The sequence below is a fragment of the Papio anubis genome, chromosome 13, assembly GCF_008728515.1.
Source record: "Papio anubis isolate 15944 chromosome 13, Panubis1.0, whole genome shotgun sequence".
Classification (NCBI taxonomy): Eukaryota; Metazoa; Chordata; class Mammalia; order Primates; family Cercopithecidae; genus Papio; species Papio anubis.
This window is the reverse complement of record NC_044988.1, coordinates 35,804,501-36,381,216: the sequence shown is the minus strand read 5'-3', so window position 1 is coordinate 36,381,216 and position 576,716 is coordinate 35,804,501. Positions and strand designations below refer to the sequence as shown.

Genomic DNA, 576,716 nt, shown 5'->3' with positions numbered 1-576,716 from the left:
TCTTAATGCAAGCCAGAGAGTGAGTGACGATCTACAATGACTTTCTCCTGCTTTCCAAAGAGCCAACCCTATTCCCCTATGCCGAGGCTCTGAATTCATGCGGCCCTGACTAGGACTATTGAATACTAAAAGAGCTAAAATCCTCTGAAGGAGAAACTACCATTTGTTAACTTCTGTGTGGTGCCAAGTTCTTCAATGACATCCATAGCATAGCACCTGACACATGATAGGTGCCAAAAAATCCAAAGCTTAAATAACACTTGTCAAATAAATGGGGTGAATGAATTCCCATTAAATTTTGCAACAATTCCAAGTAACAATTTACACTTGGGGAAACTAAGGCCGGTAGACATTACAGAGCTCCTCATAGTCACAAAGCTATTAAGGTTGGAAAAGCTTAAATAGAAATGGGTTTTTCTGACTCTAAAATTCACACTAATTCCTACCTCTGGTAGTTCATCCTGTTAATGCTGACATTACCCTAAATGATGTCACCTGCTGTTAAGAGACCAGGAGTTAGACTCCTCACCAAGATTGTTTGGGTCAAAATGTCCACAGCATCCTCTTCCCGGGTCTCTTCTACCAATGATTGGTCCTAAAATTTCCTTCACATGTAATTATATGGTGATGAGAGAGTAATAATGCCCCACAGTTCTTGTTTGGGGCACTTATTCCACCCTCTCTAGATCTACATAGATTCCGTTTATATGGAAGGTAGTGAGAGACAGACAAACTTTGTGGTTTCTTTCTCCTCCCTTCATTCACACATCCCCTCAAAAGAGTTACCTGGGATTGCAGAGCCCAATCCATCAAGCCACGCACTGGTGTGGGGAAGAAACAAAAGTGACATATCATCTCCATTTCCTCTGTCTACACCACCTCCTGCATGCTGCAGTAAGGATTTCCAGGGTTCCTTCTTGGTTTTCCAGAAGTGGCAAGCTCACTATCTGGTACATGAAAGTCCTCCACAGCCTTTCTACCTTCCCTGCAGCTCTTGACACTGCCAGCACCAGACATTGGGAGGAGAGCAGTGGTTCTCCCTGCAGCAAGTCGGGATAGATCAGTCTGCTCAGCTGATCCAGCTCACCCACAAGAGGAAGCATTTGTCTAGATTGAACCCTGGCAGTAGGTCTTCATTGCATTCTCTGACCTGGCTTTACCCTGGCCTTTGGCAACTAAGGGGCTCCCATTAATAAACCTAATATTTTTATCTGGCTCTCTAGAGCATACCTAAGCCCGAGGGCCGAAGGTTAGGAGTTAGAGGCGGGTGCTAATCAATCACTACTCTTCCTCCCAAGATTCCTATCAGTTGACATTGTACGTGAGTCCCTTGATATGAGCTTTAAAGGCTGAGAACCCAGACTGCAATATTTTCCTCATCTCTCTTAAAATATGATTATGCAAATTTTAGATTTTTTTTCCTTTCTACATTGCCTCATAGATCCTGTTTTTGGTTTTGGTTCCTTTACTATACATTGGAAGAGTTCTTCAAATGTCTTGTGTTTCTTGCTTGGTCATTTAGATTTAGAAACAAATTATTAAAAGTTGATTGGCTATACTGTGTATGTATATGAGACTTGTCAACGTGTGATTCTTAACACAGGGTGAACATCTTAAAAACTGGCTCTTATATTTGATGTCATCCCAAATTCTTCCAGAGAAGAATTATCCAATCCACTGCTGTACCTATGCCTATACATAAGATATCTACAAGCTCTGTAAGAAAGAGCAGGCAGGGGTGAGAGGGTGGTGGTGTTCTATTCAGTGTGTACATTTTTATTAAATATTTCCCATTTACAGCTTTGTGTTTTATCGCTAACACCCTGCCTCTCTGTACCTCATGGCCAGTGCAGTGATGGCCTAGCTGGGTGAGGGGAGAAGAGTACTGGGAAGTCTGCAGGCCACTCTGCTCTCAGACTTCAAACCAATACCCCTGGTTTCAGCTCTGCACTTCACTCCTCCCTCCTGGGTGGGGTGAAGGTCCTGGGACCTTCTGGAGTTCTGCAGCACTGATTAAAGCTCCCCCATCTGAGGACACTCAGGTTGTTACTGTCCCTATTTTGTTCAGTCAGCCACCAGTCCCCTCTCCACATTCCATCTTCCTAAAATATATAGAAAGTTTTCATTAGCAGTTGTCTCCTTTGCTCTTCTATGCTTATGGATTTATATATATTTTATTCCTCTATAATTGTTTTCCTGAGGTTTGGGAAGGGAGAGAAAATTAGCCACATGCTAATTTTCAGTCTTCAGGCTGCTTTTTCACAGGTATAACTTCCAGTGTTGAGGGAATAGACTAAGGATTGAAAGCAACAAGGGAGCTCCCAAATATGGCCCTGTATATTAAAACCAATTGTATCCACAGTTCTCAGAGCAAGGGAGACAGAGAGCAGTGACTCCCTTTAGTGCATGGTAAGAACCTCCACCTTTGCTGTAGAGGTAGAGGCATGGCCACCCACACCTCTTTCGCACATGCCTGCCCTGACATGGCAAACCCAACCTTCGACCCTCTCAAGTCATCACCACAGCCTCTGCCACAGGGATTGGGAGTCCTCACGCTAAGGGAACCTAACAATCTGGAATTACTGGGGTTGGTATTCAGATAGAACTAACTGTGGCCTCACTTTTCCTTTGTAGATTCTGGTCCAAGCCTCATCTTTAGTTCTGAGCCCACTCAGTAGCCTCCAAGAAGAGAATCAAAGATCCTTCTAGGGAACCAACAACACTGGTCTAAAATTTTAAAGAAGTCAGAGATCGGGTTGGTAGAGTGTTTGATGGAAAAGGAGCTAAGGAAACACATTGGCAGTCAGGAAGAAGGGCAGGCGGCTGAGAGTGTGTCGGTCTGTGGAAGTAGGGACCTTGCCATAGGAACAGACAGACAGCAGGAAGCTCTGTGGCAGAGCTCTTTCTAGTTAATTACAACAGCAGAGGGCCTGGGCAAGGAGAAAATCCTGAGATAGAGGTGCCATTTTCAGGGGAGTTTCTAAGATACCCTAAAAATAATTTTTTTCTCTTTTTCTCATTTTCCTTTAACCTTTCCACATCTCTGCTCCCTTTCTTTCTCTTTCCCTGTCTGCATTTTTCATTCTCTTTCCAACATTTCTTTTTCTTTCTCTCTCTGTTCCTCGTTTAAAGCTTGACAGGATTATTTGGTGCCTGATAAAGATCTTCCACACCAACCTCAAGTCCTCAGAGAATATTTTCAACACAGCCATTTCTAGGCCCTGGAAATTAGAATCTGCAAAGAAAGTGCTGACAAAAGCCTTAAGTAGGGCAGCCCTGTTCAGCCACAACCTCATTTAATCAGCTTTCCTAGAGCTGGGCCCAGAAAACAGGATAAACTTCATCATAAAGCTTTTCCCTCATCTTTTACCCACCTACTTCTCATCAACCTATTCATAATGAGCAATAAATGAATCCCGGCCACAAAGCCCCAGACCTGGGCTTAGCATTTTGTTCCACAAAAGACAGAGCTTTCCACATTAATGCCTTTTGCCTTCTGTGATAGACTTCTTGGAAAAGACATTCTCTACTTTGGGGAGAAAAACAAGCCAAAGGGCTTGAGATAGTGAAGATTTAGTGAGTCCTTCTGTGTGCAGGCCTCAGCATTTTACATGCATTATCTCATTTAGTTCTCATGGTGACTCTAGAGAAAAGATCCTGTTTTCATTCCCTTTTACATATAAGGAACCAGAGACAGAGAGAGCTATTCACAAAGTTTGAGGAACAGCACACAGTGAGTGCCTGGTAGAGTCAGGATTTGCATGCAAGCATTCTGATTCCCAGGCTCATGTGAACCACTGCACTGAACTGATTTTTTCTGACCCTCTATTCCAATTCTTTGCCACCCCAAACTTCTTTACTTTGGTCAGACCAAAGCAAGCATATTTAGGGCACAGAGAGCATTCGAACATAGAAAAAGCTTAGGCCTGTTCCCTCCACATATCTCAGGAACCTGCTGCCAACAAACCCAGGTAAGCAATTGCAAGAATTAGCTATACTTTGCCTGCACTCCCTTTATCTTACCCAGGGCTGAATTGCAATATCTAATCCTGCTAGAGTAAGAGCAGAGCTTGATACGTAAATTTGGAAGTTGTTAACAGACGACATTGGAAACCAAGTGAATAAAGACAGTTGCCCAAATGTGGAGGCAAGTTGGGCAAGGCAAAGCCTTGAGGAGATAATTTAGGAGGAAAAAGTAAAATTGGGACTATATAAAGATCAGGGAGCACTAGCAGAAAAGGGAAGATTTTGTTAAATTATAGATTAGCTTCAAGATGGCTGACTAGAGACATTGAACACTCACCCTCTCCAGAAAGAACCAAACTTGTGAATAGATAATCACACCTCAAATAGAACACCTAGGAGCGAACACTGGAGTTCAACAGACAAGTCACAGGGAACACCTGAGGCACAAAAGGAGAAATAGTTGAGCAGCCAGCTTGGCCAAGATTGGTTAGGGACACAGAGAAACTCCTATTGTGGAAAAAGTGTAAGTGAGAGATGTTCAGCAGTCACATTCCCACTACAATCTGCTGCAATCCTAACCAAGAGAGAGCTCCTCTATCCACACAAACCCTGGGACTGGCACGGGCAGGTAGTCTAGAGGCCCGAGGGCTCTGTAGCAGACAGATGACTTATGCTGGCTGAATCACTCACAACCCCAAGACCCAAGCAGCTGCAGCACAGCACCACTGAGAGAGCATAGCTGTCACCCTGTGAACCACAGACCCCATATCTCCACATTTCTAGAGCCCTGACTGACATCTTCCAGTGTCCACTTGGAAGGCTACAACAGCACAGTGCAGGCTGGACCCAAAGGTTCTGCAGGGTCCCCAGTACTCTATCCACAAGGAATACTACTCTCTGGGGAAAGAACAGTGCAGCAAACCAAAGAGGCAGCCCCTGGGCAAAGGAAACCACAGCATGTGCTTTCCAGACTCCGAGAGCTCCCTGTCAGGCTGAGAAATGCAATCCTATCCCAGCAGCGGCATGGACTCTGTGCTCAGGCTCATAACTGGAGAGTAGACCCCATTGCCCTCCTCCACACACTGCCATGGCAGTGACTGCCACGAGGAGCTCAGGCAGGTGAGTCCCCAGCCCCCACTGGCAAGGCGCACTCTGTGCTTAGACTTGTACATAGAGACTGGGAGCCCTCCCCCACTCTACACACTGCTGCAGCTGCAGCTGCTGTTGCTGCCATTCTGGGCTGGGGTGGGCAAGCTGGAAGGCTGCCTATATAAGGCTACGAGTGGTGGCAGTGTGGCCTCTGTGCTCAGATTTGTGTGCAGAGGGCAGGGTTCCTTCTCCTCTCTGCACAGTGCTGAAGACACCCCTGTAGAGCACCAGGGACCTGAGGTCAGACCTGCGCGGCCTGGCATCCCCCACCCCCGAGCCCAAGCATACTGCCTGAGGACCTAGAGAACACTCCACACATGCTACCACCTCTGGCAACTGTGTACTCCCTCCAGGGTGAAGATGGGCCCACCCAATCTACTGCCAATGACACTGACAATACTCACCCACCCACATGCACCACCCAAGAGCCTGGGGACCATGCTGCCCAAACCATTGAAGCCACCACGAACACCAGCATGCACCTCTTGGGACCCAGAGGATCCTCTTGCCACTGTTACTGACATCACCCACACCACACCAATTACCTGGGGGCCCAAAAATGCACCCACATGACCAGCCTACCACTGCCACTACTGGCAGCTGAGCAAGCCACCTGGATGCCTAAGATTGGCCACCTGAACCCACTAACACCATTGCCAGCATATATCACCCTGGGGCCCAAGAACGGGCATGCTCAGCCCTCTGCTGCCACCACTGATGCCTGAAGACTGGCCCACCTGTCATCCCAGTCCCCAGCAAAACTTCATCACAGCCTCTACTAATAATGACACCCTAAGCCACTGAGGAAATCACAGATACCACCAATATTATTTATAATCAAAGAAATCATACAGAGACTACACTATTGCACACACCCAACCAACATCATTGATACATCTTCAAGAAAAATCATCCCCTACACAAGCAAATTCCAAAAAATGGAAGAAGTGACTAATGCACCAGATACACAAATAGCAATGTAGAGACACAACAATCATGAAAAAGCAAGGAAATATGACACCTCCAAAGAAACACAATAATTCTTTAGCAACAGATCCTAATCAAAAAGAAATTAATGAAGTCCCAGAAAAGAACTCAAAATTTAGACAACCAAACAGCTCAGTGAGATACAAGAAAATTCTGAAAAACAACACAAAGAAATCACAAAAATAATTCAGGATATGAATGAGAAATGTACTAAAGAAATATCATAAAAGAGAGTCAAACAAAAATATTGGAGCTGAAGAATTCATTGAATGAAATACAAAACACATTTGAAAGCTTCAACAATTGACTAGATCAAGCTGAAGAATCTCAGAACTTGAAGACAGTTGATTTTAAAATAACTCATTCGACAAAAATAAAGAAAAGGGGGTTGGGGGCAGTAGCTCACGCCTGTAATCCCAGCACTTTGGGACGCCAAGGTGGGTGGACCACCTGAGGTCAGGAGTTCAAGACCAGCCTGACAAACATGGAGAAACCCTGTCTCTACTAAAAATACAAAATTAGCCAGGCATGGTGGCACATGCCTGTAATCCTATCTACTGGGGAGATTGAGGCAGGAGAATCTCTTGAACCCAGGAGGCAGAGGTTGCAGTGAGCCAAGATTGCACAATTGCACTCCAGCCTGGGCAACAAGAGCAAAACTCTGTCTCAATAAATAAATAAATAAATAAATAAGAATTAAAAAGAATGAACAAAGCATTTGTGATACATGGTTCACCATAAAGTAACCAAATAAATAAATTATCAGTTCTCCAGACAGCAAAGAGACCAAAGAAGAGTTCAATAGCCTTTTAAATAAATAATAGATAAAAACTTCCCAAGTTTATCAAGAGATTTAAACATCCAGATACAAAAGGCCCAGTGATTTCCAAACAAATAAAATGCAAAAAGGTCTTCTCTGTGGCACGTTATAGTCAAACTATCTAACATCAAAGAAAAAGAGAATTCTAAAAACAGCAAGATCCTCTAGTGCGACAATAGGGAAATGAAAAGAGGGAGAGAGAGAGAGAGAGAAATAACAGGAGAAAAGCATCTAGTCACCTATGAAGAAACTCCCATCAGACTAACAGCAGACTTCCCAGCAGAAACTATACAAGCCAGGAGATAACAGAATTACATATTCAAAGTACTGAAAGGAAAAAAAAAAAAAAAACCTGCCACCCAAGGATACTATAACCAGCAAAATTATCTTTCATAAATGAGGAAGAAATAAAGTATTTTCAAACAAACAGATGTTGAGAGAATTGATTAGCACTAGACTAGGGAAGAAATGCTCAAGAGAGTACTGAACCTGGCAGAGAAAGGACAAGAGTTACCATCGTGAAAACACATTAAAGTCTAAAATCCACTGTTAAAGCAAAAACACAAATGGTGAAAAGATCCAAATGGTACCACTGTAGAAAACCACCAAAGCACAAAGGCAAAAAAATAAAAGAAAATGAAAGGAATAAAGGATATATAGAATAACCAGAAACCGATAAACAATATGACAGGAACAAAATCTCACATATGAATAATAACCTTGAATGTAAATGAATTAAATTCTCCACTTAGAAGATACAGACTAGCTGAATGAATTAAAAAACAAAACAAAACAAAACCCAACTATATGCTACCTACAAGAAAGACAATTTACCTGTAAAGACACATATAGACTAAAAGTAAAAGAATGGAAAAAGATATTCCATGCAAATGAAAACCAAAAATGAGTGGAAGAAGCTTTACTTACATTAGATAAAACAGACTTTGAATCAAAAAAAGACAAAGAAAGTTATTATATAATATAATGATAAAGGGATCATTTGAGGAAGAGGATATAACAATTCTTTTTTTGTTGTTGTTTTGTTTTGAAGCCAGGAGTTCAAAAAAAATAACAGGCTGAAGTATAGTTGGCAATCTTAGCTTACGGCAACCTCCACCTCCTAGGTTCAAGTGAGTCTCATGCCTCAGCCTCCTGAGCAGCTGGGATTACAAGTGTGCGCCACAATTCCCAGCTAATATTTTTTATTTTTTAGTAGATACGGAGTTTTGCCATGTTGGCCAAGTTGGTCTTGAACTCCTGGCCTCAAGTGATCTGACTGCCTCAGCCTCCCAAAGTGCTGGGATTATAGGAGTGAGTCATCATGCCCAGCCATAACAATTCTAAATATATATGCATCCAACACCAGAGCACCCAGATTGATAAAGCAAATATTAACTAGATCTAAAGAGAGAGAGAGAGACTCCCATGCAATAATATCTGGAGACTTCAACACCCCACTCTCAGCATTAGACAGATAATCTAGACAGAAAATCAACAAAGAAACATTGGATTTAAATTGGACCTTACAGCAAATGGACCTAATAGACATTTATAGAACATTTTATCCAACATTGGCAAAATACACATTTTTCTCACCAGTACGTGAAGCATTTTCCAAAATAGACCATATGTTAGGCCACAAAGCAAGTTTCAACACATTTTTGAAAATCAAAATTATATCATGTGTCTTCTTAGACCACAATAAAACTAGAAATTGAAACTAAGAGGAACATTGGAAATTATACAAACACATACAAATTGAACAACATGCTTCTGAAGGACCAATGGGTCAATGAAGAAATTAAATGTCTGGAAACAAATGAAAATGGAAATACAACATATCAAAAACTGTGAGCTACAGCAAAAGCAGTGCTAAGGGGGAAGTTTATAGCAATAAATGCCTACATCAAAAAAAGAGAAAGATTTCAAATAAACGATCTAATGATGTGCCTCAAGAAACCAGAAAACTAAGAACAAACCAAATGGAAAATCAGCAGAAGAAAAGAAATAATAAAGATGAGAGCAGAACTAAATGAAATAGAGACTAATAAAAATATAAAGGATCAATTAAATAAAAAGTTGGTTCTTCACAAAGATAAGCAAAATTGATAAACCTCTAGCTAGACTAACCAAGAAAAGAAGACCCAATAAACACAATCAGAAATTAAAAAGGAGACTTTACAACTGATACCACAGAAATGCAAATGATCATCAGAGGCTCTTCTGAACAACTATATGCTAACAAACTGGAAAACCTAGGGGAAACTGATAAGTTCCTACACAAATACAACCTACCAAGATTGAATGAGGAAGAAACCAAAAACCGGAATAGACTAAAAACGAGTAGCAACATTGAATCCGTAATAAAATACCTCCCAACAAAGAAAAGCCCAGGACCAGATGGATTCACTGCTGAATTCAGCCAAATGTATAAAGGATAACTGATATGGTTTGGCTGTGTCCCTGGACTCAAATCTCATCTTGAATTGTAGTTCCCATAATCCCCATGTGTCGTGGAAGGGATCAGGCAGAGATAATTGAATCATGGAGGCAGTTTCTCCCATCCTGTTCTCATGATAGTGACTTAGTTCTTACAAGATCTGGTGGTTTAATAACAGGCTTCCCCCTTCACTGGGCACTCATTATTCTCCTTCCTGCTACAATGTGAAGAAGGACATGTTTGCTTCCCCTGCCACCATGATTGTAAGTTTCCTGAAGCCTCCCTAGCAATGCAGAACTGTGAGCCAATTAAGCCTTTTTCCTTTATAAGTTACCCAGTCTTGGTTATGTCTTTATTAGCAGTGTGAGAATGGACTAATACAACTAATAACAATCCTCCTCAAACTATTCCAAAAAGTTGAAGAGAAGGGAATTCTCCCTAACTCATTCTATGAGGCCAACATTACCCTGATATCAAAACTAGACAAGGACACAACAAAAAAATGAACCTACAGGCCTATATCCCTGATGAACATAGATGCAAAAATTCTCAACAAAATACTAGCAAACTGAATCCAACAGCACACCAAAAAGATAATACACCATTATCAAGTGGGATTTGTAGCAGAGATGCAAGGATAGTTCAACATATATACATCAATAAACAAGATACACCACAACAACATAACAAAGGGCAGAAACCAAAAATTTAACACCTTTGATGATAAAAATTCTCAACAAATGAGGCATAGAAAAAAACATATCTCAAAATAATAAAGGTCACATATGACAAAACCACAGCTAATATACTGAATGGGGAAAAGTTGAAAGCCTTTTCTCCAAGAACTAGAACAATATAAGAATGCCCATTTTTACCACTCCTATTCAACATAGTACTAGAAGTCTTTGCCAGAGCAATCAGGCAAGAGAAATAAATAAAAGGCATCCAAATTGGAAAAGAGAATTATTTGCAAACTACTCATCCAACAGGAGACTAATATCCAGAATATAAAAGCAACTCAAACAACTCAACAGTAAAAAAATAATAATCATCATCCCCTTAAAAATTAGCAAAGGACTTAAAAAGACCTTTCCCAAAAGAACACATACAAATGACCAACAGTTATATGGAAAAATGCTCAACATCACTAATCATCAGGAAAATGCAAATCATATTATGATATGCTATCACATATGATATATGATATGATATAGATATTAGAATGGCTACTATTAAAAAGGAAAAAAACAGCGGATGCTGATGAGGATGGAGAGAAAAGGGAACTCTTATACACTGTCAGTGGGAATGTAAATTAGCAGAACCACTATGTGAAACAACACTGAGATTTCTCAGTAGTGAACAATCTCACTACTAGGCATTTATCAGTATATCAAAGGGTTCCCTTACCTCCATGTTTACTGCAGTACCATTCACAATAACAAAGATATGAATTCAACCTAAATGTTCATCAACAGACAAATAGATAAAGAAAATTTGGTATATATACACAATAATAGTATTCATACTATTCAGCCATAAAATATTGAGTCTTGTCATCTGCAGCAACATGGATGAAATGGAGATCATTGTGTTAAGTGAAATAAGCCAGGCACAGAAAGACAAGTACTGCATTTTCTCACTCATATAAGGGAGCTAAAAAATTTGATCTCATGGGCATAGAGAATAGAATGATAGATACCAGAGATTCTGAAGGATGAGGGTATGGGAGGGAATGAAAAGAAGTTGGTTAATGGGTACCAATATACAGTTATATGGAAGAAAAAAGTTCTAATGTTTGATATCAGACTAGTGTGACTATACTTAGCAAGAAAACTTTGTATACTACCAAGTAACTAGAAGAGATGACTTGATGCCAACACCTATAAATAATAAATATTTAAGGTGATGTATACCCCAAATATTCTGACTTGACCATTATACATTTTATGCAAGTAAAAAACATTCATGTACTCCATAAATATGTAAATATTATGTATCAATAACAGCAAAATAAATAAATAGAAAATACTCTAAATAACTACACACAAAAAATATATACAGATTACAAAAATTATATGAGGAGTTTTGGCCTATAAGGTCACTTGGCACATTACCAGGCACCTATAGGACTCATTCAAAAATATTTGCGATGTTGAATTAAAGTGCAGCAAAAAGTAGGATCAAACTGAAAAGAAATAATTATATTTAGTAACTGACACCTCAGTAGTGAACTTTAAAGATAACTTTCAGGTGCAGTGGCTCACGCCTGTAATCCCAGCACTTTGGGAGGCCAAGGCGGGTGGATCACCTGAGGTCAGGACTTCAAGACCAGCCTGGCCAACATGGAGAAACCCCGTGTCTACTAAAAATACAAAAATTAGCCAGGCATGATGGTGGGTGCCTGTAATCCCAGCTACTCGGGAGACTGAAGAGAGAGAATCACTTGAACCCAGGAGGCGGAGTTTGCAGTGAGCCGAGATCATGCCATTGCACTCCAGCCTGGGTGACAAAGCAAGACTCTGTCTCAAAAAAAAGACAGAGAGAGAGAGAGAGAACTTTCAATGGCATGATGGAAAGAAGTAAGATTTTTAGGAAATAAAGGAATGAAGAGAAAGCAAAAAAAATGAGGTGGCAAAGGTGAAGACTGACGTTTTTATTAAAAGAATGGAAAATATATCAGACTATTGGGGGATTGAAGGGAATAATGTCATTTGCTCTCATTTATTGAGTTCCTACAATATGTAAGAATGGATGAAAAGATGAGTGAATAGGAAGGCCATGAGCCAGAGCTAGAATCCTCGAGAAGAATGTCTTTAGCTTGTGGGATGGGTGGTGATTTGAGCAGGGCAGGGAAACCAGTCACTATGAAGGAGAAGTGTGGCATCAGAGGGTAAGGGGATGTGGAATGTCTAAGGTAGACTAAAGTTCTAGAAGCTGCAGAATGATGCAGTGAAAAGAACCACAAACTCCCCCACTTTGTCCCAAGACATAGGGTACATGGGAGAAAGAGAAGCTTTCATTTTAGTGAGTCTCAAAGCATGTGATATTCGCAGTGGAGAAAATGGCTTCAGCTTAAGTGAAAATGTAGAGGGTGTTTAAGAAGAAAGGGAAAAGACACAGGAATTTGCTGACAATGAAAGGAAGGACTTTAAAAGACACAATGGAAAGGATTAGAAAATGGTTATATTAATCAGGGTTGTAGCTAGAAATAGGCAAAATACTCGAAGGACCAACAATAGATGATGAGGTACCCAACAACCAGCATTAGTGGGGAACCATTACCCTATACACTTCATGGGGCAAGGAAAACAAGTGGTGTTATTAAACCTAGCAAGAGCTGAAACCATGAAAGAAGGACCACCCAGTAGAAACTGTGTTGTAAAGTGCCGCAGCCACCGTGAGAACCACAGCAGCACAGGAAAGGAAAGGAGTAGTGGGGAACACTCCATCTCCTCGCTCTCCTCCCATAGACTTGTCTCCTACTGATGCCTCCATCAGCTGAGCCCAACCAGAAGAGTCAGGTGACGCTGTCCAGAGTCACTGAACAGCACCCAGGTGAATACTGGGTGTGCCGGGGAGGTAGGATGAGTACAGAACATCCAGAGTTGGGGAGTGAGCAGAAGGGAACTATCTAGCTGAATGAGAGGGAAAGTTTAGGACAGAACAGCTATAAAGGGAGCATGAGGTAAAGTAAAGAAACTGAAAGGAGTGGGGAGAGGGCCTGTGAATGGCTGGAGTTTGGGAATAATGGCTTAAAAGAACTCTCAGGGGCTCTTGGTCCATAATGAGGGCTGTTTATGTGGATTTGTGTGTACATATTAATAGCAATTAGAGCCAACCTTGTTCATAGGCAATGCTTGGCAACATCTAAGTTGGCTCCCCAAGAAATCCCAGTTGTCTGCTTATCCATACTGCCCCCCAGAAATAGTTTGCTTAATACCAGAAATTTCTGCAGTGGGAAGCAAACCCTTTTGTTCTCTAGATAATTTTGGATGTGAGACTTACATTTAATTCAATAAATATGCATAGGTGCTGAGATGACAAAGTTGCTCTTCTATCAAAAGCAGAACCTCCTTGGGTAGACAACGTAGTAACTTAAACTAAAACAATTTCTGACCTAAGTTCAGAGATTCTCAAGAAATCACCTTTTTTATAAAAAGGAACAAGATCATGTCTTTTGCAGAAACATCAGTGGAGCTGGAGGCAATTATCCTTAGCAAACTAACGCAGGAGCCGAAAACCAAATACTGCATGTTCTCACTGATAAGTGGGAGCTAAATGATGAGAACTTACGAACACAAGGAAGGAAAAAGACACTGGGGTCTACTTGAGGGTAGGAGGAAGAGGAACAGGAAAATCACTATTGGGTACTAGGCTTAATACCTGGGTAATAAAATAATCTGTACAACAAACCCCTGTGACACGAGTTTACCTACATAACAAACCTTCACATGTACTCTCAAACCTAAAATAAAAGTTAAAAAAAAATCAGCTTTTGATAGGAGAGTGTTTGGGGACACTGTGAGACAGAGAATGAAAGCATCAATTGTCAAGGCGGTTGGCCCCAAAATAAACTGCCTTTTTCAGAGCTACATGAGTGTGTGTATGTGTACAGTTATGTGGTTGTGTGTGTGTTAAAATCCCTCACCCATCCACCCATCCATTCATCCACTTCCATTTCTTGCCTTCCTTTACCCTGTATTGCACCAGTTGAATGTGCTGATCAAAGGAGGAAACTGGCTATACTTTTATGTTCTTCAATATCACTTTTCCTTGTTTTCCTTCCATTTCCCAGCAGTCTCATCACAAAGGATTCCAGCATGAGAAATATGACATAACAATAGCATCACACAATGGATGCCTCATTACATCCCACCTCTCCTGTGTCTCCAACACGACTACCACCTCTCTTTCCTGACCCCACCCCACTCTCTAATTCCACTTGAGATATTTGCATTTTGGAAGAAATTTTTTTGTTTTTCTGTTTTTCAGAAGGACAAAACAAAGCTCTAGCAGGGTGGGGGTGGGGGAAGCCCCAAAGAAGGTGATTAATATCATTGCTGCTAATTTTCCACAAGCACTTGTCGGCACAGCAGTGAGCCAACTCAGACAGTGCCAAAAGTAATCTCGAAATTATCTGGCATCTCACTCCAGCAATAAAACACAGATTTATGTGGTGCAGCCCATAATAGAAAATGGAATAAAATCATCCTAGATGACTAAATCTCGATGTTTCTGGTCGAGGAGCTTAATAACTGAACTCTTTATAGCCCCAGGGACTGCTCAGCCATTTGTTTTCATTTCTCTGACATTTTGTCAGAGTCACATAATCAGATGTGCTGCCCTGCCGCAGGGTCTGGGCCGCGGAGATGAGTGTGCTCCACAGTGGGGTCAGGAGACCTGCTTCTAGGTACTGACCTGTTACCCCTAACTCTGGGACCTGAAACAAATTGCCCAGGTTAAAAACACTCTGACTGTGTTGCATTCCACTTTGGAAATTCTTCCAGGCTCACTGAGACCTCACCTCTCTACTCCTCCTGGCTTCTCTGCCCTATTTGATCCTGTGTCTTGGTTCCTGGTCTTCAGTTAACCCTTTTGGGGCATGGTATAGGCTCCTTCCACAAGAAAACCCTTCAAAAACCTAAATTACCTTTAGAACTATTTTAAATAGGTTTCATTATTGATGTAATCTTGGGGGGTGTGTGTGTGTGTGTGCACGTGTGTGTGTGTGTGCACGTGTGTGTGTGTGTGCACGTGTGTGTCTTCTGTGGACTTGTTTCTTTTTCTCTTCTTTTGCTCTACCTTCTTCCATGTTTCCTTCCCATGTCTTTTCCCTCTCCCTTCTTCCTCTCCTTCCTTACTCCTGACAATTACATGAACCTGTCTCTGACACCCACAGGCATTTCTTACTTGCTTGGTGACACCCAGGAATAAAGAAGACGCTCATTGCTCTGCCCACAGTGTCATAGTCTTCCTGGATGCATGCAAATTGCATGAAATCATGTCATTTGTAGTAACATGGTTAGAACTTGAGATTATTACTATAATAATCTCAAGTGCCAGTTCAAAGTTGCGTTAAGTTACTGAGGAACAGTTTAAAGCGATTTATAGCTGTAGCATGGGCATACATGAGAATGAAATGGTGACATGGAAAAGTAAACACAGCTCCAGCTAAGGGATACGTTTTGGAGTGCCATATAGAACATATGCAGAGGAAAATTGTGAAAACATTTGAAGGCATTTCTGTGCATTAATCAAAATTGTTCTTCTTGTCCTCAAAGTAAGAATGGATTACAAAACCCTACTAGAATAACAGTGAGGAAAAGCAGTGCTGTCCTGTATCAGCAACAGGTGATAGGAATATGTCTAACTTTTGGCACTGAAAAGGAATGCAATTACAAATATGAACAGGGCAAACCACACCTGTAGACACCCAGCTGATGAAGACTCCCCTACAAAGCTTAAGCATAGTACAAATGGGTTATCTATGCACAGAAAAATAAATCAACATTATCAGAGGTATGCCTGCCTCCCATGTTTATCACAGTACTATTCACAATAGCAAAGATATGGAATCAACCCGTGTTCATCAATGGATGAGTGAATACAGAAAATGTGCTTTATGTACACAATGGAATACTAGTCAGTCATTAAAAAGGATGAAAGCATGTCATTTGTAGCAACAAGGTTGGAACTTGAGGTTATTATCATAAGTGAAATGAGCCAGGCACAACAAGACAATATCACATGTTCTCACTCACATATAGGAGCTAAAAAATTTGATCAGATGGAGGCAAAGAGTGGAAAGATAGCAGAGACTGGGAAGGGTGAGTAGAGAGGAATGAAGGGGATAAGAGAAGTGGGTTAAAGGATACAAACATACAGTAAAGTAGAAGGAATAAATTCAGTGTTTGATAGAGTAAGGTGACGACACTTAACAAAAATATTTGGTACTCAGATGATGGACACCCTAAATGCCCTGACTTGATTACTACACATTATATACATGTAACAAAACTTCCCATGTGCCCCATAAATTTGTACAAATACAAAAAAGAAGAAAAAAATAAAATAAAAATTTTAAAAACATATGCAGGCCAGGCACGGTAGCTCACGCCTGTAATCCCAGCACTTTGGGAGGCCAAGGTGGGCAAGGTCAGGAGTTCAAGACAAGCCTGGCCAACATGGTGAAACCTCGTTTCTACTAAAAATACAAAAATTAGCTGGGAATGGTGGTGGGCACCTGTAATCCCAGCTACTCGGGAAGCTGAGGCAGGAGAATCGCTTGAACCCGGGAGTCGGAGTTTGCAGTAAGCTGAGATTGCACCACTGCACTCCAGCCTGGGCAACAGAGTGAGACTCCATCTCCAAACAAACAAACAAACAAAACGTAGTGCAAATGCATCCAGGAAGACTAAGAATCCAGTAGTCCTTTCTCAGTCCTGGTTCCCAAATGAGACTTTTAATCTACCATGGATCCATGTCAGAGGTAGACTGAGGTGAGATCAGGAATAACCATAAATGCACAAAGAAAAAAAGTCTAGAATAAAACTAGGAAAAAGATATCCCCTTGGTGACACTAGTTAAGCATTTCCTTGTTTGGAGAATTAACACCCAAATCACACTGATGTTAGATATGTATATATATATTGTAACTTGGTGTTGAATATATATTATAGCTTGGTGTGTGTGTGTGTGTGTGTGTGATGCACACACACATATACAGTCTTCCCTTGGTATCCATGGAGGATTGATTCCAGGACCGCCCTCAGATACCAAAATGCACAGATGCTCAAGTCCCTTATATAAAATGGTATAGTATTTGCATATAGCCTACGCACATTCTCCTACCTGATTACATGGTTGAAACTTTCAGCCCCTATCTACCAAGGAGGTCCCCAGAAGTGAACAGGGGCTGGAGATCAGGGTCAATCATGTGGCCAATAATTTAATTACATGCTCCTACCGTCTTAGTTGGCTTGGCTGTCACAAGTACATACCATATACTGGATGTCTTAAGCAACAAAAACTTATTCTCACAGGAGGCTAGGTACTTCCACATCAAGGTGCTGGCCAATTTGGTTGCTAATAAGGGCTCTCTTCCTGGCTTGTGGATGTCCACCTTCTTGCTGTGTCCTTATGTGACCTTTCCTCACTGCACATACACACAAACACACAGAGCCAGACAGAGAAAAAGAGAGAAGGATCTTTCTTCCTCCTTTTTTAAGGCAACTAATCTCATCAAGAGGGCCCCTCCCTCATAGCCTGATCTAATCCTAATTACCTCCCAAAGACCCCATCTCTAAATATTATCAAATTGAGGATTAGGGCTTCAACATGTGAATTTAGGTGGTAGGGGACACAAATATTCAGTCCATAACACTTGAATGTTATGTAATGAAATCCCATATAAAAAACCCTGAAACAACCAGATTTGGGAAATTTGGGGGTTGCTGAACACAAGGATGTGCTGGGAGGGTGACATGCCTGGAAATATCATGTAACACTGTGCCCCATCCCTCAACCCTGATCACCCAACTTGTTGCCCTATGTAACTCTTCACCTGGCTGTTCATTTGTATCCTATCTAAAAAATCAGTAACCATAATTACAGTGCTTCCCTGAGCTCTGTGAGTCATTCTAGCAAATTATCGAACCTGAGAGGTGGTCGTGGGAATCCTCAAATTTGTGGTTCATGAGACAGAAGTACAGACGGCCCCTGGGACTTACATCTGCTGTCTAATGTGAGAACAGTCTGTGCCCTTAACCTGTAGGATCTGAGGCTCACTTCAGATAGTGCCAGAATTGAACTGTAGGACACCCAACTGGTATGGGAGAGTTGGTATTGGAAAAACATCATTCTAGCCCCTAACAGGATGATGTCTTGCCTTCTGATTCACTAGTATAGTAGGAAAAATTCTAAGATAATCTGAAGATTTCCACTTCTGATCTGCATGCCCTGTATAATCCCCTTCCTTTAGTGACCTGTGAATATGGTAGGATTTTACTCCAGAGATTAAGTTATGTTATTTGGCAAAAGTGAAAGGATTTTATATATGTAATTAAAATTCTTAATCAGTTGATCTCAAGTTAATCAAAAATGAGATTATGCTTTGCAAGCCTAACCTAATAAGGAAAGTCCTTTAAAAGAGGGTCTAGAAATCAGAAACAGAGGAGGTCAGAGATTCTCCTCCCGGTCTTGAAATCATAAGCTGCCATGTTGTGAGAAGGCCTATGAGGCGAGAAATTGAGTGGCTCTAGGAGTTGAGGGCAGCCCCAGCTGAAAGCCAGCAATACAGCAGGGGCCTCAGTCCTACAACCACAAGGAATCAAGTTCTGTCAACAACCTGAGGGAACCTGAAAGAGAACCCTGAGATCTAGAAAGCAATTCAATCCAGCCAGTACTTTGATTGCAGCTTTGTGAAATTCTAAGCAGAGGACCCTGCTAAGATGTGCACTGGGCACATCTTAGCTGAGTCCTGATGACTCCTGTGAGTCATTTTAACCTGCGTCATTTGTGATAATTTGTTAGATAGCAACAGAAAACAAATACAGCCACTTATAATACACCCTGATCACTTTGTCATTCTCCTACTTCACATTTACAATACTGCCCAAGTCTTTTCATGATGTCCTCTTCAACAGGGAGCATAACCAAAGCTTTTGACAGGTGTTCAGCAAAATGATTTGCACATTATATCTGATTGATAACTGTGTTCCTGAATTCATATTATACTGTCAAGGTTTACAAGAGAGCATTAGGAAAATACTACTATGATTTACCTCAGCCCTTTAACACATTCTACTCTTAAAATAGGCATTCCTGGCCAGGTGCCATGGCTTACATCTGTAATCCCAACACTTTGGGAGGCTGAGGCAGGCAGATCAATTGGGACCAGGAGTTCAAGACCAGCCTGGCCAACATGGCGAAACCCCATCTCTACTGAAAATACAAAAATTAGTTGGACATGGTGACACGTGCCTGTTGTCCCAGTTACTCAGGAGGCTAAGGCACAAGAATCACTTGGACCCAGGAGGTGGAGGTTGCAGTGAGCTGAGATCGCATCATTGCACTCCAGTCTGGGCTACAGAGCAAAACCCTGTCTCAAAAAAAAATAAATAAATGCATTCCTTGTTATATGATAACTTAATATCCACCATTCCACTAAAGCAGGAAATAAATTCCATATACATCCCCTGAAGCCCCACGTTTTGGAATTTTCAAATTTTCTGAGTGTTTTTTTTGGACCCTATCACAAGGTAATAAAAGAGCAGCTATGACTCAGTTAAAAATGTTCACCCAAATTGCAATTCTAACTTCTTTGTTGAAGAGGAAAACATAGAGGATTCTGCATAGAGTCCTGATTTAACAGGTAGTCCAGCGGATCCAAGCACAAACAGGGAGATCAGAATCGTACTGGAGAAGTAAGTTTGGCTATGGTTTATTTTCCCATCGTTATACCTGACTTGTCTCCCAAACCCTCCCCCACTAAATGGCCCAAGGCCAGAGCATGGCAACCATTGTTTCCTGGTGATTTTTGTGTCCCGCTCTCCTCATGCACCTTCTACACATCCTTGTTATGTTTCCATCACTTTCCTCATGTGTAACACTTAGATAATGGTGAAAGTTCACACCTCTCACAAGTTTGCTAAAATCAAGTGAGGTAACAAATGTGAAATTGTTTCCAAATGAGAAAAGACTTTTATGAATGTGACAAATGCTTTTTTTTTAATGAGCAACCATTTTATAGAATAATAGAAACTTGGTGTTGAGAATTTTGCCAGCTGAATATCTGAATCCCTTTCCCAACAGCCTGCATTCATTCATTCATCAAACGTGTGAAAAGAATCCACTAAGATCTATGCATTAGGGAAGGCCCCTTCCAGTGACCTCTAGTTGATACCTTCCACTGACAAGGAACTCATTACGTCCTAAATGACCTCATTCCATTTGAGGTAGTTTCGATGTCAGAAACTTCTCCCTCTCTCTGTAGAAAGAGCCCCCAGTAACCAGCAGTAGCTAAGTTCTGGGCATGAAAAGTGAAGTGTCAAGTGGTGTTTTGCCACTAGCTGGCAGATATGAGTTACACACCAGAAGTGAGAGTGAACAAGGCAGGGTAGTGTCTTCATGGTGTGGGTACTGAGTAAATGTCCTCAGAATAGCTAAAGAAACAATGAAATCTTCACAGAGGAAATAGAACTTAAACGGAGCCTTAAATGTCAGCCAGAATATAAGAAGTAGGAAGGCAATTTTAGATGAGATGAACAAAAGGAATAAAGGCTTAGCATGCACTCCTGGGAAAAACGAGATGTGTTTGACAATACTGGAGGGTCCTGAAATCTTGACAAAGGAGTTTAAATTGACACAGTGGGGACCAGGAAGCCTCTGAAAGTCACTGAAGCGTTATTAGTTTCATTCTCACAAGAGTACTTTTTATCTGAACAACAAATGGATGTTCTCCTTCACCCAGAAGAGGAAAGTAGAGACAGGATAGTACAGGATAGCTCCAAAACTGGCTTCAGGCAAAAGGCCAGTTCCAGAGAAGAAGGGTTTGAAACAAGACCAAAGCCTGTGGTTGTTGAATCAACTGTTACTTGTTTTACAAATTTGTCTGAGGGAACTGCCAGAAGCAAGTGGCCTCTGGTCACCTGTTCCTTTGTGCAGTGTGGCTTCTGAGGTTTGTGTAAAATTATTTGTTCTCTGCACTTTGCCAAGAGGGATGGAGTATTTCTACTAGCTCCATAATTCAGGAAATATAAATCCTGTAGCACAGACACTACAAATAAATGAGATCTTTTTGTTTTGTTTTGTTTTGTTTTTGTTTTTGTTTTTGTTTCTGAGACAGAGTCTCATTCTGTTACCAGCTTGGAGTGCAGTGGCGCGATCTCGGCTCACTGCAACCTCCGCCTCTCGGATTCAAGCGATTCTCCTGCCTCAGCTTCCCAAGTAGCTGGGACTACAGGCACACGCCACCACACCCAGCTAATTTGTGTGTGTGTGTGTGTGTGTGTGTGTTTTTAGTAGAGACGGGGTTTCGCCATGTTTGCCAGGATGGTTTCAATGTCTTGACCTCATGATCCACCCGCCTAGGCCTCCCAAAGTGCTGGGATTACAGGCATGAGCCACGTACCTGGCTTTAATTAATCTTTGGATTCAATCTCTACATTTCTTCCTGAACATTTCTTACAGTGAGATTTCTCTGAGTTGGAGTTGGGACCATTCTCACGTTCCACCACATAGCTCACTCAGGTGGGTTTCGTTTAAGTTGTTCTAAGTAAAAATGACTGAAGATCATTTTTCTTGGACCCCGTGATACTGGATGAACAACATCCTATAGCATGTTATGGTAGCCAGTTTTAAAAGCTGCTAAATCAGAGAGGCTGCCTCGGTCTGGGACAGCACTCATTCAGATTGATTTAATCTTAGGGATATGAGTGTTATACACAGAGACTGACCAATGTCTTTTGATTCCCTAAAGAATGCATAGTTAAGCCACTGGATAGTACCCGCTTGGCTTCTTCTCTCCACCTGTAGTTTGTGGTCTTCACTGATCCAGATGGGCCTCAACCTGAAACTGTGATCAGGATATTTGACCTTTGGGGACAGCTAAAAGAGGGGGGCACCAGTACCTCCAGCTAAGCTTCCACCAGCACTTCAGAAGAAAAAAGATGTGTTCCCTGCTTCTGATTATTTCCTCAGAGTGAGAGTTGAGGCTCAATGGGCCACCTAATTATAACCCCTTACCTCCATGGGACAGGCTTAGGACTGATATCCTATCACCATTATCTTACCTCATTTGAGGCATGAAGGAGTGTGTTTTTATTTTTAATAGAAACAGAAAGGCAAGCAAGCAAGCATAATTTTGAAACAAAGAATGACTTATAATGAAGATCTTCAGACATAACACATTCTCTTCCTTTTTGAAAAATGCATAGCTATTCTTCTGGAAGGAAATTCTTGTTGTATATTGCTTAAAAGCAGCAGTCAATAGTCAATTTAATAATCTTTCAGGTTGCCATGAGAAACAAAAGACATATTACATGGTGATGTCATAGGCTCTCAGCATGTTTCCAAAGATATTCTTTAAACTTGTTCCAATCACCAAATCTGTATTTCCTAGATAAGTTATGTTCTCCTTTTTTTTTTTTTTTTGTTATAAACAATTATTTGTTGTGCATCCTCCATATGTAGAATACTGTCGGTGAAATGCAGGAATCGAATGTGCAATCCCTGTCCTCAAATGTTAAAGGGACACATCTTAGTTTGTTTTGCACTGGTATAACAGGATACTGGGGAATTTACAAAGAAAATAAATTTATTTCCTCACAGTTCAGGATGCTGGAAAGTCCAAGATCAAGGCACCAGGCCAAGACACTGTGTCCTCACATGGTGGAAGGTGGAAGGGCTAAGAGAGATGAACCCTGTGTCTTCACATGGCAGAAGAACAGGAGAGAGAGAACCCACTCTCGCAAACCTTTTTTGTAAGAGGAATAATTAATTTATGAAGACAGACCCCTCATGACCTAAACACTTCCTAAAAGACCCCACTTCCCGGCCAGGCGCGGTAGCTCATGCCTTTAATCCCTGCACTTTGGGAAGCCGGGTTGGGTGGATCACCTGAAGTCCGGAGTTCGAGACCAGCCTGGCCAATATGGCGAAACTCTGTCTCTACTAAAAATACAAAAATTAGCTGGGCATAGTAATCCCAGCTACTTAGGAGGCTGAGGCAGGAGAATCACTTGAACCCAGGAGGCAGAAGTTGCAGTGAGCCGAGATCGCACCATTGCACTCCAGCCTGGAAACAAGAGTGAAACTCCATCTCAGGAAAAAAAAAAAAAGACCCCACTTCCCAACACCACTGTGCTGGGGATCAAGTTTCCGACACATGAATTTAGGGGACACATTCAGACCATATAAGGGTATATGGGTGTGAAGTTGACTGCAGGTAAAAATGGGTAAATGATGGGAAGATTGGGGAGGCTGCTGCCTACCCCTTCTTTCAACAGAGTCTCTGATTTTCAGGAATGTAAGAGGTTAGCTCTGGGTTAGAGCAACAGAGTAGGAATATCATAACTTGCTCTGAACCAGCCACTGTCTCAGGCAATCTCATAACCACCTGATGCAAGAGCAACTCTTTCTCTCTGCATTTTACAGAATAGGACAGGAAGGCATGAAGATTTTTAGAACTGTCTAAGGCCACATATGTATAAAGTGGAGAACCACAATTCAAACTGAGGGATCCAGCTTCTGATCTCATACCTTTGGTCTCTAGGACAAATTAAAGATGTCATGAATATTTTCTAGTGTGCCTCCATCCAATAGAAATATAATGTGAGCTACATAGTAATTTTGAGCACACTAATCACCATATTAGAAAAGTAATAAATATTGAAGCTAATTTTAATGTTTTATTTAACTGAATATATCTATTTCCATTTTTACATGTAGTCAACATTTTGAAACTATTGGTGAGTATTTTATATTCATTTATCCATCCTTAGTCTTCCTAATCCGCTGTTTAATACTTACATCTCAATTTGGACTAGCCACATGCCAAGTGCTCAGTAGCCACATGTGGCTGGTGAACAGCACAACTCTGGTGCATGCAATGAGAGATGTGAGATAGCAAGAAAGATGATTTGACAGAGAGAGAGTGGGAGAGAGATAGTACAGATTTCGATCCAAATAGAATAGGAAGAATAACACAGACTTAAAGAATTCTTTGATGCTTGTTTTGATCCTTGAGCAAAAATGACAAATTCTATCTACAGAGCATAATCGTAGACACTCTATGTCCCAGAAGACATCAACCTTCTAAGATTAGAAATCACAATCTTTAAGCTTCTAGTTACTCATCTTACCATGATTCCCTCTGGTAACATCTGGCTTACACGTACCCCAGCTGCCTTAAATTGAAGAGAGGCCGGAGACAGTAATAGGTAATTTGCGGATAGTCTAAATGCTTCCTGCCCTTCTTTCCAATTTTTCAGATTAAAAATGTGAATTAAATTCAAGGTGTCCCCCTCTACTCAGTTTTATTCTGAGTTTCAAGGTTCACGCCTATTCAGAAAGCTTCCTTTCTTGCCAGCAATTGTCCCCATCCCTTGGCTAAGATCTTGAACTACTTAAACAAAGATGAGAAGGAATGGGAAAAAAAAAAAAAAAAAAAAAACAACTCTGATTAATTTCTATTCTTGTGTCATTACAACTATATTCTCTAGAGTAAGAAATAAATCTTACAGCCTATGACCTGGCAGGTTCAGTCATTAACGCCCAGGAAAAGCTAAGCTGAAATATCATCTCTCCCTGCTTAGGTGTTGCTCCTAAGAATTTAACCTTCCCTTAAGTTATTGTACTTAAATGGTGTTGTCAAGGAAACACATTCTTAAACAAGACAAGGGTTGGGTTGAGGTTTTTCCAATTTCAGTTCTCACCTAGAATAAAGCTATTCTGCCTTTCATCAAACCCACCCTCAAATCCTTCACTCACACTAAAATATAGGTCATTCTGCAGTGGTCTGTTCTCAAACTTTACCTAGTAGCAGAACCCCCTAAAAATCATAGTGTTCTTCTTGGAATATCATGAAAAGTTACCATATGAAAATTAAAATCAATAATAATTCTGTATTAAATCAGATGCCATCTTAGATTCTAATATATATAAACAATAGCATACACCAAGAGCATGAAAAGATCTGAATGGAGAAAATTTTACGATTGATACTATCCCATCCCTTTATTTAACATTTTTACTAGAGTAGATGAAAACAGTCATACCCAAATGAGTAACAGAACCCTCTGAGCATGAGTTTTTTTCTTGGCACCTTAACTTGAAAACTGAACAGTTACAGAGTCAGCCCTTTTACATGGACTTTATCTTTCAATAGGATCCAAGACTCTATGTTTGGCAATGGAGAAGTGATGTCAAGTCTCAGGCACCAGTAGAAGAGGATAGCTTTTGACTTGTGGTCTGTGGTTAGTCCCAGAATCACAGTGTAAGCAAGAAGAGGCATGTGACTAACAGCCAATGCCACCATTCCTGAGATCAAATTCTCCAGAGTTCATCTCATCCAGATTGTTCCACTGAATCCTGTCACCACTCCGGTGATTGAGAGGACCCAGCAGGAGTGAGAGGAAGGGGAAGAGGAAGATCAATACACAAGTACAGCAGGGACCTGGAAAACCATGGTACCAGGTATTTCAAAGGCCTTGGCAATGCAATTCCTCACTCCCAAGGCAGCATCTACACAGCCATGGCTTCTCTGCGAGAGCCTTCACATCAAGGCCCCTGCCTACAGCCAGAACAGCAAAAGCCAAAATTGCATTGATTGAAAGCTGGGTTGACCACGGCTCATTCTTTTCAAACACTTTATTATGGAAACTGTCAAACATAAGCCAAAGAGAACACTACAGTGAGCTCCATTACCCATCACCCAGCTTCACGTTTGTCAATCCATACCCCCATTCACTTCCCTCACACATACACTGCATTATTTAGAAACAAATTCCAAACGTTATAGTATTTCATATGTAAACATATCCATTTGTAGCTACAAAAAAATCGAGTTTTTAAAAAATATAACCATTACCATCATTGAAAAAGTTAATAATTCCTCAGTATCAGTGCTCAACTGTCTCTTATTGTCTTATATATTTTTAAGCAGTCAGCTTGTTTAAATTCGAATCCAAAAAAAGTCCGTGTATTATATTTCATTTCTATGTCCCAACATTTCCTGTAAACATAAAGTGTTGATTATACTTAGGTTCAGTTTTTGGCAAGAAGACTTCATAGGTGGTGCTGTGTACTTCCTATTACATTACACGAGGAGGTACGTAACGCCTGATGTTAATGTTGATCAAGGAGTGCAGGTGTCGCCAGCCTGCTCATCTGTTATAAAGTTCCCTATCAGCTTTTCCACTAAAGGTCTTAGCAGGCATTGATGTTAATTGCTTATATCAATTATCTCATTAATATTTGAAATTTTGGGATGGGTGTGGTGGCTCATGCCTGTAATCTCAGCACTTTGGGAGGCCAAGGTGGGTGGATCACCTGAGGTCAGGAGTTCAAGACCAGCCTGGCCAACATGGTGAAACCCCGTCTCTACTGAAAATACAAAAATCAGCTGGGCATGGTGGCATACACCTGTAATGCTAGCTACTCAGGAGGCTGAGGTAGAAGAATCACTTGAACCTGGGAGGTGGAGGTTGCAGTGAGCCAAGGTCACACCACTGCACTCCAGCCTGGATGACAAGAGCAAAACTCCATCTCAAAAAAAAAGAGTTGAAATGTTAATATTTTAAATCTATGCTTCTACTTTCATTACCTAGGATTTTTCTATAAAGAAAAACTTTCAGCAAATGTTTGTTTGCTCTGAGGTACACGTCATGCAGGAACAACAAGTTAAAGACTGGATTCTGTGCTCTCATTTACCTTTCTTCAGAATCATGGATTAGTTGTCTAGGATCTTTCAAAGGTGACCAATTATTTTTATATGATTACAAATCCATGCATATTTATAGTTTATATGTATCAATCCATTCACTGTTCTATTCCTTTTGATTTTGAAACTGTTCCATCTTTGGCCGGTGGGAGTTCTTCAAACCAGCTTCTGAATCTTTTTAACACAATCTCCATTATCTCGATGTTTTCCTTGCTTTCTGATCTGACAAGATTTTCCAGGCTTATCTTGCACAGTTGCTCTCCTAAACATGGAATTCACTATCTCACCACAAACTCTGGTTTCATTTTCTGGGTGTTTGTATTTACAGACCACAATCTGGGAGGTCTATTAATGGCCTGTTCTAGGCCTTTTTAGTAGAAATTGCTGGGAAATATTTATTAGAAAATATATCAAAAATTTATACTGATATTTACAATTCAAATTCAGAATTACAGAGATTTAATTTAACTTCTTTGATTTTACCATGGTATATGTTTCTTTTATGTTGAAAAATTTTGGTTCCTAATGACATTAACAATTTAAATTTTGTTGCAGTTCTTCTTCTCTTTAGGATAGATATATCCCACAAGAGATGTCCAAATTACTGAGTTTTTAATGTCATTCTAAATAATTCCTCTTGATACAGTTAAACCACCTACATAATTCACAATTAAGCTTGTCATTTTTTTAATTTCTAAGAATTGCTTTCTGTTTCAGTTTACATGATTTTAAAGTCAATTTACAAAACAATGCATAGAGATACTTTTATTAGTTTATGGTTTATGTTTACATTTGTATTTCCTCCTTTTACAGATACATATAATACCCTGCACCTTGATTTTATCACTTAAAAATATATCCTGAAGATCATATTAGACCAATATGCAGAACTATGCCTCATTGCTTTATCAGTTGCATAGTATTCCGTTGCGTAGGAGTGCCACACCCCAGCGGATTCTTTTAGCTATGTAAGGCCAGAGAGCTACAGCTTCATTTATAGGGCTAGAAACACAACAGAAACATGCAGTCAGAAACCTCAAAATGTATTTCTCCCCATTTTTTTCCTCCTTTGTTCCCACTGTGCAGTATGCACTTTACAATTTCTACCCAGCAACCCAAGTCCTGGCTATCTTCTGAGTTTCTACCTCTCCCATTTGTAGCCATGTGCCTCAGAGGAAGCTGACCCCATACCCAGCTCTGAGGATAAACCTGGGTTATCTAAGGCCAAATCCAATCCCCTTGGAAGGGATTAGCTCAGAAATGGTTGTGTTTCTAGTCAATGAGACACAGAAGTCTTCTAGGAATTTTCTTGAAAAAGATACTTCACTCCTAAGGGAGCTACTGGAATAGAAAACATTTCTTCTGTATATTGAAATATATAGATGTGACTCCTGGAGTTTCTGCAGCCATCTTGCTCTCACCCTAGGGATGAAACCAATGCAGAAGATAGCAGAGAGAAGTGAAAGAAATTGCATCCTTGATGATATGGCTGAACCAGTGAATCAACCAACCCTGAAAATACCCTACTTCCGAGCCTTCTCATATGCAAGATAATACATGTCCTTGTTGACTAGTCCCATTTGAGACAATACTTTCCACTGCTTGAAGCTGAGTCCCTAAAAGATACACATGCACAAATTTAGAAAATAATTGATTATTATATAAGTTATTAATTGCTCCCTCTTCCCCCCATTGCCTTATTTTGTTCACTTCCCTTGGGTACATTTGGGGAAGGGAGTTTGCAGGGGCTCTTACTACACTCACTTCTCTAACGGGTCTATACTTCAGCTTGTTTCTCTGCTGTTACTTGACTTGGACTCACTCCTAGCTCTGGCCCAAGTTTCTAAGCCCTTTCCCTGCTCGTCACTGCTTGGGAAGCCCCTTCCATAAATGTCCTCTCCCTTCACTCCTCCAAAGTAGCAGTGCTAATTTCTGAGTATCAAACTTTTATTGAAGTTTTGGGATTAAAAGAGAGCAACATATGCAAAAACAACTTCACACTGAATGTCAGCCATTCCTATCCCAAGGAATTCATTGCTCATTCCCTCCACATGGAATTTATCACTGACTACATTCCTTCAGGGATCCTAACTTCCCATCATGTTACTGAGCCATTCTTTCTCTCTCTTTTTTTCTGTATTGTACCTACCTTCTTCTTTTCCAGGTCCTTCTGCCATCTCAAGATTCTAGTGAACAACTCCAAACCTCCTCTTATTTTACTCCACAGAAAAGTTACCTGGTCTTTGTTTAAACTTCTATTCCAGTGATGCCCGTATACCTTCAACACCAAACAAGCTTATGAAGGCATTTTCCTAAACAAAAGAATAATTTTGCCTCTGAAATAGGAACTCTGACTTCCTCTCAGGTCAGTCTGCTCAAATTCAACCAGCTCTTAAAACATCATTGGTTTTCTTGTTATTAATACCAAAAATGGGACTAACGATACCTGTCCTGTAGCATTTGCTAGAAAGCTTTATCCATGTGTGAGTTTAGCAAAACTATTGACCTGTGTGCCTCATTTTTCTCATCTGCAAAATGAAGATAAATAATACCTACATTATAGCTCATAAAAATTGTTGTAATGATTAGAGGAATTAACATACACAAAGAACTTTGAACAGTGCCAGGTATATAATAAGCACTCAACAAATGTTAACAGCTGCTGCTGCTGCTGCTATTTTATCAAACATCTTTGATCTAAAAAGGTTGTTTGGACATGCTGGGATGGGGAGATAAGAGCACCCAGAGCACACGATTACTGTGAGGACTGAATGATATATATGACCTAGAAGAGCACCTGACATATTGGTGACAAGTGAAGGCAGGCTCTTAATGCTGGGGGATTAATAATAGTGTAATAGTGTATGTAAAGTCCTGAACAAGGTAGAAGATCAATAATATGAGATACTATCATTTTGCTTCTTAGGGAGGTTATGGATGATGTTAGAGACTGAGGCAGGATTAGGGCAGCTGGTGATTTTAAAAATCCTGGCAAGAGGCCTCGTTCTGATTCCTCTGTCATATATTATTGTTGTTACTCTTATTAGTATTATCAGCAGAAATAGCAGTAATGTGGTGTGATGGCTGAGCAGCAACTTATGCCAGGTATTGTTACACATTCTGTGGGTGAATAGAGATAGAAGTAGCCCAGATCTTGCTTATAAGGTGCATGCAGGAAGAAAGGCCCCGGGGTTCATTGCCCACTCCCAGTCCTTAGTTACTCTATCTTGTTTGCCAGTGGGGACTAAGCCAGCCTTCAGGAGAGTTTGCCTGAGGTCAGTTTTCATTCAAGCAATTGGCACCCTACCAACAATGAGGGTCAGCAGGAGGTTGACAGCATGAAGCCCCCTAAGCAGGCTTCCCCATGCTACAGGGGTGATAAGGAAACAGAAAACCAGCCTTTTGTTCTGTTCCTTCCCCAGTTTTTCTGAGACCCAAATGAGCCAGCAAGCCCCACCAGCCACCCAGGAGTTTAGAATGAACAGGGAAGTAAGAAAACCAAAAAACAACTGAACCTTGAGCCCAGACACCAGACATTACCAAAGACATGGGGTCGAGGTGACTGGAGGTATTAGAATCCCTCAGGAGCAGTCACAGGATGTCAGGGAACCAGAGAGAGATGCTCTCTGTCCTTCCTGTGGAAGTTCTGAGAGAATTAGAGAATATTTATGGCATTTCCATGAAGATTTACAAATTCAATCTGCACAGATTAAGCAGGCAACAGCAGCAGGTGCACACAGGTGAGGGTCTAAGCAGTAGGGTAGATTGGTTGGGGGCCAACCACAGGCCACCTGTCTTATTTAGTGAGGCAGAGCCAAGCCGGGCCCCAGACCCACACCGTGAGTATCAGGGTATCTGGGTAGCACACAGTGTACCTGGTGAACACTGGCCAGGGGAGGCCTCTCTGAACATGAGGCTGGGATGATTCGGCCTCCAAATAACAGAAAATAAAACATCAGGAACTTGGGTCAACTAAACACTGAAACTTGGGGAAGATCTCCTGAGCTGTCTGCCCAGAATCTCAAAAGCTCCTCTCTTAGAAACAAAGACCTTATGGAAGTAGTTTGTCTCAGGAGTTTCTCAGTCATTTTGCCAAAAATAGACAAGGAGGAAAGGGAGAGAAAAATCTGATGCAAGGAAACCAGCTACTCAACGGACTGACCATTTTGCTTTAATAGAAGCCTCTTAAGAAAGAAACTAATTAAATGCACCTGCACTAAAATGATTACATGGCTATTATCTGCCCACTCAGAGAAAGAGAACCACGAAGTTCAAAACACAGCAAGCCACAGGCTTAATTGTCTTTCGTAAGGAATGGCTTTTGTTTTGCCCAGTGCTCCATCAAAAACACTAAGTGCTAATGTACCCTGTATAATCTATCTGGCCAGCTAACTAGTTTAATCCATCACACACCATGTGAAAGAATACAAGCAGGTTGGTAATGACAAGTTAATAGTAGAGGCAGGAAATAAAATGGAGAAACACATTTTGATTGATGGTGCAGAACTATTAGGTGCTACTATGGATGGACTCTGTCTGGTTTTATATAGTGGCCAATCAAAGCAAAATAGATCTAGTAATTTAAAACTTTAAACATGTCCCCTTAATTAAAAATTTAAAAGGCCAGTGGATGTATTGCATTCCTTTTGAACAATAAAAGTTCAATTAAAGCCAACTCTAAAATATCCACAAGTGGATCTACCATAACAAATCTCAATCTCTGCTCCTCATTGCCCTGATTATCTGCTCTGCCAGCCCAACCCCCTTAGTTACCAAAATTTCTACTTTGCCTCTATGTACAATCTTATGCAAGTGTAGCTGCATGAAAGAGATGGAGTATTTAAAACCAAACATTTGGTTACCTTCTTTGTCTGCAGAGAATATGGGAGAATAAGATAAACCAATCTTAGAAGATCAGAGGGATCTACTTAGGTTGATAACTTACTGCAGTCTGAAAATAATGCCATCCATGTTTAAGACTGTGAGAGAAAATTAGGAAGTCTCACAGAAGCAAAATGGGAAACATACCTGGCTCTCCAACACTTCTTATTGTTCAGTACAGTGGGGCATGGTAGATTCAACTGAACCTCGTAAGTAAAGCTGGTGCCCTCGTGGTCTGTTTGGTAGCTATAGAGCACAAATGGCCAATACTTTTATAAATAAGTCCTCACATATTAGAAAATGTGGTTGTCTAGCAATTTATTCTAACAATAGAATCTTTCTTTTCCTCTCTCTCTTGCTCTTTCATACACACACGTGATGTACATAAAAGATGAATCACTGTATTACCATTGCAACAGCAAAATATTAGAAACAACCTAATATGTCCATAAAGAAAGGACTGGTTAAATAAAGTACAGTACAACCAGCAATGGGATTCTAATAGGTATTTAAAAAAAAAAAGGAGAAATAACAAAGGTCTCTCTATACTAATATGAAATTATCTCCAAGTCATATTGCCTAGGTTTTTTTAAAAAGAGCAAAGTGCAGAAGACTGTGTATACTATAATACCAGTTGTATTAAAAAAAAAAAAAAGTGTGGCTACCCACACACATACTTCTTACATATGCATAAAATATCTCTCAAAAAACAACATAAGGACCTCATAACCTTGGCTGCCTCTAAGGCAGGAAACTGAGTGGATGGGGACAGGGATGGAGACACTTATTTTCATTATACACTCTCAAACCTTTTGCATTTTGAATGTATGAATATATTACCTATTGAAAAGCAAAGAAATTGCCTCATTAGCCCCCTTAATCTCTGCTCCCAGCTCTCACATCCCTTGTTTCCCATCAATTTAGTCACTCTAGTTTCTCTATGTGTGCAGGCACACTATGATCCACAGGCTGTTCTTCTGTAATCTTTGTTTCTGTCTTGTCTATCTGCATCAGGAATCACTTCTCATTAAAGAGTTATCTCTGTTAATGTTTTTCTGTGCCTCTCAGTTCCAACCTGACAGTTTAATATCAATTCATCTAGCAATTGTTTTAATTATGTCCACCTGAAGGTCCAGAAATAACTCAGCAGAGCCTCAGCTTAGCAGTGATTTTATGTCACTGACCTTTGGGGTATAACCTACTTACTCACTATAAAATACAGTTGATTCCTTCTCCTAAACGTGACTTCAGAGCCTTATATCGGCCCTACAAAGCTGTAAACTGGCTGTTTCCCTCTTCGATTCTCATACTCCACCCCAAAGCCGCTAAGCTTACTCAGTGCACAGAGAAGTTGTCTTGACCAAACTCCAGGCGAGCAGAGAACTGAAGAGTCCAGTCCATTTCTGCTATCACTTCCTACAGCCACAGGGTATCACAGATGAGGACCGGTCCTGACAGTTCCATCAGAGCTTTGCATACTATAGTGATGCCTAGTGATGTAGTGATGCCTTTGCATGCTGTAGTGGGATATTAGAGCTCCCACTCTACACTCAGTTAAGGTTGGTGCAAAAGTAATTGTGGTTTTTGCCATTACTTTTAACAGCAAAAACCGCAATAACTTTTGCACCAACCTAATATTTGCTGTCATCCAGCTTGCGTCATACTGCCAGAGGTCTCCTGAATGGGCCACAAGCCGATGAGCTCTGCTTACCACCTCAGGCTTCCTGGGAGGAGTTCCTTTTGTATCTGTGTGTGTCTTCTGCCAGTTGACCTACCCAAAGGGTTTCCTTAACATAATTTCAGGAAGCAGGGGTTGGGGCCTCAACCCCTCCTACCCTGAAGGCTCTTGATTCAGACAAATTCTCCACAAGAATCAGCTCTGCAGGCTTGGCAGCCCCATTGAAGCTGCCAGGTATGCAAGGAGTATTTATTCACTTTCAGTTTGCATAACAAAGAGGGCTCATGCAAATTACTGTTTCTTGGACAAGGAAAGTCAAATCCAAGGTGATGTGCTGTCCCTACCCTCAGATGCAGCAGAGGGCGACATAAGCCCTAACTCTTACCCAATCCCACCCCAGATACCCCACTAAACCCCCACTTAAGTGGACATCCTTTTAAAAAAGCAATTGCATTTCAGAACACCTAATTTATGATGTCACAGCCTATGATGAAAAAAAGAATTCATCATAGAAGGTCATTGACAGTATTGAGTCAGACTTTGAATTTTGAAATTCTAAGAAGTATCAAGAACATGCCAGTCTACTAGACTGATCTTCATATTAGGATAATTTGAATCATTCAGTAGTCAGGGTGGTAGAATAGAAACAGCATGAGTTTGGGCATCGGACAGAACGGTGTTTGAAAACTGTCTTTTTAACTTATTAGCTACAACCTCAAACTACTTAATCCAAATGAACTCCCACTGGCTTACCTGTAAAATGGAGATTGTTCTGAGGAATAAAATGATTCAAAGTCTATAAAACACCTACTCTTATGTCATAGGCACTCATATTAGCTGCTATCCCTTAAAAATCCACCATCTACAAGGCCAATGTAATAATCTCTAAATTGGATTATATTAAAGGGATTTCATCATTTGAAATGACTATGCTATTCAAGGCATTGTGTCAGGACTGCAGGAGACTCAGAGATGAAAAGGACACCATGGCAAGCTGCTGGCTGACTGACCCAATGACAGTCACTCTCAACCACTTTCCACCTTGACACCATTCACTGTTAAAGCTAGAAGAGTGAAGATGGCCAAATAGGAACAGCTCCAGTCCGCAGCTCCCAGCATGATCGATGCAGAAGATGGGTGATTTCTGCATTTCCAACTGAGGTACCTGGTTCATCTCATTGGGACTGATCAGAAAGTGGGTACAGTCCATGGAGGGTGAGCTGAAGCAGGGAGGGGCATTGCCTCACCCAGGAAGTGCAAGAGCTCAGAGGATTTCCCTTTCCTAGCCAAGGGAAGCCATGACAAACTGTACCAGGAAAATCGGGACACTGCCACCTAAACACTGTGCTTTTCCAACAGTCTTAGCAAACAGCACGCCAGGAGATTATATCCTGTGCCTGGCTCAAAGGGTCCCACGGCCACGGAGCCTTGCTTACTGCTAGCGCAAGATCAAACTGTGAGGCAGCAAGCCTGGTTTAGGGAGGGGGCGTCTGCCATTGCTGAGGCTTGAGTAGGTACACAAAGCTGCTGGGAAGCTCAAACTTGGTGGAGCCCACTGCAGCTCAACAAGGCCCACCTACCTCTGTAGACTCCACCTCTGGGGGCAGAGTATAGCTGAATAAAAGGCAGCAGAAACTTCTGCAGACTTACATGTTCCTGTGTGACAGCTCTGAAGAGAGCAGTGGTTCTCCAAGCACGGTGTTTGAGCTCTGAGAACAGACAGACCACCTCCTCAAGTGGGTCCCTGACCCCCATGTAGTCTAACTTGGAGATACCTCCCAGTAGGGGCCAAGTGACACCTCATTCAGCCGAGTGCCTCTCTGAGACGAAGCTTCCAGAAGAAGGATCAGGCAGCAATATTTGCTGTTCTGCAATATTTGCTGTTCTGCAGCCTCCACTGGTGATACCCAGATAAACAAGGTCTGGAGTGGACCTCCAGCAAACTCCAACAGACCTGCAGCTGAGGGACCTGACTGTTAGAAGGAAAACTAACAAACAGAAAGGAATAGCATCAACATCAACAAAAACGACATCCACACCAAAACCCCATCCATAGGTCACCATCATCAAAGACCAAAGGTAGATAAAACCACAAAGATGGGGAGAAACCAGAGCAGAAAAACTGAAAATTCTAAAAACCAGAGTGCCCCTTCTCCTCCAAAGGATTGGAGCTCCTCGCCAGAAACGGAACAAAGCAGGATGGAGAATGACTTTGACAAGTTGACAGAAGTAGGCTTCAGAAAGTCAGTAATAACAAACTTCTCTGAGCTAAAGGAGGATGTTCGAACCCATTGCAAGGAAGCTAAAAACCTTGAAAAAAGATTAGACAAATGGCTAACTAGAATAAACAATGTAGAGAAGACTTTAAGTGACCTGATGGAGCTGAAAACCACAGTGCGAGAACTTCATGAAGCATACACAAGCTTCAGCAGCTGACCCAATCAAGTGGAAGAAAGGGTATCAGTGATTGAAGATCAAATTAATAAAATTAAGTGAGAAGAGAAGTTTAGAGAAGAAAGAATAAAAAGAAATGAACAAAGCCTCCAAGAAATATGGGACTATGTGAAAAGACCAAATCTATGTTTGATTGGTGTACCTGAAAGTGATAGGGAGAGTGGAACCAAGCTGGAAAACACTCTTCAGGATATTATCCAGGAGAACTTCCCCAACCTAGCAAGACAGGTCAACATTCAAATTCAGGAAATACAGAGAACACCACAAAGATACTCCTCAAGAAGAGCAACTCCAAGACACAGATTTACCAAGGTTGAAATTAAGGAAAAAATGTTAAGGGCAGCCAGAAAGAAAGGTCTGGCTACCCACAAAGGGAAGCCCATCAGACTAACAGCAGAAATCCTACAAGCCAGAAGAGAGTGGGGGCCAATATTCAAAATTCTTAAAGAAAAGAATTTTCAACCCAGAATTTCATAGCCAGCCAAAGTAAACTTCATAAGTGAAGGAGAAATAAAACCCTTTACAGACAAGCAAATGCTGAGAGATTTTGTCACCATCAGGCCTGCCTTACAAGAACTCCTAAAGGAAGCACTAAACATGGAAAGGAACAACCGGTACCAGCCACTGCAAAAACATGCCAAATTGTAAAGACCATTGATGCTAGGAAGAAACTGCATCAACTAACGAGCAAACTAACCAGCTAACATCATAATGACAGGATCAGATTCACACATAACAATATTAACCTTAAATGCATATGGGCTAAATGCCCCAGTTAAAAAACACAGACTGGCAAATTGGATAAAGAATCAAGACCCATCAGTGTGCTGTATTCCAGAGACCCATCTCACATGCAGAGACACATATAGGCTCAAAATAAAGGGATGGAGGAAGATCTACCAAGCAAATGGAAAGCAAAAAAAAAAAAAAACAGGATAAAACAGAGTTTAAACCAACAAAGATCAAAAGAGACAAAGAAGGCCATTACACAATGGTAAAGGAATCAATTCAACAAGTAGAGTTAACTATCCTAAATACAAATCCACTCAATACAGGAGCACCCAGATTCATAAAGCCAGTCTTGAGAGACCTAAAAAGAGAGTTAGACTCCCACACAATAATAATGGGACACTTTAACAACCCAATGTCAACATTAGACAGATCAACAAGACAGAAGGTTAAAAGGATATCCAGGACTTGAACTCAGCTCTGCACCAAGCAGACCTAGTAGACATCTACAGAACTCTCCACCCCAAATCAACAGAATATGCATTCTTCTCAGTACCACATCACACTTATTCCAAAATTGACCACATAATTGGGAGTAAAGCACTCCTCAGCCAATGAAAAGAACAGAAATCACAATAAACCATCTCTCAGACCACAGTGCAATAAAATTAGAACCCAGGATTAAGAAACTCACTCAAAACCACACAACTACATGGAAAATGAACAACCTGCTCCTGAATGACTACTGGGTAAATAATGAAATTAAGGCAGAACTAAAGATGTTCTTTGAAACCAATGAGAACAAAGACACAATGTACCAGAATCTCTGGGACACATTTAAAGCAGTGTATAGAGGAAAATTTATAGCACTAAATGCCCACCAGAGAAAGCAGGAAAGATCTAAAATTAGCACCCTAACATCACAATTAAAAGAACTAGAGAAGTTAGAGCAAACAAATTCGAAAGCTAGCAGAAGGCAAGAAATAACTAAGATCAGAGGAGAACTGAAGGAGATACAGACACAAAAAACCATTCAAAAAACACCAATGTATCCAGGAGCTGATTTTTTGAAAACATCAACAAAATTGATAGACCGCAAACAAGACTAATAAAGAAGAAAATAGAGAAGAATCAAACAGACGCAATAAAAAATGATAAACGGGATACCACCACCGATCCCACAGAAATACAAGCTACCATCAGAGAATACCATAAACACCTCTATGCAAATAAACTAGAAAATCTAGAAGAAATGGATAAATTGCTGGACACATACACTCTCCCAAGACTAAACCAGGAAGAATTTAAATCGCTGAATAGACCAATGACAGGCTCTGAAATTGAGGCAATAATTAATAGCCTACCAACTAAAAAAAGTCCAGGACCAGACGGATTCACAGCCAAATCCTACCAGAGGTACAAAGAGGAGCTGGTACCATTCCTTCTGAAACTATTCCAACCAACAGAAAAAGAGGAACTTCTCCCTAACTCATTTTATGAGGCCAGCATCATCCTAATACCAAAGTCTGGCACATCCTGATACCAAAGTCTGGCAGAGACACAACAAAAAAAGAGAATTTTAGACCAACATCCCTGATGAACATCGATGCAAAATCCTCAATAAAATACTGGCAAACTGAATCCAGCAGCACATTAAAAAGCTTATCCACCAAGATCAAGTTGGCTTCATCCCTGGGATGCAAGGCTGGTTCAACATATGCAAATCAATGAATGTAATCCAACACATAAACAGAACCAATGACAAAAACCACATGATTATCTCAATAGATGCAGAAAAGGCCTTCGACTAAATTCAACAGCCCTTCAATGCTAAAAACTCTCAATAAACTAGATACTGATGGAATGTATCTCAAAATAATAAGAGCTATTATGACAAACCCATAGCGAGTATCATACTGAATGGGCAAAAACTGGAAGCATTCCCTTTGAAAACTGGTACAAGACAGGGATACCCTCTCACAACTCCTATTCAACATAGTGTCGGAAGTTCTGGCCAGGGCAATCAGGCAAGAGAAAGAAATAATGGGTATTCAATTAGGAAAAGAGGAAGTCAAATTGTTCCTTTTTGCAGATGACATGATTGTATATTTAGAATACCCCATTGTCTCAGCCCAAAATCTCCTTAAGCTGACAAGCAACTTTAGCAAAGTCTCAGGATACAAAATCAAAGTGCAAAAATCACAAGCGTTCTTATATACCAAGAACAGACAGAAAGCCAAATCATGAGTGAACTCCCATTCACAATTACTACAAAGAGAATAAAATACCTAGGAATCCAACTTACAAGGGATGTGAAGGACCTCTTCAAGGAGAACTACAAACCACTTCTTGACAAAATAAAAGAGGACACAAACAAATGGAAGAACATTCCATGCTCATGGATAGGAAGAACCAATATCATGAAAATGGCTATAATGCCCAAGATAATTTATAGATTCAATGCCATCCCCATCAAGCCACCCATGACTTTCTCCACAGAATTGGAAAAAAAACTGCTTTAAAGTTCATATGGAACCAAAAAAGAGCCTGCATTGCCAAGACAATCCTAAGCAAAAAGAACAAAGCTGGAGGCATCACACTACCTGATTTCAAGCTATATTACAAGGCTACAATAACCAAAACAGCATGGTACTGGTACCAAACAGATATATAGACCAATGGAACAGAACAGAGACCTCAGAAATAACACGACACATCTACAACCATCTGATCTTGACAAACCTGACAAAAACAAGAAATGGGGAAAGGATTCCCTATTTAATAAATGGTGCTGGGAAAACTGGCTAGCCATATGTAGAAAGCTGAAACTGGATCCCTTCCTTACACCTCCTACAAAAATTAATTCAAGATGGATTAAAGACTTAAATGTTAGACCTAAAACCATAAAAACTCTAGAATAAAACCTAGGTAGTACCATTCAGGACATAGGCATGGGCAAGGACTTCATGTCTAAAACACCAAAAGCAATGGCAACAAAAGCCAAAACTGACAAATGGGATCTAATTAAACTAAAGGGATTCTGCACAGAAAAAGAAACTACCATCAGAGTGAACAGGCAACCTACACAATGGGAGAAAAATTTTGCAATCTACCCATCTGACAAAGGGCTAATATCCAGAATCTACAAAGAACTTAAACAAATTTACAAGAAAAAATCAAACAACCCCATCAAGAAGTGGGAAAAGGATATGAACAGACACTTTTCAAAAGAAGACATTTATGCAGCCTACAGACATGAAAAAAATGCTCATCACCACTGGTCATCAGAGAAATGCAAATCAAATCCACAATGAGATACCATCTCACACCAGTTAGAATGGCAGTCATTAACAGGAAACAACAGGTGCTGGAGAGGATGTGGAGAAACAGGAACACTTTCACACTGTTGGTGGGAGTGTAAACTAGTTCAGCCATTGTGGAAGACAGTGTAGTGATTCCTCAAGGATGTCAAACTAGAAATACCCTTTGACCCAGTAATCCCATTACTGGGAATATACCCAAAGGATTATAAATCATGCTACTATAAAGACACATGCACACGTATGTTTATTGCCACACTATTCACAATAGCAAAGACTTAGAACCAACCCAAATGTCCCTCAATGATAGACTGGATTAAGAAAATGTGGCACATATACACCATGGAATACTATGCAGCCATAAAAAAGGATGAGTTCATGTGCTTTGTAGAGACGTGGATGAAGCTAGAAACCATCATTCTCAGCAAACTATCGCAAGGACAGAAAACCAGACACCGCATGTTCTCACTCATAGGTGGGAATTGAACAATGAGAACACTTGGACACAGGGCAGGGAACATCACACACCGGGGCTTGTCATGGGGTGGGGGAATGGCGGAGGGATAGCATTAGGAGAAATACCTAATGTAAATGATGAGTTAATGGGGGCAGCAAACCAACACAGCACATTTATCCATATGTAACAAACCTGCACGTTGTGCACATGTATCCTAGAACTTAGAGTATAATTTTCAAAAAATTTAATTTAATTTCATATTAAAAAAATAAGCTAGAAGAGTTAAATATCCACTTTACCAGGCTTCACTTCAATGGGGAGTAGCCAGGTACATGGCTCTGGCTAAGGAGATGGTAAGTCAGAATTCTACTAGCAGGTTTTTAAGAATCAAAAGGAATAGAAATTGCTGCTGCTCCTCTTCCTCTTCTTTCCTGCCCTTAATGTTAATGGCTGGAGGGACAGCAGCCCTCTTGCAACAATGAAGCAACAAGCATGAGGAAAAGACCAAGAGGACTGCAACAAAACTCACCCTGAGGCCAGGCATGGTAGCTCATGCCTGTAATCCCAGCACTTTGGGAGGCCGAGATGGGCAGATCACTTGAGATGAGGAGTCAGAGACCAGCCTGGCCAACATGGTGAAACCCTTTCTCTACAAAACACACAAAAAAATTAGCCAGGTGTGGTGGCATTCACCTGTAATCCCAGCTACTCCGGAGGCTGACACGTGAATCTCTTGAACCTGGGAGGCAGAGGTTATAGTGAGCCGAGATCTTGCCATGCACTCCAGCCTTTGTGAAGGAGTGAGATTCGGTCTGAAAACAAAAAGAAAAAGAAAAAGAAAAAGAAAAAGGAAAGAAAAGAAAACAAACTTGCCCTGTTATCATTAAGCCAACCAACCAACCCCAGAAGCTGCCTACCTCTGGAATTCTTGTTCTCTGAAATAATTCAACCCCTATTTGTTTCAACCTCTTACCAAAGTTTTCTGCTACTTGTTGCTAAACACAATCTTAAATGACACAAATGCTACCCTCAAGAAATCCATATTCTAGTGATAGAATAAGATATGTTTTCAAATTTAGGAAATACAAAGTAGAAGTTATAAACACGACTTGACGGAATATAATAAATTATATATAAGTCAAAACCACATTTACCCAAATATTTTAGGGAATGATGGTAGAGACATTGTATATTTAAGTGTAGCACTTTATTTCATAGTCAGCGTTCTAAAATATGAGTGCATTACTGCATATAGCTGAGCTCCTCAGGAAATACAAATGAAAGACACATTGCTTGGAAAACATCCAATTTTGCATATACTTATCTTTTCAGATATATGAAAACCATAAAGCAAAAGGATTTAGAAGAACTGTAGAGAATCTGACAATGCCTAAGGTTATAAAAAGTCAAATTTCCAAATTTATGGCACAACACACATTTGGTTTGCTAGTTTGCCAAGCATTTCTTTGTAAACACTACATAGGTATGACAAAGTTTCCTATTTGCCTAGTACTATCGATAGAGCAAATACATAAATTGAATAGGCTGCAGATATCTTCACTTACTGAATTTTTCTATTGCTATTATGTCACTTTGAGTTTAAGTGAAAAGTTTAGAGTGTATAGTACGTTTTGCATAGAATGTATCAGAAGAGAGTTAACAGTATTTTAGTGATTCTGTTTTGCAATATGTGTGCTATTAACATAATGTCTGAAATACAGGCATATTTTTCCAGTTATTTACTGCATAATTCTTAGAACAATGGGACATTAACATAAGTCTCATGCTTTAAAACATTTCAATTGAGTTTGCATCCAAAATGGCAATGCATTACCATCAGAGACTTCACTAGGTCCAAAGGTGACAGAGCTGGCAGTCTATGAATGACAATTTTTAAAACATTGAGTTTTCCTCAAAACATGAAAGCCCTAGTGCTGACTTGGGATACTGCTATCTGTGCACTGTCTGAGATGTCACTTAACCTCTCTGAGCACCAATCTTCTCACTGGTAAAATTTTGAGATTAACACTTATCTCACAAGCTCATTGAGGTGGCGGGCGCCTGCAGTCCCAGCTACTCGGGAGGCTGAGGCAGGAGAATGGCGTAAACCCGGGAGGCGGAGCTTGCAGTGAGTCGAGATCCGGCCACTGCACTCCAGCCTGGGCGACAGAGCGAGACTCCGTCTCAAAAAAAAAAAGAAATGTCAAATAAGAGAAAAGGTAGTGCCTATACCTTTTAAACTATAAAGTATGGCACAAATGTAGGGCAAGAACTCTTCTGGTTCCATGACTGAATCAGAACAATCTTGAGATGTGTGTTAAGTTTTCTGTGCTTCCAGTTAGTCTAAAAATTGCAAAGAGTATAGTCTTTTCTGGGAAACGTGCTTCTCTGTTCAATGAAATTTCAAAAACGTAGACTCAATAAATGTTAGTTGAATAAATACATAAATAAAAAACATATTTTATTGTATATGTTTTTTATTTATGTATTTACTCAACTAACATTTGAATATTATTGTATAAGACTATTGTAATACCATAACAGTGCCCAAAGATATAAGGGTAAGTAGGATACACTTGCCTGACCTCCAGAAGCCCAGGGTTTTATAAGAGCTATAACCACACGAGCATGTAGATTATAATATACTGTGATGTGGATTCGTAATCAAAGGTGTTCAGGCAGTTGGTAGTCTTTAAAAGGAGGTGAATGGAACACTTTGAATCTCTTAATTACAATCTGAGAGATCTGGGGAACCAGAGGGAGGAAAAAGAGCTGGATAAAGACAAATTTTCTCTGTGTCACAGTTTGCTTGGAACCTGCTGTTCAAGCAAGATTTCTCCAGGAGCTAATTTCAAGAGCTTCTTTGGAGCCCCTCACATGATGTGTGGTCTTGGTCTGCTGAATCCCTGATGGCAATAAACTCTGTTAAAAGAGACCATAAATGATGAACTGCAGTGAAATCCCTTACCCACTTTTGGTTGATGTATTCTTCGCTTTAAGAAATATTTCGTGATTCTGTGGTCCTTTTGACCTGAAGTGAGGATTGGATAGCATGTTCCTCCCAATCCTGAGCTGGAATCTTTCACCTCAACACAACCACATTCTGCTTACTGGAAAAGAGCTTCCTGGCACCATTATTAAACTGTCAGTGCCACAAGATTTTTGCAAGAAATCAAAGTAGATTTTATTCACTCAATAAACATTTCCTGAGGGGCTATTAGACCCCAGGCATTAGGAACACAGAGCTAGCTGAGACATAGTTTTTGCCTTCAAAGTCCTTACAATCTGGAAAGAGTGACAGCCACAGGATTAAACCTCCCCCAATAAAATGCTAAAGAGGTCATAAAACAAGGTGCGGGTGGAGGCATGAGGGATATAGAATGGGGGTTTCCCAGAAGCTCAGAAAACTCAGGGAAGGGGCGAGTGTTGAAATAGGAGCAGGTATTCACCAAACGAAGGCACAAAGCTGTGGAACAATCTAGTGTGCTGAGTGATTGACAATCATTTTCCATAGCTAGAGTATGGGCTGTAACAGGATGCAAGGTAGAAGCCGACATCAAGGAAAAGTTAGACTAAAAAACCTCCGGTGCCATGCTAAGGACTTAAACTCAGTGGGGCTCTCCCGAGGGATCTTCATCTGGTTTTAACATCAGGTGACTATTGAGGAGGGTGTCAGGCCCGTCTCTGCCACAGAAGGGCCGCTGACTGCTCACTACAGCAGAAGAACATTTCCAAGCTTTCACTGTGTTTAACATCTAAGACTCAGAGACCATATCAAAAAAGCAAAATTGAGATTGCTGATTAGGTCCTCAAGTGCTGAAAGGATGGCTTTTAAAGTGCTCACATGTCCTGGAAATAGGCAAAGATAAAGCACCTTTCCAGCTGTTCCCCAATCCAGGAACTGCTCCTGGTAACTGATAGGAGTTCAATAGAATCAATCAGGAATTCAGTGCAAAAGGCACTGCTGCTGGACTCACACTGTGGACTCAGCCATCCCATAGATCACAGAGGAAACCGGATACTATGCCAAGTGACTTCGAAGTCATCAGCTTCTCTGAAAGAGAAGAACAACTTATTCTACCACCAGAAGAATAAAACAGTTCTTATTCTACAACTAGAAGAAAAAAACAGTTCTCAGCAATGAAGCATTCACTCTGATCAGAGGAATCTTTCACCAGAGCTCTCGAAAAGCAAAGTCCCCCCACACCCACATCAAAAGAGTTAGTGCAAACACAGAGTAGGGGGCTAGTTCTGGCTAGGACTCCGTATGACGTTCTTTTTTGCTCAGTGGCTTGTAGGAACACTAGGGAAGTGGCTAATGTTGAATTGGACAGCAGAGCTTGCTGCTTTGCGGTGTGTGCTGGCCTCTAGTGGAGGCCCCACCCCCAAGTCCAGTTCTTATTCAAAGACAATTAACAAGGTTGATCAGGCTTAAGAACATTTTATAACAGTTACATTAATAGGTGGGGCTCTTTACTTTGCTAATAAGTTAGGAGGTAAGATAACAGTCAAGGCAAGATAGATAGATAGATAGATAGATAGATAGATAGATAGATAGATAATAGATAGATAAATAGATAGATGATAGATAGACAGATAGATAGATAGATAGATAGATAGATAGATAGATAGATAGATGATAGATCGATCGATCTTACAATACCTGTGTAGCAGTTATGAATTCCTTAGCCCACAAGCTGAGGTGAGGAAATAAATGTATCTTTAAAATGCAAATCAAAGCCACAACGAGATACCATCTCACATCACTCAGAATGGCCATTATTTAAAAGTCAAAAAACAAGAGAAACTAGAGAAAAGAGAACAAATGCTTATACACTGTTGGTGAGAATGTAAATTAGTTCAGCCACTGTGGAAAGCAGTTTGGAGATTTCTCAAAGAACTTAAAACAGAGCTACCATTCAACCCAGCAATCCGATTACTGGCTATGTACCCAAAAGAAAACAAATTGTTCTACCAAAAAGACACATGCACTTGTATTGCAGCACTATTCGCAATAACAAAGACATGGAATCAACCTAGGTGCCCCTCAATGGCAGATTAGATAAAGAAAATATGGTACACATACACCATGAGATACTATGCAGCCTTAAAAAAGAATGAAATCCTGTCCTTTGCAGCAACATGGATGCAACTGAAGGCCATTATCCTAAACAAATTAATGCAGGAACAGAAAACCAAATACCACATGGTCTCTCTTTTAAGTGGGAGCTAAACATCACAAACTAACAGACATAAAAAGGGCAATAATGGAAACTGGGGACTACAACAGGGAGAGTAAGGAAGGAGGACGAGGGCTGAAAAACTACCAGGCAATATGCTCATACCTGTGTGACAGGATCATTTGTACCCAAAACCTCAGTATCATGCAATTTATCCAGGTAACAAACCTACACATGTACCCCCGGAATCTAAAATAAAATCTGGGGTGGGGGACGGGAAAAGAATTTTAAGTGAAGTGCTAATAAAATAAATAAATAAAGCGCCTTTATTTTTATATCATTTCTTTTTTTGTTTGTTTTATAGATTTATTTTCAAAGAGTAAAACACTTATACAATTTAAATACAAGTCCATCAGAATCACTCTGTCAGAGTCAGCAACAATGCGAAAATGCGTCCTCACTGCCAGACATTCGCCACTATCATCTGAGTCCTCGCTCCCCAAAGCCAAAGGGTCTGATACTTTATTCATATACATCCTTCTTATCTGCAATGTAATCTACAATTTCTTGTGGACACATTAACTTTTCAGCATCTATATCAGGAATTTCAAATCCAAATTCGTCTTCCATGGCCATGATAATCTCCACTTGGTCCAAACCATCTAAGCCCAGGTCTTTCATAAAATGAGAATCTACTGAAAGCTTCTCTGGGTCAATCTTGTCATAGAGTTTCAATACGTAAAGAACACGGTTCTGGATGCCCTCTAATGTCAAAGGGGGCATGTCGCTATACTGGCGGCACAACTGTGTAACTCTACCAGGAACCTGCGCGAGCCTTAAGGCCGGCTGCAAAGGCCGGAGCCTCCTCTGGGTCCCCGTGGAGCACAGACCGGTGCTGAGAGGCCGGGCCACGGCCAGCATCGGGACCCAGGGCAGCGGCGCAAAGGCCGCAGGCAGGCGGCGGACATAGGCTGAAAGGACACCAGACGCCATAGCTACGCCAACCCAGGATGCACTCTATTTTTATATCATTTCTATCTCAAGCCCCCTTTTCACTGGGTAATAGAAGCTCCATGTTGGACCATTTAGAATAAAAACTCGAGCAACCCAGAATCTTCTGTCTATGCCTTTGTCTAGAGCTTTTGCCCCACTGAGCCATGTCGTGCTCCTCTGGTGAGGAGAAGGCGTCTCGTCCTCCCTCAGTGCTGCCTCTCCACAGAGGCATCCCCCAGATGGATGTGCCTTGCCAATGGTGCCAGTAGCCTGTGTCTTTTTGCATCTATCCCGGAGGTGTCAAGCTCCCTATGTGGCCACTGCATCCAAGTCCTCATCTGGTCCATTGGTCCTCTCTCAGATAGGTGACAGGCCTTCTCTCAGGTGGTACGGGGGCTTCTGGATGTTCTCCCATGCTACCCTAGGACTATGGGAAAGTCAACGGGGCCATCTCAGGTTCTCTTTGCTGAGAGACATGCCATATGCCAAACTGGATGAGCCGAGAGACCTGAGAAGCAAAGCACCTTCCTGGGCTTCACCTGAGAAGCAAGACACACACCTACTCTCCCCGAGGGCCCCCACTGAGCCATGAGGCCCCAGCCATGGCCCCGCATCCAACTGCCCAGCTTTTCTTACAACTCTGCTGCCTCCTGCCCAGGAGTCTCTCTCTGGGCTAGACGGTGGTTAAAGCCAGCTCACTCTCCACAGCCTCTTGTTTCTGGCACATACAAAGCCCAGGTTCCTATGGCACTAAAATTTCCCCTACCTCCACCTCTCACAACTCTTACTTCTGTCATGAGTTTCAAAACACCATGTACTCTTCTAGTTCTTTGAGATTCCTATCTGTTGCACCCCTAAACCAAGGGCAGTCACTGACTGAATGAAAAAAGGCCAAAAATTCACAAGAACTAGCTGAATAAAAAACACAGCGGTTGATATATCCAAGTATATATCACACCACCACATTGGCTGCTGTCATGAAGCTAAAGATATAGTATGGTTCTGGGCCTGTTCCCACCCAGGAGAGGTCCCACCTCAGTCTCTCTCTCTCTCTCTCTCTCTCTCTCTCTCCTTCTCCCCTCACCCCGCTTCCTTGCAATGTGGTTCAGAGGTGCAGAACTCTTCTGAGAAGAGGCACAACCATCACTTCTTATTCTTCCTGCCAAGCAGCCAAGGCATGAAGCAACATATGAACTGCCCCTAAAAATGCCTATGGTGGAGGGTTAGCAGAGCCCGCTCAACTGTGGATCCTACAGGGGAAAAGTAAAACCTCTCTGGTTTCTTTCTTCAGCTTAGACAAAAGATAGTTTCTATGTGGTCTCCTCTAGATCCCTAGATTTTTGCAAGCAGATTTAAGCCTCAGAAGTTACTTTGTACAGAGGACATCAGGGAAGTCTTCATGCAAGAGTTGTCATTTGACCTGAGTCTTAAGGGGTGTGAAGGATGAGCAGAGGGGATTCCAGGGAAGGAATCAGCACAAATAAAGGCCAAGAGTTGGAAACATATATCATGGTCCAAGGGAAAGGGGGAAGTTAATCATGACCCCAAAATTCCATTCCTGGGTTATCAGGCAGATGGTGAAGCTCTTAACAGAACTTCTGCTCAGAAGTTCTGAGCCTTCTTGTTTGGCATTTATTGTAGTCAGCCATGTGTTATATTTTTTCTGTATATATCTTGCCTTCCTGAAAAGAGATCACTTTTTATTCATTTACTTATTCATGTATCTTCCTTGCAACCTTAAAGGAAATAATCAACATACACTGTAATATCTGAAAATATGTCATAAAAGGTATTCCTCGACCTGCTCACTGGCTTTTCTTCATTAAAGAAAATATTGCCAGAATTGTAGATTGCTATATTTTTCTCAAATTACTTTTGAAAATCTTGCAGATTATAGAAAATTAACATATTTCTTCCCTGAGTATCTTAATCTATAGTTTGGGTGAAATTAATATAACAAATCATTAGTGTTAATGAGTTAACCTTCAAAATGTTATTCTAAACATTCAAAATATTATTTCTAAGAGTTCTTTGACTCATTTGCTATTTACCATGCCAGCAAGGTAGTTTTCTCCAAACGTGAAAAAAAAAAGTGACTCTATACTTGTTGTAAATAGATTCTAAAAATTATTTGAGTCCAGCTGGAAATATAAATGTCTAACTGCCAAAGCACATCCTGATTCTATTTTTTGATAGCGTCACAAGACATACAAGAGAGAAGCAAACAGAAATGCCCTTTCATTTTTTCTGAAACACACTTCCCTCAGTTTTTCTCTCATCACATCAAGAAATCCCCTCAGGCCAAGCTTGGTGCAGGTCAGTTCAGCAGGGTGTTGGACCGGGTTTGCTTCAAAAGCCCTGTCTTCTCATCTTCTCCCATGATAGAATAAATGCCCATAACATGAGAGGCTTGCTCTTGCTTCTTGCAGGAGAAATAGAGTCGTTGGTTTTATCCTCCTGCTTCTGCCTCTCTATTGCACATGCCATCCATCAAACCAAACACCAGAGCATCAGAAACTAGGAGGGATTCTGTGCAGAAGAGTTCCTGAGAATTTGGATAAAGAGCCCAGTGATTTCTGCATTTGGAGCAGCATTTTGAAATCCTAGCCTAAGGAAAGTTGAAAAAACACTATTTGGAAGCACACACCTGACTCTGTTTGCTTATTTGAGAGTATCTGAAAAACTCTTACTATCCTCAGGAAACATAATCATCTGTCTTTCCCAGTGAAGAAGATTTGCCTACCTAGAATTTTAAAATCTAATACTTAAATTGTTCTGTAAGTTTCTTTGTCTTTGCTCATTCCCACCTCTTCACCTCCACCTTTTCTTTCCCCAAAGCAGAGAAACACAACACACGGTTTATCCTCCTAAAAGCTAATGGAGCACAACTGCTCTCCACAATCTTTTGGTATGAACCAACCCATTCATCTCAACCTGACAGAGACCTTGTTTTTCTTTGAATATCTTAAAATTAGTACTGCCCATTCTTATTCTGGAGTCAGGGAAGCTTACGGCCCAACCCAACAGCAGATAGCACTAGAGAGTGAAGAGGCACCAGCTCCCAGGAAATAGCTTGTTCTCGCAGAATTGTATCTCCTCTTCATTCAACTTAGAATCACAGCAGTTTTAGAGCCACAGGAGACCCAAACAACATGTAGCCCTATCCTGAGAGCTTCCCACTTCCAGAATGTCTCCCAGGTCCAAGAAGTTCAGATGCAAGACAGACGTTGGGAAGATGGATCACCTGCCTTGAACTCGTTTTTACAACTCATTTGACCCCTGAGTACTGTGATTTCTGGCAACCTCAATTTCCACATTTATTTCTCCCATTTCCTCTGAGGCTGACCTTCTCCAGCTCCATATTCTATTTGTCCTGACTTGCTGGTTCTCAGCTTTTATGCCCCATTTCCTAGATTCCACCCAGAATTTTCCTTCAGACTCATCCTCTCAGTGGATTCCTAACCTGCCAGTGAGCCCGGCCAGACAAACCATATGGGATCGTCCTGAAACCCCCCCACATCCCTGACCCAAGAGAGCCAGCCTCATGAGCTGGTTGCCAGAAAGTCTAACCTCTTCACTTCATAAATGAGAAAATTGAAGCCAAAGGTCAACTTTATGATGGAACAAGATTTGAATCTTGTATCCTGGCTCCAAATCATGGGCTCATTCTTCTACACACATTTCAGGACAAATCAATGAAATTACCACTTTGTCTTAGTTTTATCTCAACCGTTGGTCACCTTCTTCCTTATCTCCCTGGTCTCCAAACTCTTTGGTTTTATTTTTCCTAATCTCAGTACCAGCTCTGGCCCCTGACACGTTTGCAATGAGCGCTCTTCTGGATTCCCCTCCTTTTCATGGGTCTGCAGCACACACACAGAACTATTCTAACACAGGAGGTATTTCAGGGAAGAAGTGTTATCTTAATAGCTTGCTTAGAATAAGGGGAATCAATCAACCAGAAAGTGAGGCATTGAAGATTAACCTCCAGGTACTGTAAAAAGGAGAAGAAAACCTACATTTTTTGTGTATTTTCTTTGAGCCAGGCATTATGATCTGTATGTTATACATATAGCTAGCATCATATTTTGAGCCAAAACCTTCTACTGCTCACTCCTAATGATTCAGACATATCTAAAAAGGTTTGGCAAGCTAGTGGGACAGACTGCAAGGGTTGAAATAGAAACTGCTAGTTGCCTACCCAAATCCATTCTCACTGTCTTCCTCAGCAAAGAACACATATTGTTGGATCCAACAGTGTGTCCAGCTACAAGGCTTTTTCCAGCGTCTCTCTCAGTAAAGTGTAACCATGGAACTAAGTTCTGCCAATGAATGTGAGGCTTCTGAGAAGTCTCCTTAACAAAGTTGGAATGTCCTCTTCTCCTTCCTTCATTGTGTGTTGCCTGGAACTCAGATCTAATGGAGGGGATGGCCATGCGAGACCTGAGAATAAGAGCTCCAGGCACAGCAGAGTAATAATCTAGAAGGAATCTGGTCCCTGATGACATAAAGGACTCACCAAACTGGACTGACTGCCTCTTTCTTTCACATAACAGATAAATTAAAAGTTTTTTTTTTTTTTTCATTTTGTACATTAAATGCAACAAACCTAGTCCCAGCTAAAACAAAAAACATGCACTAAAAAGTAGAACGAAAGGATGAAAGGGGCCTCAGTCTCTGACACTATCATGAAACTGCCCTGGTTTAACATTACTTGAGAGAAAAATAAAGCTTCTAGATTATTTAAGGCTTCCTGGAGGAGATGGGGTCTGAGTTAGAGTTTCCATCAGCTTGAGGGAGGCTCTTCTCTACTTTGGCTGTTCCTTGAGCCACCAGGAACTCTCTTTGGTTTCTGTGGGGTTTTGATAACCATGGTCAATGCTACCTGTGATTCTGGAGCATTCCTGCTGCCACAGTTGGGGCCCAATTGCTTGAGCCATCACTCAACACCTGGCTTCCTAAAGGAGGTTGTGAAAGTGCCTGCAACTCTCAAGCCCTGAGCTGGTGTTTGATGCAGCGGTTTCTCCAGGTCCTCTCTGTGAGAAAGGACAGGAAAGGGCCCAGGGGAAAGCAGAAATCCCCATGCCTATCCCAGTGATTTACTGTAACCAACTCAGAACTGTGAAAGCAGAACACAAGCACAATTTAGTGCTCCATTCTTCCAACTTCTCACCCAGCTCTAGTCCTTCACAATGTTTACTGTGCAGCCATCTGTGAAAATCTTTGTGAAACTAGTTAAAGCCTTTTATGAGACCCTAAACTTCTAGTTACACTAATTTCCCACCCCCTACCCCCATGTGAATTAGGTCTTGAGTAAACAAAAGGCAGACTTGAGGCTGGAGAGCGATTGTACCGATTGTACCGCGTTAAATGGTGCGTTTAACGGGGCCAGCCCACAAATTTTTCCGTTCCCATCCCTGGGCATGCAGGCAGCACCAAAGCCCATATAATGGACTCTTTATGTGGTACTTGGTTAGAAAAACGTATTGACAAAGAATCACAGACAAATCATAACCATGACCTTTAGTGCTAAAACAAGGTTTTCCTTGGGAGTGATTTAATTACCCATGCAGCTCACTGGCTGCACACATTAGCAGACTCTGTCTTTCCAAAGGCCACGGCCAGGCCAGGCTGGTTTGTCTTTCCTGTGAATGTGTGCCCAAGTGCTGCTCCTGTAACGAGGCTCTGTTGTGCCATACAAGGATAAACAGCGCACAGCATCCAGCTGGACTCCGCCAGCCTGAACGATCGCTTCCCAGGCACCTGCTGCCCAAGCCGACCTTGGATCGAGCAGTGCCCCTAGCCTCAGACTCGTCATTCAGATGAATGATGCAGATGCTGGTGCCAGGCCCTGTGGCCCGCTGCAACATGGCTGGACTTTGACTACCAGGTGTAGGAGCAGGGGTAGGATGCTGGGGCTACATTGTGAGGTGAAATATACTTGTCTTTGCCTCTCTCAATGCACACTGCCTTCCTCTGGCCTGAGCTCTTGGTGGTCTTGCGTGAGCTTGAGGAAAGCAGAAACTAGACACTAAAAGCCATGAATTCTATGATTCTATTTAAATGAAACAGCCAAAAAAGGCAGACCCATAGAGACAGAAAGCAGATTATTGGTTGTCACGGGCTGGGGCAGGGGGAATGGAGAGTGATGGTTTCATGGGTTTGGGGCTTCTGTTTGGGCACTGGTATTCTGTTTGTGATGGAAAGGTTCTAAAACTAGATAATGGTGATGGTTGTACAACATTGTGAATGTCTACATGTCTCTGAATTGTATACCTTAAAATGGTTAAAACAGTAAATTTTATGTTATGCATATTTTAGCACATTTAAAAAAATATGACTGAAGGATTGGGTCACAAGGGGAGGAATTGGATATACTTACTCCCAAGACCCCAGAAGACAAAACTAAGACCAGTGAGAGAGTTTCCTGGAGGCAAGTTACAGCTCATCATGTAAATAGAGGGGAAAGTGCCATTTGGAACAGGCCTACTGTGAGCCAAGGGCCCTTCAGTCCTCATTTCCTTGAAACTTACAACTCTTATGTAAGGGAGGTTTTATTATCCTTATTTAATAGATGAGGAAAGGATGGCTCCCAGAAGCTAAAACTATTTTCTCAAGGACACAGAGCTAACAGGAGGTAGAGCTAGGTTCTACTCTACAGACTGTACTTTTTTTTTTTCTCTCTTTCTTTTTTTTTGAGACAGAGTCTTGCTCTGTCAATCAGGCTGGAATGCAGTGGTATAATCACGGCTCACAGCAGCTTAGACCTCCTAGGCTCAAGTGAGGCTCCCACCTCACCCTCCTCTGTAGTCATGCATGTATCACCACATCTGGCTAATATTTGTATTATTTTATAGAGATAGAGTCTCACTATGGTACTCAGACTGGTCTTGAACTCCTGGGCTCAAATGATCCTCCCACCTTGGCCTTGCAAAATGCTGGGATTACAGGCATGAACCACCACACCCAGCCTGAAACTGTGCCTTTTTTAATATGCCAGTGCCTCTGCAAATTTTCTACTGAAGTCTCCCTAAATATCCCATAGCGAGAGTGAAATGATACATCAAGGTGAACAGACAGAGCCCAAAGGAATTGCTGAGTTTTGGCTCTCAAATTCATGTCAGTTTTACATACTTGCTCTATTATCTTAGATTAGTTTTTTTCTTAAATACTAGAATAAAGTTTTCATCAAAATCTTCAAGCAAAAGTATCATTCTGGGAAAATGGTCCATGTTTATCCTGAAGCCTCCCATCTCCCTTCACATTTTCTTAGGGGCCTGCATACTCCAATTTGAGAAGCTGGCACTAGGCTGGCTGCTATCCAAAAGGGAAGGGGAGAGGGAGTGAAGGAAGTGACAGGGAGGGAAGGAGAGAGGAAGGGAGGAGTTCTCTGCTACTGGAATTTTCCTGCACTGGGCTCTGATGTGTAAGAATTCATACAATGCAGGGGTTGAGGTTGGGCCTCAGTGACATTAACTCTTTTTATTCACAGAAGCATTTTGAAAATCTAATGAAACCCATTAACTCTGGCTTAGTCTATTTTGTACTGCTATAACTGAATGCCACAGACTGGGTAACTCAGAAATAAAAGAAATGTATTTGTTTACAATTCTGAAGTTTGGGAAGTCCAAGGTCAAGGGGCTGCATCTGGTGAAGACCTTCTTGCTGAGTCATAACATGGTGGAGGGCCTCACACGGCAAAAGAGCACCCACAAGACAGAGCGAGAAAGGCTGGAACTCACTTTTATAACAAAGCCACTCTCTTGATAATTAACCCACTACCTCAATAGTGACATTAATCCCTTATTATCTAATCACCTCTTACTAGACTCCACTTCCCAACACTGTTACACCGGGGCTTAAGTTTCTAACACGTGGACTTTGGGAGACACATTCAAGCCATAGCAAACCCACTTTAACAAAAATTTTTCAGACACATGAAGTTTCCATGTTATTCTAGGGTGTTTGTGAACCCTCTAAAGCCTATACCTCAGATTATGCATCCCTGGATTACAAAGTCTCAACAGAAAATGAGACAAACTTGAGGATTCCTTCTAACCCCAAGAGTCTGTGGTCTTGTCCCAGACTCTGCTTTATTCAAACATCATCCTTATAAAAATGCACAGAGTCTGTGGCCCATTTACTGGCCACTTTGAGTGATACATTTATCAGCTAATGTGATAAACAAATTCAAGCTAACATGATAATGAGTTACGGGGCATCCTTTCTCCCTCCTCTGCAGATGACAGGTGGATATCTGTTTCCCTGAGGGATATTGTAACTTCAGGCTGCTTGTAGAGAGATAGAGAGCAAGAAGGTCTCATAACTTATTCAGTCTCTCCAATTGAGTACCTATTTACCTGACTTTGCATCAAGTCAGACACAGTGTCCAGTTAAAGAGGATTTCTGGTTTGGAGACTCAGCACAGCATGACTCTAGAGTTGCAGGAGTTTTGTGCAACAGTGGACTTTGCCATTGCCTGTTTCTCTAGGGAGAGCCTGGTGACACTGACTTGAGTAATTTTAAATAAAGACTGAGGCTGGCTGGAGAAGAAAATTTCACAAAAATGGCTTCAAGAAAGTGGAAAGACCACAAAACTGACAACCAAAAAAATTCTGCCCAGCACTGTCCCTGACTCAGCTGATTAACTAGGACACAGCAATCTTCCTTTTTAAGCCTTGCTTATCTATACTTATCTTTCTATCCCCATCTAGAATGCAATCTATACAGGCAAATATATTTAGGTCAGAACATTAGTAACAAGTGACAGAAATCAAAGTCAGACTAACTTCAGTAAGAAATGACTATGCTGGCTCTGTTATGAAGGACAATGAGATAGCCCTTAGGACAGAAGTAGCAGTCCTGCTTTGGAAGGGAAACCAGAACTGCTGTATGGGGGCTCCTTAAGAAATAACTCTCTTGCAGCTAAATAGAGGATAAACAATGCAGGGAAGGAGGATCAGCAGCCACACTGAAGGTGACATGAAAGAGACAAAGAGAATGAGGGAATGGACCAGGAGAGTGATGATCTGAAACAATCTCAAAGTAGCGGCAGAAGCACCAACCCACAAACAGCCACAATGTTACCTAAACTAGCCAGTCACCTTCTTTGGCCCCACGCAACTCAGAGATAACAAAAACAAGGCTCCTTGGTCAAGAAGAGTTGTTAAATAACAATTCAGAGAGGTATACTATGGATTATAGTTCTCAAAGGTCAATAAACAGTGAAAAAGTTATTTAGAATCGCATCATGGCACGAGGTCTCTCCTGCTTATCAGAGATTAACATGGAAAAAGATTGGGGATGCTAGGAATTTTTTTAAGTATTTTTTAAGTTATCTGGATTATTCAGAGTAATCAAATCAATCATGGCAGACACTATCAGTTGCATCCCTTCCTCCTTGCTGATAAATCCTTATTTTGTTTAATGTTCATCCTTCCATGTGTTCCTGGAAAGGAATGAACCACGATGGGTCTAATACAAACACAGTGATTCTATGCCCCTTTGTCACATGACCCTTTCCTGATCTCTGGGTTGGGAAGAGACTTTGGAGAGGGTTGTCACTGCCAGGAAAAAGAGGATCACTAGAGGACAGTTCCTTCATTATCTAGATATTGTGTACCTACCTGAGAAGACTAGAACCATCCGAGGCAGCCATCTTGTAAACAAGAACGTAGAGGCCTAAAAGCCAAGTTAACACGCTGAGCATAACACACTAAAGGATAGAAACAGCGTGGGTCCTGAATGATATTTACGAGGCTGGAGAGTCATTCTGGAACTGTTTGCGTATTAATAATAATACAATCCTAGTCTGATTAACTTTGTTATAATGACAATCATCCTAATTAATATAAGAGCAAAACACTGACTTGGCTTTCTGGCTTTCACTTTTTCCTCCCTGTAATTATTTTCATATAGTAGACAAAGTAATCCTTTTCAAATTCAAATTTGATCATGGCATCTTCTTCTTTTAAAAGTCTTCCTACAGTCACTTGAATAAAATTTCATCCCTGGCCAGGGACTGTAAGTTTTACACAGTCTCCAAACTCATCTTACTCCACATTCTCCTTCCTACTTCCCTTTTTTCTGCTGTCATTTACCTTTTCTGCTCTTAACACCCTAAGCTTTTCCTTGTGAGACTGTTGTTCTGGCTATGCCTTCTGCTGATCTTCTTGCCTTCCAGATTGCTGCATGCTTAGTTCTTTCTTGTCCTTCTGGCATCAGCTCAATGATCACCTCCTCACAGAAGCTTTCCCTGAACACTCCAGTTAAATTATCTATCCTCTCAACCATGAGCCAGACTTTATTACATCACCCTTCATTTTATTTTCCTCATAGTACTTATCCCTATTTGCAGTTATTGTAATTATTTATTTGTTTACTAATATGTTGTCAATTTCCTCTATATAAGGATCAAGAGAACTAGGATCTTGTCAATCTTGTTCACCATAATTTCTTGCATCCTTAAAAAATTGTCTGAAACATCATAAATCCTTAATAATAATTGTTGAATGGAAGGAAGGAAGGAAGGAAGGAAGGAAGGAAGGAAGGAAGGAAGGAAGGAAGGAAGGAAGGAAGGAAGGAAGGAAGGGAGGGAGGGAGGGAAGGAGGGAGGGAGAGAAGGAGGGAGGGAAGGAAGAAAGGGAAGAGAAGAGAGAGGGGAGGGGAGGGGAGGAGAGGAAATAATTGTAAGAACCTGAACCTCAGAACCTGAAATTTGGGGTTCAACTATGCCGAAATTGTATGTCTCACTCTTCTCAGCTTGGTACCTGCAGACTGAAAAAGATGGAAGCAGCAGCCCTAGAGTCACTTCCTCCTAGCTTATCTTCTCCAGCAGAAAGATACTCTCTCTCCCAAGGTTTGTATACCACTCCCAGCAATGAATTCTGATGGGCTCTGTTTAAATTATAAAACGTACTATGGAACTAATCCTTGTGTTTAGAGAAATAGGGTATTATGATTGGCCAAGGCCAGAGTTACGGTCCATAACCAGGGTACATTGTGATTGGCAGCTCTAACTGATCCATAGGAACTAATAGGAGGGTGGTGCAAGGAGAGGTGGGGAGGAGAGGGGGGAGAAAAGCCAGGGGAGTTAGAAAAGGATTGCTGGGCAGACAAAATCAATAGATCTTCCCTATTAACTACATTGCACCCCGGCCTTGCCAAAATGTTTTCCTAGTTCTCCAGATTTAAAATACACTCATCTATAACTTATTACATTAGGTTAAGTCCTCATCTACACAACCAGAGTAACAGAAGAGCAAATCAGAGTCTATATGTGCACATGTGTGTGCATGCATAACAGAACTACATAAAACACAACCTGGGTATGCAAAGCCATACAGAGTGGTATAATGAATATTGGGAACTCAGAAGGAGTTGAGCTGAGAGAAGGGTAAAGAATAAAAAAAACTACATGTTGGGTAAAATGTATATTACTTCAGTGATGGGTGCACTGAAATCTCAAATTTCACCACTATACGATTTATCCATGTAACCAAAAAACACTTGTATCTATGGAGATTGTAAAATTTTTAAAAAGCACACCCTGGCTTCATGATGAGGGAGGAGAGATGTAGAATTAGCTATCCACATGGTTTTGCAGATATCTCTTGCTAACTGTTGGGCCAATGTCATGGCTTTCTACTACTGCATGGTACGCCCTGCTATCTATTTAAAGTTCTTTTCCCTCCAATCATCAGTAAAAGATGGCTGCTTCCAACATGAAGTCAGCTTCTATTTTGTCTATTCAGACTATGATTCAACCACATGAGAAACCATCATGATCTCCATACAAATAAACCCGATAGTTGAATCACAGCCTGGCAGTGTAGTGTGATGGCACAACAGAGGAAGACCCTCTTTGGTGAGGACAAGTCTTCCATCTGTATTGCCATTTAAAGGGATAGTAACTTACAAGGACAAAAACATGTTCTTGGTTCCAAGTCGCTCATTGGTGGTACATTTTTAAGGATTAATTATACTGGTAGGATTTCTTTTTCCTAACACGTTTGTTTACAAAAATATTGAGCATGCATTACACATCGACCTAAATAATTTTCCCCATATCTTTGTCCTCCAAATTTTGCAGTTAATTAAACTAATTTGTCTGTTTTTGTGGGTTGGAAACTCTTACTGTCATCCTTTCCAATCACTACTTATTTAAATTTCATCCTTGGCCAGTTTCATGATAATGTTTATCTGCTCCAGAGGATTTGAAATGAGAGTAACACACAGGGATGCCATTTAAATTCTTTCTTGAAGCTGAAAAAGTCAAGAATCAACTGGCCAGTTAGATAACACAATTTCCCTTGTAGGATATTTGCTTAAGATAGCTGGGGGCAAATTTAATTCCAGAGTTGCTTATTTGGGTTTCTATGAGGGATTCCCTGCCGTTAACATGCACTGTGTATAGAGATTCTAAGAAGCATTCTCTAAGAACATTCTCAGAAGCAGGTTAAGTTTTTTTTTTTTTTTTTTAAGAAAATAAAAATCTGTACAATTTGCTGTCAACATTCAACTCCGGCCTGTTGCCAACTAGAAAGGAGCAAGAGCACTCCGACATTCCAATAGCACTCAGATCCACTATTTGGCATTTCATTAATCCATTTGGAGAAAAATGACTTCTTAATTTTGAGTCCTTTAAAATGTTAGCTTAAGACCCTCAATGAGATTCGTGTGCTTACCCTACAGAGAATTTTACAGCCCTGGATTACCATAGAGGGCAGCAGAGAACCATCCAGAAGACCCAAGGAAAGGAAGTCCTGTTCTGTACATTGTTTTTGTCTTGTACTGTCAGATGCCTTGACATGCCTCTATGGCATGATCTGGCCCGTGCTTACCTCACCTCTTCAACTTCTTTTGAGCTTCTCCTCCCAACAGCTCCTAGTCAGCCAACTTTCACAACTCCCTCAACCCTTTCCCACTCACCCCATCCGTATCCAGCTACGTTGACACCTTTCAGCCCCTCAAAGGTGTCTTCCCTCCTTTCCTCCCACTCTTCACCAAACTAACTCCTGGTCATCCCTCAGGGCTCAACCCAAAGCCACTTCTCTGGAGCTCCCCTCCCTAACACCCAAGTCTATATCAAGTTCACCATTGTGCTCACTTGCTGAGCTCTTCCCTTCTCCTTCTTACCACAGAGAACTGTTCTCATGGATCATCTGTAATAATATTTTGCTTCAAGTCTCTTTCTCTCTACTGGTTTATAAGCTCCACAAACAACAAGGACTGGATCGATATCGTTCACTGCCCTATCCTAATGCTTAGCACGGTTGGCACATAGAGTTAAATAAATACTTGTTGATTCAACAACAAACTGAAAGATGGTGGGCAAGACCCTTGAACCTTATGATCCGTCCGCATTAAAGATTATACGAGTTTGTAATTTTATGCAACACAGAAATGCTAGAACTGTAACAACAAATTCAATTACCACTTGAATTAGGGGTAAAAGAAACTGGCCTGGCTGAGCAGGAGATAAGGATGACAGGAGAGTAAACTAAGCCAGCTTCAGCAGCTACTATTGCCAGGCACTGTATTAGGTGCATTTGGACAGTTTATCTCATTCAGTTTATCTTATCTGCTGTTGTCACAGCAGTCCTTCAGCTTTGCTTATCATTTTCACATTATTCAGATTTGAAAAAAAAGAGGTCACATAGATAGAAAGTGGTAGGGCTGCTTGAATCCAAATCTTGACTATTTGCACTATACTATAAGTTAGGACTCTGCTTTTAGTTTAAAAATAAAAATGGGTGTAGTAGTTGAAAAGAAAGTGAGTGAGTGGGAAGATTCCAATTTTCCTCCAATCTCTCTAATTAGCCCATTCTCCTATTACACATCTTCCCACATCCACCCTTCCCCCTAAACACACACCCCTACACTCCACACTACCAATCTCCCTGTAAGCAAATATTCTTGAATTCTTGGTGATAACCTCCACAGCAGATTAGGTATGACTTTAATCAGAAACTTTGGTCCTCTCTCTGCATCATTACCTCTTCTCCACTTTTATTGTGGGTCCCTTTTCAGCTGTGCATATTTCAACACTTATTTATGTGCCCATTAAGCCATTATCACCATTTCAGGTTCAGACTAGAATTGCACTTTGAATAAAGTATAAGAGGCTCCAATTGACTTAAGAGGATAAGCCTCACTTTTTGTTTCCTGCAAAGCCATCTCTGTCCCTACCTCCTGGAGAAGAGCTGAATGTGATGTTCTACCACAGGCAAAAATGTTCCAAGCAAAAGCTAGACATTACAAAGAAGAGGATGGCATTCAGTGCTGCTGAAACAAGCTCAGTGCAGCCCAGAAGGGGATGGGAATGCAGAGACAAATTCCCTGGTATAGAAGTACGGGCCAGAGGTGAGGCCTTCCGTGACTGCCCCAGCCCCTCCCATCTGTGGCTTTAAGAATCTCTTATGGGAGGGCATGGTGGCTCACGCCTGTAATCCCAGCACTTTGGGAGGCTGAGGCAGGTGGATCACTTGAGGTCAGGAGATCGAGACCAGCCTGGCCACATGGTGAAACTCCACCTCTACTAAAAATACAAAAATTAGCCGGGCGTGGTGGTGGGTGCCTGTAATCCCAGCTACCAGAGAGGCTGAAGCAGAGAGGCTGAAGCAGGAGAATCGCTTGAACCCTGGGAGGCGGACGCTGCAGTAAGCCAAGATTGCGCCACTGCACTCCAGCCTGGGCAACAGAGCGAGACTCCATCTCAAAAAAAACAAAAGAATCTCATGCTAGAGGATATTTTCTGATTTCTTTTTCCTTGAGTCCTAGAAGCCTTCACTTTTCTTATTTCTTCCTTGTTTATTTGTAAGGTTTATTGGGCTATATCCTAACATTATACCTTGAGAAAAAGGTAACTCTGTTAAGTTTTCCCAGGCCTGTAATCTAAGATGGAACATGTGAACCTCCGGTGTAAACTCAGAGGCAGAGAGAGCAGCTGAAGTTGAGCTCAGGCTCTCCTCACTCTGGAAGCTAAGAGACTGGACTTTCAAAAGTGGGACTCCTAATATATTTTAAAATGAGAAAAATCCTAAACAAATTTACTAAAACTGTGACAAATACAAAGTATTTGTATTAAACAGATTAATGCTCTGTTAATATATAGATAATATAATTTCATGGATTTGAAAGATAGATGCTGAGTTTCACTTCTGGTAAGTGCTAAGGAGCCTCTATCAGACCAACCCACTCAAAGGTTCTAGAGTCACCAAAAGAAGCAGAAATTGGAGGAGAGAGTTGACAAGTGGAAGAAGGAACTTGCCTTGCATGAGCTATTTTTTTTTTTCAATACAGTCTTTTTTGCTGGTGGGCAGGCCTCAAAAAACATCACACAGGGTGCTACATTTTGCGTTCCTACAGTATCTGGAGACTGAAGGGGCATCTCGCTGAAACAACCCAAAGTCTGAAGAGAAGTCAATGGGTGGGACTAGATTCATCTCAATGCTCATTCACTCATATCTCTGGCTCCTGGACTTGGAGGACTCAAAAGCTAGGACTGCCCACTACTCATGCCTCTCCACATAGCTTGGCTTCCTTCCAGCACTGTGGCCTGAGAGTAGCTGAGCTTCTTATATGAAGACTTAGGTTCCAAGAATAAAACTTACAGCTAGCAAGGAAAAGGTTATTTCATCCCTTTTCATATCCTAACTGGAAAGTCACACAGCATCTCTTCTGCTGCATTATATTGGTTACAGGTGATTCACAATCCCCTACAAGTCAAGAAGAGAAAAATTAGACTTTACTCTTGATGGAGTGTGGTAAAATTCTAGAAGAGCACGTAGGATGAAAGATATTGTTATGATCATCTTGGGAAAATGCAATCTGTCACAAAAAACAGTGACCTAAGATTCCACCGTAAGAGCCTTAAAAAGAAAAACCAAATAAACCCAGAGTAATTTAAATGAAGAAAATAATAAAAGCAAAAGTAAATAAAAAGCAACAAACATTGAGAAAAATTTTTAAGTCAAAACTTTGATTACTTGAACTAAATGAAAATGAAAACACAACTTATCAACATTCGTGGAATACAGCAAAAGCAGTGTTTAGAAGAAAGTTTATAGAAAAGAAAAAGAGCTAAAGTCAATAACCTAAATTTCTACCTCAGGAAACTAGAAAAAGAAGAGCAAATTAAATCAAAAGTAACAGAAGAAAATAAATAATAAGAATTAGGCAGAAATCAATGAAATTGAAAATAGAAAATCAGTGGAGAAAACCAAAAGCTGATTCTTTGAAAAGAGCAATAACATTGATATGCCTCTAGTCAGGCTAAGAAAAAAAGAGGGCACAAATTATTAATATCAAAGGGGTAAGAAGGGACCTCACTACTGATTCCATGAACATTAAAAGGATAATAAAGAAATACTATAAACAATTCTATGCCTACAAATTTGAGAACTTAGAGGAAATGGTGAATTTCTTGAAAGACATAAGCTGCCAAAACTTTCACAAGATACAAACAATTTGAATAGGCCTATATCTATTAAAGAAGTTGAATCAATAATTAATATCTTTCTAAAACAGAAAACATCAGGCCCAGATGAGTTTATTCAAGAATTCTCCCAAATATTTAAGGAAAAAATTATACCCATTTTCTACAATCTCTTTTAAAGCATAGAAGCAGAAGGAATACTTCTTGATTTGTTCTATAAAGCCAGTATTACCCTCAAACCAAAACCAGACAAAGATATTACAAGAAAAGAAAACGATAGACCAGTATATCTCATGAACATAAATGCAAAAATCTTCAACAAAATATTAGCAAATGGAATCCAACAATGTATGAAAAGAATTGTACACCATAACCAAGTGGGATTTATCTCACATATGCAAGACTTGTTTAACATTTGAAACTCAATTAATGTAATCCATCACATCAACAAGCTAAGAGAAAAATAACATGATCATTTCAATAGATGCAGAAAAAGTGTTGTCAAAATCCAACACCCATTCATGATTTTTTTAAACTCCCAAAAAACTAAGAATAAATTAGAACCTCCTCAACTTAATAAAGTATATCTACAAAACACCTCCACCTAAAAATAATACTTAACAATAAGAAACTAGAAGCTTTACCACTAAGATCAGGTACAAGGCAAGAATGTCTCTTCTCACTGCTCCTTTTTGACTTTGTGCTGAAAGTTCTGGCTAGGGCAATAAAACAAGAAAAGGAAGTAAAAGGTATACAGATTGGAAAGGAAGAAATAAAACTGTGTTTTTTGGCAGATGACATGAGCATCCATGCAGAAAATCCAAAAGAATAGATTTAAAAAAAAAAAAAACTTTAGAACTAATACATAGTTATAGCAAGGTTGCGGCATCCAAGGCTAATACAAAAAGGTTAATTGGCCAGGTTCAGTGGCTTACGTCTGTAATCCCAACACTTTGGGAGGCCGATGGGGGTGGATCATGAGGTCAGGAGATTGAGACCATCCTGGCCAACATGGTGAAACCCTGTCTCCACTAAAAATACATAAAAAATTAGCCCGCCATGGTGGCGTACGCCTGTAGTCCCAGCTATTCAGGAGGCTGAGGCAGGAGAATTGCTTGAACCCGGGAGTAAGAGGTTGCAGTGAGCCAAGATTGTGCCACTGCACTCCAGCTTGAGCATCAGAGCTAGACTCCATCTCAAAGAAAAAAAAATTAATCACTTTTCTGTATACCAGCAGTGAATATGTAGAATCTGAAATTTAAAACACACTAACATTTACATTAGCACTTCCCAAAAAATTAAATAGGTATAAATCTAACAAAATATGTACAAGATCTATATGTGGAAAACCACACAAAATCTGATTTTAAAAATCAAGGAAAAATTAAATAAATGGAAAAATATTCCATGTTCATGGATAGGAAAACTCAACATTGTCAAGATGTCAGTTCTTCCCATTGACCTATAGGTTCAATGCAATCCCAATCAAAATCTTAGCAAACTATTTTATGGGTATCAACAAATTGATTCTAAAGTTTACATGGAGAGGCAAAAGGCCTAAAATAGCCAACACACTATTGATGAGAAGAATAAAGTGAAAGGACTGACACCATCTAACCTTGAGACTTACAATAAAGCTATAGTAATCAAGACAGTGTGGTATTGGTAAAAGAATAGACAAATAGGCCAATGGAACAGAAGAGAAAGCCCAGAAATAGACCCATGTAAATATAGTCAACTGATCTTTGACAAAAGAGTAAAGGCAGTGAAAAAAATGTTTTAACAACTGGTACTAGTACAACTGGGCATCCATGTGCAAAATAATGAATCTAAACATAGATCTTACACCCTTCCAAAAATTATCACAAATGGATCATAGACCTAAACATAAAATACAAAACTATGAAATTCCTAGAAAAAAACAGTAGAGAAAACTTAGATGATCTTGGGTATGGTGATGTCTTTATAGGTAAAACACCAAAGTAACAATTCATGAAAGAAATCATTGATAAGCTGGGCTTCAGTCAATGAAAAAGTTCTACCTGCAAAAACAATGTCAAGAGAATGAGAAAACAAGCTATGGACTGCAAGAAAATATTTGCAAAAGACATCTGATAAAGAACTGTTATCCAAAATATACAAAGAACTCCTAAAAGTCAACAGTAAGAAAACAACAGCATGAATTAAAAGTGGGCCAAAGGCCTTAACAGACACCTGACCAAAAAATATATACGGATGGAAAAAAAGCATATGAAAAGATGCACCATGTCATATGCCTTCAGGAAAATGCAAATTAAAACAATAATGAGATACCACTACACACCTATAGTAAGAGCCAAAATCCAAAACATTGACAACACCAAAAGCTGGCAAGTCTGTGAAACTCTCATTCATTGCTAGTGGAAATGTAAAATTGTACAGCCATTTTGGAAGACAGTTTGGCAGTTTCTCACAAAACTAATTATATTCTTGCCATATGATCCAGCAGCCACGCCCCTTAGTATTACTCAAAGGAGTTGAAAACATGTCCACACAAAAAGTCGCATAAGAATATTTATAGCAGTTTTATGCATAGTTGACAAAACTTGCAAGCGACCAAGTTGCTTCTTCAGTAGGTGAATGGATAGACTGTGGTACATCCAGACAATGAAATATTACTCAGTACTAAAAAGAAATGCACTATCAAGCAATGAAAAGACATGGAGAAAGGTTAAATGCATAGTATTAAGTGAAGGAAGCCAATCTCAAAAAGCTACATACTCTATGATTCCAACTATATGACATGCTAAAAAACAAAAAACTACAAAAACAGTAAAAAGAGGGATAGTGGCTAGGGGTTGAGGGTAGGAGGAGGAACAAATAGGTGAAACATAGTACATTTTTAGGGTAGTGAAAATACTCTATATGACACTGAAATGATACATGTATATCATTATACATTTTTCCAAATTCATAGAATGCACAATGCCAAGAGTGAACCCTACTGTAAACTATGGATTTGGGGTGATGATGATGTGTCATTGTAGGTTCATCAGTCTTAACAAATGCACCACTTCAGTGGTTGATGTTGATAATGGAAATCTGTATCTTCCTCCCAATTTTGCTGTGAACCTAAAACTTCTCCAAAAACTAAAGTCTTTTAAAAACAGAGACACAGAGACAACAAATTACTAATATCAAGAATGAAGGTGAAGGAGGGACTATCGCTACTACTGAACCCATAGACATTAAAAGTACGAAAAAAATTAAGAACAGCCTTATGGAAATAATTTTTGCAACTTGAGTGTAAGTACAAATTCCTTGAGAAATACAACTTACCAAAATGATGTAAAATAAAATAGAAATATGAAAATTCTCATACATATTAAAGAAATTGAAACCAGTATCAAAAACCTCTCTGCAAAGAAAACTCCAAGCCCAGCTGATTTTACTGGTGGCTTCTGGCTAAAAGTTATGGAACTAATATGAATGTTAACACAAACTCTTTCAGAAAATAGAAAGCAAGAAACTGCTTTCCAACTCGTTTATGAAGCTCATATAACATTGATATAAAGCTTGATGAAGAAATTACAAAAAATTTAAAAAATTATAGAATATCCCTCATCGATACAGACTAAAAAATCCTCAAAGAAATATTAATAAATCAAATAAAGAAATATACAAAAATTTATATATATAAACTTATACACACACACACACACACACACTCCAATTGGAGTTTATCCCAGAAATATAAGGTTGCTCTAACATTGGAAAATCAATGTAATTCATCATATTAGCAGATGAAGGGAGAAAAGCTATTCAAGCATTTCAATAGATATACAAGACACATTTGATAAAATGTAATGCCCATTATGCTGGAATCTCTTAGCAAATTAAAAATAGAAAGGAACTACATCAATCTGATAAAGAACATCTAAGAAAGAAAACCATTATTAAACTCCATGGTAAAATATTGAATGCTTTCCCCATAAAATTTTTTTAAAAGCACTTTTTTTACTTCTTTTCAGTATTGTACTGAAGATCCTGTCTCATGCAGTGGACAAGAAAATAGGCACAAAGATCAAAAAGGAAGAAGTAAAACCAGTTCATCTCTATTCGCAGATGACATAATTGTTTACTTAGAAAATTCTAAGGCTCTACAAATCTATTAGAACTACTAAGAGAGTTTTGCAAGGTCAACATACAAAAACCAATTGCATTTTTGTATATTGGTAGCAAACAAATTGGAAAATAAAATGTTTTAAAATTCCATTTGCAATAGCTTCAAAAGACATAATATAGTTAGAAATAAATGCCTCAAAAGATGCACAAGACTAAAAACTACAAAACATTGCCCAGAGAAACTAGGAAAAAAAACTGACAAGGTCTTTTGGAAATTTTGGAAACATTTAGAAATAATGTTGAAAATGTTATCATATTCATGAGTTGAAAGACTACATTTTTATACCATTTCTTCCCAAATCTCAGCAAAAATGCCACAGCCTTTGTTGTAGAAATCAACAAGCTGATTCTAAAACTTATGTGGAAATGCAAAGGACCTAAAATAGAAAAAATTTTAGAGAATTTACACTAACCAACTTCAAGATTTACCCTAAAGTTATAGTCATGAAGACACTGTAGTACTGGCAAAATAGAAAAATAGGCCAATGCCAGACACTTATAAAATAACTTTGTTTTCAACCAAGGAACCAAAAAAACCCAATGGGGAAGGAAAATTCTTTTTTAACAAATGGTCCTAGAGCAGTTAAAAATTCATATGAGGAAAAGAAAATTAGTCTCAACCACTACTATACACCATAAATATTATTTGAGATGAACTATAAATCTAAATACAGAAGCTAAAACTTTAAATTTTCTCTGTAAGAAAATAGGAAAATATCTTCCCAAGTTAAAGAGAGACAAAATTTTCTGAAGTAGAACACAGAAAGCAATAACCATAAAAGAAAAATCTGATAAATTAGACCATCAAAATTAAAAATGTCTGCTCATCAAATTCAACATTTCAAAAATGAATAGGCAAGTCAAATACTGGGAAAAATAATTTCAAAGCGTAAGACTAAAATAACTTGTATTCAGAATATATAAAGTACACCTGGAATTTAATGACAAAAAGAACAACTCGATTTTTAAAAGAGAAGGGAGCATAAGAAATAACAATTAAATGCAGTATAAGCTGGGCATGGTGGCTCACGCCTGTAATTCTTGGGAGGCCACAGCAGGCTGATTACTTGAGGTCAGGAGTTCAAAAACAGCATGGCCAACATGGTGAAACCCCATCTCTTCTAAAAATACAAAAATTAGCCAGGCATCATGGTGCGCACCTGTAATCCCAGCTACTCAGAAGGCTGAAGCACAAGAATCGCTTGAACAGCAGAGGGGGAGGCTGCAGTGAGCCGAGGTGACAGAGTGAGACTCTGTCTCAAAAAAAAAAAATTTTTTTTAAATTTAAATGCAATATGAGATCCTAGATAGAATCGTGGAACACAAAAACTATGGGAAACTGGTGCATTTGAATCAAGTGTAGTTTAGTGAATAGTATTGTGCCAGTGTTAATGTCCTGGTTTTGACCATTGTATTATGGTTATATGTGATGTTAACATTAGAAGAAACCCAGATGAGGCATATACAGAAACTCTGCACTGTTTTTGAAACTTTTTTGTAAGCCTAAAATTAATTCAAAATAAAAAGGTTTTTTAAATGGGGAAGATTTGAACAGACAATTTGGAAATGGATATATATGAATGGCCAATAGCACACAAAAAGTGCTCAAGTAACTAGTCATTGGAGAAATATGAATTAAAAACACAATTCCAGTATACTCCCACAGAGTAGTTAAAATGAAAAAGAGTGATAATATCAAACAGTGACAAGGATGCAGAACAACTGTAACAGTCATACCTTGTTGGTGAGAACATAAAATGATATGATCACTTTGGGGAAAGGTCTCACAGTTTTTAATAAAATGAAACATACATACCCACTCTACTAATTTTGCTCCTACATATTTATCCCCCAAAATGAAAACATATATCCACAAAAAGACCTGTACTAGAAGGATGACAGCAGTTTTATTCATAATAGCCCTAAATGGGAAACATTGCAGGTGCCCATCAGCAGGAGAATAGCTAAAGAAGCCATGTTATACCCATAACAATGTAATACTACTCATCAATTGAAAGGAATAGACCTACTAACACACTCAATGATATGGATACATCTCAAAAATGTTATGTTAAGTGAAAGAAGTCTTACATAAAAGAGCAAATACTGTAACAGTCCATTCATACAAAATTTTAGCACAGGAAAAACTAACATAGAGTGAAAAAAATCAGAAGAGTGGTTGCCTAGGGGTTGTGGCAGTGGCCATTGACTACATGGTGGCCTAAGGGAACTTTCTAGGCCATGATGATGTTCTATATCTTTTTTGTGTGTTGTTTTGCGTTTTTTTGACATGAAGTCTCACTCCGTTGCCTGGGCTGCAGTGCAGTGGCACGATTTTGGCTCACTGCAAGCTTGGCCTCCCGGTTCATGCCATTCTCCTGCTTCAGCCTCCCGAGTAGCTGGGACTACAGGCAACTGCCACCACGCCCAGCTAATTTTTTGTATTTTCAGTAAAGACAGAGTTTCACCGTGTTAGCCAGGATGGTCTTGATCTCCTGACCTCATGATCTGCCTGCCTCAGCCTCCCAAAGTTCTGGGATTACAGGCATACGCCACCGCACCTGGCTGATGTTCTAAATCTTGATAGGAGTTTGGGTTACACAGATGTATGAATAAATATTTATCAACTGATACACTTTTTTTTTTTTTTTTTGAGATGGAGTCTCACTCTGTTGCCCAGGCTAGAGTGCAGTGGTGCAATCTCAGCTCACTGCAACCTCCGCCTCCCGAGTTCAAGTGATTCTCCTGCCTCAGTCTCCCAAGTAGCTGGGATTACGGGGGTGTGCCACCATCCCCGGCTAATTTTTATATTTTTAGTGGAGATGGGGTTTCACCATGTTGGCCAGGCTGCTCTTAAACTCCTGACCTCAGGTTATCCACCCACTTAGGCCTCCCAAAGTGCTGGGATTACAGGTGTGAGCCACTGCGCCCAACCTCAGATAATACACTTAAACTTTGTACATTTCACCACATGTAAATTTTACCTTAAAAAATACATACAAATATTGAACTCTAGTTAATGATATGCATGCTGAAGTTCAATAATTAAGTATACTGATACCTTCAACAAACTTTGAAATGCACTTAAAAATAAAGTGATGTCTAAATAAAGGGATAGGTAGGTGCAGAGATGTGTGACAAAGCAAATACAGAAAAAAGTTAATTTTAAAATCTAGACCATGGGCATGTGGATGTTCAATGCATAATTCTTTCCATTTTTCTGAATGTTTGAAATTTTGCATATTGGGGGAAAAAGATAAAGGCAGAACTAATTTTTTAAAGTGAATTTATTTTACACAGCATGCAGTGTGGCATAACAAGTTTGCAGTTGAATGATGAATAATTACTTCTTAGCATGCTCTCGGTGAGTCAACATTACTTCATTTACAAAGAGTAATAACTAACTTACACTGAGGTCTTACTACCCTCCTGCATTATTCTAAGCACTTAGGATGGGTTATCTCATTTAATCTTCATAGCAGCCAGTCCCTCCACTAAGCCATATGGCAATATACTGAAAATTAGAGTACGCTCTTTCCTTGAGACACTTTACCACTGTCTGCTGGAATATTGTCATTATAACTCCACACTTCTACATGGCTCAGAAGTGAATGGCACTGCTGGGGTTGGGCAATGCACGGCTTGCGCATTAACTGGTATTCCTGACAAAAGGCCTGTGAAGTACAATGACTGTCCCCAGGGTAATGTTTGGCCAGTCCTACACATATAGCAGTGGTTTAAAATATTGAACTATTTACAGGTGGGAAAAAATCAAAACTCAAGCTCCCTGTGGTCAAAACTCAGCCACTGCAGTCATCCAGGCACTTCCCTTAGGACCCTCTGCATCTCTCCATGTTCAGCAACTAAAGAACTAGAAAGGGCCCCTGGCTCCTGTCTCCAGGACCAGCGCCCAAGTCCACTGTGATTGGTCTAACTGGGTATCTGTGAAGATTATTACAGTTTAACAGCATGCCTGATTACCCCCGATTTACTGTTGAAGAAACTGAGAGACACAAAATAAAGTAGCTTATCAGAGATCTCAAAGCTCATAAGCTGTAGGAACAAGATTTGAATTCTGTATTCTGACCTCGTACTTAACCACTATATCCACGGTCTCAACATCAAAATTCTCAATGTGAGGCTCATCCCGAATTGTCCTCCTGGTCTGCCTTGACCAGCCCTGGTGACCAGCTCTGTGAACTGTTCTAACACATACTGGCCTCTGGGTGACTCTAACCAGAAGGAAGCCCCCACGAGGGACACTGAGTAAACAGTCTCCTCACCAAGCCCTCAGGGCAGAAACACTGGGATGTAACAACCACTATCAGTCTGGCTTCAGTGTGCCGCATCCCCAGCTCAGGCTGTAGGTCAGAGCTGGGAGAACGATACGGTTTGGCTCTGTGTCCCCACCCAAACCTCATCTCCAATTGTAATCCTCACGTGTGGAGGGAGGGAAGTGATTAAATTATGGAGGCCATTTCCCCCATGCTGTTCTCCCGATAGGGAGTGAGTCTCGTGAGATCTGATGCTTTTAAAAGTGGCAGTTTTTCCTGTGCTCACTTTCGTTCTCTCCTGCCACCTTGGAAAGAAGGTGCCTGCTTCCCCTTCCATCATGATTGTAAGTTTCCTGAGGCCCCCACAGCCATGTGGCACTGTAAGCCAATTAAACTTCCTTTCTTTATAAATTACTCAGTCTCAGATAGTATCTTTATAGCAGTGTGAAAATGGACTAATACAGTGGATCAGAATACAAGTTTACCAACTGCAACTTAACTCAGAGTGGACAGGCAGCAATTTCCGTGTGCCTCAGGAACATGCTGCTCTTGAAAGTGTTAGAAGACCTTGTGCCTTGGCCTCCCAAAAGCTCTGGGACTGTCAAATGGAAGAGGCCCCAGTGGTCTTCGTGATCTCTCTCTTTCCTCAGAATGGGTGTCTAATGAGCCCTACCCTCACCCTTCTTCATGTTAATTAGGACTAGATCTGATCTAACAGAATACAAGGTGTGATTGCTGTCCTCAGAGATTGCCCATTGAATCACAGCCTGCAGTGAACACAGAAAGATCACGACTGGCCAATGCAAAATTTTTTATCTTTCTCAAAACAAGACCAGGTCAATTCTTTTAGGGCAGACTTTGTAGTAGCTACTGTTTCTGCCAATCTAGTGTGTCATGCCTTTCTTACAGCAACAGGCCACAGAGAGATGGCTTTGGGATTCTAGCTGGGTCAGCTGGAATCCTCTTCTGGGATCCTTTCCCTCTGTGATTACAAAGCTGTAGGATATAAGCCCAAAGGTTGTATAGATCACATTCCAACTATACCTGATGGCCCATCAGTGTCCTCCAGGGGTGAAGGAAGGCAACAAGCAGGGCCAAGGGAAGCAAAGAAATGGAAAGAGAGGAAAACAGAGAGAGGGGAGAGCCCTGAGAGTCCTCAACTTCCATCTTTCAAATAACCCAACATGTCAGCAACTGTCCCTCCTGCAATTTGGCTGTGAGGGTCTGCACAACCTGAGTTGGGTTTCTGTCACTGACATTCAAAGAGCTTTGACTAACATAGCTGCATCACATTCCTATAGACATTCAGAATCAATCCATGAATGCTAGAGAGTAGGGGGATTACTTCTTGGTAACTTCTTGATATAACATTTGATATACTTCTTGGTAACATTTGGTAACATTACTTCTTGGTAACATTTGATTGGGCCTTGAAAGATAAAATTTTTATAAGTTAAATGAAGAGGTGAGAGAAATCCACATCAATTTGAGTAATGGTCCTGCAACTGCAATACAAATACAAATCCAGCTGCTACTGTAATGTTTGGTGAGCAGAAAATCCTCAAAAAATAGTTGTTAGAATAATTAATAAGTAAATGAATGAGGGAATGAATATAGTATAGGGAGTAGAAATAGATGCTTACCCAACTGCCAAGAAGCAACCTATCCACCATACACACATCAGAAAAGTTATAGGACTGTATGAAATACATAAAATAAACAATAGAAAGACAAAACAGGGAATTATTTTATTTATCTTAGGGCAAATGTTAAATAATAACCATGCTTTATCAACATAGAAAATCAAGTCTAGGCAAGGCTGGGCGCGGTGGCTCAAGCCTGTAATCCCAGCACTTTGGGAGGCCGAGACGGGCGGATCACGAGGTCACAAGATCGAGACCATCCTGGCTAACACAGTGAAACCCCGTCTCTACTAAAAAATACAAAAAACTAGCCGGGCGAGGTGGTGGGCGCCTGTAGTCCCAGCTACTCGGGAGGCTGAGGCAGGAGAATGGCATGAACCCGGGAGGCGGAGCTTGCAGTGAGCTGAGATCCGGCCACTGCACTCCAGCCTGGGCGACAGAGTGAGACTCCGTCTCAAAAAAAAAAAAAAAAAAGAAAGAAAATCAAGTCTAGGCATGCTATCTTACAGAGGAAATCTAACCTCCAATGTCTGATTAATCTGCTCCTTTACCCCCCAACAATTCTCACTGTTATGCCCATGAAGAAATGGATAACTTCATGTAAAAAAGAGGAGGTGGTAGAAGGGTTTTGAGCAGATAGAAAACAGAATGAGAAATAGATTTAATTTAATGAAGAGCTGCTGCTCTGCAAGATGGGTAGCCAAGTTAGGATGAGAAGGTGAGTGTGGGAGGTTAGTTGGGAGGCGGATGGGGCAGTAATCCAGACCCATGAGCAATGTGACTAGAGAGGAAAAGATGAAAGTAGGAGATACCTGAAGGAAAATTGCCAATGTTATTGATTGATTGGGTATAAAGGACAAAAGAAAAGGAAGTGGAAAAGATCTTCAGTACTTATAGTTGAAACTTCCCACCTAAAATTTCACTATCTTGTCCCAGTTTCATCTTCCAGATAAGAGAAATGGCAAAAAACATTCTCTTCTGAAATTCTCTGTAAGTTAGCCACTCAGAACCCTGATGCTAAAACAACTGTCATTGTGAAGGACTTTTTGTGGCCTTGTGTTCATCGAAGAGGAAGAGAGATGAGAATTACGGCTCAGAGAAACTTTGCTGTTACCCACAACCTGGAAGTAATTTATTGTGTGTGCCCAGCTGGTGGCTGAGTTGTTTGTTTTCCATACAAACCTCCTATCTCCACACTGGGCCAAACAGAGTCTCAAAAAAATCCCTTCTGTGGGGCAAAATATGCTCATGCTTAACTGACAGAATGAAAATCAAAATACCAAATGTCTATAGAAGAAAACTCACCTTCTCTGGGACAACTTTCTTCCCCCTCCACCTCATCCCTGTGACTGTTTCGTATCCTCATCCAAGGCAACTGTTGCCTATGGAACTGCTGCTTGTCTACCCAGTACCATTTCCTCCCCACCATGCTGCCATTCCTCACCAACAGAACACATGTGCCATTGATGCAGCCATGGGCCTAACCCAAAGACTACATTTCCCAGCCTCCCTTGTAGCTAATATGCTTAAGGACACCTGACTCTATAGTGAGATATTACCTTTTTGCTCTTCCCTCTTTCATAACACCAAGATGTCAGAGAAGAGAACTGGAGTTCCAGCAGCCATCTAAGGCCATGATATGATGTTGGAAATAGCAACCACATGCCAATAAGACAGAGCAGAAAGGCAGGGAGCCCAAGTCTTTCAAGACTCCCTTGAGGCACTGCCATACAACTTGGGGCTGCCTACTGTTGGGTGTCTAATATTGTACAATTCAGCTCATTGCATCCACCCCTGTTGAGAGGATCACTTCATAGATTTTGAAACTGAATCACAGAGAATTTAAAGTGATTTTCCCAAAGTCTCATAGGCTTTGAGACTTGAACCCAGTACCCCAACTGTCCAGTGCTTTTTATACCAGAAGGACTCAAGCAGAAGGTCCCAGAAGTAGCTTTCAGCTACTGACACTATGGATTAATTTCAGTTTAGTTTTCTTTATCATCCTGCCCCAAGTTTTCTCTAGAAAGATCTTGTTACCACACTCAGATTCTTCCTGGCAAAGACCAAATATCTGCTCTACCCTATAAGAAAGAAACTTATGGACCCTACTACCAAGAGGAGAGAGGCCATGAACAGGCATTATGAGTCTAAAGTTCTACAACTAAGCTTTAGAAACCAGAGCAAACTTTCTCCAGGCACATCAGAAAAATGTGTCTGCTGAGCAGTCTTCTCAGAAGGGAAGAGAAGGCTGGGCGAGGTGGCTCACGCTGTAATCCCAGCATTTTGGGAGGCAGAGGCAGGTGGATCACTTGAGGTCAGGAGATCCAGACCAGCCTGGACAACATGCTGAAACCCCATCTCTACTAAAAATACAAAACTTAGCCGGGCCTGGTGGCATGCACCTGTAGTCCCAGCTACTTGGGAGGCTGAGGCTGAAAAATTGCTTCAATCTGGAAGTCAGAGGTTGCAGTGAGCCGAGGTCATGCCACTGCACTCCAGCCTGGGTGACAGAGCCAGACTCCATCTCAAGAGAAAAGAGAAAAGAAGGAAACTAGGAAGGAAGGAAAGAAGGAAGGAAGGAAGGGAAGGAAGGAAGGAAGGAAGGAAGGAAGGAAGGAAGGAAGAAGGAAGGAAAAAAAAAAGGAAGAGAAGTAATTTCATCAGGAGATCATGTGACTTCCCCTGCGACTGGACCTGAGGGCTTTTCACTTGTTCTTAGAAAAAACCACAGCAACAGCAAATTGGATGCACACTACCAATGATCCATCCAAAATCAAGGACTGCAGCCTCAGTCCCAAATAGCAGAGACTGAAATCTTCAGTCTTTCAAAGGAAATACCTCCATTTTTAAATCTTTATTGCACAGTGTTGTACAGGGCATTCTCTGTACTAGTTTGAGTGATAAAACAATTAACAGACTACCTTACATTTACAGTTGACCCTTGAACAATGCAGGGATTAGGAGTGCTGATCCCATACAGAGTGAAAAAGCCACATATAACTTTCAACTCCCCCAAAACTTAACTGCTAATAGCCTACTATTGACTGGAAGCCTTACCAGCTGACAATCAATAAACACATATTTTATATGTTAATGTATTATATACTGTATTCTTACAACAAAGTAAGCTAGAAAAAACAATTAGGAAAATCATAAGTAGGAGAAAACATATTTACTATGGATTAAGTGGAAGTGGTCATCATAAAGGTCTTTATCCTTGCTGTCTTCACAGGGAGTAGGCCGAGGAGGAAGAAGAAGAGGAGGGATTGGTCTTGTTGTCTCAGGGATGGCAGAGGCAGAGAAGGCAGAGGAGATGGAGGAGGTGAAAGGGGAGGTAGGCACACTTGGTGTCACTTTTATTGCCCTAAGCAGTTAAAAAGCCTGTGGTGTTCAAGGGCCAGCCATATATTCATTTTCTATTTCATACTTCTCCCTTGGCCAATGTTTATCTCTTCCCAAAATCCATTCTTTTTGTAAAAAAATCTTTTGGAGATGTGTGCATGTTAAAATTTTTTTTAAAGACTACAAAAAATACAAAAATTAGCTGGGCATGGTGGTGTGCGCCTGTAGTCCCAGCTACTCGGGAGGCTGAGGTGACAGAATCCCTTGAACCTAGGAGGCGGAGGTTGCAGTGAGCTGAGATCACACCACTATACTCCAGTCTGGGTGACAGAGTTTCTCTTTCAAAAAAAAACAAAAACAAAAACAAAAACAGAAAAGAAAGAATTGTGAGAAGGAAGGGGTATGGACTTCAAAAAACTAAGAACTGTTTGAAAGGGAAGAGCAAGGTGAGTGAGCTGAAGGAAATAATGTTGGGCCCAGAATGAAATGTACCCAAAAGGCAGCTGGCTTAGCTTTCTTTGTGCTTCTGTAATGTGTTCTGGAGGCTTCTCAGAAGTTCTCAGAATGCAGGATAATTTGCAGTTGAGGGGGCTAATGAATAGCTGTCTCCTAATAACAGCCCTTCTAATCCCTTTTTCTCTAGATCAAAGAATCGTAATTCCTTAAAGGCAAAAACAAATATAGCAAATGCTAGACACCACCACCTGAAGGTAAGTTCTGAGGTTCCCATGGGGTGTCTATCTGGAGTAAAGCTGCCTACAGGGCAGATTACTGTTAGAAAGAACAAACAGATTCAGCATGTGACCTTAAGACACTGCTTCTCCTGGACTTCATGATTTCCCATGAGAAAGCCACTATCTTACTGATTGTTTCCCCCTTTCAGTAAAACTCTCTCATTGCTTTTAGGACTTTGTCTTTTGTTGCGGGAAGTCAGGGACTCTGAACAGAGGGACCAGCTGGAGCCACAGCAGAGTAACGTAAATTGTGAAGATTTCATTTTAATATGGACATATATCAGTTCCCAAATAATACTTTTATAATTTCTTACGCCTGTCTTTACTTCAGTCTCTGAACATAAATTGTGAAGATTTCATGGACATTTATCAGTTCCCAAATAATACTCTTATAAGTTACTGTAATCTCTTAATCCTGTTATCTTCATAAGCTGAGAATGTACATCGCCTCAGGACTATTATTGTGCTAACTGTACAAACTGATTGTAAAACATGTGTGTTTGAACAATATGAAATCAGTGCACCTTGAAAAAGAACAGAATAACAGTGATTTTAGGGAACAAGGGAAGACAACCATAAGGTCTGACTGCCTGTGGGGTCGGGCAGAATAGAGCCATATTTTTCTTCTTGCAGGGAGCCTATAAATGGGCATGCAAGTAGGGAAGATATCGCTAAATTCTTTTCCTAGCAAGGAATATTAATAATTAAGACCCTGGGAAAGGAATGCATTCCTGGGGAGAGGTCTATAAACGGCCACTCTGGGAGTGTCTGTCTTATGTGATTGAGATAAGGACTGAAATAAGCCCTGATCTCCTGCAGTACCCTTAGGCTTATTAGGGTGGGGGAAAAACCCCACCCTGGTAAATTTGAGGTCAGACCAGTTCTCTGCTCTCAAACCCTGTTTTCTGTTGTTTAAGATGTTTACCAAGACCATATATGTACAGCTGAACATAAACCCTATCAGTAGCTCTGCTTTGCCTTTGTCCTGTTCCCTCAAAAGCATGTGATCTTTGTTCTCCTTTCTGCCCTTTGAAGCATGTGATCTTTGCAACTTACTCCCTGTTCTTACAGCCCCTCCCCTTTTGAAATCCTTAATAAAAACTTACTGGTTTTGCAGTTCAGGTGGGCATCATGATCCTACCAATATGTGATGTCACTCCCGGAGGCCCAGCTGTAAAATTCCTCTCTTTGCACTCTTTATTTCTCAGACCAGCTGACACTTATGGAAAATAGAAAGAATCTACATTGAAATATTGGGGGCAGCTTCCCCCAATAGACTTTCATTTTCAAAAGTTTGCTTATTCTCTGATTTATCCTGTTTTGGGTTTACTCATCTTCTTGAATCTGCAGTTTTATGTTGTGTGTCAAATTTGGGACGTTTTCAGCCGTTATTTCTTTGAATACCTTTCAGTTTCTTGCCTTTATTCTCCTTTCCTTCCCAGACTTGATGACATGAATGTTAAGTCTTTTGTTACAGTTCTGTGAGTCATTAAGGCACTGTCCCTTTTTTGTTTGTTTTGTTTCCATCTATTTTCTCTCTGTCCAAAATTTCTGTTGTTCTATCTTCAAGTTCATTTATTCTTTCATTCCCTTGATTCTGCTGTTAAGCCTATCCATGGAGAATTTTGTTATTGTATTTCTTGGTTTTAAAATTTCCATTTGATTCTTCTTTTATATCTTATATTTTTATTGTACTGTGATTTTCTCTCTTTTTTTGGTGAGACTTTCCATTTTATTTGTTTTGAGCATGTTTATAATTGCTTGTTGAAGCATTTTTGTAATGGCTGCCTTAAAATCATTCTCAGATTATTTTATTTTATTTTTTTAGAGATGGGGTCTTGCTCTGTCACCCATGCCGTAGGGAAGTGGCATAATTATAACTCACTGCAGCCTCTAACTCCTGGGTTCAAGCAATCCTCCTGCCCCAGCCTCTCAAGTAGCTAGGACTATAGGTGCATGTCACCATACCTGGCTAATTTTTAAATTTTCTGTGGAGATAGATTCTTACTATGCTGTCCAAGCTGCTCTCGAACTCCTGGCCTCAAGCAATCCTCCCACCTCAGACTCCCAAAACACTGGGATTACAGGTGTGAGCACTGTGGGCCCGGCCTCTCAGATAATTTTAACATCTGGGTCATATTGGCATTGGCATCTGTTGATTGGCTTATCTCTAATCAAGTTCTTGGGATAAGTTGAGACAAGATCTTAATTAAATCTCCTGTTTTGACAGGCCTTCTCTAATTCCACTCCAGCAGGTTGAGGAAAAGGGTACCACATTGCAGCCTGACTGGGTGAAAGGTCAGATTCCATTCAGCCTCTGTTAACAGTCAGTAGGTAGGAGGGTCCCTCATTACTGCTGTGCAAGGGTGGGAGTTCTGGCTCTCTATTAAGCTTCTGCTGAGGCTGTCCTCATGCCATATTATTCCTCAAGTCCCAAGGTCCTTAGTCCATCTGACTTTTTCTGTCCACCTTTCAGGGTCCTCTTATGTTTGCTTTACATATAATGTCCAGAGTTTTAAGCTGTACTTAGCAGGAGGATTAAGGAAAAGAACTTATATCCCATCTTTTTGGAAGTAGAACTACCTAGTCTTTTTGGATACTGTGTTCTTTTGTGTATACGTTCAATCCTTTACTTTTTGAACATTTAAAACACACATTTTTTGTACACAGTAGCTTGTAATTTTTTTCTGCAGCCTTTGCCTATGTTTTTCTGCAGTTTGCAGTTAGTGTTGACTCTTGCTCATGTGTCTGATTCCTCAAGTTTGCTTGATTTATTCTAAGCTTATCATTACCATTTAACTTTGGGAATCCCAAAGGGCTTGGATTGAGATGATTTGTCTTGATTTCTGCTGGGTGCTTGGAAGCAGTTGCCAACCTGCAAACATTTTTAATTAATTTCTTGGATTACATGTTTCTCAGACTGCAAGTGATGTAAGTTCAAATTCCAAGACTACATGGAAGTAAATTCATAATTACAAGTCAATATGGGAGACTATTAATTTTATTATCAATTTTTTTTCTACCCAGTATCATTAATCCTCTCTCTGACTCCTCACCTATATATGAAGGCCAGGACCCATCAGAGAGCATCCAATGATGCTGGAACTTCAGTATGCTGTCTCCACCCCTAGCCTCTGATGCTGGAACTTCACCCCTGTCTCCACCCCTAGCCTCTATCTTTGGAGATGTGTGCTTCATTATCTCCTTCATCCTCTCCTCAAAAGAGAATTTTGCTCAAAGAATGTTTCCATACAGTTTCAGAAACTCTATTATTTTACTGCACATCCTTCAGAGGGGATGGTCTCTGCTTTTTATAATCAAAGATATTTATTTTTCCCAAATGTCTTTCTTCAACTAGGACAGTCATGTATTCTGCCTATGCCATAGTTGGGGTACAGGTTTGAGGTATCCCAAGAGCTTGGGGTTTGAGAAGGAAGGGGCCAGCTCCAGCTCTGAATGCCTGCTTTGGCTTCTGAAGAGTGGCCACATGTAAGGAGAGAGGCTAAGAGGGGCTTTGAATACCCATCACCATTCTAGTTTCCCTCATTTCGCCTGCTAACATTACCTAATTTTAAAATACATAATTATCTTGTGAAACTGTCACTTTAAAAAAGATAAGAAAATCTACTGTAAGAAGGGGCATTCAGGGATTGCCAAGGTGAGAAAATCAAGCAAAGACCCAACCCTAATACCTGACTTAGTCAGTCTTCCCTTCCCCTACCAACCTTATTCCCTCACTACCTTATATAGCTATTAAGGTAGGATGGTGTCACATGGTCCTGCCCAGCCTGCAGGAAGGGCAAGAGACAAATAGCTTCACATTTTACCAAAAACAGAAACTGGCAGTTTGGGTGTGGCCAGGCCCTGAGTTCAGAAGTTAGGGAGCAGTCCCAGACCCTGTATCTTTTATTGAGGAATAACTCTGTCATTGGCCCCTAAGAACTTGTCCCTTCCTGACGAAGGCTGGGGAGGTGGGATCTGCTCCCACCTCTTAGCTTAGTATAAGCAACAATAGATAGCAGTCCAGCACCTGTGCTTTCTGTCTTCCACATACTCTGTAGCAGTAGTGAAGCACAGGACTTTCAGTGCTGTGCATGTGTAGGTGAGGGAGCTGTCAGGGCGGCTGCTCTGGGCCTCATTTCCTCCCTTCTCCAAAAGGAAAGTGTTCACCAGTGACCGACCCTCACTTTCTATCTCAGTACCAATGAGCCTATAAGCAGTTCTGTGTGAATGATACTGGACTGTAGTCTGTCTTGTGTCAAGAATTGTGAAAGATCTGGGATTTTACCCTACTTGGGAGCTAACAAGTTAGCCTGCCACCATTTCATGGATGTTGGCCGGAGACACAAGATTCCTGGATCAGAGACAAAATATTTTATTACTTACAGCACAGCAAGCAGCGTAGGCTTCATATTTGCATCAGTTCCCCTGCCCTCCTCTCCACAAAGCCACAAGTCCCATGAGGAGATGTGGACCATCTCAGATGGATACTGCACATGCCTAGATGGTTATTACACATGCAGTGGGTTTTTATTACAGCTAAGGAACCCTGATCTTAGGAAACCTTCAATCTTATAAAGAGGCTGCTAGCAAACCTGCCCAGTCTTTGTCCCAGAGAGAGACATTATCTTGTTATACTTGTCAGAAAACAAAGCTGCCCTCTGCCCTGGAGGGAGATACTATCTCTATCTTCTAAGGCTATTTGCTGTACAAATATTCTTGAAAAGATAGTCCAGAACAAGCTGACACAAGACATGCAGAAACAAGAGAGGCCCATACAGAATTGTCTTCAAATACTGCTTTGCCACAGTCTTTTTTTTCTACTCTGCCTCCAAGTGTTCATTTTAGTTTGAAAGTAAACACTCACTTGTGTGATTGTTCAGTTAAAGTCTGTCTTGCCACAAAACTGTAAGCTCATAAAAACTATGAGATGTGCTATTTTTGCTCCACCACACCCCAGCTCCTATTGTCTGGCACATTGTAGGCATTTAATGTATCCAAGAACAGGCTAGCTAGGGGTAAATGGAAAAAATGTAAAGTGGTCAGCTTGATATTTGCCTGTAACATAAAGCTGGAGGGGTTTAAATCGTGGATATGAAATTCACATCATTACCTGGCAATGTCTGTGCAATCCTGCCTTCCTCCCTTGCTTTTTTGAATGTTCTCTCCATCAGTGTATCAAAGCACAAAACAAGCTTTTTTGAGGGTTACATGGGAAACTTATTCATCTCTAATTTGAGCAAACCATCATCTAATTAAAAATTTTAGATTAAATATGCTAATACAGATGATCTTTTAAAAAAGAATAATTACAAAGGGACTTCAAGAGGATAATTACAAATGGGAAATGTTGAATCTGAATAAAATTCCTATTTTCTTTAATCACTGAAACCCTCTCCTAACAAGAGCCTGAAATTATCTATATTTAAATATTGTATGTCACGAGGATCTCTCCAGGCTTTGAAGGAAATATGATTAAGTTATTGGTGAGACATCATCCTCAGTCCCTTTTCAGGCATGCAAATTCAGAAGATTCCAGGCTGCAAGGGATAACTCAAACTGATTTACAAGACCTGGTCCTGAATCAGAGTTTATAGGGAGATTGGCTGGACCCTCTGACCACTAAAGCCAGTAACTTGGTTGCACTGTCTTAGTTTTATAAGCTGAGCAAATTCTTACAGACTTCTAACTGGAAGTAAAACTTCTGGAGAGTTGCATCTACCGTGTCCCAAGGGATCTCACCGGGGAGCGTACCAGAAGAAATTATCTGTCCAGTAATTCTGCCTAGGTCCTACATATCAAGATTTCTCAAAGTATGGTCTGGGGCTCCTAGGACTTCCCTGACTGCTCAAAATGCCAAAGTGCAAATCATTTTGATCCTCAGAATGTTGCTCAATTTCAGAGACTTCCAATATTTACCTATGTGATAGAGCTCCTTAAAAATAATTCACTGAATGAGTTGCTGAGGGTGACTAAAGCTTAGTATTCACAAATTTAAATTAGCAGATCACTAGAATTTATGAAACACACTAACTCAGCATTCTGAGAAGTGTGGCTGCCATGCAACTCTTAGAAAAATCATAAAGCTTCTACTGCTATATCGGTAAGGAGGATGTTTGGTTACCAGGCATTATAAATATGGTTTTCAAATGGTAGCAAAGTGTAGTTAAGAGAGTAGGTTTTCAGCCTGGCATGGTGGCTCATACCTGTAATCCCAGCACTTTGGGAAGCTAACGGAGAGGGGCAGATCTCTTGAGCTCAGGAGTTTGAGAGCAGCCTGGCCAACATGGTGAAACCCCGTCTCTGCAAAAAATGCAAAAATTAGCCGGGCAGGTGGTGCGCACCTGTGGCCCCAGCTACTCTGGAGGCTGAGGTGGGAGGATCGCTTGAGCCTGGGAAGTGGAGGTTGCAGTGAGCCAGAATTGTACCACTGCACTCCAGCCTGGGTGACAGAGTGAAACACTGTATCAAAAAAAAAAAAAAAAAGGAGTAGGCTTTGGAGTCAACTTACCTGGATCTGAATTCTGGTTCCCTCCTGTACTAACTACGTGACTTTTGAGAAGTGACCATTTCTCTGTGTCTTTATTTCTTGTGTGTAAAGTGGGAATAGTAACAGTACCCACCTCATGGGTTGTTGAGTGGACTAAAGGACATAATTCTTATGAAATCCTTAGCATAGTGACTAGCACACAGTGCTCAATCAATAAAATTGTGAATCCATGCATTTCCAGTTACAGTTATTCTTGCATCAGTTGTTATTTTATTAACTGTTAGCTTTTACTTTTGTTCCTGGTTTTCCTGTCATATAATTGCTGCACTGTTATCCTTTTAAGTAATTACTGCATTGTTATGTCTTGGTCTTGCTTATTTGTTCAACCAAGTTCTCTTTCCAACGGGGAAGAGAAAAAGGGTGGGGTAAAGGGACCCGAGGCTACTGCTGCCAGGTTGCCACCCTATCCTGTCTGTCCCAGACTGGTATGTAGCATCAAGCCCCCTGTGGTCCCCTGGTGTAAGCCCTAGAGGCCAGCCCAGGATGGGAAGCAGGCTGAGCACAGATGACACTGGCCAGCGCATACTCACTGCACCTACACACACTATCCCCTTAGGACATAGAACCAAGTGCCAGACAATTGGGAGCCCTTAGGGGGAGCCAGAGTTAACTTTTTAGTTCCCAGAAAGGTTCGGATAAAGGCCAGATAAATCAGTCTGCTTCTCCCTTAAAGATTCTGAATAATCACGCCTTTTTCCTTTAGTTCAGAAAGATTCTCTGTCACAGCTTTTCTTTAATTCCACTGTCATTCAAACCAGCAGCTTAAGGCTTAGAAAGGAAAAGTCCTATTGCTTTCCTTCCCCATCTTGCTTCCTGCAAGTGCCCCTTCGCATAAGAGCTCTTGTGCAGATTTACCCAAAAAAGCTGGACACGCCTGGTTTTTAAGGTCAGAAAACACTGATTTCAATACTACCTGGGCTACCTTCTAGTTATGTGACGTAAGGCAAGTCATTTTACCTTCCAAGGCTTCGTTTTCTCATCTTCAAAATGTAGGGCCTTCATGAGAATCTAGCAAACTAATGCAAGTGGGGGAGCTGGCTGGCCCCTGTGGGCACTCTGCAAGTATGATTTTTATGCCTGCATGTAACACTCAACTCACTCAATAAGTCTCTTTGGTTTCATGTGACCATGTGACTTTGTGGTATAATAAGAAGTGCATTTGTTTTCTGTCCCTAGTTCCTGGCACAAGCTTCTAAAACCCTTGGGTTTTCCTGAGAGATAAGAGTGCCTTGTGGTAATGGCAGCGTTTTGTATCTTGACAGTGTCAATGTCAAGATCCTGGTTATGGTACCACAAGGATTGTCATAATCCCATTTTATAGTCTCACACATACTCCTACTCCATCCTTAACCTTGTGCAACCACTAATCTGTTCATTTCTATAGTTTTTGTCATTTCCGGAATGTTATATATGTGGAACTATACTGTATGGAACCTTTAAGACTGGCTTTTTTTCACTCAATGAAATTTCCAGGAGAGTCATCCAACTTGTTGCATTTATTTATAGTTTCATACTTTCAATTGCTGAGTAATATTCCATAGTAAGGATGTACCACAATTTGTTTCATCACTCACCTATTGAAGGACATCTGAACGGTTTCTAATTTGGAACTATTATGAATAAAGCTACTGTTGACATTCGTGTACAGGCTTTTTTATGAACATATGTTTTAATTTATCTGGGATAAATGCACAAGAGTGCAATCACCAGGTTGTATGGTAGTTACATAAGAAACTGCCGGTTTTGTAGAATGGCTGTATCCATTTTCATTTCCCAGCAAATAATTATTGATGCAGTCTTTCTGTAGTCTCACTCCTTTTTGTGTTAGACATTATGGTAGGTGTGTAGTGATACCTCATTGTGGTTTTAATTTGCATTTCCCTAATGGCTAATGATGTCATATATCTTTTTATGTGTTTATTGCCATCTGTATATCTTCTTCAGTGAAATGTTGGTTCATGTGTTTTGCTTTTTTTCTAATTAGATTTTTTTTACTGGATATAATTTTTTATTAAGTAATGTGAGCTAAACATTTTGAACACCTTGAGTAGTTTGTGTAGTATTATTTTGCACTTCACCAAATATACCAATATATATGCACACATACAAACACACACATACAACCAAAAATGTGTCTATAAATCAATCAACCTCTTTTGCTTATAAGGATCTTAAATGAGCTCTGAAAAGTTGTCAAAACATATACTGCTGAGGTTCTTAAACTTTTAAAATCATAGATGTCTCAGCACATCTGACTATAATGAACCTTCTGTTTACAAAAATATACAGAATTTTACCTTCAATTTTACAGGGTTCCTGGTGATATTGAAGGCAGCAATGAACCCCAGGTTAAGAAAACCTAGTTTGGGTCAGGGGCAGTGGCTTATGCCTGTAATCCCAGCATTCTGGGAGGTTGAGGCAGGAGGATGATTTGAGGCCAGGAGTTCAAGACCAGCCTGGGCAACATAGTGAGATCCTTGCCTATACAAAAAAAAAAAAAAAAAAAAACCTAAAAATTAGTCAGGTGTGGTGGCACATGCCTATAGGCCTAGCTACTCAGGAGGCTGAGGTGGGAGACTCACTTGAGGCCAAGATTTGGGGGCTATAGTGAGCTATGATTATGCCAGTGCACTCCAGTGTGGGTGACAGAACCAGATCCTGGGAAGAAAAGAAGGGAGGGAGGGAGGAAGAGAGAAACAGAAAGAGAGAAAGGAAGGAAGAAAAAAAGAAAGAGAGGAAAGAAGGGAGGGGGGAAGGAAGGGAGGGAGGAAGGGAGGGAGGAAGGGAGGGAGGAAGGGAGGAAGGAAGGAAGGAAGGAAGGAAGGAAGGAAACATAGTTTGCAGAATGGCTATGTGTTTGACTGGAAATGGCTTTGAAGGATTCCACATCTTGAAGGTATAGCTTCAGAGGAGGCTTAAAACTTCTAGCATTGGATGTCAACACCAGGTGAGCATAACAATTACTGGAGGTTCTTACACAGCTCAGTCTGGGATGAAGCTGTGTATTTTACACAGTTCACAAGCTAGGGCTGGGAAGACCAGGTGGATTAGACAACCACCCACCTTCACTAATGAACTTTTTTTTCTTTTTTTTTAACTTGAAGAACTCAAGGAAGGACATTACATAATTTCCAGAATGTAATTCCCTTTGCACTGAAAAGGGAATTTTCCCTTTAGACTCTGACCTAAATACACTTCATCTCCTATTCTCATGACAAATGTAGCTCCCAAGTGCCACCAAGAAAACTTTAAAATCTTTAAAACTGTTATGGAGGCAGCTCTACCATGTTTCCGTATCCTGGGCCAAATCCCTGCAGGGTCCTCTCACCTTTGCTCTATAATGCTCATTTTTCAAAGTGAGTATTTTAGTTTATCTCTGCTATATCCTATCCTGTAAAATCCCATCCACTGGTTAGAACACCATGCCTGATGATTCTCAGGTTACCTGCACAGAGCAGCGGGATGCCCTTGGGTGCCCTGGCTTACCTGAACAGAGCAGTAGGCTGTGCTGGCTTACCTGCTCAGAGCAGCAGGGTGTCCTGGCTTACCTGCACAGAGTGGCGGGGTCCCCTGGCTTACCTGCATGAGCAGCGGGGTGCCCTGGCTTACCTGCACAGAGCAGTGGGGTCCCCTGGCTTACCTGCACAGAGTGGCAGGGTATCCTGGCTTACCTGCATAGAGCAGTGGGGAGCACTGGCTTACCTGCACAGAGCAGTGTGGTGCTCCGGCTTACCTGCACAGATCAGCTGGGTGCTCCGGCTTACCTGCCCAGAGTAGCAGGCTGTGCTGGCTTACCTGCACAGAGTAGCGGGGTCCCCTGGCTTACCTGCACAGAGTGACAGGATATCCTGGCTTACCTGCATAGAGCGGTGGGGAGCACTGGCTAACCTGCACAGAGCAGTGTGGTGCTCTGGCTCACCTGTACAGAGCAGTGGGCTGCTCCAGCTTACCTGCACAGATCAGCTGGATGCACTGGCTTACCTGCCCAGAGTAGCAGGCTGTGCTGGCTTACCTGTACAGAGCAGTGGATGCGCTGGTTTACATGTACAGTCCAGTGGCCTGCACTGGCTTAGCATCCAGTCAACTGTAGGCTTTAAAGGCAGCTGGAGTGTCCTGAAATTGCACTTCTTCCCTTATTTATCTGGGCATTCTTGGATATGCTTCTTAACTTCTGAGTTCCGGTTTCCTTATATATAATAAGAACAACAAAATACTATCCTCACACAGGAGTTGAGAATATTGGATGAGACAATACATGCATGGTTCTTGCCATAAAAAGGACATTCAGTGAAGTGTTCATTCCCTTCCTCCTCCATGGATAGTGGCATAGTGGTATCTTTCCACCTAAAGTGAGCTCGCCCTAAGCTCTGGGGAGCTCATCCTGCCCCTCTGCTCCTCTTCCCACAGGAGACCTTTTGTTTCATACGCTCCTTTTTACTTCCCTGGTGCACCAGGGTCCCTGCAATGCTATCCTGAACCTTCTCCCTTGGAGGTGAGCCCCATACCTCCCATGGCACAGACCAGGTGGGACTCAGCCATGAAGCCTCTCAGGCTTCTATGAGTGAATGAATTCCCCAGCAGGGCAGAGGATGGGGGTTGGAGACTCAGAGTAGTACAGCAGGATGGTGCCTTTAAAGCTGAATCATGACATGGCTGCAAACTGACAATATGTGCTGCCCGTCTGGCCCAAAGGAAGTTATGTCCTCTGACAGCCACCAGAGTAGAATCTTGAAAGAAAGGAACTAGACTTTTCCAGAAAGCAGAGATTACTCACACATGAAGATCTCTAGGAACCATGGAAATCTTGGGCCATGACCCTCCACTCGTGTGTCATGCCCTATTCCAGCAATATTCTTCTTGACTTAAATGCAAAACCAATGTTTCCTCTCCTTATGTGAATAGCTCTTTTTTCGTTGTTGTTGTTGTTGTTGTTGTTGTTGTTATTTTTCTGTTTTTTTAGATGGGGTCTCACTCTGTCACCCAGGCTGCAGTGCCACCACACAACCATAGCTCACTCTAACCTAGATCTCCCAGGCTCAAGCAATCCTCCCACTTCAGCCTCCAAGTAGCTAGACTTGAGGTATGTGCCACCAAGCCCGGGTATTTTTCTAGTTTTTTGTAGAGATGGGGTTTTGTCATGTTGCCCATTGCTGGTCTGGAACTCCTGGGCTCAAGGGATCTGCCCACCTCAGCCTCCCAAAGGGCTGGAATTACAGGCATGAGCCACTGTACCCAGCTCTTCAGATACAAAGACTTCACATCCACCAGCATCTGTGACATCTCTCAGAAGACAAGCCCATGAAGGGGGCTTGCAGTGGTGAAGGGCTTTGACTCTGGTGCTAGGCTACCCTAGCAGTCTGCCTCTCTCTAGCAAGGCGAGCTTGGGCAAGTCGTTTAACCTTCCTGTGCCTCAGTTGCCTCATCTATAGTGTAGAAACAATACCTGCCTCATAGCGTTATTGTCAGGATTAAGTATGAGTGAAACACTCAACAATACACACATAGTTCTTGCCATTAAAAAGGACATTCTTAGTGCTCAGCATCTAAGAAAGCACTATACACATGGTAGCCTTACTACTATTACTGTATTTACTACTAGGAGCTGGATACTCACAAGAGCAAATGACTACAAAATGCAAACAGGACCAGGCTCTCCATGGCCCCTACAACTGCTTCCCATGCTTCTACAGCTGCTGGTCCAGTTTCATCTTCTTCCAGGCCAGCCATTCTGAAGAGTCTGGGAAAATTATCTCCTCTCCCCACCCACCTAATCCAAGGAATCTATCTTCAGTAAGCAGAGAGGTTAAGGGCAGAATCATTTCTGCAAAGCCAGCAAGCCCTTATCTACATCCTTTTTCTGAGTCAAAAACCCAAAGGCTGCAGCAGCTCTCTTCAGTCAGTTCAGCTAAACTTTCTAGGTGCTGCTTGGTGTTTCCCCAGGACTAGGATCTGGTTTTTCCCTGCCCGTTAACAGTAGCTCACTCAAGGAACTTACTTATTTTCTGCTATCTCCTCGCCATTTTAGCTGCTTGCCAACACAGTAGTGAAAAGTACACGCTCTGGAGTGAGATTGCTGAAGTTCAACTACTGATCAGGCCTTCTCTGTGCCTCAGTCTCCTCCTCTGTAAATGCATATAAATTATAGTGCCTACATCGTGGGGCTGTTAGGAAAACTAAGTGAAACTTTACAGGTAAGCATTGCAGGTAATGCACAGTGTCTGGCTTATAGGTGGAAACTCAACAAAGTTTAGCTCTTTTTGTTATTTCCTTTCTTCCATCCTCACTCATTCCCACCTACATTCTTGTAAGATGGAACCTCTTTGATTGTGACGCCAAAAGGAGAAAAAATTATCAGATTATAACCATCCCTAACATGCGCACACACATGCGTGCACGCACGCGCACACACACACACACACACGCTGCCCAAGACAGCCTTCAGAGGCTGGATAACTCCATGTAGAGATGATGCTGAAGGCATTGCTAGTGGAGCCAAGCACTCCTTTCTCCCACTTAAAAGCGATGGTTTGGCTGGGCGCGGTGGCTCAAGCCTGTAATCCCAGCACTTTGGGAGGCCGAGACGGGTGGATCACGAGGTCAGGAGATCGAGACCATCCTGGCTAACACAGTGAAACCCCGTCTCTACTAAAAATACAAAAACTAGCCGGGCGAGGTGGCGGCTTCGGTAGTCCTTGTTACCCGGGAGGCTGAGGCAGGAGAATGGCAACTGGAGGCGAGCTTGCAGTGAGCTGAGATCCCCGCCACTGCACTCCAGCCCGGCTACAGAGCAAACTCCGCCCCATGGTTGGTTTGGGAGCCGACGTTTCTGGGGCTGAGTCGGGGAGATGGCCCCTTGTTGAATGGGCTCTCATGATAGAGTCAATATCTCACATCCCCTTCACAGGAGTCCACAGTGCACTGTCACTGAGATCAGCTGTTGTTTTCCCCACCCCTTTAGCCACTACTAAGCTGTCTAGACTAATTTAATAGCCTCCATAGCACTGGGGAGCCGGGTGTTCGGATGTTCACAGGAGTGGGAATGAAGCTGAGAGACAACCCAAGTGAGGAAAGTTAGCGCTGATGCAGCCATACATCCAGGCGCTAAGTAAACACATAGATTACAAATTCTGGAGACTCTTCTGTTAACATCCGATTAGCAAATATGCCCCTCCAGGGAAAATCTCCTGCCTTTCCCTGCTTTCCTATAAAGTGATTCCTCACATGAGTGAAGGAATTCAAGACATTGGTCTCTGTGCTCTTTTGTGGCTGATGCTCTGTGTTCCTGACTGGAAGGTGGAGGAAGTGGAAGAGGAGCGTGTGTGAGTGTGACTATGTGTGTGTGTGTGTGTGTTGTGTATGTGTTTATATTGAGAGGAGGATTGGTGATGGGGAGAAGGAATAAAAGGTGCATTAAAAAGAACAGCTCCATTCTAAGCCTTTCTGTATCCGAGCACTAGTACCCCTTTCAACCCCTGTCCTATGGAGGCATTTATCACTTGAGTATCCAGAAACCTATCTTTGGGGATATGGGACAGATGACCTGGAAGAAATTTTAAATGTCTGAGCTAGCCATGACAAATCTGCCCTAATTTGCATGGGATTCATGTTCATTCCAATTGTCTTTATTGGGGCGAATGTGTTTCAGGCTTACACTCTATTTACTACTTCTCGGTGACTTTCTGCAGTCTTGTAGCCACACATATGTTAAGCTTGGTTTTCTGACTAGAGTGTAGTGTGTCCTAGTGAGCTTTCTTCTCCTTACTCTCACTGCAGGAAGCTTAAGCCTAGCTCTCTACTCACTCATCTCCCCCTCCCTGCATCCAGCAGGAGCGGCTGTCTCTCTCTCACTTTGGGCTGCTCACTTGCCTTGATTATTTAATTTTTTCTTCTGAATGTGCCTCATCATCCTGAGGACTCCTGGTCACTCAGGATAGTCTAGGCTATGCTGTGATAGCAAACCACGATGGCTTCACTGAAATGGTTTATTTTTTCATTTAACTACGTCTTCATCATGGATCAGTGGAAGGCTAATAAATATTTTATACATCACTTCTAACTATAGCCCATAAGACAAAATTAGCCTCAGAAATTCACCTAACTGCCAGAGGCTGGGAAATGTAGGGATCAAGTGGAATTTGAAGTGAACACCATTGTTAAAAACATCAGCTACATTCCCCTTTATCTTTACCCCTAGCTCCCCACCCCTGACCAGTCAGTCACCAATGCCTACTCACTGAACCTTCCCCGTTTCTACAAAATACATCCATTCCTTCCCATCCCCAAAGATATTACTGATTTCAAGCCCTCATCACCATTGCCTTCAGTGCGGACCCCAAACCAAAGCTCCTCTATCCTCATCAGACATAATAATCTTCTTAAAGCACAAATCTGGTGATGCCAGTTACCCCCTTAAAACACTTTCACAGATCCCCATTACTTACAGGATACCTCTCTCGGCATGACCCACCAGCCCATCTCATATCAGCTCTGCCTACCTGTCCCATCTCATCTCCTCATATCACACACGGGGACTTGGCTAAGAGTCAAGAGGAAGTGGAAATCCCAGCCATCTCCACTTGCCAAGCCTTAATTTCTGGTAATAGGCTGCAGCTTCAGGAGGAGGGCGGGAGTGGGGGGAGGGTGGGCGGTGGGGGGGGGGTGCCCATTTCTAAGCAAGTTTTTCTAATTCAGACAAATGCACTCTATGCTCAGGAAGCTGGATTCACCCAGAAAGGGGTATATTTTTCTATTCCACACAAAGGCTTTATATTGGCTAGCAATATAGGCAGCTAGCAGTTTTCCAAATTGAGCATCCCTTCTCTCACCTCCAGGCATTGACACACGCTGCCCCTCTGCTACCAAGTCCAACCACACCCCGCCCATCCTGCTGGCATGGTAAAAGTTTCCTAATCCCTGATAACCCTTTTCAGACGCATCCTCACACAGTCCTAGTCAGAGGTAATCATTTCCTCCTGGTCTCAATTTAGATTCCTCCAAAGGCAAGCCCTGACACAAGGATGGGCTGCAGGTGGCCTATATGGCGGATGGTCCCCAGGAAGCAGAAATAGAGAAATGGTGAAAGTGAGGTAGTAAAGTGAGAAAAGCCAGTGAAGTACGTTCATGAGGAGGTAACTACTTTCTACAACTGTGGCTCATTCCCACAGGGAAGCCCTTGAAAAACCATGAAGAATATGCTTTCTGGCAAAAATGGAAAATGGCACATTTATCACTGACTCCTGTTCCTTATCATTTCGGGGTTGCCTTTCAGCACATTAAGTCTGCAGCACTTCCTGGCTCTCTTGAATGGACTGAGCATCTGCATGGTCCTGGCAAGGGAGAGCTGCAAGCCCATAAGGCCGCTCTTGACTCTGCCCCCAGGCTCTCAGCTCCACACTGGAGTCATCTTCCTTTTCCATTAGAATTGGTTTGCATCTACAGCTGAGTAGCTTTCTCAGCCTACTTCCTGCCCACAGAAGTTGAAAGACCCACAGGCCTCTTTTCATTTTGAATTATCTCTGCTCATTTCACTTCAATTTAATACAATCCCTTTTAAGTATATGTTTTTTATGTATCAGACTATATTCCATTCCACCAGGAAAATGCCACATCTAGATTTCTTTCTCAGACAGGCCCTTTTCTATCTTCTGCCAGGTGTGAGGCCACTGCAGGACAAAGTCCTTCAAAGTCTTAGAAGTTCTGCTGTCAAGCACATGTGTAAGAGGCATACCACTACGATTCTTAGAAGTACTATTGTCTACCTGATGTCCACAAGACACACAATTAATTACGTGCTTCAGAATTCTGAACATCAGGTTTCACAGTCACGCCCTGGACTTTTTTTTTTAACTCTAAGACCGTGTTTTACTGCCCTGAGTTTAATCTTCTCCCTGAGACCATTTCTCGCTTTGAAGTCCCTTTGCTGGCTTTTGCCTGGGCCCTCTATATTGCTTCTAAACTGTGTTTGAAAACATAATAGTTTCCTTTTAAGCTCATCTCTTTCTATCTCTACCTTATCATACATTGCTAAAAGAAACCAGTCGGCACTTTCCATATTCTTTCTGGAAATCTTCTTAACCAAATCTACCAGTTCACTAGATATATTTGCTATTGTTTACATTGTTCTAGTTAACTGTTGGTATGGTTTGGCTGTGTTCCCACTCAAATCTCATCTTGAATTGTAGCTCCCACAATTTTCACGTGTCGTGGGAGGGTCCCAGTGGAAGGTAATTGAACCATGCGAGTGGGTCTTTTCCATGCTGTTCTCATGATAGCGAATAAGTCTCATGAGATCTGATGGTTTTATAAAGACGAGTTCCCCTGCACAAGCTCTCTCTTCTCTTCCACCATGTAAGATGTGATTTGCACCACCTTGCCTTCCACCATGATTGTGAAACTTCCCCAGCCATGCCAAACTGCAACTCCATTAAACCTCTTTCCTTTTTAAATTACTCAGTCTAGGGTATGTCTTTGTTAGCAGCTTGAGAACAGACTAATACAACTGTGTTCCCAAACTTTCCCCCACCATATACTTGAGTTGCCCTTTCTCCAGCCTCCAAAATCAACTTCCTGACTGTCCTTCGAGTCTTCACAACTAGTCTCCGTGAGACTTTTCAAGCTGCTGTCAGTCCCCAAACCAATGCCATATAAGTGATGTGAACAAGGGATTTATTATACAGATTACACCTTGCACAGTTGTGGGAGAAACTCGTGAAGTAGAGGTCCCAAAGGGGATAGCTGCAGCATCAGAGAAGAGTCACCAAGAGGGACTCCAGTAGGAGCTGGAAGAGCCTGTGTAGTGACTGTAGCTCAGCAGGGCCAGCGGTCAGGATGCGAAGTGAGGACAGAGAGGAAACATGGAATTCATAAACCTGAACCCACTGGGCAAACTGCAAACCACATCTGTCTCTCATCACCTCTACCTCAAAGATGCAGGTTCCCTGCACCACAAAGACACACATGTGTCTGGTTCAGGAGGCGGAAAGGGGAGATTGTGTGGGATTCGGAGGACCTGCAGGCTCCACTGCTGCCCCATGCTGACAAGGTGAGTGGCACTGCATGAGCTGCAGCAGCCCCTGGTCACCTACCCGACCTCCGGAGCAGACCTGCTGAGGCTTCTTTCCCACCTTCCAAGTCTCAGGCAGATTTCTCTTGCAGTCACTCCTAACTCGTCCCAGGAAAGAAACCTGGGAAACAGGGCTTCAGGTTAGCCTAGTCAACAAAGTGTAAAACCATCACAAAGGCTCTAACCTCATGGTTCTTGTTTTAAAGAAAGCATTTAATACATATTAAATATTTATTTGTATAAATATTCTTATGACCTAGCCTAAAGCTTGTCACATAGCAGGTCTCCCACCAATGTGTGTTTAACAGAAACTTGGTTTAGATATCAGATTGACTGCTATGCCTTGTTCTCTAAAATATTTCCCCCCACATAAATGATGACTTTCTTTTGGTAGAGAGAAAATAACCTTCTGTATCAATCTAATATTTGATTAATTTTCTTTCCCCTGGGACAATTTATAGCTTATAACTAAAGCACTCTACATTCTACTTACTCCAGGGAAAAGCTGCATTAAATTTGAACTTAGGAGTAAGAAGAAAGATGAGCTCACAGTGTTACCATTTTCCATGGGGCCTGAGTGAGAGGGCAGGGTTCATGCTTGAACACTTTCTCCTCATTAGCACTTCAGCTCCTGCGCACTCAGCTCCGAGCCCCACCTCCCGACCTGACTCAGACAAGGGGAACTGAGTGATGAGGTGATAATGAGGAGCAAATGTTTTGCCCTGTTCCGGGCCAGGCTGGTACAAAGCAGGACCACAGAGTTGAGACTATACCTGGGTGTTCTAAAATCTTTCTTCATTTGGGATAAACAGCATGATGAAAATTCATCATCGGAATGAAAAAGAGGAGAAAGAGGCTGCAGCAACAATGAGCACAGGTAAGAGTGTAGATTAAAATGTGCTGGCTTGGGCTCCCTGAATACACTTAAGTTCTTTTTATGACAGATCTTTTAGAAAATCTTAGCATTGCTATTTGCTACTTAACACTGACTACATGACTGTATGAGGAAGGAAGGAAGGAAGGAAGGAAGGAAGGAAGGAAGGAAGGAAGGAAGGAAGGAAGGAAGGAAGGGAGGGAGGAAGGAAGGAAGGAAGGGTGGGGGAAGGAGGAAGGGAAAATATTTCCCCAGGAGATAATAGGTAAAAAGAGATCTTTTAATATCCCAAGACATAAAGAGCCCCAGCCTCATGCTATTATTGAAGCTCTGTTCCAAACTAATTTTTCACAAGGAAGTTCACAAGGCTCTTTCAACAGCACTGATTCTCCAAGGTCTGCAGAATGCCTAGAAAATGCAAGTGCTTTGCTAGGCCCTAGATCCAGGTTTGAGAACCTTTGCTCCTCCCAAGGTGGCTAACCCTAACAATATAGGGGTCTGACAGTGAAGAAGGAAGGAGAATGAAATTTTGGTGGACAAATAGCCATCTCTGCTACAGCCCTGAGAAACACTTTCAGAAGGACCCCCTGATGCCTTTTTGATGAAGAAGAGTCCCTCCACCTCCAGTGCCTCTAAGCCAATTTCTGGTTCTGTTGTACCATTGTCTCTCCTACCTTATTTACTTCCTGCTTCTTATTAATCCCTTTTTCTCTGCCCTCCCCACTGACTTCTATCCCCATCTTCCCCTCCTTTACTTCCAAGGTGTTCATATAATAATTGTACTTACCAGCAATCAAATGAAACAGAAACATTGTTATGGTCCAACTTTTAAATGAGGAAACAAAGGCCCAGAGAAAATAAATCACTTGCCCAAGGTCACCCAGCTAGTTTGAGGCAGATTCAAAACTAAAGAAACCAGGACATTGGACCCTTAAGACTTCTGTTCTTCCCACTCTACCGAAGGCACCCCCACGTACTAACAAGTCTACATGTGAAGGGATATGTAAAAGGATGGAGAAAGTTTTTCTCTCACCCACAAGTTATCATTGAACTATTATTATTGAACATTAGATTCCTCCAATACTATAAATCTATGTGTCATAATTGAGGTTTATACGTTGTGCTGCTAAAGAATTGTGATCCCACGTGGTCCTTTCAATCCAAGAACACCCCAATCCTGAAGATCTAGTGAAACTTCCAGATATCTCCTTTTTAAAAAACACTAATTTTTTTCTGTTTTGACAGCTAATGTGCCTATTGTGAGTGGTTCACTAATTTATTTATTTATGCATTGACTGTGATGACATCTACTAGTCTTGGAGCCAAAAGTATCCAAGGCTCAATATTCAGTGATGCAAGAAGAAACATACTGAGTGGTAAGATATGGCCCTGTCCTAAAGGAGTCCACAATCTACTTTGGAAGATGTCTAAAAGACAAACTAATTCTTCTACAAGTCATAGTGGAATAGATTATCTCAAAGGCAGAGATTTCAGAAGATAAAGCAAATATTTCTGGAGAAGGACATTAGATAAGGCTTCATTCAAGAAGTGGAATCTGAATGGTGTGCTGAATGATGACTAATATTCTGGTAGACAGAGATGTAGGCCAGATTCCTTCAGGTAGAGAGAATATCATGATCAACAGCCAGATTTTGTTTGTTTGTTTCTTTGTTTTATTATACTTTAAGTTCTAGGGTACATGTGCACAACATGCAGGTTTTTTACACAGGTATACATGTGCCATGTTGGTTTGCTGCACCCATCAACTCGTCACTTACATTAGGTATTTCTCCTAACACTATCCCTCCCCCAGTCTCCCACCCCCCAACAGGCCCTGGTGTGTGATGTTCCTCTCCCTGTGTCCATGTGTTCTCATTGTTCAGCTTCCACTTATAAGTGAGAACATGTGGTGTTTTGTTTTCTGTCCTTGTGATCATTTGCTGAGAACGATGATTTCTAGCTTCATCCATGCCCCTGCAAAGGACATGAACTCATCCTTTTTTATGGCTGCATAGGATTCCATGGCGTATATGTGCCATATTTTCTTTATCCAGTATATTATTGATGGACATTTGGGTTGGTTCCAAGTCTTTGCTATTGTGAATAGTGCCTCAATAAACATATGTGTGTATGTGTCTTTATAGTAGCATGATTTATAATCCTTTGGGTAGATACCCAGTAATGGGATTGCTGGATCTAATGGTATTTCTAGTTCGAGATCCTTGAGGAATTGCCACACTGTCTTCCACAATGGTTGAACTAGTTTACAGTCCCACCAACAGTGTAAAAGCATTCCTGTTTCTCTACATCCTCTACAGCATCTGTTGTTTCCTGACTTTTTAGTGATTGCCATTCTAACTGGTATGAGATGGTATCCCATTGTGGTTTTGATTCACATTTTTCTGATGAACAGTGATGATGAGCATTTTGTCAAATGTCTGTTGGCTGCATAAATGTCTTCTTTTGAGAAGTATTTATTCATATCCTTTGCCCACTTTTTGTGAAAAGACCAAATCTACATTTGACTGGGGTCAACCTACAAAAAACTGAGGTTTATTTCTTGTAAATTTGTTTAAGTTCTTTGTAGATTCTTGATATTAGCCCTGTGTCAGATGGATAGATTAGAAAAATTTTCTCCCATTCTGTAGGTTGCCTGTTCATTCAGATGATAGTTTCTTTTGCTGTGCAGAAGCTCTTTAGTTAAATTAGATCCCATTTGTCTATTTTGGCTTTTGTTGCCATTGCTTTTGGTGTTTTAGTCATGAAGTCTTTGCCCATGCCTATGTCACCTGGTGGTGACAAAATCTCTCAGCATTTGCTTGTCTGTAAAGGATTTTATTTCTCCTTCACTTATGAAGCTTACTTTGGCTGGGTATGAAATTCTGGGCTGAAAATTCTTTTCATTAAGAATGTTGAATATTGGCCCCCACTCTCTTCTGGCTTGTAGGGTTTCTGCCGAGAGATCCGCTGTTAGTCTGATGGGATTCCCTTTGTGGGTAACCTGACCTTTCTCTCTGGCTGCCCTTAAAATTTTTTCCTTCATTTCAACCTTGGTGAATCTGACAATTATATGTCTTGGGGTTGCTCTTCTCGAGGAGTATCTTTGTGGCGTTCTCTGTATTTCCTGAATTTTAATGTTGGCCTGCCTTGCTAGGTTGGGGAAGTTCTCCTGGATAATATCCTGAAGAGTGTTTTCTAACTTAGTTCCATTCTCCCTGTCACTTTCATGCACACCAGTCAAATGTAGATTTGGTCTTTTCACATAGTCCCATACCTTTTGGAGGCTTTCTTCATTTATTTTTACTCTTTTTTCTCTAATCTTGTCTTCTCACTTTATTTCATTTATTTGATCTTCAGTCACTGATACGCTTTCTTCCGCTTGATCAAATTGGCTCATGAAGCTTGTGTATGCTTCATGAAGTTCTCGTACTGTGGTTTTCAGCTCCATCAGGTCATTTAAGCTCTTCTCTACACTGGTTATTCTAGTTAGCCATTCGTCTAACCTTTTTTCAAGGTTTTTAGCTTCCTTGCAATGGGTCAGAAAATGTTCCCTTAGCTCAGAGAAGTTTGTTATTACCAACCTTCTGAAGTCTACTTCTGTCAACTCATCAAACTCATTTGCTGTCCAGTTTTATTCCCTTGATAGCAAGAAGTTGTATTCCTTTGGAGGAGAAGAGGCATTCTGGTTTTTGGAATTTTCAGCCTTTCTGCTCTGAAAGGCTTTCTCCCCATCTTTGTGGTTTTATCTACATTTGGTCTGTGATGTTGGTGACCTATGGATGGGGTTTTGGTGTGGATATCCTTTTTGTTGATGTTGATGCTATTCCTTTATGTTTGTTAGTTTTCCTTCTAACAGACAGGCCCTTCAGCTGCAGGACTGTTGGGATTTGCTGGAGGTCCACTCCAGACCCTGTTTGCCTGGGTATCACCAGCGAAGACTGCAGAATGGCAAATATTGCTGCCTGATTCTTCCTCTGGAAGCTTCATCCCAGAGGGGCACCCACCTGTATAGGTATCTGTCAGCCCCTATTGGGAGGTATCTCCCAGTCAGGCTACATGGGGGTCAGGGACCCACTTGAGGAAGCAGTCTGTCCATTATCAGAGCTTGAACGCCATGCTGGGAGAACCACTGTTCTCTTCAGAGCTGTCAGGCAGGGACATTTAAGTCTGCAGATGCTGTCTGCTGCCTTTTGTTCAGATATGCCCTGCCCCCAGAGGTGGAATCTAGAGAGGCAGTAGGCCTTGCTGAGCTGCAGTGTGCTATGCCCAGTTTGAGCTTCCCTGCCTCTTTGTTTACACTGTGAGCATAGGACTGCCTACTTAAGCCTCAGCGATGGCGGACACCCCTCCCCCCACCAAGCTCCAGTGTCCCAGGTCTTTCTCAGACTGCTGTTCTAGCGGCGAGCAAGGCTTCTTGGGTGTGGGACCTGCTGAGCCAGGCATGGGAGGGCATCTCCTGTCTGCCAGTTGTGATAACCATGGGAAAAAAGCAGTATTTGGGCACAAGTGTACTGCTCCTCCAGGTACAGTCACTCATGGCTTCCCGTGACTAGTAAAGGGAAATCCCCTTACCCCTTGCACTTCCTGGGTGAGGTAACACCCTGCCCTGCTTTGGCTAACCCTCTGTGGGCTGCACCCACTGTCCAACCAGTCCCAATGAGATGAATCAGGTACCTCAGTTGGAAATGCAGAAATCACCCATCTTCTGCATCAATCTCACTGGGAGCTGTAGACCGGAGCTATTCCTATTCCACCATCTTGGAAGCACCAGATTTTTTTTTTTTTAATCAAATGGAAAAACATATGTTGCACTTTGATAGTGGTATAAGAGTATTGGAAAATAGAGCTGGAAAGTGAAGCCATGATGTGGAAAGCCTTGAATACTAGAGTTTGAGGTCTGAAGTTTTGACCACAGACAACAGGAAGCCATTATGGGTTCCTGAATGGGCTAATAAAACCATCAAAGCAGTATAAAAGCAAAGAAGAGGTTGGGCACGTTGGCTCATGCCTGTAATCCCAGCAATTTGGGAGACCAAGGCAGGTGGATTACCTAAGGTCAGGAGTTTGAGACCAGCCTGGCCAACATGGAAAAACCCCATCTCTACTAAAAATATAAAAATTAGCTGGGTGTGGTGGCACATACCTGTAGTTCCAGCTACTTGTGAGGCTGAGGCAGGAGAATTGCTTGAACCCAGGAGGTGGAGGTTGCAGTGAGCCAAGATTGTGCCACTGTGCTCCAGCATGGGCAACAGAGTGAGATTCTGTCTCAAAAAAAAAAAAAAGCCAAGAAGATAGAAAACAAAGAGCAGTATTATTCCTACAGAAATGTGACCTCTAAATTCTAACAGCTATATGATGTGATTGTAAATGGAAAATCAGTGAAAATACAGCAATGCTGAAAGTGCTACCTAGAGAAAGCCAGACTGTCATGCAGACACATCTCCAATGGCATTGGAACATCTGCCACTTCGAAACTTTGGGAAATCCATCACTATCCAGGGTCCAGGACCTGACACTCTCTGCTTTGCAGATTCAGTAACATGGATCTTGTCTCTGTCCCAGAGCAGGCTAGAATCAGGGAAACCAGAATGCCCACTTCGTTTTTCTGTTTGTTTTCCATAAAGACAGGGTCTTACTACATTGCCCATTCTGGTCTTGAGCTTCTGGGCTCAAACAATCTTCCCACCTCAGCCTCCCAAAGTGCTGGGATTACAGGTATGAAAGAATGCCACTTCTTAGTTCACAGTAAGAAACAGAAATGCCCACCCACATAAGCCAGGATTTTCAGTTGCAAACAATAGAACCTATGCTATCTAGTTTAGGCCATAAAAGGAAATCATTAAAGATAATGTGAAACTCACAGAATTTCCAGAAATTCAGAGCCAGTGAAACAGGCTCAGAGACCCTACAACCAAAAAGTAAACCCAGATGCTGGATCACTCACAGGTCAGTCTCGCTGTCATTGTGGATGCAGCAACACAGCTAGCCCAGTGGACACAATGCATGACACTCCGTGTGGTGGCTACAGGATTTTACTGCTAGGTATTTTGCTTCTCTTGCTCCTGAAAGCCCAATTACTTCCTGCCATTCTCTCTGGAAAGGTGGATGCTGAATGTGACCTTCTTCGTCATGGGGCCCATTTCACTGGTGGAACCTGGATCACTTGTCTGGCCTTAGTGTTAAGGCTGGTTTGGAACCTGGGTACAAAGGTGAAAATCTCAAAGAGAAAAATCACCAAAATATAAGCTGGGAGCCCAAAAGATGTAGGGTGTCCATGATTATGATAAATGACCACTGCACATTAGCTGACTGACCTGGAGATCAGCTGGCTCTGTCACACCATCAGAAAGTTGTTCAACATGAAGTTAGAGATGGGAAGTTATGTATATGACATTTTTTTTTTTTTCATAGCATTAAGTTCTAGTAACCTGTTGAATTCACTGCCACAATTCATTCATGGTACATTGGCACTCATTAGGTACAAAATTCCATGTTCAGTGATGGGTCAGGGGACAAAAATGAGTGAATCCAAGTTAAACTACATTCCTACCCTCAAGGTGTTCACAAAATAGCTGGTAAAATAAGAAGCAGCATAGTCCTAAGCAGTAGTAAGATCTAGAATAAGAGCGCTTATGGGTGACGTAAAGAGCAGAGAGGACTATCTTTGAGATTGAAGAAGTTAAGAAATTTGGGATGAACAAGGCACGGTGGCTCATGCCTGTCATCCCAGCACTTTAGGAGGCTGAGATGGGAGGATCACTTCAGCCCAGGAATTTGAGACCATGGTGGGCAACATAACAAGACCATCTTTTGTAGAGATGGGTCTCTACAAAAAAAAAAAAATTAGCCAGGCATGGTGGTGCATACCTGTCGTGCCAGTTACTTGGAAGTCTGAGATGGGATTGCTTAAGCCCAGGAGTTCAAGGCTGCAGTGAGCTATGATTGCACCACTGCACTCCTGTTAGCCTGGAACACAGAGAGAGACCCTGTCTCTAAAAACTAAGCAATGGAGAAGGTTAGATATTGGAAGAGTCAGTAATGTAGATACTGAAGACACTGACAATGACAGCTGGTACTGACTGATAGAAGAAGGGGTCTCAACCAAGAGGTAGAGCATGGAGGCCTTGGAAGGCACCGGGTGGGGATGAGGGACCAGGGTATAGGCAGCAGGTTTCTCTTGAGTTTTCAAGAGAAGAGGAGTTGCCCAGTCACAATAGCAGAACCAGAGTCTGGAAGCAGCAGAGAATAAATAAAGTATGAACCCCAACCGAGGCCAAGGATAAGAGCATTGGCTCAAGGGGACAGGAGTGTTCTGGATGAGAAGAAGGGAAGCAGGTTTGGGAAAAGATGATGTTCAGGTGAGATGAAGAGATAAAGGTGCATTTGTGGAAACAGGCCAGGTGTCTGCCCATGCAACATGCACTGTACAGCACTGTGGGAAGGGACTGTGCCCTTCCTTCGCCTTCTTCAGAGACATTGCTCTCTCTTCCTTTCCTTTCCCTTCCAAGTCGCCTCCCAGGGCCATGTCTGTACTTTCATTTGCCTTTTGCAATCCGCAGAGCTAGTATAATCTTTTAGAACTTAGCCTGCAAAGAAGAAAGTGTATTTTTCCTATTAGCATGTACATCTCTTGGACAAAGAACTTGAAATCACCTTCCGCATGCCAGAGTCATTCCAGCATTGACACCTGCTTTCCCAAAGCACCAGTAATAACCCCATCTCCCTGAAAAACTATAACTTTAATAAAAAACAGGTCACACGCCAGATACCAGTATTGCCAGAACATGCAAACACACACGTACACTCTATCACCAATAACTCATAAAAGAAAATGAAATCTCTAACAGTATCCTCCTGCCAATTTCTCTAAGAAATTCCCCGGGGAAAAAAGAAAGGAGTCTCTAAATACCTTCAATACTCTGGACATAATGAGTAATGTTTCATGGTTGTCATGGAAATGGTTCTGATCCACAGAAAATGATGAGCCCTTTATCTCATTATTGAAACTCAGTTGGAGGATGAGTGTCACGGGGGTGGTAGAAAAGTACACATTTGAATTCAAACAAACGTGGGTTCCAGTCCTAGCTCTCTTTTACTGGCTATGCGATATTGAACAGTTACCTCTTCTAGCTCTGTCTCAGCTTCCTCCTCTATAAAATGGGCACAAGATTCCTACTTCCCAGAGTTGTAGAGAAAATTAAATAAAGAAATGTATGCAATGCACCTAGTACAGTAGTGAGTAAATGCTAACTATTACTAGCACTGCTATTGCTTAGTTATTATTCTCTTCATCACCTTTATCATTGAACCAAAGGTTCCATTTAGCTCAGAGTTGAACAGAAAGAGTCCCTCGTGCCCATGCTGTGAGTTCATCTATAATAGATGTAAAAGCCACCTCCTTGTGATTTGGATAATGGAGGCATTCAGATTCTGTTGAGCATAATGATTAGCCTGCAAGGGTACGGCTGACAGCTCATAGAGGGAAAAGACCGAGCAGTCGCTTAGGGGACCCTGTGCAGCTTGACCCCTTCCCATCCCTTCTCATTCTCACTCATTCCCACCCCAATTTACCCAGACACCTACTTCCTTGTAACAAGGAGTGTGGCGAGTGGCGAGTGACTCTTTCTCTCTCTCTCTCTCTATATATATATATATATATCCCTCTCTTTCTCTCTCTCTGCAGAAAACAATGACTGTACTCATACATTGCCCCTGTAGAAAGTGAAACTGCATGGCTGGGAGAATCCTATCATCATTCATCTAATGAAAGAGATTGTTTGCAAGCAGATGAAATTAAATTGTAAGCTCTATTGACTTCAACAACAGGTGCCATTTGGGCAAAGCTAAAGGGAGCCATTGAATTGTCAAAAAGATTTAACTCTTCCTGACACCGTGGCATTGGGTAATAGCCTCCCACCAGTTCTGCTGCCGGAGATGTCACCACTGCAGATCCATTACACTAGATTCTCGCCCTGAAATCCTTTTTAAAATGGTAATTTTCAGGGAGGGGAAACAGATAACTCAATCAGGCTAGAGTGCTAGTGTAGAGCCTGGGTCCCTATCCTGGCTGAGTTCCTTAGTCAAGTTTCCCCATCTGGAAATTGGAGGAATGCAGAGAATTACAGGTACCTCCTAGGGTCCTAAGAAGATAAAATGAGAACATAAAGGGAAGACACTCAGTGCAGGACCCGGGATACTACGAGTGTTCACAATTCCTGCATCGTGTAGGGAATCTTTACTGAGAACACTTTCTAGCAAACACTCACATGCCTGGGAAAATGCGGACTCCTGAAACTCACCCTTGAAGATCCTGCATCAGTGGCTCTGGGCTGGGCCTGGGCCTGGGAATATGCACTTTTAACAAACCCTCCAGGTAGTTTGTTTTGGTGGGTCCCATCGTGATCCTCAGAACCCACCCGCCTGTCCCCATGAGGCCAATCCCTGGGTCTGGCTGGTAGGAGTTCAATTTCTCCCAACAGAAAAGGCCTGAGGCAGCAGAAAACTCTGGAATGGTGGAAGGGCTGAATATCAGAAAAGGTTAGGGAAAGAGCTGATAAAAGTTTGAAAGCAAAACTTTGGACAATTCACAGTTTTGCCTCTTCCAGCAGGAGATGGAGAGGAGAGTGCTGAGGGTTAACTTGGGTGAGGAACTGAGGGAACAGACAGCAGCATTCACAGAAGAAAGTACTTTCAAAAAAAAAAAAACCATTGTGCATATCCCAGACACCCGCCATAGGCCCTGAAATTCTAGTTTAAAGCAATTCAGTTCCTGTTCCATTCAGCAGGCCGATGAATTGCAGGCATTTGCACTTCTGTGGTACCTTTCAAGCCACAGCCTCAAAGCTCCTTTCAAACACAAATCTGTTCAGCCTCATAACCTCTCTGAGAGATTCTGCAAAGGGATAGTGGGATCACTTCCCTCCCTACCTCAAGGGCAGCCTTTTGGGAAGTGGGAGGCAGGAGGCAGTGGCCGTTTAACAGTCACTTAACCAGGCATCTTGACAGCTCAAACAGTGGAGAAGGAGCCACTTGGGATCAGACGTTTCTGGGACACTTAGTCTGAGGCATGGAATTACAGATATACCTAGATATTCACCTCTGCTTTTTTGGCTTTAGCTTCTTCCTTGTTTAGCCTGAATAGTGTCTGGTGATTTGGCAGACACTGAACGTTGCCTACCTAATATCTTTCTTCCGTGTAATAGAACCTCAACTTTTTTCTGGGTCAGAACAGTCTCAGGGGGCAGACCATGATTCTTTTAAGCCAAATTAGCAATCCTCTTCCATCTTTCCCAGCCTTCCTTCCAGCTATAGGTGACCATATTGTCTAGGTTTGGCCAATGAAATGGAATTGAAGATCTGCTGGGATGTATTTGCCAGAATTTGCTACACTACAGTATTGTAACTCTGATATTTCAGTAGTTTTACACAATAAAGATTTATTTTTCTTTCACATTATAATTGTAATTCAATCAGTGGGGAAAATGTTTCACACTCAACTAGGAACCCAGACTAATGAAGTCTCCATCATGTTATAACAGAACCATCTAGAACCCATGGTCTCCAAGGTCTCCATGGAAAAGATACTCCTCCTTCAGTCCTCGAAGATGCTCTCCTTGTAGGCTCCTGCCAATCATTCCAATCACAAAGGGGTTGCTCTCTCATCTGAGCTGTAATTTGATATGTCAGGAGTGTGAAGAACAATTAACCACTGGCGTATTGCATAACTTCAAAAGTCTCTTGAGATAAAATGTATGCAAATGATAGTGTCTATTATTATGCCTGATAACAATTCTTTAATTCTGACTTAAAAGAGGAGAGGTTCTGAGACATGTTGCGTTTGATCCAATGAAACATTCAAACTAACTTTATATCACTCGGGTGGTAATTTATCTTCTCTGCCTGGAGCAGAAAGAGGTTTCAGTGCAGTAATCATGGATTTATATCGTCTCTCACAAATTGGTTTCTTTCTATTGGAGCCTGGGTGTTCAAAACTGTGCAGTCCTTGTCAGCATGAGGTTGCTCTGGGCATAAAGCGAGCAGCACAGGGGATCCTTGGAGATGAAAGTTGCCACCTCTCCACCAGTTATGTGGCCATGTTAGAAGTCACAGCTCACAGAATGGAAGCCATTTCTTGATTTTAATAATATGCAATGAGAGAAGAGGTAAGAGAGAAGAGAAAAGGGATGGACAATAAATGGACAAGCTAATGGCATAGATGGTTGCAAGAGTGCAGTCAGTTAACAAGTAATGCTTGTACTTTTAGAGGAGGGACTCCTCTTTGTTGAAACTACTATCTAGGAGTTTTCCATCCCTCATCACCTTCCCTTGGATATCTCTGCTCTGCCCAGATTTGCTTTCGGCCAAGCTGCCTCCAGAAATGGAGACCCCGCCAAAGCCAGACAAAGAAAAAAGGTGAGAGACAGTGTGGGACCTGGTGGGATAATGGCTGTTTTATTCGACTAAGGAGGAAACTGTGTTAATAAACGCCTGTGACACTTAATGATGTGACTTTCATTTTGAACACATCATTGCTTGATACTGAATCCATCCATTTTGATAATAAACATCACACCATGGAACTCTCCCTTTTTGCCCATAAATAAATAAATAATAGGCACACGATGCAGGGACTTCCTTTGCACGCTGGGAACGGGGGAGGGCTGCAGCTCCCTGCATGTGTTTGCATCTTATGAACTCTATTCAGCCGCATGGCCTCCCATTCGTCTCTCTGGAAATCCAATTTCCCTTTTGCAGGTTCGTCTGCCAGTTTTCTAATTTTCACATCAAACTGCATATTACTCATTGTCAAGCTGGTTGTTCTGGAAGAATCGTTAGAATCTTAAACCCTTTACCAGTGTTTTCGGTTTAGCCTCAGACAGTTACTGGGCTTCATGTTTTCCAAAAGATTACTGCCACCACCCTCCTCCGAAAACAATCTCAAAATTTCAAACCTGCATTCTCTTGGCCCAGGCCAGATCCAGTGAGAATAACACTTTCTGAAAGATAAATCCAAATTTTTTAATACAACAAAATGGCCCTCCCCACTTATCAAGGAATGTGTGATTCATTTCTCTATTCCCAGCACTTAGCACACAATACACCTTCAATAAATCATTTATGGAAAAAATGACTAAACAATTAAATGAATGGTATGCTGTATATATACTCACTTCTGCAAGATTACATGAATATACATTACACATATATTAAATCGAACTTCATTGCCTGTAGTATACATTCATTTTTGTTTAACCCATTTATGCTAACAAAATTTCTCTTTCTCTTTTTGTTTTAAAAAGATCAGTAATTCTTCTTTAAAGAGCAGCTGTAATTGATATAATTAATTTGAATGTCATGAAGTTGATCCTTATTAAGTTACCAGGCTCAGATCCTTCTCAGATCAACAGCTTCCAAATCTATACATTTGGTTCTGGGTTTCTTGCTTATTTTCACATGTCCAAATTCTCAGGATGACAGAAGGGTCTAACATGCATTTCTTCTGTAAGGCTGGGATCCATCATGGAAAGGAATCTTTTGGACCCACTGCAGCCAGAGAATGAAGAGGTTCCGCTGGAAATCCATCTCCCTGGGGGTCATTTGGAGACCAGCATGATACTATCTTATTTGAAGACCATGCTGGTCTCCAAATGTGTGGCCTCGCTGCTATGTTCAGAGAATAGGGTAGGCAGCTAGCAGAACCTGTCTTTCTAGAAGCCCTGCTCCAAGGCCTTTTATCTAGAAATTTCCCCCAGACTGTTCAAGGTGCTCCCCAGGTATAAGCTCTAAAGAACTGGAGAAAAGATTGCCTTTTCCTTACAGTTTTCTAAAGATGAGCTTTAAAGGAAGTGCTTCATTCTTTATTAGAATCAAACCTCAAAAGCCAAAGGTTCATGTTCATAGCAGCTAAATGCAATTCCTGTCCCTGAATCCTGTACTGGATGGGAGAAAAAAATGCTACAAAGGACATCCATGGGAATGTGGTTGGTAGAACAGATAAAAGTATTGTATCAATATTAACTTTACTAAATTTGAAAACTATACTTGGTTATGAAAGAAAATATCCCAATTGTTAAAAAACCTGTACATATACATGAAGTATTTATACATACAGGCTTTGAGGTATGTAACTTAGCTTTAAATGATTGAAAACATTACATATAATAAATATGAAATAAAATATAAATTTTTTATATATAAGAAAAGAATGAGCACAAATGATAAAGCAAAAAGCATAAAATGTTAGCAATAGGTGAATCTGGTAAAGAGTATATTATATTTTTGGTACTATCTTATTCTTATAATTTTTTTATGTTTAAAATTATTTCTAAATAAAACATTTAGGGCCAGATATGGTGGCTGATGCCTTTAATCCCAGCACTTTGGGAGATCAAGGCAGGAGGATGGCTTGAGACCAAGAGTGTGAGGCTAGCCTGGGAAACATAATGAGATCTTGTCTCTACAAAAAACATAAAAAGGGAATGTTAGACCTAAAACCATAAAAACCCTAGAAGAAAACCTAGGTAATACCATTCAGGACATAGGCATGGGCAAAGACTTCATGTCTAAAACACCAAAAGCAATGGCAACAAAAGCCAAAATTGACAAATGGGATCTGATTAAATTAAAGAGTTTCTGCACAGCAAAAGAAACTACCATCAGAGTGAACAGGCAACCTACAGAATGGGAGAAAATTTTTGCAATCTACTCATCTGACAAAGGGCTAATATCCAGAGCCTACAAAGAACTCAATCAAATTTACAAGAAAAAAACAAACAACCCCATCAAAAAGTAGGCAAAGGATATGAGCAGACACTTCTCAAAAGAAGACATTCATACAGCCAACAGACACATGAAAAAATGCTCATCATCACTCGCCATCGGAGAAATGCAAATCAAAACCACAATGAGATACCATCGCACACCAGTTAGAATGGCGATCATTAAAAAGTCAGGAAACAACAGGTGCTGGAGAGGATGTGGAGAAATAGGAACACTTTTACACTGTTGGTGGGACTGTAAACTAGTTCAACCATTGTGGAAAACAGTATGGCGATTCCTCAAGGATCTAGAACTAGAAATACCATTTGACCCAGCCATCCTATTACTGGGTATATACCCAAAGGATTATAAATCGTGCTGCTATAAAGACACATGCACACATATATTTATTGCGGCACTATTCACAATAGCAAAGACTTGGAACCAACCCAAATGTCCATCAGTGACAGACTGGATTAAGAAATTGTGGCACATATACACCATGGAATCCTATGCAGCCATAAAAAAGGATGAGTTCATGTCTTTGTAGGGACATGGATGCAGCTGGAAACCATCATTCTCAGCAAACTATCGCAAGAACAGAAAACCAGACACCGCATGTTCTCACTCATAGGTGGGAATTGAACAATGAGATCACTTGGACACAGGAAGGGGAATATCACACACTGGGTCCTATTGTGGGGAGGGGGTTGGGGAGAGGGATAGCATTAGGAGATATACTTAACGTAAATGACGAGTTAATGGGTGCAGCACACCAACATGGCACATGTATACATATGTAACAAACCTGCACGTTGTGCACATATACCCTAGAACTTAAAGTATAATAATAAAAATAATAATAAAACATAAAAAGGGATGAGAGAATGGCTTGAGCCCAGGAGGTTGAGGCTGCAATGAGCCATGATCATGCCACTGCACTCCTGCCGGGGCAACAGAAGTGAAACCCTGTCTCAAAAAATAAAATGTTTATAATAAATATTTGAAGCCCATTAGCACAGGTAAAATCAAGCTGGACCCTATAAACATAACCAGGCTAGGACAAGGCTGGTGATAAAAAGGGGAAATAAATCTTCCATCACAGCAGAAGATGGCAAACTTTTGTCTGTAAAGGGCCAGATAATAAATATTTTAGGTTTTGTGGGCCAGAAAGGCTCTGTCACAACTACTTGACTGCCACCATATTGCTGAAGCAGCCTTGCGGATTATGTAAGTGAATGGGCATGACCATGTTCCGATATAACTTTATTTATAAAAACAAGCCCAAAGGCTGTAGTTTGCCAACCTCTGACTTCAATAATTGGGATCCTATTTGCCCCCATTCATTTGGGTCCCTTAGAGGGACATTCTCGCTACCTGGCTCCCTGTGGCAGGCTCTATCTTTAACCCGTGCCACTCTGGAGCACCCTTGCCACTGTCTTCACAGTGACTGACAGCAGGGATAGGGGAAGTCACAAAGTGAAGCCCTCTCACCCCGTGGGTGCCCACAGTATATCTATGAGAACACAGATGACAATTTTCACATTCACGCAAGAAACAGACCAGAATGTCATTTCAAATGTCAGTCTAGACATGAAGGGGGAAAGTCACTCCTCTACATGCACACAGGAAAACCTGCTCCTCAGAAATCGCAGTCTCAAAGAGTGAATGTTTTGCTTCATTTAAAGAAAAGAAAAAGAGGCTGGGTACAGTGATTCACACCTGTAATCACAGCACTTTGGGAGACTGAGGCAGGTGGATTACTTGAGATCAAGAGTTTAAGACCAGCCTGACCAACATGGTGACACCCACCCCATCTCTACTAAAAATACAAAAGCTAGCCAGGGGTGGTGGTGCACGCCTGTAGTCCCAGCTACTCAGGAGGCTGAGGCAGGAGAATCACTTGAACCTGGGAGGCGGAAGTTGCAGTGAGCTGAGTTCACACCATTGCACTCCAGCCTGGGAGACAGAACAAAACCCTGTCTCACAGAAAAAAAAAGAAAGAAAAAAAAAAAAGCAAAAGGTCCTAGTTGGGTTCATTGTCCTATCTGAAAATGGATACATCAAGACAGGGACAGTACAAGAAACAAGGAGAGAGGGGTAGGGATGGAGTGTGGAAAAGGGAAAGGAGGAGAAGAGAGAGAAAAATTCAGAGGGAACCCTTAGAATTTCTTTGCTGCTGCAACCTTTGTCGCTGGCTGTTACCCTCCCTATCCCCCAGCTGGTCCCCTTGGTTCTCTTGCAGTCATTTGGCTTCTACCCTTATCACACTTACTGTGTGTGCTCACTCACTGTCTCAACACATTTACTGTGCTGTGCTATAGATTCCTGTGGAGAAGTCAACACACCTTCCAACCACAAGCTGTTGGAAGTCCCCAGAGAGGGACATAGACTTGAAGGAGCTCAGCCAAATCCCACTGCTAACACAGAGCCCACCACTCACCCCAGCTCTGTGTGAGGGTATGTCCTGTCCCAGGGTGCTTCTTCAGGCTAATGGTGCCTGCCCAGAGCCCCAGGACTGCTTCTATAGAAGCCATTTGATTTGGAAGGTAATGGAGCCCTAGGCAATGCAAAAAACAAACAAGCAAAAAGATGGGAGCATTAGTGTGACTGACTCCACAGGCGAGAGGAAGAAAAGCGGAAGGAGGAAGGCAGAAGTGTGACACTTGGCAGCTGTCTCCAGCCTTGTCCCCTCACTCTTTCTTACCTTTGTCCTTTGAAGTCTACCACATAGAATTAGCAGAGTACCTACTGTGGGCTTGGCAGATACAGTGGTGAATGGAACAGATGCAGCCCTACCTCCTGGTGCTTACATCTGGTGTGGGATCCCAACAGTAAACAGGCAATCGCATTAGAGCAAGTAGAGTTCTCAAGCTGGGAGTGCATCAGAATCCTCTAGAGGGCTTGTTAAAGCACAGATTTCTTGCGTGCCCCCGCAACAGTTTCTGATTCAGAGGATGTGGATGGAGCCAAAGAATCTGCATTTCTATCAAATGTCCAGGTAGGTGATACTGATGCTGCTGGAGGACAAGACTTTGAGAGCTGCCACACTCTAGCGTGGTTAGTGTTCTGAAGGTGGAAGTATGGGACCCAGTGGGAGCCGGTAAAGGGGCATCCCATCCAGACTTAAGGCCTGACTTAAGCCAGTATACTTTGAGTGCATCTCAAATCTTCTGCCAGGACTCTCATGTTCTTTCTGCAGGATGTGAATCTGGAAGGATAGCACCTTGGTAGCTGCTGGCAGCCACTTTCCAACCTGAGGAGAGAAGCTGATTGGGAATGCACTTAACAGGAGAACGTGAGTCTGAAGATGAGAAAAAACAGAAGTCAATACATTCCTGCACCCGGCTGCTCCTGAAGCCAATCTGCCTCTGGATTTTCAATTATATAAGCCATAAATTCCCCTTCAGCTTAAACAAGTTTGGAAAGTCTTCCAATAACTGCAACAAATAATATTCTGACTGATATTCGCCCACTTGCCAAAGAGCCTGAAATTCCACCATTAGTGACCCAGCCCTTCGCATTTCTACCTCCTCACACATTCATCTAAGGCAGGGGTCAGCACACTACAGTCTTTGGGCCAAGTCTGAACCACCACCTGTTTTTACAACGTGTTATTGAAACAGCCACATTCCCCCACTTACATACTGTCTATGGCTGCTTTTGTGCAAAAATGATACAACTGAACAGTTTGGATGGAGACTGTAGGTCTACAAAGCCTGAAAGATTTACTATCCAGCCCTTTACAGACAGGCAATATTTGTGCATGCCTGGTCTGAGAAGTCCTTCTGAAGTCCTATTCAATGCAGTACTTTTTTGTTGTTGTTGCCCAGGCTGGAGTACAGTGGCGTGATATCGGCTCATTGCAACCTCCACCTCCCAGGTTCAGGTGATTTTCGTGCCTCAGCCTCCCAAGTAGCTGGGATTACAGGCACACACTACCACACCTGGCTAATTTTTGTATTTTTTAGTAGAAACAGGGTTTCACCATGTTGGCCCTGCTGGTCTCAAACTTCTGACCTCAGGTGATCCACCCGCCTCGGCCTCCCAAAGTGTTGGGATTACAGGCGTGAGCCACCGCATCCTGTCCAATGCAGTACTTTAGATTTATCCTGCCTGTTGTAATTTAGCCCCTCTTGTCTCACATTCTGAAGAAGGCCTGGAGGACAATAAAATGTGAACAAAATTGGTTCCTGAGAGTGACTGGAAACCTCATTAAAAATGAGGGCCCAACCTCAGTTGTGGGCTAACTCAACAGCTGTCCTTCCTTTCAAGTTTCTTAGAAAACTAAATGTACTTTTACTATATGACCAGCAATCATGCTCCTTGGTGTTTACTCGAGGGAGTTAAAAACTCATATTCACACAAAAACCTGCGCATAGATGTTTATAGCCGCTTTATTCATAATTGCCAACACTTGAAAGCAACCAAGATGTCCTTCAGTAGGTGAGTAGATAAATGAACTGTGGTGCATCCAGACAATGGAATATTATTTGGTACTAAAAAGAAATAAGCTATCAAGCCATGAAATACATGGAAGAACCTTAGATGCATATTAATGAATGAAAGAAGCCAATCTGAAAAGGCTACATACTGTATGATTTCATATGTATGACATTTTGGAAACGGCAAAACTATGGAGACAGTAAAAAGATCAGTGATTGCCATAGGGTTAAGGGGGAGGGAGGGACAAACAGAACACAGAGAACTTTCAGGGCAGTGAGACTACTCTGTATGTTACTGTAATGATGGACACGTCATTATACTTTTATACAAACCCAAAGAATTTAGATGTACCAAAAGTAAACGCTAATGCAAAGTATGGACTTTAGGTGATCATGATGTGTCAATAAAGGTTCATCAACTGGAACAAACATACCCCTGAGGTGAGGGATGTGGATAATTGAGGACGCTATGCATGTGTTGGGGCAGAGGGTATATGGAAAACCTCTGTATCTTCCATTCAATTTTACTATGAACGTGAAACTACTCTAAAAATAAAGTTTATTAAAAAGAAAAAGAAGAAGGTATGGCAGCCAATGATGTGGTGATGACAATCCGCAGCCTGCCTACCTCCTGTGCCTCAGTGCTTGGGTCTGGATGTTCATCCTCCCTGCCCGGGGCTGGGCTATGTACCAGACATCTCCCTTCACCCTCACCCTGGGGGTTCACTCCACCTCTGTCTGTGCTAACCTCCCATTTTCTTATCCCTGTATAATTTATATAATAGAACCCTTTAGAAGTATCTCTGCTTATTTACATACTAATCATTCTCAGAAGCTCAATATTATAAAGCAGAGCTGAGTGACCCACTTTCTCACCCTAAAAGAAAATCAGAATTCAAGAACCCAGCATTTCCAGTTGTTTCTTCTTAGAGAGAGGACTGCTGATTGGAGGTGCTTCCAGTTGTTTCTTCTTAGAGAGAGGAGTGCTGATTGGAGGTGCTTCCAGTTGTTTCTTCTTAGAGAGAGGACTGCTGATTGTGTTTTGATGACACACATCCTCCAGTAGCTTCCCAAAAACTTGTGTGTTGTTCTGAGCCTTTTGAGGGCTCTGTGGTTTAGATCAGGATATTCTTGGCTTTCTCCATTTCAGGATTAAGATTCAGGTCTCTTGCATCTGCTAAAGTAAGTTAACAGTCATTCTACTTTTCAGCTTCCAAAATGTATTGCCATTGTCTTTTTGCCTTTTCTTCCCATCCTTATGGATTTCTGTCTTTTAAAAAAGATAATTTCTTTGCTATAACTTTAGTAGGATTTTAAGAGGGAGGGGAGTTATATGGGTGTCAAATCCATCATCATTACCATCCTATAGCCTTTTTTTACACCAATTTTCTGATTTAGCATATAAAACTAGTACTTAACCCCTAAAGCTATGAATTAAATTTATAAGTTTAGCAAATCTTAATATTTTTACACGCTCCAATACTATTTATAAACTGACTTCAACTTAAATAACAAGTTTAAATAATTACTGAAGTGTGCATATGAAATTAAAATTACTACACCAGCCTTTATTCTAACAGGCTAAAATTATTTTATGTTTTAGAAATGATAAAATATTAAACATGTACAGATTCCTTAATGCAAAAACATAAATAATTTATATTTGGTTTTCTTAAAAAATTCTACTCAATTCTAAATCTGAGGTGAAAGATGCTAATTTATATAATCCCAAACAATTTTGGGATATCTTCCCAAATATTTTTGTGTTTACCATCCCCTCTTGCAATGATTTATTAACTACCAAAGAGACTCCTTGTGGGATGATGACAGAATTTTTGTCACAACACGGATGGAACACGTGAATCCCCATGTGTCTACAGTAGGGACTGTTTCAGAATTCTTTCATCTCTCCAGGCAAATTAGCCATACTTACCTACACTACTATATTAATTGATTGGATTTTACATTTTTTTGGCTTTCAAAGGATATAAATTGTTTTTATGTGTACTCTTGAAAACCTTTGAACTGTAGGGACTCTTACAATCTTTTTATCTACTCCCTATTAAAGCTAAGCCTCTTCCATGTAATAAAATGACTTTCAATTACCCTCTTGATCTTCTTGGTTGCAACTTCTAGGTTTATTCTACGGACATAATTAAAGGCAAAAACTAGAGGAGCTAAGGCAAAAATCAAGATGCAATATAAAGCAAAGGGTCTGAAGAAATTCGATCTCTGTTGCATCCTTTCACACGTAATCCCCAGGGGCTCTATTACCAAATGTAAAATGTACTTGACCAGGCTGTGAATCCACTGGGGCTTCACCCTGGAGGAACATGGGAGCACACAAGGGGAGAAGAATGTACCTGTCTTAATTGTACAGCTGTGGCTCAATATATACTAAATGTGTTCATGGAGCCAAACAGAGGGAAAATGGAAACTACTTCTCATGTCATCGTCATGTGGGCCTTAAAGAAGCCCAGTGGAAAATAGCTTTATGGATGGTTGGAGACGAGCAAGCTTGCCAAGACTGATTGTCAATAGTAAGAATGTGCTGGTGATGTCTGCTGGAAGATTGAGACCCCACAGTGACACTGACACTACTTATTTTATGTACTATGGGGAAAAAAAAAAGAGCTTGGAAAACTAGCTTCAGTTGCTGTACTGTGAGTCAGTTTATGGAGTTGCTCGAAGTTATGACTATGAAACAATCAAATCCAGAAGAAGTTCTACCAGGGAAACTAATCTTCAGTAATACCATTTGCTTCTATCTGTGTCTGCTCTTCTTCCAAGCTTCCAGTAACTGCCTCAACACCTTTAATATGTATGTCTTCTCCATATCATGCTTTTTACTTTCTCACAATTTTGGTTTATCCCAACCACAGAGCCCTCTTGTTTTAGGAGATACATACTTTCAGCCTTAGATCATCTCCATTTCAAATTCCTGAAGACACAAACATCACTGCCCTGCTCTTTTCAGTTGGGGCAGAGTTTCTTTTATACAACACCACCTCATGGGCCAATGTTTCCACTGCCCTTGGATCAGGTCCCCACTCCTGGTCCTACCAGCTGTTGCGGGGTGGGAGCATTAATGCTGGGTTGAAACCTGGTGCTAAGGTCAGGGAAATTTCTTTTAGAAAAGGCATAGATATGATAGACACCATGATGGACATTTCTGGTACATATGGCTTGGAGGCTAAAGACAGGCAAGCTCATTTCTTTGATCCTCTTGCCTTTTCTTCAGGAAGAGAATTCAAAAAGCTAAGGGACAGAATGCCTGAGAGTCCCTATAGGTGAACCAGAAACAAATACTTCTTTATCTGCCTTTAATTATTCCTAAGGAGAGACATTTGGGGTTCAAAGTTTGGGAAGAATAATCTTTTGGGTTTGAAGACTCTTGACTAACGAAAGACCTTTGGCCATTGACCATCTTTTTCCTTCTTTTTGCTGCTCTCATGTTGGAGTGCTAGGAATGTTTTCTGTTTGGAATGCCTCTGGAAATCCTACAGGAATAAGGATAGACCAGAGCATGGGGGAAGGGAGCTGCCTGCTTGAGGCTTGCTCCAGTTTCATTTATCTGTTTACTTACTTATTTACTTATTTTTTAGAGACAGGTCTTCTCTGTTGTTCAGGCTGGAGTGCAGTAGTGCAATCACAGCTCACTGCAGCCTCCAACTCCTGGGCTCCAGTGATCCTCCCACCTCAGCCTCCCAAGAAGCTAGGAATACAGGCACATGTCACCACACACAACTAATTTTTGTATTTTTTATGGAGATGGGGGTCTGTTGCTTAGGCTGGCCTAGAACCCTGGGCTCAAGCAGTCCTCCCACCTCAGCCTCCCAATGCACTGGGATTACATGCATGAGCCACTGTGCCCAACCATTGTTCTAGTTTTAAACAAGAGAGGGGAAGTAGGACCTTCAGATTTCACTCTAAATTAATATTACTGAGCCTTCCATGGTAAGGAGGTAGCAGGATTCAAGCCAGAAGTATTGCCAGGATTGATAATTGAGCCATTTTGGCTGAGACATTCCTTGGTGGGCTCTCTGGGAAGCCAGCAGGTGAGCAATGAAGTACATCATTGTGATGGACATGAACATAACTTCTGACCAAGATAAATGTCACCATAAATCTATGACTAGCCAATCTGTCCTCTGCTGTTTGAGCTAAAGGATGGCATGATGAGATTGGAGCCTCATCCTGTTCCACTGCTCCCAGGTCTCTGGCCCAAGGTAAGGATGTTCTCCTGGCTCTGGGCACTTGGCCCAGGTGGGCATATTGGGCTTCTGACAGGCTCCCTTCAGCTTTTCTTCCTTCCAGCAGACCCAAAAGATCCAGTTTCATTTGCCCCCGGTGGCCCCAGTCATTCTTTTACCTGGGTTTTCTCCATTTCCAGACCCAGTGAAAAGTAAAGAACAGGATACCTCCCTCCTCTTCCTACCCATCCAACCACAATCCACAAGCAAACATATAGGGATTCAGGTGTCTTCAAGATCTTAGATTGTATTAATGATGGGGTCTCCCTTGAGGTGTGATGGTTTCTCCTTCACTAACTCACTACCCTGCACTGTCCTGGGCATTGGGCCAGCCTAGCAATTCCCTTCTCCATCAGGGACGGATATCGGGGGATGAACATGAGGTTCATCCTCAAGGCTTGGGGGCCTTTATTTACGTGTAGTGATAATAAAAATAAAATAACAAAATATAAATAATAAAAATATAATAAGTAAAAGGAGAAGAGGTAGTACTATTTACTGAAGGCTGGCTCTCAGACAGATGCCATGCCAAACTTTGACATACATATTTATTTAAGCCTCACAACAGCCCAGTGAACTAGATAGAATCTCCATTTTAAAGAGAGACAGAGATGGTAACAAGTTTGCCCAAGGTTACACAATGAGTAGAGCCAGAATTCAATCTCAGGTTTATCTGATTCCAAAATACTTTTGTCTCTGTGAAAATAATATATTCATTTTATTAAAATATCCATGCCTAAAGGAAAGAATAAAGAAGACCGCGAAGAATCACATGTAATTCCATTGCTCAGATACAATCACCATCAACATTTGGGTATTTCTTTTTAGACCTTTTCCCTCTATGCATCCACGTAGAAATACACATACACCAAGCACATATTCATTCATATGTCAAATAATTTTTGAATATATACTATGTTGTGGGTACTGCTCTACAGGCTGGACTACTCCAAGTCCTGACCTTGAAGAGCTTACGTTCTAGTGGGGGAGTCAGAAAATAAGCAAATAGGCCAGGCTGGGCACGGGGGCTTATGCCTGTAATCCCAGCACTTTGGGAGGTCGAGGTGGGAGGATCACTTGAGGTTAGAAATTCAAGACCAGCCTGACCAACATGGCAAAACCCCGTCTCTTCTAAAAATACAAAAATTAGCCGGTCATGGTGGTGGGTGCATGTAGTCCCAGCTACCTGGGAGGCTGAGGTGGGAGAATCACTTGAACCCAGGAGGCAGAGGCTGCAGTGAGCTGTGATTGTGCCACTGCACTACAGCTTGGGTGACAGAGCAAGACTGTCTCAAAAAAAAAAAAAGACAGACAGACAGAAAGAAAGGAAGAAAGAAGGAAAGGAAGGAAGGAAGGAAGGAAGGAAGGAGGGAAGGAAGGAAGGAAGGAAGGAAGGAAGGAAGGAAGGAAGGAAGGAAGGAAGGAAGGAAGGAAGGAAGGAAGGAAGAAAGAAAATAAATAAGCAAATAACCAAACAAATTTGTATTATAATGTATGTTATCAGGTCTGGCTACACAGTTGTGCACTGAAGAACTCCAGGGGGAGCCAATCACACTGCAGTTAAAGTGAATGACATCCCCAGGAATTGGGCAGTGCACAACCTATGCCGCACATAATGGGTAATTATATGAGACATAAAGCAGAATAAGGATAAATATTATTTTATGAATAGGAGATTGGAAAATACCTCTTTGATTAGGGAATATTCGAGAGTTATCTTAAGAAAGTGAGAGAGCAAACTCAGAGGAATCTGAGAGAAGAGACTTTGAAGTGGGGACATAGCAAATGCAAAAACCCTAAGGCAAGGATGTTCCGGGCATGATTGGAGAACAGCAAAGGGGCTGGTGGGGGTTGAGGGCAGTGAGTGAGAGGAAAAGGGTGGGATCAGAGAGGTAGTGGGGGCCAGATCATAGGGCCTCGTGGACATGGTAAAAACTTTGGAATTTATTTTGTGTGTTGGAAGTCACTGGTGAGTTGTAAGCAGAGATGAACGTCTTCAGGATGAGTCTGGCTGCTGTCTAGAGAACACAGTGGGGAGTTAGAGAGGCCAGGTAGAATCAGAGAGTGATACTGGTAGCTTAGACTAGGCTGAAAGCTGTGGAGTGATAAGAAGTAGGAAATGTTCTAGGGTGTTGCTAACAGCAGATCTCAGGTAGTATCAGCAAAACTGCCAATGCATCACTGTAGGATGTGAGAGAAACAGGGAAGTCGGAGTGACCCACGTGGACAGGGGGATGTCATGAGGCTTGGAGCACAGAAGGGGCACGTCTGGGAAAACAATAAATTCCATTTGGGGAACTTAAGTGTGAGATGCCTGTTAAGCAGCCAAGCAGAGATGTGTTGAGACTGGAGATAGTGTTTTGGAATTTGCACTGTATAGGTGTTTAAATCCATGGGCCAGATGAGATCTCCTACAGAGAGTATAAAAAAGAGAAGAGGTCTGACGACTGAGTCCTGGAGCAAAGCTACATGAAAAAGTAAGGGAAACGAGGAGAATCCGGCAAAATCATCTAAGAAAGGACAGCCAAAGAAGCAAGAGGAAAAGCAGGAGGGTTTGATGTCCCGTAAGCCAAACAAAGGAAGGGTTATAAGCGGGAGAGAATGATTAGCTACAACAAAGTCTGCTGGAAGATTAAGTACGAGGGGTGGAAACTGACCATCTAACGGGCGATGTTGACCCAAGTTTGGCATTGATGACTTCACAAGAGCAGTTTGAATGGAATAGTAGGAAGAAAAACACAATCGAAGTAAGTTTAGGAGAAAATGTACAGGAAAGAAATAGAGGCAAAAATAAATATTTCCAAAAGTTTTGCTGTGAAGGGAAGAAAAGGTGACATGGTAACTTGTAGGAGATGGGAGTCAAGGGAATTTTCATACTTCATTTTAGTTTTTTGAACGAGTCATATTATGACAAGTTTTTAAGGTGGTGGTAACTATCCAGAAGAGAAGGGGGATGTGACTATGATGGGTCCATGCCCTAAGAGGAGGCGGAATGAGTAGAGTCTTGTATACAAGTTGAGCAGTATGTCTTTGCTAGAATAATAGTCACTTATTAATTATAATAAAAGGGAACATATAAATATGTGTAACGGGCATATACTATATATATTACCTTAATGTCTACTTTTTAATTGGCTATCTTATGATAATGTTACTTCATAAATAAAATTAGATCAATATCACATGGTCTCACAGTATTTCAGAGCATGCGTCTTCCATAATTTATTTAATCAATTTCCTCTTATGGGACATTTTGGTTGTTTTTTGTTGTTCACTGGTACAGAGAGTGAAAAGCCAGGCTCTTGGACTCTAGTACCCTGACTCTGTGCTTCTTGCAGAAGTCATCCTGAGCTAGTGATGTGGGGCTGCCCCTGTCCAAGCTTAATCCCCCCTCTAAGGTTGGAACCCTGCTCTACACTCAAGACGCAGAGCACAGACGGGAAGAATCACTTGATCCCCTGCTAATCATGCCACTTGTTCCAACCTCAGCCTCTACCAGCCAGAGGGATGTGCCCACTCTGTGCTGAGTAGGGCATAGGAGAGTTGAAATAGACACTGCTTCTTCCTGCTTTGCAACTCAAAAGAGCTAAAAAAAAAAAATCTGTAAATTGCCATGGGGCCATAGTCTCTAGCCTTGGAGTTTGAGAATGTTCTAGATCTAATTATATTAAATGTTTTCTTTTAAGAAACATTTTTAGAGATAGAAAAACTGAAAGCACAAAAAACCAAATAGCATGCTCTAAATTTCCCAGCAAAAAATAAAATTAAAAAAAAAAGCTGAGAATCCCACTCAGATCTGTCTAACACTAAAGCACTCTTTCCTCCCCACTTTCCACTGCGCTCCGTGTTTCACAAAGCCCTGCTCTCCCTCACTTCACAGCCTTCCCAGGCTTTCCAAGCAGAGCAAGGCAACCCCCTCCTGGGAACAGAGTCCACCCTGAGCCAAGGCCTCAGGGCTTCTTAGAGTCCAGGGTAGGCCCTTCCAGCTTTATCTCCAATGTCTCCTTCCTATACTCTGTGAAGCCACAAAGGCCACTTCCTAGTCACAGTCCCAGTGTATCCTGCAATCTCCTGCTCCTTTCCTTTCCTTCTGCCCTTTCTATGTCCAATGCCCTTCCTTAGCTATAAATTTTGTTCTACTCACTCTTCAAGTTCTGGCTTATATGCCACCTCCTCCGGGAAGATTCACCCAGTGTTATTGGGCTTGCCCACCTCAAAACTCCTACAGCAGTTTATCTGTCCCTGTCTCATGAGCCTTAACACTTACTATCTTGTTTGGAGGTCATTTTCATATATATCACATATTTTCTCCCCTAACTTCATCAGACTAGAAGCTACTTGAGGGAAGAGATTATGTCTAAATTATCTAAGTAATTCCTCCTGTACTGGCCCAGTACCTGGCATAAAGTAGGCCCTTGTTATACGTTTGAAGGATGGATAAATGGATGGATGGATAGATGGATGGATGGATAGATGCATGGATGGATGCATGGATGGATGGATGCATGGACGCATGGATGGATTTCCTACCTATTCCTGGCTTGATAACTTTTTTGGGTGAGTTTATTTTGTTTTATTTAAATTTTAGAACCTGTCCTTACTGACATGGTTATGTAGAGCTGTCCCTAGTGCCTCAAAATTCCCTAATACATATCTTTCTTCCATTCCTGTTGTTGTTAGTTGCCTAGAAGCTCCAACCCTTCTCCATCTCATCTGTTTAAATATATTACTCTAGGTTTTTCATAATTACCTCGCTCAAATATTCCTAGCTGAAAAGTAAAGTAATAGGCACTTATAATATAGTCTTGCCAGGAGCATCTGCATTTTAATAGGATAAAATAGGCAAAAAGTACAGGTTTCTAGTAAAGGTATTTTACACACCATGATAGGAGGTGGACAGAAACCTGCCTAATTGCCTATTCTCTGACTGGTAAGGGTGGTCCTGTGGCCAGGCTTCCTGTAAATCAGAGAGTGATACTGGTAGCTTAGGAATTAACACAAGGAGTCCACATCATTTCCTTTCACCCCTACCTTGACCCAGGAATTGAGAGCAGAACATCTCATGGTTATTGTCTCAAATGATGGACACTTTTGGCCATGCTAGACACTTTAGCAGGCACTTACTTGGGGGCTGCAGAAGTCACAGTGCCCAAGAGTAGCTCTTCTCCATGGTTAAAGTGTACTAGCAAATCTGCAAGCTAGAGACCCTGGGCCAAGGGGGAGGGAGAAGGAAATGCACTAGTAAGGCCTAGCCCATGCTCTAGATGTCTGAAAGCCAAGAGCAGGGATAGAGGCGCTTTCCACAGATGCACCAGGAGGCAGGAAGCCACCAATCTGCCCTTCTGGGCCCTCTCCCCAGGAGCAGGACATCAAGGGCATGTAGGAGAGTTCCCTGAGCTTAGGAAGGCCAAAGCAAGCAGGTTGGGAGATAGGAGTCACTACTACCCCAGCAGCTGAGCCCCAGTCTGTCTCCAGGGAAGTAGCCCCCTCTACCTAAGCCAGGCTGATCTTCCTAGCGTCCTACTCTGGAGATGTCTTGGTAGCAGTCAGGAAGCCAAGAAGAATCATTTGAGCACTTGCTCTGCACTGATCCCTGGGATCAGCAAGGCTATAAAAGAAGGACTCATTCATGGAGGAACCAAGGGGTAATGAACAGAAGTATGGGGCTTGGGACTGAACTCAGTTCCACCATTACCAGCTATGTAGCTTTGATCAAAACATCCACTTTTTACCAGGCTTCGCTTGGCATAAAATTATAATAAAATAGTACTTACTTAATTGATTGGGGAATAAGAAATGTAAGGCACCCAGCACAATGCCCGCACTTATAGTATGAGTTCAACTAATGTTAGCAGTTGTCAAGGAGATTCCAGTCTGGCTGGTCTGTACATTAGAAATGATATTCAAGCAATGGATAGGAGAGAGAAGTAGCATTCCTAACACACATATACCACCAGCACATCCCACTTTCAGATCCATAAACCTACCACTGCCAAGGAGAGCTGGCACCAGCCACTGGATGCCCTGCTGCTCTTCTGGCCTGGCATCCAAGACCCTCCAAAGCATGTTCTGGTCTTAACTTCAATCTTCATTTGTATCCACTTCCTTCAAACCCCTGACATTCTGGCCACACCCAATCACTGCCCCTACTCTTATTGTTCCTGTCCCTGAGTCCTTGTGGGCTAATTATGCTGACTATGCTGTCACCAGTGTCAATACCCTCTCGATCACTCAAACCTAAATTAAAAAGCCATTTTTGCCTGGGCGCAGTGGCTCACACCTATAATTCCAGCATTTTGGGAAGCCAAGGTGGGTAGATCACTTGAACTCCCAGCCTAGGCAACATAGTGAAAACCCGTCTCTACTAAAAATACAAAAATTACCCAGGCGTGGTGGTGCATGCCTGTAATCCCTGCTACTCGAGGGGCTGAGGCAGGAGAATCACTTGAACCTGGGAGGAGGAGGCTGCAGTGAGCTGAGATCACACCACTGCACTCCAACTTGGGCAACAGAGTGAGACTCTGTCTCAAAAATAAATAAAATTAAATTAAAATTAAAAATTTCTTTTTTAAAAAAGCCCTCTTCTCCAGGAAGTCTCCCTAACCTCCAAACTGGAATAAAACTTAACCTCCTCTTAGCTTCCACAACGCTTTTAAGGTTTGTGACTCTAGAATGGAATGCTCTGTATTTTCTCAAGTCCCTCTTTGAAGTGCAAGTAAATCAAAGGCATAAGGACTTTCTGCCAAGTTTAGAATGCTCTGGATGTAACAATACACTGAGAAGGGACACGGGGCACAATTAAGCCACCCTTGCTTATTATTCACCAAACCCAGAAGGCTCCAGCCACCATGCTCCATTCCCAAGACAGCAGCCTCATGCTGCCTTCAGCGGCTAGTTCTAAGGTACCTGTGGCTCTCCATCCCTTCTTAGTCCCTGGGGAAGTGGAGCTCTCTCTGTCTGAACCTTAGATCAATTGCTCTCCTGGCAGCCTTGAGACATTCCAGTTATTCTCATATTCATAGAATCTTCCTCTCAACTTTTCTGCTTTGTGTGGCTTTAAAACTGCTCCCAATATCTGCTTCATTTTGCTGTTCACACAAGTCTTCATGTTTCTCAGATTTTAAAAACATATTCTCTATCTTTGATATTAGCCAGACATCCTTGGGCACTTCTCTGATCATGCCCCCCATGCAGGCTACTGGCTCTCAACGTTAAACCCTGCAAAGCTCTCTGCCTTGGGCTTTCATCAAAGGAAACCACAGGAAACCCACCCTTATACTTGCTGTAGCAAAATCATTGAGGGCCCTGTCATCTACATCATCGAATGTCTGCTATAAAAGCCACCCATGTGAGACATTTCTTTGAGAATCTACTGCTTAGAAAAGCTCTTCCTTCTCCCCTGAGAAATGTTCCATAATTCTCTTCTGATCATGAGGATTATGTAACAGTTCATGCCCCAGTTTTGGTTTTTAGCTGCCAAGAACTTGGCAGCTAAAGAAGGCCTTATTAAAGAAACTTAGCTTATTGTTCAATTCTTATGCTTCTTCCTCTAGATTTCTAGATTTCTAGAACAATTCAGACTGTTCTGCTTGGGTCCTTTGATTATTCCTCCTAGGGGTATGGGTTCAACCTGCTGCCTCTGTCTGTCACTGGCGGGTCTATTAGTCATCCCAGGAGGATGGCACACACACAAAGCCTTCTCATCCTCTACACCTCCTTATTCCTAGACCTTTCTGTCTTGTGTTCTATTTTTCTGGAATGTAGCTTGGGAATTTAGGGAGTCCTAATATTTGAGATGGGAGTAAAAAGAAAGAATTGAAAAGTTAGTTCCCTTTTCCCCTTTTTAAAGAAAAACTGGTTTTATTTTTATCAAATATATACATGACCATAATGTAGACACAATTTTACACCTATTTTAGTTGATTCTTTTAGTGTTACTTTAAGTAATTTTCATAGAGATTATTTCTATTTATATTCAGCTCTTTCTTGGCTTTTCATTTTAAGAAGTACTCATTGACTTACCACTATGGAACATGAGGATGTAAATCCCATTTGCCACCATCACAATCACCAGCTCTCATCACCATCACACCACTTCTCACCTCCCCCTATTCTCAGTAAGTCATATAGAAACTTTGATTCAAGTAATATTTGTTTATGTTATTATGATTACATAAGTGCTATAGCTGAGCCATGTAGTATACTACAATTTCTTTTCCTTTCCAGCACAACATTTTGTCTTTCCTGAATTTAACATCTTTTAATATCTTCATTGTTTGTTTTTTCACTTGCTTGCTTTTATGTTCTGATCACTAATTTAACCTCAAGTCTGCCCTCCAGTTGTGGCTCTCTCTTCATACCTTCAAGGACAGTAAGTATTCTATTGCTTTCCTCTTCTAGATGAAATCTCTCCCAAAGCATTTTGACCTGTTTGAATATGGACTGGTTGATCTCCAAGTCCACTACACAGCAGCAGTAAAAAGCCCTACTAGCCAAAGGAGAAAACTGTTATCTGAACCTGGTAAGAGATGTATCTATGGGAAAGGGGTCACCCAGTGGGAGTCATGGTCCTACGTAGGATGCATCCTCTGCCAAACTGAAGTTCAGAAGGGATGAACATGAGCGATAAATACTACAACCTTAGTTTCTTCCTGCTGATCTCCTGCCCACATCTCTATTGGTCAAACCCATTTGTAAATCCACACGCAAGGGAGCTCAGATAATGTAGTCCATAGACATCAGTCTCCTGAAGCAAAGAGAAGGATAGAGACTAGAACTGAAGAAGCAAACTAAAAATAACTAGCAAATCATGTCTTTCTATTTTTGGTTTATTCGTTATTTCAGAATAGCACATTCACCGGTAACTTTCTGAGAAAGGGCACATGAGAGATAAATTACTTAAGTATTTATAAATGTAAAAAGTATCTTTCTGCCTTAAGCTAAATTGATAGTTTGCCTGGATATAGAATTCAAGGTTGGAAGTAATTTTGCCTCTATATGCAAATTCATCTTCTACATTTCATTGTGCCTTCTCTCACATTTCTATGTCATTGTGTTTTTATGCCTTTTAAATAATCATTTCACTATAATTTTAATGAAGCTTTAGGGTGGAGACAGAGGTAAATGGATGTATTTATTTCCATCTTCATCTGGGAGTCCAGTGATTGCTTCTCGAGGGTGCGATCAAACAAACGCATACAGTTTAAATAAACTTGTCTCACTCATGCACTTTTTTTTACATGGGGCAGAATCAAAGGAGACATTCACACCAGGTTAACTGTTTCATTGAATTCTTCACAAATCTATCAATAGAACACTAATAGGACGACTCTCCTTAGAGTTTTTTTAATAAAAGGATTACTCTCCTTAGAGTTTTATGTTATATATTTGAGTAATATTTTCAGTTCTCAAAGCACTTTTTCCTATTCATTTTCATTGGTCCTTGAAATGATTCTATGAAGTAGACAGGGTAGGCATTGCTATCCCACTTACAGATAAGAAACCTGAAGCTCAAAGAGGTTGACTCATTTATCCAACTTAGTGGCAGAGATAAGGTTCAAACCTAGGTCTTGAATGCCAAGGTTAGTGCCTTTCCTTCCATCCATGCTTTCTGCAAAGGCGATATTTATGTTTTTATAAACCACTCAGAATGGCAATCAAAGTGGTTTTGGATTCATTTTCCACAGAGTGCCCACATTGGCTCATGACAGTATTTGGACCATCTGTGGAAGATTAAAGAATCATAAGATCTCTGGACTCCAGAACACTTGGGCACAGGGTGGGGAACGTCACACACCAGGGCCTGTCGTGGGTGGGGGGAGGGGGCCAGGGATAGCATTAGGAGATATACCTAATGTAAATGACGAGTTAACAGGTGCAGCACACCAACATGGCACATGTATATATATGTAACAAACCTGCACATTGTGCACATGTAAAGTATAATAACAATAAAAAAATAGTTAAAAAAAAATCTCTGGATTCCAACTCTAAGAGATTCTGATTTATAAGGTCTGAAGTGCAAACCAAGAATATCTATTTTGTTTTAAGATTTTTTTGTTTTTTGAGATGGAGTTTTGCTCTTGTTGTCCAGGCTGGACTGCAATGGCACAATCTCGGCTCATTGCAACCTCTGCCTCCAAGGTTCAAGCAATTCTCCTGCCTCGGCCTCCCAAATAGCTGGGATTACAGGCATGCACCACTTAGCCCAGCTAATTTTGTATTTTTAGTAGAGACAGGGTTTCACCATATCGGTCAGGCTGATCTCGAACTCCTGACCTCAGGTGATCCACCTGCCTCGGCCTCCCAAATTGCTGGGATTGCAGGCGTGAGCCACCGCACCCGGCCAATGATATCTATTTTTAAATAGCTTTCTAGGTGATATTGGAATGTAGCTTGATTGAAAACTGCCCCCCTAAAAGGAGTGGAAGTGGTCTGGAGGGTCCCGTAGGCTTCAAGGCCGGGGTAAGTGAATGGCAGTTCCCAGAATGTAACCATTTAACCTTTCAGACAGCAGCCATCTCAGCCTGCCACAGTCTAAACTAACAACTTCATCTCTTCCACTCCTTCCCAATGACCTCATTGGACCTCACTTCTGCCCTCATTACCCAGCCCTGCCCACTCACACATTGGAGACTCTCTTGCCAGCTCCCCTGGCTGCTCCATTTTAGCTTGTAAGACTTCAGGGACTCAACTTCCTGAAAATACTAAAGTGAAACACTTCCTCCCTAATAACTTAGGACCTCTTATGGAACTTAGTTCTCTAAGGAGCCAGAGGGAAGAATAAGAAAGCACTCTGCTCAGTCTCTGATTGGTGGCCACAAAAATGTTATCCCAGGCTCTCAGGTGGTCTCCTAGCTGGGAAATACAAAATCCAAATACCTTTAGGTCAGAGATGGAGCACCTTGGCATCTAAATGCCAGTAACTATGTATGAAGCCCTCATGGTACACAGTGGAGGAAGCCAATTTTCTAGAACCTGAAGGTCCCTGAGCTGAAGAAGGTCAAAGAATGACAGAGAGAAAGAGAAGAGGGCTGAAAAACAAGAGTCTCAATGTTTTATTTACCAATGAGAGTATGAGAAGACTGAGCCTATTCAGAGAACCGATGGGAACAACCACCATAGTAACTTAGCAAGGGATACAGAAAACCTCCAGGAAAGAACTGTCCTAAGGCAGGGGCTGGTGCCTGAGCTTATACACAGTAACTCAGCCATTGGAGAAGAGGGATGATTTTGCATATTCTGTAATGTCCTTACCCTTGAACCCCAAGGTGTGCCCCAGTGATATGGTCTGGCTGTGTTCCTATCCAAATCTCATTTTGAATTCCCATGTGTTGTGGGAGGGACCTGGTGGGAGGTAATTGAATCATGGGGATGGGTCTTTCCCACACTGTTCTCATGATAGTGAATAAGTCTCATGAGATCTGATGGTTTCATCAGATAATTCATCAGAATAAGTCTCATGAGATATATGGAGGAGTTTTCCTGCACAAGCTCTCTCTGCCTGCTGCCATCCATGTAAGACGTGACTTGCTCCTCCTTGCCTTCCACCATGATTGTGAGGCTTCCCCAGTCATGTGGAACTGTAAGTCCATTAAACTTCTTTCTTTTGGAAATTGTCCAGTCTCAGGTATGACTCTATCATCAGTGTGAAAAAAAGACTAATACGCCCAGGGTACCTACCACTTCCAGAGTCCTCTTTTAAGGTGTCTCTTCCACATAAGTCACCTTGCTCTTAACACAAGACCCCAAGCCCCTAGCCCAGAAAATGGCCTGGAGTGGGAATGCAATCCAAGGGTAGTCAATGGAGGCTAAAGCAGAATGTGAGGTAGCTAGGAACAGGAAGTCTCAAACAGCCAGTGGTTGCTCATGCCTGTAATCCCAGCACTTTGGGAGGCTGAAGCGAGAATAGCCTGAGCTCAAGAGTTCGACACCAGCCTGGGCAACATAGCAAGACCTCATCTCTACTAAAAATAAAAAGTCAAAATTAGCTGAGCATGGTGGCATGCACCTGTAATCCCAGCTACTTGGGAGGCTGAGGCAGGTGGATCACTACAGTCTGCAGTGAGCCATGATCATACCACTGCACTCCAGCCTGGGCAACAGAGTAAGACCTTGTAAGAAAAAAAATTAAAAAAAAAAAAAAAAAAGAGGTCTCAAATAGAGGAGGCCAACTAAGCAAGCCAATCTGATTCCTAAAGAAATTAGTTTATTTAACAAATATTTATTGAGCACCATGTTTAGACATTTTAAAAATCTTATTTAATAAATGCTTCTACTGCATGTACTCTGTGCCAGACACTAATCTATGTGCTTTATAAATATTAATTCATTTAATTTTCATAACAGCTGTATAAGTTAAACTACTATTTTTATCTCTTTTTAAGGTAAAGAAAACTAAAGGTGCAGAGAGCCTAAGTAATTTGCCCCAAGGTGTATCAATTAATCAATTAATTATTGAGTAGTAAAGACACTCTTTTATGTATTTGAGATAGATCAATAAGCAAAAGAGACAAAACTCTATGCCCTCCTCATACTGATAATTTTTGGTTTGAATGTTTAAAGAGAGAGTCAGTTGAGTGGCACTGGGAGCAGAAGCTAAAAAAACCAAAACAAAAAACCAACTTGAAAGCTGACAGGGAGGCCATGTGGCAGCAAAGTGTTCGAAAGGAAGGTAAGGGAGGTGACTGCAGATGATAGAAAAGCTAAAGGCCAGTGAACTGAGGGTGAGGGCCCAGTAGGAGAAGCAAGTCACATGAAGACCTGCCTGTTGCCAGCAATGTCATGTTCATGAGGCCCAGATTCTTCCTAGAGCCCCTAAGGCCCAGGTATGCAGTTGAGTTTTTTATCCTCTTATTTCTACAATAAGACCACCAGTACTGAATATGAGTAATTTTTGTTCTTCATATTTTTAAGAGCCTCCAACATTCAGCCCTCTGGTGCCCGTTATAATCCCTTATGAAACTAAGGACTGCACAAAGCTAAACCCAAAAAGCCAGGATGCACAAAAAATCTCCTTGAAAGGTTAAAAGCATGAAATTGCACTGTTTTGGGACAAGCACGACCATGGAGAGAGGCACAAAGGTGGGATGACAATCACTCCTGCTTCAGAGAAGTGCAGGGCTGGCACAGGATAATGCCCTTGGGGATCAGCCTCAGTTAACCACCAACTCAACAGAAACAGTGGCGGAAGTCCTAGACCTGCAATTCTCCACTTCAACCAGCAGGCTGTGCAGCAGCACATCACTGCAACGTATGCATTTAACAATGGCCGTGTCACATTTGTTTCTGGGAGTAAGGTGGGGTAACTTCAGCATCATCAACAGGGCCGAGAAGAAAGGTCCTCTCCCTCCACATGGAGGGCAGCGACAGCTGAGAAAGCTGACATTTCTGAAGTAACATTGGGGAAGAAACAGAGCAAAATGGCAGTCACATGTGGAAACTGAGGATTTTATGAGCACATCTGAGACGCCCCATGGGAACTCTCAGAAACAATTTGGAAGCATTTAATAGGAGACTGGACATATTGCAATAGCATCTTGTAGTTAAAACAAAAATAATGGTTTGTTTTTTCCCTGAGAACCCATTTAAACCTTCAGGTTGATGTGATGTGGGTGAACATGAGTAATTCTTTGATTTTCCTTTGTCTCACCTCAGTTGATGCTGTGCTGCATGGGGAAGGCTGTGTTCTTTAAAGCTGAGCCAAATCACATTGATCCTCATTCTCACCTCTGCTGTGTCTCTGGAAGCCACATTCCAGAGCACTGAGTCAACTTGATGATAGTAGGGAACACTCTGCAGGAAGCTTCAGTAATTCCAGTGCAAGTCAGAAAGAGTATTTGGCAGGGGTTTGCTCATTGGAATGTGGTCCATTAGGCAGGGGAGTCAGCCATGGTCAGAAAGACCTTCAGAGCTGGAAACTTCCATAGGAATTGGCTTTCCCTCACCTCACAGACGAGGGAACTGATGAGATTTTGTGTGTCCACTGCAGGAATTTCACACAACCATACCTTCCTCCATATCAAGATTTACCAGCTCCTGCTACTCTCCCCAAGAAGAGGGCCAACCCTCCTAGTGCCCTAAGCAAATTGGCTTTCTCCTCTCATCCCTTTCCTTCACTGGTGTGTTCAGGACAATACTTGGGAAAGCTTATTTTTGACCAAAAATTCCAGCCTAACTTAATGAGCTGTATGGTCTTCAGTACAGCAAGGTCCCAAGAAGCTGCAAGATTGATGATGATGATGATGATGATGATGGTGATGATGAAGAACAGCAATAATGACAGTAGCAATATCCACTTTTTGAGCTGGGCACTATACTAAATACTTTATATACATTCCCTCACTGAATGTTCACCACTCTTCAGAAATGAGTATTATTCTCATAGTACCAATAGAGACACTGAGGTTCAAAAGTCAAGATATACACTCCAAGTTGCCAACTTAGTAAGTAGTAAAGGGAAGATTTGTACCCATATCTGCCTGACTCTGAAGCTCTTCTCTCCTCATCTCTTGTTAGATGAGATTCAATATCCACCTTCTCATTTCAGGAGGGAAAGGGAGATCAGGTGTTTGGGAGGCTGAACATACTGCACTAGAAGGCCATTTCTACCTTTGTTCTCTGTAACTGGTTCCCATTGACCAAGTCCATCTGCCTCCTACCTTCTCAGAGGTCCCAGGCATTTTCTACAGACTGGTAGGAAAACTGGGGAAGTCAAAAATCTTCTTAAATTAGGAAAATATTAGTTTATTCAGTGGGGAAAGAAAACCTAGGGGCAAAAAGAGCCTAGGGAGTCAGTCTTGAGGAAAATCAAGTCAACCACATTCACAATCCTATTCATTTTCTAACCCATTTAAATGGAATTCTAATTGCATAAAACAACTAATTTTGCTCATTAAGGTTCAATTAAATTCATCTGAAACTCAGGATAATGGCATTGTTGTTGAACAGCCATATTAAAGATGAAACATAATCTCTCTTGACTCCATTTCCTTTGACAAAATGAAGTTCAGCTGCTAATGAGCCCACAATACCAGGCTTCGTTTATAAAATGGCAACAAAGAGTGCCAGTTTTTGAACTGCAGTTTTTTTATTATCATCAACAGCCATTTCCTTTGTCACCAAAATACACAGAAATGATTACGAGGCCTTTTTTTCTCATTATGGCTTTGATTTTGGGGTAAAAATATGAAATGAATAGCTGCATAATCAGATCACAGTAAAATCACACATTGAAAGTCCATAGGGGGTGGCCTCAAAGCCTTGATGCAGGGCATTCCATGAGCTGAGCAGACATTTCAATTTCCAGCCTTTCAGGTCTCAGACAATCCCTCCCCTAGAGTCTAAATCTCTTTGTTTCAGAGCAAACAAGAAATGCTTCTCCCTACCTAGGTGGCCTGTATTTTTATAGCCTCAGGAAAGAACCTGTTTGCTCTCTGGAGTCAAGAAAGAGTCTGCCTAGTGTGAGTCTGCCTTGGCAGACAGCCTTGTCAGCCTCTGGCACACCTAGTCCCTTCTACGGGCAGCCACCAGGATGGCAGCAGACTGCCATGACCCGCCTCAGGGCCTTGCTGTGTTCACAGCTAACCTCACCTGGCAGAGCGCCTGTGCCTGTCAGCCGTACTGCCACTTTCTAGCCCAGAGATGTCAATCTAGTGCCCAAAGTTAAGGCAAATGCTAACGTTACCAGGGGGTCCTTGCTCCCAGAGCTCCCATGATGGTGGCGGGCCGCTCCAAGATGGTGGCAAGCCTCATGTTCTCCGACCTGGGGTTCTTGGCCTCAGGGATTCCAAGGAATGGAATCTTGGGCCATGTGGTGAGTGTATAGCTCTATTAGAAACTGTGGGTCATGGAAGAGAACTGTGGAACCCAGTGACTAGTGTTCAGCTCGATTAGAATGAACCCGGGCACTTAGCCATGCAGGAAGAATGGCAAGCCTTTAGCCCGACTGGGAGTGGCAATGGGCGCCTCGCTAGACCAGGAGCACAGCGGACACCCTGCCGGATCTAGAGAGATGGAAGTCAGCGGCAGGTCTTTGGTGGCAGCAAACAGCAGTGGTAGAGGGTGAGTGAAAGCTCAGCTTGAGCCGTAACAAACACGGACCATAAGAGAGTGCAGCTGCAAGATTTAATAGAGTGAAAACAGAGCTCCCATACAAAGGGAGGGAACCCAAAGAGAGTAGCCCTTGCCAGCTCGAATGTCTGGATTTATATCCCATTGTCCCTCCCACTGTGCTCTCAGGCGATAGATGATTGGCTATTTCTTTACCTCCTGTTTTTGCCTAATCAGCATTTTAGTGAGCTCTCTTCACTACCTGATTGGTCAGGTGTGAGCTAAGTTGCAAGCCCTGTGTTTAAAGGTGGATGTGGTCACCTTCCCAGCTAGGCTTAGGGATTCTTAGTTGGCTTAAGAAATCCAGCTAGTCCCGTCTCTCACTGTCAGCCCCTAGCCCAGTGTATTAGTCACAGTTCTACATAAAAACAGAACCAATAAGGTATATAGAGATAGATAAATACAGATGGTACAGATACAGATATAGATATAGATATAGATGATTAGATAAAGAGAGATATATACGAGAGGGGATTTATTAGTTGTGTGAGTAGGGAGGCTAAGTCCCATGATATGCTGCTTGCAAGTCAGAGAACCAGGGAAACCAGAAGCATGGTTCAGTCCAAGTTTGAGTTTGAGGACTGAGAACTGAGGAGCCACTGGTACATGTCCTGGTGTCTGAAGGCCAGAGAACCTGCAGTTCTGATGTCCAAGAGCATGAGAAGCTAGGTGTCCCACCTCCAGAAGAGAGAGAGAGAGCAAATTCATCTTTCCTCTGCCTTTTCATTCTATCTGAGCCGTTAGCCAATTGGATGATGCCCATTCACACCGGGTGAAGGGTATATTAGTTTGTTCCCATGCTGCTAATAAATACATACCCGAGACTCAGTAATTTATAAATGAAAGAGGTTTAATGGACTCACAGTTCTACATGGCTAAGGCCTCACAATCATGGTGGAAGGCAAAGAAGGAGCAAAGGTATGTCTTACATGGTGGCAGACAAGAGAGTGTGTGCAGGGGAACTGCCCTTTATAAAACCATCAGATCTCGTGAGTCTTATTCACTGTCAGGAGAAAAGCATGGGAAAGACCCACACTCATGATTCAATTACCTCCCACCAGGTCCCTCCCACTACACGTGGAAATTATAGGAGCTACAACTCAAGATGAGATTTGGGTGGGGACACAGCCAAACCGTATCAGAGAGATTCCTCTTTACTCAGCTCACTGATTCAAATGCCAGTCTTTTCTGGAACACTCTGACAGACACAGCCAGAAATAATGCTTCACTAGCTATCTGGTTAGCCCTTAATCCAATCCTAAAATCAACCATCACACCAGTGAGAGCACAAGTCTGGCCAAGTGGCATTCAATCAGGAAAGTGTCTGGTATTCAACCAAGCTTGGTGAGCATCTGGTATGTGCAGGGTGTTGCAGGAAATATGGAGAAAAATCAGGCCTATGGAGCATGGTGTGAATAGAACACCTAAAATAAGAATGCAGGTCCATAATCCCTTATCCAAAACACTTGGAGCTAGGTTTGTTTTGTGTCAATTCAGAACTGTTCAGATTCTAGAAAGGCCTACCAAATATCATATATTACCTAACACCCCACGTGAATATTTTGAGGTGATGTGTGTGAATATTCATACTAACTGAATGAATAATGTAAACAGTTTCATATCAGTTCAGATCATTTTGCTTCTAAATGAGTTATGAGTTAGGAAAATTTTCCTGGGAGCAAAGAAGACCCACCTAGGAGGGGAAGAAAAAGGGGTTCTATCTGAAATATGATGAACGACTGGATCCATCTGACAGCACCCTCTGGAGTCCCCTTGCACCCTGGAAAGAACACAGGTGTAGTGAACAGAGAGGTGTTAACCTTACTGGAACCCCTGGACTCCTACAGGTGGAGTATGAAAGGCTCATTTCTGAGTGTGGGGCCAAGGGATTTGCCTTTCTCCAGAGCTGCTGCAAGAAGTCTGTGTCCAGTGTTCCTGGGGCTGCTGGAGCTGAGGATCAGACTCCCCTATAGTCTCCCAGGCTCAGCCTTTCAGGGCAGCTCTGTGGCCAGTGTGTGCCTTCCCTCTTTGTAGCCTGTCTTCCATTGAAAAGACTCACCACCCCCACTAGCACAATCATACACCTGGCCCAATCAACAGAAGGCAAGTCCACATTTGGCCAACTGTATAGCCTTTGCAAATGGGTGAGTATACTAAGTAATATATTCAAAATAAATCTTCATACCTAAGAATATATATTCTTATGAAAATATTCACCTAGTGCCCCTTAGTCTCCAGGAGCTGTGATAGCAACACATTGAATATTTTTGTTAACTTTGCATGATTTTTTTTTTTTTAAATGCTGTAATAGGCCTGGCACAGTGGTTCACACCTGTAATCCTAACACTTTGGGAGGCCAAGGTAGGCGGATCACTTGAGCCCAGGAGTTTGTGACCGGCTTGGGCAACATGGCAAAACTGTCTCTACAAAAAGTACAAAAATTAGCTGAGTGTGGTGGCATGTGCCTACTTAGGAGACTGAGGTGGGAGGATCACTTGAGCCTGGGAGGCAGAGGTTGCAGTTAGCCAAGATCACCCCACTATACTCCAGCCTGGGCAACACAGCAAGACCCTGCCGGAAATACAAAAAAATAAAATACTGTAATATATGGAGACAGAATGAATACTATTCAATGAAAACTAAGCAGCTAATTGTGGAATTAACAATGGTAGCTGTACAACCTTGTGAAGATACTAAAAACCACTCGATTTTACATTTTAAAAGGGTGAATTTTATGGTATATGGATTATCAATTTAAAAAAAAAACCTAAACAGTTGAAAGTTAACTGTGAAATGACTTTCAGCTCCACTGCAGTCCTATGGCCACAGCCTGAGACCTATCCCCACTGGAATCTCAAATGTAGAAATCTGAAACCAATGCCCCTCCCTCAGACCACGCCTCCTGATGAAAGACCTCTCAGTCTCCCTCCTGCTATATCTGCTGCACAGTTGTCTTCATTTTCTATTGGTGCTATAATGAATAAATCTAGTGGCTTAAAACAACACGCATGTATATTCTTACAGTTCCGGAGGCCAGACGTCTGAAATCAGTTTCACTGAGCTCCTGTCAACATGTCAGCAGCTGGTTCCGTGCAGAGGCTTCTGGGGACAAACTGTCCCCTTGCCTTTCCAGTTTCTAGAGGCCACCCACATTCCTTGTTTCTGGCCCTTTCCTCTATCTTCAAAGCAGATCCCCTCCATCCCAAGGCCTTGTTTGTCACTGACCCTCCTGCTTCCCTCTTAGGAAGAATGTGATTCGCACTGAGCCCACCCAGATAATCCAGGATAACCTCCTTGTCTCAAGCTTTTAACTTAGTAACATCTACAAAGTCTGTTTTTGCCATGTAAGGTGACATTCGCAGGCTCCAGGATGAGGCTATGGACATCTTTAGGAGCCATGATCCAGTCTCCCATGGCCTTCCACTCCCTAGAGATTCTTCTCTTTCCTCCCAGTCAGTCCCCTCTTGACATCAACTACCTTTCTTATCCAACCCCAAAAATGAGTTGAAAGAAACTGTTCTTTCCGGCATCTTCAATTCTCTCATACTCTTTTCCTTACATCACACCCACCTGGATACCCTCTCCTGGAACAATTCTATAATCTGCCTTCTCTGTTCTTATAATCAAGAAATCCGTCTTACCGGATAAAATCTCCCCTTTCCTGTGTAAAACCTGCAACTCCATCTCTGCTCCTAATCCCTTTCCCTCCCTTTGGGATTTCTCCAGAAATTATTGTTTAGATTCTCCATCTCTGCCCTTCATCTAGATTCTTTCCCTCAGAAATAAACATTTTCTCCTATCAAAAAGAAAAAGTGGCCAGGCGCAGTGGCTCCATCCTGTAATCCCAGCACTTTGGGAGGCTGAGGCAGGCGGATTAGTCGAGGTCAGGGGTTCGAGACCAGCCTGGCCAACACGGCGAAACCCTGTCTCTACTAAAATACAAAAATTAGTCAAGCATGGTGGTGCACGCCTGTAGTCCCAGCTACTCAGGAGGCTGAGACAGGATAATCGCTTGAACCCAGGAGGCAGAGGTTGCAGTGAGCTGAGATCATGCCACTGCACTCTAGCCTGGGCAATAGACCGAGACTCATCTCAGAACAACAACAACAAAAAAGAAAAGCAAAAAAAGAAAAAATGAGGACTTCTTGTTCTGGGCTTGTTTCTCCCTGGCTAAGTATAATTTAAAATCCTAGACACAGTACAACAAATAAACCTAAGAGAACTACAAAGTGTTGAAGGAGGAAAGCAGACTAACAAGGACTTTAGGATTTAAGGAATCTGTGTGAACAGGGTTCAGTTCTCTGGGTTTTCTTTTTATCTCCCATATATCCTGGACTTAGAACTGGAAAATCCTATAAATGGCAACAACCAACAAGCAAACACAATGTAAAAAGAAAAAAAGCCCCAGGAAAAGTCTGTTCTGTCTAGTCAAAGAACAGGATAAGGAGCAATCCCTCAAAACAAAAATGTTGATAATACTCCTACCCCTATCAAATGCAAGGCACGGCCCCCTGCTTCCACAGTGTCAGTGAAGACCAAACAGAAGTCTGGGATTCCCCTCCACACTTGGTGGCAGCAAGTGACCCAGGACGAGGCTTCCCTCCCCACCTCCCAGCACTGTGTTGCTGGACTGCGCGTGGGGTTCTGCACTCCTTTCTCCCAATTACATAATCTTACTTGGATTTTGTAACATTTTCTTTTTGCTTTGACCACTGCTTCTTCTTGAAACATGCTCTTCCCTTGCTGTGTCCAGGAAACCACAGTATCCTGGGTTTCCCTCTCACTGAGCTTTTCACCCCCCATGCCCGGGATCGTCTTTTCCTACCCAATTATGTTTAGCCATTCTCTAGGGTTCTGATCTTTGCTCATTTCTTTATTCATGTGGCATGTTTTCTAAGTAGCCTGCCTTCCATTCCCCTAGATTTTTACTTACTTAAAAAAAAAAAAAAAAGTCAAAAAAAGTAATAATCCTGGAAAATGAAAAAAAAAAAGTCACATTCATTGAAGTGTAATTTACACATAGTTCACCCATTTTAGTGTTAAGTTCTATGAATTTTGACAAATATATACAGTCTTGTTACCACCATCATAATGAAGATAAAGAATATCTCCATCATATCTCCCCAAAATGTTCCCTTATATTCTTTGTTGTCATCCTTTCCCCCACCTCCAGTCCTTGGCCAACCACTGGATCTGTTTTCTGTCCCTATAGTTTTGCCTTTGCCAGGAGATAATTTTCCTGTACACTTTTACATCTAACAATAAAGACAATGCCTTCACATTTACCTCTCTCTCTAATGTTAACCTTTCTTTTGAGCTTCAGACTCACCTCTCCGATGTCTCCTGTTTGGGTCAGATTTAGGATTTTTTCTTCATGCGTTGAGAAGGTTGAGTGATTCGAAAGTTACCCAACCTCTGTGAGTTTTAGTTTTATTCCATAAAAGAGGGTAATGGTACTTATTTTGCTATTTATTGGGGAGGTTAAATAAGATAAACGTCACCAAGGAGACTACAAGACTGGATGTACACAATAGATGCTCAATACATCATTAATATCGGCTGCTTTTGATGAAGTTTCATTTTCTCAAAGGGACCTCAAAGTTCCCCGGCCACCTTCAGATAATGAAGCACGGGGTTTCTGAGTCATAGACCCACTTGCTGGAGAGTTCAGGCCTCATCAGAGACTAGAAATCATTCTCTCCACTGGCCAGTGCTATGTGTTGCTACAACATGTCAGGTGAGAGGATGTGTAACTCTTCAGATAACTGCTCATCTGAATTCTCAGAGACTTTGCAGGACAATTGAGTCTTGCAACCAACCAATTACTTCACGTAATGAGAATGCCTCGGGATCTCTGGTTAGCTTCAAGTTTATGGGGCTGATTTATATCTGAAATGAAGATTGTTTCATTTCAGATTCCTTTTACTTAAAGGCAAAAATAAAGCACAATGTTATCTTGCAGCAGATACTGCTCCAATGATTATTCATAAGGCCTCCAGTGCATTTCTAGTAACGTGTGCATGAACCGCCTTGTTTCACACTGGATGGGTACAGGGAGAGGTGGCAGACCCACTCATTCCTACACGGTTCTGTATTCTCGGTCTCCATGTTTCCACGTACTGTGACCCAGTAGCAATGTGTAATACATTCTGGGAAGCCATGTGATACTTCAGTGGATGCTGCTTCTCAATTTCTCTCTAGTTGAACTAAAAAAAAAAAAAAAAAAAAGTCCTTTAATAAACGTAAACTGACAAGGATCACATTGTTCTCATTTCAAACACACAAAAAGGAATTAAAATGTTATGAAATATGCCAGGCCGTTTTTACTAATCCCTTAACCTCCAGAGAAAGGGCTTGCAATTAGTGTTACATTAGAATCGTCATAGCTTAGCAATTTTTTTTAAATACTAGGACTTCAGCTGATTTTATGCTACACATATACACTAAACATGCAGTTAGTGTAACCAAAAAAATTAAAATTACAATTGAGGTGCCACACAGTAAGTGAAAAAGGTTTAACAGTCTGTCTGGTCATAGAGCTAATAACCACTTTATGCAGAACGCAGTGAAACAAAGGTGCCTTTCTCAATAGCCAGAGTGCATTTGTGGCCAGCACTATTTTACTAAGGCCATATACAGCTGTACTTGGTTATAGGCACATTTGTTAAGGTAGACTATAAAAAACAGCTGTATTTGAGATCGCATAGACCTCTGCACATTTTCTCCCTGTGGCAGCCAATCAGAAATCTTGCTGACAGGCAAACTTGTACAGAACAAGTGATCCTATTTAGATTAATTCCTCTTAATGCCTTACCCAAGCCTACTTTCCTGGCATATCATGTAGAGAGCAGGTCAGTTCCATTCAAAACCTAGAGATAGAAAATTCAAGCTTGATTAGTTGATAAAATATATGACTACACTGGTAGAGAACGTGGAGTGCTCACTCTGTAAAAGTAAGGCTGGTGGGCTCTACCCCAGCTCAGAGTTGAGCCACAAGGCACTCTGGAATATGAGCGCCCAGCCAGGAAGCAGTCTAGGGAATTGGTTTTAGCTGTGGCTCTTTCCTTACTGTTTTGGTCTTCACTCTCCACCCAGAACCAGGATAACCCATACCCTTTGCCATGAAACTCTGAAATGCCGTTCCAGTCCCTGGTTCTGGGCTTTTGCCCATAGGATGTTAACCAGAGCCCCAAAGAGGACTGAAATGTGCTTACTTGGCTGGGCTTGCTTGCTCTCCTGCCTTTGCAATTGACATGAGAAGAACATACCCGGGTTGCCCACTGGGCCCACTAGAATAATGGGAGACCCACGGAGCAGGTGTGTGAGCTAGTCCAAGCCAAGATCAGCACAGCTGTCCAGCCAAGCCCTGCCTAGATGAGAGAAATAAATGCTTTCTGCTGCAGGCCATTAAGATTTTGCAATTTTGCAATTGTTTGTAATGTAGCAAAATGGTGGCCTCAGTTAACTGAAGCAGTCACCAAAACTGCCTGCCACTGCCTGCATCCCTTTTCCTGTCTGTCCCACAGGTCTCATTTATACAATGAAGGAGGGACTGGAGAACCGCTATTCCTACTAATGACAGCTGCAGACCAGGAATCCTGAGATGAAAACTGATCCAGACTCAAGAGTCTGAGATGTATGCAGGGCCTAGAAGGAGCTGAAGAAAACACTTCCATTGGTACTGAAGTGGGCAGGCAGGGGACTTTGTCTCCAAAAATATCACCATGCATGTGCCACAACCATGGAAAAAGTCAGCGACAGAAGGAGGGTCTGAAAAACCTGGGCCGCAGTATGTCCTGATAGCCAGCTCTCCAACAAACTGGTTTTTCTATTGGTTTAAACCCAGACAAATAAGCAAGTCAGAGACAGGACTGGAGAAAATGGAAATCTTTATTTTTAAACACTAGTACATTTTCAGGCTGTTTTAAAAAAGAAAAATCATGTTACATTAGTTCAAAACTATGCATCAAAGCATATTTATTTAAACTCTAATTTTACAAACACATAATGAAAGAAACATATATTTTATAAATATCTACTCAGAATATGTATTATGAAAAAAAGTGTTTAAAAATAACAGCCCCAGATCTCCCTCTTTAAATATATAAAATTCGCATACAATTCATAAGAATTCTTTCTCAAGAGCCAAAGTTTCATTTCACAAAGGCCAACAACTCAGTTCCCATCAGACACAATCAAAAGTAATAGGAATATTCAAAAATGTAAAAGTTCTGTACAAGGGAAATACAGATAGCACATGGGTAAATCTCATTAGCATACATGCCATTTGTGTTTTAAAAATGTTTTATAAAAACTGCAATTTGAAACAAATAAGTGAGAGTCCTTCCCTGACTGTGGAAAATATATAAATTATTGCCCTCCCCGCTGGGTACCGAGGTGCCACCTGCTGGAGCTGGAGAGAGAGGTCCCCATGTGTTTCCTGACAGGGGCCTAAGCTGCACAAGGGGACCCGCCTCCTCTGTGGCAGTGGCTTTTCCTAGTGGGTGATTCACTAGTACTTCCTTTCACTTAGAAAAATTCTTTGGGATCATAGAAGACAATTGCTCACAAGTGAAAGCAAGACTAGAGATGATTTCAGATTGCTGCATCCAATTAATAATGTGTATTTTGTATTTTTGGTGACCAAACTCTGGAAACCCGATTTACCACTGTCAGAGACACACCCCGTCACCTATGCCAGCAAAACTCATGGCACAGCCCCAAGGTCGTCCCTTCATCTTCTCTCTTCCTACCCAAGCTGCTCTGTGGCCTGCAGCGATGTATGCAGACTACTGTCTCTTCTGGCACTTCTTCTGGAAAGAGCTCTTCAAAAACGTGCGGTACACAGGGTCGGCCACATATTCGTTCTTAAACCTGGAGCTCAGCACTCTTTGTCTTTTTCTCTCCCCTTGGATAATGTCTGCTCCATAAAATGTGTCTTCAAATCGCATGTCAGAGGCTGTGGACTAAAAGCAGCTGGTGTTATAGTGCAAAAGGGCACGGCATTTGATCTTCAGAAGACTGGACAAAGATCTGACTCGGTCAGCTGGGGTTAGGGTGTAGATGCCCCGGGCACCAGCTCAGGCTAGAAGGGCCCCAGGCATGACTTTGGGCTTTACCTCACCTCTCCCATCCAAAGTGGGGGGCTCCATTTAGCCCCACTGTATCCAGGATCTCCCCACCCTCCACCCTCAGGGACCTTCCCCAAACAAAAGCAAGATTAACGTCTCATTTTAAACTTCCCTCATTTTTCATCTCCCCTCTGGCTCTTGCCTAATGAGGTTTTCGACAAATGTCAACAGTCATCTCTAAGTTACCTTTACTCCTACTTAGCTTTGGGCCTCTGCCCCATCCCTTCCCTGAAACTGTTCTTACTGAATGAAGTCCTAGTTGCTAATTCCTGTGACACCTTCCTACTCCTAAACTGACTTGACTAGTCCGCCAACTAATTACTGCTTAAAGCTCTCTCTCTTCTCTGTCATTTTGTAAACCCATTCTCCTGCTTCTCCTTCTCTGGCTGCTCATTTTGATGTCTCAAGGGTTCGCTTTCTTAACTGTCTGCTCAACTACAATGCCCTAATGTTTGGCACTGGGCCTTCTCCTCTCCACTCCTGTTCCCCGGGCCTTTATGCCCACACCCCTGGCTTCAGTGTCTGCAGGAGATGCTCCCATCTCCTGCTCCAGCTCAGGCCTGTATAAGTGCATTTCCCCAGCAGGCATCACAAAGTCCTTGTCTCAGAGGCCCTTCAAATCAACCTGTCCTAAATTGAACTGGAAACCTTCCTTCTCCATTGCTGTCCTTCCTACATTCCATAAAAAGCACCACCATCCCCATGCACCCAGTTACACTGGCCAGAAACCTAAAGGCACTGTAGACATTTCCCCACCGTGTCCAGGATTCCTCCTGCATGTACCTTGAAGCCCTTCAGCCTTTCTTGTTAATCCTTACTGACCCTATGGGGTAGGCCCTCACCTCTCCAAACCACTGCAATAAATGCTTTACCTCCAACCTGTTTCCCACAGTACCACTGGAAGAAAGCTCTCTAAAAACCCTCTTATAATAAGACTCTACATGATCATATGCCCTTGCTTATAATTTCCCAACAGCCAACTGCCTTCAAGATGACATCCTCACTCCCTGGGCTAGACCTACATAACCTGGCCAGAAGCCTGACCCATGCTCTCCTCAGATGACATCAGTTGCAGGTCCTGGCCATACTTGCCTGGCTCAGGGTCCCATGCTTCTCTGTCTTCGGACACACTGTTTCATTTTTGTGAAAGTTATTCTATTCTACTGTCTCTGCCCTCGGCAAGCTTAAGGGTCCTTCTGTGGGTCTCCTATGGCCCTGACACATCCACTCAGTAGGATGAGGGCAGTGGTAGAGGTAAGGGGCAAATAAGTTTCTCCCCATCAGGGGAACCCTATAAAGATGAGGATATTAGGGACTGTGTACCCAATTTTACACGTGTTCCCCACTGCAAACAACGTGCCTAGTACTCGACTGCTGTTCAGTAAGTGTTTGCTGAGTGAGGGCATGTGGCTTTTTCTGTGATAATCAGATAAAGCCTAAAGTCTATGGTAGGCACTATTTTTGCTTCCCAATTCCCTACTATCTTGCTTCCTAAAATGCACTGGCAGCTGTTTTCACTGAGGTGGATGACTTCTGATGACATCAACACACAGCACATTTCACTGTGCTGAGACTGCTTCCCCTGGCTGCTGGCAGAGGCGAAAGACGCTTTAGGACTCAAAAACACACAGTCCATGATAAAGAAGAGAAAAACAAGAAAACAGCTACAAGGAAGCCTGAAAACAAAAAATGTACCGAAGTGTAAAGCTGTTCATGTTTCCAGCCAGTTCATGGGACAGTTACTCGGGGTAAGAGGCCACCTCCACGGCTTCCCCCAGATACCATCTAGCTTCACTAGGGAAGAAAACTAAATCATTATGGGCTGGTTGGGTTCCCTCTGCCACTAGGAGAAAACACTTTTGTTTCATTCATTCTTGGCAAGATACTTCCTCTGAGTAATCTTTCACTTTTGTAAGTGCTAAAGTTATCAAAGAAGAAAATAAAACATCTATGAAAGTGTTGCCACTGTGCAGAAGCAGCAAAATTCAGCCTCTCAAATACAATAATAAAAGCGATTTACCAGGAGCTCTAGCTAATTATGCACCGTTGCTATGGTTATTCTGTGAGACAATAAAAGGTAATGGGGCTGTTTCTGAAGTGAGTGGAGAAGAACCCCACACGATCACTGAGGTGGACTGCTGACTCTTTTGAACAATTTCTCCCCCAGTCAGCGTGCATCTGGGTGAGCTGAAGTCATTAAAATACAAGACCTCCTGACAAGGGCTGCTAACCTCCATCCTTAAAAAACAAAAAAGACTTTTCTAACCATAAAATATCTTCCGTTAATGAGTTTTCCAATTAGATTTGTTTTGCCAACTGGAAAAAAAATAGTAATCATGGACAGATTAACCAAGGGTCTGAGGGCTATGTACCAACCTGAAGGAGAAGCAGGCTGGCTATGGCAAGACAATAAGGTGGCCAACAGGACTTAGTGACTGTGAGCCTTTGTTCCTGAAGATATTTTCTACTTGGCTCGGCCGCTCAGCATAGCAGGCTGCATTCAGAGTGTATGGATGTGATTTATATATTTTCACTGTTTTTTTTTTTAAATTAAAAATTTTCTCTGAGAATAAAAAAAAATTGAATGTTGGTGAGCTTGTTCAGTGAAATAGACCTTAGAAAACCCAGGACCTGTGTTCAGAGACAGCCACAGGGGAAGGCATCCTGTGAAATCTTCTGTGAAACAAAGAAATTGTGATCACAGTATGAAAGCAACAAGCTTTCTTCTCATGTGATTAAGAAACAGTATTTGAAATCTACAAGACTCAGCTGGTAGGAGGCTTAGTCATACATGGGTTAGAAAATGAAAGACCTAAGAGACTTCAAGAGGCTACCTCCTCTACTCCCCATCCTCTAAATCTCTAGGTGCTGAAAAAGGAAAAGAAAGGAGTGGGAGGAGCAGGGAGTAAGTAAGGGAAGAGGGGAGTCCAAGGAAGATAGGAATACAGAATGAGAGGAAGCTATCTCTAACATCTCGAAAAGGAAAGTTTTTCTCAAGAAATTTCAGGTCTCAGAACAGTGACAAGTCATCTAAAATTTTCAGGTCTTCACTAAGATTTGGCTGGTATTTTCACAACAGGAATATTTAATTTTTTCTTTGCTTGCCATTATTATCTAGTGGTTACTCTATTTACAGGTGTGTGGTCCCCTCTGAGCCATATTTCTCATTGAACGGGTAGCAATACAACCACTCCTCTTGACAATTTCACTTTGAAGGACTTTCCTCTGAAGGATGCAGCTGAGAGGAAAGTCAGTTACTCTGCTGTCAGGATCCCATCTGATGGGAAAAAAGCTGCATATACAACTGAACGTTTAAGGCAAGCTTGTCCAACCCATGGCTCGCGGGCTGCATGCTGCCCAGGATGGCTTTAATGCGGCCAAACACAAATCTGTAAACTTGCTTAAAACATTATGAGATTTTTTTGCCATTTTTTTTTTTTTTTTTAAATAGCTTATCAGCTATCGTTAGTGTAGTTTATGTGGGGCCCAAGACAATTCTTCTTCCAGTATGGCCCAGGGATGCAAAAAGATTGGACATCCCTGATTTAAGAAAACCCTTGGTTTTTCCAAAATAACCAAGTAATCTATAGTGTCTCTATCACTGCAGACAAGTATATCATAAGCACACACTAAACCGAAATTGTCATTTATTCCGAAAAAAAATTTCACTTTAGTCAGAAAAACCGCATCCATTCAAATTTCTCTATTTAGGATTTATCATTTCACAGATGCAATAGATATAATTCTAAATGAATAAAACTGACTTCATTTCAGGGTCCACTAAATATTTTATGATACAATAATATGAAGCATAAATTATTGTGAATTATGTTTTTCAACTTCAGTTTTGATTATCTGTCCATGTTTGTTCATCTTTTAATGGTATGTGAGGGCATGAAACTAGTATTTCCTTTTTAAAAAACTGCTTTAGTATTCCCACAACTGGCATTTAGGCTTTGTTTATCGCTTTTATTATGAAAGTCAGAGTTTAGCTTAATTATGAACTGACACAAACATCAGTGAATCAGTGACTTTCTGAGACAGAAGTTAGTCAATCCATGATAAGCCTATAGAAGAACAGACAGACATTCAATTACGCCGAGTCCTCTTTGATCTACTCCTGAATACTTTCTTTTAATGTTGCTTCTACTAACAAGATTGCAAATGCCTTGATGGTATCTTTGTTTGCTCCTGGTGTTTTGCACAGAGCACATATTCAGTAAGTATTTTTGTGCATCAATAAATGTCAAAACAAAGAAGCATCATTTGACTTCATTAGAAAAATAAGGCACATGCATTAGTTTCCCTGATTCTGGCTGAATTTGAAGTTTGCATTCAATAGGTTTCACTAAGGAAAAAGTTGCATTGGCTTTCTTTAGAATTAATCCAAAAACCCAAGTATGTTTCCTGCCAGGCTTGGGAAACATGAGGTAAGGACAAGGAATTCACTTGGCAGGTCCCCAAGTGGCATCTGCCAGCACTTACAAATCGAGCTTTCACTCTCTTGGGTAACTCTTCATCTAAAGTGTAGATGTCCTCTCTCTTCATTGCTATCTGGGATCCATCTTCAAACTCAACCTAACGAAATAAGATAATATGATACACATTAAAAAAACAGCACTGACCATTTTTAAAGGTTCCAATTAACTACATAAAAAGATGAAAAGGACTCAAACAGAACAAACAAGGGAACCAGCTGAAGACCAAAGGAAGTAAGAAGAGTTATTTCCCTTATTAAACTAAGTAGAGGCCGGGCATGGTGGTTCACGCCTGTAATCCTAGCACTTTGGAAGGCTGAGGGAGGCAGATTCCAAGGTCAGGAGATTGAGACCATCCTGGGCAACATGGTGAAACCCTGTTTCTACCAAAAATACAAAACTTAGCCAGGCATGGTAGTGCATGCCTGTAGTCCCAGCTACTTGGGAGGCTGAGGCAGGAGACTTGCCTGAACCTGGGAGGCAGAGGTTGCAGTGAGCTGAGATTGCACCACTGCACTCCAGCCTGGCGACAGAGTAAGACTCCGTCTCAAAACCAAAAAAATAAATAAATAAACTAAATACAAAATACATTTTAAAACAGGCCAAAATTCTTGGAAATGAGTATCTTGGAATATGGGATATGAAAACTTTATCTGGCAAAGCAAAAACAAAGAAAAGTAGCTGCTGATCAAATGGAAATCACAAAACATGAAATTGTGGGAAATTTAGCATTAAAATGGGTTGGATCTGTTAACACCATTTCTTTAGGAGGCTCTGACAACGTAACAGGGAGAACTGTTTCTCTCTGTGAAAGGAAATATAACATATTTCCTTTTTTTTCTTTTTAATTAAGACAGGGCCTTGCCCTGTTGATCAGGCTGGAGTGCAGTGGCCTGATCTCAGCTCACTGCAACCTCAACCTCCCAGGCTCAAGCAATCCTCCCACCTCAGCCTCCTGAGAAGCTGGAACCATGGCCATGTGCCACCATGCTCAGCTATTTTATTTTATTGTTTTTTAGTAGAGACAAGGTCTCACTAGACTCAAGCAGTTCTCCCACGTTGGCCTCCCAAAGTGTAGGGACTATAGGTGTCAGCCACCATGCCCGGCCTGTTTACTCTTACATAATAATCCTCCCAGACAAAATAATTTCTCCAATTCCTACAGAGCTTGAACTTTCAAAACTCACTTGTCAAATTCAATCAAATGCCATCAAAGGAGCCAGGAAAATCTGTTTCTCAACTTGCTAACATGTAAACCTCATCAATGTGTGAAAATACATCATTATCTAAAACAAAATGTTTAAAACTTTTTTCACGCTAACCAAATGGAAGCAAATAATTTCATAACCAATTTTTTTTTAACATTTTAAAAGATTTTGTCAAAGAAAAGTAACCACATTTGCTTAGTGCTACATGTAAGAAGCTTTACTTTTGCACTTATTATTTAATTAAATGTAATTAACAGAAACCTAGAGTACCTAGGTTTAGATCGGTTTAGGTTTAATCCAACATGAACTAATCTAGCCGGAAACAAAAGGGATGTAATCAGGTAGAATATGTAATATGTTCTAATTCTGAACCACATATTTTTCAAGTCCCTAAATTTTGTTTGTCTGAATTTTTTACTTTTAAGAAATGAAAATATGCTTGTACTTCTTGTCAAGAGGTAAGTTAAACCACACAGCAGTGCCATGTTAATAAAAAAAAATCTAGAGTTTGAAAAAAAATTTACACTTATTTTTGTTTTTTGGTTTTTTCTTGAGACGGAGTTTTGCTCTTGTTGCCTACGTTGGAGTGCAACGGCATGATCTCGGCTCACTGCAACCTCCGCCTCCTGGGTTCAAGTGATTCTCCTGCCTCAGCCTCCCAAGTATCTGGGATTATAAGCGTGCCGCCACCATGCCTGGCTAATTTTTATATATTTTTTTAGTAGAGACGGGGTTTCACCATGTTGGTGAGGCTGGTCTTGAACTCCTGACCTCAGGTGATCTGCCTGCCTCGGCCTCCCCAAGTGCTGGTATTATAGGCGTGAGCCACTGTGCCCAGCCACACTTATTGTTTAATTCACAGAATGTCCAACTGATATATCACTGTACTTTGCATTAAACAAACACTCTCTTAAGCTTGGGTGGATGATATCATTAACTGGCCACATCTGTGCCAATGCATTGGTCTAGGTTTGCTGAGACGCCCAGGTGGGTATGTCTCTCAGGCAAAAGTTACCAATTCTGGTTGATGAACATCCATCACTGTCTTAATAAAGATCAAACACATAATTGAATGTATTATTATCCACGTACTGTTAGCATTTTGAATAAGCTAAACAATACAGTGGAATTAGGTGCCAGTCACATGAGAACTCTTGCTGCCACTTCCAGGAGGGCTGACAATGGGAAGGGTTTTCTTCCTGGCCTTGTTTGAGCAGAATAATTTCTTTAACATTTAACTAGGCCATAGTGTCATCTGATTTACACAATTTGATAGCATAGCTAGAACCACCTGTGCCTACTTTCATTTGTTTTAGACCACTTAAAACATCTAAAAGACAAAAAGCAATTACAAACCTAGAAGGGAGTATGCTGTGCTAGGACTAGGGTAACCAACTGTCCTAGTTCACCTGGGACTCAGGGGTCCCTTGGGATATAGTTATTTTCAGTACTAAAATCAGGGATGGTTCCAGGCAAGCAGGGATGGTTGTCCACCCTAGTTAGGGCGGAGCTGAGAGAGAATTTTGGCCCTCTCTTTACCAGCTGTGTGCTCTTGGACAAATTATTAAAAAAATTATTCTTAAATCATTAAAATTTGGTTCACAGCCTTTCTTCCCTCATTTGTAAGACAGGAGTCAATAACATCTATTTTGTAGGACTACTCTGAGGGTCAAAAAATGCATATGCCTAGTATATTAAGCACTGTGCAGCAGGTATTTATCTGTCATATCTATTTTTAAAACTGTCTTTATTTGATGGTGAAGTTTAATAATTAGACACAAAACACAAAATGATCTCAAAAGGCCACTTGGCTTAATGAGGAATTTTAAACTACTTGTGCTTGAGAGACAATTTTAATATTAGTCTTAACTTTTTCATTGAGTCTATAAATATGCTTATAGCTTTATGTTGATAGACCATCATAAATTCAACTGAAGTTAACACACTGATTACTAATTAGCTTGAATTTCAACATATTCTCATTATGTGATACTTTTCATGTAGCAAATGGCTTTGCTACATGTAAGAAGCTTTACTTTTGCACTTATTATTTAATTAAATATAATTATTTTATTGTGCATTATATAGTAATGCTTCTTTTTCTGGATCCTCCAGTTATTAGCCTGTCTTGCGATTTTTGCCTAATTCTGGTCATTCTAATGCAAAGACGCTCCAGTACCTTTACTATTATAAATAACTTGAATTTGTGTCTTGAGACCATATGCAAATACCATATGCAAAGGGGGAAATGGCCTTTACACAGACACACAGACACACACACACACACACACAAAATGTATGTGCATACATCCTCCCCTATCCATTCCCCTTGGGTTTTTCTAGACCATGAAAAACACTCTCTCCTAAGTTTTTCAGACTTCTTTGAACACCTTTAATTGCACTGTGCTCCAGTTCCTGACGCAGTGTCTTATAATGCACTCTTCCATTTAGGCTCTTGCTCCTTATCAGTCTTTGAACAATTTCTCTGTTGAAACTGACAGTCTTATCATTCTCAAGCTGTTTTTCAACAGGCCTGAACCTTCTTGCTTTTTCTCCTTTTACTTCAATCCTCCTGTTTTCACTCTACAGTTTAGCCTGAGAATCTTGATTTCTGACACCATGTTACTGAAAAGTCTACAATGTATTGGCTCTAAATGTCCCCTTTTAAAACCTTTCTGAAGGAATATAAATGTACATGTGCTACCCATGTTGTTTCCCTTATTAAAGCTTAACTCATTCTCATTTCTGGGTGAAATAAAAGTAATTCATTTTTAAATTGTACTCTTTAATACTATGTAGGGTTCCCTAGTGAACAGAATGTCCAACTGATAGCCGTACTTTTCATTTAAAAAAGCATTCCTTTAAGCTTGGGTGGATGATAACCATCAGCTCCTTGTGACATTAACTGGCCACATCTATGTCAATGCACTGTTGTCTAGCTTTGCAGAGATAGGGGGTGGAGTGGGGAGAGTATGTCTCTCAGCAAAAGCCACCAATTCAGGGGCTGCTGGTTGAAGAGTGGCCATCACTGTCGTGGCTGAAGGTGAGATGAATCGGCCAACTAGTCTCTCCCCATACAACAGAAACAGCGGGAGGCAGCCTGTCTTCTAGTCACTTATCTTTCTGGCAGAACCATATTCCTTACAATTAAATCATTCATCAAATGTTGTTAAGAGTTTCCCAGTGTCCAACTTGGTAATAAAACTCCAGGGTTTCGATCTGGGTCATTACACATTGAATCTTTGCCTCCTGCATAAAATAAGAGGTGCCCGAAATTGATGTGACTTATTGATCAGCAGCACACTTGAGATACTATCTCCTTCTGACTTATCATGTCAATCTCAGCAAGCATCACAGAGAAGGAAAAACCCACCTGGTACATGTGGGCAATGTTTGATCCAAAATATTTTGCTCCATAGAGTTTGCCATCGGGCCACTTGACTTGGACGACTTCTCCCTCGGCAGGTGGGCCCAGCTTCAGACAGTCTCGGCTCTGCAGAATAAACAGAGACAGGCTTTTCAAGAGGAGTGCCTAAGTGACTGCATTTAGAACTTAGCAAATGATGAACTCCTGGCAATTAAAAGGAGTTATTGCCTCTGTGTTTTATGGATTATGATCTCGCATGGGTGTTCAGGGGAAGAGATATGAGCCAAAGGAGTATTTAAAGATTCAGCCTACACCATAAAGTTGCAAAGGAGCCACCATAATCCAAGCAGAAAAAAACAGCAGCATTTACATTTGCTATTTGAAAAAGAATTGTTCAGGGGGTAACTAAAATATGCATAGAAACCGCTTTAGTGGAGGAATAGACCAGCTAATGATTTATAACACCTGACATTTATATAGCATTTTGCAGTTAACAAAATGCTTCAGCATACATCTCATGTGATCTTATAATCAACCCATGACATAGAAAGAGATTATTAATTATCCCCGCTTTAGTGACAAGGAAACTGAGACTCCTGTGAGGATCCTTTAAGTTGCCAGGATCTCTGGAGAAGTGAAGCTGAATGGGAGAATAAAAGACACCCAGCTGACAGTGGAGCAGGGGAGAAATGGCGTGCAATTGAAGCGGGCAGCACTTGCCAATGCAGCAGGGAAGGGAAAACAGGAGCACCTGCAGCATGGCGGGTGAAGCTCGGTGGGTGTGTCCTGTTTAGCACACCCCTTCTAAAGACCCCCTGGACCTCCCTACATAAATGTGCTTCTGCCAGCATCTCCTGTTAATTGACTAGCCCACCTTTTTCTGCAGGTAATCATGGTGGCACCCATAACCAGAATCTTTTCATTTCAGATCTTCTGTTTCACACTGCCACCTCCCAAGGCAGTAATTCAGAACAAACTCCCCGAGTGATTAATCCTGAAAGGTGCTTTTATTTTATTTTATTTTATTTATTTTATTTTATTTTTAAGGCATGGGAGGGGGACAGGGAAGATAGTAAAACATTTAACCATTTGCTCACACCTAGTTTGCAAACTTTTAAATTTGTATGTATTGAGTAGGACACTATACAATTTTAATACAAGGGAATTAAATACTTGACTATGGTAATTTTTAATTTCTTTTGCACATTTAGCAATTCATGATTTGCTAATACTGGTATTTTACTGATGAGGACAATCTGAATGACTGAAATGCACACTTGACCAATCAAGCTATAAATGCAGACTGGGCACATTCTGTGGTTTAAATGAGAGGCATACACAGGAAATATTTAGTTGTTTATGACTGGAAATCTACCATGTATTATTTCTTATTACTAACAGAAATTGTGCCTTATAAAGGAGTGGCCATTTGATTGCTGGGTTAGGAGTATACATGGAAGGCCCAGCTGTTCATTTTTCTACCTGCAGGCTATGCTTCCATTAGAGCTACAGCAAAGAAAAAAATAGCTTGCTCAGAGGCTCTACAGAACTGACAATATGCATCTAACGTAGTCAAATGAAAGTAAGTCTTTTGTTGGCCTTCACAATACTTGACCTCAGGACATGCGGAATTGAAAGGGTAGGCTGTAGAGATGTATTCAATGTATGCCCGTGGGGTTACCACCTCTCTTTCCATTTCCCTTCCCAAGATTTATGTGGTACCAAGAACACTGGAAGGTATAGCTTCTGAGTACAAACTGATTACATGTGTCAGTCTCCGAGGTTAGAGAGTCGCATCAGCTCTGGATTCCTATGAGCTGAAGCCCAGGTGCTGGGGTAAGCGTGGCGGCAGGAGGTGGCATATGCTTTTCCCGCTGCTAACGCTTTCTCCCATGTGGAGGGATCTCCACTCAGATAATACATCTGGCTCATCTTCACCCCCTGTTAACCTTTGACAAGAGGATTGGTTATGACTTACTTTTATTTTTGAATTCTGAAGGAGACTGTATTTCCCCAACTATGTGTCATGGTACCCTGGAGTGCCACAGCAAACTCACGGGGACCCTGTAGAATACGTTCAAGGGAAGCACGGTGACACTTATGAGGCACCCAGCTTACTAATACTGGTGAGTTATTTGGACCTAATTTACTTAACACATAGAACTGTTAGGCATTTCTTTTGACTGAGAGGCAAAGCATGCTGAGGTACTAAGGGTGCTGCAAGCCAAGAAAGTTTGGTGACCTCTAGCTCAGCACCTTCCCTTTCTCTCTGGAGCCATCATGCAGACAGAGAACCTGCACTCTGCTCTGCTCTTTCCACAGAGAGGAGCCTGCACCTTCCTGCACCGCCCATCACTAGGTAAGCCTGTCTAATTCCAGGGTCCATATTTGAAACCTGTTTGCCCACAGATATAAGCCGCACTCCTCAATATCTGCTTTATTACTCATAAAGGTAATACGTTACACCTCCAAATCCTGACTCCTCTGTCTCACTTTTCCTCAGGCAGGGTGAGACATGCTATTTATTGGGTCCTTCTCGAATCCCCACAGAGGCAGGTCAAAGCCTCAGGAAATTCAGGAGGCTGTACCCTGCACTTTCTTACCCACACAAACAACTTTCAAGCAGGAGAGTTATGGCCTCACTTTCTTTATCATTTAGGTCCTTAATTTTACAGATTTGCCCTTCAGCAGAACTTTATTCACCTTTAAAATAAAATCCCTCAAAATAAATCCCAACCTGCAATTTTAGGTATCATATCACCAAGGAGAGGTAAGGGACATAGAAACGCGGACTAGACAAGCATAAACTGCATTCGAGCAGTTTAATCTTAAAAACATAGTTTTATTAACAAACTGAATGGATGAACTTTACTAAGTGACAATTCTTTTTCAAAAAGGCTTTTGGAAACAATACCTGGGATACTTTGGTATCTTTTATTACTAATTGTAAACTAACCTTTTACTCACAGGAAATCTTAATTTAGCATTGGAAGTGCCTGACCTCAACTAACTCCTTACTGCTCAGCCTCCTCCTAATGTTGCTCGGTATCAGCCACAAAGATTAAATTCATAATCTTTCATGCCAAACTCAAGAAGACACTTCAGTTTGCTTTCTCAATCTTCTTGCTTTCAAAACTCTTTTTCTTTATTTATAGAAGAAAAATAACAAACCAACTTTGTAACAAGTTAAGTTATTCTGTGCTTCCCCCACCTTCAAAACCAGGGGGCACGATTCTCATCCATAACAGCTCCTTTCTCATCCTTCACCAGGTCATTCAGCTGGAAGGACATATATTTTGATGAGCATATAACTTTATTTAGTATGTAAAATTTATTATTTACTCCCTAGCTACTTTCCAAAAGAAGTTAAGGTAGCTTGGAGTAAAACATAAAACCACTTATTTCTGTAACATCTACTTTCATCATAAAGAAATAGTGTCAATTCATCAGCTGTTTCACATTTTGAGTTTGCCAGCAACTTCCTATGACTACGTGGGATATAAATTTAAACAAGAATGAGACTAGAAGCATGTGGGCTGATGAAAAGAAGTTGAAAGGTTTGATATTTAGGCTTCTCTGATTCTCTCCAAAGTAGAAGCTGGTGGGTGTCCCCAAAATTGTTTCCATCACTAATTCAAAACCGATTTACTGACCACCTACTGTGTGTGAGACACTAGGAGCCAATAAAGCCCAGTGGCCCAAGCCAGAGACAGACAGAGGGCATTGCACCCACACGTGAGGCCTGTCACACTAAACTCCACAGTTCTGGGGGGGTGGGGGTCTCCAGGGTCCTTGTAAGGGGGGAGATCTATGAGGGCTTCAGAGTAGAACTTTGATTTTATTTACAAATTAGGTTTCTGAGTAAGATTTCATTTGGGGTAAAAAAGTTTCTTTTAAAAATAAAAGGTCTGGAAGATGGCCAAATAGGAACAGCTCCGGTCTACAGCTCCCAGTGTGATTGACGCAAAAGACGAGTGATTTTTGCAACTGAGATACCTGGTTCATCTCACTGGGACTGGTTAGACAGTGGGTGCAGCCCATGGAGGGCGAGGTGAAGCAGGGCAGGGCATCGCCTCACCCAGGAAGTGCAAGGGGTCGGAGGATTTCCAATTCCTAGTCAAGGGAAGCCGTGACAGACTGTTCTTGGAAAAACAGGACACTCGTGCCCAAATACTGCACTTTTCTCAAGGTCTTAGCAACCAGCAGACAAGGAGTTTCTCTCCCATGCCTGGTTTGGTGAGTCCCATGCCCACAGAGCCTTGCTCACTGCTAACGCAGCAGTCTGAGACCAAAGTGTGAGGTGGCAGCCTGGCTCGGGGAGAGGCGTCTGCTGTTGCTGAGGCTTGAGTAGGTAAACAAAGCAGCTGGGAAGCTTGAACTGGGCGGAGCCCACTGCAGCTCAAAAGGGTCCACTGCCTCTAGACTCCACCTCTGTGGGCAGAGCATAGCTGAACAAAAGGCAGCAGACAACTTCTGCAGACAAACTTCCCTGTCTGACAGCTCTGAAGATAGGAGTGGTTCTCCCAGCATGGCGTATGAGCTCTGAGGAAGGGCAGACTGCCTCCTCAAGTGGTCCCTGATCCCTGTGTAGCCTAACTGGGAGACAACCCCCAGTAGGGGTAGACAGACACCTCATATAGGCGGCTCCCCATCAGGGACAAAGCTCCAGAGGAAGGATCAAGCAGCAATATTTGCTGTTCTGCCTCCGCTGGTGATACCCAGGCAAACAGGGTCTGGAGTGGACCTACGGCAAACTCCAACAGACCTGCAGCTGAGGGAGCTGACTGTTAAAAGGAAAAGTAACAAACAGAATGGAATAGCATCAACGTCAACAAAAAAGACATCTACACCAAAACCCCATCTGTAGGTCACCATCATCAATGACCAAAGGTAGATAAAAATGGGGAGACACCAGAGCAGAAAAGCTGAAAATTCTAAAAATCAGAGTGCCTCTTCTCCAAAGGATCACAGCTCTTCGCAAGCAATGGAACAAAGCTGGATGGAGAATGACTTTGACGAACTGACAGAAGAGGCTTCAGAAGGTGGGTAATAACGAACTTCTCCAAGGTAAAAGAGCATGTTCAAATGCATCGCAAGGAAGCTAAAAACCTTGAAGAAAGGTTAGACGAATGGCTAACTAGAATAAACAGTGTAGAGAAGAGCTTAAATGACCTGTGGAGCTGAAAGCCATAGCACGAGAACTTAGTGATGCATGCACAAGCTTCAATAGCCAATTCAATCAAGTGGAAGAAAGGGCATCAGTGATTGAAGATCAAATTAATGAAATAAAGTGAGAAGTTTAGACAAAAAAGAACAAAAAGAAACAAACAAAACCTCCAAGAAATATGGGACTATGTGAAAAGACCAAATCTATGTTTGACTGGTGTACCTGAAAGTGATGGGGAGAATGGAACCAAGTTGGGAAACACTCTTCAGGATATTATCCAGGAGAACTTCCCCAACCTAGAAAGGCAGGCCAACATTCGAATTCAGGAAAAACAGAGACCACCACAAAGATACTCCTCAAGAAGAGCAACCCCAAGACACATAATTGTCAGATTTACCAAGGTTGAAATGAAGGAAAAAGTGTTAAGGGCAGCCAGAGAGAAAGGTCGGGTTACCCACAAAGGGAAGCCCATCATACTAACTAGTGGATCTCCCAGCAAAAACCCTACAGGCCCGAAGACAGTGGGGGCCAATATTCAACATTCTTAAAGAAAAGAATTTTCAACCCAGAATTTCATAGCCAGCCAAACCAAGCTTCATAAGTGAAGGAGAGATAAAATCCTTTACAGACAAGCAAATGTTGAGAGATTTTGTCACCACCAGGCCTGCCTTACAAGAGCTCCTGAAGCAAGCAGTAAACATGGAAAGGAAAAACCGGTACCAGCCACTGCAAAAACATGCCAAATTGTAAAGACCATCGATGCTAGGAAGAAACTGCATCAATTAACAGGCAAAATAACCAGCGAACATCATAATGATAGGATCAAATTCACACATAACATTAACCTTAAATGTAAATGGGCTAGATGCCCCAATTAAGAGAGACAGACTGGCAAACTGGATAAAGAGTCAAGACCCATCAGTGTGCAAATTCAGGAGACCCATCTCATGTGCAAAGACACACATAGGCTCAAAATAAAGGGATGGAGGAAGATTTACCAAACAAATGGAAAGCAAAAAAAAGCAGGGGTTGCAATCCTGGACTCTGATAAAACAGACTTTAAACCAACAAAGATCAAAAGAGACAAAGAAGGCCATTACATAATGGTAAAGGGATCAATTCAACAAGAAAAGCTAACTATCCTAAATATATATGCACCCAATACAGAAGCACCCAGATTCATAAAGTAAGTCCTTAGAGACCTACAAGGAGACTGAGACTCCCACACAATAATAATGGGAGACTTCAACACCCCACTGTCAATATTAGAAAGATCAATGAGACAGAAGGTTAACAAGGATATCCAGGACTTGAACTCAGCTCTGCACCAAGCAAACCTAATAGACATCTATAGAACTCTCCACCCCAAATCAACAGAATATAAATTCTTCTCAGCACATTGCACTTACTCTAAAATTGACCACATAATTGGAAGTAAAGCACTCCTCAGCAAACGTAAATGAACAGCAATCACAACAAACTGTCTCTCAGATCACAGTGCAATCAAATTAGAACTCAGGATTAAGAAGCTCACTCAAAACTGCACAACTGCATGGAAACTGAACAACCTGCTCCTGAATGACTACCGGGTACATAACAAAATGAAGGCAGAAATAAACACGTTCTTTGAAACCAACAAGAACAAAGACAACATACCAGAATTTCTGGGACACATTTAAGCAGTGTGTAGAGGGAAATTTATAGCACTAAATGCCCACAAGAGAAAGCTGGAAAGATCTAAAATCGACACCATAACATCACAATTAAAAGAACTAGATAAGCAAGAGCAAACACATTCAAAAGCTAGCAGAAGGCAAGAAATAACTAAGACCAGAGAGAACTGAAAGAGATGGAGACAAAAAAAAAAAAAAAAAAAATCAATGAATCCAGGACCTGGTTTTTCAAAAAGATCAACAAAATTGATAGACCGCTAGCAAGACTAATAAAGAAGAAAAGAGAGAAGAATCAAATAGATGCAATAAAAAATGATAAAGGGGATATCACCACCGATCCTACAGAAATACAAACTACCATCAGAGAATACTATAAACACCTCTATGCAAATAAACTAGAAAATCTAGAAGAAATGGATAAATACCTGGAAACAAACGCCCTCCCAAGACTAGACCACGAAGAAGCTGAATCTCTGAATAGGCCAATAACAGGCTCTGACATTGAGGCAATAATTAATAGCCTACCAACCAAGAAAAGTCCAGGACCAGACGGATTCACACCTGAATTCTACCAGAGGTACAAAGAGGAGCTGGTACCATTCCTTCTGAAACTATTCCCATCAATAGAAAAAGAGGGAATCCTCCCTAAGTCATTTTATGAGGCCAGCATCATGCTGATACCAAAGCCCGGCAGAGACACAACAAAAAAAGAGAATTTTAGACCAATATCCGTGATGAATATTGATGCAAAAATCCTCAATAAAATTTTGGAAAACCGACTCCAGCAGCACATCAAAAAGTTTACCCACCATGATCAAGTCGGCTTCATCCCTGGGATGCAAGGCTGGTTCAACATATGCAAATCAATAAATGTAATCCATCATATAAACAGAACCAATGACAAAAACCACATGATTATCTCAATAGGTGCAGAAAAGGCCTTTGACAAAATTCAACGCCTTTCATGCTAAAAACTCTCAATAATCTAGGTGTCAATGGAACATAACTCAAAATAATAAGAGCTATTTATGACAAACCCACAGCTAATATGATACTGAAGGGGCAAAAACTGGAAGCATTCCCTTTGAAAACTGGTACAAGACAGGGATGCCCTCTCTCACCACTCCTTTTCAACATAGTGTTGGAAGTTCTGGCCAGGGCAATCAGGCAGGAGAAAGAAATAACAGGTATTCAATTAGGAAAAGAGGAAGTCAAATTGTCCCTCTTTGCAGATGACATAGTTGTATATTTAGAAAACCCCATCATCTCAGCCCAAAATCTCCTTAAGCTGATAAGCAACTTCAGCAAAGTCTCAGGATACAAAATCAATGTGCAAAAATCACAAGCATTCCTATACACCAAGAATAGACAAATAGCCAAATAATGAGTGAACTCCCATTCACAATTGCTACAAATAGAATAAAATACCTAGGAATCCAACTTACAAGGGATGTGAAGGACCTCTTCAAGGAGAACTGCAAACCACTGCTCAGTGAAATTAAAGAGGACACAAACAAATGGAAGAACATTCCATGATCATGGATAGGAAGAATCAATATTATGCAAGAGGCCATTATGCCCAAGGTAATTTACAGATTCAATGCCATCCTCATCTTTCTTCACAGAATTGGAAGAAACTACTTTAAAGTTCATATGGAACCACAAAAGAGCCCGCATTGCCAAGACAACCCTAAGTCAAAAGAACAAAGCTAGAGGCATCACACTACCTGACTTCAAACTATACTACAAGGCTACAGTAACCAAAACAGCATGGTACTGGTACCAAAACAGAGATATAGACCAATGGAACAAAACAGAGGCCTCAGAAATCACACCACCCATCTACAACCATCTGATCTTTGACAAACCTGACAAAAACAAGAAATGGGGAAAGGATTCCCTATTTAATAAATGGTGCTGGGAAAACTGGCTAGCCATATGTAGAAAGCTGAAACTGGATCCCTTCCTTACACCTTATACAATAATTAATTCAAGATGGATTAAAGACTTAAATGTTAGACCTAAAACCATAAAAACCCTAGAAGAAAATCTAGGCAATACCATTCAGGACATAGGCATGGGCAAGGACTTTATGACTAAAACATCAAAAGCAATGGCAACAAAAGCCAGAATTGACAAATGGGATCTAATTAAACTAAAGAGCTTCTGCATAGCAAAAGGAACTGCCATTAGAGTGCACAGGCAACCTACAGAATGGGAGAAAATTTTTGCAATCTACTCATCTGACAAAGGGCTAATATCCAGAATCTACAAAGAACTCAAATTTACAAGAAAAAAACAACCCCAGCAAAAAGTGGGCAAGGGATATGAAGAGACACTTCTCAAAAGAAGACATTTTTGCAGCCACAGACAAATGAAAAAATGCTCATCACTGGCCATCAGAGAAATGCAAATCAAAACCACGAGATACCATCTCATGCCAGTAAGAATGATGATCATTAAAAAGTCAGGAACAACAGGTGCTGGAGAGGATGTGGAGAAATAGGAATGCTTTTACACTGTTGGTGGGAGTGTAAATTAGTTCAACCACTGTGGAAGGCAGTATGGTAATTCCTAAAGGATCTAGAACTAGAAATACCATTTGACCCAGTAATCCCATTACTGGGTATATACCCAAAGGATTATAAATCACGCTACTACAAAGACACATGCACACATATGTTTATTGCCGCAGTATTCACAATAGCAAAGGCTTGGAACCAACCCAAATGTCCATCAATGATAGACTGGATTAAGAAAATGTGGCACAGATACACCATGGAATACTATGCAGTCATTAAAAAGGATGAGCTCATGTCCTTTGCTGGGACATGGATGCAGCTGGAAACCATCATTCTGAGCAAAGTATCACAAGGACAGAAAACCAAACACCGCATGTTCTCACTCATAGGTGGGAACTGAACAATAAGAACACATGGACACACAGCGGGGACCATCACACACCGGGGCCTGTTGGGGGGTGGGGGGCTGAGGGAGGGATAGCATTAGGAGAAATACCTAATGTAAATGACGAGTTGATGGGTGCAGCAAACCAACATGGCACATGTATACCTATGTAACAAACCTGCACGTTGTGCACATGTACCCTAGAACATAAAGTATAATTTGAAAAAAATAAAATAAATAAAAGATCTGAAAAAAATTAAGTATATCAAAAGGTCTAAAAATGAAGGGATGTAGTTTGTGGAATGCAACAGCTTTAGTGGTCTGCCCTCCCTCTTACAGGTCTCCAGCTGGTTCACATATCCTTGGGTTCAGCACCAGGCACCAGGCACTACAGCACAGCTTCTCAAAGTGTGTTCCCAACCCTGGGGCACACATTAAAAATGAGAATTCCAGGTATCCCCAAAGCTCTCTCTGACTTGGGCAACTTCTTTTAAGCAATCTAGAATTTAAGGTCGATTATAGAAAAGGATGTAAAATGCTAAAGAGGTTTTCCCTAATGCAGTTTACTTAGTATGTTATTGGAGTAAGTAAACACCTTTGCTGGAAAATTATATGCATTAAACCCTTGATAAATGCATTTTTCTCAGTTGCTGTCTAGACTCTTTGAAGCAGTTCGTCTTCACCTAACATAAATAGCTGTTTACCATTTGCTGTACTGCCTCCAGGGATGTGTAAACTTGCCTGAAATCTACCAGAGCCTTGTTCACAAGGACACTGGTGTCTGGAGCTGTCAGTAAGCCCGCAGCTACAGTACTAAATAGATGATGTGAAAATTAAAGACAGAAATCATAATCACGGTGAAGAGTGGCCTTTTGGCTATGATCAGTTACTTCAAGGACCTATACTTGCTCCACCAACTAAAAGGAAAAATTCATCTGCCAGTCTGATTACCTGAATTCTGAAGTCACTAAGTTCTTGGAACTCTTATGAGACCCTTCTAAAGGGACCCCTAGAAGCTGCTGTCCTCAAATGTTGTCTTAGCCCTATCCCCACCCCCATTACTACTCCTTACGTGTATAAACCACAGAGCAGGCAGCCCCATCTGTGAGCAGAGTTGCATCAGATGAAGATGTGGCACATGTGCTCCCAGTAGTTAATCGGCATAGAGTTTGGCTCCTCTGGCAGTCCCCCTTGGGGAGAATGCTTAGGTGACCTGGGGCGAAATGCCAACAGCTGCTAGCATTTCCACAGATAATCACCTGCTCATTACTGGACCCTGGCAGGGATTAACAAGACTGACAGCCATGTAAGAATCATAGTGACTATCTGTCATCTGTTCAGCTGCCCAGCTTTGGAACCCCCTTCTCCCCACAGTCTAATGGGGACTGAGCTGGCCTGACATCATAGTTGCTGAACACTGCCAGACACTTCCTTCCCCAGCTTCTCTCACAGCAAAGACAGCTACAGAGGCCTGGCCAGTGGGCTATACCAGCCCAGGATTTAGAATCTGTGATCAGAGATGCAGGAAAACAAGTAGAAGGGAGAATTTCTCAGACAGCAGTGACAGCAGCAGCAGCAGCAGCACTCACAGGCCTATGGCAGAGGCTAGGTCCAGTCTCACCACATAAGGGGAGGCAGTGTGTCCTTCCTGGATGGCGTCTGTGGCCTGGTCTTGCCCATAGCTGCAGCTAAACAGCCTCCTTTTTGTTCTTGCCTGTTTTCTGACCTTTGTTCTTCTGCATTCCTGGAGATTCTGGAAGTTCCCCAATAACCTTTCACTAAATTTCTGTACAGCCGAAATCAAGGTCAGTTTCTGTTGGTTGCCATTAACGATCCTGATAAGCAACCGCTAGTTTGCATGATGGCAGATCCCTCCTCTCACAGAGTGGAAAGAAACCTCTCACTTAACAAGGGTGTATAAAACTGGAGGACTTCCCACACCATGCAAAGGCCCAGCTGCAAAACCATCCTCCTCAAAAAGAAGGGGGCATATTGATGGAAGCACCTACCTGTTCACAAGGATTGGTCCTAGATGACTGGCAGCAGTCTCCAAGTTTTCAATATCCCCCAGTATAAGGACATGCCCTCTCTGAGGATATCCACAAGAATGTATTCCAGACAATAAAGTCACCAAGCACCTGAAGAATGCCCAGCTCTTAGCAATGGCCTCTCACAGGGGCTACTCTGATGGGGATACACCACTTTGGACTGCTTGTTAAACATGTCATAAGCACCCTTCATGTAGAGATTAGCAAAGAATGAAAACACTTAAAAGTTATTTTTAAGGCCTGGCATGCTGGCTCATGCTTGTAATCCCAGCACTTTGGGAGGCCAAGGCGGAAGGATTACTTGAGCTCAGGAATTCAAGACCAGCCTGGGCAACATAGCGAGACTCCGTCTCTATAAAACAAACAAGAAGAAAAAGTATTTTTATGAATAATTCTGAGCTTCTATATATTCACTAGGGAGAAATTGTAAAATCTCTTAAAGATATAAAAAAATTTTTAAACCTCGTATGTCTATCACAAGTGATCACTGTCACCACATTTGGAGTTTTTTTCCCTATACTTCTAATTTTTAAAAATAATTAAAAGAATTTTTCTCTGTGCTCTTTTCTTTAAGAATTAGGACATCCTACACAAGCACAATCTTTCCCCTGCAGAGGTCCAGTCTTTATTTTCTTTCATGTTAGAGCACAGCTGATCTGTCTCTAAAGCCATTTGTCATGAGCTCAGAACTGCAGTTTGTGCCATGTTCCTTCGCTTCCTTTCACAGCATTTTGGGGTGGAGGCCCTTTCTTTTTTATTGGGGTAAAATATTCATAACATTAAATTTACCATTTTAACCACATTCAATTGTACATTTCAATGGCATTAAGTTCATAGTGTTGTGAAATCACCACCACTCTCCCTCTTCAGAACTTTTTATCTTCCCAAACAGAAACTCTGCACTCATTAAACACTAACTCCCCACTATCTCTGCCATCAGCCCCTGGCAACCATTATTCTACTTTCTGTCTCTGAGAATTTGACTATTCTGGGTACCTCATCTCAGCGAAATCCTACAGAATTTCTTTCGTGGACATTTATAATATACCTTGATATTTGCCACCTATGATTACGTCACGAGCATTTTCTTAGCTATTAATTATCTTTTAAAAAGTCCATTTTACTTGCCAAATATATGCAACAGTATAGATGCACCACAATTAATTTAGCCACTCTTCTATTAAATATTTGGGTTATTGCAATTTTCCCCTATCATATACAATGCTATTGTATATTTTTCATAAATCTTTGTCTGAATTACTGATTCTATTCTTAGAACAGACTCTTAGAACAAGAGTTACTTGGTAAAAAGGCATATAAACTATTCATAAACTTCATTTCATCAGCTTTGAAAAATTCAACATCAGACTCATTTCTCTAGTGCAGTAAATAAATCTAATGTTAACCACCAGAGAAATTTCTGATTCAGCTGGTTCAAGCTAAATGCCCTTCCAGGCAATCTTGCGCTCAGCAGGGTGGGAACTGCTGTTCTAGGAGGTTATCTCGCAGCCTAAACTATACATTCTGTGTATAACGAAAGAACCAATTCTATGCCCCTTTTTCTGACTGCACCTTTTTCAGAGTGAGAGCTTTCTAACACGCTTACAAGAAAATCTGGAATGCTTCCACCCTGAGGTATCTGTATCTAAGTGTGTTCTGTGCTGGTTCTAGACCCCTGTAATGTCAGGCTCTAGGTTAATCGATTCAAGTCAAGCTGCTTCTATACTGATACTAATCATTCAGGGAAACTCCAAGTCTACTGTCCACTTTCCCTTTTTAGTAGTTTTGACACAGGGTCTCACTCCTGTTGCCCAGGCTGGAGTGATTGCAGTGGCATTATCACAGCTCACTACAGCCTTGGCTTTCTGGGCTCAGGTGATTCTTCTACCTCAGCCTCCCAAATAGCTGAGAATACGGGTGGGTGCCACCATGCTTGGCTAATTTTTTTTTTTAAGTAAAGATGAGGTTTTGCTATGTTGCCCAGCTTCGGCCTCCCAAAGTGCTGGGATTACAGGTGTGAGCCACCACGCCTGGCCTTGTTTGTTTCTAAAGGACACACACACCCCCTTTCTTAACTGCAAGATGCTGTGGTGGTCCCTTAAGCTGAAATGAAGCCCATCTTGCTTCCTCAAGCAGCCAATTTTTTTTTCCACCAGCCACACTTGGCCAATGTCCTCACACACAACTTTTACCTATCTTCTAAAAGATAGGTCTGTTATTTTCACAGAAATAACAGTACTAACACTTAGCACTGTGTTAGTGAATTCCTGAAAGCCAACTAGTTTTTTGTTGTTGTTGCTTTTTGTAGAGACAAGGTCTCACTATGTTGGCAAGGCTGGTCTTGAACTCCTACCCTCAAAAGGTCCTCCTGCTTCAGCCTCCCAAAGTGTTGAGATCACAGGTGTGAGCCACAGTGCCTGGCCCACTGCTTTGTCAGTATGCACTTCCCTCCAGTGATGAGCCTAAAGTGGACACAACACTTGGTTAAGGTACTGAGGTCCCAGAGATGGAAGTTGTTTTGTTATTCTGGAAGTTATTATAGCATTAAGCCTCAGAGGTATATTTTCCAAAGCAGCCACATCTTTGTGATATTAGAAATAGGTGAGATTTTGGCAAGCAAAAACTTTAAAAGGCCTAGAAAGTACAAAATTAGGCAGCTGTTTTAGAAATTATTTTTCTGGTTCCTTTGAAGTGAGGAAGCATAACAAAAGCCAATAACTAGAAACAGGGGTGACGCTGGGGGGGTTGACCACACCCAAAAGGGCCTGCGGGGTAGGGACCAGGAAAGCAATGTGGGCACGAGAGCAGCAGTTCTAACCCGCTGATAAGAGGTTCTCTGCATTCCTGCCTTCTCCTTCCCTTGCAGTGTGTCCTCTGGGCCAGGGACTGAGCTCAGCACTGAGAAAACAGAGACAAAAAAGACCCAGCCCTCTCAGAGACATTTCTCTCAAAGGATTCAGATCCAGCTGGGGACTCAAATACACACATGAATATCTGCAATACAAGGCTGTGTGTGACTGTAGGTAGTTAGGCAAAGAGGTGGGAACTCTGTGTCTGTGACCCGCCCTCCCAGGACATCAACTGTGGTCAGGACTTTCTTCTTAAGATTAACCAAAGTTCCTCATGCTGCTTCCTCCACATTAAGCCACCTGCACAAACTGAGCTAATTACAGACACCTCTCTCAAGACAGGTTGTGGTGAGAGCAATAATGCAGGCCTTAAAGACAGACGCGAAAGGGAGAAGCCAGCAGGCGGCTCCTGCGGCACCCTGTGGGGACCACTGTTTGGGGTTCTAGCATTGTCAACCTGATTTTGTCTGGGCTCGCATAGCTGGTCAGCCTATCCCACTGACTACGCTGAGTGGTGTGGCCAAACAGGAGACAGAGTTGTAGCCCTGACCCCTTCCTCTCCCTCTCAAGAGTATTCTGGAAGGATCCCACTTGTGGTCTCAGGGCTGTGCCCCACCATCCCAGGAGCCCAAACAGAAAATCTTCCAAGTTCAACTCCTGAAAGGTCCAAATATAAAAACTACTTAAATAAGGAATTTATGCATTTAAAGCTTTTCTGCCACCGTGTTCCCCTTGTGCAGACACTGATATCCACAGCAGAAGCTGCTTGTGGTACATCTGGTCCAGCCACAGCCTCGCATGGAGCTGGCACCTGGAGCTGCCACCCCCCCACAACAGCTGGCATGCCTTGCTGTAGTGCAGTGGCCAGGCCCCATGCTCACTTGCTCACACACAACCTCGCCGCTCCAAGCCAGGCTTGCCCGTGGCAGGTGTGGGATCCGGGCCGGTAGCATGAGCCGAGTGCAGCCTGCTGGGCTGAGTGGACGGAATAAGCCTAGCGGGCATGAGCAAAACTCAAGCAGAGGGGCCACCAGCCACAGAGGTTTCTGGCTGGCACAGCAACATCCTAAGGCTCCTGTGACATTATTTATCTCCAATTTACAGATAAGGTAACTGGTGTTAACTCCCTTGCCTGGTTGCACAGCTAATTAGCAAAGCAAGGAGCACCCTGGGTCTGTCTGCCACACATGTGGCTCTTCCTACCTGGGTGAGACAGCCAACATCAGCCCTGATGACCGCCCCGAGGCTCACTGCGTCCAGGACTGCAACTTCTCACCCCCAAACACAGGGGAAAAAGCTCCACCTATATAGGAAAGATTTTCTCCCCTTTTTTATTGTTGTTGGCAGGGACTAAAATGTATGAGGGGAATAAAATATTTTACTACGTCAATAAAAATTTATGTTGCAAAATGGAGAAAGACAGGCTTGGGGTGAATTTCTCTGTAGTGGTTTCTAAAAATACATGTCAGTTCCAAAAGCTAAAAAAAGAAAGATGAAAGGAAAGCTAAGGATAGGCATGCAGGGGAGAGAAGGCTGCCCTGTGTTTATATGTCCAGTTTTCCAAGGCTCTGACTCTGCTCTGCAGTGTCTGTTCGACTTCTGGGAGCATGGCTTGACCTACGCAGGACGCTTCACACTGAAGTGATGCATGTACTGCTTCCAAGATCTGAGGCCAGGCTGCTCACAAAGAAAACCCGTTACTGTGCATAAGCTACTCAACCACCTTATGTCCTGGTTTTCTCATTAATAAACCTTATGTCCTGGTTTTCTCAGTAATAAAATGGAGATATTAATGCAATCTTGCAGGGAGAATGAGAGAAGAGAACAGAAAAGCAAAACCCAATTCCTGGCAGCTAGTGAACACTGAGTGAACCACATCTGGATTTAATTCCCATCAACAGGAATATATCTAGAGGACAGCGAGGAGACAAAACCCTTGGGAGGCCACCTTTGGGATTAAAAATAGTGAAGAAAACACTGAGAAGCCAAGAACCCAGACTATGAGAGAAAGGAGGCTGCAATAGAACACAGAACTACAGAGGACAATCACATGTGTTATCCTAATTGGAATCTAAAACAGTCTGGTAGGGTAGGCAGGCAAGTGTCAACATCACCCAGCATTGGTAAGAAGAGCAACTTGCCTGAGGCCACAGGGCTAATAAGTAGATGGGTGGGGCTATCACTCACTCACCTGGGAATTTTCAAGCATCTCATGTTTTAGGGAACAAAGGAATGAGTCGTGAGTTAAACAGATGTAGTTTTTTACTTCATGAAAACTTTGCTTCATTGGAAAATGCAGGCATTAACTTAAAAAAAATAATAAAGTATAAGAACTCCTACATAAGGAATAACGGTATAAAGCAGAAGTATTTAACAGATTATTAGTAACTATATGGTTCCTACATTCCAGAGAGCTTCAAGATGCCACAAGAGCTAGAGATTGAAAACGTAATTTTGACAAAATCTGAAAAGATCTAGATAAGGAAAATTAGAGAAAAAGAGTAAGGATATAAGTAGTTCTCAGAAGGGTTAAGATCTGTTTAAAAAAAACTTTTTCTGATTATAAAAATAAAACACATTCATACGGAAACTATAAGAAGGTGATAAAGTTGAAAATCATAATCACCTATGATTATACTCTCCAAAGATAATCAGTAACATTTTGATGTATTTCCTTTGAGGATTTTTCCCTTGCATATTTATATTTTTATACATAATTGGGATCTTACTGTATATACAATTTTGAGCCTGATTTTTCCATTTATTATATTGCATCATTAAATATCCTTTGAAAACATGATTTTAATAGCCGCATAAATAGTTCATTTAACCTTCCTCCTGGCTGCACTGGTAAGTGTTCAACGTCCAGATCGAAGGAACAAAGAGCTGTCATGCTTGCACTAGCCAGACTGTGTTTGGGGCACTGTGTTCCCACACCTGAGAGCAACATCTCGAGTGGGACATTGTCCAAGAAAATTTCATCCTCAGAGCGTCCTGGAGGAAAAGCATTCACAAACCACTTTTTGGTCATCAAATCATTTGTTCCTGCCTCAGGACTGAGAAATGAGGACTGTTTTGTTTGGATTTGAGAAGACTTAGCAGGCACTTGAGACCTCTCTACAAACATGTTAAGAAACTTAAGTGAAAGAGAGAGTGTGTTGATTCAGTTTTGCCCTAGAGATCGAGAACTAGGAAGGCTCTTGGATGTTCCGAAGAGGCAGCAGTTAGACTTCACAGAAAGAAGCTCTTGCTTCTTAACAACTGGAGCCAAAATTGAGAGTGAGCTCCTGTCATGTGCAGCATTCCAGAATGGATCTGAAAACTGCTCACCAGAGGCATGGCAGAGGAGATGTCCAGCTGTGGGCGGGAGTTCTCGAGGAGGTGGGGGAAAGATGGAGCACAGCAGAGTAGGGGTAAGAATGAGCAGTTAAGGGATGAGGTGGGAGGGGAGTGCGACCCCCATCAGCCTGTCTCACCTACGCAGCACCCCTGAACTGAGACACAGTGACTCAGAACTTCTAGCCATTCAATGGCCTGTCCAAGTCTCACTAGAAGTATGGACAAGGCTGAGACTATGGTTTCTAAATTCTCAAGTCCCATTCTAGTGATCCTCCTCCTTCACCAAAGCACAGGGAAAATGCAAAACGATGGCAGGAAAAAATCAAACGCAGACCCGTAGTTAGCTTTCTCCCCAGCCACCCTCTGGCCACGCACCTTTAACTCTATAATGTCAGCTTCCTCTTTGGTCAAAGGAAAGGAGCATCCTTTGAGGATCAACACCCGAGGAGGAGACCTGTTAATGCAGGACCACCTTATTCTCTCGTGGGCCCAGAGGGAGGCTGGTGTAACTCAATCAGCCAGATGACGCGCAAATGGGTGAAGCAAAATGCATAGAAAGGATGAAGGCAACAGGTGTGTGGGTCTCAGCCACTGTGGTGGGAAAAGCTTTCACAAAGCTTCTGTGGTAAAGCTACAACTGCAAAGACATCATGGTGCATAAAAATACGTCAAAGATTGCTCACTCCTGAGCTGAAACCTAAGAGTAGCTTAGCCCCCTTTGTCTCCATATGATATTCTGATACAAGTGGCATGCCAAGTCTTGCAGTGTGGACGCTGTGTGTCCACATGAACAGCATTTTCATTCTCTACCTCACCCAAGCTGACTGAGCATGTGTTCCCGTCACATTCACCACACAGGTGATGCTCCACGCCAGGAATCCGGGAAAGGGGAACAAAATGTATATGTGGATGAGTGGATGGTGGGGCCAGGGGCCACATTCTAATGCTTACAATCAGAGACGACTAGAGAACACTATGGCTGTTCTCCCCTGTGAGAATGGCAAGAGACCTGAGAGATCCCCTAGGCCAATGTCCCCAGTTGAAAGGGAAGGGCTGAACAATGAAATGACTTGCAGTCACAAGTCACCAAGAGCTGGCTATAATTTAATCTTGTGTTTCACAGCCCAGCAGTGCAAGGTTTTGAGCAAATGAGTAACACTTGGGGAGAATTTTAACTAGGGGATTAAAAAGCAGAGCCAGGTGACGACTAACCAAAGAACTTGTAAGAATATGATTTGTCAAAAAATGTCAGCTCATGGTATTCAGAAGCCGAGGCGTGGCCAGGCACAGCAGCTCACGCCTGTAATCTCTTTCACCTTGGCCTGCCAAGGTTTGAGTTTGGGAGGCCGAGGTGAGCGTACTGCTTGAGCCCAATAGTTTGAGACCAGCCTGGGCAACACAGCAAGACCTAGTCTCTCAAAAAAAAGAGGAGTAATGAGTGTACATGCACAAATGAAGTAATCCAGGATATCCTCAGAACTGGAAATGTGTTCCCGAGCACAGTAAAAAAATGTGAGCAACGCCATTCTAGAAATACTTTTCACATAGGCTACAGCTTCTCTCTCTGTGAGTTTAACATGTCCTTCCTTTTAGATTAAATGCAAATGCATAAAGTTAACCAATCATGCTCATAACACACTGTCTTATGAAGACAGGGACATGTGTAATTACTACCAGCATTTCAATAGGGACTACTGTGTCACAAATGACAGATAGCTAAGATGGTTGAGGAGTGGATAATGAATCAATCTATTTAGTCAACATTATTATGCTTAAAGGGAAGTCAGAAACTCCCCAAATGATTCTTGTGTTGTGGAAAGCCTGTCAAATCAAAATATTCTTAATGTGAAATTAAGAAGAATTTTGCTGTTTGTAGATACCCAGGCAAGGAGAATGAAAATGATATGTAGATAACACACCATTGTTAGATTTATTATCCAAACAAGAGCTTTTAATCCACCAAGGCTTAAAAACACATAAAAGGAGGGTGGTAAATTTCACTTTACTGATGCACTCACTGTGGAATGCCTGGTTCAGAATCACATCAAGGATTATGTCATGCCCTTTTTCAGATAGTTAATGAACCTTTGAAGTAAGAGCTTTTCTATTCTTTTCACACCAGATACTAGTCTTTATTTGAAGGCTGATTCTTGCTAATACCCGATTTGCTTAATGAACATTGAATAGTTGGTCAATAATATTTCAATTGTGATATGATCTTTTTCCACTCTACTAAAAAGGTTAGTTAGCATCCTCGGTTACTTTCCTTGAAACAGACACCCACTGATGTAGATTTGCATATAGAGGCAACTGGAAACCAAAACAGGCCAGTGTGGGGGCTCCCAGGGTAAGTGGGCACCTGAAAGTGGGGTCAGTATAAGCGATGCTGGAGCTGGAACAGCTGAGATTAGCTTTTATAGATTAAGCTGGGAGGGGAGGGAGTAGGACTTCAGTGATAAAACAAGCAGGTAAGGAGGTAGAGGAAGATAAAGGATAAAAGGAGATGGGCCTGCTTGCAAACCTTAAACACCATCCAATTAATAGTAACTATGACATTAACAGTACACAGGATGTAATTCCTTGCTTTTAGCATGTTAATATGATGCCAGGTGCATTCAAATTAATATCTACATTGTCTACACACACACACACACACACACACACACACACACAGACACACACACAGCCTGTATGAGCATTTTAAAAATCCTGGGAGGATATATGAGAAGCAGGTGAGATGGTGATTTCCAGATGTTGGAAGACACAGGAATGTACTTTTCATCTTAAATCTTTCTGTATTTCTTGGACTTTAGCCAGACATGGGTATGTTATGCAAAACATTGTACATCTACAATTATTAAATATTAGTTGCTAATTATTTTTATTACCACTAACCACATACATTTTGTCTACCAGTTACTCATCAATTCTTTCCCTTTAAAAGGTAAATGAATCTCAAAAATGAGAGATGTTCAAGACTCTGTAAGTCATGTAGTCCATCTTCTTCAGAAAATGATGGCTCTTCTCAGGGCAACAGAACAGATCCATCAGCCTCTACACTGGTTCGTGATGAGGGAGCCCAGGGGAGGGGAGGCAAAGCCACTGAACAGAAAGAGAAACTAGGATGGGTGTGGTGGCTCACACCTATAATCCCATCATTTTGGGAGGCCAAAGTGGGATGATTGCTTCAGGAGTTCCAGAACAGCTTGGATAGCAAAAGACTCCATCTTTACGAAAATTTTAAAAAGGAAACAGGGGGATTAAAAGTTCCAGGGTAGAGCACACAAAGCTACATGCAGGGTTGAAAGCAAAATCACAAAAATGAGTGCTGAAGAGAGCTAAGGATTAAGAGATGTTAGAATCAGCTATATAGTGAGGCCAAGTCTACATATGTGTGGTTATATGCTCAATTTATTTATTTATTTTTAAAACAGCCAAATTCAAGAGCAATAAATGCTCAACTTAAATGTTTGTGTGTCAAGATGGAAGCCCCATAAAGGGTAAATATAACTCATCGATTTTGGTGGCCATATTTTCATACTGAAGAATTTCTTGGGCAAAATGACTATTTCATCAAATGTGTGAGAGTTAGATAATGGGGTTTACGTGTGTGTAAATTCTTTTCAATATAGCCAAAATTTTCTTTTCACTATAGCCAGTTCTTTTTCACTATAGCCAAAAAAACCCACTTCATAACAAATCTCTTTGACTTCTGCTCAAGATAGTCCAACAGGGCTTCCTCCTGCTTTTAGAATAAAACCCCAACCCTGTAAGATGGCCCTCAAGGCCCCACCCAGTCTGGCCCTTTCCTTTTCCTCCAGGCTCAAGATTCACCTCCTCCAGCAGCCGCACTTGCCTTCCTTCTGCCCTGTGTTTAGTGAACTCACCTTACAGATCTTCACTCAGGTCGCACTGATCACCCATCTAAATAAGATGCTTATTTCTAGTTACATGCTCTTACTGGATCATATTCCTGTCATCCCAGGACTTCTCTCAATTTGAAGCACATCTTTTATATGTGCTGTCATATGTCACTCTCTCCCACTAGATTGTAAATTCCATGAGATCAAAAACCATTCCAATTTTACTTCTATCATTTTCCCAGAACCCAGCATGATGTATGGCATGCAGTAGGTGCTCACTATAAAAAAACTTGGGGGCACAAGGCTACCATCATGGAAGGATAAGGTATTTCTTGAGTAGAGAATCCATGTATGACCATATGCAGGTACCCAGATGTGGCTTATCAAGGCCAGCCCTGCAGGAATTCCCCATCTACTAAAAGAAGGGCCTTCATGGGGAGCATTAGCCTTCCCCATCTTTATGAGCTCCCAACTCTAAGAAGAAAGAGGACTTGAGCACCACACATACTATTTCCTCATCCTCATTAGATTTCTCCTGGAGGGAACCTACTCTTAGATACTGATTAGATTTCTGCCCTTCTAACTTCATGCAAAACAAAAATCAAAAACAAAAACAAAAAAACCCAACAACAAACAAGCAAAACAAACATAAAGCCCTGTAGAAACATAACTAGTTGTTACAGTACATAGCTAGTCAGGTATGAGCAGGGCAAGAGAGGGCTCCTCAGCCCCTGCCACATACACCAGGAGTGTAGGGTGATCATCAGGTGATGGTCAGGTTGTTAACTCTCTCTCTAAACGAATAGTTGGTCACAGCTGGCACCAGGGAACGGCAGTCTCCTAATACATGGGAAACACCTGAAACTGGTGAGCAGCGGCTTCTGGAGAAGATCTCAGGAGTGGGGAGAAGGACTGCAATGCCCCAGAAATATGTCAGCGTATAAGATCCCAAGTCAAGAGGTCAAGCCGCACACGTGGTCTCTCAAGTCGCCTGCTTGGCCCTCTTCCAAGTGTCCTTTCCTTCCTTTCATTACTGCTCTAAAGCTTTTTAATGAACTTTAGCTCCTGCTCTAAAACTTGCCTTGGTCTCTCCTTCTGCCTTATGCCCCTGAGTCAAATTATTTCTTCCGAGGCAGCAAGATTTGAGGTTGCTGAAGACTCATACAGACAACTACCACTGCTTACATAATGATATGAGATAAAGTTCCAGCATAAATAATGTAGAAAAAAGGTTTCACTAGTATTGAAATACATTTAAAAACGGTAAGGAAAATATTAAATTCATATGTAATACATAAATTATTTCATAATTCATGTAGGGAACAAAATAGGAAAAGTTATAGGGTCTAGTGTGGCCATTTGCAGCCTGGTCTAAGGTTATTGTGGGATGAGACAGTCTTCAAAATACACATATAACATTTTAGAGTCTCAATATCAATGGCACTCACATCCACATTCTTTCAATAGTTCTCTTATAGTCTGTATTTCAACATGACTTCAGGAGTTGGCTGCTTAGAACATAAGGACTAAAGCCTGGCTTGTTTTGTGCCAGTCACTTTCTTTTATGGTCAAAGAAGCTGCTTTAGATGATTAAATATTATGTGTTACTCAGGGGAAAAGAACGGTAATATAACACATAAAGCAATCATTGGGTCAGATTATTTATTTATTTATTTTTGTTTTGTTTTAAGACAGGGTCTGGTTCCTTCACCCAGGCTGGAGTGCAGTGATACAATCTCAGCTCATTGCAACCTCCACCTCCCAGGCTCAAGTGATCCTCCCACCTCAGCCTCCTGAGTACCTGGGACTAAAGATGCACGCCACCATGCCTGGCTGATTCCTGAAATTTTTTTGCAGAGATGAGTTTTTGCCATGTTGCCCAGGCTGGTATCAAACTCTGCAGCTCAAGCCACCTGCCTGCCTTGAACTCCCAAGGTGCTGGGATGACGGGTGTCAGCCACTGCACCTGACCTAGAGTATTAATTAAAGGCTAGAAAGAGTAAATATCTAGCATGTTTTAAAAACATAACCTACAAATATAACTATGCTACTGGAAGTATGCATAATTTAACTACTCCCTCCCTTTTGGCTGAGTTGTTAGGCATAAATCTACAAACGACATATTTTATTTTGTTAGAGACAGGGTTTGGCTCTGTCACCCAGGCAGGAATGCAGTGGTGTGATCATAGCTCACTGTAACCTCAAACCTCCTGGGCTTAAGGCTTCCTCCTGCCTCAGCCTCCCAAAGAGCTAGGACTACAGGTGCATGTCACCACACCTGGCTCAATTTTTTTTAACTTTTTTTTTGTAAAGAGGAGGTCTTTCTATGTTGCCCAGGCTGGTCTCAAACTCCTGAACTCAAATAATCCTCCTGCTTTGGTGCCTCAAGCTGCTAGGAAGTCAGGTGTGAGCCAAAAGAGATCTTTTTCAGGCACAGATCACACCAGCTTTAATTACTCGTGGAAAAGTCTACTTTGATCTGAAAACCATGCATGTAACATTATTCAACATATTGTACTATTATAACCTTTAGAAGAAATTAAACATTGTACAAATACAAAGTTCTATAATGGTATTGGATAAAACATCTAAGGCACAGAAGACTTTCAAATATATCCTCCATTTTATAAAGGGCAAAAAATGAGATGATACAGGGAAACTGATTAGTAGAAACACACACAACCAACAAGCATTATTGCAGGCGACAGCTTCCAAGTTTCTCACTCACTTCTTAGCATAGAACACTCTCTGTGGGAAAGATTAGAAACTGAAGGACAAAAATACACTCACTCCATTCTCTCTCTACCTTTTCTTCTATCATTCCTTTTCTCTGTTTGCCCACATATTCTGACCTCAAAATTATAATTTATTTAATAATGCAAAAGGCAAGATTTATTACTGGTTCTTTCTCACCTAATAAAATTAACTTCTTTTAAATAAGGTACAAAAAGGAAATAATAAAATAAAGGCAATGTTGCTCATCAATAAGTAGATAGCATTGACTTCTTCTGGATATATCTATCAAATAAGAATCTAAGTTCACTCTATTGCTAAAATAATTTAAATCCCATGGTGGAAAAGGAACATAAACTCTTCATTGATTTATGGGCCTCATATCTTCTGGGATGTGTCGCCAATTTATGTGCTATATCCTGGGGTGTTAGCACCTGGGGTTGGATAGAGGTGAAAGATAATGGCTTGTAAACAGGCAGCTCCCTGTTGACTACTCGCCTCAGGAAGCTCTTGCCATTCGCTATATATTTCAGAAATTGTATGCAGAAAGCTGTGCTTACAAATGCACTACAGGAAAGGTCAGCTCTGGAAAATTTCAGACATTTCTGAAACGTGCATGTAGCAACCTGATTATACCACACACAGTCATGGTATCTAGATTTGAGATAAAAATAAAATTAGAGCAAGAAACGATTTAAAAGTGTAAAACTTTGCATCATAGGCAGCTAACGTACCATTTTAAGAGTAATCGAAGGGTCAATAATGAATGGTGACAATCTGATATTATGGTGTGAACTGATAATGACATCTGACCATGTTAGTTATTAGAAGGAACAAGGGATTTTCATAATGTTTATATTTTGTATTAAATGTAAGTTGCTTCAGCCCTACCCTAACATTTAGAGATGATGTCATGGACATTCATAATTTGGTGCTGAATATTCACGGATGGGCCTGCCAAGACCACTGGCGACATTTCCCAACAGTCCTGCTCTCAGGTTGGCACAGGGACCAGCAGGTGCGCCAATGCCCTGACTCCCTCAGCCCTCTCTCATGACAGACTTCTCACTCTCATGGCAGTGAAATGGCAGGTAACGATCGATTTCACCTGAACCAGTGGTTTCAGAGTTTTTCAGGGCCAGAGATCTCCTTGTTTAAAGAAAGTTCACACACACACACACACACACACACACACACACACACATATATATATGGGGGGGGGGGGGTTCTGATTTATTTAAAAAATAAATAAATCTCACAAGAAAACTAAAACACTGAAGGCTTGAGTCTTCCCTGGAGCTGCTTGCTAGAGCACAGCCCTGCTCTGAGGGAAAAATATTCTTTACCTAGAAAGGACATGAAATTTCATGAACTCAAATTTTAAAATGCATGATCCATTAAGAAAAAGTTGACAAACTGGGCTTCATCAAAATGTGTAACTTTTGCTCTTCATACACTATTAAGAAAGTGACAAAACAAGACACGAACTAGGAGAAAGTGTTTGTAAATCAAAGATCTGATAAAGGATATGTACAGACTATTTAAAAAATTCCCACAACTCAATATAAGAAAACTCAATTAATAAAATGTAAAATATATTACTGGTTTGAATAGGCTTTTCACCATAGAAGACAGATGAATGGCTAACAAGCACTTGAAAAGATGCTCGAATCATTAGTCAATAGGGAAATATAAATTACAATAGCGTGAAATAACACTATACATCCACTACAATGGTCATTTTCCAAAAGACTGACAATACAGGTGTTGGTGAGGATGTGAAGAAACTATAACCTCAAATGTTGCTGGTGGGAAGATAAAATGGCACAGCCACTTTGGAAAACAGTTTGGCAGTTTCCTATAAAGTTGAACACACACTTACCATATATCTCAGTAATCTTACTCCTAGGTCTTTACCCAAGAGAAATGAAAACACATGTCCATACAAAGCCTTGAAAGCAAATTTTACAGCAGAATTATTTATAATAGCTCCAAACAGGAAATAATCCAAATGTCCATCAACTGGCGAATGGATAAACAAAATGTGTTATATTCATACTATAAAATGGGACATTATGCAGACGGGGAGTAAACACTGCAAAGCATCTGAAAAAGGACTTGTATCAAGAATACATAAAAAACTCTTGTAAGTCAGTAAACCAGCTGACATCTCTCTTCCTCAATGTGACTTCCTTAAACACTCTGACCCATCACAATTGCTTCTTTCCCCGAATTTACTGTCAATAAGCTTCACTGGGTTTTTTTCTTGTAAAATATTTCAGATCAGCTCCTGGTGGGGGTGAGGGAGTGTAAGTGCATTAGTGTGGAGCAACATAATACATCAGTGGGCTGGGATGGGATGTGACTTCCCAAAGCTGAGATGGGCTCACTGATAAGAGGTGTCTGCCACTGTCTTGGCCACTTGACCCAAAACTCCAGAGCACCTCAAAATCTAGGCACCAATGCAAATCCAAAATTGCTTCCCAAGATCCCATAGCTGAAAAAGTTTCTGGGAATGGCTTTTTTCTTAGTCTTTCAAACTTCCTTGGGTATTGTGTGTTGCCTCAAAAACACCCACGTCACTCCTCCTACACCTGTGTTTACACATCTCTGAATCCCCCATGATGCCTAATACAGTGTTCAAAACATAGCTCAGAACGGACAACATCACTGGACACTCCCAAACACGGAGTGGATTTGGTTCATAGTGCCTACTGCCCATGGGTTTAAGCAGGCTCACCCATGAATATTCAGCACTGAGAAAAGATGATGAAGTCCTGGAAATTAATAACACTGCCCTCAAGTTCAGGTAGTTATTTTGATTCTGTTAGGCTGAAGACGAAATCGTATACCTGAGTCTCTCCTGGAAAGAAAAAAGTGGGAAGGAAGTGCCAGGAACCTTGAGATAATTACCAAAAGAGAAAATAAGAGAAATACCCTCAAGTGAAGGAGGTATATATATGAAGAAAAACATAACTGACAGTCTGTCTTTGTGGCAACTAGGGAATCTCCTGCATAGGACATCAGGGAAATGACATACTTTCTCCACAGGATCCCCAGTGATGAGTGGAAACTGTCGCTATGATGCCTACAGAATTGTGGTCAATGAGATACACACAATTCGCAAAAAAAAAAAGGAACAAGATGTAACGGCAACTGGAGTAAAGGCTTCAACATTTCATTCCTATGTCCAAGGCTTTAATGTGAAAATCCTATGTCCAAGGCTTTAATGTGAAAAGTCATATGAGTTACACAAAAGGAAATAAAATTCCAGGACCTGGAAAGTACCCACCTCCATGGACTTAAGAGACAGTTCGTGAAACTTGTAAGACTAGTCAGGACCCCAGTGAAAGGTGTAAGGTTTACAGAGTTGATGAATCAAATAAAACCTGACCTTAATTAGGAGCCCCTGCCCAATAACTGCAGGTTTATTCTTCAAAGGCATAACCAGATTCTATGCCTCTAAAATGGCCTTGAGATTCTATTATTATTTTTTCTTAGTAGACTCCTAGCCAATACGGTAATATTGTTCCCCTTGATTGGGCAAAGTCTTGTCTACTTATCTATCAATCTTATGTAAATTGTGTTTATAAAGGTGCAACTGTGTTTTGTAAAATATTGTACTGGTTTACATACTGTTTTTGAAGATGTCTGAAATAGGAGAATCCAAACTAACTAATGTCTGATTTATTAAAGTTATGGGCATTAAATGCCTAGAAAAATTGTGACATTTGTGAGAAACGTATATAATAAATTTATAATCATAGTTAAAATGTCCAAGGAAATTTGGTTACATAAACATAAAATGGTTAGGATTTGATTTATGCATTATAGGAACATTAATCAAGGAACAAATGAGTTTGTTCTTATTTTTTATGCAAATATTAGATTTATAAATAAAATCTGTCAGATAAATTTAAACATTTAGAAAAGTAAATTTAGACACTCTTTGACATGTGTAAAAGGTTTCCCATGGAAGTAAAAATTAACTGGAATTTGGTGAAGCCTTTCATCTCATGGATTCCCAACTCTACAATCGAGAGAGAAAAGCAAGAGAACCCTGAACAGTGAAAGGCCATGCCTACAGACCTCTAAACCAAAGAAAGTTTCCAAAGCCTTCTCTGGCAAATGTCCACTGATTCCAAAAGAACCAGAACTGCCTGGCAGGGAACAGGAGAGGGAAGAGGAGAAGGGCATCCCTCTAGAGCACACATAACACAAATGGTCTGGGATGGGACAGGGCTTCCAAAGCTGAGGTGAGCTCACTGACAAGGGGTGTCTGCCAATGCCATATATGCATGGCTACCTGACCTGAAAACCTAGGACACCTCAAAATCTAGGAGTTTATTTGCTCCTTTCAAACTAGTAGCGGAAAAAAACTGGGGCTGGAAAGTTTAAGCAAACTGCCTTTATGTGAGAAAAAAAAAAATTGGCTGCAAGAACCTCAGTTTGCATCGTACAGCCCTCAAAACTAAAGCCCATGACTACCCACCCCCAGAATCTTGAAGAGTATTGTTTTCATGCTTCTTTCACATTTCAACCAAAGCTGAAAAATGTAGCCAGTCCTCATGGAAATTTCAGTGATGGACTCCTGCTATCAAATTTTTAAACGGTCCTATTTCTCTTCTCACGCCCAGGGGTGAATGGTAAGTGAGAACTCAAGTGTCCACTGTACCATTCTCCTCCCTCAAAGTGAGCTCAAAGTTCAGAGGAAAGGAAACAGTCATCACTCCACTGTCAACAGGGGCATGCTAGAGGATCCCAGGTTTTGGCAGAGGCTAACAGAGGCCCTGGAATCTTTATGTTCGTTGAGTACTTTCAGGTGGGCAACTTTCATTTCCATCAAAATAGTGGAAGGCAAAAAAATTCGTCAGAAGTGTGTCCCAATTTCATAGACTGACAGATGGAGGTGTGTAGTAATACATCTTTTATTACTTCCCTTGACAGCTACAGACTGCATGTGGAGTTTAACTGGGCTGATACATACATTTTGCAGGTGCATTGTTGAGAGAGAATTTTTTGGACATTTTTTCTGGCTAGCACAGAAATAAAGTACCTAGGTAGGGAAAGACATTTCCTGGTAGTTAAAGAGTGTTTCTCCTTACTACTCCAAGCGCTCTCTCCAGTCACATAACCCTAACATAAGCATTTTTAACGCCTGCCAAATTTATTCTCAAACATGGGATAGGCCAGCCTGCATTAAAGGGTTCTCATCTGTTGGGTTTATGAAATGATTTGTAATCATCAACTCTATAAATATGGGTATGTAACTTTCTTTACTAAAGCATCAGGCTCCACAAGGGACTATATTTGTGTCATACATAGATAAATAGCTTGGGATGATTAAACTTGATATCCTAAATTTGATTTTCATAGGAAACTGAAATTGCACTGTACCCTTACAGCAATTCTAGTTAACAAGTACCTGAGGCTTAGAGAAACTGGTTCTTCAGTAGCCAGTAACATCGGGGTCACACTACATTTGATGAATAATTTGATGAATAATTCTTCCCAGTGGCACTCACACCTGATATGCACATTGTGTGGATTAGAGAGTTTTTGGACACACAGAAGAAAAACATCACTTTCTATCGCCAGTTGCTCATGCTACAGGTATATCACCTAACGAAAACAAGATTTCTCTGAGGAATGTGAAATGTAGTTAGTGTTTTCACCATGTAATTATTCTGCCATGATCTTCAAGATCCTGAGACAGAAACAAACCTGATTACATTGTTTTTTCATGTCCTGATGTAACTTTCCATTACGGTACTGAGCAGGGTCCCCATCTCCCAGACAACAGTTCTGATGCAGATGAATTATCAAAAGTGGAAGTGGGATGATCTTAGCAATTAAGCCCCATGGCTTAAATAATGGTGTGTGGGGCTGGGCACCATGGCTCATGCCTATAATCCCAGCACTTTGGGAGGCTGAGGCAGAAGGATAAGTTGAGGCCGCCTGGGCAACATAGTGAGACCCCATCTCTACAAAAATAAAAATAAAAACATTAGCTGCATATGGTGGTACATGCCTATAGTCCCAGCTACTTGGGAGGCTAAGGCAGGAGGATCACTTGAGCCCAGGAGGCCAAGGGTGCAGTGAGCCATGATCAGCCATCAAGACCCCATCTCAAAAATAAATGAATAAATGTGTGTGGTATAAACATAATTATATCATATAAGGAATAAAGCATATATGAAACTATACTTAATTATACATATACATTTTATCTTAAAATATAACATCAAACTTCTATATCTGAAATTGAAGTCTAGCTGGCATACTATAAAGGCATTTAGTTATGTAGCTTTCATTAATTTCAGTGAGAAACAGGCTCCCAATCTTTATTAATACTTGAAATTTTAAAAACTTACTATCCATCCATCCATCCATCCATCTATCTATCTATCTATCTATCTATCTATCTATCTATCTATCTATCTATCTATCTATCTGAGAAGGGGTCTCACTATGTCACTCAGGTTGGAGTGCAGTGGCGTGATCATAGCTTACTGCAGCCTCAAACTCCTGCACTCAAGAGATCCTCCCGCGGCAGCCTCCCAAATAGCTGGGACTAAAGGCATGTGCCACCATGCCTAACAATTTTTAAATTATTTTTTTGTAGAAACAGAGTTTCACCATGTTGCCCAGGCTTTAAAGCTTACCTTTTAAACCCATGGCTTTGCATTTCAGATACCTGGATGATGACCAGGACAAACTGTTGCAAACAGAGTGGATCTATAGGGACCTACACACTGACTGACCCACATGGCTGCTCGAAAGGAAAGGAAAATGCATTCTGCCGCAGAGTCCCAGCTTCTGTCTCCACAAGCTAAAGAGTCTTCTACAATCCACAAACCTAGCATCCCAGGACAATATATTTATGTTGGCTAATTTTATGTCAGCTTGACTGGGACACAGAGTGGTCAGATATCTAATCCAACTTTACCCTGGGTGTTTCTACATGAGTTTAACATTTAAAATGATAGACCTAGTAAGGCAGGCTGCCCTCTCTAATGTGCATGGGCCTCATGCAATCACTTTGAATGCATGAATAGAACAAAAAAACTGGCCTTTCCCCAAGGGAGAGGGAATTCTTCCTGCTTGACTGCTTTCAAGCTTGAGCAGTAGTCTTTCTCCTGCCTTTGGACTCCAATTCAACATCAGCTCTTCCTGAGTCTTGGGCCTGCTGATTACAGATCTTGGGACCTCTCAGCCTCCATAATCACAGAGCCAATTCCTTATCATCTCTTTCTATAAGTGTATCTCCTATTGGTTCTGGTTCTCTGGAGAAACCTGCCTAATACAATATTATAAGTGGAAAAAAAACTTCCCCTATAGAGTCAGCAAGAGGGAGCTGAGGAAGCCTCATTCATCACCAAGGTAAGAGAGGGAAGAGGCCACAGCAGCTAACAATGGTGACACTGTTAGAAAGTATATGGAACTTGAAATACAGTCCGATTGAATTATTCCTACTAGGAGCCTGGAATGGGGAACCAAGAAGGCAAGAGATTAGTATATGGTGGTGGAGAGCATAGGAGGAAAGGTCAGACAAAATAGAGAAGACCTGCTCAAAGATGAATTTGGTTTTCGTTTTGTTTTGTTTTGTATTTTCTGAAGAAGTTATTAGGCCAGTGGCAGTGGCTCACACCTGTAATCCCAGCACTTTGGGATGCCGAGGCAGGAGGATCGCTTGAGCCCAAGAGTTTGAGACCAGCCTGGGCAACACAGTTCGACATCACCTCTACAAAAAATTAAAAAAAAAAAAAAAAAAAAAATAGCCAGGCATGGTGGCACATGGCTGTGGTTCCAGTTACTCAAGAGGCTGAGGCGGGAGGATCACTGGCGCCCAGGAGCTCAAGGCTGCAATGAGCTGTGATCATACCACTGCACTCCAGCCTAGGTGACAAAATGAGGCCCTGTCACAAAAAAGAAAAAAAAAAAAAAAAAGACATTACTATTCACCCACATTCAGATAGACGCGTTCTTTCCAATCTATGTGAATTCATGCCACTCTATGCTACCCGCCACCCTCCAGGGCAACAGTTGTGACCACATGGGCAACTGCTGCTAAGTCTCAAATCCTTATCAAAAATGCTAAGTGACAGCTAACCAAGGTGTGAAGAGTTTTGCTTTTTCATTCTCGTTGATTTAAATGGCGTGTGCTCCGGAAAACTCTTCTGTGGGTTAGCTTCTGCGTTCTTCTCACAACACTCAAGTGTACTTAAAATCACATTTGTTCTGGTTCACAGAGGGAGGAAATGGAGGGTGTCAAAGGAAATACTTGCAGGATTTCAAACATTACAGGATCACAGACATTCTTTTCCAATGTAAAGACATTCCAGGAAAGCCTCAAACTGGTGTAGTGTGTACAGGCTTGTGATGTAAAAGAGAATCTAGGGTTCATTAATTCCTATCATGGCTAAAGACCTCACTGGTTTTACCTGTTTAACTGTGCTCAGGTTTTGAAATTAGTGCTCAGAAGTCTTTCATTCCACTGCCACAGTGTTCCTCACCAAAAGGTCTTGTCTTTTGCCAGCTCAGTATTCACAGTCTTCACAAGAGAAGGCTAATTCTGAAATAACTATGTAGCCTGCACAGGGCTGGTGAAAGTCCAGCGGCCTCATTCTACCAATGGCTTTTCAAGCCTTTCTTCCTCCCACATACCCCTTCTCCTACTGCTTTAAATGTCCTTTCTTCCCCAGGATTAAGAGTGGAATTTCTAGAGATGGAATACACGTAATCAAATAGTGTTTCTGAAACTTCTTAGTTATGTGTGACCTTGGGACAATTATTCACCATGTTGTGCCTCAGTTTCCTCAACAGCAAAATGTGAAAAAATTATAATCCCTAGTGTGTAGGGTTATGAGGATGAACTGAGTTCATGGGTCTAGTTCTTGGAGCAGTGCCTGGAACATGGTAAATGTCAGTAAGTGTTACTCATTCTTCCGGCCCCAACAGGTGGTAGATTGCTTGTAGTTCAAGTATAGAACCACACAGGTTCTAGACATGGGTCCACGGTGGAGAAAGCATCCATTTACCAGCCTACCTCCCACCAAGACTGAGCAAGGATTACATCTTCTTTCTTTTTATGTTTCCCAGCACCTAGTGTGGTAAGTACCTGACACAGAGCAGGTATTCAGTGAATGTAGATTGAGTGCTTGAAGGGACACTAATTCTAATTCTAAGGAGGAGAGTATGTCACCTAAGGGATGCTGTTTATGAATAACAATGGCAATGCAGTAAATGTAAGCTCCAGCTAGAACCCTGGTAAGAAACACAATTCACTCTTCTGGGATTTTAAAATAATTTACATTCATTTGCTTTAAAATCTTTCAAATAAGGTCACTTTTGTTTATATACTTGTCATTCTTACCAGCATAGAGAGAGGTAAGTATAACAAAACTAACCGAAGCAATGTTTCTTCAACTCCTGGAGACCAAAATCCTAGAAACTGTCTTCAGCAATCTCAAAAGGTTACATTTAATTTTCAACCGCACATAATATACAATTATGACTATTAAAGAGTCGCTGAAAATATCTTTCCAAGTACAAACAAAAGCAAAGCATCAACAGAGACCCAGGACAAGGCAGAAGTGACGACTACATTATGAAGGGTCAGCTCCCCAAACTCACACACCCCCCAAGAGGAGAAGGGATAACAGGATCAGCACCAGACTCACTCACTCTCCTCTCAGTCACGGTGAGACTTTTGATTTCGGTGTCAAAAAAAAACCCTCTGTGGAAAGTGCTCTTCCTGTGAAAACACCTGCTAAAAAGCAAGCCTGAAACAAGGTCAGTCATTGCCCTGGCACACGTTCACTAGTTCCTCAGAATGAGCGCCCTCAAGGTATTTGGTGGGGGACAGAGGCAGGAGGAGATGGAGACAGACCAACAAAACAGCCAGACACACGCGCACATACACACACACGCACATACATACACACACACACATACACACACGCACATACACACACACGCACATACACACACACGCGCATACACACACGCACATACATACGCGTGCATACACACGCGCATACACACACGCGTATACACACGTGCACATACACACGCATACACACACACGCATACACACACGCGCGCATACACACACACGCGCACATACACACACACAGAGTTCTAGTCTCCGCCACAGTAACGCAACTCATTAAATGCCACAGCCTCTCTTCTGTGTGACTTTTGTTACTCCCATGAGGAATAGCCAAAGATTTAAACACATTGTCAAGTCAGATTAATCAAAGCCATATTCTCTAGTTAAGCGTAAAGAAAAAGAAGTCATAAAGGAATTCAAATCTGTTCACATCTTGTAACAGAAAAGAATAGGTGGATTCGTATCTGCTATGGTTTGAATAGGTCCCATCCAAAATTCAGGGGTTGCCAGTGTGATACTATGAACAGGTGGGCCTTCGAGAGGTGACTAGGTTGTGAGGGCTGCTCCCTTATTTCTTGGCCAAATAACATTTCTCACTCAATTAAAAGACTCTGGGAAGATCAGTCTAAGTTCACCTGGCTATTATCTAGAATGATAAAGGCTATGAACCAAGTGAATGAGCTACTCAAAAAGCCAAAATAAAAATTCTGAAGGGCTCAGCTACTTTGGTTTTTTTTTTTTAATGACTCTGGGTAGTAGGCACTCAAGGAAGCCCACTTACCACGATATCCTCAGGAAATGTGTCTCTACTGAAGGAGCCATCATCAAACATGACCTCGTAGAAGGTCTGCGACGTCACAGCCATCACTCTGCAACTGTAATACCGGGTGTTCCGATGCTTCGTGATGACCGTCTGTCCCACGGAAATGACCTTCTCGCAAGCCTTGGGCTTCTAAAAGAAGGGACGCGAAAAAGAAAATAAATAAGAGAGAGAACAGGAAAAGAAAGGACATAAAATAAAAAGTATTCATTTGAAAATCAATCATTTATTTCGCCAAGATTTTTAAAATTTTTTTAACTTAATATTGAAGAATAATTTCAAACTTACAAAAAAGTTGCAAGAATACAAATAGTATAAATAATACTTGTTTATACTATCACTCTTTACCCAGGTTCATCCATTGGTTTTGTGTGTGTATGCATATACAAAGAGAGAAGGAATATGTGTGTGTGTGTATATATATATATACACACGTGTATGTGTATATCCAAATATATCAACTTCAGGAAACTGAACACTGATAGGATACTTTAATCTCCATCTGCACTCCAGTTGGTCAAATGATCCAATAATGGCCATTATGGTATCCACCTTCCCTACCCTCAAACTCCCAGGTACAGAAATCCAGTCTAGACTCAAGTATTGCGTTTAGTTGCCACATCTCTTTAGGCTTCTTTAATCAGGACCATTTCCTCTGTCTTTGTTTATGGCAGTGATACTTTGGAAGGATACAATTCTTCCTCCTCTTGCTTTTTAACAAAGCATGTGTCTTAAGCTTCCTTATGATTAGATTCAGGTTATACATTTTTGGCCAGAATCCCAAATAGGTGATGTTGTCTTGTTCTCAGGATATTTCATATGAAGGTACGTGATGTTTGCTTACCCCTCAGTGGTGATGTTAATTTTGATCCTGATCAAAGTATAGTTCAATTTCTCCACTTAATTACTATTTTTCTATTATACTAAAGCAATCTGTGAAAGACACTTTTGTCACTATGTAAATGTCCTGTTCCTCTTAAACTGTTTGGAATTAGTGTCCATTGAGTTTCGTGCATAATCTTTACTGCAATGGTGGTGTATACTGATTTTTCCTGCTCTACCACCCCATCCACATTTATTATTTAGTTGACATTTGGTAACCAGGAGTCGCCCATATTTCCCTGCACGCATCCATCCATCCATTCATCCATCCAACCATCCATCCATCAATCCATCTGTCCATCTGTCTTTATTCATCCATTGTCATTATGGGCTGATGAATTCCTCCTCCCCAGTTGTTTATAGTTCATATTTTACTTTATTATTTTGGTGTTCAAACTGTCCCAGATTTGACCAATCACAGCCCCCTTCTGGTTCTTGTGATCTTCTTTTTTTTTTTTTTTTTAACCAGCAGTTCCTTACTATCTTGTCTGATAAGATGTTTCAGGATCATCTTGCACTAGTCCTGAAATTAGCCATTCCAGGAGTATAGTTCAGTTCAGAGGGGCAGTGACATTAGAAACTCAGATACAGGTGCTTAGGTATGCTCTTATTTCAGGAGTATCCTTGATTCTCAGTTGTTCCAGCAGATGGAACAATGAAATACATGCATTTAACATGTGCACATTTATGTGCATAAATACACACATGCATATATCAATTTGCCACAAGCACACATATATTGGAAATCACCAGTTCAGAGTGATATCCCTATTCATCCCTGCAGGTTCTTTCTTGCCTCCCTCTATTCTGTATTTGTATCTTCATCCTTTTTCAGCGAAAACGTTGGCTTCTACAATATAAACCCATTTACTCATTTGCTCAATCCCTAAATACACCCAAGTAATTTTTCAGACCTGTAGGAGAGCTGTAGTAATAGTTTTAGACTAGAAAAACTAACACATATGACAGTTCATCTTATTTTTAAATTAAAAATTAAGACTCAAGTTCAATTACCAGCTCATACTGATAACAGCTGGGTTGCAGTCCTTTCCTAAGAATATGGGCATGAGTTGTAGACTCCATCTTTATTTCATTTTCTCCCTCCCCCTATTCTCCTTCCACACATATTCCTGGCATCCTATAAAACCATGTGTAGGCCTCAGGGTATACACATCATGCTAAGGAAACATAAGACTTAAGAACAAATGACTTCTCTCAGAAATACCTGGCAGAGTGATTGGCACATATTAAGTGCTCTAGAAATGTTAGCTTGATGTGTTTTGGGTTGCTTGATTGTCAAGATAAGGCTATAGTCCCTGTTCCCCTTTCAGGAACTCTGTCTACAAAGCCCGTACCTACTAGGAAGAGACTGCAGTCAATATCTAATGCCAAAGTCTGCTCTGAAGACTGGATCTTCTTTATACCAGCCTCAAAGGCTCATGCATCAACTCTGATTTGTTGGATGTCATGAGCTCTGACCTGCTGGGAAGGCCCTGAACCAAGTTCATGGGAAGGTCCAGGCCCTCATAATCCCGAAGGGACCAAAATTAGCCTGACATGTCATCTGTACCTACAGGAAGCTGGGACTCATTAAACCCCAGTATTTTCTTGCATAGATATTTAGAACACTCCTGGGAAATTCAGTTTATCATCATCCAGAATCACAAGTCAATTAGAGGCTTTGCTTTTGTTTCCCCCATGAATTTCAAAAAAGCTAAAACACACCTTGTAGTGTGCACAGTGTTATGCTTAATCTTTTTCTTCTAGAAACCAAACAAAGACATTCCCAGAGAGTCATTCATTGACTAATTTCCTCAACAGTCATCTATAGCTAGCCAGTGGGCACCAGATCTGGTGTTGGAGAGTCAAATATACAAAACCACTAAGGCTGTATTCCTTCCTGGAACAGGCCTACACAGGTATGCGCCATGAAGCCACTTCACAGGTGGTGTGAGAGAAGACTGATGAACACATTCCAGCATGCCAACTGCAGCAGGACTCCTCATTCCTGGGCGTGCAGCAGTCAGAATTAGGGGAAGAACACAATCAAGGACAGAGTGACAGGCATGACCAAAGGCCCAGAAGCAGGAAGCAGCCATTCTGTTGTGGGAAATGCAAGAGGTCTTGCTATGGTGTAGAAAGTAGGAGAAATTAGAGAAATGGCCTAGGGACCAGGGGTCAGGCCACTGGGAGTAGGGGAGAACCGTTCTTATGCCATCCTAGGGAGTCTAAATGTTATTCTGTGAACCTAGGAAGCCACTGAGGGGTTTAGATATAGAAGACAGGTGATCCAGGTCTGTATGGCCATAGACAAGGGGCTGGTGGAGCTTAGAGCGACAGTACAGTGGGAGATGAGGATCTGGAGAAAGGAACTGGGGACAAGAATGCTCATGATTTGGACAAAGGGGCAGGCCCCCTCCCAACACACATCTTCGTAAGGGTCTCTAACCATCTCTGCCATCTAGTGTCCCACATACCTGACAGAACAAAAGGATACTTTCCTTCTTTCCTCCCTGAAATCATTCCCCAGTGATTAGTGGGTTGCTTGGGAAATTTTTCTATACCTTTAAGTGTGGGTAGGTATGTAAACATTTGACAAAGCACAACAGTAAGAAGCCTGATTTATATCACTATACTTGAAGTAGAAATCTTTAACAGCTAGGTGATAGTATTTAACATATACTGAGATAATTATGCAGTTTAAGACTTTACCCCCATTCATTCCCTTTAAATATATCCAACCTTAAAAAACCTTTTAAACTAAGAGAATGACTTGGATGTAGTAATTAATATGAGTGGAGGCACAGCATGCAAGTGATGCGACTCCAAGATTGGGCCCGTGACAGCTACTTCAGGTTGTACAGGTTACAACTAACTCTAGGAGGCCACATTCACAACCTGTGTGGCCACAGACAGTGGCCCTGAGTGATGTGGATTAGGGATACACAGGCTTCATCTTGGCAGAACTTTCTTGCAGATGCTGCCCTCTCTGTCAAACTGAAACACAGTCATGGTCAGAAATACAAGCACTGTATTTTAATATGGTATTAGTTATTTAGTGTATATTGGAAGTTTTACTAAAAATTGTTTGCCCTCAAAGGGGACAATGTGTTGGGATTTGCATTCTAAGCTGATTACTCTTTCAAGCTGTGTGATCTCGGGGGTGTTACATAACCCTTGTCATCCTCAGCTTCAGTTTGGTCACCTATGAAAGAAATTATACCTAAATCAAAGTTATGCTATAAAACAGGATGAAGCACAAAGGTTGCCTAGCCTCATCGGTAGCAGACTCTCAGCAAATCCTAACTGGCTTCATCTAGGAAATGAAGAACATACCTGAGACCTTCAGCTCAGGCAAATCAACCACTTTCTACAGTGCCTGAGTCATTGGCATGGATGAGTGGGCAGTACCCTGACTTCACACTGACAAGTCCCAAATCACTGCTGAAAAAACAATCTAGGCACCTACCCTTCACCTCACCCGCTCCAGCAGCCTCTGACCCTACTCTTGTCAAATTCAGGCACACGGCTACGGTCCCTAGGAAGGAAAGCATAATGTGGTCTCCTCTGCATCCCCAGGGCTCCCAGAGCCTTTGTTTACAACTCTTTTAAGACCCTGGCCACATGACTCTTTCAGTTACCATCCCTTTAATGACAGGGTAAACTCTGCGAATCAGTGCTAGAGCTTGTCTTTTTATCCAGAGAACCCAGCACGGTGTCTGTAACACTGTTCCTGACAGATGAACAGTGAATCAATGAATGGATGGATAAACGAGTGGGTGAGTGCATGCGCACAAATTTTCAAAATGGAAGAGGAATGAATTCTATCTGCTTCTGTCCAGAAAAGGGCAAAGAGAAGCAAAGGGGCATTGTAGAGTGATATCCCTATTCATCCCTACAGGTTCTGTTTCTTTGGATTCTCTTTCTTTGGCTGGGTGTGCATGTATTTGGGGTAGGGGAAGGGAATAAAGAAGGTTTATGGTGAAATTCACAGGGTCTGGAAAGTAGAAGAGGCCAGCCAAGAGAAAAGGAAGGTGATGCAGGCTTTATAAGGAAGAGGCTGGTTCCAGATCACAACCATTTTCTTCCTGCTTAGAATATGAAATTTATGCAGATTGGCTGGTTAGAAAAATGGCCAGTATATAAATTAAATACACAACCTTCATCTAAATAAAAATTCTCAGAAATGTCAGGCATGCCCATTTCATGAGGAGTACTAAGGGAAATGGATTATTTCATAATGCTACTTTGATAGGATTTCTGATTTATTTTTGCAGGAAAAATGTATTGACAAGCATACCCCATAACTGATTATATATCCTCAAAAATATTTCCTGTCAGAAAAGCCTAAGAATCCATTGATGTTAAGAATGTCATTTCTGATCAGAAAAGACAGGCGTCATGTGAGGGCATCCATCAGATTAAAGAAATGGCTATGGTGTTCTGAAGATTAGTGTGCAAGCTAAGGCTGTAAAACTTGAATTTTCTTTAATATGAACTAAGCAGAAATGAACAAACAGTAGCTTAAAAAAATATACATGTCATTTTTTAAAATGATAGAGCCAGTTAGAGATGCTGGGGAGATGACCAAAATGTTAGGTAAAAAAAAGTTATAGATATTCCATAAAAGCATAAATAATTCCTAGGAAAAATAACACATCTAGAGTTTCCAACATATGTCCATATACATGAGGTAATTAAATTCTCCCAATAATTTTGTGAGGTAGTTTTTATTTTGAATAAATAGATGATGTAACATCTACTGATACTCTTGATAAAGTCAAGTGACTTTTCTAAGATCTCAGAACAGTTTAGAAGTAGTCTAGAGCAGTGCTCTCCCATGACATGTGATATGGTTTGGTTCTGTGTCCCCACTCAAAGCCGCATGGAATTGCAATCCCCAGTATTGGAGGTGGGGCCTGGTGGGAGGTGACTGGATCATGGCGGTGGTTTCTAATGGTTTAGCACCATCCCCCTAGTGCTGTCTTGTGATAGAGTTCTCACACGATCTGGCTGTTTAACTGTGTGTGTGTATAGCATCTCCCACTCTCTTCCTCCTGCTCGCATCATGTAAGATGAGCAGCTTCCCCTTCGTCTTCTACCATTATTGTAAGTTCTCTGAGGCCTCCCCATCCATGCTTCCTATACACCTGCAGAACCATAAGTCAATTAAACCTCTTCTCTTTATAAATTACCCAGTCTCAGGTAGTTCTTTACAGCAATGTGAAAACAGACTAATACAACATGGGTGCTCCAGACCATCAACCAGAAGAATAAACATGAAAAGAAATGAGAGAGGAAATAAGCATGGGAAAAAAATGAGTGAAGAAGTAAAACCAACCAGGAAGTAAACACAGGAAAACATGAGCTAGGAAATAAAACCAACCAGGAAGTAACACCAATAGAATTCAAGTAGTGGCCTAAAGAAATTACATTTCCTTTTATTTATTTTTTTAAGCCTTCCATTGATTGAATGGGAGGTATTGTTCTAGATACTTGTTGAGGCAGTTCCCACATAAGATTTATTTACTTTCCCCAATATACCCAAAGGGTTGGATTAGTAACTTGGATTTGGAGCAGGTCTGGTGATAAAAATGCAGAATGTATATGCTCTCACTTTTCATCTATGTACACATATGTATACACACACGTACACTGTGGTAAATTTCCAAACTGCCCAAAAATCTTCACTCCTCCCCGTTTCCACATCCCGTGCATGTGACTTTGTAGTTCCCTCCATCAAGGACTGAAGTTTATTTCCCACCCTTTGAATCTGGGTTAGACTGTGGCTTAGCTTGCATTGGCCCAAAGAATACAGCAGAAGTAATGGTACACAAATTCATAGCCTTTTGTTCAAGAGGCCTTGAACACTTTTGCTTTCTCTCTAAGAATCTCAGACTCTGCTGTGTGAACAAGCCCAAGCTACTCTGTTGGAGATGAGAGATCACACAGACCACAGGCAGTAAACGTGAGAGAACCCAGTCAAAATCAGACAAGCTATTCTGCAGCTGACCACAGATGCGTGAGGCAGCATAGCTTAGACCAGAAGAAGCCCTCAGCCAAGCCTAGCCTAAACTGATGACCTACAGAATCCTGAGCTGAATAGTTATCACTGGTTTAAACCACAATATCTTGTGATGATTTGTCACTCACACAGATATGTATGCCTAGAAAAAAGGAGCACTGAGAAAATCCATTACTAAAATGTTAGTAATGTATAACTCTGGGTAATGGGATTTATTTAGTACTTCTTTATGTGTTTCTCTGTATTTTTCATTGATTATATATTTAATAATTCCTGAAATACTAAATATAAAAAACTAAGAGTCCTTCCAATTTTTAAAAATTCCTTAAATATCAGCTAATCCATGTATAGTCAGAACTATTCAACTGATATGCTAAAAACAAAAACAAAAACCAGCAACCAAACGAGTTAGGAAGAAAACATCATTTCCAACATTTATTCTTCAGTTCAGTAATCATGATGTAAGAAAGACTTGAGAGAATGAACACTTTGTAAAGTGAAATGATAAAAATTGGTCATAAAATTTCATCTGACTTACCTACATCTCATATTTAAGGCAAATGTGATATAAGAAAAAATTACACTTTTACTTTGTTTTTAACAATCACCACTGATTCCAAAGACATGTTGTTTCAATCAAATAAATAATTTCATTCTCAGGTTTGGGGCTGTATTAAGAAAAAAACTAATCAAGTCTTTTTGGAATTTTTTACTATACCTGTTCTTCCCATCATACTAAGCCACCTCTAAGGGACAGCACTAATAATAAGATCCAATTGTTTAAATGTAGAAGAGTCTTCTCTCCACTGATACCATGCTGCCTTCAATCAGGTGTGAACTTGGAAATTACACAGGCCCTTGTAAGAAAACTCTCTAGCTTTCCTAAGACTACCAATGTTGAAATAAACAGGACAAATTTCAAACAAAAGACAGCTAACTACCAATGATTACAACCTGAAGAAGGAGGAAAGTATGTTCCTAATATCTGGACTGCTTCATCAAAGGCACAACAACATCCAAAAGGTTGACTTTAAAAAATTGAAAGCTAGCATTGAGAAAATCCAATGAAAAAAGAATCATCATTCCTCACCTGATGAGCATTCTACAGCAGTGAACTCTGAGCCAGAATGCCAAGAACAAGCTGTCAATCAATGCCAGGAGGAAAAGCAGTACTAGGATGGCATGGGGTTAAAAAAAATGGCATTTAAATAAGAAATGACTAACAGCTCACTACAAATAAGGCACATTCCTAGGTGCTAAGAATAAAAATAAAAAAATGAGAGAGTCCCTTCTCTCAAATAGCTCACATACTAGTAAGAGAGACAGACATGGCTGACCACAATGCAAGGTATTAAGAGAGCTCAGATCAGGGAAGGAAGAGGAGGCCCTCCAGAAAAGAAAATGCAGGTAAAGATCTGAACCAGGCCAGAGGTTGCCAGGAAGTACACATGCACCACCCCAGGAAGGCTGTTGGAATATGTGCCAGGGACCTCTCTGGCTACTCTGCGAAGCCCTACTTAGAACTATGTTTTCAAATGCATAAAATAAACACAGAAGATTACAAACAAACAATTATATTTACAAAATAAACTTGTTTTTCTTTTTTTTTCTTTTTCTTTTTTGGTTCCCTGACCAGGAAGGAAAAATAAATATGCTTTTAAAATAATGCATTAAATAATAATATCCAAAGGTAGGTCTAACAACTATTAATATCCTGATTATAGAGTTGTTGATGAGCATAAATAATATTTTTTAAATTTCTGTTAAAATGGTAATAGTAGACAGAGTTACAGAAACTGTTAATGCAATCTCTGCCTACGCTCAAAATTGAGAGAACTGTTGAATTTGTGCTAGAATTAATGAAAGAAAATAATATTTTTTCCCATTTTCTAAGACACAAATTTTTCTTCATAATAATTAAAAAGATTTTATCACCTGGAATATTTAATGACACAGTAGCCAATCTTTTAACAGTAAACTTATGAAAATGGCAACAATACTATTTATATAATGGTGCTTATATATACCGTCACTAAAAAGACACAGTAATGAAAGGAAACTCAACGAAGGCACCTTATGAAGGGTTAAGTTATGGAGGCTAAAACTGGTAATTTTTTGGTGGCCTAACCTGACACAGGAATCTAACTTAAATATTCAAGTGAACATACGTACTACATTCTTAAATATCATTTCTCCCCACTGAGTTTTTGACAGAGACCAGAGAGAGAACAGTTAATCTCCAGGGCAAGAGCACAGAGAGAAGGGCTTTTGTGAGGTAGAATGAGGGAAGATTCTCTGCTTTGGCCGTATAAGTACTCTCTTATCAGACCTGGCAAGGGTGACCTGTGTTTACATCTGGAAGGAGGGTCACCCGACATTTAGCAAGATGAGTCATGGGCGGAGATGTCATCTTGGGAAAATCCCCAACTGGGTTCTCTATCTACATATGATGTTAATAAAGGGCGTAAATCCAAATCCAATAATGTATGTAGAAACCCACAGCGCCAGCAAGGCTGAACAGGTGAAGAAACCAAACTAAGTAACTTAGTCAATGTACAGGCCAAACAGCACATTTCCATTTGTATGCAATGACCCTTTCACCATCTCAACCTTGTTATTTCTCCTTAATTTCTATGAATTAATAACCTGTGAAATATTATTATTGTATTTTTCAAAGTGTCCATCTGATAAAAATTTCTACAAGGATTGGAATAAATAAATCAATACAAACTATTCTGCTTTTACCAGAGGTATGCAGCAGGAGTCACTCATCTAAACTTGCCTTGTCATAGTGAGAGCTTTCTTTGTAAATTACAAGAGCTATGTAAAAATCCTCTACCCAGAAAAACCTAAATCCCTGCGACTTCGTGAACATATAATTGCTCTTACAGCACACACACACATACAACTCAACAAAACGTCACAAGTATTTAATTTTCCATATATCTGTTTGTTCACGTGTGCTTTTATTTCTCATGGGTTTTTAATTACAAACATATAATACAGTGGGAAATGGTGGTAAGCAGATTCCCAGCAGATTTAAGGTCTTACTCACTTTAATGTCTGTAGAAGCACAAACAGGCTGCATTAGATGCTGAGAAAAACTAATTTTTTTCCATCTGAATCGTGAGCTCACCTTGGAGGTAGTGGCCCTGTTTGGTAAGTGAAGAGTACTGGGAAGAGAGAACCATCTTTAGATATAGCAGAATCTTTGCCTCACTGTGTTAATGTGGCAACCTCTCAACAGGAACGCACCACCTGCTTGCTACGTATTCTAAATAGTAAGCAACTTAATTCATCACGAGCAGAGACGAGAGTTCACATTAGTTTGACTGGTGGAGCTCGGCCACTGCTAAGCTAAAACCTGGCATGAGCTTCACCTACAGTCACATCTGATTTCATTACTGTTGCTAGAGAATCAGTGAGTCCCCAGATGCTAGGCCCCAAAAGCTCCGCCTTGGGCTTTTTTATTTCAGGAGTTCTTCAGGCTTCTTGGGTGCCAATAATATAATTTAGGAAGAGCAATAGATTCCCACAATCCCAGTCATTAACAGCAGAGAGAGAGAGAGAGTGTGTGTGTGTGTGTGTGTGTGTGTGTGTAGACATTAACAAGATGATTCTAAAGTTTATATGAAAATGTGAAGAACCTAAAATACTCAAGGCAATGTTGAAAATAAATAACAAAGTTGGAGGAATTACAATTTGGAAAGAATAAAAGGGGAAGGAAAAGTATTTACTCAACAATAAGATAATTTTCCTTTAAATGACTTCTGATGGGACACTTTCAAACGAGAGAAGCAAGGAACACAGGGTATCCCTCAATGGTAACTCCTGCCTGTAACGATTTCTGACTCTCAAATACAGTTGGTGAATGGGTTAAGCACACCTAAAACAGATGCAAATATTTTGTTATTGAACAAGGTAACCCAAAGTAAAACAGACTAATTAAATAGTTTAACAGATTTTCCATACCACCAAGAAGGAAGTCCAAGTAAATCATAATACCATGTAAACAAATCCAAGTCATAGTCTCACATTAGAAAAATGACTACTAAAACAGCACAATCTAAATGAAATGCCATGTGCTCTGATTCTGACAACCTGAACATTCTGTAACTTTTGAAGACTGTTGAACCTCTCTGAAATTCAATTTCATAATCTGTCAAATGGGTATAATCATAATATGTACCATACACAAGTTTACTATGAACATCAAATGAGATAATGTACTATGTGTAACTATAAAACACACTATACAAATGTTAGCAGGAGACAAAATTAGAGAGGAAGAGGTAATCGTACCTATAAAGACATACTGCTTACATGAGGAGAGAATGACAGAGAAAGAGAAAACACAAACTTCCTAGGTTTCTCTGGACTTCAGAAGAAGCAACTAAAGGTAGAGTGAAAGGAAAGTCAGCCAAAAGCTTTCTACTGGCCATCACATCCACAGCAGGAGCGCATATTCTGTCTATCTTGCCAATGTTACTCAAAAAGGATAAATCCACAAAGTGTTTAAAGTCCAGTATTAATCAGCAAACTAAATCCATCTGTCACATTGTCTAGTGTTAATTGAGTGGACCCATGTACCCAGCACTGTGCATGAAAGAGAGGTACGTTATGGGGTTCACGTGGGGGCAGGATGGGAAAGAACTGGGATGCTCTAACGGTAACTGCATCCTTCCTAGTTTCTTGCCTGCGGCCCTCCTGTTCTCGATCACCTAAGGTCCACGTAACCTTAGGTGGTCCACATTACCTCAATTAAAGTTACTTTCTCAGATGCAGTAAGGACACTGCTCTGTTCTCCAAATATGTAATAAAGATGAAAATTTAAGGTATAATTAAAAGTTGTGGAATGTAAGGATTTCCAAATTTTGTGTTTTCTTCTAATTCCTGAGAAACATATGGGGAAAAGTGAACAAACTTAACTAAAAGGCCCACTCAAGGAGGGACAAACAAAATGGAAAATAACTCATAAAGGTATCTGATGCTTACAAAGAAGAAAGTTTCACTTCTCCCTGCCTCCTGCTGCAACCAAAAGCTTCCGAGTGCCAGGTCTGCCCAGTAATGGTTGAGAGAGAAACCAAAATGATATTTCAGAGTATCATTCCAGAAGAAACAGGAATTTCTTACATTTCTTCAGACATTATAATTTCACTGACCCACTACACCAGCGTAGGATGAGAAGACAAGAAAGGACATGTGACACTTCAAGGTGAAAAGATGCCAACTTCTGACCTCAATGGTCAAGAAACTGCCTGTCTTCCCTGGAAAGAAAAGAGGTATTGACTTGCATGTGAGAAATGTGCACAGCCCAGGGATGCTCCAATATTCCATGGAAGGATATGACAAAGAAGATAACGCATTCCTCTGGAATCACTGGCTTCCTGCCAAGAGGCTTCAGAAGGCCTTTTGAGCTAATCCAGAGTTTTGCGTATCATATTTGTTGAAAGTGGGCACACAATCAAGACTTGGAGGGTAGTCTTTTAGTTAGAAATATTGGAAGTTATTTCATTTAATTGCCTTTTCTATTGCTTGTAGTTAATAGTCTTAAAAATATTAAACTTTCATTACATTTTGTCAGTATCTAAGGATTTCATTATGGCTATGGCATCTAATTACTGTTTTCTACGTGAAGGAATTGAATATCCTGCCTCTTACGCATTACCAGATGTTGGAATGTCAAATACCCTTTGCTGTTGTGTGTCTGTTGACACATTCCATTTATATTTTTCTACTGTATCTATGATGCTTGACTCTAATACCAATATTAAAATATGAGATTAATGTCACTACTTAATTTTCTTAACAAGCTATCAGACGATTCTGTATGCCTTAATTATTTTTTTTAAAAAGTACAAATTGCTGCAAAGCTTAAAATTTCCTGGGAACTGAGAAATATTAATTCCATGCAAAAGCAAGAAAGCATTTTACATGAAAGTACACCTTATCTAGGGAAAAGAAAAAAAACCAAATAGGTGGTCCTTGGAATGGAAGAGTTGATTTTCCTCAGTAAGTTGGCCTTTGAAGTTGTCAAATATCAAGTGTCCCATGTAAATATTTCTTTTTGTTTTGTTTTGTTTTTTTGAGATGGGGGTCTTGCTCTGTCACCCAGGCTGTATTTCAGTGCAGTGGCGCAATGTTGGCTTACTGCAGTCTTTACCTCCTGGGCTCACGTGATCCTACAGCCTCATCCTCCCAAGTAGCTGGGACCATAGGCGCACACCACCACGCCCAGCTAATTTTAGTATTTTTGGTAGAGATGGGTTTTTGTCATGTTGCCCAGGCTGATATCGCCTCAGCCTCCCAAAGGGCTGGGACTACAGGTGAAAGCCATTGCACCTAGCCCCATGTAAGTATTTCTTAATGCAGTTGCCCCCACAGTGGGATCTAGGTCGGCTAAGGGGCTCCCAGGTTCCACAGTGTACTCTGTGGTGGAAATGACAGAGGCAAGTAGAAAACACAGCACTGACAAGTTTCACCTAAGAATTCTGATGGGTCTGCTTTTGTGATAAAAACCAAACACCTACATCAAAATGCCTTTGTCTTGAATTTTTTAAAAATCAGGGTCAATTTGCAGTTTTATAAGGACAGAATAAAAAATTTAGGTAAATATTTTTCCTGAAACCACATTATTACACACAGAACTAAAGCCATATTTTGAGAGACAGGAAAGCTATTAAGTTTTACTAATGAAAATGCTAATATATTGATGTGATTATTCATAACTAAATAGGTGCTAATTCCCTTCATTCCAATTAAGTTTAAAACGTTATCAATTGTTACTAATTTCTCAATGTACCCACATACATATGAGAACAGATAAAATTTTGTGTTTTTGTCCCTGAGGGTGACAAGACTCAGGAACATGAATTCCTAGCTCACATGCACAATGTCAGCTATTTTCAAACTAAAGAAGAGTAGCATAGCTGCAGAAAGATTTTTTAGTGCTTCCTATGTTTCAGTATGTTTCAGATGTTAACTACTATGAACCAGGCCTAAAGGATCTCTCCCCAGAAAACAGAATTTAAGGAATAGTATGGTAGCAGCCCCTCTCCTCTGAATATGTTTTATATCAAATATTACGAAATGACTGGTATTAAACCAGTTTTAACCTAAAAAATAGCAATTTCATATGTTCATCCTGGGATCCATTTGGCCTCACATCAGTATTTATCAGGGCTTTAAGATACGGGTAAGTCTCTCAACAAGACTTCAGCATGGTTCTAAGTAGCAAGCAGTAAAGAAGCAGAGCAGGAACCAGAATGCAGGACTGCCTGGAGTCGATTGTTTTGACTATACCACACTCCCAGATGCTGGCAACTCCTGATGCTCTCCAGCACAAGCCTTCATGAATCCGGAATTCTGAGAAGTTTCCAGAATTTGAAGATTTCCCAGACTTTGAAGCTCATTTCCCAGACTTTGAAGATTCATCAACATAATAGGAGCTCATCAAATGCTCGGGAAATTATTTTTCATTAGTACCAAGAATAGCCTAGAGTTCAACCATTTTTAGACTAATCTTTCCAAAATCATGTTAAACTCCCTTGCCTTCTTTCGTAGAGTATGTTGAGGCTGTTGTGAGCATGGGGGTTTGCAGCGGCTCTCCTTAAGCCCTTGCTCTATCAACAGAAAGCACAGGAAGAGAAGCACAATACTCACTGACCCAGCCCTTCCTACGGAAATGGCTAAAGATCAGCAGTGGGAAAACAAATTAGGGGGTACTGAATAGGGTTTAAAAATGTTTAATGGGATCTATTTAAATTTCCTAGCAAAATTAAGAAAAATTTTATCTTCTCTGGCTTTACCTGATAATGTGAATAAGAGAAAGATAGGTTCTGAATGTAAATATTCTAAAAGGTCTATGCTAAATATTCCTCCTCCCAGGCAAATCTAACCTTCACTTCCTATCATTGGGATAAGTGGAGAGAGAGCTCAACAAAACCCTTCTATTGATAGAAAGGTGAGGGATTTCTTTTTAAAAATGTGTGTTAGATTTAGGGATATTGATCAGATTCAGGTCTGAATCACTGTAGCTTTTTTTAAGTCCTTGCTAAGAATTCTCTTTACTCCATACCTTTGCTTTGGTCAGAAATCTCTCTTTGTCAATAATAACACTGCAAATTCAGCAGACCATTTGTTTAAAAACTTATGTAGAAGAAACAAATCATATATAAAAACTAGATGATTATGTACAAGTCTGAGAAAAAAAAGAGTGTAGCTGGTCAAAACAAACTTTGTTAAACAGAATTTTAGTTTGCAATATCCAAATTGTTAAAGGAAAAACAATCCTATCATCAGCAAAACACAAAGACACCCAGGATCTTAGAGACACAGATGAGGGTTTATGGAAATGACACCATTCAGATCACTGTGAGATGAGTGTTAGCTAAACTCTGGTTCACTTTATGAAAAGGAGAAAGCAGAAACTAAAAGAAGACAGTATCAAGCCATGGAAGTGAGCTCCAGATGAAGTGAGGGAAAATAAAAAGGAAATTGAAAGGATAGATTCAACCTATAGCTACGTTTGATGTATCAGCCCTGTGGGGGCCAGGGCAAGCTCACTGGCAGTAGATGGGCACACTGAGAGTGACAGTAGGCAAAATTCCTACTCATCATCAGTTATAATTAACTGGTTGTCCCTTGGGGTCTTCTCTCTCCCTTCTCCACAACATCTGATTTACCAAGGCCTCTAATTCCACCTCCAAAGTGTCCCCATAATCAAGACCCTTCTCCCTCATCCTGGGACACGGCCATGGTGGAAATCCAGGTCTCTGTTTCTTCTCACCCGCTCTGGAGCATCAGCTTCCTGCCTCTAATCAATCCCTTCTACTCTCTAATCCACTCCCACTTGGCCTCAAGATTGAGCTTCCTAATACTGCCCGCACATAAACCTTGCATGGGACCATCCACTGTAGAACAAAGCAGAACTCCCCTAAATTTGCCTGAAGCAGTGGCAAAGGAGTCCAAGGAATTCCCCTGGGGAACATGGAGGAAGGAAAGTCTCAAGAGTAATGCCTGAATGAGAAACTCTTTTTTTCTTTTTAATCTTCCCTACTTTGAGGAACTCTTGAAACAAGATAAATAATAGCCTCTCCTGCCTGGTCTCAGCATGATCCACTTTGTGCGTGTGGGCGCATGTGAGAGACAGCTATTGGGTAATATGTTTGCACCCCACCAAGGGGTGAACAGTACCTGCGGGTCTTGCTCCCAGGAGGCGTCCCCAAAACAATCTTCTCCTCACCATGACGCATCTCCTCTAGAAAGGATAATCCTTCCTGTCCCTCACCTCGTCCCTAAAAACGGATCCTTGTTTAGCCAAGAACGTTTCCCTAATTTGAAGATGGGAGATTTTTTTTTTTTTTTTTTGAGACGGAGTCTCGCTCTGTCGCCCAGGCTGGAGTGCAGTGGCCGGATCTCAGCTCACTGCAAGCTCCGCCTCCCGAGTTCACGCCATTCTCCTGCCTCAGCCTCCCGAGTAGCTGGGACTACAGGCGCCCGCCACCTCGCCCACCTAGTTTTTTGTATTTTTTAGTAGAGACGGGGTTTCACCGTGTTAGCCTGGATGGTCTCGACCTCCTGACCTCGTGATCCGCCCGTCTCGGCCTCCCAAAGTGCTGGGATTACAGGCTTGAGCCACCGTGCCCAGCCAGGAGACGATTTTTTAAATTTTAATTCAGGGACATATAAAAAGGAGGGTTCACTTTTTATGAAAGACAGTCTTCAATCTCTGATCACCCAATCTACTTCACCAGCTCCACCCTCCCACTCACCACTCCATCCTGACTCCCCCTAAACCTGATATGTCTTAGACGCAGTAACGTTGAACTCTTCAGCCTTCCTCAGATACACCAGGCCTTTGAGGAAGTTTGTGCACACACTATTCCCTGTGCTTAGAACACCCAGTCAGATTGCCTGGCTTTGTATCCTGGCTCTTCTACCTACTACCTGTGTAATATACAGCAAGTTATATAAACTTAAACTCTGTTTCCGTTTCCTCATCTGTTAAAAAAAAATAAAAAGATAATAACAGTACAGGTTGCACAGCTCTCATCCAAAATGCTTGGAAGCAGAAGTATTTCAGAATTTTTTGAATTTCAGAGTGTCTGCATTATACTTACTTAGTTTCCCAAATCTTAAATTGTGGATTCTGAAATGCTTAAATGAGCATTTCCTTTGTGTATCACGTTGGTATTGAAAAAGTTTCAGATTTTGGAGCATTTTGGATTTGGATGCTCAACCTATACCTACCATGAATGGGGCAGTTCATGGCAGTTAAATAAGTTAGTATCTGAAAAGCCTTTAGAATGCAGCTTATCACATTGTATTAAATAAATGTTTCCCACCACTGTCTCATAAAAAAAATATATATATATATATATATATATATATGTGTGTGTGCTTGAAACAGTTGTGTGAATGAGGTCTGGTCACCAAGAATGAAGTCAGATAGAGAAGTTTAAGGAAAAAAAGTTACGTTTACTTCCAGGATGCTTCACGGTCCCTAAATGTATCGAACTGAACAGTTTTAAGGCAGTCTAACTAACGTTCTCCGTAACTAACTTTGGTGCTAAGCCATATTTTTTGTATCTGGCTAAACAAGTGCTGGGATAAGAAAGGGAAAGCAAGCAGTATAGTTGCCATATTAGTTATCAGTTTCTCTCCAATACTCAAAGTGAAAAGTGGCTGTATTTTCCTTGGTTTCAGGTCAGTTTAAAAATCTTGGGATGAGGTCAGTTTCTGAGATTTCTACCCCACTCTCATCCCTTCTTCAATAGGTTTAAAATATTTTCAAATGTGGGAAACTGTCTTCAAAGGAACTGTAAACTTTGCTCTTAAAGAAAGAGACCTGAAAAGCAGAGGTTCCCTGTGGAAGAGTATGTGCACATAATCAGGCTCTGGATCCAAGCACACAGAGGATGAGAAGGTGGTAGGCCCAACCTATACCTCACTCCCACTCGCTAAACCATGCAAACCCAGGAAGAGTTAAGAGAATTTTAGAAAAACAGGTCCAAATCTTTAGGCATCACTTAGGAGAGGAGAAATTGCATTAAGCCCTCAAGTTAGAACAATGTAAAAATGAATTTATTAAAGCCAGGTAAATTGGACATATCAACATGAACCCTGAACCATTTGAAAAAAATACTATTCATCTGCTCTGTCACTAAAGTGGCTCTAGTACTAAATTAGCCGGCACTCAAATGAAACAAAACATGGTAATGTGCACCTTTCATGGCAAATTTGTTCTCTAGTAGAGCTCCCATAAAACAGAACCAGGGCTCTTTGATGAATCACTGATTCCAAGTTTGGTACAATAGAAACCAAGATAACTCCGGCATTTCTCGCTGAGAAAAAACAAAGGTAGTTTCAAAGACGTCTACAAGTGTGGATTAGTCCATTCTCATGCTGCTATAAAGAACCTCTGGAGACTAGGTAATTTACAAAGGAAAGAGGTTTAATTGCCTCACAGTTCCACATGGCTGGGGAGGCCTCAGGCAGAAGGCACCTCCCCACAGGACAGCAGGAAAGAGAATGAGTGCTGAGTGAAAGGGAAAGCCCTTTATGAAGCCATCAGATCTTGTGAGACAAACTGCCACCATGATCCAATTACCTCTACCTGGACTGCCCTTGACACATGGGGGTTATAATTCAAGATGAGATTTTGGGTGGGGACACAGTCAAACCATTTAAAAGTGGTTTAAAATTAGAAATAAAGTGTCACCTAGCAGAGGCTCCAAAAGGCCCAAGTGGAGCAAGAACATCAAGAAGAAAATTTTGGTCAACTGGTATGAAATGGGCTCATAAAAGGCTACAAACCATGATGATGTTTAAAAGAGTCAAGTAATATAAAGCAAAGCTAAGCAAAGTCCTAACCACGGATATAAATTAGCTGAATGCTGCTTAATTACAAAAACACAATTATCTGACAACCCGTCTTACATCCAAGGGGCACAATATAGTGAAATGCATATATGGTGAAATGTAATTCTGGCCTTCCAACCAAAAATCCTGTTGGAACGAATTGGATTGAAATGTATAAACCAGAATCAGGGGTAGGCTCTGGAGGAAAACAGGCTTTCTAAAAATTCTAGAAAGTTGGAGAGAGATATCGTTCAGGTACCCATCTGGGAACAGAACTACTTCCTTCCCCTAGTTGATTATATAGTATTGCTGACCTTGATTTTGGTTTAAGAACTAGGGTATCTTCATGTTTAGAAAAATTTTATTAAAACGAGAAGCACAGATACTCAGTTTTCCTGAATGAGACCCAAGTATAAAAGCCTATAGTATAGCAAAAATACATGTTTAGTTTCAGATCTGGCAACAGCCTACACATATACAAAACTGCATATGGCCATTAGGGAAATAGGACCCAGGGGGAAGTTTTGTTATTATAGGCTGCATTCACTTCTACCCTATTTGCTGAATCCACTTGTGCTACAATTCTGCATCCTTGGCTAATTAAAAGGGAATGTTACAGTGGGAGTGAGTGTTTTGGAGTCTCTCCCTATCAATCCATAATCAACCTGAAATACTGCTTGGCCTTTTATAATTAATGAATTCACATAAAAGTATACTGATTCTTATTTTTTCATTAAGTATTTTCTCAATAACAGACACTAAAAGCATAATATGCTCTACAACACAATACAGGATAAGAACTACTATTCTAGGGTATAGAATTTGGAAGCCTCAAACATCCATCTTTCCATATTAATGAGGCCTAGAATGTTTCACTGTTGTTAGCAATGAGAGGTAGCCCACTACATCATCACCCCAAGATTAGTTATATAGTCATAGGTTAACCCACAGAGCTCTTGCTTTGAGCCCTTCAGCAGATTCTGTGTATTGTGGTGTCCTCTCCTGTCCTAAGCCCCTGCCTCATGATGACAGGAAGGAGTTGCAATAAAACTGGCCTAAAGACCCAGAGGCTGGAAAAAGCATTCAGGCTGGGTGCGGTGGCTCATGCCTGTAATCTCAGCACTTTGTGAGGCCAAGGCAGTCAGATCGCTCAAGTCCAAATGTTCAAGACCAGCCTGGGCAACATGGTAAAACCCAGTATCTACAAATAATACAAAAATTAGCCAGACATGGGGGCGCACACCTGCAGTCCCAGCTACTCGGGAAGCAAAGGTGGGAGGATCACTTGAGCCCAGGAAGCAGAGGGTTGCAGTGAGTTGAGATCATGCCACTGCACTCCAGCCTGGGCAACAGAGTAAGACCCTGTCCCAAAAAAAACAAAAACAAAAACAAAAAAGCATTCAGTAAGTGCTGAGCAAGGACTCAGCTGTATCACTGAGATGAGTGTTAGAAGACACATGAAAGAGAGACAGACGGTGGAATAACAAGATCCTAGATGAGTTTCTAGAATGGGAGGTGCCAGTACAGAAGCTACCCTACCCACCCTGCTTTCCATTATGCACACAAAAAACACTGCTCTGAATAAGGCGCCTATGTGAAATACCTAACACACCTGACATAAAAGATGCTCAATAAACACTAGTTCTTGTTCTTCTCCACTAATCCCATTCCCTAGCATCAGATAATTATTTTAACAAATTTATACCAAGCTGCTCCTATGGATAGCCAAGTGCTAGCTGATAGAAATAAAAAGACAACAACGACAACAACAAATACTGTCCTGACATAGCTACAATAATACTAAAGGAAAAATACACAAAATCAGATAAATTAACTAATGCAGTGTTTTCTCTATAAAAGTTCTTCCTCTCTTTTAAATAGGTATCTGTCTCCATGTTAATAGCCACGACTTCTAAGGTTTCTAAAACTATGAATACAACTTAAATGTCATACTTTTCTGGAGGAAAGAATATTAAGAAAAAACACTATGTATCTCATATAAGATGTATAAAGAGGCCATGTTCATTGCAGTGAATTAAATATGCAGATCATTCTAACCTAATATGAAAGTTTACTAAGTAACTTGCCAGGAAAAAACATTGCATGCCATCTTCTCACCTCTGTTTTTCAGGCATCCCTTCCACTGGGCATCTGTCTAGTTTACTCAAGTGTGAGATGGCCGGTGGGGTGCTATATTTTGCAGAAGTATATGGTTTACAGGTAGCTGACTATTTGCTTTGAAGAAAAAATACATTTCCAAGGCTTTCAGTTTCATAACTACTATGTATTATGTTGTCTTTTCTTTACAAACATCTGTGCAACATTCAGATAATTGGGTTAGGAATATATCCAAGTGGAATCTCTGGAAATATAGCCAGAAAATAGGTTATAATGAATCATGCAAAAGGTGGTGAAGTGGACAGCGTGACGACACACATTGACAGATGAGCACACACTCATGTGCACACATGAAGGAGACCTTACATCTGAAACACAGCAGTGACATTCAAAAACGGTGTTTGACAAAAACGCTGGCAAACACATGCTAAAATTTAGGTTGAAATAACAGGGATCAGCTGTATACTTCCTGTGACATACTCTTTTCCATCTTTAAGAATTTTTACCCTATTTTTTTCAAACACTACCTATTCTAATTATAAACTCTGCTTGCTGCTTGATGGAATAATGTGTTAATAAATCAAATGAATTTTATACAATTATTCAAAATAATTTTACATCCAAAGCTCAATAAACAATGAATAAGCTCATATACTTAAAATAATTAGCTGGGCACAGTGGATCACACCTATAATCCCGGCACTTCGGGAGGCTGAGGCTAAAGGATCTCTTGAGCTCAAGAGTTTGAGACCAGCCTGCGCAACATGAGAACTATTTTAAAAATATATTAATTAAAAAATAATTTATGACACTAATGGAATAGTAGAATTTTCCTTAAAATGGTCCTTTTGGATGCTTTATAGCAAATAATTGGAAGAAATAAAAAATAAGGGACTCAAAAACCCTAAAGTAAGTAAAAATGGAGATTCTACTGAAGCAACAGTAGGTTTATACTTCATTTCACCTAAATTGTACAGGCATCCTCCACTATTCTGTAAAACAACTGGGCCAGGCTGCCAAGTTAGCCTGAACTTTATTTTATAGTTTTCACTGCTATGATTCAGCAATTGCCCATTACTTTCAAATAATCAATGCATGGTTGAGAACACAGACAAACTACAGTTTCTGCTCTAAGAAGCATATCTCTTAGCATTCACAGTTGACACAAAGAGAAATATTTGAGTGAATCTGAACTTTTCTATGCTTGATAAGGAAAGAACATTTAAAGCAATAGGGGCAAATCACAATGTTCTTAACCAAAGTTGCCAGATTCTATAAATTCCTTCTGCTTAGTTCCCAAACACTTTGGGGAGGAATCCATACTTGGAGTCTCATGGAAGAAGAATGGATTAGAAATAGCTACTAGAAATATACTTCAGAAATAGAGTGCTAATAGTGCTTCTCCCAGAAAATGTAGCAAAGGCAATTTATGAACACGAAAATTTTTCCGTCATCAGGAAAAGCTGCCTCATGTAATGTTGTAAATTACATGATGTTTTCCCCAGTCTTTACAAAGTGTACCAAGCTGAAAGCGGATCTGTAGGAGATAGTAGTTTCTAAATCACCTCAAAGTCAAATATTTTCTTTTTCATCATCATTTAGGAAACACATTAGTAACCTAAACCTGACTGAACCACACACCAGAGTTAAGAGGAATGAGTCCTGATTAAACACCTGGATCTCTTTAATAGCAACTTCAATATAATCATCAGTAACCACAGGGCTTTGGAAAATTAAAATGGTAATGCATGATCCCAAGCAAAGCTTCAGATGAACACCTCTAGCGCTGTTTGAGGTTTGGAATTCACCAAATAATAGAGTATGAGCTAAAAAGGCATTTACATTCCAGCACCTGCCACTCATTATCTGCATCTATTTGGGCAAGGAATTAAACTTCTCTGAACTTAGGTTTCTTATCCTCAAAACAGGAAAAACACTACTCACGTGGCCCAGTTCACATAAGATTGTAGCACCAGCAGCAGCAGCAGTAGAAGTAGTAGTAGCAATACAACTTTCATTTTTTGAGTGCTTACTCTGTGCTGTGAACTGAAAACAACATGGTGAGGTGGGATACCATGTTTTACAGATGACGAAGCTGAGGCTCAGAAATAAGAACTTGCACAGGGTTGCACAGTCTGTTACTGGCAGAATCCAAGTGTGAACACCAACTACTCTGACTTCAGAGGTCATGAACTTGTTCACATCTCAAAATGCATTCATATACATTCTCTAATGAGGTAATCCTGTTGACTGCACACAGTCATGTAAGGTGTTATTACTATATTTTTTTAAAAGTTGCTAAAATGTATTTTCTGCTGGATACATAATACTATTCTTAGCAAAAGGACATCAACTCAAGAAACTATGGAAAAGGCATGAATGAATATGCAACTTGGAACCTGAAACAATGAAAAAATAAGACAAATAAAATAGATGTGACAGTTGGTGACATCATTTTGTACATTTGTGCATCCACTGACATCCGCACAGAGCCCCAGTCCACAAACATCAAATATCTCTCAAGACGTCAATGGAAATTGCTGAAAGCATTACAAAGAGCTGGGAGATTTGTTGTGTGTGACTCCACAAGCCAATGCTGATGACTTGGCAGGCCGCTCACAAGAGGTTATTAGGGACATAGGACAAGCATGTTAGGCTGCTAATAGCCTGTGGCCAAGTCTCTCAGGGAAAACAAAGTGCGGCAAGTTAGCAGAGCCGAGCATCTAGACAATGCTTTAGCCTCCTATTTGGTAGCCAAAAACAATTATGGTGAAATGGAAAGCTAACAAAGACATATCAACTATCCCTACACTGGCATATTTCTAAGTGTTTAAACCAGAGGAAAGATTTCATTCTCCAAGGACAGGTCAACAGAAATATGGCTAAATTCATGTTATTTGGTTGCAAACACTTTTCCCAGAAATAAGCTCAAAAACATTTGTTCTCTATATTTCTCCTCTACTTTTTTATTTTTTTCTATGAGACTATCCTCACTCCTTCCAGAGCCCCAGGCTGTCCCTCACATATGTCATCTCAGGCAGCAAAGTCCCAACAGCTCCTGGCCATCCTACCTCTTCCTTTACTGTGCTGCTGCTCTTTGTTTCTTCTAAAAGAGATAAAACAACATCCCAAGACCACAGTGTACAGTTTCATAGACTGTTCACTATATAATCTCAGGTGGTGATCCCCTCGCAGAAATGATTTCACTCTCATCCTGGATATGGGCAGTGCACAATGTGTACAACTAAACTCAGCAGCCCTGTGTATAGATCCAACACCAGAACAGGCATGAAGAGTTTTCTGCATTCACCTGTTCATTCACTCATTCAACTCATACAGATTTATTGTGTCTAGTGTGCACCAGACACTTGACAGGTCCTAGGCAAATACCAGTAAATAATAGTGTGCAATCCCCACCCTCAAGGAACTCACGGTCCAGACATGTCAACAATGAGTAATATTACAGAATAAAGCACGTTATGTCTGGGAGGTAGTCTAAAACAGGAGAAAATCCAGACGCGGTCTTAGCACTGAGGAAGGGAGGGCACGTCTTACCACATTGGGGTTGACCTTATGTCGAAAGCATGTAATGTTCACCACATAAGGCCAATCGTCAGGCTCCATCAGTACCCCAGCAGCATGGGCACAAGTGACATGGAAGGAGGCCGGGCAGCGACCGTAGGAACACTGGATGCAGGCTCCAGAGACCCTCTTAACCCGGTGTCTGCAGAAGATGCATTTCTGGAAGGTTAAAACAGAGAAGAACATCAATTCACGTTCTGTAACCCAGTCAGTTCCCACAATTTACAGAACAATAGCTACTAGAAAAGAAAAAAAAAGAAAAAACTGATCACATCAAGAAGTCCTGACCCTCCAGGGGCCCTAGTGGTGAGAGCATCTGTGGCAATGTAATCTACTTACTTTAAAAGCAGCACACTGCTATGGTCACAGACTACCAGACATATGTTTAACTATTTCTTGTAGCAAGGAAAGCCAAACACTTCTGCACATACTCCCGTAGGCACAGAGCTCAGGAAAAGACCCCAGAGGTGCTCCTATAAATAATCCATGAATGCTGAAGCTACTTCTGTTTTACCCTCCTGTACTGCAGGTCTTTCTGTGCAACAAGAAGTAGAATATGGGTTTGGAGGACAGGTCATTCTTTCATAAATTAGATGTGGTCTTCAAAAACACCCAAACAGCATAGGGGCAAGTTAAGTTTTCCAAAGGCAAGGAAATGTAAAGTGTTAAATGGTCCAATGTGGAAACTAGTGTTTAATAATCCAAATCTGAACCCTTCATGACTGACAAAAAAAATATGCCTCCCAAAGGGAGAAAATTGAAAATCACCCCAAAGGGCATAATTTGGTTGAATATCTATAGCTGATGATGCCTGCGGAAGAGAAGATGAAAATAAAAACAGCAATAATGATTACCACAATTCAAAAAGTAAATTGCATACAATTAGCCCTAAACATTATCAGTACATTTGTTATGAGAGATAGAGAAAAACAGCTTCACTAAATGTAAGTTGTGAACTAATACTCGAGGGTTAGGAAAAAACAGCTCTAGAAAAACACAGGGTCAGCTCTGGAAAGCAGAAGAAACAATGATCAAAAGCTCAAATTTTCATTCCAAAGAGTAAAAAAGGTCTGAAATCTGATCAAATGTTGGTGCTCTTGTTTTACAGGTAGATTTTCTTTCCTGGGACAATAAAGGTACTTAAACTCAAACCCTTCTAAAAACTAATATTTTATCAGAGAGTTGCAAGAACCAATGTGCATTTAACTCCTAACTCTTCATGTCCTGACATCTGATCAGTGACTTAATCTTTTAGATTCTGTCTCTTAATCTTACCCTGATCTCTCCCTACCATCCATACCAACTGCCACTGCCTCCGTCCATAGTGTCTTGCCCAGCATCCTAATGGATTCCCAACGTGTATCTCCATCCTTTATTTCATTCTATCTCCATTTGTCTTCCCCAAAGCTGCCAGAGTGATTCTTTACAACATGAATCTCATGTCACCACCACCGTACTTAATATCCTTCATATAATTAAAGGTTTCTCTTTATCTCCAAGTCATTCCAAAAAAAAAAAAAAGGAAAAGCATTAGGTGGAAGAGCAAAGCTTATAAAAGGCCCTTCATGATCTAAGTGTTACTTCTCACTAGTCCCCATAAGAACCCTACACGTTAAGTACTTATGTGATTTCCTTATACATCGAGATTCGATGTATAATTAAGCATTTTTAAGTGGAGATTGAGGATACAGCTTAGCTGATTAAAAAAATCACACACAGCTGGGCGCGGTGGCGCATGCTTGTAATCCCAGCACTTTGGGAGGCCAAGGCAGGCAGATCACGAGGTCGGGAGATCGAGACCATCCTGGCTAACACGGTGAAACTCCATCTCTACTAAAAATATAAAACAAAACAAAAAAAAAATTAGCCAGGCGTGGTGGCGGGCGCCTGTAGTCCCAGCTACTTGGGAGGCTGAGGCAGGAGAATGGCGTGAACCCGGGAGGTGGAGCTTGCCGTGAGGGGAGATCGTGCCACTGCACTCAGCCTGGGCGACAGAGAAAGACTCCATCTCAATGAAAATAACATAAATAAATAAATAAAATAAAATAAAAATAAAAATCACACACATGTATATACACACACAAATACACAGACAGAGAGAACCATAAAACTAAAAAGACATCATAATCTGCCTAAGAGCACAATTTAATATTCTATCATGGTATCTCTTAGAAATCCATGCTATCAGTTTTATTACATTGTTCGTAATTTTTAGTATTTTGGTATCGTTTTGTCAGTTCCAAATACTTGAAATGTGATGGCAGATACAAAAGCAAAAACTCCTATTAGGAGCCCTAGGTATTTTCAGTCTTTTAAGAGTCTAATTATACAACATAGAGGTCAGTGTTTGAATAAGTTAAGATATTGACAGGTATATAAAAGGTGAAATGATGTCTTATTTTCCCAATTAAATAAGATCTTTTAAGAGTAGGACAGAGTGTTGTGACTTAGCTAATTAAAGCATTGGTATCTCCCAACCTCCATCACCATTAACTTCCTCACCAAAGGAGTAAGAAGACAGAATACACTTAAGCCCAGAGAGGATTCAATCCTTGGAATCTAAGGAGAGACTTGCCCTATTCCAGGAGGACCAGAAGTGGTGACTTCTAAGGACAGAACCACAGTTTCCTTAGAAAGTCAACCTAACAGTAAACTATTACAACTCAATGCTTTGCAAGATGTTTATTCAGAGTTGAGAAGACTTAAACATCACATAGGTTCTTGCAGAGACACAGAACCCCATAAAACCTATGAGGGGAGCCATTGTGAATGCATCCTGTAAGACAGTTAACATAGTATTTCAGACCCCCATTTTCATTTGCTTGTTGCTAAAATGGTTTTTTTTCCACCCTGGCAGAAAAATCTCTGGAATTTGATGCCTACAGATACCTGGGCTACAGAATGGAATCTAGTAGGTTTAAGACATCTATGTGCACTTAAGAATGTTACAACAAAATACGTGCTATGAAAGAAGTGAACAAACCGCTACCTGGCACTAGAATAATATGAACAGGCATGGTACAATGAATGAATCATGCCTGGGGACAACAGAGGGAAGAAAGCTTTAAGAAAAGCAAAGACGGACTGGATCAAGGTGGTACACTCAATCCCTGCTACCATCTATCCAGGCCCAACCCCTACATAACTATGTAGGAAAAAGGATGAAGCCAAAACAGCACTGACAAATAAGAGACAGTGCCATCAGAGGACCAGAAAATTTATGGAATTCCTAGATCATGGGAAACAGGTGGAATTAAACCAACAGAGAAACCAAAGAAGATAAGAACTAATGCAAAATAAGTGTTTGGCAAAGAATATCCTTTAGGCAAAGGATACCAAAGGAATAAGAATAATTCTCAGCCCCAAAGCCTCAGAGCCACCCCAAACCAAGTATCCACAATAAAAAAAGAAAAACAAGAAAAAAGGAAAAAAAAAAAAAGAAAGATTCCATAATTAAAAGAAGAAGAAACCCTGGGTCAACATGAGGTAATTATTTTAAAAACAGTGCCACTCAGAATGTTTTTAACATGATGTTTCTAAAGATCTTTAGGCTGGGAGTGGTGGCTCATAATCGCCTATAATCCCAGTACTTTGGGAGGCTGAGGCAGGTGGATCACCTGAGGTCAGGAGTTCAAGATCAGCCTGGCCAACACGGCAAAACCCCGTCTCTACTAAAAGTACAAAAATTAGCCAGGCGTTGTGGTGAGCACCTATAATCCCAGCTACTCAGGCAGCTGAGGCAGGAGAATCACTTGAAGCCAGGAGGCAGAGGTTGCAGTGAGCTGAGATCACAGCACTGCAGTCCAGTCTGGGTGACAGAGTGAGACTCTGTATCAAAAAAAGGGAAAAAAAAATCTTTATGCATACTAAGATTTGGTAAACACTGCTGTAGGATAGGTGGGCTAGTTAACGTTTTCTCTATCCCTAGCCTACTGAGAAACTGACAATTCTTTGTAAATTTTATATTAGAGACAGGGTTTTGCCATGCTGCCCAGGCTGGATTTCAAAATCCTGAGCTCAAACAATTTGCCTGCTTTGGCCTTCTAAAGTGTTGGGATTACAGGCATGAGCCATCACGCCCAGCCTTGATTTTGCCTTCAGAATAAAGCCATGAGAATTACTAGAAAACCAGAGTAAATAATATGCCAGGGCAGAGCTCCTGTCTCATCTGAGAGTCAAGGCTAGAGAGGGAAGTAGAAAAAAAACCTTGAATCAACCCCAAACTCAAGATAAATGAAGTTTCTGTATAAAAAACATATATTAAAAATAAAAATTGAAAAATAAAATAAAATTAAAAAATAAAATTGGAAAAACTGAAAATTTAAAAGTGTATGTTCTGTAGGGAAGGGAATGAAAGAAGGTTAGAGAGCACTGGATTCCAGGGAGCTGATCGCCCAGCCAAAAGCTGTTAGTGGGTATCTCTGACAGGACAGTTCTGGCAAGGCTGATGTCAAGAAGAGAAGTGGCTCTGTTCTGCCCCAAGGTTCTAGCACATCTGGGTGGGGCCACTGAATTTGCATTTTTAACAAGTTTCCAGTGATACTGATGCTGTTGATCCACAGCTTACACTCTGAGAACCATGAGGTTACAGGGTTAAAAAGTGAAAAGGCATCACTCATGCTGACAGCTTCTAGTACAAGGGAGTTAAGGAAGTGCAATGATTTTTTTTCACCTATTCTTCAGTGTCAAGGGCTGAGAGAATCCTCAGGCCAGTGTGATTTATAGAGCACTGTACTTTCTTGGGGGACTGGATTTCCATACTTATTCCAGTGGCATAGGCCATTAAGGCTACTAATGGATTGCAGAAGTAATGAAGTATCTGGCAATGAGGCTTTGTGTATCATTAGATTTCCTTCAGCATCCAGCTTGGCAAAGGGCATCAAGAAATGATGAGCTGTGAAGGAGCTGGAGGTTCAAAGTACATCTCCTTCCCCTTTTTCCTGTTAATATGATTTCTGACATTATTTTGTTGTTGTTTTGCCAGTTTTATGATTCTTTTTTCTTACACAAATAGGCAGGTAATTCCAAAACAGGTGTGAATGCTTTTTAATTGTTGTTTCGTGATCAAGTCACAGGCTAATGATAATGACACATTAGCTAATTTCTTTTTCCTTTTGCCCCCTAAAGACACTTTTTCTAAGCACCACACAGCAAGTTAACATTCCCAGCTCAAACAGGGAACAATGTTTGGCTCAACAGACATCACTATTGCTGCAGGGAAGTCAAAGGATTGAGACTAAAACCTTCAGTTTGCTCCAAGTCCTTAAATACAGGGTTCGCAATAGAATCCTTTGATTTTTAACCCTACCTGTAAGACTTATGTTCTGCTCATTAGTATTCATTAAGTCAATCACTCATGTGTCAATACTGGCTAGCACTGGGGGAAGTCTGAGTTCTACAGTAAGGAGGATAGTCTAGTCACAATAAAATGCAGAATGGAACAACTGCCATTTGAGAGGGAGATTCAGAAGGAGAAGAGAGAGTAGATTAATAAAGAGAAACCAATTTATCTAGTCAGCTAAAGAGTGGCTGGGGAAGGAAAGAAATGGAGGATATTGAAAAGCAAGGTCCCCAGTGCACTGACACCACAGAGTTTGGGCTGTTTTGTGAGAGGCAGCAATTAATATGCAGCCTCATCCACATATGAATGATATGATAAAACAAATCCTGTTTACTTGGGCAACTGGTCATAACATGGTAAGTCCTCTGTCTCTCTTCCCAAAAAAAGTTATTTCTTATGCACTCCGAGTTCAGAGCATTAAAATAAATGGCTCATAATGCCAAGTGTGTTGAATTAAATCCTTATCATAAATAAGGTATAAGAAGCCATTTATCTCAAGGCTTTTTGTTTGGTAAGATTCACCCTGCAAAAGGTGAGAAAGCTAAGAAAAGTCAAGTAGCGGGGAAAGGCCAGTGGGATGAGCTCAGCTAGGCCAAGAGACAGAGCTAAAAAAATGGACAGAGTTGGCCAAGGATCAGATATAAGGTTACATGTATTCACAATAAGGCTAATGAGTCACTGCTGGCACTGAGAAAATGTTAAATAAAAATCACAAAAGAATTCTAGAACTTGAAAGGCCAAGGCAGTTCAGACACAAACCGACAAATTAACAAATGACTTGTGAAAAGTACTACGCCAACAGCACAGTCATATTTTGTTTTATTTTGGATCAACAGATACATCACAAGGAAGATCAAGTATGAATCCTTTCGGAAGCACCTTTTAAGCCAAGTAGCCAAGTAGCAGAACACTGACTGTACACATAAACAGCCACTAACTATATGACTGTTCCCTTAATGCATATAATGTATTATTTCACTCTTTCAGCCATTTCAATACTTACTAAATATCTTCTATGTACGATCATTTTGCAAAATGCAAAGGTAGAAAAATGAAAAAGATATACAATCCTTGTATTTAAGGAGCTTAATTTGGTATAAAAAATAGCTATAACAAAAGCTTTACAACCATAATCACAATAGGAAAGATAAAGTACTGACAGATTTAAGAGACGATTGGACTGGCAGGGCAAGGCGAAGCAGCATGTGAGCCTCACTGGGTTACCTACCCCCACCCAGCCCTCAAACCATTCTACTGAGCAGATCTAGAAGAGGGGCAGGAGAGGATGAAATTCATGACAGCTACCTGAGGGGCACTAAATACAGGACAAGGAAGCAGGTATGACTCTACTTTGATGACTCAGGTCATGGAGGAGCCCATGATGTGGCAGGAGAGTGTACGCAGCTCGCCTCTGCACCACTCTGAACTGAAGGCCAAGAGTCACCGAGACCAGACACAGCTGGATGAGTTCCATCCTGATGGCTCCCAAGAACTCATAATAAAGTAAAAACAGGGTTTCTCTCAAAGTTTTCTGTAATTAATTTCTCGGAGTTTAGATGCTGTGTGCAGTGTGTCGGCACCAGGTCAGCTGCTGCACTGGAGGGTTACTGGCAGACATGCTGCACACGGGCTGAGTCTGCAGCCGCAGGGACCCAGGGCCTGCCTCATGGCTCAGAGAAGCTACCCAGCAGGGTTTTAAAGGACTAAGAAAGCCATAAAGAAGAGGCAGACTGTGAGCTTACCCTGAAGGACTAGCCAGCTTCAGCCACTGCATGTAGGAGTGGGATGAAGAAGGAGGAAAAACATTCTAGATGGAAATAACAAAGCTCAGAAGGAAAAAAAAAAAAACATGAGCAAAACGGAGTCAGGAAGTATGAGCACAGCCAAGGGATGGCAGGCTGAAAAGGTGGGATCCTGAAAGGCCTTGGACTGTACTCTGGCACAAACTTCACTTGCCCAGGTGAAAGACTCACTATCGCTTATTAGTAGCAGCTAATTTTTAGGTGGAAATTAGGACTACCATTTTATTATAATTCTCTGAGTGGCTCTGCGTTAAGCCTCAGGCAATCAAGCAATTCTACAGACAACCCAGAAAATCAGCATCATCTTTAGCTGGAAATGCCTGTTGGTCAGGCATGTCTCTTTGTCCATCTTTTTGCTCCTTTAGAGTGGGACAAATTCTAACCTGCCTTTTTATTAAAGGCACCTGTCACAGTATACAAGCTAAGTATCTGGGGAGTACCTCGACCAATTGCCATACTCCTCTAGGCTCCCTAGTAGGGAGTATGTAGTACTTCCTAGTTGTTTGTCTGTGAATTCAGACAGACCTGGTTGGGAACTCTAGCCTGGCACAGGAATAAGGGTAAGTCACCGAAACTGCAAAATTAACATGGTCCAAACAGACAGAAGTGAATGGGTGAGAAGGCTGTGGGTGAAACAGGCCAGTCTCTGGATGCTTCCTGGCCCTTTCCCTAGAGCCCTCTTAGCAGAAAATAGTGCTTCCCCTCTGCACTTAACCACCTGTGCTGTGCAGAAAACACACATATAAAAGGAGCATTTACAAAGAAATTAAATATTAAAGGCAACAAAACAATCTCAAGTTGAAAGAAGCACTTCGCTGATAGCATACAGCAGCATTTGCTGATGAATCACAAAATAAGCAATGTTATGTATGTTGAAAAAAATTGATCACTTACCATTTTTACTTCTCTCATAGCCTGTTTGGGTTCTATTCTTTATTTCAAATTTAAAGGGCAAAAGGAGCACACAATGATAGCATATAGAGAGCTTTATTCTGAATACTTATTAAGTGCCACTAAACATCTTTCAGCTGACGGGTGGGGAAAGAAAGCCTCCTAAACCACAAAATAGGTGTTATCTAAGTACTTCTGTATTTGCATTTTTATTTCTTTTTATGTTCCTATTAAAGAGCATCTATTTCCTAAAGGAAATTTCATTATTTGAAATTACTGTTTACAGAAATCCTTACTCTCATTGGATAAAGCATTTATTAGTTGAACTCAGAATTACTGAATTATTTGGTTAACAAAAGTCACTCTGTCCTTTCTGCTACAACTGTACCCTGCTAGAGTCACTGATGTATATGCTCTCCACCCTAGAGAAATCTACCCAGATTGGTTTAATTACTTATTACTTAGAAGAATTTCTTAACTCTATTCAACTTACCTAGTTTTAGATCTCTCTGAATTCATGCTGGAAACCGTAATATTTTAATGATTGAATTCACATTAGTTAAATTAAAGGACACATAATTTTCCCATATGGCACAATTTAGGAAGGCTGGCTTACAAGCTCTCTATTGCTCCAAGAACAAGCAAAAAAAAAAAAATATGTATTTATTATGAATATCAGGTATGATTTGCTATTGGCATTACGGAAGCAAAGACTAGTACACATTTTCTATTTATTTCTGGCCTTGGACCTGAAGGCCTAAAGGTATCTGAGGAAAAAAAAACAACAACAACAGGATACATCAAAGATAAGAACTAATTATCCTTAGCAATATTTGTTCTTGGGCAGTGCAAATACCCAACAGCATGAAAGGTTGCAGTTGTGGTTTGCTGACATTTTTTCAGAGAGGAGTGTATAGTTCCTTAAATCTGTTTCATGTATATTTATCGAAACACATCCATTTATGAGGACCGGGGTGGAACAGTAAAGATACCTCTGATTCACGGATGTGCAATAAAGAAATTGTGTCCCACAAGTGAGTTTCAAGCACCTCCATCCTGTCCAACTTCCCCCAGGCATTTTTTAACAGTTTAGATGAACCTTTGTAGACATTCCTGCTATATATACTTACCTTGGTTACAGTGGTTGGGAAAAGGAACAATAAAAATATCTCATCATTTTTCTTTGATAACTACATAAGCTGCTACGCTGGGGTATTCTTCCTTTTCTGAACACTAGAAGCTATCCCAAGGCCCCTGAGTGCATCTGACCCTTATTAGAAACTGTTACCCATGAATTGTTCTGTCTGTGACCTGCCACAACCTCTTTGCTTCTTGTCTTTCAATTATGCTATCAGCAGCCCACATTGAGGAAATTTATGATTGAGTTGGAATACCCACACACTGTGTCTCCAAATAAAACTGAGGAAGCAGTGATGAAAAGCTATAAAGTCAATGCAGTGCAGACATGTCCCGGGTGACCTTTCAGAGGAAGCGCCTTTTCAGGGGAGACAGCTGTGGCCGTGAGAAGAGTTAACTTAGTATATGGTTCCTCTGTAAGGACACAGGCTGTCCAGTCCAGGGCCCATCCCTTCTCCTGTAGCCCCCAACCACCACCTTCCTCTACGTTAAGGATCTGAGATGGTTGCTACAGGAGAAAAATCACGCAGCAGGAGTTTGTGGATTTGTCTTCTAGATGAGATAAATTTGGGGTTTCCAATCTTAAGTGGCCCTTAAGGTCACTTAGAAATTCCTGTTACCTTTCCCAACTTAAGGAATGGACAAAAGGTAGTAAAACAGGCTCTGTTAAAGCCTGAATCCTAACCCTGCCACCATGTGGCTTTGCACTGTATTACTCATCAGGACACTGCTTCTAGATTATCCAGGCCAACTTCCTTTGAGAACAAGTAAATGGTCAATATTTTTGCAGTGATCTATTTGTGATTAGAACAATGGGTCACTTCTCCAAGCTTAGTTGCTTCACTGGATAGGTAAAGATGGTAACAGCACCTATTCCTCATGAAGCTGCTCTTAAAAAAACAGCATACATAAGAGGTTTAGCACAGTACCTGATACACAGGAAAAGGTAAATAATGCTGCTCTTATCCTTCAATAAATCTATTTTAAAACATTACTTCTCTTCAATCAGAACTAAAGTCCTCACATTCTAAAAACAGTCGTGCCCCTTCTTTCACCTAGATAATACCAGTCATGGGGCATGAAATTCCTCAACTTCCCTCCCCTCTACCTTCAGATCCACAGATGGTTTCAAAATATTTATGCTTATAATTACTTAGACATTATACAACTAAGTACATCTTCTTACTTAATGCATTAATAGACTGCTGCAGTACAAATTAATTTTTATAATATTTTAATAACCGTACTTCAATATAATTGTTTCCGCTGTAATCCTGTGTATTTTAAATACTTAAAAGTATTTTTCTGAGAAGAGGTCCATACACTTTACCAAAAACTGCCAAAGGAGTCCAAGACACAAACACAAAAAAACCCAGATGAAGAACAATAAAAAATGCTGACCATCCAATGCCAAATGAGAAGCATGGATTATAAGTTACATGAATACAGTAACAATAAACATGTACATATGTGACAGAGATAAAATGAATAAGCAAAAATGAAGAATATCATGGTGTAATTAGGGGAACCTTGAGTTTTCCTCTTTCTTTTTTCGTGTTGTTATTTTACTATTTTTATAATAATGAAAAAAGATGGAGCATAAACCCTGATTATCTTTAGAGTTATTTTATTCGTCATATTGTTTCAGACTCAGAACTGGCAGATTCACTCTCACAATGAATCAACAACACAATGCTCTACCCTTCATTTTCCTGTGTTTCTTGTTAGCCATTAACAGGTTCTCAAAAGAGGAGTGGCCATAACAGAGAAGTAAGGTAAATGCAAACATGCACACTGTCTTCATGGAAGTAACATCACTCCATCTACATTACCTATAATGTTTTTTTCTATCATGAAAAATTGGATGACTGACTCCAAACAGATATTGGACAAGCCCAGCAATTAACTCTTTAGCCAAAGAGTGAGAACATTAACTTTTAAAAGTTCGTTTCAATCAAAAGTAAATATTTTGTGGATGCTAGGCCACCCTTTACTTATTCTTGGCATGACTTTTATAATGCACTTTCCATTCTCCCTCTATTTCTTAAAGGAATTTCCTCAATATTTAAAAATTCCATTTCTATGAGGTCTCTTCAAACAGAACAATTACCCAAGCAGATGTGTGCAAGAACACATTCATCCTCTAAAAGACGTGTACCGCTTATGTTCTGGCTCACTGGCAATCATAAAACCGAAGTGTGGTCTTCTATCATCTCCAGGACTTTTTTGAAAGATGAAGATTACCCAGTCCATCCTGGAATTCCTATACCTCCGTTTCTCTACAGGTGCCTATGGATCAGTAGGAAGCCCACGGAAGAAATGCCCAGCAAGCTTCATGGCAGTGAAAGACAAAGTGCTTCTAAGTGTAAGTACATATATATTTTAGTGCTTCAACTGTGAGGCCAAAGTGGTAGTTTTCAGTGATAAATTATGAAGAGAAACATCTTTCTCTGGAATCCTATCCAAACAACCCTGGTCAGATTAATGCAAAATGAGGACAGAGAAAGAAGAGTTCAAGGCCTCTAGTTTTTTGTAATAAGGGTAACACTTGGGGTTCATGATACGCTCACTGTCATCAAAGCAGATTTTCAGGCTAACTCAATACCCTCACCCCCACCTGGCAGAGTAAAGGAGAGTGCTTAGGAGTCCCAGCTCTCCCACTAAGATGCCGGTTACCATGTCCCTCTGAGCCTCAGGTTCCACAGCTGTACTTCAGAGGATTACTGTGGTCATTAATGGAATAATGGATACAGAAGTGCTCTCTAAACAAAAAAAGGCATCACGAACACAGTCATTCCTACTATTTTCTTTTAAAAATGAAGAAGAAAAAATAAAAAAGAAACAGCAGAATGTAATAATACATCAGTTCTTTTCAGTTTGCCAACAAAAAAGGCCGAAGAGCTTGGGTATAAGATCCACAACACAATGTAATAATACATCAGTTCTTTTCAGTTTGCCAATGCAAAAGGCAAAAGAGCTTGAGTATAAGATCCACATGGGGTTAAAAAAAAAAAAAAAAAATCAGATCACCCCAGTTATCAGGGGTATATATGAAAAAAGGACAAAAAGTAAGTGATGTTAAACAAATAACACTTCAGGAAACAGTACAGAGAAGCCCGTGCTGAGCCCAGGGTCTGAGACCTGTGTCAGGACAAGCATCACCAACTCTTCTCCCTTCTTCTCAACCTAATCTCTACCAGGTTCCCTGGTCGAGCCTGCCTCAGCACCATGTGACTTTTCCTGCCCATGTCTTCCCAGTCTCAGGCTGATGTGTTCGTTCTTCAACCCTTGCTTCCCATTTTCATGGCAAGTGTGATGGCCAAGGTTTAACTTAATATTCTCAGTCTATGTTTCTCAGATTTATTTTTGCGGAGAGAAAAAAAATATACTTGTCAGATTCAGGGTTTTCAGCCACCCCTTTGAAGTATTTTCTTTTTGTAGCCATGTTTAGTAAATTATTTTTTATAAATACATTCACTAAAATCACACATCTATGTAACTCTTAACAAAAGATAAGAAACTAGACATCTGTGCCCAAATATATTTCTTAAAGTATAGGGAATGTGTATTTCTGCCATTTCCTAGAGGAAAAAACTCTTTGTTTAAATGATTTTAAGTATAAAGTCTTTTAGTGAAAAAAAATTCTATAGTAACAGAGTGGAAAAATTATTGTATTCTATTACCAGACTTGTGTAAAGTTTGCCGAAATCTCTTTTTTTTCTTTTATTGCCTATGTTTATCCAGTTGGCCAAAATCTTCCACATAGTTTTCACCTCTCTCCCAAGTGAATTCAGACCTCCACTCTGGACTTGTACTGGGTTAAAGCCATTCATATGACAGTGACAAAAGAAAGTTTCCACTGAAAACCATTCGAGAGCCTCGAAAGAAAGAGTCACCTGGTCAGGTTCATTTGAAATATTCATGAACTCAACAGAAGATCAGATTAAAAATAGAGCCCCCAAGCAATGGAGGTTTTGGGGGTTTTTCCTCAAATTTTAGGCTTTATAATGGTGTTTTCACAACATGGCCCACCTGCCCATAAAATGCTTCCATGCTCCACCAGTATTAATAGTTTCACTTGCAAACTTACATAATGGACATGAATAGGATGTTCAATTCATTCTTCCCCTTGCAAGAAAAGTACAGTTCTCAGTAGTCACATATGAGAATTGTAACAATGGATTGATATTCTGGTGTGTACGTATTTTTGAAAGTGACGGCTGGACACACTGGACAAATCACAGGCAACATATATTCTTACAATGTGAGTCAAAGATAAACATGCCTAGAAAACTATACCTGTTGAGGGAAGGAGGAGACACCACATATCTAATAGACATGTAGAAATAGTATTATGGTTTTGACTATTCTGCAATTCTGAACCTTCTATGGGGAGGTCAATTATAAACACAAGCAGTCCATTCCAAAGTCATTCCTTCATTTGACCACACCAGGCACTAATGCAAAGGAAGCTTAACCCTTCTGAAAACATTTTAAACCTGACCAAATTAAAAGTAGCACCAGAGGGATTATTATTATTATTTTTTTTTAGCAAGAACCCACAAGCAATTTACTTGACTAGAGGAAAAAGTGCAAAGAAATCCTTTATCACAAAATAGCTTCTTGAATCTTTCTACCAATAAATCTCCCATCCCTCCAAGAATGCCTATCTTCCCTGCTGATAACAAGCTGTGGAGATAAATATTTTATTTTTTTCTACAAAACCCCAAATGATGTTTTCAAATAAAATAAAAATAAATCTTCTACAAGCTACTGTCAAAAATGGTCCTAGAAGAGGTAAATGTCATTTTAAAGGCTGCGTGTTAAAATATTTAGGAGAAAGAATCTGCTTGTCAAGTTCCAACAGGAAGCTCTGAAGAGGTTATAAGTGCATCTATCAAATTTTCATCTACCTTTAGGCTGACCTACTGAGGAAACCACAGAAAGCCTGGTCCTGTGTAATGAGGGAGCTGGAAGGGCTGGGGGTTTCAAGCATTGGACAGCAACAAGGTCACAATCAAGCACAAAGATAAGGCTTGGGGGATTCTGCAGTGGTTCCCCAGGGAAGATGCACTGGCATGGGTAGGCAGGCAGCTGCATTCTGCTTTAAGCCACAGTTCAAGCTTAGGAATGGAACCCAGCTGATGGCCATTCAAAATCCCTCATGAGAACTCTGACCTCTCATGCCAAATCTAGCAAAGTAGCATCCACCAAATCTGAGCAAAAGAAAGACCCAGCCAGCAAAATACGGCAAGGTTTTGTTTTTTGTTTTTTTTGCTTTTTTGTTGTTGTTCTTTAAGTCTAATTTAAAGTGCTTCCATAACCCCACCCTTTGGGAATTATATGCAGTGACTTTTTTTTAACAAGGAAAATTTGGTTTTAAGGAGCTTATGGGAACATTTAACTTGGACTGGAAAGGTTATTTGCTCGGTGTTAGGCTAAAAGCCAAAATCCACTTTTAACCAGAGATGATTTTCATATTATACCTCACAAGAGTATTGTGTCATGTGAGCAGGCTGCAGCGATAAGCAGTGAAGTGAAGTTATGACTTCCCCCAAAGACTCATTAAAATGTATTATTAAGCAGAAAAATTCAGAAAATCCAAAAGGAACCCGTCTATACTATCTCAGAAACAGTAAAAATGCTTTCCAACTTATTATTTCCTTTGCTCTGCCTCCCTACAAACACCACTAAGTCAATACTGTGAAGAACCTGATCCTGCTGCATAAGAAGATGAAAATGCCTCAAAGTTGTGTGCCACTATGACGCTCTGTATATTATTTTTCCCTTAAATGTGCTATGGAGGAACATATGATGACTTCAAGTGACTGCAAAAAATAATAATACTAATAAACCTGTGAAGATTCTACAATTTGCTTTTTTTTACACTATTCAACCCACAAAATAAAACATGGTAAATTAGAAACATTTACCTAGGAAACATGACACTTTCCAATTTTGGTTTTTATAATTCCAAATTTTAGCAGCTCCAATATTTTTCCTTTTCCTTCCTGTTTTGGTTTTTAACTCATCTTGATTTTTTTTCTCAATTCTTGAAAATTTTCCCCCACCACTTCAATTTTTAAAAAGTAATGATTTCATTTAAGTCAGGCAAATGTGCTTTAAGAAAGCTGGACAAAATACCGGCTTTCTTACCAGATTCTACAAAAATGTGAAAGCACACTTGCAAAGGAGTTCCAAGCTGCTATGGAAACGGCTTTTTTTCTTTTCCTTTTTCTTTTTTTCCAAAATAACAGTACTCCTGGCTCAGGGCTGCTGGCATGCAAGCTTCCAATCCAAGCCCATTGACAGCTTGTGGAGTGGACAGATGAGGCATGGAAAATATTTTAAATTAGTTCATTTATCTTGTTGAGACACAGGAAACGGCGACAAATCTCTCACATAAAGAAGGAATACAGAAAGACAATGCACCTCCTGTAATGTGTAGCAAATTTAGTCCATTAAGACAAACCTTTCAGACGATTGTGTATTATCTAATAAGAGCCACACCTCATATGTTGAAGGAGTATTTTATCATTAAAAGATCCAGAAAGCTGGCTAGAAATCATGGACTGCTTCTGGATTTTAACAGACTCAAATTTTAGCAGTCAAATAGTTTTGAAATCAATGTTTTTGAGTAATCTTAAGCAGATCGTGGGCCAATACTAATACCAGTGAAGAAAAATGTAACAAAGAACTGCAAGTTCTTAAACGAGAGTTTTAAAATGCCACATTTTAGGATAAGACAACAAGAGCTGGATTAAAGAGAGAATGTGATGCTCCCTTAAATGTGAACGAACAAAACAGCATTTCTTCTAGGTCCCATTCTAGGGTTCACATCAACAAGTACTTTTGGCCCCATGGCTCCTGTCCACTTCAAGAGTCCTTCCCAGGCGGACAAAGCAGGGGCTTCAGGCCTGGAGCAAGAAGCAAGTGGATACAGGGGAGCCAAACACTAGTCTCAGGATTGGTTGCACCAAAATCACTAGGAATCAGAGAAACCTGCTAAAGATACTGTCCATCTCTACCCTGTCACCAGAAATTCTGATTCATAAATCTAAATGGGAGCCCAGAAATCTGTATTTTTGATAAGTACCTCAAAGCAATTCTAGCGCAAAGCCACATTTAGAAATCACTGTAGGATTACAAATCAGCATTCTTCATAAACTAGCAGTAGATAGAATTTTGAAAAACTATGGGCCCTCTCACACAATTTTAAGTGGACACAAAATTTCTCATCATAAGTTTAAATAATTGTAGAAGCTATACATTTTGTGGATTAAATATTGACATTTAGAAATAAAACACATATCTCTAAATACCATGGTCATTTGATAACTCCATCATCCACTTAACAAATAAAAGAACAGGCTCTCCTTTAACATTTTGTAGCATTCCTTATTCCCTTTAAATTTATATTATTTCGATTCCACTCCCTACAGAATTTTATCTGAATGTAAGATAATTTTATGCCTGAAACTCTTTTAGTTATCACTGTACCATAATCCCCTTTAACAAAAATATGCATATTAATTGAAGTTTAATTTTTAAAAAACACTTCCTATGACAAGACTCTAAGTTTAAAAAACCTCTAGTTTGGCTATTATACTTATTTTCAGTTTATAACTGATCAAAGCTACACATGTACTATAATACTGGTAATTATTAAAGAAAAAAGTAATTTTTTTGGAAATGTATCTCTTAATCAGATGGGTGAAGCTTTTAAAAATTATTTTATGAATGTATGTTACACACTGCTGAAGTAAGGCATGTTTCTGTGTCATTTTAATTATATTTTTCTTTTTCCAAAAAAAAAAAAAAAAGAGCCTTCACATTAAAAATTAAATGGGATTTGAGGGGTTTTGTTGCAGTAATGTCTCTTAATTCTTGTGAACTCTTTCTGAGTTATATGCCTACATGCACACTGGTCAGAAACCATCACTGTGTAATCACTGTGTATCAGCTGACATCACTTGGGTACTCCTTTAATTTTGTCAAAAGTGAAAAAAAAAAAAAAAAGGAGCCACCTAAGTTGCAATAAAAAGTCTTGTTATCCAGCTACTCCATTCATTCCCTTTTCCAGCTTTACGAGAGCCAGTATTTTGCATCAATTCCCCATTTGGCATGCCAGAGGTCTTCTACCACAGGGCAGAGTACAACAGTGAGCTCAGAGACGCATGTGCGATCAAAGATAGATGGCGGAAAGACCAACTGTCTGCCCCTCTCTGTGAAGGAGAGGAGACAGGAGACCCTGCAGACTGCAGGCCGGCTCTCAGGCAGATCAACTTTAGGAAAAAGTATGTTTGGGAGTTAGGATATAGAAAAGAACTGTCCTTGTAACTGTCTTTATAAAGGGTACATGGGTGTGTGTGTGTATCAGCTGGAAGACCCTGGCCAGATGATCCTGCACGCATAGTCCATGATCTCAGGCATCTGCTGGTAACTCCGTAGCAATTATCTGAGGAGAAAATCAAAGGCCAGAGAACACACTCAAGGCAATCCAGACAGGATCAAAGGCTGAACAGGGTGGTACCCAGCACAGCACTTACCTGAGGGCAGTGTGGTAGGGGGAGCGGATAGACTGGAACTGAGAATGAGGGTGGGCATCTCTCTTAGAGCAAGCCTATTCCAGTGTGGACTCACCCATTTCTCACAAGCCTCACCTTTCTAAAAAAGATCCCACTGAGAAACACAGCACAAAGTGTGGATGATTATTTGCGTCTGTGACCGATGGCATATTTACTCAACAGGGTAATAACTATTCCGATGCTGGTGTTGCAGCAATCACTGTATATAAGGGGACACACAATAAAAATGCTGTTTGGCCTAACTCAGAAATTCATGATTAGGGCCAGTGGAGTTATAAAATACAGAAATATCTACCAATTTTAGATAATATTTTTAAAAATTCCTGTTTGCTCTAGGATTCAAATATGCTGGAAAAAAATAATTGTTTTTGGTTTTTTTTGAGTCAGGGTCTGACTCTGTCACCCAGACTAGTATGCAGTGGCGTGATCTCAGCTCACTGCAACCTCCGCCTCCCGGGTTCAAGCGATTCTCCTGCCTCAGCCTCCCGAGTAGCTAGGGCTACAGGTACCTGCCACCATGCCCAGCTGATTTTTTGCATTTTTAGTAGAGGCGGGATTTTGCCATGTTAGCCAGGCTGGTCTCAAACTTCTGATTTCAGGTGATCCACCTGCCTCAGCCTCCCAAAGTGCTGGGATTATAGGCATGAGCCACCGCACCTGCCCCAATAATTTTTTTTTTTTAAATGAAAAATAAAAAAGAAAGAAAAAGGGAAAGAATATCTAAGTTCCTCTGAGACTGCCTGCTCCATTCACTTCAGGAGGGGTTAACGCATAGGCCCAGTGGGGAGCTCCGTTTTCTATAAATGCTCAGATTATCCCACCATGCAGTCGGAGAAGATAAACACAACAACAGAAAAAAAAAATGAAAATATAAAAAACCCTCCTGCTCCTATGAGCAGGGAAAGAGTGGAAGGAACCATAAACCGAAACACCAGCCTTCCTCTCACAGGTTTCAACATGATGCCATCCTCAAGCAAAATTAAATGTCATCCTAGACTGCAGCTGTCCCAGGGTCAGCCATCATGACCCCGTATTTTACAGTGTAAAAGTCAGGTTAACCAACAGACCTGAAAAAAGCCTGTTTTTCCTCCTCTTTGTTGTTCCTCTTAGTTCTCTCTAAACAATTAGATTTCATTAGAAACAACTTTTGGCACAGCACACTGGCTCTTTGAAACAAGGAAAAAGAGAAAGCAAGAAAAATCTTAGAATGGGAATTTTGCAACTGAAAAAAATCATTTTAGAGATGAAGAAACTGAGGTCTGAAGAAGGTAAGTGTTTGCTCACTGCCACACAACAATGGCCCTGAGCCAAATATGCCCCTTCAAAGGCCAGTGTGCTCCTCCTCTGCCACAGAGTTCCAAGGCCCCTTCCTGGTTTCACTCTGCCTTGCCCCTCTGACCTTCTCTCAGTACTCTGCTGTGCTAAGCACCTTTCCACCTCAGGGTCCTTGAATACACCCTTCCTTTACCCGGGTAACTGTTCTCCCAACCTTACCTTCATCTTGGCTACACCTACTGATCTTTTAGTCCTTAAATGTCATTCCTTCAGAGCCATCCATTCTTGATCCTCCAAATTAGGTCAGGCCCCCTGATGGGCACTCTCATGGCACAACACCTCTTCATAACTAATCATTTGTTTAACGTATCTCTCTTCATAGATCTATGAGGTCCAAGAACACTTGAACCCGTATGTTCTTCTTCATCTTTATAAGGAACTGCTCAGGAACTGGAATATGGAGAGTGCCCATTCAATATATGTAGATAAACTTAATGAAGATAATAAACTACATGTCAGATATTGCTTTGAAGGTATTATATATTCCATTCATTGAGGCAGGCAATAGTATTATTACTGTGTTACAGATGAAGAAACTGAGCCACAGAGCAGTTCAAAAACTACACTAAGATCATGCAGCTCCTAAATGGACGAATTGTTTAAAATATATACAATGTAGCACTGGGAATCATTTATGATAGGAGCTTTATGAATAGTCATACAGACCCACACAAGGCCATAATCAATGCTTTGAAAGTTATTAAGGAGAAGGCCTATTAACATAATGGACCCTATTCTAGGGCACTATGTGGGTATTTTCTAAAAACACTTCATAACACACTATCATTCGTGTTCCAGTAAAAATCACCTCTAACACCACAGTGGTTCATGTTGAATGTTGGTTGTGGCTCTGCTCCAAGTCTTGTTTAAGCTAGGACCCAGGCTGAGAGAGCAGCCCCTATATGAACTATGCCATTCTCACAAATGGGAAAACAATGAGAGATGGTGGCACCATGTAGTGGCTCCTAAAGCTTCAGCTGAGTAGTGGCACAGGTCATCAATATCTGTGTTAAGTTAGAAGCCCAGGGCTCATGATCTTTTCTTCCTAAGCTCCCCAGCATAGCTGGAAGCAAGAAACTAACACCATTAAATTCCTTATTTTCACTAAAATGTTCTAAGACAGCAAACACTAGGTTACCCAGAGCCTTGACTTCCCTCAGCATTTGATTACAAGGATTCAAAGATGATAATTTGAGTAACTCTGCCACTGCACACTACAATTCTCCATAGCTTTTTTTGTCCTCTCTCTACATAATGTTTTTACTCACACAATCTTCGCCCAAATGAAAAATCCCTATTGAATTCAAACCAAATTCTCATAGAGTTACAGAGGACTGAACCTCTTCTATCTTACCTTCCAAGAAAGTGATGATAGAGAAGGAACATAATGTATCCAACAATTTTAATGTTTACACGATGCAATCGCCTTGTCTCATACACACACACACCAGTCATGTGCTACATACAACGTTTCAGTCAATGACAAATGGCACATCCCATGGTGGTCCCATAAGATTATAATACCTAATTTTGACTGTATGTTTTCTATGTTTAGATATACAAGCACTTAGCATTGTGTTATAACTGCCTGCCATACTCAATACAATAGCATGCTGTACAGGTTTGTAGCCTAGGAGCAATAGGCTACACCATATAGCCTTGGTGTGTAGTACTCTATACTACCAAGGTTTGCATAGGCACACTCTATGTTTGCACACAGACTAAAATGCCTAATGATGCACTTCTCAGAATGCATCCCCATTGTTAAGCAATGCACACTGAATATATCTAATCCAAAAGTCCAAAGTTCAAAATGTTCCAAAGTTTGAAACTTTCTGAATGCCAACAAAACACACAAAAGAAATGCCCATTGGAGTATTTCAGGTCTTGGATTTACAGATTAGGAACAATCAACCATTAAGTATATAACACAAGCATTACAAAATCCAAAATCTGAAACACTTCTGGTACCAAGAATTTTGGATGAGGGATACTCAACCTCAATGTGTAGATGGGTATATGTGTGTGAATTGAAATACTGACTCAGGATGGGGAGGAAAATGTTCCTGAACTGTTGAGTATATCCAGGCTTACGAACACAGAGAACTCTTACTTATTTGATAAATAATTTTAAAAATGCAAGCACTTCATAAAAATAGATAATAGAGAAACTGCAGGTCCATCCCTGCTGGAGACTGAACCATAAACAATGGCTATTAATATCAATAGTAAACAAAGAAAAAGTTCTTAATGTTTGGTACTATATTTTATCATTTCTCCTAAATCTGACAATCTTTTTTTGCATACAACTTGATCATTAATTCTACTGAACAAAAGGCATAAGTCCCTTTTGTCAGCTCTGTGTTTTGCTACTGCAAATGCTTGACAAAATTGCCTGCTTCATTGTTTATTCCCTGTAGATCTTCCTGCCCTCAAGGAAGCAGCTCTAAAGCAGTGTGGGATTTGGAGCCAAGCGTGACAACGCAGTAGGCTTGAGATGAAGTGTCAAGTCAGCAGACAAATGCCAGCCGAGGGAGAAAAGCAAGACTCTCTCAGGAAAAGAACTGCCCGCAGCCCCACGAAGGCACCCTGGGACTCACGGACAGGAAGCAATCAGAGCTCTGTATCTGCATATGGCTACTGAAAAAGCCATATCCCTTCCCATCAGCCATGGTGAGGACCCAAACCGAAAGGCTCTGGAAGACCCAGTGATGGTTTGTGGTATCATTCTTAACGGGGTGCCTTTGCCCCTAGTGTCTTATCTTGGTCATAGTATTAGTAACAATGCCTGCTTGGGCTCTCTGTGTAACTCCCACTGAATCCCACTTGCTAAAGATTCTGAAATGAAACTCAGGTGGAACACACATTATTCCTAATGGGCCTTTTGGTCTGAGTCTCTCTGTACCATTCTGGTGGGCTAAGGTGGAAAGAAACCTTCTAATGCCCATTCCAGGAGGATTCATTCATAATTTAAGCCTTTCCTGAGTATGAACTCAGGCCCCATGTGAGGCTGTAGTGACACAAACAAGTCAGAGTCCTTGCCCTGAAGGCATGGCAGAATCTCTAGAAAAGGTGGTTTCAGAAGCATTTATTTGATGACTTTGTTCTCAGAGCCACTATGATGCTTTCACAGGGGCAAAGGCCAGACTAAGTGGAAGACATCTGATATTTAGATATCGACCACCAAAACACTTTTCTAAAAAGTCCGTTAGCCGGCAACTAGCTCTCTAGGTTCCTGCTCTGATTCAATTTCTAAAGGAGCTAGCACAAGAGATGTATAATGTTCATCCTGTCCCTTGAATTTCAGAGGTAATACATGCCTTTCCATACCAGCACCTGGTCTACCTTCTACTATTAGCCCCTCTGAACTCATCTCCAAGGCTTCAGAAACATGCTTAGTAAATAGTGGAAATCCCAAGGATTCCTTCCATCAACATGAACATTTCCTCACACAGCATAATTATTGTACTTCCAGATTTCCCCATTATCCCTGTAGGCTCTGGGCTCATGAGGTGTTTAATGTTTTTCCACAGAAACGCCAGGTGTGATTCTGGCATTTACGATTGCCAACATCTTCAAAGTGGAATGCCAGGAACACACTACTGGAGACACTTTCAGTCATTGGGGCAGCACTACCTGTGAGATCGGATGATTTTCACTCATTCACCTGCAGGACAACAGAACAGGCTTCCCTCTGCTGTTCCCCACTTGCAGTGAGTTTGGTATGCTGGATGAGGCACCAGTAGGAATACTTCCCTAAAGTTATTTAAAGCTCTGTGCACGCCAGCCTTGCCAAATCATAAAATTAGGAAATTGCATTCAGTCAGAATGCAATTCCCTTAGCACTTCAGGCACCTAGTTATTCTTCAATTTCTTTCCCACAAACACTTGGCCCAGGTCCCGAAGTCCATCCCATATCTACGTGTCTCCGTGGCACATAAAAGAGATTCAGGGAAGAAGATGGAACAATAAAACTTCAGGTTTACTGGCAACATTAAGTGAAGTAATCCCCCTCCACATACTTTTCTTACAGGAAGATCAGTTACTCAGCCTTTCCATTCACCTGCCTGATGTGAATCTACAAATATTTTAAGAGGGTAATTTGGAAGACTTACAATAGCAGAAGTTGTTCAAGCTGTAGCATTAGTCTCTGTCATGTGCCTTAGGTTTGCCCACACATTTAGCTCATTTACACAAGTGAATCACTAAGGGCCTGTTTATTAATCAGGTCAACGAAGACTCATTTAAACTACTTGCTAACAGCCCTCTCTTATATACTAGTGGTCAGTGAATGTTTTTGCTTACAATTCCCTAGAAGAATTTTGGAAGACTATACCGCTCCTTGAATGTTAAAGTTGAGATTTATGGGGTTGTACTGTTTTTAACTTTAAGGTGAAATAGATGCAAAAGGATATTATTTCCCAGCATAGAATTCCAGGATATAATTATATGTGCGCTTAAATTATATTTTTTGTCAAACTTTGACACAGCAGATTCAGCCCAATTTATGTAAAAAGTCTGCCCCACATATAAAACCCAGTAGACAAAGGCAGTCCTCATTATCAAAGCAATCTGCCAAAACAGACTTGTTTTTTATCAGAAAAAGTCTGAATTCATTTTTCAATTCAAATAAATGTATTAATACACATTCCCATATCAAGCATTTCACTTCTGAATTCTAAAAGAAACAATCAACAGTGAATAAAAGATAGTCCCAACTATACAATTGCTTAAACACAACAGAACCTCATTTCTTGCTCAAATAACACTACTGGGCTGGCAAATAGTTCAGTGGGTGGGGTAGCTCTCCTCCATGGCCATTTAGGGGCCTAGGTTGACAAAGTATTGTGATCTCAACATTTGGGCTCGAGGGTCTCTTTGAAGGTCAACTCCACTCCAGAAAACAGTAAGGAGGAGAACACATGGGGGTTATTTAGGAGCCAAACCTGAGAGTAATATATTTCACTTCTGCTCCAATACCTATGGCTGTGCTCCTACCAGTAAGGGAGGCTGGGCAATGTGGACTATTTGTGGATCAAGAAGACACCATAGGTTTGAGGGAACACCTAGTGGATAAGGTACATAAATTCTGCAATAAATGCATGGCCTAGATGAAGTGCTATTTTTTTTTCCAGTATTTATTACCAAATCTATCTCTACTTTGCTCTTTTGAGACTTGCCCTCAAAGCCTGTACCTTTATGTATTTACCTGGGAGTGATGCATTTATTCTGTAAAGCAAAAGAAGTTGTGGAAAAGGAGAACCAGCAGCCCCTTCCAAGGTTCACTCTCATGCAGATGAAGCTTGGGAAAGAGTACATGTTAAAAGTTGAGGGCCTGAAAATTGATTCTGTTAGAGATATCAGTGCATTATAATTCTAGGAAAGTCTTCATTTAACCCTGGAATACATGGATCCCAGTTTAGGAATCTCTGTTATATGAAGTATTACAAAACACATAGAATCACAGAATTCGATTATACAGAGTCTAAGTGCCATTTACAGAGGTGAAAAGTGAGGTAAAGGGTAGTTTGTTCAAAGTCACTCTTAGACTAGGTGCAGTGGCTCACACCTCTAATTCCAGCACTTTGGGAGGCTAAGGTAGGCAGATCACTTGAAACCAGGAGTTCAAGACCAGCCTGGCCAACATGGCGAAATCCTGTCTCCACTAAAAATAAAATATTAGCTGGGAGTGGTGGCGTGCACCTGTAGTACTAGCTACTTGGGAGGTTGAGGCAGAAGAATTGCTTGAACTGGAAGGTGGAGGTTATAGTGAGCCAAGATTATGCCACTACATTCCAGCCTGGGCGACACAGAGACATTCCATCTCAAAACAAACAAACAAACAAAAAACAAAGTCACTCTTGTAGAGATGAATGTATATAATGGGGCTATTCTTCACTTCGACAAACTCATTGTGGCCTTTGGCACTAAAGAATATTTCTAGCTTTTTATTACATGTTGAATAGAAGAATTAATACAGCAGGCCTGAAACCGTTATCCCTTGAAAGTACTGCTTCCAAGGTTGGCCCTGGGCAGACATACAGGAACTTGAATTTCAGGAAGCTTCCCACCATTCATTGATAAGAACGGCTCATTGTAGCAAAAATGTACCAACAATATGGTTTATGCTGAATCTGTAAACTGCTTTTCTTCTGGGAGTCTGAAATTTTGGTACATGCTAGGCAGAGGGTGCCTATGTGATCAGCCCTTGCAAAAAACCTGGGCACTGATGTATGAGTAAATTTTGCTTTGTATCCTTTCACTGCAATAAATCTTAGCTGTGAGTACACCTACATGCTATATCCTGTGAATTCTCCCGGTCAATCATCCAATCATGAGGTTGCTCCTGGACACCTCCAGAGTACATGTAAATTACATCCAACAGATAAGTATAGATTGATTTCAGGATATCAAGAACATTGCTAATATAGGAATTTCAGCATATTTGTATTTAAGTTATTGTTTTGGATATGGGACCTCTAGAAAAGGATGAAGGTAATTTATACTCAAGTTAATTAAACTATGGATCTTTAAAATGCAAGACAATAATGGAAAACATATAAAATACAGACCTTGGGCTTGGCTAGCACGTAAAACAAGGATTCTCTGAAAATTAATACTAAAGATATCAGAAGAGAACCTTCCATGTTGAAGAGAACCATTAAGGAGAACATGAATATGGAATTGTGAACATTAATAAGAAAAATGTATACAGCATTTTAAAGAAAGAAAAAGAAAAGAAGGCCAGGCGCTGTGGCTCAAGCCTGTAATCCCAGCACTTTGGGAGGCCGAGACGGGCGGATCACGAGGTCAGGAGATCGAGACCATCCTGGCTAACACAGTGAAACCCCGTCTCTACTAAAAATACAAAAAATTAGCCGGGCGTGGTGGCGGCGCCTGTAGTCCCAGCTACTCGGGAGGCTGAGGCAGGAGAATGGCGTAAACCCGGGAGGCGGAGCTTGCAGTGAGCCGAGATCGCGCCACTGCACTCCAGCCTGGGCGACAGAGCGAGACTCCGCCTCAAAAAAAAAAAAAAAAAAAAAGAAAAAGAAAAGAAAACCCAGAGGCTCTGTGTTGAAGACAAAAAAAAAAAAGGAAACCGAGGAACAATTTATCTGCTAAAAGCTGTGCCCATGTCCTTCCTACTGCAGTCACTAGGCAAAGTGATATAAAAAACTAAGGTGTTTAAATAACATTTTATCTGATTTAATATTTTACTTTTTCCCCATTGATTTTACAAGCTATAAAAAAGTTCCTACAGAAAAGATGCAAATTACACCACAGCATGTATAAATTTTTTTTTAAAAGCACCCAATATCCTGTCATCCAGAGACAACCACAATATGTCGTATTTCTTGAGTCTTCTCCCAACGCATTAAAAAATAAATAAATAAATGGGAACACTCGGATATAATTTATCTTTAGTTTTTTTCTCATCAAAACTTGATTTTTAAAGAAATATTGGAAACATTAATTAAACAGACATGTTGATCAACTTTCCTTTCATTGTGCTGGAGATCCTCACATGTGGAACCTGGAGGTCTTTGATTCCAGAGGCAAAACACCTGAGAAACTCAAGGTAAGAGGGTGACCGTGTGTTTCCTGCCATGGCTCAGACATGTCACTATTTGACAAATATAGAGAAATTAGATAGACATCTCTCCCTGTAGAGTGACTGGTCTGCAAGTTGAAAATGTGGTGCATGCAGTGTTGCCTTGATGGGCTGACTTATATTGTAAAGTCCAGGCAATGATGATGAGACTCAGGATTGATGAGGCAGCTTAAAGGTGTTCCTGGGAGTCACAGACCTCCCACTTCACCATATTCCAGAGGCAGTACAGCCAGCAAAATGGTTGAGCAGTTCGGTCACTTAGTGGCTGTATGAGCTCAAATTACTGAACTCTTCTTAGCCCCAGTTTCATAAAATATAAAATGGGAATAAAGATACCAATATGAAAGAGTTGTTGGAAGATTACTAGACAATGTCTGGCCTAGTACAGAGCTGCCAAAATGAAAAAAGAATACTCAACATGAAAACATTAGTATAGCTTACAGATAAACGCTAAATAGTAAGCTACTCTATTTCATATTTACTTTTTTTCAGCCATGGTTGAGGGGAGGGGCATAGGATGATAACAACTATATGTCCAAAGCAATGTAAATATGCAAATCAAACTACAAGCACTCATCCAAGAGCCATGCAAATGGCATCTCTAATTCACCATATTGTAGGTGTTGCATCTTGAATGACAATGACCTCTCTTCCCACAGTATGTGTGATAACATGAGCTTCAGCAACAGGTCCATTCTCAACATCTGTCAGCCCAGTGTCCACATCTGTTTTCAATAGCATATATCACCCAGACAGAACTTTGATGAATGAGTGATAGTTTTCACCTAAACTCAAAATATGTTCAGTTCCTTTGTTGTGCAGCAAGAAGGCAGGATTCAGGCTGAGAGATATAGAGTGTTTTCACTTAGATTCAAGCCTCAAGGCCTGTGATGTGCCGTAGAAAAACGGTGCAACTTCTGAGACTCCTATTATAATGCCTCCATGCTACAGGAGACAACCTCAGGATGCATCCAGATCATTAACCTGATGCACCCTGGAAAGCTTTTGAATCCAATGACAATTTTGAAGCTGTAGTAGGCCATGTTGGACTAAATCACAAAGGGAAAGGGAAACTCTAGGATACAGAGAGTACATTAATCAAAGGAAGGCATTTTACCCCACATAGGAAGTCAACAAATGAAATTTTAAAAAAATTAAGCACAAAGGTGTAAGGATCCAGAGGAAAATGACAGGTACAAAAGGGAAAGTCCAGGGTTTGACTTAATCAGGAGCTCAGGCTATTGTATCCCCATCCTAAACATGATGCTGGCTGCTCCCATCGAGAATGAGAAACAGCATCTGAAACAGTGGTAGAGGGGATGTAACTTTCCTAATAAACTGAGGTTTTCACAGTAAGCCTTCATTGTTATTATTGTTGTTGTTGTTATTGTTGCTGTGTCTAGATTTCCAGCCTTCCCTGAAAAATACAATGTACTGCAAATTTTAAAAGTCCAATATGCCAGATTTTAATAAATTATAGTGAAAATAGCAACGGCTTTAGCATGAGACAAACTAATTTAATCCCAGCTCAGACACTTCCCATATGTATTCCTTGAATAAACTGTTTACCATTTATGTTTCCTTAAAATCATCTAAGTTTCCAGTAAAAGTGGTTTGAAATTATGCTTAGCATAAAGTATCACAAGCAGAAGATTTTGGGGTTTTTTTTCTCCTGTTGTTCTTGTTGTTATTTTATTACAGTAAGATGGCCAGAACTGGGCCTGGCAAAGAGACTGAAATACCAAATATATACAGAAGAGTGGAGGAGCACAAGGATAACACATATGATGGCACCAGGTATAGCACTCAGTGCAAGGCTCACATGCCATAAATGTTCGTTCTATCCCATAAGCTGTGTTGTTACTGTTCTTTTCTACGACTGAGGAAAAGGGAGGGTTGACTTACTTTGAGAATGAACTAACAATTTATCACACCCAAGATTTAAATTTTCACCCAAATAAAAGTCCTCAGAATAGATCACACCATTGCACTCCAGCCTGGGTGACAGGAGTGACTCTGTCTCAAAAAAAGAAAAAAAAAAATCCTCAGAATGATTAAAGAGTATGCCCAAGAGATGGAGTCTCCCTCTTTTCTTCATGAGTTTGTACTTCCTGATAAGTAGTGTTGTTGTAACAGAATACCTGAGACTGGGTAGTTTATAAAGAAAAGAGGTTTATTTGACTCAAGATTCTGCTGGCTGGAAGGTTCAAGATTGGGCATCTGCACGTGGTGAGGGCCTCAGGTGGCTTCAACTCACTGTGGAAAGCAGACGTGGGGTAGGAGTGCAAAGAGCTCACATGGTGAGAGGGTACGAGACAGAAACCGAGGAAGCCAGACTCTCTTTTACAACACACTCTCTCAGGAGCTAACTTATTCCCTCAGTGAGAGCTTAACCCGTACAGAAGGGCATTCATCCATTCACGAGGGAGGTACCCCAGAGACTCAAACATCTCCACTAGGTCGCACCCCCCAACACTGCCACACTGGAATCAAATTTCAACATGAATTTTGGCAGAGACAAAACAAACCATAGAAGATGAAACAGGTCAGTTGAACTTCAAAACACAAAACCAAAAGCAAACCATTAACTGGGCATAGACAGAATGGATTACCAGTCATTTTACTACACATAATGAGGTATTATGCTCTGGGATCCGTTCTGGGGGATGGTGACAAAACACCTGACAGCAGAATTGTCTGGCTGACTGCATATCACACCCACCATCACAGCTGGGATGCTTTCTGCTGGGGTCCAATTGGGGAGAAAGTTTCATATCCCTACTTTTGCTCAAGAAAGAGGGGACTCTGTTTATTGCTCTTCATATACAAACTACGGGGTCTCTCATTCTCAAGGATGAAAATTATCCATTCACCGTATTGCAGAAGATCTTGTCAGACATCCTGAGATCTTCGTAAATTCCTAAATTCATGATGCATTCAAACAGAATACATACCTTTTCATGTAAAATGTGCATTCGGATATACAGAAAAAAAACGTATCAGCATGTCCATGCTGGATGGCTAGCTAGGCTCACTCATTATCTTAGTGACGCCCTATACAGCAGCCACAAAAGGCTCAGCAAAACAACTAATTCAATGATCTAGTCTTTTAGGGTTACTAGCAAGTAATTAAAACTGCCAATAGTATATAGGCAAATTGCTAAATCTGAATTTAATAAGATGCCTGGAAAATTACAAAAATATATGCATTCCTTTATAATATAAAGACAGTCATGTGGATTTGATCAAAATTTGCTTGTAAGCTGAAAAATAAAGTGGTCAAACATCATTTATATGTGACTTTCTAAACAAAAGTTTTCATTCTGATTGAGATTAAAGAATACATTATATAAAAATTGCTCAGCAATGCTGGGCACTGTGGCTCATGCCCATAATCCCAGGACTTTGGGAGGCCAAGGTGGGTGGATCACCCCGGCCAACATGGTGAAACCTCATCTGTACTAAAATACACAAAAAAATTAGCCATGCAAGTTGGGACATACCTGTAATCCCAGCTACCTGGGAAGCTGAGGCAGGAGAATTGTTTGAACCCAAGAGACAGAGGCTGCAGTGAGCAGAGATCACGCCACCGCACTCCAGCCTGGGTGACAGAGTGAAACTCCAACTCAGAAAGAAAAAAAATATGTGCTCAGCACTTAAAAGATTCAGATGTTAGAAAATAAGCTCAATAATGACATCCTTTTTCTCCATAAAGTAAGATGCACTACAATCTTTTTATTTGAAGGCAAGATTAGTTCGCAGCTCTTTAGATAGCAAATTCCTGTCTAGAACTGTCTTTTTTAAAAGCTGTCAATGCTAAAATGTTGTTTCTGGTTAACAAAACCCATGTGCCCACATCACTGTGAGTTAGGGTTCCAAGACACCTGCCACAAGTGGAGTTTATTAGATGATAGATGTATGCGTCTCTCTGCACCTCTCTGAGGCTTTTAGCTGTCTCTGACAGACCAACTGTTTGTCAAAGCTTTCCAACAGATCTGACACCAAGCAAGAGTGAACTACAATTTGACGGGCCCTGCAAGGCTAATGGCACCATGTGAGGATATTTTCAAACTTAATTTAAGAATACTTCTCCCATTCACCTGCAGCCTATATCTCCCAAGGGCTGAAATAATGCAGATATAGTTTTATCGCACTGCACACATTTAAAGTCCTCTGAAATGAAAAGTAAAACAAACAAAAAACAGGCAGTAAAACTGAACTGAGATAATCGTTTTCTTGGAAAATACCAGAAACAATTAATTTCTGCATCTCCATGTTTGTTTTCAGCCTCTGAGAATATTAGGAAGCTACCACCACAAAGGTGAGTATAGCTTAGTGGGAGAGAACATGGGAGTTGGGCCAGGAGTCCAGGATTTACACAGCTCTTCAACTATTATCTATATAACATATAAAATAAGAGTTGTCATCATTACTTCATGAGTAAATTATTGAAACTTACTCAGTGCCAACCATTGTGCTAACATCACATATATCTCATTTAATCTGTAATGAGAAAATTATCACAATGAAAAAGCAATAGAAACTGTAATATCTAATTAATGATTCTGACAACAGGATTTTAGCTACGAAATAGCTATCTTACATCGGAACATTCTAAATGGAGGCAGATCTATGCCAAAAGCATCCTAAGAAGAAGATTCCACCCCTCAGAGTCCAGAGGAGAGTAAACACTGAGCATGGGGTGGAATGTTGCTGTCATGATGGACTGTAGCTCTCATCTCCCAAAACGCTTCCCCTTCTCCAATCATCTACATTCTTTCCTCTCACTACTTCTCCTACTACTTTTCTTCACCACTTTGTCCTTCTCCCTACGTCACTGATACACCATTAGTATCAGTCATTTCCACAGTCAATCTAGTAACATTAAAAATATGGTTTCATTGATCATTATACAATGCATACATGTATCAAAACATCACATTTTACCCCATATGTACAATTATTGTACATCAAATGTAAATGAAATCTTTAAAAATATATAGCATTTTTTATTTAATTTTCAAAGTGCAATGTAAACAACATAAAGTTCACCCTTTAGTGTATATACTTCTGTAAGTTTCCAAAAAAGAATACAGTTGTGTACCTCCACCACAATCAAGATATACAACAGTGCCATCAACACAAAAATTATTTGTGCCCCTTCGTAGTCAGCCACTCCACCCATGTATAAGGCACAGCACTAACCCGTTTTCTGTCCTTGTGTGTTTTGTTTTTACAGAATTTGATATAAACAGAATTCAACAGTACGGAGCCTTTTGAGTCAGGCATCTTTCACTTAGGGTAATGAATCTGAGATTCATCCATGGTTGATGAAATCTCTAGTTTGTTCCTTTTTAGTGCTGAGTAGCATTACATTGTATGAAGGTACCATGTTTTGAGAATTCATTCCCCAGTTGAAAAACACTGAGTTGTTTCCATTTTTTGGTGATTATGATATATGTAAACACAAATTTTCATTTCTCTTAAGTAAATTCCTAGAAGTGGGATTGCTGGATGTTATGCTAAATTGTATGTTTAATTTTATAAAAAACTGCCAGGCTGTTTTCCAAAAATGGCTATACCATTTTGCATTATCACAAGCAATTTATAAGCATTCCAGTTGCTCAACATCAGCATCACTACTTGACACTGTCAGTTATCTTAACACTGACTATTCCACTGATGCATAGTGACATATCATTGTGGTTTTACTTACTTTATCTAACAGATAATAACATTAAGCATTTTGTCATGTACTTATGTGCTATCTATGTATGTCCTCTAGTGAAGTGTAAGATAAAATTTTGCACCATTTTTTATAACACTCTTTTTATTGAGTGTCAAGAGTTCTTTATATATCCTGGAGACAAGTTCCTTATCAAGTGTGTGTTGTGCAAATATTCTGTCCCAGTCTGTGGCTTCTCAAACAATGTCTTTCAGAGGAGATCAGGCGTGTTCAGGGTGGTATGGCCGTAGACTCAAACAGTGTCTTTCAAAGAGCAGAAGTTTATTATTTTTATGAGGCTCAATTTTTCAACTGTTTTAATGTGTCAAAATTTTGACCTAATTATCTAAGAAATCTCACAGGGTTTTTGTGACCTAAAACCCATGATCACAAAGATTTTCTTCTATATGTTTTATAGTTTCTGGTTTGATGTTTATGATCTAATTTCAGTTCATTTTTGTACATAAAATGAGTATGGATCAAGATTCAATTTTATGTATTTATTTTCCAAATTTTTCCAACATCACTTAAATAACAAACTAACGGCCTTGGAACTTTTACTGAAAATTATATGACCATATGTGTATATGTCTAGTTCCAAAATCTCTATTCTTTTCTGTTGTTCTGTATGTCTATCCCTTCACCACATTAACTTGATAATTGTAGCACTGAAATCAGGCAGTGAGATTCATCCAATTTTGTTGTTCTTTTCCAAATTATTTTGGCTTTCCCTTTCCACATAAATTTTAGAATCCGATTATCATTTTCTATAGTAAATCCTGCTGGAAATTTCATTAGAATTACATTGAATCTATGGATCAATTTGGTGCAGAACTAATATTTTTAACAACAATGCGTCTTCCAATCAGTTGTAAATTTCTACTTATTTAGCTATTCTTTGATTTCCTTTACTAGCATTTTATATCACATTGTACCCCATATGTACAATTATGGTACATCAAATGTAAATGAAATCTTTAAAAATATATAGGGTTTTATATTTAATTTTCAAAGTGCAATGTAAATAACATAAAGTTCACCCTTTAGTGTGTATACAGATTTTACATATATGTTTTCGTGCTATATCTACGTATTTCATTATTTTGGCATTAATGGAAAGGCATTTTTATTAACTTTCAAATTTTTCATTGCTAGCATACAGAAATACAATGGAATTTTTTGACCTTGTACCCTGAAAACTTGACACACTCATTCATTGGTTTTATTAGCTTTTTTTGTAAATCTTTGGGACTTCATGGAAATAACCATGTCCTCCTCCAATCAGTATGATTTCAATTCATTTTTCTTGCCTTACAGCACCACCTAGGACCTGCATTCAGTATAAGGTTGAATAGGAGTGATGGGAACTGAATTCATTACCTTGTTCACAGTCATAGGGAGGAAAGAATTCAGTGTATCACCATTATGTCTAATGATCGCAGTAGGTATTTTTGTAAGTACGCTTTATTAGAATGAGGAAGTTCTTTCTATGGATAGTTTGCTGTGAGTTTTTATTGGGAATCAATGTTGAATCCAGTTAAATGTTTTTTTCTCCAGTATATTAATCATATGGCTTTTCTTTAGTCTGTTAATATAGCTAATTGCATTGATTGATTTAAAAAAGTTAAACTAGCCTTATGTTCTCAGAATAAACTCAATTAAGTTTTTTATATACTGCTGATTCAGTTTGCTAATATTATGTTGAGGATTTTTTGAAATGTATATTCATGATGAATACTGGTCTATAGTTTTCCTTTTTTATAATGTCTTTGCGAAGTTTGAGTATCAGGGTTATGCTGGCCCCATACAATGAATTGGGAGGTGGTCCCTTCACCTCTAATTTTTTGAAAGTATTTAGGTAGAACTGCTATAATTTCTTCCTTTAACATTTTACATCATAATACTGAAATTTACAATACACCAATGACAGCATCTGGGCCTGGAGTTTTATACTGGAAAGAGTTTTGTTTACAAATTCAACTCCATTAATAAATAAAACACTATTTCTTATTTGTCTATTTCTTGTTGGGTGAGTTTTGATGTTTTGTTTCTTACAAGAAATTTGTCCATGTTACCTAAGTTCCCAAACTGTAACAACTACTTAATGGTTTGATTTTGTCAGTCTGTTTGTTGTTCTCTTTTCCCCTTGTTCTGCCTGCTTTTGATTTATCTAAATTTATTTTTATTTCATTTGATCTCCACTAATGACTTAAATTTGTACCTCTCTTTTAAAAATATTCTTAGTCACACTAGAGTCTATAATACCCAATTACAATCTATCTTCAAATAATATTGTATCACTTCAAATCTGGTGTGAGAACCTTAATATATTCTCAATTAGTCCACCTCATGTCTCACATTGTAATTGTCATACATTTTATTTTCACATGTGCTATAAACCATAATACATTGCTACTATTTTGACTTTACCTTCCCTTTACCCATTTAGGGAGTCACATTTCCTTGTGAAAAAAAAATGACAGCCACATTTCCATGTGATAAAATTACATAAAACTATATACACCTATTGTATCAATGTTAATTTCCTGGTTTTAATATTATACTATAATTATATAAGAAGTAACCAATAAAGGAAATTGAGAGACACAACTTTACAATCATCACAATTTCCTGTGAAACCTGTAATCATTTTAAAATTTAAAGTTTTTTGTTTTGTTTTGTTTTGCTTTTAGACACAGGGTCTTGCTCTGTAGCCTAAGGTGGAGTGCAGTGGTGCAATCATGGCTCACTGTAACCTAGAGCTCCTAGGCTCAAGCAATTCTCCCATAAACCTGGCCTAAAATTTAAAGTTTGTTTAAAAAGTTACATAAACATGTATAAACTTTCCTGGCAATTAAGTATTTGTAATATTCTATGTATGAAAAAATGTGTTGCATGTGACAAAAGCTAACTTTAAAACAACCTTAATATCATTTATTTATAAAATGTAGACTATATATTCATCATTATGTTATTTTAACATCATTTCACTGTTGTAATGGTATTAGTAATGTAATATATCATAATAACAATAAGAAGGAACATTTATTGAGCACTTATATGGCCAGGCACTGGTGGAGTACTCTGTGCTGAATCTTATTTGACACTCAGAACAATGTTAAAAGCTACTATGATGGTGATTCTGATTCTACAAATGCTTCCCTAAGGATGTAAAGAGTGAGAAGAAATGTTCAGATAGAAAGCACGGCATCATAGGCTGGGTGCAGTGACTCACGCCTGTAATCCTAGCACTTTGGGAGGCTGAGACGATCACCTGAGGTCAGGAGCTCAAGACCAGCCTGGCCAACATGGTGAAACCCCGTCTCTACTAAAAACACAAAAATTAGCTGGGTGTGGTGGCATACACCTGTAATCCCAGCTACTCAGAAGGCTGAGGCAGGAACAATTGCTTGAACCTGGGAGAAGGAGGTTGCGGTGAGCCGAGACTGCACCATCGCACTCCAGTCTGGGCGACACGAGCAAAACTCCATCTCAAAAGAAAAAAAAACAGAAAGGGCATCATAAACATGTATGAAATAGAGGAAAAGGAGCCAGCAAAGCCAAAGAACACAACGAGGAGCTGTCAGGAAAATCAGGGACAAAGTTTCAAGGCAGCCAGCGCGTTCTGAAATAATTAGCATGTGGCAGAGTTGAGATGTGAACCCAGGTTGTCTGACTCGAAGGCTTATAACCATTATTATTACATTCAAATGCTTTCATACTTTGCAGCAAATCGTACACCTGAAGATCCGTTGTCACCACCTTCAGTAAAATTCGGGTGATTAAATTGTATACATACAAGCTTTGAAATGAAGCCTGGAAAACTTCTAAGTGAGGGAAATAAGCAAATGTATGTCAAATGTCATGAGGCTAATGGGTTTACAGTGAGACCAAAGAAGGAAAAATACAACTATCCTTAAGAAAAAGTTGATTATTTTTATAAAACAGATTCACATATATGTGTCAGAGTATCAGACCAATATAGTATGCTATTTAAACACTAGTAAATCTAACACAGCATGGTAAAATGCTGCATCCTTCCAAGTTATGTTCTCCACAGAAAAAAGTCAAAACTCGGCTGGGCACGGTGGCTCATGCCTGTAATCCCAGCACTTTGGAAGGCCGAGGCGGGTGGTCAGGAGATCGAGACCATCTGGCTAACATGGAGAAACCCCGTCTCTGGTAAAAATACAAAAAAATTAGCCGGGTGTGGTGGTGGGTGCCTGTAGTCCCAGCTACTCCAGAGGCTGAGGTGGAGAATGGCGTGAACCCAAGAGGCAGAGCTTGCAGTGAGCTGAGATCGCGCCACTGCACGCCAGCCTGGGCAACAGAGTGAGATTCTGGTCTCAAAAAAAAAAAAAAAGTCAAAAATCATTACTCCAATACGTTAACGGCGATCACTTCTTCTGTGGAGTGGCATGAAGCTAAAGACAACTTTCATTTTGGATTTTATACACTTTGGTTTTTAAAAATATTTTGAAGATAAACACGTTACTTTTGTAACTAAAACAATAGGCCTTTGAAAATAAAATATAAAAATAAAGACCAAGAGTCTTATACGATCTATATATTTGAATTCTAACCTCAAATAAGCAAGTCACAGTTAACAGTGCAACTGAGCCTTATCTCCTTTGGAGATGGCCTGCATCTTGTATGTCTCAGGCTGATAACCTAAACTCTGAGCTTGGTCTGTCATTTAAGTGGAACGTCTCTCAGAGAAATAGAATGTGATTCAGGACAAACACATCTTGCTTGCTTGTTTGCTTTCCCCAATGCAGGTGGGCTGTCACCTGCCACATGTACAGCAAGCTGAAGTTAAAAAAAAATGTTGTGCTTTATCTGTGCAGAATGTACGTTGTGGTTATGTTATGCACCACAGCTATGGGAAGTAGGGGTCCCCCATATCAGCCTGAGGCAAGAAGCACAAAAATGATACTACTGTCATACACAGGAAAAAGAGAGTCAATAGTTCATAGGCTATCACTAAGATAAATGGAGTTTTGAAATTAAATGGTGATTGCCCTGCTAAATTGAGAAGCCTGAAAATGCACATATATTAAGTGCTAGAACTGCCAGGAAAAGGAGTGATTTTGTGTTGCCCGTTCCTTCATTTTCTAATTATGAAAAAATAGGATTCTTAGAGAAATATATAAATTTCCTTGTTGTTTCCAAAAATACTTGGGTCACTGATTGCCTCTTGTTTGTAAGGTGACCTGCCAAATAAAGAGTTCTGTAATGTTCACATTATTATACAAAAACTATTTATGAATTGCTTTGAGAAACGTAAGAAGAGGATAATACCAAAAGATAATTATCTCTGGATGCCTTCTTCCTAGAGAAATGTTAAAGCAAATATCTGCAGCAGTACTCAGTTTATGCCTTTTACTGTGTATAATAAAACAAGTAACAACAACAATATAATCTCTGAATTCTTTACAAAAAACTCCAAGACATTATAGTATTTGGAGCAGTACTACAACGAAAAGTGCTTCACGACTCACAGATACTTCATTTTCCTCTGAGCTCTGAATAATTTAAAATTTTATGTTAATAAATACCACTATAAAAATTAAAATTTTGATTTTTTAACAGATGTTTATTGTCATTTCTAAAATGATCTTAAAATAATTCCATCGTAGCTGAAAAATATACACTATTGCTATGTGGAAGAGTATATTTACTTAAATGACCTATGCTACATAAATATCCTGACATTAGGAAACAGAAATGCTTATTATATCTCTGTAAAGAAATACCCGAGAAAAAGGGCTTTATTCTAGCCCTTCTCTTGTGCCTTCCAAAACTACCAAAAGAACAAATGACATCCTTGAAAGTTCTGTAAAATCTTTATCTAAATCCTTTGCAGAGTGGAGAGGGGGATACCATACATCCTTCCAGAATGTAAATCCCATGAGAGGGATGACCTGTCCATCTTATGCCCCCGTCATCGAATGCAAGCCACTATGATCATCTCTGTATGTATTTATTAAATAAAAAACTGATAAATGAATGAAAGAAAAAAGTGCTCTTTATTCTATAATTTTTCTCAAAACCATTGAAATGATGACAAGCTGGAATCCCCAGCTGATGTAATGAAGATGATTTTATTATATTTCAAATATATGCTTTGTGACAGAAATCTTTTTATGTGGATCTCAATTACAGTTTGTTTTTTTTTAAAGCTGTTACCCCTCCATTGTCCCCAAAGCAACAGGTGTCAAATATAGAACTGTGACATCATGAAAGCTAGGAAAAGACCTGTGGATCACAATTTTTTGTCTTTTGCTTTTTCAAACTACAGTCACTGACTTATTACATTTCACACTACTTAGAGTTTTTAGAATTAAATATGGGTCAACAATCACTAAACGCATCAACCAGTGACACTTATTAAAATAAATCATACCAAATGGCCAGCATATTATAAGCTACTGTGACACTACCATTGCTTTCATAAATAAAAAATGAGAATTAAACTTTCACAGTAAAATATTTCACTAGACTACATTGCAAATTTTGACATAGTCGATTCATCATTGTAAAAATCAGATGAGGCTCAGTCAGCTCTGGTCAGAAAGCTCATTAGTCTATTAAAATTATACCTTTGCCAGAACATCATGATTCTTTTTGCTGAAATATGTCTGCTATTAAGTAAAAATATTTCATGACCATACTTTTTTGCTTTGTCCAAAGCAAATAAATGTTTAAAACTGATGACTTTCTAAATTCAATTATGAGCAACAGATGGCTCTAGGAAAAAAAATTTGAAAGTTTTAATTAACCTTAAACACTATTCCTGTAATGAAAAGTAGTCAATTTATTGGACTACTTTTTCCATTTATTTAAGTAAAACATTTTATTACTAAAGAAAGATGGAATATATTTTATACTCCCAACAGAAAAAAAAGTCCACAGTTTAAAATTTTGTTCTAAAGGAAGTTTCATTTCAGAACATTATTAGTAAAAAGAAGACTTCAAATTAAAACTAAAAGGGATTCCGAAATAAATTCATTTTCATGGGTTTGAGAAAAAATCTGTGTAGTTCTTAATGCAAATTCCCTTTCATAGGTGGCCACACATCTTGGCAACAATATACCAGTGTTAGATTATGTTTTCATTGACTGTAGGACACATTTATCTTTCACTAGAACACTGGACTTCCTTCTGGTCTTGTGTTTGTTTTCAATTTATTTAAGTCCCTTTATTCTAAGAGAGAATATACATGAGACTTCCAGAACTCTCATTGTCTCACTTGATTATTCTAAGAGAGAATATACATGAGACTTTCAGAACTTGCATTGTCTCACTTGATTATTATACTTCAAAAGGAGAATGGGTTGATAGATATATTATCATCACTGGCCAAATGGACACCTAGAAGACAGTTGTTCACTGTGCCCTGATAATAATAACTGAACATCACATACCTTCAGTTCCTATTAACCTAAGAGCACTCTGTTAAATAACTACATACCTAGGAGCAGTAAGATTCTAACCCCCTAGCATACCGCTCTTCTGAGCCACACCCAGATGGTCTACAAGGACCCCAAATTAAGAAAGTCCAATATGTACTTCCTCCCACTAAACCCTATGCCTCTCCCGGTAATGAGGAGCCTTGCACATGGCAGGACCAATCACCCAGCTGTTTATGCCAGGACCTTGGCTTTATTCTGTCATGCTCCTTAATGAGTCTGAGTATTCACCAAGCCTGACCACTTCTCTCCAACCTAGGTTCATGCTAAAATCACCTTTCACCTGATTATTGAAACTGACCTTGCTGCCACCATGGTGAGCCACCATATCCCACATATGCATCTTTTAAAATTTTTCTAGGAGCCCCATTTTAAAACTTTAAAGAAAAGGGCGAAATTGATTTTAGTAATATATTTTACTTTAATCTTATAAATCTAAAATATGTTGACAATACAAAAATAATCAGTGAGATATTTTACATCTTTTTTCATACTAAGTCTTTGAAATCTGCTGTGTATTTACACTTACAACGTATCTCAATTTGGATGCTAAATGTTTAAGGGTGGTTACATGTGAAAGGTAGGCTACCAAAACTATAGTTGTATTTAAAGTGCTTCCGTTTTTAAAAGTAGCTGCATCAGATTTTACACAAAGCAAATTTAAAGTTAAATACAATTTGAAATTCAGTTCTTCAGTAACACTGCCACATTCCAAGTGCAGGGTAGCTGTAAGCAGCCAGCGGTCACCACACAGACAGCACAGCTCCAAAAGACCGGAGGCTTCCTAGAACTTCTCAAGACTCAGAGCTCCCTCTTCATGCTTCATGCTCCAGCTCTACTGAAATTTCAGTTCCTAGACCTTACAGTTCTCTCCACTGCCAGGCCACAGAGCATGCTGTTCATTCTTCTGAACCCTCCCTCCCAGCTAGCTCTCCAGGGCTCAGAGTAGGCATTATTAGGCACTGTTTCTTCCAGAAAGTTTTTCTACAGTCTTACACTGCCAACTCTCATGCCCAAATCTAGTAAGGTCCTTCACTACATTCTGCATTTTTACAATAATAAAAGCTTCCACACTGCTGTACAACTGTCTGTCTAACTTTCAATAGCTTCCATTACTCGGTCATATTGTTAACACCAGAAAGCAAGTAACTCTATCACCTAACAACATAGTAAGTCCTCAATAAATAGTTATTGAATAAATGAATAAACAAATGAGAAACCACCAGGAATTCTGCTCCCTCCTTAAAAACATTCATCTGTTCTGATCCTGACAGACCAAACAAGAACTGACAGGAATTTATGCTGCAAGGAGCTGTTGGTCATTAGCCATCGGCAATGAATTCACCGCTTTGTTCTTATAGGGAAGTGATGGTCACAGTCAAGCTAGTATCTTCCATAAATTGTTAGACATCAAAACGTTGAGACAGCAAAAATGTTCAGTTGCAAGCATTATTTCCAGTTAATTTAATTTGCTAAATCCACAACCGAAAGCAATTCAAATTTTTTTTGTCTACTTTGGTCCCCAAAACTAGCCCTTACACTGCCAAAATCTCATGTTTATGATATATTATTTTACTAAAGATATATGGTGAATTCCATTTTTTGCTAAGGTTATTTCATTTCCATAATTATTTATATCCATAAACATAAACAGAAACATTATCTCTAGTTTTAAGAAATTAAAGTGTATTTATACAAAAATTTAATTAAGAGTTTCACAAAGTTTGTGCCTCTTAGGTCTAGTTTTTCATACTTTTTATATATTCTGTTATTACTCCTAAAACAAGGGAAAAATTAGTTTATATTTCTAAATAGTTTCAGAAGTCAATTCCTTCTCAAAGTGGAAAAAAAGAAGTCAATAGCATTGTTTCCCCATATCAAAAACATCAATGGTCACTTCATGGAATTTCTGGGTTAAAAGGCAAAACTAAACACACAGATCTAATTTCACCCCTTCCACAAACTCCCTAAAAACAGTAAAGAGAGTAATTATGTAAGTGTAAGTTCAAATGACGAAAAAAAAAGGGCTGGGCACGGTAGAACATGCCTATAATCCCAGCACTTTGGGAGGCCAAGGCAGGAGGATCACTTCAGCCCAGGAGTTTGAGAGGAGCCTAGACAACAAGGCAAGACCCTATCTCGACAAAAAATAAAAAATTAGCTGGAAATGGTGGTGCAAACCTGTACTTCCAGCTACTCATAAGGCTGAAGTGGGAGGATCACCTGAGCCCAGGAGGTAAAGGCTGCAGTGAGCCATGACTGCACCACTGCACTCCAGCCTGGGCTACAGGGCAAGGCCTTGTCTCACAAACAAACAAAAAGAAAGGAAAGAAAAATTTGGAAGCTAGAAAGTAAAACAAGTGACAACTTCAGCAAAACTGGGAAAGCTGCATACTAAGAAGGCAAAATAAAAAAGCCAAAACCAGACCATTCATACTCCAGGACCTCCCAAAGATATTGGTGATACCAGGTGCGTCTGGAGGTGTTAAAATTAGGGTGGGGGTAAAGTACAGAGAACTGGCTGAAACCTGCTGAACAAGAGGTTAGGTTCCCAGATTCCTTCTTCAGTCTCTGAAACTAAGCAACTCCACTGCCACAAAATGGGGGGGCCGGGGGGGGGGACAACTGAAGGTTTATTCTCAGAGCCAGTAAAAGAGAGGGTCTCCGGAACACGAGGTATTGCTGAGGGTAGAGTCGATATAGGAAAAAAGGCAGACTTAGTGAACTTCTCCCTAAGGAGCACTGAGACCACCTGCTCTCCTGCCTCACTGGGCTCTAAGGTGTCCACAGCCAGGCTTTTACCCTCAATCTGGAGACTGGAAGTCTTCTCTAGAGATACCTGACCAGTATCTCCCCAATGTAACGCCCAGCCAGATCACAATCCTTCAGGTTAACTATCTGACTCAACCTAGAAGCACTTCTACTCAATCCCATTATTAAAAATGGGCAAGTTGGCCGGGCGCGGTGGCTCAAGCCTGTAATCCCAGCACTTTGGGAGGCCGAGATGGGCGGATCACGAGGTCAGGAGATCGAGACCATCCTGGCTAACACGGTGAAACCCCGTCTCTACTAAGAAATACAAAAAATAGCCGGGCGAAGTGGCGGGCGCCTATAGTCCCAGCTACTTGGGAGGCTGAGGCCGGAGAATGGCGTGAACCCGGGAGGCGGAGCTTGCAGTGAGCTGAGATCCGGCCACTGCACTCCAGCCTGGGCTACAGAGCGAGACTCCGTCTTAAAAATAAATAAATAAATAAATAAAAATGGGCAAGCAACCAGGGATTATCAGACATCCAAGCACAGCCTCATGGAAGATAAACACCAAATCAGGTAGACAACAGGCAGTCAAAGACTGTAACAGGATAGAAGATTCTGGGACAGGTTTCTCAAAAGACATGAAATTGATATGCATCCTGGTGTACCTGAATACCTTGGGAGAAGATGGTATTCTATTCAGATAGCATGGCTCAACTGTGAACAAACTGTGTTTACAAAGCAATAATAACATAAATCCTCAACTACCTATCCAACCACTGTATGTAAAATGCACAGAACACTACCGGAGAGAGGAGAAGGGCACATCTCTGTAGTGCAACTGACCGAAGCAAACTGAGCTAAACCTTCCCCTCTCCAAAACCAGGGTCGTTTCGGAGAGGGGTCATAGGTCATGCTTGAGACTAAAAAACAAATATAGGCATATTATTTAGCTCTTTAGAGGCAAATGACAATAAAGAGATGGATGGGAGGATGGATTGAGAGATACAGACAGACAAAGATAGTTGAATGTGGTTTCCTTTGAGGAAAGAGAAGTAAGGAGAGTAGGAGAAGAGGAACAGCTGTCTTTCACATTATAAGTTGTAGAAGGACTTGACAACTTAAACTATCTCTCAACAACCTAAAACAAATATGCATGCCCACACAACTGCTATATCAAAAGTCTACTCCTTTAAGAAATAAAATCCTGGCCAGGTGCAGTGGCTCACACCTGTAAACCCATCACTTTGGGAAGCCAAAGCGGGCAGATCACGAGGTCAGGAGACTATCCTGGCCAACATGTTGAAACCCTGTCTCTACTAAAAACACAAAAATTAGTCGGGTGTGGTGGTACGCACCTGTAGTCCCAGCTACTCAGGAGGCTGAGGCAGGAGAATCGCTTGAACCCGGAAGGCGGAGGTTGCAGTGAGCCGAGATCACGTCACTGCACTCCAGTCTGGCAACAAAGCAAGACTATGCCTCAAAAAAAAAAAAAAAAAAAAAAATCCTGCTAAAATGTCGTCCCTGATTTAGAATTAGTATTTACTCACCAGCTTCTATCCTAGGAGCTACTGGGTCAAGAGAAAGGGAAAAGAACAGTTAACAGTTTCAAATTAAATTCATAGGAAGCAGTTAGAAATCAGTAAACCCAAATATGTAACAAGGTATACAGACAGTATGCAATAGCTGTCCCTCTCCTCTGTTCTCCACGTTCTTACCAGTAAGAAGGAAAAAATCCATGACAACAACATTAAAATAAGGAACAAGAGAAAGCAAAGGCCATGTGCCTAAAATGGTGGAAGACAGAACGATTCCCTTCCACCTGAAAAGTTGCAACATATCATAAATAATAAATAAACAAAATCATTGCAAGGAATGTGAGAACACTGGAGTGAAGAAGAAAGGATACTATATTATGAGGGGATTCCCTCTCTATTCCAGTGGTTTTCAAACTTGTTGGTATCAAGACTCCTTTATATTCTTAGATGTTATTAAGGATCACAAATAACTTCGATTTATGTGGGCTTTATCTAACATACTTTTCACATTAGAAATTAAAACTGAAAATTTTTTTAAATATTTATGAGTTCATTTAAAAATAACAAACCCATTACGTAATAAAGTATTTTTATGAAAATAACTGTATTTTCTAAAACAAAAAAAAAAACAGCTTGAAGAGTGGCACTGTTTTAAATTTTTGCCAATCTCTGCCTAGTTTAATAGAAAAGAGTTTGATTCTCATATCTGGTTCAGCATTTGATCTGTTGTAATATGTTGTTTGGTTTAAGTACATGAAGACTATGCAGTTTCACACACATAAATACTTGGAAAAGGAGATGTATTTTAATAACCTTTCCAGATAATCACGGACATTCTTCATGATACTTCAACAAAACTTAAATGGTAGTTCCTAAAGGTAATTAACTTTTCATACTACGTACTATGGTAGCTTAAAATCCACTAGTCTATCAGGCATTTGGAACAGACAGTTTACCCAGGCATAATTTGGTAACATCATGCATTGGTCATTTAGAAAATACTCTCAAGGGCTGGGCACAGCGGCTTAGTCCCGTAATCCCAGCTACTCAGGAGGTCAAGGCGGGAAGACTGCTTGAGCCCAGAAGAGCTCGAGACCAGCCTGGGCAACACAGTGAGACCTCATCTCTACCAAAAAAAAAGTTTTAAATGAGGTGGGAGGATCGCTTAATCCCAGGGGCTAGAGGCTGCAATGAGCCGTGATGGCACCACTGCACTCCCACCTGAGTGACACAGCAAGACCCTGCTCCAAACACAAACAAAAAACAGAAAATACTCTGAGTTACACCAATCTTCCAAACGTTGGCATATTTCATGACAAAATATCAAAGTCTATATTAATTAATATCACCACTGATCTCATTTAAAAGGCCTGTAAGTACTGGGAAATTATCACACTGATGGATACAAATTTTCTAAAATTCCAATTTTCACATAGAAAGCTCAAATTCTATCACAGGCAACAAATCTTGTCATTCACTTTTTAGAAAATGTCTGCCAAATACATAAATCAAAGTAATTATTGTTTGGCATTCATTATAGCCAAAAAAAAAAAAGTTGCATGAAAAAGCTGGTAGTACAGCATGCAACTCAAACTATCACTAAAATGTGTTACCTCAAGGCCATGATATATTATAGCAGGTAGTGGAAGTGCTTTCAAAGTGTATTTCCTATCGTATCGCACAGAATGTAAACAAGGCACACATTCAAGAATCAAGACTTAATATAATTAACCATTTTAAATTTCAAGGACCTTCTTAAGTGAAACTGGCCTTTTTTTTTTTTTTTTTTTTAATGCCAGGTGCATGGCATTGGAGAATACAATGGTTACTAGTGCAATTTGATGCCTTGGTTTGATGTATGGTAAGTGCCAGCCATTTTCAACAGTGAGCTGCGGCAAGCTTGTACAAGCTCCTGAGAGTGACTGCTAGATCTTCGAGAATTTTGAGAGCTGGCTCACATCATATTGGTAGTTTGAAACTGGACATAGTGAGAGTATTTCAACCAATGAAATCTGCAAACACTACAAATGAGGGGCTTTTTTCTCCTTTTCTAGAAGAGCTGTTTCTTATTTACTGCCACATCAGTAGCTTCACCAGCCGTTGCACTTGCATCATTAGTCGAAAATTAAACGCCTTAGGATGTCTGAAAAGGGCTTGGAAACAGAGTCTGCTGATCACACTTTGAGAACCACAGTTCTGTTCCAAACAGTGATTTGTCCCCCAAAGGCAAAATGGCTCAGCCAAGATACCATAGCAGAGACTGAACTCTTCTGACTGCTGGCCCCTGTGCTTTCAAAGAATCCCAATTCCTTCTGAGAGGCTGTCCAATTCATTTCCTCTACAAGAAGGGAGAAAAAGCCAGAAATGGATGAGAGGGTATCCTGGTAAATAGCAGTACTCATGGGTCACAGTCATTCCCTAGGCCCCAAACTGCTTAAGACTCCCAGCTGCACCATGCGAGGAAATGGCATTTTTAGCAAAACTGTCCTGAACAAGATTGCTTTTCAACATGCAATCTCCGTGCTCAACATGAAGCAAGAGCTGTATTTCTGAACTTCTGTTTTAGAGAATATCAACCTATTCATCGTATGGTTTTCAGCAATAACTGCAGGGGAAGTTGGTGAAATCTCAGATTTTTGCACAAGAGCCCTTCTATGCCCTGCTCCCTTGGAGATGACAGAACACTCCAGTTTAATGGGACTCCATTCAAAGAAAATTCCTGTAGTTTACAAACTGCCCAGAGGCTGTTTAAAATACAGTTATGTTCGTAACAGTGTTAGAAAAATAAAGGGGAAAAAAATCACTTAAGAGAATAATAGCTAATACTGCTAACGTTCTTTGAGTGCAAACTATATGTCAGACTGTTAACGTTTTCATTTCATCCTCACAACCACCATAGTTTACAGATGAGCTTCAGACGGTTAATCTGCATAGCCAAGGTTGCCCAAGTGGAGGATACAGGGCTCAGGCAGTCTTAACCCAGAGCCTGCACTCTCCATCTCAACCGAAGGGAGGCTTCTTATAATTACGTGATCTAAAGCGTGATACAGATGAATGCAGAGAAACTTTGATATTGAGATCAATAAATCCAGTCCATGACTGGCTAAAACAGTCCTAGTATCTGTGTCTAACCAGGAGCTCATGTTAAAGACCTCACTTAATTGTGGGACCACACCTAAAATATACCACAGTGAAATTATAACTCCAAGTATGAAAATGTTCTCACTTTACACAAAAAGCTTTTTTTGTGGATTTTTAAAACATACCCTTCTGAGGAAATGAATAACCTAATTTACATTAAAATATGAAACAAAGAAAAGTAACTAAGTCCTGACCCCCTTCTTCTCAGAAAAACAAAGAATAATGAATTCTTTGTTATACAACAATGACCGTACCTTTCCAAAACTATAATCTCTCTGCTTTCAATCACTGTTGACCAAGCAAAACCCTACAGACTGTTTAGAGCTGTCTAACAGATGCCTCAGTTTGGTATGTTTGTTGGTATTGACCCAGGCAGTACCAGAGTGAAAGGAGTGACCCTGTCTCTGAAACTCCAGCCTGGCTCACTCACTCAATTAAAAGATCCGTCAGTAATCACTACTCACACAGACAAGATCAGAAAAAACTGGACCATTCAGCAATGCAAGTAAGAAAATAAGAATATTTTTTCACAACACTCTTTAATCATGAATTATCTGAAGTTCTACTTATCTGTCTAATAATGTTTTTTAAATTAGTCCTCAGGGAAAAAATGACTTCAAAACTGAAAATTTAAAGGCTCCAATCAATTTCCTTTTGCCTCACAGTTTTTCTCTCAACAGATAAAGAAAAATCCATAGTAACAAGATAACATTTCATGCATTTACACATTTCCTCCTATAGACATCTACAGCCTTCAGAAAGTATATTATTTGTAGTCATGCCCATCTGACATTTTCCATTTTACTCAAAAGATTTTATGGTTTGGTATTACAGCAATATACAAATTTGACAGCTTGCAATAGGATCTAGTCCCTGTAGCAAATCATTCTGACAGTTAAGTACTATACAGCTACTAATGTACTATTTTTTTTGCACTACACTTATTTAAAAACCTTACAAAGTTGGAGACATGTGTATGTTGAAATCCTGAAGACATTATCTTAATGATGTTATATAATTTTATACTGGCCGTATTAAATAATAGGACACCATATATCATACCACAACCATCTCATCTGTAGTATAGTATCTCTTACTCCTCCTTTAGAATAGTTCACTATTCAAAGCACATTTTGTGCACATTAACATTACTGATCACTGTTTAAGCAATAAGTTTTCTCATTATTGTCAATGTTTATTATTTTCTTAGAACTTATCCATCTTTAAAAATACCTGAGCCTGTGAATAAATTGGTACATGAGTTAATGTGGACCATAATGACTTTTTCTGATTGCCTTTACAACACCACTTCTTTTCTTTTAGCATGATGAAAGATAATCAATGTCTCTACATTTCCTAAAATGCATTAACAGAGGCCCTGTCAAATACAACCTTGATTCCTTTAGAAAGAAAGCCAAGTTGCTCATGAACATTGCTATAACATTAACTAAATAGAACTCTGAGTTATCTCACAGCACAAGAGGCAGAGCCCATCTTTATCTCTTAATAATTCTATTTTTAGTATTCAGTACATCTGATAACATGAGTCAAGTTAGCAAGAGAACATGCGCCTTCATCTAAGAAACAGGAAGCGTGATTGTATTTTTCCCCCTTGATTCAACTCTTGAGATGGAATATCACAGTGAAACTACTCTATTTTCAGAATTGATGTACCTTTCAAAACTATAATCTTTGGCTTTCAAGTTCACTATTATTTGCCTTCAGGTACAAATTTTAAAGTGTACAGAGGCTTCTAAGCAGAATAGTATGGTCTCAGCCAGATACTGAAAGGCTTGTAGCTCAGTCATCATTGCAGTGTAAATTCCTTTTCAAAATAATGTTCTTCATTCAGAGAACACTTGTGCCTGTGCTTCGTGCACTTGTCAAATACAAATCAGAGGTCATCAAGTGCCCAGGGGCAAATTCTGCTATTCCAAAATTCATTTCTCCCTCTATTTGCTTGTAGAAATAGGATTTCAAATGTAAAAATCCTAGAAAGGAATAAAGATACAGAAACCAAAGGCACCATGCTACACCACTGTGAGGACAGATGCATTTGTGACCAATGAACGATGCCAAGTTTTTTGTTTTTGTTTGTTTTTTTTTTTGAGATGGACTCTCGCTCTGTCGCCAGGATGGAATGCAGCGGCACGATATCGGTTCATTGCAACTTCCGCCACCCGGGTTCAAGCAATTCTCCTGCCTCAGGCTCCCGAGTAGCTGGGACTACAAGCAAGCACCACGCACACCTGGCTAATTTTTGTTTTTTTAGTAGAGATGGGGTTTCACCAAGTCGGCCAGGCTGGTCTCAATGCCAAGTTTTTTTATGCAATGACGGCAATCAAAACAGACATCCACTGCACTGAAAGATGTGATTTAATATTTAAATATTCATACAACAGCCTATTTGAAAACTTTATCTCCAAATAGAGTATTTAAAACTAATGGTTGCATTTAGGGTCTGCTACAACTTCCTAAGATTTCTTAAAGCCCACAAACCTGCTTTGCTAGCTTACTTACAAAAATACCACAGATCTTTAATTAATTTAAGCTGCAGGAAATGATCAATGTATACAATAAACATTCATGGTAAACATACAGCAACTACCAGAAATCCATACTATATTTTTATTCCTTTTGCTAGATTTTTAAAATGTCCTTCTCTTAAATTTTATAATGAAATCTAAGATTTTTACGGTGATCTGCTTCCAAACCCTACCGCCTTCTTCCTTCTGTGTGATCATACTACAAAAACATCATTTGTTATCTCTAAAGTCCCATCCTTAATTCTTCTTCCTGATTATTTTTAAATTGTAAAAACAAAATAGGCCATTCTGTCTTAATATGTGTTTTATACATCTCGAGGTTTCTTTGTTTTGTCTGTGCACAATTTTGCTCTTCTTCCAGAGATTCAGTTATGACTATGGCTAATCAATCATACTAGTAGAGAAAACAAGACAGAAAGAAGAAAAGGAAAAAATTCTGAATAAATTCTAAATCTATACCACCTGGGGTTAATTCTTTTCTTTCAAGTCCTCCAAGTGCCTCAGGCACACCAATCACCTGTGACTTCACACAAATCCCTAGACGGGCTATCCCTGAAGCACACTTACATGGGAAGAAGGAAATGTCCTCAGTAGCCTCCTATTGTACTACGAAGTGCCAATCCTCGCATATTCTTTTGGTGAACAGAGAAGGTGCTGCAGGGCACAGGGAAGGGGTTTGCAGTAATAGGACTTGCGGTAAGGATTACTTTTCCCATACAGTGAAGTCATTCAGAAGCAAAGCAATTTATTCTAACGGGCAGGTAATAAAAATACTATAATATAAAACCTGCATTAAATATCAGAAGAATCCTGAAGCTGACAGGGAAACTGGTTCTTCCTTTAGGATTGGTTCTTCCTTTAGGAAAACACACATTAAGATAGAATGGCCTATTTTGTTTTTACAATTTAAAAATGATCAGGAAGAAGAATTAAGGATGGGCCTTTAGAGATAACAAATGATGTTTTTGTTGTTTGATCACACAGAAGGAAGAAGGTGGTAGGGTTTGGAAGCAGATCACCGTAAAAAGCTTAGATTTCATTATAAAATTTAAGGGAAGGTCATTTAAGGATATGACAGTCCTTAGCCCATTCAGCTAACTTTTCATTTCTTAAGATTTGTTAACATTTTTATTTCTTCCCTGTAACAGGATGACTCTACTTAACAACCTGGTAGTTTTGGATAGCAACCTGTAGCATTTTTTTAGCTGGGCAGCAATTACTTTAATTACTCCACACAAAAGTGAAATATTGTTAAAGAAAAGGAAAGAAAAAACAAATTTAATTGGATGGAGATCACTACAGCCAAAATTATTTTTCATTAAAATGTTTTAGGTTTTTAAAAGTTAATTATTAAAGTATTTAAAATTGGACACAGAAATACAAGAAAACAGAATGTCTTGAAGATAAGTCTAATGCCATCATTGTTGTCCATTTAATTGTATGATGAACAAAAGCCACACCCGTGACATTATCAAGCAAGGTGGTTGGATGAGCTAAGGATCTCCATGAAGCACACACCATTTTGGGATCAACAAATCCACAGAAGAGCACCAAAAGACTTGTTTTCCATTTGTCGTCATTTTTTAAAAACTGGCCATTATACATAAGAGGAAAAATCTGCTCAAGTAAACAAATCCTTTCCTGTATCCTCCACAAAATTCTCTTTGCACAAATAATTTAACAGAGGAGCTTTTCAAAAGTTGTAGGCTGAAACTCTGAATAAATAAAAGACTAACAACAGTGTTACCAAAATATTCAAATACCTCTGCATAAATTCCAGTATTTCATATTCTAGAAAGACTGCTAATAATGAGCATTTTAAAAATAAACAGCCTTCATATATTGGAAGACATTTTAAACTTACGCTTACCAGTCATTCTATTAGCCTCTTGCAGTTACTAGCTTTTACTACTGTTGTTTATTACTTATTCAGAAAAACTCTAACTTGCCCCAAGGGAAAGCAGCTCTTTTTATACAGCTAAATGAAAAACTAAACTAAAAAGCTGTCCCCTTTGGAATTCAACACTTCGAATGCATCACGAGCAGCACTTTCGATGCCCTACTGCCATCCCTTGGGCTAAAGCACCCCAGTGTACAACAATCTCTCGCTCGTGCTCTCTCTCTGTCTGCAGGTGTGGCCAGAGCCCTGGTGAGGCACTAGAGAAGGGAAGTGGCAGTTTAAGAGCAACGTAAGAAACTGGTGCAGCAGCACCACCTGGTGGGTACTGAAGAGATGCAGCCCTTGCTGCTGCTTCAGGGATGAACCACTTGTCCACTCGGTTTTCAATCCCCAGCTGACCAAAAGTTCCAAGATCAGAATTTTCAAACAACAAGACGAGTACTGCATGCATGTTTCATAGGCTCTCTGGAGTACTGCTGGGCTCTACAATTTAATCATATGTCCCCTGTGATGCAGATAAGTTAAATAATGCCTTGCTTTAGAGCAGTATGCAGAGACATGTGTGAATTCTCTACCGTTACATTTAAAGGAGAAACCGTTGAAAGGCACAGGCCATTTGTTATTGTCTGCTCACACTTCTCCAGCCACAGTCATTTTAAGCCTGAAGCACAAATAATGAATAATGATTTACTGCCTTTTATTCATTTCATAAATATTTACTCAGTGACTACTATGTGCACATACACATATATCACAGAATTTTAATCTTAGGTGAAACTCTATTAGTATTCAATTTGGTTGTTCAATTTCTGCAAGAACAGGTAATGTTAAATTGCTAAATCAGACTATATGATTAATAAGTACATAGTAGCTAATATTCACATGTTACCAGGCTTTATTGCTTTGCTGACGAAAAAGAAATTTCGATTTGAAAAAAGAAAAAAATTCCAGGATTGTTTTTCAAAACATTTAATAATTTCTGTTCTGTCAGTCTTGAATTCAGTTCTTCCAACCAAGATATTCTGTAAAAATGGCAAATATTGAAAATGTTCTCTTTCTGTCTATATGTTCGCTGTAGACCCATGGGTTCTTAAATGAGGGTGATTTTGCCTCCCAGGGGATGGCTGGCAATGCCTGTTTGGTGAAGGATGCTGGAATCCTATGATGCACATGACAGTCCTCCACAACAAAGAATTATCTGCTGTAAAATGTCAATAGTGCCAAGGCTGAGAGAACAAAAACTGTGTCTTATTCAAAATGTACACTACATGGCAAGATAAGTGATAATTGTTTGGTGAAATAAATTGATTATGATATCTAAACAATTCTTATTATTTTCCAGTTGTATGAACAGGAAGGCAGAGTGGACAGTCGAGTTCAGAAAAGGAATGCCCACAGCTCCAGAAAAAATACTGAAACTGACACTAGCAGACACATATATATTTATGAAATAGGCAGAATAAAATAGCTTACCTGGACTTACTTTGGCCTGGATGAAATACCACACAAAACTACTCTGCTTTCCTGCCGGCCATAAACTTGTTAGATTACCATTTAAACTTCAGAAGAATGCCTATGTCAGGAAAGTGTACCCTTAACAACATACAGGCAGAGCATCCTATTCCCTGGAAAGGTGTGCTTCATTCCCCACATAAGTAAACTGTATTATTCAAAGCCAGCCTCTCTGAGTCTGATCACCACGGAACGTCAGTGAAGACTGGGGCACAGACGACGGACTGCAGTGGACTCACAAGGATGATGATTCCTTCCTGAGGACTCTTGGTGAAAAAGAATCCAGACTTCTGGTCATTGCCCCTGCCATACAAACTGAGTAATTCTTCCCCCCAACTGAAGTTGCTCCTCGTATTATTATTCTACTAAAGATAACGACTATAAGCATTTTGATGAGGATCATTCTAAGAAACTTTCCATAAATATAAAATTATATGAAAAATAATCTGGTCTATAGGCTGCTATTTTCATCCAAAAATATTTCACAGATCTCAGTTTGTATCTGTAACCACAGCTCTATGTTATCATTTGAATAGATTTTAGGTGATCCGACATTCAGTTAAGACATGCTCTTCTAAAGGTACCGATCATTTAAGGATGGAAACGTTTCATGAGAAACCTGTGATATGCGCGATCAAGATGAAGCACAGCATTGTGAGGAAAGCGACAAGCTTCACCATTCTAGACATAACAGCCTGACTGTGGATGAAATAATCCTGCTGCCCTTCCCTGCTGTTCTCTCAAAAACCCTTTGGGACTGATGCAGGTAACGTTAAATCTTTAAGGAAGCATTTATGGACTAGAGAAGCCAAGACATAGGCCCGTGGAGGCAGCCTCAAGAGCAGTGACTACTCCCTCTGAGGGTACTGCACTGGTAACAATGCAGACACAAAGGTGATTTTAAAAGGTGGTGATAGGATTTTGACAAATATATATTACTTTTATAATCAGGAAAAAAAAATTGAAATGTTAACATTTGTTAATATTTGTCACACTAAACATTAAATTATTTAACATGTGGTAGTTCAACTGTTTTCTGGATATCATGTCTTACAGTCCTAATTCTTACAAACCTTTTGTTTGTTTTTTGGTGTCTTTTTTTTTTGGGGGGGGTAATCTGGGTATGAGATTTTAAGCTTTCCTATGGAAGTCCAGGAGCTGAAGAATTATACTGCCTTCTTACTTCTTCTGACAGTCACTGTGACCTCTAGAAAGCCATTTAAATGCCCCACTCATTTCCATTTTAGGATACAAAACTTCCAACTACACATGCTAAGCATCCTAAGCCCAACACTCACATCAGCCCACAGCAATCTTCAGTTCCGTGAAAGGCCCACATATTTCCTAGTGAAGTGAAATTCTTGATGGAGGTATGATGGCAAATAACAGTGTTCACTTTCACTTCTCAGAAAACAAAATACAGGAGACTAGACTGTGAGTTCCTGCAAGAGAGGCCCAGAGATGGCACACCCAGCTCCCCATTGGGGCAAAGAACAGTGGGAAAACAAGCAACAGTCAAGAAGAAACAGTCATAGCGATGGTGCCTGAGATGCAGTACAGTGGAAAGACCTTCAGTGGAAAACAAGGACTCAGGCAATTCTAGAGTTTTAGGTCCACCTGTAAGACGTGCTCCAATACATTAAGGTCATGCAGTTGTACTCTGGGGAATGTTCTAATTAGGTATATGCAATATAAGGGTCTAAACTAAAGATCTGTTGGCTCATAATTGAACAAAACTACAAAGTTACTTCAATGTTAAAGACAATAAAGACCTATATTTTCAATGAAAAATACTCTTAACAGAAACCAACGGGAAGATTTTTACACAGTTTCTGAACAAGTCAGAGAGTTTGGCCTATTAAGTGACTTGTACCTATTCAAGAGTGAGAAAATATTTTCGTAAAAATAAAAGCCTCTTTATTTCTCTGTGTGTCTCTTCTTGGAGAAGAGATAATGAAATTAGGTTAGATACATTTTGCTAGATTAAGACCAACCAAAGAGAGTCAAGTGAGAAAAGTGAGAAAAATCTAAACAATTTAGTTAGATGGCTCAGCTCCAATACTGACAAATCTTACCAGATAACCTATAGTTTGAAAGTTCACATTAATTCAGGAAATGTATTACTATCTTTTTCCTCATTTCAGACAGAATTTGAGGAAGATTATATGCAGACTTACAATACAACAGGAAAAGATTGTGTAAGAATAAATAAATTTAGGTTAAAGGAAAATAAGGGTAGAAAAGTAAAAGGAAGCTAGGAGAAAATATATCTTGGGAATGTGTGCATTAATGGAAAAATTCAGAACTTGAAATTAACACTGATTTATGAGATAAAAAAGAAGCTTTGCCACTCACCAATTTTAACCTCTGTAAAGGTATTCTGCCTACATCTATTTGTGTCCTTTCTGGGACATTAGTGAATCGAACTTCTGGGACCGCAACGGCGCACATGACATGGGCCCACCTACAGGAAAGGAGACATTAAACATAAACAAAAGTTCCCTAAACTTACATACTTCAACTTGGTGATGCCAGTTCTCACAGATGGGAAATACACAGATGAGCAAGAAAGCCAAAAGCCTAAATCCATCACGAACAGATTCCGAACTGTAAACCTGCTGAATGATACCTGGACAGACTCAGTACCACAGCTGCCCAACAACATTGTGCCATGAAGAGCTGGTAAAGGCCCAGTACTCTATCCTATCAAAGTGCATATATTTTTCTACACTTGATCTGCAAAACACTGAAACGTAGGTTTCTTATTTCACGTGATGCTGGAATATGCATGTGCTTAATGTACTTAAGCTAATCAATATGTGCCAAGAGATTAGTTCAATTAATAAAAGGTATGAACTGAGTATAGCATATAACCTTTTTAAATAATACAAATGTCATGAAGCAAATTTGTTCAAGTAGCAAAAGTTCTCCAAAAGAATTAATGCTAATCTTTAATTATATTGTTTCTCGCTGCAATCTTACTATAATCAATGAGACCCAGAGACAAAGAGAAATGAAGTTTATGTTGTACCCTGGTTTCCTACTTTTTTCACTTTCTGCAAAATGACAACTTTCTCATTAATACTATTAAATGTCTCATAAATGTTATATCCCAAAATAAATGTACAGAATCATGAGGCTTGAAGAGATCTTGAAAGAATTGTCAAAACCATCAACATATTTTTAAGCCAAAGCATATTTACTTCACTCAAACAGCATCGGACTCTATCCTGTCTTTCAAGACCACAGGAAGAGAAAACAAGTATCAACCCCACCAGGGCATTCTTCCACACTGAAATAAATACTATCATTCTATAGAAAACACTACTTCTTTTTGTTGTGGTCCAAGCACAGAAAGAAAACTTCTTATCACCTGTCTTTATACAGGAACCACCTAAACCATCTCACAGTATGGCATCCAGTGCAATATCCAAGAACTAGTGAAGACTTTTTAGTATAGTGCAAATCATATCAACCAGGACTGTGGAAGAACATCATCTTTCAAAAATTAAGCAAACCCTACAGCTCCTTACAACAAATTTCATTAATGTAATAATGATAAATACCTTCACTCCTCCTTCCCAGCAATCAGAAACATGTGCACATGTAAAGAATTATGCTAACTCCACCATTACATTACACCAGGAGTCCTAACTCCAGTGCCCAGGGGGCCAGGCGGAATGTAAGCAAATACACATATACCAGGAAATCATGGTGAACTGAGGAGTACCTGCCCCACTGCTATCCCAACTTGTTATTACTGCCTTATAGGGATATACAATCATTTGCAATTAAAGATGAAAATCTGGATTTTTAATGTAAAAATCTCTCAATTTAAAAATTTTAGATGCAATTTATAAATGGTGCATGGGTCCTACAAAACATATCTTGGACCTGAATCTGGCCCTCAAGTGCCAGCCTGCAAAATCTGCCCACGTTATTTTGACATGTCTCTATTCCAGCATACCCTGTAATAATATGCTTTGGCCACATTTTCAATATTAAAACCTGGTCATGAAAAAAAAATAAAATCTATGTAGAACAGTCATAAAAACTAGACTGCCTTCCTTTTATGTTCACTTGTGACTCTCTTTCAAGACTCTCTTCATATTCTCCACCTAATCCCTTTAAATCTTAGTATCAATGTTTTCTCCCAATCTTTTCTAATTTAGTACACTTATATTCTTGTTAATTTGCTAATGTAAAAAGTAAATGGTTTTGTTTTATCATCATTGTTATGACTGAATTATCTAAAGATCACAGTTTCACGTTCTTGGGTATGCCCTGTGTTTGTTTGTTTTTTGAGATGGAGTCTCGCTCTGTCACCCAGGCGGGAGTGTAGTGGCGCGATCTCGGCTCACTGCAAGCTCCACCTCCCGGGTTCACGCCATTCTCCCGCCTCAGCCTCCGGCCACCACGCCTGGCTGAAGGTATGCCCTGTTTTTAACAGACCAATAGCATTCATCATATTAAACACCAGGATTCTAATGGCACCTGGATGATATGGGCTACCTTCATTTTTAAAACTCTGTAAGTAAAAGAGGGGTTATTTTTCATGGCTTCAAATACAAAGAACAGAAGCGTAACTTGGACTACGCTTGCCCTGCCGGGATGACAGTGCTAACAGTAGAAGTCTCTGAAGCACAGAATTCCAACCTCAGATCTGAGCAGCAAAAGCTTTGCAACCACATGTATAATGAGAGGTAAAGCGAACTGTCATCCAAAGGTTCTAGAATGGAGAAAGAAAAACAATGAAATTCAACACAGTTAATGTATTACTTACTTATTGTTCTTCGTTTGCTTAAGAGCACCTCCTCTCAAATTGCAGAGACAGCATTCCTGGAGGGAAAAGAAAATACCACATGATGGCCAGACCCACACAACAAAAGTCATTACCATTCATCTAAATATTCTCAGAAATCCTGATTTTTCATTCTACAATTAAAACCATCAGGAATTACATGAAGGTCTATCTCTGAGAAGTTCAAAAAGAAAGACAGAGGAGGGGGGAATGGTAAAGCTATGCCCCTCAAATTTCAGGGTGTAAAATTCTCCCAGAGGGAACCATCATGAACCTGGTATCATTTTAAATTGACATTGTCATCAAAGGAAAGCTGTGACACAGAGAACCCAGCAGTCCAGAGAACCTAGTCCGCATACCTAGGTATGTGCAAGAATTCTAGAGCAGAGAATGCACACACACGGTGTAGCCTTGTGCTCTGGGAATTCACTCCGGGATACAGGGCAGCTAATGAATGCAGTGTGGGCAGGCTTTTTTCTAATACAAGAATAAGCAAGAGGCTATTTTTAAACGATACTCTTTTCACCAAAGTAACACTTGGGCCTCACTCTTTCTGTGGGCAAACAGTGTTAGAAAAAGTGTCCTGATCAACCCCAGCTATCCCCCAAGAAAACAGCATCAAGAAACGTTTCGTTTTATCCTTCCCACATAAGCTTATCCTCTCAGCATTCTTATGTGTCTTAGCTTAGAATGTAATTTTCCACTCCAAGATGACTCCAATTGCTACAAATACAGATCTTACTAGTTATTTCTCACTACACTCTCATGAAAAAGACCAGGATAAGGAGGACCAGAGAGCAGTGCACTGCCCTCTCATGACCTAAATTGTTTTTACATTAAATACCAAAGTAAAATTTTTAATTTCAAACTTGTCCTCACAATTTTCTGCATTAATACATTTTTTTAATCGGAAGAAGTTATTTGGGGTTTTTTCCTCCAAACTTCATATACAAAACCTCTTTACCCTGTCCACTAAAGTGATGTTCCTTAACAAATTTTGACAATTTTGCCTAGCTTTACGAGGAATCCACCTAACTGATCTACCATTAATGAGGTGTGAAAGTTCATAGCTTATACTTTTCTGATGAAAACGATACAAAAACAACTGGAAAGAATCATGTATCTATGTAACTTTTGTTAGGCAGTAATAAATGCAAACAACCAGAAATGTCCAACAGGCTTGTGTGTCTGAAAAGTCTCTGTACATCTATATGAAAATTCGTGGATTCAGAGTAGTAAAAGATACATTGTGTGTATTGATTTGAATCCACTATAAACCCAGCTCGAGGAAATAACAACTCAATGAAGAATTTTCTCTATCCATACCACAAAGCCATATCCTACAGGCCCTTGGAATAACTGGTTTTGATGAATCGTACCAAGAAAGCAAAATTTCACAGTCCAAATACTGAAAATGAGAACTCTGGTAGTTCATTTCATAAGTTCTCAATTTTAGGTATTTTTCCAGTAATTTAACACACTTTCTACAAAGAAAGAGGGGGTGAGAAAGAAAATGAATGAATGAAAAAGGAAACAAAACTTGAGGTCAAGTGCTTTCAATGTATACATGAAGATGTTAGTTTCAAAGTGGGAACGCAGCAAAGAGTTGCGGACTGTGAAGCACTCAGGCTCTAAGAGAATTAGATGTCTAATTAATGAAACTAGTAGTGAGAAGAAGCCTAAAGGGACAAGTTAGGAAAGTTAAATACAGCGCAGCAGCATGGAAGCTGCTCAAAAGTACCTGATTAGGATCATTAACAGGTACACATGTTCTAGAGCACCAATCTAATAAGAGGAAAAAGTCCTCTAAAATACAACGTGTAGGCTCAAGATTTTAAATGGAGTTAAGATGCTCCACCATCACAAGAAGAAACTCATTCTTTCTAGCCTCCCCTCCAAGTCACAGAATCTAATAGACAATTCCAAGTCCTTGGTTCACCTGACCTCTTAGCACCATACAACACTGTTGATCCTTCCTGAAACATTTTCTCCCTGTGGTTTCCATGACCCTTATACTCCTCATTGTCTTCCTGTGCCTCTAGTTGACTCTCAGCTTCCTTTCACAGGCTTCTCTTTCACTATCCTCAAATGCTGGAATTTCTGTAATAGGCCCTATTACTTCTCTCTCCACACATGCCTGCTGAGCATCTGATCCACTACCCTGATTCGGATCACTCTCTATAGGCCAATGGCTCACACCTTAATTCCCTGAGGTGTCTGGCTGACAGTGCCACAGGCATCTCAAACACACATGCAAAACTGAACTCTCTTCTTCTCAAGCCTGTACTTCCCCACTGTTTTCCATCAGTGGTGCCTACTATCCATTCTAGCTCATATTGGAAGACATATTTTTCCTCTCATCTTTTAGATCCAATCAACTGAGTTCTGTCAATCCCACCTCCAAATCCACCCTGTTCTCTCCATCATCACTGCCATTCGCTGATAGCCCCAGTATCCTTCACAAGACCTAAAGTATTGCAATAGCCACCCAGAGCTACTCTGAACCCCATGAGAGAAGGTTTTTAATGCTTCTCAGTATTTAATATGGCCTCAGAGGGCTAGAATCATCAGGTCTTGGTCTTGGCCAGCTTCACTGTGTTTAGACACCTCAAGGACCTCCACGAGGTTCCTTCTGTCCTAAACACTTCAGAGCCAGCCTGTGCCACTCATCAATAAACTAAGCACATTCTTGACATCTCGACCTAAATGTTACTCCCTCAAACAAGAATCCCCAATCCCTTGGCTCAGGTACTTCTATCTCAGGCATTCCCACTGACACTTTCACTGATACTCCCCTTTTATTAGCTTTATTACTCCTGCAACTATTTGTTGCATGCTATCTGCTGCCCTCACTAAACTGTAAACTCACTGAGTGCTATGAGAATATCTGTCAGGTTAATTGCTCTTACTCTATTATGATATCCAATAGAGAGTATACCCTTAATATGAGATTGTTAAATAAATAACAAAACATGGCAAAACAGGGAAGAGGGAAAATCTTGAAAATTAACAAAGGATTAATAAAATGCAAAGACCATTTTCACATACTGGGACTTTCTAAGGAAAGTATGCTGCAGGCTTTAGTGAGTTGACAAAGTTATTTTTGCCATGATTTACTTGAGAAATCTTATTTCTTTGTAAAGAACAAAAATATTCATGGCCAGGTACACTCGTAAGTTATTTATATGATATCACAGTTTCTGTTCTCTTCTCCCAATTTTGAAAAAAAAAAAGTAGGAAACAATGAAAGTCATGTCAAGTTACATCATTTGTTTGACTCAATGTCCCTCAGAGGGTCAAACTAGTTGATCTGGTAAAAACATAAAGATGCCAACCTGTCCATTCATTAATTTGTAGTTTCATTATATACCTATGTTTAAAGCCCAGTAGAAAACATACTAGATAAGACAACTTTTAACCTTTCTTTCCTTTTTTAAATAGTACTTTACTGTAAGACAATTTTTAACCTTTCTTTCCTTTTTAAACAGTACTTTACTGTCAGAGAACAGAATTGATATCTCTAAAAATTAACAAGTTAACTCTCACTCAAAAAGCAGCCCGAGTTTTCTTAAGAATCTACAAAGCCTGACACTTGTAAAGGCACTACACAAAACAGAGTAATTGTACCTGTATCATTTTCCTTCAAATCTTTCAATGAAAGAAGTTAAGGAGAAGGTGGGAAAGTGCTAGAGTATCCATCAAGACACTGAGTCATTAAACTTGATATCAAGAATAAAAATTAGAAGAACACAGACATGTATTGAAAGCCTAATGCATTCCAGGTACCATGCCAAAAATTTCATATACTTCACCTCCCTTCTTTAACACAAATTTATTAGGTAATTCATTATTTCACTTAATAAAGAAATTCAGATTCAAAAGATTAAGTGGTATTCCTAAAATCATCCAACCCAAAGGTTATCAAACTTTTTCTGTAAATGACTAGATATTTACTAGTTTAGACTTTGCACAACTATAGAGTAGTTGTAACCACTCAACTCTGCCACTGGAGGAAAATATTTAAACTACTGGTTGTGTCTATATGCCAACAACATTGTTAATTACAAAAATAGGCAGTGGGCTAGATCAGGATCATGGGTTAAAGCTTTCCAAGACATGATCCAATCAGCAAGGAGAACAATTGAGATTCAAACTCATGTCTTCCTAATCCAAATGTCCATGCACCTTTTCTCTAGCATCTTCTGCCCCAAAGTATAAGGCAAGGCATAAGGTATCAAAGCAGAGTGCAAAAATAAACAAGAAACGATGCCTGCCCTGTGAAGCTCACAACTGACAAGAAGAAAGTTCTTGTATGTACTTAAACAAAACATGAAGATGATACCGGCAGAGGCATTACCAAGTCTCCATGTGCTCATTTCCATAAATAATCAAGAACTTCTTTTCAAAACACAATCCCTGCAAAAGAACCCATATCGTAAAAAATTGTGTTCCCAGCAGCATATAACAATTTGTGTTCCTATTTGTTTCATTAATCTAGCTAATAAAACCTCTCAGTGGTATAACATCATTAAATTTTCCCTACTTTATCCTTCCAAGTAATGATACCATTTGAAACAAACCAACATTTTAGTTATGCTGTGCAATATAACCTCAGGCTAAATGAATCAAATTTAACTGAGAAGAAGAACAGTGAAACTGGACAGCCATACCATATCACAGTGTTTAATATAGAGCAGATAGCCAGGTTTAAATCAAAGTTCTGCCATTTATTACTCTTATGATTGTGATCAGTTACTCAACCTCTGTGCTTCAGATACTTTACCTATAGGGGAAAAAAATAGTACTTCTCTAAATTAGCTAATATATGGAAAACACTGCCTAAGCACGCACTAAATACAAAAGGTACAACAGTTAAACATGCACAAGATTAACTGGTTCTAGATAACGTAAACATAACATTGTCAGTGCATAACCTCAGTGTAGCTGTTTAGTGGGAAACAAAAAATATGGATCTGTGACGAATAATCCTCTTAAGGTACAAAAAGCAAGAAATAGAACTGGAGAGAAAAGAAAATTCCAGGAACCCAACGTCCAGGCAACTGTGGTCTAAAAAGCAAAAGATATTCCATAGTTCTTAAAAGTTGCCAGCTCAACTCCGAAAGGCAGGCAGATCTTCAGAATCTCCACAGTGCCCAGATAACAGACTCTGCAGAAGGGAAAGTCCTAATCCCACCCTCAAAACACCTGAAATCTGAGTGGACTTAATCAAACTAAAGCTGCAGCAAAGCACATGCCCAGCTCAAACATAAATCAGATTGACTTCACCCCACTGTAGGAACCTAAGAGAAAAAGTAGCACACCCTTTCTGTAAATAATAATATTCATTTCAGTCATTATAGACAAAATGTCTAACACACAATAAAAAAAGTACAAGATATACTAAAAAGCAAAAAAAAATTATTTATGATCAAGATAGGAAATAATAAAATGTTGATTTCATTCGACAGATTTAGAAGCAAACTGTAATTGGCAGAGTAAGAGTTTAATGACCTAAGAGACAAATGAATAGGAAGTACAGTCATCCCTCAGTATCCAAGGGAGAGTTGTTCCAAGACCCCTCACAGATACCAAAATCCAGAGATGCTGAAGTCCCTTATATAAAATAGCTTAGTATCTGCATATAACCCATGCATATCCTCCTGTATACTTTAAATCATCTCTAGATTACTTAGAATACTTAATACAATGTAAATAATACGTAAACTGTTGTTATACTGTATCAATGAGGGAATAATGACAAGAAAAAAAAAGGATGTACTTGTTCAATACAGACACAACCATTATAGGCCTAACTACATTTCTGATCCACAGTTGGTTGAATCCACATATCCAACCATGGATACGGAGGGCCAAATGTATAGGATTGAAAGACAAAAGAGAGTTTTAAAAACCAACACAGATCTATGGGAAAAAAATATATATATATATTCAATTTATGTATAATTGGAGTACTAAAAGGTGAAAAAAGAGAAAAGGGGGCCGGGCGCGGTGGCTCAAGCCTGTAATCTCAGCACTTTGGGAGGCCGAGACGGGCGGATCACAAGGTCAGGAGATCGAGACCATCCTGGCAAACCCGGTGAAACCCCGTCTCTACTAAAAAAAAAAAACAAAAAACTAGCCGGGCGAGGTGGCGGGCGCCTGTAGTCCCAGCTACTCGGGAGGCTGAGGCAGGAGAATGGCGTGAACCCGGGAGGCGGAGCTTGCAGTGAGCTGAGATCCGGCCACTGCACTCCAGCCTGGGTGACAGAGCGAGACCCCGTCTCAAAAAAAAAAGAGAAAAGGGGTGATAATATTGGAAGAGATATTGACAGAAAAATTTCCACAACTGATAAAAGATATCAATCCACAGATTAAAAAATTGCAGCAAACTCTAAACAGATAAATATAAATAAAACACACCTGCCTACATAGTAATCAAAATTCTGGAAACCAAATAAAAAGAACATATCTTAAAATCAGAGGGGAAAAAAGTCACATTCAGTAAACAACTATGAGTTACACGTACCATCTAACCTGAAATTGTGAAGGCAAAAAGGCAATGGAACAATATCTATTAAATACTACAAGAAAAAGCTGCCAGCCTAAAATTCTACTTCCCAAGAAAACAACCTTTAAAAAATAAAGGCAAAACAGAAACACTCTCAGTGTGATAAAAATCTAACAGAATTTGTCGCCAGGATATCCACATGATAACAAATGCCAAAATGAAGTTCTTCAGAATGAGGAAAATGAAATCACGCATTACCGAGGATCAGCAGGAAGGAATGAAGAACTCCAAAAATACCTGGGTAGATATAAAATCATGTTTTAGTATCTTCAACATACACACACACACACACACACACACACACACACACACACACAGAGTGGGGTAGAGAGAGAGAGGCAGAGAGGGAGAGAGGAAAGAATAGAGGGAAAGAGAGAGGGAGGGAGGAAAGGAAGGAGGGAGGGAGGAAGGGAAAGGGAAAGAGAGAATGAACAAATTTCATTAAAAGACAAATGCTTAAAACAAAAATAATAACACTGTGGAGTATAGTACATGAAGAAGTAAAATGTAAGATAAGACCAAAAATCAAAGGGAAGTGCTAATGAAGTTATACTGTTTTAAGACTTTTATATTGTTCATGAAGTAGGGTATTATTTGAAGGCAGAGTGTGCTCATTCAAAACTGCAAATTGTAATTTTTGGCAACCATTTATAACAAAGGCCTCTAAATATTTCCCAGTATTGAATTCTAAGAAACATAAGCTCACAATCAAAACTAAAAAAAAACACAAGAAATACGGTTCTATCTGCAAAAAATAATAATGGAATTAGATGCAAAATGATCTAAGCCACAAAATGTAAAATACATAGAGTAGACCCATGAACAATATTAGTTTGAACTGCATGGGGCCATTTACATATAGACTCTCCCAACCTGAGACAGCTGGGCCAACCCCTCCTCGTCTTCCTTTACAGCCTACTCAACATGAAGATAACAAGGATGAAGACCTTTATGATGATCCACTCTACTTAATGAATAGTAAATATATTTTCTCTTCCTTATGATTTTCTTAATAACATTTTCTTTTCTCTAGCTTATGTTATTGTAAAAATACAGTATATAATAAATATAACATATAAACTGTGTGTTAATTGTGTTGTATCAATAACGCTTCCAGTAAACAGTAAGCTATTAGTAGTTAGGTATTGGGGGAGTCCAAAGTTACATGCAGATTTTCAACTGCATTGGGGTCAGCACCGCTAACCCCATGTTGGTCAAGAGTTAGCTGTATTTTAATAAGTTTTTAAAATAAACAAGTATATTAAAAATATTTTTAAAAGACTCTAAATGACAAATTACATTTCCAGAAGTCAACCAAATAAAATTCTAGGAACAAAAGAAAAACATTGAAATTAGAAATATACATAATATTTTGAATAGCAGGTTACTCCTAAGAACAGAATTAGAGAGCAGAAAGACAGAGCTGAATAAATAACCAAAAACTCATACCAAAAACTATTCAATAACGGTATTCAAAATGTCTAGATCCAACTGAATACAGTACGTCTTTATGTGTATGTCCCTGACTCATAAAAATATATTCCAATTGATTTACAGACCTAAACGTAAAAACAGAACAGACCTATAAAAGTATTATAAGAAAATACAGGTAAATATACTGAAGAAGTTAGGATAAATATGGTTCCTTAATAAGATATTTAAAAGACAAAAGATACATATCAAAATTTAAAAATCATAAAGAATAAAATACAACATAATTGACATAAAATAACATAAAAATATTCCCAATATAAATATTAAAAATTGTTTTCTGGAAAATATTTTTTAAAGCCCACAGTTACAAAAAATATATAACAAATTCAATGACTCTTCATTGCCAGCCAGTAAGCACATGAAAAGAAAACCAACCTCAAGAATAAAGAAAATGAAAAAAGAAAAGAATGAGATCTACCCTTACATTTTAAAATCAGAATATATCTAGTTTGGGGGCATGTAAGTTGCTATGATGGTTTTGGAGAAGAATTTAACATTGTCCATTAAAATTTAAATGCACAGAAATAATGACTCAGCAGGTTGACTTCTTGTAATCTACCCTAAATATTTAAATCTATGGAGAAGGACTATATAATGACTATAATTTCATTTCTGTTTATAATGGAGAAAATAGTTACCTCTGGTGGGAACTGGAATTATCAGAAGCCTAAATTTTACTTGTAATGTCCAAATTTTTATAATAAAGCTTGAAATTTCAAACTGTAATGAAAACAACATGGTAAATCCATAACCACTGGGATACTAAGAATTAAAAAAAGGAGTATGAAGGAAAACACTAAGGCAAGTTAAATACATTGTGATACCATTTGGGTCCCTTACAGCAAGCCATAACACTAGATTGTAATACATAGAAAAGAGTTAAAAGCCCAATTGACAAAACAGCTTAAGTAGTTTTCTGTAAAAAATGAAATTTGAGGTTTTGAAAGTGTTGGAAATGGTAGACTTTCCTGATAATATCTAGTTTATTTGTATTAAAGAAAGCAAACTCACAGACACACACAAAAAGAAATTAAACCTTTTGACAAGAAATGTGCCATTTAAACTTAGTGTCACTGTGGGTATTTATATCATTTTTTTCTATTTTCTTTTAATTAGATGAAAATTTAAAACAGGCACCTGCAATCTCTTCTAGACTCTTTCAGTGTACTATAACTTATTTCCAATCTAACCTATGGTGATATGAAAACTGTTCATCCTTACAGAACAAAATAAATAAATAAAATCAAACAGTCTGCTCATTGCCAGCCTTGTTTTATGTTTAATGAGCATGCCTTTTCCAGGAACAATAACACCCAGTGTAAAATGACTCACTATTACAAAGATTTGGATATACTGCTAGTCAGCCAATGTTCCCTAAAACAAAACAAAAATATATATATACTAAAATGCCTGTTATAACATGATTACTCTATAAGGCAGCTGTTATTTCTGCCTCCAAAGAACAGCATTTAAAAAGCCATTCTGCTGTATATTTTTTTCCTCAGGGTGGCTAAAAGATGAATGAAAAAATATAAAATCTGATCATATTCTGAACAGTTTTGTACTTTTCCTGATGAGGTCCTTTTTGCTCACCTAACACCACTGACAAAATCCCCTTTTAACAATGCCAGGTATTTTTAAAATTTGGTTTCATAAAAAATCACCACTGAGATGAACAGTTAGTACAGCAATTCATAACATGGAATGATTTCTTTATGGCTCAGTTATTAAACCATGGAAAAGAGTATTATCATCAAAATGCTGACACAACATTAACAATGGTGAGAACAGCATTGTTATAATATGGCTATCACAGTTGTTCATTATTTGCAGCCAAGGGAAATCATGTTCCAATGTCTCTTCTATAAAACATCAGTTAAAGAAATGCCAATACCAACATTCTCAAGCTGTGCTGTAGGAAGCTCTCATTTTAGCTAGCATATCCATAAGTGGCACTAAAGCCAATTTTCAGTGTCGTAGAAAAATAATTAGATTGAAGTACCCCCACAAACACACCCTCATTTATCTGACATGTTCATAACAGAAACGCAAAACCATATAATAGGGTTGTCTGAGCTGGGAAAACAAAGAGTAATTAATCACATTAGCAGAAAACCCGTGCTGATCAGCAAGACATGGGAGAACCATTTCTGGATATGTGGCTCATTATCAGGGCTGGAGAGAGGACAGGCTCTCTCATCGAAGGACAGAGCTGGTATGAGTTCTGAGTGATTATAAAATTGAATGACAAGTGTCCTGCAGTACCTTTTAAATGGAAATTCCATAAATTTGGAAATCCAAAATTCACCTCTAATGAATTCTGTACTAGCAAATAAGTTCTCTCACTTAGTGAAAACATTCATTCATTAATTCAACAAATATTAATCACCACGATATGCTCTAGACCCTGAGCAACAGCAGTGAATGACAAAGATCCTGTCCTCACAGTTGACCTATATAGGGGGTGGTGCAGACAAATCTTTTAAGTGAAGTAGGCTTGTATTCGAACCAACTGAAAATACTGAGAAAGTTATAATACACAAATTGAATTTTCATTCAGTATTTTTTGCATTCTAGAAATTTAGTTTTTCTTCATCTAATTTACAACACTAACCAAGTAAACTTACTACATTTTATCTATTTAAATATCATCAGACAACAATTTATAGAAGAACAGAAAATCATGTTCTGTTTGTTTCAAAATACATTTTTTTTCTGGATTTATCCTCCTAATGGCATTGCTTACAATGGTATGAAAATTAATTTGAGGTGTTCAGAGCACCGCTCTGGTAGCTATGTTACAAGCCAGACACGTATTAAGTGGCAAGAAGCATGAATAATTTAAGACTGGTCAGAAGTACTCTACATGGAGCTTACTACATTTACATAATAGTATTTCCAGGATCCTGAGCAAAGTACTCTAAGATGAACACACATCTTAACTTTGTTAACATTATACAACATTTGGTTTTCAAATAAAAACCCAGCTGGCTTATTCTTTCTTCCCAGCATGACCACTGACAACAAACAGCAAAGTACCTGACTTCAAATACCTAGAAATAAATTTAACCAAGAAGGTGAAAGACCCCTATAAGAGAAACTACCAAAAAATGAAGAAAGAAACTGAAGGGGATACCAATAAATGGGAAAACATCCCAAGCTCATGGATTGGAAGAATTAACATTGTTACAACGACAGTATTACCCAAGGCAATCTACAGATTCAATGCAATCTCTATGAAAACACCAATGACACTCTTCACAGAAATAGAAAAAAATAACCCTAACATTTGTATGGAACCACAAATGACCCCAAATAGCCAAAGCAGTCTTAAGCAAATATCAAAGCTAGAGGCATCACACTACCAGACATCAAAATATACTACAAAGCTGCAGTAACCCACAACAGCATGGAACTGGCATAAAAACAGACGCATACATCAAGGGAAAAGAATAGAGAGCCCAGAAATTAACCCACATATCTACAGTCATATGATTGTTGACAAAGGTGCCATGAACACTCGTTAGGGAATTGACAGTCTCTTCAATGAATAGTGTTGGAATAATTGGATATCCATATGCAGAAGAATGAAACTAGACTCCCACCTCTCACCCTATACAAAATCAACTTAAAATGAATCAAAGACCTAACCTAAGATCCAAAACAATCAAACTATGAGAAGAAAACATAAGGGAAACACTTCAGGACATTGGTCTGGGAAATGATTTTATGAATAAAATCTCAAAAGCAAAAGCAACAAAAGCAAAAATAAACAAATGGGATATATCAAACTAAAAAGCTTCTGCATAGCAAAGGAAACAACAAAGTGAAAGGAAAAACTACAGAATAGGAAAAAATATTTGCAAACTACTCATCTGAAAAAGAGGATTAATATCTGGAATACACAAGGAATTCAAACATCTCAATAGCAAAAAAAAAAAAAAAAAAAAAAAAAAACTGATTTAAGAATGGGCAAATAGCCAGGCACGGTGGCCCATGCCTATTATCCTAGCACTTTGAGAGGCCAAGGCGGGTGGATCACTTGACCCCAAGAGTTCAAGACCAGCCGGGGCAACATGGCAAAACCTCATCTCTACTAAAAATACAAAAACTTAGCTGGGTGTGGTAGCATGTGCCTGTAGTCCCAGCTACTGGGGAAGCAAAGGTGGGAGGATCACATGAGCTCAGGAAGTCGAGAATACAGTGAGCTGAGAGAGCACCAATGAACTCCAGCCTGGGCTGTGGAAGTGAGACCTTGTCTCAAAAACAAACAAACAAAAACAAAGAAACAAAGAATGGGCAAATGATCTGAACATACACTTCACAAAACACATACAAATGGAAAACGAATATACAAAAAAAAGGGTAAACATCACCAGGGAAATGTAAATCAAAACCGGAATGAGTTATCCTTTCACCCCAGTTACAATGTGTATTATTAAAATGACAAAAAGTAACAAATACTGGTGAGGACATGGAGAAAAGGGAACTCTTATCACTGCTGGTGGCAATGTAAACTAGTAAAGCCACCATGGAGAACAGTATGAAGCTTCTTCAAAAAACTACAAATAGAACTACCACATGATATAGCAATACCACTACTGGGAATTTATCCAAAGGAAAAGAAATCATTATATTAAAGAGACATATATGCCCCCTCTACGTTTACTGTAGCACTGTTGAAAATAGCTAAGATATGGAATCAACCTAGGTATCCAACGAGAGATGAATAAAGAAGACGTGGCATATATACACCATGGAATACTATTCAGCCATAAAAAGAATGAAATCCTGTCATTTGCAACAACATGGAAGGAACTGGAAGACATTAAGTGAGATAAGCCAGGAACAGAAAATTAAACACTGCATATTCTCACTCATATGTGGATGCTGAAACAAGTTGATCCCCTAGAAATAAAAAGTAAAACAAGATACTAGAGGCTGAGAAGGATAGACAGAAAGGAGGAATTGGGAAAGATGTGTTAAAAGATAAAAAATTAGAGCTAGATAGGACTAAGTTCTATATTTCTGTGTTCTATACCACTGTAGGATGACTATAGCTAACAATAATATACAATTTCAAACAGCTAGAAGGAGGTATTGTATGTTCCCAACATCAAGAAATGATAAATGTTTGAGATGATGGATATGTTAATTGCCCTGATCACTATACATTGTATGTACTGAAACACCACTGTGTTTCCCATAAATATGTACAATTATGTCAATTTAAAAAACAATTTTTTTTAAAAAGCAACAATCATTGAGAGCTGATGCTCCACCACCAAAAAAAAAAAAAAAAAGTACATGATTTCTTCATCATGTCACTCAATTAATTTTTGCCACTCAAGAGAAATGCCTGCACTGCAGTTTTTCCACACTCTTCCTGGGGATCTCTCTCCTCATTGCAAAACAGATGTGCCTTGTAGCCCACTGACCTCCAGGCATGCACAGCCTGGGGTGTAGTACAGCATGTTAGGCTCCCTATAATGTCACTCATTATTCTTCTTGACTTTACTTGTGCTCTCTAGTTGAAGCACTAAAGATTAATGAGGCATTTGTTCTCAATCAAGAAGCTATTTATGAATACAGTTCCACTTACAGTAAGCTATCTAGACTTCTTTTTATTTCTCTCCATTACAGAGCAGAGGTAGGGGGTGTTATTGAGCAAAAAAAAGAGGAAAGAACAGAGAAAAATGATTTGTGACTTTTTATCCACTAAGCACTTCCCTAACGGGACGGCTTCCACATCATAGCTATGCTGTCAGGATAACTGATATCCTCTTATGTGCTCTTCTGTTTGGTTAAAGTGAAATAATTATTACCAGCATGGCCTTTGCAGGCCAAGGTTTAAGTCTACAGCTATTCAGAATAATTTGCCACCTCAGGAGGCAAGAGGTAATTTTGAGGCCAAATATATTACCTCAAATGAGAGAGTAGAGTCCTGTCCAGTGGTTTAAGAGACACCACAATGGGGAAGAATAAGATAGCAAAAGCAACCACTTGGCTACCCGCCCAATGGTGAATGTCCTGCCTTTGACAAGAACTGGGCCTTTCTTTTTCCACTAGTTTTACTTTGTATAAAGATCAAAGTCAGCCTTGCAGGCTGACAGCATCTCATCACCTGGTCTTGACAGTATCCCATGGAATCTAAAAAAAAAAAAAAAAAAAAAAATCCAGCATAAAACAGATCAGAGGGAACAGCGATGCCACCATGACCTCTCAAGGCCATAAGCCAATCTGATCTCAAAATCAATCGCTCTGATCTACAAAGCCACTTCAGAGCTCTTCAAAAAAGAAAAATGTCAACTCTGTTGTCAGTGGGAAACTGAATTCAAGACATTATCCAGTTCTGGGAAAAGTCCTCTAGGCAGAACCTAGAGTACATATGAAAAGGAAAAGAACCTGCTCATCCAACCAATAAAGCTAATTATACTACATTAAGCAGAAAACCAGTAACACTAAAAGTTAGTGCTGGCTTTATTTTCAATGTAAACAAACAAAAACTAGTCAAAAAAAATTGTTCAGGATTAGGTCAGTAGTTTGGCCTTCTTTCCCTCCAAAAACAAAAGCTGAGCAGAGGAGGCAAGGCCTGGGAATGAGATGGCCCGGCATCCTGGCTCTCGTAGCACACACAAGGGTGATCCTGGGCAAAGGAATCACAACTCTAAAACCCTCTGGTTCATTAGTTGTAAAACAAGGCTTCTGAGATAGACAAAGAATTCCTTAGCCTTTATCAGTATCACGTTCCATGGAAATAAAGAAAAGTCTATCCCTGCGAGTTATATTAGCCTACATGAAAATCCATAGTTATTCTGAATACATAGGTCCAAAGCCCGAAAATGAAACTACTTTCTCTAAAACAGAAGATTCCAAGAGACAAATGTTTGGTAATTTCTAACATCAATTATCAGCATCATTATTTTTATTTGGGAGGTTGGACAGGGGTAATAAACGTTGTGTTCTGGAATAAAAGTAACATAATCCTCAACCATACAAATTTTCTTTAAGTCTAATAATCTCTACTCTAAGCAAACTCTTGCTTTAGACAGGACAGAAAGCTGCCTTCAGATTCAACTGAGTGGAGTTAGGGTTGCTTCTTACGAGATGTGCCTCCATCCACAGGAATTAGGCTCAATTTCTGGAGTCAGTTTCAAACAGTGGTGGGAGTCAAAGATTCTACCTAACATTCTTTCACCACCTGCCTAATATCATGGAAAAGTAAATAGAGAGTCACAGGGGTTGCAGCTTCATGGTTCTCAAATATGTCAAGAGTTGCCAGTTTTCTAAAACATGAATTATCTTTACCTGAGACTTAAGGTTGGAAATTAGACTAAGGTATACTCCAAAGTTCCAGAGGTCTGATAAATATTTTTTAACAAGTCACTTAGAATCTTGGCCGGGCGCGGTGGCTCAAGCCTGTAATCCCAGCACTTTGGGAGGCCAAGACGGGTGGATCACGAGGTCAGGAGATCGAGACCATCCTGGCTAACACGGTGAAACCCCGTCTCTACTAAAAAAAATACAAAAAACTAGCCGGGCGAGGTGGTGGGCGCCTGTAGTCCCAGCTACTCCAGAGGCTGAGGCAGGAGAATGGCGTGAACCTGGGAGGCAGAGCTTGCAGTGAGCCGAGATCCTGCCACTGCACTCCAGTGTGGACCACAGAGAGAGACTCCGTCTCAAAAAAAAAAAAAAAGAAAAAAAAAAAAAGTCACTTAGAATCTCTAGCTAACAAAATTTAGCAATACTAGGGGGTGGGATTTATGAAGACCACTACACCTCAGATAGTTCTGGAAGTTAATTCTATAACTATGATTTATGCAGATAAATGACTTCACTTTGGTTCAGAAGACAAAACAGCCATGTGCAGCACTGAAGGGCATTAGTGGCAACCATTACTTAATATGCAGATGCCACTTACTTATAAACAAGCAATATTTTATATATATATATATATACACACAAACCCATATATAAAATATTGGTGGCTGTTTATATATATATATGTGTGTGTGTATGTGTGTGTATATATGTATGTATAAACAGCCACCAAAATAGTTTCTTTAAAACACTCTAACTGTATATTCCATTCTTTGTAAGTGGAAAAGGAAAGCTAATCCCAAGTGATCATCAAGGTATAATTTGCTTATATCTAATTGTTAGTACAACTTAAAAAAAAAAGCAGGCCAGGCGCAATGGCTCACGCCTGTAATCCCAGCACCTTGGGAGGCCAAGGCAGGCAGACCACCCCAGGTCAGGAGTTTGAGACCAGCCTGGCCAACCCAGTGAAACCCTGTCTCTACTAAAAATACAAAAATTACCTGAGCATGGGGGTGTGCACCTGTAATCTCAGCTACTTGGGAGGCTGAGACAAGAGAACCACTTGAACCCGGGAGGCAGAGGTTGCAATGAACCAAGATCACACCACTGCGCTCCAGCCTGGGCAACTGAGCAACACTCCGTCTCAAAAAATAAATAAACAAGTAAAATAAAGGACACAATGAACACATGTAGGGACAAGTTGGAAACCCATTTCATGTTTGGGTTTTGATTTCTTAAAACCATTTTGGGAAAAAGAAAAAGAATGTTTGTTATATGTATATAACAAATACAACTTTATGATTCTGCAGAGTAAAATAAATACTTTTCACTAAATAATAAATGTGTATAATTACCTAGTTTATGCATTCCATTATATGGAATGAGAATTCTAACCTATAAAGTGCTCTTATATTTTTCATTACAAAATCTAGGTTTTGATAGCATGGCAATAGTCATCCCAAACTATAATGGTATAATGGGTAGCTGCTTTTTTGTTGTACTATATTACTACCAAGCATAAATATTCGAATTCTCCTGAATTAAGTGTAAAGGTATATATTGAAATAAAATATAATTTAAAATATAAAGTACATTGCATCAAAGCAGATAGACAGTAAGGCCTTAAAATAACTTTTTTATTAAACTTTATTTTTTCTAGCAACTTTAGGTTCATAGCATAATTGAAGGGTACAGAAACTTCCCAATTACCTCTTGCCCGCACACATACATAGTTTCCATCATTACCAACATCTCCCACCAGAGCAGTACATTTGTTACAACTGATGAACCTACACTGACACATCATCACCCAGAACCCAGTTTACTTTAGGATTCACTCTTGGTGTTATACATTCTATGGGTTGGACAAAAGCATAATGACATATATTTACCATTATACTATCATACACAGCATTTTCATAGACGAATGATGTATAATGATGAAAATGTATAATGACATGTAATTAGTCATCTGGTCAGTATTTATCAGTGTCACATGTTATTCTTATATATTTCTCTTACCCATCACCCCTAGGTTAAAAAGTGCGTAAGTAAATTTAGTTTTATTTAAGGTCCCTAATTTTTAAGACAAACTAATTAAAGCAAAATGGAAATACAAAGCAAACCAGAATAAAAAAATTCTAGGGCCAAAAAGAACCTTGGCTGAAGATCTCTAACAAAGCCAAACCTTCTCATTATGTTACTTTTACATCTTCCTTCAATTTTGATTTTGTTATCTAGATCATAGGTATATTGGCTACTGTATTTACCCTGCCTAATCTTCAAGAATTCTTTCAGGTAACAAAAAAGCTCCCTAGAAGGACATAGCACAAATGATACTTTATTTGGAGTTTTTCAAACTGGCAATAAACAATGACAGCATATGCTTAATGCTGCCATGCACAGAAGCCAGGCAACTCATGATGGTGAAAGTCATAAAATGGGGTTGGATGTTACATTCTGTGACTTTCTGTGATGTTATATTATTCATCTTCAAATGCAGTTTTCATTCATACTTGGGGCACTCTAACAAAATCCCACAGCCCTCAGTCCCCGAAAGGTCCCAGAAGAAACATCCAAATTTCCTGGAGAGAAACATCTACCAAATGCTATACTATCCCCCAAATTAAAAAAGAATCTTACGCACATTCCTTTTTAATTTATTAATTTATTTTTATATTAATTTTATTTTTATATTTAATTACCTTTTAGAATTTTATAATTTAAATTCTTCAGAAGATCACATAGAAAATTCTCCTATTACTTATTAGCAATTACCTTTCAATACTCTACAGAAGATTAAGGACTTGGATTATAATTTATTGGAACAGAGGTAAATATTTAGGTTATCACCATATTCCAGGCATTTAACTAACATCCTCCTTCATAATTAAAAGTACACTAGGGTTCATGTATTTCACAGAAATACTCAGCCTCAACAATTTTCACTGTAGGCAGAAAACAGAAAATGGGAGGGGGGGGAACCCAGAAAGAAAGCACTTCAAATTCTACATTTTTATGGTGAGCATATTAGCATTACATTTTAAATTAGCAATAGCCTACAGTATAAACTGATGCACAGATTAGACACAAACTATAGAAACTTAAGTCAAAAGTAATGAGAGGATTTTGGAGACAGGGCAGAACAAGATGGCCAAACAGAAGGCTCCACCAATCATCCCCTCCTGCAGGGACACCAAATTTAACAACTATCTATATTAAAAAAGTACCTTCGTAAGAACCAAAAATCAGGTGAGCACCCACAGTACCTGGTTTTTAACTTCCTATCACTGAAACAGGCACTGAAGAGGGTAGGAAAGACAGTCTTGAATCACCAACACCACCCCTCCGTTATCCCCTGGCAATGGTCACATGGCACAGGAGAGCACAGAAATTGTAAGACAATGCATTGAATTCAGTGCTGCCCAGTCACAACAGAAAGCAAACCCAGCTGAACTGACCTGATGCCTGCCCACAGAGGGAATATTAAACCAGCCCAAGCCAGAGGGAAATCACACCTCCCAGTGATCGAACTTCAGTTCCAGCAAGCCTCTCCACCATGGGCTAGAGTACTCTGGGGTGCTAAATAAACACAAAAGGCAGTCTAGGCCACAAGGTCTGCAACTCCTAGGCGAGGACTGGGCTGGGCTCAGAGACGCTGGACATTCAACTTACTGAGACACTAATCGAGGCAGCTGAAGAAGTACTTATGTCACCTCTGACCTCAATTTCAGGCAGTAGAGCTCATGAAAAGAGATCCCTTCCTTCTGCTTGAGGAGAGGAGAAGAGAGAGTAAAAAGGATTTTGCCTTGCATCTTGGATACCAGCTCACCCACTATAGGACGGGGCACTGGTCAGAGTCCTGAAGCCTCCATTGCAGGCCCTAGCTCCTGGACAACATTTCTAGACACATCCTTGGCCAGAAGGGAACTCAGTGCCTTGAGGCAACAGATCTCATATTGACAAGACCCATCATGTGCTAACTAAAAAGCCCTTCAGCCCTGAATAACCAGCAGTGATACCCAGGTGGTACTCCGTGAGCCCTGGGTGAGACTCTGAGACTTGCTAACTTTAGTTGAAAGTCAGCACATTCCTAGGCAATGGTGGCCATAGGGAGAGATTCTTTCTGACAAGAAAAGTATGGGGGAAAGTAAAGAGGACTTTCTCTTGCACCTTAGGTACCAGCTTGGCCACAGGAATTGGAGTACCAAGCAGGATCTTGGGGTCCTCAATTCCAGACCTTGGCTCTTAGACAGCATTTCCTTACCAGTCCTGGGCTAGCAGGAAGCCCAGTGTCCTGAAGGTTGAGTCCCAGGCTGGCACTATTCACCACAAACTGACTTAAAAGCCCTAGGGTCTTAACTGAACATTGGTGGTAGGCTGACAGTACTCCCAATGGGCCTGTAGTAGTGGTGGTCATGGGCTGAGGCTCCTCTGCCAGTAGAAATGGGAAAGAAAGATGGGAAGTACTGTGCCTTCTGGTTTGACTGCCAGCACAGCTGCAGGACAACAGAACACCAGGAAGACTTCTAAGGTTTTTCACTTCAGTCCCTGGCTCCTGGATGGTACTTCAGTACCCACCTAGGCCCAAAAGAACTCACCATCATGAAGGGCAGGACACAAGCCTAACCAGCTTCACCATCTGCGGACTGTAGTGCCCCAGGGCCTTGAGGAAACCTAGTACCTGGTAGCCAAGTAGTGGTTACAGTGGGCCAGCGTTAGGTGAGACCTAATGCTGTGCTTGCTTCAGTTCTGAACCGGCACAGTCCAAGAGGTGGTAGCCACAGGGAGTCCTCTGTCACCCTACCTACAGCTCCACATGGCTCAGAACAGAGAGACTCCATTTTTTGGAAAAAAGTAAGGGAAGAGAACAAACGTCTCTGCCTAGTGATCCAGAAAATTCCTCTGGATTTTATACAAGAACATGAAGACAGTACCTTTATGAGTCTGCAAGAACCATGGTGTTACTGAGCTCGGGGTGTCTGCTAATGCACATACAGCTTAGATCACAATGCTCAAGTCCTTTCAAATACCTGGAAAGCCTTCCCAAGGAGAATGGGTACAAACCAGCGTAGGCTTGGAAGACTACAGTAAATACCTAACTCTTCAGTGCACAGACAGATGAACATCCATAAGCATCAAGACAATCCAGGAAAACATGATCTCACCAAGTAAACTAAATAAAGCCCCAGGGGCCAGTCCTGGAGAAACCCAGATATGTGACCTCTCAAAGAATTCAAACTAACTGTTCTGAGTAAACGCAAAGAAATTCAACATAACACAAGGAAGGAATTCAAAATTATATCAGATAAATTTAACAAAAAGATTGAAATAATTAAAAAGAATCAAGTAGAAATTCTGAGTAGAAAAATGCTACTGACATTGAAGAAAGCATCAAAGTTTTATAAGGACAGAAGTGATCAAGCAGAAGAAAGAACTAGTGAACTTGAAGACAGGTTATTTGAAAATACACAGTCAGAGGAGACAAAAGAAGAAAGAATAAAAACCAATGAAGCACACCTACAGGATCAAGAAAGCCTCAAAAGGGCAAATCTAAGAGTTATTGGCCTTAAAGCTGAGGCAGAAAAACAGATAAGGGTAGAAAGTTGGTCAAGAGGAATAATAACAGAGAACTTCCCAAACCTAGGAATGATATCAATGTCAAAGCACAAGAAGGTTACAGAATACCAAGCAGATCTAACCCAAAGAAGACTATCTCAAGGCTTTTAATAATCAAACTCCCAAAGGTCAAGGGGAAAAAAAGGATCCTAAAAGCAGCAAGAGAAAAGAAAAAAATAACATTCAATGGAGCTCCAAATATGTCCATCTGGCAGCAGATTTTTCAGTGAAAACCTAACAGTCCAGGAGAGAGTGTCATGACATATTTAAAGTGCTGAAAAAAAAAAACCATTTATCCTAAAATAGTATAACTGGTGAAAATATCCTCCGAACATGAAGGAGAAGTAAAGACTTTGCCATACAAACAAAACCTGAGGGATTTCATAAACATCAGACCTGTTCTACAATAAATGCTAAAGGGAATTTTTCTTTTTCTTTCTTTCTTTTTTTTTTTTTTTTTTTGAGATGGAGTCTCACACTGTCACCCAGGCTGCAGTGCAGTGGTGTGATCTCAGCTCACTGCAACCTTCATCTCCTGGGTTCAAGCGATTCTCCTGCCTCAGCCCCACAGGTAGGTGGGATCACAGGTGCCCGCCAAAACACCTGGCTAATTTTCTACATTTTTAGTAGAGATGGGGTTGTGCCACATTGTCCAGGATGGTCTCCAACTCCTGACCTCAAGCGATCAGCCCACCTCAGCCTTCCAAAGTGCTGGGATTACAGGCATGAGCCACCGTGCCCAGCCTGCGAGTTTTTCAATCAGAAAGAAAAGGAGGTTGATGAGTAATAAGAAATCAACTGAAGGTACAAAACTCACTGGTAATAGTAAGTACACAGAAACAAGCAGCACATTATAAACACTGTAAATGTAGTATATAAAATACTCTGATCTTAAGAAGAAAGACTAAAAGATGAACCAATCAAAAATAATAATGACAACTTTTCAAGACATAGAAATTATAACGACATATAAACAGAGACAACAAAAAGTTAAAAAGCAAGGGGCTAAAGTGTAGAGCTTTTATTGGTTTTATTTTCGCTTCTGTGTGTTTTTGTCTATGCAGTGTTAAGTGGTTATCAGCTTAAAATAATAGGTTGTAAGACAGTATTTGCAAGACTCGTCATAACCTCAAATCAAAAACCATATAACATATACCTAAAAAATAAAAAGGAAGAAATTAAATCATACCACAAGACAAAATCACCTTCAATAAAAGGAAGAAATGAAGGAATGAAGAAAAGAAGAGAAGACCACAAAACAAGCAAGACAAACAATATAATGGCAGAACATATCCTTACTTCTCAATAACAATGGAAATGCACTAAACTCTCAAATCAAAAGACACAGACTGGCTCTGAATGGATAAAAAAAAATAAAATAACAAGACCCAGTGATCTGTTGTCTACAAGACACACAGTTCACTTATAAAGACACGCATAGACTGAAAATAAGCAGATGAAAAAAAGATATTCCATGGCAACAAAAGCAAAAAAGAGCTGGAGTAGCTACACTTGTATCAGAAAAAATAGATTCCAAGACAAAAACTCTAAGAAGAGACAAATAAGGTCACTATATTATAATAATACAGAGGTCAACTGAGTAAGAGAATATAACAATTATAAATATATATGCATTCAACAGTGGAGCACCTACATATATGAAAAAAATATTAGAGATAAAAAGAGAGATAGACTCCAATACAGTAACAGCTGGAGACATCAACACACCACATTCAGCAATGGACAGATCCTCCAGATAGAAAAGTAACAAAGAAACATCACACTTAATCTACACTATAGACCAAAAGGACCTAACAGATATTCACAGAACACTTCATACAAAGGTCACAAGATACACATTCTTTTCCTCTGCACACAGATCATTCTCAAAGATAGGTCATGTTAGGTCACAAAACATGTCTTCAAACATTCAAAAAAAAGTGAAATAATATCAAGCATCTTGTTTGGCCATAATGGAATAAAAATAGAAACAAATGACAAAAAGAATTTTGGAAGATGTACAAACGCATGGAAATTAAACAATATGCTCCTGAATGACCAGTGAGTCCGTGTAGAAACTAAGAAGGAAACTGAAAACTTTCTTAAAACAAATTATAACAGAAACACAACATATAAAATCTATGGGATACAGCGAAAGCAGTACTAAGAGGAATGTTTACAGCTGTAAGAGCTTATATAAAAAAAGAAAAAAAACTCAAATAAACAACCTAACAATGCATCTTAAAAAACTAGAAAAGCAAGAGCAAACCAAACACAAAATTAGAAGAAAAACAATAATAAAGATCAGAGTAGAAATAAATGAATTTGAAATGAGAATACAACAGATCAACAAAATAAAAAGATGTTTTTTAAAAAGAAAGAAAAACAAAACTGACAAACCTCTACCCAGACTAAGAAAAAAGGAGAGAAGATCCAAATAATTAAAATCGGAGATAAAAAAGGAGACATTACAACTGATACTACAGAAATTCAAAGGATCACTAGTAGCTACTAGGAGCAACTATATGCCAATAAATAGGAAAATCTAGAAGAAATGCATAAATTCCGAGAAATATTCAACCTACTAAGATCGAACCACAAAGAAATCCAAAACCCAAACAGACCAATAACAAGTAACGAGATCAAAGCCATAATAAAAAGGTCTCCCGGTGAAGAAAAGCCTAGGACCCAATGGCTTCACTGCTGAATTCTACCAAACATTTAAATAAGAATATCAATCCTACTTAAACTCTTCCAAAAAGTAGAGGAGGAGGGAAAACTTCCAAGCTCACTCTGTGAGGCCAGAATTACCCTGATACCAAAACCAGAAAAATGAAACATCAAAAAAAGAAAACCACAGCCAATAGCCCTGATGAACACTGATGCAGAAATCTTCAACAAAACACTAGCAAACCAAATTCAACAACACGTTAAAAAGATCATTCATCATGACCAAGTGGGATTTATCCCAGGAATACAAGGATGATTCAACATATGCAAATCAATCAATGTGATACATCATATCATTAGAATGAAGAAGAAAAACCATATGATCATCACAATTGATGCTGAAAAAGCATTTGATAAAGTCCAACATCGCTTCATGAAAACCCTCAAAAAACTGGGTACAGAAGGTACATACCTCAACACAATAAAAGCCATATATGACCAACTCACAGCTAGTATCATTTTAAATGGTGAAACACTGAAAGCCTTTTCTCTAAGACCTGAAACAAAACAAGGATTCCTACTTTTTTTTTTTTTTTGAGACGGAGTCTTGCTCTGTTGCCCAGGCTGGAGTGCAGTGGCCGGATCTCAGCTCACTGCAAGCTCTGCCTCCCAGGTCTACGCCATTCTCCTGCCTCAGCCTCCTGAGTAGCTGGGACTACAGGCGCCCGCCACCTCACCCGGCTAGTTTTTTGTATTTTTTTAGTAGAGACGGGGTTTCACCGTGTTAGCCAGGCTGGTCTCGATCTCCTGACCTCGTGATCCGCCCGTCTCGGCCTCCCAAAGTGCTGGGATTACAGGCTTGAGCCACCGCGCCCAGCCTGATTCCTACTTTCAACACTGTTATTCAACACAGTACTGGAAATCCTAGCCAGCGCAATCAGACTCCCAAAAAAAAAAAAAAGAAAGAAAGAAAGAAAGAAAGAAAGAAAGAAAAGAAATAAAGGGTTTGCAAATTGGAAAGGAAGAATTCAAATTATCCTTGTTTGCAGATGATATAATCTTGCACTTGAAACAACTTGAAGACTCCGAAAAACTATTAGAACTGATAAATTCAGTAAAGGTGCAGAAAAATCAACATATAAAAATCAGAGCATTTCTATACACCGACAGGAACAATCTAAAAAAGAAATCAAGATACTAATCCTATTGACAGTAGCTACAAAGAAAAGTAAATATTTAACTTGACCAGAGAAGTGAAAGATCTCTACAATGAAAACTATAAAACACTGATGCAAAAAATTGAAGAGGAAACAAAAAATGGAAAGATAATCCATGTTCATGAACTGGAAGAATCAATACTGTCAAAATGTCCATACTACCCAAAGCTATCTAAAGATTCAATATAATCCCTATCAAAATACTAAAGACATTCTTCTCAGAAAAAGAAAAAAAAAATCCTAAAATTTATATGGAATCACAAAAGACCTAGAACAGGCAAAACTATCCTAAGCAAAAAGAACAAAATGAAAGAATCATATTACCTAACTTGAAATTATAATACAGAGCTGTAATAACCAAAATGATACGGTAATGGCACAAAAATAGACACTTAGATCAGTGGAAGAGAATAGAGAATCCAGAGGTAAATCCATACATCTATAGTAAACTCATTTTCAACAAAGATGACAAGAATACACATTGGGAAAAGGACAGTCTCTTCAATAAATGATGCTGGGAAAACTAGATATTTATATGCAAATGAACGAAACTTGACCCTTATCTCTTCCCATATACAAAAATCAAATCAAAATGGATTACAGACTTAAATCTAAGATTTCAAACTATGAAACTACTAACAGAAAAATTTGGGGAAACTCTCCGGAATACTGGTCTGGGCAAAAATTTCTTGAGTAATACCCCACAAACACAGGCAACAAAGTAAAAATGGATAAATGGGATCACATCAAGCTTAAAAGCTTCTGCACAGCAAAGAAAAACACAAAGTGAAAAGACAACCCACAGAAAGAGAGAAAATATTTGCAAACAACCCATCTGACAAAGGAGTAATAACTAGAATATAAAAGGAGCTCAAACACTATAGGAAAGATATCTAATAATCTGATTTTTAAAATGGGCAAAAGATCTGAATTGACATTTCTCAAAAGAAAATATACGAATGACAGGCCGGGCATGGTGGCTCATGCCTGTAATACCAGCACTTTGGGAGGCGGAGGAAGGCAGATCACCTGAGGTCAGGAGTTCGAGACCAGCCTGGCCAACATGGTGAAACCCCATCTCTACTAAAAATACAAAAATTAGCTGGGCGTGGTGGCATGCAACTGTAATCCCAGCTACCCAGGAGGCTGGTGCAGGAGAATTGCTGGAACCCGGGAGGCAGAGGTTGCAGTGAGCCGGGATTGTACCACTACACTGCAGCCTAGGCCATAGAGCAAGACTCTGTCTCAAAATATATATATATATATATATACACACATACACACACACACACACACACATATATATGACAAACAGGTATATGAAAAGGTGCTCAACCATTGACATTCTTCACAAAATTAGAAAAAACTAACTGAACACATGAAGCTAGAGACTAGGAGGATGGTTACCAGAGGCTAGCAAGGGTAGTGGGGATGGGGGAAATGGAAATGGTTAATGGGTACAAAAAAGAAAAAAAAAAAACCCACAAAATGAAAACACTTAGTATTTGCTACACAACAAGGTAACTACAGTCAAAAACAATTTAATTGTACATTTTAAAGTAACGCAATGAGTACAACTGGATTGTTTGTAACACAAAGCATAAATGCTTGAAATGACGTATACCCCATTTAACCTGATGTGGTGATTATGTATTGCATGCCTGTATCAAAGTATCTCATGTAACACATAAATATATATACCTATGACATACCCAAAAAAATTACAAATAAAAATATTTTTTACAAAGTAGTGAGATGTATATGAAAAGTCAAAATAATGAGACGCAGATACTAATATCGGAGTATTGACTTTTGATACCTAAAATCTGGATTTGGTAATGTTTGGAATGTGCTCTAAAATGATCATACAAAAAAGGAGGAAAATTTGCTCCAAAAAGAATGATATAAATAGACCAAAAAGGGTTTCAATCCAACAAAGCTGAAAATGAAATAATAAAGCTGGTTTACAAGCCGTAAGTCAAACGCTATAGCTGTCAGATAGTTGTGTCTATTTATTTGGGTAATACCGAAATAGGGTAAGGCAGGGACTCAAAGAGATGACATGTAATTAGAATCATGAAATATATAAACTGTATCCAAGGATAGACAGTTACGTGTGTTCTTTGTATCATTTCATTTCAGTTGAGGTTGGGCATACAGCCATAATCTTAGAATCCAAATTAGGGTACAATAAAAAAAATTGTAACTAATCTCTCCTCAAGCATATGCAATTGAAGCTGCAATATACATTTTGGTTTTTATTTTAATGGACGTGAATGGAAAAGTAAGAAAATGGGAGCACAATGAATCAGACTGAGGTCTGAAGCTAATCTTTAGAAATGGTGAGGACACAGAAAGTCACAGATAAAGATCGAGCCTACGTCACTATGATCTCTGTCTTCCTAATTTGAGCCCAGAGTGACATCTAGTCTTTAGAATTGGAAAATAAAAAGAGAGCTGATCTATGATTACTGACTCCAGCCATGCATACACCCTCCACTTTCCTTTTTGCTCAGGCTGAAGCTGAAAAAATTACTACATTTTAACATGAATTTATTTATTTATGTCTGGGAATGGGTGAAATAATAAGATGTCTTTGATTCTAAAATATTAACTCTATGATATAGTACTCTTATAGTCTTTTTAAAAAGAATCTTTAAAAAATAGAACCACCACATACAATTCTCATATACCTTATAAAAAATGAACACGAGGTGTTCAACAGCACTTACCATAAAAGAAAACACCAACAGAACAATTACATTTGTTGTATAAGCATGTGTCTCAAACTAAATATCCTATAGGAATATTTTACATTCTTGATGAACAACCTTACCTTCACAAGGCAGGTTTCTTTAAAAAAATTCCAGGAAACTAGGAATGACAGTTAGTGAACTACAGGCCACCAATGAAATATCATCTGGCTTCAGCTGCACTATTTGATTTCCATGAGCTCCTTTAGAGCCCTTTATTTACAAGGAGGCTAGGGCTCCTCTGGAGTATAAAACTGAAGATACGAGATTGATTGCTGAAGAAGTCAGTTTTAAGGATACTTTTAAAATGCAATCATTGCAGCCATAAAATTTAAAGAAATCATACTTAAGTGTTTAGTAAAAATTAATATTGCAACACTCACTGCCACACTAAATCAGAGGGTTAAAGTCAGAATACCAATACTGTCAGTTACTCTCCTACAATACTTAAACTTCATTCAACTATTTTTCAACAGAAATAGGAATGGAGCTTCATAGAAAAAGTACACTCAAATGGATACGCTGAAAAAACAATTGGAATCCACTGTGAATTCAGATCATTTACAGGTAGAAATAAATTATGTAGGTCTAAAAATCATTGTAATGTTATATTCAAGAGTTCCCAGTTCAACTGTAAATTGATAGAGATTTACATAGTTTCAATATTAAAATAAAAATGGCAAGATTGTATTTTTTGAGGGGACAAGGAGTTAAAATTAATAGAAAGATGCTTTAAATCTATTCCAAAGAGTGATTAATCATAGTATTTTCTGTATGAAACATGCTACATGAAAACAGCATAATCAATCAGAACAGCTTTAGAATCAGGGTGAGTGGCCTAGACCTGGCCCTGGGTCTGCCATGCAAAGGACAATGGTACCTTGGACAACAGGACTGCTCAGTGTGTGAGCACAGGAGCCAGGCAGTAACTGTGGATGGAACAGAGAACTCTTAATGCCTTGGTGAGCTGATCACATAATCTCTAATTTCTAAATTTATGATTCAGGGCAAAGGAGAGAACATCACTGGCCAAACTGATTCTGCAATACTTTATGGTGGCTCATGTACTAGGAATAGGACCTATATAATAAATAAGAGCTTGATATATTTATATAGTCAAGATTAGAAGCAGGACTTCCTAGCTGTGTTAAATATGTCTTACATTTATTAACATAATAATCACATGAAAGGAAAATACGGTCATGTGTCACATAAACACATTTTGGTCAAAGATGGACTGCATACATGACAGTAGTCCCATAAGATTGTAAGGCTGTTTTTCTTTTGTGCCTTTTCTATGTTTAGGTACACAAATACTTACCACTGTGTTACAATTGCCTACACTACTCAGGACAGTAGTAGCAATAGGCTACATCGTATAGCCTAGGTGTGTAGCAGGCTATACCGTCCACGTTTGTGTCAGTACACTGTATTATGTTCACACAATGACAAAACTGCCCAACGATGCATTACTCAGAATGTATCCCTATCATTAAGCAATGCATAAATGGACCAAAATGTTTTCTGGGCCCACTGATGCAGTGACTTCTTAAATGGGAGATAAAACCTCTAACATTAAAATATACCAGATTATTCAGACCATAAAGAGTGTCCATATTTTTCTCTCTTCTTTCACTCCCCAAAGTGAATGCCAGCAATAAAATCATCCAGAAAGACACCCCTCTCAGACTTACTGAGAACTAAATATACACAGTCATGACAAAAATTTTCATCATGTAAGGCGTATTCTTTATATTGTCATTCAGGTTTTTAACTTCAGTTGCAAGGAAGTGTAATTCTCTGTCATTAGAGATCATTGAGGAATAAAGTAAATGCTGCTATTACAGCTGAAATCATCAAGCTGAGCACCTGCTCTGAGATCATGAGTGAGGGATACACTGCTGAGGTCTGATTGTTCTTCACTTTCAAGAATGTTCTGATTCCTTTTGAAAGATAATTTTTAAGAAAAATTAAGGTAAAACTTAATTAAATGGTAACAAAGTTGACATAGATTGTTGGAATGAAAATCAAAGATTTGAAGTAAGCTAAATTTTTATATTATTATTATTATTATTTTCTTCTGCCCCAAAAAATCTGCAGGAAAGTAGTAAGGTAAATTTTTAACAAGGTCTTTAGGAAAAACAATTTAGGTCAAGTCAATTCTTTGTCTCTAAATGGGGGATCATTTGTTATTAAACGTTATGTCTAAAATTCACAGCAATGCCTAGTACAGACCAGAAACTCTAGAATGTACTAAGGTATAAATGTAAGGATGAGTAAGTGGGGAAAGACCTTATGCTAGCTGAAAAGTTGGATATGACATCAGGCCCAGTGGCTGATGCCTATAACCCCAGCACTTCAGGAGGCCAAAGTGAGAGGCTCACTTGGGCCCAGGAGTTTGAGAACAGCCTGGGCAACATAGTGAGACCTTGTCTCTACAAAAGAATTAAAAAATTAGCCAGGCATGGTGGCGCATGCCTGTAGTCCCAGCTACCCAGGAGGCTGAGGTGGGAAGATCACTTGAGCCCAGGAGTTCAAGACTGTGGTGAGCCATAATTGCACCAGTACACTCCAGTCTGGATGACAGAGTGAGACCTTGTCTCAAAAAAAGAAAAATAAATGTTGGATGTGAACATGGTTTCTTCAGGGGTCACTGAGGATCCCCGACCTTGTTACTTGAAATACTTTTCAAGTATTGCAAAATAGGGACGGACAAGAAAATGAAGCAAAATTCTGAAGCCTTGAAAACGTAAATGTGGACACGATAAACTGACAGTCCCTGCAGGTTCCTAAGTAGAGGACTGACACCAGAAATTTACCTAATAGTTGGGCACGGTGGCTCACGGCTGCAATCCTAGCATTTTGGGAGGCCGAGGCAGGTGGATCACCTGAGGTTAGGAGTTCAAGACCAGCCTGACCAACAAGGTGAAACTCTGTCTCTATTAAAAATACAAAAATTAGCAAGGCATGGTGGCAGGTGCCTGTAGTCCCAGATACTCAGGAGGCTGAGACAGGAGAATTGCTTAACCTGGGAGGCAGAGGTTGCAATGAGCTGATATCGCCACTGTGCTCCAGCCTGGGTGACAAGAGTGAGACTAAGTCTCAAAAAAAAAAAAAGAAAAGAAAAGAAATTTACCTAATATTTCTACAATGGATATAGAACCACCAGGTAAGATGCTTTTGAGAGGGAAGACTAGAAACACAAGGAAGTGTAGAATTGCATCTATAAGCACCTGAACAATCTTATCTTTTCATTAGACTCAAATGTGACTACCATGGGTGGGGTGGGAAGAAAGATTAAGCAATACTAAAATAAGCCACTTACTGCTGTCCACGCATTTCTTTTGCACCGGGCACACAGCCATCCATCACAGATCTCATGAGAAGGAATACCGTAACAACCTATAAAATAATAGTATGTATCCATGCATTAGGTCTTTTTCACCTTTAAAATATTGCAAATCTCAGTACTGAAATAAATAAAAATGGAACACTAGCCTACCATACTGTCTTGATTCTCACTGTATAGAACAAAACATAAGCAAGGTGAATGTGAGTCTTATTGATAACTAACACAATAGTTATAGAGAATACTTATGGAACATCTTGAATGGGTAATAAAATTTTAAAATGTCAAGTCTACTAATTTGTTCACACACAGACATCTCAAAATAAGTTGCAATCCACAGGGCAAAGTTTAAGGAAATGTTAAAAATAATACAATAAATATACTGTGACCTAATATTATTAAATTAATTTAAATTTTGAAGTAATTTACAATTACTTCAAAAATTAAGTCTAGCTACCTTCAACCTCAATGATAAGGCAAATGTTGCAAATTCAGAGTTAGCAATGAAGGAATATTTTCAATTCAATTTGTCTATTCAGCTCATGCCTGACCCAAAATAACTATCTAAGGTGATGGCTGATTATGCAAATATACATAGCAATTACATGGCATCAAGGAACACATGTCACTCTGACTTCTTGAGATAAAAGAATTTTGAAATATTTAAATGAGTAATTTTTAATATTTCTGATATTAAAACCCCCTCCTTATAGGAGGGTTAAGATTTAATGAGTAATTTTTGAAAATTTCTATAACATTTGAGATGGAAACAAAATAACAGAAATGTAATTTCCCGAAAAAAAAATCTATCACAGTTAACCATGTCCATGAAATAATGAGTTAAAGCATATGTGTATAAAATAGTATGGTTACACTGCATAGCTGCTACATTCAGGAATCAGATTATATCCCAATTATTTTGTGTCCTGGTGCTTTACCTATTGTATACACATAACAATGTAAGGTGTGTATATGCATGTGTGTGTGTTCCAAATTGCCTTCAATACAAAAACAAGATGGCTATTATTATATTTCAAGCAGATACTATTTAAATCCTTTAAGTAGATAGTATCTAATCAATCAATAAATGATAAATGACGAAGTTGTTTCAACCCTAATATAAAGCAATTATTACTCTGAGGTAAATACAGAAGATAATATCTATATTATAAACCATTCAAACTACATTGACAGAGGACAGGCCATACCTAAGTGAGTTACTAGAGTATGTGATTTGGTAAGATCTGGAATATTAAAATGCCTTAAAATACAGTTGTAGTATATAAGATCCCTTTTACATATTTCATAGGATTTACATGGCAGATCAATAAATGTTTACCACTTATCCAACTGTTAAAAATAATAAATTGAGATAGGTGTGGAGACTATCTCAGTCCAGGGGTAAAACAACTGTAATGACTGTTCTCCCCTGGAAAGCAACAGAGATTTCCACCCTTACGAATGAAAAAAAGTTAACTCAATACAACAATTCTGAGAATAACCAAAGGAACATCCATTTCTCTTTTAAAAGTCACAAAGAAAAACAGTCTTCAATAATATCAGACTTTCAAATTAAGTTTTTATAAACTAGATCTTAAAGTAAGTAAAATTCAAGCATGTGAAAGGAACCCCATGATGACTCCTCACCTGGACCCCAAACAAACCAACCAACAAAAAAAAAAAAACCCAGACCTGCTCTCCACTGATACTACATGAAAGTGGTGAAAAAAAGATGAATATACTAACTCATACTTTTACTAGAAGAAATGTGAAAAAGAATGATATAACCATGAAGAATGCCAATAGTCCATGCAACAGATCTGACAGGTTCCAAAAACGTGAGAAATAAAGATGATGTGAAATGCTGAAAAGCCAGTGATTGATGAATTATAGATCCATTTACTTGCATGAACCCGTACGCAGCACTTTGCACAGGAAATCAGAAGACTTGTTCCATCCTCTTCAAGGAAGGCATTGGGTGGAGAATATTCTATATTTTCTTCACTATAAATAAAACACATCTCTGGTATAAGGGGCTTAGTCTTTCCTTCCAACGTAATGACTTCATCTAATTTTGTCTCCCATCTAGCATCATTTTCTTCATTGCTGCTATCTGGCTGAAAAACACAATGTTTCCACATGAGTGAAAAACATGGAAAAGAGCTCATCATTCTAGTCACTCAAATCCACTAACTCCTGTTCCAGACACTAACTTCTAACTTTTGTTCTTCCTGTTGTTCTCCTTGATCAAACTACTAGTTTTTTGGTGTTTTTTTTTTTTTAAATCAACATTCCACCTCAGACTCCCACCCAAAAGCTAATCTGCAGGAACAGGACAATATTCTATCATGTCTGTTCATATAAGAAAGTGACTAGCTACTCAAATTGTGTCTTCCCAAAATTAGTTCATGGAAAGCATCAATTCTTTTGCTTCTTCATATGCACTAGGGTTAAGAGATCTGTTTTCATTTACTGAAGAATCATATTTTGCTACACTTGAAGGAGTGTACAAAGACCCAGTTTTAATCTGTGCAGCAGTATTAGGAGAGGCTTTAAGAATTTTTGCCTCATCACAGTATTTGAAAGCAAGAGAGAGAGAACTGGCACATGTCACTAAATAAGAAAGAATAATGTATCAAACAAAACTATTACCTCACACCAAAAGATAGAGAAAACATTTAGTACATCTAGTATTTACTTGAAAGTATAAGTAATGAATTACCTCACAGATTTTATATTATTTTATGTTTTATACTGTATTATTTTATATTAAATCTCCACAAATCTTACGAGTTTAGTTTGAATTTTTTCATTATTGAGACATATACGGATTATAATGTAGAAATAAGAATCAATAAGTAGTTAAAACCCAGAAATTTAATGACTAAAGGAAGAGAAAAATAATGTTTATCACTCACCAGTGCCACATTAAAAAACATGAAGGGAATAAATTATTTCCTCTGTTACAAAGGTCTGAAAATGTGAGATACCACACATTTTCTGGCTCTGAAATGTCTGAACAGAACAGTTTATTTTTATAAGGAACTCTAAGACAGACATAATCTTGAATAAAATATGTTTCTATAAATAAAAATATAACCCAAAACATAATGTTCATGTCAATATACTTCATAATATATTGTACCTTAAAATGAACCACATAGTTCCACCCTTACAAGATTCCTAAAGATCATTTCAACTGTTTGAGTGCTGAGGACTGTGACCTTCCATTAGCTGAGGTGCTATCAGTATAATATCTATGGAATGATGCTGAAAACAACATCAAGCACAGCCAGCTGATGAGGATGAACTGGAAAATTTAGTTTGTAGTGAGTCTTGGCTGTGTCTTTTGCATGTTCCACATGGGAAGGTGAAGAGACACTTAAAATTTGGACCTAGGGCTGACATTTCTATTATTTGAGAATGACATTTTCAAACAACAACCAAAAAAAAAAGAGATAAACTTAAAGTTCTATCTTTGAAAGCTTCTACTATTTGTAAGCTTTAAGTTGTGTTTCTTGGTAAAAGAGGTAGAAAAGTTGAAAGTAACCCCCCTCCCATGAAATAAAATAAGACACTCAGAAAAGATTTGGGAGACCAAAGTGGAAGGATCGCTTGAGGCCAGGAGCTCAAGACTAGCCTAGGCAAAATAGTAAGACCAAGTTGCCAGAAAAATTAAAAAATAAATTTAAAACATTAGGCAGGTATGGTGGCTCACACCTATAGTCCTAGCTACTGTGGAAGCTGAGGCAGAAGGATCGCTTGAGCCAGAGTACAAGCCTACATGGAGTCATGATTATGCCACTGCACTTCAGCCTGGGCAACAGAGCACGACCCTATCTCAAAAGAAAAAGATAAAGTATTTTCAGAAAAGTGTCTCCCAAGGAGAATGTAGAAAGTGTTTGTGGTTCTATGAAAGCCATCAGCTACCTAAGGATGTCTTCCTTCTTATGTGCAAAGGAAGCCCACAACAATTTACAGTGATCTTGTGGTATGTGGTCACACGGAAAGCAGAGCAAAGAAGGCAACTGTGACAGCAGCTCCCCTTTACCTTATGGTATGGCATGAGCAGAGTGCAGATGGCACAGTGTGGCTTCATCCTGGCCACTGTTGCATTATACTCTTGTTCAGCTGCGAAGTTAGGGGACTTCGTCTGCCAAAGGTGGATGAGAGGTTTCGCCCAAGACTCTGTTTCTTCCACTTCCTCCTCAATGGACAGAACCTCAGGCAATTCTTAAGGGAGAAGGCAGGAAAATATCGTGAGCATGGGAACCAGGGAAAACAATCACCCTGAGTACAAAAGAAGCAAACATTCCACAGAATCTGTGATATTAAGGCCAGAAACCAAATCTATTTTGTCTTTCAAATACATCCTGAGAGAGCCAGAATAAGGGAAGTTGCCTTATAATCCTCCTCAAGCCTCAAAGCCTAGATCAGATCTCATGGCCAGACAACCACCCTCGTTTTGTGACCCTCCCCATCCCCACCAGAAATAATTACACTGTTCCCTCCTTCCCACATTACTCCTTCCGTGTCTCTACTGCTACGGTAAAAGCTCCAATACTAAAATAGGTTTGTGTGTATGAGATTATCTTCTAGTTATCAGAGTAATTCACAATCCAGAAACTACTTTGCCAATTTTTACTTTCTTCATCTAACATAGCACATGGCTCAATAAAAGTTTAATTGAACTTCACTGAATTAACTCCTGGGTTCAAGAATTTATTACAATTAACATTTTTACAGAGTAGCTATAAAGTGCCAAGCAATATACTGGCATTACACGGATATAAAAGAAAATCCCTAGTCAGATCTTCTCATTTGTTCCATAAAATACCCCTAGAGGGTCAAGTCTTAAATGTATATTTCTTTTTTCTTTTTCTTTCTTTCTTTCTTTTTCTTAAGATGGAGCTTTGCTCTTCATGCCTAGGCTGGAGTACAATGGTGCAATCTCAGCTCTCTGCAACCGCTGCCTCCGGGGTTCAGGCCACTCTACTGCTTCAGCCTTCCGAGTAGTTAGGATTACAGGCGCCCACCACCACGCCTGGCTAATTGTTTTTGTATTTTTAGTAGAAATGGAATTTCACCACGTTGGCCAGGCTGACCTAGAACTCCTGATCCACCCACCTCAGCCTGCCAAAGTGCTAGGATTACAGGCATGAGCCACCGAGCCAGGCCTAAAATGTATATTTCTTTACTCCACAAGAACAGCACTTTATAAAATCTTACAGAGCACCAGAAAAATACAGAAAGACACAACATGTTAGCAAAAAACTCTTCATGCCTATAGCAGAGGGCAGTACATCAGAGCAAGTGGCCAGAATAAAAGCTGCACCCAGTGTCTAGGGCTGTGACACATTCTAAACATCTGCATGAGTAGCTTTCATAGTCCGATAAATGAATACTGTAGAGCAATGTGCTTAACTACAAAGCACTGGTGAGTGAGTGTGTTCCAGCCCTTGCCATGTTGACTTACCTGTTTCAGAAAAAGTCAAATTAGATTTGCACTGATGGCAAAATGGGAAGGACTGAAAGAGGCTGAAAATAACTCAAAATATGTCAAATGCCAACTGTAGCACAAAGGGTGGCATTATTATAATAATCATGTTATCATGGTTGTTGTTCTTATTATTTTTACAATGGAAAACACTTGGTATTCACCCATGGGTAGAGTATTTCAAAACAAAACAAAAGATAAGAATCTTTGCCTATATTTGCAATAAAGTAATCTGACTCTAAATGTAAACTGTTTCTCGCAGCACTTGGCCTCACCATAATAGCAAAAGGAGATGGCTAAAAACTTATTATAGCACAGGATATACTACAGCTAATTTTATGCATTTATGATTTAATACTGCACCTTTATATTTGGTTACATCCGTGTTTGTGTGCATATGTTGTGACAAATTTTAACTTTTTATAATAGATTTCTGTTTATAGTAGTAAACGATAAAACAGTCTTGTATCTGCATATATTTTATGCATTCATGACCTATCTTTTTCTTTATTTTTTAAATATTTCCAGGCTATATGATTCATTTGTGAGTTTTTTCAAATTGTTCCAAGTCTATGAGAAATGTTCTAATGTACTTATTGAAAAAAAAAAATTGCATGTAAGTAGACCCAAACAATTCAAACCAGTGATGTTCAAGGAGTCAACTGGAATTGAAAGATAACCGCCATTCTCAAAACATGATCTGTGAACTCCAGGGGATGCACAATCCTGTTGCATGGCATCTGTATAGTCAAAATTACTTTCATAATAACGCACGTTATTTGACTATGTTACCCAGTTGAGATTTGTAACAGTGATACAAAAGCAGTAGAGAGTAAAATTGTTGGTGCCTCAGCATGAATCAACTGGTACCAAAGGAATCATTATATTGACTACCTCATACTTACAGAGGTAACAAAAAGGCAGTTTCTCTTAGTAATGCCTTTGATGGGGGGAAGCATCAATTTTATTAAATCTGTGGAAAAAAAGGAATGTATGCATAAAGTATTTCTGTGCACACCGAAGTTCAAGAGTAGTCTTTAGAAAAGCCCTTGTGCAATTAATTGAACTGCGGATTGAATTGCCTGCCATTTTCATGGAATGTCACTTTTTCCATGAAAAAAATTATTAGCAGACAAACTACGGTCATTCAGACTTGGGTGGCTGGCAGGAATTTTCTTGAAAATAAACAAAAAAACCTGTCAATTTTTTAAAAAACAACTAGAGTATTTGTCAACAATGATAAAAATCAAGCTTATAAGTCACAATTAAAATTTCTGGAAAATTTGTATCCATTACTGTAAGCTCAACAGATTCCAAATGCTTAAATCTGTCTCTGGTGGAAGTGATAATAATAATGAATGTAATTTTTTATATCATATAAAGAGATGCGTCAACATCTAAAAGATCTGGATAACTCACATCTTTGTTTGCTAACGCATAGTAACAAAAATCATGCATGGATTAAAAAGCCACTTAAAATGCAAGACACACCAATGAACTTTCAGCTTAATAGAGTACAAAAAATTCACTGATATGATTTTAGGTTCCACACTGAAACTAAACTACTGTTTGTCAGGTTTTGATAAAGAGTCAAAGAAGAACGTCCCCTTAACTATCTAGAAAGGTTATTAAAATACTGCTTGCTCCCTTTCCAACCACATTATCTGGGGGAAGCTGAAATTTTCATCATATTCTTCAACCAAAACAACATAGTGCAAGAGATTGAATGCAGAAGCAAATAAAAGAATGCAGCTGTCTTTTATTAAATCCAATACTAAAGACATTTGAAAAAAAAATAACATCTCCCAATCCTGCAGCCCCTGGTAACTAGCATCCTACTCTCTGCTTTTAGAAGTTTGATGTTTTTAGATCCCACATATAAGTGAGATCATGTGGTATCTGTCTTTCTGTTCCTGGCTCAATTCACTTAATATAATGTCCACCAGTTTCATTCATGCAGCAGCAAATGTCAGGATTTCCTTCTTTTATAAGGTTGAACAGTATTGGACTGTGTACACATACAATATTTTCCTTATCCATTCCTTGATTGATGGATACTTCAGATTTATTTCATATAGTACTTATTGTGAATAATGCTGACTGCACATGTAAGTGCAGATATCTCTATGACATACGGATTTCATTTCTCTTACATCCTTTGGACATACCCAGATGGGGATTTCTGGATCAAAAGGTAAACCTATTTTTAATTTTGTTCAGGAATCTTCGTACTGTTACCCATAATGGCTGTACTAATTTACATTCCCACCAACATTGTACAAAGGTTCCCATTTCTCTATATCCTAACCAAGACTTGTTGTCTTTTTGATAATAGCCATTCTAACAGGGATAAGAAGTGAGGATTTCACTTGCACTTTCCTAATGAGCTGTGATGTGGGGTGTTTTTCATATAACTGTTGGCCATCCATATGTCTTCTGCTGAGAAACATCTATTCAGGTCCTTTGCCCAGTTTTAATCCAGTTAATTGTTTTCTTGCTATTTAGCTGTTTAAGTTCCTTATATATTGGGATATATATATAAGGATATTATATATCCTTATATAATGTCAATATTGGGATATTGACAACTTATCAGAGATATGGTTTGCAAAATAATTTCCCACATTCTGTAGGTTGTCTCTTTACTCTGTTCTTTCTTCTTTTCCTTTGCAGAAGCCTGTTTGATAAAATCCCGTGTATATATTTTTGCTTTTGTTGCCTGTGCTTTTGGAGTACAATTGCAACAAAAGCAAAAATTGACAAACGGAATATAATTAAACTAAAAAGCATCTGCACAGCAAAGGAAACTATCAATAGGGTGAAAAGACAAACTACAGAATGGGAGAAGATTTTTGCAAACTATGCATTTGACAAAGGTCTAATATTCAGCATATAAAGGGAACTTAATCAAATTTACAAGAAGAAAAACAACCCCATTAAAAACTAGACAAATTACATGAACAGACACTTTCCAAAAGAAGACATACATACTGCCAACAAGCATACGAAAAAAAGCTCAACACCTGTCCGGAGCTGCACGCCCCGGCCATAGCGAATAATAATTGACGATTGAAAACGCCTGAGCTTTATTCATTTCCACCTTACACCTCCTCCCTATCTTTGCCTTTTCCCCTGTATTAATACCTCATAAAAGATGGCGCTCTTCCTGCTTCTTCTTCACCTATTTTTCCCGCGCCCGCGAAAATTGCTACCTGACAGCGCAGGCGCCACATGACGTTCGACCAGAGAAACCAATACCTACTTGGTCACACCCTCCGTGATGAGATCATCTCTGCCTCTGGCCCAACCCCTTCCCCTCCAAGTGTATATAAGGCACTGCATTACCGCCATTAAAGGAGAGAGACTTGATCAGAGCACTGTCTTGTCTTCATTTCTCGTATCTCTTGTTCCCCAAATTCCCACCCCCTCTTCCAGGGCCTGCAGTGACGATCCCGCGGGCCGGGATAAACACCACTGATCATTAGAGAAATGCAAATCAAAACTACAATGAGATACCATCTCACACCAGTCAGAATGGTTGTTATTAAAAAGTCAAAAAATAACAGATGAGAGCAAGGTTGTAGAGAAACAGAAACACTTATACACTGTTGGTGGGAGTATAAATTAGTTCAACCATTATGGAAGACAGTGTAGTGATTCCTCAAAGAGTTAAAAACAGAAATCCCATTCAACTCAGCAATCCCATTACTGGGTATACACCCAAAGCAATAAAAACCACATAAAGTGCATTATAAAGACCCATACACACATACGTTCATAGCAGCACTATTCACAAGAGCAAAGACACGGAATCCACCTAAATACCCAGCAGTGATAGACTGGATAAAGAAAATGTGGTACCTATATACCATGGAATATTAAGCAGCCATAAAAAAGGAGATCATTTCCTTTGTGGGAACATGATGGAGCTGGAGGCCATTACCCTTAGCAAACTAACAGAAACAAAAAACCAAATACTGCATGTTCTCACTTATAAGTGAAAGCTAAATGATGAGAACACATGGGCACACAAGCAGAACAACACACACAGGGACCTTTCAGAGGGTGAAAGGTTGGAGAAGGGAGAAAATCAGGAAAAATAATGGATAATGGATATTAGGTTTAATACCAAGGTGATGAAACAATCTGTACCAAAAAACTCCATGACACAAGTTTACCTATGTAACAAACCTGCACATGTACCCCTGAACTTAAAAGTTAAATTCATTAAGGAATTTATTTTTTTGATGCTACTGTAAGTAGAATTATTTTCTTTATTTATTTTTCAGAGAAGTCACTGTAAGTATATGGATATGATATTGGTTTTTCTATGTTGACTCTGTATCCTACAACTTTCCTGATTTATTAGTTCTTACAGTTTTTTGGTGGCATCTTTGGCGTTTTCTATATATAAGATCATATCATCTGCAAAAAGATACAATTTAGCTTATTCCTTTGCTAACTAGATGTCTTTTATTTCTTTATCTTGCCTAACTGGTCTGGCTAAACTTCCAGTATCATGTTTAATGGAAGTGGCAAGAGTGGGAATTCTTGTTATGTTCCTGATCTTAGAAGAAAATTTCCATTTTTCATCAATAATGATGTTAGCTGTGGGCTTGTTGTACTTGGCTTTCATTGTGTTAAAGTATGTTCCTTTTATACTTAATTTACTAATTATTTTATATCACAATAGAATGTTAAATTTTATCAAATGGTTTTCTACAACGATTGAGATGATCATGGGGTTTTTGGCCTTCATCCTTTTCTTGCGGAGCCCCTGTCTGGATTTGGCATTAGGGTACTGCTGGCCTCACAACATGAATTTGGAACTATTCCTTCGTTTTCGATATTTTGGAAGGATTTGAGAAGGACTGGTTTTAGTTCTTTAAGTGTTTGGTAGAACTTGGCAGTAATCAGGTTTGGGGCTTTTCTTTATAGAAGAGTTTCCTGATTCCAACTCCTTATTCATTTCTGGTCTGTTCAGATTTCCTATTTCTTCAGGATTTAGTGTTGGTAGATGATTTGTGTCTTAAGAATTTATGCACTGATTCTCGATTATCCAAAGTGTTGTTATAATTGTTTAGTCTTTTATTAATATGATCCTCTGTATTTCTGTGGTATCAGTTGTAATGTCTTTCATTTCTGATTTTTAGTCTTCTTTTTTCCTTAATCTAACTAAAAGTTTGTCAATTTTATCTTTCCAGAAAAGGTATCTATTGGACCTTTGTACTGTTTTTCTATTCTCTATTTCATTTATTTCTGCTCTGATCTCTATTATTTCCATCCTTCTACTTTCTTTGGGCTTAGTTTGTTCTTCTTTTTCTAATTCCTTGTGGCGTAATATTAGGTTGAAATCCTTCTTTTTTGGTGTATGCATTTATTGCTAAAAACTTCCTTCTTCAAATGCTTTTTGCTGCATTTTGTAACTTTTCTTATGTTGTGTTTCCCTTTCCATTTGTGTAAAGATGTTTTTAAATTTCCCTTTAAATTTCTTCCTTGACTCATTGATTATTCACAGGATCATATTCTTAATTTCCATGTATTTGTGAATTTTCTAAAATTCCTTGTTATTGGCTTCCAGTTTCATAGCATTGTGGTCAGAAAATACACCTGGTATAATGTCAGTCTTCTAGCATTTAGTAAAATGTGTTTTGTGGCCTAACATATGATCTATCCTGAAGAATGTCCCATGTATGCTTGAGAAGAATGTGTATTCTGCAGGTGTTCAACAGAAGGTTGCACTACTTAATGCCACCACAATGGGTATTAGATTTCAACATGAATTTTATTAGAGAGAACACACTGAAATCATACCAAGTTTCTTCATTCTTTGTCATTACTTTTTCTTTCTCTTTCTCTGGTTAATTTCAAGTGACCTGTCTTCAAGTTCACTGATTCTTTGACTTGAGACCACTGTTGAAGCCCTCTTGGAATTTTTCAGTTCAGTTATTGTGTTCTTTATCTCCAGAATATGTTTAGTTCTCTTTTATGGCTTCTATCTCTTTGTTCAAATTCTCAACTTGTTTGTGCATTATCTTCCTGACTTCATTTAGTTGTCTATCTGTATTCACTTGCAGCTCATTAAGCTTCTCTAAGATTATTATTTTGAATTGCTTTTAGGCAGTTTGTAAATCCATATTTCTTTACTGTTGGTTACTCAGGTTTTATTTTGTTCCCTCAGTGGTGTCATGTTTCCCTGATTATTCATGATTCTTGTGACCATGAGTTGGTATCTATGCATTTGAAGAAGCAGTGACTTATCCCAGTCTTTGTAGATTGGCTTTGGCTTGGAAAACCCTTCACCAGTCAGCCCATCCAGATTTTCTAGGCAGGCCATCTGGCATGGTCCAAGGGTAGGCTTGCTCCTGGAATCCTCCAGCCTTATGTCTGCATCAGTATGTGAGCTGGCCTGGCACCTGAGTTCATGGGGTTGTATCTGGGGCCTAAGTCCACCATATAAGAACTGGAGCTTGGGACTACTGAGTTAGGCCAGGATCTTGGGTTCATGGGGGCCACCCTGGCACCAATGTTCCACTGGCGTGGTCCTGTCAACTGGATCCACAGGGATGTTCCTGGATGCTTGGTCTGTGGGAGTTGGCCCAATGCCAGAGTCTTCTGTGGTAGACCTGTACCCTGGGTTCACTAGGGCAGGCATGAAAACCAGGTCCACAAGTGCTGGACTACATCCTAGACCAGGGGAACAGCTTGGAGCCTGAGTCTGTGGGGGTTGTCTTGGCTCTGGAGTAGGCCTGGAGTCTGGGACTGTAAATGCTGGTTACTGTTGAGGCAGGCTTGGAGGCTGGCTTTGTGGGTGCTGATCTAGAATCTAAGGATGTGGGTACTGACCTGACACTTGAGCTAGTCTTGAGGCTGAGAGATGGCCTGACATTGGAGCAATCCTGGAGGCTCAGTCTGCAGGTACCAGCCAGGAATCTAGGGTTATGGGACTGTGTGGTGCTGGGTTTCACTGCAACAGACCTTAGATTGGGGTCTGAGGCAAAATCTGGTTCACACAACACTCTCCTTCCCACACAGGTATCCCTATCGCTCTCCTCACTGTACTGCCTGGGGTTAGGGGCGTGGTAATACAGGTAATGCAAAACTGTCCTTCCCATCTCTTCAATGCATCTTTTTTCATTTATGTGCTATACTCAGGTGGCATCATCTCTCCTCTGGTTCCCGTATGTCTTTTGAAGGCATTTTTGAGCATTGATAGTTGTTAAATTGATGTTTCTGCCAGGGGACAAGCGCTGTGAAGTCCTATTCAACCGCCTTGCTGATGTTTCTAATTATTTTTTATGGTTTGGGAAAATCATTATTTTTTATGAAAATAAATGTAACTATTTAAGTAAATGTAGTTTTTATTGCTACTTTTAAATGAATTAATATAATTTAAATTTTCCCTGGTGTGATTTCCAGTAAGTAAGTATCAATAAAATAAACCCACAAAAAAGGAAATAAAAGAATCTTCTTTCGGGTCCTCAGAAGAGTTAAGAACATAAGGCTTCCTGAGACCAAAAAGACTGAGAACCACTGGCATATACATGTGCACATTTTTCTAAAAGTGTTAGTATCAAAGAGTCACTGCTAAACAATACAAGCCTTAAAAAGACCTGGTGTAGGCTTCGCTCTTAAAACTAAGCAGTAACTTCATAAACAACTTGCCTTAATCAACTTGAAATACTTAAGCAAAAAGAAAACAAGAGTCAACACAGCAAAAGGGCCTCATTTTCTCTCTAGGTTCTTTCATGAATGTCTGCAAGGTTTGCCAGAAATTAAAGAAAAAAAAGATTTTATGCCAAGAGCACTTAATTGTTTTCTTCCTCAGTCAGTGAGCCTCTCACCTCATGGTGGAAACCCATACTCCTAGATTAAGATTTTTACAAAAACACTGTCATTCCTTGTAGCAAGTAACATGCCGTCAAGAAAACCATGAGCCTAAATACAAAGCAGTTCCTCAAATCTATGTAAGCCTTTCTAAATTTACAGAAGCCCAGTATACCAGGCACCAAGGTATGAGGAACTTTGTCCTAAATAAGGAAACATAAGCAGTAGCTAAAAGGACCATCCTATGGAAGAGGGCTAGCCCCTCAACAAACACTACTGTGAGGTGGAAATGGGAAAACCAGATACTAACTTGGATAAATGTATTGAAGAAATGTGTTGAAAATACTGCCACCTTGCCAACAATACCTTCAATAGCTGTTTTCAAATTTTTTAATCACCATGTCAATAAAAAAAAAATTATTTTCTAAATTGTTTCATTTTATAAATGAACTTGCCTATAGACGAAACTCCTGGATCATATACACAATAGACTGAAACTGTTTTTTTATAGTAGTATGAAAAGTATTCATTCTCACTTAGACCCAGGAAACCAATCATTGCCTCTTACTGTGAATTATTTCTGACAGAATTAAAAACTCCTGGACAAAGGTAGTAGAAATAGCTCTGCAAACAGGGCCTAAGAATACTCCTCAAGAAGAAACACGGGTCAAAACAAAAATATCTGATTTATATGTGTGCCGGCTGGGTATTAAGAAACTGGCCACAACTTCCGCTTCTACAATTACCTATAGGTAAAATCACAGTAATTAGCCATTCACTGCCTGCTTACAACCCTCCCTTCTCAGCCTTTCCAAGGTGTCTCAAATGCATCTCCAAAGCTATTCTCTCTGCTTGCCATTCAAATCACACTGTCCACTCCTCAGGACCATGAACAATTCTGCTTTTCAAACACCTCAAAAGGATAGCTAGATTTTGTCTTGTCATTGATCATTAACTAGACAATCAGTATCACCTCTGATGCTCACCCAATGATTCCCCAACAGTCAGAGAGGTCTGCCTGGAAGAGACTCAATCCCACAGGACATGGTACGAGAAGGGGAGGCCCCATTAATTTGAAGCACAGGAAATACTAAAAACTTTCTGGTTCTAATAAGAAAGTTAGGCTTGCTGAAAGAGTATCTTAAGACATTCAGAGAATCTCCAAAAGTTTTCTACTTACACTAATTTGCAATATTCCAGCAGATTAATAAAACTTCCTAAGGTGAGGAAGGGTCACACTGGGGAGATGTTGTTAGCAACTGTGTAAACATACAGTATTTATTTTAATGTTATTTATTTTTGGTTGCTTTGTACACACATTAATTTGTATTACTTTTCATACAAAAAGGAAAATGACTTTTACATAAAGTAAAAAGTCACACTAGAAAATATATATTTGAAAACATTAGTCCAAGTGTCACCAAATTATTCTAAGATAAGCATGGTTTTAAAAGTGTAGAGCTCTGCTCCAACCTATCAGAATAAATTAAAATAATGCTTCATTCATGCAGTCTATATGGTCTTGGTTGCGTGATGATTCTAAATCTGTTTCTCAATCTGTAAGATGAGTACAAGATCAGTTAAATGTCAGGGTTTTCCAACAAGTTATATGAGATAGCCAAAAGTTGCTATTTGCTGGTATGTGCAACCTAGTACTTCAGTACATGATGATCCTTCCTCTCTAGGCCTCCAACATAATCTCTGCAAAGGTCTGTGGGCGTTCAGTCAGGCTGGTGGAAAAAATTTTAGTTATAATTGCCACAAACGCTCTCGGAAGCCCTGAGAGTTTACATAACTTCGGTAATAAATCTGGCTGAAGGCAGCCAAGTCCCCTTACCATTAGTTCAATAAATTAGAGTAGAAACAAAGGAATGTGAGGCATTTATCTAACTCATTTGTTTACTCATGTGGTCTTAACACTAACCTTTGTTCTACCGTGGATGCTTAATTCCTTTATACTCTGGAAGTCCACAATGTCAATTACCCTCTAGTAGTGTTGACTCAAGCCTTTGTCAATTAATCTTTACTAAATAAATGTGAGTCTCACTGGCTGGTCAGGGCCACGGCCGTGACTAAGTGGCCATACACTCTGTAGAACTGGCAAAGCAGAATATCTGTGTGTCAGTGTACTTTATTCACCAGTCACTGGGTCAGGATCTGCAGGACAGAACCCCGCAGCAGCCATTCAGAAAATTTCTTAAAATGTATGCCGTAAATACTAACCTTTTAAGATGACAACACAGATTAGAACAGAACCAATCTAGACAGATACCAAGTTATCTCCTATACATAAGTATTTCCATCAAAAGGTTTAGCCTTGTAGGAAAAATAAAAGCCTTTATTCTCCCATTCACTCAAAAACATCACTGAATATAATTGATGATAATAAAGAAATTAATGTCCTTTACAAAAGTATCCAAAAGAATCTTTTTTAAAATATGCAAATAAATTATGGCATAGCTATATAATGCATGCCTTAGAAGAAATGCTTTTGAGGATTAATGAAATATATAGTATGAATATATACATTATACAACATATTAGTTGAATATAATATTATAATCAATAAAAAATGGGAGCACAAAACCGTGTATAGGGAATATTGCCAATTCTATTAAAAAAGTTAAATGTCTGGAATAAAGAGGCTTTTTAAGTTTTCATAATTATAAAAATTTGTCATCTTAAAAGTTTTTTAAAAACTGCTGTCAAAATAATATTAGGTGGGAACTATGAACTGGGGGAAACTTGCTTTAAGAACAGATTTTTGCCAGATTTATTCACTCACCCAGGACAGTCTCTTTGAACAAATTTTGTTACATGTAAGTGACGTCCCTAAAGAAAAATATTTGGGCCATTTGTGAAAGGGCTGCTGCCAGGACTTGTGGATGGAACTCAGCAGATGAGAAAAGCTATCGATTCCACTACAGTACAATTTCCCTCTGCCAGTCATCACAGTCATTCTGCTGCTTGGGGTGATGCTCCAGTGAGGTGTTTTGGCTGGTACAGCACCATTCTCTGCTATGAAGAGCACAGCAGCATCTGTTCCATTTCAGGTACCTGAGCAAAATCTCAGTCCTGGGAGGCATTATATATGGTTTCAAACATCCTGCAGGAAATGCGGGGTATAGTGGGGTGGGGTAAGTACAGAAGTGAGAAACTCAAAAAGGCAAAGATTCAAACTTGGGAACTTTATAATTTCTGTACTGAATAATGTATGAAAACAATATTTAAGTGATTTTTTTTGAAATGCTGACCTTCAAATGTTTATAAAGCTGTGTTCAGAAGTACAAAAGAGAAAAAAATTATAGAACTTTAGGTATGATTTTACTCAGAAGTGGTGACATTGAGAAAAAATTAAATTCTACATTATACTTCCCCCAAAATGCTAATGTAATAATGAATAGCAGAGAATTCTACAGTTTAAAGTCTAAAGCACTTAAGAAATTAAATGGATGTATATAGTTTTGTTCTTTATGTATCACCTCTCAATAACACTGATACCAAAGTATTTCAAAAGGATACATTACAACTGACTCTATATACACTTTAAATAAGAAAAACATTCCAAAGGACACACCTTCAAAATTCCTATTACAAAAAAAAAAAAAGCCATGATAATTATGCTACCTCTGAGGCAATGGGTTTCGCCAGGAACTATGGCATAACCAGAGTGGTTTAAGTTTCTTACAGAACATTAGCTCATATTTTATATACATTTTACAACATGCATGAACAAAAACAAGAAATGCTGGGAAGCTGATCTACACTATTAACAAAGGTATCTGGCTATAATCAGACATTTATATGTGTCCATTTCAACTTCTTTTACCAGTATTCTAGCCGCTATGGGAGGTTGTTAGTGTGATAAAGTTGAAAGAGTGGGCTGGGCACGGTGGCTTATGCCTGTAATCCTGACACTTTGGGAGGGCGAGGCAGGTGGATCACTTGAGGTCAGACCAGCCTGACAAACATGGTGAAACCCAGTCTCTATTAAAAATACAAACATTAGCCAGGCAAGGTGGCAGGCACCTGTAGTCCCAGTTACTCGGAAGGCTGAGACAGGAGAATCACTTGAACCTGGGAGGTGGAGGCTGCAGTGAGCCGAGATACTGCCACTTCACTCCAGCCTGGGAGACATAGCATCCGTCCATCTAAAAAACAACAGTGTAGAGTGTAAACTTTGGAACTGAACAGACAGTATTTAAAGCCTGTTATCTACCACTTACTAGCTTTGTGATCTAGGGCAAGTGAATTCATGTCTATGAGCTTTGATTGCCTTACCAGTAAAAATGATGCTAGCATCATCTAAAAGAATTATAAGTAATGGTTACTAGTAATGTATACAACAAATAGGAGGAAACCAGCTTAGTCAATTCTCATATCATGGTAGGAATGAGAAGAAGAAAACTCCTAAAGAAAGCTGGCATACCCTTGGGAAACTTAGCTGTCAACCTGGCACCAGAAGGAACATATTCTGAGCATCAAATCAAAGACAGGTGAAAAAGGAGAAAGGGCCACATGATCTGAAGAGAAATAACAGTATTATACATTTTAAAGTTGCTAACAGAGTAAAATTCTCATGCTTTCACCACAAAATGTTATGTATTTAAGGTGACATGTAAGTCAACTAACTTATTCCACATTGTACTAATAAAACGCAACACCATTTTGTACCCCACAAATTTATACAATTATAAATTGTCAATTTACAATTAAAAAACAAAGACAGGCGAAAGACTAAGCATATGAAATTCACAATATGCTAGAATTTCATAATACGACAGATTCTGGAAATAAGAAATTAAAAGCAACAGTCCTTTCCCTTTATGGAGTTCAAAACTACCCATGTGAGGCAGGTGTGGTGGCTCACGCCTGTAATCCCAGCACTTTGGGAGGCCGAGGCAGGAGGATCACTTGAGGCCAGGAGTTCAAGACCAGCCTGGCCAACATGGAGAAACCCTGTCTCTACTAAAAATACAAAAACTAGCCGAGTGTGGTGGTACTTGCCTGTATCTACATACTCAGGAGGTTAAGGCAGGAGAATCACTTGAACCCGGAAGGCAGAGGCTGCAGTGAGCCAAGACTATGCCACTGCACTCCAGTGTGGGTAACAGAACGAGACTCTGTCTCAAACAAACAAACAAAAACTACCCATGAGAAAAACCTCCAGATTCTTAAGCTATTTCATTAACAGCATATATAATACAAAGTCAAAAAATGGCAAAACAAGATCTCCAAGCAAGAAACTGTTAACACTAGCATGATGCAATCCACATGAAAAAGAAGTTCCCCATACCAAAAAAAAAAAAAAAAAAAAAAAAGTCAGCTTTGGTCACCTATGTATGTGACAGCAGGAATCATAGCTATTTTGACCCAACAACTAATGGAGAGTTATCATGTGGCAGATCACACAAAACACCTGCTAAGAAGAGAACTTCAAGTAGGGCGGCCATCATGCCAACTAAGGAAGATAAGGACATGGACTATTCAGGGGTGCATACAGAAATAAGGAGAGAACAAGGCTATAAATCTTCTTCCTCTCATTTCCCTTTAAAATATATTACATGGTCCTGTCAACTCTACCTCATTAAAGATTCAATCTTCTCCTGGGGGTGCCCAAGAAGATTCTTAATCCAGATCCATGGCTCACTCACTTGAAGGCATTATCTAGTTTACTCCTCAAGAAAAGACTTTATCAACAACTATGGAAATATTTATGTAATACTCAAACACATATACATATCACAGCCAATCCTTTCTCCTTAACTTTCTACTTTTTTAAAGCACAACAAAAATCTCTGCAAAACAAAACAAAGAACATAAACACTAAAACAATGAAGTATCAGTCTAGAATTTATAACTCATCTTATCATTTCTCTGAAGCCTGGAAACCTAACACCTCCGAAAGGGAAAAGGACTAAAACAACTCTATGAAAATTAAAATGCTGATAAAGAGAGCCATCTTCTAACCATTCACTAGCTGGAAGTCTGGAACATGTTTACTTAACTTCTATGACCAACGTGCACAAATGCCAACCTGCAGAATGTTGCCAGCCAGGACTAAGTTTTCATTGGCCAGTGGTAAAACAAAGAATATGAAGACATAAAGTCACCACAAAGTTAAAATTTAAAATATACATAAACTTTCCATGCTGATTCTCCATCTTCAGAGCTAGTTTTACAACCAAAGAAAAGGTGAAAATATCAATGAAAAAAAATGTGGACCAAAATATGTGCTAATTCAGTGGTCTATAAAGCTAAGACATTCTGTCTCCAAGGAAAAGAAACTGTGTTCAGGTTGAAAAAATGTAAAGTAGCAGACTTGAGTTGTATGAAATTGCAGTTTTCATTGAGTAAAAAAAATTTCAAATATTGACAATTTCATATACATTACAACCTAATAGAATCATTATTTTTCTAAAGAATTGAATGTACCATGAAACTGTGCTATAAAATCTGTTCCTGTGTAGTTTTCTACAAGACTTTAAGAGTAACTAGGTTGGGCCGGGCGCGGTGGCTCAAGCCTGTAATCCCAGCACTTTGGGAGGCCGAGACGGGCGGATCACGAGGTCAGGAGATCGAGACCATCCTGGCTAACACGGTGAAACCCCGTCTCTACTAAAAAATACAAAAAACTAGCCGGGCGAGGTGGCAGGCGCCTGTAGTCCCAGCTACTCGGGAGGCTGAGGCAGGAGAATGGCGTAAACCCGGGAGGCGGAGCTTGCAGTGAGCTGAGATCCGGCCACTGCACTCCAGCCTGGGTGACAGAGCCAGACTCTGTCTCAAAAAAAAAAAAAAAAAAGAGTAAGTAGGTTATGGTTGAATTTATTTGTAAGTTAATTTAAAAAAAAAAAACAAAGCATACATGAACTCAAAAGAATCAAAGTCTTTATTATTATCTTACAATCTCCATGCTTTTAGCACATTCAGAAACCTGATCATAAGATTTCATGATAATCATTGTTTAGAAGTTTCAAAATTGAACGTAAAAAGTACAGAAAGCAACAGCATCACAAAAATTATAAAGCCAGCATTTTTGTCTCTAATTTAATCAAAACCTGACCAAGCCACTAGCATAATAGAAGTGAGGTGGTTTTTTTATTCACCGTACTACAGTAAAAATCAACGCCACTGGGACTTCCAGTGGAATTTACTGACAGAAATCAAGCTAAACTGAAGCACTAAATTATTATTACAAACCTAAGCACTAGATAAAATATCCATTTTATCTGAGTGCCAACAACATGTAACGTTTTATGTCCACATAATGCAGGAAAACACTGGCTGTGACCTAGCAACAAACATTCCAAGCCAATCTACTTAGTAATCTGCTGACTTTGCTGTTTTGTTGCTTAAACAGACAGAACTATAAATGGGCTTATTATAAAAGTATAGTAATACCTCAAGCTAAAAAGAATTGATGGAACAAAGAGATCATTACGTAAAAATTAATAATATTTGGAGCATGACATGCAGCAGCCATCAAATAGCACTTATTTTTCAAAACTGGCAGGGAAAAGAATTTTTACGGAGGGGAAAGACTTTCGATGAGGGATGTACCTATTCTTCACTAAGCCAGGTCGCAGCCTGCCTACCATAAAGCAGACAGTCAAGTACCCAGTAGCATCTGGAAAACAAAAGATTGCTTTTAATATTTAAAATAATATTTGTATTTAATACTTAAAATATTATAATTTCTGAATCAAAAAGACATCATTATTATATTTGGTCAACATATTCACTTAATAAATCCTCAAAATAAGAGCAGCAAATCTACATCAATACAGTGAAAACAGAGAGAGTAACAGCTTGCCAGGAGCAGGAGGGCATAATTTTCCCCAAACACCTATCTACAAAAGGTAAAGGGTAACAGCCAATTCTAAATTCTAACTCTTTGATTTCTAGTTCTCTTTCTAAATTTCACTTCTAAGTAATGTCCTTTTGTTTGAGGGACAATTGCAAAGTGTCTAAGAGCCAGCTTGTGTACTAAAAGTACCAGCAGGACCATGACTACAAGACAGGGGGTGAAGTACTCAGAAAATACCACAGGAAATCCCAGGCAATGCCAGAAAAACAACAGCCTAGAATGAAGTGCAATCAGTGGGCTGTTCTAGTCCTGGGAAAACACACATAGGACCAGTTTAGTATTCAATTGCTTATAAACACTTGATTTTTTGTTGTTTGTTTGTTTGTTTGTTTGTTTTTTGGAACCAGAGTCTTGCTCTGTTGCCCAGGCTGGAGTGCAAGAGCACAATCTCAGCTCGCTGCAACCTCCACCTCCCAGGTTCCAGCGATTCTCTTGCCTCAGCCTCTCGAGTAGCTGGGATTACAGGCGTACGCCACCACACTCAGCTAATTTTTGTATTTATAGTAGAGAGGGTTTTGCGATATTGGCCAGGCTGGTCTCGAACTCCTGACCTCAGGACCCGCCCGCCTCGGCCTCCCAAAGTGCTGAGATTACAGGCGTGAGCCACCATGCCCGGCCTATAAACAATTGTTCTAATAAAAGAACTGTGAACTAGAGAAAACTACTTAGGGAAGTAATCAAATTTTGTCAAACAGGACTTCCTGAGATTTCACTTACTTAAAAGTGAATAAATGTATACATTGTATTCTTCAAAACAACAGAAAACCTGGGTTAGATGGGTTAAATGATGGTTAAACACCAAGAAAGATTTCCAATTCCACCTCTTCCATCTCTATATTTAAATATTCAATCCACTACTGAATGAAATATTATATATATACAGACTTCGCAAGAAATAAATTACTGTAACATTGCCTGAAATACACTCTTAATCTAATCCTCAAGGCATGCAGACACTACAGAGATAGGGATCAGGGCGTAAGCTGTCTTTAATTTCAAAAAAATGCTTAACAGCTCATTACAGTAGTGCACTTGCTGAAGTGATGATTGATAAAGAGTTATTCAGACAATTCAGATTAGAGAAAATCCGACCCAAAACCAGGGCTTTAATCTGAATATTGCCAATATTCAAACTTGTATTAATGGATGAGGTTGCCTCTGCACTTGACTAAACACAGTACAGTTGGTTATCTGCATCTTTCCAACTTTCTGTGTTAATTATTCTAGAAATCGTAAAATTATAGCTGAAGAGTTGTAAGTAAAACTTTAGATTAATGGCAATCAGCTCTTTGGAAAAGCGGCCCTCAACCTGTCACCACATGCTATTTCAGGAGATTCAAAATGCCCAAAATTCATACATGAACTTACAAGTTAGGAACACTTATCATTCATGACCAAGCCTCAAATTTTACACAGGAGGAAAGAGGGCAGAGAGAAGATTTACCCAAAGTCAAAAAACATATAAAGCACAAAGTCAAGACTCCACAATCTATTGACTGTTAGTCAACCAGACTTTTATTCAGGGGGTGTTCAAAGATTTTGCAACTGCTTGTGCCAGATGCCCTAGAGGCATTAATCGCCAGCCTAAGTTTCATTTTAAATTTCTCACTTAGAAGAAGAGGTACAAATTTGACCACATGGGTAGGAATTCTTAGAATAACTTTCTCTTCTATCATATTGCCCTTCACCACCCAAGCCTAAGTTTCAGGCAAGCAAGCTCTCCTGTTTTTGTTTGTTTCTTGATTTTGTTTTCCACTTTTTCTTTTTCTCAAGTGTGTACTTAAGTAAAGGTGTAGGCTTTTAAGACTCCAGCTCAGAATGTCTGAGAGGTCCTTTGGCATCCTAGTTCTGATTGCTCTGCATCCATTATGGTCCTGGCAAATTTCTCCTAAATGGCCACAACTTGGCTCTCCCTTACCAATCAGCGGTCACTTTCTCCACCTCCTTACAACAGCAACAACAAACAGTCATTATGTGTCAAACACTTTTTAACCCTCAAAACAACTCCTCCATGTGGCAGGTGCTGCTATCATCACTACTTTGTAAACGCAGGCACCGAGACATCACACAGTGAATAGAGTGCTGGAGCCGACTGACCCTGATTTGTTGGCATGGAGAGGTATTATCCTTTGTGCTATTTTTGCCTCTCTATGCACGTATAAAAGTTGTTTATTTTATACTATCCATTATTTCTAGTTGTTTTATAGCTAGGGGATTATCAGGTAACCTACTCCATCATATTGATATGCCTAGTCTCTGTAAAAAACACTCGTTTGGACAAATACAAAAGAAATGTTTGTTACAGAAAATATGAAAAATTATCAGCATAAAAAATAAAATGAAAATCACCTAATAACAGTCTTGCAATTTTCTTATAAATTTTCCAGTTAACTTTCACAGACTCCAACAAAACTCCACTGTCAGCACAAGTATGTTAGCTATACTCACCACTAGCACATGGTGGGAATCGCTGAGCAGAGCAGTATCACTGTGTCAGCAAATGCCACGTTCACAAAGTCCGCTGTACACTAGCACGGCTTGTCCTTAGTTTACAATTGCATTAGAAACATCATTAACCTCATCTCTTAACCAAGGGGATTGGATACACAGTAAGCACAAAAGCAATGAGCAGACTAGAAGTAACAGTAGCAAAAGCTGGAAATTTTTTATTGAAAACAATTTTTCACTTTTTAATTGAAAACAATGTAGTAAAATAAGAAATGTTGGGAAACAAATGCACACATGTGCAGGATGAAAGCTTCCAAGAACAAACAATGCACCATGAGGCCAGGAGAACAGGGGCAGGGGTGTGATAAAGCACATGTTCAGATACTGATGTCAATGCAGGATGATTATTAGCCCAATGTCACTTCAAAGGAAGTTCTGGAGTTGGCATCAGCACAATTAAAGTGCTGCTGATGAGAATGCTAGTGAGAAGAAGCATGCCATGGCTTAAAACATTTGTGAGTCTGAATGATATCAAAATGGGCAGCAAGGCAGCAAACACAGATACCAAAGCTGGTAAGGGATGAGAAATTAATTACCTCATGGGTACAATGTGTACTATTCAGGTGACGGTTAGACTAAAAGTCCAGACTTCACCAGTATGCAGTATATCCATGTAATAAATCTGCACTTGTACCCCCTAAATATATTTTAAAATTTTAAACCTGCAGGGCCAGGCACAGTGGCTCATGCTTGTAATCCCAGCACTTTGGGAGGCCAAGGCGGGCAGATCACTAGGTCAGGAGATGCAGACCATCCTGGCTACCACAGTGAAACCCCGTTTCTACTGAAAATACAAAAATTTAGCCGGGTGTAGTGGCGGGCACCTATAGTCCCAGCTACTCGGGAGGCCAAGGCAGGAGAATGGCGTGAACCCAGGAGGCGGAGCTTGCAGTGAGCTGAGATGGCGCCACCGCACTCCAGCCTGTGACAGTGCGAGACTCCGTCTCAAAAAAAAAAATTAAAACCTGCAAAGGTGTAAGTACTTTCTGAAACCATCAAAAGATAATTACTTGCCTCAAAATGTTTCCAATGTAAATAAACCTAGTTGAACTGTATTTTCCCACTTAACCTTATATTGGATGCATTATCCCGAGAGTACTAAACATGATACTTTGAAAACATTATATACACATTTATGTTTCAAAGAATGGTTTTATAAAACAACAGAAATACAAATTGTAAAGAGTAGGAAATTTAAGCTCACTAGGGACTTCTCCTGAACTGACTTAGTCTTGATCTTTCTTCTTTTCTTCCTCATATGACACTCCTTTCTCAGCAATCAAAAGAAAAAAAAAATCCTAGGAAAAAACCCATTCTCTAATTAATGTGCTGAAGACAATAGTGTATGCATCATTCCTTTGTTGTGGGTGGGAAAAAAAATCACTCTCAGGACCACCAAAGCCTGTACAACCACCACAGCCTAAATAAACTAGTCCTTAAGAAGGAGTCACTTACTGACCCAACGTGATGTCACAGCTCCAAAGCCCTCAAACTCCAAGGCACCAGCCACATCTGCAATGGGTCAGCTGCATTTTAACTTTGAGGTAATTATAGAAGCTGGCACAGTGGTAAAGAGATTTTCAATTCTGTCAAGATACAAAACTGAAAGAGCTGACATATTAAATATATAATTTATCACATTTCTACAGGTAATTAAAACAACATGTTTTTCTATACACATATATAGGGAGACTATTTCCTGGACAACGATTTACATTTTTCTTTTAATATGACAGTATGTAACACATTGAGGTATTTAACTTTTTAATGGCTGATTTCAAGGATTAGTGATTGCCTTATCCAGGGTATTCCTGCTCTTGAATCCGTGATTTAAGCTACCATGATTGCAGTGAAATGTTCACTACCAAAAGCATGATGGCGAAGCAAAGGAGAGGAATGAGAGTGGGGAGACAGACACATGGAAGACAAAGAACATATCACAGTGTAAGGTGATCAGTGGTGCAAGAGAACCAAGCACATATGGAGTCTATGGGCAGGTGAGGTGGAAGAGGAGAGGTGAGTGGTGACAAGGGATTGAAACATTCCAAGAAGGAAAAGAGTGCCACAGGTCATGTAACAGCCTGGGCAAATGCATGGAAGCAAAAGCAGCAGGGGGAGGGTAAGGAAGAAGTTGTCTAAATCAGGAGTCCCCAACCCCCGGGCCACAGACCAGTACCAGTCTGTGGCCTGTTAGTAAACAGGCCACACAGCAAGAGGTGAGCAGAGAGGCCTAAGCTCCACCTCCTGTCAGATCAGCAGTGGCATTATATTCTCATAGGAACACAAACCATCTTGTGAACCTTGCATGTAAGGGATCTAGGTTGCACACTCCCTATGATAATCTAATGCCTGATTATCTGAGGTGGAACAGCTTCATCCCAAAACCATCTCCACCCCTATCCCCCCACCCCCATCCATGGAAAAACTGTCTTCTACAAAACCAGTGCCTGGTGCTAAAAAGGTAAGGAACTGACGGTCTAAACAGAAAGGAAGACTCATGTAGGAAAGTTGAGGAAAATGAAGCTAGAGAGAAGGTAGCATTGAATGACAACCGGCTTCAAAGCTACACAGAGAAACTGAGCATTTAACCTGTAATGAAGCAGTTTACAATTCCAGGAAACATGAGAGCTTCTGAGCAGGCATCCTCACCAACCAAAAACAAACAAACAAGACAGACAGACAAAGACAGACAGACAGAACGAAAGAACGAAAGAACGAAAGAACGAAAGAACGAAAGAACGAAAGAAAGAAAGAAAGCCTGCCACAGATTTCTAAGCTGGCTGCCCCTCAGGGTTCATCACTTCTAATATGTTCCATGGCCAGAGAAAGAGCATTGCCCTCTCCCCTAAGTGCATGGGTGCACGAGAGCATGCACAGTTCACCCATGCACTTCATATACATCCTCCTTCCCTATGGACAGTGAACTCAGAAAAGAGCAGGAATATGCCAATAATATCAACAAATGGCAACAGAAGAATACCTACATATCCTGGATGCTTCGAGAATAAAACAACCCAAACAGCTTTGCTTATCAGTCTAGGTTTCCATACATTTGTATAATTTTTAAACAACTGGGCATTAAACAGAATTTTAATTGAAGTTTCAGTCACCTTATCCAGCTGTCTAACCTTAGAAAAAAATGCAACTGAAAAACATTTCAATTAAAAGAAAAAAAGAGGCAGTTCAGTATTTTCATTTAAATTATAAAATACAAACATGCAGTATATATTTAAGATTATTTTTCATCAAAAAAGAATAAGTTAGATGCTAATTTTTATGTAAAGACACATTCTAATCATCATTCTTTTATTATACAGACCCTTCTTCTCCACCACCACCAACTTTCATGTTTTGCTGTTCAACATGGAAAATCTTTTCCCAGAAAATAACAGGCTAAGAGTCACGAAGTCCTTCCTGTAATTACAGGATGTGCCACCAGTCAGAATGATCTATGGCATTTCAGGTTATTTGAGTATCAAAGAGCCACTGCACTGTCCTAAAGAGAAGAACAATGTACAAGTGGCTCATCTCTCAGTGGCACAGCAGCTCCCAGAGGTCCTGGACCAAGTCACTTTCCTCTGTGCCGCCTTTCTGTTAGGGAGAAACTTCCCAGCTTCAATAGAGAAATGCTCATTCACCAATAGAAGACACTGATTGTTGTTTAAAGATGCAAAATTCTCCGATGCTCTAATATAGTTATGTTCCTATATATGAGGAGGGCAAAAGGAGCAGACTAGTGAGCGCAGAAAATCCCCAAAACAAGTTGGATTTGGAATTGTATGCTCCCAGTGAGCAAAAAACTCACTGCACATCACAATCTAGCAATGATAACGTTTATTCACTTTCAACTTTGCAAGCAACTTAGACACAGAGGCAAATGGCTGAGGTAACATTCAAGTTCCCAGTGATGCAAATAATTTACTTCAGGCAACAGAATATTCTCTGTTGTCAGTTTGAAAGCTTGTAAAAACCTTAAGCCATCACAAAACTTCTCTGATTTTTCTAATCAATTCTGAAAAATCCCCAGAGGTCACCAGGGGTCCTTAACATACTAGAAAGGAAAGAAAGACTGTTGCAAAAGCTACAATCATCATTTCTACAAAATATTTAACCTCAAACCCTTGAGACGACTTCATCAAACCAATCCATTTATAAATTTTGCAAGCTATACAAACTGAAATCAGAACTGCTTTCCAAAAAGAAACTCTGGGCCAATTTATGATGGCCCATATCAAAATAAACTTCCTAGGCAAATAAGGACAGAGGAGAAAGCAGCCTTCTCCACTGGTACAGCCTTAGCATAGCCTATTCCCTTCAGAAAAGTTATACTGAAGAGAGTCTACCATGGGAAAGGTTAATTACAATCATGACTATTGTACATTAAGTATTAATTACTTTACACAGAATTGTCATATAATCGTCTTAACACTAAAGGGAAAATGGTTTGTACTGGGTATAATAAAGTAGAAAAAAAAAAAAAAACTCAACATTGTGATATACGGAAATAAATGCAAATATGTCGCATTACTTCTATTACTAGAGTTAGAATTCAACCATGGGTTGGTTTTATAGAAACTACTATGATCCCTAATCCCTACATTCATGATATTTTTACTTTTTTATGATACAGGGTCTCCCCGAGTTGCCCAGGCTGGTCTCAAATTCCCGAGCTCAAGCAATCCTCCCACCTCTGCTTCCTAAGTAGCTGGGACTACGGGCATCAGCCACTATGCCCAGCCATGATCTTGTTTTCTAACTCAACATAGAACGTAAGTGAAAAGTGAGGGAAAGAGGGGAAAAAATCTGTGAAAGATATCTATCTACTCTGATAAATTTATTTAAACAAGAAACTTGAGCTTCTTGTTACTCACTTAACAGCATTCTCCCAGACACGTGACCTTAGTTAATAATTTCCATAAGTAAAACTGGAGAATACTTCAGAGAAGGATTCTTAACAGAAAGCCTGCCTGAATTAATCCTCTAGACACAGAAAAAACAAGGCCTTCATGATGCTAAGAGACATTTACAAGACACTTAGTAGTCAGGGATCTGATTTTTAATTTGAGGCAACAAAAATTTCTTTTTTATGAAAGAAAGGTAAGAAGGGTAACCAGGCACGCAGTGGCTAATGCTTATAATCTCAGCACTTTGCGGGGCTGAGGCAGGAGAACTGCTTGGGCCCAGGAGTTCAAGACTAGTCTGGGCAATAGCAAAACCCATCTCTACAAAAATATTTTTTTTAAAAAATTAACCAAGCGTGATGGTGCATGGCTGTGGTCCCAGCTGCTTGCAGGGCTGAGGTAGGATCACTTAGGCCTGGGAGGCTGAGGCTGCAGTGAGCCGTGATCACCCTCCACTGCACTCCAGCATGAATAACAGAGCGAGACCCTGTCTTTAAAAAAGGACAAAAAGGGGAAAAAGATAAATTTACATCCAGGAATGGTAAATGATTATAAATGAAACTACGTTACATCCAGCTGCATCACAGCAATCTAGTGAAGGAAAAAGGATGTTTCAACCCACACCAGTTACAAAAAGATACGGAAAAGGATATGGCACATAGATTTTTACTGAAGGTGGTTAAATTAATGTAAAGAGTTCAAGTTAAAAGTAAAGACACTGTAAAGAAACCTACAGCATGTTAACTCTAAAACCCAGCATGTTTAGAAATGAGTCTCAGCTTCTTCTGTAGAACCCTAAAACATATGTCAAGGCTGACTGATTTTATCTCATGACATAAACCTGGAAGACTTTTACCAGTAATAAGGCTAGCTTATATGAAGTGACTCTTTAAGTTCCAAATTCCTTTTACCTGTAAATTATTTATTATGTATGATCTCCTAATAGTATGTATTTGTTACTTGTTGAATTTTTTTTTCTATCCAGCAATTTTTTTACAATAGTTTGTTTTATATACCAAAACAAAAATCCTAAAAGGGTCACCATCTCACCTTCATCACTTGGTGCCTGCTGCTTCACAAGAGTCATCGGGGATCTTGCTGGAGGCCTGCTAAGTGGATGGCGCCAACTCTTAGAGGTTTTGTTCTCTCCCTCTGTTATCTAGTTACAGAACAAAAATGGTGGAGAAATACCATTATCAAAAACAAACTACCAAAAAAAAAAAAACCTATAGTTCACAATGATTTATAACTTAATGTTGAAGAAATCTTGTGGCTGTTTACCTCTTGGGGAATTAGTCCTTTAAGAAATTTAACTTTAAGGTCAAAAGAAATAGGAATCAATTCTAGTAATTTTATCCAGAGGTCAATTAACTCTTCTTCTACTTTGTATTAAAATACAAGCTGTAGGGCAGGGTAGGCCTATTAAACCTGCAATAAGCTAAGCAGTTAGCAAGTTTTCTAAAGGTCTTACAACTAATCTACATTTAGGATTATAGGCCAGGCACAGTGGCTCATGCTTGTAATCTCAGCATTTTGGCAGGCCAAGGTAGAAGGATCACTTGAGCCCAGGAGCTTGAGACTAGCCTGGGCAACACAGGGAGACTCTGTGTCAATAATTTAAAAAAAAAAAAAAAAAATTAGCCAGGTCTAATGGCATATGCCTGTGGTCCCAGCCCCTCAGCAGGCTAAGGTGGGAGGATCGCTTGAGTCCAGGAGGTCGAGGCTGCAATAAGCCAAGATCACACCACTGCACAACAGCCTGGGTGACAGGGCAAGACCCTGTCTCCAAAAATAAATAAGTAAATCTAAGATTGCATTCATAAAAATACAGGACTGTGGCTCTTGATCACCTCTAAGATGTTCCCATGTTAACATTTAGCAAGGAATTTTATTTTCTATCCTCCCAGAGAAGACAATCCTGTAAAGTTGAGGCTGTATACTTCTTTCCATTCAGAAATGAATCACCACTTCTAGATCACATACATAAACAGTCAAACAAGAAACCAAAAGTATTCTCTTTTTAAATGATACATTAATGCCATGTTGAAACCACTTAAATTTTTACCAATGATTTTTTTGTCCTGGGATTTACAGACTATATATTCCTTTCCCAGGTAGAAAGTCATGTGTATCCGTACACCTTCCAGCTAGGACCCACCTTTTAAGCTCTCTTGCTTGCACAACGCAAAATTTTTAAAGGCACGGGGAGGGGAAAGAGGATATCAGAGAGAGTTTGAACCCAGCGGGCTTACATCAAGAGGTGACTATGAAAGAAAACAATCTTAGTCTTCTTCCTGGTAAGCTGAAGAAGCAGTGGCCAGATACAGAGAAACTACTCTGGCCTCTGACTCCAACATATGATTCTAAGAAAATGTGTAAGACCATTGTAATCAAAGCTAGGAATAAGAAAAGAATGACAAATGCAATATAGGATGACAGCTATCTATGTTTATAATAGCTAAAAAACAACATGGGAAATTATAACTCAGCCAAGAAGAAATATCACCACACTACTGTGCACCATACTGTTGTCATAGCTGGAGCTATAACAGGATAAATTACATCAGGTTTCTGCTCTCAAGAAGCGTAGATTATAGAGGGGTAAGGGAATACATAATAAATGAATAAATCGTATTTATCAGATACTACTCAGTAAATATGCAACGAAGAAAAATAAAGGTGATGGGGAGGGGCAGTTTTATAGGGTAATCAGAGAAGGCCTTTCTGATACAGTGATACTTGAGGGGAACTTTGAGTGCATACATATGATTATCTGGGGGAGGAGTATTTGGGGGAGCAAGAATAGCACGTAAAGTGAGAACATACGTGGTGTGTTCCAGGCACAGCATGGGGCCCAAGATGGATGGATGGATGGGTAGACAGAGTTTAAAAAATAACATTAATACTTACTGAGTAGATCAACTAACACCAGCAGCTATCAGCATACACAGAGCATTACACTGAAGACTAAAAAACACTGACCAAAACTACACAAAAATTAAGTGGGGCAGTATTACATCTAGGAGTTATCCAACACCACGATGTAAGAAAAGAATGTCATGCAGCTATTCTTACGGGCAAGCCAAGCCTCTCAACCTTCAATAGCAATGTTGGTTTCCCTGCTGTCAGTCTTTGCTCGGGAAATGATGAAGATGAAGGAAAAGAGCACTAGATCTATAATCACCTACCTTGAGAGCAAAGAAATCTGAAACTTTCAGCTCCATTCTACTTTAAAGAATGTCACTAAATGTAACTAAAGCGGCCATTTTACTCACTCACCTGTCCAAAGAATATCTGCTCGGCTACATTTAACTCATTCATGAAATTAAGTTGTAAATTTTTTTCCTTTTTTTATTGAGACAGAGTCTCCCTCTGTTCCCTAGGCTGGAGTGCAGTGGTGCGATCTCGGCTCACTGCAAGCTCCGCCTCTTGGGCTCACTCCATTCTCCTGCCTCAGCCTCCCGAGTAGCTGGGACTACAAGCGCACACCACCAGGCCCGGCTAATTATTCTGTAATTTTAGTAGAGACAGGGTTTCACCGTGTTAGCCAGGATGGTCTTGATCTCCTGACCTCGAGATCTGCCCGCCTCGGCCTCCCAAAGTGCTGGGATTACAGGCGTGAGCCACTGCACCTGCACCCCCATCTTTGTTTTTAAGAGATAGGGTCTCTTACTCTGTCACCCAGGATAGAGCACAGTGGTGCGTTCACAGCTCACTGCAGCCTTGAATTCCTGTGCTCGAGTGATCCTCCCACCTTAGCCTCCCTAGTAGCTAGGACCACGGGCACACACCACTAAATTTTTCTTTAATTTTTTTGTAGACACAGGGTCTGACCATGTTGCCCAGGCTCATCTCGAACCCCTGGGCTCAAGGGATCCTCCCACCTCGGTCTCTCAAAGTGCAGGGATTACAGAAATGAGCCACCACATTTGGCCAAAGTTGTAAATTTTGCTTACTAGTATGTGAATGCCATTTTCAGACTACTCTTAGGCACCTCTTCAAAGAAACCAGACCATATTTTTTTTCATCTTTCATGTTTTTGATAAGTGTTTATAAATTCAATGAGATATACAATTCTACATAAAAAGATAAACGCTACAGGGTCAAATCAGAAAAGTATATTTAATTAACATTTTGCGACTGATGAGAAGCAGGGTATTCAAAGCTGCTATCCTTATACAACCTCCCTTGCTCCTAACTCAGGGACACAAAGACCTGTTTTGAGTTGAAACGAGCAGGAGCAGTGTCTGTTCTGCAGCCAGCGTAACTTGTCAGTTCAAACAATTACTCCTTCCTCATCCACTTGAATTCCCTAATCAGGTTGGATACATTAAAAAAAGTACTGAATTCTGACAATTGCTACAGACAGTCCTAGCTCCCCTGATCCACTCTTACGGCTACATGGACAGTTTCTACTGAATATGGAATATTAACACTGCACAAGGACAATATTGTACAATTTTCCAAAAAGTCACAATGGGAAGCTAAATAACACAGAGGGGTCTTTCCTCAGAGGCAAAGACCTCTTTTGAGGAGGGGGCAGGACAAGAAAGGTCACCCTGGTCCTGAGATTCAGGGTCCATGAGGAAAGAGTAAGAAGAAAGCACGACCAGGTGAGTCCTGACACTGAAACAGAAGCTGTGGGAAGGCTGGGACCAGGAGGAATTAACTATTAGCAGGAAGTAGTCAGTGCCCAGCAGGTGAATTCTTCTGCAAGTGACAGAACAATTCTGTAATCTTTACTGCATCAATGTCAATATGACTGTGACTTTGTACTATAGTATTCTAAGACGGTAGCATTGGGAGAAACTGAGTAAAGGGTACAAAGAATCACTGTGCACTATTTCCCACAACTGCATATGAATCTACAATTACCTCAAAATAAAGAGTTTAATTTTTTAACAAAAAAAGAAAACCAAGCGTCGACACGTGGCCATAAGCTGCGTGTGCTGAATTATCATTATGTGAGCCACAGCTCACAGAAGGCTTACCTCCCAGTTACTGAATGAATATGATTAAGACCCACAAATGTAAAATGTTATTTATCTGTGCCCTAAAAGAGGATTTCAGTGCACAGAATGTTGTTTTCAAAATGTGCTCTCACCATATAATGAATATGGTAAAAATGGATATTGCCACATACACTGGGGACTTTGAAGCCATTTCTCTCTCCACTGGGGACCGCTGGGATTTCCCCAGGTTCAAGGCCATTCCCATGGCTCTCCACATCACTCTCTTCTTCCTCTGTTAACACATCATTACTCTCTGACACTGATGAGCATGACTGAGGTGACTTTGGCCATGAAAACTTGGGTGGGTCTGATTTCTCGGGCTTCTCATAACCACTAGATAATGGAATGGAATCATCAGCCTCACTGAGTATAGAAGGTACACTTCTATATGCATAAGCTTTGTCATCCTCAGTTTTTATGTCTTCTGTTACAGATGTACTTAAGCAGCTGTTTCCTGAGGATAAAACAGAAGACTGTTAATAAATCTTGCATTGTATTATTACGAAGTAGAATTAGTAAATTATTCCCAACTGATTCCATATCTTACACACACATGCATATGCATGCACACACACATACATGCACACACACAAAACAAGCCTCATTTGTACCCATCACATACTAGCTCTGATATTGAACAATCCAGTTCTTCTACTTAAGTATTATGCCAGGGTTCAAAACCTGGAGATCAACGTGCAAAGAACCATAGAGTGACAGAATTAATGAAATTGAGGGCCCTTAGGCAAAACCATCCAGCAATTCATAAACTGGCTAATTAAACATAGTGTAAGAGAAAGCATGATGAGGGGCCGGGCACGGTGGCTCACATGTGTAATCCCAGCACTTCGGGAGGCCAAGGCAGGTGGATCACTTGAGGCCAGAAGTTCGAGATCAGCCGGGCCAACATGGCGAAACCCCAGCTCTACTAAAAATATAAAAATTAGTTGGGCATGGTGGCGCACACCTGTGGTCCCAGCTACTAAGGAGGCTGAGGCAAGAAAACTGCTTGAACCTGGGAGGCAGAGGTTTCAGTGAGCCAAGATTGTGCCACAGCACTCCAGCCTGGGCGACAGAGAGAGAGTCTGTCTCAAAAAAAAAAAAAGGACTATAATGAAATATCCATATGTATTGCCTAACTCTCTTTTCTGCATTTGTTGTAATTCCCTTCGCTACCTTCTCTACCTTGCTATCTCATATCCATTCATCGAAACTCAATTCAGGTATCACCTTTGCCAGGAAACCTTGGCTCTCCAGCTTTTGTGTGTTTGAAGTCCTTCCTTGGTAAACCAGCAACATCCTAAGCGATCTCTATAATGCTACTTACCACGCTGGATTGTAATTATGTGGTTATTTGCCTAGCTCTCCACCAAAACATGAACTCATTTTTTTAAAGTTCTGTGGTTTCACCTCTATCCGCACAGCTATTTCAAGAGCAAAGGCAATGAGGCTGGAGAAGCAGCTGAGGACCAGTTCAGGACTATATGAGGACTTTTTCTTTTATTGTAGGTGGAATAATACTAAGAAGAAGGTAGTGAGAAGACCTAAGATTTTTTTCTTTTAAAGGATCACTCTGATGGTCACCTGGAGAACTGACTAGCTGGCGTGACTACAGCTGACACTCCTGAATAAGAAGGAAGCAATTGCTGCAGTCGTCCAGGCAAGAGCAATGGTGCCATGAGTGAGGGGGAAGCAGCAGAGGGAGTCAGATTCTGGCAGAGTGGGGAATCCCATGAGGAAGGATTTACAGGATGAGAGGTATGAGAGGAACACAGGAATTAGCATGATTATTAGGAGACAAAAACTCCAACAAATACGAAAGAGGCAAATCATTAAAGCAGTTTCAGAAAAATATGCTACCAAAGGGAGAAAAGGCAAAGTAGCTGAGATTTTTAGACAATTGCTTTAGTACAGAAGAGAAGCGAGGGGACTATACATGTCATTTCACTAGGTTGACTTTTTATTATTGTTGTTGTTCTTAAAACCTTGATCTTTATTTTCTTCTTAAGTCGAAAGCTAAGAATCTACAAAGAATTATCAATAATTGGTTTTCTCTACTCATGTGAATTCAAAAGAAGCCTTCCAAAAACGTATATTGTAAATTAAGTTGCACTAAAAAAAAAAAAAAAATCATTTTAGTCTCTTCTTTTTTATTAAACCAAATAGGCACTGCTGGCTGCTTGTCTCACAATTCTGCGACACACAGCAGTGAGGCTTTGTATAATATCCCCTGGGACTCTTGGTTGAGTTACCCCATGACTTTGGGTAGATTATTGATTAAGCTAGTGGACTAGTCAGATACTTGTCATAGTGAACATCAGTTTAAGACATCTGATCATCAACCACCTACTACTTATATGTGAAACATAATCAACCATCTTCTCACCTGAGAGTTTGATATGATCTGATAAATTCTGATCCACCTGCATCCTGCTAGCAGAGGACTCTTCTTCTGAAGCTGCTTCTGTGTTCCTCAGCTTCGCTGCTGCTTCTGACTTTTCACTGACCTTGAGGTCATCTGTGCCTGAGTCGGGGTTAGGGACCTCTGCCCCATCGACTTCAGCTGACACTTCCTCTTCCTCCTCAGCCTTAGGCCTTTTAGAGGTAGATCTAGCACACTGGAAGCTGTCAACAAGAGAAGCAGTGGTCAGAGCGGGATGTCTGCAATGGATATGAAAAACACATCCCAATATAAATGTCATTTTCACTTGCTTAAAGAAGGAAAAAACTGACATTGTTAACCACTATGCCAAGTCAATGTTCACAACTGAAAGATTAAATTTGAAATCAAAATCTTAAGAACAATTCTCAGATCAATCAATAAAATTTTAAAATTCACACAACTGTTAATAATTGATTATTAAACATTATTTTGAAAAAGGGCCATTGCTAAAATTTTGTAGCAACATTTTAAAAGTCTGAAAATAAAAATAAAGTAAAAAATGTTGAAATGAGAGAGAAATAAAATCAATCAATAAAATATTTAGATAATGAAGAAAATAAATGAAAAATCAGGATATCCTGTAAGGCTAGTGCTAAAAGTAAATTTTTTATATTTCAAGGTAAACCACTGACTACTTTTCATTTAGCTTTGTATAATTATCAGGTATGTATGAAAATAGTTCAAATTAAATGTCAATTCATCAACAGCTAAAGGATTTAAAACAGAAACAAGGCTAACTGGTACGTGGTTGTGGGTGTGGGTGCGGGTGGGGGTGGGTGTGGGGGTGTGTGTGTGTGTGTTTCATAAAGACACTGTCTCACTATATTGCCCAGGGTGGTCTAGAACTCCTGGCCTCAAGTGATCCACCCTCACTAGACTTCCAAAGTGCTGGGATAACAGGCATGAGCCACCACATTCAGCCTAATTTTATGTATTTAACATCATACATCAACATACTATTTTCAGAGTGAACACAATTTTTATCTTCTTCCTCTCTATTTTCCAGTTAGTCACTTGATAGCTTTGGCATATATGCTTTTTACATATGAAACAAACATTCCTAACAACTAGGAACAATTACAAATCAACTCAAAGCAACAGTGCCCAAAACACCCATATGTATTACACACACCCGAGAAACTACCACAGGACTAAGCACTGTACGATGTCAGAGATTGCAGAGAATAGGGTGGCCAGCGATAACCTATATAAATCAGCTTTCCCTGCTGCTGATGGCAGTAACAGTAGTAGTACTGTCATCACCATCATCACTTTTGTTGCAAATCCATGCATTGGCTGATGTGGGAAAATCTCAACATTATAAACGGTGTAGTACGTGTGAAAAAAAAGAAGGCTGACATGTGCTTGAGATGTCAATGAATCATTTCCTTCATCAGACTTCCCTAAATGGGATATTTCCAAAGGGAGATCAATAATCTCTAAATATCAAGCCACAAGGTTGAGCATATTAAACAAGCCCATAGTCAGGCTTTCTAACTAGGTAAGTAAGTTCCATTGATTATTTGAACCTACTGACAAGCATTTCGATCTCTTCAAGTGTCATAAATCTATGGTCTCTATCAACCCAAAAGGCCCACTGTGGTTGATAACTGGAAACCAAGTCATACACCTAATGAAAATATTGTGTTTTCCATCCACTAAAGAACAATGTTCAAGATGTTCTACTGGTATGTATTCTGAACTCAGGATTGGATACTGCCTCCTTCCAATGCTGGGTTCTTTCGTGCTATGAATTAACACATTTATCAAAGACACTGACTGTCCAAATTAGTATTTCTCAAACTCTTCTTGAATGTAACACACAGTGAGTTATACATTTCAGATAGTGGCACTACATACCACAGACACACATACTCACACGTCATGAGTGAATATTTGCCCTTACCACAGAGGAAGCACTACAATTGTTTTTATTCTATTTTACCACCTCATTTTAAAATGTTGGTCCTGACCTACTAACAAACACACTGACAATCATTGCCGTAAACTATAGGGTGAAATATTAACACCTGAGTTAGTTCTGCACCTCAGGTCTAGCTCTTACAAAATGCCGAAGTTTGGCTCCATGTTACTAAGGTTCTTTCACTCATTACCATTTTAAATTAGCAGAAAATAAATATCAGGGAAAAGGAAAGACAGAAAATAAGCATCATAAGTCTGGGCAAAGATGTAAAATTATGGTGTTACTTAGTTAATATCAAAAAAAGTGGAAACACTCTACAGGGGATAAAATACATGCAGGCATTAAAAATTATGTTGCAGCAAATCAATCAGTTACATGAAAAAAACACTCAAAACTCATCATCAGATTGTTAATAGAGCATGGCCCCAGATTTGGAAAGATATATAATATTCATAAAATACATAATAAATATATAGGTAAAGGATATATACAAAATGTTAACACTGGTTATCTCTGGATAGTGAGGTTATGAGTGATATGGGATTCCTTCATTATTCTTTTCCTTATTTTACAAATTTCCTCCAATGCACAAATATTACTTTTATAATCTGAAAGAAAAACAATGAGTAATATTGAAGAGGAAAATTTAATATAAAATTGGAAAACATAAGAGCCTTAAAAGGTAGCCTAAGGACCTGAGCAATACAACACACACCCTATTCAATAGGTTTTAAAACAACAAGATGCCCACAGCAGATCTAAAAGCTTTTGAAATGATCCTGGCCACAAAGACGGAATGGAAAATAAAGTTCACAAGGATAAGCATGTTTCAGAAATGCCATGTGCTGTGTTTTACATCTTACGAAAGAATAAAACCAAGTGCATAAAATGTAGCAAAATATAAGCATCTAGATGAGAGTAGTAGCTCGGATGTTGGACAAATGAAGATGACCACTAAAGCCAAAAAGCAAAACGGTGGCAAAAAGAAAAAGTGGAAAATCAAGTTATTGATTAACATATGGAAATGCACAGAAAGGAACAATACAGCCATAAAATACATTCATGTAAGTGGTCTAACAAATTCTATATTGTTCTATTTGCCATGTAGAGCAACTTCAGGAATATTCTCAAACAAAATAAATATACATCTCTTCCTATATTGTATTTATTACACATCTAACAATTAAAAATAATTTGTGTCACATTTTCAGAAAGGTATTAAGTTACAATGAATAAATAGAAAAAGCAAGTAGATTGCCTTTGAGAACACCACATCCAATGACCCATTTTAACTGAGAAAACACTACAGGCAAGGAGCGTCAGTGGGTGAGGGGTCATTACCTCCGGGATGCTTTTCTTACTTTCCTCCTTCTCTGCAGCCATGCTTTTACTTCAGGGGTGGATGCTGGAGTAGGCTTCGTGTGATCAATGGTATATATATCCTTTCCTTGTTTCCAAAGCTGATACCTGTCTGGCTGAAATTTCCTCACAAAGATATCCATTGAAATTTTCACCATGTCTTTCCTGCAAGTGCACTGAAACACAACCGGGTTGGAGAGTGTTAAATGTTTCACTAACTATACAGTAACACAGAGTTGGTCCTTGAACACACCATCCATGAATACTTAGTCACTACATAATGGAGGATAATGCATTACATCATCAAACATTCAGTGGGTGATAAACCCAATTTCTTCTGAATAGAGATAAGAATCTATATATTCACATTTACAATGTGGTTATAATGGTTTGTGGACCTCATAGGTAACTATGTACCAAGAAAAACTAAAAGGAAAGAGTGCTCATTTGGAAGCATGTCTGCAATGGAAAGATTATCTGCCCATCACAATGATGTGTCAATGAACTGAGCACTAAAAGGTCTATAAAGCTGAAAACCTGGGTTGTCAACAAATAAAACAACCCAATGAATGTGTGATTAGAATACTTTAACCAATGAGTTGAGATAAATTTACTCCAAGATATATTTTGTTATATTTATGGTTATTAACAAACTGTCATAAGGTAACCCAAAATTAGGAGCAAATGAATAGCCTTTTCTACATCACATTACATACAACATCCAATACCATTAACAACAACAACAAACATATCCACTAAAATGAAGACATGGGGTAAAGGTGAGAAGTTCAAAGAAAAAATTATTTTGATCTACTATGCCTTTAATGCTCATGAATACATAGTTATCAGTCACATCTTATTAACCAAGTTTTCTATAAAGACTTCACGCAAAGTTTTATCAGGTCTAGGCCAACACTAAGCAACAGGGAAGTTATCATTCAAATGGTGGTGCATAAATAATCTCCAAGATTTAACTGATACACCTTGACAATCCCTAACATACCTGGTAACAGACTGACTGAACAGTTTTGACACAATAAGACTTTAGATATCTTGGTGATACAATTATCACCTCCATGCAAATTAATTCCAAAGTCTTAATAATATCCAAACCCAAACTCCCACCACAGAGTTCTCATCCTAATGACCATTACATTCAAAATACCTAAACTCAGTGTCTTCAACTGCAAACCACACTGTCTATACCAAATGATACCACAGTTCTATTCTCCTACATTCATAGTCCACATTTCCTAGACACTCCCTACGCCTTCACCCCTAAAAATTCAGCCTTGTCTCCATATACAGTGTCTCCTGTCTCAATTCCTTCTGCCAGCATCCTTGCAGCTGCACTGCCAGGCCTTGAATCCTAGCATAGAAGGCTAATTTCCCTGCCTGTCATTTCTCCTAACAATAATCCATCATTATAGCTGTTACTTTCATCTCCCCCAAATATCTTACAATCTTTCATTCCTGAGTTCAATAAGGTGTAATCACCTGGCTTTTCCTTTAGAATAAGGTCTAAATTTATGAGCCTGGCATTAAGGGTTCCAAGATTCTACTCCACCAATGAGATTTTCCGGTTTCTCTCCCGCAGCAAGTCAACATGAATATTCCTCTTCAACCCAAGTCATGGGAGCCCAAATGCCCCATATGCTTCATTACTTCAGTATTTTCCTCCTACCACACCACCTTCCTGCATACTAGTCTGCTATCCAGCAAAACTTCATCCTTAGCTCTGACTATAAACTGTCCCAACTGTTCCTCTGAACCTAATACTATTTATCTACACCGCTGCTTTCTATTATTGGTTACGTATAATGAGGGTTCGAAGTTATCTTGCTATAATTATCTTGCCACTGGAATATAGAAAATGAGGGTCCTGAGAAAGTGAAAGATATTTTGGATTAAGATGTAATCTATTGACAAAAGGGAGAAAAAAGCTTGGAATTATAACAAGAAACTTTCTTCAAGTGTTACTAAGATTGCTTCACAAAGAAAAAATAAACAGTGAACAAAGTGATGCTCCCCATTTTAATGAGCTAATGTAGGCCTGATCATGATTACAATTGTTAACATCCCTAGGGCAGATAAGCTGGTGAGGTACAGAACACTATTTCTGAGGAAAGTGTCTCAGAAAAAAAACCTTTGACTTGATTAATATTCATCTTGTTTGCTCAGCTGATGCTACGAAGCCTAAACAGAAACAGCAGATAAGCCATGGTCAAAGAGGAGGTTGCTCAGAGACTGGAGGATGGTATTGCTAGACAAACTTGCTGAACAGATTAGGCATGTGACTCATGGATCCAATCATGTCAGCAGAAGCCAGGAACAGAGAACGTGGTTATCCAGGAAAGAGCTGTGCAGGACCATCTTGCTTGATGGTTGGATGTCCATGAACTGCACAGAAGACTGACAAGGATTTTGAGACTTTTATACCGGCAGAAATGCTGCCGGCCTGAACTGAAAGGAACAGAGACAGGAAAAAATAAAGGAACGACTCCAAGGACAGAGCCACAAACGCAGAACGACTGAGTCAACAGAACCTCATTGGGCCATTACAACAGCCCTAACAAACTACCCTTCAGGAGGTACAGAAACATGCCACCCTGTGTCTTAAGATTTGTTATTTGAGGATTAAATCAACCAGAAAACCCACCTACACTAAATTTTTCTAAATGACCTAAATCCACCAACAATTACAATCTCAGTAATGGTATAAAAGATAATATAAAAAGATAAGTTTACACCTTTAAAGTTTATTTGGAATTATTATGCAATGGAAGATGGGAAAAAGATAACACCATATCAATTTGCTGAGAAACTGTAAAACCCATGATGCAAATAGTGTTTAAAAGACTGGATTCAAACTCCAGCTTCAACACTGACAAGCTATGAAATCTTCAACAGCTTCTTTAACCTCTCTGTGCCTCAGTTCCCCCATCTGAAAAACTGGGAGGAACAGTGGTAACTATCCTCATGGGGCTGATAATAGAATTGGCTTATATAAATTGCTTTTTAGTATTCTGACCACAAGAACACAGAGGTTTCTAGTGTTATCTTATTTTGCCTTACCGAAAAAGTGGAAGCAACAAACGAAGTAAGAATCAGAATACTGCATCTAACAAATGGTCTTAAGGGTCAAGGGGAAGTAAGTGCATGGTGCTTCTGAAGAATCAAACAGAAGGAGCAATCCCAGACTTCTAGGAGATTGAGAAAATCCTAGAGGACTGGGCCATTGTCACGGGAGAGGTGAGAGCAGTGTACTTCAAGTTCCTGTTTGTATCCTATGTTGCAACCAGACTCAACTCCATGGCTTCACATCTAGAGCAAACAACTGAAACTGGAGGCCCAGAAGATGACAGGCATTAATGAGAGGAAATGCCCATAACATGAATTAATACTGCACAGGTGTTCAAGGTAGGATGCTGCAAGGTAAAATAAGATGGAGGCAGGGGTTCAACTCATGTGACTTCTTCGTTCTCCACTGTATTTAAAAAACAAAATAGGCCTCCTTTTAACATAAGAGCTTAGTATTACATGGCAACATGTATGTGGTTTTGGGAGACATGAAATAATATCCACTTGAATCTCAGGATTGAAGAATAACTTTCAGAACATACCGGGGAAAAGTTCCTTTCTTGTTTACATAATATAAAACTCTAGTGAATTTCAAACATATCATATCATAACCTAAAGAGGACATTTAAAATTTAAAGAGAATTACTGTCTTTCATAGAAAAGTGTTAATTTTCCAACAATTATGAAAAGAACCCAATGTAGAAGATGAATTAGATTTGTTGAACAGGACAATCATAAAGAAGGGAGGAGCCAATGGCAAACTCTTATTTTGAAGATTTAAATATGTCCAAATGACACTAGGCGCGTGGGTATAACCTGTAGTCCCAGAACTTTGGGAGGCCAAGGCAGGTGGATGGCTTGATCCCAGGAGTTCTAGACCAGCCTGGGAAACATGTTGAAACCCCGTTTCTACTAAAAATCCAAAAATTAATCTCATAACCCAGTCTCAAAAACAAATAAGCCCAAATGAAACACATATTGTTGTCTTCTGGTGATGCACGAGTAGATACCATACCTTTAGATCTATCCTGTCCTGTCCTATCCTTTAGATCTGAAATACTGTCCTTTAGAGTAGCCACCAAAAATGTATTTACCGATAAAAATGACTTATGCCAAAAAAAAAAAAAAAAAAATCAAACAACATATTGCTATTTCCTTAAGAAACGGGAATGGATAATTTAAAAAGCAAAAGTTAGTTTTAAATACCCTAAATTTTTAAATCAAACTCCAGCCTCCCCTCTCCCAAAAATGTTATTGCTCTTGAAGGTTATCAGCTAATTATCTCTGAGGCACAAATTACATTAGATCAGAACTACAGAATGAAAAAGGCATCTATTCTATATTCTATCCAACACAAAGCAAATGTGCCTAACATCCCCCAATATATAAGGTATAAAAACATGGGACTGTGTATACAATTTTAAATGCAAAATGTTCAATGAAATTGCAATTCACTGGCTTTAAGAACCCAACAGTTTATATGTTATTAACACAAGTTGCCCTCTGAATAGTACTATACATATAATATTATGAACAAATGGAAGAGACATTCGATATTTCATTATTTTCTAACAACCCTAATGTTAGTGAAGAAAATAAGAATTAAGAATGTATTAACAATCATTTCTAATTTGTATTATGACTTCATAATTCATAATTATTCATTATTTATTTCTTCATTATTTCTATATTAAGAAGTAACAAAGCACTGCTAAGTGTCAGGAATCAAAGTAACCTCTTATTTAACCAAGAATATGTCTGGTGGTGGTAACTAACAGGGCCAAAATCATTAATTAGGCCTGACATGTAATTTTATTCTAGCTCCTCAGACTACACTCTCATAATCACGTAGATCTGTGCAAGTTCAGATATGTTAGTCTAAAAAAAAAAAAAGGTGTAATACCCTAACTGAATTATTTTATTTTTGAGACACGGTCTCACTTTGTCACCCAGGCTGGAGTACAGTGGCACAATCTCAGCTCACTGCAATCTCCCCCTCCCTGGTTCAAGCGATTCTCCTGCCTCAGCCTCCCAAGTAGCTGGGATCACAGGGCATGTGCCACTACTCTCGGCTGATTTTTGTATTTTTAGTAGAGACGGGGTTTTGCTATGTTAGCCAAGCTGGTCTCAAACTCCTAACCTCAGGTGATCCACCCGCCTTGCCCAAAGCGGTGGGATTACAGGCGTAAGCCACTGCGCCTGGCCCTTAATTTCTTACTTTATTTCTAATGAACCATTATTGTGAATTATCTCAGATACCTTGCCCCATCTGACCTTCCTACACCACTCTATTCTTAACCATGAGCATACAAACAGTGTCTGTCTTATAGAGAAGTATATTCTAGGTGCCTAAAGAGTCCCTTAAAAATATTTGTTAAATAACCTTAAAAAAAAAATGTAAGGAAACAGAGACAGGCTCGGAGGACTCACATTAATTAGTCCAAGGTCACATACCTAATAAGTAACAGAGATTTTGCTAGAATCAAATCTAGCAGTTCTATACTCTTACCCAATCTACTGTGGAAATTCCAAAACAAAACCACATTCAATACATATAACATGTTTTATAATTTAAATGGCCACATTTTTCCATCTCAATCTTCTTTATCTATGACCCATAACCAAACTGAAATTGTAGCTGCAAATAAACGTCCGGGACTCATTATATTTGCTTTCTATGCATGATATCATACTGTGTTGATAGAGTTTAACCAGCCTAGCTAACAATTTTCCAAAATAAGTTTCCTTCCCTCCTCCCACTTCTAATGGGTTCAGATTAATTTCTCTGGAATATGTGCAGGCTTCACTGTGCCAGGGTATGTCTCCCTTATAAAGTAAGGCAATTATAAAGCAATTTAAGGTATGGGACTAGAAACCGAATCTTTCTGACCCATGAGAGCACTGTTCACATAGACAAAAACTATGCAAAAAGAAGGGGAATGGATTCAAACAGTTTGCTCCAGGGTCTCCAAAAGATTCTGTGGAAATTATTTTTAGAATTTCTGCTTCTCAACACTTAGCTGAATATCTGACAGAAAGGTTGTGGAAGTTCAGAGTAACAGATATTAAACAATCCACTCCTGCTGTGCCATGTAAAATAGCATGAAATTGAACTCTTTAGTATTCAGGGGTAGATAAAGTTATTTTGTTCTGAATTCATGCACTCCATGCCACAGTTTATATGGATGATAAATCTGAGGAAGATCAGATAAAAATAGGGCTCGGCACACTCTTAGAGATCTAAATTCTTTATAAACATAAATATTTGTATGAGTCTACATGATCATATAGGAAAGCAGACAGGCAGGGTGTGGTGGCTCACGCCTGGAATCCCAGCACTTTTGGAGGTCGAGGTGGGCAGATCACCTGAGGTCAGGAGTTCGAGACCAGCCTGGCCAACATGGTGAAACTCCGTCTCTACTAAAAATACAAAAATTACCTGGGTATGGTGGCGCATGCCTGTAATCTCAGCTACTCGGGAAACAGGCAGGAGAATTGCTAGAACCCAAGAGGCAAAGGTTGTAGTGAGCCAAGGTTGCACAACTGCACTCCAGACTGGACGACAGAGTAAGACTCCATCTCAAAAGGGAAAAAAAAAAAAAAAAAAAAAAAAAGCAGACAGAAGTGGCATGGATGCATATTGTTGAATATAATGTTGTATATAATCCTTCTCCCAAAATGTTTTTATTAAAATGTTCAGATATACTGATTTCCTTGTTAGAGACTCTTTCAGATATTTCTTTTTAAATGACTAAGTTAACACAATTAGAAGGCATCCTGAACCCAGAATGAACCTTAGGAAGTAAGTCATCCACTTGAATCATCATATTCTAATTCATGGATAAGAAACTGAGGCACAAAAATGCTAACTGACTTGTTGGATGTCACAAGGATAGTAACTGGGGGAAAAAGGGATTTAAGTGATGTGAGATTCAGTATCCTACCTACTAGCCTCTTTGAGTTTTCAATTTCGTAACCACTGAGTACACAGGAACATAATGAGTAATTTAAGGGGTCTGAATACAGAACTAGCTGTCTTACAGGTTTCACAATGCTGGCTGCCATTAAGTACCATCTGACTGATACTGAAGACATTTACCTTTTTCTACTTCTGCTGAATATGAGATAACACAGCATCTCCTGTCCTCTTCCATCTCTTCTGCACAAGTCAAACAGCAGTATGAACGTAGGTAAATATTAATGAGGAAATAATGTTTTAAAAGAAGGGAAGGGGCGAGGATGTTAATCAATAAGGAGAAAAAATTTAAAACTAGCTATGCATGCATAATAAAATACCCAGAATAGAAGCTCTAGATAGTGTATCAAGGGTGCTCTCACTTGAGAGAAACAAAAATAACAATTTTCAAATAAACTCTAGGTTACCACATTTTTAAATGCTATATGTCATACTAATTTTGAGTGTGAGTCTCTAGAAAAAATGAGACCTTGATTTATTTAGCAGCCATGTTGAAAACAATAACCTGCACTCCATGTACTCTAATTATATGTCACCTGCCACCTGAAAACTCTGGTATTGTTCTTAAAGCAGGAAAATACCTAATGAAAGCTAACTAGACCAAGACAGTAATGCTTTTAGTCTATTTGATTTTCTAATGTTAACAATATGGTCAGGGGCTGGGTACAGTGGGGCTCACGCCTGGAATGCTAGCACTTTGGAAGGCTGACACAGGAAGATTTCTTGAGGCTGTAAGTTCAAGAGCAGCCTGGGAAACAAAGCAAGACCCCATATCTGGGAGAAAAAAACAGCAGCAGAAATTTAACACTAAATAAGAAAAGGAAAACAATTCATGTTTTTGAAATAAAAATTTGACAATTCAATGACAAAACATACTTTTTCAGCCAAACTTCCCTATAAAAACAGTAGTACTATAAGTAAATAATTCAGCATCTCAGATTCACTTTACCTAGCAATCCCTGCCTTCCCTCTCAAGTATGACACTATGTCTGGCCCCGCTATTATATTTTCTCTGTTATTAGTTTCATGAAATGATTTAAAGTGGACAAAAGACAGATGTATTAAACTTGAATCAGAAAAAAAGCAAACAGAAGACAGAAAAACACACAATAGATTTAAGTGCTCTTACAATTTATCTCTAGCCAAATTTAAACATCATCAAACAGGAAGAAGGATTTAAATCAGTTTAAACCCAACAGGTATCCAACACGCAGAACTAACTCCCATGACTGTTACCATTAGCTGCCTAACATGAAACTCACAAATAGCAAAACCAAGCTGCATTAAACCAGTCTGCGACGTGCTAAGAATAAAGCATGCCAACAATTTGGCAACACATACCAGAATGTTTAAAATATTTAACAGTCTTTTAAAATATGAATAACCTATGACCACAATTGGTGGCATTTTCCTAAGCAGATAATTTTGAATTAATATACAACTTAATTTTAACAACACACAGCTCATCTGCGTTTATCAAATATCTCAAAATTAGAAAAAAAATTTCTGATGCTCTTTTAAGAAAGTATGGTATAGCCATGTAAACTGATTTTATGGGAGAATATTTAATCATATGAAAACATATTACCATTAGGTAGAGAAAATAGGGGTGTGGGCCGGGCGCGGTAGCTCAAGCCTGTAATCCCAGCACTTTGGGAGGCCGAGACGGGCGGATCACGAGGTCAGGAGATCGAGACCATCCTGGCTAACACGGTGAAACCCCGTCTCTACTAAAAAATACAAAAAACTAGCCGGGCGAAGTGGCGGTTGCCTGTAGTCCCAGCTACTCGGGAGGCTGAGGCAGGAGAATGGCGTGAACCCGAGAGAAGGAGCTTGCAGTGAGCTGAGATCCAGCCACTGCACTCCAGCCTGGGTGACAGAGCGAGACTCTGTCTCAAAAAAAAAAAAAAAAATAGGGGTGTGTGGGTGTGGGTGTGTGTATTTTTTTCTATTTTCACATGTGTAGATATGTATATCTACAAATATATATATATTTTTTTCACACACGTAGATATATATACACAAACACACACACACACACACACACACACACACACACCCCCACCTCTATTTTCGCAAAATAGGAAATGGCTCCCCACTAAATAGATGGAGCGAGTAAGAGATCAACGTCTCTCTCTTGATTTCTCGCTGTCACTCTTGATCTTTCTATATTTATCTTAAACCAAAGGCGTTTTATTTTGAAACCCATTGTTATTTTCCCTTCAGATCACTTGTCACAATGTGTAATTATATTTTGTGTATTTTCTTAGTTCTCAGTTGTTTTCAACACTAGAACCTACACTCGGTGAAGACAGGCATCAGGTCTGTTTTACCACTCAGTATCTGTCATCAGCACATAGTATATGCTCCATAAATATTAGCTGAATGATGGCTAGCCCACTACAGTAATGCCAGCAATGTCAGAAACAAGTCAAAAATGAAAATTAAAATCAAATGTTGACTCACCATATTTGAATTATTCAATAACTTCCCTCATTTCTATTTATGTAAGTTATTTTTAAATTAAATTACCTGATCATTGTGTAGAACCCTTGATTAGATGACCTTAAAGTATTACATTACTACGTGGGGGAAGTCTGCCTTAATTAATATCAAACATGTCATAAATATTAAGGAGCTTTATTTGCCCAGGAAATGACATTCATCTAGAAACTACAATACAGATTTCTAACTATGCATACACTTGTTAAGAAATTGGTTAATTCAAATAAAATGTAGAATCATCATTGATATAATGAATCATTAACAAGCTCTGGACAAAAGAATTCCTTGACTACCCGAGGGGCAAAGAGACTGCTGATAAAATCTAGAAAGTGATTTGGTATTATCAGGTGTATTTTTACTCTACAGAGATTCATTAATCAGTCCAAATGTTAAAACAGGCTACATAATAAATGCAGTTTTAATGATCTACATATCCTCATATTCACAGGCACTTTTAATATATTTAAATCCAAACTGGAATAAATCAAAAAAGGAATCACAAATGCAGCTGAAATCAGCCCCATGTTCTGCCAAGCAGTAAAGACCCCTTTAAAACAATTCCATATTTCTAGAGCCAAAAAAAGCTCCACATTTGTATAACTTATATAATAATCACAGTAAAGATTACTCATCTATATGTGTAATAAGAAATCATTACACGGCTATAGTTTCACTTATTTCTTCAGATGTGGCTGCCTATTACAATCCATCTACTGTCACAAAAATTTTTTTAAATCTTTTTTTTTAAAAAAAGGAATGTGCTGTCACCACCAGTGCATAAATATAAGCTGCAGCAGCTATCCATTAAATCAAAATGCAAAACCCTTTCCTCAGGGGGTCTGAAAGACCAAATTAAAAGGGAGAAGAGGGTAGAGGAGAAGGAATGATGGGTACATTCCATGAGCTGTTGCTAAGAGGAGGTACCCTGGGGGCCAGACCGGGGTAGGGGTCAGGGTGGGGGGAGGTGGGAATATTGTTTTTTAAATAGCAATAAACAATTATCACATACCAATTCTGCTCATACTTTGTCTTTCCCTTTGTCCAAGAACACAGGAAATAAGTTGAAAATGGCTTCTCAACTATTCTAAGTCATCTTAGCCACAAAATTATCACACCTGATCCATACAATCTCTGTCCCAAGACTAAATTACAAGCCTTTCCTTCACAGCGCAAAATCATGAAGCCTGTGCCACCACAAGCTCTAATTTCCCCTCTCTATGAAATGTATATTGGGAAGAAAACTAACAGGAAGTCCAGCACTTTAACCAAATATTAAATTACATCCATCTTCGGTTCAAATTTAATACTTGTGCCACAACAGTATGTCCACAGTAGCCAGCTATGAAGCATTCACTCTACAAATATTTTGGTGCCTAATGTGTCCCAACAGGTACAATTACAGTGACCAAGGTTCATAAGTAAGTAGTAAACTACAAGACGGAGGGCAGAAGTCTAAAAAGTTTTCAAAGTTCATCATTGGTTAAGTTTTGAGAAACCTAATGGGGCTATTTTATTCATAAGAAATCATTACTCATTATTTAATCTTTTCAAAAAATTTTACTGGAACCGATGTGGCTGAATTAAATGACAAAATTGCATCGCATGATTTGTTCCTAAGATTTCTCTTCATTAGGATGCTTTCCGACTAAAAGGAGCACCTTGATTGTCCCCCAAGCTCAGGCATGTAATTTAGGGAGGCTAGACTGGCCAAACATTCCATCCCAATGGCAACAGTGACTGGTTCAGACATGGGCACACGGCCCAAGCGACACCAACGGGTTCAGTGGGAATGTGTCGGTAGCTTGTTATCCTAGAGAAGCTAACAGTCATCTTTACCACAACACGGGAAACAATGGCCTGAGAAAGAAATCCATAGAGCAGCGAGTATGACAAGAGATGTCAAGTAGGTAGTCCTGCATCCGGAAAATATTTACCCATAGGACCAGCTAAGGCAGAATCAATACACTTAATATTCATCTCTAAGTATATAACACTCAAAATAAATATTAAAATCATCTCTGAACATAGAAAACAATTTTAAATAAAAACGGTCCTCCAGTCTGTTACTGAAAATGCATCTACAGTTGAAACCAGAGTGTAACAATTTGTATTTGACATATGAAAAAAACGATTTTATAGTCAGCAAGGGATGGAATGGGTTATCAGGTAAGACAGTCATATGATGTGATCCAGGTATGGATGTAAAAGTTAAATTAACAAGACAATCAATAAAGGAACAGTATATATAAGGATCTGCCAAAACAGACTATTTACATTTCCATTTTTACATGTGTTCAAAACAATTAAAGTCAGTTAATATGCTTGGAATATCAGGTCTAAAAGTAAACAGATAAAATAACCCTATGTTCTTAATGTGGAGGCTTGATTTTTAGATAGCTGTTTAAACCAGCCACCATTTTAAATGTCAGTCAGAACATACAAAAAGGCCTTCAATATGAAAAGTTTATACATATAAAAATGCAATTCTGGCTCTACAGCGTTAAGAAATAAGTATCAAAATAGAAATTAACAATTAACCCAGGCCGGGTACGATGGCTCAAGTCTATAATCCCAACACTTTGGGAGGCAGAAACAGGAGATCACTTGAGGTCAGGAGTTCGAGACCAGCCTGGCCAATATGGTGAAACTCCATCTCTACTACAAATACAAAAATTAGCCAGGTGTGGTGATCCGCGCCTGTGGCCCCAGCTACTCGAAAAGCTGAGGCACAAGAATCATATGAACCAGGAGGTGGAGGTTGCAGTGAGCCAAATCATGCCACTGCACTCCAGCTTGCATGACAGAGCAAGACTCTGTCTCAAAACACACACACACACACACACACACACACACACACACACACACACAATTAACTCAACAGAAGTTACATATTCCAATATCCCAGAACCAATATAAAAAATTTAAACACTCAATCTAAAACAGATTATTTTAAAAGCCCAATATAAAATACCATCTCACTTTAATACATAGATTCAAACAGCAATTTTAATAAAATGTCAAAAATACGACGTCCTATAACCACAGAGATATGAAATTATGAAGTACCTGAAAATGAATAACATAGGTCCAAAGATAATATTAAGTAACTGGCATTGAACGACAAAGGTTTTTGGAAGCCTATTTTCAAAGAACCCTCACTTTGGAATTATTCTAGCAGTTCCAACAAAGTAAACTTACAACTCAGAAGGGCAGAATTCAACTACTTTCCTTTTACATTCTTTCTTTATGAAACCATAAAATATGTGAAAACAGTTTAACTTAATTATTGTTTAACCACAGCAACATCAGAGAGAGCAGAGGTCCTCTCTCTGAGAAGACCTGACTAAGCAGAATACGAAGCTCCTGCAGCAGAGGCTGCATAAAAAAAACTGCTTCCCCAAGAACCACCCAGCATACACAGAAATGGTAATCCTGGTCTCCTTTCCTCAATGGCAAATAATTGATGGCATTTCTTCATTTATTAAAAGTAATTTTTGTAGAGACAGGGACTGAACTATGTTACTCAGGCTGCCCTCAAAATCCAAATCTCAAGTGAGGATATGAACAGACATTTCTCAAAAGAAGACATTCATGCAGCCAACAGACACACGAAAAAATGCTCATCATCACTGGCCATCAGAGAAATGCAAATCAAAACCACAATGAGACACCATCTCACACCAGTTAGAATGGGAATCATTAAAAAGTCAGGAAACAACAGGTGCTGGAGAGGATGTGGAGAAATAGGAACACTTTTACACTGTTGGTGGGACTGTAAACTAGTTCAACCTTTGTGGAAGACAGTGTGGCGGTTCCTCAAGGATCTAGAACTAGAAATACCATTTGATCCAGCAATCCCATTACTGGTTATATACCCAAAGGATTATAAATCATGCTGCTATAAGGACACATGCACATGTATGTTTATTGTGGCACTATTCACAATAGCAAAGACTTGGGACCAACCCAAATGTCCATCAATGACAGACTGGATTAAGAAACTGTGGCACATATACACCGTGGAATACTATGCAGTCATAAAAAAAGGATGAGTTCGTGTCCTTTTTGGCACATAGATGCAGCTGGAAACCATCATTCTCAGCAAACTATCGCAAGGACAGAAAACCAAACACCGCATGTTCTCACTCATAGGTGGGAACTGAACAATGAAAACACTTGGACATGGGATGGGGAACATCATACACCTGGGAATGCCGTGGGGTTGGGGGAGGGTGAAGGAGAGGGATAGCATTAGAAGATATACCTAATGTAAATGATGAGTTAATGGGTGCAGCACACCAACATGGCATATGTACACATATGTAACAAACCTGCACATTGGGCACATGTACCCTAGAACTTAAAGTACAATTTTAAAAAGTAAATAAAATAAAATGACAATAAAGATTACAGAAAAAATAATAATAAAAATATTAACATTAGAGTTATGTTCTTAGCTTTCTAATAGTCAAAATTATTAGCTCCAACAGCTGGCAAATGAAGCTGCTTTCTAACCATTTTTCAAACATTCAAATATTCCTCTGCACTGAAGAATAGTTAATCTAGGAATAGTTGAAAAAGCGATAGCAAGAAACACAGGATTAAAAAAATGAAATGTGAGAGGGAACTATCAGGGTGGTAGAAACACCATCAAGTAGAAAAACATATAGATAGCTGTTAGGGGCCTTGAGGTAGTCTAAGAAGACTGAGAGGCAGGAAAAATGATGCTTCTCTGAAAGAATGTGCAGAAGACAGATGACAGGACACATTATAAGAGAAGGAATGGATCTCATAAGTTTAAACAGCAATGGAACCATCAGTATCAACTCAGATGTCCTGTCTCTCCATTGTTACCCCTCTGCTACATCCTGAATCTTCCTCTATATTGTTACCTCTGCTGAAAGATTATCATCGCCTTCCTGCACCAACTGCATTTATCTAGCTAACATGCTTCATATTTCACCTTAAATGCCCATAGACTAGGTCAGCTCCCCTACCACAAACAACTCAATGCCATGAATATGTGGCAAGATACTGGTCATAACTCGTTGTATCATTATTTCATAATGTCAGCCTCTGGGCTTCCTGTAAGAGGACAAAGATTGTGCTTATCCTGCATCACCGCAACTCCCAACCACAGTGGTCAATAAATATTTACTGCATGAATTAATAACCAAATAAAAAATGTGTCCATGAATATATTTCTAACAATTATTACTACTACTAAAAGCATTTGTCTGGTATTTTATTTTTTTATTTGCTTACTAAAAACTACTTGCTAAGAATCACTTTTTTAATCACTTTACAGTTTACTAAGTACTGACCACCGTTCTAAGTACACTACATTTAACAACTCAATCCTCAGAGGTTGGCATAATTATTATCCCCACATAACAGATGAGAAAGCCAACGCACAGAAAGATTAAGTAACTTGCTTAAGGTTCATGGTGGACACAAGATTCAAACCCAAGAAGCCTGATTCCACAATACATTACTGGCTCAAATTTTAATTTTAAACCAACTGTATCAAATTAATGTCCATAAACAGCTTATATGTATCTTGTAAAATATTTATAGGTCTGAGATTTAACATTTTAGCTAGATATTTCTCATACATGCATAATGAATTACAAAAAACATTAGTACTTGATTCTTGATGTTGATTTCTTTTTTTAGTAATTGAGAAATTACATGAGATTTTTAAAATAAATACACAATTTAAAGTTTTCATGTTAACCACTGCGTTTATGTATTATAATCCAAATGTCCGGAATAATTGCTGGATTAAGAAGAAATAAATCTGAGTCAGGGCTGTGACAGTCATTACAGCTGATGTCTTTTTTTTTTTTTCCAACTAATGGAACAAAGAAATCTATCTTTATTTTACAGAATCTATCATGTGGACTATAAAAAATTTACTATGTAAAAATGTAAATGCTGAAAATATGTATAGGATTATTTCTTCCTTTAATAAAATCATACTGATTAAAAAGAGCATTGTTCATACTTTGTTTAAAAATGAAACCATAAAGTGTTGACTTCATATGGTCTAATTATGTGATTACCTCAAAAGTTGAAAACTGCAATTATTCTTAACTCATTTGAACATTAATGAATTCACTGTCCAAAGGTCAGTTTGTGTTTCTGAACACTAGAAAACTGGGTAAGTTATCTACATTTCATCTTCAAATGCATTGGATATAAGTTTTTCTTGAATTACTGCTAACTATATTAAACACTGCTACAAGAAGGGAGCTTAAACTATAATATGCTGTGTGCTGATCCAGGCTGTTGAGTATACAAAGTACAAGATAGATTTAAATGTATACATACATGCCCAAATTCACTCCTATTGCTTTTTTCAATCAATCAATTTAATTCACTTTCTTCAAATCATAGCCAATAGAGCCCCCTGGTGCTCCTCTTGTATCCCACTATGACTCCAGGATTCCTCACGACTCTGGCATAAGTACATAACGAAGTTAATGCTACCAAGCATAACCGACCCAGAAGCTGATTTATAAATGCACTTGTGAAGGCCAGCAGGCATTCCCTACAGTCTTTGATTTATACATGCACTCATTCAGTAGTACACAGAAACTGCATTAACAACATCCTTAAAACACCATGAGCTCGTAGGGAAAAAAACTTTAAAATGATGGCAATTTCTATTGTGAAGATGCAATAACACGGAAAAATAATTATGACAATGAACAGATGACAGAAAAGTAACAAAGCTAAATACCATCAAAGAGGTCACCATGTTTTTATTTTTGTTTTTGTTTGACAAGGCTACAGACCCTTTACCAAGCTTGTATATTACACTCACCTATTTGAATTTTGATAACAAGGATTACTATTATAAATAATTTTGAATTTGGTTAAGTCATAGTTTAAGACATAAGATATTTTTTAAAAATTTATACATTACTAATGAATTGTGATATGTATAAATACTATATTCTCTCTGATGAGAAATACTTACAATGTTACCTTCTTTACAAACAGAAAGTTTATGTACTCATTTTCTGACAGTTTATACAACCACTACTATCTCTGTCAGAAAGTAGGTGGATAACTTTCAGTACCTGCATCTAGTAAGGCACTAATATAAACACAAAGCACTATATATGTACGCAAGCCATCTGGATGTAATATGGTGCTTCTTTTCACCACCCCACGTTCAGTGCTGCACACATGTAGTAACATGATGGCAAGACTGTCCTCTATAATTATCACTGGATAATTATCAAGCCATCCTTTGCTATTTCTCGACTATTAGGCTATAGCAATATTTAACTTTTAAAATAAAGGACAAATAATTTTAGATATTGCCTTTAGTAAACAAATTTTGTCATATGTTTGCAAACTCACAATGAGGACATAACATAAACAAACTTGTGTGGCTATTCAAGAGGCACTACATGGTGTTTAAGTGTCAGCCTAAGGAAAAGAAAGTGAATTTGTGAGTGTCCTAGAAGCTACCTCTTGCTGTTCTCTATCACTGAACCCCATGTGGTTGATACGTAGTCGACTGTTTCACAATGTGTATATGGATGTCACTTTTCTGTGTGGCTGTCCGTTTCCCACACTAGACTGTACTGCTCACTAGCCTAGTGGTTCTCAACTGCAGGTGGTTTTTGCTCCCTAGGGGATATTTGAGAATGCCTGGAGGCATTTCTAAAGGTCAGGATGCTGCTAAAAATGACAATATTGCTGAAGCTGAGAATCTCTGCCCTGGGTCTAAGCAACTTGGGGAAAGAGACTACTGCCTACACAGGGTGGGCACTCAAATATGGGACAAATGGATGCACATGTACATGAAAATTTGTGTCAGTGTGAAATCATCTTTAAACCATCTTTCTCCCTATGACACTCTTTAAAGAACTTCCTTTTTTCCTACTTTCTATGACTATCTTTAAAGAGCTTCTTTTTTATAGGCCAGGCACGGTGACTCATCCCTGTAATCCCAGCATTTTGGGAGGCCGAGGCAGGAGGATTGCTTGAGCCCAGGAGTTTAAGACCAGCCTGAGAAACAAAGAGCGAGACCCCTAGATGAGTGTGCTGATGCAAGCTTATAGTTCCAGCTACTCAGGAGACTGGGGAAAGAGGATCAATCCCTTGAGCCCACGAGGTCCAGGCTGCAGTGACCTATGATAGTGCCACTGTACTCCAGCCTGGGTGACAAAGAGAAAGACTCTGTATTTTAAAAAAAAAAAATTTTTTTTTAAAGAGCTTCCTTTTTTCCTTCTTTCCACTGCTTCACAGTCTTTGTGAAATGAGAGAGTACATGTATCTGTAATAAAATCAGGACTGCAGCAGTTCTGTCCTGGAGCAGAGAGGGAATGGGGAAAGGAATATTGGCCAAGCTTTCTCCATTGTGACTTGGGGAAGGTCTTGACCCCTAAGGAGTCTCTCAGGGACTTGGATCAGATGGCCTCTCAGACTTCTGCTTGGGAGGATTACTCTAATCGTTTCTATATCCACAAGCATTCACTGGACATAACAGCTTTTCATACGGGCTACACAGTTGTTAGGATGGCAGTAGAGGCCCCTACAGTATTTTATACCACAGCTGTTGTCACTTTTGTAGTAACCATAATCTTAGGTCAGGCTTGTATTTCATTTTAAGAGGCTTTAAATAAGAACATGCGTGGTGATAAATTAAGTTGACAGGCATTTCCTTTTATTACAACTGAAAGGAAGACATATATATCTGTCATGTTATTTGGTGTAAACAACTTATGAGTATAGTCATAATTCGCGTAGCCTAACTAGACTACAATTTCACAGAATTAACATGCCATGACTATATACTACAATTCACATACTCTTCATGAACTTGTCTTATTAACTATAATATAGACTCTTAAATTGAAACAAATATATAGAATGACAGTAGATAAAAACTTCCCCAGTAAATCTTACCAGTGTAAAAACCTACCAGCTGGCTCTTGCAGTTGCTCAGAGTAAATACGTAGCCCCCGTGTATCAGGTGGCACTATACTAAGATAACCACAAGCAAGACAGAGTGAGTACACTTAAAATATAATAGGCAGACAAAAGTTTAGAAATCATTCTTCAAGGCATATTCTCCAAAAGCCCCTGACAGGTACCACAGTCTAATATCTGAAGAAAATGACAGGGAGGCAAAGAAACAGACCAACACTTTAAAGAGTGAGGGGACTCTGACATCCACTCCTCTAACTACGGTCAAATAAAAGGTAACATCTGGGACTACATGGTGGCAGGAGCCTTGGGGACTTCAAACAGACTATAAGACTACGAAGAAAACTGGGCTCTCTAGGGCTTCTCTTCTCACCTATTTCTTTTAAAAGTAGTTTCTGGGAGTAAATCTACATCAAGCTAAGCCATTTGTTCACTGGGTTCCTGGATATCTCTGAAAAAGGCAGAGAAAACTTGGGAAGGACTACAAATGTTGTATTCTAGGCTCCAGGCTTTAAAAGGCAGGCATAAAAGGAACCTTAGGCTTTCCTTCTATTAACCCTACTATCTGCACTCTAATAATATTATCATAACATTACACATAGGCTGGGCACGGTGGTTCACGCCTGCAATCCCAACACTTTGGGAGGCCCAGGTGGGTGGATCGCTTGAGCCCAGGAGTTCGAGACCAGCCCATCTCTATGAAAAACATAAAAATTAGCCAGTGTGGTGGTGCGCACCTGTGGTCCCAGCTACACGGGAGGCAGAGATGGAAGGAGATGGAGGTTGCAGTGAGCCATGAACATGCCACTGCACTCTAGCCTGGGTAACAGAGCGAAACCCTATCTTAAAAAAAAAAAAAAAAAAAAACATATAAAGAAAGGCATAATATATTTTTAACACTATAGCCAAACTACTCAGGGTGGAGGAGAAGGCAAATATTCCTTACTCAGTATGATACAATTTTTTTTTTTTTTTTTTTTTTTTTGAGATGGAGTCTTGCTCTGTTGCCCAGGCTGGAATGCAATGGCGTGATCTTGGCTCACCACAACCTCTGCCTCCCTGGTTCGTGCAATTCTCCTGTCTCAGCCTCCCCAGTAGCTGAGATTACAGGTGCGTGCCACCACGCCCAGCTAATTTTTTTGTATTTTCAGTAGAGATAGGGTTTCACCATGTTGGTCAGGCTGGTCTCAAACTCCTGGTCTCAGATAAATCCACCCACCTTGGCCTCCCAAAGTGCTGGTATTACAGGCGTGAGCCACTGCACCCGGCCTCAGTGTGATACAATTCTTTATCCTTAGCTGCTGTCACAGTAGTTAAGTAATTTCTACTAAAAACACTATTGTATTATTGTTATTATTAATTATTTGACAAGACTGCTGAGTTAACAGGTAAAGTGTGAGTCACTTTTGGAAACACCTAGCTGGAGAAAAACTTTCTGTCCCTGCAATAAAAAGAGTACCTACAAGCAATTATTTAAAAAAAAAAAAAAAAAAAAAAAGCTACTTCGCTGAAGCAAAGCCTCAGTTGTTATAACAAACGTTTATATGTCTACAATTGTTCTCTCTCTCGGAGAAGCAATATACTTGGAGGTCATACCATCTCACCACCCAACTTCTCCAGGGCCCTCACAAACACAGATTCTACAGGCTTTCGATAACACTGTTTATTATTACCTCATAAATTTAAAATACATGTACCTGAACTGTGTTTTACTGTCCATGAACATGAGGTTCAGGACGGTCTGGCAGTTTGCACAAGGGTTTCTAGCCAAGAAGGAGGAGGGCCAGTATGCAGACCCAGCTCTCTGATTCCAGAGCTGAGTGCATGCCACCATGTTTTCACCCTCTCCCCAGCTCCCTGGCTTGACACGGCTCCCGCTATAACATGAACACCCAGATCCATTCCTGGTTCCATTTCACAAACAACACAATTGTGCATCCAATAGAAAATATCGATCACAACACAGAGAAACAGCAGCCTCCACGTTTGATCTCTTACGGTGGTGGTGGTAACCTACCAGTATTCTCTGATGATGTCGCTGCAGCTACCACTGTGGCTGCTAATACTGCAGGGAAAAAAAAATTATCTAATATCATGGTGGTATTGACAAGCTCCAGAAGTGGCCAAAAGGCAGGCTTCTTTTCCCTGGAAAGAACAGGGTCCCATAAGAGAGTTTCAATGGAAAGTGAATGCCAAAAACCCTCATAAAAGCGAGGACACAGCTTTCCTTCTTGCAACTAGTCATCTTTTAAAGAAAATAGATGGTAGGGTTAGTGCACAATATTTATAATGAAACATAGAAAAGGATTTGTGATAAAAATAAGTATCAAAAGTGACAACAGGCAGCATTATGCAGAACATAATCTTCCTAAGCAGCTGTGTGCCAGGGAGAATTTGCACATGTGTTTGCAGGGCATTACAAATAAAAGAGCTTATGCCAGAGTCATTATTTTCTACCTCTAGATAATGCAGCTTGAAAAATATCACAAACGGAAGATCATGGCTCATATTAATCAGCCCCACTATGAAGTGGGTCAGCAAAGCCAGCTGGTCCCTTGTCCATCGTAACCAAGTGTAAGAACTGCAACTGTGAGAAACACTGCAACACCACCTGACCACTAAGACACTATTTCAGAAATACAACCAAGCCAGAGGATGGCAGAAAAGGCTTCAGTACCAGAGACTCTACCAGAAACTATAGAGTTCCAGCTGAGCTCTGAGGCCAAACAAAGGGATACCCTACTATGCCTTGATAAAAGAAAGATTCTGCTACCAAAAAACATAAAGCATGCCAACTGGTTAATCACCTAAGCTGCATAGACAACATCTGAATACATGAGGTCCCTGGGCCTGGTCAGACCTCATAAAGAAGGGATTGATGGTATCTTTCTGTAAAAGTAGTTTAGGCTCTGTGGATTATATGATCTTTGTCACAACCACTCAAGTCATCATTGTAGTACAAAGGCAACCTTAGATAAACAAATGAGCATGGCTGTGTCCCAATATAACATTATTTACAAATACAGGCAGGGGAGCATAGTGTGCCAACCCAACTTAGAAATGGAGTTTCAGAAAAACAGGTAGGTGACATTTGACCCTTTGAGTGGGCAACAAACACCAAATTACAAGATAGCCTTCATCTGCACCCGCATCACAATTTTTTTTAATTTTATAAATTTTTATGGGTACTTAGTAGGTGTGTGGAGTACATAAGATGTTCTGATAGAAACCTGCAATGTGAAATAAGCACATCATGGGGAATGGAGTATCCATCCCCTCAAGCGTTTATCCTTTGAGTTACAAACAATCCAATTACACTCTTGAAGTAGATGTTTAAATGTACAATTATTATTGACTATAGTCACCATATTGTAGTATTAACTAGTAGTTATTATTAAATCTTTTTTTTTTGTACCCATTAACCATCCCCACCTCTCCACGCCCCCCTGTAACTACCCTCCCAGCCTCTGGTAACCATCCTTTTACTATGTCCATGAGTTTAATTCTTTCGACTTTTAGATCTCATAAGTGAAAACACGTGCATATTGCAGTTTCTGAAGGAACTAAAACAAACTCTGGAAATGAGGCAGAGGCAGAGGCAGAGGTGATGCAGTTCTGTTGTATTTCCAACCCTAGCTAAAGGCAACTGGCTGTAATGTGCTCTTTTACTAGCATTATAAAGATTGAGAACAATTTTTTACTAGACAAAGTGTCACTGTGTTCCATCTGAGGTTAATGACTTGCTCTGGAAATTAAAGTTAATGCATCAAATTTTGAGACACTTTGATACAGAGAGAATATTTTTCTCCACAACTGAGTTAACTGACTTGGTACTGCTCATAAGGTAAATGTGGAAAGGAGCCAAAAGATTATAACTATTTTACAAAAGAAGAAAGGGAAAAGCTGAAAAAATTTCAAGCGCGAAACACTAAAAGCCATCATGCCATTAATCAGAGGCTGGTCACGTTTTCCTTTTCTAGAGTCATACTTCGATAAAGCTGTGGCACAGATTCCATGCAAACATGCAGGCAAACACAGTAAGAGAGCTGAATGATTACGTGAATCCAGATCAAAGGCATCCTGCTCAGCTCTCGGAAAAGGGGGCCTCTATACTCAGCTCTGCAGGGCTTGGGTCATGGTCCACTGCACTGCATGAAAAACGAAGGGTGAACCAAGGACAAGAAACAAAACAGCAAACAGCTTTGTCTCTATTCAAAGGTAAAACCGAAAACCTACTGACACAACTGTGCACTGGGCATTTCATCTCTCTGTGCTTTACCCCACCTAAGGAACTGATTAACTCCATCTCATATCACTGACCAAAAACGGATACTATTAAAACTCTGTGTCCACTCCTACCACCCCACAGTAGAAGAATTTCTGCTAAAATCTAGAGAGGCATTCAGATCTTAGCTCTAGTCTGGAAGCCCAGAGGCTTTCACCATCCAGCGACCAGCACTGGGCCTTTTATGCTCCCAGCAGATGTACCTGTTCCTGAGAGGGCGACGGAGAGGTCTAGCCACACAATTCCCCAAGTACATAATTGCTCACGTTAGCAAACTAATAAAGAGTTCCCACTCCTTCAACAGAAAGTCCCTGATGCTTCCTGCAGTACTAGAGACTGAAGCAAAATAATTAGGGCCAGATTCTGGCCTTCAATTCCAAATTTGCAATATTCTGTCCCTCGTCAAATTACTTAATCCAAAATTGAACTAAACAAGAATTTTCTGAATTTGCCAAATACTAAAACTCATGAAATAGGGAGTGGGTACATGAACTCTGCCCATTCAGAGATTCTCAACTGACCTGACAATAGTTAATGGCTTTCACTCTCCATTGTTTGGCAGGTACTTTTAAGAAGTTACACAGAATGTTAAATCATTTAAATTAAACTATCACAGCCTTGTAAAAGCTGCCTTTCACAATCTCCTCAAAGCTATGAATCCAAACTCCAGAAACCTGCACATTATTAACATATATAAGAATTTTTCATATAATTTTAGAGATAGACCAATAAGGCCTCTCCTTGGTCCCCAGGCTAACACATTGTGAACAGACAAATAAAAAGATCATGTCTCAGACTCGTCAAGAGTAGCTACCAGAATAGTTCACTGTCAATAAAATCCTTCATTTTATTCAATATAACAAACAATTATGAGCTGATATGCGCAGGAATTGTGCAGAGCTCTACGAAAATACAGACATAATTAATTACAGCATAGCCCCACTCTTCTAGGAACATAAAAACACACACACTATGAAGACACTGACATGACCGAGTATATGGAGGAGACAATTCAGCCGAGAATGTATACTGCCTGATTGGTGTGATGTGAGCATAGAATGAGGTGAAGTATCCACGAATGCAGTGAAGGAAGAGAAAGCAAAGAAGGCCTGTGCGCAAGGTGTGCTCACTCCCGACAGCTACTTCTGAAACCTGAGAGAGGCTGAAAAGGTAAATTCAAGATGAAGACTTTAATATAAAATCCAGGTATGTGGTGACTTTGGAGAGCAATTTCAGCTACATGGTTGGAAGAGGAACCAGATTTCCAAGGGTCAAGAAGTGAATATGTAATGATGATGAGGCAGCAGGAAGCAGAGAATACCATTCAAGTTTGGGAGAAGAAAATAGGGATGATATGGTGGCATATTAGGAAAACCAGTGTATTCACTATTACTCATAACTAATTCTATAGTAGACATTTTAAAAAATCCTCAGTTCTCTCGAAGGTCACAAAGCATATCTGAGGATCGCAAGAAAACATCAGCATGAACTGGTAAAATGTTTGTATAACATGGTACACTGAGACTTTTATTTGAAACAAAATGTTACTCCCTTAAATACACATTATTTTCAAAATGAGCTATCAAAATCAATTTTATATTTCATATCCTAATAAAGAAAGCTTTATAGTCTAGGCAGCTTAGAACGGCCTCCAGAGCAATTTGAAAGACAAAGAGATTGATTAGATTATTGCATTGCGAGTATTAAATGTTTATCTTGAAAATACATGCAAATAGCCAAGTTAATTCAAACCACAGGTCAAAGCAGAATAAATTATGTTTAAATCTCTCAATTTCATCTTCAGAAAATAAAGGCGGGAAAGGCTGTATTCCATCAGAATCAAAACTGCTGAATAAGCTGGTGATTAAATACACAGACCACTCTATATTTCAAGTGAGAACACTCAGGCTGTCTTGTTTGAGTGAAAGGGAGATGTCTGATGCTTTTCATAATAAATATCCATTCATAAAGTAAGCTAAAATGAACAAAAAAGATCTACTGCCTACTCCAGCTATTTTACAGAGAAACGCTGGCAAGGAATTTTCTAACATCTAAAATAGTAAAGTATCAATTAATCATGAAAATGGCTCAGATAATGCATTACATTTTATCATATTCATCCTGCTGCCTTAAACCATTTTTAAAATGACATCACATAAAAATGCAAATACCAGTCATGTAAAGAAGTAAAATCTTTAAAAATATTAGATTTCCCTCCCCCGACTGCAAACCATGCTCACTGTAGAAATGCTGAACAAAGACTATCATAAAGAAAATAATAACCACTTACAGAGAACCACATTTAACCTATTTATCTTACGTTCATCTTTCTAAGTGCACTTACGTCATTGGAACAAATACTGTACATCATCCTTCTTTTAAAACATACTCTGGGGCCAGGCACAGTGGCTCACACCTGTAATCCCATAAGTTTGGGAGGCCAAGGTGGGTGAATTACCTGAGGTCAGGAGTTCAAGATCAGCCTGGCCAAGATGGAGAAACCTCATCTCTACTAAAAACACAAAAATCAGCCGGGCGTGGTTGTGGGCGCCTGTAATCCCAGCTACTCGGGAGCCTGAGGCAGGAGAATCACTTGAACCCAGGAGGCGGAGGTTGCAGTGAGCCGAGATCGCGCCATTGCACTCCGGGCTGGGCAACAGAGTGAGACTCCTTCTCAAAATAATAATAATAATAAATAAATATATATACACACACACACACGCGCGCGCGCGCACAGTGAACAATTTCCCATATCACTAAATATTAGCCTAACGACACTACTGAATGGTTTCATACTATTTTCCTGTAAAACTGTACCATGACTGATTTATTTATCTAACCCTTTACTCTTGGACATAGGAGTACTATTAGGTTGCTTTGCTTTGCTGTTTTAAATAACTCGATGTTAAACATATTTACATATACCAATAACTATTTCTACATCCTTAGAGTAAATTTTTAGAAATAAAATGTCAGGTTATAGGGGGTGAATTTTGAAATTTTCCAAACATTTTCCTCAAATTTCCTTTCATAAAGATTATACCACTTTATGATATCACCAACAATGTATTTTTAAGCCCATTTAAGTTCAGTCTTATAAACTCAGGTTATTATATTTTTTAAATACAAGCTAAGTAACAGCAGGGTCAATTCTCAAAAATCACATTACCATACCCCAATATTAAAGACATAAAGAGAAAAAAAATCTAATCACACTTAAAATGACAAAAGATCAATTTTCATAAATCATATATTTATAACATGTGTCATTTAAATCATATTAAATCATATTGCTAGTTATTGTTTTTATGACTTCATACCCAATTCACATACAAAGTACTAAGTGAAGTAAATCACACAAATTTTTCTCTTTTAATTATAAAATGAATTTGGGCATCTCTACACTATATGATTAAATGCATGAAATAGGTCAACGACAGTCAAATTCTCAATACAGTTAAGTGTTTTTCCAACGTTACATCTAAACTGTATACCATGGGTAACTGTCCTATTATAATTATCTATAGATTAGAGTTTAACATTCAGCTTAAATGGTCAGTTCTGGTTACAAGAGATACTCAATAGCCTCCACCATAAATACACACTCTTAACTCCAGTTCCAAAAACATTGCTCTCTTTCATAGAAAGCCGTCTCCCAATTTAAAAAAAAAATGCAACTAGTGGTGCCCATAATCTCATGGGATGTATCAATCTCCTTAAGGGTGCCCGAATGTAATCAGATCATGACTAGAAGAAACTGATACTGCGCTTCAGAGTCCAGAAGACAGTTTATTATCAGGTTGTAATTTCTAACTCAAAAGCATATAAGGATAGGGAGAGATCTGTTAAAGGATAAAAAGTTACAGCTAGATAGAAGCAGTAAGTTCTACTGTTCCATACCACTGTAGGATGACTATAGTTAACAGAAATAGATAATTTCAAATAGCTAAGAAGGAAGATACTGAATGTTCCCAACACCAAGAAATGATAAGTGTCTGACAGGATAGATATGTGAATTACCCTGACTGATCACTATCAATTATATGTATTAAAACATCACTATGTACCCTATGAATATGTGCAATTACTGTCAATTTTTTAAAAATTTAATAAATAAAATTTAAAAATTTTAAAGAATGAATAAATGAATGTCTCCCTTCAGAGATGGCAAAGAATAAATACTGTCAAGCTATTCCTCGCCCCCCCAAATTCAAGTATTTTCTGTTATCTGAAACATTTAAGGAAAGGTTCATGGCATGACTACTAAGGATCTGAGATTTTAACCCCGCCACAGCTTTTTGGTAGAGCAGCCAAAGAAAAGATACTGAACCAGGTGAACCATGAAAAGGCATATGCACCTCCTTAAAGGGATTTATTAGTTAACCATAAAAAAGCATGCATTCTCTCCCTGAGAATTTCAACTTTTATGTAAATGATAATAAACAGCTACAATAAATGTTATCCAGAGGGAGTACTGGCCAGCTAGAAGAATCTGCTAGTTTTGAGTTTGATCAGTGTTAATAAACAGAACACGGAGATAATTTCACTTAAACCAGCACTTGATGATCTTCTAACTGCTAAGTGACAACGAGGCAGCTTAAACTTGCTTTGAATTTAGTAGGGATTCATATTAACAACTGTCCAGTACAGTTTTTCACAGAAATACTTCCCCTCAAATCTATCAATCCTCTAAAATCTGTACGAATGAATTTGTCCCGTACCCAGAGGTTGCACTCTCAAAGACAGGGAAAAATAAAATCGAAAACAAAAAACCCTAAATCAGTGTAATTTTCTTTGTTCTAAACGTAGATTTCTACTTATCATGATTATTTAAAATGCCAACGTTAACAAACGCAAGGGAAAATTCATAATGAACTATAGAAAGAATAGTTCACATCAACAAAACCTCTGGAAAGGAGAATTAAGGTTCAAGACAACCTTCCATAATAAAATTTGTTAATCATTTCAAAATATATATGTATCTCAAAACACCACATTGTATGCTGTAAATACACACAATTTGTTTGTTCACTATATCTCGATAAAGCTTGAGAGAAAAAAAAAAAACACACATGAAAAGATACTCCCACCACAAAAAACAAACAAACAAAAAAAAACACATGGGTGGCCACAGAAGTTTCAAAAGTTAACTATGAAGAAATGTGACTCCTTTAGGCTACATAAGCCAGTTATACTTGAGTCTTCAATCAATTAATGCAGGGATCTCAAAAATCCAGAAAGAACATCAATTTATCTCTGATTGTTTTGCTGCATTAACAAAAAAAAATGAGAAAAGTGTCATATCATCACCATGTCAATACTATTTGCCTTTCTACAAGGTCACTTTTATAAATATGCATATTTAGAATGAAATCCTACTGTTCAGATAAATATCTACTGTAAGAAAAGGTGCTGCATTTCTGCTTAACAGTTATTTGAAACTAATGAATGCCACCAAAGTAATGGCTGAATGATTCAAGTAGTTTTGCAAAGTTATTCATATTAATAAGAAATAACTGTGTAAGTCACAAAACAGTTAATATTCTTTAATGTAGTTAGTAATGCTTCAGATTAAAACTTTCAAAGATTGATTCTATAATTAATATCAAATAGGTAATTATTTCTTTTCAGATGTAACCATAAAAACTGGGATTCAGAATACAAAGCTGAATTCCGATTCAAGTGAATAAAGTGACACACACTGTAGCATCTCACCTACAAAAAAACAGGAAATCAAATTACACTTAGAAGAATAAGGAGAAGTAAATCTATTCTGAATAAGGGACGTATATGAGACTGACAAACCAATAAAACAGAAATGAAAACCCAGACAAAAATGCAAATGCTTATAAAAGTGTACAGCAGTGGTTCTCAGTTCTCATACACATTATAATTTCCTAACAAGCTGGTAAAAAAAATATCAAGGAACAAGCCACAGCCCCAAGATTCTGACTTACACCAGGATAGACCCCAATACTGATTAAAAACTCCCTAGGTGATTCTAAAGCACAGCCATATTGGAAAATGACAAATAGGTTAGGGATAAACTGGGTTAAGGTTATTTGAAACAATTTCAAATAAACAATTTGAAATTCAAGGACCTAGAGGAAAACTAAGTTGGTCTCTGCCTCATACCATACAATGAAAACAATACTAGATGGTTTTTAAAAAAATTATAAAATTTTTAAAAATCTAAATGACCATGACTATGACAGTGTAATATACAAAGCCTTTCTGAGCATAAAATGAAATGCTGAATACCGACAGTAAGAAAGAAGACTGGTAGTTATGATTAACCTTATCTAAACAAACAGCTCTTCTTATATGCATTAAGGAAGCATTAATGCTTACAGGAAAATGAAATATAAAGGACAAAAAGGAAAGAATTTTCAAAACATAAAATGACTACTAAAGATGAGAAATGTTCAGCTTCTCATGTAAATAAATGTATTGAAAAATTTCCATTCTTTACCAATAAAATTAGAAAAAAAAGCTTTCACATCTAGAGCTATTTAGAATACAGAGGAATCAGAACACAAATACGGTTGCAGAAACTCTAAGGTGACATTCTTCAGAGAAATTCGGCACAAGTGAATGTAAACACCTCCCAGAGATTACACTGGGAAGGACCTAGAAATGTATTCACATGGCTATATTTGTTTGTTAATTTACAAAAGTACAACATTTTAATTTGATTCTGTTAAACACCCTGACCTCTTCCATAATAATGCTTCCCTTCACTGACTTAGATCAGTTGGCATCAGAGGAGCTGCTGGAATATTTGGGATCTGGCCAAGAAGCAAATGAAGTGAGATGCATTTATTTTGAGTTTAGAGATGAATTTTAATTTATAAATAATAAGAAGGCAAAAAAAAAGAAAAAAGGAAACAAAAAATAATAAAAAGGCTTTAGAATTATTTAATAATTCAATTAAAGAAGAGTGAAAAAGACAAGTTTTCTGCTGATTAAACATAAAATGCCAACATTAAAAAATGTAAAAGAAAATTCATAATGAACTACAGACAGAACATGAGTGACATAATGATTATAAATATCAAAGAGTATATTCAACATATTCAAATATTATTCAGTGTATGCACACAGACAACACAAACACACGCACATAAACAAACACATTGAAAAGTCTCAAAATTTACAACTCACATATCACAGAAACTTGGTAGAGATTTACCCTAAATCTGGATAACAATCCTAAAAATCTGCAAGGCATACAAATACCAAGTTGTGACAATAAAAGAAATGTTTTAAAACTATAAGTAATGCTCTCCAAAAACATGTTAAATAATGATAAAGCAAAAACTCAATCATCTTGCCATATCCTCTTTAGAAATACTACAAAATTATTGCGATGTGAAGGGGAGATCAATAATAGGCAGGAACAAAAAGGAAAGAAAAATGTCATGCAGGTGCGTCAGGTACATCTCTATATAATTAATAAAAAAATAAAATGTAGTACTGATATATTAGCAGAAGCCCACTTTACATAGCTTACTTTTGAAGTCAGAAAATGCAGTAAGCATAATTTTCTTTTTTTTTTTTTTTTGAGACGGAATCTCGCTTTGTCGCCCAGGCTGGAGTGCAGTGGCGCGATCTCGGGTCACGGTAAGCTCCGCCTCCCGGGTTCACGCCATTCTCCTGCCTCAGCCTCAAAGTAGCTGGGACTACAGGCGCCCACCACCAAGCCCGGCTAATTTTTTGTATTTTTAGTAGAGACGGGGTTTCACCGTTTTAGCCAGGATGGTCTCGACCTCCTGACCTCATGATCCACCCGCCTCAGCCTCCCAAAGTGCTGGGATTACAGGCGTGAGCCACCGCGCCCGGTAGCATAATTTCTTTAAATATAGATTGTCAAAATCTCTCCATGTATAGCATCAATTGCAACTACTTCATATTCTCCAATCCATAGGATCCATTAACCCCCTTGATTACACAAGCAATACCATAGGATCATTCTCATCTAATGATAAATGAAGTGACTGGACATAACTCATTCAAGTTTTCATACCAAGAAATTCATGCAAATTTACATTCATTTACCACAACTGAATTCTCATTTGAGTGGTATAAATTTTGCCATAAAATACCAATAGAAAAGACATCTGGACCAAATAAAATATCATAAAATCTGTGAGTTCCAACTGTGCTGCTTCTGATTTGTATGGAATTAAGTAAAGACAGCTCAGCCTCTCCCACGACCAGGAAAAGCTTAAGCAAACATTAAGAACACATTTTGCGGGCCGGGCGCGGTGGCTCAAGCCTGTAATCCCAGCACTTTGGGAGGCCGAGGCGGGTGGATCACGAGGTCAGGAGATCGAGACCATCCTGGCTAACATGGTGAAACCCCGTCTCTACTAAAAATACAAAAAAATAGCCGGGCGAGGTGGCGGGCGCCTGTAGTCCCAGCTACTCGGAGGCTGAGGCGGGAGAATAGCGTGAACCCAGGAGGCGGAGCTTGCAGTGAGCCGAGATCGCACCACTGCACTCCAGCCTGGGCGACACAGCAAGACTCCGTCTCAAAAAAAAAAAAAAAAAAAAGAACACATTTTGCCTAAGATTTAAAGTACCTTAGATTAAAATAAAAGCCAAGCTCAATTTACTTACTATTGTCTTATATGCAGTAAAACACTGGTTTAAAATAATATTTAAAATTATTATAAATATTATCTCTAAGCAGTAAATTCCATCTATTTTTTGATAAATTCTCAGATTATAAATTTAGTAGCCCCATCTTTAATCTTCTCAAGTAAATCCTACTTAAAAGGTGATGATTTTGTCAAAATTAATTAATTTAAGCTTACAACACTTTCTCCCTAATCATAAGTTCAAGATACAAACATTTAGGAAAATAAATATCAATAAAAAATACATCAATGCTACTATTAAATGCTTTATAATCCACAAATTGCTCTGAATTGATGTTACTCAAAATAATACTTATATATACATTTTCACAGCCAGGGTGACAGGTAAAATTGGTTTAGTTAATTGTTTCAAAGGAAGGATGAAACTAGTAATAACAGAAAAAAGATAAATTATATTCATGTTTTATTGTTTACCTAAGATCAATTGACTAACAAAGAAAAAATGAGAGAGAAAACAAGCTTCCTTGTGTGTAAGCATTTTCATGAGTATGTGAGCATTTTCGTGCGTATGTGTGCAGGTCCGTGGGTTCGTGCAGTGAGCAGGAGGTGGAAGGTATGTCTGTGGCTGTGTAGAGCAAGAAAGAGAATGAGAAGGAGATCACATAAGGTCACTGGCTGATCACAATGTGGAGCAAGACAAAATCAAGATCACTGCATAATCATCGAAACACATGCAAAAATAAGAACACTATACAAACCACAGCAATAACCCAACACCTCTAGTTCCAGCTAATTTGAGTAACTCCTACGTTTTTGCTAATTACACTTCTAGCTTGCTCCAGTCCCCTTGCTTTATAGATAAAATTAAGATATCAGATCATACAATTGCCCCCACATTCTGCCAGCATCCAATCCAAACCAAAACCACTCTTCTTTGAACCCTTCCCCCAACAACACCTAAACAAGCCGAAATCTACTAACAAGCTCTTCCTAAGATCAATGGTTCCCCATGCTGTGCTGTTTCCTTTGTTGCACAGAGGCAAAAAAAAAAAACAAACAAACAAACTCTACTTTGACAAAAAGTGTGTTACTGGTGGATTTTAGTTAGAGAACATTTACAGGAAAAATATTCAAGTTAAATTTTTATCCCTAAGTAACCTATATATTTAACTTTCACAATGAAAATGGTGCCAAAATACACAGCAGTTTTCATGTATTTGATGATACTCTAATTTAGGTGAAGAAAGCAAAAAGATGTGAGCCAAACTCTAATGAGTCACCAAAAGACATGCTGCAGCTCTTTTGAACAATGTGCTCAAACTATTAAAAGGAGGTGCCATTCCATAACTGATGTGCATGAAATCCTGCAAATGAAAATCAATTTGGAGAACAGAGTTTAACACCCCAGCTTCCAGACAATTAAAGGATAAACTACCATTGTAATATTAAGCACTTCCTGCACTACCTAGGCCTTCTGAATCTGGCATAAGTTCAAATGCAAGGATGTTCAATCAATAAAGATAATAAATTCAGAAGCCAATTCAACAGCACCCTCTGCTTGCAGATAACTTAATTTCATTTTAGAGGATTTCCTAACCCAATACATAATTCGACAAAATCTATCTTTTAAATTATGCAGCTAATGTAACCCATTTAAGATATATAAATTTAAGCTAACCAGAAGGAATACATTATGACATTTTACATTTAAATAAGCCTGGCATGCCTGAAAATTAGCAAGGATCCAGGTAAAAATCTGTCTGGAATTTGACACTGATCTCCGGCAGCAGGGCATAGCAAAGTGAATCTCAGACTTTAGCAAGCATGAGAAACATCTGGGGATCCTGTAAAAAACATTCTGGCTTAATGATTATTCAAGTGAGGCCCAGAAATCTGCATTCTTGACAAGCATTTCAGTTGCTCTGATACAGAAGGCCTTCCGTTACCACTTCTACACAATGCAGTAAAGTATTCTACAGCAGCAGACCAAAGTGTTTCCACTGGGGCAGATAATTATTTGTGCAACTTTTTTTGAGACAAGATTTCCCAATGTCACCCAGGCTGGAGTGCAGTGGGGCAATTATGGCTCACTGCAGCTTTGACCTCCTGGGCTCAAGCAATCTTCCCACCTCAACCTCCCAAGTAGCCAGGACCACAGGTACACACCACCATGCTCAGCTAATTTTTTTTTTATTTTTTGTGGAGACAGAGTTTCACCACGTTCCCCAGGTTGATCTAGAACTCCTGGGCTCAGGCGATCCTCCGGACTGGGCCTCCCAAAGTGCCAGGATTACAGGCAAGAACCACCACACCTGGCCCTTATTTGTGCAATTTTAAAGTGGTGTTTTATCCAAAGAGAAATGCAAAGTTTGTAAAATAATTTTCCTCAAATGATAATGACTTCAAAAGATTTACAAATCATTATAGAAAATAAATTACCTAACATCTATGCTCTAAAAATGACTATAAATATTTTTCTTGTTAAAGGGAATCACATTCAATTGTTTCCAACTTGGATAATAGAGGTAAGAAAAAAAAAGAATAAAAATCAGTTAAAATTCAATCAGAGGCCAGGCTCATTATCTCACATTTATAATCCCAACACTTTGGGATGCTGAGACAGGAGGACTGCTTGACTCCAGGAGTTCCAGACCAGCCAGGGAACCATGGCAAGATCTCGTCTCTACAAAAAAAACTTTTAAAAAAATTCTGCGGGCAAAAGTGGCACATGGCTGTAGTCCTAGGTACTCAGGAGGCTAAGGTGGGAGGATCACTTGAAACCAGGAGGTCGAGGCTACAAGGAGCTGTGATCATGCCACTGCGCTCAGCCCAGGTGACACAGTAAAACCCTGTCTCAAAAAAATAATAATAAATTTGATCACAGAGGTAACCACTGCTTAGCATTTAAGAATATCCTTTACTCCCCCTATGCTTCCTTCTATATTCCTTGAGTTCTGCTTCATTATATAAAACATCAAGGTAAAATTGTCAAAGGAAAGGCAGATCGCTACTAGGTGAATGCCTTCGTTTAAGGAAGAAAAGTACACAATTGTATTAATTACAGCATCCACATCCTAAAACAAAGAAAGATTTGCAATTAGTTCACAAACCCCACAGGAAGAAGTTTCATAACAGAGGGAAAGCACATGTGGAGCAGCCTATGTTGCATTTGAGCCATCCTGGTAGCAGAAGAGCAGTGGCAGCAGAGACGTGCCACTATACCTAACATGCAGATGAGCCCTATCTCGTATCAAAGAGGCAGCCATCTTCCTAGTCAACACAGTACTGGAAAGAAACAAAACACAAAATTTAAAAAAAAAAAAAACAGAAAAGACAAAGGGGCAGCCATTGGCCTCAGTACCTTACAACCTAGATTACAGGAAGCTTGAGTGACTTCTAGCTTGGAGGATTAAAACACACACACACACACACACACACACACACACACACACACACACTTTGAGGACTAGAACATGAGAAAAACAGATAAGGCTAAAACAGACACAATAAAATAAAAGGGAAAAGGGAGCCAAATACATGGATACGTTTAATAAATTACAAGAAACCTGTTTTATCTTACAGTTAATGCTCTATCACTTCCCCCAAACACGATGTGGTCAAACCCATTCTAACAATGATGAAAGCATATGCTCTACCAATAACTGCTCTACCAGTTTATATTGGAACCCTTTTTAAAAGAGGCCTTTTAAAAAGAGTTCCAAATCATCCAAAGTTTTCAAGACAACATGTAAATCCATATGGTTATGTGAAATCTTGTGATACTCAAACACTGGCAATTAATGTCATTCAAATATTTCTAAGACACTGTGAGGCACCATAGGATACACACACACACACACACACACACACACACACAAACATACACACACACTCCCTCACATTTGCAGGCTGGTCATGCCCTGCAGACGGCTAGGTACAGATTATTCCCAGGCTTCCAGGTGAATGTGATGTGGATTCAGCTGAGAATGACCATGGTAAGGAGGGCATGGCCATCTCTGGCTTGGCTGCCACAAGGTCAAGCATGAGGGCAGTGGCATAGATCTGACAGTAAGCAACTCATCCATTTCCCTCTCGCTCTCAGGTCACGTGGCTACATGCATCCCCTGCCCTCCTGGTAACAGTCAGAGGAAAACCAAAATTAGACCACTGACCCTGAAATGTAACATGGTTTTTTGTTTTAGTTGTTATGTTTCATTATTCTATCATATGTTCTGATAATCTGTTTTGATTTAATTTAGGATAATGTACACTTGATTCTAAAATATATGCTCTGTGATAAAGTCTAATACACAGCACCTACAAGAAACTTAAACAAATTTACAAGGAAAAAACAAACAACCCCATTAAAAGTGGGCAAAGAACATAAACAGACATTTTCCAAAAGAAGACATAAATGCAGCGAATAAGCATATGAAAAAAGCCCAACACCCATAATCCCAGAACTTTGGGAGGCCGAGGCCGGCAGATCACTTGAGGTCAGGAGTTTGAGACCAGCCTGGCCAATGTGGAGAAACCCTATCTCTACCACAAATACAAAAATTAGCTGGGCATGGTGGCTTGGGAGGCTGAGGCATGAGAATCGCCTGAACCCAAGAGGTAGAGGTTGCAGTGAGCAGAGATTGTGCCACTGCACTCCAACCTGGATGACAGAGCAAGACTTTCTCCAAGAAAAAAAAAAAGGAAGAGATGCCTTTTGTTCTTAAGCACGAGGGAATCAATTTAAACAGGGTGAATATTTTGAGGATGCATTATTAAGTAAAGAACAAATATTACACAAAGCTCACCCAATGTAGAGCAGCCAAAAAGAAACTAAAATGATAATGAGGAAATAAAGTTCTGGGAAAGGAATATGGTAGTTGCATGTCTTATAATATATGGATACTTATGTGCTGTAAAAGATTAATATTTGGTTCAAATACAAGGCTAGTGAAATGTAACAAAAATGACAACTTACATATTTAAATGGTGGCTATGTTTTTTTCTCACTTTCAATAAAATTATGACATTTTAGAGCTGAAATGACTTTCGAGAATATGTCTGCCTTGTGGATGATTTTAAATCTTTAATATTCAAGTAGCAATGCGCACCATTATTAATCCTTTAGCATATAGATCTTATCTTTATAGGGGTGGAAATGAGAGTTGCCACAATTCCCGCAAAGATTTTAAAAGCTGTACTCATCTTATTCTCCAAGGTAGTGACAACAGCGGGCAAAAATTTTTCACATTTTGAAGCTCTAATGACATGAAAGTCAGGAATGATTATCTCAGCTAGGCGAAGTGGCTCACACCTGTAATCAAGATCAGCCTGGGCAACATGGCAAAACTCTCCCTCTATAAAAAATACAAAAATTATCTGGTCCTGATGCCACATGCCTGTAATCCCAGCCACCAGGGAGACTGAGACAGGAGGATCACTTGAGCCTGGGAAGTGGGGGTTGCAGTAGCCAATACTGCACCACTGCGCTCTAGCCTGGGTGACAGAGTGGGGCCCCGTCAAAAAAAAAAAGAAAAGTGGGGAGAGGAGGGGAGGGGAGGGGAGGGGAGGGGGTTATCATTGGGTTTAAAGCACATGGGGTAATAGTAAAAATAAAAAGTGGTTTCTTCCCACAGGATAAAGCCAAAATTTTTATTTAGGCTTTCAGTTATTTCCTCTACCAAGAGTAATTCAATACAAATAACATAATTGCCAAGAGAGGGTCGGAATCACTTGCTGACCATCACACGATAATCTTCAAATGTATCCTTACCAAAGTGTTTAACTTTCAAAACAAGGAACCCTCTCATTAATTAGAAACAGACTGCTGCCAATTCATCAATTTTAAAATATCCATTCTAAAGTAACTATGTGATAGCTCTAAGTAACCATAACCACTGTAATGAAGTATAAGTACCTTTAACATCAACACCCAACTCTACATCCAATCATAATCCCAGCATGCTTTAAGGCAGTGGTCCCCATTCTTTCTGGCACCAAGGACTGGTTTTGTGAAAGACATATATTCCACAAATCCAGTGCGGCGGGGTGGTTTCGGGATGATTTAAGCACATTACATTTACTGTGCACTTTATTTCTATTATTATTACACTGTAATATATAATGAAATAATTATTCAATTCACCATAATGTAGAATCAGTGGCAGCCCTGAGCTTGTTTTTCTGCAACTAGGCCATGCCCTCAGGGGAGGATCGGAGAGAGTGACAGATCATCAGGCATTAGATTCTCATAAGGAGCATGCAACCTAGATCCCTCCCATGTGCCGTTCACAATAGGGTTCACACTCCTTTGAGACTCTAATACCACCGCTGATCTGACAGGAGGTGGAGCTCAGGCAGTAATAATACCAGCAATGGGGAGCAGCTGTACCTACAGAGGAAGCTGCCCTCGCTAGCTCACCTCCTACTGTGCAGCCCCGTTCCTAACAGGCCACCAGAACCTAACCACAAGCAGTCTGTGGCCTGTTAGGAACTGGGCCACACAGCAGGAGATCTGTGGCTCATGGGTTGGGGATCCCTGCTTTAAGGAATGTTTACAATCTATAACATCACTGAACTCTGTCTAAAAATGTTAGAAACTATAGACAGAACAACAAATATAACACAATGTTGCTTTGAGTAACAGGTCTATGCATTCCTCATAAACGAAACATGAGTAAGTTAACCTCTATGAAAAAACTATAATATTTTACTATTAGTGCATCTGAAAAATATTTATATAAGAAAAAAAATTACCACCTTTCTACTCTCCTTAGACTCTTCTCTTTCCAAATATTCCTAAAATCATGATTTGCATAGCAAAAGTAAAAACCATTTGAAATTACACAACAGAAGACAGACAAATAAACCACTAAGCCACATACAATTCTTCAAAAGGCTCTGCATTGCTGGAGTGAGCTGGAATCTTGTGGTTTCCCAAGGGAAGCTATAAAAGTCAGGGAGAATGAAAAGAGTGCCAGCTGAAAAACCAAACAGATGGTTTCACCGACTAAAAAGCCAGCTGAGCTTAGAAGATTGTTCCCATTTAGAGTATCTTCCAAAAACAGCTTCATACGGTTGGTTTTCATTTTCCCTTTCTTTGCCACTGTTACACTACTATTCCAGACTTTGGACAGTAGGAGCAATGAAATTATTAGCTTCCTGTAGAGGAGAACAAAAAACTATTTCTTTTCATCCTCCTAAAAAAGTTTAGACCTGAGCTGCACTCTCTGGGTCATCATGAGCCATCCTCTGGAAATGGGGCTTATGCCATGGGAATAAACACACACAAATATATTTAACAAACACATATTGCACATAACATATAAATATGTTTTATGTTCATCCTATAATATATATTAAATATTATATACACATATATTCACACAAACATGCAAACATTGGCTGGAGGAGGGCAGTGCAAGCGATCTGGAGCACACCTTGCAAATCTAATTAGTACCAAATTATTCTGTCCCATTTATGTGATATGTGTTATCGATTTGTAAAATACTGAAAGCAACTGACAAAATGATTAATGTAAAACATTTATTGTGGCTGGCCACAGTGGCTCATGTCTGCAATCCCAGCACTTTGAGAGGCCAAGGAGGACAGATCACCTGAGGTCAGGAGTTCATCAAGACCAGCCTGGCCAACTCCCCATCGCTACCAAAAATTCAAAAATTAGCTGGCCATGGTGGCGCACGCCTGTAGTCCCAGCTACTCAGGAGACTGGGGCAGGAAAATTGCTTGAACCTGGGAAGCAGAGGCTGCAATGAGCCAAGATCATGCCACTGCACTCCAGCCTGGGTGACAGAGCAAGACTCTGTCTCAAAAAATTAAATTACCTTAAATTAAATTAAATTAAATATAAAACATTTATTCCATAGCAGAGAAGAAAATAACAGTGTTCCCAGACCTCAGGAAGCAATGCCCTATTATGTAGCTAGTGTTGTGGTGAAGACTCCCAGCCTGCTAGAGCAGCATATGCACAACTGGTAAGAATGGCTTGTATGCTATGAGAGAGGTTAATATCCAGTAAGACATAAGATTACAATAAAAACTGTTGTTTAAACACAAAAACAACCCTACTATATTACACATAGGAAGAATAAATACTTGGCATCATGCCCAAAACAAAACCTAACTGCAACAAGTAACTCTGCAAGAGAAACACCTTTCTTAGAGGTACCCTACTATATATAACAAGCAGAAGGCTCTGCCATGCACCAATAAACTATTTACCTTTCACCACTGGCTGTCTATTTTTAAATTTTAATTTGCTTTTTCTGTCTTCGGAATTTCAAACTTTTAATGTGAACGACAATTCTGCAAGAAAAACGAATAAGGAGAGTAAAACTTTAATTACTCGCTGGGTGAGGTGACTCACACCTGTAATCCTAGCACTTGCGGAGGTTTTTATGTTAAAAAGAAATACATTGAAATTTTAATTATCATCTATAAATTGCTTTAGTCTTTCTGATTGACTACAATAACTTACTTGTTTCCTTCCTTGTCTATCTGATAAAAATGGCAAGAATGGACATAAAATCTACACAATAAAATGGCCAAAAGATTATATGTAACTGCAGGGATATGGGTCTAGAATCTGTAACTAAAACCAAGTCAATAAAAGAACATGTTTAATGAATATTTTCTCAATGCTAAGTTCTAGGCACTGTGCTAAAATCTTTACATTTCCCTTCCTCTAGCTCTGTAAGGGAGGTCTTACCACCTTAGCTAAGGAAACTAAAGCACAGAGGAGATAAGTTACTTAGCTAAGGACACATAGTTATTAGGCAGCAAAAATGGGAGTTACCAGCAGGTCCCTATTACTCAAAAGCCTGTGCTCTTAACCTACTACACTACATACCACTGGCTTCCAGAGAACAGAATAGCCATGGCAAGGTTTATTCTCATTCATCAGAATGATATGGCGTTCAACCTAAAGCAGGAAAAGCAAAACTGAAAATGGGCTGAGTGATTTCTGGTGGGAAATTTTTACTTTATCTTAAAATAGTATTACCTAATTTACTGGACTATCTGACCAAGACTTCACTATATTGAAAAGTGAAAATATGAAATATTCAATGGCAATAATGTTTTTGTTACCTATAAATTTATATATGCATTTTTTTAGCAAATCAAATCTATGTAAAGTAATACTGTTTGTATACATGTATACCCATGCCCACAAATCTCCATGATTTTGACAAATACAGTTTTTTAAATTAGATATACAGTTCTGTACAGGGTAGTACCTTTCTAACATTTAAATCACTGATTTAGTGAGCAGTGAAGTTTAAAAACGAAACAAACAGCTGGATATCCTGAAATCACAAGGTATCTTTTTTTTATGTTGTTCGTTTATGGAATTTTTTCCCTTCTCTCTAGGATTTGAATAAACTCATGTGTTCAAGCTACCTTCTGGCACTACATAATTCTAGTTTTCATTTGAAAGCCAAAATAAGTTAAAAAAAAATTGTTCATAAAAATTCAAAGCAAAATATGTGAAAAGTTAAACATACGTACACTTTTCTGACAATGTAATTCAATAGCTTTTCCTAAACAAGAAGCGGACATTTTAAAACTCTTACTGTTTATTATTCTTTCATCTACTTTTCATGTCTCCAAAAAATTCAAGCCCGAAATCTGGAATATAAGTTTCTTGTTGACAGAAATCAGGACTTTTATTTTCTATCAAGAAAAATTCCCTGCAAAAACTTAATGCTGTTCAGTAACAACACATAACACAAACTATACAGACATACATTAAAGCAACATACTTATGGCTCTTTTTGTAGTCTCTATCTTTAAGTATCATATTTCCTAATAAAAACGAAGTTTTGGATGATTCTGTTAAGAAAGTACATTGGTTATGAAATATTACAATGAGAAATTAGAAAGGAGAAATACAGGTACGACATAAACATTAGAAATATTCTTTTTTAATCCCGAATATTAACAACTTTGCCTCATCTTGGTAATAAAACCTTATTTAAAAAAAAAAAAAAAGGATCAGTTCATATCCAATTAAAATTCTCAATAAAAACTAGAGTGGTCCGGGTGCAGTGGTTCACACCTGCAATTCCAGCACTTTGGGAGGCTGAGGTGGGCAGATCATGAGGTCAAAAGATCGAGACCATCCCGGCCAACATGATGAAACCTCATCTCTACTAAAAATAAAAAATTAGCCGGGTGTGGTGGCATGTGCCTGTAGTCCCAGCTACTCAGGAGGCTGAGGCACACCCTGGTGACAAAGCTAGACTCTGTCTCAAAAAAAAAAAAAAAAAAAAAGGATATATGTTGGTATTTAAATTTAATTTTAGATAAAATTATCCAATTTTTTTTTTTTGTTTATTTGTTTGAGACAGAGTCTTGCTCTGTCACCCAGGCTGGAGTGCAGTGGCATGATCTCGGCTCACTGAAAGCTCTGCCTCACAGGTTCACACCATTCTCCTGACTCAGCCTCCCAAGTAGCTGGGACTACAGGTGCCCACCACTATGCCCAGCTAATTTTTTGTATTTTTTAGTAGAGACGGACTTTCACCATGTTAGCCAGGATGGTCTCGATCTCCTGACTTCGTGATCCACTCGCCTCCGCCTCCCAAAGTCCTGGGATTACTGGCATGAGCCACCGCGCCCGGCCCCAACTTTAATTTTTACAGTGATTTTTTATAATCAGGAAGACCTGGGCCAGGCACAGTGGCTCATACCTGTAATCCCAGCACTTTGGGAGGCTGAGGCAGGCAGATCACTTGAGATCAGGAGTTCAAGACTAGCGTGGCCAACATAGTGAAACCCCATCTCTACAAAAAGTACAAAAATTAGCCAGGCCTGGTGGTTCACGCCTGTAATTCCAGCTACCCAGGAGGTTGTGGCAGGAGAATCGCTTGAACCCAGGAGGCGCAGGTTGTGGTGAGCCAAGATCGCGCCACTACACTCCAGCCTGGGTGACAAGTGAGACTCCATCTCAAAAAAATAAATAAATAAAAGTTAAACATCAGGAAGACCTGGAAAAAAATGCAATTCACAAAAACCATTTACTCTAAAAACAACCATACCAAAATCTTTGCCCTCACAGTATCTTTCATTGCCAAACCTCCATGTTCTTAACTAAAATACTTACTCCATTTGCGATTTGCACACTGTCTTATATGTGTATTAGAACTACCCATAAGTAAATACTTATCAAATTACCAGCAAGTTAAACTTTGCTGGAATGGCTTTTATTTGTCCCTTTAAGGTTAATTATTAACATAGCATTCTTTTTTAAATCATATGTCAAATTTAGCCTGAAAGTAATTTTGCAGAGCCAGATTCAAAGTACACCGTTCATCATCACAATCACTATTTTCCAAAAGGAAAGTTGACCCTGAATGTGATCCAAGCCATTGCTTTCCTAACACTGTTTCTTTTCAACCATTGATGGTTATGCCCCCTCACCAAGCAGTGCATGTAGGAGATAGCTAAAATCTATCTCAGATAGGCAAGTAACGCTGGTATTTATCTTTCCCTTAGGCATAATGTGTCACCTTCAGAATTTAAAAAACCAAGGGGTTTAGAACCTGAAGATGTAATTACCTGTCAGATTCTACTAAAGGCTTTTGAAAGTTAACATCCTATACCTATTGTTCCCATAGAAAAATTCCAGAATGTCCAATAGAAAAGCTGATTCAATTTATGCTATAGTCTATTTTGTGCCATTTAAATATAGTATTATCTGATACATGCAATAAATATTTCTTATGGAATTAAAATTCTTTGAGATGGTATTTCACCACTGAAGAAGTACAAATGAACTCCCTGTAATTGCTTGTACAACCTAAAAGGCAACAATAAGACAAACACCTTTTTCTTAAATTAGCTCTACAACAAAGGAAAACTTAATACATAAAAGATAGTTACAAAGTGCAGTAGTGCAGAGTTGCTCAATCTCTACACGATTGATAATTTGGGGCCATATAACCATTTGTAGTGGAGGCTCCCCTGTGTATTGTATGATGTTTTGTCGTACCCTTGGCAGAGGCCGCTGATGCCACTGGCACCTCCCCCATCATGCAATCAAAAAAACGTCCCTCAACATCGTCAAATGTCCTTTATAAGACAAAATCATGCTGGGGTCAGAACCAATGAAGGAGTAGAAATGGTAACACACAGGTTGCAGTTTGGCTCTGCTACTTTGGCTATGCACCAGGGGCAGATATTTAACCTCTTTGCCTCAGTTTCCTCCTTCCCCAAATAACAGTTGTAAGGACTAAATTAGAAAAGGTTTGAATAGTGGCTGCTGCTACTGCTACTGTTACGATTGCTTCAATTGCATACACTGTAGCATCTCTCTAAACTTCAGTCTCCCTATGACCCAAATGTATGGTTTTTCAACAAAAGTTTTCTCAAAGGTAGGAGGGAGCATTACTAAGTTTATGGATTACAGATTCTTCCTAAAAGTCCATTTCAAGGCCCTAAGAATATGATCCAAACCCTAACTGAAACTAATAATCCCTGCGCCGCAGAAATAGGATAGTCAGCTTGGTCACTGGAATGCTGCACGCACGCCTCCCTCTGCACTCCGGATGCCACTCTTGTCTGAAGCGGGACATGACCACAGCTCATGTGGAGCTACACACCTGTCGGAATCCAGCATCAAATGCCACTTTCTCTTTCATGAAGTACATCCCTGATGACGTTCTGATCATCTCCCTCTGACCCCACCCCAAACACCAAGGCCTCTCATAGCATTTGTACTCTGGAGAAAACAAGTGACTCACAGTAGTCACGGCCCAAATAAGCTCACTTCTCTGATGAACCACAGACACCTTTTCTGTCCTCACTCCTCTCTTTACCCTGCAAGGCACACCCAGGGTACTGGCCACATTATTGCTTTTTAATTGGACAGCTACCTTTAGACAATTAATTACAATTCTCTAATAGGTTGATATAGTTTTTATACATAGCTTGACAGTAAATATTTTTCCCAGATAAGACTGCCAAAAGTATATGACTATTGCTGGCTGAGTATGGTGGCTCACGCCTGTAATCCCAACACTTTGGGAGGTCAAGGCAGGTGGATCATTTGAGTCCAGGAGTTCAAGACCAGCCTGGGCAACATGGTGAAATCCCATTCTCTACAAAAACTACAAAAGTTAGCTGTGTGTGGTGGTGCATGCCTGTAGTCCCAGCTACTCAGGACGCTGAGGTGGAAGGATTGATTGAGCTTGGGAGATGGAGGCTACAGTGAGCCAAGATTACACCACTGCTCTCCAGTCTAGGTGAAAGAACAAGACCCTTTCTTTAAAAAAAAAAAATATATATATATATATGACTATTGCTTACTGACATCCACAGAACAAAACTAATGGCTAATGTTCATGCATGCATGTTTAGTTGATGGCCACTCTTTGGGTACATAAAATGTCCCTGTTATCTAAATGAAGAGGTAATAAACAAATTGCTGTGACTAAAAAAAAAAAAAAAAAAAAAAAAAGACTCCAGCAAGTTTTTTATTGTGTATCACTGTTAACCAATTTATTACTAAAATTATATTGTTCAGTATACACTCCTTTAGCTGACAAGTCAGGTGATAGTAGTTTCACACTGGGGGGTTCCAGATGGAAAAACAAGGGGAGTATCCAGCAATGCCTGCTGCCCTTGTTACTGAGGGAATTCAAGGCATAAAGTGTGTCCGTGTGTGGGGAGTGAGAAGAGAGAGGGTTCCAAGTGCCTATGGAGGCAACAAGTTAGGCAACTCTGTGTAAATGCCAGGGTTCTCCTGATGAATCCTGGTAAAATAAGACATTTGTCACAAAGAAGTGTAAGAATTCAGCTGCATATTTCAGCATATACTCAGAGGATCCCGTACATCAGAATTCTCTGAGGTGCTTACTGCAAACTGTAGATGCAAAGGAGTGGCACCCAGCCTCTGCATTTTTGCAAATTCTCCAGGTATTTCTCATGTGCACTAAATTAAAAAGAACTAATAGATTAGGGGGTGTTACTCTTTTACAATAAAAGAACATTCATTGCTGAGGATGTATGAAAGAATGATACATGAATATCATATATATGATAACAATATATAATAATATCTTATTATAGTATAATTAATCACATAATCATAATATGTTAATAATTAACAAATATATATTAACTGTAGTATTATAATATGTAAAATGTATTCATATCACATATGAATGTTATATATTAATATATAACATACTTATATAACATGTTTTATTATATACATATGAATATATGTTCATATTATATATGTACATATTTATGAATACATATCATGTTACTATATATTTTGTATGTTGTGTATAAGGTATGCAGATTGTTTCAGAAGACGTTTTTAAATAACTGCCACTAAATTCAATGCCTGCTTTATTTTCCACGTATTCACTGTATTAGGTACTCAATACAAAATGAGTGGAGTTCTATAAAAAGATTCTAGAGAAACTTACAGAAACAACTCATGTTGACAAGTCAGTGAAACAGTGTCAGAATGGGGCAGAGTTATTTTGAGAATGTGAAAATTCAACATACATATCCAAAAAACCTACCTGTGGCCACCCTGGAGTAGTTCCCATCAGTGGCTGCATCTGATCTCTAGTAGATCTTGAGAACTGCTGACTGCTAATAATTTAATTTCTACAGGTAATCTTATGAGATAGAGACACATAGCATAGCACCAAGGAGAATGTCTTTCTCCTCTGCCAAACTAAAACCAATTAAATCAAATGCATCACATTCATCCAATTACACCAGTAAGAGTTAAAATGAGACTAATATCCCAAAGACCCTCAAGACTCATCAACAGTGAGTAACATCCTTAAGGGATCAATAAAATTAATGACATTTTAGTAATGAGACTTCTTATGAGCCATAAAAAAAAGAAGTGGCAGAGGGTTGTAGAAATCAAGTCTATTTTAATCCTCCAAAACTAAAGAAAACATTTGAAAGAAAACCTCCAAACTTTTTCAAAACAGGAAAGATGAACTTTTTAATATTCTATTTTGGCACCCATAAAAGTATCCTTTCTGCTTGCAGAAGTTGGGGTCAAATACACCTGGACTGCAGTCCCGACTGGTACTCCAGCAGAGTGACCTCAAGCAGACAATTCATGAGTTTCAGTTTCCTCCTCAATAAAACTGGGCTGCTAAGAAGAGTCTACCCATTAGGATAGACCAGTGACTGGGGAAGAGTAGCACTTAACTAAACAACCAGACTCTGCACCACAATTTCCACCTTATTTCATCATTTACATATACTGTCCTTCTTTACTGAATTGTTGCCAAAAAAAAAAAAAGTCAAACAGGATACAGTGTACACTGCTTTGTGAAAAGGAAAGCATTACTCTCAAATGTTAGCTGTTATTAACTTGGAAATGGAAGAATAAACACAATTAAAAGAGAAATGACAGCCAGGATAGTTGAGTAAATAGTAAAAGGGCACTCAGTTTCTTTAAATGACTTCAAGTCTCTTTCATTTCTTCAAGATTTATTGAACAAAGGCTATAGCTAAACATGTGTCTTCGATGACCTATAACAGATATTAGACATAAGCAAATACAAGAAAGAAAAATCTAAGCCCTATAATTAAGGTAAAGATAACTAGGAATTTCACTGTAGAGAGAGAAATTAGCTGGGGGTGAGGAGATAAATCTTCACAAAAAGAGGAAGCAGTTGGGATAGCCTTGAAGTGTAGTGTCTGGATAAAGAAGATATTCCCGGCAACAGCACAAGGAAAGCAGGAAGACGAAGCAGCACAGGAACAGGGTGCAAGGTAACTTGGTTTTACTAAAGCACAACGGCGTGGGTAGTGCTGGGGCCGTAGACAAGAAAACAGGCTACAGATAAGCTACAGAGGGCCCCAAACAGGCAGCTGGCAGCCGGGATTCCTTGCTCACACTCCTTTCATAAGGAAACCTCAGAGCACTGCATTAGCAGAATAATCTGACACTAAAGAGGAAGACAGAGCCAAGGGGTAGCCATCAACCTCCAAGGCAGTTAAAAAGTGAAGGCTTGAACAGAAACGAGTGGGTAACAAGGCAGTATGCAAAGTGACTAATCATAGGAGATAAAAAATAATGGACACAACAATAACAAAGCAAAAGACCACAGCTTTTATCTGCCACAAACAGGCGATACCATTCTTATAAAAAAAAAAGAGGACATAGGTGATATACTATAGCCCAGGAAACTGATGTAACATTTGAAGTGATAACAGAACTACTCTCTACATTTGTGAAACCACGAGGAAGGAGGATACACAGATCCAAGTAATAAGGGGAATGACGAAGGGTCTAACCAGGCAAGCAGCACCTACTATATCTCAGCTCTGTTCTGGACAAGAGATACATGCACAAACAAGAGAGACTTAAAGCCTGCTGGCAAGAGACTTACATTCTAGTATAAGGAAGACAAATGACCATATGGAGAAGGTAAAGAAAGACAAGCGAGCTCAGGACAGAGCTCTTCGGCTCTCTAACACTGGAAGGCCTGGTAAAGGAGGCTGTGAAATAATGGCTAGAATGCTGGAAGAAAACAAAGTGAGTGTAGTGTTATGAGAAGAATGTGTTGCAAGGATGGAGAGGGTGAGGGGTTGAGTAACATGAGGATGAAGAACTGACTCCTGGTTTTGGCCTAGAGATGATCTTGCTAAAAGCTGTTTGATAGCCCAATTAGAGTAGGCTAAAAAAAGAATAAGAGGTGAGAAAATAGACATAGTGAGTACAGCAACTCTTTCTAAGAGTGGAAAGGTGTGGGAGCCAAGACAGGAATATTCTCAAGAAGGACAGAGTGGTAGGATGATACCAAAAATTCAAATGAAATGAGAACAGGCTGAGTGGTTGTTCTGGGAAATGTACAAGTCAATGATTATAGCAGTTTCAGTGGAACAGCCAGATCAAAATAGTCATAGAATGCCTCGAGAAGAATCGGAAGTGGCTGGGCGCGGTGGCTCACGCCTGTAATCCCAGCACTTTGGGAGGTCAAGGCGGGTGAATCACAAGGTCAGGAGATGGAGACCATCCTGGCTAACACGGTGAAACCCATCTCTACTAAAAATACAAAAAAATTAGCCGGATGTGGTGGCGGGCACCTATAGTCCCAGCTACTCAGGAGGCTGAGGCAGAAGAATGGCATGAACCCGGGAGGCGGAGCTTGCAGTGAACCGAGATCGTGCCACTGTACTCCAGCCTCAGTGACAGAGCCGCACTCGGTCTCAAAAATAAAAACATAAAAAAATTTTAAAAAGAGAAGAATGGGAAGTGAGAAGCAACAAGGAAATGGTGAGAAACAATGCTAAGAACTTAATCTTCTTACAAGGCTAACAGGGTGGGAACTGAGAGACTTGTTCACTTGTGTGGAGGGTTGATATGTAGATGAAAAAAATAAGTGGCGTATTGTGATTTCTTCCAAGAGCAGAACTGAGACCAGCAGTTTTGTATGGTCCCTGGAAGCCGCTACGTAGATGAGGGATCATCTCCTCAAAGGAAAGGGTCTTCTTTTGGGGAGCAAGTCCTAAACATCTCATATTCTAATTAACATCACTTATTATCAAATCCATTATCACCACAGGTCAACATGATCAGGAGCATTATAAAATATAGAAGTTACAGTTACTATATGGAATAAATGTTAAAAAAGAAAAGAGAGGCCGGGCGCAGTGGTTCACACCTATAATCCCAGCACTTTGGGAAGCCAAGGCAGGCAGATCATTTGAGGCCCGAAGTTCGAGACTAGCCTGACCAACACGGCAAAACCCCATCTCTACTAAAAACACAAAAATTAGTCAGGTATGGAGGCATGCGCCTGTAATACCAGCTACTCAGGAGGCTGAGGCATGAGAATCACTTGAGCCTGGGAAGCAGAGGTTGCAGTGAGCCAAGACCATGCCACTGCACTCCAGCCAGAGCAACAAAGCCTCAAAAAACAGATAGATTAGATACATAGACAGATAGATAGATAGATAGATAGATAGGATAGAATCTAAGCGGTTAATTTTCTTCTGTTACACAATGATTAAAATCTGTGCTGGCTTTACCAAAAAGCCATAGTCACCCAATTAATATATTTTCCCTCCATCTAATAAATAATAATTAAGATAAATGAACATGCATACATTTAATTGCACCTACCAATAGCATTGACATGTTCATGAATAAGAAAATGAGCAACAATTAAAGGACAGCAATGCAATCAAGAATTGCCAGATTGTCTGAATAGGCTTTCCACTGCTGAACTACAAGTCATAAGTCCCCATAATACAGAATCTCATAGATCAATCAAAACATCGAGAGTTTCTTTTAATAATCTGCAACCTACTAAACATACCCCAATATTGCTGGATTTCTGAATGTCCATTTCTCTAGACCATACCTGTGATAAGCAATGCCTGGAGGCATTTGTTTTTCCCACCATGTGTTCTTAGCACCAGGCCTTCCTTATTCATGCTAGAGTGAAGAATGAGATAGAAATAAGAGTCTGAGGTTAAGATTAGAAAGAGCTGATGAGTCTCACTGAGAAGGAAATAATCATTTTTATTCTGTAACTGCTGCTATAAGACACTCACATAACTTCAATTGTGAAAAAAAAACTGAATATGGCCACAAAATCTTTTCAGAGCAAAAAAATGAAAATCAGCTCTCATACAACAAAGATTCCACCTTTCACCTCATGTGCCCCTTTCATTCATTTTTATTTTGGTCGTTTTTTTTTTACTAATTATCTCTCTACAACTGCTTCTTGTTTCTATTCACAAACACCTTATATTAGGCTCAGTTAATTCTTACATTATTTTTCCACCACCACAACTGCCTCTCATAGTTGAGTCCTACAGCCTCAGGAAATGTTTTCTTGGAAGAAGGAATGCCTAACACCCCCTTGACGTCACACTGGGTAATCTACTCACAAAGAGAAGACACCTGGTCCACAAAAGAACCACCATCTAAAGAGACTTGACTTTCACCGTCGCCAGCACTCTCTTAACTGAGTTCACTGACCACAAGCTTTTATAGTTCACCGCGGCTATGCTCGGAAGCTGCTCTCTAGTAATCCAGAGAAGAGGAATCTAGGGTACTTTAAGGAAGCCACTGGCAAAGTTCCACTCCAGTGATTGCTAATCCCAATATCCCAAACTAAGCTGCGGCTCAAGACAAAAAACAGAATTTTTTCACGTCCCAATGCCCTTTTATAAAATACAAACTTTAAACTTCACAAGAGGTAGTACCACATCATATCAAGCTACCACAAAACCAAAAACAAAATTAAAACATGATTTTGAACACATGAATCTCAATTAAAAAGTTTATGTAACTCACATGTCAGCTGAGAGGGATACTGAAAAAAAGAAAGAAAAATAGAACTAATGGGAAAATTCCCTTAACAAAACTATGTAAGTTCTTATAACAGCATCTTTCTGAAACTCTGAAGGGGCTAATGATAAACTATCCTACTACAGACAGCCAAGAGGGTTTTAGAACTGAGCTCCTGCCCAGGCATGGTGGCCCACACTTGTACCAGAGCTTTGGGAGGCCAAGGTGGGAGGATTGCTTGATGCCAGGAGATTGAAACCAGTATGAGCAAGATAGTGAGAATCTGTCTTTATTTGAAAAGAGGGGAGGGGAGGGGAGGGGAGAGGAGGGGAGGGGAAGGGAAAAGGGAAAAGGGAAAAGGGGAAAGGGGAAGAGGAAGGGGAAATAGGAAGGGGAAAGGGAAGTTCTCTTTTAATTTACAAAGAGAACTGAACTTCTCCTCGCCAAAAGAAAATGAACACACCCAAACGATGAAAGCTTATGTCTCCTTTATTTGACCTCCATTATTATATTTTCCTATAGTAACTACCTCCTACAATGCTGTTCATAATTATTCCATCTGAAGCTCTGCCACAGCTCTCACGTGAGCTGTACTGCCAATAGTGACAGCCTGGATGTTTATGTATGATGATAAGGACTTCCAGTGAGGCACTGCTTGGCATCCATGAAAGAGTTCAAAGAGGAAAAATGCATGGTCTGTACTAGAAAGTTAAATTTTAAAAAGAATGCATGTTTCTTTGAATGGTCATTCTTATACACCTGGTTTATTTCAGCAATTCAGAAGTAGGAAGCCTAAGATTCACTAACACAAAACATCAACACTTCTACCAAAACGTGTTTGAAAATAACCACATTAGCATTAGAACTAAAGGCTGTACTCTGACCAACAAAATGCTCCACCACCCCAAATATTAATTGAAAAAAATATACAGTGGACAGCCTATCTTATTTTCATGTTAATAGCAAAGTGGAATGCAGAAACCAAAAAAAAAAAAAAATAGTTATATAGGGAAAATAACTTTCAACATTTTAAGTTTTTGTGTTTAATAAAAACTCCTCAGACAAAATCCACAGGAGTTTCCCAGGATGACACTATATGCATCAGTACCCCAGCAGAAAACTAGTGTAACATTCAACGTTGGAATAATCAGAGAAGATCTAATTAAGGGACTGAATAGGTGTGGGCTGGGTACAGAAACACCAGAGGATAGATAGAGTGATGCCCTAGGCCAGCTAACAGTTGAGTTGTCAATAATCTAGTCCTAAAAGGACTAGAGTGTAATTCCCCAAACTAAGGACAGAGCAACAGAGGATGGTGTGAGGCAAGTCGAACAGAGTGCTGCAGCCCAGGGCCCTCACTCTCCTCCTCTTGCAATCTCCTGCCTGGGCTCTACCAGAAGCCAGAGGGAAAGGGGGCCTGTGGTGGTGGCCCATACAGACCTGCAACCCTGGGCAGACAGATGGAGACCAGGGCAAAGTGGATTCAGAGGCACAAACTGCAACTAACAAGCGCAAACACTATTCAGTATATTAAACTAGTCCACACCATCTGTCATGATGGATTCAACAAACAAAAAAGCACACGCAACCAGTAACCACTTTCTCTCTCCAGTATGTTCTTATTCTCTATTAAAATATAAAACCACAGCTGACTTTTTTTAAAAAAGAAAAAGCCAGCAGCTGTTAGAAAAAGGATTCTGGATTACCATATCTGAGCTTTATAAGAAGTAAATACTGTCTTGCCTAAGGCACCTGAGGAAGACATGCTGAGAAATGTTCAAAAAACTTACCAAGAAATTTCCAAATATCTGAGGAAGGAAAGAAGAATCCCAAGCCCCCACCTGAAAGGCTGCAGTGGCCATAAGCATCGGTCTCTTCTCAGATTCCTGCTTTTTTCTCTTACAGATAAATATGAAAACCAATACGCTGAAGACACAGTGGTCGCCCTTGGTTCTCTGCCCCCAAAAAGAGAAGACTGTATTCTGCAGTCATTGATGCAGGAAGCATTTGAAACAATCAAACAAACAATAATGACAACACACATACATACAAAACAAGATAAAGAGCCATTTGATGGAATTATATTAATGACTTATTTTTTGGTCATTAATTACAAGCCATTAGTTCAGATGTCAAATCCCACAAGACTCTGAAGAACTTGCCTATAATATATGGGTAATCTATGTTCTGTCTCTTGATGACCCCTTGGCAAACTCAAGAATACAATTCTTGGAATTCATGGAAAGTGAAAGTTTGCATCCTTCATTCTGTCATTGTAATCATTCAGTCATTCGCTCATTCAAATAAATCCAAGAATACAACTCACTAGTAATGCACATTCATATTAACCTTAAAATTCAAGTTGTATTCATAAGATAACCACTCAAAAAAAAAAAAATAACGTCAGTATAAATGATTAAGCATCTCAAAGGAAAAAAAACATTTAAACAGACCACAAGTACAAACCATACTTGTGCCATTATTAGTCACAATAGCCAGAAAAGAGGGTCACATGCAGCAACAGTGCAACATTCTTTGTAGAATTTTTTTAAGATTAAAAAAAAATCTGTCTGATTCCAATGCTTTGAATATGTGACAAATGAGCTATTGTATAACCATAATCTTGGTCCCTAGGTGAAGGGGGGAGGGGACAATGCTTTACAAACCCATAAAGAGTAAAAACATTAAATCAAACAGGCTTTACCAAATAAATACCCATAAAATAGACTTAGAGGGGAGAAAATTCATACCTGAGGAGAATCTAAAGCATATGACAAAACAAGAAATGAGAGGATTTATTGAGATATCACCCTATGACACTGCCTTTTAAGTTAATTTGGAAACATCACTTCGGAAACAAATCTAATATGCATCCATTTCTGTAGCTAATGCACAGTTTAAGTGGCTTGAGTCAGAGAGGGAGAGACAAGCATCTCATCTTGAATTTCTGGCTGAAGTTCAATTATTAGTGACAGTGAAAGAAACTTAGTGACATTTTTCAGTTCACTGCTTGAGGATATGTTGCAAGTCTGTTTATTTCTTTGTTTTGAGACAGGGTCTGGCTCCGCCACCCAGGCTGGAGTACAGTGGTGCAATCATGGTTCACTGCAACCTCAATCTCCCAGGCTCAGGTGATTCTCCCATCTCAGCCTCCCAGGCAGCTGAAACTACAGGCACACGCCACCATATTCAACTAATTTTTGTATTTTTGGTAGAGATGGGGTCTCCCTGTGTTGCCCAGACTGATCTCAAACTCCTGGGCTCAAGCAATCCTCCCACCTCAGCCTGCCAAAGGGCTGGGATTACAGGCGTGAGCCAACATGCCCAGCCTGGAAGACTGTTGACTATTTTCAGGAATTCTACTTCTTTTAATGGGGTGGGAGGAGGGGAAGTCAATGTAATTAGAAACCTGTGATAGGAAATCTTGTAACAGGGTGGCTTTCCTTATGACTATAACCATGATAGCACTATGCACATGCCCTGCATATGGGCAAAGGTAAAAGAAATTAGAAATCTTCGGTGTTATAACATTGCTATAAAACAAAAAATTAAGATAGGAATTAGATAGAAATTCACAAAAACATAGCAGCAGCAGCTAAGATTGGGCTAAACTGTGTAAGTTAAAAGTCTGCATGCTTCATTCTGTCAACATATATTCATTCATTCATTCAGCAAATATTTGCTGAACATGTACTATGTACAAGTTATGGCACTAGGCACTGGGGATACAGGTGTGAATAAGGCAAAATTCCCTGCACAGAGCTGGGGATTGTGAAGAGGGTTCCAATTCAAATTGAGAAATGGTATCAGTGAGAAGATGACATTTGAACAATACTTCAGAGAAGGGACAAATCAAGACATGCAGATTGGGAGAGGTATTCTGGGAACCTGGGGTATCATGGAACCTGGGGGTATCATGGAACCTGGGGGACCTAGGGCATTAATGTGCCTTACTGTGTTGGTACAGAGTGGGCAAGGGTCATGGAGGTAAAACAGGGAGTCAAAGATGGGGTTAGGGGTTGGGGCAGGGAGTGATCACATAGCATTTGCTCACCATGGTAAGCATATTAAATTTTAATGGAAGTGAGATGGGAAGCCAAGAAGGGGAGATTCTGAGCAGAGAAGTATACAATCTGACTAATGGTTTTAAAGCTGTCATGCCGACTGCTGAATAAAGAATAGAGAGAAATAGTGAGAAATAGTGATACTGTGAAATCCACTGGCATAGCCAGGCCACTGACTTACAGTGGTTGGACCAGAGTAACAGTGATGAGTGTGGTGAGAAGTGGGCATCCCAGAGATTCTAGAGCCAACAGAATTGATTGGGTGTGTGATTAAACAGAAAGCGAGTCAGCAGCGATGACTCCCAGAGTGTTTGGCCTGAGCAACTGGAGAAACAGAGTTGCCACTAAATGAGGTAGAGAAGTCTTTTGAGAGCACTTTCTGGGCTTGTTAAACGTTTGTGAAGCCCATCAACATCCAAGTGTACATGTGAAGTAATCAGCCTTGATTTCATGGCAGGAGTCTGTGGGTTCCAAGGAAAAGTCCAGGCTAAAGATACACATTTTAGTAGTCATTAGTCATCAGCATACAGATAACATTTAAAGTTGCAAGACTGAATTTAATCATAAGGGAACTGGTGTAGACAAGGAAATGAAACCTGAGGACTGAGCCCTAAAGTTCTCCAAGGTTAAGGTGTCAAAAAGATAAAAAGGAACCAACAAAACTGACCGAGAAGGGAAGACCATGTAAGGTAGAGGGAAACAAGAAATGTGTACTGTCTCAGAAAGCAAGGGGAAAAGGCGATTTAAAAAGAATGATAAAGGAACGACTTTATCAAGTGTTGCTAGGAGGTCATGTAAGATGAGAATTTTTAAATAATGTAATTTGGTGTTGGGGCTCAGAAACTGGTACCTCAAAATATGACATTTTGACCTATGCAGGGGAAGAAACCTCAAGGTCTCTTTGACTTCCTCCTGGCCCCAGTCCCTTCCAAAGAAGGTGAAGTAGTTCCTTTACTTGCCTAAGACCTAGACCCACCAAGCAGAACAAACGTTTTCCTTCCCTCTGTGCAAGACCAAGAATGTAAGCACATCCTAACAGAACCTTTCACAAGATAACGTACAAATTAATCTGTCCCCTGATCTCATTCACTCTCCCTGGTAATTTCCTCAAAAGAATCCCTCTTTCACCCCTCCACCCCCAATAACTTATTTTGTCAGGATGATATACAGGTTTCTATTTTTATTTATTTATTTATTTATTTAGAGATGGAGTCTCGTTCTATCCCTGAGGCTGGAGTGCAGTGGCACGATCTCGGCTCACTGCAACCCACGCCTCCCCAGTTCAAGTGATTCTCCTGCCTCAGTCTCCCAAGTAGCTGGGATTACAGGTTCCCACCATCAAGCCCAGCTGATTTTTTTGTAGTTTAGTACAGACAGGGTTTTACCATGTTGGCCAGGGTGGTCTTGAACCTTCCCAATTGCTTCTATAGATAATATCACTATTAGAAAACCTAAGATTTTTTTTTCTTTTTTGAACTGTTTTTCAGACTGACCCCAGGGGACTCACGAGACATGGCTCAACCGATCCTGAGTGGACTCAGCACATGAGGACTGTTTTCCACACCCCTATGATTTCATCCCCCAACCAATCAGCAGCACCCATTTCCTAGCCCCCTGCCCACCAAATTGTCCATAAAAATCCTAACCTCCAAGGCTTTGGGGAGACTGAGTGACAACTCCAGTGATTCTGCATGGGCTGGTCTCACATCAGTTAAACTCTTTCTTTACTGCAATGCCACAGACTTAGTGAACAGATTCTGCCTTTGCAGCGGGCAGGAAGAACTTGTCAGACAATTCCACAATGAATGACCACTGACTTTGACAAAAGCAGTTCTCATAGCATGGAGTGGGTCAAAGGTTATGGTATTTAAAGAGAGAATAGAAAAATACGGCCAGGTGCAGTGGCTCACGCCTATAATCTTAGCACTTTGGGAGGCCAAGGCAGGCGGATCACCTGAGGTCAGGAGTTGAAGACCAGCCTGGCCAACATGGTTAAACCCCATTGCTACTAAAAATACAAAATTAGCCAGGTGTGGTGGTGCACCCCTGTAGTCCCAGTTACTCCAGAGGCTGAGGCAGGAGAATCACTTGAACCTGGGAGGCGGAGGTTGCAGGGAGCCAAGATCGCACCATTGCACTCCAGCCTGGGCAACAAGAACGAAACTCCATCCCAGATAGATAGATAGATAGATAGATAGATAGAAAGATAGATAGATAGATAGATAGATGGATGAAATATAGGCAATTCTTTTTTCAAAGTATTGTTAAATAGAAAAACAAAGAAAAGGGATAACAGGTAAGATGGAAAGAGGGATTAAGATTTTTTTTTCAGGCTTCTGGGCAGCAAAAGAAACTATCAACAAACAGATACCTAACATAATGGGAGATAGTATTTGCACACTACACATCTGAGAAAGGTCTAATATCCACAATCTCAATGAAAGAAGGAGGGAGGGAGGGAGGGAGGGAGGGAGGGAGGGAGGAAGGAAGGAAGGAAGGAAGGAAGGAAGGAAGGAAGGAGGGAGGGAGGGAGGGAGGGAGGGAGGGAGGGAGGGAGGGAGGGAAGGAAGGAAGGGAGAGAAAAAAGGAAAAGAAAAGAAAAGAAAGAAAATTCAGAATCTGTAAGAAACTTAAAACAACAAGCAAAAAACAACCCCATTAAAAAGTGAGCAGGCCGGGCATGGTGGCTCACACCTGTAATCCCACCACTTTCGGAGGCTGACGCAGGTGAATCACAAGGACAAGAGTTTAAGACCAGCCTGGCCAAGATGGTGAAACCCCGTCTCTACTGAAAACTACAAAAATTAGCCAGGCACAGTGGCAAGAAACCTGTAATCCCAGCTACTTGGGAGGCTGCAGCAGGAGAATCGCTTGAACCCAGGCGGCAGAGGTTGCAGTGAGCTGAGATTGTGCCACTGCACTCCAGTCTGGGTAACAGACTGACACTCCGCCTCAAAAAAAAAAAAAAAAAAGAGTGAGCAAAGGACATGAACAGAGCCTTCTCAAAAGAAGACATAAATACAAGCAGCCAACAAACAGATGAAAAAATGCTAAACATCACTAATTATTGGAGAAATGCAGACCATCTCAAACCAGTCAGAATTCTTATTATTATTAAAAAGTCAAAAATAATACTAGTGAGGCTGTAGAAAAGAGGGAACACACACTGCTGGCAGGAGTGTAAATTAACTCAACCACTATGGCAAGTTGTTTGGAGATTTCTCTAAGAACTTAAAACAGACCTACCATCTGACCCAGCAATCCTATTGATGGGTATATATCCAAAGGAAAAGAAATGATTCTACCAAAAAGACACATGCAGTCTATGTTCATCACAGTGCTATTCACAATAGCAAAAACATGGAATAAACCTAAATGCCCATCCACAATAGATTGGATGAAGAAAATATGGTACATACACATCATGGAATACTATGTAGCCATAAAAAAAATAAAATCATGTCCTTTGCAGCAACACAGATGCAGGTGGAGGCCATTATCCTAAGAAAATTAACATGAGAACAAAAAACCAAATACCACATGTTCTCACTTGCAAGTGGAAGCTAAATATTAGATACACATTGACACAAAGATGGGAACTATAGACATTGGGGACTACCAGAAGAAGGAGAGAGGGAGCAGGGCAAAGGCTAAAAAACTACCTTTTGGGTACTATGTTCACTGCCTCAGTCTCCCTGAGACTGGGTGATGAGATCCCTGGGTGATGAGATCAATTGTACCCTAAACCTCAGCATCACACAATATACCAATGTAACAAACCTGCACATCTACCCTCTGAACCCAAAATAAAAGTTTATATTTTAAAAAAAGAGAAGATCTTTTTCAAATGGGAGAAATGACAGCTTGTATGCTCATGAGACTGATCTAGTGGAGAAGGAAAACGTGATGATACAGTGAATGAAGAACTGAGATGCCTGGGCAATGGTCTTCAAGTTGCAAGAGGGGCTGGGGTCAAGTGCACAAGTGGCCTCACACAGACCCATAACAATTCAATCAGGTAAAGAATGGGAGTTCAAGTGTATGGGCACTGGCACTGATAGGTAAATGTGCTGTTTGCAGTGTGCAGAAGTTCTCTATTTTCTCAATGAGATGAGAAGCAGGATAATCAGCAAAGAATGAGGATGGAGACAGGAGGAGTGAGGGAGAGCCAATGAACTCAGGGAACATGGCTGGACTGCTGGGCATCGTGAACAACTCATTAGAGGCCTAGAATTTAGGGAGAGGAAATGAGATGGCTGCATGCTCATCTCCAGCCATGGTCAGATACATAGGGACAAGCAAGAGAAATAGCTAAGTTGAACAAGATGGGGATTTTTGCCAGATGAGCATGACAAAGTGAAAGAAAGGCAAGGTGTGAAACCAAAGGCATCTTTACAATGATGGATCATGCAATATAAACCAGTGAAAGGGGGAAGTAAGAAGTTGAGGTGAGTGAGCAACCATGAAAAGTAGGATCAATGGATTTTAAACCCTACTGGGGTCCAAGTGCATGCTACAGTTTGGACAGTGGAGAAAAAAAGCTTGAAAGACAGGTGGTGTAGGTCAGAGGAAGGGATGCCTGAAACTAAGAATATGGATACATATATGGTGCTCATATTAAGACTGGGAGACTGAGTAAGGGAGGCAGGGGCTGCCCAACAGCCATTTTCCTTCCTGAGCATCTCTCCCACAGTCCTGCAATTCATTCCTAATTTCCCACATTCTCCAATTCACTTCTGCCAATGAAAATAATTCATACCTATATAAATGATATTTTAACTCTTGAACAACAACAACAAAAAAAAACAGAATGACCTCAATAATCTTCATGGGTGGAATATGAATAGGCAGATTCCCTCATTCAACTTTATATCATTTCCCCAACATCAGAGAGAAAAATTAATGAAACTGGATGTTTCTACTCTAATCTACAATCATTTGTCCATCCACCAAGCATAGAAAAATACAGTGATGTTGCTTTGAAAGTTGCTTAGCCAAAATAGAACCTATTCAAAGGTGATCAAAATTTCTAAAAACAAGAAGGTCCATTTTAGAAGACATAATCCTCTTAGTAAGTATGCAATATTCAGTGCTTGAAAGAGAAATAAAATAAAACATCCTGCTAAAATCTCTTTGTAAGTGAGAAGTGGCTTTATTCATATTTTATTACACATATAAATTACCTTGCCTGTAACTAAAGCTTAATATATATTTGCTGGATAAAGAAAAAGAATTTCATCTGGTCAAAAGAATTAGCCAAAAAAGAAAAATATCGGCCAGGCACGGTGGCTCACTCCTATAATCCCAACACTCTGGGAGGCCAATGCAGGAGGATCGCTTGAGACCAGCCAGGGCAACATAGTGAGGCCTGTCTCTATAAAAAATAAATTTAAAAGTCCCAGCTGCTCAGAAGGCTGTGGTGGGAGGATCGTTTGAGCCCTGGTGACAAAGCAAGACCCTGTTTCAAAAAAAACAAAACAAAAACCTCTCATTAAAATTGCAAACACATCTATTATATTTTCACCACTGTCCTTTAGAAGTTTATATTGAACCTCTTCTTTAAAATGTTCATAGGCTCCCCATTACTCAGAATAAAAAAGGTCCGGACACCTCTGTAAAACCTTCAAGATACTTCATGGCCCAGCTCCATCCACCCTTCTAAACACACTACACCTCAAATCACTCAGAAGTGACCATCAAAAACACCTTACCACATCTAGCCCCATCTTTACTCAGGCTGCAGACTCTCTCCTTCCAAATATGTACTTCCAAAACAGTATCCAATCTTCACCAGGCCAAATATCAGGTCTCTCACAAAGCCGTTCAAATTCATGCCATGTTGAAATTAAATTCCCCCCATCCTATAACCCTGATTACCTTGTACTATTTTACAGCATCTGTCAGTGATAAAAGCCCAGCCTGTTGTGAATTCAAGTGCTGGAAAGGAGTCTTTGTGAGCTTCTCACACCCCAGCATAGGTCCTTCCATGACGGCAAACTGCAACCTGACACTTGGTAACATCAGCACCATTACCAGGCAGCTTCCAAAGGAAGCTGGAAATGTAAAACTAGCCTTTCCTTGTTCTTCAAGGCTATATCTTGGATGCAGGGCATAGCCACCAAGACTAAGGCTCCAATAAGGTCCAAGGAATATACACAAATTGTTGTGCCACTTGAGGAAAGAAAAACAAAAGCAGACAGTCTCTTTATTCTTGAGACAGTCAAGTGGATTATTTTCCATATTTTTGTTCTCTCTTTTAAGGGTTAAATATAACCAAATTTTGCCAGTGGAATAGCATAATATGTGTCAAATACAACTAGGACAACGACTTCTTAATGACTAGACAGTAACCATCTTTTGAATTAAAATGGAATGTAACCCCCAATCTCAAAGTGGCAGGCATCTCCAAGTGCTCATCATAGTAGTAGTGAGAAGACAATACAGTAAAAATGATTGCTTCAGAGGAAGGTCATTTTCTTTTGTTACTTAATGCTTTACCATGCAACCCCCTAAACCCCTCACAGGAAATCTGAAGCACCTAAAACAAACTCTCTTAGGTAGATGTGTGAACACCTGTTTTGTAAAACCTAAACAGTAGAAAGAGATAATGTACTTCTTGCATACTTTTACCAGTAAGACAATATAGGGTAAGCTGCATTCTAGCAAATTAATAAAGTAACTTTGAAGTAGTAAAGGAAGTTTAAAATTTTTCCAAACTAAAAAAGCACTCCACAAAAAATTATATTATTCTAGAACTTTTTAGCATGTTAATTTCAGTAAGATTACCTCTAGAATGTCTAATTGTGCCCCTTTTTATAAGTTCAACACTTAATTCTTAAAAGAGAGAAAGATATGTAGACAGCAAAATCAAAAAGACTCTTAGTACACTTGGGCAGCTTTAACAAAGCAAATTACAGATAATTCACAAACAAAAGAAATTTACTGTTCACAGTTTTAGAAGCTGGCAAGTCCAAGGTAAAGGTACCAGCAGATTTGGTGTCTGGTGAAGGCCCATTCTCTGCTTCAAAGATGGTGCCTTGTTTCTGTATACTCACATGGCAGAAGAGATGGAAGGAACAGAGAAGGCGAATTTGCTCCCTCAAGCCCTTTTGTTAAGACACTAATCCCATTCATGAGGGTGGAGCCCTCAATGCCTAATCATTTCCTACAGGCCCCACTTCTTAATACTAGTGTATTGGGGTTTAATTTCAACAGTAATTGTGGAGAGACACCAATACTCAAACCATAGCAGACATAATAATAAATACAAACAATGCTGATGTTTTTTAATGTCAAAAGGCACTCATGAATTGGTCCAGTACCTCTGCATCCCTCACTATAAGCACTGATCTTACCAAGAGCATGTGGCATATCATAATGGTATTACAAGTAGCCAGGAAATGATGTACTCTTCTGTTACTGTTTTAGACAATGCTTTATTAAAATGGGAAAATATGGGCCGGGCACGGTGGCTCACGCCTGTAATCCCAGCACTTTGGGAAGCTGAGGTGGGCAGATCACCTGAGGTCGGGGGTTCGAGATCAGCCTGACCAACATGGAGAAATCCTGTCTCTACTAAAAATACAATAGTAGCCAAACACTGTGGCTCATGCCTGTAATCCCAGCTACTCGGGAGGCTGAGGCAGGAGAATCGCTTGAACCTGGGAAGCAGAGGTTGCGGTGAGCCAAGATTACGCCATCGTACTCCAGCTTGGACAACAAGTGTAAAACTCCGTCTCAAAAAAAAGGGAAAATACAAAATGTACTATGTTGTAAACAAATAACAGTCCCAGGCTTTGAACTGCAAACAAGGACAATGGAACAAAATTGAAAAAGAAACGCAGAAAGTGCAGTTGCTCCTAAAGGAGTGCTTAAACCCTGTTAGCTTGTTCCCTGCTCTCAACTCTCATACTATCCTTTCCATATACATTAACAGTATTATGGTGTCCATTAATACCACATAAACTATCAGAAACTCTGACATTAGTGTGGCCTCAAAGGATGTCAAATACACCTTGTTATTTTTCACAGTAACTGTTTGAATTGTCATCTGGGCATTTTGTGATTCTGCTTATATGGATTATCACGATAGAGTAGAAACTGTCCATTTTTTCCCATGTGCTAGCTTTCCTGATAAGAAGGAAGGGAAGGCAGCCAGATTGGCTATCACTGAAATGACTCCCCTCCCCTTGGGCTGTGCCATGCCCACCAAGAGGGCAAGAGGACAAGTGAAGTCCACTGACCCACTCCTCAGAGAAGAGGTACAGGTAACAGTCCTTTGCCTGCCTCTCACAAATCCCAACGGAGAAGCACACTGTACATGAAATGTATTCTTCATCAGCTGGCGCAAGGTATGAGGTAAAGAAAGAAACACATGATAAAAACCCATTTTGCAAACTAGAGCCTAAGACAGTGCATTAGATTCTTTAAATATTGCATTACATCACAACAAATGGGTTTGTTTCACCATATCCTTCAAGATTACCTAATTATTTGTTTTAAACCAACTTGCTTGCATTTAAATTTTAATACTAGGAAACACTTTTTTTTTTTTTTTTTTTTTTTTTGAGACGGAGTCTCGCTCTGTCGCCCAGGCTGGAGTGCAGTGGCCGGATCCCAGCTCACTGCAAGCTCCGCCTCCCGGGTTCACGCCATTCTCCTGCCTCAGCCTCCCAAGTAGCTGGGACTACAGGCGCCGGCCACCTTGCCCGGCTAGTGTTTTGTATTTTTTTTTTTAGTAGAGATGGGGTTTCACCAGGTTAGCCAGGATGGTCTCGATCTCCTGACCTTGTGATCCGCCCATCTCGGCCTCCCAAAGTGCTGGGATTACAGGCTTGAGCCACCGCGCCCGGCCAGGAAACACTTTTATGAAAGATTTTTTATTTTTCATTTCATATTCCTGGGTAGTTAATTTTTTGAAAAATACAATCATATTATCTAGAAAGAAAATGGCCATTTCCTTATCCCAGAATAAGCACTAGTGCTTTATTTGTTTAGTTGAAAACACAAAACTAAAACCATCAGTTACTAAATCAAGGTCATGTCTCAAGTATGTCATAGTTTTCACTTCCACTGATTCCAGGGAGGACTGATAAGACCAGTATTTTCTTTGCTTTTTATTTTTCACTTTTTGTTAAGTTCCTCAACATATTGAAAATGCCCACTGATTTGGAACAATACAGAAAGGGTACCATATGAAAAACTCCAAGAATATAATATCACAATTCTTGAAATATCCACAATAGAAATGGTGAAAAAATTATTCTTTTTCTTATTTCTTTACCAAAAGTAGTAAAAAAGGTTAAAACACACACACACACACACACACACACACACGGTAACACATAGGGAATACCAACACATCTCTGGGAGCAACCATCGGTTCAAAAGACACTAATACATGCTACCCTCGTTAGAATCCAGTTACTGGGGAAAGAAATGCCTTTGGACTATAGCAAAACCAAAATTAGTTAAAGCTGCAAATATATAAATTCTCTCTCTCCCAGTATATTTACTACCCTTCAGATAGACCAATGAACAATTTGTACATGGGTTTTCTGTACTTTCAATCTACTCCATTCACATACATTAATGAGCATTTCTGTTTTTATCCACTGTGTTTGGCAGAGGCATTTGTATTCATTCATTCTACAATGAATGCCAGGACTATGAGCTTCCTGGAACCCTGCCTCAGAGAACAGCGCCCACGTGGAGCATGTCAAGGAATGCCAGCGCAGTGTGCACATCTTCTCCAGCTGTCTTCAGAATAACCCTGGGAGACAGTACTGTTATCACACAGGGGAGAGGTAAAGGGTCCTGCCTGCAAGAAGTGACAGCAAAGCTGAGCTGCATGGTATCAAGTATTCGTTAGTCTAGGGAGGAGCAGCTCAACTTGCTTCTAAAGGAGAATGCAGAGAAGCACAGAATGGCAGGAAAGGAGGAAGGGGCAGGTGGGCAGGAAATAAGGCTGGCCAGAAACAGCAGGGCATCATGCAGGCCCCTCCCTGGCTCTGCCTGCACCTTGAGAAAACCTCTTTCCTAAGGTCACCTGCCATCTTCCCATTCTGTGCCAACCCCCCGGGGAGAAACCTTCACAAACCTAGTTTTGGCACTGGGTTTCCACCTTCCTCACAAACCTCAGAACCATTGAAACTGCCCCAAGGCCTGGGCAAAAGTAGGGGAGCAACCCTGCAGAAGGGCATCATGACCTAAGAAGCTAGAACCAAGATCCACAGGACATGGGGTGCTTACCTCCTCAGGCAACAGTGCCCAGTCCCTGCCACCTCCCCGAGCCCCAGCACCAGCCTCCTCCCATGTTCTTACGCAGAGCCAGAAACATTCAGCTAGGTCACACACGTTCACAAACATGCCCTTTCCAATACCTCAGCAAAAGCTTCATGACCACGAAAATTTAATTAAGTTTTAAGATATAATAACTTATTTTAGAGATCTAAGAGATTAGTCAAATTTCTCCCTTTTGATTTAAATATGAACATTTTATACAACTGCTAACATTGTTAAACAGGTCTGACTTACCTAGCATAGGTAGGAAGTGAAATGTACCATGAAGGACAGGCATGAATTTCAACTATTTAACACTATTCATTCTAAAATTCACTAATGTACTAGCTTATTTTCTTAATCAGGATATATAATTCATCAAAATCATTAACTAGTTTGACAGCCCACAGTCATCATTACAAATATCAGATACTATTATGCACACTGAAGAATTAATGATATTTATACTCCTGTTTGAAGCTGAAAACAAGTAATTTATCCAAAGCCTCGAATCTAGCAAATTATGGAAACTCAAATCTTTCAGATTCCTCATTGATGATCTTTTTCTACCCTCTTGTCTTTTTACTTCCATATTAAAAGTTGGAGGTTTTTCCCCCTCATCCTCTAAGTGATGGCATAAAAGTTTTTTATTAATAGAGCTATACATAATTTTAAGTACATTAAGTAATTTAAGCCAGCCCTTTTAAAAACAAATCTTTTATTTTTTTCACTGCACATGTGATAACTGGTTGCTATAGAAATATTTTAAAATAAAGATAAACAAATTAAAGTCCTGCAAAGATGATGCTAAAATTTAATAAACATCTTTCCATAATTTGTAACACAAGTATGCATTCAAACTAAGAAAAGATCCTATTCTATAATCCTTTTTTAATCCATGACTGTGTATTACAAACATCTATCTACACATATCAATAAACGTACCTCCACATCATTTTTAATGCTAATTAGCATATCATGACTAGATGTACCATAATCTATTCAACTATCCCGTAGTGTTCTACAATTACTTGCTATCAATTTTTTTCAGTTTCATAATCAACACTGTGAAGACTACCCAAACAAATGCATTCTTGGGCAACTATTTCCATAGGACAAATTCCCAAGTGTGGATGCAGGGTCACAGGGCACACATTTCTAAGGCTGGTGCCTTGACATGCTATGGGGTGTACTAATTTGCATAGTTTAAAACTGCATGGAGTATTTCCATTTGTCTTCCACACCAAACTGAGAGGTAAGAAATGGCACTAACCTCTTTGCATTTCTATGACTACTAATGAGATTATATTTACGCTTTGTAGTTATTTACTGACTATATTTCTGCTTTAGTGAACTGCCTGTCTTTTGCCCAGTTTTTCTAATTTTAGTGTGGAGGGACCCACAATTGTGCCTCTCAGTGCTTTAATTTTCTCTAATAAGATGGGGGTAATAACATTATCTATTTTATAGGATAGTTGTAAAACTCAAACAAGTTAATGTAAGTTCAGTCTTATGCCTGACACAAAGTAAGGACTCAATGAAGTTCAGCCATTTAAAGATTAATGAATTACAAATGAGAATTTCTTTATATATTAATGTAGTGCTGGTTCTCAAACTTGCCCAAAAACGACCCCTAATGGCAAAAAAGAGTAACTCATAACTTCACGGCATCTGAAAGTAAACACCAAGCAGCATACCACATGTATCAAATTTCCTTAAAACATTGTTTTATTTTAAAATATGCAAGTAAATTTTATATTCAGCTCCAAAATATATCAATTTTACTATATTTTCCTTCTCACGAACTTGCTATTAAGTGACATCCAGGGATTACTTAGACATGTACCTTATTAAGGATATATTTTTTTTAATTTATTTATTATTATTATACTGTAAGTTGTAGGGTACATGTGCATAACGTGCAGGTTTGTTACATATGTATACTTGTGCCTTGTTGGTGTGCTGCACCCATCAACTTGTCATTTACATCAGGTATAACTCCCAATGCAATCCCTCCCCCCTCCCCCTATTAAGGATATTTTTAATATTAAGGATATCACATACTTTTTTATTCAGTTTCAAATTTTCAAAGATACACGTCAAATCTTTTTTCATGGTGTTCACCAATGATGTGCCGCTTCAAAAGTCCTGCTCCACTCAAGGATCAAATAAATACTCCTCTATATTTTCTTCTAATATACTTAACACTAAATTTTTTTAAAGAATTTTTTAGTGGGATAGAAATCCAAATTTGTTTTTCCTCACCCTCTTTTGCTGTCAAATATACTCAAAATAAGTGTATACACTTACTTGTTTCATCAAATGTTTTTACAAAGTCTGCCATGTTAAAAATACCAATGAAAGCTTATTATTTTTTTTTTAACATAAATACAAACTGGAGAGTATTCTATCATTTTGGAATTTTGGACACAGCATTTAATACAAGAAATCTTTGAAACATCAGACAGTGGCGAAGATCCACCTACCCTTCCGGTGATTGTTCACGGGCCCTGCTGAATAGCTTGAGTTTATAAAATTAAATTCCTATCCCAACATGCATCAGTGCCACTGGATGTGCTAGATCAGATGGTCATCACACACCCAGATTAATTATCTACAGCACTACAGAAACATGTTACACTTGAGAGTCTTTTGGGTCCAGTAAGAGGGGCAAGTGCGGCACTTTGCAGCTCTCTGTCCCACCTCCATTGCCTACCTACATCTGTTCTCTTGGCCACACCGTTAACTCCAGGACATGCTTCCACTAGCACAGAGCTACAGCTGAACAAGAAGCAGACCCCTCTCTTTGCCTATCCATATGTAGCTGATTATAGAACTGCATTCTTTACTTTGTAATATTCTCATGTAGGTTTCAGCATTTTCAGTATGTTTCACATATTTGCTTTATTTTTAAAAGAAAAGAATCAATTTTTAAAAGTTCCTGGGGCAGATCTAGTAAACAAAAATGGGGGAATGCACTCATGGTAACTGTCACAGGACAATATGAGACAAAGGGATTCCAAATTGCTTTTCAGAGGTTAATAAATTTTAATACCTCGTAGAAAGAAAAAATGTTTATTACATGCCATGTGTCAGTCACTATTCCAGGAGTTTACTCTCATTATCCGATTTAATCATTACAACTAACCTATCATTATTGTTCCAATTTGGTATTATTATCTCAATTTATAGATGAATTGCCCAAGATGATATCACCTGTAAATGACAATGCTAGGATTCAAACCCAGGCAGACTAAATGTCCTCTCTTTACCACTAAAATCTACTTAATGTCCCCAACTAAGCTAGGTACCCCCCTGTCCCCGACCTCAGAAACTTAGTAAAAATAGGCCTCTTTGCTAAGTCAGTGCCACCAAGACTACATCCTCCCCCCAAGAAGATCTTGTCACACCTGGTCCCACGGGCATGTGTTCTGCCCTGATTCTCCGTGACTAAATGGAGCATGTCGGGCCAGGTGGGGTCCCTCCATGGACGCCCCTTCCCAGCTGTGCCCCACTCAAGCCTCATTCTCCCAGGGAACGAATGAGTGGTGGGGACCTGCACACACTGCTACTTGTGGGCTTGTAAGGCCCTCCCAATACGTTCTATTTCATTTTTGTACCGCGTGTGCCTGTCTGTGCCCACTTTGCACAGCAGTTACACGAAGCAACATGTAGAAATTAAACACATTAACAGTTTGCAATAGATTTCGAAGTAAAATATAACCTCGTTTCACAAAAGACAGCACTTTAATTTGATGATATTTTAGGTTAAATGCACATACTTCCTACACATAAAATGGGCACTTCATTTAAGAAACAACTAACAGCCGGGCGCGGTGGCTCACGCCTATAATCCCAGCACTTTGGGAGGCCGAGGTGGGCGGATCACAAGGTCAGGAGATCGAGACCACGGTGAAACCCTGTCTCTACTAAAAATAAAAAAAAAAAAATCAGCCGGGCGCGGTGGCGGGCACCTGTAGTCCCAGCTACTCAGGAGGCTGAGGCAGGAGAATGGCGTGAACCCGGGAGGCGGAGCTTGCAGTGAGCCGAGATCCCACCACTGCACTCCAGCCTGGGTGACAGAGCGAGACTCCGAGACTCTGTCTCAAAAAAAAAAAAAAAAAAAAAAACCTAACGTAAAGGGAATATAAACAATACTATAAGTATCCCTTACTACATTAAGTTACATCCATTTTTATCATCTTCTCTTCAATATAAAACATACCAATTACAAATGTACAACCAATAAATACCTTCTAAGACTCTAGGTCAAGGTTATAAGGGAAACCCATTCTTTATAAAGGACTTTGCAGGAAAAAAATGTATGAAGAGACACTGTCCTCTGCTGGTGAATTTTCCACACTGTCTATGAATCTTTGAATAGAAAATTTAATATGTTAATATTTAAGTACCACAGTCCATGATACAATTTACCATCTAATAGTGACTTTTAATTGTATGAAAATGTTAAACAAACACAGAGCCAAAGCCAATACAAACTTTCAGGCTGTTTTACAACAAGGAATAAAGAACGCCATTTTATCTGAATATAGTTTCAACAGAGAATTCCATTTTAATTCTTTCAACAGCATTTTGAGTAACTGCATTAGCGCTGTTTACTTCCATTTCAGAATCAATGTGAAATGTCCCTTAATTAGATATCAATTATTAATTATAGAGTAATGCTTTAAATGCTGAAAAAGTTCTATGAGTAAAGACATATATTTATACTACCCTGTTCCCCTAAAGTTTTGGCTACAAGTTAAATATTCTGGAGAAAACAAATTTTAAAACATCTCTGCTATGTGTCTATAAAATGCATTTATTTAGACATTGGTCCAGAGCTCTATATGTGTACTACTGAAAACTTTAACAATAATTTTACTGAATTTTTTCAAATAGCACAAAATAACACATCAAAATAGACTTGCAAAAAAATAAATAAATAAACAAATGTCGACCTCACAGAAGCAGACTGCATAAAAGATGAGGGTTTGCCTGTCTGTATCTCAAGTTCATTCCTCTGGCCATAGGCTACCACAATTAACCACGTCCATTAACCAAGTGTATCTTTCATTTACTTTTCATTCAATTTACATATTTTAAGATTGCTTTCTAAAAATACAGCTTCACACTAAAGAAGTATTCGTTAACTACTCTTTGTCACATAACAATATATTTCAAAGATCATTATCACATCAATACAATACACCCTGCTGTTTTAGAAATTTTTCTAAAAATCTATTGAGTCAATCCTCTACTGCTTGTAAGCGTATTTTCACAATAGTAAAATTGGGCAGAGGTGTTATAAACGTCCTTGTTTAAAACTGGTTACGAGAATAGTTTCTAGAATCCTTGATCCATATCATAAATCTCAGATTGTTCCCATGAAATAAAATGCCTATCTATGTCACCCATATAAAAAAACAATACTATGCAATGCAGTTTTCATTTTTGCCATACTAATACTTAAAGGCAATTTCATTTTAAAATTCACTTGAGTCTACAACTGGGCATAAATGACTACAAAAATCATGTAATGCCAAACACTTTTAGTAACCCAAAGAGAAATTTTTAAACCTGCCAGGCACAGTGGCTGACACCTATAATTCCAGCACTTGGGGAGGCTGAAACGAGAGGATCACTTGAGCCCAGGAGTTCAAGACCAGCCTGGGCAACAAAGCAAGACATCATCTCTATAAAAAATTTTAAAATCAGCCAGTCATGGCGGCGTGTGCCTGTAGTTGTCCCAGCAACTCAGGAGGCTGAGGTGGGAGCACCTGTAGTCCCAGCTACTAGGGAGGCTGAGGAGGGAGCACCTGTAGTCCTGGCTACTAGGGAGGCTAAGGTGGGAGCACCTGTAGTCCCGGCTGCTAGGGAGTGGCTATGTGGAGCACCCAGTCCCGGCTGCTAGAGGCTGGAAGGTGGAGCACCTAGTCCCGCTACTAGGGGAGGCTAAGGTGGGAGCACCTGTAGTCCCGGGGCTGCTAGAGGCTAAGGTGGGAGAGCACCTGTAGTCCCGGCCAGGAGGCTGAGGAGGGAGCACCTGTAGTCCCGGCTGCTAGGGAGGCTGAGGAGGGAGCACCTGTAGTCCCGGTGCTAGGGAGGCTGAGGAGGGAGCACCTGTAGTCCCGGCTGCTAGGGAGGCTGAGGTGGGAGGCTGTGACTAGTGCTGCCCCTCGCCCTGGCAGCACTCACCAGCCATCTGAGCCCACCACCCCCAATTTGCCCATAGACTCTATTGAGACAACAACAGGCACTTAGGAACTGTATACCGCGATGATGGGAATTCCTTCCATAGCGTTGCCTGGAGAGGTTTAGCATGTGGAGTTTCTACAAACGAGAAGAACCATTTACTTCAAAGCTTAATAAAAATTACTTCTAAGAAAACAAATCTGACACAATCTGCGATCATGTCCATTAGTTCCAGAAAGCAAACGGAGGGGGAAAAAAAACATGGGAAAAGTGCTCTCTCACCACGAAATCAACACAAATGGCATCATGTTCATCTACAACTAAACTTGACATGTGCCCTTTGAAATTCTAAGTTTGTATACTTTCCAACCTCAAAATGTTTCTTTGAAAACAGAATGTGTTGCATCTTTCCAATTTTCTCGGTAAATAGCTACATGTCAATCACTCAGTCATTTGAATTTGGGCTTCCAATTCTCCACAACCCAAAGCCTGGATACTTTCAGAAATATGGATCTGAACTCCAAATTCTTTTCTTCGTTTGCACAGAGGCCACTCTAACTGGCAGGATCCTCAATGTGAACATAAAATAAAGGGTAGTAGAAATTGAAGGAGAATCTGTGCTCAGCACATTTCCCTGCTATAGTGTAAACCCACCTACAAATCTGAGAAGGGCAGTTATCTGTTACGAAGTCTTGGTCATGCTTTCTCAAAAGAATCATTTTAGGGCTTAGGATTCAGCATTAATTCTGAAGGTCATGAGTGTAAACAGCACCCAAATTCAGAAGAACCTTTCTGATATTCTAAACAAATGTCAAAGACTACAGGAGGAAACCATGTTTTCTAAAAATTATGACCATAAACCTAAGTATGTTCCCCCAAACTAATGGCTATAGTTGTAAGACAATCCAGACAGTTCAGGACAATCAACACTCTGCAGAGTCAGTTTGAGGGGAAAATACATAACCAAGAAGAGTTTCATACAAGGCCTAACCAGGGTTTAGAAGTGTTTCTTCATAGTCTTTTCCCTCATCTATCCCTCAACCCCCTGCCAAGACGGCCTCCAATGTGTGTCCCTGTTGGCATACTGATGCTACATTTGTTCCTCGTTAACTATATATACTATGGCATCCTCAAAAATAGAAAAGTTTGCATTTAATTTTTTAATACAGATGATATATACTCCTTGGTTGTTTGCTCTTTTAAGACGCACATCAAATTAAAGGATATTTTAAGCACCATCTGCTCTCTGCAACAATGGGCAATAATGTTTTAAATCTATAGCATCCTTTATGGTTATTGCAGTTGGCATTTTGTTGTGCTGAGGGTTTTTTGTTTGTTTTTTGTTTAATGTAGCCCTCCTTGCCTAGGCTTAGAAACCAAGCTAGTTTTTTTTTTCTTTTGTGTTATTCCCAGTTTAATTTCCCATTGCCATAAAACTGTTGACTAAAGCCATTTAGTCACTTTTTCCTCTCATATCTTTCAAATTCACTGGAATACTCCTTTATGACGCCAGAGAAAGGCATTACTTAGGAAATTTATTAAAGTTTTTCTTAAATATACATTCCTTCAAATGTACAGACCCAGTTATAAATGCTGTCATTCAGTAAAACAGAAACTGCAAAGGCATTATAAATCTCTTCCAGTATTAACTGTAGTGGAATAAGCCAAGGTGACAGGTGTGGACACAGTCCATCAACAAAGACAAGACTGGACTCGTGCACCAAGCACAAGCCCACCTACCATCTGCTCTGCACCCAGGGAATGCAAACAGAGCCACGAGCTAAGGTGTTCATTTTCAACATTCTGAGCTGTTAACAAGATCTGTGCAATGAACTCTCATGTACTACTATGGTTCTGTGATGCCCCTCAGAAAAAAAAAATCCACTGCAAACCACCTGTCACACTCTTTTGGGATATGCTATAACAATTTTCTTCTAGTAAGTATCTATAATCCAAAAATGTTTTACTTGCCATAAACGAAAGATATATATAGATAAAAATATATAGATAGATATAGATACAGATTTTTCTTTTTTTTTTGAGATGGAGTCTCATTCTGTCGCCCCGGTTGGAATGCAGCGGCACAATCTCAGCTCACCACAACCTCCGCCTCCCAGGTTCAAGCAATTCTCCTGCCTCAGCCTCCTGAGTAGCTGGGATTACATGTACCCACCACCATGGCTGGTTCGTTTTTTTGTTTGGTTTTGGTTTTTTTTTTGTATTTTTAGTAGAGATGGGGTTTCTCTATGTCAGCCAGGCTGGTCTCAAACTCCTGATTTCAAGTGATCTGCCCACCTCAGCCTCTCAAAGTGCTAGGAATACAGGCATAAGCCACCATACCCAGCTAATGAAATATATATTGAACAGAATGATATATTAAAGACAATGCAAAATAATGTATAGAATCTTGAATAACATTGTGAAGATTTTCGAAAAGATACAGATATATGCTGATATTTCAAGAGATATACAATGAACTGTTAACAGTTTTTTACCTTTAATAAACTAGAAAGGGTGTCATTAAATTTTTTATTTTATTTTTACAAATTTCAGCAATGGATATTTGGGTAGTAATAATATTAGCCATAGTGATTTCCTTTCCAATGCTTTTCTGTAATTTTTTTTTAATTATAGTGTATAGACACAACTGGTTATTCAATGATTGCCATATCACTGGACATTTTAGTTGTAATTTTATTTTCACTGATAAAACTGGCACTACAACAATCACCTTCTGCCTACATTTCTGCTCATTTCCTAGGAGTGTAAGAAAATGGTAAAAGGGCAAGAAGATGTTTACCAAGACTGATACACACTGCCCACCTTTTCTTCAGGGTGCTTACTCCAATCATATTCCTGCCAAAAGAACACAGTGCCCACTCTACCAGCTACACTCTTCTGGGCACTGGGAATTTTCTTTTTATCTTTACTAATATGATTTTTAAAAAGAAAAGAAATCATTATATAAGTTTCAAAACTGTTTCAATTTTATTTACTTTCAAAGAAACAAGTTTTATTGCTATTTCAATAATCAACAAATCAGTCACCTTTTTAAAAAATTAACACTCAAAATCAAAGGACAACCCTGAATATGCATTCCTGAGAACTGGGAATAATATGCTGCCAAAAATCACTGAAAATGATTATTAGGCCTTACAAAAATACCTTTTATAAAAATTTTAAACAGTTAATAAAAACTGGGTTTTTTTAATTCAATCAAAAAACCTGAAGTATATGAAACTGATGTGTGAAATACAGTCAAAGCTTAGCAGTAATCTCTACCGTCCAGGATGGTGTTTTTTCCAAGGGATTACAAAACACGGCCTTTCAAATTCAACAAGGGACACAAGAGCTACACTGTGTTTTTGAAGATATAAGCAACAGCTCCTTCAAATTCCTTCTCTCTGCAATCTGGTCCACAAAAACACACTGTTAAGTTATTGGCACTTCTTTTCATACTGCCTTCATTTTGGCAAAAAGCACACCTGAATGCGAATGAGAAGTCGGTAAAACTATCTAATATCCATCTGCCCAGCCTGCTGTTGGCACCTACCCTGCAAACACTGTCCCCACAGACACTGCTTCTCAGCCCCTCAGGCCTGAACTCCACCAGTCTTCCCCCAAATTAGTATTCAGGGAGTTCCCGGACATAAAAATGACCCAGAGTGAATCACTTCCTAAATATGTACTTGGTGAGAGCGGCATGGTGCTAGGCGAGTTCTCCCATCACTGCCCGCATCCTCAGCACAACCTGTGAGGCACAAGTGAACGCCCTCTTTACGGGTAGGAAAACTAAGTCTCACAGAGACATGTCATTTGCCCCAGGTCACACAACTATTCCACACAGAACCAGAATTCCAACACAGACCCAGGTGATTATGTTGGGTTTTTTACATGCACTCCAGCCAGCCATCAGGACATTTACTAAGCTCTTCAGAAAGAGAGATATACAGTGCATTCCTATATTTACCATCTACTCTACTTCTTTTCCAACACTCTCCCTTCCTCCCCTTAAAAGTACTACAGGGCATGTTTACTTGATATCCACGAAATATGTGGGCACAGTTCTATATGTGCTCACAATACCTATTAACTCTTGCAGAAAAGGGGTTGTAAATGAGATATGTACAAAACATTACACATCTCCAATTTATAAATAGATATTAAGTTGATGTTTTAGAACTCAAAATTCATACTGGTGGGAAAAAATACAACATGTGGAAGAACCCCAACCCAAACAACAAGGGCCTAATTTAACTCCCTAAAAACCCATGGCTCTCAACCCATAGCATCCACCAGAGTCACAGGAAGATTTCAGAAATGTGTGACAAAATGAGGTATCAGAAGCACATATTGTGGCAGATTCTGTCAATGAATCTTTTTCCTTCTTTCTTCCATCTTTTTCTTTCTTCTCCACAGGCAGAGCCCCTTTCCCTAAAAACACCAGTTACTCACCAGTTACCTTTGCAGCCTTTCTAACAGTTGGCCACGGGACATAAAAGGATGTTTCCTTGCAAATGGGGATGAGCCTAGTTCTCACATTGTCTCCTTCCTTCCTGCCCTTGGCAGCAAGATGTCTGAAGTAAGCACAGCTATCAAGACAAGCCTGCCCGGAGACAGTGAATCTGAAGGACGGGAAGTGCATAGACCCCATGAGGCCGCTGAGCTGCTGCACCAACCCTAGCAGCACACACCTGACAATCCCTTATGTGAGGTAAGGGTCCTTATGAGATAAACCACTGTGTGTCACCTCAGCAGAAGCTGCAGGGGTGGAAGGGCAGGAAAGCCACTGTAGGAAAAGATGAGAAGCTGTGGGAAGCCAGGGCATCTGACTATGGCAAATTCTGGGGGGTGCCCAGAGCCCTGCTGACTCTCCCACCAGCCCCTCCTTCCCTCCAGGGGTTGGCCAGCCTGCTTCTCTCAAACGTCACCTCATGTTCTGCCAACTGCTTTCCCTTCTGGGTAACCATGAGCCAGAAAACACACTACCAACTTTGGCCCTCTACTCCAGTCACTGTATCTAGAACAGAGCCTTTAGTAGAATTTTTTCCTATGTGTTTACTATTATAAACACTGAAACTACAGGAAAAGTCCAAACTAAGGCATTTTAAAAAAAAATCCTAAAGCTTCAAAAGTGCTACACTAAAATTTGGCCCCTGATAATCATAGAAACATATATTGAGGTAAGTGCTCCTTAACTTTGACCTCATTCTCTATACACAAGTCCTTTTATCCAGACTGCCTCAGAATCTCCCCACACACACTTGATAAAATGACAGAGAAGGTATAGAACCTTTGCTCTCACCCCACCACCTTAATCAAAGAGCAAGGTCAAAGCCTCAGAGTTAACGACAGTTGCACTAAGGACTAAAAAAGAATTGACATGTAGGTTTATCAACAGAGAAGAAGAATCCAAAATAACAAGTCCATTGGCTTCTCTTCGTGTTTTGAGACAGGTCTTGCATTGTTGCCCAGGCTGGAGTACAGTGGTGTGATCATAGCTCACTGTAACCTTGAACTCCTGGGCTCAAGCAGTCCTCCCACCTCACCCTCCCAAAGTGCTGGGATGACAGGCGTATGCCACCATGCCCCTCGCTCCACTGGCTTTAGGAATCCAAACTCAACCAACTGTGAGAGAGTTCAGAACCACTTGGTGGTGACATCAGCTACAGCTTTCATGATCATTCTGAATCTTCAAGAACCTTAAGAGTGATCCCACAAATCAGAGACGTGGCTGGCACTTATTTAAGCCATTACACCCAGAAAAATGAGTCCAGAAGGATATACAACATTGGGGGCAAACCTACATCTAAGCCAGGCCTCACTGCCTTATTTTATTCTTCATCCCAAACTCCCTCCAGTTCAACGTAAGACACAGGACCACCCTGAAAATGAGACACTGGAAAAAGGGGGCTAGTATAGGACAGAAAGCAATTATATCTGTGCATCATCGCTGATCAAGAAAAGTAACATGTATCTAGTGCCCAGAGCTCAATCTGACATACTGGAGACAATGTCAGCTATTAATACTATTGTACTTAACTATAAGAAACTAGACTGAATTAAAAACAAACTAATTCTCAATAGAGTATAAAAGTTATTCGAAGGGCAAATTACATTTTCTGGTACTGACAGACTATAGGTACTGACAAACTATAGACTCAAAAGCAGATAATGCCTTGATTTCAGGTTAAGCACTAAACACCAGCATCATGAGGCCTATCACTTCCTTTCAAATCCCATAGTGCAGCAAATGCAAGTTAACAACAAATGAAATCAGGCTCCCTAGCTCCAGACTTCAGCTCCAGACATCTCTCCCATAGACACGATATACACTAACCACTGGTTTGATACCATCATACCTGAAGTCTCAGACTTCTTCAAGTTTCAAATATCCTGAATCCCACAACTCAATATTTTATCAGTATAAAAAGAGGACATAATGTGACTATGTTCTTCACATCTCTTAATACTTCTTCCAGATGTGTGAACACTAACTCTCCAAAGTTAGAGGTTTCTCAGGGGCTAGCAAGTTAAACACACACACACACACACACACACACACCCTGTGGAAAAGGCACAGAGGACTCAGAGGGTGGTGAAATCACTCTGTATGATACTATAATGTCAGATGCCTGTCATTGTATATTTGTTCAAACCCATTGAATGTACAACACCCAGAGTGAGTCCTAATGTAAACTATGGACTTTGGTCTGGTTGCTTGGGTTTCCTTAAAAAATAAAAATTTTAAAAAACCTATGGACATTGGGGGATAATGATGCATCAATGTAGGTTCTTCATGGTAACAAGTGCACCTCTCTGGTCAAGGATGTTGATAATGCAGGAGGCTATGCATATGTGGGGAGAACGGGAATATGAGGAATCTCTATACTTTCCTCTCAATTTTGCTGTGAACCTATAGATGCTCTTAAAAGTAAAGCAAAAAAAAAAAAAAAAAAGCAGCAAACTACCCGTCAGCTCTGTTACACTGTTCCATCAGAACCCAGGAATCAGAAACAGCAAAAAGTATAGGTAAAATTGAAAAAAAAAAAAAAAAAAAATGCAGAACATACAATCCCCATACTCATGAAGTTCATATTATATATGTCATGTCAGACACTCAAAATTGAAATGCCAAGAACTGTTAAATGAACAATATTCAAAGCAGTCTACATTTTCTTTCCTTCATATGTCACAGGAACAGAGAAATATCACTACACTAGTATTTTGTGATCAAAAGCATATTAAAATACACCTAGAGACTAACCACAAAAATGATTCCTGATTGTTTTGATAAAGACTGCCCAAGATTAAAGATTTTCTGGAAGGATGCTACCAGATTTAAGAAATATCTAATTTAATTTTAAAGAATTGAAATATAAAATAGAATGAACCCACATCATGGCACTTACATGCGAGACAATTTAATAGTTGAAACCCTTGCCAGATTAAAGGGAAATCAGTTTTAAAATCAGTTTTAAAACTCTATCATCTCTTTTTAAACTTGTTCAAACATTTGGGGACTCAAATATCAAAATGTCTTAAAATTACATAGTAAGGTAGTACTCCTGGAGTTTATAAGAGAACATTCCCAGCTCTGCAGTACAATTTTTCAACTTTCTGACGTATCATGTTAATATGATCACTTAAAATTCATACAAAATAAAAGATACCATTTTCGTGTCACCAACTATTACCTTTCCTTTTAATAAGATAAAATTATTTATCGTGACACAGTAAGTCTCTTTCACTGCACACACTGTAATAAATACACTGCTTCAGACGGTATAGACGAGATATGACTGTCCCCAAGACAATGATTCTTTTTTACTCCAGAAAATCAGTACAGTAAATAACTTTTCTTCCCTTCGAGACAATCATAGTGCTTGAGGCTGCTGAAACACAAAAACAAAATATCTTCACAAATGTCTCCAAACAGTCAAGCTGAAAACCTAAGCCAAAGTTTCATTTAACAGCCTGTCAGTTTTTTGATGTGAAGCTAATGAATGCAGTGGCAAACAAATCCATCAAACCTAACATCAAACAACTGCACTTCATCCCAGCAAACGGAAAAATGAAATACAACCTGCAGGCCAGCGCTTTGATCCAACCTAGCCAGGAAGCAGACCTGTAAGTGTCACGGCAGCAGCTGCACAGAGTAATCACGGACTTCATTTCACCACAGAAGGAAAGAATGCTCCAGAAACAGAAAACAGTCATCTCAAATAAGTACAAATGTCTTATTTCAACTGCTAAACGAGCTGTTACATATTTTTAAATCTCTATCAAGAAAAAATAATTGAATTTCACTCTGTTATGCCAGCATTCAAAGCTACAGAGATTCCTAAAACAAAGAACTAGGTGGTATGGTCCATTAATACTACAACTTTGCAAGTGGAGTTTTATTAAAAGTCCTTCTGTTCTTTCTGAAAGCTCCTTGAAGACAATATATGTGTCTTTCTTCTTTGTACACACATGTAGCACAGGAGAAACTCACTGGGCACTCACCAAATCTGACCTCTGCCCGTCAGCAGCAAATGAACATGTGGGTACCTGAAACATGACTCAATTTTTTTCAGTAATGATCTTGTCTTTGATTAGAGAAATGGGGGAAAACTACACACTGCCTTCTTAGGTCAGTTGTTGCTGCTAAATGAAAGGCCCTTTTGTTCTGGAGCCTCTTACAGGATTTGGCTATGCTATATTTTGCAGGTTAAGACAAGAGAGCAGAATGATCCTCATTGAGGGAAAACAGAAGCAAAGAGAGAAATGAGAAGAATGGTAACGCCTGGGCCATTATCAGAGTATTAGAAACAGGGATGGTCAAACTAAGTCACTACCAAAACTAAAAGGTCAATGTTCCTTCACTCCCTCCTCTGCCTATTTTCCCCAGATCTTCCACACAATCCATACACACAAAAAAAAGTCTGTTTGAGAGATGAGGCAGTTTGGATGGATACTGTGGAAAAGGACCATCTGAACTGAAAGACTAAAAAAACAGAGAATTTACCTACAGGGACAGAAATATCTCCCAAATACAATAATTCAGCTGAGAATATCAAACATCCAGGAATTTGCTAAAATTTGGAAGTGTATCTCAGCTTTACACAAATAATGAAATTTCTAATCAAATGTACCCAAATCTTAAGAGCCAGGAAGATTTCCTGAACAAGTTATCACATATCAATAGGTCAGTAACAGATTCCGATGAAAGCCACAGAAGGCCCCTCTCCAGTCCTGCTCTAGGGACACCAGCAGAAGTCAAGAAGCCAACAGCAAAGGAAGCACACCTTGAACCCCTGCCAGAGTCAGCTCTTACTCTCACCCCTGTTCTCATGGAACAATGCACTCACGAGTGATGAATTCATAGAAACACACATGGTGCCTGGCACACAGCAGATAAGCCTAGTCTCCGTAAGTAGAACTTCTTCCCCATCTACCAGCCATCTGAGGCATCTGAAAAGGTCCCTACTGACAAAGCCTGTTGGCTTATGATCAAAAGGTCCCTATTGGGGAACATGAGGTTATCTTTTCAAAACCTATTTGTTTTGTTTTTTTTTAATTAAAAAAAATTGCCTTCTGTAGCAGCTCTTTTCTGAATCACCTAATTAAAAATACTGGTTTGTATTACACAAAATTATATTTATATATATATCTATTTCATAGTGTTTATGATTACATATATGCACATGTAATATAATGTATGCAGACTCCACACTCTGCATCGTTTTGCTTATTTAATGCTGTACGACAAATACTTTATTAGATACTTATACATGTTCAATAAACCCCATGTGACAGGTAAAGCAGGTGACATCACCACCAATGCCTCATTATGAAAAAGTGCTCATATTTTCATGGTAATTATAAAAGTACTGTTCATTATCACTTATGAACAATGACTTTTTTATAGTTATCGTTTAGAACAAACTGATGAAGACAAAGAATTAAGACAAACATGGGCATCCTCAATGCTAAAAGTCTTTTTAGAGCAATTCATTAATTCACTACACATTAGTTTCCAGCAAAACACATAAATTTATGCCCAGTGCACAAATTTGCCAGGGATTAGAAAGTACATATACATGCAATACAGTAAATTCATAAGGTTACCTAATGAATCAGACTTAGAGATCAAAAATAGGTATCAAATAACTGATTAAAGATACCAAAATCTGGGGGGGAAAATGCTAACTCAGCTTACCATAATGTAAGATAATTTATTATCCAGGAATAGACATGAAAATATTAATATTGATGGTATAAATTAAGAAAGCATGTGATATTTTAGTGAAACATTCAAAACTGTATCTGTTTATAAGGTTATTTTCCTGTTTTATGCAAAAAAACTAAAATTGGTTACATGACTCAAAATACTCTTTTTTCTTAATTTTTGTTTTTATTTTTTGTAGAGACAAGATCTCACTCTGTTGCTAAGGCTAGTCTTGAATTCCTGGCCTCTAGCAATCCTCCTGCCTCAGCCTCCCAAAGTGCTAGTTACAGGAATGAGCTACTGTGCCCAGCCCAAAGCAGATTCTAAATATGTTATGTCAATGATAAATTGGTACCCCCTGTAGTAGGCAGATGTTTCCCCTCATGCGCCCCAACAAAGATGTCCTCATCCTAATCCCAGAGATCTATGAATATGCTATCTTACATGACACATGGGATTTTGCGGATTGCCTGCTCTGAAATGCAGGAACTACACAGGAGGACTAGAGAGGCCTCTAGGAGAAAAGTTCAGCCCCTGGTTCACAGTCAGCAGCAAATCTGAATGTTTAGTCCTACAACTGCGAGGAAGTGAATTCAGCCAACAACCCGAAGGAGCAAGGAAATGAATTGTTTCCCAGAGTCTCAGTAAGAAATGCAATCCTGCAAACACCTTGACATTTAACTGGTGAGGCCAATGCTGGGCCTATTACCTATAGAACCATGAGATAATAAACGGCTATTGTTCTAAACACAAAGTTTGTGGTAATTTGCTACAGCAGCAAGAGACAACTAATATGTTCTCAGATGACATCACTTGGCCAAAGGAAGTAAGGGGTGGCCATAACTCAAAAAATCTCAAATACATTCAATTACAGCAATTTTTAATTGGCTGGCCAAAACTGCATTACAGCATTGAATATTTTGTACCCAGAACCAAACAAAACGGTCAAAGCCCTTACTAAACTGAATAAACAGATAGTCACATACCTAAGTTCTTTTCTCTTTGCAATAAGCCTACAGGGTAGACCGATATTTCTAATTTACATATGAAGAATAAATGACTTTCCTAAGGTTACATGGCTAGCCAAAGAAGAAAAGTTGGTTGTCAGATCCAGCCTCCTCCACCACAGTGCAACACTTCACATTCCCACAGCTGTGATGGGCTCTGTCAGCTGGGATTTCAGGGAGAAGCACTCCAGCCTCTCTTCCTTCCACTCCACACCCACTCTACTTCCACATGGAAATGTGGAAATGCAACTCCAATGTACATGGTAGTTTAGCTTCTCCCCAAGGCTGGAATGCCCTATTCTGGCCAACATCATGGGCTACTTCTGAGACCTGTATTAAACAATATTTGCAGTGACTCCGAACAGCTCTGATAGCTGACTTATATCTGTAAGTAAAGGTGCAAACTATAAAATGACAGACCTTGTTATAACCTCGTGGTCAAGACACTGCTTCAAGGCAGATGCAAGCATTACATTTCCACAAAAGCAATGCAGTGGTTGGCCAAGGTACACACTGAGTTTTCTATTTCTTATGAGGTTTTCTTAGAATACACAGGATGTACAATGTGAAGTAGTAGTACAGTTCTGTTCCTTTCTGAATTACTCAGCATAAATAGAAATTACTTAGAACAGAAAAAGTCTTCTAATACCAGGGGCTTTCCTTTATGTCAAGAATGTATTCAAATGACTCCTGGGCTGCCAACAGGCTATACTTTTACTTATTTTTTAATATATTATGCAATTTTCTAAATACACACATAAATTAAACTAAGATTTGTCTTCCCTAAATATACTTCTATCTAAGTTCACCTAATGGCTCCACATGTAAGTTTTATCAACATAGAATGAAAGGAGACATTCAGTTGAGCCATGCAATGGCCAAAATAACACCACATCCACTTTATTTATCATTTTCTGCTAAATCTATGTCAACTTTACATCCTCTGTAAAACACACAGTTTCATTTAGAAGCTGCCCTCTGCCAGCCTGCACCTTTCCCTTAAAAGCCACAGGAAAGGAATCAAATCTAGTAGAAACCACCATCACTTTGAAGATGTCTTCTATTTAACACCACAGGGGGAAAGTAATTAAATTTAATAGAAGTTATTGCCTGTGAATGAAAATACACAGTATGCGAGCTAAATTAAATACACTGGGCAGGAGATGCAAAATTTTATACCAAATTTAACATGAACATGTATTTCCTGTTAAAAATGTGTTCTACATTATTACTTTCAAGAATTTGATTTCTGCACTAAGGGCAGTTTTAATCATTTCTTCCTACCAACCTCCCTCCATCTCTTGCTACAATTTTATCAGACACTCTCTTCTGTAAAGTGTTGTTTTCCAAGCCACGAACTGATCGCGAACAGGGAGAGATCTGAGTCTACCTAACATGGAGCCACATGATGCCACTGGAAAATCTTGCAAAACACCAACTGGAGGCCTCAAGATAAAAAGCAAATACACATCGCATCAAATTACCTATCAGGACAAATTGCTCCACATTAATCTCAAAATAGACAAATTCAGCTAAAATTGATAATACTGATTATGTAAAATAAATGTATCTAGCCTGAAGTGAATTGCTATGGTGAGAGGCACACAGCGCCAGTAAGAAAAAATAAATGCTGCACAGGATCTTAGGGTTCCTACTAAAATAACCAGAATACACATTTAATTTATGCTTTCTTTTTGAGGCATAGCTTACCAATTTGGCAACTTTTCCATAGTCAATCCATCTGACAGTAGCAAAATTTGTAGATTCTGCACAGTTGAAACCATGATTAAAACCAGCATGGTAGCCATATGGGAAAGTGATCATGAATTCTCCAGCCTCCTGGGTTATCTGCAAGGTAGGAAACATAATATTTTGTAAAAAATAAGACTTCCCAAATTATGAATACAATTAAAATATATTTGCCATTAAAAAACAAAGAAAAAAGTCATGATACCAGAGCAATACCAAAAAGAGTTCCACCAGATTCATTACTTAATCCTTTAATAGTGCTTTTTCAGGAAACGTTTAAAAGACTTTCCTAGATGGGATGTGGCTTGCTGGCACTTGAATTCAATCAAACAATCCATAATCAAACCTATTACATTTTAATTGAAGGTATCCTCAAGTTATTCAAGTAAATTTGTTCATATTTGTTTTGGATTATCTGATCTTAAAATGTTTCTAACCCAGCACCCAATAGGATGGACTCCTCATATCTTTAAATTCTTTAAGTTGCTGCAAAGTAATATAAAAATACTCATAGGATTTGGCCACTGAAGCAATGTTTCTCCTTGACACATATTGTCAAAGTATTTAGCAAATGCTGTATGTTCACATTCAGAGCCTGTATTCTCTGCTAGCTCTGATAATAAAAGTTGTAAAACCACACTTTTAATTATCCTACTGACTCTAATACAATTTATATTTTGAGATATAATGTACATATAATAAAACGCTCAGATAATAAATGTACAGTTTGATCAGTTTTGACAAATGCATATACCCATATATCCCATGCCCCTATTATTTTCTTTTTTTTATGATAAAAATCCAAGGAAGAAATACATTTATTAAATATATCAACCTCAGAAAATTACTTATCTCTGGGAGGGAGAAGACACTGAAATAGTAATAGCGACATTTGTAGTATTTTGTTTCTTTGGACAAATATCAGTATCTACATATAGCGTTTTTTTAAAGTATTTTATTTTCAGTAACAACTTTATTGAAATGTAATTCACATACCATACAATTCACTCATTTCAAGTGTATAATTTGCTGGGTTTTAGTATATCACAAAGTTATGCAACTATCACCACAATTAATTTTAGAACATTTTATCACCTCAAAAAGAAACCCCCTCACCCTTTAGCTGTCATCCCCAAGCCCCTCATTCATCCCAGCCCTAAAAAAAACCCTGATTTTCTGTTTCTACAGATCTGTTATTTTGGACATTTAATATTAATAGAATCATATAATTTGTGATCTTTTGTTACTGAATTCTTCCACTTAGCATAAACTTTTCAAAGTTCACCTAGGTTGTAGCATGTATCTGTACTTCACTCCCTTTTATGGCTGAATAATCTTCCATTATATAAAATATATCACATTTGTTCATTCATCAGCCAATAGACATTTGGTCATTTCCACTCTGGGCACTAGGAATAATGGTGCTATGGATAATTGTCCACGCCCCTATTATTTTCATCACCCAAGAGTGCTCCCTCATTCCTATCCTAGACCACCCCCAGCCCATCCCCTACTCCCACCTCAGGGATAATCACTCCTCTGATACCTCTCACCACTGATTAGCTTTGCCATGTTATGGATGCTAAAATGGTACTGGAGACAGGGGAGAGTATTCTTTTTCCCAACAATTCTGAAATGTAACTCGTAACACCATTGTCCCCTGCCAAAGAAACCCCAGATGATGTTCTGCTACAATGAGCTCAGTTGTCACCTGGCAGCAGACACAGGCTTACCAGTGCCCAGCACGGTTCTAGCTCCATTATCTGAGCCATGTGAGAACATAACCCAGCTCTCTCCTGTCCTGGTCTCACTGAATCTAATTAATTATCTAGGTGCTTATTTCTTATACTACGTAATGAAACAAAACTCAACCTGCTCCCACATAAAGGTGACAGGAGGGGGAGGACTGCTGCCACTGGAATAAGAAAACTACTTTTCCTGCTCCATGGAATCCTACCTACAAACCTTCTCTACCCTACCTAAAAAATCCTGCTCATGCCATGACTTAAAAAAAAAAAAGCACCTGTTCCACAGAATGCAACTCTAAATTTGAGACCCCTGTCATTTCCAAAAACAGGTCAGTCCCAATCTCATACCACAAAAGAAGCTGAAGAAAAGAGTGGATATAATCTAAATGCAGACGTCAGCTGTTTATTACACTTATGTTTTTCATACATATGTATGAATACGGCAAATGCAATGAAAGAAGGAAAAAATGTAATCCAACTGAGACATTATTACCTACAGGAAGAGGGCTGAGTTGAAGAGGAAGAGTACATTACTATGTAACATATACTACCCAAAGCTCTGTCTACAGATTGTCTTTCTCATCACAACAACCCTATTAAGTAGTCACTATTTTTATCCCCATTTTACAGTTAAAGAAACTAAAGCTCAGAAAAATTACGTGATTTAATCAGGTATGAACTCAGGAGGTTTAATGCTGTAGCCTGTGCTACCATTTTGCTGCCCTATCACATGTCACGTTATCATCAGCAGGGAAATGTGCTCCTTGAGGAATACAGTGTCATGACAGGCCCTGTACTGAGATAGAAACGGGAAGTGACAGAATTTCATATGAGGAAGTGCCACTGCCAATCAACCCTCAAAGCCACTAGTGTTTCACCATTTCAGGACTTAAATTTATCTTGCCACTTTCCACAGAAGCCATCCACAAAACACCAGATGAGAGCCCGATGCCTCCAGTGATCTACCACGTAGTACTGGTAGACAGCTGCAGCCTAGAAAGAGGGTGCCGGCCACCTCTAGAAAAGAGGTCCAAGCTCCAGAGGCCTCCATCCTGGGGAAAGGGAGCCAACCCCACAGCCCTGCTGCTTCACATAACTTCTCTTCACGTATCAGCCCTAAGCTACCACTAACACCTAACACCAGCCCCAAAGGAACAGAGAAGGATTTTGTGTCTCTGGGGATACTGTTGCACTCCTTCACATCTACCTTGTAATATTCCAACTTAAGTAAAAGTACCTAATGAAGCTGATGCCAACTACTTAAAAGAAGCACTGGATGATGATGTGTCTGAGACTCACAAAAGCCTGGTGCCCAGGTGTCTGCAGACAGGACAAAGCCCCGCAGCCACAGCGGCCCCTCTGAGTGGCACAGCCTGTGCCCTCTGTCCCCCACAGTTCTGCAGCCCATCCCCAGTGCCTCCCTACACCCGCAGGCAGCCCCCACGGTGCACATCTCGGAGGCACGATTTTTTAATGGTAAAAACGTGTGAGTAAACCAGTGATGAGCACACGTTCCCAAAAGCAAGCATATCTTGTGCGTGACTGCTGCATAGACAGTTTAGGAGGGAGCAGGGAATCACCTCAAGCTGAAGAATGAATCCCGGCACTTGGAAAAGTTCTACTTTGAACAAATCCCTCCTCCCACACACACACACACACACACACACACACACAGAAGGCCACAGTAAGAACCCACAATGAAGAAAATGTAAAGATTTAGTCACAAGCGAAAAGTTTCCAAGACGGAAAACAGCAAGGATTATGGGAAGAAAAGTCAAATAAAAAACACAGAAGGAAGAGCTATTTTTTAATGTTTCTGCAAGTAGCTAAGTACTTAATCCTCCCGAGACTCAGAGGGAGCTTTTATTTATCTGGTCAAAACCTTTTTTCATTTCAGCTGCTTCACATAAAAATGTTCAGGCTCTGCAATAATTCTGACCCAGTAACCACCCATAGATACAAAGAATGCGAGATCCAGCATCTACTGAGTTTTATAGAACCTAATCTTCAGAAAACTCGCAGAAGCAATATCAGATTATTAAATCATCAGGCAATTTTATCCATAATGAAATCTCAATTGTATTATGTCTAAATGTGTTTAGAAGCAACATAGTGCTACCATAGTCATGGATTCTAACCAACCCATTGCTAATAATTGCTTTGAATTTCTTAGAAAATAGATCACATATACATAAGTTATGTTGCTCATAAAAAAGATTTTAATATAGAAGTGCTTCCTCTTATTTTATAGAATGTGCTACATTTTATTTTCAGTATAAGTGAACTATAGCAACATGACATCTCTAGTAAATATATCTGAAATAAAATTAATTTCTAATTAGGATTTAGATAAATAATTGATATGCTATAAAACATAAATTTGAATTTCTCTACCCACATCCTAAAAATTCTACTTGAAGTTAAAGATACATTATCTCTTAAATACAAATCCTACACAAACAAAATTAATTTGTGTAAGATGAATACTAATATACCTTGTCGAAGGGAATACCGTATTTCTTCAATACTGACGGAGAAATCAAAGTCATCTTGTGGCGAAGAAATGCATCACACCCTTGGGAGCTGCTTGGGAAAAAACCTAAAAAGAAACAATAAATGTAAGTGGCATTGTGTCAATTAAGAGAAAATATCAGATAGGATTTTCAATGTGTAAGTTCTAGTGTTCTTACTGTTTGACGTATGCAAGCATAGACCTCTTCCGCCAAAAAGCCCTTATACTAAAAATCAGAGTTAGAATTCTTAAAAATTAGAGGATACATCACCAAAGGTTGATCTTCTTTACAAACAGATTTACCATAAGTTGTTTTTGTAACCTGTAAAATTACTAAACTTTAGGAATAAATTTCAAATTGAAACAAATGTGGATTCAACCTATTATCTGATAAATGGAAAAAATATTTAGGGAAGTTAGAAAAGATAAATACGTGGGATGCTGGATCTGTAGCTAAAAATACAGGGAAAAAAACAAAAAAGGAAAGATAAGTATGCATTTTAACAGAAGAATATTTTAGACTCCTAGAGTTCATCATTCCTGAAGCATTCATCCCAATCCTCGGCACACAGCAGACAGAGTAGTTCCCCATCTTTGTTTCTTTTCTGATCAATCTGAAACTAATTGCTACTAATCTCCTGAATGAACTTCCCAGCCATCACCCATCAAATGTCTGAGAACCTGCCTGAACAGCCTGAATGGGAGAAGTGTTTTGGGGAGGCTTTTACATGAGGAAGTTAAACATACAGCAACCCTTTCATTCAACAGTATATTATACGCCAAGACAGAGTCAGTTTTCTCCATCACTGACTTCAAACCTGCAGTTCTGTCTGAGGCAGACTCTCATTAACTCAGTGATGCAAGCTGGAGGAAAATGAACATGCCTGATGTACTGCTCACACCTTCCTCACTCAGAGGGAAGGGAGTCGTGCTGAAAGAATTGGAAAAACAAGAAGACAACAAGAAACAAGGAAAAGACATGGAGGTAGACATGGAGGAAAAGTCATGGAGGTAGAACACAGCAGGAAGACAGAAGGCACCAGGAAGGCACATGCAATGTGTATGAGTGACAGGAAGAGGAGCAGATGCTGTCTGACTCCTCCACCACCAAAATGAGGGGTGGACCTGCTGGAAATGTGACATCTAATTCTGTGGATCTCTCTATGCAAACAACTCAAGAACGTGACCAATTTGGCCAGGTACGGTGACTCACGCCTGTAATCCCACCACTTTGGGAAGCCAAGGTGGGCGGATCACTTAAGGCCAGGAGTTTGGGACGAGTCTAACATAGCAAAACCCTGTTTCTACTAAAAAATACAGGCCAAGTGTGGTGGCTCATGCCTGTAATCCCAACACTTTGGGAGGCCGAGACAGGCAGATCACAAGGTCAGGAGTTCGAGACTAGCCTGACTACCATGGTAAAACCCCGTCTCTACTACAAATACAAAAAAAATTAGCCAGGCATGGTGACACACACCTATAGTCCCAGCTACTCAGGAGGCTGAGGCAGGAGAATCGCTTGAACCCCGGAGGCAGAAGTTGCAGTGAGCCGAGATCACGCCACTGCACTCCAGCCTGGATGACAGAGTAAGACTCCCTCTCAAAAAAAAAAAATTAGGCAGGCATGGTGGTGCATGGCTACAGCTAGCTGCTCAGGAGGCTAAGGCATGAGATTTGCTTGAACCCAGGAGGCAAGGGTTACAGCGAACTGAGACTGCACCAGTGCACTCTAGCCTGGGCAACAGAGGAGGGAGGGAGGGAGGGAGGGAGGAAGGAAGAAAGGAAGGAAGGAAGGGAGGGAAGGAGGGAGGGAAGGAGGGAAGGGGGGGGAGGGAGGGAGGGAGGGAGGGAGGGAGGAAGGAAGGAAGGAGTAAAACATGAGAAATGTTAATTCTTTACAATATTAATAGCAATAAGAAGCATAGTTTTGCCATATATGTCTCTTAATAATGCAGCCTAGAGTTCATCATTCCTGAAGCACTCATCCCAATCCTCAGCACACAGCAGACAGAGTAGTTCCCCACCTTTGTTTCTTAATAATGCAACACAAAATAAAACACTGATGAGTGGAGGAAAAGTAACACACTAACATAATGGCCATGTCCATACAACAAGATGTTGTAAGTCCTACACACAGAGAAGGGCACCAATGGGCAGTCCCCAAATGCACAATCCATGGGAACGTTTTTATAAACAATTCAAATGGATCTATCAAACTTCTCAAATCTGTAACTTTCTGCAACACTAGATGAATTAAGTTTTAAATTAAAATCAGTGAAGAAAGAAGTATCTATTCCATTTTCTTTTGATAAGGATTTGTAATCAGGTCCTGAACAATGTGGTGACTGGTCATAAGCTAATTTAAATTGGAAAACCACTGAAGGAACGTAATTTGCAGTGTATTAAGAACTTCATATTGGTTCAGAGTTTTTATTTACAATATGCTATCAGAATTATATTTTACACAGTCCTGAAAAACACTTCATAAACAACACATCTTATGTACAAAGCATGTGCCTTAAAATGAATTTTACCTCAAAGTATCTGCAGGGGCTACACGGTTCATACTCACTCTCACTCCATAGTCTATAAAACATGGTCAATTCTTTGCCATACTAAAGTCAACTGCCTTTTTTTTTTTTTTTTTTTTTTTTTGGTCTTTTTTAAGATATTATACAGGATCAGGATCAAGCAAGCAAAGATGGTCTTTGGAATCATTCTTCCAAACCAAATAATAAGTTAGAGGGATGGAAGGCTAGGATAATAAAGAGCTTGTATTCCAGAGACCCCAACAGAGCCCTAAAAGCAATCCACAATAACTTTTCCTAAGAACACCAAAGTGCTGCTGAGAGTTCTGCAACACAGAGAAGTGTGTAGGATCCCATAAGATCTCTCAAAGATCACATGCTATACCCATCCAAAGGATGTTTCACATTCAATGTAAAAGTGAGCACGTGTGAAAAGCATTATTCTAAGTGAAAAAAAGCAAAAAAACAAGTCTACACATAGTATGATTTCACTTACATGACACTCTAGAAAAGGTAAAACAATAGGGACAGAAACTAGGGAAACCAGTGGGTGCCAGCAAAGGGAAGAGCAGTTAAGTACAAAGAGGTGTGAGGGAACTTTTTTGGGGTACTAGAAATGTTTCTAATCATGTGGTTTATTAGTTACACCACTGTAGACCTTTGTCAAAACTCAATGAGCTCTATTCTTAAAATAAGTGAATTTTACTGTAGATTTTACCTGAATAAAACTGACTCAAAAAAATCATTAAATATTTTGAAACTATTTTTGAAATAGAGTAGATGTGTTCTAAAAATATGAAACAGGTGTGTTCCTTCCTTCAAATGAAAAGTTCTCCATACTGTCAACTGGTTTATATTTTATAATGTATTTGCTATTGCTAAGAAATTATTTTTAAATCCCAATCTTTTATGATTCAAATACAAACACACACTATAGTATTAAATCACCAAAAATTTCAGCCTTGAGAAAAGATTTCAAGATCAAAACTTAGTGACTTTTCTATGGGTATACAAACACTAATTTGGCAAAGATGAGGACAGCTGTTAACTTCTTAGGAAAGGGGAGAGAAAGACAGGGAACAAAGGAGGAAGGAAGGGAAGAGAAATCAAACATGTAGATCTATTTCCAAACTAGTAAAAAATTTTTATTGACAATTTTGATAATTTAAATTTGCCCCAAGTATGCATTGATGAAGTTTTATCACGGTTATATATGACCGGGATGAGACCTGAAAAATATATTAACCATATAAACAAATGCTAAGGAAAAGAATACAACAAATGGATACAGAAAATTGGTTCAGTGGAAAACGCTTTCAGAAACAGACGTACAGTATTTGATTTACACATGAAATTTCTTGGCAAGCTTATTTATGAAAAGAACCAATGACCTACATTATATGGGGAGAAACCTAGTAACATTTACCCACATCTCTACTTGAGAGATTTACACGAGAGGCACATACTACATTTGGCCTCTTGGTACTTCCTATCATTCATGGAGTGGTTACTCAGGACTGGATAGAAAATTATCACTTCCCAGGCCTCACTCAACCCTAACGTCCCATAATCCATCAACATCTCTACTGCAGGACTCTCCAGGAGGAGTGCCAGGAGAACTTCATACTGATCTTGGGATAGAGAAGAATGGCGCTTTTCCTAAGCAAATGGCTTGTTTTAATCTCCTAGACATGGTGTGCATTGTGTAATGGGCAAGTTTTTTCCATTTCAAGATAATCAGCAGAAAACCTAGAGTTAAAATTTCCACCCAATTTAACTGGTATGTGTATCATTAAATGCATGGTTTTTTTATTGCATTCCTGAGACCACTTTATTTCAGCTCTCACTTCCCATCCCCTTGAAACGTCACATAGATAACCTACACACAAGTCACCAAGGACTCCCCAAGCCAAGAACATTGGGATCAAACAGGTCAGAGTTAAACTAACCAGGATTCTTCTGGCTCTGCCTCTGCCCAGCCCCATCCGTACCCTCAAATCATAGAAATCTTCATTTCCACAAAATTCCTCCCTACTTACTAGTTGGCATTCATTTCCTGAATTCTTCCTCTCCATTCTCAGTTAAGAGAAGGAAACTAAAAGTCTTTCACTCACATATGAATTATGCTATCTGGGTGTATTTCATGTATTATTGTCCAATGTCTAAAACCCTACTAGGAACATGGCTGGATATAAATTATCCAATTACATTTAAATACAGACAGTGATATCACTGACATTAAATTATTAAGAAATTAAGTTTACCAACTATTTCTCTACTCATAGTGAAACCCAGCTGACAGACAAAAATAAACATACCCTGACCTGCCACACACTGATCTCCATGCCTAAGGCATGAGTGAGGCATGAAGGCAGAGGATATATCACTGGTCTTTTGCATTTTTTATGGCTTACAGGGCACTTTAAAATTGATTATTTGTAATCAGAGGTATTTTATTTATAAGCCTTTCAAAACTAGACATTTTAATATAATATTTCAGACTATCAGCTAAGTGAATGCTTAAGGGAACAATATTTACCATTTTGAGAGCTAATAAAAGTACATTTTCCTAATTCCACGAGAGAGGTATGAGAGCAGGTTAATTTAGAATCTGGTCATAAAATTAAAATGATTTATTTATTGCTGCTCTTCTATTCTCTTGACAGCAGAGGCTCATAATCTTTTTTGGGCCAAACCATCTCAGGGGATTTGATGATGGCATTCCCAGAAATCTACATATATGTCCAATTTTGAATACAATTTCAAAGAGTTCATAGAATGCCTATCTGCATCCCACCCATAGACCTTTATCTACCCCTTGGCACAGGCATCCCTGCAAATCGGGCTGTGACCTTCTATTCCACAGGATTAAAATCAAGATTACTAGTCATTAAAAATATTCTACATCGTGCGTGCACGTGCACACACACACACACACACACACACACAAATGCTTAAAAGCATGAACTAAACTAACCCTTGGTAGCAATGTTTCTTCTATTCCCTTTTGCTGAATACTGCTTTTTTAATAAGGTAACAAAATCAAAACATTTGTTTCAAGTAAATATAAGGATCTAAAAGAATTGACTCACTTCCACTATACTATTCTTTGAAATAAGTTTCCTCCTAATCATTCACACTTTCAAAACTGGCTGCACAAAGTCCTAAATCACATATTTTGGCCAAGTAACCAAAATTTTCAAAGTAAATCCTTTTCAGCTTTTTTAAAATAATAGCATTTTATTCCCAATAAAGGACAAATGAAATACTACTTTCCACAAAAATCTGCAGACTTTCTCAATTTACCTTAATCTATATTTTGCTTAATGTAATATAACAGCAATATTACCTTTTTTCTAAAATAGGTGAGATTTAGACATTTTAAAAACTGAAAATCTTCCAAACTGTCATTCATGATTTAACATTATACCTCCCTTCTCCTCCATATTTGCAATCCAATTGTATCAAATCAAAAATTAGAAAGAACGCAATGGCATTACAGATGACTATAACAAGTATAAAAATTGTAACAATTCACTTGAGATTTTTTATTACATTTCTGTCTACATAATATTGGGGAAAACCTGTATAAATGAGAAAGCAGCTGAAGGGCAAAATCAAACTCCTGGCTTTATTAGATGCAGGCCTAATGTCTTTCAGATAAAATATTTGTAGGTGCCACAGTCAATCAAGATTTCAATAGAAACCAAAGATGAAAGCATTCACGCATAAAAGGCAAGTGTGATAATTATGATGCACAGACAAGATAATGGAAAATATCTGAGCCTACTTTTCATTTTATGTATCAAGTGTTGCTATGAGCTAGATATTCTATAATACTCCATCATTCACACAGCATTATTTTATCATTTTAATTATTTAGCAGAATTCAATTAATTTGGCTGGCATCTGGTCAGCAGATACAAATCCTTCACTATCTTGTAGGGTCTTTTCCCTGCTTTATTTCCCAAAATATTGCTGCAAAACAGTTTTGAATAAACAGCCAATTGATTTCAAGTTCTTGTTCATCCTTCAAATTCATTAACCTCTTACTGATTAAACAAACGGTAACCATTTTCTGGAATGTCATTTTCAGACAGTTTACTTCAAAGCATTAGAAGTTTGTATCAGAAATTTTAATCTGTGACTCAATATTGCCAGGTTTACATCGGCTTCATTTTAAAAGTTCTCTGGTAGGAAGATTATTAGAAAATGGTGGAATAATTTTACTACAGAAGAAGATACTTGAGTATATAGTGTTAACACATAGTTCACTGCCTATGTAGTTAAGGGTTATGGTAATCATCTTATAATCTATTATCCAAAATCTATTCATGAAAACAGTCCCTAACAAAGTTCAAGATTACATCAATCTTTATTATTACTATAATGTATTACATTTCTAAAAAGACGCTTTATAGTTATTAGCCTGACAAAATTATAATAATGCTTCTTAAAATGCAATACTATAACTGTTCCTTCTAATACTCTTCTGTAATTTAGGGGAAAGTAACCTTTAGGTGCCATTAACAGTTTCTGTTAAAAACTGTCAAGTCAAGGAATGAGGTTTCTCAGTGTCTCCATTTCATTATTAATTGAAAGCACATATAAGGCAGGAACAAAATTCTTTTCCTAATAAAAGGCAAATCTAACGCACCAATGAAACTTAGACCTGCACTGGACTAAAAGAGCACTGCTCGCTGAGGACTCAATCCTGGATAAAGGCAGAAGGCCTTGCTCCTCAGTTGCCACTCAAATGGAACTCCACTTTTCCCTGGAAATAATTCACTACCAGCCTACGTCTTCTTTCGGGACGGGTGGCTAGCAAAACAGAAAATAAGGATGGCAGGGGGTGAATGTGACTCTGCTTCCCATACATAAGCAGATGAGGGCAAGGCTGCCTGGCGTATCTTTAAAAACAAGGAGGAAGGAGGAAGGTGGCTGCTTGCACTGGCATTGTCTGCACACACAAAAGCAGGCACAGGACCATCAATAGAGGTCCAGAAAAGTTCTTTAGTCTGGCCCTTATAAAGAAGCAGCAGGCCATGAAAAATAAAAATTCAACCTGCAGTAAAGTAAGTTTAATTTTGCCAGTCCAAAAAGGCCCAAAATCTCGTGTATTGTTACTCAGAGCCATTCACCTTCATACTTCCATAAGGGCACACTCCCAGTCCCAGTGGGCCACGGAAGAACTGGGTGTCGGCAGTGACATAACCCTTGGGGGAAACAGTAGATCAAAAGAAAAAGTAGTCATGAAACAACCGTACCCCAAGATGCAGCAACAATACTGTCTGGAAGAATGAAACTTAATTTAAGAAAAAATTACTGGCACAATGATGTCAAATACATTACATTAAAAACCATTTTTTCAGAAACAACCAAAACAGATTAAGGGCAATCACTTGATGAAATACTAAACAGTCAACCAAAATAACCATGATGATAATGCAACAGGGAAAAAATAATATTCACAAACTAACGTGAAAAAATTTAAAATTGTTCAATTAAAAAAAAAAACATGTAGAAGTCAACAACTTGAATAGAATAAAACCAACAGAGTAACGGTCTATATTGTAAAAAGTACCTCAAAAACAAAGAACCTACAAAACACAGAAACATATAAAACACAGAAAACAAAGAAAGCAAGTTTTACCTTGAGCTAGTCTTTCAAGTCGTTTTCCATGCTCTGGAGGTATAGCATACCTAAAATTTTAAACACAAATAAAAATTTTAGGTTTATAATTTTTCAGCTAGTAGCCTAAGGATATCTATTCCTAAATAATATCACATAAAAGAAATTCAACACGAAACTCCACTTAGATGAACTGAGTAGAGATTAGAAAGCCAATCACAGAATCATATCCCTTAGACAACGAACAGAAGAAAAATATGCTTACAAATTACCAATTTCAATGTCACAACTCATCGTGCCAACCATATTTTACAAACTAGGGAACAAAGGCCCAAGGTAGGTAAACTGCTCAGCAACAAGATAGCTAGTCACAACCTAGAGACCCTCTGCCAGCTCTCATAGCACTGCAGCACTCTAGGGTTGTTTTTGGTTGTATGTTTTTTGTTTTGTGGTTGGTTGATTTTGGCTTTTGTTTTTAAGAAAATCTGGGTTGCTCTCTTTTTAAATTTTAAAATATTTTTATTGACAAGCAGAACAGAACATAAAATTATTACACCAACACTTATATTTTCACCAAATGTTACTAAAAACACTGTAATTTTCAAACAGACTTTAAGCAAAAGATTATCAGCCTTAAAAAAAGTTTGTATTCATTTCATAATTATGTGACTTTAAAAATCTTGATTATAATAAAAAGTTTTCACCCTTAAAGAACAGAAATACTCATTTCTAGTTCCATAGTTATTTTTACTATGGCCTTGCTAAGAAATTTTAAAACAACAATCCCATAATATCCTATATAAATACTAAATTGTATAGGCATTTTAATGAGAAAATGTATGGATATTAACAATAAATCTGAATAATCATTCCATGTTTTACATATAAACTATACTTTGGAAGACCTCTATTTGCTGTAGTTACTAGCTCAATATATATTTAGTACAAGTTATTTCTTACTAAAGTAACTTAACTAATTGTACTTAACACAACACTTGGTTTCATTTAATGCTACTGATAACATATGCAAAACTTAATTGGATCCGATGTAACTAGGCAATTCACTAAAAGAAAATTCAATCATATATCCTGTTGCTTAAGGCACTGCTAATGAAATTATTCCAACTGAAATGGGAAGATAAAATTTTAGCATAGCTACATGACGATCACTCAATGTATATTTTCGCCACTTCTTACCAGTTCTTAATTCCTTGCTTACATCACAAATATACCCAGAAAAGGGGTGTGGGTGGTGTAGGTGTGGGGGTGGGGGTGTGTCCATTCCAAACAAGACAGTCAACCTTCCTCAACTCATCACGCACACACATACAAACACACACACACACACACACACACACACGTAATATGAATATGCCTGCCAACAAAAGGTAGGATATGGAGGTATTTATATAAGCAGATTCATTTTTCTGAAAAATTGGTAAGGTTAAAGCTCCTCAATCTAAAGTTCAACCATCTGCTCAAAGAAAATGTAGCTACCCTCATCTGCAGAAAGGAGGAAAAAGGAAGGCAAGATAGCTCTACCCCTACTCTGATCCTCAGTTTACTCCTAGGATCCGAATCATACCAATTCAATCTCCTCATTCCTCTCCTCCCAGCTGGGCTTACTGGCCTATTATTTTCTACAAGTATTTCTCAGGTGCAGTTATTCCTGCCTTAGCCAAATGATCTAATTAGTTCTACTTTTCTTCTTTTAGATGGAAGACAGTGTCTCAATTTCTTTTCATAATCTATAAAGATCAAGTTCATTTTAAAATCATAACTATTAATAAAATTCTTACAGTTAACCAACTATTGCTATAGTTTAATAGCTTCAGAAATAATCGAAGGATGAAAACTTGCTTCCAATCACAGCCCCGTACACAGGAAGACATGTAATATTTCCCAAGTAGAACTAAATCCTCACAATGAAAGCCATACTGTGGTAATATCCAGCGAAGCACAACTAGACAAAAATGCCTTCAAGAAAAGGTCACTCTCCTTCCCTGCCTTAGTCATTAACTTGCTCAGAGTGAACCTACTCATCTCCATGCTTATCCCTGTGAAATATTTTGCATGCTTCTCTCTTCTGTTATCAATGCTATGCTTTGTGGCGTAGTACTTAAATAATGACATAGCTATGCAATGTTTCGTATACAAATAACTTTAAAAGTTCCCTGAATGAGCCCAATACCCTGCCCGAGGGTCTGACAAAGGACAGTCTGAAGATAAGTAATAATGCTAATAAAACTGGAATGTAATCATCAGATTTTTCTGTTTTTAATGTTTCCACATAATAAAGGAACTAGGAAAGACTAATTTTAAATTTTTAGAAATTCAACCAAGAGCCAAATCATTGTTCTTGCCATGAACAGTAAAATCAGAGCACTACCCTACTCAGCAGTCAAGAAGCAATATGCCTCCACGTACCATCTTGACAACCCCAAAATCTTGCTCAAAAGATACTACTATTCTTGCAGAACACACATCCCTCAGGGATGCAGTACCCAGCGTACTCTGAAAAAAGCTCCCTAGGTGATTCTGACAGGGCAGTACATTATGATGAATGAACGAAAGAATGGGGTGATTTCTAATTACCATATCTAAGAATCTTTGCTTGGTCCTGACTCCCCATAACCTTCCTGATGTCAGATGATGGATTTGTGTATGCCATGCTTTTTTATATTTTTCCTTCAGGTTTTTTTTTTTTTTCCAGTAATACCACAATGAATGGCCCAAGTCAGAATTCTAAACAAAAGCTTCACATAGCACTTTCAAACCTGCAGTCAATGTGTGTAGGCTGACAGACAGCCCTTGCCTATAAGAAGGTGGGCACCTGGCTTCAGGGGCACTCAGTCACATTGCATTTGAGCACCAGACTCACTGTCTTCTCTGCAACAGCACCCCTGCTAACCCTACACCATGGCACTACCTTGATGGGCAACTGCAGCAATTTGAAGCCAAACACAACTCTAATCTGTTTCAAAGCATGCCATGAGAAGAGAGAGAAAGAAAGGAAAGACAACAAAACAGCAAAGTGCATATGTTTTCATGTGTTTTCCAGCAACCAGCCTCCTCTGATAGAGGGGAACCCACATTCGACAAGAACTGGAAAGCAACATCTAAGAGACATTGCACAAGCCGCTTCACAACTGTCAGACCTCGTCTACCTCACAGAACAACGTGGAACAGATCGGCTGAGTCATATTTAGGAGCTCATTATTAAATGACGGCTAAATCACTTCTTGGCCTTTTGGCTAAGATCAAGTGTAAATGATGGCTACAAGGCAATGAGGTGAGCCTGACTTGCTGCCCCCCACAGCCAATAAACTTGAGAAAATGTTCAAAAAATATCAGTTCAAACAATCCTAACATCAAGGGTCAGACAGGCACATAAAAGGCTGATTACAATTTGAAAGATCCCAGGAAAGCACAGTACCTTTTTGCAACCCATTGGAATATCCAAAACTCAACCCTCTAGCAGCCTGACGATCAGGCCCTATATTCTCTTTCTCTACTGCACCATCACAGCCCTGAGCAAATGCAGGATACTCAGATCACTGGGTGGTTGAGTCATTCGGATTACTGTCCCAAAATTTTCCTTTATGATAGATGTGCTGCTAGTAAGAATCACTTTAAAACAAACTAATTCAATTCAGGAGATAGTTGCTGAGCACCTGCCACATCTAAAGCATTGCAGTTCAAAGAACTCAAGGCATTTTCCATGTAAGTAGCGGGGGTAGAGACACATACAGATATCGCTAAGACCTATCACAGTGAAGCCTAGATTGTGGCACGTGGACCTCAGCAACATCAAGTGACCAGGCACACGTACTATCATGTGGCAGTTAGTGTGAATAAGAGGAGGGTAAAAGAGAAGGGAAGACCTCCGATTTCTCAAAACACCCAAAGTTATCGCCACTAGGGATGAACTCTAATGCCTCAACTCTGGGACACTTCTCTTACATCTGAAATAAGTATCATTACCTACTTACATTTCTAAGATAACTTCATAGTTCTATCTACCAGGTACCAGGACAAAATTAGTCTTCCTGTCCTAAACAGGAATAAGATACAGCAAAACACCCACTCCTCTTTCCAAGCTCAGCTCAAGACCCCCCAAAGAGAACTCCCACTCCCTCTCTTGCTGTATCAACAATCCCACATGCAGGCGTCCACCGTGGCACTCAGAATACATGTGTATGTCTACCTTCCTGCCTCCCTGCTATCCTATCTCAGCTCCCTAAGAGGAAGAGTCTATGGCTTTCTCCCGGAATACAGCACCAGAAGAACAGATATTCTGTGTTTGCTGACTTGTACTACTCTCAAATGATAAACCATATTCCTGCTCCTCCAAGATGGAAGTCCTGGAGAAGAGGAAGGAAAGAGAAGATGAAAAAATCATGAAAGCAGAAAATGGGAAGGAAGACTATGTTAGCAAACCTCATTTCCTGACTGTAGGGTCAGCCTGGCCTGCTCAGGACTAACTGCTGCCATCCTCAACTTCCAGATCCAATCAAACGTCTACTTCAATCAAACTCCCAAGACTTAAGTGTCTCCCAGGATCAACTTTTTTTTTTTTTTTAATGTAGAGATGAGGGTTTCACTATGTTGCCCAAGCTGGTCTCACAAACACCTGGGCTCAAGTGATCCTCCCATCTCTGCCTCCCAAAGTGCTGGGATAACAGGCCACCATGAGCCATCAGCCACTGTGCCAGTCTACATTTTCACTATAGCATGGTCTCCCTATGCTTCATCCTTGCCTTCTCTTCATTCCTCCTGGGACTTACCCAGAGCTACGCTGCCTACAAACTCCATAGGCTGTGACAGATGACATGTGCTCAAGATAGACTGGGCAGGCTTGGGGCTCTGAAATTCCACATAAACCACTTTCCCAGAAAAATGTCATCTAATTCCTTTCTAAAATGAAAAATGAGTAATAAAGTTAAACAGCAACATGTTTGTACTTTATTAAAATATGCTAGTAGTCTTTACCTAAACAAGTTTTGAAAATCAGTATAAGTCACTGTCAGACAATAGCTGAAACAGAATGCCCTGAATGAGAGCAAATGATAGGAGGAAAAAAGTCCTTTAAAAAAACCCAGGGCTTTTAAGAGTTTTAAATCCTGCTGCTCTAATAACATCCAAGTGTTTATTAATTTCTGTTTAACCTACTATGGACATACCTCATTTTATTGCACTTTGTTGTGCTTTAAAGATGCTGCATTTTTACAAACTGAAGTTCTATGGCAATGCCGTGCTAAGTAAGCCTATCTGTGGCATTCTTCCAATAGCACATGCTCGCTTTGAATCTGTGTGTCACATTTTGGTAATTCTCACATTTCAATCTTTTTCATTATGATATCTGTTATGATGATCTGTCATCAGTGATCTTCGATGTTGCTACTGTGATTGTTAGGAGGCACCACAAACCATGCCCACATAAGTGGGTGAACATAATAAATGTGTGTGTTCTGACTGCTCCATTGGCTAGCTGATCCTGTCTCTCTCTCTCTCTCTCCTCGGGCTGCGCTGTTCCCTGAGACACAACAATACTGCAATTAAGCCACTAATAACCTTCCAGTAGCTTCTAAGTGTTCAAAAAAAAGAAGAGCCGCATGCCTCGCACTTTAAATCAAAAGCTAGAAATGATTTAGCATAGTAAGGAGGGCATTTTGAAAGCACAAACTGAAAATTAGGAATGCAAAGAAAAAGTTATTGAATAAAATTAAAAGTGCTACAACAGCAAACACAAGAATGATAAGAAAACAAAAAACACTCCAGATATGGAGAATGTTTGTATGGTCTGGATAGAAGATCAAACCAGCAACATTTCCTTAAACCAAATCCTAATCCAGAGCAAGGCCCTAACTCTCTTCAATTCCATGAGGACTGAGAGAGGTGAAGAAGCTGCAGAATAAAACTGGCCTCTAGCAACATGAGGTTTAAGGAAAGCCACTGTATCCATAAGAGAGAAGTACAAGGTGAAACAGCAAGTCCTGCTGATGTATTAATAGAAGTTGCTGCAAATTATGCAAATCTAGCTAAGATCATTCATGAAGGTGGCTACATTAAACAACAGATTTTCAATGTGGAGGAAACCTCCTTATACATACCAGAAGACGATGCCATCTAGACATACCAGAAGACGATGCCATCTAGAACTTACATAGATAGAGGAGTCAATGCCTGGCTTCAAAGCTTCTTTTTTTTTTTTTTTTTTTTTTGAGACGGAGTCTCGCTCTGTCGCCCAGGCTGGAGTGCAGTGGCCGGATCTCAGCTCACTGCAAGCTCTGCCTCCCGGGTTCACGCCATTCTCCGGCCTCAGCCTCCCGAGTAGCTGGGACTACAGGCGCCCGCCACCTCGCCTGGCTAGTTTTTTGTATTTCTTAATAGAGACGGGGTTTCACCGTGTTAGCCAGGATGGTCTCGATCTCCTGACCTCGTGATCCGCCCGTCTCGGCCTCCCAAAATGCTGGGATTACAGGCTTGAGCCACCGCGCCCGGCCGGCTTCAAAGCTTCAAAGGGACAGGTACGGTGGCTCACACCTGAAATTCCAACACTGTGGGAGGCCGAGGCAGGTGGATAACCTGAGTTCAGGAGCTCAAGACCAGCCTGGCCAACATGGTGAAACTACGTCTCTACTAAAAATACAAAAATTAGCCAGGTGTGGTGGTGCATGCCTGTAATCTCAGCTACTCGGGAGTCTGGGTGGGAGAATCACTTGAACCTAGGAGGTGGAGTGGTGCACGCCAGCAATCCCAACTACTCAGGAGGCTGAGGCAGGACAATCGCTTGAACCCAGGAGGCAGAGGCTGCAATGAGACGAGATTGCACCATTGCACTCCAGCCTGGGCCACAAGAGCGAAACTCTGTCTCCAAAAAAAAAAGCTTCAAAGGACAGGCACAACTCTCGTTAAAGGCGAATGCGAGGCCGGGCGCGGTGGCTCAAGCCTGTAATCCCAGCACTTTGGGAGGCCGAGACGGGCGGATCACAAGGTCAGGAGATCAAGACCATCCTGGCTAACACGGTGAAACCCCGTCTCTACTAAAAAATACAAAAATCTAGCCGAGCGAGGTGGCGGGCGCCTGTAGTCCCAGCTACTCGGGAGGCTGAGGCAGGAGAATGGCGTAAACCTGGGAGGCGGAGCTTGCAGTGAGCTGAGATCCGGCCACTGCACTCCAGCCTGGGCGACAGAGGGAGACTCCGCCTCAAAAAAAAAAAAAAAAAAAAGGCGAATGCAGCTGCTAACTTTAAATTACATCCAATGTTCATTTACCATTCTAAAAATCACAGGACCCTTAAGAATTATACTAAATCTACTTTGCCTGTGCTGTATTCAGGAGACCCATCTCACATGCAAAGACCCACACAGGCTCAAAACAAAGGGATGGAGGAATATTTATCAAGCAAATGGAAAGCAAAAGAAAAGCTAAGGATTGCAATCCTAGTCTCTGATAAAACAGACTTTAAACCAACAAAGATCAAAAAAGACGAAGAAGACATTACATAATGGTAAAGGGATCACTGCAACAAGAAGAGCTCACTAACCTAAATACATATGCATCCAATACAGGAGCACCCAGATTCATAAAGCAAGTTCTTAGAGACCTACAAAGAGACTTAGACTCCTACACAATAATAGTGGGAGACTTTAACACCCCACTGTTAATATTAGACAGATAAATGAGACAGAAAATTAACAAGGATATTCAGGACTCAAACTCAGCTCTGGACCAAGTGGACCTAACAGACATCTACATAACTACCCACCCCAAATCAACACCTCTTTATTTCTCGTCTTCTCTGCCAGTAACAAGTCCTATCCACTCTACAATCTCATAACCTTGTATCTATCTCCCAGCAGCATCACCCCAATTTCAACCTTTATCAGCCTTCGGCTAGACTATTGTCACTATTACAGTTTAAAAACCTTCATGCCTCACTGCCTGGCTTTCAAGACCCCCCCAGTTTAACTCCAGCCTTCTTAAATATGAACATTCCACTCCCTATAGGCTGGACTAAGAATTATTCCATCACTCACATAGGTGTCTACCTCACTCCTCCCCTCAAAACACCCCTCTCCATGTTTCAATTCACAACCTCTCAAACCCCACCCAGATTCCACCGCCTAGAAGCCTTCTTTGACCATTAAAAATCTCAGCCATCTCATCCCTTTTCTTCCTCCCAGAGCACTTCAATTGTATATTACGTACTATTATATACTACTTCCCAAAGCAAGATGCTGCTCAATGTGCATACATCATTTTTGTCTTGATAGGTCTCGAGTTCTATGAGGTAGAAAAAGCCTACCACCACCCAGACATTTTCACATATACTATCCATTTTTGTCTACCTTGTATAGTGCCTGCTCCACAGCCAGGCCCTAAATTATGGGCCACAGTTGCTCAATTATGTAGCTAATTCCAAATTCTTTGAGGATAAGAATGTACTTTGCACTTTTTTTGTATACTTTGAAAACCATCAAATAAAATGCCTACAATTATATATCCTCAAGTACCTAATGGTTTGTTAAAATTAATAATCGGCCGGGCGCGGTGGCTCAAGCCTGTAATCCCAGCACTTTGGGAGGCCGAGGCGGGTGGATCACGAGGTCAGGAGATCGAGACCATCCTGGCGAACATGGTGAAACCCCGCCTCTACTAAAAATACAAAAAAAAAAAAACTAGCCGGGCGTGGTGGCGGGCGCCTGTAGTCCCAGCTACTCGGAGGCTGAGGCGTGAGAATGGCGTGAACCCGGGAGGCGGAGCTTGCAGTGAGCTGAGGTCGCGCCACTGCACTCCAGCCTGGGTGACAGAGTGAGACTCCGTCTCAAAAAAAATAAATAAATAAAATAAAATAAAATAAAATTAATAATTATTCATTTAAGCTTTGGGACAGTACGGTTTTTCTTGATATATTCTGCATATTGCTAAAGTACTGCTAACACTAAAAAACTGAATCACTAATGAACTACGAACACACTAATTAGATATTTATAGGATTATGTTGCATTTAAAACTGAAGTCTTTTATAAATTTTTTTTAAGATTTATTTTGAAGGCCAAGGAAAGCAAAATTCCTCTAAACATATCTTCGGGTGATTTACTCAAAAATTAAACATAAACTGATATAGCCCTGTAGTTGTGATACAAACACTATCTTGAACTGAATGACATTAGGCCAACATTTCACAATAATAATAGGTAAATCTATACTTTTGAAAATCTACTTTCTCTAGTTCAAGTTTTCTCTAGGAACTGTCCTCTTTGTACTTCTTTCAAAATAATGCTCTGTCCACTTACTTCTCCGCGAGTACTCCTCAAAGACTAACTCCTACTTCTCAGATCACTCCCTCAAAACTCCCTATTGTCTTTCGGGAGCCCTCGGCTGTGTGTTTAGGAACAAATGGTTTCTGTTGTCCCACTGCCCAGACATCTGTCACAGGGCTGTTACAGGCAGCTGCCACAGGTCCGTCTGTTGCTCTCACCAACACAGGCTGCAGCACCTACAGACGGCCCAGCTTCCACTCACGTTGTGACATCCAGGACCACAGAGGAGAGAATTCCTTCCAGGCCCATGTCATGTTCTGGCAGGTCAGTCCTAAAACAAGCCTGTCCTATGCTCCCTGCACCTAACTAAGGCTGTGTGAAGTAGTCATTTCCTCCCTTATTTATGTTTCTGTTTTGCTCACAGTCATCCCCTGTGAATAAGAAAGCCCAGTCCCTCAAGGACAATTTTTTAATGGATAACAACCTCAAAATGATCCCCCTGGCCCCATTCCTGGCATAAGCTTGTGTGCCTGACTTGCCCTCTACCTTCACTAAAGTGTTCAAAAACACAGTGAAAAAGAAGAACTGACCAATAAATATGATTACAGCTCATCACAGCCATCATTTATTGAGCACTGATCACACACCAGAGCTTATGCTAAGATGCTGTAATACAAGTTCTACTACTACCTCCATTTAACTAATGAGGAAGCCAAAGCTTCCTTACAGGCATCTCTTCACTCAAGCAAGGTGATGACAGAGCTGACACCCAACCACAGACCTAACTCCAAAGTACAAGATTTACTCTCCAACTCATTTTCCAACACTGTTTCCCCAACAAGCACTATGAAGATATCAAAAGGAAAGAAGTGACAGGGTCCATCTGTCCCCCAAGGGAAAAACCCCCCTCTTACAATGAACAAGCAAGACAATGGCATTTTAAATAAACTGCAGATACAAAGAACAAGACCAGTAAAGCACTACCTCAAGTGGTTGTCTTTTTCAGGGAGGACGCAAGGGAGTTCTTGTTACAAAAACACTTTATGAATCAAAAAGTAAAGTATATTTCACAAAACTCAAAACTCCTAAAGTAATTTATAATACACTTTTTAATCAAAGCATACTCATAACCAATTGTCAAAAAGATTGAATCACTATGGATTTTATAGATGTGACTATGTTACATTTTCATATTACTTATGGTGCTAACAAGTTTTAATACTTGTGCATTTATTAAAGATTAAGCATTACGTTTTAAATTATGAAGTCTTGTTAGTTAACTGTGGAAAGGAGAACATTTCATACTTAATTTTCACTTCTTAAAAACAGATGAATGTGAGAAACAGAAAGCATGGTCATAGGGGATGCTGCAGGCAGGCTGCCAAGTCCCACTCCTGGCAAGGCCCTTGCTGCCTTCATGAGCTCTGCTTCCCTCCCTCAAGAACATACCCCTTGAAGAGGGAGGGAATGGCGGCCTACATGCAATGGATGTTCCAGACTTGAGTATAAAGGCTTGGCCATCTTGTTTGAATTTGGGGCAATTCTGAACAGCAATGTCAGCTCCAGCACTGCCCTTAGGTCTGCCCAGGACTCTGCTGGAGTTTAACTTCCCCTTCTGCCCAGTCCTGCCTTCCCCCTTGTGAGCAGTGCTAAGGGTTATTCCTGGAGCACTATACAAGAAAGCTCCGGCACACAAATCTCAGCGCGAACTCCTCAAGTAATCTAAGCTAAAACAATAACAATAAACATGTTTGTAAAGAGGTGTCACTTAAATGCCAGTCCTCTTGCCTTGTAAGCTAGGCTTCTAAGAGTACAGCCTGGAGAATGAGGTCTGACATAAGGTCCTACAGAACATGAGATTAAAAGCCCCTGAGAAAAGGAACTCAGCTAGAGCTTAGCTGTACCCTTAACGCCATTCGTGGCCCATTTCCTGACATAACATTCAGATGAAAACCAGAAACCTAGCAACCATATGTGCAGGCAGTCATAACTGTGGAAGCCACAGTGAGAAAAAATCCTTACAAGAAGGGAATAACTAAGCTTTAGAAAGGTGGGCAGTTCTTTTTAATCCGGGATTTCAAATACAATTTGATATCCATATACATGTAAATTAACTCCCTGAGCAATCAGAAAAATTAGTAAGTTACCATTATCTAACATCATTATTATAAAATCTAGTAAGACAGTAACTGCACAAAACTTGACTTTCAAGAAATAATATATTTTATATTACATAGTCTACTATTTTCTAAATAGAAAATAATTTAGCGTCTTACACACTATTTTTCATGAGAAAAAAAGGTATTCTAAATTAGTTGGTATCAACACTAAACGACTTTTTAAAAAGCTTTCCTGACCTCTCCAAAATCCTCAACAGATAATACATGCCGTAGTAAAGTGACTTTTCTAGTACAGTCAGCCCTCCACACCGAGAGTTCCACATCCATGGAGTCAACAAATCACAGATTAAAAATATGTTGGGAAGGAAACTGTTGTGTCTGTACTGAACATGTCTAAACTGTTTCTCTGGTCAGTATTCCCTAAACAATTTGGTATAACCACTATTTATAGGCATTTACATTGTATTAGGGATTACAAGTAATCTAGAGATGATTTAAAGTATAGGGGAGGATGTGCATGGGTTATATGTAAATACCACGCACTTTATATCAGGGACCTGAGCAGCCACAGGTTTCAATATTGTGAATGGAAGCTGGAACCAATTGCTCATGGATACTAAGGGGTGGCTCAACGAGGTGATCCAGTTCACTGATTTCAAACTGCTTTCTATGTCACACCCCAAAGCTCCCAGGGTTTCCTGTGATTAATGCTGTTATCTACGGGAAACTCTCTTCATGTGAGGATATTTTCATACTAAAGTTTCCTCACGTTAAGACTGCCTGCACATACGGCTGCTAGAGTTTCTCTATTTCACCTAAACGTTCTGTCAGGAAATGGGCCACGGGTGGCACAAAGGAGAAGCAAAGCTCAAGCTGAGTTCTTTTCCTCAGGGGCTTTTTATCTGGTGTCTTTATAGGGCCTCAGCTCTACAAGGTGCCTCCAGGGAGGGTTTGGTGTGGGAAAGCTTCTCAACACACATTTCATCCAGATCAGCTCTGACTTATGTTTTCTGCTTTAAATACTGAGATTCTGCAGAAACTTTCATGTATAGAAAGTTTTGAAAATCTCTGTGTTAAAGTTTTTCCAAAGTAGGGACCTATCACAGAAAACATTCTTTCTGGTTGATACATAAGTGTTCTGTGTAAGATCTGGATTCCATATAAGATTTTAATCCCACTGAAATTTTGCCCACGAGGGTTCTGCTACTGCAATAAAATACAGTGGGGAAGTGGAGGGGAGGGGCTAAAAGCTTTATGTCTCAACTGTAAGTAAGTTTCATAAGTAGAAGCCATTCTGTCGAGTTCACCATAGTGTTATTAACACCTAGCTCGGTACCTGACACAGGCGTGTGCTCAGTAAGTATTTAATGAACAAATTAGAAAAACAGATAAAACCATAAATCACCAAACACAGATGCAATGTTTTATAACAGCATCAAGCATTAATAAAACAGGGAAAGATGCCATTTCGAGAAGATTCTAAAATATAAGAATATAAAAAGTTGATGACAAATGAAAAACATGCCCATATAAAGCTGTCTGCCCATATCCAAAATTTTCTGAAGGAAACTTTTCCCAGCAAAAAATCTTACCTAATATAGGAATCTTCTGAGAACATTACCCTTTCCAAGTGATCATTTATTCAAATATCAATTGTGCTTTCTGATACCAAAATGGTACTATAGAAGCAAGCTGGATTCATACCTCCTACAACCCTCACAGAAAACCAAAAACAAATATACAGCACTGGCCGGGCATGGTGGCTCATGCCTGTAATCCCAGCACTTTGAGGCTGAGGTGGGCAGATCACAAGGTCAGGAGATCAAGACCATCTTAGCCAACATCATGAAACCCCATCTCTACTAAAATACAAAAAATCAGCTGGGCATGGTGGTGCGTGCCTGTAATCCCAGCTACTTCTGAGGCTGAGGCAGGGGAATTGCTTGAACCCGGGAGGCAGAGGTTGTAGTGAGCTGAGATCATGCCACTGTACTCCAGACTGGTGACAGAGCAAAAAAATATATATATATGTGTGTGTATATATATACACATACACACACACACATATATATACACACACACACAGAGCACCAAATCATCACCAGCAATTTCCTAGAGCTCAAGTATGAGAAGGAGTCAGTTCCCAGAGAAGTAAAAAAATTCCAAGCAAATGGTAAGAGAATAAGAGACTTCTATATCCTCAGCACCCCTTCCTTTGATCTGCCTGAAGTCAAGTGTGCAGAAACTATACCCCCCCCTCAACTCACGGTTTCTACACTAGAATAGAGATCAAGGTGGACAACCAGCTTCTCCACCATTGTGGGTTTCCCAGGAGGAGACCTGTCCCCTTCTTCAATCTGTAGGAAGCATTGGGTACCTAAAGAAAGAAATAACCCTGAAGACAGCCAGACTCAAATAGCAATGGCAGGAATACCATTCCCAGCCCTGGAAACTCTGCAACTCAGCCAAAGCAGATGCCAAATCAGAGTAGTAGCTCAGCAGTACTACACTGTAGCTGGTTTGTTCCACAGGTCTCCTGGGAATGAACCCCTAGCTAGCCCTCTCACACCCTTTGGGAAATACCCCATTCAGGACAGGCAGCACTCTGATCCTTTACTAGAGCTAAGGAAAACCTGGGCTTAAGGCACCATCTGGTACTAAAAAGGAAGTAGTAACCTAGTAGAAAATTAGAAAAGGAAAGAAAGAAAGAAAGGTCTAGAATACCCTTGGTAAATATATCCAAGGTAAATTATAAGACTCTCTAAGTAGACATATCTAATAGTAACCAAAAAAAAAAAAAAGGCTGGGCACAGTGGCTCACACCTGTAAGTCCCAGCACTTTGGGAGGCCAAGGCAGGCGGATCAACTGAGGTCAGGAGTCCAAGACCAGCCTGGCCAACATGGTGAAACCCCATCTCTACTAAAAATACAAAAATTAGCTGGGCAGCCAGGCACCGTGGCTCACGCCTGTAATCCCGGCACTTTGGGAGGCCGACGCGAGCGGATCACAAGCTCAGGAGATCGAGACCATTCTGGCTAACACAGTGAAACCCTGTCTCTACTAAAAATACAAAAAATTAGCCAGGCATGGTGGTGGCGGGCACCTGTAGTCCCAGCTACTCAGGAGGCTGAGGCAAGAGAATGGCGTGAACCCGGGAGGCTGAGCTTATAGTGAATGGAGATTGTGCCACTGCACTCCAGCCTGGACGACAGAGCAAGACTTCGTCTCACAAAAAAAAATAATAAAATAAAATAAATTTTAAAATAAAAAAAAATTAGCTGGGCATGGTGGCACATGCCGGTAATCCCAGCTACGGAGGGCTGAGGCAGCAGAATTGCTTGAAACTGGGAGGCGGACGTTACACTGAGCTGAGATCACACCATCGCACTCCAGTCCAGGTGATAGAGCAAGACTGTCTCAAAAAAAAAAAAGAGAACAGAAGAGACGACTAAGATAAATAATTAAGCCTATAACAATGCAAAGTCATATACATACATCCACAAGAAACAATAGCAAACAGGGAACCATGACCTTCTCAAATAGACAAAGCAAGAAACCTGTGACTGATTGGCCCTAATAAGATAGTTATATGTGAGCTCTCTGATCAGGAGTTCAAGATAGCACTTTCAAGGAAACCAGTGATTTCCAAGATAACACAGAAAAGCAATTCAAGAATTTATCAAAGAAATTTAATAAAGACAGTGGGGCACGGTGGCTCACGCCTGTAATCCCAACACTTTGGGAGGCGGAGGTCAGGAGATCAAGACCATCCTGGCTAACACGGTGAAACCCCGTCTCTACTAAAAATACAAAAAATTAGCCGGGCATGGTGGCGGGCGCCTGCAGTCCCAGCTACTCAGGAGGCTGAGGCAGGAGAATAGCATGAACCTGGGAGGCGGAGCTTGCAGAGATCGGCTTGCAGCCGAGATCGAGCCACTGCACTCCAGCTTGGGCAATAGAGCAAGACTCCATCACACCAAAAAAAAAGAAAGAAATTTAACAAAGAGATTGAAATAATTTTTTAAAAATCAAACAAATCGGCCGGGCGTGGTGGTTCAAGCCTGTAATCCCAGCACTTTGGGAGGCCGAGATGGGTGGATCACAAGGTCAGGAGATCGAGACCATCCTGGCTAACATGGTGAAACCCCATCTCTACTAAAAAATACAAAAAACTAGCCGGGCGAGGTGACGGGCGCCTGTAGTCCCAGGTACTCGGGAGGCTGAGGCAGGAGAATGGTGTGAACCCGGGAGGCGGAGCTTGCAGTGAGCTGAGATCCGGCCACTGCACTCCAGCCTGGGCGACAGAGCAAGACTCCGTCTCAAAAAAAAAAAAAAAAAAAAAAAAAACAAACAAATCTTGGGACTAAGAAATACATTTGCTGAACTAAAAAATTCATCAGAGGCTCTCATCAGCAGAATTAATCAAGCAGAGGAAAGAAACAGTAAGCTTGAAGACAGGCACATACATAGACACAGGAGGAAAAAAAATTTAAAAAAAGATTGCCGACAAGATATAGAAAATTACCGCCAAAGACCAAATCTAAGAATTACTTGTGTTCAAGATGGAACTGAGCAAGAGCAAGGAGTAGAAAGCTTATTCAAAGAAATAACAACAGAAAACTTTCCGAAACTTGAAAAAGATATAAATATCCAGGTATAGAAAAGTTTGGAGGTATGGCCCAAATAAGATTACCCCAAGGCATACAATAAGTTTCTCAAAGGTCAAAAATAAAGAAAGGATCTTAAAATCAGGAAGAGAAAAGAAGTAATGACATATAAAGGAGCTCTATCTAATTGGTCTGACAACAGATCTCTCAATGAAATAATATAGGCCAAGAAGTAGTGAGATGGCATTTTCAAAGTGCTGAAAAATGGGGATTGTCATCCAAGAATACTGTAACCAGCAAAGCTGTCCTTCAAACATAAAGGAGTGATAAAGTCCTTCCCAGACAAATCAAAGCTGAGAGAATTCGTCATCACCAGACCCATCTTACAAGAAATTTTAAAGGGAGTTCTTCGATATGAAGCAGGGAGAGGAAAAAACCCACTAACATGCAAGAAGAAAACATTTAAAGATGCAAAACTCACCAATAAAATTAAGTATACGAACAAATTCAGAATACTCTATTACTGTAATAGTGGTATTGATATGGTTTGATATTTGACCCCTCCAAACCTCACGTTGAAAGTTATCTTCAGTGTTGGAGGTGGGGCCTAATGGGAGGTGTTTCCATCACCAGGGTGGATCACTCAGGAATGGTTTGGTGCCATCTTCATGGTAATGAGTGAGTTCTCACTCCATTAGTTCCCATGAGAGCTAACTGTTAAAAAGAGCCTGGCCTTCCCTTCCTTCTCTGATTTTGTGTTTTGTTTTGTTTTCTGAGACGGAGTCTCGCTCCGTCACCCAGGCTGCAGGAAATGGCACAATCTCAGCTCACTGCAAGCTCCGCCTCCCGGGTTCATGCCGTTCTCCTGCCTCAGCCTCCCAAGTAGCTGGGATTACAGGTGCCCGCCACCATGCCCGGTTAATTTTTTGTATTTTTAGTAGAGACAGGGTTTCACCTTGTTAGCCAAGATGGTTTCGATCTCCTGAACTCGTGATCCGCCCGCCTCCACCTCCCAAAGTGCTGGGATTACAGCCATGAGCCACCGCTCTCTCTTACCATGTGATCTCTGCACATGCTGGCTTCCCTTCACCTTCCACCAAGAATGGAAGCAACAGGTGAGCCTCACCAGATGCAGAAGTCTAATCTGGAACTTTTCTAAACAACAGAATTGTGAGCCAAATAAATCTTTTTTCTTTATAAATTACCCTGCCTCAGGTATTCCTTCATAGCTACACAAGGAAAGTCAGATGCAATCCACATGTAAGTCCAGTATGAAGCCCCAAAGAAAACTATCTCAAAAACAGTACCTACAGCAACCTATTAAAAAGCAGGCAATATTAAAATATGTAAATTAAGAAAACAAAAAATCAAAACGTGGGGTGGGCGGGAGTTAAAGCGTAGGGTTTTTTTGTTTTTACGTTGTTTCTATTCTTTTCTGTATACGTTGTCACCTCTTTAAATATTTAAGGTAATAGATATCCCAGTTACCCTGATTTGATCTTTATATATTATATGAATGTACTAAATTATCACATGTACCCCAAAATAGGTATAACTATTATGTATGAATGAAAACGAATAAATCAATGATAATTACACCATCCACAAATAAGATAAAGTGGCTTAAAGGGTTCCATAAAAACTGGCTTATAAAGTTCCACCACAATGAACTCCAACAAACTACTGAAGCATTTTCAAGGAGACTGCCTACGATAGAAGTTTGCTGTTGTTGTTGTTTTTGAGGCAGAGTCTCGCTGTGTCACCCATGCTGGAGTACAGTGGTGTGATCTCAGCTCACCACATCCTCCACCCCCTGGGTTCAAGCAATTATCCCGCCTCAGCCTCCTGAGTAGCTAGGTTTACAGGCACATGCCTCCACACCTGGCTAATGTTTTTTTGTATTTTTAGTAGAGATGGGGTTTCACCATGTAGGCCAGGCTGGTCTCAAACTCCTGACCTTGGGTGATCCACCCACCTCAGCCTCCTAAAGTGCTGGGATTACAGGTGGGAGCCACACACCCAGCTGAAATTTAACCTTTAAGGGAAAACTACCTGTATGGCTTCTTTACAGTTGGAAACCTCCCCGAGAATTAAGAGGCTTTCAAAAGTGCACTTTATTCAAAGCAGCCAAACTACAAGTAACATGCAAACGGAAAAAAATACACAAAGCCTTAAATATTAAAATAAAAATAAACAGTAAATGGTCAAATGTTTCTGATAACATCAAACATTTCATAAATAATGTTAATCTTCATTAGGTAGGCACAGAGAGATAACTTACCCGACATGAAGACAACAAAGGCAACCCAACTAATTCAAGTCCTTTCTCAGGCATAATATCTTCCCAAAAGCCACTCGGCTTTTTAACCACACTTAAAGGAAAATTGTTAAATAAGCTTTCTGTCTCTGATTAGAAAATCATATCAAAGATCATACAATTGACTGCTATGTCCTCTCAGAAATATATATTTTAGGTCAGGCGCGTTAGCTCACACCTGTAAGACCAGCACTTTGGGAGGCCAAAGCAGGTGAATCACCTGAGGTCAGGAGTTCGAGACCAGCCTGGCCAACGTGGCAAAACTCCATCTCTACTAAAAATACAAAAATTAGCCAGGTGTCGTGGCACATGCCTGTAGTCCCAGCTACTCAGGAGGCTGAGGCAGGAGAATCGCTTGAACCTGGGAGGCGGCAGTTACAGCCGAGATCGCACCATTGCACTCCAGCTTGGGTGACAGAGCAAGACTCCATCTCAAGAAAACAAACAAAAAAAAAAGAGAAATATATATATTGTAAAATAACTTTATGCATGAGTTCAAGAAACTTTATGCATGATTCCTCAAATAAGGAAATCCTCTACGAAGTCCACACAACATAATAAAGTCACCAGGAGGAAGGAAGGGAAGAAGAGAGGAAGGGATAGATTCATGACAATTGGCTATATTAAGTTTGAGGTATGTTGTCTGTAGATTTCTCTTATGCAACAAATATAAATCTGTGATAATCACTGACAATCAAAATATGGTAGAGTGTCTGAAAATTTCTAATAAACAGTTTCCTATAATTCTAAAATTTCCTACACATCAGGCTAGTTCTAATCAAGGCATCACAAAGGATGCATGACTGTACTATTCTATAGGCTGACTTTGTAATATTTATCCCTAAGAAGCTAAAAGTATGTTAGACTAACAACAGCTGAAAGAAGCATGAAACTGCACCTATCTATGATATACAAGTTGTGAGGCCTGGTCAACAAATAAAAATAGCATACATGTGCCACTGCTCTCAAGAAGTTGAATATCTCATGGGAGAGACAAGACCGAAATACACAAATTAATGAAGAGTTCTATGAGAACAGAACATAATAAAGTGGTAAAACTGACTATTAGAGCTATATAAATCACAAGAAAAAAGACCAATGTTGGTTCAAGTAGTGACAAAAAAAATTACAAATTATAGATTTGTTAGTTTCAAGTCCAGTGCAGAGATTTATTTCCACCTACTGCCTGTGCCTTGGGTAAAAGTTATCAATCACTTGCTGGAAATGCTTTCACAATAACTTAAGCAAACATACATTTTTAATAACTGTAATATTATATATAGATATATTCCATCTTAAACAAATATCCTCAGTTTTTCATTTCTGACACTTTTATAAAAAAGGAGTCAGCTGGGGTAAGTTAATCAACCTTCGTAAGATTTTAAGCAAGGAGCCCAGATAATCTCAAAAAATTATTCTCAATCTAGAGAAACACAATGCTGAGATCATTTTAACATGAATTAAAATACATTCCAAGTAACACATGGAGAAACATACAAACTAACTTTAATGTAAAAATTATTTGCCCTGTACTACTGGAAGACTAAAGAGGACTGTGTTACAGCCTTTAGAAGCTGGGCTCAGACTCTGTGTCTCTTGTCACAGTCCTAGCAGATCTTTTTTCATTTGTTTACTTTTATTTTAGGATCACGGGTATATGTGAAGGTTTGTTATACAGGTGAACTCATGTCATAGGGGTTGGTTGTACAGATTATTTCATCACCCAGGTATTAAGCCTAGTACCCAACAGTTATTTATCTGATAGGTTAAACAGATAAAGTACACTTAACTCCTGACAAAGACTGACTAGCTTCTTCCAATGTACTTTCCGAAGGGGACAGAATCTAAGTAGATGTCTAATTGAAAAATCACCATCTATTCCCTAGGAGAAACAAAACCCTCTGTCAAGATAAAACTTGCTCTTTCAAAATGTGGGGTTTTATTTCTGACTTCAAGAATGTTTCCAAGTAACTTATCTAAAGAAAGAACCTTAGGTGGCAAACAAACGGTGTTGGTTCAGACATTTCTCCTGCCTACACCTCCAAAGGCTCCCCCATCCCCATCACCTGTCGATTATCTGAAGATTAGAATCTAGCCACATTACAGCCCTCTGAAAATCTTCTTACTTATGCCACAGTCTGGCCCCCCAAAAGGAGGGGCATGTTTCTTTTTTAGTTCTGCATAAAATCTAATTAAAAGAAAGTTGATGGTGTAAAAAGAAACACAGAGAGGCTTTCTTCTTGCCTACTCCTTCATCTTTACTCTTTTCTCCTTAAAGCTACAGGAAAAATCAGATAATAGTTTGAATCCCAACTGCAAGACTTATTAATAACTAGATAAACCTTTAAGACTCTAATTCTCAGAGTCTTTTCTCTTTTTTTTGTTTTTTTTTTGTTTGTTTGTTTTTTTGAGACGGAGTCTCGCTCTGTCGCCAGGCTGGAGTGCAGTAGCGCAATCTCAGCTCTCGGCTCACTGCCAGCTCTGCCTCTCAGGTTCATGCCATTCTCCTGCCTCAGCCTCCCAAGTAGCTAGGACTACAGGCGCCTGCCACCACGCCCGGCTAATTTTTTTTTTTTTTTTTTTTTTTTTGTATTTTTAGCCCAAAGTGCTGGATTACAGGTGTGAGCCACCGCACCCGGCGAGTCCTCAGTTTTAAAATGGGGCAAAAAAAAAAAAAAAAAAGTCCACCTACTTGAGACATCTATTGTCTGCTACCAGAGATTATCTCTTTTTTTCTTTTTTTTTTTTTTTGAGACAGAGTCTCACTGTGTCGCCAGGCTGCAATACAGTAGTAGCATGATCTCGGCTCACTGCAACCTCCACCTCCCTGGTTCAAGCAATTATCCTGCCTCAGCCTCCTGAGTAGCTAGGACTACAGGTACATGCCACCACGTCAAACTAATGTTTGTATTTCAGTAGAGACAGGGTTTCCCCATGTTGGCCAGGATGATCTCCATCTCTTGACCTCGTAATCCGCCCGCCTTGGCCTCCCAAAGTGCTGGGATTACAGGTGTGAGCCACCGTGCCCGGCCACCAGAGATGACTTCTAACAGTGATTAGTATAGTTCCTGGCAAACATCAAAGGACTTCACTAAATGAAATGGAGTCACCAAAGACAACACACTTTACAACCTTGTTCAAACCCTACTAACTAAAAAGCAAGCTTATAAAAAATGAAGACATTTGGAGTAACAACATTTATAAATCTATTTGTAATCCTAGCTTTAGAAATGCAATCATGAAAAAAGCAACTTTCCTATATACTATAGGCAAATAACAATTTTTGCAAAAAAATATTAAATAGCATGCATTTTCTACGAACTCCAGTCTAAACAACGACATTAAGCAGTGTGTGAAAACAAAAAAAGAGATACCAAAAAAATGATAAAGCTGAGTAAAATAACTTGTTAACTACTAACACAGTAATTTTTTTTTTCTTTTTTTGGGAGACAGAATCACTCTGTCACCCAGGCTGGAGTACAGTGGCACCATCCTGGCTCACTGAAACTTCCACCTCCCAGGTTCAAGTGATTCTCACGCTTCAGCCTCTTGAGTAGCTGGGATTACAGGCGCACACCTCCATACCCGGCTAATTTTTCATATTTAGTAGACAGAGGGTTTTACTATGTTGGCCAAGCTGGTCTTGACCTCCTGGTCTCAAGTGATCCGCCCACCTAGGCCTCCCAACCATGCCCAGCCCTAACACAGTAATTTGCAAGGTGAACAGCACTAATGGTTGCTTTCCATCTAGTACACAGTAAAGAAATTTGGGTAAATATTCTGATCTGATTTTTCCCTAAAAGTTATGGATTTAACTCATTTGAAGGGATGTCAATGTTGTAGGTGGTGGTGGTGGTGGTGGCGGTGGTGGTTGTAACTAAAAGAGTAGCAACAAAGATTCAACAAGCATCCTAAGGGGAATTTACAGGCCCTTACTAAGCAGTAATTAATTAATATGTAAATCTGGAACATTGCTAATAACAAAATAAGCAAAAGCAGGTAGAAAAGGGAGTCTCACAATGGGTAAGATGTTGCCCTGAGTCTTCTGTTTCTTCAATTCATTCCTTTAAATCTACCATCAACATAACAGGTTACTGCCAGGCACAGTGGCTCAAACTTGTAATCCAGTACTCTGGGAAGCCAAGGCAGGAAGATTGCTTGAGCTTAGGAGTTTGAGGCTACAATAAGCTATGACTGACTGCATGGATAGATTGCCTTAGCTCAGGAGTTCCAGGCCAGCCTGGGCAACATAGCAAAACCCTATCTCTACAAAAAAAAAAAAAAACTTAGCCAGATGTGGTGACACACACCTGTGGTCCTAGCTACTCAGGAGGCTGAGGTGGGAGGATCGCTTGAACCTGGGAGGCAGAGGTTGCAGTGAGCCAAGATTGCACCACTGCACTCCAATCTGAGCAACAGAGCAAGACCCTGTCTTAAAAAAAAAAAAAAAGTACAGTTGGCTACTGTGGAAAACTATTTGCTTTGCAAGTTGACAGACATTATTAGGATTAGTTCCAGTTCATAATTTCATCATCAAAGTACCAACGTTAAACTTGATCGGTAACAATCCAGTTACCAATCAACTAATTAGTAAAATCTCATCACTTCAGGAAAAAAGAGTGAGACTTTCCAACTCACAAACACTAGATATCCTGGATGGTTCCTTTAGGGAATTCTGTGCTGAGCAGTGGCCCACAGAGATCAATGTTTGGGGCTGCAAGCAAGTGGGTGTGTGCTAGAGTGGTTGTGTTCACATTCAAGTGAGGCTCAGGAACTAGATGCTCAGGTCTAAATAAAATGTGATTCACTTGATCAATAAATATTTTACTACCAGTTAACACTGCATTCTCTTCTTCTTACAAATACAGCTAGCAGCTATGTACAAAGCTAATGCCATACTTTTTGGTATATTTCCAACACTTTTTAAATTTTATTATCTTTTCTGTTTTGGGGTTTGTTTTTGTTTTGTTTTGTTTTTGGTAGATACAGGGTGTCCCTATGTTAACCAGGTTGGTTTCGAACCCCTGGGCTTGAGCAATCCTTCTGCGCTGGCCTCCCAAAGTAACAACACTATCTTTGAAACATATAATGGCTGGGCATGGTGGCTCACACCTATAATCCCAGGACTTTGGGGGGCCAAGGCAAGAGGATTGATTGAGCCCTAGAGTGTAAAACCAGCCTGGTTAACATAGGAAGATCCCATCTCTGCAAAAATACAAAAATTAGCCTGGCATAGTGGAACACACCTGTTGTCCCAGCTACTTGGGAGGATGAAGTGGGAGAATCACTTGAGCTCAGGAGGTTGCGGCTGCAGTGAGCCATGATCGCAACACTGCATTCAGCCTGGGAAACAGAGTGAGACTCTGTCTCAACACACACACACACACACGGACACACACACAGAGAGACATGCCTAAAACTAATCAATAACCTATGCAGCTAATTTTATTACTTCAACTTAAGAGTATTTATAAAAGTATTTTCTTATGTAAAGGACAAATTTCTCTAGAAAAAGCAATTAAAACCAAAATGAACCATGGTTAATTCTAAGAGTATTTTTTCTACACAAAATAGCAAAATAATGCAGCTTTACACCACCCAGTAAGTCTTAACATTTGAAATTAGAACATATTACTAGGTCTAAAGTTACTAAACAGAAAAATTAACCAGTATGACTTATTACCATGGGCTGTTAATTCAATGTATCATTAAATACTATCAAGCTGCCTAATCCCTAATGTTCTTAGATTTTTTTTTGTTTTTTGATCTTCAAATAAAGAGTTCCTTCAGTAAGACTGTTCACTGAGCAGATGTTTACTGAGTATCTACCAAGTGCCAGGCTCATGCCAAATGCTGTGCCAGGCACTAGAGACATGCTAGTTAAAGGACTGGTGGGGCCAGGCACGGTGGCTCATGCCTATAATCCCAGCACTTTGGGAGGCAGACACGGGACGATCACTTGAACCCGGAAGTTCACAGCCAGTCTGGGCAACCCAGCAATTCCCCATCTCTATAAAAAAGAAAATTTAAACCACACAATGAATGAATGGATAGTGGGGCTCCCCAACTCCCAGAGCTCACATTTTAATGGAGATGTACAACATTAAACACGCTTAGGTCAAGTTGGCACCATATAACTTGCTCGTTCTTTTAAAAAATAAGACTTGAATTACATAATTCAACAATAATCAAGTACTTAGTTATAAGTAAGCAGCTTCTCTCCTCCAGCCCAAAGGGAGAAACAAGGAATGGAGAGGAGAAAGGACAGGAAGAGATAGGGTAAGGTGAGTAGGAGAGAGTGGAGGGAGGGAGAGATAAAGGGAAAGGCTGAGACAGACATCCAACGGGAGCATCTGATTTCCTAGACTGAGCCACATCCCTGGTTTATCCCAGCTACAAACACTGGGGAAAATCCATTATACTTAAATTGGGTTTCCTTTTTTTTTTTTTTTTTTTTTGAGATGGAGTCTCGCTCTGTTCCCCAGGCTGGAGTGAAGTGGCACAATCTCGGCTCACCGCAACCTCCGCCTCCTGGGTTCAAGTGATTCTCCTGCCTCAGCCTCCCGAGTAGCTGGGACTACAGGCGTGCGCCACCATGCCCAGCTAATTTTTGTGTTTTTAGTAGAAATGGGGTTTCACCATGTTGGCCAGGCTAGTCTCGAACTCCTGACTTCATGATCTGCCTACCTTGGCCTCCCAAAGTGCTGGGATTACAGGCGTGAGCCACTGCGCCCGGCTGTCACTTATAACCAAGAACACTTATGAATACAAATTAAAGAAGTTCATGTTTACAACACTTCATGCCATGTATACATACAATATATATTTGCTAAATGAATGTATGAAATGTTAGCATCTATTGAGCACTATGTTACATCTCCAGCTGTGATATGTGCTTTGTACACAGTATGTTACTTAATTCACTCAATTGCCTTATGAGGTGGGTGCCAAAATCATCTGAGTATTTTAAGAGAGAAAATTGAGGCATGGAGGTTATTTAATAATTGCCTAAGATCACATGCTCAGTAAAGAGGAATGCCAGAACGCAAAACTCAAGACTGACACAAAAACCTGTGCTGGTAAGTACTACACAACACTGATCAAAAGATCTAATGAGAAAGCCTTGAACTAACGTGTATCTATCCTGAGTAATTGGATACTTCTTAACTGCTGCACAGTATTTTAACAAAATCTCAGTTTACTGAATGAAATTTAACCATGTCCAAAATGCTACAACCCATTCTTAATTTTCTAAAAACCTTCAGGAAAACCTTTCCTGATTTTAGACCTTTTCACAGCTTAAAACACATCCTCTTACACCTCGTCTCCCTCATTCTCTACAGAGTAAATCTGAAAGTTTCTTATTCATTTTGTTTGTACCCAGTCTGGGAAAGAAAGACTCAAGGTACCATCTGAATTCTGTATCCTCCAGCAGTTAACCTTACTCACACAAGAGGCTTGGAAAGGAGAATCACATTTTTTTTAAATCACTGAAACTCCTATTCTATTATAAATACATACACTATGGAAAGTTCAGACTTCAACTACTATGACTAAAAAAAAAAATTATTTTCATGGTTATCAAAATAATAGTAATTATGAGTATTTGTATAATACTTTACAGTTTACAAAGTACTTTTATACACAGTATATACCTGGACCCTCCTAGATGTCCTTTAAGTAGACAGAGAATAAATCATGCCTCCATTTGGCAGTGAAAGAAACTCCTGATGAAGGGAAAGTAGTGATCTGCCCTAAGTCATTCCCAGTAAGTGACAGATTTGGATTTTAAAACAGGACTTCTGGCTCCAAAGTTCATATTCATTCCAAGAAAATAATACTTTACCACTGACTGTCAAAGCAGTTCTCTATCCGCTTACTCTAAGGATACTTTTCCCCTAAACCTTCAAGCCAGAAGTGTTCAAATAAATCATCAGCTGCTTTGAAGTATCTTCAGTACAAACCTGTGTTCATGAACACTTACTCCGCAAACCTGCCACACACGGTGGCTAGAAATGTATGTCTCAGAGATTCCACCTGGAGCCGTACATATCTATGTATAGCAACTCAGGAAACTTAGTATTCTTAATAGTTACCTTTTAGGCTTTTTTTTTTTTTTTTTTTTTTTTTTAAGACAGTGTCTCCCTCTGTTGTGCAGGCTGGAATGCAGCGGCACCACCTCAGCTCACTGCAGCCTTGACCTCCCCGGGTTCAGGTGATCCTCTCACCTCAGCCTTCCGAGCAGCTGGGGCTACAGGCGTGAGTCACTATGACCGGCTAATTTTTGTATTCTTGTTTGTAGAAAGAGTTTTGCCATGTTGCCCAGGCTGGTCTTGAACTCCTGGGCTCAAGTGATCCGCCTAGCTTGGGCCCCCAAAGAGCTAGGATTATAGGTATGAGCAACCGCACCTGGCCTAGACAAGAATCTTTTTTATTAAATGTTTCCTTGCCTGCCCTTAAACAGATTGATCCAAAATAATTTAACACTCTCCTGATTCAATACAAGAATTCTTTACAGGGCATCAATCCTATAGCCAAGCCCTGTGTGTACAGGATTCACGCCTGTAATCCCAGCACTTTGGGAAGGTGAGACGGGGAGTTCATCTGAGGTCAGGAGTTTGAGACCAGCCTGGCCAACATGGTGAAACTCCATCTCTACTAAAAATACAAAAATCAGCCAGGCGTGGTGGTGCACACCTGTAATCCCAGTTACTCGGAAGGCTGAGGCAGGAGAATCGCTTGAATCCGGGAGGCAGAGGTTGCAGTGAGCTGAGATTGCACCACCGCACTCGAGCCTGGGCAACAGAGTGGGACCCTTCTCGAAAAAATAAATAAATAGAAATAAAAAATTTAAAAAATTCGCTGGGTGTGGCAGCTCATGCCTGTAACCCTACCACTTTGAGAGGCCAAGGTGGGCAGACTGCCCGAGCTCAGGAGTTCAAGACCAGCCTGGGCAACACAGGGAAACCCTGTCTCTACTGAAATACAAAAAATTAGCTGGGCCTGTAATCCCAGCTACTCAGGTGGCTAAGGCAGGATAATTGCTTGAACCTGGGAGGCGGAGGTTGCAGTGAGCCGAGATCGCACCATTGCACTCCAGCCTGGGCAATAGAGCAAGACTTCAACTCAAAAAAAATTAAAATAAAATAAAAATAATTAGAGGAGGATGAACTAGAAGATCATGAAGACTATTTGAAACTACACCGAGGAAGTCAACTCTTCACTTCTAACTACCTCCCACATACCTAATCCAACAAATGCTCAAAGAAGTAAAGATGCCTAACAAATTCTTGGAGCCTAAATTATCTACCAATTCATGGCTCACAAAATGGACTACAGGCAACTTTACATATACAGTAATGTATCACTTAATAACAGAGATACTTTCTGAGAACTATGTTGTAAGGCAATTTCGCCATTGTGTGAACATCATGGAGTGGACTTACACAAATCTAGATGGTGGATCTACTACAGACCTAGGCTATATGGCATAGCTTATTGCTTCTAGGATACAAATCTGTAATGTACTAAATATTGTAGGCAATTTTAACACAAAGTACTTATCTACAAAGTATTTATGTAGCTAAACATATCTAAACATGGAAAAGGAGTCTTCCAATTGCATTGTAAACTCAGGATGACCATTGTATATGCGGTCCATCATTGATCTAAACGTTGTTATATAGTGCATGACTGTACAAATTACCACAGGGTTTATGGTTCCCAAGCACAATCCCAGACAGAATAGAAGACAATTAATTATTACGGTCAAAAACTTCCTTACAGCTCACATAAATCTGAATCCACCAAATCAAAGAACAAAATCCTCTTCAATATGTGCCTGATGCCCAAATTTCAAAACTCCAAAGCAAATGAACATTAAACGAGTAACTTGCCAAGACTTGGGCTCTCCAAAGTGGAGATAATTAATGCTATAGAGGTCCATGTCCTCGGTGTGCCATGCGAACGTGGTCTTCCACATGCCAAAATATAGATACGGGGTATTTACACCCTCAATAGAAATGCCACACTCTTCTTCAACCACATCCAAGACTGTATTCAGGCGAGCTATGTTCCATTCATCCACACCCTGGAATGACAGAGAAAAAAAGAGAGAGAAATCAAATCTTACCAAACCATGAAATATAGCATTTACTAATCAAACCACTATCCACCAAAATCATTACACTGTATATTCTAGTTCACTGAAAATTGAAAAATAAAACAATCCCTATTCATGAGCCACATACATATATCCATTATTATTAGTCAAAGATTACTACCAGCATAATGGGGTTCCATACAACTATTTGGTAGAAATTTATAACAGATAGCTTCCCGATACCAAATGGAAATGAAAGTTACAGCCCCATTCCCCAGTGGCTGTCAGCAAAAAATTACTGATTCAAAGCAGATGATCTGGCATGGGCTTTCCCTCTTTGGCACACTTTTTTGTTTTGGGGGTTTTTAGATTTGGGTTTTCTTGAGATTTTTTTGCACATTAGTTTAGAGGTAATATTCACCATCACATATCACATCAAGAAACCAATAGCAAAATATGTCTTCTGTTATCCTTCTCCCATCCCCATCCATTCAATCTTAGCATGTAATACACTGTTTCCTCAAAATTCCACTCTAATTATTGGAAAAACTTTTGGCAGTATCCACTGATCACTGTGCTTCTACTAATGCTTCAACTAAATATTAACCTCTTATGTTAGTGGAAAAATTTAAACACACAATGCCTACTAAAAATACTTACCCAAACTTTGGTAAAATTGCTGGAATAATGTAGTTTTATAACAGTAACCCAATACGGATGGTGATGGCAGAGCAAGGGAAGGTTAGAGTCACTACTATAAGAGTTAAGGTGACAGGAAAAGATTCTGGTTTGATTAGAACTTAACAATCTTTTTTCCTCCCCCGAGACACAGTCTCACTCTGTTGCCCAGGCTGGAGTGCAGTGGTGCAATCTTGGCTCACTGCAACCTCTACCTCCCAGGTTTGACCAATTCTCATGCCTCAGCCTCCCACACAGCTGGAACTACAGGTGCAGGCCACCACACCCAGCTAATGTTTTATATTTTTAGTAGAGACAGGAGTTTCACCATTTTGCCTAGGCTGGTGTTGAACTCCTAGCCTCAAGTGACCCACCCGCCAAGGCCTCCCAAAGTGCTGGGATTACAAGCGTGAGCCACTGCACCCAGCCAATCACTTATGAATTCACTACAGTTCACAACTGCTTAGAAGTTTTTACAAACTATACATTTCTCCCATATATTTTTATCAAATTCTAAATAACAGAGACTAGGCACATTCCTATGTAATCACGGGGAAACTGAAATGCCTTTAAAGCCATTCCAACCTTTTCGTGCTAATGCACTATTAGAGAAGGGCATTGGCCGGGTGCAGTGGCTCATGCCTGTAATTCCAGCACTTTGGGAGGCTGAGGAAAGCAGATCACTTGAGCCTAGGAGCTCAAGACCAGCCTGGGCAACATGGCGAGACCCCATGTCTATTTTAAAAATAAAAACTAAAAGAAGGGTATTAAATTCATCTATGTCTACCAAAGGTTGTCCTCTCCAACAACTATACCAATGGCTTCACATACGACCACTTCTAACATTTCCTGAACACACTAAAAGCTCTTAGAGTTGTTCTGTTTTCATTTTGGTCTTTAAATGATTTTCTAATTAGTGTGCTAATCTTACTTTCTAAAGCTTTGGGGTTAAAAAAACTATTGATGAAGCAGCTAATGAAACTCTGAGTCAGGTAACATAATTGAACATGCCAAAGGACATAATTTAATTCCCAAATTCTCTTAAGTAGCCACTCTGTGTACAACTTAAGCTGCACGCTGAGAAGCTTGTTATTTGAAACTGGTCAAAGTATCCGTTTAGAGAAGATCCTAGGTTCCAACTTTTGAGACCTCATAAAACTTCAATCACATTATGTAAAATATTTTATCTCACTCTATTTATAGTGATGCAATCTCTTAACTCTAGTCCAATCAGACTTCAGTCCAATCACCCTAATAATAGAGTTCTATTTAAAAGTCATTACTGAAGCAATGAATCTGAAGTAATAAATGAGCACCATATTATAGGAACCATTTTTAAACTGAATGAGCTTACAAATTTAGACACAAACTATTTCTCTAAAAGTTCTACATATAGAGACATCTAAGTTTTATTTCTGACTGCCACTATCTTTTAAAAATAACCAAGGTTGAATCCCTTGACATCCTAGACCCATGGTATAAGGGGAAGAGGGTAGAGATCAAATAGTGCTGGACAAAAAGACCTAGATTATAACCCCAGCTCTGCAGGTCACTGAGGAGAAAGTCACAGAGCTTTTCTGAGCATCAAGTCTTTCTTCATGGAAACACAAGGGTTCTTGCACCCTCCCAGAGTTGCTCGGAGCAGTAAATAAGCTAAATGAAAATAAACTTTTATAAAATAAAATTTAATTCTTAGAACTGATATAATAAATATCACCACTATTCTCTAGCAAATCTTACTGGAAAGTCTCCCAAAAACAAGTCAAGCACGTCAGAAGTGATATTTAATAAAATGTGTTTAAGTTCACTACTGAAGTTCTCCCCGTTAAAGGACAAATAGCATATTTGCAGCAGTTTCTTCTCCGCAAGGCAAAGTTGCTGAAAAGTAATTTCTTTTGCTAAAATAAAAAGTCTCATAATTTCAATTAAGCAGTTGTACAAACATTAAGAATAACCAACAGAGAGAGATAAATCTTATTGCTTCAAAATTCTTTCACCAATTTTTGTTCTCTACTATTAAACTAGTTAGCTGACTCCAAAAACAGGCTCCACAAAGGCTCTTCTGAAGAGCACCAGGTCTGTCTCATATACTTAGACCAAAAACACACCTAGTTATCATTAAGTGTTATACCATATGCTACCTCATTACACTATACACACTTGTATGCTACATTTATTCTAAACAATCCTATAAAATGGGTAATGTTATTCCCAAATGAACAAATGAAAAAATTAATTCTCCTAGCTAGAAGTAGGTGGTAGTGATTAACCTAAATCTATCTGACTCCCGGACCTTCCTTTTTAAAGGTTTATGCTTTAGTTCTGATCCTTTTGAAATACGACATATCATCCTCTTCTCTCAGCATCACTGTCAACAAAGATCTAAGGTTCAGGAGCAGCAAACACGTAAAGCTGCTGCTGCATTCTTCTCACCAGGGGCAGAGCCACTCTATACAAATGTCAGCAAGGCTTATACCGCAGACTGCTTCACTTGAGAGCGCGTGACAGGAATGATTTAGCATAAAAGCAGTCTCCACACCCCAGCTACAAACAAGCCCCACAATGACAAGTGAGAATCTGCCGAACTGTTCAAAGCTTAATTCCATCAGGCTTCAGGAGAAAGGCTGCACACCAGCCCAAGTTCACAGACAAAAGTCTCCTCCTGGATTCCGTCTCCCTCAAATGAAACTCTCCCACACATGTTCAGCAGGCACATGAGCAATATTCATAACTCACCTGACTTCCAGTGGGCTGACTGGAGTCCTAGGCCTAGGAGTTCACGTCCCCTGGCCCCTTGTTCCTTTCACGCCAATTACCCAGTTGGAGCCTGTCCTGCCCCATTCCTTTACGTACCCTGCATCTGTTTTCTAAAACAACTCACAATTGGACCATGATTTGTGCACATAGGTGTAACTGAGAACTTTATCAGGGATATTCCCTTTCAATCAGTGATAGTATCTTCCTCCTATCAGGAATCAGACAGCAGTTTAAAAGCATTCCTAGGCCAGGCACAGTGGCTCATGCCTGTAATCCCAACACTTTCAGAGGCCAAGGCAGGAGAATCACTTGAGCCAGGAGTTCAAGACCACCCTGGGCAACACAGTGAGGCCCTGTCTCTACAAAAAAATTTAAAATTAGCCAGGTATGGTGCCTTGCACCTGTAATCCCAGCTACACGGAAGGCTGAGGAAGGAGGATCAATTGAACCCAGGAGGTCGAGGCTGGAGTGAGCCAGTAATTGCGCCACTGCACTCCTGCCTGGGTGACAGAGAAAGATCCTGTGTCAATCAATCAATCAATCAATCAATGCATTCCTAAATCTTCAATGTCTCAACCAGGCCATCCTGGACTCTCTCCAGTGACTGCACTCAGTTATTGCAAAACTAAAGGGAACAATACAGCAACATGCCACGTTAGAAACCTTGAGAAACAATGAGCCATTTCCACCTACACAAAGTAATAATGCAAAAATCACAGTAGCTCAATTTTTCCCAAAATATTTCCACTGCAACATTAGAAATATGGGTCCTAGATTGGGCGCAGTGGCTCATGCCTGTAATCCCAGCACTTTGGGAGGCCGAGGCAGGCGGATCACCTGAGGTCGGGAGTTCAAGACCAGCCTGACCAACATGGTGAAACCCCATCTCTACTAAAAATACAAAAATTAGCCCAGCGTGGTGGTGCGCACCTGTAATCCAGCTACTCAGGAGGCTGAGACAGTAGAATCACTTGAACCTGGGAGGAGGAGGTTGTGGTGAGCAGAGATCATGCCACTGCACTTCAGCCTGGGCAACAAAGCAAGACTCCCGTGTCAAAAAAAAAAAAAAGAAATATCAGTCCTATCAGATGCCGAGACCAAAAAAGTTTGTCCTCTTTGACTCCAGCTCTCAGACAGTCACAGTGCTGACAGACCCCCCACAAAGACACCCATAAGGAAACCTGTGTAACTCTGCTTAACTCTGCATTTCCCAAAAATCATTTGACCATGGAAGCTTGTTTGTATAACACATTTACATCATGTAAAACAGTGCTGTGTGGGACAACATATTAAAGGAAGCATTATGATAGGCAGTTCCCTAAACATTGTAGTGTAAATGCAAGTCAGTAAAACAAAAAATTACTGTGACCACATCAGAGATGCACTTCAGAACCCGGGGTGTGTGAAGGGGTGGCTGGAGTATGGTCACATTTATTGTCAAAATACACATATTTAATTTGATTATGTCACCTAAAAATAAAGAGAGACAGTGTAAATTACAAGCAATTAAAACAACAAAAGATATTTGTAAATGAAGATAATCTAAAGGATTAAAACTAGGAAGACAAAAGAGAAGACTCAAACTTCATAAAACTATAAAATGTACTGAAAAACAGAGAATAAGCTTTTTTTAAAGTATGTAAAAATGATGGTTTATGCCCATAATACCAGCACTTTGGGAGGTTGAGGCAGGAGGATCACTTGAGCCCAAGAGTTTGAGACCATCCTGGGCAATACAGAGAGAGACCTCATCTCTACCGAATATTTTAAAAAGTAGCCGGGTGTGGTGACACATGCCACAGGCCCCAGCTACTCAGGAGGTGGCTGAGGAGGGAGTTGAGGCTGCAGTGAGCCACGATTGTGACCCTGCACTCCAGCCTAGAAAACAGAGTAAGATGTCTCAAAAAGAAAAAGATGGCATGTTCATCAAATACTACAAAAAGTGTTTTGTTAAGACAAAAAATAGATTATTAGTAAACTTTTGACAACCGTGTCACTGCTGCACTCACCCAGCAAATAGTAAAATGGAATGAAGAATTTCAATCTGAAAGAGTAACCCAGTGTCAGAATAGCACCGTGCTGCACTGGAATCAAAAGTTCTCCAACCAAATGGTGGCTCCACCACGAACCAATTATAGGATCTGATGGTTTCTCAATGGCCTTTCATGGCAAAGCTGTGCCCAGGGTTCGATGCTGCAAACTGGGCCACAAGAGGACTGTGGCTACCTTGAAAGGACCACAGGAAAAGTCCAGTCTTTCACTGAAATTGTTTTCAAGAAAATACATCCTTCCTAGCAGAAGTAGAAAAAGCCCTACGGCTTCCCAACAGGACATAAATCCACACATGCCTACCTTATAGGACAGCTGTAAAGACAGGGTTGCAAAACACAAGTAAAAATATTTTGAAAAATTGCTTAACTAAAATTTTCGGGTTTTTTTTTCCTAAAATTCAGTGTATTTATTTGGACATATGGATGTTCCTTGTGTTCTTGGTCACATATTAACGGAACTGGCACTTTGGCTGCAGGAACAAATAAAAAACATCATAAATCCAACTGGTCTTTGATTTGGGTCTAGGTTAATAACTCAAGAACCATTCAGCAATAATGGCTTGAAACATTTATATATCCTATGAAACTGCAATTAGTTAAGAGGCTGTTGATTTTAATAACTGTGACACCAGTAAAGAAGTGAGGGGAGAACTGTTAACTCGGGATGCCAAATTCAGAGCAAAGTATCTATTATCTCCTTCTCACTTCTGCAGTATCTATAAATAAAGTGGGGGGGGGGGGAGAATTATATGAATAATATTAAATAAAAGTCCATACAGAACTGAGAAATAATTTCATGGAATTTGCCACTTAGTTCAATAAAATGCTTGTAAAGAAAATAACCATTTACAGCAAAAGACTAGTTACACTGTTGCTGTTTAGAACATGAGAGCAAAATGAGTAACAATCAAATTCTCTGGTTTAAACTTTATTGTCTTAAAACAGGTTATTCTGTAAATTGACATCTATGCCTTGAAAATTCAAGGCAGAAAGTAAAATCATTTAGAAAGCCAGGAATTCCATCAATACATCCAGACAGATGTTTGCCTGTAGTTTTTGGTATCCAGAACCTTTTTTCCACACGTCGCACAGATGCCTTTTTTGTAAGCACAGCCCTGGCAGTGATGAGAACCTGGTTGGTGCACAGAACTTTTACAAATTCTGCAAGTGGAGAACTTATTCTTTCCATATGGATCAAATCCTGCTTTTTTTGAAGTCAAAGCTTTATTTTCATTCAGCTTTCTCCCACCACTTTCTGTGGTATTCCTAGCACCATCTTTCCATGTATCTGGAGTGGTAACAGTACCAAGTTTCTTTTCACATTTTTCGCACACCATCCTTCCCCACGATGGTTCCCCTACCCACGACAGCCTAAAATTTTCATTTTAAAAGATAGGGAGATGGTTCAGACCACAGCTTTTTTGAGGGGCATCTCAACGGATTCACAGCCCATTCCACCTCAAAGAGGGCAGTCAGTACCCTGTTCCAAAGAGCACAGCAGGAGGCCGGGCACAGTGGCTCATGCCTGTAATCCCAGCACTTTGGGAGGCAGAGATGGGAGGATCACCTGAGGTCAGGAGTTCAAGACCAGTCTGGGCAATATGGTAAAACCCCATCTCTATAAAAATACAAAAATTAGCCAGGCATGGTGGCACACGCCTGTAATCCCAGCTACTCGGGAGGCTGAGGCACAAGAATCACTTGAACCCAGGAGGCGGAAGTTATAGTAAGCCAAGACTGTACCACTACACTGTAGCCTGGCCGACAGAGCGAGACTCTGTCTCCGAAAAAAGAAAACAAAAAACAAAGAGTACAAGAGCACAGCAGGAAGTGGAGAGCTCAGTAATAAAGCAGGAATTACAAACTCAGGTGCCCAAAGAGCCAGGCAGGTAACAGCAATTAGTGAAGGCAGCCAGGTGTATATCAAAAATGGTGGGTATGGGGGGTGATGTGTATTTGGAGACAACATACTATCCTGTCTAAAGGAGACAGCCATTACTCAGTCACTGGGAATGCTGCCAGATTTTCTGATTTTTTTTAAGCCCCAAATCCCAATTTTATGTGACATTAACCAACTTTTAAAAACATGTGGATCAGGCCGGGCGCAGTAGCTCACGTCTGTAATCCCAGCACTTTGGGAGCGCAAGGCGGACGGATCACTTGGGGTCAGTTCTAGACTACCCTGGTCAACATGGTGAAACTCCATCTCTACTAAAAATAAAAAAAAAATTAGCCAGGTATGGTGGTGTGGGCCTATAATCCTAGCTACTCAGGAGACTGAGACAAGAGAATCACTTGAACCCAGGAGGCGGAGATTGCAGTGAGCCGAGATCACATGGTACTGCATTACAGCCTGGATGACAGAGCGAGACTCCGTCTCAAAAAAAAAAAAGAAAAAAAGAAATGTGGATAAAAGCAAATAAATCTGTGGCCAAATCTGCAAAAAATGTAGCAGGCATTAAAGAGTCCATACTTATTACAGCAATTTTAAAAGAATAAAGGAAGGAGGAGTTTTGGAGACAGGCTATAAATACGAAGTTAGTGGTTTTGAGCTTACTACTTTAAAGTGAAAGACATATTTGTCCAATACTAAACAGCTGTATCAGTTACTCCATAAATGTGTCCAGTAACTGCAGCGAGACTGTACAAGTGGCAGGAACCTAACAGGAATCCACTCTATGCGCATGTTTTATCTCTCTGTTCCATAACCAATATGCAAATGGCCAAAGAAAAAAGGCAAAATAAAAGCCTGAGCAATCATGAAAACTGAATAACCAGCACCAGGATAAGTGGGATCTAGCACAGTCCTGAACAAAACTGTATAACTTCTTAAGAGGAGTCTCTGTGAGGCAGCAGAATGGCAGGGAGGGTCTGCTAGAACTTAGTCATTCGCCAGGCACAGGTGACAATTCTGTGAAGTGCACCAAAGATGGCCTGATAATGCATTCTGCTTTGTCCACCAAGTGGAATAGCTATAGTCACTTGCCCATAAACCTGAGAAACTGCTATAATATCAACACGGAGACTGTGAAAGAAGCCCTGGATGACTACGGAAACACTTCCAACCGAGCACACAAAACGTGTGTTCTTCACTCTGGCAATATTTTAGGGGCTGCTTTCTCCTTTGTTGTACATAAAAGCATAGCTGGCTACAGAAAAATTGATAAACTGACATATATGATTATTACTAATATTTGTATGGTACTTTCCATATAATAGAAGAGAAAAAGTCTATATGAATCTTGTTCCCCAAAATTAGGTTAAAACCACTAACCTGTCACTCTCTTAAGTCTTTCCACATCTTCACAGTTATCACTCTATATTCCACCCTCAACAACATCATTCCCATTTCCTGCTGTCACCCTCAGCACCTTCAATATTATCCTCATGGGGCTGATTTCCAAACAAAGCTAGGAGCTCCCATCTTCCTCTTGAGTTTCAGTGCCACAGAGCCAACTCCAAACCGGGTCAATAACGACCAACAAAAATTTTTGAAATGCAAGAATTCACAGGGGGAACTACCACTTCATTAGAAAATCCAATTATTAAAAAAAGAAGATCTGCTACCTGGATTCTGTAAGAATTGAGAAAATACTGAAAGAACCTGTTAAAGATTCTCAAGTTTCCAGGTCTACCCCGTAACTCAAATGAAGTCATCAAAAAGAATATACAGCCGGGCGCGGTGGCTCACGCCTGTAATCCCAGCACTTTGGGAGGCCGAGACAGGCGGATCACGAGGTCAGGAGATCGAGACCATCCTGGCTAACACGGTGAAACCCCGTCTCTACTAAAAATACAAAAAACTAGCCGGGCGAGGCGGCGGGCGCCTGTAGTCCCAGCTACTCGGGAGGCTGAGGCAGGAGAATGGCGTAAAACCCGGGAGGCGGAGCTTGCAGTGAGCTGAGATCCGGCCACTGCACTCCAGCCCGGGCAACAGAGCGAGACTCCGTCTCAAAAAAAAAAAAGAATATACAAATGGACAGGACTACAGTCTTTCTTCCACTACAAAAATGCCCATCACCAAGTTACATTTAGATGTGCTCTTGGTCTTTCCAAGGGCTGACATAGCTAGCACCCAATTAAATTACCTATCTCAAAGCTTGCTAACTGTAGAGCTGGGGACATGTCTTCTACCTAACAACATGGCATGCTCCACCATCTCACACAGAATAACTGGAAAGAAACAAGAGATGGCATAACCATCATGCTAGGAAAACAAAAGCAAAACACCATCTCATTTTACAGATGAAAGGAAGGTGCCCAGTCAGTAACTTACAGGACTCCTTGTTTGAAAATTAGAACCAAGGGCTGGACACGGTGACTCATGCCTGTAACCCCAGCGCTTTGGGAGGCCGAAGGGGGGGGCAGATCACAACATCAGGAGTTTGAGACCAGCCTGGCCAATATGGTGAAACCTCGTCTCTACTAAAAATACAAAAATTAGCCAGGCATGGTGGCAGACGCCTGTCGTTCCAACTACTAGGGAGGCTGAGGCAGGAGAATCACTTGAACCCAAGAGGCAGAGGGTGCAGTGAGCCGAGATTGAGTCACTGCACTCCAGCCTGGGTGACAAAGCAAGACTCTGTCTCAAAAAAAAAAAAAGAAAGAAAAAGAGAAAATTAGAACACAGGCCAAAGTGCAGTGGCTCATGCCTGTAATCCTAGCATTTCAGGAGGCCAAGGCAGGCAGATCACTTGAGCCCAGCAGATCAAGACCAGCCAAGACAACATAGCAAAACCCCATTTCTATAAAATATACAATAATCAGGTGGGCATGGTGGCACACGCCTGTAGTCCTAGCTACTCAGGAGGCTGAGGTGGGAAGAGCACCTAAGCCTGGGAGGTCAAGGCTGCAGTGAGCCATGACTGTGCCAGTGCTCTCCAGCCTGGGTGACAGAGGGAGACCCTGTCAAAAAAAAAAAAAGGAAACTAGAACAGAGCAGTTAGTCTCCTCAACAGCAAATGTATTGTCTGTCCAGTACATCATAATTCTTTGTAAACAATCCCTTCATAAATACTGGTATTGGTCTCATTTTTATATTTCAGCATTGTGACACGGCATTTCTCATTAACACATTACTGTGCAGCTTTTTTTTTTCTTTCTTTCATTTTTTAGCGAGGAGGGGAGGGATGGAGTCTCACTCTGTCAGCCAGGTTGGAGTGCAATGGCATGATCTCTGCTCACTGCAATCTCCACCTCCCGGGTTCAAGCAATTCTCCTGCCCTCAGCCTCCTGAGTAGCTGGGATTATAGGCACATGCCACCAGACCCAGCTAATTTCTGTTTGTTTTAGTAGGACAGGGTTTCACCATGTTGGCCAGGCTGATCTCCTGACCTCAAGTGATCCTCCTGCCTCGGCCTCCCAAAGTGCTGAGATTATAGGCACAAGCCACCGCACCCAGCCACATTTCTTAATTTTTTCTTTTTTTTTTTTTTTTTTTTTTGAGACAGAGTCTCGCTCTGTTGCCCAGGCTGGAGTGCAGTGGCGCAATCTCGGCTCACTGAAAGCTCTGCCTCCCGGGTTCACGTCATTCTCCTGCCTCAGCCTCCCAACTAGCTGGGACTACAGGCGCCTGCCACCAGGTCTGGCTAATTTTCTGTATTTTTAGTAGAGACAGGGTTTCACCATGTTAGCCAGGATGGTCTCAATCTCCTGACCTCATGATCCGCCCGCCTCGGCCTTCCAAAGTGCTGGGATTACAGGTGTGAGCCACCGCACCCAGCCATTTCTTGATTTTTAAGGGTAAAAACACTTAAAATTTTTAAATAAAAAATACTCATTTTTAAGAATTTTAAAAAGACAAATTTGGCCAGGCGTGGTGGCTCACACTTGTAAACCCATATCATTTTGGGAGGCCAAGGCAGGAGGACTACTTGAGCCCAAGAGTTGTTGTTGTTGTTGTTGTTGTTGTTATTTTGAGATGGAGTCTCGCTCTGTCACCCAGGCTGGAGTGCAGTGGCGTGATCTCAGCTCACTGCAAGCTCCGCCTCCTAGGTTCACGCCATTCTCCTGCCTCAGCCTCCCAAGTAGCTGGGACTACAAGTGCCCACCACCACGCCCAGCTAATTTTTTGTATTTTTAGTAGAGATGGGGTGAGCCCAAGAGTTCAAAACCAGCCTGGGTAACATAGTGGGACCCTATCTCTACCAGGGGAAAAAAAAAAAATTGTCCAAAAAAAAAAAAAAAATAGCCAGGCGTAGTGGCACGTGCCTGTAGTCCCAGCTACTAGGGAAGCTGAGGTGGAGGAATGGTTTGAGCCCAGGAGGTCACGGCTGCAGGGAGCAATGATGGTGCTACTGCACTCTATCCTGGGTAACAAAATGAGACCCTGTGTCAAAGGGAAAACAACAGACAAATTTATGCCTTTCTTCATTTGACTTGTATTATCCCGTTTTGGGACTCTTATCCAAGCCCAGACTAGAAGACTGTGTCTTTAAAGAAAAGACCATCCACCAAACTCTACTACTGTGCTGGCAACTTAAAGCTAGGCTAATATAAAATACTGCCACAAATTCATACAGCTGGAACAAGCCCTTGAAGTTTCAAAGGTAACGTGCATGGAGAAAAAAATAAAATTTGGTTAGTTCTTTAAAGATTTCAAAATTCAGGCCGGGCTCGGTGGCTCAAGCTTGTAATCCCAGCACTTTGGGAGGCCGAGACAGGCGGATCACGAGGTCAGGAGATCGAGACCATCCTGGCTAACACGGTGAAACCCCGTCTCTACTAAAAAATACAAAAAACTAGCCGGGCGAGGTGGCGGGCGCCTGTAGTCCCAGCTACTCGGGAGCCTGAGGCAGGAGAATGGCATAAGCTCAGGAGGCGGAGCTTGCAGTGAGCTGAGATCCGGCCACCGCACTCCAGCCTGGGCTACAGTGCGAGACTCCGTCTCAAAAAAAAAAAAAAAAAAAGATTTCAAAATTCAGTCCATTTCACACCACAATGTGTAGTCTTTTCTCCATAAAAGAAAATAGCCTTCTAATACCTAAATTGAAAGCTGTGGTCTACACTTTAAAATAGACTGAGGATTTCCCTGGATCTTTACACAGTAAGATTAGGCTCATATGGAGTACATTTTGCTTATAGTTAATTACAATGTTTGACATGATAGCTTTTTTGCTGCTTCTTTTTTATAAATGTTTTATATTCCCTAAATCTGTATTTTAAAATGAAACTATTTTCCCTTTTGCATTTTTATACATCAAATACCTACGATTTTACAGCAGTGCTTTGTGTTCTAGAATTCTCAACAATAACCATCATATAGCAAGTTTTGAAAGACACAAAATAATTCTGCAGTGAAAGTGTCACAAAAAAAGATAAAGGCAAATATGAGTGCAAAAAGGACAGAGAAAAAAGGGGGAAAATGTCCAGTCAAATAAAAGACTGCAGAGAGCTTGAGACTCCCACCTTGAGTCTAGACTACTGAGAGTGTGAAGTTAATGGAGTTTCCTGGTTCCAGGCAGAAATAACTGCAATCCTCTTGGAGAAAAGAATCATACATTTAGATCCAGAATTATTCCACAAATTAAGATCAAGTCTAAGCATACAAAACAAAGATCACTGTGCGTACCAGGGAAAAAAGCCAACACCGCAGAGAGAGAGCAGAAATAACGAACAAATTGTTCAGAACAGCCCCTCAGGTAGGACCACCAATACTGAATTGTCTTATTCTGTCGTCAAGGAATAAGAAATGTTTAAAGAAATAAAAAATAGAATCACTAAGACAAGCAAAGAAAAATAAACTATTTGGAATGTCCAGTCCAACCTGAAGGGAGAGGTGAACTCGAAAAGAAATATATCATCATTAAACTAAAAACTCAGTGAAAGAGTTAAATAAGAGAAGCAGTTAACCAGTATTAACAAGCAAGAAAAGTAGTTAACCAGCAGATAATATTTAGGACATTAACATAGTACAGTACAGAAATACAATGAGATTGAAAGTCTGAAAGGTAAGTTAAGCAACACTGAGGATAGAATACCCAGCATTATAAGACAGAATCTAATCAGTCCAGGAACAATGAGAAATAAAAAAAAACTAAATAAATTAGTAAAAATCTATTAAAATTAAAATTAAAACATTTGTTCATTAAAAGATACTGTAAATAAGACAAACAAAATAGTGAAAAGAAAGGCCACAACTGGAGCAAATAATTCAACAAATATAACTGGCATAGTTTTGGTATCCAGAATAAACAAAGAATTCCAAATTTTAAAAAAGCCAAACAATCTAATAGGAAAATAGAGGACAGTTCATAAAGACAGGAATATGAATGGCCGATAAAGACATGAAAAGATATTCTAAGCCATTTTTAATCAGACAGGTGCAAATTCACATGACATATTTTACAGGCACAGGAATGACATCAAGTCGTAATACATTAAGTGTGAAGACTGGATCAGCATGAAGAAGCTTTTAAAGCTGTTGGAAATGTTCTGCAACTAGACTGGTGATGGTTGCATGAAAATCACTGACGTATACACTTAAAATGGGTGAATTTTGTATTATATAAATTATAGCTCAATAAAGCTGTCTTAATAATGATTACAAGCTGGGCACAGTAGCACACGCCTATAATCCTAATACTTTGGAAGGCCGAGGCAGGCGGTCACTCGAGCCCAGGAGTTTGCGATAAGCCTGGGCACCATGGCAAAACACCGCCTTGATAAAAAATATAAAAATTAGTCCAGTATGATGGTGCAAGCTTGTGGTCCCTGCTACTCAGGAGGCTGAGGTGGGAGGACCACTTGAGCCCAGGAATCTGAGGTTACAGTGAGCCAAGATCGCACCATTGTACTCCAGCCTGGTTGACACGGCAAGACCCTGTCTCAAAAAAAAACAAAAATGATACGCAGTGCTAAAGGAATATAAAGTGATACAAACTCTTAGAAAAGCAATTCAACAGTATCTGGTAAAGTTAAACACTCTATGAGCCAGCATTTCCATTCCTACGTAAATACCTTCAAGAAACTTTTACACGTGTAGACCAGGTACCATGTATGGAATGTGTTCATAGCAGCAATATTTATTTTTTAAAAAAAGAAAGAAAGAAAATGTTCACTGGCAGCAGAATAAAAAGAGGTGTATATTCACAAAGTAGAATATTATACAGCAAACAAAATGAATGAACATTACAATAGCTTACAAAATAGTATGTATCAACTGGGAAATACTGTTGGGTGAAAAATCAAAGTCCCAGAAAACTACATAAAGTGATACTATTTTTAATAAGGTCAAAAGTACCCCAAACTAAACATATTGTGTTAAAATATGTGCATGCCTGAGAAAACTATTTTTTACAAAGTAAAAATCAAACGCAAAATTCAGGCCACCCCAGAGTGATGGGAGTGGCATAGCAAGAAAGGACTACAAGGGAGTGGTCCCTGAGCAGTGTTGTTAATGTTGCAGTTGTTGACTGCTGGGTGAGTTTGGAATATTCAAAATCATTGTGCTTTAAAACTTAAATATTTTGCACATATATAATCAAATACTACATTTCAACAAGCTGATTTTTTTTTTTTTTTTATGACAGAGTCTTGCTCTGTCCCCCAGGCTGAAGTGCAATGGCACGATCTTGGCGCACTGCAACCTCCACCTCCCGGGTTCAAGCGATCCTTCCACCTCAGCCTCCCGAGCAGCTGAGATTACAGGCACCCGCCATCATGCCCAGCTAATTCTGGGTTGTTTTTTTTTTCTTTTTTTGTAGAGACGGGGTTTCACTGTGTTGGCCAGGCTGGTCTTGAACTCCTGACCTTAGGTGATCCACCCGCCTCAGCCTCCCAAAGTGCTGGGATTACAGGCATGAGCAACCGCACCCGGCGATTTTTTTTTAAGGTGTGCACTTTTATTCAACTGGTCTCAAGTCAGTGTACAGGTAAGCCCTGGCTGCATACACCCACTCCCAGGGAGAACAAAAGCCTTCATACATCTCAAGTTGGGGGACAAAAGAGGGGGGCCACGAAGGCTGATCATTCAAAATAAAACAAAATAAAAAAGTATTAAGGCAAAGATTTTAAAAATTATGCATTACATAAATCACACGAAACCTCCCCTGTGTGGACTTAGGACAGGACCGGGCCATTTTCCTTAGAGAGAAGTGGGGTGGCTTTTAGGAGGGCAAACAATTTCCTGTAACAATGCATCTCACCATATTTGGAATGACTAGTAAAAAAAAGAACAATGTACAAACAAGAAACAAAGTCCTCGGCCACATTGTAGAACTTTGGGGAATGCTCGCTCCAACCAACTGCTGTCACCCCCCGTTCCAGTTTTTAAATCCTGATTCAAACCACAAAAACACAAAAACAAAAACAAAACAAAACAAAACAAAAACAAATAATGCCATGCCAATCTCATCTTCTTTTCTGCACAAGTTAGGTTTTGTCAAGAAAGGGTGTAACACAACTAAGTCACAGTCTGCCTAGAAGCATTTGGAAGATGGACGATGGAGCCAGACTCATCATACTCCTACTTGCTGATCCACACCTGCTGGAAGGTGGACAGCGAGGCCAGGATGCAGCCACCAATCCACACAGAGTGCTTGCGCTCGGGAAGAGCAATGATCTTGATCCTCATCGTGCTGGGCGCCAGAGCGGTGATCTCCCTCTGCGTCCTGCTGGCAACACTAGGGTACATGGTGGTGCCGCCAGACAGCACTGTGTTGGCATACAGGTCTTTGTGGATATCCACGTCACATTTCATAATGCAGTTGAAGGTAGTTTCATGGATGCCACAGGATTCTATGCCCAGGAAGGAAAGCTGTAAGAGTGCCTCGGGGCAGCAGGCCCGCTCATTGCCAATGGTGATGACCTGGCCATCAGGCAGCTCGCAGCTCTTCTCCAGGGAGGAGCTGGAGGCCACCATGGCCATCTCCTGCTCGAAGTCCAGGGCAACACAGCACAGCTTCTCCTTGATGTCATGCATGAAATCCCACTCAGTGAGGATCTTCACGAGGTACTCAGTCAGGTCCCGGCCAGCCAGGTCCAGACACAGGATGGCGTCGGGGAGGGCATACCCCTCGTAGATGGGCACACTGTGGGTGACCCCATCACCTGAGTCCATCATGATACCAGTGGTACAGCCACAGGTATACAGGGACACACGGCCTGGATGGCCATGTACATGGCTGGGGTGTTGAAGGTCTTAAACATGATCTGGGTCATCTTCGTGCGGCTGGCCTTGGGGTTCAGGGGGGCCTCGGTCACAGCATGGGGTGCTCCTCAGGAGCCACATGCAGCTCCTTATAGAAGGTGTGGTGCCAGGTCTTCTCCATGCCATCCCAGTTGGTGACGATGCCATGCTCGATGGGGCACTTCAGGGTCAGGATGCCTCTCTTGCTCTGGGCCTAGTCGCCCACATGGGAGTCCTTCTGACTCATGCCCATCATCACACCCTGGTGCTTGGGGTGCCACACGATGGAGGGGAAGACAGCCCGGGGGGCATCGTCGCCTGCGAAGCCACCCTTGCACATGCTGGAGTCATTGTTGACGATGGGCACAGCAATATCATCATCTATGGTGAGCTGGCAGCGGGTGTGGACAAGCGGCAGAGAAGCGAGGGCGAGGGTCTGTGCTCACAGGGCAGACGTGGTCTTGGCCAACAAGATGATTTTTAAAATCATGACAAAGAGACTATCGGCCAGATGCGGTGGCTCATGCTGTAATCTCAGCACTTTGGGAGCGGGCAGATCGCTTGAGCTCAGGAGTTCGAGATCAGCCTGGGCAACTTGGCAAAACCCTGCCTCTACTAAAAATACAATTAGCTGGCCATGGTGGCGCATGCCTGTAGTCCCAGCTTTTTGGGAGAATGAGGCACCAGAACTGCTTGAATCCAGAAGACGGAGGTTGCAGTGAGCCGAGATTGCACCACTGCACTCCAGTCTAGGTGACAGAGCAAGACTCTGTCTTTTAAAAAAAAAAAAAAAAAAAAAAAAAAAGGACTACTTCTTGAGTCATATCCCATGAGGTCACTTCTGTCCTGGCACCGCATACGGCAGGATCTTACTGACAAGAAGATAGTGGTATATTTCTCAAAAACAGCAGAAGCATTTTCTTTTTTTTTTTTTTTTTTTTTTTTTTTTTTGAGGGCGTCTCGCTCTGTCGCCCAGGCTGGAGTGCAGTGGCGGGATCTCAGCTCACTGCAAGCTCCACCTCCCGGGTTTAAGCCATTCTCCTGCCTCAGCCTCCCAAGTAGCTGGGACTACAGGCGCCCGCCACCTCACCCGGCTAGGTTTTTTTTGTATTTTTTAGTAGAGACGGGGTTTCACCGTGTTAGCCAGGATGGTCTCGATCTCCTGACCTCGTGATCCACCCGTCTCGGCCTCCCAAAGTGCTGGGATTACAGGCTTGAGCCACCGCGCCCGGCCAGCATTTTCTTAAGCAGTGACTCCTAAACAAACATTCTTCATGGCTCTGACAGATGTCAAAGAGTATAAATCGCAGGGCTGCAGGCTGGACAAACTTAAAATGGCAACCGCAGAACAGAATTCTTCACAATTCTCTCGATCAGAATCAGCTGGTGAGTAACTAGCTCATTAAGGCCTGGAGACTTCTGTCTTGCTTTGCTTTAGTACTGCCACCTGCTGCAGCTAATGCTGACTCAGTACATACCAGGGAGCAGGCCCTGTACGAGGTGTTTTATTTATGTCACCTCATTTTGTCCTACCAGCTAAACACTACTATCAACTATTATCAACACTGTTTTATAAATGAGGGGACTGTAGCAAAGACAGATAACTTGCCAAGACCTCACAGCTCATAATCACAGGGCCGGGGTTCAAGCGTGAGAATGAAAATTCTAACCCATGCTGGCTCTATTGTTTCTCAAGCCACGTGGCCAAACGATAAACCAGAAAGTCAACTCTCACTACACACTTTTTATATAATCAGGGAGGGAGAAACTTCCCTCTATCTCCCAACACCTAGGAAAGTCAGTAATTTGGTAACTATATTTCCTATTTTTTTAAAACACTCCCTGTCAAGAAGATGTTTTAAAAAATACTGGCATAGAGGAAGTACAGGATATACTCACAGATATGCATTGTTTTTTTTTAAAAAAAACAAACTAAACAGAAATATTAATTTTATTTTACATATCTACATGTGGCTCTTGTAGAAAATCCTAAAGGGGACCCAAACCATACGACGCCCCTCTTTAAAGGAGACCAATTATCTCAACATTTACTAAAACAGTCATATCCCATGCTCAGAATCTGTCATTTTTACATATGAAAAATTTAAAACACAATAATCTATACTACTTTATGGCCAGGCACAGTGGCTCACGCCTGTAATCCCAGCACTTTGGGAGGCCGAGGCAAGCAGATCACCTAAGGTCAGGAGTTCAAGACCAGCCTGGCCAGCATGGTGAAACATCTCTACTAAAATGAAATATAAAACTTAGCCAGGCGTGGTGGTGGACGCCTATAATCCCAGCTACTACAGAGGCTGAGGCAGGAGAATCCCTTGAACTCAGGAGGCAGAGGTTATAGTGAGCTGAGATCGCGCCATTGCACTCTAGTTTAGGCGACAAGAGCAAAACTCCGCCTCCATAAAAAAAAAAGAAAAAGAAAAAGAATAATCTCTACTACTTTATTCATATTTTCCAGACTATTAAGCCCCTTGACAAATTCAACTTTTCTTTTTTTTTTTTTTTTTTTTTTTTAAAGACAGAGTCTTGCTCTATCGCCCAGGCTGGAGTGCAGTAGCGCGATCTCGGCTCACTGCAAGCTCCGCCTCCCGGGTTCACGCCATTCTCCTGCCTCACCGTCTCAAGTAGCTGGGACTACAGGTGCCCGCTACCATGCCCGGCTAATTTTTTGTATTTTTTGAGGAGAGATGGGGTTTCACCGTGTTAGCCAGAATGGTCTCAATCTCCTGACCTTGTGATCCACCCGCCTCGGCCTCCCATGCAGCTGGGATTACAGGCATAAGCCACCGTGCCCAGCCAACAAATTCAACTCTTTAAATTGTATATAATACAGTATAACACAGCATTTCAAAGTCATCGTGGCTTGTAATAAACTTTTATGGCAGAGACTGCCTAAGTACTCAGGATCTAGTTTCACCTTCCTTAATAACGAACCTCATTTAATAGAAAGAGCAATATAGCTGAATGAAAACTGCATTTCCAGCTTCTCTTACAGCTAAGGATGGTCATAGTACAGGGTTCTGGCCAATGAAAGGTGAGCAGTCATCGCTGAGTAGAGCTCCCAGGAGACAGCTTGGAAGGGCTACCTCAGCAGGCACAAGCCCTTTGTGCCCTTCGCTCTCACTCCCTCTTCCTTCCGTAAGACATTCAGACACAATTATTGGGCTTAGGCATCTACCAGGAGAACATGAAGGTAAAGATCTCATCATAGGCTGGCACAGTGGCTCACGCCTATAATCCCAGCACTTTGGGAGGCCAAGGCGGCTGGATTACCTGAGGTCAGGAGTTCGAGACCAGCCTGGCCAACATGGTGAAACCCCATCTCTACTAAAAATACAAAAATTAGCCAGGCGTGGTGGCACACGCCTGTAATCCCAGCTACCCGGGAGGCTGAGTCAAGAGAATTACTTGAGCTAGGGAGGCAGAGATTGCAGTAAGCCAAGATCATGCCACTGCACTCCAGCCTGGCCGACAGAGTGAGGCTCCATCTTAAAAAAAAAAAAAGATCTCATCATAAAGAAAGCAGAAGAATTGAGGAGTACGGGTCTATAATGACATCATAGACCAACACACTGGCCCTAGGCTACTTACCTCAAATTTTTACACAAAAGAAAACTAAATGCCCAATTTGTTTCGGCCACTGATTCTGAGGTCTTTATTACCGGCAGCAGAATAATGTCTAACTGATACATTTCTTCGTTAGTAAACAAATCCACATATCCCCACTTCCCCCACTGACTAGTGGATTAAAATAAGAAAAAAACATAACAGAGTCCACAACACTAATGTGACCCAACAAAAGGAAAAGTGAATACCACTTAATTCTTGAATGGTAGCCAAGTATGGGCTGCACTTGAGCCTTTTCTTAACCACTAATACCTGGAAAATTCCAGTTTAAATAAAGAAAATACCTGTTCTTCCCAATTCCTCTATACCACTCTGTGATTTTTCCTTCAGTTTCTCCCAGTTGTTTGTTTTCTCCACCTTGCTTCATTTTCTCTACAGCCGCTATTTCTTAAAGCAATGTCAGATTTAACACACTCTCATAACACATGGCAGAGGGCTGGTGCTATTGAGTTTCCCTTTTATTCTTCATAAAGAAAAACAGCCTAAGGTATTTCTAGTGGTCTCATTTTCATTCTTCATTCTTCACAGAATAAAATTCTGGATCATACACATAGGCACATTATTCCTTCAATGGAAAAGGAAAACTAACAATAATTTTCCTGAATATTAAACCATACGTCATCATTACAGGACATTTGGAAAGTAAACTTTAAAATATCAAACATATAAATCTGCAAAGAAGAGAAAACCATTTCATCACTTGAGTGACATCTTTCTCTTAAAAACTTGTTGTAACTAGCATATATTTAGAATCAGACTCCTGGCATTCATAACTCTAACTCTGCACCAGTGACCCCCAAAAGCCCACTGACAGCTGGTGACTTATTTTGAGGAAACCATACTAGGATGCTGGGGTGTGGGAAGCAGCTCCACGACCTCCCTCATCTCAGCCAGACCTGCTGCTCTCTACCCTTGGGCAAGTGGATGAATTATGAGGGAGATTGTAAGCAATACTGGAACTCCAGAGTGGGCATTCCAAAATCTTGGAGATATATCTATACACGGTTATCCTGGTTTCCTCACATACCATTGTATTACAAACATTTTCTTAACATTTACTTTATTGTACATATTACCTCATGGCTTTAACAATTTGTATCTGTACTTCTCCTTTGTGACATGTAAGTTGTTTTACTTTTTTTGCTGTAGTAAGAAAAACACTAAAAAATAAAATTTGGTACAGAAACATTGCCCCATATATTTGATCATCTGCAAAACAGATTCTAGGAGAAGTTATAGATGAATGGTTCCTTTCTGACAAGAATTACTTGAATCTTTCTACTCTATTTGTAAATTCCCCCTAGGAAAAAATCACAGGCTTTTATATCTTACAAAATTATAATAAAGATAAAATTTAAATTATCTTCACATTCCTTTTTATGAAATGGAAAACAGCAGGCCCAAAGCAGGAACTGGGCTTCCAACAGATGCTCCTTATCAAAGCCCTTCTGTAAATCTGCAGGCAAGGCTGGGTTGCAGGGGAAATGCCCTTCTGACCGGTAGAGGCCTCAACAGACACCAATCCAAGACAAGAAGAGCTCCACAGTATACACAGTGTTCAAGCTTTAACCATCCTTCCTGGTGACTATCTGAAAGAGTAGAGAGAGAATAGGAAAGGGGGGTCCTCCCAGCTCTGCCACTAAGTAGGAGTCATCTATGATAAACCCTAACATTCAGTCTGAGCTTCCTCATCTATCAATGTGTTGACTATTATACCAGATCATCTCCAAAATTCTTTCCAGCTGAAATTGTCAATGACTTTATGTTCACCAGCCAAATTCAGCACTAAAACTCTCACTTTTCACCTGAGTTTCATGTTCTTTCTCCTTCAGTAATTCTCACTGCTGTGTCCCTAATACTTTCCCACAGAAATCTGCCCCTCAAGGCAGCATGCCAATCATCCAGAATTCACAAAATAGGCTCAGCTTCCTCATCCCTCACCTTGCTCACCGTGCCTAATGTCCATAATGCCCTAATGCCCTGTATTCTCATTACAATCTTGTGGACTATGCCAGTGCCCAGTAATCTTCACCTCTTTACACTCCCACTGTGCATAGTAATCATGCCATCCACCAGGCTTCTGCCCATATAGTGTGTGTTGTTTATTCCTCAGGGAAACCATTTATGACTCTCGAGCTAACCAGTGAGCTCCTTGCACTGGCCAATACCCACCATTGCTGACATGTCTCACAACCCCATTGATCACTCAGAGTGGTCCTCCACATATATTTGTTGATTTATCAATTTACTAGTTTATTAAACATTTACGTATATTTCAACTGCGAAGTTTAACAGTCGAGAGGTAGAGAAGAGTGAAAAGAGAAATGACCAGTTCTACTCACATCCTATCCAACTCGATTTTTCTTTTTTTTAGACCGAGTTTCGATCCTGTTGCCCAGGCTGGAGTGCAATGGCGCGATCTCGGCTCACCACAACCTCCGCCTCCCAGGTTCAAACAATTCTCCTGCCTCAGCCTCCTGAGTAGCTGGGATTACAGGCACGTGCCACCACGCCCAGCTAATTTTATATTTTTAGTAGAGACGAGGTTTCTCCACATTGGCCAGGCTGGTCTCGAACTCCTGACCTCAGGTGATCCGCCCACCTCAGCCTCCCAAAGTACTGGGATTACAGGCACGAGCCACCATACCCGGCCCCAACCCAACCCAAATTTTTAAACTATGTCTGACAGAAGATCAGACAGTCTCTATGTGAACATTCCAAGGTCAGTATTTCCTTACCTCAAGTGGCAGCCCAATCTGCTCTGGGGCAGATGTATTCCTTAGAAACTTATTCCAGAGATGGCCGAGAGCAGTGGCTCACACCTGTAATCCCAGCACTTTGGGAGGCCGAGGCGGGTGGATTACAAGGTCAGGAGATCGAGCCCATCCTGGCTAACACAGTGAAGCCCCATCTCTACTAAAAATACAAAACATTAGCCAGGTGTGGTGGCGGGCGCCTGCAGTCCCAGCTACTCGGGAGGCTGAGGCAAGGGAATGGCGTGAACCCGGGAGGCGGAGCTTGCAGTGAGCCGAGGTCGTGCCACTGCACTCCAGCCTGGGGGACAGAGCGAGACTCCATCTCAAAAAAAACAACAACAAAAAAGAAACTTATTCCAGAGACAGACTGAATTTTCCCACAGCGATCCCACCTAACCTTCTTACTTGCACCATTCTCAGGGGCAACAACCACATGGGCTTTAACTGCTCTTGCAGCAACTCCTGCACCATCCCAGCTGTGCAGCTCTGGCAATGCTCCTCTGAAAACAGTTTCCAGAACTAACAGAAACATTCTGGATGCAATGTGACCAGTAAAGCTGTCCTTCCATCACCTCCGGTCTGGATGACAACTTCTGGGGTCATGCGAGCTGACCTGCTTCACTGAAGAGCAGCCATAACATGCTAGCAGATAAATGAGTTGTGATTACCTAGAAGCCTTATTTCACAGAACTAAAACCTGAAAGTCACAATCCTACAAGCCAATAGCTCTCTCTCTGCGTCAAAACCTGTCTAGGATGACATGTTTGCCTTGGATGTGAAATTTAGGCAGTTAGTGTTCTGGCTTTGAACGATTTGTTATTTCAAAGTAAATGATATCCTGACATGATAAAAATACAAAATGGAAAGGAATTCTCCTGGTGACTCAAACCGTTTAAACTGTTTTACCTCATTTGGAAACCCACAGCCTCAAATAAATTTGCTGTCCAAGAGCACCATCTGGTGGATAGAGGTATTTAAGCTACTCCATTGAGGGAAGAGGGAAAAAAGTCTATAGGTTAAATGCCACTATGCCTAACACCTTGATCTGAAAAGATTCCCATGCCTCACCAACAGGTTTCTTATAAAGGAGCTCTTGATTTGACAAAATTCTAATACAAAAGAAATCTGGAACTGACAAAAATTCACTGTTGTTGAATTTAGTTCATCTTCTTAAAGAAATATTGCTTATCATAAAGTAAACATTTCTGAGCCGGAAGGAACAAGAGACAGCAGTTAATTCAATTTCTTCCCCTTGTAGATGAAGACTATGAGGAAAAGAGAGAGCTTTCCTGAAAGTCACAGTTAGGAATGGCAAACATTGATTACATACGAAAACAGGTCAAATATTCTGTGCTGTTTAATAACGCCTTCTACCTCAAGAAGCTGCAGAAGAAAGGCAGAAAATGGGGCAGTGGGTGTCTGTGCAAGGTGCCTCTCTCTCAGGTTAGCAGTGATCGGGCCACCCACTGTGGACTGTGCCCTGCCCCAAACTGACCAACACAAGACCAGGAGCTGTCATACGCTCCCTCCTCCACCCACCCACACCCTTCGTGTTAGATTTATCTGCTTTCCTCTACCTGTGAAAACCATCCTGCCAATAAAAACAATAAAAATAAGATAAATTTTCTTTTCTTTTTCTTTTGAGATGTAGTTTCACTCTGTCGCCCAGGCTGGAGTGCAGTGGTGCAATCTCAGCTCATTGCAACCTCTGCCTCCCAGGTTCAAGCGATTCTCCTGCCTCAGCCTCCCCAGTAGCTGAAACTACAGGTCCCTGCCACCATGCCTGGCTAATTGTTTGTATTTTTAACAGAGACAGGGTTTCGCCACGTTGGCCAGGCTGCTCTCGAACTCCTGACCTCAGGTGATCCACCCACCTCAGCCTCCCAAAGAGCTGGGATCACAGGCATAAGCCACCGCGCCCAGCCAAGTAAGATAAATTTCCAATCATCTTGCTGAAGAACATCTATCATTGTGGGAAAGCATTCAGAATGGGTCAAATGGAAGGGGGATAAAACTATGTTTACTGTACTATAAAAATTGTTTTTACATGCAATTATGCAGCATTTAACTGTTTTTTTCGTAGAAAAAAAACAGTGGAAGGAAATATACAAAACAGTTTTGATAGCTGCTTTCTCTGAATGCCAGGATTGAGTGATTTTCATTTTCTCTCCTATGTAATATCTTCCCATATTTTTCACATGTAATGTTTATATTAACAAAAAGGTAACTTTTACCTTAAAGGGGTGTAATTTATACTTATAGATTACAAAGAAAACTAAAAACAGAAAATGGAAAGAGGACACCAACCACCCATCCACCTAGTACAAGCACAGCCAAAAAAAAAAAAAATTTCCCCAGCTCAAGGAAAAATATACCATATAAGACATTTATTTTTATTTTAAGATTCTCCACAAAAAATCTTAAGATTACAGGCACAGTGGCTCATGCCTGTAATCCCATAACTTTGAGAGGTGGAGGGAGGAAGATCACTTGAAGCCAGGAGTTTGAGATTGGCCTGGGCAATATAGTGAAATCCCATCTCTACAAAAAATACAAAAAACTAGCTGGGCATGGAGGTGCACACATATAGTCCCAGCTACTCAGTAGGCTGAGATGGAAGGATCACCTGAGCCCGGGAGGTGGAGGTTGCAGTGAGCTGTGATTGTGACATTGCACTGCAGCCTGTGCAATGGAGAGAGACCTTGTCTTAAAAGAGAGAGAGAAATAAAAAAAAAGATTTGCCACAATATTTTTCAAACTTTTAAATTTTATATCATTTTTCTATTAATAAGTACCTGAAGATAACAAAAGTAATAGGCTAGCAAATTAATATTAAAGAAAAATCTTGGCGGTACAATTTCTTTAAAATATGTTCTATATTTTGAGATGCAGAGACATGAGTTCATATGTTGTCCACTTGTAAAATTTTGCCTGGTTTATAAGACAAAACACAGCACATGATGTGCCCCAGAGAACTCCATGGCTTCCAGTTTGAGAACCACTGTCTCTGAAGGTGATTCATTATTTGAGACACATACCAGGAATGCAGTTACCTGAAGGCCAATAAATAAAGATAGAACATAGTTACCTTGCCCTAAGATCTATGCATCATCTATGTGCAATAGATAACTCCAGAGAAGTCATCTTTTGCTAAGTATCTTACAGAAGCAGTTGTCAAGGTGTTTTCTGAGGACCACCAGGAGACACGCAGACCCTGTCAGAGGGTCTGTGACATCAAAACTATTTTCAAAATTATACCAGAACATTAGTACATTAGTATTTGCCTTTTTCACTCTCATGAGTATAGAGTTTTCCAGAAGCTATAGGACATATAACAGATTAAATGTAAAAGCTGATATAAAACCGCGCCTTTTTATATGAGTCTCAGCTTCACCGCCCAGGCTGGAGGCAGTGGCCGGATCTCAGCTCACCGCAGCCCGCCTCCCGGTTCCCTCGGGCCATTCTCCTGCCTCAGCCTCCGCAGTAGCTGGACTACAGGCCGGGCCACCCTCACTCGCTAATTTTTGTTCTTAGTAGAGACGGGTTTCACTGTGAAAGCAGCCACGGTCTCGATCTCCTGATCCTAGGATTCTCACCTGCCTCGGCCTCCCAAAGTGCTGGGATTACAGGCTTGGAGCCGCCCACGCCATTTTTTTTGTTTTTGAGATGGAGTCTCACTCTGGTTGCCCAGGCTGGAGTGCAATGGCATGATCTCAGCTCACTGCAACCTCCGCCTCTCAGGTTTGAGCAATTCTCCTGCCTCAGCCTCTCGAGCAGCTGGAACTACAGGTGCACACTATCATGCCTGGCTAATTTTTGTGTACTTTTAGTAGAGACAGGGTTTCACTATGTTGGCCAGGCTGGTCTCGAACCCTTGACCTCAGCTGATCCACCCGCCTTAGCCTCCCAAAGTGCTGGGATTATGGGCGTGAGCCACTGTACTCGGCCACAATCTTCTATTAAGCTAGACATAAGAGATTTGAAAAATGTAAACTAATGTGACTCTTCTTACTAATTTTTTAATTGGGAAAATAGAGTCACCTTTTCTTTTTCTGTCTGCTCCCCTCCATCCTATAGTCACCTTGTATAAAATAATATATGTTGATATGTAATGGATTGTTTTAAAGAATTAACTATTTTTTTAAATATTCTCTTAATTTCCTTTTTTTTTTTTTTTTTTTTCATGAGCCACCGTGTCTGGCCTGAATTTCTAATACAATAAAAAAGAATAGATATAACCTCCTTAAATGAAAGTTATTTGAGGTTCACAATAATTATTATGATTGTAACAGGGCCTTAAGACTGAAAAGTTTGAGAACTACTGTCTTGGAGTAATAGAGTTCAGAAAAATGCCCACTGGGGAAGGTCACCTCAACCCTCCTCATCCTTCTCATCCAAAGCCCTCCCCAAGTCTCTTGCTGTAACCAGACCATCTTGTTGTAGTCTGTTGTTAGATCACACTATTTTTCAAAGCTATTTTTTCAATGCCATGCACTCATCAGACACTATGCCAGAGACTGGAGCTAGAGAGTACATGAGAAATAACACCTGTCACCAATGAACTCAGAGTCTACTGCAGAAGAAATAGCCACGAAAAGAAATGCCACAAAAATAAATACAAGTAACCTTCATCTTCTGTTACCATTTTCCAAATACATGCTATAATAATTTTTTTACCCAATATTCACTCTCCAAAGTAAAGACTCTCTATGATGGTGTCCACCAACACAACTGTTTCAGTTGTATACAAATCTAGGTCAGAGAATATAGTCTGCAGCTAAGTTGTATCTCAGATGTTTTCCCAAAAGGAATATGCCTAGCACCCATATTAAATAAATTGGCATCACTGCTGTCATCTTCCCATCAGTGAGTGAAAATGTCTCCTGAAAAAGTAGAAAACCCCGAGGAGAAAGTAAGTGAGCATATGAGACCTACAGAAGACTATGAAGAGTTGGAAATGATGGCACGTACTGAAGGAAGGAGGCCCATCAGATATTAACTTGACATGTCCCAATCTCTTCAACATAGCAGAGTTGCTCCTGAAGAGCTTCACCATGTGACTCAAAATTTTGAAAAACCAGAGAAATTCCTTTTGCAGTGGACTCACAGCCATTCTCAGGGTAGGAGACCAATGATTATCAGGCTGGTACAAGAAAGGTTGGGGGACACCTTTGGAGATCTGGAGGCAGCAGCAATGAAGGAGCAACATGATTCAGTGAAGGAGCTGAGTTTCAAAGCAAGTGCAAAATGGTCTGAAAGATCCAACAACAGTGTAAGATAGCAGAAATTGAAGGTATCAGGTAGGGCAGCATCCCCTCACAGTGAAGTGTGGCTGTCTTCCTCCAGTGACCTGCAGAAAACTATCGCCAAAGATGGTTACACACACAGGAAATTCTCAGTCTTTATGAAATGCTATCCCATAGGTTTATTACAGAATCCAAAGGCTAAACTGCTCCATGGGTACTCTGACAATGAGGATAAGCTACCCTCTTTTGGTGCAAAACATTGGTTCAAAGGGGCCACTGAAGACTGCCCTGTATGTTATGCTATGAGGCATTCAAACTGGAGAGCCAGCATGATGGAGGATAGAGATGAGGATTAGGGGAGGAGCTATGTGTCACCACTCAGCAAACGGAAACTCTTACAAAGACGACTTGAATACACACAGGAGGTTCATCTAGGGTTACAGATTATGAAGATAATAGCATGAGCAAAACATGTGGAACTTCATTTTATACCTCTATTTAATGAAGCATTATCATTAGAAGAATCGTCATTATGCTATACAATAGGTATTGCTAGAAATGCAGCCCAAAATACCATAGAATACAAGCCTGATGATCTTTTGTCACTGCACTAACGTAGGTAATGTTGATGTCTATTCTTAGCTCTCACACACAGAAAAAAAGAGATGCAGCTCTGCCTTCAAAGGTCAGTGCAGGTGTACATGGCTACTGGCCATCTCAGCAATGTTATATCTTCTGTCTTTTCTACAGACATCTGCTGACTTGCAGGTCCTTTAGCCAAATCTTATCACCCCACCAAGTTACAGGACTTTTTTTTCTCTCTGTCCCTCTTTTATCTTTATCTTTGTGTGTTTGTTTTGTTTCCCAAAGAAACTCTCATACTGCTTCTAACAGAGGGCTAAGTATTCTAATGTAAAGGAAGTTAACAAAGGCTAATTAAAACTCCATTGGCAGAACAGCCCTTAGTGAAACATAACAAAAAAAAATTCAGATCTTAAGTTCCTTATGTGTATGTACTGTTTCCAAAGAATCATCTAAGACTTAACCCAGGACCAAAGATGGCTCTATTTCTAAGATCTTTTTCTAACTACAGAAGGTTCCTGAAATCACTAAACACTCCAATTTCTTTCTTGCAAGGAATCAATGCAGTCAATTATATTAATCTCATCCTCCTGAGAATATTCAAATTTTTTTATATCCCATCTATCTCAAAAAGGATTTGTACACCCTTCCCCAAGAACAAATAATTGTCCTCTATGTAAGGGGCTGACAAACATTTTCTGCAAAGAAACAGTAAATATATTAGGCATTGAAGGCCATATAATCTCTGTCACAACTAACTCACCTCTGCCACTGTAGTGCAAAAATACATAATATGCAAATGAAAAAGTAAGACTGGGCTCCAAGAAAGTTTTATTACAAAAACCAGCGAAAGGCAGAACTTGACAGCCAAACCCTACTCTTCATATATACCCAAAGGCTGGATTCACCCCATGCCTTTGAGAGTCTTCGTGTTTTGGTTTTAAAAATAATAACTTGCTTAAGTTGTGTTACTGTTGCCATAGGTTACCACCTATGGTGTTCAGATTTTTTAGGATAACCTAAGGAAATCAAGCTCTGAAAGCAGCAGCAGAATAAAAGAGGGGCCAGCCAGGCACAGTGGCTCATGCCTGTAATCCCAGCACTTTGGGAGCCCAAGGCAGGCAGATCATTTGAGGCCAGGAGTTCAAGACCAGCCTGGCCAACATGGCGAATCACTGTCTCTGCTAAAAATACAAAAATTAGCCAGGTGTGGTGGCAAGCACCTGTAATCCCAGCTACTTGGGAGGCTAAGGCAAGAGAACTGCTTGAACCCGGGGGGCAGAGGTTGAGATCGGGCCACTGCACTCTACCCTAGACGACAGAGCACACTCCATCTCAAACAAAAAAAAGAATGAGAGGCCAAGACCTGATAAAAGGTTAATATCCAGAATCTACAAAGAACTCAAACAAATTTACAATAAAAAAACAACCCCATCAAAAAGTTGGCAAAGGATATGAACTGACACTTCTCAAAAGAAGACATCTATGCAGCCAACAGACACATGAAAAAAATGCTCATCATCACTGGTCATCAGAGAAATGCAAATCAAAACCACAATGAGATACCATCTCACACCAGTTAGAATGGTTATCATTAAAAAGTCAGGAAACAACAGATGCTGGAGAGGATGTGGAGAAATAGGAATGCTTTTACACTGTTGGTGGGAGTGTAAATTAGTTCAACCATTGTGGAAGACAGTGTGGCGATTCCTCAAGGATCTAGAACTAGAATTACCATTTGACTCAGCCATCCTGTAGCAGGACAAGTGGCAGACAAAACCCCTCAGACACCGAGTTGTAGAAGGAAGGGCTTTATTCAGCTGGGAGCATCGGCAAGCTACCGTCTTAAAATCCACGCTCCTCGAGTGCACAATTTCTGTCCCTTTTAAGGGCTCACAACACTAAAGATTTCACATGAAAGGGTCGCGATTGATTGAGCATTCTAGGGGGTACGTGACAGGGGTTTCATGCACTGGTAGTCAGCGTGAAACAGAACAGAGCAGGGAGTTTCATGGTGTTCTTCCATACAATGTCAGGAATCTATGGATAACATCAGTTGCTAAGTCATAAGTTGATTTTTAACTACCAGGTTTAGGCCAGGCAGGCCCAGGCCTGGTTTCAGGTCTGGTTTTGGATCTGGTGCCTGGCGCCGGGCTGCCTGCCTTTGGTTTCACTTCCTTTTTTATTCTTAAAACAGGTACTGAGTATAAAACGATATAAAATATTGTGAGAGAGTCTCTCTCTTCCCTCAATCCCATTACTGGGTATATACCCAAAGGATTATAAATCATGCTACTATAAAGACATGTGCACACGTATGTTTACTGTGGCACTATTCACGACAGCAAAGACTTGGAACCAACCCAAATGTCCATCAATGATAGACTAGATTAAGAAAATGTGGCACATATACACCATGGAATACTATGCAGCCATAAAAACGGATGAATTCATGTCCTTTGCAGGGACGTGGATGAAACTGGAAACCATCATTCTCAGCAAACTATCACAAGAACAGAAAACCAAACACCACATGTTCTCACTCATAGGTGGGAACTGAACAATGAAATCACTTGGACACAGGGTGGGGAACATCACACACCGGTGCCTGTGTGGGGGTGGGGGCTGGGGGAGGGATAGCATTAGGAGAAATATCTAATGCAAATGATGAGTTGATGGGTGCAGCAAACCCACATGGCACATGTATACCTATGCATCAAACCTGCATGTTGTGTACATGTATCCTAGAACTTAAAGTATAATTTAAAAAAAAAAAAAAAAAGAGAGAGGTCAAGACTCAAGCCAGGGGATTTCCAGACCCTTCTCCCTCTCCTGTCAAGGATGACTACTCTGATCTAGTCCTTCATGTACACCCTCACCCCTAATTCCTATGCTATAGCCCAGCTTGGATCAAAACTACCATGGTAGCTTCTCTGCTCCTTAAAAGATTTGCCTGGGGCTAAGAGACAAAATTCAGACTCTAGAACAAAGTAGGTGGGGCTGCTGTGGGGCCATGGGTCAGATCCATGACCCAGGCCCACAGCCCTGATTCAGGCCTCTCTCCCATATGCCACAGCTGCTATTCAAGTTTTGTCTCATCCTCCTATGCTCCTGCTCAGCAAACAACCTACAATTTCAGCAAAAATACTGAGACTATTAGCTATGGTTTCACCCTTCAATTTACCTAGCTCCAGTCCCACCTTTCACTCTCTCTCCTTTCACTGGAACTTACTCATCAAGGCCAAGTTCAGATGTCCTCCCCACTCCAGAAAGTCTTACTTGAATGCAGGCCTGCTCATACTATCTCTCCTGCAGGCTGCAAAGAGTCAAGACCACTGCACCAACTGTCCCTCCACCCCACTAAGTCTATGAACTACTTGAGAAGCAGGATTCGTATCCATCTTTGCACCTTGCACAAATTACTTCTCTTATCTCTCCACACCCTCTCCAAGAACTCCCACCCCACCAAACAAAGGCTACGATTTTCTTACCATTCTTTTAAGATTAAGGGAAATAGCTACCATTAGAAATTCAAGGAAAAAGTAAACTGCAATTTGATGACTCTCTAATTCCTTTCAAAACAATGCCATGAACCATAAGAAACCAGTTCAATTTAAATACTGAACTAAAGAATTAATGTAAAGACAAGACAGTCAACAGCAAAACAATCCATGGGCTTTTTAAATGCACATTCATTGCAATGAATTCAAACATTCCTGACAGTAAGCTATTATTACACTCACTCTTCATCTCGCCCTTTAAAGCACTCTTTCTTTTGTTATTCTTCGTCTACCTCAAGGGGGGCAAATACAAGTTATTTTTCATTTGTTTGAATTTAAGTGTCTTGAGTGTGATTGGTTTTGTTTATCAGAAGCAGTTTGCAACACTCCTCTCATGTCTGTCTTTATGCTACAAAAGCACTGAAAATGTCAGTCCAGCTCAGGAGCTGCTAAATGCTTCCACAGAGCCTGCAGAAATTCTACAAAATACTGCCTTGTAGGTCCTACCAAAATGATAGATTCCCAGCTCTAAAACCTGTAAACGATGAGGATGTTTTAAAACTGCGTGTTTACAAACCAGTGGATTCTGTTCATTGGATTTTAATAACAAAAGTTACTCAAATCTGAAGTCTAGAAGTCAATGTTCCCTTGAAGCAATGCCAATGAGTAAAGGGCTTTCAAACACAAGCAGTAAATTGACAAGCACTGCAAACCACAGTCCATCAACCTCATCTTTACAGTCAATGCTTATGCTATTTCACTACCAAATACATAAAGCTAATTCAGGACCTTTTTATATCAATCTTTCTGAAAATGATCCCAAACTTGCTGCTTCTAACTCTTAATTATATACACAAAAATAAGGGAACAAAAAGGTTAAGTATCTTAAAAGGTGGTTTTAAAAAAAAAAAAAAAAACTTAGATTGAGTTTTATTTTATTTTCGAGCACTCAGATATGCAATTTTCAGTCCAGGATCTAGATGACCCATCAGCTCAACCTTCTTCTCAGAAGCCTGAACATTTGCCAGGATACAACACACAGGAAGAAGCTATGGAGAAGGTACAAAATACCCCCATTAGCTCAGGGGCAGTATGTAGTTGACAAAGACCTAGTTTTACATATTTCCACAACTATGAGATTGACTATGCGTAATGACTTATCTAACACTGGTGTGGGGGATAAGAGCATGTCATGGCCCTTTTATTAGCCTCCCAACTTTGGAAAAGCACTTGACCCTCTCTGGGCCCCACGTTTTGTGAAGTGTAAAAGGACAACAGTACTTAAGCTGCCTCACCCGTTCCGATGCAAATCGCACAGAAGCTGGTTTAACAAGGCAAGATGCCACATTCTTCCACATTCTTTAGGAAGCCTACTGGTAAGAGCATAAAGATACCAGACCCACACAAATGTTTCCAATATGCCCACTCCCATCTGCCCACATACCTCACCATCCATTTCCTACATGTTCTACTTGCTGCCACACCCTTCCCAGACAATTGCTCTAAGCACTAGAAGCTGCTCTTAGCCTCTCTCTGAGCCCTCACCATTATCATACATGTGCATAACTTGCCCCTACCTGTGGGCAACATCTAATGACCTGCCCACAACAGCTAAACTTACTTTTAGCTCATAAGAAATTTATTATCACTAAAGAATAAATCAGCCAAGAATATACTTGAAACTGAAACAAACAAAAATCTAGCAACCATTTAATACAAGGTACAATTTGAAATTGGTAGTCTAGACATGGCTTGTGCTAAAACAAATGATCCTTCTGGAGAGCAGTATTGGAAATGCTTCAAAAGCCAAAAAAACTGTAAAGACCTTCTCAACCCTTTGGTGGTAAACATGAACACACATGCAAACACAGGCAAGCATATACACACACACTCACATAAAACAGAAAGACCAAAAGGAAATCATAAAAAGGTTATTCCTGGGCAGGGTGCGGTGGCTCACGCCTGTAATGCCAGCACTTTGGAAGGCTAAGGTGGGTGGATCACAAGGTCAGGAGATCGAGACCAGCCTAGCCAACATGGTGAAACCACGTCTCTACCAAAAATACAAAAATTAGCTGGGCATCATGGCACGTGCCTGTAATCCCAGCTACTCGGGAGGCTGAGGCAGGAGAATAGCTTAAACCAGGGAGTCGGAGGTTGCAGTGAGCTAAGATCGCGCCACTGCACTCCAGCCTGGACTACAAAGTGAGACTCCGTCTTCAAAAAAAAAAAAAAAAAAGTTTTTCCTGTTTGACAAACTTATGAGCAATTTTTATTCTCTTCTTCATGCTTTTCTGTATTTTTCAATTTTCCTACATGTACTACATGTACTACTTTAATAAACAGTACATTCTCAACATAGAGATTACTTATACTAGTAAAAATTCAGATGCAGAATGAGGAAAGGCTATTTTTTTTAACTTTTACTTTTACTATTTCAAACATATACATATTTAAAACACCAGTCTGTCATCTAGCTTCAATTATAAATATTTTGCTGGGCTGGGTGCAGTGGCTCACACCTGTAATCCCAATACTTTGGGAGGCTGAGGAGGGAGATCACTTGCTCTCCAGGGGTTTGAGACCAGCGTCGGCAACATAGGAAGACCCTGTCTTTACAAAAAGCATTTTAAAAATTAGCTAGGTGCCGGGCGCGGTGGCTCACGCCTGTAATCCCAGCACTTTGGGAGGCCGAGGCGGGCGGATCACAAGGTCAGGAGATCGAGACCACGGTGAAACCCCGTTTCTACTAAAAATACAAAAAATTAGCCGGGCGCGTTGGTGGGCGCCTGTAGTCCCAGCTACTCAGGAGGCTGAGGCAGGAGAATGGCGTGAACCCGGGAGGCGGAGCTTGCAGTGAGCCGAGATCACGCCACTGCACTCCAGCCTGGGAGACAGAGCGAGACTCCGTCTCAACAAAAAAAAAAAAATTAGCTAGGCATGGTGGCGCCTGCAGGTAGCCCCAGCTACATAGGAGGCGGAGGCAGGAAGACTGCTTGAGCCCAGGAGGTCAAGGCTGCAGTGAGCCATGATCATGCCATTGCATGCCAACCTGGGTGACAGAGCAAGACTGTCTCAAAAAAAAAAGTGTGTGTGTGTGTGTGTGTGTAGCCAATCTTCTTTCATCTGTATCCATTCAGCTTTATTTTCTTAAGTAACTGAAAAACAAATCCCAGTCCTCATGTTATTTCAACCATATATCCTTCAATATGCATCTTTAATTGCTAAGTTAAGAAAATTACACAGCCATCATTCCACCGAATATGACAATTCTACAATATCATATAATACCTTCAAAAATAAGAATGGTCTTTGAAATAACTGTTCAGCAATTAAAAATTCATATATAAAATTTGAAATTGTGCTACTACCTCATACGCAGGATAGATAAAGAAGTATAAACCAATAAGAATCGCTAAAACCAAAGAAAAGGGAACTTAAGCCAAAAAAAAAGAAAAGCATGACAAAAAAGAAAAGCGTATAAGAGACTTGAAAAGGCACTTCACTAAAGGGGAAATCCAAACAGTTAGTGAACGTAAGGGGAAAAAAATCATAATGCAACTTAAAAACCAAAAGATACGACTACACACACCAACAGAACGGCTAAAATTAAAGAAATGACAATATTGAGTGTTAGGGAGGATGTGGAGCAAAGGAAACTTGGAAACATTGCTATAGGAAGTGTAAGCTGGAAAAAACGTTTTCTTCTAAAGCTAACATGTATATATAAGGTATACAAGAAAGTAGAAGGTATAAGGTATGAAGTATAAGAAGCCAGACATAAAAGAATGTACGCTGAATGATCCTAGTTATATAAAATTCAGAAACAGGCCACACTGAGCTGTACTGTTAAAGTCAGAATATCTAGTTACCGTTGAAGGAAAAGGGGAGCCTATACTAGGTAATAGGGCAGGTAAGGGAATTCTACGGTGCTGGTAATGTTTTCCTCGGTGTCAGAAATGGTACACAGGTGTTCACTTTACAATAATTCATAAAGCTCTAGGTTTACGCTCTATGCACTTTCTAGCTTATTTTATATTACAAAATAAAAAAGGCTTCAAAATAATATAATAATGGAATTAAGGCAAGGATTATTAATGAATGCCATGGATGCTAAATCCACTGAATGAAAGGCTGTTGGGGACAGATAGACACCTAATATTTGAGTATCACCCCATAGATCACTTATTAGTGACAAAGGGGAATCCTTGACTAAATCATTACAGGATGGGGGCGGGAGGAGTTATAACATTACTGGGAAAATTTCAATATGGTCTATACACTAGATAATATTACATAAATGTTAAACTCCCTTGTAATTAAAAGATACATGCTTATATAATTCAGGGTAAACTATCGTGATGTCTGCATCATACATCAAATGTTACAGGAGAGAGAGAGAGAGACAGAAACAGAGACAAAGAGAAACAAAGAAACATTAAGCAAATGTGGCAAACTATTAGCTATAGATCAAGTATCCCTTATCCATAATGCTTGGGCCCAGAGGTATTTCAGATGACGGATTTTTTCCCATTTTGGAGTATTTGCATTATACAGGTTGCGCATCCCTAATCTGAAAAATCCAAAATGCTCCAAAATCCCAAACTTTCTGAGTTTCAATATGATGCTCAAAGGTCATGCTCAAAGGAAATGCTCACTGGAGCATTTTGGATTTTGGATTTCTGGATTAGGGATGCTTAACTTGTACTGGTGAACCTAAGTGAAGGGTATCCAGGTATGTATTGCACTAGTTCCACCTTTTGGTAGATAAGAAATTTTTCGAAAGAAAATAACGTGCCAGGCCTGGTGGCTCACACCTCTAATGCTAGGACTTTAGGAGGCCGAGGCAGTTAGATCTCTTGAGCTCCAGGAGTTCAAGACCAGCCTGGGCAACATACTGAGATCCTGTCTCAATAAAAATTTCAAAAAAATAATAAAATAAATAAAAAAAGAAAATAGAGAGCGTATACAAGGTTTCAAAAGACAAAGAACTTTTAGAATTAGGGTTTTAAAATATCAGGAAAAGGCAAAAAGAATTAGACTATAACCAGTGAATTATGCTCCATTAAAATGGCTAAAAATACTGTAATAACATGTACTTTTTTAAAAAAAGAAAAAAGTTATTACAATTTGTCTGTGAAAAAAAAGGACAATATAAGCCTGTTCATATATAACTTTTTTTTAATGATTGAGGTAAAGTAATGGAAAAATATATCAAAAATACTGCTTCTGCTTTAAGGTGTCAGTATGATGGATCATATTTCCTGTTTTCCAAACATTTTTATAATGTATTTTTGCTTTAAAAAGTTTTAATGTAATGAAAAGATCAGCCAGATAATCACACACCATATTACTACTTAACAATTTCAGGTATTTGTACAATTACCTAGCTTCAGTTTGAAAAATACCAGCAGCAGAAATCCTACTGATGAATATTTCCTGTCATCCTTTGAGGAATCACCCAAAAGCACAACAAAAGAACACTTCTAAACTGCTTAAATGGTAACAAAACTGTCACATCCAATGATCCTTTACAAAACTCACTGTAAATATGAATGTACCTCATCATATATGCTTCCGTTAATATCTGCACCATAGATGGGTGCCACAAAAGTTAAGTTCTTCCAGTACTTGCGCTCCAAATCTTCGTAATCCAAGTATCTTGGAGTACAATATCTGTAAACAGTAGATGACAAAAAAGTACAAACCAGTAAGTCAGTTTTAGGGGTTTTCCCACCAAAGTGATTTAAATCTCTTTCTAAAACAAAATCCTACCAAAACGAAAACACTGCATGTTGTCAAATCTAACAAGTAAACATACAAATTGATTTACAGGCCGGGCGCGGTGGCTCAAGCCTGTAATCCCAGCACTTTGGGAGGCCGAGACGGGCGGATCACGAGGTCAGGAGATCGAGACCATCCTGGCTAACACAGTGAAACCCCGTCTCTACTAAAATACAAAAAAAAAATTAGCCGGGCGAGGTGGCGGGCGCCTGTACTCCCAGCTACTTGGGAGGCTGAGGCAGGAGAATGGCGTGAACCCGGGAGGCGGGGCTTGCAGTGAGCTGAGATCCGGCCACTGCACTCCAGCCTGGGCGACAGAGCGAGACTCCGTCTCAAAAAAAAAAAAAAGAAAGAAAAAAAAATTGATTTACATAGCTATCTGAATATTCTTAAGGTTGCTAAATAACTCAATTCACTTTACGTTGTATTAGAAAAATATTTTCATGAAAACATCAACAACAGAAGAAGAAAAGTCATTTAAAAGTCATTATTTTAGCTTTCAAAGTATTTTTAAAATCTTTAATCACTATACCATCATGCTAAGAAATTTTACATATTTATATGAAAATGACATAACACTTAAAGAAAAACTGACAAACAATATAATCTTGCTAAAAATCCAAGAAAGTAAAGTTAAAACAAGATATTTTGCAGTTCGGCAAAATGGTTGGCAAATGCTGAATATATTAATGACAAGAAAATAACGACACCTCTTAGACAACTAGAGTAGGAATATAAGGTGGTAAAACCATTCCAGGATATAATTTTTCTACACATATAAAAAGCTTTCAAAAATTGATATATTTGACTCAAAATCTAAATGTAGAAATTCACCCTAACAACACAGAGATATGTACAATGACAGTCGACCCAGATGTTTGCTGCAGCATTAATTGAAAATACAAGTTTATATCCATCAACCAGTAATTAGCTTAAAAAATACAGAATATAAAACAAGATAGATCATTCAAGATGCTGACATCAAATCTACCTACAGAGAATAAATCAGGTGACGTAAGTGTGTATACTATATCTAATTTACGTAAAAAAAGAAAAAAATCTGTAAATGTATATTAAGTCATCAGAAAGAAATGTACACCAAATTAATAGTATTAATGGTTATCTCTCACATAGAAATTACAGAAAAGCACTTACTTCTCTGTATTATTAGGAATTTGAACAATAATCTTACCACAAAAAAGGAATATCAATGTTTCTTCAGGAAGAAAATAAGCAAAGAAAGAAACAAATGAGAAAATAATGAAATGAAGTTAAGAAGGTATTTAGCAGTAACAGAATCCCTATAAAGCATACTGGATATTTTAGATTGACTAATTATAGAATAACCGACATCTACACTCACTATACTGGGGACCCCAAACTAGTTATCTGTGTAACAAGAACATCAAATAATGTAACAACTGTATTCAAAATACCAAACAACTTAATTTAACAACTGTATTCAAAATATAGAACAATTTGAATTTATCCAGAACACTAGAATCTCAAGCACAGCCAAAAATAAAAAGGATGGGCATGGGATGGGCGTGGTGGCTCACACCTATAATCCCAGCACTTTGGGAGCCCAAGGCAGGAGGATCATTTGAGCTCAGGAGTTCAAGATCAGCCTAGGTAGTGAGACCCTGTCTCTATTTTCTAAAGAATTAAAATTTATTTTTAATTTTGTTAGTGCTTTTGTTTTGTTTTGAGATGGAGTCTCACTCTTGTTGCCTAATGCAATGGTATGATCTCGGCTCACCACAACCTCTGCCTACCAGGTTCAAGCGATTCTCCTGCCTCAGCCTCCCCAGTAGCTGGGATTATAGGCATGCACCATCGCAGCCAGCTAATTTTGTATTTTTAGCAGGGACAGGGTTTCTCCATATTGATCAGGCTGGTCTCAAACTCCCAACTTCAGGTGATCTGCCTGCCTCGGCCTCCCAAGTCCTGGGATTTACAGGCGTGAGCCAGCACGCCCAGCCTTAAAAATGTTTTTAATAAAAAGAATTAGCATGAAAGCACCATTAACCTGTCATCATTCCACCACTTCTACTAGTAGGTTCCAGTAGTATCGGGAATTCCAGGCACAAGCTAAGCAAGCTATCTAAAGGTCAGAGTCCGGTGACAGAGACAGGTGTACACCCCTATTCCCCAGACAAGGGGTTCCCAATCCCCAGTACGGGTCTGTGGCCTGTTAGGAACCAGGATGCACAATAGGAGGTCAGTGGCAGGTGAGCATTACTGCTTGAGCTCCACCTCCTGTCAGATCAGTGGCAGCATTAGATTCTCATGGGAGTGTGAACCCTGTCGTGAACTGTGCATGTGAGGGATCGAGGCTGCGCGCTCCTTATGCGAACCTAATGCCTGATGATCTGAGGTAGGACAGTTTCATCCCAAAACCATACCGCCACCCCCATCCAGAGAAAAACTGTCTTCCAGGAAACCAGTCCCTTCCCAAAAATGTTGGGGACCGCTGCCCCAAAACACAGAATGATCAGAAAGGAGAAGATAACAGAGATGCTATGTATGAGGACTTCTACAGAAACTTCCAAGATTTTTGGAAATTGAAACCCTAATCTGCTTTATACCATATACCAAGACCTATATAATCTATCTCTATGTACTCAATCAGTAACAACTTTTTTTTTTTTTTTTTTTTTTGAGACAGAGTCTTGCTCTGTCACCCAGGCTGGAGTGCAATGGCGTGATCTCGGTTCACTGCAACCTCCACCTCCTGGGTTCAAGCGATTCTCCTGCCTCAGCCTCCCAAGGAGCTGGGATTACAGGCACATGCAGTATCAGTTTTTAACAACTCATAACTCTAAGAGAGAAAGTTAAAGTTTGGTATTGTCCATTGAAGTTAAATTCTAAAATCCTTAAATATATTAAACAAATATTAATTCTCAACTTGAAAAAAATGACCAGTTCACATGGCTAGTATCTGATCAGAGCCCTTCCCTAATGGACTATCCAACAATCACAGCTGTTCCACAAATCCAGTGTAAATTTGCCTGATACTGATTCAACCACATCTTCTTACCCAGAACCTCTCACTCACTGTGGCACAGTTCTTAAGAGGTGGGTTCCAGGGCCAGGCTACCCATGTTTAAATTCAGGCTTCCATTCATAAGCCACATAACCCTGGACGGGGGCTGAATTTCTCTGGAACTCAGTTATTCCTCTGAAAAGTAGGGATAAATACAGCTAAGCTTGTTGTGAGGGCTCCATCAGATAATTATGGAAAGCACTTGGCTCTGTGCCTAAAGGAAAGTACACATCAGTAATGTAAGTGATTTATATTACCTACCATTATAAATTTTTATATTAGAGTTATATCGGAAATCTCTAGGTTTACTTTGGACTACATTGCATTATCAACCAAATGAGCATGTCATCTTCTCTACTGCTAAGACTGAGCACATGAGGGACTATGTGACAATGCCAGGGCATGTGCTGAAGAAAAACAGATGAATGGAAAGATCCCAGCACTTTGGGAGGCCGAGGTGGGCAGATCAGAGGTCAGGAGTTAGAGATCAGCCTGGCCAACATGTTGAAACCTCATCTCCATTAAAATACAAAAAATTTAGCCTGGCATGGTGGCGCAAGCCCGTGGTCCCAGCTGCTCGGGAGGCTGAGGCAGAAGAATCACTTGAAACCAGCAGGCGGAGGTTGCAGTGAGTAGAGATCACGCCACTGCACTCCATCCTGGGCAACAGAGCCAGACTCCATCTCAAAAAAAAAAGGCCGGGCTGGGTGGTGGCTGCTCAAGCCTGTAATCCCAGCACTTTGGGAGGCCGAGACGGGCGGATCACAAGGTCAGGAGATCGACCATCCTGGCGCTAACACGGTGAAACCCCTCGCCTCTACAAAAATACAAAAATCTAGCCGGGCGCAGGTGGCGGGCGCTTCGTAGTCCCAGAAGCTACTGAGGCTGAGGCAGGAGAATAGCCGTGAAACCCGGAGTACGGAGCTTGCAGTGAGCTGGAGATCCCGCCTGCACTCCAGCCTGGCAACAGCGACTGCCTCAAAAAAAAAAGGCCAGCAGAAAACCTCCTGTCTCCAGTAAAAATTAATCTCAGAACATGACCATTCCACAACCAGGCAATCCTGGCACAACTCTGTGTGGACAAGTAAAAGCCTTTGTTCTTGAGGCTTAGAAATCCATTTCCTTGGCATTTGAAATAAATTTCTACATGAAACTGGCAGAAGAAATACAACAATATGAATTTCAAAAGTTGTTTAACATTACAATTGTAATGAAACTAATCTAAATCAAAAGACAAATTAACTTTTTTTTTTTTTTTTTTGAGACAGGGTCTTGCTCTGTCACCCAGGCTCGGAGGCAATGGTGCAATCACAACTCACTGAAGCCTCGGCCTCCCAGGCTCAAGTAATCCTTCTGCCTCAGCCTCCCGAGTAGCTGGGACTACAGACACATGCCACCATGCAAGGCTAATTTTTTATTTTTTGTAGAGATGGGATCTCACTTTGTTGACCGGGCTGGTCTTGAACTCCTGGCTCAAGGAATTCTCCCACCTCAGCCTCCCAAAGTGTTGGGATTACAGGCGTGAACCACTGTACCCAGCGTAAATTAACTTGAAAAGAAATAAAATTAAAGCTAGAAATAATTTTTCAAATAATTTCCTATAACGGTTACATTTTACAATTTAAAAAAAGCCAACAATTTTTTAAAACATCTCTAAACTCCAGAATGTCAAGAAATGTATATTCTCTTAATAAGTAAATATTTCAATTTGCCTAAAAATTTATACCATTTTAAATGTATTTTAGTTTTTATAACACTATTTATTCATTCCATCAATATATATTGAAAAAGCACCTACCGGCTGGGCGCAGTGGCTCACGCCTGTAATCCCAGCACTTTGGGAGGCCGAGATGGGAGGATCACGAGGTCAGGAGATCGAGACCATCCTGGCTAACATGGTGAAACCCCGTCTCTACTAAAAATATAAAATATTAGCCGGGTGCGGTGGCAGGCGCCTGTAGTCCCAGCTACAGGGGAGGCTGAGGCAGGAGAATGACGTGAACCCGGGAGGCGGAGCTTGCAGTGAGCCAAGATCACGCCACTGCACTCCAGCCTGGGCCACAGAGCGAGACTCCATCTCAAAAAAAAAAAAAAGAAAAAAGAAAAAGCACCTACCATATCCCAGACACTATACCAATCACTGTGCACACAGTGATACATAAAACAATGTCCCCTGAACGGCTATCTTCAGAAAGAGTAAATCTACAACCAAGCCAGTGGAGTAATAATTTAACAGAGATATGTATAAAATTAGTACTCAGTAAAATTATCTTGAGGTAGAAAACCGGTACCATGCTGCAATAATCAAATGGGCTAGAGAGGATGATCAAAGTTTCTTTGTAACGAGAGAAGAACGAACTTCAAGGCTCAAGTCTTAACAATATTTTGAATTGTCAAGTAATACAAACAACGATTGCCTCTCAAAGTTATATATTGCTATATTTGAAATTTTATTTGATTTTTTTCAAGATAGGGTCTTGCTCTGTCACCTAGGCTGGAGTACAGTGGTGCAATCACGACTCACTGTAGCATCGACCTCCCAGGCTCAAGCAATCCTCAGCCTCCTGAGTAGTTGGGACTACAGGCACATACCACCTGCCTGGCTAATTTTTTATTTGTTGTAGAGATGGGGTTTGCCATGTTATCCAGGCTGGTCTCGAACTCCTGGGTTCAAGCATTCCACCTACCTCGGCTTCCCAAAGTGCTGGAATTACAAGCGTGAGCCACCACATCCAGCCTATTTTTGAAATTTTAAATAAGCACATATTACTTTTGTAACTGGTAGAAATGTTTCTGACCATCCTTCAAAATCCATCTCAACAGTGCCTACAAAATGAAATTACCCATTACTTATAAACAACCACAGAAGCCTTGTATTCCTTTGAAACCTCATAGCACTTTGTACCTTTCCTATGGCAGTTATGATAATTATCAAGAGTATTAACCATAGTTTTTAGTGAGTATAATCTGATTACTTTTAAGTACAAATTATCCCTTGAAATATCAAAGGAGCCAAGCCAAGTTATTACTCAATGACCTAACCTATTCGATTAACACTTTAAGAGGGACACTGGAAATGGGTACTAAAACATAGTAACAGAAAACAGTCAATAGTTTATACTCGTAAACAGGTTTAATTGCTTCTGCAATCTTGTTTCAACAGCATTGTACTCATAAAAGAATTCTGGAAGAGTTCGAAAGAAAATGCTTCCAATCTTCGCTGAAAGTTTCATGTTCTCGATTAATAAGATCTGAAAGAATAAAACTCTATTAATACCTACCGCAAAAGTTCAAAAGAAATGATTCAAATTATATTAAACATAAAATTTTCAATTTCTCTGGAATAGCCAGAATGTTCCATAGTAGGAATTTAACATGCAGAAATAAGAGTCTTCAAGTAGCATCATGTGCTTACAATGTCAAATATAATTTTTTTAAAGGAAGATACCTAAATTCATCCAAAGTCTTAATCTCATTCACACCCATCCAGGGAATTCGGAAACTATGATTTCTGGTTGGTCTTTCAGGTTTTGTTTTATTTTGTTTTTGTTAGATTTATGCTTTGTTCTGGGGTCTTAACTATCATATCAGAATTTTTTAAAAGAAGTTTAATAATAATTGTGACAATGTTTAAATATACCCACAAATTCATTGACACTCCTCCCTTCAAGAAGTAGAGCTTCATTCTCCTCCCCTTGAGTGTAGGCTACACTTAACAACTGGCTTGGAACAAACAGAATATGCCAGATGTGACAGTGTGTCACTTCTGAAACAGGGAAAGGAAAAACATGTGGCTTCCTTCTCGCTCTCTCTCTCAGATCACTTGTTCTGGGAGAAGCCAGCTGCCACAACATGAGGAGCAGTCCATATGACAAGGAACTGAGGACCCCATCAAAAGCCATGGAAGGGGAGCACTCTTGTAAGAGAATCTTCCATCCACAATTAAATGCTCAGATGACTGCAGCCCAGGCAACATCCTAACTGCAACCTCATGAGACCCTGAGGCAGAACTACGTAGCTAAGCCACTCTCAGATTCCTGACCTTCAGAAATTATGGGTTGGTTTAAGTAGCTAAGATTTGGGATTTTTTTTTTTTTTTTTTTTTTTTGGAGACAGAGTTTCGCTCTTGTTGCCCACGCTGGAGTGCAATACCGCAATCTTGGCTCACCACAACCTCCGCCTCCCGGTTTCAAGCAATTCTGCTGCCTCAGCCTCCTGAGAAGCTGGGATTACAGGCATGCATCAGCCACCACGCACAGCTAATTTTGTATTTTTAGTGGAGACGAGGTTTCTCCATGTTGATCGGGCTGCTCTTGAACTCCTGACCTCAGGTGATCCGCCCACCTCAGCCTCCCAAAGTGCTAGGATTACAGGCATGAGCCACTGCGCCCAGCCAATTTGGGATAATTTGTTACACAACAATAAATAACTAATGCAATGGTGGCCTTTCAAGTCATTCAAGGTTTGCTGTTAAAAGTACTAATTTTCTAATACAAATCATTTAAGGCTTAAACATTACCAAACATACACCAAAAAAATTGCCCAACAAACATGAATCATGTGTAGAATCAAAAACTCATGGCAACTATGGGATAAGAAGTTCCATCTAGGCCGGGCGCGGTGGCTCAAGCCTGTAATCCCAGCACTTTGGGAGGCCGAGACGGGCGGATCACGAGGTCAGGAGATCGAGACCATCCTGGCTAACACGGTGAAACCCCGTCTCTACTAAAAATACAAAAAACTAGCCGGGCGAGGTGGCGGGCGCCTGTAGTCCCAGCTACTCGGGAGGCTGAGGCAGGAGAATGGTGTAAACCCGGGAGGCGGAGTTTGCAGTGAGCTGAGATCCGGCCACTGCACTCCAGCCCGGGCGACAGAGCAAGACTCTGTCTCAAAAAAAAAAAAAAAAAAGAAGTTCCATCTATAGCTACTACGAATGAGATAATAAAAAGCAATTTCTTTAACACTAAGCCAAATGTTTAGGCAACCACCTAAAGAACAGAAAACAGAAACAGTTAAATGAAGGGTGAAAGACATTGCATGGGAGACTCCTGCTTTTCATTTATAAGCTCCTCTGTCTACTTTGTTTCTTAACATATTTACATAAATTTTTGAAGGAAACAGAAATAGCAAACTGATTCTACTCACTTGCCACTGTTGGCCAGCTGCCTGAACTCCTTCACAGTCATTGCTTTTTTCTGGATGTTGTACTGAGTGAACAGTCCTGACTGCCCTGTGACCATCTGCTGAATTGGTGCTGGAATGAGCAAATTATCAATGTCATCATAGCACTGTCTTGGCTTCCACTCCTTAGGAGGAATCACCTAAAAATAAAATAATGAAATAAAATGTCATCTTGAAAATACTCCAAGTAATTTAGCTTTTAAGTATTCTGATAAAATACAACTGAAGAATTTCTCAGTCTTTCTATGACAAATGCATAAAAAAATGAATATTTGCAATAAAGCAATATGATTGTTATTCAACAGCAAAATTTATTGAGTACTCACTATCCTAAACACTGTACTTGTATTAAACTCATTTTGAGTAGGTATTACTAACATCTTGATTTTAAAGATATAATTGAAAGACACAAAGAAGTAAAATAATTTGAAGTTAAAATGGCTAAAGACTACTTGAGCTGAGATTCTAATTACTGAGCAGTTATGTTAACCTGCCTCTCAATAGACGAAATTGGCAGGGCACAGTGGCTCACACCTGTAATCCCAGCACTTTGGGAAGCCGAGGCTGGTGGATCACCAGGTCAGGAGTTCAAGACCATCCTGGCTAACACGGTGAAACCCCGTCTCTACTAAAAATATAAAACTTGGCCGGGCGTGGTGGCACGTGCCTGTAGTTCCAGCTACTCAGGAGGCTGAGGCAGAAGAATCGCTTGAACCCAGGAGACAAGGGTTGCAGTGAGCCGAGATCGCGCCACTGCACTCCAGCCTGGGTGACAGATCGAGATTCTGTCTCAGGGAAAAAAAAAAGATGAAATTATATTTACGTAAATAATTTCTTCCCCAAAGAAGTTCATCTTTATTGAATATGATCTAAGTAAGTAGCTATGTGCTGTTTATATTATTATGAGAAAAATAAGTAAAAATATAGTCAACATTATATTCTCTTTTTTTTGAGACAGAGTCTCACTCTGTCACTCAGGCTAGAGTGCAGTGGCACAATCTCGGCTCACTGCAACCTCCACCTCCCTGGGTTCAAGCGATTCTTCTGCCTCAGCCTCCCGAGTAGCCAGGATTACAGGTGCCTGCTACCATGCCCGGCTAATTTTGATATTTTTAGTAGAGACAGGGTTTCACCATCTTGGCCAGGGTGGTCTTGAACTCCTGACCTCAGGACCCACCCGCCTCGGCTTCCCAAAGTGTTGGGATTACAGGCGTGAGCCACCGTGACCAGCCAACATTATATTCTTTATAGACTTCTCACACAATATGGTGATAGCACAGTGGTATGCTAGTAGATGTTTAATAACCAGCTTCCAGAAAGGTGGAGGAAACCTTGATTTGTAGTTTTTACCTGCTTCCATGGTATAATAAATACTCCCACCATGGCCAATCTGAACCTACCAATGTGACATCACTATATATGCGCTGGGAAGGGATGCGCACTGTTAACTCTGAAATGCCGGTATAAGGTACCTCAGCACACCAGTGTTTGCCCGTAGTATTTAAGCACTTCATTACCAAGAGTGAAAAGATCCAGAAAACATTAAGACCAAAAATACATATTGATGGGATTTAAAATAAGAGTACTGAATAGGTGTCGGCGCCAGAAGCTCAAGCTCAGAGGTCCAGCATTTTGGGAGGTCGAGACGGGAGCGGGATCACTTCAGGTCAGTAAGATCGGCATCTTCATCCTGGCCAACCTGTGCGAAACCCCGCCTACTAAAAAAATGGTTGTAAAAATCCAGCTGTACAGGTGGCGGCGCCAGTCCCAGCAGGCCGGAGGCAGGAGAATGGCGAACCCGGAGTAAGCGGAGCTTGCAGCGAGCCGAGATCCGCCACTGCACTCCAGCCCAAGCAAAAGAAATGGTGACTCGCCTCAAAAAGAAAGCACAAAAATAAAGAAAGAAAGAAGCACCAGCCAGGCATGGACATGCCACTCCAGCCCTTGGGAGGCTGGCACGGTAAAACATTTCTGAGGTTGTGGAGTTCGGTGACCAGCTCAAGGTACGGTGAAACCCCATCTCTACCAAAAAATACAAAATTATCCATGCGGCAGGCACCTGTAATCCCAGGTACTTGGGAGGCTGAGGCAGGAGAATTGCTTTGAACCTGGGAGATGGAGGCTGCAGTGAGCCAAGATCACACCACTGCACTCTAGCCTGAGTGACAAGAGTTAGACTCCGTCTCATAAATAAAATAAAATAACATAAAAATAGAACGTATAATGTCATAAATTAACGATCTATGGTTGGAACTTGTCTTTTTTGTTTCTTTTTTGGGGGTTTTTTTGGGGGTTTTTTGTTTTTATTTTTTTTGAGATGGAGCTTCACTCTTGTTGCCCAGGCTGGAATGCAATGGCGTAATCTTGGCTCACCGCAACCTCCACCTCCTGGGTTCAAGCAATTCTCCTGCTTCAGCCTCCCGAGGGGCTGGGATTACAGGCATGTGCCACCACGCCCGGTTAATTTTTTTTTTTTTTTTTTTTTTTAGTAGAGACAGGATTTCTCTATGTTAGTCAGGCTGGTCTCGAACTCCCGACCTCAGGTGATCCACCTGCCTTGACCTCCCAAAGTGCTGGGATTACAGGCATGAGCCACTGAGCCTGGCCGGAACTTTACTTTTCTTTTTATTTTTGTTAGAGATGGGGTTTCGCCATGCTGCCCAGGCTGGTCTCAAACTCCTGAGCTCAACTGATCCACCTGCCTTGGCCTCCCAAAAGTGCTGGAATTACAGGAGTGAGCCACTGCGCCTGGCCACTTTACCACCTTTAGAAGTCGTTTTAATTTTTTTAAAACAATCTTTTTTGTTTTGAAACAGAGTTTCACTCTTGTTGCCCAGGCTGGAGTCCAATGGTACAATCTCAGCTCACCGTAACCCCCGCCTCCCAGGTTCAAGGAATTCTCCTGCCTCAGCCTCCGGAGCAGCTGGGACTACAGGGGCGCACCATCACGCCCAGCTAATTTTTGTATTTTTAGTAGCACGGCGTTTCACCATGTTGGCCACGATGGTCTCGATCTCCTGACCTTGTGATCTGCCCACCTCGGCCTCCCAAAATGTTGGGATTACAGGCGTGAGCCACCACACCTGGCCTAAAACAATCTTTTTAAGGTTTCCTATTGAAAAACATAGCACACGTGTAGAAAATGCATAATCACAAGCACACAGCTCTGTGAATTATTACAAAGCAAACACCAAAGGACCCACTGCCCAGTTGTAAGGGGCAAGATATTGCTGGCACAACACAACCCCTCCAAGCGCCCTTTTCCAACCACATATTCCCTACTGCCCAAGAGGTAACCACAATTATGGTGTTTACGGCAATCATTTCATTGCTGGGCTTTAGTTTTATGCTTCTATATGCATACCTATTCACCAGTTTTGCAAATGTATAAAAATGCAATCCTACAGTATACACTATTTGAGGTTTATCTTTTATACTTCACTCATACTTTGTGAGATTTAAATATAATGGTCTAGGTCAGACACGGTGGCTCACTCCTGTAATCTCAGCACTTTGGGAGGCCAAGGTGGACAGATCACCTGAGGTCAGAGGTTTAAGGTTACAGTGAGTTTTGGCCAACATGGTGAAACCCTGTCTCTACTAAAAATACAAAAATTAGCCAGGCGTGGTGGTCGATGCCTGTAATCCCAGCTCCTCCGGAGGCTGAGGCAGGTGAATCATTGCAGTGAGCTGAGATCGCACCACTGCACTACAGCCTGGGTGACAGAGTGAGACTCTGTCTCTAAATAAACAAACAAACAAACGGCCTATGTAGCTGAAGTTCATTGATTTTCATTACTACTCAGTATTTTTTCTTATAAATATTTATGTATTTATAAACTGATAACCACTGACGGTCATGTGGTTTTTCTAATTATTGGCTACTGCAAATAATGCTATTAATATTCTTACCCAGATATTCTAGTGCATATATGCACATGGGTCTCCACAATATCCATGCATACACAGATACCTCTAAGAATGAAATTACTGACACATAGGATACATGTAGTTCAAATTTAATAGATATTGCCAACTGTTGCCAAAGTGGTTGTACCAATATGCACTCCCAAGTGCAACATACAAGAGTTCCCATTCCTCCACATCTCCATCATCACCTAATACTGTCCATCATTTAACTTTTAGTCTTTCTGGTAGGTGTACAGTGGTACTCAACTGTGAATTTTATTTGTATTTTCCGAATAACTGAAGAAAGAAACCTCCTCATACATATGTTTACTGACCTTACTGATACTCTTTTTTTTTTTTTTCTTCTTTTTTTGAGACAAAGTTTCTCTTTTGTTCCCTAGGCTGGAGGGCAATGGTGCGATCTCAGCTCACTGCAACCTCCACCTCCTGGGTTCAAGCAATTCTCCTGCCTCAGCCTCCCTACTGGCTGGAATTACAGGTGCCTGCCACCATGCCCAGCTAATTTTTTGTATTTTCAGTAGAGACAAGGTTTCACTGTTGGCCAGGCTGGTCTTGAACTCCTGACCTCAGGTGATCCACCCGCCTCAGCCTCCCAAAGTGCTGAGATTACAGGCGTGAGCCACAGCGCCCAGCTCACTGATACTCTCTTTTATAAAGTACTTATTCAAGTCTCTTTACCATTTTACTATTTCATTGTTGGGTTTTTTCTTATTAATGTATAGGAGTCTTTTATATATTATTTTATATATCCAAGGAGAATACTCTTGGATGTCTTTGTGTGTATGTAGGTATATACACAGAGAGAGAGAGAGAGAGAGAGAGACAGACAGACAGAAAGAAAGCATGCGTACACAAGAGCATGTAAATATCTTCTCTTATCCTGTAACTTGCCCTCCAATCTTTTTTTCAAGAGACAAAGTCTGGCTCTGTCACCCACGCTGGAGTACAATGGCACGAGGTTAACTCACTGTAACCTCAAACTCCTGTGCTCAAACGATCCTCCCACCTCAGTTTCCCTGAGTAGCTGGAACAACAGGTGTGCAACCACCACACCTGGCTAATTTTTTAATTTTTTGTAGAGACAGCGTTTTGCTATGTTGCCCAGGCTTGTATGGGCTTTTATGTTATCTTTTGATAAACATCAATTCTTAATTTTAATGTAATCCAACTTTTCACATTTGCCTTTATAGGTACTGCTATAATCTTCAGTTAAAAAAAATATTTCCCTATTCAAGGACACAGAAATGGTCTACTTTATATTCTAAGAGTGTTAAAGTTTTGTCTTTCACATTTAGATACAAATGTACCTATAACTGTGAAACTCAAGTCAAGCTTCATCAGATAAAGAAACTTGGGGTCAGGAGATGAGAAACTTGGCCAATGCTATACAGCTTTATAAGTGAGAGTTATTAGCTAAAAAAAAACAAAATCACTTCACAGTGAGCTGTCAATTTTACCTTAATTTTCATCAGCAATATAAGGATACTACATATTTTATATCCTCCAAGGTATGTTTGTTTAAAATGAGAATACTGTCCAGGCACGGTGGCTAAGGCATGTAATCCCAACACTTCGGGAGGCCAAGTCGGGAGGCAGACTTAAGCTCAGGAGTTCGAGACAAGCCTAGGCAACATGGCAAAAGCTCATCTCTACAAAAAAATACAAAAATTAGCCAGGTGTGGTGGCACACGCCTACCGTCCTAGCTACTCGGGAGGCTGAGGTGGGAGGACTGCTTGAGCCTGGGAGGTCAAGATCACACCACTGCACTCCAGCCTGGGTGACAGAACAACACCCTGTCTCAAAAAAACTAAATAAAAATAAATAAATAAAATGGATACATATATATTCATAGTATATGTTACTGAAATCATACCCTCATTATTTTATTTAACTTTTTTTTTTTGGAGACAGGGACTCTGTTGCCCAGGCTGGAGTACAGAGACATGATCACAGCTCACTGCAGCCTGGACCTCTCAGGCTCAAGCAATCCTCCCACCTCAGCCTCCCAAGTAGCTGGGACTACTGGCACATAGCCCTACACTCAGTTATTTTTTTGTTTGTTTGTTTGTTTGCTTTTTGAGATACAGTCTCACTCTGTTGCCCAGGCTAGAGTGGAGTGGAGCAATCTCAGCTCACTGCAACCTCAGCCTCTCAGGTTCAAGTGATCCTCGTGTCCCAGCATCCCGAGGACCTGGGATTACAAATGTGTACCACCACGCCCAACTAATTTTTGTATTTTTAGTAGAGACAGGGTTTTGCCATTTTGGCTAGGCTGGTCTCAAACTCCTGGCCTCAAGTGATCCACCCACCTCGGCCTTTCAAAGTGCTGGGATTACAGGCGTGAGTCACCGTGGCTGGCTTTTTTTTTTTTTTTTTTTTTTTTTTTGTAAAGATGTGGTCTCGCTATGTTGCCAGGGCTGGCCTCGAACTCATGGGCTCAAGCAAGTCGCCCACCTTGGCCTCCCAAAGTGCTGGGATTACAGGCGTGAGCCACCATGCCAGCCACACTCAATATTTGAAAAGAATATGATCAGACTATATGAATATGGTTAACCTTACTACATTGTCTTGATGACATATTGAAAGGCGATGGGCACTGTATTTAAGAATGTTATAAAAACAAACTTTTTTCCTCAGAAATAAGCCAGAATAATAATAAAAAAAAAATGAACATAGATTTATTCAGGCTCTTCATTAGCAATAAAGATATCCACAATCAAAATTAATATTATGTGTAGAATTAAGTATGTTTTTGTCTTAAAAAGAAAAAGGCAGTTGCTTGCCTATAAAATATTTTGTAGCAGTTTTCTAAAGAAAGAGAAGCAAGGCGTACAATAAACTTACAAAAACCCAAATATTGCCTTGTGCTTTTGTGTACAAGTTCATTTAATTTCAATTAAAGAGTTCGAATGGAATATATTTTCAGAAGTTCAGGTCTATAACAAAAATCTTATTTTAACTATAATTTGAAATCCTAAGACATCAGATTTTCTTGCATAGGGAAACACAACATACTGAGGTCTTTAAAGATTCCAAAGTTAAATCTTTATGTTTAGTTAATCTAAATGAGGGAAAGCCATTCCTCCTGAAGTTCATCTTCCTGATTATATCAAAATAGAATATAACTTCTCTTATCACCATCCCCGCAAACTCAGCCTGGCCCCTATTCCCTGTGGGAAATTTTCTGCTAAAATGTGCATTTGCACTACTTGTCTTGAAATAAATTGCAATTTCTACCATCTACTTAGTGAGGAAGGAGGAGGAAGGGAAAGAGTGGTGCTTCTTACAATCTTTCTTCACCTTGTGGGCAAAGATAGCTATTTGCATTCTCTTGGCTGTTCATAAAACTACATGATATGCATAAGCTACGGTACAGGACAATCTATGTTCAGATTTCTGTTGGGAACAAATTTCACCCACTTCATATATAAAAAAGGTTCATCATAATCTCCTTCCACAAAAACACTACAAGTTTCACATTGGAAGAGACTGTCACTTCTTTTCATTTTCCCAACCTGACCATCAACTCTGTAGACAGTCACAGTGTCAAACCTTCCACTCAAAAAATAAACGTTAAATCTAAAGCATGAATCTAAAAAATGGGGAAGAGAAAAACCAAGACCGACTGTCATCTGAGGCTACAGTCACTACTATTGGACCTACTCAACCAATTTACTCAAATCATAAATTAAGACCAATTCATTAAATGTTGTCAATAGTGAATTAATGGGCCGGGCACAGCGGCTTATGCCTGTAATCCCAGCACTGTGGGAGGCCAAAGTGGGAGGATCACTTGAGCTCAGGAGTTCAAGACCAGTCTGGGTAACACAGCAGACTCCATCTCTACAAAAAATTTTTTTAAAAAAATCACCCAGGCATGGGTAGTCCCAGCTACATGGGAGGCTGAGTTCCAGCTACTTGGCAGGCTACTTGCTTGAGCGTGGGAGGTCAAGGCTGCAGTGAGCCATGATCACACCATCCAGCCTGAGTAACAGGAAAAGACCCTGTCTCAAAAAAAAAAAAAAATAGGGCATTAACAAAGAACATCATGGGTGGCTCGGTTCCCCAGGACTAGCCCCCAAAGCAAACCAGCTTCATTAATGCAGTCTTGATTTTTATAATATGATTTGATTTGGTACAGTTTTATACATTTGCTACTATTGCAACTTCCAGAACAAGAGGGAAAGTAGGTAAAACTGAGCTTATGTGACTTGACGTCAAACATGGCAAAAATGATTTGAAATAGTTTGTTGTATTCCTAATAATGAGTAATAGGAAATTATCACAGGATTGAATAAATGAATGTCTCCAACTTTGTCAATGAGTCTCAATTTTAAAAAAGAGGCACGGTCTGGACTCAGGTGTGTTTTGTAATCATAGTTCTTATTAACTTTATTCTGTTACACAATGCAGACAGCGACGCAGGTGTGCTCTGTGTGCATGCAGCTCCCTTGTGAGGGTAGCTGCTGTTTCCTCTTCTAAAGTTACTGAATGTGCCACCCTACCACAGGACACTCTACTAATCTCAGTGGAACACAGTACATGTTTTCCAGAAACAAAAGTGGGAGAGAACAACAGGACAAAGGGCTGCATTCAGAGCCCAGAGAAGAGACGAGATGGTTATCCCTAACCTCTGCCCTCTGCCTCCTGGGTTCAAGCGATTCTCCTGGCTCAGCCTCCAGAGCAGCTGGGACTACAGGCACCCACCACCACGCATGGCTAAAATTTGTATTTTTGGTAGAGATGGGGTTTCACCATGTTGGCCATCCTGACCTTAAGTGATCCGCCTGCCCTGGCCTCCCAAAGTGCTGGGATTACAGGCGTGAGTCCCACACCCAGCCCAAATGAGATTTTTTTTGTTGATGAGCTAACCCAATAAAGAAGTTAAACTAAGGATAGGTCATCTGAGAAAGTCATTAAAAAGCTTTAGTTTCCGTTTGTTTTCTCTTTATCTTGTTTCCTCTCTCTCTCACCCACCCCTAATTAATTTTCACTCAACTTAATATTCCCAAATTTTAAAAGTTTTCTAGGAAGGGGCCAGGAGCAGTGATTCATGCCTATAATCCCAGCACTTTGGGAGGCCAAAACAGGCAGATCACTTGAGCCCAGGTGTTCGAGACCAGCCTAGGTAACATGGTGAAACCCTGGCTCTACAAAAAATACAAAAATTAGCCAGGCATGGTGGTGCCCACCTGTAATCCCAGCTAATTGCAGGGTTGAGGGAGAGGGATCGCTTGAACCTGGGAGGTTGAGACTGCAGTGAGTCAATAAGATGCCACTGTACTTGGGTGACAAAATGAGACTCTTCCATCAAAAAAGAGAATAACAAAACAATTTTCTAGGAAGGGCATGAACTTTAACAAGATACATGTCTGGGCACAGTGGCTCACGCCCAAAATCCCAGGACTTTGGGAGGCCAAGGCAGGCAGATCACTTGATGTCAGGAGTTCGAGACCAGCCTGGTCAACATGGTGAAACCCTGTCGCTACTAAAAATACAAAAATTATCCGGGCATGGTGGTACATGCCTGTCATCTCAGCTACTCAGGAGGCAGAGGCAGGAGAATTGCTTGAAACTGGGAGGCAGAGGTTACAGTGAGCTGAGATCACGCCTCTGCACTCCAGCCTGGGCAACAGAGCGAGACTCCACCTCAAAAAAAAAAGAACAGGGAAAAAAAAAAAACACACACACACACAACCTAATTACAGACCTCAGGGTACAGATACCAGAAACAGTAAAGTAGTGGGTTACAAGTAGCATCAGGTCCATTTGCAGGAGGAGTGGAACACCAATCCCAATAGTTCCAGAAGTTCTCTCCTCAACTATCTTCTGTTTTCCATGCTATCTGACCTCCACAGCTGGGGATTTCAAGGAGAACACTTTACCTAAGTGCAACTGAGTGGTTCAGCCCGGCAGTAGGCTCTGTCAGGGCTCACGGATTTATGCAGTGATATTGACAAGTCTACAGAAACCCAGATTATAAATTTAACATTTAGAACAATTGTGGGGAAAAGAAAGAGATCAGCCTGTTACTGTGTCTATATAGAAAGAAGTAGACATAAGAGACTCCATTTTATTCTGTATTTGAGATGCTGTTAATCTGTGACCCTACCCCCAACCTTGTCCTTGCAAGAGACATGTGCTGTGTTGACTCAAGGTTTAATGGATTTGGGGCTGTGCAGGATGTGTCTTTGTTAAACAAGTGCCTGAAGGCAGCTTGCTGGTTAAAAGTCATCACCATTCTCTTAATTTCAACTACCCAGGGACACGTACACAGCCAGAGGGTCGCAGGTACCTCTGCCTAGGAAAGCTAGGTATTGTCCAAGGTTTCTCCCCATGTGATAGGCTGAAACAATGCTGCTAAAAGGTTTATGGAGATGTTTGCACATGCATCTCAAGGCACAGCATTTTCCTTTAAACTTATTCATGTCACAGAGATTTTTGTTCATATGTCTTACTGCTGATTTCCTCCCTACAATGATCCCATTGTCCAGCCACTCCCTTATCTTTAAGATGGTAAAGACAATTATCAATAAATACTAAGGGAACTCAGAGACCGTAGCCGCGTGGGTCCTCTGTAAGCTGAGCGCCGGTCCCCTGGGCCCACTTTTTCTTTCTCTATACTTTGTCTCTGTGTCTCATTTCTTTTCTCAAGTCTCTCGTTGCACCTAACGAGAAATGCCCACAGGTGTGGAGGGGCAGGCCACCCCTTCAAACAATAATAAATTGAAATAAATGCAATAAAACATATTCTTCCATGGGAAATTTTTAAATTAAAATAGATTTACATTATAGAAGGGACACACAAACCATCTCAAGTTGGACGATGAATTATATTATATAATGGATCTCTCTCTTTCAAAGATCTTACTTTGGACCTATGCATCCAAATGTGCGATGCAGTCCTCAGTACCTCACTGACTCTGGGCGTGTCACTTATACCCACAAGGCTTAAGTTGCTATCATTTTTTTTTTTTTTTTTAAGAATATTATTTGGCACCTGTAAGAACAGGATGATTATTTTCAAACATATCCAAACCAAAGACAACTTCTCCCATCTTCACTGGTCTGGGTCACCACTAGATAAATACAACCATCCCAGACAAGGTGCTTTATTTGTGCCCTGCCCCCACAACACCAAATTCATTCTTCACATAGGAGCCAGTGTGACCTTTTCAAAATAATGTCCCAAAAATAGCAAAAGAAAGAAACAAACAGCCACCATATCTTCCTCTCCCACTTTAAACCTGTCAGTGCTTCCGTCTACACTTAAAATCCCAAATGCCTTACTATGGCCGGGCAAGTCCACTGCCCACCTTCCTATTCCTCCCAGCCACGAAGTACAGGTCAGCCTTCAGGCCTCTGGACTTGCTATTCTTTCTGCCCCCATATCTTGAAAAGGCTGGTTTCTTTTTATCCTTTGGATCTGTGTTTAAATGTCCTTATTTCATCATTCTAAGATGCTACCACTAGAATGTAAGTAAGCTCCATGGGGGCAGGAACATTGTATGTTCTGCTCCACCACATCCCTACCTCTAGCACCTGGCATAGTGTCTGGCACATAGCAGGCACTCTCCACATTTGGTGAACAAATAAGCAGAAAGAAAAGAGAATTGGCAAATGTAGAGAGAGAATAAGTCAGTTTGTGGTTGCCTATGGGCTGGGGGTGATAGCAGGGAATCAGGAATGACTGCTTAATGCATATGAAGTTTCTTTGGGAGATGATGAGAATGTTATAGAATTCAATAGAGGTGATGGTTGCACAATTCTGTGAATATACTCAAAACCACTGAATTGCACACTTTAAACTGATGCATTATATGGCATTATTATATAATAAAATATATCGCCGGGCGCGGTGGCTCAAGCCTGTAATCCCAGCACTTTGGGAGGCCGAGACGGGCGGATCACGAGGTCAGGAGATCGAGACCATCCTGGCGAACACGGTGAAACCCCGTCTCTACTAAAAAATACAAAAAAAAACTAGCCGGGCGAGGCGGCGGGCGCCTGTAGTCCCAGCTACTCGGGAGGCTGAGGCAGGAGAATGGCGCAAACCCGGGAGGCGGAGCTTGCAGTGAGCTGAGATCCGGCCACTGCACTCCAGCCCGGGCGACAGAGCCAGACTCCGTCTCAAAAAAAAAATAAAATAAAATAAAATATATCAATAAGTATTATATGGGGAAAAAAAAAGGCCCAGGCACGGTGGCTCACACCTTTAATCCCCACACTTTGGGAGGCCAAGGCAGATGGATCACCTGAGGTCAGGCGTTCAAGACCAGCCAGGCCAACATGGTGAAATCTTGTCTCAACTAAAAATACAAAAAAATTAGTGGGGCATGGTGGCAGGTGCCTGTAATCCCAGCTACTTCAGGAGGCTGAGGCAGGAGAATCACTTGAGTCCAGGAGGTGGAGATTGCAGTGAGCCGAGATCACGCCATTGCACTCCAGCCTGGGTGACAAGAGTGAAACTCTGTCTCAAAAAAAAAGAAAGAAAATTTTTAAAAAAATAGAAAGAAAGAAGGAAAGGAGAGAGAAACTGTGGTTAGGCTTCAGGTTAATAATTGTTGTCTACAAAGAAACAAACAAAAAATATGAATACGCTCACACCTCTGAAACCCATACATGGATCTCCTTGGTTTCCACGAGCCACCCTTGGTTGGTTTTGATTTTTCTTTTTAAGCCTTAGAAGACAATCTAGTATGAATAGTTATACTTAAAGAAAAATAAGATAATTACTATTTGAAGAAATCAAATGTTCCATATGGATTAACAAGAACAAAGATTTTGCAAATTTCTTCTTTCAGAAACAATGTCCCACATCATGAAAACTAAGAACATAAAGGCCAAGTGATTGTTTTTCATTTAAAGCATCTGAGGAAAATCACCTTTGCAAGACCCGCGCGATGGGCTCCTTTAGACTCCATGTATGCAAGGTATTTGTTGAACTCCCGGAACTCCTCCATGGAGGGTCTGAAGGTCATTATCTTACAGCTGGGGTTCAGAGGACTTTCCGCGTCGGCCACCTCCATGATGGCTAGGGCGGTGTCTGCAGAGAAGACAACAGGGTTAACAGAACTGAATTATTATGTGCTTTAGGTCATTTTTAACAAACAGTATGTCAGCTCCCCCAGCAGGAACCCTTCTCTTTCAGTCACTTCCCATTCCCTTCTACCAGTCTCACTCCCTCATCTCTGCCTGAACCCCTGAACAAACAAGGGCCTCTAGTCATTCCTCTTGCCAAGTTCCCTATGCTTGGTAGAGAACCACTGATCTGACTGTACTGTTAGCCTCCTCAAAACCCTTCCAAGTAAAAATAAATTTTCTGGGCCGGGCGCAGTAGTTCACACCTGTAATCCCAGCACTTTGCGGGGCTGAGACGGGCAGATCACGAGGTCAGGAGTTCGAGACCAGACTGGCCAACATGGTGAAACCTCATCTCTACTAAAAGTACAAACTTTAGCCGGGCATGGTGGTGCATGCCTGTAATCCCAGTTACTCAGGAGGCTGAGGCAGGAGAATCGCTTGAACCTGGGAGGTGGAGGTTGCAGTGAGCCAAGATCTCGCCACTGTACTCCAGCTTGGGCGACAGAGTGAGACTCCAGTCTGAGCAACAGACTGAGACTCTGTATCAAAAAATAAAGAGATAAAAAATAAATATATAAATTTTTTTTTTTGAGACAATCTCGCTATATTGCCCAGGTAGGAGTGCAGCGGCGCGATCTCAGCTCACTGCAACCTCCGCCTCCCAGGTTCAAGCGATTCCCCTGCCTCAGCCTCCCGAGTAGCTAGGATTACAGGCGCCCGCCACCATGCGGGGCTACTTTTTTTATATTTTTAGTAGAGATGGAGTTTCACCACGTTAGCCAGGCTGGTCTCGAATTCCTGACCTCAGGCAATCCGCCAAGCTCAGCCTCCCAAAGTGCTGGGATTTATAGATGTGAGCCACCAAGCCCAGACGTAAAAATAATTTTTTTTTTCTTTTTTTTTGAGATGGAGCTTCGCTCCTGTTACCCAAGCTGGAGTGAAATGGCACAATCTCAGCTTACCGCAGCCTTGACCCCCCGGGTTCAAGCAATTCTCCCGCCTCAGCCTCCCGAGTAGCTCGGATAACAGGCATGGGCCACCACGCCCGACTAATTTTGTATTTTTAGTAAAAATGGGGTTTATCCATGTTGGTCAGACTGGTCTCGAACTCCCGACCTCAGGTGATCCACCCATCGTGGCGTCCCAAAGTGCTCGGATTACAGGCATGAGCCACCGTGTCCGGCTGTAAAAATGAATTTTCTAACCTTGCAAGTTTACAAAAGATGTTGCTACTATCTAGCGGTTCTGAAACAGACTCTCACTCACATACACACCTGTACAAAGGCCTAGTCTAGGCTGAGTAGAGAAGGTTAAAAATCATTAGAGTTTACTCAGGTGTGCTTCCAGATTGTCATATCATGCCTTCCTACAGTAATTAACAAGTTATCCATTCAGCAAAATAGCCAGGCATCAGGCAAGACACAGAAAAGAATGAGGATGGAGACAGAAAGGGATGGATTTGTCTTCACCTTCCAAGCGGTCTAGAGGCTGAACAAACGTCAACATAAAAATGTACACAGGGGCTGGGAGTGGTGGCTCACACCTGTAATCCCAGCACTTTGGAGGCGGGCAGATCACTTGAGGCCAGGAATTTGAGACCACCCTGGGCAACATGGTAAAACCCCATCTCTACCAAAAATACAAAAAATTAGCCAGGCATGGTGGCACACGCCTGTATTCCCAGCTACTAGGGAGACTGAGGTAGGAAAATCACTTGAACCTGGGCGGCGGAGGTTGCAGTGAGCCGAGATCGTGCCACTGCATTCCAGCCTGGGTGATGGAGTGACACTATATTTCAAAAAAAAAAAAAAAATGTACACAGGAAGAAGTAACTAACTCCACCTGGGTTAATGAGCAATCATTTTCCCAGAAAGGAGGAGAGTTAAGTCTTATGAGAAGGTATAGGAGTTGGCCAGACAAGAGAGACGGCACTCCAGGCAGCGGAAATATCTGGAAGTACTGCTGGAATGAAGAGTTTAATAATGTGTCTGGAGCATAGAAAGGAAAGATTATAGGAGATCAAAGTAGAAAAGTAGGCAGGTTTTACTATGAAAACACAGGCTAGGCCGGGCGCGGTGGCTCAAGCCTGTAATCCCAGCACTTTGGGAGGCCGAGGCGGGTGGACTTCAGGTCAGGAGACGGAGACTATCCCAAGCACATGGCAGGAAACCCTTGTCTCACTAAAAATAAAAACTAGCCGGGTGTGGTGGCGGGCCTGTAGTCCCAGCTACTCGGGAGGCTGAGGCGGGAGAATGGCGTGAACCCGGGAGGCGGAGGCAGGAGCCAGATCACGCCTATCGCACTTCCAGCCCAAGTGGGCGATGAGCGAGACCCGGCCTCCAAAAAAAAAAAAAAAAAAAAAGAAAACACAGGCTTAGTCTTGCTATCAATAAACAGGATGATTCCTTCAGCAAACATTTATTGAGCACCTATCAAGAAATAGGCATGCAAAGAAGCGCTGAAGTGGCTGCCTCAGGAAGGAGTCCCACCCCAACCTTCTTCTAAATCCATTAGGACCTGGCATCTCACAGCACAAACAACAAATCCTCCTGGAACAAAGTTTTCCTCTTTTTTCTTTGTTTCTGAATTTAATCTGCCTAATAGAAAAACTGAAAGTGAGGGATGGGGCAGATAAAAGGTGAAACGCAGTAAGATAGTGTGTAAGACGTTAAAACAGAGCAGGGCTGGCCGGGGCGTGGCTCACACCTGTAATCCCCACACTCTGGGAGGCCCAGGCGGGCAGATCACTTGAGGTCAGGAGATCGAGGCCATCCTGGCTGGGCTGATGGTGAAACCCCCATCTCTACTAAAAATGCAAAAAAATTAGGCTGGGCTGGATGATGGTGGGCACCTGTGGGTCCCAGCTATTCAGGAGGCTGAGAGGTAGAATGAGCAACCCAGGAGGCAGAGTTTGCAGGAGCTTCTAGATCAGCGCCTTCACTGCAATCTAGATTGAACTGGCTGTGCAAATGCAGACTGTCTCAAAAAAAAAAAAAAAAAAAACAGAGCAGGGCTAGAGATAGTGATGTAGTCATTATTCATTTAAAGCAAGTTTGGCTGGGTAAGGTGGCTCATGTCTGTAATCCCAGCACTTTGGGAGGCCGAAGCAGGAGCATCACCTGAGGTCGGGAGTTCGAGACCAGCCTGACCAACAAGGAGAAACTCCGTCTCTACTAAAAATACAAAATTAGCCAGGCGTGGTGGTACATGCCTGTAATCCCAGCTACTTGGGAGGCTGAGGTGGGAGAATCACTTGAACCTGGGAGGCAGAGGTTGCAGCGAGCCGAGATCACACCACTGCACACCAGTCTAGGCAACAAGAGTAAAACTCCGTCCCAAACAAAAAAGAAAAATAAAGTTTACCTGGGTGCAGTGGGCAGTGGCTCACGTCTATAATCCCAGCACTTTGGGAAGCCAAGGCAGGCAGATCACCTGAGGTCAGGAGTCCAAGACCAGCCTGGCCAACATGGCAAAACCCCGTCTCCACTAAAAATATAAAAATTAGCCAGGTGTGGTGGCAGACATCTTTAATCCCAGCTACTTGGGAGGCTGAGGCAGGAGAATCACTTGAACCTAGGAGGCCAAGGTTGCAGTGAGCCGAGATCGTGCCACTATACTCCAAAAATAAAGTTTTTTTGTTTTGTTTTTTTAAGACGGAGTCTCACTCTGTCACCCAGGCTGTAGTACAGTGGCGTGATCTTGGCTTACTGCAACCTCCACCTCCTGGGTTCAAGTGATTCTCCTGCCTTAGCCTCCAGAGTAGCTGGGATTACAGGTGCATGCCACCACGCCCAGCTGATTTTTGTATTTTTAGAGGAGACGGGGTTTTGCCATGTTGGCCAGGCTGATCTCAAACTCCTGACCTCAGGCGATCCCACCTGCCCTGGCCTCCCAAAGTGCTGGGATTATAGGCGTGAGCCACCACACCCAGCCTAGAAAGTTTAAATGAGCATCTATCTCACAATGCACACGTGAGGAGGTAGGAGATTCATAAAAATTAAACCTCATCGCCCTTTAGGAACTTACAATCCAAAGGAGAAAATAATCTGCCCGAAAATATATTAACATATGGTAGAAAATATTCTGGATTCTCCCTGCCTCAGGAAGGGGGCTTGCAACAGGTAAAAACCTTCCAGGCTACCTTCCTACATGCCTCTGTTCACGTGTAGACAGGTACGCACCCCCAAATCCATGGGCTTCAGGATAGCAGCCTCACTCTATATAGTAAACACACAGTCCTTTAGAAGCATCTGGATCTGGTCCAGGCGCAGTGGCTCACACCTGTAATCCCAGCACTTTGAGAGGTCGAGGCAGGATCACTTGAGCCCAGGAGTTGGAGACCAGCCTGGGCAACATGGTAAAACCCTGTCTCTACAAAAAAAATACAAAAATTTGCTGGGCGTGGCCAGGCACGGTGGCTCATGCCTGTAATCCCAGCACTTTGGGAGACCGATGTAGGCAGATCACCTGAGGTTGGGAGTTCGAGACCAGTCTGACCAACATGGAGAAACCCTAAACCCTTTAGTCTCTACTAAAAAGACAAAAATTAGCCGGGCGTGGTGGCACATGCCTGTAATCCGAGCTACCAGGGAGGCTGAGGCAGGAGAATCGCTTAAACCCAGGAGGCAGAGGTTGTGGTGAGCCAAGATCACGCCATTGCACTCCAGCCTGGGCAACAAGAGCAAAACGCCATCTCAAAAAAAAAAAAATTAGCCAGGCGCGGTGGCGGGCACCTATAGTCTCAGCTACTCGGAGGCTGAGACGGGAGGATTGCTTTACCACCCCAGGGGGCAGACGGTGCAGTGAGCCAAGATTGTGCCACTGCACTCCCACTCCAGCCTGGGTGAAAGAGTGGGACTCTGTCTCAAAAAAAACAAAACAATCTGGATCTGGCCCTCACGTAACTACTATGGCCTCATCCATCATCACTGTCTGCACTGTACTTTATGCTCCAACAATACTCACTGACTCATGCTTCTGTAAACAAGCAAAGCTTTCTGTGTTTCTGCACGTTATTCCTTCCCCTCACAGCAGCCTTGCCTGCTTCCTCACCTGACAAACTCCTGCACACCCTTGAGATTCCTAATCCTCTGGAACAGGCCTGCCTGACCCATCACTGTGTTCCCAACTCCCTCTCTGCGTTCATTGTAGCAGTTGCCTGTCCCAGCTGCTGGCACTTCCAACCACCCACTGAGCCATCAGCTCCTCCAGGGAAATGCCGGCTCACCACCTCTTTAAGCCCTAGCATACAGTCTGGCACTCCAGCCTGGCTCACAGTATCTGCTGCAATAATTATTTGCCAGCTGAATGACGGAATAAGTGCCAAATTGTTAACATATTTACATAATGATACCAAATTCAGGAAAAGGAAAGCACTAGTCCCAAACACAGAAAACTTACTTAGAAAACAGATTTCTCTGCATGACTAGTAAAGAATAATGCAACAGAAAAATCTGGGCAGTGAGTACAGGGAAGAAGCCCACAGATCACCTCTGCAGAAACATTTGGAACACAGAAGGCAGTGTTCATCTTCAACAGGCTAAAGAACAAGGGTGGCCTGCGCATTTCTCTAGGCAGAGGAAGAAGCCACTAGGAAAATGGAAATCCACTGAGTCATTCAACAAATAGTTACTGAATGCCAAACTGCTCCGCAGTCATTCACCAGGGAACAAAGTCCTGACATTAACAGAATGAAACAGACAATAAAAAGTGCATGCTATGAAGAAGAACCAAGGGTAAGGGGATAGAGTGCAAAGGGGAGGGGTGGCTATTTTACACAGGGTAGGCAAGGGAAGGCATTTCGGAGGGACAAACGGCTGAAGGAGGGAATTAATCATACAGATACCTAGAAGAAAAGCATTTTAGGCTGAGGTAACAAGGAAAGAGACTATCGGACTCTTCAAGGAACAGCAAAGAGATGCGTGTGGCTGGAACTCAGTAAGCAAGGAGAAGAATGGTGAGAGATGAAACTGGGGAGAAAAGGAGTTTGGCATTTACTCTCCATGAAATGGGAACTGATTCCTGGGGTTCCTCCCCTTCTTAGTCATCCAGTTCTTGGTACTCAAACATCCATTTCCCTTTAAGGAGATAAGGCTGTCTCTAAGGAAACTCCTCTGGACCAGCTGAAGCAGAGAAGTGAGCTGGCTCACATATCATAAATCACATTCTGGCTCTTGTGTCAAAAAAGGACAAGGCTGGAAGCAGGGAGGTCAACAAGGAGGCAATCCACACGAACAAGTTAAGATGCTCCACACGAGCAAGTTAAGATGGTAGCTTGGACCCAGGATGGGCAGAGGGAAATGGTCAGGTTGCAGATTGCAAATATATTCTGAACACAATTTCTTGACAGAAGAGAAATAGGAATCAAGATTTCTGGTCTAAGCAACAGAAAAATGGCTCTGGGCCTGGGCATGGTGGCTCACACCTGTAATCCCAGCATTTTGGGAGGCCGAGGCAGGCGGATGACCTGAGGTCAGAAGTTTGAGACCAGCCTGGCCAACGTGGCGAAACCCTGTCTCTACTAAAAATACAAAAATTAGCCAGGCGTGGTGGTGCGCACCTATAATCCCAGCTACTAGGGAGGCTGAGGCATGAGACTCACTTGAACCCCAGAGGCGGAGGTTGCAGTGAGCCAAGACCTTGCCACTGAACTCCAGCCTGGGCGACAGAGAGAGACTAAGTTTCAAAAAACAAACAAACGAAAAATGGCTCTGACAAGAAATTGAGGCACAGAGATTATTAAGACATGCAGCAAATTAATAGCTACTAGAATTAAACCTAGTCTTTGACCTAGTTTGCTAACTGGTCTAGGAAATATACTCTGCCAGTTTCTAGCATCACTACTCCCTTGATTACACAAAACTATTTCTACCTACAAATCAGATACATAAAGACCTAGGTAGCTTAGGTTTTAGACCTTTTTCTATCTTTGAAGTTAACATAGGATAATCATAAAATTTTAAATATGTTAAATGATCTAACACCTACTACACCACCTAGATCTTTGCCAATATGATAGGCAAAAAAGTCTGGTTACGTTTCATTTATTTGTTAGTGACAGTGATCATTTCTGAACACACATAGCCATTTTCATTTCTTCTTTGGGGGGATGCCTACTTACATTCATTACATTTAAAAGATATTTATATTAATAAATGTTCCATTCCTTGAGTTCCTCCTAGTCATATTTATTCTTACTAAACTTAATCATGCTACAATTAAATCCCCAGTCCCTCTTGTTTCTCTTTTACCTTTATTTTTCTGAACCAAGAAGAAATAGAAGTTTAAAATGTTCTTCCAGTAATGTTTCCAAGTCATAGGAAGAGAGGTATATCTTACAACAAGCACCACTATGATTTTTAGCTGAAGGTGATAATCATTTTTTTAAATGCTACCCTTCTTTTGACTGAGTCCCCAAAGTGAATGACAATACTATCTCTGATGGCAACTGTTATCTTGCTTCCACAGAGCTGGTCTTCAACGTTTCTGAGACCACCTACAGCAAAAACAATATTTATAGCAAGTACCCTAATAATTTTTTTAATAAGCTAAAGACCTTTCCATTGAATAAAGTCCAGCACTAACTCACATAACAACCCATGTTTGTTTCTGAAATTTTTTACATTATGATAAAGGACAAACATCTACTCTCTTTGTTCTAATGAGAATGTGTCTTTATTTGGTAATAAAGAAGAAACCAAGGCTGATGCTTTCCGGCCAAATGTAATACTCTATCCGACAATGCCTTCCTTCCCTGTGTACACCTGTGTTTCTGACTTGTATTCTCTTAAACAACTTCTGTGGGAGGAGTAAAAACTGACAGCTCTCATCATGTATTAGTTTTTTCAACAAAGCCGGCCACAGAACTGATGTGCACTGCTAACTGCCTCTGAAGAGAACACTTCAGTATCTACTTTAAAACACAGCCCTCTAGGAACCCAGGCACTCGCAGTTAGCAGACTACGTCTTTGGCTAGAAAAAGAAGGATTCTGGGCCCCACCTGAGGTGATGGAGTCTGGCCTTTCAATCCCAACACTCAGCACACTGGGTGTGGCCTCACAGGAGCCAAGCAAGCTTCTGCTCTGCACACTGCTTTGGTTGGGCATTTTTTGGGATTGACTTGTGCTCCCCCCAAAAGACACGCTGAAACCTAACCCCCAACACCTGTGAATGTGGCCTTATTTGGAAACAAAGTCTTTGCAAATGTAATCAAGGTAACATGAGGTCATATTTGATTAGGGTCGGCCCTGATCCACTATGACTGGTGTCCTTTTAGGAAGAGAAGAGGCCAGGCGCAGTGGCTCATGCCTGTAATCCCAGCACTTTGGGAGGCCAAGGCAGGCAGATCACCAGGTCAGGAGTTCAAGACCAGCCTGGCCAACATGGCGAAACCCTGTCTCTACTAAAAATACAAAAAAATTAGCCAGGCAAGGTGGCAGGTGCCTGCAATCCCAGCTACTGGGGAAGCTGAGGCAGGAGAATTGCTTGAACCCGGGAGGCAGAGTTTGCAGTGAGCCAAGATTGCACCACCGCACTCCAGCCTGTGTGACAGAGTGAGACTCTATCTCAAAAAAAAAAAAGAGGAACAGGAGAAGAGACACAGGAAAGAGTGCCATGTGAAGATGGAGAAAGGGACTGGAGTCATGCAGCTGCAAGCCAAGGAATGTCAAGGACTCCCGGCAAACACAAGAAACTACAAGAAAGGCACTGAGCAGATTCCTCCCTAAATCCTTCAGAGAAAACATGGTCCTGCCAACACCTTGATTTTGACCTTTAGCATCCAGAACTGTCAAAGGATAGACTTCTCTTGCTTTAAGCCATCCCAGTTTGTGATAATTAGTTACATTAGCCCTAGGAAACTAATACAGGCATGAAGGGCCAGACTGGAGGGAAAGGAGAAGAGGACCACGTTCTCCAATCTTAGCTTTATCAACAAGAAAGCTCCTAATACTAAGACTTTTCATCTAACTTCATCCTTCTCAAATGTTTCTAAACTGGGGAGGAAAAGGGAAGTCGCAGGCCACCTCCACAACTCTCCATTAACCGTTAGCACATCTACCCAGTTATTGAACCACAAGAGGGCTTGAAGGGGCCCCCCAGGTCTGGGCCCCACGTTAGAAAGCAACACTGCAAAGAAACTCCCTAAGCCCCTTGACCATTTTTGACTGAGCCAGGCCTCATTTCTCTCTCAGAAGTCCAGGCCGCTTTTATTTCATCCCTTTCATCCCATTCTGATCACCACTCCATCTTGTTCCACCAGCCTGCTGAGGCCAGGGGTAGGAATGGAAGGGCAGACTCAAGGAGATAGTTCTGGGACAAAGCGCCTTGGATCCTAGATCAAAAAGATTTTTTTTCCTCTTTCTTTTACTATAAAGAACATAGTGGGCCGAGTGTGGTGAGATTACACCTGTAATCTCACCATTTTGGGAGGCCAAGGCGGGCAGACCACTGGAGGTCAGGAGTTCACAATGAGCCTGGCTAACATGGTGAAACCCTGTCTCTACTAATAATACCAAAAAAATTAGCCAGGCGTGGTGGCACGTACCAGTAGTCCCAGCTACTTGGGAGGCTGAGGCAGGACATAACACATCTTTTTTTTTTTTTTTTTTTTTTTTTTTTTTTTTTTTTTGAGACGGAGTCTCGCGCTGTGTCACCCAGGCTGGAGTGCAGTGGCGCGATCTCGGCTCACTGCAAGCTCTGCCTCCCAGGTTCACGCCATTCTCCTGCCTCAGCCTCCGAGTAGCTGGGACTACAGGCGCCCGCCACCACGCCCGGCTAGTTTTTTGTATTTTTAGTAGAGACGGGGTTTCACCATGTTAGCCAGGATGGTCTCGATCTCCTGACCTCATGATCCACCCGCCTCGGCCTCCCAAAGTGCTGGGATTACAGGCTTGAGCCACCGTGCCCGGCCAGGACATAACACATCTAACTTGATTTTTATTTTCTCCTCAGGATCAGAAAAAAATAACTGGATTTTAATCCCTCCCACATGCCCCCTCCACTTAGTAGCTGTGTGACCTCAGGAAAGTTACTTAAACAAGGCCTCTGCTTCCCCATCAGTAAAATGGGGTAACATGACCTAACCAACTGCATTGTGATGGAGAGCCAATAAGCCACTAAATATAAGAATTTAGCATATTGCCAGGTTATAGTAACATCTGCATGCTGGCTTTGAAAGAAAGAAAGAAAAAACATTCAAATTAAATATCTTCGATGAGTTTCTTCATCACTGCCTACAGATGCTCAAATTTCTCCCATATAATTTTCAAAGGCTTCCTGTATACCATGTCCCCTCCTAGACTCACCGAAGCTACAGCCTTCTCTGCCCAATCTCTCATAGACAAACCCCAACAGAGAATGGCCTCCACTCACTTTGTCCAGTTCACCTCCTAACTCAAATCTTCATCCCCACTGCAATCTGATGTCTGCCTCCACCAGTGGATTGAAATCACGCCAGAAAAAGTTGCCAGTGACTTTTTAATTGCTACAACCATTATGTTGTTTTTAGTCCTCTTACCCACCCTTCTGCAGCCTCTGAAACTGGAAAGGCCTCTCCAGGCACAGCTTTTGTGGGTGGTGGGAAACCAGCCCCTCCTCACTCTCTGATGGTCACCGCCCTCTCTGGAACTCCTTTCCATGCCCCTAACTCCTCAGTCAACCCCTCCACTACTGGTATGCTACAAGGCCCTTTCTGCAGTCATCTTCCCTTTCCACCAAACATAGACACTATGGGAGACTTCATCCACGCTGGCCTCAACTGTCCTTCCCAATACCTCGGAAAAATGCTACCTGGGCCTCTCTCCCATGAATCTCAGTCCAGTAAATCTAAGTGCCTGCTGGCACAGCCATTTGAAGATGAATATAAAGCTGTATAGAGACAACAATGAATCTGAAACTTAACAAGGATAAAAAGGAATCTATCCTCCAAAATCTGCTTCTCTATCCCAGTCTCAGTCCTTATTCATTCAATCCATCCACAGTTTAGGTTGCCTCTTTGTGGGCAGCACTGACCACAGCTAATCCTCAAAGAGGTTACAAGTGCAGGAAAGAACAAGTACACAGATGGTTATTATACCACAGGTCAGGTGCTGCAATAAAGGGAAGCACAAAGCACCACAAAAGCCTTTAGAACAAGAACAGTGGGAGCCACCTTTCACCAGCGTAAAGATGGAGAAAGAAGTGAAAAGTGAAAGCATCTCCTATACACCAAGCCCATCCTCTACTGCAAGGCCAACATCAGAATCCCAAGAGCCTTCCCAAGCCTACCTTCTCTTATTCTCCACGCCTGAGTGGCGACCTTTGTAGTCAATTAAACATCCTGAGCATCTTTCATATCCATTCTCTAGTCTCCATACCAACTATTACTATCCTGAGTGACTTTTGTCGTTTTTTTTCTTCAACCACCCCAAGAGCCTTTGCTGATTTTCCCTTTAGTTCATCACCCTCAATTCTCTTCTATACATCTATAAAAACATAAAGCAAACTTTCTGGACACAAAACTGATGATGTTATCCCTCTTTTAAACTCTTCAATAGCTCAATATCGTTCCAGTACGGAGCCACGAATCTAGCTCCTGCCTTTCCCCTCCCTCCTTAAAGACCCCCCAACTCTTTTTTTTTTTTAGACGGAGTCTCGCTCTGTCCCCCAGGCTGGAGTGCAGTGGCACAATCTCGGCTCACTGCAAGCTCCGCCTCCTGGGTTCACAGCATTCTCCTGCCTCAGCCTCCCGGCAGCTGGGATGACAGGAGCCTGCCACCACGCCCGGCTAATTTTTTGTATTTTTAGTAGAGACGGGATTTCGCCGTGTTAGCCAGGATGGTCTCGATATCCTGACCTCGTGATCCGCCCGCCTCGGCCTCCCAAAGTGCTGGGATTACGGGCGTGAGCCACCGTGCCTGGCCCTCAAAGACCCCTTTTGCCCACTTGAAACCTTTGCTTCACTTAAAGCCACTCGATGTTCCCAAGGGAGTGAAGCCATTTCCCTCCTTTGCTGGTGCTGTATATAGACATATGTGTCATGCGTATGCCATTCCGAATACTTTCTGTGAGCGAGACATCTGTTAAGTGCATTAATGTTCATTCTCTTCATTAAATCCCATAAGAACTCCATTGAGAGAGTGACCATGAATATCCCTATTTCACTAATGATGGAGAATAAAATGCTTGCTCAAAGTCCCAAGCTAGTAGGAGCAGAAGATGGGAACTGAGCCTAATCTGAGATTCTACTCGTAACTGCTTTGCTATTGGTTTGTCCTATCCTCAGTGGTGCCTATCTAGCAAAACTCATCTTTCAGACTTTATCTTACACGTTGACCCCCTTACAAAGCTTTTTGGGCAACACTACCCACCAACTGATAACGTTCTTTTTAAATGCTCTCCTCACCCACACTCCACACAGGCGTCATCAATCTTCATTATTCATAGATTCCATATCTACAAATTTACCTACTTACTAAAATTTATTTATAACCAGGCCGGGCACGGTGGCTCACACCCGTAATCCCAGCACCTGGGAGGCCAAGGCAGGCAGATCACCCAAGGTCAGGAGTTCGAGACCAGACTGGCCAATGTGATGAAACCCTGTCTCTACTAAAAGCACAAAAATTAGCCGGGCATGGTGGCAGGCACCTTTAATCCCAGCTACTCAGGAAGCTGAGGCAGGAGAATAGCTTGAACCCAGGAAGCGGAGGTTGCAAGTGAGCCAAGAGCACACCACTGCACTCCATCCTGGGCACAAGAGTGAGGCTCCATCTCAAAAAAAAAAAAAAAAATTATAACCCCAAAATCAGTACTTGTATCACCACTTATACGGTCATTCACAGACATGCACAGAGCAATGAAAAATTTGAATTGCCTAATGCACACATTCCCAGCGGAGGCCAAACAAAGGCTTTCCTGTTTCAGCTCTCATAATGCAAACAAGTGTCCATTCTATGGTCTGTTTAGTGCCATGATTTTTGCACTTTTGCACTGTCTGTTGGTGATTTAGCTGCTTAAAATGGCCCCCAAGCATAATGCTGAAGCGCTGTCTTGTGTTTCTAAGTACAAGAATAGTATGGTTTGGCCGGGCGCGGTGGCTCAAGCCTGTAATCCCAGCACTTTGGGAGGCCGAGGCGGGTGGATCACGAGGTCAGGAGATCGAGACCATCCTGGCTAACATGGTGAAACCCCGTCTCTACTAAAAATACAAAAAACTAGCCGGGCGTGGTGGCGGGCGCCTGTAGTCCCAGCTACTCGGAGGCTGAGGCAGGAGAATGGCGTGAACCTGGGAGGCGGAGCTTGCAGTGAGCCGAGATCGCCCCCCCACTCCAGCCTGGGTGACACAGCGCGAGACTCTGTCTCAAAAAAAAAAAAAAAAAAAAAAAGAATAGTATGGTTTATGGCTTATAGCTATATGGCTTATGACAAAAATACATGTTTCATAAGGTTGGTTCAGTCATGAGTTGCAGTGCTGTTGGCCATGAGTTCAATGTTAACAAATCAACAATTATATATTAAATACAGTGTCTTTAAAAAGAAAACACACAAAAAACAAGATTATATATTGATCAATTGATGAAAATGTTCTGACCAGAGGCTGACAGGAACCTAAACTTGTACTTCCACTATGAGCAACATTTCAGTATTCACTAGTTCATTGTTTATAATGACTTTATAGAGCATAACTACTGCAAATAATGAGAATCAACTATACCTTGGCCCTTGTAATAAGACCATTCAGAAAAAGCCCTTGCCCCAAAGAAGCTTCCCAGCCTACAGGGGTAAATTCAAGCAGCCACTCCTACAGACTACAATTGACTAAGCTGGCACAATCACTCCCCGGGGACTCAGAACTAGAGAGCAAAGACAATGTCATGAGGGGCTACGGCACCCACTGTCTGCTATAGGCATAAACAAAGAATGAGAGAAGGAAAGAGATCAGCAGAGAAAAGTAGAGTCAAGGGAATGCAAGGCCCCAAAAAAGATGAAGGGACGAGAAAGCCAAGACTGAATCATCACAGGCATAATGAAAATCACGTGCTCGATGCCTGAAGCATCTGCACCTTCAAGAGACTGCACTCTGGAGAGCTGAAATCTACATTATATTTGACATTCCAAATATGATTAAAGTCTTTTTTTTTTTTTTTTTTTTGAGATGGAGTTTCACTCTTGTTGTCCAGGCTGGAGTGCAATGGCGCAATCTCAGCTCACTGCAACCTCTACCTCCCGGGTTCAAGCAATTCTCCCGCCTCAGCCTTCCCAAGTAGCTGGGATTACAGGTGGAAAGCACCACATCCGGCTAATTTTCATATTTTTTTGGAGAGACAAGGTTTTGCCATGTTTCCAGGCTGGTCTTGGACTCTTGAGCTCAAAGCGATCTGCCTGCCTTGGCTTCCCAAAGTGCTGGGATTACAGGTGTGAGCCACAGCACCTGACCAGTTTCTCTTTTGTTTTTGTGTGTTGGGGTGGGGGGGGGGGTTATTTTTTGTTTTTTTTTCTTGAGACACAGTCTGTCTCAAGACAGCTCTGTCGCCCAGGCTGGAATGCAGTGGTGTCATCTCAGCTCACTGCAACCTCTGCCTCCCGGGTTCAAGCGATTCTCCTGCCTCAGCCTCCCGAGCAGCTGGGACTACAGGCACGCACCACCACGCCCAGCTAATTTTTGTATTTTTTGTAGAGACAGGGTTTCAACCATATTGGCCAGGCTGTTCTCAAACTCCTGACCTCATGATCCACCTGCCTCAGCCTCCCAAAGTGCTAGGATTACAGGCATGAGCCACCACGCCCGGCCATGGGGGGGGGGTTTGTTTTTTAACAGTAGTACGAGAATTAGGATACTTGAGAAGCAATATGAGCCAGAATCCTTGTAGATGTTTACAAATTCCCGATCTCCTAACTTTTTACTGTTACAATTCTCACATCTCATTTGAGATTAAAAATAAATTACCTCTTCTTTAATGGTGCTTTCCAAAGGATTCAAGTTAAATTTGGTAGAAACAATAACATTGTTGTATTCACAGCTAATCTACTTACATAATTTTTAATTATATCTCATACTTACACAGCTGGCATAAACTAGATTGGAAATACTGTAGACTTGCTGAGTATTGAACTGGTACTTGGATATATTAATAATAAGCATAGCCTATTTAGCCAAGTGTGTGAGCGTCAGTGGTGTTCTTTAGAGAGAATGTATGGTATCCCTTATCTGGTTAAGATAAGGGTGATTCAGAGCTTCTACTATAGTAGGCCAGTAAGATTAACTAGCTGTAGGTGGCTGGTTAGTTTGGTAAAATAGCTCAATTAGTAATTGCATTCAGTGATACTAAATGAATTTTGAGCCATTCAGGTTAATTTCATAAAGATTACACCAAGGAACCAATTATTAGAAAGGATTATTATCAAAACACAAATAAGAGTGAATAAACCTCCATGTGATGCACATCTGGTATTTGTAAAACAGCAAGTTTCCCACTTGCCATTGTCATCAGTTTATATTTGATAATTGCATCAGTCATGATTCAATTACCCATAGTAGACACTGCTCTGGTTAACTTAAGCAGAAAGGGATTTGATATTGACTGGTGTTAGAGCACTGTTGAAGGTTGCAAGAGCAGGCTCTCAGCTGGATCCCCAGGGAAGTCTCCCAGAACACTGTTGCAGCAGGAGCTGTCAAGGGAACTGCCACTGCTATTACAAATAGAAGATCAGGGTCCAAGTTCATAGCCCCTTGGCTGAGATCTGGGGAGCATGAAGTTGCTGTGGCATCTGTTTGTTTCATGAACACATCAAATTAGTTATGATCTGGGGGTCAGGAATCGTGCCAGAACTATTTCTTCAGACCCAAGCTACTTCTGCTAGATCTGCTCCAGCAAGAAGAATGCCTTACAGGTTTCCACTCTCTCCTTACTCTGCTCAGTTTTGAATCTAAGTCTTTTCATATCAAAATACTTTAATCGGGCTGGGCAAGGTAGCTCAGGCCTGTAATCCCAGCATTTTGTGAGGCCAAGGCAGGTAGATCACCTGAGGTCAGGAGTTCAAGACCAGCTTGGCCAACATGGTGAAATCTTGTCTCTATTAAAAATACAAAAAAATTGGCCGGGCCACTGCACTCCAGTCAGGGCAAATGTGAGACTCTTTCTCATTTAAAAAAAAAAAAAAAAAGACACCAAACCTCCACCTAGATAGATCTCACAAATGTAACACTGTGACACAGAGTCTTGCTCTGTTACTCAGGCTGGAGTGCAGTGGCATGATCCCAGCTCACTGCAACCTTCGCCTCCTGGGTTCAAGAGATTCTCCTGCCTCAGTCTCCCAAGTAAGTGGGATTATAGGCATGTGCCACCACGCCCAGCTAAATTTTGTATTTTTAGTAGAGGCAGGGTTTCACCATGTTGGCCAGGCTGGTCTCAAACTCCTGACCTTAGGTGATCCTCCTGGCTCAGCCTCCCAAAGTGCTGGTATTACAGGCATGAGCCACTGCACCGGGCCTTGGAAAAATCTGATAGATCTTTGTATTTAGCTGTGGAAGCAGAGAGTTGTCACTTGAGTGAATAAATTATTTAGCTATAAAGGCCTGAAAACCAGGATGGGTGAGGTGGCTCATGCCCATAATCCCAGGACTTTAGGAGGCTCAAGCGGGAGGATCACCTAAGGTCAGGGGTTCAAGACCAGCCTGGCCAACATGGTGAAACCCTGTCTCTACTAAAAACACAAAAATTAGCTAGGGTGGTGGCAGGTGCCTGTAATCCTAGCTACTCAGGAGGTTGGGGCAGGAGAATTGCCTGAACCCAGGAGGCAGAGGTTGCAGTAAGCTGAGATCGCACCACTGCACTCTTGCCTTGGCAACAAAGTGAGACTCCATCTCAAAAAAAAAAAAAAAAAAAAAAAGGAAAGAAAAAATTAGCCAAGCATGGTGGCATGCCTGCAGTCTCAGCCACTCAGGAGGCTGAGGCTGGAGGATTTCCTGAGACCAAGAGTTCAAGGCTGCAGTGAGCTATATTTTGCCACTGCACTCCAGTCTGGGAAACAGACTGAGATTCTGTCTTTACGGGGAGAGGGGGAGGCCTGAAAAGCTGTTTGTTTTGAAGAAAAATGATAGAATGATGGGACTAGTTATCTTGACTGTCAAACTTAAGAATTTCAAGTTTTTACGGTTTGCAATTGGAAACCATTTTAGTTTGCAATTACAAACCATTTTAAATCTAGAGGATGACTTGTTAAGAATGTTACATTTGATTAGCCAAACATCGTAGAGGCAGGTGGAGGTTGCGGTGAACCAATATCACGCCACTGCACTCCAGCCTGGGCGACAGAGCAAGACTGAGTCTCAAAAAAAAACAAAAATTTAACTTCAAGGACCTGGGGGCAATGAGAACAGAGATAACAACTTTCTTGTCTTAGGTAAAGGGAACAATCTCAAAAATGTAAAACACAGGCATTCACTACTGAAAGAGCTACACTCACTACGGAAAAGATAAAATGAGGCAGACCACATTGTCATTCTAAAAGTCCTCCCATCAGCCCCCGGAGATGTGCCCAGCTGAAGCTGAAGGAAGAATCTTTGCATGACTAACAGCTAAAGCAGCTAACATTTAAGTACTTAACATGAACATCAAGAGGTTAACAAACCGACTCAAAATTAGCTTCGAAAAGAGAAAGCCTAGGAGTTACTGAGGTTTTGCTGAGAACTTAAGCGGCAGAAAGGTGTAGACAGCTTTGGGTGCTTAAGTCCTGCTTCCACCCTGCTGTAGATGAAAACACCAAAAGTATAATATTAATAAAAAGAATTCGGCCAGGCGCGGTGGCTCATGCCTGTAATCCCAGCACTTTGGGAGGTCAAGGCGGGTGGATCCCAAGGTCGGGAGATCGAGACCATCCTGGCTAACACAGTGAAACCCTGTCTCTACTAAAAATACAAAAAATTAGCCGGGAGTGCCGGCGGGCGCCTGTAGTCCCACTTACTCGGGACGGTGAGGCAGCAGAATGTCGTGAACCTGGGAGGCGGAGCTTGCAATGAGCCGAGATCACTGCACTCCAGCCTGCAAGACAGGGAGACTCCGTCTCAAAAAAAAAAAAAAAGTATTCTTCCCAGATAGCTGCCTAAATTGACTAAAGTCCAAAGGAAATCAACAACAGCAATACAGATTAGACAAATGACTACAGATTTCTCCTTCTTTGTTAGGAAGTGAAAATCCATTCTTTCCGTACTTGGGGGTAGGGGGTGAAAATACAGAAGGGTGAGGAATCCTGGAAAAGTTATGAGACAAGACAATAAAAACTTCAGGGTAAACCTAAGCGCTATAGGAATTCCTGGGAAAAAGATAAGACTAAAAATGGGTCCAGTAGGAGAAGGCTTTAAAAAGTGGGTTTGAGGCCAGGCGCGGGGGCTCATGCCTGTAATCCCAGCACTTTGGGAAGCCGAGGCGGGTGAATCATGAGGTCAGGAGTTTGAGACTGGCCTGGCCAAGATGGTGAAACCCCATCTCTACTAAAAACACAAAAATTACCCAGGCATGGTGGCATGCACCTGTAATCCCAGCTACTCGGGAGGCAGAGACACGAGAATCACTTAAACCCAGGAGGCAGAGGTTGCAGTGACAGTGAGCTAAGATAGCGCCACTGCATTCCAGTCTGGGCCAACAAGAGCGAAACTCCATCTTAAAAAAAAAAAAAAGTGAGTCTGAGACGGGCCTTGAAGATAAATGGGACTTGAGCCAAAGAAAGATGTGTTGAGGCCAGGCACGGTGGCTCACACCTGTAATCGTAGCAAATTGGGAAGTCAAGAGATTAAGACCATCCTGGCCAACATGGTGGAAACCCCGTCTCTACTAAAAATACAAAAAATTAGCTGGGCGTGCTGGCATGCACCTGCAGTCCCGGCTACTGGGGAGGCTGAGGCAGGAATTGCTTCAAAACCCGTATGAGGCTGCAGTGAGCCAAGATCGTACAACTGCACCCAGCCTCTAAGGCAACAGCCAGACCTACCATTCCAAAAAGCAAAAGAAAGATGCATTGATTGGCGCTGGCACGCACCTGTAACCTGTAATTCCTAATTACCCAAAAGGCTAAGGCAGGAGACTACCCTGAGCCCAGGAGCTCAAGGCTTCCAGGAGCGGCGTGATCGCGACACTACACTCCAGTCCAGATGGAGGAGGCAGCCTCCATCTCAAAAAGAAAAAAGAGAAGCTGTGCGCCATCCTTTGGAGAGCAGGGCAACACACAAAATAATTTTTAGCCGGGCACTGTCGTGGCCTGCCTCCTATAATCCCAGCACTTTGGGGCGCCGAGACGGGCGGATCAAGGTCAGGAGACTTAGCATTCATCCTGGCTAACATGGTGAAACCTCTACCATGTAAAATAATGCAAAAAATAGCCGGCTGTATGGCTTCTGTAGTCCCAGCTTCACCGGAGGCTGAGGCAGGAGGAATGGTGAACTCCAGGAAGGAGAGCTTGCAGTGGCTGAGATCCGCCACTGCACTCCAGCCTTGGGCTGCATGAGCGAAGACTCCATCTCAAAAAAAAAAAAAATAATAATAATACAATACAATACACAATTTTACCAATTAAGTATCAAAAGTACAAGTAGGGTTCCTCAAATCAGTGATTTCGTATCCTGGGGATATTGGCAATGCCTGGAGACATTTTTGTCAAAGCAAGAGGAAGAGTGCTGTAATCTAATGGGTAGCTTCTGTATTGTTTGCTTTTTTTTTTTGAGACGGAGTCTCCCGCCAGGAGTGCAGCCTTTATCTCTGCTCACTGCAAGCCTCCCATTCCCGGTTCACGCCATTCCTCCTGCCTCAGCCTTCCAAGGCAGCTGGGACTACAGGCTACTCTGGCCACTCACCTTCCTCTCGCTAGTTTTTGTATTTTTAGTAGAGAATGGGTTTCTACCTGGGTGTTAGCCAGGATGGTCTCATCTCCTGACCTCGTGGTGGATCCTCTGCCCGCCTCCTGCAAAGTGCTGGGATTACAGGCTTGAGCCACCATGCCTGCCCCCTCAGATACGCTTGTTAAACATAGGAAAGTCCCTACACAAGCAACTGCCAAGCACCAAAATATCAAAGTGCAACGGGGTTTAAAACCATTTATGAGGCCACGCCTGTAATCCTGGCACTTTGTGAGAGGTCAGTGCAGGCGGATCGCCTGAAGCCAGGGAGTGCCCGAGACCAGCCTGACCATCATGGAGAAACCCCTGTCTCTACTAAAAAATACACAAAATTAGCCGTGGCCCATGTCTGTAATCCCAGCTACTCCGAGGCTGGGAGGCAGGAGAACTGCTTCTGAACCTGGGAGGTAGAGAGGCTGGCGAAGAGCCGAGTTTGCGCCATTGCACTCCAGCCTGGGCAACAAGAGCAAAACCCACCCCAAAAAAAAAAAAAAAAACCATTTTAAGAAGCCTACAGAAATTCTAGCATAAGTTCAACAATAGACATGTACAATAATGTTCATTACCGCATTTTTGTAACAGTTCAAAACTGAAAACTCAAAAGTCAATCTACAAGATAATAAGTAAATGAATCACAATATTTTCACCTGATGGAACTACACAGCAGTGAAAATTAACAAATCATAGCTACTCCCAGAAATATGGATGAATCACCAAGCGCAATGGCTCACGCCTGTAATCCCAGCACTTTGGGAGGCCAGGCAGGCTGATTACTTGAGGTGGCTGTGAGCGTCCCAGACCAGCCTGGCCAACATGGGTGGGAACTCCCATCTCTAATAAAAAATACAAAAAATTAGTGGGTGTGGCATGCCTGCAATCCTGCTTTCACCTGGACACTGAGACAGGAGAATTGCTTGAGTCTGGGAGGCAGAGGTTGCAGTAAGCCGAGACTGTGCCACTGCACTTGAACTCCAGCCTGGGCAACAGAGCGAGACTCCATCTCAAAAAAAGAAAATAAATATGGATGAATCTCAGATAAAGTCTTGAACTAACCAAAGCGTAAGTCCACTTCTTTCACGTAATCTAAAATAAAAATTCTAAGTTACCTTTAAGGATAAATGCATAAGGCCGGGCGCCGGCTCGCTCGTAATCCCAGCACTTTGAGGCCGGTGACGGTGGATCACGAGGTCAGGAGATCGAGACCATCCTGGCTAACAATGCGTGAAACCCCTGCCTCACTAAAAAAAATACAAAAACTAGCTATGGTATATGGCCGTAGTCCCAGCTACTGGGAGCTGAGGCAGGAGAATGGCGGAACCCTCGGGAGGCGGAGCTTGGCTCGAGCCTGAGATCCGCCACTGCACTCCAGTCTGGGCTACAGAGGGACTCTGTCTCCAAAAAAAAAAAAAGCAGGGATACATGCACATAAAAAATCCATTTTTTTTTAAAGCAAGGGCATATGGAACACAAGCCAAAAATCAGACTACAGCTGCTAAGCAGAGGCTGTGGATGAGGTGGTAGAATGAGAAACATTAGCAGCATGGTCTGGTGAATTCACCCATGTTCCAAGTTCATATAAACCTTTTTAAAGATGAAACAATCACAGGTAAATATATTTCTATAAATATCAAAGTGCAAGGGGCCAAGCTGTGGCTCAAGTTTTTCCAGTAATCCCAGGCACTTTGGGAGGCCGAGACCAGTGGATCACGAGGTCAGGAGATCGAGACCATCCTGGCTAACACGGTGAAACCCCGCCTCTCAGAAAAATACAAAAAACTAGCCAGGGCGTGCATGCCTCAGTCCCAGCCACCTCGGAGGCTAGCTGAGGCAGAGAACATGGAACCCGGGAGGCGGAGCTTGCAATGAGCTGAGATCCGCCACTGCATTTGCCTGGCATAGAGTAAGACTCTGTCTCCAAAAAAAAAGGATGGCACATGTATAAAAAATCCATTTTTTAAAGCAAGGTATAAGGGAAATTACAAAACCAGGACACAGTTACAAGGAGAGAAGGTGGATGAGGTGGTAGAAGAGAAACACATAGTGTTATCTGGGTGAATTCACCCATGTTCCAAGTTCATATAAACCTTTTAAAGATGAAACAATCAATATAGAAAATATTATTACTCTCTACAATATCAGCAAGGCCGGGCGCCGTGGCTCAAGCCTGTAATCCTAGTACTTTGGGAGGCCGAGACGGGCTGGATCACAGGCCGTGGAGGATCGAGACCATCCTGGCTAATAATGCAGAAACCCTGGCCCCTCTACTAAAAATACAAAAAGCTAGCTGGCGAGGGTGGCGAGCGCCGCTGTGGTCTCAGCTTACCGGGAGGCTGCTGAGGCAGTGAGAATGCATGCAGACAACCTGGAGGTATGGAGCTTGCAGTGAGCTGAGATCCCCACTGCACTCCAGCCTACATGACAGAGCCAGACTCCGCTCCCAACAAAATAAATAAAAAATAAAAAAAAAAAATAACATCAAAGAAAAAATGTTTTAATTCTATGTTAAAACTAATTTTTTTTTAAAACAGTTCTTCACCTCCTGTCACCCAGGCCAAGTGCAGTGGCACAGTCTCAGCTCACTGCACCTCCCAGGTTCAAGTGACTTCCTCCTGCCCTAGCCTCCCAAGTGAAGTTGCTGGGATTACAGGTGTGTGCCACCACAATTCCAGCTATATTCTTTTGTATTTTAGTAGAGTATGGGTCTTGCTATGCTGCTTTCAGCCTGGTCTCAAACTTCTGGCTCAAGCAATCCGCCTACCTCGGCCTCCCAAAGTGCTGGGATTAGCAGGCATGAGCCACTGCCCCAGCCTAAACTATTCTTTAAGAAATCCTCTGTATGTCAAGCAATTACTCCATATTTTTTTTTTTTTTTTTTTTGAGATAGAGTCTCACTGTAGGTCTCCCAGGCTGGAGGCAGGCCATCCTAGCTCACTGCAGCCCCCTGGTTCACGCTTCATTCTCCTGCCTCCTGTTTCCTCCCAAGGCTGACTACAGGCCACCATCACACCTCCGCCAGTTTTTTAGACATTTTTAGTAGAGTATGGTTTCACCATAGATAGTCTCATCTCCTGACCTTGGATCCACCTACCGGGCCTCCCAAAGTGCTTGACAGGCTTGCTTCACACCAAGCCTACTCTAGTTTTTAATTGACAATTCCATATGTTTGTATATTACCTAAAGGAAGACAAACCTGCATGTCCAGTGAAGGACTGTGAACCCCAACAGAGGACTATAAACTGTTTTTTCATTGTATTTTGTTACATTACTTTAATCTAAATGTCTAGAGTGGCCAGGCATGGTGGCTCACACCTGTAATCCCAGCACTTTGGGAAGCAGAGGCAGATGGATCACTTGAGGTCAGGAGTTCGAAACCAGCCTGACCAATATGGTGAAACCCCGTCTCTACTCAAAGTACAAAAATTAACCAGATGTAGTGGCATGCGCCTGTAGTCCCAGCTACTCAGGAGGCGAGACAGGAGAATTGCTTGAACTCAGGAGGCAGAGTTTGCAGTGAGCCAAGATTGTGCCACTGCACTCCAGCCTGGGCGACAGAGCGAGACTCCGTCTCAAAAATAAACAAATAAATAATAAAAATAAATAAAACAAATGCCTAGGGTTTGGTTATGCATTTGTATCCAAGACCTTAAAAAGGAAATAACTTGCCTAGGTCTCTTCCCCCAATCTTATTCTATTACACAACCAGTAACACATCTACGAATACCTACACATTTTTTTTTTTTTTTGAGACAGAGTCTCACTCTGTCACCCAGGCTGGAGTGCCATGGTGCAGTCTTGGCTCACTGCAACCTCCATCTTCTGGGTTCGAGCAATTCTCCTGTCTCAGTGACCTGAGTAGCTGGGATTATAAGCATGCGCTATGACACCCAGCTAATTTTTGTTTTAGTCGAAACAAGATTTTTTTTTTTTTTTTTTTTGAGACGGAGTCTTGCTCTGTCGCCCAGGCTGGAGTGCAGTGGCCGGATCTCAGCTCACTGCAAGCTCCGCCTCCCGGGTTCACGCCATTCTCCTGCCTCAGCCTCCCGAGTAGCTGGGACTACAGGCGTCCGCCACATCGCCCAGCTAGTTTTTTGTTATTTTTTAGTAGAGACGGGGTTTCACCATGTTAGCCAGGATGGTCTCGATCTCCTGACCTCGTGATCCACCCGTCTCGGCCTCCCAAAGTGCTGGGATTACAGGCTTGAGCCACCGCGCCCGGCCGAAACAAGATTTCACCATGTTGACCAGGCTGGTCTCAAACTCCTGGCCTAAGTGATCCACCCATCTCAGCCTCCCGAAGTGCTGGGATTATAGGCATGAGCCACCACGCCTGGCCTATGAATACCTATACAGATAAAACTGACAGATTAAATGGACAATTAAGTGTAGCTCATTTGGTAAAATACTTTTAACTTTTAAATAATCATAAACTATAGTATCGACGACGACATTGGCATTAAATAAACAATAATTTGTCTAAAGTATCTGCTTCTGTTTTTTTAAAAATGGTAATTTATGGTAGCATTTGCACACTGTGGCTGGGCACAGCTTGTAATTCCAGCACAATGGGAGGCTGAGGCAGGAGGATCGCTTAAGCTCAGGAGTTCGAGACGAGGCTGGGCCAATATAGGGAGACTCTGTCTCTCCAAAAAAATTAAAAAATTAGCCAGCCATGGTAGTGTGCACCTGTAATCCCAGTTACTCAGGAGGCTGAGGCAGGAGGATCACTGGAGTCTGGGAGGTCGAGGCTGCAGTGTGCCATGATCTCAACACTCCACTCTAGCCTGAGTGACAGAGTGAGACCTTGTCAAAAAAAAAGAAAAAGAAAAGCCAGGCACTGTGGCTCACACCTGTAATCCTAGCACTTCGGGAGGCCGAGATGGGTGGATCACCTGCAGTCAAGAATTTAGGACCGGCCTGGCCAACATGGTGAAATCTTTCTCTACTAAAAATACAAAAATTAGCCAGGCATGGGGGGGTGGCACGCACCTGGAATCCCAGCTACTCAGGAGGCTGAGGCAGGAGAACTGCTTGAACCCAGGGGGCAGAGGTTGTAGTGAGCTGAGATGGCGCCACTTCACTCCAGCATAGGTAAAGAATGAAACTCCGTCTCAAGAAAGAAAAAGAAAAAAATTGAAAGAAAATAATTTGTGCCAGGTGCGGTGGCTCACGCCTGTAATCCCAGCACTTTGGGAGGCCAAGGCAGGCGGATCACGAGGTCAGGAGATCGAGATCATCCTGGCTAACAGGATGTAGTAGAAACCCGGTCTCTACTAAAAATACAAAAAAAAAAAAAATTAGCCGGGCATTGTGGCGGGCGCCTGTAGTCCCAGCTACTCGGGACGCTGAGGCAGGAGAACGGTGAGAACCTGGGAGGCAGAGCTTGCAGTGAGCCGAGATCGTGCCACTGCACTCCAGCCTGGGCAACAGAGTGAGACTCTGTCTCAAAAAAAAAAAAGGAAAATTATTTGTATATTATGCACCCTACCAATATCTTTTGATATGGTAGCAAATCTCGACATAAATATGCCATTAATGGCTGTGGGGGAGGGGACAAGAAAATTTACAAACAACAATAATTCTAAATAAGAAATCCGTGACCAGGCACAGTGGCTCATGCCTGTAATCCCAGCACTTTGGGAGGCCAAGGCAGGTGGATCACGAGCTCAGGAGATCGAGCCCATCCTGGCTAACGCGGTGAAACCCCGTCTCTGCTAAAAATACAAAAAGTTAGTCAGGCATGGTGGGGGGCGCCTGTAGTCCCAGCTACTCAGGAGGCTGAGGCAGGAGAATGGTGTGAACCCAGGAGGTGGAGCTTGCAGTGAGCCGAGATCGTGCCACTGCACTTCAGCCTGGGCGACAGAGTGAGATTCCATCTCAAAAAAAAAGAAAAAAGTTACAAAGATTGTTAAAATCACTTTTTAAAACTTGCAAACCTAACACTGTATCCGATATGAGATGTGATCCTTATGAAAAGTTAAAAAAAGAAAAATTCTGAACAGTTGTCAGTAAATTTGTGCTTAAAAAAACTAAATTAAAGGCCGGGCGCAGTGGCTCACACCTGTAATCCCAGCACTTTGGGAGGCCGAGGCAAGTGGATCACCTGAGGTTGGGAGTTCGAGACCAGCCTGACCAACATGGAGAAACCTCGTTTCTACTAAAAATACAAAATTAGCTGGGCCTGGTGGCACATGCCTATAATCCCAGCCACTAGGGAGGCTGAGGCAGGAGAATTGCTTGAACCTGGGAGGCGGAGGTTGCGTGGAGCCGAGATCGCGGCCATTGCAATTCAGCCTGGGCAACAAGAGAGAGTGAAACTCACCTAAAAAAAAAAAAAAAAAAAAAAAAAAAACTAAACTAAATTAATTCTCACTTCTAGAAAAATTACAAAACTACGCTAAAATTTGGGTCCAGACAGGACCAAATATCTACGTAATCAATGCCAACAAATATTTCTGCTTCAACAGACAAAGAGACTGTTCAGGCTGGGCAAAGTGGCTCACGCCTATAATCCCAGCACTTTGGGAGGCCGAGGTGGGTGGATCACCTAAGCTCAGAAATTCAAGACCAGCCAGGCCAGCTGGGAACAGTGGCTCACGCCTGTAATCCCAACACTTTGGGAGGCCGAGACGGATGGATCACTTGAGGTCGGGCATTCAAGACCAGCCTGACCAACATGGAGAAACCCCATCTCTACTAAAAATATGAAATTAACCAGGTATGGCGGTGCATGCCTGTAATCCCCAGCCACTTGGGAGGATGAGGCAGGAGAATCGGCTGAACCTGGGAGGCAGGTGAGCCTAGATCATGCCACTGCACTCCAGCCTGGGCACAAGATGGTGACCTGCCCCAAAAAAAAAAGACAAAACCAGTCTAGCCAACACACATGGTGAAAACCCCTGGCCCCAACCAAAATGGCTGCACAATGGGCATGGTGTGGCAGGCACCTGTAATTCCAGAAAGCAACTCTGAGCTGAGGCAGGCAGAACTGCTTGAGCCCAGTTGGGTTGACGTCACAGTGAGCCGAGATTGCCTGGCATCACACTCCAGCCAAGCAAATAGAGTAAGACTCTAACATCAAAAAGCAAGAAAAGAAAAAAAGAAAACAGACTGTTCTATTTAATATTAATTTAGGAACTCACTCATTCACTTTCTAAATCCTTTTTTTTTTTTTTTTTTTTTTTTTTTTTTTGAGACGGAGTCTCGCCTCTGTCGGCTGGAGGCAGGGTTTCATCTCGCTCACTGCAAGCTCCACCTCCCGGGTTCATCATCACGCCATTCTCCCGGCCAGCCCGGTAGCTTAGACCACAGGCCACCTGGCTAGTTTCTTTTGTATTTTTAGGTAGAGACGGGCTCTACCATGTTAGCCAGGATGGTCTCGGATCTCCTGACCTGATCCGCCTCCGCCTCGCCTCCTGGCAAGTGCTACAAGGCTGGGATTACAGGCTTGAGCCACCGCGCCCGGCCTAAATCCTTATTTTTATGTAACTGAATTGATAAAGACAGAAGGCAGCCAAACAAAGCCATTCCAACAGTTTCCAAAATTTGCATTCCACAGGATAGAGAGTTCACACTAAAAGCCTGCTGGGCTTGCACTGTCTCCCTCGTGGTGGCTGAGGTGGGGAGAGGCTTCCCAACACCTGCAGTACACTGAGTCTCCTGCAGTCAAGCAACCCCTTGGGCCTGCTTCGGCAATCCACCACTCCAGGTCACCCACTGAGGCCCTCCAGCACTCAGCCTGGGCAGCAAGCCCCTCACCAACTAGCAGACTGCACTGCCTCTGCACCCACCTGTTGCCTGGACCATTGCTTTCCAGCAATTCTATATTGTGACTTTTATGAGATTACCCAGTCTCTTTAGTCCCATCAGAAGGACTCAGGGGAGGCCACATAAATTACTCATTCTTAGTTTAAAACATAAAAACTAAGCCTTAAAATTGAAATACTGGCCGGGCGCGGTGACTCACGCCTGTAATCCCAGCACTTTGGGAGGCCAAGGTGAGTGGACCACCTGAGGTCGTGAGTTCGAGACCAGGCCTGACCAACATGGAGAAACCCCGTCTCTACTAAAAACACAAAACTTTGCCTGTAAACCCAGCTACTTAGAAGGTTGAGGCAGGAAATCGCTTGAACCCGGGAGGCAGAGGTTATGGCACTGAACTCCAGCTTGGGCAACAGAGCGAGACTCTGTCTCAAAAAATAAATAAATAAACAAATGTAAAAAATTGAAATACTTAGAAAACATAATTCAAGACAATTTAATATGCAAACTTTCCAATTATTCCTAAAGATTCACAATCAGGCCAGGTGCAGTGGCTCACACCTGTAATCCTAGCACTTTGGGAGGGGGAGGCCGAGGCAAGAGGATCACCTGAGCTCAGGAGCTTGAGACCAGCCTGGGCAACTTGGAGAGACCTCATCTCTTAAAAAGGAAAAAAAAAAAGATTCATGGCCGGGCACAGTGGCTCACACCTGTAATTCCAGTACTTTGGGAGGCTGAGGCAGGTGGATCACAAGGTCAGGAGAATGAGACCAGCCTGGCCAATATGGTGAAACCCCGTCTCTACTAAAAATACAAAAATTAGCTGGAAGTAGTGGCACGCACCTGTAGTCCCAGCTACTCTGGAGGCTGAGGCAGAAGAATTGCTTGAACCAGGAAGGCAGAGGTTGCGGTGAGCCGAGATCGCGAGATTCCGTCTCAAAAAAAAAAAAAAAGAAAAACTCAAAATCGCAAAAACCATATATGATATCGTCTATATTGAAAAAAAAAAAAGAGGTTGTAAAACATCAAACAGCCCGCCATCTTGGCTCCTGTGGAGGCCTGCTGGGAACGGGACTTCTAAAAGGAACTATGTCTGGAAGGCTGTGGTCCAGGGCCATTTTTGCCGGCTATAAGCGGGGTCTCCGGAACCAAAGGGAGCACACAGCTCTTCTTAAAATTGAAGGTGTTTATGCCCGAGATGAAACAGAATTCTATTTGGGCAAGAGATGCGCTTATGTATACAAAGCAAAGAACAACACAGTGACTCCAGGCGGCAAACCAAATAAAACCAGAGTCATCTGGGGAAAGGTAACTCGGGCCCATGGAAACAGTGGCATGGTTCGTGCCAAATTCCGAAGCAATCTTCCTGCTAAGGCCATTGGTCACAGAATCCGAGTGATGCTGTACCTCTCAAGGATTTAAACTAACGAAAAATCAATAAATAAACGTGGATTTGTGCTCTTGAAAAAAAAAAAAAAAACATCAAACAAAATAATCTGACCATCCTTGCTTTTTTCATTATTAATGAATGCAAGAAATACTATTTTAGAGAATTATGGCAATTTGCACATTTTTTGTTAACTATGTGTCAAAAAAAAAAACCTGAGGGAAATGAATTTGACATATGCCATATGCAATCTGTGACACTGAAACTTGCAAAAGTATTTGTTGATCATGTATTCCCTCAATCCTGATACCAATACACAGCTTCCTTGACATGAAAATACATCTAAATGTATTTTCAGTATCTACAAAATGAAATAGGAAACCATAAATCCAAACTGATAAGTTGACAGTTTGACAAGTTTAATTTCCCCAGAGTCTCAAATATTTAACCAACTTATAGTAAAATTAAATACAATCATGATACAAGCACAAAGTAAAGTCATAGTCTGTTACCCAACATTTTTCCTTGATTTACAACACATGGGGATTTTTTTTGGTAGTTTTTTTTGTTTTTTTTTTTTCTTTTTGAGACGGAATTTCACCCTTGTTGCCCAGGCTGCAGTGCAATGGCACGATCTCAGCTCACTGCAACCTCCGCCTCCCAGGTTCAAGCAATTCTCCTGCCTCAGCCTCCCAAGTAGCTGGGGTAACAGGCATGCACCACTATGCCTGGTTAATTTTTGTATTATTAGTAGAGACAGGGTTTCGTCATTTCGGCCAGGCTGGTCTCAAACTCCTGACCTCAGGTGATCCACCCGCCTCAGCCTCCCAAAGTGTTATGATTATAGGCATGAGCCACCAGGCCCGGCCTAACACATGGTTTTAATAAATACATAACCAAACCCTTATTAATGTTCACAAAAATAAATTCTATCTAGACTACATTTTGTCTAATTCATAATTTTTCTTTGTTGTTAAATAGCAAAACAAATGTCTCCATTGACCCTTTCTCCATGTGCTTGCTCTTGGAGCAGAAGGAGGCACTGTCCATCTACACAAACTCCTTCAGTAGCATAACACTGACAGCTATCCTCACTGACAACTCTTCGAGTACTGACATCTTATTAAAAAGAACCTTCTTATTAAAAAAGTCTTGCATTTGCTTGGTTCTTTACTGTGCTTTAACATATATTACTTCATTTTCATTCTTAAAAGTTCTCCACGATGTTAGCAGGCTGTGATTATTCCCATCTGAGAAATGATGAAACCAAGGCTCAAAAATGGAAATAAATTTTCTAAAGTCAAACAGCAAATAAGTGCAATGAACTGATTGCAAGTTTTGTATCCCGGGCCCAGATCCCAAATATAACTGACCTCTTTGCTAGGCTCTCCAGCTGCCAAAAAAGAGAAGAGAAGAGAAGAAAAAGAGAAAAAAGTTCACACCAAGGCCCACTAAACAAGAAACAAATCTTCTCTCCACTAGGTAAAGAATTCTAATCAATTTTTCAGAAATGTAAAACATGTTATTTAAGATGTTCCAGAATGCGTGGAAAAAAAAAAATAGCAAGCTTAGAAATCCTTTCTTAAGAAGCCTGAAATGAGTAACAAAACTTAAAAACCACCCAAGAGGCCGGGCGCGGTGGCTCAAGCCTGTAATCCCAGCACTTTGGGAGGCCGAGACGGGCGGATCACGAGGTCAGGAGATCGAGACCATCCTGGCTAACACGGTGAAACCCCGTCTCTATTAAGAAATACAAAAAAAACTAGCCGGGCGAGGTGGCGGGCGCCTGTAGTCCCAGCTACTCTGGAGGCTGAGGCCGGAGAATGGCGTGAACCCGGGAGGCGGAGCTTGCAGTGAGCTGAGATCCGGCCACTGCACTCCAGCCTGGGCGACAGAGCGAGACTCCGTCTCAAAAAAAAAAAAAAAAAAACCACCGAAGAAAACTGCAAACCGGCCGGGCACGGTGGCTCAAGCCTGTAATCCCAGCACTTTGGGAGGCCGAGGCGGGTGGATCACGAGGTCAGGAGATCGAGACTATCCTGGCTAACATGGTGAAACCCTGTCTCTACTAAAAATACAAAAAATTAGCCAGGCACGGTGGCGGGCGCCTGTAGTCCCAGCTACTTGGGAGGCTGAGGCGGGAGAATGGCGTGAACCCGGGAGGCGGAGCTTGCAGTGAGCCGAGATCACACCACTGCACTCCAGCCTGGGAGACACAGCGAGACTCCGTCTCAAAAAAAAAAGAAAACTGCAAACCAGCTTCATTTAAGAGTATTGATGAAACTTTCCTTTTTAAAATGAACAAACTCCAGGCCAGGTGCAGTGGCTCACGCCTGTAATTCCCGCACTTTGGGAGGCGGAGGTAGGTAGATCAACTGAGGTAAGGAGTTTGAGACCAGCCTGGTCAACAGGGTGAAACCCCACCTCTACTAAAAATACAAAAATTACCCAGACGTGGTGGCAGGCACCTGTAGTTCCAGCTACTTGGGAGGTTGAGGCAGCAGAATTGCTTGAACCCGGGAGGCGGAGGTTGCAGTGAGCCGAGATTACATCACTGCACTCCAGCCTGGGCAACAGAGAGAAACTCCATCTTTAAAAAAAAAAAAAAAGAAAGAAAAACAAAAAGTGCCAAGATCATGAAAATCAAAACCATGAAGATCAAGGAAAAAAAAAAATCAAGATCATGAAAATCTTTCTCAAATCCATATTTGAAATTGAAGGATGCTTAAAAGAACTAAAACAAGAATATACATTGCACAATTCTGCACTGGATACTTTTGCTACCAAGAACATTAATTACTATAACAAACAGTGAAATATGAAGAATCTAAAAATTAGATGACAGTAATATATCAGTGTTAATTTCCTGATTTTGATGGATATACCGCAGTTACAGAGAAAAATGTAGGAAATACACATTGAGCTATTGAGGAGTGAGAGAGCATGAAGACAACCATTTATGTAAAAAAAAATTTAAACATAAACATAAATTTATATAGAATATCTCTAAAATTCCCTAAAAGAAACCTTAACGGGGGTTTACCAGAAGAAGGGAACTAGCTGTCTAAAGGCTAAAAGTGAGAACCATGTACATTTTACCCTTTCATACCTTCTGAATTTTGTATCTTGTTATACACCTTGTACTGCCTATTTGAAAATAATAAAAGAAATATTATATGTGTATACATAATACAAATTTAGAAAAATACATAAAAATTATCAAAAAAGGAAAATGAATTTACCTATCTTAGGGCCAGATTCTTCCTGCTAATGAAAGCTGCCTGAATATTATAGACTGAGAGGTATCACTTTACGTGCCCAAATTTTAGGGAAGGATTCCTTTTTGAAAGTTAAATAGATGGCCGGGCACAGCAGCTCACGCCTATAATCCCAGCACTTTGGAAGGCTGAGGCGGACAGGTCATCTGAGGTCAGGAGTTCAAGACCAGCCTGGACAACATGGCCAAACCCCATTTCTACTAAAAACAGCAAAACCCCATCTCTACTAAAAATACAAAAATTAGAAAGGCATGGTGGCAGGCGCCTGTAGCCCCAGCTACTCAGGAGGCTGAGGCAGAAAAATCGCTTGAACCCAAGAGGCAGTGGTTGCAGTGAGCCGAGATCATGCCATTGCACTCCAGCCTGGGTGACAGAGCAAGACACCGTCTCAAAAAAAAAAAAAAAAAAAAGCAAAAAAGAAAGAAAGTTAAATAAACTACCCGCCTACCTGCAAAAAAAAAAAACTTCAGTTCACCCATTCAAAGGGATGCCTGCGACCATTCAAAGTATCTGATGGACTCTCAAAACAGAACAGAATCAACAATATACTAATGATCAGACAAAGCATGTCCTTGGGACTGGAATTTAAACAAACATCTAGTACAAAAACGAATGAAAAGATGGAGGAAAAAAGGGAGCCAAATGAAGTAATGTACCTGCTTCTTTAACCTTGCTCAACAAGAGAAAGCACACTGGCAGAGAAGAATGTTCTGATAAGCAGAGGTGAATGCTCAAGGGTCAGGGAAGCCCAGCAGGTTAAAAAAAAAAAAAAAAAAAAAAAAAATCCTGTTCAACACTACCCATTAGCTGGGGCCTACCTGTCACCAAACAATGTGTGATCATTTACATGCTTTCCCAGGGACCAAGACTTTCTAGAAAGAGCCCTAATGAGCAGACACAGCACTTTGGATCCAGGTTCTAGTTCTTCTTGCCAGTTTAACTAGGGAACGACGCCGAAGACATTAGTCTTCCAGTGCCTGACAGTCTCGGTCAACTGGGAAAGTTCTTATTTCTAAATGTGCAATGCTAAAAGTGGGAGCAGGACTATGAACCCCCATAAAATGTCCCACAAAGAGACCCTCACCAAAGGGGGCCAACTGTCCTAACTCTGACAGTTCTAATTTCAAAAGTTTTCCCGTTCTTTCCCAGTAAACAGCAAATCAATACTTAAAATGATAGCTTTTTGTATGATTATCATATATAAGTTGAGCATCTCCAATCCAAAAATCCGAAATACTCCAAAATCTGAAAGTTTTGAGGGCAAACATGACACTCAAAGTAAATGCTCATTTCAGATTTCAAATTCTCAGATTACAGATGCTCAACTGTAAATATAACGCAAATATTCCCAAATCTGAAAAAAATCCAAAATTCACGTATTTCAGATAAGGAATACTCAACCTACAGAATATATTTTCATATATTTTAAAATATTTACTTTGCCAGACACAGTGGCTCATGCCTATAATCCCAGCATTTTGGGAGGCTGAGGTGGGCGGATTACCAAGGTCAGGAGTTCGTGACTAGCCTGGCCAACATGGTGAAACCCCATCTCTACTAAAAGTACAAAAATTAGCCTGGTGTGGTGGCGCACCCCTGTAGTACCAGCTACTTGGGAGACTGAGGCAGGGGAATAACTTGAACCCAGGAGGTGAAGGTTGCAGTGAGCCAAGATCATGCCACTGCACTCCAGCCTCAGTGACAGAGCAAGACTCCATCCCCCTGAAAAAAAAAAGAAAAAGAAAATAGAGTACAGCACTGGTGGTAAAGTTTTGTGAAACTTTTGTTTCAATTTTATATACTTGTGTGTGTTGGGTCATGATGGGTAAGATGTATTTCCCAATGTGTGCCCTGGTGTTACAGTTTCTATTTTTGCATATACGTAAAAGTCATTAATTTGTGAAACAAATGTTTGTTGAGCACCTATACTATAGAGCTGGTGAGGCAACAGTGTGCTATACAGAAGTAATAGAAGGGAATAAAAATACTTAGTCTCTGCCCTTGTGGAATCTTTACAGGGTAGAAACAATCAAATAATCACATTAATACATGATTATAAACCACTAAGTGTTAGGGAAAAATACAGGGAATTAAGATAGATCATCATTAGGGAAGCTGATTTAATCGGAGAAGAGAAATGAGTAAACAGGTCAGGTTTCTCTGAAGAAGTATATTCAAGTAGAGCTCAGAAAGATGTATGAAAAGGGGGAAAATGAGAGGAGAAATCAGTCAGGCAAAAAACGGCACATTCAGAAAGTTGTATACAGTTTGAAGAAAAGAAAAGCCAATAAGTAGAGAGAAAATGAAGAACCATCTAGATAAGACTTGGGTGGAGCTTGGGGTAGAAAGAGATATGGCAGGAATTTTAAATATCCTGAGGCCTATGAGAATAATCCAATAGGCATTTTAAAGACCAGGCTGAAAAGAGATTGGAGGGAGGCTGGGAGTGAATGGTAGGATAACAGTATTATTCCTGAAGCAAAAGTGACAAGGTGTAAGTGATACTTTGGATGTGAGGGCTGAGGAACCATAAAGTGTTGGATAACTCATAATGAAATGAGTGAGCAATGAAATGAGATGAGATGCATGAGAAATCCCAGAGAAGCAGAGCTGAGAGGAAAGATCAGAGTTCCATTTGTTATAGTTAACAAGTAGAGATGCCAAATTAATACCTGGAACTGGATGGAGATATAAAAAAAGAAGTCATTAGCACAAACACTTTGATGACTCATCATTCTGCTCCTTAAACATCCACCCATAGTAATATACAATATAAAACCAGAAGAATTCAGAATAAATTTGAGACTTTATGCAGTAGCAGCTCATAAATACCAGAGTAGCTGAAATACCATGTGTATCTGAACAGTATACCGCAAGTAACAGTATAACTAAAATACCTGGCATTCTTTTTTTTTTTTTTCTTTTGAGACGGAGTCTCACTCATACCTAGGTTGATGTGCAGGTGCCTGATCTCAGCTCACTGTGGCCTCCACTGGCTCCACGACTCTCCTCAGCCTCCCGAGTAGCTGGGATTACAGCGCCACCTCGCTAGTTTTTTGTATTTTTACAGAGACGGGTTTCACCCGTGTTGCTAGGGATGCAACCCCTGACCTCCTGGACTGTGATCCACCACCTCGGCCTCCCAAAGTGCTGTTGGGATTACAGGTTTGATTTCTCACTGCAGGTCTGCCCATACTCTTAAAATAATCCATTTCTATGAAATCATAGGGAATCTAGCCTATTGTGTTCACTGCTGTCCACATCTGACACAGTGTATGGCACATAGTACAAGTTAATCTACTGAAGAATTGTATCCACTACTATGCAGAATAAACCACCCATCAAAAATAAAACAAACAGTGCAAATAATGAGCAACGGTGCAAGGGGAATCTTTGTACTATGAAACATACAAATCAACCAATTAGGACATTTTTCAAGGAAAAAGGGAAAACAGTTATTTAGCACTTAGTGCTCATACCCTAATAGTCTATATTCTGTTCTATGCTACATATATCTAATGCTATATTCTGTTCTCTAAGAATTAGCTGAATTTCAGCATCAGAAATTCCAACTGGGTAGCCTATTGTAAGTACTCCTACCATTCTCTAGAAGTCTCTGAGTAATACGAGAAATAGCTAAAATGTAATAAAAGCTTGATGCTGAAACTATAACAAAATCTCATCTAAGTTATTAAAACAAAACAAAAACTGTTAAAAGTGCATTATGGCCGGGAGCAGTGGCTCATGCCTGCAATCCCAGCACTTTGGGAGGCCGAGGTGGGCGGATCACCTGATGTCGGGAGTTCGAGACCAGCCTGACCAACATGGAGAAACTGCCGTCTCTACTAAAAATAAAAAATTAGCCGGGCATGGTGGCACATGCCTGTAAGTCCAGCTACACAGGAGGCTGAGGCAGGAGAACTGCTTGAAACTCGGAGGCAGAGGTTGCGGTGAGCCAAGATCACTACATTTGCACTCCAGCCTGGGCAACAAGAGGGAAACTCCATATCCAAAAAAAAAAAAAAGTGAATTCTCCAATGTGAAAATGGCAATAACTGATTATTTTTCTTTTTCCTCTATCTTCTCCTGTTTCCCAGCTTTTCTAACAAACATGAATTTTTATTCACTTACTTGTTCACAAAGGTAACACTGATTCATAGGAGAAAATTTAGAAAATGCTCATAAACACAAAGGAAACAAATTACCCACAATTCCATCACCCAGAAGTTACCAACTACTGTCAATATTTTTCTGGGAACCTTTCTGTGAGCATGCATGAAGGTAGGAAGGGAAGAGAGATACATAAGTAATGGCATGATTACTTAAGACTATGAAGGAGACTACAGAATGCTGCTATGGCCAGTGTGCAGGATTGAGGGATGACTAACTTGAAGACGCTGACAACTGAGCTGAGTTTCCTGAAGGGTGAGATGGAATCAACCAAAGAAGTGCAACTGGGGTAGTAGCAGTCCAGGCACAGGGAACAACAGCATGGGCAGAGTACCAAGCCCATTCAGGGAACTAGGAAGAAAGATGAGTTTGGTAGGAAGGAGACTGGCTGGGCAAAGTCACACACAGAGCTGATAATTAGGAGCTGTTCCCTAGAGAAAACAGCCTTGAAGCAGGAGCAGGGGGGATAGGCTTCCTTAAACGAATTATTCTGACTGTTAGTATGGGGAAAGGATTAGGCCCAGCAAGTGTGGATTTAGAAGGTCATAACCCCCGAAGGGTAGAGGATGAGGAAGTAGGGAATCTTTAGCGGGTGAGGGAGTAAAAAAGACAATGACCTGGCCAGGTGTGGTGGCTCATGCCTGTAATCCCCCAGTACTTTGGGAGGCTGAGGCAGGTGGATCACCTGAGGTCAGGAATTCGAGAGCAGTCTGGCCAACATGGTGAAACCCTGTCTCTACTAAAAATACAAAAATCAGCTGGGCATGGTGGCGGGCGCCTGTAATTCCAGCTACTTGGGAGGCTGAGGCAGGAGAACGGCTTGAACCCAGGAGGCGGAGGTTGCAGTGAGCCGAAATCACGCAACTGCACTCCAGTCTGGACAACAAGAGCAAGACTCCAGCTTAAAAAAAAAAAAAAAAAAAAGACAATGACCTAATATTTTAAATTTATATTTTAGGCTCCACAAAATGGTATAGATTTGTAGGGATAAAAAACACACAGTGACTTTATTATATACCTCCTTATTATATACCTCCTAAGAAATTCATATCAGAAATAGAGCTTGCAGGCCAAGCACAGTGGCTCACATCTGTAATCCCAGAACTGTGGGAAGTCAAGGCAAGAGGATCACTTGAGCCCAGAATTTTGAGACTAGCCTGGGCAACACAGTGAGATCCCATCTCTACAAAAAGAATTTTTTTAATTGAAAAAAAAAGAAGGAACAATGAAAACACATGGACACAGGGAGGGGAACATCACACACCGAGGCCTGTTGGGGGGTGGGGCGCTGGGGGAGGGATAGCATTAGAAGAAATACCTAATGTAAATAATGAGTTGATGGGTGCAGCAAACCAACATGGCACATGTATACCTATGTAACAAACCTGCACGTTGTGCACATGTACCCTAGAACTTAAAAGTATAATAAAAAGAAGAAAAATGGCCGGGCATGATGGCTCACGCCTGTAATCCCAGCACGTTGGGAGGCCGAGGCGGGCGGATCACGAGGTCAGGAGATCGAGACCATCCTGGCCAACATGGTGAAACCCTCTCTCTACTAAAAATACATAAAAATTAGTTGGGCGTGGAGGCACATGCCTGTAATCCCAGCTACTGGGGAGGCTGAGGAGGAGCATTGCTCCAGGGAGTTGGAGGTTGCAGATTGCAGTAAGCCTAGATCACACCACTGTACTCCAACCTGGGTGAAAGAGGGAGACTCCGTCTCAAAAAAAAAAAAAAAGAAAAAGAAAAAAGAAGAGGAGGTTGGGGGAGAAGCATTAAATATTAATATTTAACAAAAGGGAACATAAATTTTTCAGTAGATATTGAGCTTAATCAAAGCACAGAATGTACGTGTCTTATCACTATATCCCTAATAAATATAGAGCAAATAAGTGAATATCAAGGGAATAACCATGAGCAGTATAAAGACTGTGCTAACAGGAAGGGATGATCAGGCCAGGTGTAGTGGCTCACACCTGTAATCTTAGCACTTTCGGAGGCTGAGGCAGGCAGACTGCTTGAGCCCAGGAGTTTGAGACCAGCCTGGGTACCATGGCAAGACCAGAAAAATTAGCCAGGCATGATGGCATGCACCTGTAGTCCCACCTACTTGAGAGGCTGGGGCTGGAGGATTGCCAGAGCACAGGAGGCAAAGAGGTTGCAGTGAGCCGAAACTGTGCCACTGTTGCACTCCAGCCTGGGCATCAGAGTTAGACCCTGTCTCCAAAAAAAAAAAAAAACAGGATGATCTTAATAATGACATCCAGAGGTCAGGCGCAGAGGTTCACGCCTATAATCCCAGCACTTTGGGAGGCTGACGTGGGCAGATCATCTGAGGTCAGGAGTTCAAGACCAGCCTGGCCAACATGGTAAAACCCTGTCTCTACAAAAACATAAAAATTAGCCAGGCATGATGGCGGGTGCCTGTAATCCCAGCTACTGGGTAGGCTGAGGCAGGAGAATCGCTGGAACCTGGGAGGTGGAGGTTGCAGTGAGCCGAGATCGTGCCATTGGCACAAAGTGAGACTCCATCTCAAAAAAAAAAAAAAAAACAAAAGACATCCAGAAAAAGAAAACACAGCACTAGCCATAGGATAAAGCCTCACTTTAGAGAACTGAAGTTGGTAATGGAGCAGGGAAAGGTCAACAGGATCCTTCAAGGATTGAAAGAGTATTCCCCAAGACTATCGCTCCTTATGCATGCAGTCATTCAACAGAAGATGTTTAACCCACCAATTATAAATATATATACCCAAGAGTAAAGAAAACACATGCCCACACAAAAACTAGTTCACAAATATTCATAGCAGCATTATTCAGCCAAAAGTAGGGATAACACAAATGTCTATCAACTGATGAATAAACAAAATGTGATGTATCCATAATAGAACATTAGCCATTAAAAGGAATGAAGTACTGATACAGGCTGCAACATGAATGAACTTTAAAAAACACTATGCCAAGTGAAAGAAGTCACTCACAAAAGACCAGATAGTGTATGATTCCACATATATAAAATGTCCAGAATAGCCAAATCTATTGAGACAGACAGCAGATTAGTGGTTGCCTAGGGATAGAAGGGGAGAGAATTGGAGGGAACTAGGCAATGACAGCTAATAGGAACATAGCTTCTTTTGGGGATGATAAAAAAATTTTAAAAATCCATTGTAGTGATGGTTGCACAAGACTATTCATTTACTAAAAGTTATTTTTTATTTGTTTATTTATTTATTTGTATTTTTACTTTTTTTGTTTGAGATGGAGTCTCAGTCTGTCACCCAGGCTGGAGTGCAGTGGCGCATCTCGGCTCACTGCAACCTCCGCCTCTCGGGTTCAAGTGATTCTCCTATCTCATCTGGGATTTCAGGCGCCCGCCACCACGCCCGGCTAATTTTTGGATTTTTAGTAGAGACGGGGTTTCGCCTTTTTGGCCAGGCTGGTCTTGAACTCCTGACCTCAGGTGATCCACCCGCCTCGGCCTCCCAAAGTGTTGGGATTACAGGCACAAGGAGCCACGGCTCCCGGCCTGATTTTCAACTTTAGAAAAGCAACTGACTAAAGTCTGTTAATAAAAAGAATTAAGACTTCGGTTTAAATTACCAAGTTTGTGGGGTACAGTAAAAGCTTACGTGAAAACTCTTCATAACACTGAAATTGGGAGAAAAAGGACCTAAAAACCCGAACAACCGTGTAATCCGTTCCAAAACAAACTATGGGAGGGCTGCGCGGAAGCCAGCAAGGTAAGAAAACAAGCGATAATCGCAAAGGAGAGCCGACTGCCTGCTAGTAAAAAATGGATCTTTAAAAATTAAAAACACTAGTTTTCAACCACAGCACTTCGAAATGAGAATATCAGTCACCGTTGCCATAGAAACAGTAAAGCCAAGTTGCCCGGAATTTAAACATTTTTTTAAATAACGCAAACTGAAATGGGTGAAAATAGGGCAAAGTTTAGTGTGAACCTAAGTGGCCGGAACCTACTAGTAACTTTCACCGGGATAAAGGTGACTCTGCTTTTCTAACCTACATTTCCTAACAGTGCTTTATAAATCACCTCTCGAGGTTAGTTTATCAAGTGCAAAAGAAGTTTACCCTGTCTCTTCCGGAAAAAGGAACCTGACAAAACCCCTCCCGGAATCGCCCACAATCAGAGCGATTCAGCGCAGGCTTGCACCGCGCAGCGAAAGGGAGCCGAGCATCGAGTCCACGCGGAAAGCATCTGAATCCCGCCTGCTGGCTTTACTGGCAGAGCACGCAGGAAAACCCCAAGCTCCAGCCTGCAGCCCCGGCCTGTGTGGCTCCCTCCTCCACGTCCCCACTGCACGCCACGTTCTGTGCCTGGCAGTCCACGCGCCCTAATCCAACTCGCATTTATTAAGCACCCGCTGTCTACACCGCATCATGGTTCCTCCATGCACTGCAAGAAGAAATGGCCCCATGCCGGGGGAAAGAAACACCAAAAGGACAGCCGCGCGGGCTGAAGACGACCCCGAATGACGGACTGACTGCCTGCAACGGGTAGTCAGGAGAGGAGCTCCCACCCTCACCCCGTGGGTCGTGACACTCCCAGGGAAGGGAGGGCCCCGAAGGGTGCACCAGGCCCGGCCTTCCTGGAGTCAGCCACAGACCGACTGAGGGCGTTAAGAGGTCCGCATCCCCGGACCGCCCGAGCGCTCCTGTGCCCCAAGGAGGCGACCCCGACTCCGGATCCAGGGAAAACGGCGAGCGCGGGCACCGAACCTCAGTAAGGGTCGGAGCGGACTGTCACCGGCCTCCGCATCCCTCCCCTGCGGCCGCGGCCGGCCGCTCCCTCCCCAGCGTGACAGTCGCGGCAGTCACGGACGGAGCGTCTCTGCCCCGGCGTCGTCGCTCGCCCGGACGCCAGCACCCCCGTGCCCCACGCGGAGGGGGGCAGTGCCGGGAAGACCTCTCCGGCCCCTCCCCCCGCCCCGGCCTCCGGACTCCGGAAAAGCGGTTACCTGGCGCCGGGTTGGGGCGAGAGCACGACCCGGTGGAGGAGGAAAAGAAGAAGACAGTGGCCTCCGGCCCAGGGAGATTTGGGAAATTCGGAAGACTTGTTCCGCACTAGGTGACAGCTGTTCGCTGCGCACGCGCACAGGACCCCGGCCGCCCGATCACTGCGCCGCGCCTCACCCTCCCGTCGAGGCGGTGGGTGGGAGGCAGCGGCGAAGGCGCGCGCACCGCCGGCTCTCCCTGCGCGAGGGCGCGCGCGCCGTCACGTGACCGCTGGGGCCAGCACTTGGTGAATCACGTGAGCTTACAAACAGCTTAAAGGTGCCCGGCACGCTCTTGGTTTGGGCTCAACTTCCGCGCTTTGGTTAACTTGGGTTTGCTGGTTCGCATCTTCTTGTCCTTTGGACACAGGCATATCCCATTCTTTCCGGAGGGGGAAGGTACTCGCGTAGAAGGAGAAAACAGGTGCACAGAACCTTGCCCGGAAGCGCCTGCTGGGGTCCCGCAGGGCTGGACCTGATGTAGTCCACGCGCCACACGTCCTCCTGGGCTCCGACGCGCACCTATGGCGGCCTCCGACGCGCGAACGTCAGTGTGGCGTTGCCAGGGGTGGAGCCTCGGAATGTCCTGGAGAGCCTGGCGAGAAAGTCGGGGCTCGCAGTTGTCCGGCGATGACAGCGCTGTGTGCCCGTTCTCCCTTCACCCGGTGGCCGGGACCTCTGAGCCTCCTTCCCACAATGGGAGATCCCGAATGGGCGAAGAGTATCTGCGTGTCCCAAACCTTTAACAAGTAACTACCGAGCAGGAGCGTTTTGTCAGCCTCTGGAAGCGAAACTGTCCGGTGTTCGAGTCGCCCTTCACCGAGCACGTCCCGCCCCGACCCGCCCAAGTGTGCTCTTAAGATAAGGAGGCACAGAGGTGACCCAAATAGGAATCCCGGGCTGGCGGTCCCTCAAAAACTAGAGTTGATAACAATTTGGCCTGAACTGAAGTGACTAGAAATGCAGGTGCCTCCAGCGTCTGAGACTTAGATAAGTTAACGTCCTACAACTTGTTGCTTCTCCTCTGTAACTCCGCCTTCCGAGGTGTCAGAAGGAACCAACCAGACCTTAAGCCCCTGTACTGCAGAAGACAGATGGTTGAGCATCAGATGTTTTGCAAAGCTGAATGATTTTTTTTTTTAAACTTCCTGCAGAGCTCCCAGCTGGGTCCCCTGTGGCGCTTACTCTAACGTCTTAGCTAAGAAAGATTAGGCATATCTTCACACCAGTGAGCAAAGCTGGGCTGTCTAATATGCTGAATTTTCTGTTACATTATACTGATATCAGCTTTTTAAAAATATATCGACACCATTTACCACGCCCTTGAACTCGTTTCTCACTGGGATGAACATTGTGAGGACAGATGGAATGTGGTTAATTGAGCTAAGGCTAACGGGATAATTGGGTCACCATATTTCTTTAGTTAAAAACAAAGTTCAGGGGGCCGGGCGCGGTGGCTCAAGCCTGTAATCCCAGCACTTTGGGAGGCCGAGACGGGCGGATCACGAGGTCAGGAAACCCCGTCTCTACTAAAAATACAAAAAATTAGCCGGGCGTGGTGGCGGCGCCTGTAGTCCCAGCTACTCGGGAGGCTGAGGCAGGAGAATGGCGTAAACCCGGGAGGCGGAGCTTGCAGTGAGCCGAGATCGCGCCACTGCACTCCAGCCTGGGCGACAGAGCGAGACTCCGCCTCAAAAAAAAAAAAAAAAGAGAAAACACAAAGATCTGCCACCCAAACACCCACTATTTTTTCCCTTTTTTTTTTGAGACGGAGTCTCGCTCTGTCGCCCAAATTTGAGTGCAGTGGCGTGATCTCGGCTCACTGCAACCTCCGCCTGCCGAGTTCAAGAGATTCTCCTGCCTCAGCCTCCCAAGTAGCTGGGATTACAGGAGCCCACAACCACGCCCAGCTAATTTTTGTATTTTCAGGAGAGACAAGGTTTCGACATGTTGGCCAGGTTGGTCACGAACTCCTGACCTCAGGTGATGCGCCCGCCTTGGCTTCTCAAAGTTCTGGGATTACAGGCGTGAGCCACTGCACCCGGCCACACACACTTCTGAACTTGCCTAACGTATACTCAACTGGGAATTTTCCAAATGTGTGCGTGTATTGTCAGGATCCCAGCCATCCTTTCAAGTAAATTGGATATGCTCAGATAATAAATATGCAGCCCAACATTTATTTATAACTTATAGTGAGCTAGACACTGTCTTAAGAGCTTCACATGTATTAACTAAATACAATAATTCAATGAATAGATACTGTTAATACCTCATTGTTACAGATGTGAAAACTGAAGCATAGAGATTAATATGCCCACAATCAAACAGCTAGGGTCTTTTGGAAGCCATATGCTATATTGTAATAGCAATCTTGTGCACCAAAATAAAAAATCTGGAAACCTGAAATCCATTTTCTTCAGAATTTGCAGATGCACAAATAACATTTCTTTACCATTGTGAATTAGAGTATCACTTTTTTTAACCTGAAGAACTAAAGTGGATATACTAACCTTGCGGACTTCACTGAGCACTTTTTAATTTTAAGGAAGATAAAATGTCAAAACACTTCAAAAGCTGTAAAGCACTGTGTGAATCTATTAAGTGCTTCACAGTCTGGAAATTGAAGACAGCCTACTAGAAAATCAACTGGACTCGTGGCACTGAGAGCAGCGTTGTGTCCCTAATGTATCAAAATACCCCCATATTCTGAATTATCATGAAAACATTTTAGCCATATAGTAAATTTTTTATTTAGATTCTATTTTTTAAATCCCAATTGCAATATATTAATGGAAGGCTGTATAAACAATACATAGATTCCCCTTGAAGTTTATATGTAATGGGAACTAATGTCCAGATCATCAGATAACCTCAGAGACAATACTTGTTTTTATTTTATTTTATTTTATTTTTCGAGACAGATTCTTGCTCTGTTGCCCAGGCTGAAGTGCAGTGGCGCCGTCTCAGCTCACTGCAGCTTTGACCTCCCAGGTTCAAGCAATTCTTGTGCCTCGTGCCTCATTCTCCTGAGTAGCTGACATTACAGGCATGTGCCATAATGCCCAGCTAATTTTTTTTTTTTAATTCAGACAGAGTCTCGCTCTGTTGCCCAGGCTGGAGTGCAATGGCGCGATCTCAGCTCACTGCAGCCTCCGCCTCCTGGGTTCAAGTGATTCTCTTGCCTAAGCCTCCCAAGTAGCTGGGACTACAGGCGCGTGCTACCACACCTGACTATTTTGTGTGCAGTGGAGGGAGACACTTGTGTTAGCCAGGATGGTCTTGATCTCCTGACCTCATGATCCACCCACCTCGGCCTCCCAAAGTCCTGGGATTACAGGCATGAGCCACCATGCCTGGCCTAATTTTTGTATTTTTTGTAGACAGGGTTTCGGCACATTAGCCAGGCTGGTCTCAGACTCCTGAGCTCAAGTGATCCGCTAGCCTCCGCCTCCAAAAGTGCTGAGATTACAGACGTGAGCCACCATGCCTGGCCAATACTTGTAAGTTTCTTGGGTTTTTTTTGTTTTTTTTTGAGACGGAGTCTCACCCTGTCGCCCAGGCTGGAGTGCAGTGGCGGGATCTCCGGCTCACTGCAGCCCGCCTCCGGGTTCACAGCCATTCTCACCTCAGCCTCCTGTGGCTGGGACTACGAAGCCGCCACCTGCGCCCGGCTAGTTTTTGTATTTTTTAATAGGGTAGGTTTGCCGTGTTAGCCAGGATAGTCTTGATCTCCTGACCTGCGTGCGATCGCCCGTCTCGGCCTCCCAAAAGTGCTGGGATTACAGGCGAGCCACAGCCACGACCAAGTTTCTTAAAATATATATAATGCGACAAATTTATATGCTGCCTTTTTTTTTTTTTTTTTTTTTTTTTTTTGGACTTTGAGACAGGATCTTGACTCTCGCCCAGACTGGAGTGCAGTGGCACTATCATGGCTCACTGCAGCCTCCACTTCCTAGGATCATGCAATCCTGCCACCTCAGCCTCCCATGCAGCTGGGACTACAAGCACACACCACCACACCTGGCTAATTTTTTTATTTTTTCGTAGAGGCTAGTCTCAAACTCCTAGGCTCAAGTGATCCTCCCGCCTCCCAAAGTGGTGAGAATACAGGTGTGAGCCACTGCCCTGGCTGCAAATTGATATACTTCTAAATAATAGTCTAATTTTGAATCTATTGAAGTACACTACACTTTTTACAAATATAAATAATCAAGCTGGGCGCGGTGGCTCATGCCTCTAATCTCAGCATGTTGGGAGGCCAAGGCAGGTAGATCACCTAAGGTCAGGAGTTCAAGACCAGCCTGGATAACATGGTAAAACCCTGTCTCTACTAAAAATACAAAAATTAACTGGGCATGGTGGCAGGTGCCTGTAATCCCAGCTACTCAGGAGGCTGAGGCATGAGAATCGCTTGAATCCGGGAGGCAGAGGTTGCAGTGAGCCAAGATAACACCACTGCACTCTAGCCTGGATGACAAGAGCAAAACTCCATCTCAGAAAAAAAAAAAGAAAGAAAGAAAGAAAGAAAAGAAGACAAATACAAAGAATTGAATGAGGCTGGGTGTGGTGGCTCATGCATGTAATCCCAGCACTTTGGGAGGCCAAGGCGGGCAGATCACCTGAGGTCAGGAGATCAAGACCTTCCTGGCTAACACAGTAACACCCCATCTCTACTAAAAATACAAAAAATTGGCCAGGCACGGTGGCAGGCGGCTGTAGTCCCATATACTCGGGAGGCTGAGGCAGGAGAATGGCATGAACCCCGGAGGCGGAGGTTGCAGTGAGCCAAGATATCACCACTGCACTACTGCACTGCAGCCTGGGTGACAGAGCAAGACTCCATCTAAAAAAAAAAAAAAAAAAAGCATTGAATGATAATAATACTGTTTTTATTTACCTTTACCTTCATCAAATTTGCATGTTATTTATGCAGGAAAAATGAGAGGTGATTAGTCCATGAGGGCTCTGCCCTCTTTAATGAGTTAATGCCATAATTGCAGGAATGGGTTCATCGCCTTCTCTCTTGTTCTTTGTCCTTCTGCCATGGGATAATGCAGCACAAAGTCCCTCACCTAATACAGCCCCTCAGTCTTGGACTTTCTAGCCTCCAGAACTGTGAGCCAATAAATTTCTGTTCATTATAAATTACCCAGTCTGCCAGGTGAGATGTCTCACACCTGTAATCCCAGCACTCTGGGAGTCTGAGGCAGGAGGATCACTTGAACCCAGGAGTTCAACACCAGCCTGAGCAACATAGCAAGACCCCATCTCAATTAAAAATAATAATAAAAATAAATTACGCAGTCTGTGGTATCCTGTTATAGCACCACAAAATAGACCAAGACACTACAAATGAAAGATAGAGGTCAGTGTTTATAGATTTAATAATCACGGAACAAGTCCATTATTTCAGGTAAATGCCAGGTATGCTTACTCTTAGGCCTGAGTTGGAAGACTTTCAGAAATAAGAGGTGGAAGAAAAGTTTTAGGTCCATGAAATCCTTGTCATTGGAAAGATGGTCCAGGAAGAAGTTCTGCTCTAGGTGAGCTTATCATGGCCATTCCTGATAAGGATTAGGATTTGTGCCAGAGTCAACCAAGCCATCCGTTGGGGTAGAAGGAGAGGAACTTCTTGAGACACTGATTAGTATTGTAGTTACATCAGGGCTCAGATCAAAAGCAGCTGCTATTTCTGACTCCTTAGTGGTCCCCTAGAACTAGGGTGAGGCATGGGTTTCAGTCCAAGCACACTTCTTCCATTAATGATCATAGAGTGCCTGGAATATCACAGGACATCTTTCATCACTGAGGGATAAAATGCTCCTCCACCTCAGGCATGAACTTAAAAGATCTCTTCATTGAGGAACACAGATATGTTATTGCTATTTTTATAAAGTCTCTGATTAGAACAGGAAATAGAACACTTGGCATATATAAGTGAAATTCATATATTAGTTGGAAAGAGACCACAATGTAACTTTTTGGAAATTGCTTTAACAATCCCTGGTTTTAGGCTGAGTGGGTGGCTCACATCTATAATTTCAGGGAAGGTGAGGTGGGCAGATCTCCTGAGGTCAAGAGTTCAAGATCAGGCTAACCAACATGGTGAAACTCTATCTCTACTAAAATTACAAAATTAGCCAGGCGTGGTGGCGCATGCCTGTAATCCCAGCTACTCGGGAGGCTGAGGCAGGAGAATCGCTTGAACCCGGGAGGCAGAGATTGGAGTAAACTGAGATCGTACCATTGCATTCCAGCCTGGGCAAAAAAAGTGAAACTCTAAAGAAAAAAAGAAAAAGAAAAAAGTCCCTGGTTTTGAGAACGTTACCAATTTTTTTGTTTTACTTGTTCCTCTGTTAATTTTTAACTCAGGAATGTGGCTTGCTTAATCTCTCCAGCAACAGCTCTTTTGGTATCACAAACAAAGACCCAATTGTCACGGGCTTTCTTCTGCAGAACAAAATTTGTCTTGTAAGATATTTTCACATTCTGTAGTTTATTTATTGAATTCACTGATTTTAATATTTCCCTTTCTCCGTACCTGATTGCTCTGATTTTTCTTTTCTACTCAAATTCTTCCAGAAGGTATCTTGTCTGATTAATGAGCTCGATTTTCAGCTTGCAGCTTTATAATACATTTTCTAGGGGCCTTGAGCTGACTATAGTGAACAACTATCCTGTTTCATCTTCCTTAAGTGTTCTGATTATGCATAATTGAGATGTCATCACTCAGCTAAAGTTACAAATGGGTTCTCTCTTCTTGATCTAATGTTAATATAGTTTGGGTCCTTGTCATACCCATTCCCTGTGGTGATAAATGGTAAAATGTAGCCACAAGATCCTCCCATGATCCTTTGCAATGTGACTTTGCCCTTCCTTCCATCAAGAGGTCAGCTATTTCCCCACCTGCTGAATCTAGGCTGATTATTATTATTGTTTTTTTAAGACAGGTTCTGGGTCTGTTACCCAGGCTGGAGTGCAGTGGTGCAGTCTTGGCTCACTGCAACCTCCATCTCCTGGGCTCAGGCCATCCTCCCACCTCAGCCTCCATAGTAACTGGGACTACAGGTGTGCACCACCATGCCTGGCTAATTTTTGTATTTTTTGTAGAGACGGGGTTTCGCTATGTTGCCAAAGGTGGTCTCTAACTCATGAGCTCAACCAATTCGCCAGCTTCAGCCTCCCAAAGTGCTGAGATTACAGGCATGAGACACCATGCCCGGCCTAGGCTGATCTTTTGACTTGCTTTGATCAACGGAATATGACAGAAGTGATGTGATGTGACTTCCAAAGCTAGACGTTACATACATTGCAGCTTCTGCTTTCACTCTCTTATGATACCATCCTGAGACTGTCATGTAAGGAAGTTGGTCTAGCTTACCAGAGGATGGGAGGTCTCATGAAAAAATAACCAAGGTACCCACCCAGTGGACTGCCAGCACCAGCTGCCAGATGGGTAAGTGAGGCCATCTTGACCTTCCAGCCCAACCACCTCCTACTGAATGCAGCCACAAAAGCAAGCCCAGGCAAAACCAGCAGGTAACTGTCAGCTAACCCAGAGAATAGTAAAAAATGATAAACCATTGCTCCTCTAAACCACTACGTTTTGAGGTTATTATGCAGTACTAGCAGCTAGAACTGCCTTCTCTGTCTTTCACTTTCTGACCTTGGTGAGCCCCGGGCTCTCCATTGGCTAATTCAGATACTACAATTTCTTTTCTATTACTTTTCTCCTCAGTGTCAAACTTAAGAGAATTATTCAAGACTTTAGCATCATCATTTTTATAATCAAGAGGTTCTTCTCGGGAAAACCAGATACTTGGAAAGCAGTTCCCTTGAACTTGGTGTTTTGCCACCAACTTCCTGCATAGAGTCATGCTCACTTTTACTCAAGTGCTTTTTGTTGAAGAGCCTTTTTCTTTTGAGACAGAGTCTCGCTCTGTCACCCAGCTGGAGTGCAATGACAGTCGATCTCGCCTCAGCAACCTCCTCCCTACTTCCCAGGTTCAGTTGACCTCCTGTCTCAGCCCCCCTGAGTACAGTGCCACCATGCCCAGCTAATTTTGTATTTTTAGAGACGGGTTTCATCTATATTGGTCAGCTTGGTTTCTAAACTCCTGACCTCAGCATCCATCCACCTTGGCCTCCCCCAGCGCCGGGATTACAGATATACACCAGCCGTGGTGTGCTTGGCTCTTTTTTGAGACGGGAGTCTCAGCTCTGTCTCCCAGGCTGGAGTGCAGTGGCCCTGTAATCTCGGCCCAAGCTCCGGCCCCTGCCTCTTTCATTCTCTGGCTCTCTAGCCTCCCGAGTAGCTGGGACTACAGGCGCCCCACCTCAGCCTCGCTAGCTTTTATTTTTTAGTAGAGAATGTTTCACCCAGGTCATCAGCTGTGGATGGTCTCGATCTCCTGACCTCGGATCCCAGCCTCTGTCTCGGCCTCCCAAAGTGCTAGGATTACAGGCTTGAGCCACCGCGCCCGGCCGAAAAGCTGTCTTACCTCTCAAAAATTTTCTAAATTCTTGTTCATTATTTTAATATGAACTTCAGCTTTTCTACAAATTGCCTTACATTTTCTTCTTGGCCTACATCACAGCAAGTACATTTTCCTCTGGCTGGAGTGCCCAGGCTAGAGTGCAATGGCGCGATCTCGGCTCATTGCAACCTCCACCTCCCAGGTTCAAGTGATTCTCCTGCCTCAGCCTCCCTAGTAGCTGAGATTACAGGCATGTGCCACCACGCCTGGCTAATTTTGTACTTTTAGTGGAGACAGGGTTTCTCCATGCTGGTCAGGCTCATCTCGAACTCCCGACTTCAGGTAATCCACCCGCCTTGGCTTTTCAAAGTACTGGGATTACAGGCGCGAGCCACCGTGCCCTGCCAATTCCTGTTTATTTTTTAATTGTTTTTTTTTTTTGAGACGGAGTCTTGCTCAGTCACCCAGGCTGGAGTGCAGTGGCGCGATCTCGGCTCACTGCAAGCTCCGCCTCCCGGGTTCTCGCCATTCTCCTGCCTCAGCCTCCCGAGTAGCTGGGACTACAGGCGCCCACCACCTCGCCGGGCTATTTTTTTGTATTTTTTTAGTAGAGACGGGGTTTCACCGTGTTAGCCAGGATGGTCTCGATCTCCTGACCTCGTGATCCGCCCGTCTTGGCCTCCCAAAGTGCTGGGATTACAGGCTTGAGCCACTGCACCTGGCTTGTGTTTTGTTTTTTAGAGACAGAGTCTTGCTCTGTTGCCCAGGCTGGAGTGCAGTGGCCGGATCTCAGCTCACTGCAAGCTCCGCCTTCCGGGTTCACGCCATTCTCCTGCCTCAGCCTCCCGAGTAGCTGGGACTACAGGCGCCCACCACTACGCCCGGCTAGTTTTTTGTATTTTTAGTAGAGACGGGGTTTCACCGTGTTAGACAGGATGGTCTCGATCTCCCGACCTCGTGATCCGCCCATCTCGGCCTCCCAAAGTGCTGGGATTACAGGCTTGAGCCACTGCGCCCGGCCGCTTTTTTTTTTTTTTGAGACCAAGTCTTGCTGTGTTACTCAGGCTGGAGTGCAGTGGTGTGATCTCTGCTCACTGCAACTTCTGCCTCATGGATTAAAGTGATTCTCCTGCCTCAGCCTCCCTCATAGGCGTGTGCCACCACACCCAGCTAATTTTTGTGTTTTTAGTAGAGGCAAGGTTTCACCACATAGCCCAGGTAGGTCTCGAATTCCTGGGCCCAAGTGAGCTACCGGCCTCGGCCTCCCAAAGTGCTGGGATGACAGGTGTAAACCACTGCGCCTGGCCTGTTTTTTTGTTTGTTTGTTTGTTTTGGTTTTTTTTTTGGAGATGGAGTCTCGCTGTGTCACCCAGGCTGGAGTGCAGTGGTGTGATCTCGGCTCACTGCAAGCTCCGCCTCCCGGGTTTACGCCATTCTCCTGCCTCAGCCTCCGAGTAGCTGGGACTACATGCGCCCGCCACCATGCCCGGCTAGTTTTTTGTATTTTTAGTAGAGACGGGGTTTCACCATGTTAGCCAGGATGGTCTCGATCTCCTGACCTCGTGATCCACCCGCCTCGGCCTCCCAAAGTGCTGGGATTACAGGCTAGAGCCACCGCGCCCGGCCGCCTGGCCTGTTTTTGGTTTTGTTTTCTGGGAGGGTGTCTAGCTCTGTCGCCCAGGCTGGAGTGCAGTGGCACACTGCAACCTCCACCACCCAGGTTCAAATGATTCTCCTGCCTCAGCCTCCCAAGTAGCTGGGATTACAGGCACCCACCACCATTCCCAGCTAATTTTTGTGTTTTTAGTAGAGATAGGGTTTCACTGT

The 576,716-nt window shown here is 40.5% G+C and overlaps 3 protein-coding genes, 1 long non-coding RNA gene and 2 pseudogenes across 12 annotated transcripts; 1 reads left to right on the top strand and 5 right to left on the bottom strand.

The window, feature by feature from the left end:
- Positions 1–45,856: 45,856 nt before the first annotated feature.
- LOC101024176 (acyl carrier protein, mitochondrial-like) lies at positions 45,857–48,539 on the bottom strand. The gene has a single exon (XM_009188787.4). It carries the CDS (start codon positions 46,492–46,494, stop codon positions 46,024–46,026), a length of 471 nt encoding a protein of 156 aa, XP_009187051.1. The 5' UTR covers positions 46,495–48,539; the 3' UTR covers positions 45,857–46,023.
- A 65,177-nt stretch (positions 48,540–113,716) lies between these two features.
- Positions 113,717–133,793, bottom strand: LOC116270015. Its single transcript, XR_004177867.1, has 2 exons — positions 131,683–133,793; positions 113,717–114,955 (listed from the first exon to the last, which is right to left on the bottom strand). It is a non-coding gene; the product is annotated as an uncharacterized LOC116270015 (long non-coding RNA).
- An 8,220-nt stretch (positions 133,794–142,013) lies between these two features.
- Positions 142,014–567,840, bottom strand: KDM4C (lysine demethylase 4C). Of its 8 annotated transcripts, none has more exons than XM_009188789.4 (23): positions 566,371–567,840; positions 524,730–524,890; positions 511,878–512,053; positions 503,464–503,578; positions 465,354–465,547; positions 437,164–437,213; positions 428,966–429,069; positions 424,684–424,821; positions 340,488–340,681; positions 337,166–337,404; positions 334,914–335,236; positions 330,821–330,929; positions 305,222–305,403; positions 303,074–303,287; positions 301,147–301,223; positions 270,163–270,218; positions 267,735–267,843; positions 212,062–212,247; positions 210,451–210,552; positions 187,581–187,751; positions 152,332–152,451; positions 147,758–147,850; positions 142,014–143,107 (listed from the first exon to the last, which is right to left on the bottom strand). In XM_009188789.4, exons 2-23 carry the CDS (start codon positions 524,871–524,873, stop codon positions 142,931–142,933), a joined length of 3,273 nt encoding a protein of 1,090 aa, XP_009187053.1. In that variant the 5' UTR covers positions 524,874–524,890; positions 566,371–567,840; the 3' UTR covers positions 142,014–142,930. The 8 variants fall into 8 exon arrangements, 6 of the variants coding, with proteins under 6 accessions (XP_009187053.1, XP_021783523.1, XP_021783525.1 ...); XM_021927831.2 differs by having other exon boundaries at positions 566,842–567,050; XR_004177866.1 differs by lacking the exon at positions 267,735–267,843 and having other exon boundaries at positions 566,371–567,195.
- Positions 471,437–472,640, bottom strand: LOC101025247 (cysteine-rich PDZ-binding protein). The gene has a single exon (XM_009188788.4). The coding sequence runs from the start codon at positions 472,380–472,382 to the stop codon at positions 472,068–472,070; it is 315 nt and encodes a 104-aa protein (XP_009187052.1). The 5' UTR covers positions 472,383–472,640; the 3' UTR covers positions 471,437–472,067.
- On the bottom strand, positions 480,866–482,612 carry LOC103878353 (annotated as a pseudogene).
- On the top strand, positions 553,593–554,033 carry LOC101024878 (annotated as a pseudogene). Its single transcript, XR_638523.4, has one exon. The product of XR_638523.4 is annotated as a 60S ribosomal protein L35a pseudogene (transcript).
- Positions 567,841–576,716: the final 8,876 nt, after the last annotated feature.

What these genes read in the sequence shown, in the direction of transcription:
- LOC101024176 (XM_009188787.4), bottom strand. Translation starts at nt 46,494, where the DNA reads ATGGCGTCTGGTGTCCTTTCAGCCTATGTCCGCCGCCTGCCTGCGGCC.
- LOC101025247 (XM_009188788.4), bottom strand. Translation starts at nt 472,382, where the DNA reads ATGGTGTGCGAAAAATGTGAAAAGAAACTTGGTACTGTTACCACTCCA.
- KDM4C (XM_009188789.4), bottom strand. Translation starts at nt 524,873, where the DNA reads ATGGAGGTGGCCGACGCGGAAAGTCCTCTGAACCCCAGCTGTAAGATA. An exon ending in ATCGCGCGGGTCTTGCAAAG is followed by an intron (nt 512,054 to 524,729) that starts GTGATTTTCCTC and finishes TTTTATTTTTAG; the next exon opens with GTGATTCCTCCTAAGGAGTG. An exon ending in CAGCTGGCCAACAGTGGCAA is followed by an intron (nt 503,579 to 511,877) that starts GTGAGTAGAATC and finishes TACTGTTTACAG; the next exon opens with ATATTGTACTCCAAGATACT.